Raw genomic sequence first — 506889 nt, 5'->3', positions numbered from 1 at the left:
TTAACAATGTTTATTCTTCCGATCCATGAGCATGGGATGGTCTTCCATCTTTTTGTGTCTTCTTCAGTTTCTTTCATGAGTGAACATTCTGTAGTTCCTTGAGTACAAATCCTTTACCTCTTTGGTTAGGTTTATTCCCAGGTATCTTATGGTTCTTGGTGCAATAGTAAATGGAATTGATTCTCTAATTTCCCTTTCTGTATTTTCATTGTTAGTGTATAAGAAAGCAACTGATTTCTGTACATTGATTTTGTATCCTGCCACATTACTGAATTACTGTATGAGTTCTAGGAGTCTTTTGGGTTTTCCGTATAAAGTATCATGTCATCTGTGAAGAGAGAGAGATTGATTTCTTCATTGGAATTTGAATACCTTTTATTTCTCTTTGTTGTCTGATTGCTGTTGCTAGGACTTCTAACACTATGTTGAACAAGAGTGGTGAGAGTGGGCATCCTTGTCGTGTTCCTGATCTCAAAGGGAAGGCTGTCAGCTTTTCCACATTGATAATGATATTCCCTGTGGGTTTTTCATAGATAGATTTTATGAAGTTGAAGAATGTTCCCTCTATCCCTAACTTTGAAGCGTTTTAATCAGGAACGGATGCTGTATCTTGTCAAATGCTTTTTCTGTACCAATTGAGAGGACCATGTGGTTCTTCTCTCTTCTCTTATTGATTTGTTTTATCACATTGGTTGATTTGCAAATGTTGAATCACCCTTGCAACCCAGGGATAAATCCCACCTGGTTATGGTGGATAATCTTTTTAATGTACTGTTGGATCCTATTAGGTAGGATCTTGTTGAGAATCTTAGCATCCATATTCATCAGTGATATTGGTCTGAAATTCTCCTTTTTGGTGGGGTCTTTGCCTGGTTTGGGGACACACGTAACATGTCTCTGAAATGAAAACAAGTTTATGGAACAATATTCCCCTTCCGGGTATGATATTCTAATCTGATCTGGTCTGTTCTATTCTACTATTGTATATTACTCCATTGTGTTCTATTCTATTCTATCCCATTTTATTCTGGGAGACAGAGGAGGAGAGGAGGTGATTGTGGGGGAGCCACACAATTGTGGCTCCCCCACAATCACCTCGTAAGACTTTTCAAGAGAGAATTTCTTCTGACACAAACGGCAGCTGCTCTGAGTGAGCCCTCCTGTGTCTCCCCCCGGGTCCCAGGCTCTTGGCAGCAGAGACTATATCCTATTCACACAGTACCCTGCCCCCCAGCTCCTGGGAGAGACTCGGCATTCTCAGAACCAGCACACCTTGAAGAAGGTCCTTCAATCAAAGCCGGAAGTTCAGGGGAGGAAAGCGTAGCTCCCAGTCTGAGTTTTGCTACATCTCTGTCATTTGCATATTGAAGCCCTTCCTCCTGGGTTTACTGGCCATGGGCTCTCAGAGGTCTTAAGTTCTTAGTTCCTATAGAGTGCATAGCACTCAGGAGACCCCAGAATCTGGGTTCAGGGTCTGGCAGATCCCATGAGTGAATAAATGAAAGGCCTATTGTCCAGTGGTAGGAGCAGAGAGTTTGGAGTCAGTGAGACCTGAGGGCAGTTCTGACTTAATCGCTCATTCACTAGCTGTGTGGTCCTGGGTAAGTCACTTGGTCTCTCTGAGCATCAGTTTCTCGCTACTTATTTTGCAGGGCTGGTGTGAGGATTAGCAAAAATGTGTAAAACTCAGGGTGTCTGGGACCTCAAAAATAACACATGCAATGATCGTTGTTAATCATAATTACAACCACACTCACTAGACCGTCTCAGGACTACTCCGAATACTTCAGGTGTACTGCTGTGACTGAGTTTTGGGGGATGCTGGGCTACTATTGTTTTCATCCTAGACAGAAAAGAAATACTCATAAACCCCTAGGGGAGGAAGCTAGTTGTTTGTCATGAACAGCCTTAATAATAAAAGGAGAGGAGAAAAAAAGACACACACACTCCAAAACAAACCAAGAACATGGGCCCTTGCCAAGCATTCATCCTGGTTACAAAGGAGAGTTGCATTCTTGGAAAATGAACGGAACGACTCTGGTCCTGGCCAGTGTCCAGCAATCTGCAGGGAAGACGTAACCCTGGTCTCTGGGGACACTCCCAGTCCACGTGCAGAAGAAGCATGATGTGTGTTGATAGAGAGGGACCAGGTGAATGGGAATGGTGGAGCATGAAAAGTTATGCTCATAAGACCTGGGAAGCATCTGTCTTTCCTAGGCAGAACTTCATCAGTGCGGGACTTAGGAAATTAGAGTTTGGGTTTAGTGTTTAAAATATAGCACTGTAGTTTTGCTTGAACTCATTGAATAAAATCTTGTAACTAGTGAATATACTACGGAGTTTAAATTATCCTGATTAGAAAACACATTTTCAGTGAATTAAAGACTTTAAAGGATAGATACATCATGACTGATGAATTACTTTGCTCTACATTCGGATTTTCCTTTATTGTCCACTAGATGGCGGGATGGGACCAGGCTAGATACCACAAGCTCAAAGGCACCTCTCCAGCACAGGTTTAAAGGGAGGGAACCATATTCTTGTTTGGGTTCCATCTAAGATTTTTTTTCCCTTTCAGAAAAGAAAGGTAGGGACACCTGGGTGGCTCAGTCGGTTAAGTGTCTGCTTTCGGCTCAGGTCATGATACCAGAGTCCTGGGATCGAGCCTCATGCAGGGCTCCCTGCTCAGTGGGAAGCCTGCCTCTAGCCCACTTCTCTCTCTGCCTGCTTCTCCCTTTGCCTGTCGCTCCCCCTGCTTGTGTGCTTTCTCTCTGACAAATAAAATGTTTAAAAAAAAAAAAAAGAAAAGAAAACATGTTTAAAAAAGAAAAGAAAGGTAAACAATTTAAGTACAACTTTTAAGGACCCTCTCTAACACACAAAGGAAGGTATGCCATTTCTGTGTCTGAAGCTCTAAGCGCAGTGTTTTCCTCTTATATCTGAGGAATAAGCAGTTGGTGGTACCAATTAGTAATGAGTGAAACCGTACCCTGAGCCACATGTTATGCTAAGAGCTTCATCTCATTTATTCCTCACAGAGAGACTAGAAGGTGTTGCTTCCATTTTGTTTAAAAAATATTATCATTTTGTTGCATGGACATTAAAAAAAAAAGATTTTATTTATTTATTTGACAGAGAGAGACACAGTGAGACCAGGGAGCCCGATGCAGGGCTTGATATCAGGACCCTGGGCTCACGACCTAAACTGAAGGCAGATGTTTTACCCACTGAGCCACCCAGGCATCCCTGCATGGATATTTTGTAAGTAAGGCCTCTGATACAGGAATTTCAAATGTGACTACATCAGCCAAATGAAGGATCTGACTGAGAGTGTCTGGGGAAGCTGGCCTCCAGAAAGAGGCCACATTTGAATGCCCAGGTTTTCATTCCTGGTGGTGACAGCAGTGTGGCAGAGCTGTATGCTTCTTGCACAAAGGAGGAGGAAACATCTAGGCAAGTGAATCAGCACAAGGTCAGTCCAGAAGCAAAAAGCAGAAGCTGTAGGACAGAGTAACCTATAACTATAATCACTAGAAGCAAAAAGGCTCCTTCCTTTCCAATCTGATCATGTATCCAAATGAGTCAGCCCAGGGGCGCTTTATTCAGCCTCTCCCGGGTGCCTGGCATGGTGCTGGGTGCTTTTATTATGACTTAATCCTCATTTACTCCTCACAGCCGCTCGACATAGGTGCCTGGAGCATGGGAAGAAGCGCAGGCAATCCCACGGAGTCGATAAGGTTATTTACTCGGCCTTCCCTCTGCAGCCAACATTCTGCTTAGGGAAGTAAGGAATGAAATCAGGAAAGTTTGGGGGGACCCCACTGGGCAGAAGCCAGAGGCTCAGGTATAGAGGTTTGTTGAATACGCTGCAAGGGAGCAGCTGGTTGGGCAGCGAAGGTGAGGCCGTCTGCCAGGAGGTGGGGGCCTATGGCTATTTTGAGGTGGGTCCCTTAGTAAACTTGGCATGCATTCAGCTCCATGGTCACTGTGGCTCTTTGACTCAGGTTTCCTACTCAGGTTTCCATGACTCAGGCCTGTTGCCCAAAAGCAGCCTCTACAAAATGAAGGTCTTTGCCGCTGCAGAACTTGCAATAAAAATCCTTCCATTGTTGGATCGCACAAACTAGGCCTTGAAAAGAAGAGTCTTTTTCTTCAACATGAGTAGTCAAACTTCAGAACTTGTTTGTGATCAGCCAGGATCTAAATGGAATCCACATACATTTCTTTTTGCTTGTTTTAAAGATTTTGTTTATTTCTTTATTTAGAGAGAGAACAAGCAGGGGGAGGGGCAGAGGGAGAAGGAGAGAGAGAATCTCAAGCGGACTCCCAGCATAGTGCAGAGACAACGTGGGGCTGGACTCAGGACCCCGAGATCATAACTTGAGCTGATCCAACAGTTGGAGGCTCAACCAGCTGAGCCACCCAGGCATCCCCAAATGCATTTCTATCATGCACTGGATTCAACAGAGAAAAGTTTGTGACACATGGAGAGAAATCAAATTCATCCCAGTTGAGATCCATAATGACAGTGTCTGAAAATGTTCCCTGCCCTACCCCACCCCCCATGATTTATGGAAGTCATGAACAAATTGAGCACACACAACTAGGAGAGAAATTAAGTATTAGAAGGAAATTTCCTTTAAATGTTTTATTTGTGAATTTATTTACTCAAATTCAACTACTTCCTGGGTGCCTGTGTGGCTCAATCGTTAGGCATCTGCCTTCAGCTCAGGTCATGATCCCAGGGTCCTGGGATCGAACCCAGCATTAGGCTCCCTGCTCAGGGGGAAGCCTACTTCTCCCTCTCCTACTCCCCCTGCTTGTGTTTCCTCTCTCGCTGTGTCTCTCTCTGTCAAAAATAAATAAAATATTTTAAAAACCAAAAAACCAAATTCAACTACTTTCTATTACAAAACTGGGTTAAATTAGGACTTCATAATTTTAAACCAAAGTCAGATCATGGCATTTTTCTGCTTAAAACCCTGTAATGTCTCACCACTTCCCTAGAGCCAAGGTTCTCCCAAGGCCTGCAGAGCCCTGCACACTCTCGTTCCTCCAGATTTCTCTTGCTAACCTCATCTGGTTTCTTCCTTGCCTTTTTAATTTTTTTTTTAAAGAATTTATTTATTTATTTGAGAAAGAGAGCATGAGGGCAAGGGAGAGGCAGAGGGAGAGAAAGGAGAGAAAGAGAGAGAGAGTGCAGCAGACTCCCGAGATGAGTCTCCATCCCAGGACCCCAAGATCATGACCTGAACTGAAAGCAGAGGCTTAACAGACTGAGACACCCAAGTGCCCCTCTTCCTTTCTTTTTGAACACATCACTTCTACAACTAAGAATAGATTACTCTTTGCAGCTCCTAGAAATCCCTCCCTTCTGTTTTCTACATCAAGACTTAGCAAATACAGCCTGTAGACCGAGTGCCCATTTTTGTATGGCTCACAAGCTAAGAATGGTGTTAATATTTGTAAATGGCTGGAAAAAAATCAGAAGCATACTATTTTATGACAATAAAATTATATGAAATTCAAACTTCGGTATCAGTAGATGATAGTGTCACATGTTATTGAACACAGCCAAGGCCATTTCAAGAGGTCCCCACCATACACTCGGAGCACAGAGGGGCCAAAGATGCTACCCTTTAAGATACTACTATAGGTCTTGAATTTTTGCACTGGCTAAAACCTATATATTCCATAAGAACAATGAGAGAAGCAGGGGCGCCTGGGTGGCTCAGTCATTAAGCATCTGCCTTCGGCTCAGATCATGATCCCAGGACCCTAGGATGGAGCCCCACATCAGGCTCCCTGCTATGTAGGAAGCCGGCTTCTCCCTCTGCACCTCTCCCCCTGCTTGTTCTCTCTCTCACTGTGTCTCTCTCTGTCAAATAAATAAATAAATCTTAAAAGAAAGAAAGAAAGAAAGAAAGAAGCCCTTCTGCTAAACCACACATTTCTATCTAATTTGGGGTTCTGTCTCATGTTAAAATGACTACCATTTTCTCCAAGACAAACTTGGTGTGGTGTCTCTTAGAACATATATATCTTCTAAAAAAAATATATATATATATATATTTTAATAAAAATGTATGTATATATTATCATAATAAATAAGTTATATTACATATAATGTATATTATGTAATATATATTTGATATAATAATAGCTTACATATTATATCAAATATAATGCAATGTTATATTAGAAATATATATGCATAATACATATACAATGTGTACATAATAATAAATATAATACTAATACATAATAAATATAACACTATATTAAATGTTTTATATATTTAATAATACATGTACACAAATATGTGTGCATTTATGTCTGAAGATTGTATTTAGCATAAAGTATAAAGAGGAAGTATGAATCATTAATAATCCTAATGGGGTAACCACACTAGAGATTATTGGCATATTTACCTCAGTTTTTTTATATATACATTTACACATACATAATTTTTTCTTAGCTTAATTTGATTTCTCATTAAATACATATTTTTTAAAAGATTTTATTTATTTATTTGTCAGAGAGAGAGAGGGAGAGAGGACAAGCAGGGGGCATGGCAGGAAGAGGGAGAAGCAGACTCCCTGATGAGCAGGAAGCCTGATGTGGGGCTTGATCCCAGGACCCTGGGATCATGACTTGAGCTGAAGGTAGACACTTAACCGACTGAGCTACCAGATGTCCCTCTGATTCAATATTTTTATCTGGAAGAAAATACTATTTCTCACTCCACTAGAAATCTTCACTTTAACATTACCTTTAAAGTTTAATTTTTATAATAAATTATAGAATATATAGTTATTATAGAATATATACTTATTTAGACAACAAAGAGCATAAACAAGGAAACTCAAATTGCCATAAATCTCATGTATAGTCAAGTACCATCAATACTTATATATAAACATCAATATCTGATATCCAGTGACTTAGCCAAACCTCCTTCTATATCACCTGGGTCTAACTTCAAACCTTCAGCAGAATCCAGAGACCCTGCATTTACCCCAGTGCCTCAGTGAAAATCAACAGGCAGAGTAGCAAGTAAGTCTCCTGGGCTAACACTCTCTAGCCGGGGCTAAATTGAGAACGTGGGTAAATTCGTCTGTTGCTCCTGAGTAAAAGGGTGAGGGCTCATAGCATATGCAATGCAGAGGATTCCCCACATATGTAGCATCACACTGTAAATATTACTTTGCAGCCTGCTTTCCCCCCACGCAACAACACATCATGATCCGTTCATGTCATGGTATCATAATTCTTCTAACACGTGTTTTTTAATAGTTGTGGAATATTTCATCCCCAAAATAAAACTGTAATTGATTTAGCCTCTTCCACTGGTGAACATTCAGATGTTTGTCAATTTTTACTATTTTAATAATCATAAGCATCTTTGGGCATTATTTCCAAATATTCAATAGAGGTGGACTTGCTTGCCCAAGCTATCTGCATGCAGTAAGGGTTTTGTTGCATATTTCCAAGAGTCCTTAGAGCAAGATCAAATTCTCCCCTCGGTCTAGGTAGGGTATTATCATTAACAATAAAGCTTAGTTAACTGAATAAACAAAGCCATTCTATCTCATTGTTATAACTTGAATTTCTTTGATAACTGAAGAGGTTAAGTATATTTTCATATTTATTATTCATTCCTACTTCTTTTGTGAACTGCCTTTGTTTATCTTTTATTTATTAATCTGCAAGGGCTCATTAGTCTTTGAGGCTACTAACCTCTTGTCATATATGATGCAAATATTCTCCTCAGTTTTTTGTTTGTCTTTTAATTTTCTATAGTGTATTGTATTATTATTGCTCCCTGTTTTAGTCCTAGAAAGAATCCCCCACACTAGGATCCCATGACCCTTTCTAAAGTATGAGAAAAAAAACCTCAACAGTCTGGGCTTCTAATTATTATGTTCTGTAGCATATTTGCATTCCTCAGGGCCCTTTGCTCCTAAATACCTCAGTGTGTATTTCCTTAGATAATCACAGTGCAGTATTGATTTTATAAATTACATTGATATAACACTTTTATCCCACACACCTACTCCCTGTGTTTGTATAACCCCAAGCTAAAAATTATATACATATAAAATTATATTTTTATATATAATTATATTATATAACATATATTACATTATATATTATAAAATTTTATATATATAAAATAAGTAATTACTACACCCAGTGAGGGGCTTGAACTCACAAGATCAAGAGTCACATGCTTTACCAGTTGAGCCAGCTAGGCACCCCATATATTTTTAAATAATTGAAAAAAACTAGAAGAATATTTTGTGACATATGAAAATTATATGAAATTCAAATATCAATGTCCAAAGTCAGTTTATTTATGTGTCACATTTTACTGGAACATGGCCATGCCTGTTTGTTTCTGTTATCTTCTGCTGTTTTGTGCTATTGTGATAAGACCTTATGGCCTACAAAGCCTAAAATATTTACTACAAGCCCCTTTACAGAAAAGGTTTGCTGACCCCTGACTTGGGCCGGTGTTCTGTCACCGTTTTCCACATCTCTCATATTCTAACCATCCTTGAATGTTCGGTTTCCATCCCAGCCTTCAGTCAAGCTGCCTCTTTAACAAATTCAGCCACAATCAGTAGTACCACAGGCTTGATCTTGTTTCCTGGTCTAAAATAATATTTTAGACCCAATATTTCTTGACTCCTGCTATAAGCCACGCATAATCATAGCTACTTAAGATAGAACAACGAACCAGACACACTCCTAGCCTTTTTGGTAAGTTCTTTTCCTACTAGATAAGAAAAAATTATGATATTGTAGAGCAAGAAGGTGATAGTGATATTTACACAAGATTTTACATTAGCTGGACATCTAACTTAGTGAGGGGTAGGGGGAAGACGCTGGCAATGTTAGGTTGTGCAGTTTGAACAAAGTTTTGAAAAAAGCAAGGGAGGGGATCAGGAGGGGAAGGTGTGTCCAGGGCACAGAGTGGAGGAGGGAGCAGAGGCAGGAGATGTCCGTTCTCCTGGGAGTTCCATGGTGGGGCTGGGCCAACTCTGGTAGGTTTATAGAATGATAGAAGTAGACAGAAGCAGATAGAAGGCCATCTAGCTCATCCCCTCCTTCTGAAGATGAAACAATAAAGGCCCAGAGCCATGAAGTGATTTGTTACAGGTCTGAGGCTTTGGAAAGTTAGAATGGAAATTGAGATGTCCTGGCTCTCAGTGACTTCATTATTCTTTTCCCTAAATCATGATATTTTGGGCTTGTATTGGTGAATATGTAATATTGCTGGCTATTCAATGAAACACAAAATGAAACTAGTGCTATAAAATACCAAGATTCAGTAGACCACTGAATCAGAACCTCCAGCCAGTCACTTCTTGTCTCAGATCTCAGGTTCTTTATGTGTAAACGAGCTGGGCTAGATCGTTGCTAGTGTTCCTTCCCCACTCTAAGATTATTCTATAAATGTATTTCTATTTCTTTCTTTTTTTAAGATTACTTATTTGTCAGAGAAAGAAAAAGAGCACAAGGTAGAGGGAGCAGGCCAAGGGAGAAGCAGGCTCCCAGGGAGCTGGGAGCCTGACTCAGGGCTCCATCATAGGACCCTGGGATCATGACCTGGTCCGAAGGCAGATGCCTAACAACTGAGCCACCCAGGCACCCCTGTATATCTATTTCTAAAATATTTTACTATGTGGCCTTTGGTGTAATCACACCTGGCTTTTCATTTCCTTCTGCAAGCAATGACACAAAGCTTCTAAGGCTTTGTATTCATCACATCCTCGATGAACTAAATAGCTAATGTGTAACTGAAGAGTGCGCCTGGACGGCAAGGAGAGGGGAGTCAGTGTGGGCTGGAGATGTCCGAGAGCAGGGGAAATCTGAACCAACTTCTGGAAGGGGTGAGGGCTTGGCCAGAAAGGCAGTAGGGTATTCCATGAAGAAGGAAACATGAGTAGGGTGTGGGACTTCTGGCCACACGCGGGGGCCTGGCAGGAACTATGCTGCTGGGGAGGGGGCTGGATAGGGAGCCAGGGAGGCAGGGGGGACCCCAGATGGAGGAGATCCTGGTCCTGCCAGGCTACAGCATAGACTCAATGCAGGAGCCCAGGGGAAGGGGCACGAGATGCTTTGGCCAGAAGGACAGGCCACTGTCCAGGAGCCGGTTTCTTTAAGCACAAAACAGGCCCTGTGGGATCGGACCTAAGATGTTCTTGGTTCTGCATCCTTCTTCTGTTTCGATTAGGTGTTCTGTAATGACACAATCAATTCTCAGAACTGCAAATGGTAACACCGTGAACAGCATAGACTCGAACAATGATCCTGTTGAAACCAATGGTATTTCAAGCATTTAGAAAAGGTCTGATGAACAGAAACTCTTCCCTGGTTTTAGGAGGCTCACAGGTGATAGTGTTGCTCACTTGCTCCTTCTCTCATTGGTTCCTTCCTTTCTCCTTTTGTGTTTGACTTTCTGTCACTGTGTTGGTTGGACTTAGTCTTATGTTTCTAATTTTTTTACATACCAAACTACTTTAAATGCTTTTTTGGAAGTGGGTAGGATTTAAATAAATTATTAAAGTTTCTCTAGATCTATTTTCTTCACTATCTCATTATACTCATAATTACAAAATAGCTCTTTGATGATAGAGCCCTTTTGGACAGAAGACCAGAAATCCTTGGTAAACCCATGTTACTAAACCTAGTTGAAGTTAATTTACATTTGTATAGCATTTTAAGGATCAAAAAAGTGGACAACAGTGCAGCTCAGTCGGTTGAGTGGCTGCCCCTAGCTCAGGTCATGATCCTGAGGTCCTGGGATAGGTCGGCATGGGGCTCCCTACTCAGTGAGGAGTCTGCTTTTCCTTCTCTGGTTGCTGCTCCCCGTGCTTTGTGCTCTCTTTCTCTGACAAATAAATAAAATCTTTTTTAAAAAGTGGAGATTTTCCTTGATGTGCGTTATTTTGAGCCACAATCTCAACAGTGAGCTCTTCCAACCTGATTGAATTAAGTCAGAAATCATTGTGTGAGCAAGAACATGTTCTCATCATCACTCTTGCATCACCAGAAAGGAAAGGACGGGGAGTGGGAGGACAGTCTCAGGAGAGCCAATGGCACATTTCTCTTCCCAGCTCCCCATCACCAAATGACTTCACATGGATAGCTTGAACTTGGCCTTGGCGGGAGTACTTACACCCAGGAAATCAGAAAATACCGTAAGTCAGCGCCCTTCCCCCAACCCGTGAGAGCCAGGTTTGAAGCATTTGCTGGCAGACTTCTGAAATTACGACTCACGCTCCTGAAATGACTCAGCTGAGGGTAAACTGAAGGCTGAAAGGTCAATGCCAGTATTGTGCACCTGAAACTAACAACACTGTATGTTGACTATAGTGGAATTAAAATTAAAAAAAAAAAAAAAAAAGAGGTCAACTCCATGTTCTAACAAGAGACCATTACGGAAAGGGGCAAGTCAAGGACAAGAGGGGAGCCAGTTTCTGGCCCCACAGCAGAGCTCTGGGACAAGGTCTGCGCAGCAAGGACCCAGACAGGAGACTGCATCAAGCCCTCACCTGTTTGTGCCTGGGTTTTAAGGAACCTGGCCTTGAACCTCAGCGTCAGAGTATGCAGCTCACCTACCGTCCAAACACAGCAGGACACTGAGAGAGAAGTTCCTCTTACACTATGGAGATTCCTGGAATTGTGCAGATGGGAACTGCTGGGAAAACCATCGTTGCTTCAACGCGAGGGAGAGACTTGTGCTGCCAGTAATTCCCAGCAGATTATCCAAGTCACTGATCTTCAGTGAAGAAAAACATGCTGAAATGATCAACGTGCTCTCAGCTGGGTTACGCAGAAGCAGAAGTGGAGTCAGTACAAAAATTCTCAGGGGTGAATATTCCAGAAATGTTCAGAAGGGCCTGCTGCCTTTTCTTTCTTTCTTTCTTTCTTTCTTTCTTTTTTTAAGGTTTTATTTATTTATTTGACAGAGAGATCATAAGTAGGCAGAGAGGCAGGCAGAGAGAGAGGGGGAAAGCAGACCCCCTGCTGAGCAGAGAGCCCCATGCTGGGCTCTGTCCCAGGACCCTGGGATCATGACCTGAGTCAAAGGCCTGCTGCCTTTTCTATACCCATTCTCATCTTTACGGAACCAGAAGGAAGTCTAATATTCTACTAATCCATCCCTTTACTCCCAGGAAAAATGGGGAGGGGCTAAGGACAGGCTGCTCCAAGATGGGTCACTTTGGCATAAAGATTATTCTGAGTTAACAGTAATAAATACTCAGCAGATGCAGGAAAAGCTGTCTGCCTCCCCCATAACTGCCTAAATTTAAGTTGGAAAGCAGAGCCTGCAACAGGAAGAGAGCTATTAACGGAGACTCTCTGCTTAAGGAACCTATCTGCAGAACAGGGCAACCTGGTTTTTCCAAACATCTCTTTCCGCTTTCTTGCTAATAAGCTTTCTCCCTTCTGTGTCCTCAGACCCTCCACCTCTCCGTATCTCCAGGAAACTTCCTGTGGCCTCATAGTTTTTGGAATCCCTTGTCTGTCTGGATTCCCCGTACATATGGGATTAAATTGGGTTTCTTCCTGTCAATCTGTCTCATGTCAAGTTAATTCTAAGTCCAGCAAGAGGAACCATAGGGCAGAGGAGGGCCTTCCTCCCCAACAAATGTATTGACTGTGATGCAGATGTATTTCTATGGGAGACTGTCCACTATTTCTAACAGTCCTTTGCTCTAAGTCTGCAGCCTCAGTAAGATGTTGTCCTTGTGATTTAGACCATTTGACCAACCAAGACTAGAAAAATCATACAGATTCAGGTCACTTGTGTGTATCAAGGACTTTAGCTATTGGTTTTTAAGAAATGTTCGTTTAAGAATATCTCAATGTGGAAAAAATACTCAACCAACAGTCCACTCTCTAAAATATCCACTGTAAGTTCCAGACAGACTTAAAACTGCTTTTCAGTTTCAATTTCAGAATTGGTTTGAGCAGGATTTGAACCACAAATACTCCACAATGAGCACTTAGTAATTATTAACTATTAAGAATAGGGACACAGAGAACCATATTCTATCAGCACAACCAAACTTAATTTTAAGTACAGTGTTTCTTTCTTTCTTTTTTTTTTTAAACGATTGTTACTTATTTATTTATTTGACAGAGATCACAAGTAGGCAGTGAGGCAGGCAGAGAGAGAGAGGGAAGCAGGCTCGATCCCAAGACCCTGCGATCATGACCCGACGATCATGACCCAAGCCAAAGGCAGAGGCTTTACTCACTGAGCCACCCAGGTGCCCTTAAGTCAATGTTTCTAACTCAAATGACTACCTCTGGGCCAGGCATGTAGCTCCTGCACCATAGCCAATAACTATTTTCCGAACATTCCCATGCTCTGTATTGTCTTCTCCTCTGTCCCAGCCCATCCCAGGACTGAGTCATTCTGCTCAGTTTGTAGAGCTCTGCAAGACTGGGGCGGGCTGTCTTCTAAACTATAAGCAATCACCAGACAACACTCCAGATTGTCCCTACACAAATGTCACTCATTCACTCTTTTTAGATATGCCATCCTGAGTAGGAGATGGAGTGAGAGGTGGCCTCTTGCGCAGAACCCCACAGGCTCAGGGCAGGGGTGAGGTGGGGGCGGTGAAGCCTATGCCAGATCTGCAGGTGGGAAGGGGAGAAGAAATGCTGAGTGAGCCCTTGTAGGGTAGTGGTACCGAGTTCACTGTCCGGGGGCTGTCTGAGCACTGGCAGCATGGAGGGGAAACCCACGCCAGCCTCCCTTCCACTCACCGCCTCCCCAGTGGGGCTCCCCCCCATCAGCTCTGCTGGGCCAAAGAGGATCCCAGCAAAAAAGGCCTGGCTCCGAGACTGTCCCCACCCCTGTGGGGCCCCCAGTGAGGGTAAGATGAACACATCAGAGAAGCCTTGTATGTTGATGTGGAAGGAACTGACCATTGGGGGGGCGGGGCTCCCCAGGGCAGATGAGAACAGAAAGGAACAAGGTGGGTTCTGAGAATGGCCTGCGGGTGAGGGCCTCTGTGTGCCCTCAGTCCCCTTCAGTTTCCTGTTCTGGGCAGACTGACAATGGTTTCACCCTGGGTCCTGGAATTGAGGGGAGGGTGCAGAAGGGTGCCAAACCATAGGAGCAGAGGCGAGAGCTGTGGGAAAGGGGCTGGTGTGCCTTCAGTGCCTGCTTTCGGGCCTTGGTGGCTTCAGGGAAGAAGTGCACAGGGACCTTTGTTCTGGGGGCAAAGCTTCTTGGAATGGAAATTTGAACATCTGACGAATGAGGGAAGTGTTCAGCAAAAATTCAACTTAACCAGCAGTTAATCCGCACTTACTCTGTGCAAGGCATGGCAGGAGGTTCTTCAAGGGAACTGGAGGTGTGTGGGATGGGGTGTCCGTCCTTGAGAGGACTCAGGACACTCAAGAGCAGGGAACACAGATCCACAGATAAGAAATAATTCTTGAAATGTTTTTGGTGCAAAAAGATGGTTTTATTAAAGCGTGGTAACAGGACCTGTGGGCAGAATGAGCTGCACTGGGGTCATGAGGAGTGGCCCATTTTATACTTTCAGATTGCAAGGGGGTTAGGGATAGCCCAAGCTTCCTAAGTATTTTGGAAACAAGGTTTCCAGGATCCAGAGGGGACTAGCTATTGTTAGGAAAAACTCATTTATTATCGTTGAATGAAAGCTCAGTCATGGGACTCTTCAGATGTATATGGGTGGTTCATATGCTTGGGGGATGTTTGCTAACATGTACCTGGAAGTGGGGGAGGGTAGAGATAAAAGAGGTTTCCAAAGGAATTTTTATATGTTAAAGGAGGTTTACAGGATCCTGGGGGTCTGGCCAAGATTGCCTTTGCCCTTAGCAAAGTATTACCATCCAGGCAGCTGAGCTCCTGGAGGAAGGTCACTCTGCCTGTTTCAAGGACTTGTCAGTGGGCTGTAAGTAGTAAAGAAATGTAATAATTTTTCTTCTGCCTTTGTTTCCCACATCAAGAACACGATTCCCATTTCCTAATTCATATGAAACTATTCATACTAAAATTTGAGTGCATTTCCATAGAGGGGATATAGGGACATTTAAGAGGGCAGATTTTATTATAATGCTTTATTTCCCCAAAGAGGAACCTGGAGTCACAATGGAATGAGTAAACGACTTTGTTTTTGTTTTAAGTAGGTTCCATGCCCAATGCAGAGACTAACTTGAGGCTTGAAATCATGATCAAGACCTGAGATGAGACCAAGAGTCCAATGTTGAGCCACACAGGTGCCCCTCAATTGTTTCCTTCTGATAGTACCTCCTAATTCGATTCCTCTAGTCTTCCCTTTGGATTACATTACAAAGTTTGTAGAACTTTGGGGTTGGTGTTTGTTTTGGCAAGGTGCAGAAGGGATGAGAATGAGCTCTTTACAGTAGGAGAGAGCTTTGGTGCCCTCTACTGGTAGATTCTTCAAATTGCAGGCCTCCACTCGTTCATGGAATTCGTTTTGTGGGTTCCGCAAGAATTTATTTTTTAGGAGCAACTGGGTGGCTCAGTCCTTAAGCGCCTGTCTTTGGCTCAGGGCATGATTCTGGGGTCCTGGGATCCAGCCCCGCATCAGGCTCCCTGCTCAGCGGGAAGCCTGCTTTTCTCTCTCTCACACCCCCCTTGTGTTCCCTCTCTCACTGTGTCTCTCTCTGTCAAATAACTAAATAAAATGTTAAAAAAAGAATTTGTTTTTTAAAAAGTGAAAATGTAGGCTGTAGATACTAAGTGTAAATATTCATTGGTGAAACTTTGTTTCCATTATCTATATATGATGTAGGATCTAAATGATTTTCCTGTTAGCAATATTTAGCCCCAGGGAACTACACCCACCAGGACAGGGTCAGGGTGAGGGGAGTGAGGCAGGACTGAGTAAGTGCAGGATTGGATCCTGTGTCTACTCAAAGTTTTGAAGTTTAGTTCGTCATGGATTTTGTGCATTAATTTTTATTTTTAAAAAGTATTGCATTTAAATATTACTTATTTTGATTACTGTGCTCTTTGGAGCCCCCTTAAGTTTTGTGCCCTAAATAAGTGCCTTCCCTCCCTCTTCCAGACAGTCACTGTGCTTTACCGAAGGGATGGAGAGGGCTGACCAGCCTGGGGATCTGGGAAGAGGGGGCCCACGTGGGGATGAGAAGGGACAATGCATGTAATGTCTTCTCTTTTTTCTGTGGGCAGGAGGGGAAGCCACGGATGAGAGTGAGGGGCACAGACAGAGGGAGAAGATTGAGCATGGCTGATGAGGGGACAGGAGAGAGAGAAGGTCTGGGACAAGTGAAGCTCCTCACAGAGCACTGAGCCCTCTGTTGGGGTGGAAGGGCATGAACTAGGGAGAGGAGGGCAAAGAAAGGTGCGATTCTGATGCACTCTGATTCTGCATCTGAGACAGGCAGGTGGGGAAGAAGGAAGGTCAGGAGATTGCTGGGTGGGTGGGAGTGTTAGGGAGCAGGTAAGGGGTGGGCAGAGGATTCTGGGTAATTGTTTAAGAGGCTGTGGTTGAAGAGCGATCAGACCAGAGAGTGCAAACTGGAATTTGAAATTTCAAAGGAAATGCAGTTGTAGGTGAAGCCATGACTACAACATGACTTTCTTGCCAATAAGTTGAGTGTGTGGGAGGGTATGTGAAAAAATGGTATACCCTTCATAACATAAGGGCTCCTTAGACTTGAGTGTTGCAGGTCTACTAAGTAAGATTTGGAAATACAGTTTCTCTAAGAATAGATTTTGGTGATCTATGACAACAATGGCCAGAAACAATGATCAAGAAACAGATGGTTGGAAACAAAAACAGATACATTTTTAATTCAAACCCACGGGCTTTCTCTAGTTCCCGTTCCTCAGCCTTCAGGTCTCAGATTCAGTGTTGCTCCTCCTGGAAGTTGCCTCCCCTGCTCCACCCACCCCCATCTCTCCCCTCCTGACTCCCAGCACAGACCCCACTCTTTGCCCCAGGGCTCTCCTCCTGTTCAGAGCACCATCAGGGGCCTCATCTTTCCTGCCCTCCGACTGTCACCCTCTACTGTTCTTTACCTCATATTAACTTTCTATGAACTACCCCTTTAAAATAGGTCCTTTTTAGGGGCGCGTGAGTGGCTCAGATGGTTAAGCATCTGCCTTCGGCTTAGGTCATGATCTCCAGGTCCTGGGATGGAGCCCTGAGCCCTGCATCTGGCTCCCTGCTCAGTGGGGGAGTCCCTCTGCCCCTCCCCCTGCTTGTGCTCTCTCTGCCTTTCTCTGTTAAAAAAAAAAAGAAAGAAAGAAAATAGTTCCTTCTTAGAAGAAATAACCATCTGAAGTTTTACAGAATTTGTACAGTATTCTCTTTCATTTGTCAAAAGATATTACCTAGTCCTTGAACTCAAACCTGTGCAAATAAATTGAGATGCCACATAAATATACACATGCATGCACGAGCACATCAAGTAAAACACACACATGCACACAGGTGCGTAAAGTGAAATACACACAGCATTTATGTGCGCATAAAGTAAAATCAGATGTTTCCTTTTATTCCTCCTCCCACTCCTCCTTCCCCTGAGTTTCCTTCCTCGGGGCCCCTCTGCTCCTCTCTGGTCCTCCCAGCAGGCACCTTCCTTATGCTCAGAGCACTGCCCCCTCTGCAGTCCTGCTGCCCCCTGGACTGCCCCACCTGCTGTCTCTCTCTCACCTCTGCTCAACACCAGCCCAAACCCATGTTAGGGCCAATTTAATGTTAAAACCTGTTTAACTGTTAGGACCTGCTTAGCCAGAGCAACTCCATATTGCCTAGGTAACCATATTATTGTTTACATGCACGGATTTCATTCTGGGAATAAACACCCTGGTAGTTCCTGGTATGGTTCCAGGTATCGATTCCAGGAGTAAACACCTTAACAATAGAAACCACGTACCTTGGGTCTGTGGTTATGCCCTATAAAACCAGCCTGTGAGATCGGGAGGGGGTTTCTCTCTTTGGAGGTGGCCTGGCCAGTCAGTCTGACTTCTAATGCTTGGCATAGAATAAAATTCTACATAACTTTCACTTTGCCTCAGTCTCGTTCCCCTGGCTGGTCAGTCTAACTTTTAATGCATAGAATAAGGCTTTGCATAACTTTCACTTTGTCTCAGTCTCGTTCTTTGATAACGGACCCCAACATTCTGGGGGCTCGTCTGGGATTAAAGGACAAGAACTGAGTCGGCATCAGAATTTCAGTGGAAAGCCTCCGGAGCTAAGATCTCGAGATTTTATCCTGCAGGATCTGGTCTGTCTGTCTGGTTGCAGAGCTCCAGGGTATAGCCCACCGGGGAGAATCTGGATGCAGCATTGCTCCCCAGGGCTGGAGTGGATGCAGGGATGCCCCATCCCTCCACTGGGAGATTGCCAGGGGGTTCGAATCCCCCTAGGTGGTCAGGGGACCTGCCAGGGCGTTCAAGTCCCCCTAGGTGGTCAGGAGACCAAGAAAATCCCCACCAGCGGCAGGTTGTATTTTTGAGTTGGGATTATATCTTGCACACCCTTAGACTTGATATCTGGTTGAGGAAGGGCTGCTGGGTCTGGTCTGCGGTTGTCTTTGTCTTGTCTTTTTGTTGTCTGTTATGTTTGAAGAAATGGGGCAAGCGGAGAGTAAGGGACCTATGACACCCCTAAGTCTTGTTCTCCAGCATTTCAAGGATTTTCAAGGTAAAACCACCCAGTTGGGTGACAAGGTTTATCCAGGAAAACTCTCTAAAACTGGGAATCCTTTCTCTGCCTTCTGACAGCACTCCTCCTTCTATTTCTGCACTGACTTGGGTGTGGCCTGCATAACTGGCCTCTAGACCGTCCTCTGTGCTTCCTGCACCACGGCTCCTTCCCTCTTTACTGTCAAGGAGCAAGAAGAGCAGCCCCTGGACCTAACACCCCCCACTCCAGATCTTCCCACCTGTGTCTCAGGTAAACATTAAAAGTGGAGTGGGTCCAGGTGAAACGTAAATCAGTATTTAAACTAAGTTAAGTTTGTTGGTTTAATTAAGATAGACATGTCTTTAAAGTTATAGCAGTAAATGTGAAACTTCAATCGAAGTTTACTGAAGGTCAAATAAGCTCATACTATTTGTTAAAATCTGTTAGCAAAGAAATAACTGAACTGATGGTTAATTGTCTGTCTCAAAGTTTTAATGGGTAATTGTTAAAGTAACTTTCAAAGTCTTTGGTAACCTGAAACTTTAAAGTTTTGATTAAATGAAAAATGGAATTAAATTTGTTGGACATCTAGGTCTTAACCAAATGGGATAAAGTGCTAAAGCATTGAGTACTTGATTTAGGTTTATACTTTTGACTTCTTACTGCAATTCTGTTGTAACTGTTCACAATTGGTTAATACTTAACCATCACTAGAAACTGAAATGTTTCTAAGAATAGAAAATTCTGCTAACTGTAACTAAGACTGATGAAGTAAGGGAAATAATCCTATATGTAAAAAAGTAGGAGATACATAAGAAAGATAAGGAATGGGAATATATTTTGTTAAAGAAAAGGTAATTTTGTCCTAAATGAGATGGTTGTTTGAAAAGAAATAGCTTGGGACAAAACCTGGATACAAAAGAAAGTTGTAAAAGGTTTGTGAAGGGAAATTTTCAGAAAACAAACAAACAAAAAAATTTAGTTATGGTCAGGACAGATTACCAAAAGAAAAATGCCATAAGGTTTTTATTAAAAGTTTTAATGTTGTCTGAAAAACCAGAGGAAAGGCAGTTCACTGATAATAAGTTAAAAAAAACTGTACACACAAAAAAGAGGGCCTAAGAGAGTAAATAGTTTTATCTTAAAGTAAAAATATCTGGTTGCACAAGAACATGAAAGGAGATAATAAAAACTAAACTTGAGGGTATATAGTAAGTCGTAGAAGTCTTGGGGAAAGTGAATTTTATTTGCCTTGGTTTATAGGTTTGAAAGGAAACAATGAAATATGTTAAAAATTTGACCATATTAGATCAGTTTTGATGGATTTATTCACAAGAAGGGAAAAAAGACTAACAAATCTTTTTCTGTAAAATCTTTCTGTTCAAATGAGGCATAGTATTTAAGGAAGGAAGAGGAAGACTAAAGCCCTGTGTCATGGCACAATCTATATTGGTGATCCATTCAAGTAAATGTTAAAATCAGAGGGCAGTAATTCTTGCTTTTGCCAGTCAGTCAGCCCCAGATATAAGGAAGAAACTTCAGAAAATTGAAGGATTTGAAGGGAAGAATCTGACTGAGTTAGTGGGAATAGCAGAAAAGGCATTTAACAACAGGGATACACAAGAAGATGAAAAACAGACTAAAAAAATAGTTAAAGTTTTGGCATTACATGAAGTGGAAAGGAGACAGGAAAAAAACAAGGTCGGTGGAAAAGAAAAAGGCAGGTAGGAGATGGTCAATGGAAAGAAAAGCCTAAACATAGAGAAAGCAGGTGGAAAGGCTTAGATTCAGATCAGTGTGCTTACTGCAAGGAAAAAGGACACTGGGCTGGAGAGTGCCCTAAAAAAAAGATGGCAATACCAAAGACTGAAGGGGCCATGGTTCGGAGCCCCTCCCCAAACCTCAGGTTAAAATTGAGGTGGAGGGGGAAATCAATTGATTTTTTTGGTGGACACAGGAGCCCAATTTTCATCATTACTAAAGCCTATGGGAAAACTATCTGGAGAGGAAGTCTGGGTACAAGGGGCAAATGGCACAGAAAGACAGAAATGGACAACAGAAAGGACTTTAAATTTGGCCTCAGGAGTAGCCAAACATTGATTCTTGGTCCTCCCTAATGCCCTGTATAACCTGATGGGAAGAGATCTCCTCCACAAACTACGAGCTGGCATTCAGTTCTCGGGAGGAGACATGATTGTGACTTTGAGACAACCCACTGTGCAGATGCCTGTGGCAGCAGTAGATGAACATCTCCTTTACAAGCCAGTCTCAAAAACAGAGGAGTTAAGGGAGGGAAGCCTTCTTCAAACCCTACAGGTCGAATTTCCCGAAGTCTGGGCAGAAGGGAGGCCCTCTGGCCTGGCCAAGGGACAACCTCCAGTAATGGTACAGTTAAAAGCAACAGCTATGGCCGTTCAAGTCCGGCAGTACTCTCACCCCTGGGAAGCAAAGGAAGGGATCAGAAAACACATTAACCGCCTCCGAGGAGACAGGTTCCTAGTTCCTTGCAAGTCTCCATGGAAACACACCTTTACTGCCCGTCAAAAAGTCTGAAACTGGGGAATACCGACCCGTTCAGGACTTGTGGGAAGTTAACAAATGGGTTGAAGATATCCACCTGACGGTGCCCAACCCCTATACCCTACTCTCCCTCCTGGGCCCCAAAAGAACTGTGTATACCGTCTTAGATCTCAAGGATGCATTTTTCTGCATGTCTTTGGCAAGGGAGTCTCAACCCCTCTTTGCTTTTGAGTGGTCCGACCCACAGGAAGGGTTCCAGGGTCAGCTCACCTGGACAAGACTTCCCCAAGGATTCAAAAATTCACCCACCATCTTCGAGGAGACCCTACACGAGGATTTGTGTGAGTACAGAATCACCTACCGGGAGTCACTCTGTTACAGTATGTTGATGACTTGCTAGTAGCCGCTGAGGACTATGAGTCATGTTTGCGGGGGACGAAAACTCTCTTACAGACTGCAGGAAAAAAAGGTATCGGGTGTCAGCAAAGAAAGCACAGCTTTGTCAGAGCCACGCCACTTATCTAGGCTTTGATCTCCACGAGGGAGTGCGTTTGCTGTTTGAGTCCAGGAAACAGGTGATCACCCGATACCCCCGCCCCACCATGCCCCAACAAGTGAGGGAGTTTCTTGGGACAGTGGGGTACTGCAGACTGTGGATACTGCAGTTCGCGGAGATGGCCCGACCCCTCTACGAACTGACTAAGGGAGGACTCACCATGGTAGAGTGGACAGCTGAGGCAGAAGGAGCATTTCGGGAATTACAAACAGCCTTACTGAGTGCCCCAGCATTGGCCACCCCAGACGTGACCAAGCCCTTCCACTTGTATGTGGATGAAAAGGCAGGGGTGGCCAAGGGAGTTTAAATTCAGACTCTGGGGCCTTGGCAAAGGCCAGTAGCCTATCTTAGCAAAAACACTAGATCCAGTAGCGGCTGGGTTCCCCCCTTGCCTCCGCATAATTGCTGCCTCGGCCCTCCTGGTCAAGGATGCAAGTATATTGACTTTGGGTCAAAATCTCATTTGACCACCACTCACGCTAGTGAAGGCCTCCTCCGGACCCCACCAGATTGGTGGATGACAAACGCTCGAGTGACACGGTATCAAGCCCTCCTCCTCCTCAAAGAACTGAAAGTGATTTTCAGGCCCCTGGCGGTGCTAAATCCAGCCACATTGCTGCCAGAGGAGCTGGCTGGCCACCCTCACGACTGCGGGGAGGTCCTAACCCAGATCACAGAAATAAGGCCTGGCCTCAGAGACACTCCCCTCCCGGATGCGGAGATGACTCTGTTCGCAGATGGGAGTAGCTGCATGGTCGATGGAAAGAGGTATGCGGGGGCTGCGGTGGTTTCTCCTGAACAGGAGCTCTGGAAGGCGACCCTGCCACACGGAACCTCGGTGCAAAAAGTGGAGCTGATCGCACTCACCAAGGCGCTGCAGATGGCCAAGGGTAAGACCGCCCACACCTATACGGACAGCAGGTACAGCAGGTACGCCTTTGCTACTCTCCATATACATGGGGCTATTTATTTAAAAAAGGGGGGCCTATTAACAGCAGAAGGAAAAGAAATTAAAAAAAAAAAAAACCCAGAAAAGAAATATTGGCTCTCCTCCAGGCTATTTGGGATCCAAAAGAGGTGGCCATTATGCATTGCCTGGGGCACCAAAAGGGGACTAATCTGGTTTCAAAAGGAAACCAATTAGCAGATCGAACAGCAAAGAAAGCAGCCAGGGAAACGGCTCAAGAACTGGTTACACTCCGGGCTCCAGCCCTACCAGAAAAACCAGATTATTCAGAAGAAGGTTTAAAATATTTACAAAAATGGACTAAATTAGACTATAAAGGGGATCAGGCTAAGACTAGGGCAGGAAAGTTAATTCTTCCTCGAAGACTAGGGAAAAAAAATTAAGAAGCCAAATACATCAGGGCACTCATTTAGGGACACGCAAGCTTAAGGAGCTCGTGGGTAAACAGTTCCAGGTTTCTAAATTAGGGCGTATGGCTCAGGATGTGGTTGATAGATGTGCTCAATGTCAGGCGGTAAATGCGGGAGGAACTAGGATGGGAAGAGGAGAAAGAGAAAGAGGAAGGGAACCAGGAATTTATTGGGAAGTAGATTTTACAGAGATGAAACAGGGAAAGTATGGACACAAGTATATGTTAGTTTTTGTGGATACTTTTTCAGGCTGGGTAGAGGCTTTTTCTGCAAAACATAAAACAGCAGGAATGGTAGCCAAAAAGCTACTAGAGGAAATAATTCCTAGGTTTGGGTTGCCTCTCGCGATTGGGTCAGACAACGGTCCTGAATTTGTGAGTTCAGTCTCACAGGCATTGGCCAAGGCCACGGGCACTAATTGGAAACTACACTGTGCCTACCGGCCCCAGAACTCTGGACAAATAAAAAAAAATGAACCGAACTCTTAAAGAGACCTTGACAAAGTTAATTCTGGAGACTGGCGATGGAGGGGTGGACCTTCTTCCCTTCGCCCTCCTTAGGGCGTGATATACACCCTACAAGGTTACCCCATTTAAAATAATGTTCAGGAGACCCCCCTCCACTCTGCCCACGGCTATAAGAGGTTGCCCTAACAGAAATGACTGCTCAGTCTGTACTCCAGTCACTGCAGGCGCTACAGTCTGTCTTAAAAAGAGCCCACGCAGGGATCCAAGCTGCCTACACTGAGACAGAGACAGAAGTGGAACCACATCCATACCAAACCAGAGACTTGGTTTGGATATGCCATCACCAAGTGGAAAACTTGGAGCCTTGTTAGAAGGAGCCGTTTACTGTCATCCTACGGAGGACCCGAGGGATTCCAACACCTTACTGCAGGAATAAAATGGACAAAGTGTGTGGTTCCCATCCTAATTCCAGCACTAGTTGTGGCAGGGATAACAGGGTCCACAACAATGAAAACCGCAGCTTTAATAAAGGAGGACTTAACATACTATTCCTTTAAAAAAAAAAAAAAAAAAAAGGAGGGGCTCTGCATAGCCCTGGGAAAGAATTACTGATTCTGGGTATTAACGCCCTAATATCATTTGTACAAAAAAAGAAATTGGGGCGATAAAAATGTTAGTCCTACAAACTCAATATAACACCTTACAACAGGAAAACATAAAACTGGCTAAAAAGTCAAAGAATTGACTAATCTCCAAAGGAAAGGGGGGAATGTTAGGGCCAATTTAATGTTAAAACCTGTTTAACTGTTAGGGCCTGCTTCGCCAGAGCAACTCCATATTGCCTAGGAGCCATATTGTTGTTTACATCCATGGACTTCATTCCGGGAATAAATGCCCCAGTAGTTCCTGGTATGGTTCTGGGTATCGATTCCAGGAGTAAACGCCTTAACAATAGAAGCCATGTACCTTGGGTCTGTGGTTATGCCCTATAAAACCAGCCTGTGAGATCAGGAGGGGGTTACTCTCTTCGGAGGCGGCCCTGGCCGGTCAGTCTGACTTCTAATGCTTGGCATAGAATAAAGCTCTACATAACTTTCACTTTGTCTCAGTCTCGTTCCTTTGATAACAGACCCCAACAACCCAGACACGCTGTCCTCACTCCTAACTCAGGAAACCAGCTGGCCCTCCTGGGTGGCTATTGCTGGAAACCAGATGTCCCCCTCCTCCTTTCCTCCCATCCCAGGCCACTCAGCAGGGAGTGCTGGGTTTGTTTTCCTCCAAAGGGTCTTCCTTACCCCTGACTTCCCTCCTCTCTTCCACCACCCTAGACCAGGCCTCCTCACCTCACTCTGCTTCAGTGTGAGGCCCCGAGGGAGCTGGGGCCCCATCTCCAGGCATCCCCCATCCATCCCAAGTGCCACCGCCGGCATAGTCCCTTCATATGATGCTTAGTGCATGCATATTGACACGGCAGTTTTCGTTCAAACAAAAACTGAAACGTCCGTGACTTCTTGCTGCCCTCGGCACACGCTGACTCCTCTGCCTCATTTTCAAGGTTCCTCATAAGTGGGCCCCGATCTCCCTGCTTTCAAATACATGCTTGTATCTCAAGTATTTGCCATTCTGCAATTCTTTCCTGGCTTTTCCTGTGAGAACTACAGAGGACGCTCAGCACATAATGACCCTGTCCAAACCCTCGCGCTAAGACTTAACCCTACCATAGGTTCTGGAAGCCCAACCTTGCATCCTTGTGTTGAGCCAGCCCCCTTTTGAGTTCCCATCTGAAAAAACTCAAGGACTGTATTGTTTGTTCCAACCAGGACCTGAAGCTAGATCCCTGACTGGCCTCTTTCTTGGAGCTTTTACTAAAATAAGCTTACAACTGTGGATTTTTCCTCTGTTTCTTTGAGATGTATACGTATCTCCTACAACCCAGGAGTGTCTTTCTCAAGGACCTGAAAGCATTTCCTCTGAATGCAGTCATCAGGAAGGACAGGACCTCTATGTGCTGGTCCCTGTGGGAGGACAGGATCCTAACTTCGTGACTGCCAGTCAGCAGATGCAGCTGGGCTAATCATCATTACACGGACCCACGCATACCCACTTCGTGAAAGTTTTCATTTACCTGCCTCAGCTTGGGCCCCCCATTCATGCCCCCCTCCCTACTCTCTCCACCTTGCTTTAAAAACACTGGTCAGGGAGCCCTGGGTGGCGCTGTGGGTTGAGCAGCTGGCTGTTGGTTTCAGCTCGGGTCATGATCCCGGGGTCATGGGATCGGAGCCTCAGGAGTCTGCTTAAGGATCCTCATTCTCTCCCTCTATCCCAAACCCACTTGCACTCTCTCTTTCTAAAATAAATACATTTTAAAAAATTAAAAGAATACGAAAACTGTCAGCTCTGTACAAATTGGAATGGGCTCAGCTCTTTCCCCTACTGACCATATTTAATGGATAAAATCTGTTTCCACTGCTTTAACTAAGGTCTCACTTCATCTTTGACACTGGAAAAAATGATCCCACCTTCTCCTGAGACCACCTAGATCCCGCTGATCCTCCGGCTCTCCTGAAATCCCGTGACTCATCCAAGCCCTGTGGATCTCTGCTCCCAGGGACAGCACCAAGGTGGAAGACACTATTGCGAGACATTATTGTGAGCACGTACATAGAAAGCACTCTAATATAGGAGGAACTGAAATCCTGGAAACTGTGGTGGTTTAATGTCAATCAAAATGCAGGCCTCGTTAATTTCATTACACTTTCAGTGAATAGGGTTGGTTTTGCATGTATTTTAAGATAAAAAAAGTAGACTCAACAAAGAAATGAGTTACCAGCAGGGGTGAGGTGGAATGAATGAGAGGTGACTGTAGTAAACCAGCTCAGTCCAGAAACTGTTGAAAAACTCTCTTAAGAAGAGGTGTTTTTTGGGGACGCCTGGGTGGCTCAGTTGGTTAAGCAGCTGCCTTCGGCTCAGGTCATGATTCCGGCGTCCTGGGATCGAGTCCCGCATCGGGTTCCTTGCTCAGCAGGAGCCTGCTTCTCCCTCTGCCTCTGCCTGCCATTCTGTCTGCCTGTGCTTGCTCTCTCTCCCTCTCTCTCTGACAAGTAAATAAAATCTTTAAAAAAAAAAAAAAAAAAGAGGTGTTTTTTGAATAGTTGGGAAGCATAGCTTCCAGACTTGGGGTTGGGCCTGCCCCTTGCTTTTCACTATTCCTTTACTCTCCTTTTCTCTTCTTTATCCCTTTGACTACTCTTGCCTATTTAAAAAAAAAAAAAAAAAAAGGACATAAATCTCTCTCCAGTGCAAACGTGAACTCAGTTATATTCCAAATACTTGCACATTTCCTCTAAACTGTTCTTTGTCCTGTTCCCTTCTATGGTCTTTCCTGTTTCCTCTTCCCAGCAAGACTCTGAAGTCATCTGTAATTTTTCCATCCCGTAGATAACAATACATTGACGCTCATCCCCAGTCTGCAGATGAAGTCACAAACTCAGAGTGCAGGGAGGGTGACCAAGGTTGCACAGCCAACCTGGCCCCCAGCGGGGCTGGCCCTGGGGCTTGCAGCCTGGGGCCTGGTCCCTGCGCTGCTGCACACTGTGCACACAAAGGAAGCTGCAGGCACAGCATTCTGGTGGGCTGGTTCCTGAGCTCACAGGCATTATCTGGCTCCTCTGTTCCCTGGCAGGCCCAGCATTTTCTCTCCAGCTCGGGCAGGCCTGTGGGTTTCTCTGTGGTCCCCTCCCCACCCTGATAAGCCTGAAGGCTCTGTGTGAGCCAAAGAGGGGAGTCCATGGTGTGCGGGGTGCCCACTGGCAAAGCCAGGGCTGGCGGGCATTGCTGTTTGGTTCTGATTCGTGAATTTAGACCATGGAAGGGCCTTTTGCTTTTGGTTGGGCAATGCCGCCTAGGGACTTGTTCAATTTGGAGGAGTTTGGGGATTCTTTTGTTATAAAAGAGAAGCTGTCACCAGCTAGATCCCAAGACCTGACCTTTACTGGCTGCCTGCTTGCACTCACCTACATTCGTCCCACATTTATCCTTAAGCTCTTCCTTCTAGCTAATCTCTTAACAGCGCAAATGGAAAGGGAAACTGCCCTCCAGGGATAGTGACTGCTCTGACAACACCCCCAGTGAGCCCAGACCACCCCAACCAGTTTGAGCTTAACCCCTGACTTGTGCCTGCATAGATGGATGATGGAGTGACCTCTAGAATGATCAATAACTACCTTTATTTCATTAAAATATTAAAATCTCCACCCAAGGAGGAGCACAAGCCTCATTTACATAATATACAGTGTATGCATAGATGTGTTTTGTGCGTGACCTCAGGCCCACCTCTACCTAAGGTGACAAGGCGTCCCTACCTAAATATCCATCTTAACTCTAAATAAAAGGCACCCATCTACCCTTGTTCAGGGAGTCATGGCTTTGGATGCTATTCTTCATGATTTTCTTATTTGCAGCAAATGAAGTTTTCTTTGTGCCACAGTTCAACCTGGTACCATTCAGCTCACCAAAGAACAAAGTCACATTGGTTCGGTTACAGAGCTGGGTCCCAAGAAAGGGTTCACCTTTCCTAGTCTTCCCTAATGTAGGAAAGACATTAAGGTTCGAAGCTGACGGCCAGGAAAGAATTCTTGAGATGTCTTTGGTGCAAAAAGGTGATTTTATTAAAGCACGGGGACAGGACCTGTGGGCAGAAAGAGCTGCACTGGGGTCATGAAGAGTGGCCCATTATGTACCCTCAGGTTAGGAGGGGGTTAAGGATAGCGGAAGTCTCTAAGGAATTTTGGAAGCAAGGTTTCCGGGACCTTGGGAGGGCTAGCCATTGTTGGGAAAAGACCATTTATTACTGTCCAATAATACCTTAGTCAAGAGACCCTTCAGATGTATTGGTGGGTCATATGCTTGGAGGGTGATTGCCAACACCTATCTTGGGGGGTTTAGAGATAAAGGGAATTTCTAGAGGAATTTTTATATGCTAAAGTAGACTTACAGGATCCTGGGGGAAGGGGGCTGCTCAGGCTAGGATTGCCTTTTACCCTTTGCCAAGTATTAACATTGAGGCAGTTGAATCCCTGGAGGAATGTCACTATGCCTGTTTCAAGGACTTGTCAGTGGGCTCAAGTAGTAAGGAAATTTAACACTTTTCTCTTCTGCCCTTGTTTCCCACATCATTCTCCTCATCAGGTCAGTCCTATCAGTGAGGTTTAGTTCTAGTTTATGTAAATGGCAGCTAAACTATTCAAGCTGCTGAGGATGGGGGAGGGGGGTGTATTTGAGTTTTAAAACTTCCTAACTACACTGACCTGAGGAGGATGACTGCAACTGAACGAATGTGAGTTTGCTCCTTGGGGAGTTACAGATAGAGACTACAACTGGGCGGGGTGGGGAAGGAGTGGTCACACAAAGGAAACTTTATTTCCAGCAAATAAGGAGATCACAGGAGTTACTTCCAAAACCATGACTCCCTGAGCAACGGTGAGAATGGGTTCCTATTATTTAGGGTTTAGGATGAATATTCAGAAAGGGGAGCTTTCTCATCGTCTGCAAGGCTGCACAAGTGTACTTAGAGAACATGCCTCCACATGTGTGTGATGGTCTGCTATGAAACTTGGGCTCCTCCTCAGGCAGAGACTTTAACATGATAATGAGGCAGAGGTAACTGTCAGACTAGGGAAAGGGGCTAAGGCCAGGCTCTGAGAGCTTTTTATTTTGGGTAAGGAATCCAGGGCCTTGCTTGCTACTTTTGAAATATCACTGGGAGTTTTTAACCACTGATTTGTGGTCTCTGATGTGGTTGGGCTATTTCCTGGTAGGGTAGCCTATTAGCTTTTGAATTCCCTTGATTCCCTTAAAATCCTTACCAGTTGAGGTTTTTGTGTTTCTCTGTAATTCTGATGGCTCTTAGGAAGTTCTGCCCAAAGCGTGCTTGGGCCAGCAGGGCACAGATCATGGAAAATAGCTGGGGGCCTAAAATGACTTCTTTTGTGTCAGGAAAGCTGTGTTTCCCCCTTTTTTTTCTGGGACCCCTAACTTTTTCTGCTTCTATGACAAGCTGTTCCTCTTTGCACAGTACCGTTGAGTCAGCATAGAAAGTCCTAAATTCTAGGAAAACTCCTACCCTCGTACGTGAAAAATCCCAGCTCTAGACAAGGTGTGCCAAAGCGTGGGGACAATGTTAAGTCCAGACAGCAGCCCCTGAGTGGCCCAGAAGTAACACTATTTTTAGTGTCGAATGGATATGACTTAGATTGTCTTCCAGAGCTGGGGTTGCTGATGTTGGCAGTCATGATTTGCAGTTCACAATAACCCATTATCCATTCGGGTAGGACTCTAAGTGGAGTAACTAAAGTATGCAGCCTCTGTGTGTCTATCTTTGACTGGGCCCGTGGCCTGACTGTGCTTTGCGTGGTAGTGGTGCTAGCTTAATTTTAACGCTGTGAATATTGTGACAATATTTGCTAAGGGTTCAGATAATGAAAATGAGAACAATGACCATACCAAAGCCAGCATGACACAGACATTACTTGAAAACAAGGCTAAGTGACTGTTTCATTTTTTTAATGTTATTTTTTAAAGGTTTTTAAAAATTCATTTGAGAGAGAGAGAGAGAGAGAGCACACATGAGCACTGGGGAGGGGCAGAGGGAAAGGGAGAAAAGGGCTCCCCACTGAGCAGGGAGTAGTCACACACACACACACACACACACACACACACACACACACACACACATGGCTCCATCCCAGGACCCTGAGATCATGACCTGAGCAAAAGGCAAATGTTTAACCCAGGTGCCCCTGGCTATTTTATTTTAATGAAAGATGGAAGAATACATACAGTTGGATTGAGAAATTTAATAACCATCAGTGTTTTATAATTTTCAGGGTACAGACCTTTCACTTTGGCTAGGTTTATTCCTACATATCTTATTATTTTTGGTGCAATTTTAAAGGGGATTATTTGATTAGTTTCTCTTTCTGATGAAAGAAATTGAAGATGACACAAAGAAATGAAAAGACAGTCCATTCTCATGGATTGGAAGAACAAATATTGTTAAAATGCCCACACTACCCAAAGCAACTTACACATTTAATGCACTCTCTATCAAAATAGCAATAGCATTTTTTACAGAACTAGAACAAACAATCCTAGAATTTGTAGGGAACCACAAAAAATCCTGAATAGTAACTTTGAAAAAGAAAAGCAAAGCTGGAGACATCACAACTCCAGACGTCAAGTTATATTACAAGGGTGTAATGGTACTGGCACAAAAACAGACACATAGATCAATGGAAGAGAATAGAGAGCCCAGAAATGGACCCTTAGCTCTACGGTCAACTAATCTCTGACAAGTCAGGGAAGAATATCCAAGGGAAAAAAGACAGTCTCTTCAACAAATGGTGTTGATAAAAACTGGACAGCAACATGCAGAAGAATGGAACTGGACCACTTTCTTATACTATACACAAAGATAAATTCAAAATGGATGAAAGACCTAAGTGTGAGACAGGAATCCCTCAAAATCTTAGAGGAGAACACAGGCAATAACCTCTTCGACATCAGCCGAAGCAACTTTTTACTAGATATGTCCCCTGAGGCAAGGGAAACAAAAGCAAAATACACTATTGGGACTTCATAAAAAGCTTCTGCACAGGATAGGAAACAATCAACAAAACTAAAAGGCAAGCTACAGACTGGGAGAAGATAATTGCAAATGACATATCTGATAAAGGGTTAGTACCTCAAAATCTATAAAGAACTTATAAAACTCAACACCCCAAAATCAAATCCAATTAAAAAATGGGGAGAACACATAAACACACATTTCTCCAAGGAAGTGAAGCAGATGGTCAACAGACATGTGAAAAGATGTTCATCATCACTTACCATCAGGGACATGCAAATCAAAACTACAATGAGATATCACCTCACAGCTGTCAGAATGACTAAAATCAACAACACAAGAAACAGCAGGTGTTGGTGAGGATGTGGAGAAAGGGCAACCTTCTTATACTGCCGGTGGGGATGCAAACTGGGGCAGTCACTCTGGAAAACAATACGAGGTTCCTCAAAAGTTAAAAAAAGAACTACCTTATTATCCAGCAATCATATTACTGGTTATTTACCCAAAGAATACAAGAACACAATTCAAAGGGATAAATGGAGCCCAATGTTTACAGCAGCATTATTTATAATAGCCACGATATGGAAGCAGCCCTAATGTCCATCAACTGATGAATGGATAAAGAAGAGGTTATATAGGGGCGCCTGGGTGGCTCAGTGGTTAAGCCGCTGCCTTCGGCTCAGGTCATGATCTCAGGGTCCTGGGATCGAGCCCCGCATCGGGCTCTCTGCTCTGCAGGGAGCCTGCTTCCTCCCCTCTCTCTGCCTGCCTCTCTGCCTGCTTGTGATCTCTCTCTCTCTGTCAAATAAATAAATAAAATCTTTAAAAAAAAAAAAAAAAAAAAAAAAAAAAAAAAAAAAAAAGAAGAGGTTATATATATATATATATATATATATATATAATTATATTATACACACACACACTGAAATATTATTCAGCCATAAAAAAGAATGCAGTCTTGCAATTTGCAATGACATGGATGGAGTTAGATAGTATAATGCTAAGTGAAATAAGCCAAAGAAAGACAAATACTATATGATTTCAGTCATATGTAGAATTTAAGAAACAAAACAAACGAGCAAAGGGAAAAAAGGAGAGAGAGACAAATCAAGAAACAGATCCCTAGTTATGGAGAACTAACTGATGGTTACCAGAGGGGAGTGGGTGGAAAGATAGGTTGAATGGGTAATGGGGATTAAAGGGTGCACTTGTCATGATGAGCACTGGGTGTTATTTGGAAGTGTTGAATTACCATATTGTACACTTGGAACTAATGTAACACTGTATGTTAACTAACTGGAATTTAAATAAAAACTTCAAAAAAACAAAAAAGAAAGAAATGTAATTACTGAAAGGGTACATTCTGCCCAATAGACAGAAAATAATACAGGATGGGCATTGCTATGGTTTGAATTTATGTCCCAACCACCCCCCCTCACATTAGTGTGTTGAAATCCTAATGCCCAGTGGGATGCAATTTGTAAACTGGACTTTTGGGAAGTGATTAGGTTATGAGGGTGAGTCCTCATGAATAAAATAAGTGCCCTTACAGAAGAGACTCAAATGAGGACAGGAGAAGCCATCAACCAGGTAGTTCCATCAACTGTAATACTCTAGTGAAGAAAGGTGATAATGAGGGAAGGGAAGTAGGGGGTATATGGGAAATTTCCACCTTCCCCTCAATTTTACCGTAAACTAAAAATGCTTTTTTAAAAAGTCTTAATTTAGGGGCACCTGGGTGGCTCAGTGGGTTAAAGCCTCTGCCTTCGGCTCAGGTCGTGATCTCAGGGTCCTGGAATCGAGCCCCGCATCGGGCTCTCTGCTTGGCAGGAAGCCTGCTTCCCCCTCTCTCTGCCTGCCTCTCTGCCTATTTGTGATCTCTGTCTGTCAAATAATTAAATAAAATCTTAAAAAAAAAAAGACATGCTGTAAAGCTACAGTAATCAAGATGGTTCATATTGGTAAAAGAACAGATGAATCGATCAATGGAACAGAATAGAGACTGTGATATTGTGATTTAGTGTTTTATTTTATTTTATTTTTTGTTTTAGAGAGAGAGTTTGATCAGGGAGCGGGGAGAGGGAGAGACAGAATCACAAACAAGCTCCATAACCAGCACAGAGCCCAACTTGGGGCTTGATCTCACAACCCTGAGGTCATGACCTGAGCCGAAATCAAGAGTTGGATTGGTAACTGAATGAGCCACCCAGGCACCCCTGTGATACTGTGATTTATAATAAAAAATATATATTTGTCTTCCACTCTTCCTGGCACATAGCTCCCAAAACCCTTATAATTTCCTACAATACAGCCATAGGGACATCTTTTGTTATACTATTGTTTTGTTCCCAGTTCCTGAAATAGCTCCAAGGGATAAAGGTAAAAACGTGTCTTTTGTTATTCATAATAAGCCCTTTCAACTCTACCAGAGTTTATATTCACGAGATGATTTTTGGAAAGCCCCTAAAGATGGGGGCTGGTTGCCAGGGGAACAAACCCTGTGATTACAGGGTTAGAACTTTAAACCCCACCTTCTGACCTAGAGGTTGAATTAGTCCCCAGTGACCAAGATTTAATCAATCATGCCTACATAATAAAGCCTGTATGAAAATCCCAAATGACAGGGTTTAGAGAGCTACTGTGTTAGTGAATGCATGGATGGGCTGGAAGAGTGTACCTTCCCTCACACCTTGCTCTATGCCTTGCTTCCATATGGCTGTTCCTGACCTATATTGTCTTAAGCTGGTAACCTGGTATGTAAAATGTTTTTCTGAGTTCTGTGAGCCACTCTAGTGTATTAATCAAACCCAAGAAGGGGGTGGGGATGTCACGGGAATCTTTAATTTATAGCCAGTTGGTCAGAAGCATAAATAACCTGGATTTACATTTGGCATCTGAAATGTGTGGGTGTGGGGCAGTATTATGCGATCAAACCTGTGGGACATGATTTTATCTCTAGGTTAGACAGTGTCCGGATTGAGTTAAATTTTAGGAAACCCAGTTGGTGTCACAGAGTTGGGAAAAACCCCAACATTTGATGACAGGAAGTGTCAGAAGGAAACGTTATGAAAGTAGAGTTTTGAAAGTGGAGGAGAAAAAAACAGTTCCCTTACAAGAGTCTAGAAGAAGACCCACATAAACATAGTCAACTATATTCATCTGATCTTTAGCAAAGGAGCAAAGGCAATACAATAGAGAAAAAATAGTCTTTTCAACAAATGTGTTGGAACAATTGGCCATCACATGGGAAAAAAAAATACAGACCTTAAACCCTTCATTAAAATTAACTCACAATGAGCCATAGACCTAAATGTAAAACACAAAAGTATAAAACTCCAAGAAGATAACATAGGAGAAAATCTAGATGACCCTAGGTTTGGTGATAATGTTTTAGATATGACACCAAAAGCAGGGGAGCCTTGTACTTTAGAATTTATCCTGAGGTGAAAGGAAATCCACTGAAAAACTTATATTTTTATGAGATCATCCTGGGGGCTGAGTGGTAACGGGATTGGATAAAGCAAGACCAAGGGCAGGGAAACAAGTTTGGTGATCATTGCCAAAGTCTAGATAAGAGAAGAAAGTTTAAGGTAATGGGATAAGTACCCTGGAACAAGACGGAAAGTTTGGTCTTGAACATATGGAAGTTTCAGAGCTGTGGGACTGAAAACATCCAGGGAGCAGACAGTCTAATGCTTAGAAGAGCATAAGCCAAAAGGCAGTGAAGAGGACAGCAGAGGGCCAGGTACAGAGGAGGAAGAGTGGGAGTGAGGCCCTGGAATGGAGGGAGTGTGGAAGAGGAAGTGGTGCTTTGTGGTAATAAGTTTAAGGAGTAATCAAAGGTGTCCTTGGCTGGAGATAATGGATGACTGAATCCTGAATAAAATCCACATTATGAGACAGAGAAAGGAAGGCCTCTGGTACATTTTGTAGTCATACCTTTTCCAAATGCAAGTTATGTCTGTTTGTTTTTGCCTCATCTTTATGTCATTCTCTCCCCCTGCCTTCTAGTCTTCATAGGGAGTGATCATCAGGGTAAATGTCATCCCTTGCCTTTCCTTATTTAGGATTTCCTTTTGTACATTTACTTACTGAAGACAGTGATGTGACTTTTAATTGATCTGATACCTCCAAGGATTCAAGCATTTGCCTTATTTGTCACAACAGTGGTTTTATGAAAGTGGCAAGCAAGGCTGGGGGCTGTTTTCACCTAGAAATTCACCACCATAGTCCTTTCTGTGTGATACCAATCCAAACAGCTGGTGGAATGGTCACTGCCTGTCAGTGGTTCTTTTGACCAGTTATGAACTGTGGTCAACATAAAGATTGCTCAGTAAGTAGTTAGTGAGTAAGAAGAAACAAGGATCATACTCAGTGTCAATTCTTCCCCAATAGGACCTATTAGAGCAACTCTACGTTATTGTTCCAGGAAAAAGAACTTTACTGATTAATTAGTTTATTAACATAGAAAATCTTGCTGTTAAGTAGCTACTTTGTATATACTAGGACATGTTTGTCACACCAGAAGGAGAAATCTTATAGCCTAATACTTCTTCTTTGTCAATGAAGCAGATAATGCTTAGCAGGTGTTGCTGACGGACATTTGTAATTGACCGACTGACTAGTCTTTGGGCCGCGGCCAAACAGCAGCTAACTTGGAACTATTACAACTTTTTACGAAAAGCCACACGGGCTGTATCCATTCAGTGTAGTTTTGTAACCAGAATAAAATTTTATCACAGAATGCTGTTTTATTTTCTTACCTGGAAAATGTGGAATTGTGGCAAAAAGTGTAATCCTTTAAGGAATAAGGACCAAACCACTTTAAAGAAAAATATTCCCTATTACAGTATATTGAGTATTCAATATGTAATATGGCAATTTTCCTGGGGTTCATCCCCAGAATATGACTGTTGCTGGTGCTTAGCAAAAGGCTCCAGTGCAGGGCGCTTGGGTGGCTCAGTCTGTTGAGTATCTGACTTGAGTTCATGTCATGGTCTTGGGTTCTGGGATTGGGTCCCGCATCGGTCTGCACTCCGTGGGGAATCTGCTTCTCTCTCTCCCTCTGCCCCTGCCCCCATTCATGCTCTCTCTCTCTCTCAAATAAATAAATAAATAAATAAATAAATAAAATCTTTTAAAAAGGGGGGGGGCTCCAGTGCACACTTACCACTAATATAATGTTTTATGAAATAAAAACACAATACCAAACAAAAAGAATTCAAATACCTTAAAAAAAATCAAGTTTGTTTTCAAGTTTGTTCTATTCAGTCTAATGACTACACAATAAAAGCAGATACACTAGCTTAATAGAATTGGCTTCTTTTCTACAGCACATATTATCCAGGCCACAAATATAGTATTAGATGACAGAGAACGCTCAGGGTAACCATTTTTACAGAACTAGGAAATAAACTTCTAAGAATGACTTTTACAACCCCACCTTTAATATCCAAGTCCATTATTCTAATTCGAAAGAAGATAAACCCAATGACCTTCCTCATATGAGCTCATGAGTAAGAGTAGCATTACTATCAAAATCTGTATTTCTGATCCGTTATGAGCTTTGAGACAAGCTTCAAATATCCCCAAAGAAAAAAGCACAATGCACATTGTTATCACCTAGTCCACAAGAGTGAGTGCTGTGAGCCACATTCATTGGCATTTCCTCCACTGTGGTACTGTAGAAAGTCTCAATGTCACAAAGAATCTGCTCGTCTTCTTCAATGTTTATGGCCACAGCTTTTCTCCCAAATCAACCTCCACTGCCAATTCTGAACAAAAGAAAAATTTTCAATCAGAATATTGCTTATCAAAGACAATATGGACTACTAACAGTATGAGCTACTTGTAACCATCAGTGGCTGTTTATTTGCCAGGATTATACGTAAAGTGCTTATAACTAGATGCTAATTGCAATATCTAGAGAAAAAGAACAGGTTTCTTTTGTAGATAGTGCAAAAGGATTTCTTTGGCTGCAAAATCAGATTCTATCAGGCATCTTAAGTATTATTATTTATAAAGCAGATGGCAGCATTGTGTTTGTGGTAGTGATATTAAAGCCGGTGCCCAAGAGGGCCACCCAAGAGCCGTTGTTGGCCTGGGACGGATGCAAGCAGAGGGACTAAACCAAAAGAACAGTTACATAATTCATTTTGACACAATTTTGGAACTACCAACTGCAAATATAAACTCTGGAATGTTGGCTATTGTTTGGACGATGTTGTCCAAAACAACAGCCACTAGCTACATGTGGATATTGAAATTAAAATTAAACAGAAAACACATTTAATCAGTTGCATTAACCACATTTTAGTAGCCACATTGTGGTTTGTCACTTCTTTGTTGGGCAGCACAGATGTGCAATATTTCTATCACTGCAGAAAGTTCTATTGGACAGACATGGTCTAGGACTTAAAACTTTTTACAGTGTGTGTGTGTGTCGTGTATGTATGTGTATGTGTGTGTGTAAGGAAGCTCCAAAAATCTGTTATGGTAACCTATATTTATCACAGTTTTCTGCTCAGTTTACCTCATACACGTAACACAAATGGCTGGGATATATTTATCACTGCAGTTCTCTACTAAAACAGATAATATGGCCAATCAAAAATGTCTTGGCTGGAGCAATTTAAAAGATCCAATAAACAGGACAAGAGAAAAACAAATATGGAAATACTGACTCACTCTATCCAAACAATATGCTGTTTCACTCATGAAACCATGTCCTAAATCAAACCAATGCCATTTCGGAACACTGCCTCCTATATTTCTTGAAACAAAGTTCTTCTTACCTCAGTAGCAAGACATAATCAATTTATTTAGTAATAAAACCACTGTATTTAAGCCAGAGTCAATGTAAATTTCTACCAGTAAATGCTAACAAACTCCCAATTATAGAAGAATCATCAAGAAAGCATGGGATATGAATAACAGGACAACAACAACAACAAAAGACTTATGTGTAAGAGAAGGCAACCAGATCTAACAGCATTATTGATTTTTCCTTTGAATGTCAACTGTACAAAACCCAAAGTCTAGGCTACATTTCACATTTGTTTTCCTACAGTGTTCTGATCAACCATAAATCTACCCAAGTAGAATTTAAATACATCTTATCATGTTACTGGGCGATAAGATTATTTTCCTCATTCACATACGTGATTTTAAAGGTTGTCTGGCTAACAAAATCACACAATATATAAATTAATTTCACTGGAATAAAAGCAAATACTCAATGAAGATGACAAATAGTCAGCTGAGAATACAGTTTTCACAAGTAGTGGGCAGGTCATAGTTTATAACCATAGATACTAGTTGTTCATAAAAATCAAGAGCCCAAGATTATGATAGTAGACATTCAAATTCTGATTTAAAAAGCAAGTACTGCACATCTTCCAAGCCATAAAATAGTAATGAACCACATATAAATCATACATCTCACTGTGGAGTATAGTCTTCATTCCCCCACACAGCTAGAGCTGACTAAGACTGTTAAAAATCTTCCCCTCAAAACCAACTGCGGTAAAGAACTTAAATACCAGTAAGTTGGTAGTAATCAAAATGTGGCTTCTCCCTTATCTGAATTCCTTCTTGATAATGTTTCTTTCTTTCTGTCACCACCCACAAAATATTAACAAGCCTTAATTCTCAAGAGTCATTCTTCAAGTCAGTGTTTAACTTGGTAAACATGTCTGAGACCATGCATCCCTGGCTGCTAAGTACCACAGCAGACAAGGCTAGAAAGGTAACAGTTTTATTTTGAGCAGGGGGCAAAGACAAGGCAGCACTTTACAGCTACATTGTAACTAGATCCTGCATCAGTTTATTAAGGAAATGGTTAGACATTAACAGTATCTTAACTACCGATACTAGGGAGGAACTACTCTTATCACATCAGATACTGAAATTTCTAGCATGCATTTTCTCAGAAGCCAGTCTACCCTTTGTGCCATGCTCTGAGAAAGAACAGCATGTGTGGTCTGTCATTTGACACAGGGAGGACACAATTTTCTTCCCTTCAGTATTTCAGAGAGGAAAATGGTAATTCCTATCAGAGTAGGAATAAAAAACCATTTGATTTCTAACTCTCATCCTTTCATTGGAAGGGACCAGTTAGAAATTCATTCTATTAATTCTGCCTAAATACAGATATTCTTATCCCAAATCTTAAAACAAAGTATGCCAGACTTAAGAAAGAGGTTCATTTCAGTTTTTCTACTCTCTGGTATAGTTACTTTTCTTCTTGAGCTTACTCTGCAGGTTTTATTACCAATACAAAGACATGATACTAGTTTCTGCAATTTTAGTAGAGAGCTTAAATAAGAAGGTAAAAAAAAATTCTGGCTATAATTTTTATGTATATCAACTAGAAAAACATTACCCCTTTCAAAAATATTATGAAATGTTGACAATTTCGTGGGTCAATTCTTCCTTCTTCATCAGAATTTGAACTTCTTGATAACTTCCAACATACTGATTGACATTAAGGCAGAAAGCAACCCAACCTTAAAAAAAAATAGAGATGGCTAATTATGTTGACATATCAATTAAGCAGATATAACAGTTATCATAGCAATAATGAAGGAATAATGTTTGAGACCAAGCGTCCCTGTCTTACTATAGAATTGAGCTAGACAGAGATTGTAGGAAACAGTTGCTTTCAGCAGGGGCAAGGACAATATAGCACTTTACAGCTATATTGTAACAAGTAACCCAACCTGCCAGCAATAGACAAATCATGTGCCCACCTGAATACTTGTATTTACTTTTTGGTAAGTCTTGTGGATTTGACCTTTAATGCCTGGACTCCGCATTTTTATCTGCTTCAACATCAACAGTAGTAATCTTTAATATAAAGAGATGAAAATGACACTTTACCTCTGGGTTCTTCCCCCCAAAAACCCATAATCCCAGTCTAATCTTGAGAAAAACATCAAATTCCAATACAAGGACATTCTACTAAATATCTGACCGATATCTGACTCCCCCAAACTGTCAAGGTCATCAAAAACAGGGAAAATTTAAGAAACTGCCACAGCCAAGAGGAGCTTGACAATTAAATGTAATGGGGTATCCTGGTTGGGATCCTGGAACAGAAAAAGGACATTAGGTAAAAATTAAGGAAATCAGAGTAAATTCTGGACTTCAGTTCATAATACTGTATCAAGGTCAGTTGGTTTGTTAATTTTAACAAATGTACCATATTAATATAATATGTTAATAATATGGGAAACTGGTGACAAAGTATATGGAAACGTTCTAAACTATCTTCTCAATTTTTTCTGTGAACCTAAAACTGTTCTAAAATATAAAGTTTATTAAAGGAAAGTCCTAGTTTCATGTCAAGGTATTCACCCATGGCAACTGGCTTAAAGAGGTAGGCTAATTATTTTCCTTCCCATACCGCAAATATCACTAGTTTAAAAATGCCCTCAGAAAAATACGGTGATACTTACAAAGATATCTTGTATTTAATGTATTGGGTGTTCTCCCTGAAATACCAACAACCGTAAGTGGTATTTCGGCTTGTATGTTGTGCGTTTCATTTTGAACACCGTTCCCACAATGCAGGCATGGCAAGTTGTTTTCACACAGTAGTCAAGTGCCAGGATTGCCATTTGGATCTAAAAGTCAAAGCTTAAATTATTATGTTGTAGAAAAACAAGTTTTAGCAAGCAATTTCTGAAGCACATAGCTAAATGCTGAACGGCTCACATTTAGTTTCAGATTCTGGTTTGCAAACAGCTTTTAAGCAGGTGAACACAGAGTCTCTTCTAAGCTTAAAACAGAATCATCAAACTGCTTCATGATAAAATCCCTTTCAGTATCTCATTTTTAATTAGACTTTTGTGCCTTTACAAACTTGGGATCCTCAGTTCCTTGAGATACCAGTTAGAGAACCAGAGAACCCAGACACACATTTCCTGCATTATTCTTCTATGTGCAGGATATGTAAGTAGGGAAACAAGTTATGTTTTTGCCTATAAGTAGGCAAATTGTTCTGTTACGTATTCACTGATTATCACTTACTTTAAGACTAAAGGTGTCGGAGGTTGGGGTAACTGGGTGATGGACACTGGGAAGGGTATGTGTTGTAATGAGCACTGGGTATTATATAAGACTGATTAATCACAGACCTGTACCTCTGAAACAAATAACACATCATATGTTAATTTTTAAAAAACCACCAAAAACCAAAAATGAAATCTTTCCAATAGGAAACTATGACATACAACCTTGATCTTCATAAAGCCTATAGCTTTGTTAAGAAAAGCTTTATTCCATAGCTAATACCAGTGAACATTGAAAACAGACAGCATGCCACAGATATATCACAGACTACAAAGATTCCCAACTAATTACAGATCATTGCAGTTTTCATGCTGCAAAATTGCATTTAGACTTAACAATAACACAAAGGTCAAGGATTCTGTCTACCCTGAAGAAAAGAAAGTTTTAGAATCTCAGTCTGGTGAGATAGAGCCCTTCAAACTAGTTCCTGCTTAATTTGAAACAAAAACTCTATGCTTGCATATGGACAATAATTAAAAAGAAGTTTCTGAATGGACCACCACTTCACACCAAATCTTAAGCTGTTCTTCACTTTTGTAACACCTGAAGCCTCTGAGGATTTACGTTGCCCAGGCAGGCAGCCATGAAGCAATGCCAGAGGGTACAGATGTTAACACACAAGGACAAGCCCAAGGATTGACTACACTGATCTCAGAGTTCTTTTTTTTTTTTTTAAAGTTTTTTTTTTTTTTTTTTTGACAGACAGATCACAAGTAGCAGAGAGGCAGGCAGAGAGAGACAGGAGGAGGCAGGCTCCCTGCTGAGCAGAGAGCCCGATGCGGGACTCGATCCCAGGGCCCTGAGATCATGACCTGAGCCCAAGGCAGAGGCTTTAACCACTGAGCCACCCAGGCACCCCCTGATCTCAGAGGTCTATGGGATTGAGCACCTTCAGGGCAACACGCTTGAGAGTTCAGCTTGCCCAGCCTCCTGATATGGTGCACTGAGATGAACACAACATCACTTCTGTGGTATTTCTTTCCCAAATGGATAGCCTGAGTTTATTTGTGAGAAGTGTTGGGGGGAAAAAAAAACAATGAAAAACCCACAATGGAGGGATATTCTATTTAAAAAACTGGCCTCCATTCTCAGTGATTGGCACCATCCACTACTCATGTATTTTTAGTATACGCAGAGATCTCTATCTGGATATACTTGTGAATACCAAAAAATCACTTCATCACCTAACCTACAAAATCATGGAGACAAAGACTGAGAAGCTGTTCCAGAATGCAGAAGGCCAAAGAAACAGAACAACTAAATTCAACATGTGATGCTATGTGAGATTCTGGACCAGTAAACAACCATTTTTCTTCTCTTTTTTTGGTAAAACATTCATAAGTTGGACAATTGATGAAATCTGAATAAAGTCTATAAACAATATTATATGTTATTTTTTTATCTTGATAATTGTTTTATGATGTAAGACAATGCCCTTATTTCTAGGTAACACACACTGAAATAATTAAGGGTAATGAGGCTTAATGTCAGTAACTTACTTCCAAATGCTTCAGAAAAAGCATATATATATATTTGTGTGTGTGTGTGTGTGTGTGTGTGTGTGTGTATGCAGTTGTGTTTATATACAGAGAATAAAATAAATGTGTTACAAATAGTAACACTTGAGAAATCTAGGTAAAGAATATAGGAATTCTTTGTTCACGTTTGTAGCTTCTCTGTAAGTCCAAAATCATTTCAAATTAAAAGTCATTAAAAATTCAAAATATGAATATCAACCCTACTAACGTTTATAATTTACAGAAGAGAAACAACAGAAGTTATAAACTGGCAGCTCCTTTGTTTTCTTTGTTTTGCACAGTGTTTTAAATCTGAATTAGATGCTTTTTGAGAAAATTTCAGATGCAAATCCAAATTTCCACCTTCACTGAAAAAACAGTAGATTGTAATCTTGTTGCTTATCCTCTGATGGCAACTAACAAGTGGCTGTCCTCTTTAGATGGGCATATGCCCTGCACATCACTGGATCTCTACCTGTCCTTATTTTTCTTAAAAAACTGGCTTTTTTACTCACTTACGTCGCTGGGCCAGCCCCCTGCAGATATTTGAGTGTGAGGCCTTTGATTTATCCAGGAGCTCCAGCTCTGCTAAACTTAAGTAAATTAATCTGGAGCTTCTGTCTGTGCCAATTACTAATTTTGAAAAGAGGAAGGCAAAGTGAAAAGTTTGTTCAAGCCCAAGAATCTCTTGTGAGAAATATGTAGTTGTGTTTTCATTTACTAGAAGATGAAAGATCACACAAAAAGCACTCAACGAGAATTAGTTAAATGAATCTGGAAATTAAAAATTTTAAATATAAAAGGGATGACTAGATGAGATTCTTTTTTCTCGTGCTCTGAAGATCAAAGTTAACCTGGGGAAAAATTATGAGGGTTATTTGGGAAAGCACATGTTTTGACTCCATTTAGAGGGAAGAACGTTCTAATGGGTGACTGAAACTGTACTAAGCTACTTTCAGGAGGTGATGGATTTCCAGCTTCCTGAAGTGTTAGAAAGAGTTTGGGCCACAATTTAGTGAGGATGCTAAGCGGGGTGTTTGTTGGGGGGCGGGAGGCCAACTCATGTATGCAGCAGCCAGGAGTACCTGTCATGGTCCTTCCTATGCTCAGATCCATGATTCTATGGGGGTGCTTAAGTCTCTAGGTAAACCAACACTTCTGTCATAGGATGGTAAAGAGAAGATGAAACAACTCAACAATAAATCATGGGAACTCAAGGGCATCTGAGCCTCCAGGGTGTGATTTAGAAGGAGAAACCATGAGCCAGCCAGCCGGGGTCCACTGGAGCACGACTCTATCTCTAGCCCCGGTGTCTAAGGAAGTGGCTGCAGATACGGAAGACACAGCCACATGAGGAGGAGTGAGCAAAATACACCAGAAGGGACCAGAACAGGGTGTAGGAAGACCTAGTGTGTGGTCATCAGTGAGAGACCCATTTCTATAACATTAGGGGAATGGTTAAGGTATATTTAGCCTTTATGAGTGCAAAGCTCTACTTGGTAATAAAACATATCTGCAGAAAATGCTGTCTAAGAAAGAAAAGCAGGTTTAAATGAAGTTTCAGAAAAACATGATAATCGAGGAAATAGAAAAGCATTCTATACCTTATGTCACGTCTGAATTTCGAACGCAGCGGTCTCAGCTTTCTCTTTGAGGATGAGCTTCCCAGCAGAAAATTTCTCCAGCTGAAACCGTCAGAGGGAAAATTGATCATTGCGTTGCTGAATGATGTGTGTGTGATTTCCAGCCTTAAACTCTGTGTGGTCTAACAGGCGGAGTAAGAAGCCAGTGTGATGTGTAGGCCCCAATCTAGCCCAGTGTGTTGTGCAGTGAGGAAGCACAACACAGTCCCTAATGAAAGGGAGAATAGCATTTTCAGGAAAAATGCTTTAGAGCCTGTGCTCTATTAAACTACTATGGGACTATGGGACTCCAAACTGAACCTTGATATGACATGGACGACCTTGGTAGGGGGATGGAAATACTAATGTTTGCTGGGAGGAACCTCAGAACTCAGGTATTCTCTTTCCTCTGTAACACTGAGATCAATTCCTGAGAATGGCTTGTAAGGAATGTCAGACGTTTGAAAAGACTGAAGAGAATTTGATACAGCAGTTGCATATATTGAAAAAATGAGGTGCTCAATATTCAGGTGAAGTTGCCTACCACAAATTTCTTTTAGTACCAAGCCTTCTCAGCGCACAAGTTTCTCCAGCTCTTCTAGAAGCTTGAATCAGGCACAAAGAAGGCAAATAGTTGGATTCATTCATGGTTGCAGTTTTCTTAGGTAGATAAATAGCTAGTAATAACTGACAGCATTTACAAACCTTGGGGGAGCCAGAATCAGGTTTTTGTTATGATTTTACAAATAATTAAGGATCAGATGTGATAAGTGACTTGTTTACAATCACCTAGGTAATAATAAAGAGTAGTCACTAAGAGTAAAACTTCAATCTTCATAATTCCACATTCCTCCATAGGGGATGGAAAAGTTTTGTTGTTTTATGCAGAAAAATTGCAAAAAATTCCCAAGAGGAATTTTAGCAAATAGTCTGCAAGTAAACTGTTTTGTTTTGTTTGAGAGAGAGAGAGAGAGAGAGAGAGCACAGGTATATGGAGAAAAATGGAGGAGGATCAGAGGGAGAAGGAGAGAGAATCTTAGGCAGGGCCCAGCAGCAAAGCCCTACTCAGGGCTCGATCTCACAACCCTGAGATCACAACCTGAGCAGAAATCAAGAGGCAGATCTTAACCGACTGAGTTACCCAATGCTGCTGAAAGTAACCTATTTTAATACTGTAAACACTAAGGAAATAAAACAATATGCAAAAAATATAAAATTCTACAAGGCTTGAGTTCTGGTTTTTAAAGCATATTATGTCTACCTTACTATAAACAAACACTGACTATAAGCCCATTTTCTAGTTTTACCTGTCACCTTTTAGTTATTTTCTTTCCCATGGTGTTTTAGTTTCTTCTGTTTAAAACACAATGCAAGTAAAAACAATATAAAAAATTATGCATGGGGAAAATGAATGAGACTGATAAATAAATATTTTATTAGCCCAGCTTATGGATATTTTATTGGTAAAATTGGTATATTACAATCAAAAACACTTGTTTTAACCATTATTGAACAGTACATTTCCTTTCACTGAAATTCAGATATCCATAGTATTTTTAATTGCTTGGCTTTTTAAACTTAAAATAAAAGTTTATAAATTAAAAATTAATTGTAGAATAATTTGGTATGCCAAAGATTCGCACTTACTAAAGGTCAAATGTAATAGCTAATAATAGCTAAAATAATTACTTTTGATGTTCCAGGCACTTGACAATCCTATGAAGTGGATGTAATTATTATCATCTTTATTTTAAAGAAGAGGAAACTGAGACCCCAAGAGATTATGTAACTTGCCTACTGCCATCAAAGTGGGGGAACTAGGCTTTGAACCCAGGTGTGTTTCATTCCAGAATTTGAGCCCTTAGCCTCGGTAGGATATACTCCCTTAATCCCTACCTTCATAGTGATGTGTAGATCTCCTGCAATACATATGAATATAACCTCGTATGCTGACATCAGAGCCAAATGATATGACACTGTTTATTAATTATAAAATACACTTTCATTATCACAGAGCTGTACTCCTTGACAGTGTAATACAGTTACTTCTTCCCTAAAATATAAAGAAAGCGGTCCAGACCTCTGAGAGGTAAGTTTGCTTTTGTTAACCTGATTTATTCCAACAATAAGAACTCCTGAGGAGTCTTCTGATGAAGGACAGCAGAACTGAAATGGGTTTTTAAGGTGTCCTGGCCTCATCACCCACTAGTTGCATAACCTTGGACAAGTCTCTCCAGGTTTCATCAGAACATGGATTATAACAACACTCCCCACATAGGTTCTGCTGTAGAATTAGGCTGTAAATGCTTAGGAGGTGTACAAGTGTTATTCTAGTCTGGGGTTGCCAGATAAAAAACAACACACCCAGTTCGATTTCAGACAAATAACAAATAAAAAATGTTTTATATTTAAATTTCTCTTTATATTGGGGACATATTTATACTCAAAAATAATTGTTTATCTGAAATTTTAAGTTTAACTACCATCTTGTATTTAAAAAAAAAAATCTTATTTATTTATTTGAGAGAGACAGAGAGCATGAGCGGGGGGAAGGGCAGAGGGAGAAGCAGACTCCCCGCAGAGAAGGGAGCCCCACCGGGGGGCTCCACCCCCAGACCGGGGCCGGAAAGGCAGATGCTTAACGACTGAGCCACCCACGTCCCCCTCCTCTAGTATTTTTATTGCCAAATCTGGTAACTCTACGGCGAGGAGAGCATGGAGAATGGCAAGCCCAGCTCCACCGCCCTCCACCTCCCCCGTGCCCCAGTAGAGAAACTGAGGCAGGCAGCGGGCTGACGGGTGAACGTAAGGAGGGAGGAGAGAAGGAAGGCTGGAGGAAACTCAAATGCATATTGCTAGGTGAAAGAAGTAATCTGAAAGATTACCTTTCAGGGTGGGACTGAAAGCAGAACTCCGGGTCTCGCGGATTCTTTTCTCTGGTCCTCCTCCCCCTCCTCACCTCTCTGGGCGCTGGCAGGCCAGACATACCCCGCCCCAGGGCGCGACCGTTACCTCCGCCGCAGCAGCGGGCTAAGGAGGCGCTGCCACCGGCTCCTCTCAGTCGCCATCAGCAGCACCGAGACCACAGAGGCCGCCGCCATGTCCCCGGAGCCCGGCTGCTTGTTGATGTGCGACTGCGTCTCAGATGTCACCCAAATCGTCCCTCCATTCTGTCTGGAAGAATGTTCTCTTGTTCTTGTTCTCTGGCCACCATCAGGTCAGAAGCAAGAAATAAACCAATCCGAGCAAGGAATTCGGAAGGGGGCGTCACCATTAAAGCCAATCAAAGAACAGAGCAGGGCTTCAGGGATGGCGATTGGTCAATTCAGTGATGGCGATTGGTCAATTGGTTTTCTCCGCCTTCATCTCCTGCTGGGAGATGTGGGACCGGTCCTCAGACTCGTTAGGCCCTTGGAGTCTAATGTGTCCACCTGAGATCCGTGGGGTTCTTTCTCTGTAGCGGGCTCTAGGGCGAGGAACCCTCCATGATCTTTAATTTTTAAAGGCTCTGAGGGGAAGAAGGGAAGAGAACTGTCATAATATAAAGGGATGTGGGCTAAGAAGAATACAAAATTTTATGTTTTCAAGAATGTGAAAACCATATTAAATTCCTCCTAATCATCTCAAAACAGAAATTACACAATTTTTAAATAGACTTGCTTTTTAAAAATTGAGATATAAATGACATATCGCATTGTTTAAGGTGTACAATGGGTTGATTTGACACATTTATATATTGCAATAGAATTATCACCATAACGTTAGCTAACACCTCTATCAAGTCACATAATTATTTTTGTGCATAGTGAGAATATTTAAGATCTAGTCTCTTAGCAGCTTTGAGGTATATAAAACAGTGTTGTTAACTATAGTGACTATCTTGGGCATTAGATCTCCAGAACTTTTTCATTTTCTAGTTGCAAGTCTGTAGACGTTTTCACAGCAGTTTTAGGTTCATAGCAAAATTGAGCGGAAGATACTGAGGTTTCCCATGTACCCACCCCCCGCCCCCACCCATGCACAGCCTTCCCCATTATCAACATCTCCCACCAGAGTGATACATTTGTTACAACAGATGAACCTACACTGACACATCATTATCACTGAAAGACTGTATTTTTTTGAAATCATTCTTGGTGTACTTTTATGAGTTCAGATGAATTTTTAACGATATATGTCCACAATTGTAATACCATAAAGAGTAGTTGTACTGCCCTAAAAATCCTCTGTGCTCTGCCTATTCATTCCTCTCTCCCCCATACCCCTGGCAACCACTGATTTTTTTTTAAGATTTTATTTATTTATTTGACAGAGAGAGAGAGAGAGGCAGAGAGCATGAGCAGGGGGGGAGGAGCATGGGAAGAGAAGCAGCAGGCTCCCCTCTGAGCAGGGAGCCCAACTTGGGACTCCATCCCAGGACTCTGGGATCATGACCTGAGCCAAAGGCAGGCACTTAACCGGCCAAGCCACCCAGGCACCCCCACTTATCTTTTAAAATGTGTCTGTAGTTTTGCCTTTTCCAGAATGTCATGTAGTTGGAATTATACAGTAGCTGTTTACATTTTTAGTAAGTAATCACTTCTTTCAGATTACTTCTTTCACATAGCAATATGCATTTAAGTTTCCTCTGTGTCTTTTCATGGCTTGGTAACTCATTTCTTTCTAGTGCTGAATAATATTCCATTGTCTTGATATACCACAGTTTATTTATTCATTCACCTGCTGAAGGGCATATCGGTTGCTTCCAGTTTTGGCAATTATGACTATAACTGCTATAAGCACCCATGCGGTGGGTTGTTGTTTGGAAGGATAAAAGAAGAAATTCATAAATTAGAAAATAGAAATGGGAATACTCATAGATATAAGATATGAAAAAATAACAATATAAAAGACAGTTGGGTAGACAGAAGAAGTAAAATCAAAATAAAAATAAGGAGAAATAATTACAGAAGCAAAAAATTAATAGAATTATATGGGATCACATTACTCACCTCTCTGTAATATATTTGAAAACCTAGATGAAACAGATGAAATTTCAAGAAAATATAATTTATCAAAACATCCCAGAAAAGATAGAAATTCTATATAGGCTAGTTACCATAGAATAAATAGATGTTGTCAGAAAACTGTATTTTCCCACAACTCCATCCACAAAATCACCAGGACTATATTATTTCATAGGAAAATTCTACTGAGAAACATTAAGGAACAGATGAGTTGGTTGCTATTGATTCTATCCTGAGCACAGAAATAAAACAAATTCTATTTATGAAGTGAGTATAATACTGATAGCAAAATTTAATAAAACACACATATATCTGATACATACATATACACAGTGACCACAGTCTTTTTTAAAAGATTTTATTTATTTATTTGAGAGACAGAGAGCAAGCAAGCATGAACAGTGGGGAAGGGCAGAGAGAGAGGAAGAAGCAGGCTTCCTGCTCAACACAGGGCTTGATCCCAGGACTCCAGGATCATGACCTAAGCTGAAGGCAGATACTTAACTGACTGAGCCACCCATCTGCCCCAACTGTAGACATTCTTATCCAGGAATTAAGATGGCAGGATGTTGGTGAAAGAATAGACAAATAGATCAGTTGAACAGAATAAAATGCCTTGATATACTCCCACACAGATATAGTCAACTGATTTTTGACAAAGAGCAATGGAAATTCAATGGGAAAAGATAGTCTTTTCAACAAGTAGTGCTGGAAAAGCTAGGAATCTAATGTGATAAAATGAATCTAGACACTAACCTTACATTTTTCACAGATATTGTCTAAAAATGGACTAGACCTAAATATAAAACACAAAACTATAGCGCTTCTAGAAGAAAATGTAAGAGAAAATCCAGGTGACCTTGGGTTTGGTAATGACTTTTAGATATAACACTAAATGTATGATCCATGAAAGAAGAAAATTGACAAATTATTCTTCATTAAAATTAAAAACTTCTGCTCTGCAAAAGACAATGTGTAGAGAATGAAAAGACAGGCCAGAGACTGGGGGACAATATCTGCAAAACATCTATCTGATAAAGGGCTTCTGTCCAAAATATACAAAGTACTATTAAAACTCAACAATAAGGGGCACCTGGGTGGCTCAGTGGGTTAAAGCCTCTGCCTTCTGCTGGGGTCATGATCCCAGGGTCCTGGGATTGAGCCCCGCATTGGGCTCTCTGCTCAGCGGGGAGCCTTCTTCCTCCTCTCTCTGCCTCTGCCTACTTGTGATCTCTGTCTGTCAAATAAATAAATAAAATCTTTTAAAAAAACTCAACAATAAGGGGCACCTGGGTGACTCAGTGGATTAAGCCTCTGCCTTCAGCTCAGGTTATGATCTCAGGGTCCTGGGATCGAGCCCCGAATCAGGCTCTCTGCTCAGCAGGGAGCCTGCTTCCCCCCCTCTCTCTCTGCCTGCCTCTCTGCCTACTTGTGCTCTCTCTCTCTCTCTCTCTCTCTCTCTGTCAAATAAATAAATAAAATATTAAAAAAAACCCTCAACAATAAAAAAAGAACAGGAAGTGGGCAGATACCTCACCAAAGAAAATATACTGATAAGCATGCAAAAAGTTGCTTATTGTCATATATCATCAGATGGTTGCAAATTTAAACTGCTATGAGATAACACTAATACCTGTTAGAATAGCCAAAATCCCAAATCCTGACAACACCAAATTCTAGTTTTGATGTGGACCAACAAGAACTCTCAGTCACTGTTGGTGGGTATGTTAATGGTTTTATAAGACAGTTTGTGGTTTCCTACAAAGGTGAACATAGTCTTACCACACAATCAAGCAATTGCATTTATAGGTATTTGCCCAAATGATTTAAAAATTTTAAACCCACATAAAGCCTCTGCTTTCAGTTCAGGTCATGATCCCAGGGTCCTGGGATCGAGCCCCACATCGGGTTCTCTGCTCAGCAGGGAACCTACTTCCCCCTCTGCCTCTCTGCCTGCCTCTCTGCCTACTTGTGACCTATGTCTGTCAAATAAATAAAGAAAATCTTAAAAAAAAATTTTAAACCCACATAAAAACCTGTATACAATGTTTACAGCAGTTTTATTCATAATTGCCCCCAACTGGAAACAACCTAGATGTTCTTCAGTAGGGGAATGGATAAACAGATATCGCTATACAACAGAATATAAGGAATATTATTCTGTGATAAAAAGAAACAAGTTAACAAGCCATAAAAAGACACAGAAAAAACTTAAATACATATTGGTGAGTGAGGGAAGCCAGTCTGAGAAGGCTACCTACTGTATGATTCCAACTATATGACATTCTGGAAGAGGTGAAACTATGGAGACAGTAAAAAGATTAGTGGTTGCTCCAAATTTGAGGGGAAGGGAGGATGACTCCCCCCCACAGTGGAACATAGAAGATTTTTAAAGCAGTGAAACTATTCTGTATAATTGTAATGGTGGATACATACAAGACATTACGCTTTAATCAAAACCCATAGAATAGTACAATACAAAGAGTGAACCTTAATGTATAGACTTTAGTTAATAATGTATCCATATTGGTTCATCAATTGTAATACACATGCCACACAAATAAAGGATGTTAATAATATGAGAAATTGTTTTGAGAGAGTGGGTTTATGGGTATTTTTAGTATTTTCTGCTCAATTTTTTGCAAGCCTATAAATGCCCTAATAAAGAGTCTATTAATGAAAATAATACATCAAATACACTTTAAAATTCCAAGTGGAGGATGCGGAAAAAGGGGTGGGAATGCAAGCTGGTGCAGCCACTCTGGAAAACAGTAGGGAGGTTTCTCAAAAAGTTGAAAATAGGGCTACCCTACGACCCAGAAATTGCACTACTAGGTATTTACCCTAAAGATACAAATGTTGTGATCCGAAGGGCACATGTACCTGCATGTTCATAGCAGCAATGTCCACAATAGCCAAACTATGGAAAGAGCCTAAATGTCTATCAACAGATGAATGGATAAAGAAGATGTGGTATATATATATACAATGGAACACTATGCAGCCATCAAAAGAAATGAAATCTTGCCATTCGCAATGACATGGATGGAACTAGAGGGTATTACGCTAAGCAAAATAAGTCATTCAGAGAAAGACAACTATCATATGATCTCTCTAATATGAGGAATTTGAGAGGCAGGGCAGGGGGTTATGGGAGGTAGGGAAGGAGAAAAATGAAACAAAATGGGATCAGGAGGGAGACAGACCATAAGAGACTCTTTTTTTCTTAATTTTATTTTTTATAAACATATAATATATTTTTATCCCCAGGGGTACAGGTCTGTGAATCGCCAGGTTTACACACTTCACAACACTCACCATAGCACATACCCTCCCCAATGTCCATAATCCCACCCCCCTCTCCCAATCCCCCTCCCCCCATCAACCCTCAGTTGTTTTGTGAGATTAAGAGTCACTTATGGTTTGTCTCCCTCCCAATTCCATCTTGTTTCATTTACTCTTCTCCTACCCCCTTAACCCCCCATGTTGCATCTCCTCTCCCTCATATCAGGGAGATCATATGATAGTTGTCTTTCTCCGATTGACTTATTTCGCTAAGCATGATACCCTCTAGTTCCATTCACGTTGTCGCAAATGGCAAGATTTCATTTCTTTTGATGGCTGCATAGTATTCCATTGTGTATATATACCACATCTTCTTTAACCATTCATCTGTTGATGGACATCTAGGTTCTTTCCATAGTTTGGCTATTGTAGACATTGCTGCTATAAACATTCAGGTGCACGTGCCCCTTCGGATCACTATGTTTGTATCTTTAGGGTAAATACCCAGCAGTGCAATTGCTGGGTCATAGGGTAGTTCTATTTTCAACATTTTGAGGAACCTCCATGCTGTTTTCCAGAGTGGTTGCCCCAGCTTGCATTGCCACCAACAGTGTAGGAGGGTTCCCCTTTCTCCGCATCCTTGCCAGCATCTGTCATTTCCTGACTTGTTAATTTTAGCCATTCTGACCGGTGTGAGGTGATATCTCATTGTGGTTTTGATTTGTATTTCCCTGTTGCCGAGTGATATGGAGCACTTTTTCATGTGTCTGTTGGCCATCTGGATGTCTTCTTTGCAGAAATGTCTGTTCATGTCCTCTGCCCATTTCCCATAAGAGACTCTTAATCTCACAAAACTAAACTGAAGGTTGCTGGAGGGAGGGGCGTAGGGATAGGGTGGCTGGGTTATGGACATTGGGGAGGGTATGTGCTATGGTGAGTGCTGTGAAATGTGTAAGCCTGATGATTCACAGATCTGTACCCCTGGGGCAAATAATACATTATATGTTAATAAAAATAATTAAAAAAAATAAAATTCCAAGTGGTTTTGCCTACAGGTGATGGAATTATGATCAATTCTCCTTTTTCCTACCTCTTCCTTTCAGTTTTTTGTACTTTGCTAATGTGTTCTGCAAAGAAAATACATTATTTTGACCATAGATTAAATATGACAGAGGACATATATGGGGGAGGAGAGTGCAAGTACAGAGGTATAGGCAGGTGTCCTGTCCCCCTCCTAGTACACGCACTTTCATGCTCACATGCTCCCCTGTGCCAGGGACAGCTGTTTTCAGGAGACTCAAGGTGACAGTGGAATGACTGTCAGGATAGTGTGAGTCCAGGTGACTTTTTCACATTCTTGTGTTCACCTATCCAGTCAGCTGTGCACTAGATGACCCATGGTGTGACTCTAGACAGGAATGTTGTCTTACACATGAGAACAGCCGGTTTCCCGGCACAGAGAGGGTTATCCTACTCGGCAGCACTGCGGGAAAGAGGCAACACTGCAACCTTGAGGCAGTTCCAAGGCCTCTGTGAAATGAGAAGCTTTGACTGAAGTATGTTCTCTAATTCTGGGCTTGGTTCAGGAACCGTGGGGTTTACAGAACTGAATAAGGTATTTTCCTTGCCAAGTAGCCCAGGGTCCAATGCAGAACGACAGTGAAGATAGAGTGGGATGTGGAGGATGAGCCCTTTAGAGGGGCATTATCTTGAGGCATTTGTGGTACCCCTCCCCCCACCCAGAGTGCACTTCTACCTCCCTTATCCTCCATCTCCTGTCACCTTCTCCCTACCTTCCTTCCCTTATCTCTACCATTTCTCTCCCTCTTCTGTTTTCCTCTGCTCTGCCCTCACTCACGGCTTTTCAAACTGCTGGCAGCAGCTCCTTACAGGTCATACAAGCAACTGAGTAGGTCCAAACAATCATTCTAAAAAACGTTTTATTATGAAAAAGATTTAAGCATGCATAAAAGTAGAATATTTAAACAACCCGTATACCATCTTGATTTAATAATTATGAACATTTCCTAGTATTTATCTCATTTATTCTCCCTGCTAAGGTAGCTTAAATTACAGACAGTGATATTTCATCCCTAAAAACTTCAGTATATATCTCTAAAAGAATAAGGATATTTTCTTACATAACTAAATACCCTACTTTCCAAATGCAAATTTCCCCAATTTGGGCCATTGAAAAAATTTTAATTTAATTAAAAAGTTTTTTAAATTTATTCATTTGACACACACACACGCACACACACAGAACAAATTGTCGGGGGGGGAGCAGCAGAGGGAGAAGAAGTATATTTCCCGTTGAGCAGGGAGCCCAATGCTGGGCTTGATCCCAGGACCCCAGGATCATGACCTGAGCTGAAGGCAGATGTCTAACCAACTGAGCCACCCAGGCACCCTGGGCCATTGTTTTTTAAAAATGAAATTGAATAGAAAGTATTTCAGGGTTTCATGTGTAGGAAAAAGAAGGAAAAGAAATTGTTCATACAACTTTTGTTTTGATTATGTGTATGTATGTCTACTGTGTCTTGAGGTAAAATTTATATCATACTGTGATTTGCAGTCTAAGAAATTTGAAGAACCCTGCCCTAGTAGTTCAAGGACCAGCAGTATCAGTTTTCCCAGGGACTTGTTCAATATGCAAATTTTTGGGTTCCATTCCATACTATTGAGTCAGATCTCTGGAGGTTGGGGCCAGGAAGTCATATTAAAAACAAACCAACTGTATTTTAGGTGATTCTGTTACTTTGAAAACCATGTATCTAGACTCAACTGAGTGAACCTGTGATGCCTAGGCCATCCCTCACCCTCATCTGTGTCACCCAAAGTGGGTCCTTTCTTTCTCTTCATTGTGCTGAAAGTTCACCAACAGAGATGAAATCTACCTTGGCAATGCTTGGAGGTGGTTTCTCTTTCCAAGCTTAGACAAATCTTTACTTGAAGGCAGAGAAAGGTCTAGATTTATAAGACTAGTAATACGCAGTCTTGTCTTTGTACTAGCAACATCGTAAAATGAGACTAAAGCCCTTAAAGGGTGGTTGTGAGGCTTAAATGACATCTGTGAAATGCCTACCATGCACTAGGCAGAGGAGTCACTTAATATATCGTGGTGGCAGTTGCTATACTTGACACTACCTATCACAACCCTGGGCATATGATAGATGTGCAACGGATGTAACTGATTGCTTAGCGATTCGCTGGAGAAGGAGGCAGACTATTCGTCTTGTTCCTTGATTTTGCCAGATATTGGAGCAATGTGATTTGTTGGACATAGGAAATAGATCATAATTAGGAAGGAGAAAATGAGGCACAAAAAGGAGGAGGATGTAGAGGAAGAAGAGAAGACAACAGGAATGTCCATATTCACAAGAGCAATGGAGACAATGACCATTTGTTTTCTTGGGGAAAAGTCAAGGTATGGGTTGTTGCACACTGAGCGGTCATATCTTCTTAGTTACAATGTCAGGATTTTAGTACTGGAAAAGGGAACTTGGAGACCACAGACCCACCTCGTCATAGCCCACAAAGCAGTTGGGGCCCTGGAAGAGCACATGTTAGAGTTGAGGGACAGAATTGGATTCTGAGGACAGGCACTGCCTGCTACATCTTGTCATAAATTCAGCCAATTCATCTCCATGGAAACCTTTGAAGATTGTGAAGGTGCAGATGTGGGAAAGGAGTGCAGTTTCTTTTCTCATTCCTATTTATCAGTTTCTTCTACCTCCTCTTCTTTCCCCCTTCCCACTCTCCCTCCTTTTCATAATTTTCACACATAAGGGCCTTTCCAGGAAGCCTGAGGTCACCAGATCCGGAAAGGCCAGAATGCTGCACATCATCTGCCTCCTTAGCAATGTGCTTGTTTCTAGTGATGGAAACTCACAATTGACTCTGGGCACTGGGGTTCTGACTATGATAGTCAAGAAACACTTCTTTGGTTCCTCAAAAATACCTGTGACTCTTGAACAGGCAGAGAAACCACCATGGAAACGCAATCCAGAGCTGTCTTACTTCTTTGTGTCTTTAACCCTTTCCTGAATCTTCAAGTGGTTGCTATGAAAATGGTTTCTCTACTTGGGCAGGCAGAGTGGGGAGACCGCACCTCAGAGGAGAGAGCAATTTTCCACGTGAAACTCAAGTTATATGTGGAGTAACGTCTCTTAACCACAGCTCACAATTGTTACAGAAAGCATTTAAAAATGTCCTCACACCCCCAGGATGACTGGCCACTATTTGAAATTAGATCCGGAGTGTTTGGGGTCTGGCTTTTTACATGTCAAAGAGGAAAGCTGAGCTTCCTGGCATTGGCTTAGAAGCTGTAATGGGGGCGCCTGGGTGGCTCAATGAGTTGAAGCCTCTGCCTTGGGCTCAGGTCATGATCTCAGAGTCCTAGGATCGAGCCCTGCATCCGGACTCTGCTCAGCGAGGAGCCTGCTTCCTCCTCTCTCTGCCTTCCTCTCTGCCTGCTTGTGCTCTCTCTGTCAAATAAATACAATACAATACAATACAATACAATACAATACAATAAAAAAAAAGCCTTAAATCTTCGGGAAAAAAGAAGAAGTTGTGATGGTTGTGGCATTCTTGCGACCAGATCCTCAGGGTCCCCCGTTGTAGAATGGGTTGAGGAACAACCTGACCCGATTCCCATTTGCGTAGGCTTTGGCTGTGGAGTTCTGCGGAACCGGGTTAGTCTTTCGCTACCCGACAGGTAGTATCTGGGGCCATCTGAAGAAGCTGCAGGACGTCGACTGCTGCGGGAGAGTGGCCCAGAGAAGACGCTCCCGGGGCTGACAGGGAGGAGAGCCCCGCGTGGGGTCTGTGCCAGAGCCTTGTTAGGATGGAGCCTCGGCGCTCCTGACCGTGGCAGACGGAGCGGTGGCGCCATGGAGTAGCTGCACAAAGGCCCACACGGTGGAGATGGGTGTGCGCACATGCGTGCCCAGCCCTGTCCGCGTACAGCCCGCGCTCCCGGCTCCGAGGGCAGGTGCGTCCAGCGCAAGCCGATTACCGCGTGAGACAAGCCCTGGGGTAGGGGCGGCCGTGCGAGCAGCCGCCCCGGCGGGGTGGCTGCGCCTCTCCCTGTCAGCCCCCTCCTCGCTTCGGCCACTCTGCAGGCACCTGGCAGGCAAGGAGGGGAGCCGAGACAGGTGCTCAGAACCCCGGTACGAGCAGGAGCGCCTAAATCGCCGTCTCCTTTCCCCAAAAGCTGCGAGGACGCCCCGTGAGTCGACCCACTCCCGCGGGCTCCGAGCAGGGCCTGGGGCGCAGCTCTCCACCTGGCAACAGACGGCGCTCGGGCGCCTGCGCGCTGCCGGAGGCGGGGAGCGGTGGGCGAGGAGGCGGGAGCGGTGGGCGAGGAGGCGGGAGCGGTGGGCGAGGAGGCAGGAGCGCTGGGCGCGCCGCGGGGCGTGAGGCGGGCGACGCGGAGGAGCAGGGGCCTCAGGCCGCCCGCAGCCTCTGCCCTCCTTTCCTCGGCTCCTCGGCTCCTTCGGCTCCTCCGGCTCCTCCGCCCCGTGCGCGCAGGCTCCGAGCTCCCTCCGCGTACCGGCGGAGCATCCTTCTTCCTCACCCCACCGGAAGGCGGCGCCGAAGACCCAACCCACCGGGACAGCAAATCCAGAGAGCGGGGCGCTCCCGCGGCCGGGGCAGCCCGACGCGCAGTTACAGCGGGATTTGGGGCGACTTGTTTTTCTTACGTCCACAATTGCCATTTCCCTCTCTCCGAAAGCCAGACATTACGTTGGAAAAGCTGCTGGATTTTAGTCTTTGAGACAATTCCTTGAAGGGCGTGGCTGGCCGAGCGGCCCAGCAAAGTTGGCCTGGACTGGGAGGGACTCGTTTCGTGCCTGAAGAGAGCGAGGAAGAGCGTGAGGGCAGCGCATCCTCGGGAGGAGATGTCTTTGAAACACCATCCATGACAGCCGCAGGAACACTTGAGTGTTGCTTTGTTTTGTTTACATACTGAGTGGCTTTTCGGTGAAATGCGGTTTTGGTTACAAGAAGAAATGGCCCCCCAGGAGCTCAGCCGGCGACTGGCCACAGTGATCACTCATGTCGGTAAATGGAGCTTCTTTCCCCCTTGCGTTTTATTAATGGAGGTGGGGGCGTAGTCTCTGGGGCGGGTCTCCTCCCCGCGCTCGCCCGCAGCCCCCAGGCAGCACCCTGCGTGGGAAGGCGGTGGGGTGCGGGCCGGGCGTCTCGGCCTCGCTGCTGCTGGGGGCGGCCACTGCCAGACATCCCTGGGGTTCTCCACGCCTGGCGGGGCCGGTGCCTTCACCAGGCAGGTGCCTGGTCCCCTGAGGGCTGCTGGGCTGTTAGGATCCGTTACCCGCGCTGACCCGGCGGGGGTGGGGACTTGTGTCGCGGTTTACGAGATGAGAAAGGAGAGGGAACTTGAGCGAGTGCAGGTGCTTTCCAGAAACTACTGCCAACCGCGGAGGCTTGTCCACAAGCCTGCGTAGTGAAACGCAGGTTACGGTAGAGGGTAGGCAGCCTGGCGCCCGCGCGCGTTGAAACTACCTCCTGGAGGTGTCCGCGCACTTGTGGTGACCCCCGGATGACAAGCCAGTGCAGTCTTTAGGAGACTGAGCCATGTTAATCCTCTTCCGTTGAGTTAAAACAGGGCAGCAGAACATGCATGCCTTGCTCCTGGAATAAGGATTGTGGTGGGAGGACGGGCCAACTTCAGTAAAGAGGGCATTGAGACTGTGGTACGTGGATTGCTTCTTAGCATTTTCTTCCCCCACCTCTTCCCTGCACCTCCCCACATAAAAACACATTCAGGTAGAGGTTCTTTGGATGCAGATGACTAGAATTATCGGCATAATTTTCAATGTTGGTCCCTTAATGTTGAGACCCTTCCATAATGCAAATTAGTTTTAAACTCTGGGAGTCTTTACTTCAGTGTTCTGCCCATTTGCTAAAACTGCCTTCTTATTATTTATATATTATATATTGCTTCAATTAATGAGTTTCATTGCTCTTTGAGCACCCTAATCCAATGTATTTAGTGCAATAATGATATACATCTTGAATGATACACATGTGGGGATATACTTTGTGAAGATGATTTATCTGGAAAGACCCAGTTTTGATGATTCATTTAAAAAAATGTTTCTGGTGCCAGCGTGGCTGCCGAACTGGTTTTTCTTTAAGACAGAAGGTCGTTAGAATCCTACCAGGGAAGGCTGAATGTGAAATGTTGCTGGAGGCAGGAGGAAACAAACAGAATTTGGAGTCTGAAATATACTGAATGCTGGAATGATTTTGCTTGAAATTGTGCGGGCATGAAGTTGCTGTGCAGGGAAAGAGCCGTGGACTGGGGGGGTATGACTGTCTGGATTTGAATCCTTCCTGGACAAGTCATTCAACCTCAGGCTAAAAATGGGAATCTTAAGAATTCTTTCCCACCCAGCTCGAAGCCAATTTGTAAGCTGATATGGGTAAAAGCACCATCTAAACTGTAATGTGTTATTGCTCATATTCCCATATGCCACTAAAGATCTTGGACAGATCACTGGGCCTCTCTCAGCATGAAACTTCCCATCTGTTAAGGGAGGAGGTAGATGTAGATGATTATTAAGGTCCCACTTATTTCTTTGGATATGGGATCTTCTCAAAGATCTGGTAGGCAGTATTTCTTGGTTAACACCAGGCTGCCTGTGGGGCCCAGGCTCTGGTATTTTCTCTCCTATCTTGCTCCCTCTTTTTCTAGCGCTCCATGAAGGATACAGACATGAATTTGTTGTAGTTTCTGCTGTCAGAGAGCTTCTCATGACCTCTGGCATTTGTGTGTCTCGCAGTGTTCCGTATCCTCCTGTAATCTCACAAACCTGTGAAACAGGTTATCATCCCTATGTTACAAATGAAAAAACTGAGACTTATAAAGTTCATCTTTTAAGGTTTCAGAGGTAATGAATGGTGGGCTCAGGACCAGAAGGCAACTGTTTAGATGTCTGTCTGGGGATCTGATTGAGGGGGCAGCCAGCCTTTATCTTCATGGAGAGTCTCACTGAGTAACCAGTCTCACTGAGTAACCTAGCATCTGCGAGAGTGGATTGGCTCAGTGTTTGACTGTTCTTTTCAGGCATTTTCTTGGTGAGCAGTCTGAGGGGTGTGATGAGTTGTGAGAGGGTTGAGAAGTGCTGGGAGCAAGACAGTGGTGAGAACACTCCCCTCATTCTATACTAAACACTCATCTGGGTAATAACACTGTGCTTCCATATTCACTCTGCCGCCTCTGTGCCCCCAGCCAGTTCTTCCTCTGCTCTGCTTTCATAGTCTCTTAGATTTGACAATTCAGGTCTGGAATTTGTTGATTCAGTTTCTGAAATAATCTCATGGGTCTCTCTCCTAATGTCCATTCCCACTGTGACCTTCCTGTGACCCACTTCAGGACTTCATTCCTCTTGACTAACCATAGTCTAAGCCTTCTGCCTCTCCTTTGTTTGCCTCCAACTTATACCAGGAATAAACACACAGCATTTATTTTTTCTAAAACCCTTATTTATTTGAGAAAGGGAGAGACAGTATGAGCAGGGGGAGGGGAAGAGGAAGAGGGAGCTCCATCCAGGAGATGGAGCAGATGCTCATCTAAGCCACCCAGGCACCCCCTAAAACCTTTAATGATACCTCTACATTGTCATTCTCTGTAGCTTGGAGTATGAGCTCTTTGTACTTTATTTGGCACTCTTCTGGTTTTATCCCCCAATAATTAATATTTTTACATGTATGTTTCTTTATTCTTCTTTTACTTTCTTTTTACTTTTTTTTTTTACTCTTCTTTACTCCTTACTTTTCTTTCTTTAGCTTTGTTCCACTATATTGTCTGACTCTGTTTCCACCTCTAAATTTTTGTGTCTGCTTTCTCTCCACCTGGAATGACCCCTTAATATATTTCTCCACACAAAAATAGTAAACACCTTTCAAGCCCAACTCAATGCTTCCTTCTCCAGGTATCTCTGATCCTGCCAGTGGGAAATAAAGACTCCTGCCTCTGAATTCCAAAGTAGATTTTGTTCTAGTCTCATAACACCTCTCATTCTCTCCCTTGTGTTATTATGGTTGGTTGGTTTTTGTGTGCTTGTCTTATCTCTGCTCCTAGACTCTACATTACCAATCTGTTGTTACCTAACACAGCCTCCCCCAAAGAATTGCAGAATAAGTGTTTGTTGAACAAATGAATGATTTGTTGTGCCTTGGGATGGACCTTGAGTATTGAGTAATGCCAGGCAGATTTTTTTTTTTAATTTTTAAGGGCAATTCTGAAGTGTTTGTAGATAACTCTTGCTTCCTAAATCCCTTTTTTAAGTAAACATTAAACCCCTTAAATGTTCTTCATATGATGTCATTCACTGTGGGGACCTCCTTTGAATTTTGTTAGTTTGTTGGATACCCGCAAAAAATATGCAGCTCACATGTGAAAAGTGTCCAGACGTGTTTAACCCATGCAGTACACAGTAGGAATATCCTTTTTCCTTTTTTCTAGACTATAGAACCACGTTGGTTCATTTACAGAACTTCAGAATAAAAAAAAGAGTAAAGCACCAGATGGCTTCACTGGCAAATTCTACCAAACACTTAAGGAAGAATAAATACGAATTATTCACAACCCTTCTCAACAATAGAAGAAGAGGGAACACTTCTCATTTTCTCAGGCAAATATTACCCTAATACCAAAATCATACAAAGACATTATAAGAATAGAAAACTATAGGCCAGTATCTCTAATGAATGTAGATACAAAAAGCCTCAACAAAATACTAGCACCAAATCCAGCAACATATAAAAAGGATTATACACCATGACCATATATGGTTTATCCCAGGAACACAAGGCTGGTTTAACATCTGAAAATCAATTGATGTAGTACACCTTATCAATAGAATAAAGAACAAAAACTACATAATCGTCTCAATAGTGACAGAAAAGTTATTTGACAAAATTTCATACCTTTTTGTGATTTACAAAATACCCGACAAGCTGATCCCCCCAAGTGTTTGTAATCAGATGGCAACTGGGGCAATAGCTGGCACTGTGTGGATGGCGTCTTGGTGTTCCCTTATGTGGTCTCTTTTTCCATGGTGGCATCTCATCTTCTAGGTCCTCTCCATGTGGCCGTTCTCCAGCAGGGTAGTCTAGACTTCTTACCTCGAAGCTCAGGTCTTTGATGGGGATGAAGCAGAAGCTGCCAGGACTTCTTGATCACTGGGCTTGAAGTTCTGTGAAGTCACTTCCAAGTTCTTTTTGTCGGGGTGGTCCCAGGCCCAGCCCAAATTCAAGGGGAGTTCTTATTCTTTTTTTTTTTTTATAAAGATTTTTGTTTATTTCACAGACAGATCACAAGTAGGCAGAGAGGCAGGCAGAGAGAGAGAGAGAGAGAGAGAGGAGGAGGAGGCAGGCTCCCCGCTGAGCAGAGAGCCCGATTCGGGACTCGATCCCAGGACCCCGGGATCCTGACCTGAGCCGAAGGCAGAGGCTTTAACCACTGACCCACCCAGGCGCCCACAAGTTCTTATTCTTGATGGCAAGATCGGCATACCCCACCATGAGGGGTGGAAGTGTTAGTTGCCGTATCCATTTTCTATGGGTGCTATGATAAATCACCCCAAACTTAATGGCTTAAAACAGCATAAATTCTTTTTATTACAGTTCTGTAGCTCAGATATTGACACAGGTCTCACCAGGCTAAAATCAAGGTGTCAGCCAGGGCAGCATTCTTTTCTGAAGGTGCTGTGGGGAATCCTTTTTCTTGCCTTTCCTAGCTTTTAGAAGCTGCCTGCATTCCTAGGCTTGTGGCCCCTTTTCTCCATCTTGCTCCAAAGCCAGCAACATCTGGCTAGTCTTTCTTGTGTCTCCATCTCCATTTTTTTCTCTTTTGTCTTCGTCTTCCACTTTTAAGGACTCTTGTGATTACCCTGGCCTTCCTTATTTTAAGGTCAGCTGATTAGCAGCCTTCATTCCATCTGCAACTTTAATTCTTTTTGCCATGTAACCCGACCTACACAGTGTCTGGGCATTAGGATGCAGATATCTTGGGGGTGGGGGCATGGTTTGAAGGAGTTTTTCTGCTGCCACAGTTGCCACATTGGAGACTAGCTACCTCATTGCTCCACCAAGCATCGGTGATGTATATTGTGACTTATGCCTTTGAGTTGTTCATATTGGGATAGTAGGAAGAGGAGTGGAATTTCATTTTTTTGGTAACCTGTGTCAGGCATAGGAGTTACTCAGATACATAGTAGTGATCTAAAGACTGAATGGATGCCATTGTGTTTATGATCTGAAATGCCGGATTTTGGTGAAGGATACCAAGCACGTATTAACTAAAATGTTATGATAATAACAACTATCCATGTTATAGAAAATGGTCATTTATTATATTAGGATTTCTTAGAATCAGTGTCTAGACAATATTGATTCTGGAGGTGACCATCTTTTCTAATGTGGAGAATGTCAATGATGATTCCTGCCTTTCCAGATGTGAACTAAGACTGCACAGACTTTGCCAGCAAACAGCTTTAGCTCATTACTTTCCCTCCAAGTCTTGGTTCCCTCATATGTAAAATGCAGATAATCCTCATCTCACAGGATTGGTAGAAGATGAATGTGTAAATAGTGCCTTGTGAATGCTTAGTTCTGTTGGAGGGAGAAACTTGAGAAGCAGAGATAATGAGAATGGCTTTACATACAAGGACAGCATATCTACTTTGTTTTTTGTCCTAGTACATCATAGGCACCATCAGTGTCCTTCTCTTCTTCTTGGCACCCACCTTCTTGTGGAAGGCTATTCCAGGGGGCTGAAGGCTAATCCTGACATGTTGCTTTAGAGAAAAGTATGTTCTCACTACCTGGGGCCACCTCTCTGCTTTCTCCTTTGTAGTGCCAAAAGCAAAACTCAGAAGCAGAACCCGATTACCTGACTCTTGGCCCTTGAGACACCCTCAATGTCTTCCCACTGGTGGTAGCAGGTTATAAAAGCACAGGAGAGGGGGGTATTGCTACCAGGAAGTGTTCTTCCTCCTAGTCTTGGAGAAGACCTCTCACATCATGATGGCTTTTATTTCCAGAGTGTCTGCAGGTTGTGACTGAGCTTATTAGCCAGGGAGTCCGATTTGCTTTCAACAGTTGCACTACTAAAGCTTTAGTCCTCTAGTTCACTGCTGGCTTCCAGACCAGGATTCTACATGGTCTGACCTTGAAAAAAACCTGTGAAGTTAACAACCTAACCAAAGGCACAGATTTCAAGCAAGAAACTAGAAGTCCAAGAAGTGTTTCAACTTTAACTGTTTAGAAATATTGGCTAAATTTATTGAGAGTTAGTTTTCACATATGCTTCTGTATCTTTATAGCTCTGGAAAGTAGGCGTTATTACTCTCATCTTGAAGATGTCAAAACTGCAAATTAAAAAACAAGTTCAGTAATTTGCTTAAATCCATCGTGTTACAAGAGATAGAGAGTCAGGATCTGTCAGATCTGATTTCAAAGTCTATGTTCTATTATATCAAGGCAAAAATTCTTACTGCTGCTTGAAAGTAATTTTTTTAAAAAGCTGGGTTTTTATGTTAATTTGGTATTGGGGAAGGATTTCTGCCTTGCCATCCCATTGTCTGCTCCCTGAGGGCAGGGAGATGTCTGAGTCATCTGTATATCCTGAGGTTTAGCTCCGTACCTGGCACTGTTCATGAAAAAGCTCTTTCTTTTGTTTGTTCTGTTTGAGTGATTGGAAAGCATCCTCATTTAGGTACACCCATCTGCTAGCCTCCCTGGGTCTCTCTTTCTTCTGTCTAGGTCCCATTTATGATTACCCTTTTTTTTTTTTTAAGATTTTATTTATTTATTTGACAGACAGAGGTCACAAGTAGGTAGAGAGGCAGGCAGAGAGAGAGGGGGAAGCAGGCTCCCTGCTGAGCAGAGAGCCCGTTATGGGGCTTGACCTCAGGGCTCGATCCCAGGACCCTGGGATCATGACCTGAGCCAAAGGCAGAGGCTTTAACCACTGCACCACCCAGGTGCCCCACCATTTGTGATTACTCTTACCAGCAGTACTCTGCCTGCCTGTCTGAATCTCCAGGGCTTCCCCTCAAGCCTGGCCTCCCCAGGAGCCCTTTGCGGGGTGGGCCAGGCCAGGCCAGCCTCCCTGTCTTTTCTGAATGCCTATAATAGTTGGTATCCCTCTCATACATGTTTTTGAGCATTTGATTACAGTCTAGCTTGGATTTTTCCTTTTTGTTCCAAGTACTGATATATATTTTAGTTGTTGGTTGGACATGTTCTCAAGTCTTATGTAATAACATAGGCATGTCTTACTTAAGGGTAGAAATCCCAACTAAGATTGCTTAATGGCCTGGTAGGCTAAATTAAACCCATTATAGGAGATCAAGAACCACATGTTAATTGGATGGAAAAGATGTCTTTATTCCCTGAATTTCCTCATCTCTAATGTAGGGTGATACTTTTATCAGTCCCTCTGTTTATTTTACAAGTTGGAATGATCCTATGTAGTGAAAGTGGTTAAACAGAAATCCTTTGAGGACTGTAGCAAAAGAGACTCCATGAGTATAGAGTGACTTCAATTGTTTGCTTTATGGACTAGCAGGAGAAGCAGGAGAAGGAGTGTTTTATTGCCCCTCTGTCTAGTCAAGAGGAGTACTCTACCCGTAGGCCCCTAGTACTCACTAGAAACTGCAGCCTGAGTGGTGCAAGCTTGCTCTGCAGGGCACAGGTTGAAAAAAGGATGCCTGCAGGATGAAGCAGTAGGGCCAGCACAGCCGAGAGAGGGAGGCAGCGGTGGCAGAGGTTCCGAGAAGGCCTCTGGACTCCGGGCCTTCACTGTGGCAGCGGCAGCAATGGTGAATGGCAGCTTTGAGTGAGGGAGGAAGCGTGTGTCCTCCTCCCAAGGATCAGCCCCTGTCCTTGCTTCTTGCTTTGGGATGAGCCAGGACTGTCCAGAGATGCTGGAGAGAAAGGCAAAGCCCCTGAAGAGCCTGCCTCCTGTGCAGTGTGCTTTGGAGATGGTGAAGCCATCATGTAGTGAGGGGCTGCTGCTCTACATTCTGTCACTGCTGTAGGGACGGAACGAAGTCGCATGACGCACTGGAGCTGGGCTGTGTTTGCAAGGGCTTTAAAATAATTTGAACCAGATTTTTTGGGCAGACATTCTTTGGGAGAGTGTTCTATGCCTCCCCCAGAAGTAGGGATTTTTATTTGTTTTCTTTTAATCTTCTTCAAGCTGCAGTGGGTCTTCACCTGTACCCTAGAATCCAGTTAAAGGGTGGGCTGCCACCCCCCCCCCCCCCGCCCCGCATCTGAAGTCTTTTTCCACAGGGAGAAATGAGCTTTTCCTGGGCATCTCTTCTCTTCCTGGTCTGCCTCCCCACCCCCACCCTGACAGAGGCTCTCTCCAGACTCCCAGCCTGTAACCACTCTAGGGAGAAGAGCCTGCAGGTAGCTGGGAGCACCCCTTACATCCTGGCTCATGTTAGCCCATACTTAAACCTTCCACAATTTGTTTAAATCTTTTAGGTGATTTCTTTTTATTTGTTTATATAGGTTCTGGACAGGTTATAATTCTATAGTTTATCTGGCTTTTTCTTGGTGTCAGGGTAAGAGTGAGCACTCTTTTCCAACATTCTGAGTTCCAAGGGGGAAGCAGAATGTCTCCTTGGCTTTTCACCTTGTGTATATTTCACAGGGAAAATATGCTTCATTCACATAGCCTCCTTTTATCACAGTGTTGTTGCAGGCAAGCTACTAGGAACTTTGCAAACTATATTAGTAAATTGGGTCTCAAAATTTTTTCTTTTTGTTTTCCCAGGTGGTGGGGATCTTGAATGTTAAAAAAAACTGCAGTTCACTTTTAAGAGTGCTCAGCAGTGTGAAAATGCTTCCTCCCGTCTATTATCCGGGAACCAGCTAAGCACAGGGATCTCTCGTGTACAGGAATCATGGGTGTTAGGCACAGTTATCGGATGCCTGGCCCCCTAACAGGGCCTCCCTTGGCCTGCCTTGGCCAGGGGCCTACATTTGTGCTATAAAGGCCCATCTGTGTTTCTTATATTTAAAAAAGGCATCAAGTAGTCATTTCTGCTGAATTAATAATTAATGTAGCTAATGTAAAAATCTCTGCCAGGATAGTTGAAATCATTGAGGATCAAAATGGAAATGGTCCTGCTTCTCTTGGGATTTTTCCTGAAGGGTAAGGCTGTTGTCATGTCTGTTTCGCTCTAGATGTTAGTGAGTATGGCCCAGCCAGAGAGCCTCTGAGCCTAGTCTGGCACCATGGACTAGCTCTTCCTAAATGGGTGTAGGTTCTCTTTCTGCTTATTTTAAAAGGTAGGAATTGATTGATTTTAATGAATCTAAAAAGCAAGACTATCTCATTATCATAGACTTACTGAATTCAAGCACTTACTAACAGGCAATAATGATTATAATAAGCTTTAGAGATTTTGGAATTTAACACACTGATGTTACTAAAGATGTGTATATTTAATTCAGATTAACAAAGGACAAAATAGTTTGTTTTGTAGTACTCTGCTAGTGGTGGCAAGGCCAGGCTTTGAACTCAGACAGATTTGGCTCCAGAATTTGAACTCCTGAGCACTATTACTCAAGTGTTCCATACTCTCCAGGCTGTGGAGTATGGGAACCTCAGAACAGGAAGCTCCATGGGCCTCATCAACAAGATGTACAGTGGAGAACTGAGGTGGCTGGGCATCTCTCCCTGGTGTTACCTAGTCTGGTCTCTGCTTCTCTATGGTGTCTGTAACATTCTTCTGCTTCTCTCTGCAGACTAGCCCTCTGTTCTTTTATCAGTGAGTATGGACTTCACATGGCCACTCCAGCCAGATCCCCTTCCAGATCTAGAGAAATCACTAACTGATTCTCAGTCTCTGGATCTCTCTGTACACAGTCTCTCTCTGGACAGCCTGGTTGGCCCAGCTCAGAGGAAACTTAGGCGTTTCTGATCGTATCAGCTGTGGGTTCAGAAATTGGTTTCGTCTTGGAATGGGGAAGAAGTCCTCAGAGAAGAGGGCTTCAAGCTGTGCACTCACCTATCAGAACAAGTGTGGTAACTTGGAAGGCACTTTCAACTTTAGAATCAGTAAGAGTATGAAATACTTGGACAGTTTTAAGGGCTAGCCCTGGGCAAAATAGAAACCATTCCCTGTGTGCACTGTACTGCTTCTTTCTTTGGGCTATGTTCCAAGGCCCACTGCCTTTGTGTGGCCACCTAGGTACTTAGGCACCACAACTACATCAAGAAACCAACTGGTCAGTGAACAGATTTTTGGAGAGTGCCAACCATAAGCAAGGCTCTGTTGGCAGGCTTATAGCCTGTGAGCTGTTTGGAGGCTGAAGTTGTGAACTTCCGTGATTCAAGAAAGCTGTATACTAGATTTATGACTTGAGCTTGATTGGAAGGAAGGAGAAGATTTAGGCTGGTAGAGAGGGGAAAGCTTTCTAAGCGGGTGGGGTAAGGGAATGGCTGATTTTGGTTAACTGCACTCGTCTTCCTGTGCTGGGTGTCCTGTTTATTCCATTCTCTGCATAGAACTCACTGGACAACTGAGAAGCTTTAAGCTTTACCTTGAAAGAAGGAATGACCTCAAGCTGGAAGGTAGATCTACATATGGTATCTCACTTTCTTTCCTTCTGAATATAGATTCTTTTTCTGGGGAGAGAAGTTGTAGAGGCTAGAGGATATGGAAATAATATTAAAAATGATGTTGTCAGGTGCCTGGGTGGCTCATTTGGCTGAGCATCTGCTCTCCATTCAGGTCATAACCCACATGAGGCTCCCTGCTCTTGTGCATATGCTCTCTCTGTGTCAAATAAACAAATAAATCTCTTTAAAAATGGTGGTATCATCGCCACCATTTATTTTAATGTCACATATTGTGCTTTATCCACACTATTGATTTCATTAAATTTAGTCAGAAGTACAGTCCTTTTTTTAATGGAGGAGAAATTTGAGGGTTAAGTAGATTAAGAAACTTGTCCATGGTCAAACTGAGTGGAATTAAAAGTCAGGTTTGGCTGGCTTCAAGGCCTTGGTTTAATTTCTCATTACAGAAGAGCATATAAACCAATAAAGCATAGATGTGTTATTAGTGAGTTTTAAAAATCTCTTGGAAAACCTAGTGGAAGCTAAAAGCATTAGTCCCCTGAGTGTAAGTATTTTACCCACCACTTGAAATGTTTGTTTATTAATAGTCACTTTCTTCCAAAGAAAACTACCATTAAAAATGTGAAGATATGGGGCGCCTGGGTGGCTCAGTGGGTTAAGCCTCTGCCTTCGGCTCAGGTCATGATCTCAGAGTCCTGGGCTGGAGCCCCGGGTCGGGCTCTCTGCTCAGCAGGGGGCCTGTCCCCCCCCCCCACCCCCTGCCTGCCTCTTTGCCTACTTGTGATCTCTCTCTGTCAAATAAGTAAAATCTTTAAAAAAAAAGTGAAGATTTACTTTATAGTCTTTAAGTAAGCAAAAGTAATAAATGTGTAACACTTCGACAGGAATAAGCCTTTGTGAAGGAAGAAATTTTTAGGAGTGCTGTCTGCATGTACTTCTGGTGCTAACCACCAGAACCTTAGGGAAAAACAGTCTATAAAGTTATAACCCCCAGTTACAATGGCAAGGTAACAGCATGTGCAGGTGCTTTTATTTAGTACAGAAGAGCCCCTGGGTCTAAAGGACTTTACTATGAGGGAGAGTCAAACACAAAGTATACGCAGGTGGACAAGCGACAGGTGCCCCATGTGTTAGAGCACATTGGGCTTGCCCAGCCTACCAGAGTTACCTCTGGATTTCTTTGTCCAGGTTTCTGAGCCCAGATTATGTTCAGCTGAGGTTTTGGTTTGTGTGTCTTCTTGTTTGTTTATATGTTATCAGATCAGTCTAAATTCGTTTTAGCCCTTTCTCTTTCTGTACCCAAGGAGGCTAGAATTAATTCAGTCACTGAGGGGAAAGAGGTCCTTCTGCCCTTGTCTCCTTATGTAAGACCTGATTTGAGACTAACCACATTTACGGAGGCCTCCAGGGCTGGGCATGAGGGCAGGTGCTAGGGACGGGTGTGAAGGAGCGACTGTGACCCCTGTGACCTGCCCTGCTGCAGCCCCACTGCTGCTCCCCAGGGACCGCAGGAATGAAAGGTGTCCTCCTGGACCTTACAGTCTATAGAGGAGGCATATGTTAAGCTGTAAGCTCCAGGAGGAAAATTTTGGGCAGAGACAGCCATCATTCCCTAGTTCCTCCCTTTTCTCGTTGCGCTTCTCTTCTTGTGGTCTTCCAGCCTCTCTGCTTCTTTTCCTTCCACATTAGCTCTTTTGCTTTTGCATCTGGTTGATTTAGGTGTGAAACTCAGTTCTTCCTCAATATTTCAAAAATCATGTACACAGAAGATGAGAGGGTTCCAGAGAATTTTTTGAAGATGGGAGAGGAGACATTTATGGTCAGCAAACACAGACATTATGTTTTTTGGTTTTGTTTTTTCTCTTGCCCATTCCATTCCATTTCATTCCATTCCATTCATTTCATATGTTAGTCACCATACAGTACATCAGTAGTTTTTGATCTAGTATTCCGTGATTCATTGTTTGCATATAATACCCAGTGCTCCAAGCCATACATGCCCTCCTTAATACCCATCACTGGGCTAACCCATCCTCCCACCCTGAAACGCTCAGTTTTTTCCTGAAGTCCATAGTCTCTCATAGTTCATCTCCCCCTCTGATTCCCCCCTCCCTTCATTTTTCCCTTCCTTCTCGTAATGTCCTCCATGCTATTTCTTATGTTCCACAAATAAGTGAAACAATATGATAATTGTCTTTTTCTGCCTGACTTATTTCACTTAGCATAATTCCCTCCAGTTCCATCCATAGACACTTTGAAATGGAGCTGGAAATATCAATTTTTATTTTTTATTTATTTTATTTTATTTTTTAAGAATTTACTTATTATTTGACAGAGAGAGAGATGTGAGAAAGAGAACACAAGCCGGGGGAGTGGGAGAGGGAGAAGCAAGCTTCCCGCTGAGCAAGGAACTGGAGGCAGGGCTCTATTCCAGGACCCTGCGATCATGACCCAAGCTGAAGGCAAATGCTTAATGACTGAGCCACACAGGCACCCCAAGACATCAATTTTTATTTTATTTTTTCAAAAGATTTTCTTTATTTATTTGAGAGAGAGAGAATGGGAGAGAGAGAGAGCATGAGGAGGGGAGGGTCAGAGGGAGAAGCAGACTCCCTGCTGAGCATGGAGCCCTATGCGGGACTTGATCCTAGGACTCCAGAGCCAAAGGCAGTTGCCTAACCAACTGAGCCACACAGGTGCCCAGAACATTACTTTTTAAAATGTCCTCTGGCCCTCCAGCTCCTGGGGGTTTCACTGGCTCCTGGAGTCACCTTTTCACTTCTTCCCTCCCCATTGCTCCCTTCACTTTCCTCTTTCTTGCTCCCTCACTGGTGAGAAAGCTCTGGTACAGGACTGTACTAGAAAGATGGCCCTCCTAAATTCCCCTATCCACATCCCTCTACTTTTCATTCGATTTGTTTCCATTACAGTATTTGTCTCTCCAGCAACCAAAAGAAGCTTTACTTACAAAGGAGGAAAAAAATCCCTGAGGCTGTAAAATGGGATTTAGACCTTGACAAATGGTTCAGAGATGAGAAGGAAAATTCCACTACTCACACTTGCTCTGCCCTTTAGGTGTGGCATGAGCATTTTCTCCTTCTGCGCCTTGGGAAAACCAAACCAGATTTTTAAAGAGAAAGATCATGTTCATCATTTCCTGTGGCTTTGTGGTATAACCTAAAAAAGAAGTGGAAGAAATGAGAGAGGAATGAACATTATGTGGCTTTCATAAAAGCTTTAAAAATGGTTTATAAAAATAATACATGGTCTGTGTTTAAGGTTTGGAAGAGTCAATTTTAGGATGTCAATCCTCCCCAAATTGATCTATAAATTAAACATGACTCCAATCCCAAGTTTATCAAGTTTGTTTTTTGTTGAAATCAACTACAGATTCTAAAATTTATAATCAATAAAAGGTACTACAGTAGGCAAAAATCATTGTAATAGTCAAAATCTTTTGGAAAAAAAAAAACAAAGTTGGAAGACTCACTTAATTCCAAGACTTACTATAAAGCAAGGTAATCAAGATAGTGGGGTATTGGTGAAAGGATAGACAAACTGGAACAGAATAAAGAATCCAGAAATATTTCCAAATATGGTCAATTGATTTTAGACAAAGGTATGAAGCAATTCAGTGGAGTAAAGTGTAAAGGCAATTTCAACAAAAGGTGCCTGGAACATTTAGACATCTGGGTACAAAAAAAAAAAAACCTTGACCTATACTTCACCCTATACACACCAGTTAACTCGAAGTGGATCATGTACCAGGGCACCTGAGTGGCTTGGTCAGTTAAGCACTGCCTCTTGTTTTCTGTTCCGGTAGCGATCTCAGGGTCACAGGATGGATCCTGGCTTTGGCTTTGGGGTCAGGCTTCAGCTCAGGGGGAAGCCTACTTGGGATTGTCTCTCTCTCCCTCTCCTTCTCCTTGTCTCTCTCTCCCCTCCCTTCTGCTCATGCATGTGTGCCCTCTCCCTCTCTCTCAAAATAAATAATAACATCTTTTAAAAAAATGGATCATGTACCAAAATGTAATACCTAATTGGACTTAATCAAAATTAAAAATATTTCCTCTGCAAAAAACACTGTTAAGAGAATGAAAACATTACTCCCTGGGGAAAAAAATCTGTGAATCATATGTCTGACAAAAGACTTCTATCCAGAATATGTAAAGAACTCTCAAACACAACAATAAATGAAAATCAAAAACCCAACTTAAAAATGGATAAAAAAAATTGAATGGATACTTTCCCGTAGAGGATACACAGATGAAAATAAGCATTGGAAAATATGCTCAACATCAGTAGTCATCAGGGAAGTTACACACCCATTAGAGTGGTTAAAAAATGGCAATACCAAGTCATGTGATGATGAGAAGTGTCTGGATCTCCCACACAGTATGTTGGTGGAAGTGTAAAATGGTATGGCTGCTTAGAAAACAAGAATCTTTATGGAAACGCTTATAGCAGCTTGATTCTTAATCACTAAAAGCTGTAAACAACCCAAATGTCTCTTGTCTGGGGAATGGGTAAACAATTTGTGGCACATCTGTACAATGGAATATTCAACAATAAAAAGAAGTTATTGATATGCACAACATGAATAAATCTGAAATACATTATGCTAAGGAAAGACATGAGACTCAAAAGGTACATACTAAATGCCATATTATATGGCATTTGGAAAAGGTAAAACTATTAAAATGGAGTGGTTGCCCAGGGTTAAAAGGGCAAGGAGGTGGTGTGACTATAAGGGAATGATGGAACTACTCCCTACCTGATTGTGGCAAAGGTTAAATGATTCCATGCATTTGTCAAAACTCAGAACTGTATGTCAAGAGGAGTGAATTATACTGTGTATCAGTTTAAGAACAAATTTTATTTTTTTTTAAAGATTATTTATTTATTTGATGGGGAGTGGCAACGCATGAGCAGGGGGAGCGGCAGGCAGAGGGAGAAGTAGGCTCCCTACTGAGCAGGGAACCCCATGCAGAACTCGATCCCAGGAACCTGGGATCATGACGTGAGCTGAAGGCAGATACTTAACCAACTGAGCCACCCAGGTGCCACAAGAACAGATTTTAAAAAACATTACCAAACAGAAAAACACAGGAAAAAAATGGATGCTCATTGCTTAGTATTTGGAAAGGACAAAAAGTACAAAGAAGAAAGTCTATAATTCTATCTCCTAGTTACAATCACAGTTATCCTTTGAGTATATATTTTTCTAGTTTTTTCCCTTTGGCATTTTTAGAGTTAAAATGATATGATCTCTCTTTATGTGTACCATGCATATTATATATGTAATGATGTGAATTCTGTTCTGCTTTTTAACACTATGCTGTAAATTAAGCCAAATTATAGAATGAGCAATTCCTTGTTATAAAACATTTCCATAAATAATATTTAAGTAGATTTAGAATTTTTCACTACATGGTTATAGTATGATTTATTTAAATATCACCCTGGTGTTGGTTGGATAGGTTGTTTCCAGTTTGTCAGGGTTATTTTTGCAAAAATTCAAGGAGCATCTTTGCTCAGAAATCTTTGCACATATCTCACACATTCCAGTTTGCCTTTTTTTTTTTTTAAGATTTTATTTATTTGAGAGAGAGAGACAGAGAGAGAGCATGAGAGAGAGCACGAGCAGGAAGGAGGGTCAGTGGGAGTGGGAGAAGCAGGGTCCCCACTGAGCAAGGAGCTGATGAAAGACTCGATCCCAGGACTCTGGGATCATGACCTGAGCTGAAGGCAGATGCTCAACTAACTGAGCCACCCAGGCACCTCCAGATTGTTTTTTTAAGGATACATTTCTAGCAAACATAATTATTGGATCAAAAAGTATGAATATAGCTTTTAAAATACATTTTGGTCAAATTACCTTCTGGGAAATTTATACCATTTTAGGGACACATCGACAGAGTGTGGGGATTCTTGATTTTACCGGATCACCTTATCAGCATTTGTGTTCCGCTGTTTCCTCATATGGCACATGCGATAATGAGAGAACTAGTCTTACAGGATTTTGAAGTGATGCATGTTAATTGCATGGCACAATAGCTGCAATGTTGTTAGCCCCTCTTGGTGATATTATTTGAATTTTTGTTTGTTTGGTAGATAAAAGTGGCATAGTAGTCATTTTAACAGAATTTTAAAACTTTCTAGTGAACTAGAATAATTTTTATCAAGTTTATTATTTGCTATTTGAATTTTTGCTCTGTGACTTGTCTGTGTGTTTTTGTGGGTTAAGATATTTTTGTGGGGGCACCAGGGTGGCTCAGTGGGTTAAAGCCTCTGCCTTCGGCTCAGGTCATGATCCTGGGCTCCTGGGATCGAGCCCCACATCGGGCTCTCTGCTCAGCAGGGAGCCTGCTTCCTCCTCTCTCTCTGCCTGCCTCTCTGCCTCTTTGTGATCTCTGTCTGTCAAATAAATAAATAAATATTTTTTAAAAAAAGATATTTTTGTGTAGGTTTTTTTCAGTGTTAAATATATTAAGCCTTGGTCAAGTTTGTAGCAGTTGTTATTTTATTTTCCAGTTTACTTTTATTTTATAATTTTGTTTTTGATGACTTTTAACATATAAAGGGTTTAAGGTTTTATGTAATTATACCTATAAATCTTTTATTTTATGACTTCTTCTATTGCTTTTATATCCTACTTCAATAAAGAATGAGTAAATAATCATGAGTTTTATTTTAATATTTTTAATGGTTTTATTTTTTACTTTTGTTTTTAAATCTCTAAGTGTATTTCTGATGTGATGTGAAACTACATTTTTTTCAGTAGCATTTATTAAATATTCCTTGATTAATTTGTAATGCCTCGCTTTCTACGTAAGTTATTTTAGAATGTGTAATCCATTTCTGGGTCTTCCTGTTTATATTCTTCTATTTATTTTTGTATCAGTTCCACATAATTTAGATTATTAGTGCTACATAATAATCTTTATCTTCTAGGAGAAATTCCCTTTTTCTACCAATCATTTTTTTTTTTTAATTATTATCTTAGTGGGGGGAGGCGCAGAGAGGGGAGGAGAGGGACAAGCAGACTCTGCACTGAGCATGGAGCCTAATGTGGAGCTCGGATCCATGACCCTGAGAGCTTGACCTGAGCTGAGACCAAGAGTTGGACACTTAACCAACTGAGCCACGCAGGTACTCCTTAATTACGAAACTTTTAAGACACCACAAAAGGTGGCTTAGTTGGTTAGGTTAGGCATCAGACTCTTGATTTCAGCTCAGATCATGATCTCAGGGTCCATGAGGTCAAACCCCATGGTGGGTGGCTCTGTGCTGTTGAGAGTGGAGCCTGCTTAAGATTCTCTCCTTCTCCCTCTTCCAGTGTGCCACCCTCTCACTCTTGCACTCTGTTTATCTCTCTCTCTCTCTCTCTAAATAAATAAATAAATCACAAAAACAGAATAGTCTTTCAAACCTTACTCATCACTTAACTCCAACAACCATGGACATTTTGCCATAGGGGTCAGTAAAACTTATAAACATTTATGAAGGCAGTGCTCTAAAAATAGTATCCAGGGGCAGGTTGGAAAGCTAGGTATATGGAGTAACCCAGACAAAATAATTTTTAAAAATCTTTGTTAGTGTTTGTTAAGTTTACTCATGAAAGTAATCCATGCTTTTTCATATAAATTGCAAATAGTACAGAAGGGTGGAAAGTTGTAAGTCAAAGTCTCCTTGTCCCCTGTAACTTTGGTCCCACTCCTGAATGGGAACCACATATCTGTTCAGCATGCTTCTTCTATGGGTTCCTCCACATGTATGTGACTGGATGTGGCAGCCCCCTTTCCCTGAATCAGAGGGAATGAGGTGTCTCTGCTCCTCTAGGAAAGGGGAAGACCAGGAAGATGAGATGGTCTGCAGCCCTTGCAGCTCCTTGGTCAACTGATGGAGTGTGGTGGCCCTGAGAGCTCCACCACCAAGAGTCCTGTTACTCCTTCTGCCCCCCTGGCCAACTCTGGGAGAAAGTCAGTTTAATCTCAGCAAATACATCAGGACATTTGAATGTTGACTTAAAAAAAAAGAAGAAAAGAAAATCTAGTTCATATAAGGAAAAAATGTCCCTTCCTTTAATATTACTTTGGTCTTAGTTCTGGTGAGATGACAGCCCTGATGCTTTCATGGTGTGGATAATTCAGATCCTTCTGGAGCTTATAGGTGGCTACTTATTCTCCTTTTGCACTAATAGGTAGGGACAAGTGGGTGGCTTCAGTTCATTTTATATCTGCTGCTCAGATACAAAACAATTTTATTTTAAATAGGTGTGAATCTAGAAATGCTAAAAAAGCTTTTTTTTCTTGTAGGGAGGCTGGATGAAATGAATGAATAAGAACATTCATCTTCCATTGTCTTTACTATTAAAATAATCAGCTCTTTTCCAAGGAGAGTTACCTAGTGCCCAGTTATTTCAGATTCTCTTGTTCAACACAAAGCAAATATAGTCCTTTATCAGATATTTGATCTTGGTCAAATGGTAAAGGTCGGTGCACGGAATACAGGACTTGTAAGGGCTGTACAATTTATTCATGTAATAGAGATTCAAATGTTACAAAGAAATTTTCCAAGATTTTACTGTCTGCCCTCTCCCTAGAGGTGCTTAAGCTACAAAAATGTAATTATGGTCATTGCTTAGTGTGTGCAACTGCATGCCCACTGCCGTTGTGGATTTACATGGTTGACAAAGATACCTCTTATGTTTGTAGGTGTTGTGATGCCAGCCAAGCATTCATGGCTGTTCATATCTATATGAATGGGTAAAGAAGTTCATGTTTAGTAGGAAAAAGAGCTTCCATATGGGGAATCAGGCACTTTCCATATTGTTGGTGAAAATGAAAAGTGGCACAAGTGTTTTGGAGGGAAATTCGGCTGTATATCACAGACCACTGTTTAAAATTGCCTTGTTTGCTGCCCTGTATCAGGACTTTCAGACTTGGCTTTAACTGGAGGTAGCATGTTCACAATACCTAATGGTAGAGAAAAAAAGAGCTCTTTTAAGTTTTAGCATCTCAAATTATATTAAATTTCTTCCTCTTAATTCTTAGGTATTTTCTTAAAGTACTTCATCTGCAGTTAACACTAATAAGGGATTGGCTCTGAGGATGGCTAAACAGAGCAGACTCTAATTTTTTTTATAGTTTTTAAAATTTTTTTATAAACATATAATGTACTATTAGCCCAAGGGGTACAGGTCTGTGAACCGCCAGGTTTACACACTTCACAGTACTCACCATAGCACATACCCTCCCCAATGTCTATAAGCCCACCACCCTCTCCCTACCCCCCTCCCCCCGGCAACCCTCAGTTTGTTTTGTGAGATTAAGAGTCTCTTATGGCTTGTTTCCCTCCCGATCCCATCTTGTTTCATTTATTCTTTTCCTACCCCCCAACCCCCCCACGTTGCATCTCCACTTCCTCATATCAGGGAGATCATATGATAGTTATCTTTCTCTGATCGACTTATTTCGCTAAGCATAATACCATCCACGTCGTCGCAAATGGCAAGATTTCATTTCTTTTGATGGCTGCATAGTATTCCATTGTATGTATATACTGCATCTTCTTTATCCATTCATCTGTTGATGGACATCTAGGTTCTTTCCTGGAGCAGCCTTTAATCTTAAAGGCTTCCTGGTATAGCCAATTTGGGAAAACTTTTGGCAGTTTCTTACAAATTAAATGTACACCTTTCCTTTGACTGAGCAATACCACTAGTTGGTGTTTATCCAAGAGAAATGCAAACATGTGTCCATGCAGAGAACTTTACATGAATGTTCATAACAACTTTATTCATAACAGCCCAAATTGAAAAAAAAAACAAACACACCTGGGTGTCTGTCAGCAGGAGAATGGACAAACTGTGACCATCCATACGGTGGGATACAACTCAACAATAAAAAAAAAATGAATTTTTGATACAACATGGATGAATCTGAAAAGCATTATTCTAAGATAAAGAAGCTAGACAGTAGAGTATATCCTGTATGATTACATTATATGAAGTTTTTTAAAAATTTAAGCTGAGTTAGCCAACTTATAATACATCATTAATTTCAGTTGTAGTGTTCAATAATTTATCAGTTTCATATAACACCCAGGGCTCATCATGTCACCTGCCCTCCTTAATGCCCATCATCCAATTATCCCACTCCCCAACCCACCTCCCCTCCAACAGCCCTCAATTTGTTTTTTATAGTTAAGAGTCTCTCGTGATTTTTATTCCTCCCTGATGACTTCCCATTCTGTTTTCCCTCCCTTCCCTAAGGTCCTCTGCTGTGTTTCTTATGTTCTGCATATGAGTGAAACCATATGATAGTTGTCTTTCTCTGATTGACTTATTTCGCTCAGCATAGTACCCTTCAATTCCATTGGCGTCGATGTGAATGGTTAAGTATTCATCCTTTCTGATGTCTGAGTAATATTCCATTGTGTGTGTGTGCACGCATATATACATACATACATATCATGTCTTCTTTATCCATTCATCTGTTGGTGGACATCTTGGCTCTTTCCACAGTTTGGCTATTGTGAATGTTGCTACTATAAACATTGAGGTGCAGTTGCCCCTTCAGATAACTATATTTGTGTCTTAGGGTAGATACCTAGTAGTGCAATTACTGGATCGTAGGGTAGCTCTATTTTTAACTTCTTGAGGAACCTCCATACTGTTCTCCAGAGTTGCACCAGCTTGCATTCCCACCAACAGTGTAAGAGGGTTCCCCTTTCTCCACATCCTCACCAACACTTCTTGTTTCCTGTCCTGTACATAAAGTTTTTAAAAAGGCAAAACTAGTCTCTATTGAAAAATCACTTCAGTGCTCCTGGGTGGCTCAGTTGGTTAAGTGTCTGCCTTCAGTTCAGGCCATGATCCCAGCATCCTAGGTTGGAGTCCTGCATTGGGCTCCTATTCAGTGGGGAGCCTGCTTCTCCCTTTGTCCCTCCTCCCACTTGCATCTTCTCTCTCTCTCTCTCTCTAATAAATAAATAAAATATTTAAAAGAAATAAAAGAAAGATCACTTCAGTGGTTGCCTGGGGGTTAGGAACTAAGGTGGACTGGGAAAGGGCATGAAGTTACTCTCTGTAGATGGAAACATTCTGTATCTTGAAAGTATGGGTTACATGGATGTATCCATTTGTCAAAACTCGTTAAAATATATACTTCAGATCTGAGTATTCAATATATATGAATTTTACCTTCTGCTTAAAAATAAATATTTATTTATTTGTAAGACAGTGTTTGCAATTTTTCCTTGGCCAGTTGCAAGCCTTACTCAAATTTCAGCTTGAAACCTACGAATAATTAGAAGTTTATATTCAAACATTTATTACTTGTTGGATATTCCATATTTTGCCCTTTCTTTAAATCTTGGAGCATGACATTACTAAACAAAAGCATTAATCACAAAGAACCAAGATAAAATATCATTATGTAAAATCAGCCTCCCTCTGAGTATACCACATTCTGTGCACAGCACAGTTCTGAACAGTGAGCTTGCTTTTCTCTAAATGGTAGTAAGGGCAGGAGGTCTCCATCAGATTATGACAGACAAAGAACATCCTTTATTTTGAATCATATTGTACCTTGTACCTGGTCTTTAGAAGTAGTTCAGGAAACACTCTACATTCCTTCAGGACTTGAACATTGACCTTTTGCTGTGCCAACACATGATGTCTGCCTAGATAGTAACTTCTATTGGCTGCAGTGTTAAGTCTCTGGATTTTATTCCTCTGCAGCCTGGAGAGGTTGGAAGAGAGGGAGGGGAGGATTGTGGCCTGGAATAAATTTTTAGGAGCATCCTTTAAAAAGTTTATACCTGTCTATTATTTTATTTTAAACACCCACTGGCATGATGTATGTCTCATGTTGTGATTCTGCTAAAAAAGAAAAAAGAAAAAAAATTCTGATTCTCATTGACTCTAGGATTTCTCTCTCTATCCCACATCTTCAGCCCCCGGTTTCCCTTTGTTTCCAAATAAGAAAGTCCAGTAACTATTGGGCCTGTAATCCTGTGAGCACTCACCAATCCAAAGATAAACTCTCAGCAGTGAAATGACCTTGAATGAACCTCAGTGAGATTAGTCAGGAGAAAGGATTAAACACATTTATTCGAGTGCGGTGCTGAGAGGAATGAAGAGAGAACAAGGTGGCACCATTTCCTGGGATTCAATGGCTTCCTGGTGTAAGAAGTGTGGGCAGCAAGACCCCAGATACTTACCTTACACCTCGGTGAGGATCACAGAGGCAGAGATGAGGGCTTACCACCATTTCCTGGGAAGTTGCAGCAGGCTAGAATATATGGCAGAACGAGGTACTGTGAGAGCAATGATGCCTTTCTTTTATGTATATTTCATTATTTATCCTCCTTCTCTGTGGAATAATGACTTAACTAACAAAATTTATATTAAAAGAATTTACTTGCAGTACTATTTCAGGTTTATTGAGGAGTTTAAAAGGGCTTTTTATTTTTATTTTATTTTTTAAAAAGATTTTATTTATTTGACAGAGAGATAGAGACAAAGAGAGCACAAGTAGAGCAGCAAGCAGAGGGAGAGGGAGAAGCAGGCTCTCTGCTGAGCTGGGAGCCTGATGTGGGATCCTGGGATCCCTGGGATCATGACCTGAGCTGAAATAAAAAGGCTTTTCAAAAAGCATTAATCAGCTATTAACAATATTGTAGATGGTCATTTATTGAAAAATTCATATTAAAAAGAGATGACCAAATATTCTGAAAAAATCAGGTTGTAGGATAGAATGTGTAAGTATGAATCCATCTTAAGAGCATTTATGTCTATACATAAATATGTGTATTGACTGTTATACACCAGTGAGATAACTGTTTCATTTGAGGTGAAGGAGTGATAAGGAATTTTTTTTTTCTTATTTTTGCTGTGTTTTTTTATTTTTAAAAATAACCAACATATATTGCTTTCATAAAATGAAAATAAGAATCCAGATATGAAACTCATGTTCCTGAAGAAAAATGTTAAATATGAAAAAAGTGTTAAATCTGAAATGCTAAGACTTCATTTTTAAACGTATGAACTAATAACAGACTGGTGGTTTAAGAGTAGAAAAAAGAAAAACAGTTCCCTTCAGCGGGCTGGCTGAGCAGGAACAGCATTTCTGAGTATGCCTTACTTACGTTTGGAAGCCAGTAAGACACATGTTTTAAGAGCTGAAGAGACTACTCGTTTCTAAGACTACTTTTTTATGGATGGGCTTTTAGATATTATCCCATCCCCCCTCCTCTTTTTTTTTTGCCTTGAAAATGTTTATAATACATTCATTCCCCTTGGATCACAGACTAGGAAAAGTGATTAAACAACTGTCTTTGTCTCTCTTTATTCCTCTTTACTTATATTTGGAACCTGAAGAGGGGAATTACTGAATAGAGAAGTATGCTTTATCATTATTACAGTGTAGTTTCTGAATTCATGCTTAGAGTATACATCATATACTTATATAGGCTATAATACATATGCTATCTTATGGAAGGCAAGGAATACCATGTATTTGCTACTTAAGAAAAAACAACTTGTTAATCAGATTTTTAAAAAAGATTTTATTTATTTGACAGAGACACAGCGAGAAATAGAACATGAGTAGGGGGAGTGGGAGAGGAAGAAGCAGGCTTCCTCCTGAGCAGGGAGCCTGATGTGGGGCTTGATCCCAGGACCCTGGGATCACGACCTGAGCCAAAGGCCAACAGTTAATGACTGAGCCACCCAGGCACCCCTGTTAATCCGATTTTGCTTTCCATTCTTAAAACCCATAGATGCTCACCTGTGCATATGCACAGATACACTTGAATTCAAGTGTAAATTATTGCCCTGATTTTTATTAAGGTTGAATCACAAGAGCTTTACAGTGTTTTTGGTAGTGAGGAGAGGAAGTAATTTGAAAGCTTATGAAGAATTTCTGAATTCTAAACTCATAGCATTATGTACACGTTTTAGCTTTTCTTCCCCGCCCCCCACAATAAAAGGTTATATATAAAACGTTTGCCTACATGCTCTAGCTGTCAATCATTTTATTCTGTTTGTGACTCAAGACAACTATGAAAATCTGAGTATCTTAACGTGGGTTTTGGGAGTGTCTAAAAGGCCTTTTTGATATGACTGCAATCTGACGTTCATTCACTGGCTGTATTTATTCCAGGAATTGTCTGATCTTGGTTTGTGTTTGTTTCATGTGGTTGTTAAATTGACCACAGATTTGATGGCTTAAAACAGCAGAAATTTATTTTCCCATAGATTTGGAGGTCAGAGGTCCAAAATCAAGGTGCAGGTCTCTGGAGGCTACAGGGGAAATTTATTTCCTCGGCTTTTTCGGGCTCTGGTGGCTCTAGGCCTGTGTTGGCCTGTGACGGCAACAATCCAGTCTCAGCCTCCCTCTTCACATGGTCTTCTCCTCTGTTTCCCTTTCTCTCTTTTTTAAAAATTTATTTTGTGGGGGAGGGTCAGAGAGAGAACCTCCAACAGACTCTCCGCTGTGTGTGGAGAATATGAGAATATATATGATTGCATTCTGGGCCACCCAGATGATTCCAAGTAGACTCTGCCTCTCAAGAGCCTTAACTTAGTCATGTCTGCAAGGACCCTCTTTCCACACAAGACAGTGTTCACAGGTACTAGGATTAGGACATGGTCTTATCTTTTGGGGAGGCCCTATCCAGCCTGTTCTTTGTATTCTAGGAAGATAAGCCCTTTATCAACTATATATGTGGTACATTTTCTAATTTGTTGCTATTTTTTGGCTTTGTTCAAGGTATGTTTGCCCTGCCAAAGTAATTTTTAAATTAACTTTATCAGTCTTTTCTTACTGGTATTTCTGCCATACTTTGAAAGGCTGTTCTGATTCCGGTATCATAAAAATATTTTCCTACATTTTCTTCTAGTATTATTATGGTTTCATTATTAAATCTGGCTGGAGTTTGTCCTTTTGGCAAGAAGTAAAAATATGGATACACTTAAACATTTTGACAATAATAAAATAAACTTACATAGCACCTGCCATATACCAGGAATTTTTCTTAAGTTTTCTAGCTATATTAACTCAGTTCTTACAATGATTAGATCAGGTGGGTGTGTTATAATTTCCTCCATTTTCAGATCAAGAAATTAAGGTACAGGGACGTCAAGCAACTTGCTCGAGATTAGTCTGCTGTAAGTGGCAGAGCTAAGATTTGAACCTAGGCATTGTGGTACCAGAGGTGATGCTGTTAATCACTGTACTTGATGTCCTTTAGTGACCAGTGGATTGACCCAACAGTACTTGTTGAATAATTGCCCTCTGGCCCCAGGTGAAATGCCACTTTTATCATATACTACATGCTTATTTATATTTTGACCTGATTGTAATCTCTGTTTTGCTCCTGAGTCCTTCTGAACACAAAATAATTTCTATCAGACTTGTTTCATAGTGAAAGAGAAAGGTCAACTAAGGGGAATTTATGAGCAGAATTTCAGTGCAAACCAACAATGCATGACAATAACATGGGTGTTTGTGAGAAATCCATTGTAGTATCCTTGAGATCATAGCTCAAAGGACTGAATGATCAATTTAATTAGCTTCTGTTGAATCTCTTAAATACAAACTGCTTTCACATGGTTTTTAATTAAGTAAGTTAGATAATGTACATAAAGCATGTAGTTCAGTGCCCAGTAGGCAGTAAGTGTTCAATAAATGGTAATATTAATCCTCACAATGGCCCTCCAAGGAGATGAACTATTATTCATTCCCGTTTTACAGAGGGAGACCCTGATGATAGAGGGGCTGGTTAGTGGCAGAGCTCAGATGCAAGTCCAGTTCTTTTCATTCTGTTTCCATACCTGAACGAATGAATGAATGAATAAATGAATCACTCAATCAATCAATCAATCAATTAAGAGAGGAAGGAAGGAATGTTTGCTAGAGCTTCCAGGACTTTTTCTTCAAAAATAAAATTGTTTAGCCATCATATTGCTAAAACATCTAAAATCCTACCATTTTGATTCTTTTGTGTGAAGATTTTTTTTTCCCTAGGAGCTTTAGAAAAGTGTAGAAAATTTTGGAAGGATGCATTAAATGATTATTACTCATATCAGGTCTTCTAATCTCTTCACTGTATACCATATTATATTGTTTTGCCCAAGGCACTGCTTCCAGACCTTAAACTTGGTCTGAATGGGTCAAGAATGAGAGGGCATAGGCATGAGGGAGCCCCTCCACCCCTCAGCAGTGTGGCAGGCTTGAGATGGATACGTGTCGGAAGGAGAGGTAAGCATGTTCTCAGGCCAGGGTTTTGTTTCTCAGGGTGCTGACCTCACAATCAGCACAGAAGGAAACGTTTACACCATCTAGGCCTCTGTTTTAAGAATACTTTGAACACACAGAGATGATTATTTTTACTGAGTGATAAAAGAAGCAGACAGCAAACAACCCAAATACAAACATTTTTTTTTTTTTTTCCTTCCCTGAGCTGTATTTTCATAAGCAACAGGAAAGGACCAAGAATAGTCTCAGGACCAAGAACAGTTGTGCTGGTTTCTCTGTTGGATCAGCAGCACCAGGAGAACTTGTTAAAATGCCCCACCCTAGGCCTACTAAATCAGAATCGGCATTTAAAAACCATGTTATTTATATATCCATTATAATTTGAGAAGCACGGCTCAGGGAGAGGTATTGATTAAAATGCAGGTGGGGCATTTGAAATCCAGTGTTCTAACAGGAAGCCTTATGGGAAGGAGGGATTAAGTAGTTTCATAGATTTTCTCAGTTTCCTGCAGGGCCTTGATTGCTTTTTATGCAGAATACCCCAGGCTGCAGAGCTCAGTTTCATCTGTCCTGGAGTTATGAAGGGCTATAGGGGAATGTCCTCTCCAGCCACTGTTGCTAAGGAAACTCATTGCATAGAAATGTCCACCTCTGCAGTGCTTGGCTTATACAAGGGTACAATATGAAATGTCAGCAGAAATTAAGGAGCTTTAAAAAAAATGTATCCACTCTGCAAAGGAAAGAAAGGTGAAATGGGGTTTAGGTAAGTATTAGCAGAAATGCTATGCTTAGTAGTATCTTACCAGTTCTCAAAGCAGTTTTAAACAGGTACTGCAGAGCCTGGGACAAGGGAACGAATGGAGGCCCACATGCCACAGTTAAATAAAATATGTTTTATCTTCCTACCTACCTTACAAACATACTGCCATAGGAACAAAATTAAAATATGTATAAAGCAGTGGTTTTTATCTGAGTAAAAGTCATAAAATAGCAAAGATGACAAAACTGAATTATTGAATGTGTCTGAGTGTTGTGTTGATGGACCTGTGAAATTTGGATGTGTAGTAAAGTTATCTGTAATCTGTAAGTCATTAATTAATCCATGAAATACATATATTTTTTTCTTGCTAGCAAGATTTTTCATGTCAGCAAAGCACTGTTGTTATGATTGAGATTTTCACATAATTTGAGCTCTCTTGAGAGCAGTGACCTGAAGTCAATGTGATCTAAGTGTTGTAATTGTGTTCAAGGAATTTACGTTTTGGAAGGAAGGAAGAAGGTTGATGCTTGGTAGTGCTTGGCCTGAGATTTCATTAGATGAGATCTACAGCATTCATGCCATGTGAGAGGAAGGATTTGATGTGATAATTAATTTGTCTCTTTTCTTACTAAGCACTTCTGCGGCTCCAGTCTTCCCCGCGCTCAGAAGCAGTGTCTGTCCCTGATGTCAGCCATGGCACAGCCCACAAACCAGCGGCGTAGCATTGGAAAGCAGTCGCCTTTTCTTTTGAAGATATAGATCAAAAGATGTGACGAAGTACTTCCCTGGGGCTCCACTGGTGTTAAGAGGGTAGATGTATGGGTCTGTAGTATGCTCTGTTAGCCTGGAATACCGGATTGCAAGTGACAAAGGCACCTGTGTGGTCTTTAACACATATTTATGGGCAGAAGAGTGGTGAGATGTGGTGCTCTTGAAAGTGTGGGGCCTGGACCAGGGGTCACAAGGAAATTTGGGGGTGATGGGAACATCCCATATCTTGACCTGTCTGATGGTTACATGAGTGTATATATTTATCAGAATTCATCAAACTGTACACTTAAGATCTGTGCATTGTACCACATGTAAATTATATTTCAATAAAATCCTATTAGCATGAAAAATAAAGGCTACCAGAACATACTTTTCTCTACGTAAGCTGAAGAGGGTAACCACAATATGATTCCATTACTCTAACACAACTATTTCAAGTGTTCTTTTCTCATATGCCTGTACACATATGCACAAATACACTGCATGTTTTCTTCTTTCTCTTTTAACTTGTCTACAATCACATATGGTTTTTATGTCCTTGATATACCTTAAATCTTTTTCTATGGAGATGGTTTTCATAATCATATAATATTTGCTTTCATTTTTTTCCACTCTTTTTTATAAAAAAGATTTTATTTATTGAGAGAGAGAGATTTTAATGAGTGTGTATTGAAGCCATGTATTGTAATGGTTAAGATGTTGGGCTTTGGAGTTCAGAATGAGATGGATTCAAATTCTGACTCTACTTAACCTTGGATGAGCTACTGCAAATCTAGTTCAAATTGCCCCTAGCATTGTTTTGAGGATTAAATGAGATACTGCATACAAAGGGTTTGGTATGTAGCTACACAATAATCACTGGATAAAATACTGTGAAACTACTTTCTAAAAGGGCTCTACCAGCTTCACTCACCAAGGTTATGTACATGCTCTGGTTTTCCGACAAGATCCCAGCATTGGATATTAGAATCTCGGTTATTTTATGGGTGAATGAGATATTCTATTGCTGTTTTAATGGCATTATTTGACTAATAAGAAGTTGGTCATTTTTCAGTGTTCTTGCTTTTAAAATTCTGAATTTCTCCTTCAAAAAAAATTCTTCCACCTGCTTTTCTAATTGCTTTTTATTCATCATTAAATTTGTGGACAAGACTTAGTGCTATCTTATGGTTCAGGAAAGCATTGCGATAGCACAGGGGCCAGTAAAAGAAGGAAAAAAGGGGTTGTGTTATTCCTGACCTGGCCAATAAAAAAAGAGAAGTGAAACAGCATGTCTCCATGAGGTGGCTTTGTGTACCAGCCCAGCAACTGATTTCTCAAGCTTCTAGTCCATACGTGTTTTCCAGGCAGTCAAGTATGGTCTAGTTGAGGGGATAAGAGGGCGGTGTGGGTCAGAAGAAGTTCATTTTAGTGCAGGGGTGCATACCTTTACTGTCATTATCCAACTCATTAAATGAGTTAATCTGTGAGGTGCGTGGTCAGGGCTGGCTCACAGCTGGGGCTCCTTAGTATTTATTACTAACAGGCTGGGACCGGGGATCTTGGGCCCGTTCCTAGTCCAGTTAGGTGGCAAACTCTTCCATTTTTCCTGTTCACCACATTCCCTTGGCAAAGTAGAAATGTGGCAGGGTCTGTCAAACTTGGGGCTGCCTTCCCTCTTTGGTCCAGACCAAAGTTTATTTCCCTAACTTACTTACTTACTTAGCAATTTGGTTCTTTTTTCCTTCAGACCATACTGGAACCTTTCAAATCCCAATGTGACTGAAATTTCAGAACAGCCAGGGTGGAAGGCTAAGGGTTTTGCTGCCCTTTACTCCTGACCGGTTACAGCAGGCAGATTGCAAATAGCTGTTATCAGCAGTTCCCTGCTTTCTGCTGTGAGGACGGCTGCCATCAGTGGGAAAGGTCCTGCCCCAGAGCCTGCACCACTCTCTCAGACTGGCTGGCGGACAGTGCAGGGCATTTGCTGCCTTCCCAAGTTGAGTTTCCATGGATTGTGTGAGGCTATTAATCCATCTCTGAGGAGGCTGTGTTATACCCTTCGATGCCTTTTGCATCTCTGAAACTCTGGGTCCAGGGTAGCATACAGTCACTCACCTGTATACTTATCAGGGATAGAAAAGGGACAGGGTTTCTCTCGAACTATTTGTAACTTTGCCCAGGATACAGAGTGTGTTGAAATTGAATTATCACTTCCCCTGGCCTTGTGTGGGTTGAAATAGACAAGTTTCTCCCTAATCCATGCACACCAAAAGTAGCAAGCTGCAAGCAGGAAGCCTCCACATAGGACCCAGGGCCCAAGCAGAGTGTAGCAGGCATCACCACTTCAGTGGGTCATCACTGGTCATCACTGCCCAGCTGTTTCTGGAGAAGGCAAAGCCATTCCGCAACAGAGGATGCTGAAGCTGAGTGTTCTTGCTCTGGTTGTCTAGCTAGGAGTTGGCAGAAACGGCCTTTCCCATGCAGGGCTGTCTGGGTTCTTTCCCACTGCAGAGAAGGGTTCTCCTTTACACCAAAGAGCTCCTGCCCTTCCTTCCTTACTCCATCTAGACAGGAGTGGATAGCAAGGCTTACCAGCAGTAGGGCTGGTCTTTGTGTCTCATTTGGTCACTGTAGGAATGTGGCCTGTTTGGGGCTGAACTGAGTTGGGGCCAAATCTCTTCCAACAGGGCCATAGATGTCAGGGATCACTAAAAGCTTGGTGTGTTTGAGATCATCTCCTTGCTCTGGGTCAGCATTGAGTCTAAGAAACCCGCATGATCTGTTTTGGCGGCCAGGCGGGGTCATGAATTTTCTTTGTTGGGATATCTTCAAGTACAGCCCCTTCACTCCCTGGCTAGGGGCCAAGCTTTCTCAGTAAAGGCAAACCAGCTCATTTCTATTTTTGAAAAACAAATTATATATCTTAGTCCCATTCATTGGGTAACCCCAGGTTACCCATTTGGTAACCCTTCTCTGTTGGAAGGCTGGGAAAACCTCCACAGACTCCCACAGACTCCCATGATGAGAGATACTAATTACCCTCTCACGTGTGGTAGAGGCCAGTGAGGCTGAAGACCAAGGGTCTGGGAACGCCTATCATGGAAAGCCAAGGTTTGTCCTTAGAGTTGGGTGATCCCAGGCTGACCTTGAGGCCATGCTTAAATTACATGACCACAGGCAAGGTTGGGTCTCCATTTCTTCACTTAAAAAATCAGATGGAGGGGCACCTGGGTGGCTCAGTTGGTTAAGCGATTGCCTTCGGCTCAGGTCATGATCCCGAAGTCCTGGGATCGAGTCCCACATCAGGCTCCCAGCTCCATGGGGAGTCTGCTTCTCTCTCTGTCTCCTCTCATGCTCTCTCACTCTGTCTCTCTCTTGAATAAATAAAAAAATAAATAAAATAAAAATTAAAAAAAAATCAGATGGATTGGGGGATGGTTGGCTTAACTCACTTCTGTTGTCCATTTTCAAATCTTACCTATTTGAAATGTCTAAAACACACCTCAAATATTGAGGTACAATAACAATAAATTGCATCTTATGATCTTGGTTTTTCTTTGGGTGTTATCTCTTAAATATGCTCTCTCAGGTATGAAAATACAGTAATCCAGCTGTATTTTTGAGTATACCATTTTCTCAGACTACTGGGAGATTATATTCTGGAAAACTCTTCAATTATATAACTCCTGTTCCTGCTTAAATTCCCTATGTTTAAATTTATAATTTATTATGAAAAATTTGAAATATATGCAAAATAATTATATAATGAAATCCCATGGACCCACCAACAAGCTTTAACAATTATCCATATTTGTCAATCTGATTTCATCCCCTCCTCCCCCTGCCCCATACATTTTTGGCTGGGGAGAGGGAACTCTTGAGCATTCTTAAGCAGATCCCAGACTTAATATCATTTTACTGTTAAATACTTTAGTTTGTGTATAAAACCAAGAAGACCCTCCCAAATATAACTACAGTGTCATTATTGTACCCACTATAATTAACAGTGAAACAGGGGTTTAGTGAATTTTTAGTGAATTCAGGATGGAAAGAGGAAGATGGAAAAGAGAAAGGAGGGATGAAGGAACGAGCTCTGACTGGGTTTACCCGTTTTCCTCCAGAGAAAGAGGTAGAATTCACTGAGAAGGCTCTTAGCATATCTTTTTTATTTTATTTTATTTTATTTTATTTTATTTTATTTTATTTTATTCTATTCATATGTGTGTGAGAGAGAGAGACAGAGAGAGAGGCAGAGGGAGAAGCAGGTTCTGTGTGGATCAGGGAGCCCAGTGCAGGACTTGATCCTAGGACCCTGGGATCATGATCATGTCTGAAGGCAGACACTTAACTGACTGAGCCACCCAGGCATCTAAGAAGGATCTCAGCATTTAAACTGGCACTTGCCCCAGCCCTTACAAGACTTTCTGGCAGCGCCTGGGTGGCTCACTGGGTTAAGCATCCCACTCTTGGTTTAGCTCAGGTCATGGTCTCAGGGTCCTAAGATCAAGTGCCAGTCAGCTCTGCACTCAGTGGGAGTCTGCTTGAGATTTTTTTCCCTCCCTGAGATTCCCCCCCTCCCTCTGCCTCTGTTTCGTCCCCTGCTCATGTGCTCTCTCTCTCTCTCTCTCTTTCAAATAAATAAATAAACAAACAAACAAATAAATAAATAAATAAAATCTTAAAAAGAAAACTTTCAGAAAACAAATATGGGAAAGTCCTTTCCAGACAAAGGGATATAACTAGTATTTACTGAGCATCTACTGTGCATATCCCCATATATATCACTTCATTTAACTTTCACACTAAAGCTGAGAAGTGGAAAACAAGGTTCTGGGAGGAGCTTCCACAAAACAGTCTTCCGATTGGTCAGCGTCACAGTATCATACTGTTACCCTGACTCCAGGCCGAATCAATGGGAGATTCCTGTTTAGCATCAGTGTATAAGACTATATGGCCCCGCCTTAATCCTAACTGATGTTTAACTTCTTTAGAAACAAGAGCCAGTTTATTTTTTGAGATTCTCTGGGAAGTAGTTAAGTGAGGATAATCATATCTTAGACAGTGAGAGTGTGAAATGTCTTCCTCTTTCCAGCCCAGGCTAAGGATTTCCATTCAGTCTTCTCTCCTCTCTAACCCCCTTCCCCCAGATGGATAGATTGCAAATCTTAAGTCTTACAAATCACTCTTAGGGTTAGAGGACATTTGTAGGTTTGTGCTTGAAAGATTTGAATTTTTGCCTTGGAAGCCTATAACTTTTTATTCAGTATGGAGTATCTTTAACAAAATCAAGAAAGGTCTCCTTAAACATGCTTGGCAGTGGGAAGAGTTCCCTTGAAGTATTCTGGAAGGAGAAGAAAAGTAATTAAGGAGGGAGGCATAAAGGAAGGAATGAGGGAGGGAAGGAAACAAAAAGCAAAGAAACTTCATAAATGTCAGATAGATGTTATGACCCAGCTTGAGATGAACTCTGGGGACATCGATTGTTTGTGTTTAAGATGTCCTGCAGACCTAAATGTAGGCAGGTCCCTGAGTACCTGCCTTGGCAATGAGACCCTCCGAGCAGCTATATTGTGAGGCTGCTGAAGCTTAAGCTTCAGGGCCCCTTCCTTGCGTTGACCCTCCTAAAGCCTTGGGAGATTCTCTAGGAATGTGTATGGGTATAACCACACATGGGTATAACCACACAAAACCCAGATCCATTCCTGCATCTTGGGAATAACATTCTCAAGAGAATAAGTGCCTATAATCATACCTAGATAAGTCCCAGATTTCCCTAGTAGTGAAGCTTCCCTTTCTTACCCCCACTTCCTTTTAAATTCTCTTTGTGATTTACACAAATTTAAACTAATTTGTATTTCATTTGTGCAGATGAAATTATGCAGCAGGAAATCAGGCCGTTGGTGGCAGTGGATATAATTGAACAACTTCACAGACAGTTTGCCATTCTCTCAGGTAAGGTGCAAATTAATGTGTATTTTAGATTTTGCAGCAGAGATCTTGTTGAGAAGGGCCCAGCCTCTTTGACCTTAATGAACAGTGGACCCAAGTCTTAGTCAATCACTCCTTTAGCCTCTCCCAGCGTTACAATGAACAAATGGAGGAGGGTCGGATCTCACAGATGTCATTCTTATTGCTGTTGGGTGCAATTTGATCTTCCTTAAGGGAATACATTTCTTTGAGATTGTGAAGAATGGAGCTAAAAAGATTTTGAGGAAGGAAAAGGAAATAACTACTGATATCAGCTGCCATCATGATGTTTTTCCTACATTCTTGGAGGTTTTTCTAAGATCTAACCTTAAGAGAGTTTGATTTTAAGGGTTCTTGAGCATTGGTGAGGTTATTTGACCTCTGGGAAATTTATCTGTTACTCTTAGCTTTTATGTACCTAATTTTAATGCATTGATTTCCATTGAGCATTTGGGAATAAAGAGAGGCTAATGTTCATAAAAGGCTAGGAATCTTCTGAGCCTAGGCACAACCCTGAGAAGTTGTCATTACTAGAACACTCTTCTTTCTTATTCACTTAGCGAATGATGACATGACTTTGATTACTGAAGCTGGAGGTACATATCAAACCCTAAATTACAGTTAGACCTGTGTTAGAAGCATGGTGTGAGATTGTCTTTAGTACATGTCACAGAGGAATAAGGAGGTTAACTTACTCTCTTCATCTTCTAGATCAGAAAAAAAGCACCAAAGCTGCCTTAGTTCCATCATGAAGAATATGAAGTTGATGTTAATTTAACCCTACAACATGGGATATTAAAAAAGACACATTTCTTTCTTTTCTCTAAATCATATTTAATCTGCTTCCAAGTCCTTATCTTACTGAGTTTGAGGGAAATGCAATCTCTGTTATTGGCATACTTTTCCCCATCCCAGAGTTGTATCGTGGGTGGGGACATCTTGTACAATCCAGACATTCTGGGGAATTCTCTGGTCTTCCCTCTACACTGATCACTGCTTCTATAGTCACTGAAGGCTCTATAAGTACAAAGTCCTCATTTTAAAATTTCTACCTGTATTGCTTGGAACAGAAACTATAACATAATAGGAGCTCAGTTCAAAATTATCCGAGTCCTCCTGGTCTGTCTTGTGAGGACTGCTCCTTATATCCCCAACCTAGGCAGTGTAGTCATGGTCCTGGTGGGGATGCACAGCCTCCTGAAGGTGCATAGCTTCTCATGGGGAGGGTGGGGTTCTGCAAAACAAAAGGCAGGATGGGGATTGCCCTCTGGGTTTCTGACAACTGCTGCTGGGGTCTTATGCCACAGAAGGCTGCAAGGCTCACACGTGTCAGGGTCTGGAATAGATGATGAGTGAGGTGGAGCGGATTTCTGTATCCTTACACCAAAAGTTGAATGTCCCAGCATAGGATTCTGGCATATATAATGGTTCATCTAGGGAAGGAGTCCAGTGACTGATTAATTCATGCATTAAAGGATCCAAAGTTACCTTTTTGGAGTATTACTGAGGTGCTTCTCTCTATTCTTATTTCTCAGAGGCAATAAAGAAATGGATGTCAGACAGCCCTAGATATGGATTTAGGTTCTGCTGTTGGCCAGCTGCATCTCCTTGGGCAACTCAGTTTTCTAAGCCTCACTTTCCTCATTTGTGTAATGAATGGGTGGGATCATCATAATTTTGAGGATCAAAGACATAGTGCATGAAAAATGCTTAACATTGCAACTACCAACTAATTGACTTTTTTTCCTGATATACTTTAATCCCATAAAAATGTTTATTTTTGGATTGTAATACAAAAAGTATTTTTTTTTCTGGCATGATATAATTTGTGTAAGGAACCAAAGCCATGCTCGTAGTTGAAATGGTGTATAATGCCACAACTAAGTCAGTAATAGAGATAATTGTCAGTCTTTAACGGAGATCATAGAACTATAGAAAAACACACTGGACCAAAGGGGACACCTCTGCATTGGGAGAGTCACTTTGACCGTGGCAGAGACAGTCTTTCATTTTTTTGAGCTTCTCTTGTCATCTTGTGGCCTCAAGTTTGCCCTTCTTATGAGAGGGGAGCATGGATTAGCAGTTGTAGCCTTTGCAATGCGGCAAGTCTCGAAGAAAATAAGTAGCCCTGGGGTTCTCTGAGTCAGCACGTTCTTGGAATTACTAGACCTGCTTTTCGTCCTTACCTGAAGTGGCATGAAATGTCGGTAAGGAGGCCGTTGTGGGTGCCTATGTCTTTGTGGTTGTAAAACAGAAATCTCCATGCTTAGGTCTTTCCCCATCACTGAGGCAACCCAGCTATGGCCTCTGGTCTGGGTCATGGCCATTTTCTGTTTCCTGATTCAGGCAAGTAGGGTGAGGGTACTCCAGCTACAGACTTTTCTACAGATTCCACTGAGCTCTGGAAAGAGCCAGAGGCCCCGTCAACCAGGAATGCTGGGAAGGACAGCAGGGAGCCTTTTTCTCAGTGAGGGCCCAGCTGCCTGGCCTGCTGTGCTCTGAGTGTGCTCCCATGGCTAGTGGGAGAGATGGGTGACCCAGATTTGTGGAGTCCTCTGGATGGTCAAGTCCGTGGGCGGGGGCCACTGTAGGAACTGGATAGTGACTGGTAGAACTGATAGTGGACTGATAGAACTGGTCAGGGCCTCTTGGGATATTTCTAAATTTAGGGCTTAGCTAGGAAGTAAGAAGATATAAGCAGGTTAGTGTGATGGAAACACTCCAGGTTTTGGTCTCAGACAACTCTGGGTTCACATTCCAACACAATTACTATGTCACTGTGAACCTCAGGTTTCTCATTGATAAAGTGGGTTGTTTTAAGGAAAATGCCTTGCATAGTATCCGGCTGTAAGAGAACTTAGCTTGTAGGACTTGTTTCTTTGTTTTCTAAGCCACATAACAAGAGGTCCAAAAGTAGAAATTCCTTGTATTGGATCAGTGGCTCAAAGACATTAAGGGTGCATCTTTGCGATTCTCTCGATGTTTCTCTTGTTTCTGAAGTCTTAATGTCAGTACGGCGGCTGCAGCTCCAGATATCAAGTCTGTGTCCAAAGGAGGAAGAAGGTAAAGAAGCAATGCTGGCTTCCTCTGTTCTTTTGGCCAGGAGAGCAGGAACTTTCCCAGGAGCTCTTGGTAGACTTCTGCTTAAGTGTCATCCTGGAACTGTGTTGTGCAGCCATATCTGCCAGCAAGGAGGTCAGAAGAGACGAATATTTAGCTTTGAAATGGCTACAATAGAAGGTGGTCAGGAGAGAGAGGGTTGGTTATAAATTAGCCACTTAATAGTTGTTTCCCCCCCTTGAAATCATTTCTTTAAGTACCCCCTACTGTTACATAACCTTTTAGAAGTAATTAATAATGAAGTTGTAAAATACTCTTAGGCTTGTGGAGTCCACAGTGTTTCCCCCCAGAAAGTGGGAAATTCTCACTGAAGCAATGGAGAATGTCAAATCAAGGAACTACCCAGAGTCAGAACTTCTGCCGAAATCAGAGATAGAGTTAGTAACTTGGCATCCAGGAAATGAGAACCAGTGCAACAAGGTATAGAGAGCAGTACTGCTTAATAGAAATAAACCATGACCCACATATGTTTTGACCCACAAAATTTTACATTTTGTAGTAACCATATTAAAAAAAGCAAGGAGAGGGGCACCTGGGTGGCTCAGTGGGTTAAGCCTCTGCCTTTGGCTCAGGTCATGATCTCAGGGTCCTGGGATCGAGCCCCACATCGGGCTCTCTGCTCAGCGGGGAGCCTGCTTCTCCCTCTGCTTCTGTGATCTCTCTTCCTCTCAGTCTCTCTCAAATAAATAAAAATGTTTAAAAAAAAAAAACAAGGAGGAACATGTGAAATTTATTTTAATAGCATTTTTATTTAACCCAGCATATCTAAAATATTACTCCAACACATTATTTCTATTCAAAATTATTGTTGAGGTACTTTACATTTTTCCACACACTGTCTTGGAAATCCAGTTTGTATTTCACACTCGTAGCACATCTCAATTTGGACTGATTATATCGCAAGTGCTCCATAGCCACGTATGTCTAGTGGCTATTGTATCGATTGGTGTAGACTACGGAAATGGTTCTCAACCAGGTTGGACTGAAAGCTTCTTTTTATAACAAATGATTTACATTACCCCCCCACACTATCTTGAGTTGGAATTTAGGATACCGTCACCTGTATTAGTTAGGGTGGGCTGAGCCGCTCTACCAAATAGACTCCTAAGTGTATAGTAGTTCAGACAAACATAACAGGAATTTAGTTATTTGGCTTGGAGCACTCCAGCATGTATGTTCATGGTCAGCAGATGACTTTTCTCCATGTTCCTCACACATGAAGGTTCCTTTCACTCTATGGCTCATGTTACTATTATCCACTTTGTGGCCATTTTATTATCTGTATCCAGGAAGCAGATAGGGAGAAGACAGCATACGGCTTCTTAGAAGCTTCAGCTCAGCAGCAGCACACACCGCATACCACTGCCTTGCACCTGGATCAGTTATATGGATACACTTAATGTCATGGAAGCTAGCCAATTTAGTTCAGTTGTGTGCTCCTGGTGGGTGAATAGCTATCCCCTATTCATGCATATACTGAAAAAAAAAAAAAGAAAATGAAAAGGAGAGTAGTAAAGGAGAAATAAAAGGAAAGTAAGAGTAGTAAAAAAAAAATATGTATTTCAATATGTAGTTCTAGCTGTACTAGAAAAAATAATAAAATAGGTGTTCAGAGTCACCATGAATGTGATAGCTGTAAATGCTGGGGTGTGGTGTGGGTGATCAGACCCCCTCAGTGGCCTTACTGTAGTGATTTTCTGAAAGAGTAAACAATTGTTGACATAGTTCTGAACAGAGTTGATAAATTCTGAACACAGTATTATCTTCCTTCAGTTTATAGGGTGTTACAATTCTGAAAAATTCAGTATATATTTAAACCATTTAAAAGTAATTTTTGATTTGTGACACCATTGATGGACCTTGAAGACATTATGCTAAGTGAAATAGGTCAGGCAAGGAAAGGCAGATACTTTACCATCTTACTTGTATGTGGAATCTAAGAAAAACTGAGCTCATAGACACAGAGATAAAGATTGGTGGCCAAAGGCAGGGTGTGGGGGGGAAATGGAGGAAAGTGGTCAAAAGTATAGACTTCCAACTTATAAGATAAATACATTCTAGGAAATGTAATGTACAACGTGGTAACTACAGTTAACAGTACCATATTGTATATTTGAAAATTGCCAAGAGATTAGATCTGAAGAGTTTGTAAGGTGATTTGTGAGGTGATGGATATTAATTAAACTTATTGTGGTCATCATTTTACAATATATACATATATTAAATCATTGCATGTATACCTTAAGCTAATACCATGTTATGTCAATTATATCTAAATAAAATGGAAAACTTTAAAAAAACCTTTATTATTATGTATAAAACAGAATTTATAGGATTTGATCACTGTAATTGGATTTCTCACTTACACTGAGTTTCTGTTAAGATATTCAGGAATCACACAGGTTGTAGGACAATTCTTTATTATATAGAATAGATTATTTGGTATCCCAGGCCCTGACATTTCTAATGTGTCTCCCAGGAAGTGGTATTACCATTTTCCCAGCTAAAATCAGTTTTTGGGGGGAGAGAGAAGGAAAACGGATTTTGGGAGGCAAATAACGGTTAACTACCTCTTTCTTTCATTGTTGGTCTTCACCATCTTCCTATAGGATTTCCTAGTGATCTAAATTCTCTATAGGACAAAAGTTCGTGCCAGCCAACACCCAGACCCTCATGGGAGTACTCTTATGTATCCCAAGAACTTACTGCTGTTTTCTGCAATGAACCTAGTCCTCTTCCATTTATATGAGCAGGTAAAAATTATACCAGGAGTACTAAAATTTGAGTCACCACTTTACTTAACTTCCAGGTGGTTTAGTTTTCTTTATTTTCCTTGAATAGGACTTTTTTGGCACACCTTCATCCTTTTGCATTTCCATGTTTTCTCACAAGGTGGCACCGAATGCCTTGCTGTGGGTTGTCAATGACTGTATTGAGGCTTAGCTTTGTCTCCTTGGGGCTTCTGTCCCTTAAGGTTAATTTTCAACAGCAGGTGGTGTCCCCAGTTAACTTTGGGTCTCTCTGGTGTTCAGTATTGGTATTAACCAAGATATAAGACCACTCCACCTATCTTTCTCTACTTAGATGTGAAGAGCTTTAATTTATAATTAACAATAAAAGACAAAATCATTAAATAGTATAATCCTATCTTAATAAATATTTTAGGGTGTTCTGAGTGTTTGAAATGTTTTAGCCATTTTCTTGGCAAATATTGGTTATGCAATTAGTACAGTGTTATAATGCATCTAATTTTACTTTTTAGTAATTAGTACTAAATTTTACTAATTTTAACTAGTAATTTTACTAATTACTAGAGATGTAAATTCTCTTAATTTGCATTTATCTAAAACTTCCTATGGGTATAAAACTGCAAAGAGGAAGAGTATGAGGTAAAAGCTGATAGTATCCCGATTTAAGTTGTTTTCAGTCAACACAATGAGGCAGCTTAATCACATGTCAAAGTTTGACAAGTATCTAATCTGCAGGTAAATTTTTAAAAATTTTAAAATAAACATGTAGAATTAATAAAGAAATACTTCCCAGAGAAGAATGGCTAGTCATCCAGACAAGTATCACACAGTTTCATTCCATAGTGATTGGGCTCTGAGAGCCTCACCCCACATTAACAGTACCTAGAAGAGACTGGTGTAGAAAACCACAAGGCTCTCTTACTCTTTATGTGATACAAATACTCATGTTTGCCTGACAGCACATTTTTGTCCTGGAAACAAATTTACAGGGAAAGTTGGAGTCTAAGCAGAAAGTGCTTATCAGGTGTGGATTCAGAGCAGCAGAGTGGATTGGATGGTCTGAGTGGTGGTGTCATCAAATACACTGTTAGCACGGCCTAGATTCCCGTGATGATGGACCATCTCCTTAGGAAGATGGTCCTCTCCTTAAGAAGGCATTGACGGTGCATGGCCCGTCCTTGCTTCTCTGAGTCTTCTTTTCTGTAATTTCTTCACTGATGCCACACCCTCATTAATCACACAGTTCTCATTAAGCCACACCCTGCCATACCTCTTTCATTAGATGTGTAATGCGTGCTGTCATTTGTAGTTGGCCTCACTTGGGAGCTTTTGTTTTTCTTTTTTTCTTTTTTTTTTTTTTTTAAAGATTTTATTTATTTATTTGACAGACAGAGATCACAAGTAGGCAGAGAGGCAGACAGAGAGAGAGGAGGAAGCAGGCCCCCCGCCGAGCAGAGAGCCTGATGTGGGGCCCGATCCCAGGACCCTGGGATCATGACCTGAGCCGAAGGCAGAGGCTTTAACCCACTGAGCCACCCAGGCGCCCCAGCTTTTGTTTTTCTTAAAGTAGTTTTCCTCCATGGGCACAACCCAGAAGGTGCTCCCAGCAACTCATTTCTTTAGGTTCTGTAGCTTTTGCCATTCTTGGGGCCTTTAGTTTTTCAGTCTCAGATAGATATCTCAGCCTATCTTAGTATTTTGGCCAAAAGCAATACCTAACAGTTAAAACAACTTAGTAACCCTATATATCCTTAGGACTTAGTAGCTGTTTGGAAAAACAAACAAACACGTAAGTTGAAAGAAAAAGTAATGGTTAAGTTGCATTCTTAGGTAACTACAATAATCTCAAGCTTTGGAATGGGACTGGACATCACCACCCTTATTTCCTGTCCTACATTACTTTCCTTCCTTCCTTCCTTTTTTAAAGATTTTATTCATTTATTTGAGAGAGAGAGTGAGAGAGAGCATGAGAGGGGAGAAGGTCAGAGGGAGAAGCAGACTCCCCATGAAGCCGGGAGCTGGATGTGGGACTTGATCCTGGGACTCCAGGATCACGACTTGAGCCAAAGGTAGTTAGTCGCTCAACCAACTGAGCCACCCAGGCTCCCCCTACATTACTTTTCATACTGTACTTGCTCTTTATCTCAACAGCCACCAAATACCCAACTTCACAAAGATGCAGTGAATTTCCAAAGAATATAGTGCAATTTAATGTTGGAATTGTGAACTATCTCAAGCTGGTAGCATACATGGTATCCTATAGATGCCAACTATTGCTGTTTCCCTTAAAAATTTAAAATATTCATGGTGCTTCTGCGAGTTTACCTTGGTTCTCTGGGTACGTGGGACACAGTTTGGGAACCATGGAGCTAGGACTCAGTCATATAACTGCACCTCGCTGCAGGGAGATGAGGAAAGGGCATCTGTTTCATTTAATCTAGTGACCTCTGTTCTGATAGATTAAATATTTAAATATTAATTTTACATTTATATGTTCACAGTGGTGTATTCTATTCCTATTGGTAAGCTATTGAAGGGCATTGATTATTTCCTCCTTGTAATAATTATAACTGTAATAATGGTCACTGTTTATTGAGCACTTATATGTAGTAAGCAGTGTACTCCCTTGCTTTCCATACATGTTCTCACTTAATCCTCACATTACCTTTTGAGATAGGTACAAGTATTATTCCTATGAGATATATATAGACGGAAACTCCTGTTTAGGAGTAGAAATCATGTAGAAATCAAGTAGCAAACCAGGATTTGAATAATATTTTTTTATTTTTATTTTTAAAAATTTATTTATTAGAGAGAGCACAAGCTGGGGGAGCAGTAGAGAGGGAGGGGAAGCGATTCCCCGCTGATCAGGGAGTCTGATGTAGGGCTTGATCCCAGGAGCCTGGGATCGTGACCTGAGCTGAAGGCAGACGCTTAACCGACTGAGCCACCCCAGGCACTCCTGGGCTGCCTGATTTTAGAATGAATTCTCTTAACTACCATGCTCTTTTAGCTTTGATATTTACTGATTACAGAAATGAAGAACAATACTATATATTCACGTTGGCATCATTTACTGTTCCTCCTATGCTAAAGTAATTAAATTAATACTACCTTTTACACAGTAACTATCTTCAAAGGATTTAAGGGTTGAATTCTCACATCACTTGAACAAGCATGAAGGAGAAGAGACTTTTTCAAAATAGTTCCATGTCAACCTTCTCACATTCTAGTCTGAAATAATACAGAGAGAAAAGGGGGAGACCAGTATCTATCTCCCAGCTTGATATTAGTCAAAGTCCCTTACCTGCAGGATGTGACATGAAGACATTTTGTTAACATCTTGACCACCAATTTTTGTTGCAGGAGGCCGAGGGAAAGATGGTGCCCCCATCATCACTTTTCCAGAGTTTGTGGGGTTCAAACACCTCCCAGAGGAAGACTTCCTAAATGTCATGACTTACCTGACTAGCATCCCCAGGTGAGCTGAACACAGTGGTTTGCTACCTTCCCAGTCACTGGCTTCATTCTGAATTTCCCATGTGGCAGGGCTGTGTTGAGATGGAATCTTCCCTGAGCATGGCCCACACTAGTATGTAGCTTGGCCAATTTCTCTTATTTATTCATCACAGACGAGGGATGGTGGAAGAGTCTAGAAAACAGTGATAAAGGAGTGTCCATTCTGACTCTGGTGTGCACATAGGAGGTACTTAATAAACATTTGAGTGAATGAAACTTTGAGAAGCTAATGCTGATTTTGTGCCTTCGGGTTCAGTGCTCTGGATTAAGGTGATTCTGTCTTCCTGGGGCCTGTCTTCTGGGACACATAGCCATTGTTCAAGGAGTCAAGCCATTTTAGGAGTTAATTTAGTTTATCTCCCCTAAATAAGGAATTTAAGGGCAGATTTTATACCTGTCCTATTCAGATGAAGAAACTTAAGGCAGAGAGCAAGGAAACAAAGGCTGGGAATAAAAGCTGTCCTTATAGCTGAGATCTTGACAAAGATGTTTTTGGTGTCTTCTGTTTCCATTCTCTCTAACCTGGGCCTCATACCTTTTTCCAGTGAAGTGAGTAAATACCCAGGCCTCCAAGGGATGGAGTGTGGAACAGAGTTTGTATTGGAGACAACTGTTTCACAGACAGAGCTTGAGCTGGGAGTGGGGTCCAGACCCAAATCTTAGTTCTGTGTCCACTTTCCAGCCAGGAAAGGTCCTGCCCTCCATGGGGTTATAGTGCTTATGACAGTCTCTCTTACCCAACTGCTGTGAGGTTGGGCCATGTGTGTGCTCCTTAGCTTGCCTTCTGTCTGCCTCATATGATTTCAAGGTCAACACCAGCTTTGTGATTGAAAGGCCACCTGGTGTTTCATCCCACCTATGGAGATCAGGCAGTTGAGGTGTTTTCTTTAACCAAACCCACTCTAAAAGATTTTTTTGAATTTTGTGTTTGCTTGTTACCATTCTTATTTCTTTAGAGGAGGCTATGGATTTTTTTTTTAAGGTACTTCTTCAAAGTTTAGTGCTTAAATTCACTTCCTTTCTTCCTTTGACCCCTGAATATGGTATGTATTACACAGACACGTGAGGATTTGGCATTTTATTGGTTTGAAGGACGGATGCTTTGTGTCTCTGGGCTGTGCTCGAGTGGTTCTCTCTACTGAGTGCCTTTCCTGCCCTTCTTGATCTGGCTAAATTCTAGACATTCATCAGTCCTCAGTCTATCTCATTTCCTCAAGGGCTCCTTCCCTTACTTCAGTTCTGCTCTCACAGATGTTTAATTTCCATAGATTCCTGAGCTTACCTCTTATATAATACCACAGTATATGGAAATTATTTTTGCATTTCCCGTTAGTCTGAACAAGTTGAGGAGGGACCAGTGCTTGTTTTGTTTTGTTTTGTTTCTGTTTTATCTGTAATCCTAGCACAGTACCCAGCGCATAACAGGTTCTCAAGAAGTATTGTTGGTGGAATTTCCAGTTCCGATATAATTCATTTCAATCAATGAGTATTTGTTATAGAGTTAGAAGGAGGCTGCTGATAGAAAAGTGGGGGAAATCCAGTCCTCCTGCCTTTACCTCCCTGGTTTATAGGAGTTGAACTTCGTCTCCCTCTTTGTCTCAGTTGCATTCTAAAACAATGACCCATCAGTTTAGCAACTTCTCCTTCCATGGTGAGCAGGAAAGGAAGGGGGTAAGCAGGGAGGTGGGCAACAGGTAGACACGGTCCCCCCATTCTCATTATGTTTCTTTTTAAACTCACCATCTGATTTTACCGATCCCTAGATGCAGTCATATGCTAAACAAAATGGGTGGTTTTCATCTTGTATTTGCAGCATTTTCTGAGTCACACTGAGGAGCATACAGGGAGTGCCATCTGAACCAGGGCAGAGAGAAGCACTGAGTGGTAGGACCTGTATCTTCCATATGTAGAAGAGAAGAGAAGACAAAATCAGGGACTAATGTTTTGGTCTGGTGTCTTTTTTCTGCTCTATGGTCCTTATGTCATTTCTTGTAAATAGGAGTTTCCCCCTTTCCTAGAATGCTGTTTGTTTCTTGAGAAGCAATAGCCGTCTGACCAGTTATTCCCCTTTCCTCTTCTTTTTTTTTTTTTAAAGATTTTATTTATTTATTTGACAGAGAGAGATCACAAGTAGACGGAGAGGCAGGCAGAGAGAGAGAGAGAGAGAGGGAAGCAGGCTCCCTGCTGAGCAGAGAGCCCGATGCGGGACTCGATCCCAGGACCCTGAGATCATGACCTGAGCCGAAGGCAGCGGCCCAACCCACTGAGCCACCCAGGCGCCCCTCCCCTTTCCTCTTCTTGACATTTGCTCATACCCCACTCGCTGCCCCACCCCTATTTCTTTCAACATAAAACAGAGACAATGGGTAAGAAAGCCCCAAACAGGAATTTAACCTAAACCTTTCTGTCCAACTTCCATTTCAGGTTCCAAAGAATGAAAGTACCCTTGTTTCTTCTACAATTCCTACTTACCACCATATGCGTCTTTCTAAATCTTACAGTGGTTACCAGGCAACAGAGCCCTTCTCAGGTTGCAAAATGTTTTATAGGCAGTTGGCAGAGGGCTCATGACACAGAATAAGGCAGAATGGATGCACGTGAAGAGGAGGATGGCAGGATACCCAGGGTAAGGGAAAGGATACCTCTGTGCCTCACTGTGGCTGGGTTGGGTGAGTAGAGAAAGCTTCCCATGACAGTTCATTCTTCACCAGAACTTTGCTGCCTGCTGACAGTGTGGATGGTGCTGTTAGGAGTTATAAAGGACCAATGAGGCCATAACACAGTATCTTGAACCTCAGGAAGCTCATCACAGGTCTCTGTTGTCATGATATTTTGTGAAATAAGCAAATAGAGTGCTAAAGAAGATCAGAAGAGAGAAAAGTCATTTCAGACAGGAAAGACAAGGAAAGCTTTAGGAACGAATAGGCTTGAAAGATAGGTAAGATTTCCACAGGTGGATATGGAAGGCGACATTCCACAGAGAGAGAATAGGGTGGTGTTTAACAGCTTTGGACACAGCCCCAATCTGGAATGAAATCCATAGTCTACTGCTCACTAGCTGTGTGATCTGGGGCAAAACATTTGGCTTCTATTTCCAAAGGCCCCTGAATTTTGAAGTTTTAAATAGAGTATGTTTGGGGAATTATAGACCGTGCAGGTTGATCAGAACAGAGTGAGGCTCCTTTTCAGCTAGTAGTGAGAAATGAAAGCTGGAAAGACATCTGGAAACAGACTGGGCAAGGCCTTGGTGGTGGCCTCTCCTCTACCAAGTTAAGGAGTTAGACATAGCAGGAAGAGGCTGTTGGAGGTTTTGAGGAGGAGAATGACAACCAGATCGGTTTGGTGTTGGTGTGCAGTGTAGATCAGACAGAGCCAGGAAAGGAAGCAGGGAGGCTGATGAGGGGCTTCTACACTGGGACGGGTGCAAAGTGAAGGGGAGTGAGCTAGCTTGATAGCAGGTGGACTGGGTAGAAAGGGATAGACAGAAAGGGGCTGTGTTCAGGGTCAGGGAGGGGGAGAGCGAGAAACTGATGATGGTGCTTGGTTTTAGGAATCGTATTCATAGGTGTCACTGCTTATCTGGGCAAGTGGAATTGAGCCCTCATTTTGGTTTTGATTGTCTCATCTTGTTTTATTTTTCTACTTTGTCTGGCTCTTCTTACCAAAAGTATGCTAGGACAGTGGTTTCCATCCTACCTGCACATTAGGGGAGTTTTGGGGAGGTGTTTTTTTTTGTGTTTTTTTTTTTTTTTTGCCAAGATTTTATTTATTTAAAAATTAAAAAAAAATTTACAAAAATTTTATTTATTTATTTGAGAAAGAGAGAAAGCACATGGGGTTGGGAGGAAGGCCTGCTAAGTAGGAAGTCTGATGCAAGCTCTATCCCAGGCTCGATCCCAGGACCCTGAGATCATGATCTAAACTGAAGTCAGATGCTTAACTGACTGAGCCACCCAGGAGCCTCTTATTTCTTTGAGAGAGACAACATGCATGCAAGCACATGTACAAATGAGGGGTAGAGAGAAGGAGAGAGAATCTCAAGCAGACTCTGCACTGAACATGAAGACCAACATGGGGCTCAATCCCGAGACCCCGAGATCATGAGCTGAGCTGAAACCAACAGTCAGCCACCTAACCGACTCAGCCACCCAGGCACTCCAGGATCACTTTGGGAGTTAAAAAAAAAAAATCCTGATGTCTAGACCAGAAATCAGACTAATTAAATCAGAAAATTTTTTGGGTGGAACTCAGGCTTCTGTAGGGCTAAAAGTTCCACAGGTGATCCCAGTGTGCCTCCAAGGGTGAGACTGATGGGGAGAGAGAAGAGGACTGTGAGGTGTGAGGAAGGAAATGTGGAATCAGGCTCAACTTTTGGATAAGATGCGGTGGTGGGGCATATGGGGAAGCTGAGAGACAGAGGGAAGACTGTACCCAAATCTTTTACTTTTGTTTTCACAGTTCTGTAGTTCTTCTCCTTAAATGCAACAAAAGCCAAAAATTCTATTTCCTGAGCTTCCCTGACTCTGCGATTTCTTTGTGAATTAAATGTAGTATGTAAATCTTGAGTTAGAAATCTTCCCACATAGATCTCATGGTATCAAAATATATATGGTTGTATCACCGCCACCTTGCCGTTATGTTTCCAGTAACAAGTGAGGGCCCACTTTAGCCTCTCAGGTACCACCTGCTATGTGTCTACACTACTAAGGGTTTTCAAAATCTGTCTTATAACAAGTACAGGATAATCCTAGGAGTCAGTTTCTCAGAAATATTATGTAAGATACTGTCGCTTAAAACACGTCTCCTGTGGCTACCGATTGTAGACAACACCTTTGAAAAGGCGTTGGTATAAGAGACTCTTAATCTCACAAAACAAACTGAGGGTTGCCAGGGGGGTGGGGAGGGAGAGGGTGGCGGGGTTATGGACATTGGGGAGGGTATGTGCTATGGTGAGTGCAGTGAAGTGTGTAAACCTGGCAATTCACAGACCTGTACCCTTGGGGCTAATAATACATTATATGTTAATAAAAAAAATTAAAAAATTTAAAAAAAGGCGTTGGTAAAGCATTCTGAACAACTGAGATGCTTAGCTATTTTTAGATCACAGTTGTTTTTCTCAAAATCAATTATTTGTATACCTTAAGCATGTATTTTATTACTGAATTACTCTATTGAGTTCCTTTGTTTTACTTACAGTTTTGAGTTCATTATTTGAAAGGGATTGGGGAAAGTACTTTTATTAGATGGTACAAGAGTTGTATTTCATAACAGTGGTAATTTTATGATATTTACTGTTTTTTTAAAAAGATTTTATTTATTTATTTATTTGACAGAATGAGAGAGATCACAAGTAGGCTGAGAGACAGAGAGAGAGAGAGAGAGGGGAAGCAGGCTCCCTCTTGAGCAGAGAGCCTGATGCGGTCCATCCCAGGACCCTGAGATCATGACCTGAGCCGAAGGCAGAGGCTTAACACACTGAGCCACCTAGGCACCCCTGATTATTTACTGTTTCTAAAGGGTCTTTTTTGTAATGAATCTGTTGAGAGGCCTGTTTACATTTGATGAATTCTCCTTTGTCCATTTTCCTCCCATAAAGTCTTTGAGAAGAGTCATACCCTCATTTATGATATGCTGTATGGTAAAATGTTATCTGGCATTTCTACTTTTGGAAAGGAGGGGAGAAGGACACTGTGACTATTTGCTTTGCAAATTATAATGAGAGTTGCTTCTTTGTATTAAAAAACTGAATGATATTATAACAATTTGTCAGTTTTAGAAACCAGTCCTGCCACAGACGTAAATTCAGTCTGGGTTTCTTACTGTTATGAAGGCTATAGGAAAGCCCTGTTTTTAAGTGGCTTTGAATGGCATTGATTGGAAAAGTGCTGCTTTGATTGAGTGGCAAGAGTGAGGTCCGTTACTTCCTGGACTGGCCGTGGAATTGCTCCCCAGATTCAGGGAGATGGAATCATTCGCTTGACTTCTAAGGATAGAGGTCCGGGATGGGGAGTTTTGTTGGCCTGCTGCTTTGCCCAGGGTGGGTGGATTTGCTTCAGCCCTCAAGAGGGATGCCTTGAGAGGCCAGACCTTAAACACCCAGCTAAGGCTTGAAATTAGAGAGTGCCCCATGGATTTGTTATGAATATATGGTGACCGTGCTAAGAAAGTCTGGAAGAAATGCTAAGACAATTTGAATGAACTCTTCTGGAGGGCAGAAAAAGCAATTTAATAGGCTAGATTCCTGTCCTTCTCTGTGTAAGAGCTAGGAGTCTGACAGCACTTCTCACCAGTACGATGACCTAGTGTGTGCATAATAGCTTTTCTTTGTTCATTTGCTTTAGATTATCTTTACTATCTTGCTTTGTGTCACCTGTCCAGTTCAGATGGGAGCGCACTTTGCCTTTTCTGATTATGTTCAATTTAGGTTTATTTATTTATTTATTTTTTAAAAATATTTTATCTATTTATTTGACAGGCAGAGATTACAAGTAGGCAGAGAGGCAGGCAGAGAGAGAGAGAGAGGAGGAAGTAGACTCCCTACTGAGCAGAGAGCCCGATGTGGGGCTCGATCCTAGGACCCTGGGATCATGACCCGAGCCGAAGGCAGAGGCTTTAACCCACTGAGCCACCCAGGCACCCCTCAATTTAGGTTTATTTAGACATTCAAAGCACAGCCCCTTGCCTGAATTTATGGGTGCTAATGGTTGTAAATATCTGGAATTTGGTTTTATTCAGCAGTATTGTTAATTATAAAGAAGATAATTGCCATAACCTGAAACAAACAGCCTCATCTCCTATTTCTTATATGATGTGGGTTGTTTTGGTGGTTGGGTGATATGAAGAATTGAGATGAAATTGGAGAAGATATTGGGTGCTGTATTGACTTTGAAATGTGAATGTTGTTTTTTAAAAATCAACTCATCATGCTCTCCACCAGAGAGAGCATTATGTGGTCAACATTATGTGGTCAACAGCATTTCCTAAGACTCTGTGAGCCACAGAGGATGTTGACTTTTGCTGTTTTTTTATTATACCATTTATTGATTAACTAATTGCTACATGGTTGTTTACTGTATATTACTTACTGTTTTTTTTTTTTTAAAGATTTTATTTATTTATTTGACAGAGAGAGACACAGTGAGAGAGGAAACACAAGCAGGGGGAGTGGGAGAGGGAAAAGCAGGCTTTTTGCTGAGCAGGAAGCCCGATGCAGGGCTCAAACCCAGGGCTCAATCTCAGGGCTTGATCTCAGGACTCTGGGATCATGACCTGAGCCCAAGGCAGATGCTTAATGACTGAGCCACCCAGGCGCCCCCTACTACTTACTATTTTAAGGAGTCCTGAGAATGGGTAGGAGGATTCACTCAGTCCGTAATACCTTATTAAAGGACTCTAGCCATTATTAGCACAAATACCTTTGTGACTGAATAATCTTTACAACTTCACTGGGGTGATAAGCATTGAATGCAGTTTAGTAATGATGTGCAATCAGTACTCTGTCAGAATATTCTAGGTTGAAGGTTATCAAACTTTTCCTGGAAAGGTCAGAGAGTAAATATTTTAGGCTTTGCAGGCCATATGATCTCCACCTCAACAATTGAACTCTGTCATTGCTCGAAAATATAGATAATACATAAACCAATGAATGTGGCTGTGTTACAATAAAACTTTATTTACAAAATGGAGGGAGTGGAGTGGATTCGGCACACGGACTGCAATTTGTTGGTCCTGGTTGACTGTTCTCAGACATTAGCATGCCTCAGATTCTTTTGGGGGACTTGTTAAAACATGGATTGCTGGCTCCACTCCAGAGTTTCTGATTCAGTAGGTTTGGGTGAAGCCAAATAGTTTTCATTTCTAGTAAGTTCCCAGGAGATGCTGCTGCCAATGCTGGTCTTAGGATTGCACTTACAAAGATTTTCTAAAAAATTTTATTTACTTATTTGACAGACAGAGATCACAAGTAGGCAGAGAGGCAGGCAGAGAACCCGATGTGGGGCTTGATCCCAGGACCCTGGGATCATGACCTGAGCCGAAGGCAGAGGCTTTAACCCACTGAACCACCCAGGTGCTCCCACACTTACAAAGATGGATATTAAGACCAGGTAGAAGGAAAACAAAAACGTGTATAAGTATACATATCTGGTGAAAAGTAAAGCTTAGCACTTAGATTTCCTGGCTCCTGCCTCAGTGCTCCAGCACATAATGAAGTTTTCAGATAATGTTATCGTGGTGATCTTCATGATGCTAACTTACATATTTATGTTTTTTTTTTTAAAGATTTTATTTATTTATTTGACAGAGAGAAATCACAAGTAGGCAGAGAGGCAGGCAGAGAGAGAGGAGGAAGCAGGCTCCCTGCTGAGCAGAAAGCCCGATGTGGGGCTTGAACCCAGGACCTGGGATCATGACCTGAGCGGAAGGCAGCGGCTTAACCCACTGAGCCACCCAGGCGCCCCCATATTTATGTTTTTATTTTTTGATTTTTCATCTTTAGACAGTATCCTATGATTCTTTGCTATGAAAAATTAGTTTTGCATACTGTGATGCTTCTCTGTCCTTGCTCCCTAATTTTTGTTGGTTACATTGTTATTTTTAGATCAGGTAATGTTTACTGTGATAAATTTAAAAAGCACAGTTAACTTCTCTTCTGGTGATCCAATAACCTTAGGTGATAATCTGCTGGTTTTCTCCTATACGTTTCCATCTTCCTTCATTCTCTCTCATCCTTCAAGTTCTTCTACCTATATACCATTTTCTTCCAGTTGGTAAAATTTAAATTTTACATTTTTACTATATATTGGTTTTTTTTGTTTATTTGTTTTTTTACTGTAGGTTGATTCTCAATCATAGAAGTCAGTAAAAGTGAATTAACTTATGTAATATCATTAGACTCTGGAGTGAGAAATGTAGTCTGACGTCATTAATCCTGTCTCCACTCAAAGGGGTTTTGTATATGTGCAGGTAAATGGGGTTCTCTTTTGTAAAAATCCATCAGTTGCCACAATTTAATTCATTTCAGACTCAGGCTATGACTTTTATTTATATACTTTTTTCCCTTGACATTTCTAATTGCTTTTCTTTTCCTTTTTTTACAGATTTTATTTATTTGACAGAGAGAGACACAGTGAGACAGGGAAGTAAGCAGAGAGAGCGGGAGAGGGAGAAGCAGGCAAATCCACCTGGACATCCCGGCTTTCTTTTTTTCTTATTTATAGAGTACCATATATCTCTATTGCATTATTACTATCTTGTAGATTCTTTATCATAGAACTTATGTAATACATATTCATATATCTCTATTGCATTATTACTATCTTGTAGATTCTTTATCATAGAACTTATGTAATACATATTTTTTTTTCTTGAAGATTTTTTTTTTCCTTTGAGGCCCTCCAGTTTACCCTCATAACTCGGGGTGGCTGCTGTCTGAACTGCTGCTAGATGTTAACCTGGGATTGCTTTTTTTTTTTTTAAGATTTTATTTATTTATTTGACAGGCAGAGATCACAAGCAGGCAGAGAGGCAGGCAGAGAAAGAGGGGGAAGCAGGCTCCCCACTCAGCAGAGAGCCCGACGTGGGGCTCGATCCCAGGACCCTGATATCGTGACCTGAGCCGAAGGCAGAAACTTTAACCCACTGAGCCACCCAGGCGCCCCCTGGGATTGCTTTTTAACTGAAGTATGGGTGACACACAATGTTATATTATTTTCAGGTGTACAACATGGTGATTTCATTTTCACTGGAAAACACCTAAGTTGTTTCTTTTTCAGAAAAGGTGTATGGTAAGTGAATCTTACAAGATCTTAAATGTCAGGGGTGCCTGGGTGCCTCAGTTGATTCTGTGTCTGCCTTCAGCCCAGGTCATAATCCCAGCCGGGGTCCAGGGATGGAGCACTGTGTTGGGCTTCCTGTTCAGCAGGGAGTCTGCTTCTCCCTCTCCCTCTGCTCTGCTTGTTTTCTCTCTCAGTCAAATAAAAAATCTTTAAAAAAAAAAAATCTTAAATGTCAGAAAGGACTGCATTTTGTCTTCACATTTGATTGATTGGCAGTTTGCCTGAATGTGGAATTTTTTATGTAAAATAACATTGATGCATTGATTTTTTAAAAAAGATTTAAAAAATCTATTTTTTTGAGAGAGAGAAAGAGAGACAGCACGAGGGGGGTGAGAGGCAGAGGGAGAAGCAGACTCCCTGCTGAGCAGCGAGCCAGATGTGGGGCTCCAACCCAGGACCCTAGCATTATGACCTGAGACAAAGACAGATGCTTAACTGACGGAGCCACCCAGGTGCCCCTTGATTTTTTTTTTTTAATAGAAAGCAAATAGTTGCTTTTTAAAAAGGTTTATTTATTTATTTAAGACAGAAGGAGTTGGAGCCAGGGGAGGGGAAGGAGAGGCAGAGAAATTCAAGGAGACTTGGCAGTGAGCGTGGGGCTGGTACATGGGACTTCATCCCATAGCCCTGAGATCATGACCTGAGCAGAAACCAGGAGTTGGGAGGAGGAGTCAAGATGGCAGAGAAGTAGCAGGCTGAGACTACTTCAGGTAGGAGGAGATCAGCTAGATAGCTTATCTAAAGATTGCAAACACCTACAAATCCAACGAGAGATCGAAGAGAAGAAGAACAGCAATTCTAGAAACAGAAAATCAACCACTTTCTGCAAGGTAGGACTGGTGGAGAAGTGAATCCAAAGCGATGGGAAGATAGACCGTGGCGGGAGAGGCTGGCTCCCGGCAAGCGGCGGAGCAACGGAGCACAAAATCAGGACTTTTAAAAGTCTGTTCTGCTGAGGGACATCGCTCCAGAGGCTTAACCGGGATGAAGCCCACGCGGGGTCAGCGTGGCCTCAGGTCCTGCAGGGTCACAGAAGGATCGGGGGTGTCTGAGTGTCACAGAGCTTACAGGTATTACAGGGTCACAGAAGGATCGGGGGTGTCTGAGTGTCGCAGAGCTTACAGGTATTAACGGCTACAGAGACAGAGCTGAGGAGTGAGCTCTCAGCTCGGGGTTACCTTGAACCGGTCGCAGGCTCGGTCAGCTCGGAGCGTGGCCGGAGGCAGGGTGACGGGAGTAATTGGGCGCTGTTCTCTGAGGGCGCACTGAGGAGTGGGGCCCTGGGCTCTCAGCTCCTCCGGGCCGGAGACTGGGAGGCCGCCATCTTCATTCCCGTCCTCCGGAACTCTACGGAAAGCGCTCAGGGAACAAAAGCTCCCGAAAGCAAACCTGAGTGGATTACTCAGCCCTGCCCCTGGTAAGGGCGGTGCAACTCCCCCTGGGGCAAAGACACTTGAGAATCACTACAACAGGCCCCTCCCCCAGAAGATCAACAAGAAACCCAGCCAGGACCAAGTTCACCTACCAAGGAGTGCAGTTTCAATACCAAGGAGAGCAGCGGAATTCCAGAGGAGGAGAAAGCAAAGCACGGAACTCATGGCTTTCTTCCCATGATTCTTTAGCCTTACAGTTAATTTAATTTTTTTTTCTTTTTCAATTTTTTTTTCTCTTCTTCTGCTAAATTTTTTCAACTTTTACCCTTTTCTTTTTTAACGTTTTTTAACTAGTTTAATATATATATATTTTTTTTCCTTTTTATATTTTTTCTTTATTGGTTTTCCTTTTTTAATTTTTTTTTCTTTCTGAACCTTTTTATCCCCTTTCTCCCCCGTCACGATTTGGGATCTCTTCTGATTTGGCTAAAACATATTTTCCTGGGGTTGTTGCCACCCTTTTAGTATTTTACTTGCTCCTTCATATACTCTTATCTGGACAAAATGACAAGGCGGAAAAATTCACCACAAAAAAAAAAGAACAAGAGGCAGTACCGAAGGCTAGGGACCTAATCAATACAGACATTGGTAATATGTCAGATCCAGAGTTCAGAACGACGATTCTCAAGGTTCTAGCCGGGCTCGAAAAAGGCATGGAAGATATTAGAGAAACTCTCTCAGGAGATATAAAAGCCCTTGCTGGAGAAATAAAAGAACTAAAATCTAACCAAGTTGAAATTAAAAAAGCTATTAATGAGGTGCAATCAAAAATGGAGGCTCTCACTGCTAGGATAAATGAGGCAGAAGAAAGAATTAGCGATATAGAAGACCAAATGACAGAGAATAAAAAGAAGTTGAGCAAAAGAGGGACAAACAGCTACTGGACCACGAGGGGAGAATTCGAGAGATAAGTGACACCATAAGATGAAACAACATTAGAATAATTGGGATTCCAGAAGAAGAAGAAAGAGAGAGGGGAGCAGAAGGTATATTGGAGAGAATTATTGGAGAGAATTTCCCCAATATGGCAAAGGGAATAAGCATCAAAATCCAGGAGGTGCAGAGAAACCCCCTCAAAATCAATAAGAATAGGTCCACACCCCGTCACCTAATAGTACAATTTACAAGTCTTAGTGATAAAGAGAAAATACTGAAAGCAGCCCGGGAAAAGAAGTCTGTAACATACAATGGTAAAAATATTAGATTGGCAGCAACTTATCCACAGAGACCTGGCAGGCCAGAAAGAGCTGGCATGATATATTCAGAGCACTAAACGAGAAAAACATGAAGCCAAGAATACTATATCCAGCTAGGCTATCGTTGAAAATAGAAGGAGAGATTAAAAGCTTCCAGGACAAACAAAAACTGAAAGAATTTGCAAACACCAAACCAGCTCTACAGGAAATATTGAAAGGGGTCCTCTAAGCAAAGAGAGACCCTAAAAGTAGTGGATCAGAAAGGAACAGAAACAATATACAATAACAGTCACCTTACAGGCAATACAATGGCACTAAATTCATATCTCTCAATAGTTACCCTGAATGTTAATGGGCTAAATGCCCCAATCAAAAGACACAGGGTATCAGAATGGATAAAAAAACCAAACCCATCTATATGTTGCCTACAAGAAACTCATTTTAAACCCGAAGACACCTCCAGATTTAAAGTGAGGGGGTGGAAAAGAATTTACCATGCTAATGGACATCAGAAGAAAGCAGGAGTGGCAATCCTTATATCAGATCAATTAGATTTTAAGCCAAGACTATAATAAGAGATGAGGAAGGACACTATATCATACTCAAAGGATCTGTCCAACAAGAAGATCTAACAATTTTAAATATCTATGCCCCTAACGTGGGAGCAGCCAACTATATAAACCAATTAATAACAAAATCAAAGAAACACATTGACAATAATACAATAATAGTAGGGGACTTTAACACTCCCCTCACTGAAATGGACAGATCATCCAAGCAAAAGATCAACAAGGAAATAAAGGCCCTAAATGACACACTGGACCAGATGGGACATCACAGATATATTCAGAACATTCCATCCCAAAGCAACAGAATACACATTCTTCTCTAGTGCACATGGAACATTCTCCAGAATAGATCACATCCTCGGTCCTAAATCAGGTCTCAACTGGTATCAAAAGATTGGGATCATTCCCTGCATATTTTCAGACCACAATGCTCTGAAGCTCAAACTCAGTCACAAGAGGAAATTTGGAAAGACCCCAAATACATGGAGACTAAACAGCATCCTTCTAAAGAATGAATGGGTCAACCAGGAAATTAAAGAAGAATTGAAAAAATTTATGGAAACAAATGATAATGAAAACACAACGGTTCAAAATCTGTGGGACACAACAAAGGCAGCCCTTAGAGGAAAATATATAGCGGTACAAGCCTTTCTCAAGAAACAAGAAAGGTCTCAGGTACACAACCTAACCCTACTCCTAAAGGAGCTGGAGAAAGAACAAGAAAGAAACCCTAAACCCAGCAGGAGAAGAGAAATCATAAAGATCAGAGCAGAAATCAATGAAATAGAAACCAAAAATAGAACAAATCAACGAAACTAGGAGCTGGTTCTTTGAAAGAATTAATAAGATTGATAAACCCCTGGCCAGACTTATCAAAAAGAAAAGAGAAAGGACCCAAATAAATAAAATCATGAATGAAAGAGGAGAGATCATAACTAACACCAAAGAAATACAATTATAAGAGCAAACTATGAGCAACTCTACGCCAACAAATTTGACAATCTGGAAGAAATGGATGCATTCCTAGAGACATATAAACTACCACAACTGAACCAGGAAGAAATAGAAAGCCTGAACAGACCCATAACCAGTAAGGAGATTGAAACAGTCATCAAAAATCTCCAAAGAAACAAAAGCCTAGGGCCAGATGGCTTCCCAGGGGAATTCTACCAAACATTTAAAGAAGAACTAATTCCTATTCTCCTGAAACTGTTCCAAAAAATAGAAATGGAAGGAAGACTTCCAAACTCATTTTATGAGGCCAGCATCACCTTGATCCCAAAACCAGACAAGGATCCCATCAAAAAGAGAACTCAGACCAATCTCCTTGATGAACACAGATGCAAAAATTCTCACCAAAATACTAGCCAATAGGATTCAACAGTACATTAAAAGGATTATTCACCACGACCAAGGGGGATTTATTCCAGGCCTGCAAGGTTGGTTCAACATCCGCAAATCAATCAATGTGATACAACACATTAATAAAAGAAAGAACAAGAACCGTATGATACTCTTCATAGATGCTGAAAAAGCATTTGACAAAGTACAGCATCCCTTCCTGATCAAAACTCTTCAAAGTGTAGGGATAGAGGGCACATATCTCAATATTATCAAAGCCATCTATGAAAAACCTACCGCAAATATCATTCTCAATGGAGAAAAACTGAAAGCTTTTCCGCTAAGGTCAGGAACACGGCAGGGATGTCCGTTATCACCACTGCTATTCAACATAGTACTAGAAGTCCTAGCCTCAGCAATCAGACAACAAAAGGAAATTAAAGGCATCCAAATCGGCAAAGAAGAAGTCAAACTATCACTCTTTGCAGATGATATGATACTATATGTGGAAAACCCAAAAGACTCCACTCCAAAACTGCTAGAACTTGTACAGGAATTCAGTAAAGTGTCAGGATATAAAATCAATGCACAGAAATCAGTTGCATTTCTCTACACCAACAATAAGACAGAAGAAAGAGAAATTAAGGAGTCAATCCCATTTACAATTGCACCCAAAACTATAAGATACCTAGGAATAAACCTAACCAAAGATACTAAGAATCTATTCACAGAAAACTATAAAGTACTCATGAGAGAAATTGAGGAAGACACAAAGAAATGGAAAAATGTTCCATGCTCCTGGATTGGAAGAATAAATATTGTGAAAATGTCTATGCTACCTAAAGCAATCTACACATTTAATGCAATTCCTATCAAAGTACCATCCATTTTTTTCAAAGAAATGGAACAAATAATCCTAAAATTTATATGGAACCAGAAAAGACCTCGAATAGCCAAAGGAATATTGAAAAAGAAAGCCAAAGTTGGTGGCATCACAATTCCGGACTTCAAGCTCTATTACAAAGCTGTCATCATCAAGACAGCATGGTACTGGCACAAAAACAGACACATAGATCAATGGAACAGAATAGAGAGCCCAGAAATGGACCCTCAACTCTATGGTCAACTAATCTTCGACAAAGCAGGAAAGAATATCCAATGGAAAAAAGACAGCCTCTTCAATAAATTGTGTTGGGGGAATTGGACAGCCACATGCAGAAAAATGAAATTGGATCATTTCCGTACACCACACGTGAAAATAGACTCAAAATGGATGAAGGACCTCAATATGAGAAAGGAATCCATCAAAATCCTTGAGGAGAACACAGGCAGCAACCTCTTCGACCTCAGCCGCAGCAACATCTTCCTAGGAACATCGCCAAAGGCAAGGGAAGCAAGGGCAAAAATGAACTATTGGGATTTTATCAAGATCAAAAGCTTTTGCACAGCAAAGGAAACAGTGAACAAAACCAAAAGACAACTGACAGAATGGGAGAAGATATTTGCAAATGACATATCAGATAAAGGGCTAGTGTCCAAAATCTATAAAGAACTTAGCAAACTCAACACCCAAAGAACAAATAATCCAATCAAGAAATGGGCAGAGGACATGAACAGACATTTCTGCAAAGAAGACATCCAGATGGCCAACAGACACATGAAAAAGTGCTCCATATCACTCGGCATCAGGGAAATACAAATCAAAACCACAATGAGATACCACCTCACACCAGTCAGAATGGCTAAAATTAACAAGTCAGGAAATGACAGATGCTGGCAAGGATGAGGAGAAAGGGGAACCCTCCTACACTGTTGGTGGCAATGCAAGCTGGTGCAACCACTCTGGAAAACAGCATGGAGGTTCCTCAAAATGTTGAAAATAGAACTACCCTATGACCCAGCAATTGCACTGCTGGGTATTTACCCTAAAGATACAAACATAGTGATCCGAAGGGGCACGTGCACCCGAATGTTTATAGCAGCAATGTCTACAATAGCCAAACTATGGAAAGAACCTAGATGTCCATCAACAGACGAATGGATAAAGAAGAAGTGGTATATATGCACAATGGAATACTATGCAGCCATCAAAAGAAATGAAATCTTGCCATTTGCGACGACGTGGATGGAACTAGAGGGTATCATGCTTAGCAAAATAAGTCAATCGGAGAAAGACAACTATCATATGATCTCCCTGATATGAGGGAGTGGAGATGCAACATGGGGGGTTAAGGGGGTAGGAGAAGAGTAAATGAAACAAGATGAGATTGGGAGGGAGACAAACCATAAGTGACTCTTAATCTCACAAAACAAACTGAGGGTTGATGGGGGGAGCGGGGTTGGGAGAGGTGGGGTGGGGTTATGGACATTGGAGAGGGTATGTGCTATGGTGAGTGCTGTGAAGTGTGTAAACCTGGTGATTCACAGACCCCTGGGGATAAAAATATATGTTTATAAAAATAAAATTAAAAAAAAAAAAAAGAAACCAGGAGTAGGTCATGCAATGGACTGAGCCACCCTGGCTTTTCTTGATGGATTGATTTCTGGCAACCAGTGTTACCGATAACAAGGCTGTTCTTTCTGACATCTGAGTCTCATTCCTTCATAGGTAAGCTGTTTCTTTATTTCCATAGGAGGCTTTTTCTTTCTGTCTTGCAGGTTTGATTTCAAACTTTTTCTTTAATTCTACTGGGGCTTTGAATGGGAGATTTGAGTCTGTTTTAGTTTTAGAAATTTTTTTTTGTCTTTTCCTTCCTTCCTTCCTTCCTTCCTTCCTTCCTTCCTTCCTTCCTTCCTTCCTTCCTTCCTTCCTTCTTTCTTTTTCTTTGACAGAATGAGAGAGAGAGAGAGAGAGACAGTGAGAGAGGGAGCACAAGCAGGCTTCCTGCAGAGCAGGGAGCCCAATGTGGGGTTTGATCCCAAGAATCTGAGATCATGACCTGAGCTGAAGGCAGATGCTTAATGACTGAGCCACCCAGGCGACCCTTTTCTGTGTTTTCTTACCTTCCTTCCTCCCTCCCTTCCTCCCTCCCTTCCTTCCTTCTTTCCTTTATTTTTTAACCCACTGAGCCACCCAGGCACCCCTTTTCCTTTATTTTTTAAAGTTTTTATTTATTTATTTGACAGAGAGATAAAGAGAGCACAAGTAAGCAGAATGGCAGGCAGAGGGAGAGAGAGAATCAGGCTCTCTGCTGAGCAGGGCTCTGAGCTGAGCAGCTGTATCCCAGGACCCTGGAATGGTGACCTGAGCCAAAGGCGGCCACTTAACCAACTGAGCTACCCATGTGCCCCTTAGATTTATTTTTAATTAAAAAAATTTTTTTTTCTTCCAAGTCTGTTTTCTGCTGCTTCAACAACTCAAATTAGAGGGATACTGTATCTTCTGAATCCCTCTTCTGTGTCTTTAACTTTTCTCTCATTTTTTCCATTCTTTATCACTTCACTTTTTTTTTTTTTTTAAAGTAATCTCTATGCCCAACATGAGGCTGGAACCCACAACCTGGAGATAAAGAGCCACCCCCTCCACCACCTCAGCCAGCCAGGCACCTCCCCTTCTCATTTTAAATATATGTATGAATTGTCTGTTCATGCCTTTAATCTTTTTTCCATCAAGGTTTTTTTAATCTTTATCTTCCTCTTCATTTTTAAGACTTCTTTATGGGTTAGGGATATTAGCTCTTTATCCGTGATCTATGCTGCATATATTTTCTATCACCTTTTTATTGTCCTTGCACTTAGCCTGGAATGTTTTTTGCCGTGTAGAATTTTTATGTTATCAAATGTATCGATGTTTCCTTTATTGCATATGGATTTTGAATCATTGTCAGAAAACTTTCCTATACCTAGGTTATAGGGGGAATTCACCCATGCTTTCTTGTAATACAGCATAATTTCATTGTTTACAGGTAGTTCTGATGCAGTTGGGGTTTATTTTTGTGCTGGTCTGAGGAATAGATAGAGGCTCCTCTTTTTCCTAATGGCTATTCAGTTATCCTACCACCACTAAATTTTTAGAGTTCATCTTTGCCTCAGTGATTTGAGAGTTAATTGGTCTGTCTGTTCATAAGTTAATAACACACTACTTTACATATAGAGGATGTTTAATATCTGGTAGGATTAATTCCCTTTCCCCTCCTGGCCCCTTGGGCTTTATTTGCTTTTTTCATGTTTTTCTAACTGTTCTTTCTTATGTTCTTTATATGCATCTAGCTCCAGTAAAAAAAAAAAGGTTGTTGGTCTTTTCATTGGCACTCTGTTAAATTTATAAATTTATTTAGGACAAAGTGACATATTTATGGTGTTAAAAGCATCTCATCAAAAAGAGGAAAAGTCTTTCCATTTTGTTAAAATTTACTTTTGTGTCTTTCAGGAGTGTTTACGATTTTCCTGACATAGTTTTGTAGATCTCTTCTTAAGTTTATTCCTAAGTATTTTATCATTTGTTGCTATTGTAAATGAGCTCTCTCTACTATTGTATCTGTTAACTGGTAATTTTATTTTCCTATCATCTTTGTTAGGTAGCAATGTCAATATCTAGTATTCTGAAGTTTTCTATCAGTTTTTAAGCTCTTTTTTTTGGGTGTATGTATGGCCTTGGGACTTTATGGTCATTGATAATTTGAGTTTCCCTCTGAAATTCCTTGGTGAATCTGAGCCTTGATAACTTTCTCTGTTTCCACCATGGAAATTGTTCTGTTTAAACTTTATATTTCTAATGACATCAATTTTGTTAAATTAGATTTTCCTAGGAAATTATTCATGCCTTTATTTCTGAGTTTGTTTGCATAGAGATATGCAAAAGTAGTTTCTTAGAAATTTAAGGTTTCCTGTGTTTTGGTGGTTATTTTCCTTTTGTTATTTCTTACTTTATATACCAGTGCTTTGTCCCTTTCCCCCCCCTTGATTAAGTTAGCTAAGTGGCTTACTTATCTTCTTAATTTAAAAAATGGGATTCTCATTTATTATTTAGGTCTACTGCATTCCTTTTCTCTAGTCTTTCTGCCTTTATCTTTTTAAAATTTTTAAAAATTTTTTATTTATTTGTCAGAGAGCACACAGGCAGGCAGAGCGGCAGGCAGAGACAGAGGGAGAAGCAGGCTCCCCACTGTACAGGGAGCCCGATGTGGGACTCCATCCCAGGACACTGGGATCATGACTTGAGCCAAAGGCAGCCGCTTAACCGACTGAGCCACCCAGGCGTCCCATATCTTTAATATGTTTTCCCTTGTGCTTTCTTTAGGTTTTCCTTTTTTTCCTCATTCTTGAATTCAAAAGTAAATATATTTTCATTCTTTCATTTTATTGATATAGAATGTTTAAGGTTATGAATTTTCTCTGATCACTGCTTTAAATGTATTCCATAGATTTATATTATTTATATTATTTATATTCCATATTATTTATATTCCATAGATATATAGTATTTTTGTTATCACTATATTTTAGAAATTATGTAATTGTGTTTTAAGTTTCCCCATACTGAAGAGTTGTTTATTAGAAGGTTTTAAAATTTTTAGGTTTTTTTTTTCCTTTCTTTGTGTGGATGTTTCACATGTGCTTGAGAAAAGATGAATCCTCTATTATCAGGATGTAAAGTTAAACACATATTCATTAGTTCTTCCTTACTGATTATGTTGGTTAGGTCTTCTATAACCTTACTGACATGTTGTCTATTTGTTCAGTTTTGTGCTGTAACTGGTGTATTAAAACCTCTCATGTAAAATGTATTTTTGTCTCCTCATATCTCCTGTAGTTTCTGCCTTAAAAAGCTGGCTAGTAGGGTATTAGCAGTATAGTTATTTATACTTATTTTATCTTCATTGTGAACTGTGACTTTCAGCATTAAAAAGTGTTCCTGATTATTTAATGCTTTATGACTTGAATTCTGTTTTGATGTCAAGACTGAAACCCTTTGCTTTTGTTTCCATTTACCTAGTATACTTTTTAAAGAAAAGATTGATTTATTATTTTAGAGAGAGAGAGAGAGAGAGAGAGCACACAAGCAGGAGGGACAGAGGGAAAGAGAGAATCTCAAGCAGACTCTGCCCTGAGTATGGAGCCCCACGACTCTGAGATCATGACCTGAGTTGAAACCAAGAATCGAATGCCTAACCAACTGAGACACCCAGGCATCCCAGCCTAGTATACTTTTGCCAATTCCTTTATTTTTAGCCTTTCTGACTTTGTTCTAGATCTTTTTCTTAGATACAGTTTATAGTTAGATCTTAACTTCATGAGCCAAATTGAAAATCTTTTTCTTATATTAGGTGAATTAAGCCCATTTATGTATATTGATATGATTGATATATTTGGTCTTAATTTTGTCATTATTTTATAACTACTAAATGTATTATATTTATTGTATTTCTCTAGTGATAGGTTTTCTTTGCTTTTTTTGCTTTTAACTTCTTTTGGTATTTAGGAAGATTTGTGATTTTTGTCCTTGTATTTATGTCTTTTTTAATGCTCTGGTGTCTGTTTTTAAATATAAACTTTTTTAATCTGTTTTTCAGTTTTCAGTAATATCCTTGACTTCAATCTGCTGCCTGCACAACAGTATTTATTCAGTATTTTATTCTTTTCTCTTCCCCTCTCCTTTTTCTTACCATCTTACTTCTTACCATCTTACTTGCCTTATTTCTATATATTATTCTTCCACTACATCTAACATTAGAACCACCATTAAATATATTGAATTAATCCTTTTGCTCAAGTTTCCCCAAGTTATCTTTTGATTCAATGGAAGCCATTCTTTCCTAGATTCTTCAAAAAGGGGGCTCACAGGAATAGAATTCCCTTGAGTTTTTGTATAACTGTTTTTCTATTGCCTTATTACTTGAAAGCCAACTTGTCAGGATATAAAATTCTTGGTTCATACTTTTTGTTCATAAATTGTTCTAGAATACTGTCTCATTCTTCCCATGATTTGTATGTTGTTTTTGAGAAGTATGGTGCCTGTTTCTCTTGACCTGGTAAATTGTTTAATCTTTTTCCTGGAAATGCTGAGAATTTTTACTTTATCCTTAAAGCCTAATCATTTTATGGGGCTGAGTCCCAGAGTTGATTGTTTCAGATCAGTTTTCTTGGGCCTTGCTAGGTCCTTTCAGGTTTATGTAGATTCAGGTCATATTTTATTTTTGGAAAGTTTTGGGTTATGCTTGTGGATATTATCTCCGTTCCTTTGTTTTATTTTTAGTCTTTAGAGACTCTAGTTGTAAGTACGCTGATTCCTTTTTGTCTGGTTTCCATTTCAACCACTTTCTTTGCCTGTTTGTTTTATGTTATATACTGCCCCTTATTAAACTTTTGTTTAAATGTGTTATCCTTTAGGTTTCTTATAATTTAGACTCCATTTCTTAAATGGTTTTATCTTTTCTTTTTCTTTTTCTGACTTCAGTCCTTATTTTATTTCCTCTTCTCTTTATATAGTAAAAAAATCATTTTTTTCTATTTGATGCACTTTTTTTCTTTTTTAAGACATTTTTAAATTTAATAAACATATAATGTATTATTTGTTTCAGGCACACAGATCTGTGATTCATCAGTCTTACAGAATTCACAGCACTCACCATAGCATATAACTCTCCTCAATGTCCATTCCCCAGCTACCTCATCCCTCCTACCCCCTTCCCCTTCAGCAACCCTCAGTTTGTTCCTGATATTAAGAGTCTCTTATGGTTTGTCTCCCTCTCTGGTTTTGTCTTGTTTTAAAAAAAATCAATTTTTGTTCTTGGTTTTTGAGTTTCTTATTTAAGGTGCCCCTCCGTACCCATAAATGTTTGTTTGTGGACATGTAATTCAGTTTGAAGAGGTATGTTATAGGTTTTTGTATGTTTATTTGTTTTTTGTTTAGTAACTAATTTTTTGGAGGAATTTTTATCATCTAAAAACTTTTTAATAGACTTTATTTTTAGAGCAGTTTTAAGTTCACAGCAAAATTGAACAAAAATTGCAGAGATTTCCCATTTACTTCCTCCCCTACCATCAGTCAACTTCCCTATTAACATCCCACACCAAAATGGTATATTTTTCACAATTAAATGAACCTACACTGACATGCCATTGTTGCTCAAAGTCCATAGTTTATATTTAAAGTATGTATTAGTTGATTATTAGGGTTCACTCATAGCGTTGTACATACTATGGGTTTGCACAAATGTTTAGTGACATGTATCTGCCTCTGTAGTATCCTGCAGAAGAGTCTCACTGCTGTAAAGTCCTCTGTACTCCACCTATTCTTCCTTCCCATGCCCCCACCCCCAACCCTTGGCAACCACTGATTTTTACTATCTCTGTAATTCTTATTTCCTGAATGTTATATAGTTGGGATTATATGGTATGTAGCCTTCTCAGATTGACTTCTTTCACTTAATAATATGCATTTAAGATTCTCCATGTCTTTTCATGGCTTCATTGATCTTTGAATGAATATTCACCTGCTAAAGGATATCTTAGTTGCTTCCAGTTTTGGCAGTTCTCAATAAAGCTACTGTAAACACCCATGTGTGAGTTTTTATATGGCCGTAAGTTTTCAACTCATTTAGGTAAATACCAAAGAACACACTTGCTGGATCATATGGTACAAGTATATTTAGTTTTATAAGAAACTGCCAAACTGTTTTCTAAAGTGGCTATGCCATTTTGAATACCTAATTAAATGAGAATACCTCATTAAATGAGAGTTCCTGTTGCTCCACGTCTTTGTCGGCATTTGGTGTTGTCTGTGTTTTGGATTTTGGCCATTCTAATAAGTATGTAGTGGTATTTCATTGTTGTTTTAATTTGCAATTCCTTTAAAAAAAAGTTTTTATTTATTTGAGAGAGAGTGTGAGAACACAAGAGAGGGAGAAGGACAAAGAGACTCCCTGCCAGGCTCTATCCCGGGACTCTGGGATCATAGCCTGAGCTGAAGGCAGACACTTAACAGACTGAGCCACCCAGGTGCCCCTAACTTGCAATTCCTTAATGACATATGCTTTTAAACATCTTTTCATATGCTTATTTTCTATCTGTATATCTTTTTTGGTAAGGTGTCTATTTTCGTTTTTTTGCCTGGTTTCTAATTGGGGTGTTTATTTTTTTATTGTTGAGTTTTGAGAGTTCTTTGTGTATTTTGGATAACAGTTCTTTATCACATATGCTCTTTTGCAAATATTTTCTTATAATTTGTGGCTTATCTTCTCATTATCTTGAAACTGAAAAAAGTTTTTATTCTTATGTTTTCCCCCATTTACAGTACTTTTCTATAGATGAATACTGCTCACAACTTTGTACTTAGTGAAGAGGTTTGGTGGTTTGGAGTAGTTTATAGGATTTCTAGTACAAGAATACCATCTTTTGTTAGTATATCTATATATAATTTCTTTTTATCAATGGCCTAAAAAAATTTGTGGCAGGTGGTTAAGGGAAGGGGTTTGTGTCTCCTTTTTTTTTTTTTTTTTTTTTTTTGTCTTGTAGGATGCTAAATTTTACCTCTTGATTCTTTTTGCCTTTACCAACAGGTATACCTCTTTTTTTCATTTCCATTTCTTTCCCAGATTTGCCTTTCTAAGACAGCCTCATTGAGTCCTTCTTTAGTTTGTACCCTAATGTACCAGGACTCTCTTTTTAGTACCTTTGTAATTAGGGTGTGCTTTTTTCCCCCTGGGAGTTGTTTCACATCAATCCCCTCATCTCTTGATACTCCCTATGTATTAATCAGAGAAAGAACTAATAGGATATATAGATATAGATATAGATATAGATACAAATATATATGATGGCTAATTTTATGTGTCTGTTTGATTGGACTGAGGAATGCCCAGACAGCTGGTAAAACGTTATTCCTGGATGTATTTTTGAAGGTGTTTCTTGAAGAGAGTAACATTGGATTCATGAACTAAGTAGAGCAGATTGCTCTCCCCAGTGTGGATGGGCATAATATAATCTATTGAGTGCCCAAATTTAACAGAAAGGCAGAGGAGAGGTGAGTCTTTCTCTGCTTGAGCTGAGACTCATCTTCTCTTGCCCTTGAACAATTGTTCTTCTGGATTTTGGGCTTTTGGACTTAGATCAGGATTTAGAACATTTGGCCCTTCATTCTCCAGCCTTGGATTCAGACTGAGTGACATCTCCAGCTGTCCTGGTTCTCCAACTTGCATTTGGCAGATCGTGAAACTTCTTGGCCTCTGTGACTGCATGAGCCAGTTCCTATAATAAATCTCCTCTTTTATATATCTGAATATACCTTATTGGTTCTTTTCTCTGGAGATCCCTGATATATATGTAAAGAGATTTACAATAAGATGTTGACTCATGTGATTATGGAGACTGAGAAGTCCTACAATCTCCCCTCTGTATAATGAAAGCCCAGGAAAGCCAGTCATGTAATTCAGACGCCTGAAAGCCAGAAAGCCAATTGTAGATTCCAGTCCAAGTCTGAAGGCCTGGAGCACTGAGTGTAGGAGATCAGTGTCCCAACTCAATAGTCAGGGAGAGAGAGAATCCTCCCTTATTCCACATTTTTGTTCTATATAGGCCCTCAATGGATTGGATGATGTCCACTCACAATAGGGAGGGCAGTTGCCTTACTTTACCAATTCAAATGCTAACCTTTTCTGGAAACACCCTCATGCGTGCACCTAGAAATAATGTTTAACCAGATATTTGGACATCCTGTGATCCAGTCCAGTTGACACGTAAAATTATTATACTCTAGCTCTCTGCAAACACTTGTAGCAGAAGCTCAAGAAATAGTTCTGCTGGAAATTGGTGTCTGTTTTTTTAAAAAAATCTATTTACAAGTAACTTGAAGTATGTAGTGTTCTCTGTCTTCTAAATATGCTCAATGCATTAAATTTGTGTGGCTCTGTTTATTCTTTTTTGTTGATTGGTATAACTTTTGGAAGATGTGTAAAGATTCAGATTTTGCTCAATATCCAGAAGTTCCTGTCTTTATCATTTTTTATAATCTTTCAACTTCAAATTGCTAATTTTGTCATTAGCCATGTCCTTTTTTGTAAACTCTTTTATAAATTTTTAGGTACTGGCATTGTCTTAGTCTAGGATGCTATAACAAAATATTATGGACTGAGTGGTTTATAAACAATAGAAATTTGTTTTTCATAGCTCTGGAGGCTAGCCGTGTGGGGTCAGGGTACCAGCATGGTCAGGTTCTGGTGAGGATCCTCTTCTGGGTTGCAGACTACCAACTTGTATCCTTGCATGGTAGAAAGAGGGCTAAAAATCTCTGTGGGATCTCCTTTATAAGAGCCCAAATCCCATTCATTAAGGCTCTGCCTTCATGACTAATGACTTCCCAGAATTCCTATTTCCTAATACCATCACATCAGAGGCTAGGATTTCAATATATGAATTTGGAGGGAGGGGCACACATTCAGTTCATACTGGGCATTTATTTCTTATCCCTCATTACTTTCTTTTCATAACTGGGTATCATTATATTATGGGCACAGTATCCTTTCAAGTATCTGAGATTACTAATTAGAAAATATAAAAAAGTTCTTTTCTGTTTTTTTTTATTATTTCTGTTTCTACATTGGTAGTTCTGTTTATTTGCCTCAATCCTTCTCTTTGATGCTTCAGTTCTATTAATTTCAGAAGGCCTTTGGTTGCCTTTCCATATTTATGAATGGAAGTTTATATATTTTTTTGGAAGTTTATATTATTAATATAATTATCTGGCTTGCGTTTCCTTTGCATTTGGGTAGGGGTGTTTCTAACCAATGGGAGGGGAGTAAGGCCACAGTGGGGATGAGGGTCCTCTGAACAGATTTCCCTTTAGGATGCTTGGCTAGGTAGCAGGCAGGGCTTTATTTATCATAACAAAGAGGATATTTTCCTGGAGGCAGAGTGAGTGTCTTAGTCAATTCCCTTCCAGAAAGACCTGTTTTACATATTCTTCTGAGTCTTTTGTGAGGTCTTAAGTTTCTTCAAGCTCTGCTCTGCTTTCTCCCCAGCTTTAAAACTTATAATCTAGGATCTCAGGCAATTATAATTTGTCAAGGAAGGTGCTCTCAAGGCTGCAGAACAACCAGCTGCTCTCTATTCACAACCTCCAAACAAGGCCAAGGTTGGCCTATATAATGGGCATAACCTAGAAGCTGGTTAGAAAGCAGAACCTGGGCCAGAATTTTTGAGTCAGTATTGGCATATTAAGATTCTCAGGTGATTGGTGAGGACACTCAAGTCTGAGATATATTGTTATACATGACACTAATTAATTACTCTGCCTGTCCTGCTCTCTGACCTCATCTCCTTCAAGACTGAGACTGTCCTGGTGTCAGAGGAAGAAGCTCTTAAGGTTTTTTTTCCCTCTATATTCAGGATTATTAGGAAGAGGAATTCACTCATATCTGCAATCCCAAAATATCTCATTCTTTTCTAGTGACATTATCTGTTTTTGCTTTCTGCACAGAATATCCTAGTTTTTTTCATTTTCAAATATTTAATGTATATTCTAGAAATGAATATTATTTAAGGAAAGTTGTAGCTGAGTATTTCTGTGAAGGAGGTGCAGTCTGTTAGACTACCTAGGAAAATTTTATGCAAATACATCAAAGAATTGCATTTTATCTTACATCATGATGTACAGTAGACACACCCAGCAATGTAGTTTGTTCATCTATTTACTCATTCGCAGTGGATTTTCAGACTTACAGAGGTTTTATTATTGGTCGTTAACATCCTTGCTTCTTATCCCATTAAAAAAAGGGTGGTGGCAGGAATGGAATTTGAAATACGGAAGGTATATAGGAAGGGGGTGCCTGGGTAGCTCAGTCCATTGGGCATCTGACTTTTGGTTTTGGCTCAGTCGTGATCTTGGAGTGTTGAGATCAAGCTCTGTGTTAGGCTCTGCACTCAGTGCAAAGTCTGCTTGAGGTTCTTCCCCTCCCTCCTCCTTCCCCTTTGCTTCTACCCCTGCTTGTACTTTCTCTCTCTCAAATAAATAAATAAAATCTTTTAAAAAAAAACCCCAAAACCGGAAGCTATATAGGAAGGAATATTTGAATGTAGAGAAAAGCCACCACATTCTGTGAGCAACCTGGCAGAGAATTTGGTTGGCTTAGAGGCAGTGGGTGCCCTATAATTGGATGCTTCTGATAGAGCTGGATGCATCTTGCAGGGATGTGCAAAGGGATTTCTTCATTGTTAAAGAACTCAATGAAGTCATTGATCGTGTTTCTTACTACTATAAAGAGGAAATGTCCTTAAACTGTTGGCTATTCTATGAATCGGTAGAGCTGATTCTTAAAGTTTCAGCCTTCTAGAATTCTAGATTTTTTAAAATTCAGAAATAACCCAAGAGCTTTTGGGTTTTTAAAATAAATCTTTAAAAATTTGGTATAAATTATAGAAAAATTTAAGTTTCTATCTAAAAATCTAAGTTTCTGTCATTAAGCTGCAATGATTGTCAATGCATGAAGAGTTGTGTTTCATCCGGATCTTTACCCATATTCCCTTCCTCCATTATCTTGATGCAGATATCATTATCACTTCATCTGTGTTTCAGTATGCATTTCTTTTTCAATTAAGACAAATTTTTCTTAATTAAAAAATGTTTTTTTCTTTTTTAGAGAAAGAGACTGGGGAGGGGCAGAGGGTGAGAGAGAAAGAGAGAGAGAATCTTAAGCATGCTCTATCTTGGAACCCAGTTCGGGCGTCCTGAGATCATTACCTGAGCTGAAATCAAGAGTTGGATGCTTAACTGATTGAGCCACCCAGGAACCCCTCAGTATGCATTTCTAAGACTCTTTAAAACATAATACCACCATCACATCATATCACATCACATCACAAAACATCCTGAAATATACCTTAATATCACCAAATAATTTAGTCATTTTTTTGTCTTTCTCAAAATATCTTTTTTTTCTTTTAACTTTGAATTAGAATCCAAAGAAGGAGGTAGAGTGGGTATATTGCCATTTGTTGCTCTATAGATTCTCCCTCCTTCTCTCATCCAAGAGCTTTTCATGTTCTACATGCACTGCTGTTTGCTGGCTTTCCTGTGCAGCACTAGCACATCTGGCTCTCTCATTGATTTGGGCAGGGAATTATCATTATCATCAAGAGAGTACTAGTGTGATGGCCTCTAGTCCATTTTATTTTATTTTTATTCATTTATTCATTTATTTAAAAATTTTAATTCCAGTATATTTAACATACAATGTTATATTTTATTATTTTCAGGTGTACAATATAGTAATTCAACAATTCCATACTTTATCAGGGCTCATCAGGATAAGTGTACTCTTAATCTCCTTGACTTATTTTACCCCTCCACCCACCTCCCCTCTGGGGATTATTCTTATATTAAGGGTCTGTGTTTTGGGTTGTCTCTTTTTTTTTCTTCATTTGTTTTGTTTTTTATATTCCACATATGAGTGAAATCACATGGCATTTAACTTTATACCCTCTAAGTCCATCTATGTTGATGCAAATGGGAAGATTTCTTTCTTTTTTAAGGCTGAGTAATATTCTGCTGAATATATATATCACCTCCTCTTTATTCATTTATCTGTTGATGGATGCTTGGGTTGCTTCCATAATTTGGCTTTTGTAAATAATGTTAATGTAAGTAATGTAAATAATGCTGCAATAAACATAGGCATGCATATATCTTTTCAAGTTAGTGTTTTCATATACTTTGGGTAAATAGTAGTGGACTTACTAGGTTACATGGTAATTCTATTTTTAATCTACTGAGGAACCTCCATACTGTTTTCCACAGTGGCTGCACCAGTTTTCATTTCTACCAGCAGTGCCTAATGGTTCCTTTTTCTCCACATCCTCACCAACACTTGTTGTTTCTTGTGTTTTTGATGTTAGCCATTGTTAACAGGTGTGAGGTGATATCTCATTGTGGTTTTGATTTGCATTTTCCTGATGATGAGTGATATTGAGTATCTTTTCATATGTCTGTTTGCCATCTGTATGTCTTCTTTGGAGGAGTTTCTGTTCATGTGTTCTGCCTATTTTAAAATTGGATTATTTGTGGGGGTTTTTTGGTGTTAAGTTGTGTAAGTTCTTTATATATTTGGGGTATTAACCACTTACTGGCTGTATCATTTGCAGATATCTCCTCCAACTCTGTAGGTTGTCTTTTAGTTTTGTTGATAATTTCCTTTGCTATGCAAAAGTTTTTTATTTTGATGTAGTCCCAATAATTTAATTTTGCTTTTGTTTCCCTTGCCTCAGGACACATTTCTAGAAAAAAGTTTCTATGGCCAATGTGAAAGAAAGTACTGCCTATGTTTTCTTCTAGGAATTTTATGGGTTCAGGTCTCACATTTAGGTCTTTCATCCATTTTGAGTTTACTTTTGTCTATTGCATGAGACAGTGTTCCAGTTTCATTCTTTTGCATGTAGCTGTCCAGTTTTCCCAGCACCATTTTTTGAAGAGACTTTTTTTCCCATTGTATATTCTTGCCTCCTTTGTCATAGATTAATTGACTATATAATTGTGGGTTTATTTCTGGACTCTATTCTTTTCTATTGATCTATGTGTCTATTTTTGTGGCAGTACCATACTGATTTGATTACTATAGCTTTGTAGTTTATCTTGAAATCTGGGATTGTGATATCTCTAGCTCTGTTCTTCTTTCTCAAGATTTCTCTAACTATTCAGGGTGTTTTGCAGTTCCATACAAATTTTAGGGTTATTTGTACTAGTTCTGTGAAAAATGTTATTGGTATTTTGATAGAGACTGCATTAAATGCATGGATTGTTTTGGGTAGTCTGGTCATTTTAACCATACTGGTTCTTCCAATTCATGAGCATGGAATATCTTCCCATTTGTTTGTGTCACCTTCAGTTTCTTTCATCAGTGTTTTATAGTTTTCAGAGTACAGGCTTTCACCTTCTTGGTTAAGTCTGTTCCTAGGCATTTAATTATTTATGGTGCATTTGTAAATGGGATTGTTTTCTTATTTTCTTCTTGTTCTACTTCATTATTAGTGTGTAAAAATGCAATAGATTTTGTGCATTGATTTTGTATCCTATGACTTTATTGAATTCATTGATCAGTTCTAGTAGTTTTTTGGTGGTGACTTTTGGGTTTTCTGTATATAGTATCATGGCATCTGCAAATAGTGGAAATGTTACTTTTTCCTTACGGATTTGGATACTTTTTATTTCTTTTTCTTGTCTGATTGCTGTGGCTAGGACTTCTAGTACTGTGTTGAATAAAAGTAGTGAGAGTGGACATCCTTGGCTTGTTCCTGATCTTAGAGGAAAAGCTGTCAATTTTTCCCTAATGCGTATGATGTTAGCTGTGGATTTTTCATATATGGCCTTCTTATGTTGAGATATGTTCCTTCTAAAATCACTTTGCTAAGAGTTTTTCTCATGAATGGATGTTGTACTTTGTTAAATACTTTTTCTACATCTATTGAAGTGATCATATGGTTTTAATATTTTCTCTTATTAATGTGATGTATCACATTGATTGATTTGGGAATATTGAATCATGCATGCATTTCAGGAATAAATCCCATTTGATCATGGTGAATGATTTTTTTAATGTATTGTTGGATTTAGTTTGCTAGTATTTTGTTGAGGAATTTTGTATCTCTGTTCATTGGAAATATTGGCCTAGAGTTCTCTTTTGTTATAGAATCCTTATCTGGTTTTTGTATCAGGGTAATGCTGACCTCATAGAATGAGTTTGGAAGTTTCCTTCCTCCTCAAATTTTTGGAATAGCTATTAACTCTTGAAATATTTTGTAGAGTTGACCTGCGAAACTGTCTGGTCCTGGACTCTTGTTTGGTTTTTTGATTCTGATACAATTTAATTGCTGGCAATCAGTCTGCTCAAATTTTCTATTTCTTCCTGATTCAATTGTGGGAGGTTATATGTTTCTAGGAATTTATCTACTTCCTTTAGATTGTCTGATTTTTGGACATATAATTTTTCATAAGACTCTTATAATTCTTTGTATTTCTGCGGTGTTGGTTCTTATTTCTCCTTTTTCATTTCTGATTTTATTTGAGTCCTCTCTCTCTTCTGTTTTTTTCTTTTTTGATGAACCTGACTAAAGGTGATCAATTTGGTTGACTTTTTTTTTTTAAGATTTATTTATTTATTTCAGAGAGAGAGTGAAAGCAAATACAGGAGGGGGAAAGGGCAGAGGGAGAGAGAGTCTTTTTAAAGTAGACTCCAATGTTGAGCACAGAGTGCAACATGAGGCTTGATCTCACAACCCTGAGATTATGACTGGAGCTGAAACCAAGTTGGAAGCTCAACCAACTGTGCCATGCAGGTGCCCTTATTGTTCTTTTCAAAGAAAGAACTACTGGTTTCATTGATTTGTTCTTTTTTTTTTTTTTTTTTTTAGTTTCTATTTCACTTATTTCTGCTCTAATCTTCATTATCTCCTTTTTCTCTGTTGGTTTTGGGTTTTGTTTGTTCATTTTCTAGCTCCTTTAGGTGAAAGGTTTTATTGTTTGAGATTTTTCTTGCTTCTTGAGGTAGGCCTATATTGCTATAAACTTTCCTCTTGGAGCCACTTTTGCTGCATCCCAAAATTTTTGGACCATTGTATTTTCATTTTCATTTGTCTCCATGTATTTTTCGATTTCCTGTTTGATTTCTTGGTTGACCCATTCATTGTTTGGTAGCATGTTATTTAACCTCCATGTATTTGAGCCTTTTCTTTCCCAGATCCTTCTTGTAGTTGATTTTTAGTTTCATAGCTTCTTGGTCAGAAAATGTGTGTGGTATGACTTCAGTCTTTTTGAATTTGTTGAGACTTGTTTTGTGGCCTATATGTGATCAATTCTGGGAAAGGTACCATGTGCATTTGAAAAGAATGTGAATTCAGCTGTTTTAGGGTGGAATGTCCTGAATTTATCTGTTAAATTCATTTGGTCCTATATGTCATTCAAAACTACTGTTTCCTTGGTGATTTTTTGTATATGATCTATCCATTGATGCAAATGGGATAATTAAAATCCCTTACTATTATTGTATTCATCTTGATTTTTTCTTTTATGTTTGTTATTAGCTGCTTTATGTATTTGGGTGCTCCCATGTTGAGTGTGTAGATATTTGTAATAGTCATGTCTTCTTGTTGGATTATTTCCTTTATGATTATATAGTGTCCTTCTTTGTCTCTTATTATAGTCTTTGTTTTAAAGTCTATTTTGTCTGATATAAGTATTGGTACCCCAGTAGCAATTTCTTTTCAATTCTATTTGAATGATAAGTACTTTTCCATCTCTTCACTTTTCAATCTACATGTGTCATTAGGTATGAAAAAGTCTTTTATAGGCAGCATATAGATGGGTCTTGCTCTTTTATCCATTCAGTCACCTTTTGTCTTTTGATTGGAGCATTTATTCTATTTATGTTCAAAGTTATTATTGATAGATGTGTACTTATTTACATTTTGTTTCTTGTTTTATGGTTATTTTTATCGTTCTTCTCCATTCCTTTCTTTTCTTGCTCTCTTCCCTCACAGTTTGCTGGCTTTCTTTAGTGATATATGTGGATTCCTTTATCTTTATTTATGGTTTTTGATTTGTGGTTAGTGTTAGGTTTGCATATAACATCTTCTGCATATAACAGTCTATGTTAAGTTGATGGTCACTTAAATTTGAACCCATTCTTTCCTCCTCTCCTTCCCCTATGTTTTAGGTATAAGGTGTCATACTTTATATTCTTATATTTTGTGAATCCCTTGATGGGTTTTTTATAGATACACTAAGTTTTACTGCTTTTATGCTTCCTACTTATCTTGTTCCTTCTTAGAATCTTTCCTTTCCATTCAGAGGGTCCCCTTTAACAAATCTTATAGGGCTGGTTTAGTGGTGATGGATTCCTTTGACTTTTGTTCATCTGGGAAACTCTTTATCTTTCCTTCTGTTTTGAATGATAGCCTTTCTGGATAAAGTGTTCTTGGATGTGGGTGTTTTTCTTTCAGCACTTCGAATATATCATGCCATTCCCTTCTGGCCTGCCGTTTCTGATGAAAAATCAGCTGATAGCCTTATGGGGTTTTCCTTGTATCTAACTGTTTTCTTTTCTCTTGCTGCTCTTAAAATTGTCTCTTTATCACTATGTTTTGCTATTTTAATTACTATATGTCTGGATGTGGACTTCCTTGAGTTGATTTTGTTGGGGGCTCTCTGTGCCTATTAGATCTGGATTTCTGTTTTCTTCCCCAGATTTGGGGAGTTTTCAGCTATTATTTCTTCAAATAAATTTTCTGTCCCCTTTTCTCTGTCTTCTTCTGGGATCCCTGTAATGCAGATGTTATGCTTGATGATGTTGTCAAGTTCCTTTAGTCTATTTTTATTCAAATTTTTTTCTTCTCACCTGTCCAGCCTGATTGCTTCCCATTCCTGTCCTCCAGGTGGCTGATCTGTTCTTCTGCTTCCTCTGATCTATTATTTATTCCATCCCGTGTATTTTTAATTTCAAGTATTGAATTTTTCATTTTTCATTGGTTCTTTTTAATGTTTTCTGTCTCTTTGTTAAGGATCTCACTGAGGTCCTCCACTCTTAAGTCCAGTGAGTAACTTTAAAACCACTACTTTAAATTCTCTGTCAGATTGATGTGGGTGTTGTCTAGTTGTGTCTGTGAGACAAAGTGGCATTAGGGTCCTCCTACTCCAGCATCCTCTGCATCTTTTCTAGTCCATTTTAAAGAAGGGCCTTTATTTTCCTACAGAGAAAATGGGAAGTAAGTTTCTACTCTTGATGAGGCATGAAAGAATATAGCAAAAGTTGAGGTAAGGCGAAGTTTCCAGGTTTGAGGAGAGAGGGAAGACGTGATAAAGATTCTGAGATATTCCAGAGATCAAACTAAATTGTCCCCTATGTGTTCCATTCTTAATTTTGGATTATCTCATAATCTCTTCCAAACTCTAAAAATTACCCACTGAATTTGTACATCCATGGTCCCAAGGACTTGAAGTCTTTATACAGAATTAGAGTCGTAGAATGTTAAAGTTGGAAGAAGTACTTGAGAAGAACTTGTGTCAGCCAGCCATTTTACGGATGAAGATGCCAAGAGAATGCTGTAAGACTAAAAGCATTATGAATTCTTTACTTCTGAATTAGAATAATATTTTTAAAAAATAGGTTAATCATTCTTAAATAAAATCTTAAAAAAAAATGGGACAGCTGGGTGGCTCAGTTGTTAAGCGTCTGCCTTTGGCTCAGGTCATGATGCCAGGGTCCTGGGATCAAGCCCCACATTGGGCTCCCTGCTTGATGGGAAGCCTCCTACTCCCTCTCCCACTTCCCCTGCTTGTCTTCCCTCTTTTGCTGTGTCTCTCTCTGTCAAATCCCTGTCTGTCAAATAAATAAATAAAATCTCTAAAAAAATAAATAAATAGATTAATCATTCTACCTCCTATAATAGGAACAGCTTTGAGGACTGCCATTTGAAAGAGAATTCCTAAAACTATGAAAGATCACAGAGTAACTGTCAACAGATGTAAATGGTACTAAAAAGTAGTTTGATTTTTTTCCAATAAGAAGCCCCATAAGCACTATGCCAGTGAGCAATCATATGCTTGGAATTAGGCATTTGAGTTGGGGTTACCAAGTTGTCTTGGTTTTTCTGAGACTGTTCAAGTTTTAGCACTGAAAGTTCTGTGTCCCAGGAAACTGTTTAGTCCTGGACAAACTGGGATGGATGGTCACCCTACATTTGACTCAGTTCTTATGGCAATGAGGTAAATTTCAGTTAATTAAAATATTTTTCATACCTAGCTTACTGAAAAAGGCAAATCATAGGAAAATATTTAACATAAGAGTTTAATTAAAGAAAGAAATACCACATACACCATAAAACTGCCCCAGCATTTTGGGGTCACACCACATTTACCTTTATCATGTATGCTTCTACATTTATACTTAGTCATATTTAAAATGCTGCATTTGACTCATTAAAAATTCAGTTATATTTGTTACAGAGGAGATACTGAGATTGGAAAATGAGTATGGAAAACATTTTCCATACCAAGAGGGTATGAATTTTGTGGCATGAACATTGGTTTCAGAGTCTGAAGACTTTGAATTTTAACTGTACACATGGTATATGATTTTGGGCAAGTCATGATTACTTTATAAACATCTTTGAGGATTAGTTTCCTCATCTATAAAGTATAATTGTTATCAGCAACATGGTTATGAGAGTGGTTGTAAGGATTATATTAAATAGCATTTAGGTGGGTATCTAGCACATCATAGGACCTTAATGTTAAAAAGAACAATAGGGATTAAAATAGCCAAGTTTTGGTTAAAGAAATATGCTGTCCAGAAACCCCATTTCTTATGCATTTCGTTTAGTTGAGGTTTTCACACTTGTGTTGAACCAGTTAGAGTAGAAAGAAAACCCCAGTAATCCCACAGTAGTTGATATCACTCCATGTTGTTTAAAATATTTATCTTTCTATACCAAGATAAACTATATGAATTTGACTATATTCAAAATCATTGTCATGATTTATTATCTCTCTTCTCTGAACTGAGGTCTGTACACAGCTGTGTCAGGAAACATAGCCCTTTATGTACACAGGTATTTTCCCAGGAGATCCCACCCTATTTGTCCAGATGCTCTGGCTTCTGACCAGATATATCGGACTTCATCTGCATGAAGCTAGGGAGAGATTGTTGTGAGGAGCATTTGCCCTCAGTTTGGCTGGGGAGGCCATACAGGCATCAGCTGCTTATTTCGTAGATCAAAGAACAGCCTGTGTTTATGTGCTATATGTATTTGCTGAGCCTTTCCCAGCTCCACTTGGCTTAAGAGCCTCAGATGTCCTCTTAGAACATTTTTTCTCAATGATTATTTGGTTCAAAGAAAAAAGAAAAGAAAAGAAAAACACTACTGGCAGAAAAATAGACAAAATAAAACTTCCAAAGGATGCAAGCATATCATCTGTGAGAAAAAACTGAAAGGGGGCAGCAGGACAGGGTTGAGCATGAACATTGGTATCAGAGAACACAGCGTTTAAAATCCAGTGTTGCTAGTGTGATATCAGGCAAGTTATTTTATTTCTAGCAACCTTTGTTTCCCTTTCTGTAAAGTAGTGATAACAATATTTATTGTATAAGGTTAAATAAAATTTAAAAAGAAATGTGCTGAAAAATAATAGGCGCTCAATGTACAGTGGCTGTCATTATCTAAAGTTATTTTCTTTGTTACTAACATCAGTTTGTTTTTGCCCTACTGCAGAACAGTTTTGGTCATTTCATCAGTGCTGGACACATGTTGGGAACTTGATAAGGATGGATCTTTGTTCTTAAATTTTGTAGTATTTTTCCTTTTTCACAACTTGAATTAACTAATTCCTTGGTTTTTAAAACTGAGTTACACTTTACACGTAACAAAGTATATAAATCTCTATTGTATAGCTCAATGAATATTTGCCTGGTTAACTGTGTAACAACCAGCAGAATCAGGGTGTGAAATATTCCTATGAAGGTTCCTTTCTGCTTCTTTCCCATTAATGTCTACAGCCTTACCTCTTCACTTGTTTACCTTCCTCCCCCAAGAAAATCTCACTTTTGTCACCACTGATTAGAAAAGTTGCAAATTATTTGGAAGTTGAGCAACCATCTCTAAATAATCTATGGACCAAAGAATAAATCACAAAGGAAATTAGAACATTTAAAAACTGAGTAACAACAAAACAGTATATCAAAATTTAAGTGATATATAGCTTTAGCTGTAAATACTTTTTTTTTTTAAGATTTTTATTTATTTATTGAGAGAAAGGCAGTGAGAGAGACCATGAGCGAGGAGAAAGTCAGAGGGAGAAGCAGACTCCCCGTGGAGCTGGGAGCCCGATGCAGGACTCGATCCCGGGACTCCGGGATCATGACCTGAGCCGAAGGCAGTCGTCCAACCAACTGAGCCACCCAGGCATCCCTGTAAATACTTTTATTAGAAGAGAGGAAGGTTTAAAAATCAATGATCTGATCTTCCACTTTAAGAAGTTAAATAAGAGACTTGCAATTAAATCCAAAGAAAAGAAAGGGAAGGAAATTGTAAAAGAAAAAAGGTAAATGAAAAAGAAAGCAAAAGACTAATATAGTCCCATTTTAATTCCACAATAATCAGACACCCTGAATGACTGTAGTCATTTAAAATTTTTGACATTAGCTTTATGACTAAGGATAGTGGACTATATTATAAATGTCCTATGTATATTTGAAAAAAAAAAAAAAAGGTGTTCTGCAGTTGTTGGATGTCAGGTTCTTCAAAGTCAAGTCTATGTCCTTACTGGTTTTAGTTACTAGGAGAGAAGTCTCTAACTTTGTGGATTTATCTATTTTTCTTTTAGTTCTATCAGTTTTTTAAAAGGTTTTTAAAATTTCTTTTTGAGAGAGACAGAATGAGTAGGGGAGAAGGGCAGAGAGAGAAGCTCAGGTCATGATCCTAGAGTTCTGGGATCAGTCCCACATCGGCTCCCTGCTGTGCAGGGAGTCTGCTTCTCCCTCTGACTCTCCCCCTTCTCATGCTCTCTCTCTCTCTCATTCTCTCCCTCTCGAATAAATAAAATCTTAAAAAAAAAAAAAGCTTTGCTGTCTCTTCCTCTTCTTAGAAGGGCACTAATCCTATCAAATTAGGACCCCACCCTTACACCTTATTTAATCTTTATCACCTCCTTGCAGGCCCTTTCTGTAATTACAGTCGCGTTTTGAATTATAACTTCAACATACAAATTTTGGAAGGATACATTCAGTCTATAGCCCTTGCTCTCTTTTGAATTTTTCAGATATTTTCAGCATTCCACTTAATTTCCTCTATTGGATTTTAAGCAATGGTTTCTATAGTGTTATAGTATGTAATACTATATATCATGTATTTAATATATACATATATATTTCGCACATATAATGTATTTAATATTTATTGTTTTCACCTTTTTAAAAAAAGATTTTATTTATTTATCTGACACTGAGAGAGTGAGCCCAAGCAGGGGGAACAGCAGGCAGAGAAGGAGAAGCAGGCTCTCCACTGAACAGAGAGCTGTACTCAGGGCTCAATTCCAGGAACCTGGGATCCTACGCTGAAGGCAGATGCTTAACCAACTGAGCCACCCAGGCCCTCTATTTTCACTTTTAATAGTCAGTAGTCTTTTTGTGAAGTAAAAAACACAATTGATAATATTTATCCATATATGCAATGTTTATGGTACTCTTCATTCTTTTTGCAGATTCAGGTTACTGTGTAGCATTATTTCCTTTCATGGATGGACATTCCTTAGCCTATTACCAGAATAAGCAACCACCACTTCAAATGAAAGCCTCTTCTAGTAGTAGTTGCTGCCTATGGAAACAACTCTTGACTCTTAACCCTCTCTGGAATTTGTTTATTTAGCTTTCTTTATTTTCAGTGTTCCCTAATGTCTTTTAAGGACTAATATGTTATATATTTTTTAAAGATTTTATTTATTTACTTGATGGAGATCACAAGTAGGCAGAGAGGCAGGCAGAGAGAGAGGGGGAAGCAGGCTCCCTGCTGAGCAGAGAGCCTGATGTGGGCCTCGATCTCAGGACCCTGGGATCATGACCTGAGCCGAAGGCAGAGTCTTAACCCACTGAGCCACCCAGGTGCCCCAAATATGGGTTTTTAACTTAACCAGTTTGTTGTTGTTGCTGCTGCACCAGCTGCTTTATGGGCACCTTAATCTCACACTGCATCTCATTAGATGTCAGCAAACCTCAGTGTCACTATCAGTGTTTTGGGCAATAGAGAAAACTAACTGAGCTGAAGAGGGGTCAGAATTCATTGTGCAGCCCAGCCAGCTACCCTGAAGGTTTTTTTTTTTTTTTTTCTTACTCAAATTCTGTTAGTTAACATGCAGTGTAAAATTAGTTTCAGATGTACAATATAATGATTCCACACTTTCAACCGTCAGTGCTCATCACAAGTGCACTCCTTAATCATCACCTATTTCTCACATACCCCTCACCCTCTCCCTTCTGATAACCATCAGTTTGTTCTCTGTGGTTGAGTCAGTTTCCTGGTTTGCATCTCTCTCTTTTTTTCCCTTTACTCTTTGTTTTGTTTTCTTAAATTCCACATATGAGTAAAATCACGTGGTATTTGTCTTTCTCTGACTGACTTATTTCACTTACATAATACTCTCTAATAGTTTTGTGTGTTTTTTTTTTCAATGTAAGAATAAAAGTCTTCCTAATCAGCACTGAATCTCCTTTTCAGGCTGTTAATTTTTCTTCCCTTTCATGCTTCCAACTTTATTCAGCCTGGAGAACATCCTTTAATATTTTTTGAAGTGAATGCCTACTGGCAATAAATTCTCTCAGCTTAATTGTCTGGAAACACCTTTATTTCACCTTCATTTTTAAAAAAGATTTTATTTATTTATTTGACACAGAGAGAGAGAATGAGAGAGAGCACAAGCAAGGGGACCAGAAGAGGGAGAAGCAGACTCCCTGCTGAGCAGGGAGCCAGATGTGGGGCTTGATTCCAGGACTCTGGGATCATGACCTGAGCCAAAGACAGTTGCTTAACCAACTGAGCCACCCAGGCACCCCTCACCTTAATTTTTTAAAATAAATTTTCATTTGGTATATAATGCTAAGCGGGTCCCTTTTTTCAGGTTACTCCTTGAAAGATAACATTCCATTGGATTATAGCTCCCATAGTTTCTGTTAAAAAGTCAGTGATTGTTTTTTGTTTAAACGTTAATCTTCTGGAGGTAATGTGTCTTTTTTCCCATTGGTTGCTTTTTTTTTTAAGGTTTTATTTATTTATTTATTTATTTATTTATTTATTTGACAGACAAAGATCACAAGCAGGCAGAGAGGCAGGCAGAGAGAGAAAGGAAGCAGGCTCCCCGCCGAGCAGAGAGCCCGACGTGGGGCTCGATCCCAGGATCGAGATCATGACCAAAGCCGAAGGCAGAGACTTTTGCCCACTGAGCTACCCAGGTGCCCCTCCATTGGTTGCTTTTAAAGGTTTCTCGTTATCTTTAATATTGAGCCACTTGGTTCTGATATGTGTGGATGAAGTTTTCTTTGTATTTATCCTGCTTGATATTAGAAGAGCTGCTTGAATCTGTGAATTGATGTCTTTGGTCAGATATGGAAAATTCTTCAATGTTACTTTTTAAAATATTGTTTCTGTAACATACTCTCTCTCCTCTCCTTCTGGGACTCTGTTCATGGCCCATATCTCTTTAACATTCTGTCCTTTCTATTTCTGTGTTTCACTTTGAATATTTTCAAGTTGTATGTTTTCAGTTTCACTTATCTTGTCTTCTGCTATGTTCAGTCTGCTGTTAAATCCACTGAGTTCTTAATTTCAGATATTGGTGTTTTGTAATTCTAGGAGGTTCATTTGATTCTTTATTATAGTTTCTAATTCTCTGCTGAAATAATGTATCTTATAATCTATTTTGTCTACCCTTTCCTCTTTTTCTTTTAACATATTGATCATAATTACATTTAACTTTTTTCTGCCAAAAACCAGGATTATCTTTGAGTCTATAGTTATTGACTGTTTCATCTCTTATTTATTGTTTTCTTCTGCTTTTTTGCATTTCTATTAATTTTTTATTTTATGCTGGATATTGTAGATTATACGTTATAGAGGCTTATTTGCTTACAAAAAGTATTGAGTTTGATCTGGTGGGAAGTTAAATTACTGGTAGATCACCTTGATCTTTTTGAAGACTGCTTTTTAGGTTTTCTTAGGGCAAGTCTATTTCTGCTTGGTCCTTATTCCTAGAGTATAGCCTTAATCCTGTGGCAATTCCTATGATGTTTCATTTATCCTAGAATATTGCCTTTCTAGAGTTTCACCTGAAGGCCCAGGGTGCTCATCAAAGTCTGTCTATTCTGGGTGGGCCCAACGCCTACTGTCTTTCTTTCCCCAGAACTACACAAACTTTATAACTTTTCATCAGTTTTCACATGTGTAGTTGCTGTTCTCTGTCAGCCTTCTGGACTCCTGCCTGAAATAGTGGGGCGTGGGCATTGGCAGCGTTAAAGGAGAACCTCCATGAAAATTTCTGGGGTTCCCTCTATGTTCCGTCTTCACAGTCACCCTCCTCAAGTTCTGGCAACTTTTGCTTCTATAATCCCCAGTTTCTGCCTCTTTTACCCAGTGAGACCCCCCCGCCCCCGGCCCTTGTACTGTGGCCTGGAAAGTGTTCCCAGTGAGAGAACCTGGGTCATTGTAGAACTGTGATAATGGCTTGGTCCAATAATACCTACTTCAGATCAACTACTTGTGTTTTCTCAATGTTTATTTAGATCTTAGATCTTCTGCCTTACCCCCATACAGGCACTCATTATGGTAAAGCTTATCTTTTGCCTAATATTAGAGAGTTATTAAAAGTTTACTAGAGGCCATCTACTTTTCATGTACTTGATCTCTTTTCATTGCCATGACAAGGACATATGAAATAATCATAATATTAGTATATATACAGTGTATATGTACCAAGTGCCAGGCATTGTTTTGAGCCTCTTATGTATTTCTTATTCATACTCATTTAATCCTCACATCAACCATATAGATAGGTACTATTTTTGTTCCTACTTAACAAAGGGGGTCTCTTAGAAACTATAGAGGTTAAGTAATTCTACCTCCCGCCCCCATATACACTATATAAATGGAGGAATTAATGTTTCATACCTAGGCAATGTGGCTTCAGAATGTATGCTTTTAAGGACTTCATTTTTGGTGGTATTGTTTTCATTTTATGGGTGAGGAAACTGAGTTTTAGAGAGGGTGGCTGGCTTCCCCAGGTCACAGCGCTATTAAGTGGCAGCTCTAGGATCTGAGCCACTAGAATCCAAAGCCTTTGCTCTTTCCTGAATATCATAGTTCCTCCCAAAGAGAGAAAGAAGAAAAATGTTTTCATTTTGGGGACTTTAATTTAAAAGAATTTTGTGAGGACTTGGAAGGGAGTAAAACAGCTTCCTTTCATCCTTGATGAAAATAATATCTTCTTGTGCATATAATTTGCTGGCTGTTCATTGTTGGGCATTGGAAGGGGGTTGTAATTCCCATAAACATGTGGTATTTCTGAACACCTCTAGAATTCACTCCTATGGAAGCATATTGATAGCTCCATGTACATCAGTTTTGGGAGTGGAAGGATGGCAGAGCTCAACCTTGTGTTCCTTTGCATATCCTGACACATATGATGCCTACCTGACATGTGCATTTTCCTCTAAGTCTGAGCACTTGTGCTCCTTGGGTGTTTTAGACACTTGCCAGCCATAAACAGAGCCTTGAGAGGGTTTGAGACACCAAATATTTCTGTTTTGTTAAGGCTGCTGGGCTGAGATGAGGAGAGGAAGTTGATTCTTTTGCCAGGGAAGTCAGACCAGGTTTTCCCTTTTGCCACATGGCGTGTTTATGCATGAGCCCAGGGTACCAGAGGCTGTAGAATATCCTGGTGAGGGAGCTGCCCAGAACCCATGTGTCTCACCTGGTCTCTGATACTGTCCATCCTTTTTTGCAGTGTGGAGGCTGCCAGCATCGGATTCATCATTGTTATCGACCGGCGAAGGGACAAGTGGAGCTCCATAAAAGCATCATTGACACGAATAGCTGTAAATATTCACTTTTGTGCTGTTATTATAAGAAGTAATTTAAATTGTCTGTTCAGCTATTTCCTATCAAAGTCACAGGGAAAAGGCAATTGTTTTATGCCAAATTTTAGGAAGGTCTTTGTAGCAGAGGCTGTTGTGTCACATCCATGTCCCCTCTGCCACCTTCCTGTCATGGCAGACAATTCCTGAGCCCATCAAAATCTTCCTGAATCTACCTTATTGACCTCTCTCGTCACTTGGGGGGGGTGGCGAATAGGGAGTGCTGGGAAGTTAATGCCCCAGGAGTGACAAACGACTGAGTTATGGGAGTTAATGGATATGGGAGTTGATGGATAAATGCCCCAGCCTCCACACCCTTCAGAATTCTGAGATATGTACCACACAGTATCTCAGAGAGCCCCAACCCTTCTTGCCCCCAGCAGTGCCCCATCTTACTACACTGGCTTTCTTGTTATCACTTTCTCACTCTCCCCCACTCCTCTGTGTTTCCTGGGATCACTTCCTCAATAAACTCTATACCCAAATCCTTGTCTTAGAGATTCTTTGGTGAGGGCGGTCACCCAATGTAAGCCAGTCTTCATTTCGGTATTCAAATTAGTTTTCTACATACTGAAAGATACTGGAAAAAACAGACAAAATATAATATGTGCTTGTTTTTGGTATGAGATTGTACAACCTTGGATGAATTTCCTTTATCATCTATTTAGTCTGATTTTGATCCCTGTTTGTTACCTTTCAGCAAGTAGATGTATCCTTTCTATCTGTGGGGACAGGGAACTCAACCACATGTGCAGGGAGAGACACCTCAGGGCAGCCATGCCAGCATTTCCACCAAAGCACAGGCTTCCTAGGGCAGTTGAGAAGGCTGAAGAAGATGGGATATTGTAGGGTGATGTGTGTGTAGAGGCTGGGATGGGAGAGGGACTTTAGAAGCCTCATTCATGCCTACTTACAAAGGTAGTCACGCATGCAAACATGCACATATATGGAGTCTCAGACCTAAGCCTCAACCAGAAATACAAATAGTGTCTCAGCCTATTTGTCCTACCATGATGTAACAAAATGCAAGCTGCTTCTGCTTAGGAGCTTGCATTTCAAACACTGGGGGAAAGGAAGACTCCCTTCCCCTTGGGTATGGATTGTTTTGTTCCTTTCGTTTAGTTTTGGAAAATTTTGGGAAAATTTTAGTTTTTGGGAAAAATACAATGGTGGTTGATGGCCCATGGATATTTTAGAGGACTGGCCTGAAGAGAGTTCTGGTTTTCCAGGATCCATTTACAATACTTGAATAATCTAATACTTGAGCCTAATTTGTTCAATAATTACATAATCACTTTGTGAGTAAAAGACATTGTAGCACAGGGATCCCAAAACCTGGCTTCCAATCAGAATCTCTTCAGGTGCTTGTTGAAAATAGATATGTGAACTTCATCCCTGTTCTAGTGAATCAGAATATTCTAAGCTAAAGACCAGATTACTTTTTAATACTTTTTTAAAGATTTTATTTATTTATTTGACAGACAGAGATTACAAATAGGCAGAGAGGCAGGCAGAGAGAGAGAGAGAGAGGAGGAAGCAGGCTCCCTGCTGAGGAGAGAGCCCGATGAAGACCAGATTACTTTTTAACAAACACTTTAGGAGGTTGCTTTTTGGGAACCACTAGAAGGAGAGAAAGCCATGAGCAATGGGAGGCTTGGAGTCCCCGTTTGTGCCATTAAGTTGCTATATGAATCTGAGTTATCTCATTTCTCAGGAACTTGCCTCCAGAGAAAGGCAATGCTTCCTGAAAGCAACTTGGCAATAACATGCATCAGGAATCATTAAAATACTAAGTCTTTGACTCAGTAATTCTTTTGGGAAACTATCCAAAGAAAGTGTTCCAAAATGTGGGTTAAGATATATAAAAGTATGAAAAAGTCTAAATCATTAGCAATAAAGGATTGGTTAAGTAAATTGTGCACCCATGAAAGATAATATTTCCAAAGAATTTTTAAATAATAGAAATAAAACTCATGGTATAATATTAAGGGGGGAAAAGCATGTTACAAAATATTTCTACAGTGTGAATTTAACCATGATAAAGATATTTCAGCTGAGAAAATAGCCTGTAAATAATTAGATTGGAATATTAAAAATGGCTATGAGATCATGAGTAGTTTTGGTGGTTTTCTTTTTCTAATATATACTTTTATTTCCAATTTTTTCTGTAAGAAGTATGAAATACTTTTATAATCAGAAAATTTTTTTTATTTGTTTTGATTTTTAAGGAGAGGTTTGGTTTTTTCAAACAGTATGTTTTTCAGCTCTGAAATCCTGTGATATATACTCTAATTCTTTGGCATCGGTGTTGTCTCCTTAAACTTTCCTGTCTGTGATTTTGGGCAAGAGGAGACCAATGGATGTGACATTTGCTCTGAAACTTTCCATCATCCTTCCAGGTAGCATTTCCAGGAAACTTGCAGCTCATATTCATCCTTCGTCCATCTCGCTTTATCCAGAGGACATTCACTGACATTGGCATTAAATATTATCGAGAAGAATTTAAAATGAAAGTGCCGGTAAGCATGACTTTTCATCTTGTCTGCATTTGGTCAGGGCCTGTGGAGAAGATGGCATTTGAGCTGAGTTTGTAAGGGAGGTAGGACTCTATAGGCAGAGAGAGGAAAGGCATTCTGTATAGAGTGAACAGCATGTGTAAGGACATGGAGGCAGGAAGGACATACTTTACGTGAGGTCCACGGGGAGGCCCCATTCTTGTTGGACTATATATAGGACAATTGTTTGGAAGAAAAAAAGTAGAAAACATGGAATAGGTTTTCACTGTAAGAATAAGGGTTCTGGATTTTATTCAGTAGGCAGTGGGGATCCAGTGAAGGTTTTTCAGTTGGGAAATAACTTGGGTAAAGTGGTATTGCAGTTATATAATCTGAAGGTAGAAGTGATTGAAAGAGGGAGAGTTATTTTAATAGTATGGGTAAAAGAAAATAAGGATCTAAAATAAATACAGGCAACTGTAGAGTAAAAGTAAAACCAAAATGTGATATACTCATAAAACAAAAATAAATTAAAATGACAAGAGTAAATATTTTACTGATAACTTTGGCAGAGATGTGGGGGGAAACAGGCACTTTCATACTTTGCTGACTGAAATGAAGTTGGTAATGACTGATATGAAGGAGTAATTGGTGGCATTTATCAAAAATTAAAGGATTTACACTCATTGACCTTCCAATAAAAGTTATTCTACAGATATTCTCATACATGCGCTTAAGTCTGCATATATGATGGTATTAATTACCAAATTGTTTATAAGAATCAATGATTAGAAATACCACAAATAAAAAAAAATAAATAATGGTTTGCACAATCAACTAAATACTTTGTAGACAGCAAAAGTGATAAGGCATTATACAACCACAGGTAAAGCAGGTGGCAGTTATCATACACCTAACCAATGACCCAACCAAAAGAAATGAAAGCACGCTTCCACAAAAAGACCCTTACAAACAGAAATGTCCATCAACATGTGAATGGATAAAGAAATTGTGGCATAGGGCGCCTGGGTGGCTCAGTGGGTTAAGCCGCTGCCTTCGGCTCAGGTCATGATCCCAGGTCCTGGGTTCGAGCCCCACATCGGGCTTTCTGCTCAGCAGGGAGCCTGCTTCCTCCTCTCTCTCTGCCTGCCTCTCTGCTTACTTGTGATTTCTCTCTGTCAAATAAATAAATAAAATCTTTAAAAAAAAAAAAAGAAATTGTGGCATAGTCACATAATGGAAGAACAAACAATAAAAAAGAGTGAAGTATTGATTATTTTAACAACATGGACACTCTCCATAATATTCTCCTGAAAGAAGAAAATTAACCACTAAAGGGTGTATGTTCTATGATTCTTCTTATGTAACACTTAAGAAGAGACAAAACTAACCTAGAAAATCGCAATGATGGCTGCTGTTAGGGGTGAGGTGGAGTGGAGATTAACTGGAAGTAGGTATAAGGGGATTTTCTAGGGAAATGTGTATCTTGATTGGATGGTGTTACATGTATGTATACAGTTGTCAGAACTAATTGAACTATCACCTTAAAATCTGTGCATTTGATTGATGTAAATTACATCTCAATTAAAAAAGAAAAAACATAAAAAGGAAAAAAATAGGTAAGATGAATCGATAATGGTAGAAAAGTTTCTAATATATATTTTTGTTTCATTTTTTGTTTAGTTGGAAGTAAACTCAGAAAAATTTCAAGAATAAGATTGATACAAAGAACATTCATTCTATGCTCTTTACCCAGATTCATTCACCTATTGTTAACATTTTATCCCCATTTGCTTTATTATTTACTTATTATTTGCTTCTCCTATAGATAACCTCTTTTCTATCTAATATTATACATATATAAATATAGATATTTATTTCTCTATTCATAGTATATATAGATAGGTTTAAATATAAAGAGATATATATATTATACATATATGGAATATGTATATGTATATTTGTATATATAGGATCTAGTTTAGGATCAAACAGTACACATAGTTGTCATGTGTCTTTAGTTTCCTTTATTTTTTTTTTTTTATTATTTTTTTTTTTTGACAGAGAGAGATCACAAGTAGACGGAGAGGCAGGCAGAGAGAGAGAGAGAGGGAAGCAGGCTTCTTGCTGAGCAGAGAGCCCGATATGGGACTCGATCCCAGGACCCTGAGATCATGACCTGAGCCGAAGGCAGCGGCTTAACCCACTGAGCCACCCAGGCGCCCTTTAGTTTCCTTTAATCTGAAATATTTCCACAGTCTGTCTTTGCCTTTTATGACATTAGCATTTTTATTTATTTATTTATTTGACAGATTTATTTATTTGACAGACAGAGATCACAGGTAGGCAGAGAGGCAGCCAGAGAGAGAGGAAGGGAAGCAGGCTCCCTGCTGAGCAGAGAGCCTGATTCGGGGCTCGATCCCAGGACCCTGAGATCATGACCTGAGCCAAAGGCAGAGGCTTAAACCACTGAGCCACCCAGGTGCCCCAATGATATTAGCATTTTTGAAGAATACAGTCCTTTAAAAACAAAACTTACCTTATTTGGGGGGTCACGTGATGATTTCTCGGGATTTGATTCAGATAATGCATTCCTAGTTAGAATACTGCTTAAGTGATGTCATATCCTTCTTTTTTTTCTTTTTTTCTATTTATTTTATTTTTTTATTATTTTTTAATCATTTTTTAAAATTTATTTTCAGCATAACAGTATTCATTGTTTTTGTACCACACCCAGTGCTCCATGCAATCCGTGCCCTCTCTAATACCCACCACCTGGTTCCCCCAACCTCCCACCCCCGCACCTCTTCAAACCCTTCAGATTGTTTTTCAGAGTCCATAGTCTCTCATTGTTCACCTCCCCTTCCAATTTCCCCCAACTCCCTTCTCCTAACTCCTCATGTCCTCCATGCTATTTGTTATGCTCCACAAATAAGTGAAACCATATGATAATTGACTCTCTCTGCTTGACTTATTTCACTCAGCATAATCTCTTCCAGTCCCGTCCATGTTGCTACAAAAGTTGGGTATTCATCCTTTCTGATGGAGGCATAATACTCCATAGTGTATATGGACTACATCTTCCTTATCCATTCGTCCGCTGAAGGGATGTCATGTCCTTCTTAGGGTATCACATGTAGAAAACACAGTGTTCATCTGCCCCCGCCATTGATAACATTAATTTTGGTCCCTTAGTTAAGGTGCTGTCCAGTTTCTCAAACGTTTCCATTACAACTAATACAGAATCTTTGAAGATCACACAAATACCCTGCTCCTCAAAAGATTCCTCTCTATATTTAATACCTATTGGTAATTCTTACCTGGAATGATCTTTATTAAATTGATTGCAAAATAATGATTTCCCAACTATAATACTCTCTGAACATATACTGATCAGAAGTTGGTACTCTACTGTAAGCTAGAGCTTTCCCTTCTCCCTTATTTGTCTATCATCATAAGACATATATGTATGTCTCTTTCTCTCTAAATATATTTATTTATCCTAGAAATCATAGAGTTTACACTGGCACTTTAAATTTTAGGTCATCATCAGTGATCCCTTGTGTGGGAAACTTTACACTAGTTGCATGTAAAAAAGTAATTCAATCTTTAATATTAAAAAAGCTGGCAAACCCCAGAAAACATCCATCATGAAAGCAAGATACTTTCAGTAAAAAGAAAGTCACATAGTAGGTCATTAAAAAAACTTTTTTAGGTCTTCTAGCATGTATTTTTAAGTGGTGATAAAAGCAAAAGGAAAATAATATGGATAATATATTCTCATTTGAATAAAATAGAAGTGGCTTGTATGTGATTGCATATAATAGCGCACCTTGGGAAGGGCTGTATAAGACATCAAAAAACTGGTTGAAGTGGTTGCCTCTTGGATGTAGAACTGGAGGTCTGGGGGTACGGGTGAGAGGAAGACTATTTTCAATTTAGCTTAACTCTTTCTGTTTGAATTTATTATCACATACACATATTAACTGTTCAAAATGAAAAACCTCACTTTAATTGAAATTGCTCTGAGAAAATATTTAATCCATCTCAATGAAAACTGACTGTATCTCAGATAAGGGATTTTTCTGTTTCTTTTCCCACTCTTATTTTCCCTCTTTTGGTTTAATTTTATATTAATACTCAAATTTCCTAAAACACTTCTTCCCTATATTTTGGGTGTTAACCAGACACAAAATGCATTTCTTATTCTATTTTAAATACTTATTTCAAAATAACTTGAGTGTTCAAGAGAAAATGTAAGCCATAAGTTTCTTACTCCGTTTTCCTGAACTGAGTAACAGCACTGGGAAAGGGATGACTTACAAGAAATGAATGAACTTTTTGTAATCCTCATAAGCTTGTTCCCCTTCAAAGATAAAGAAAATTGTTTTGTGTCACTCAAAAAGGTTTGGAGTTAGCACTAAGCATTTGACCAAATATCAAATACATGTTTCTCTGGTTGTGTATAAAACACACCTCTCCAAGAGATAGTATGTATACAGATACATATGTGATTTATGCCTTGCTTTTCATGTGGTGCATCTATACTAAAGAGAGAAGGACCATCTACTTTGTGTTGATACCATGTTTTTAGTTACTTCTGTATGTGGTAATGTATGTTGATACCTTGTCCTTCATATTTTCAATTTTAAACTTAAAATCAACTTTTTAAAAGCTCTCTGTCACCCAAACTAAAGGCTTATTAGTAGGGCATTTTTAAATGCTAAACATTTACCTTGTCAACTACTGTTTCACCTGTGGAAGATGATCACATTCTCACTGTTCTGATGCACCACAGAGTTCAGTGTAATGTTACCAAACTTGAAGGAACTAGACTTCAAAATACATTTAGCCTTTTATTTATTTATTTATTTTTAAATCATTTTATTTATTTTCAGCATAACAGTATTCATTGTTTTTGTACCACACCCAGTGCTCCATGCAATCCGTGCCCTCTCTAATACCCACCACCTGGTTCCCCCAACCTCCCACCCCCCGCACCTCTTCAAACCCTTCAGATTGTTTTTCAGAGTCCATAGTCTCTCATTGTTTATTTATTTGACAGACAGAGATCACAAGTAGGCAGAGAGGCAGGCAGAGACAGAGAGACGGGGGCGGGGGGGAAGCAGGCTCCCCGCTGAGCAGAGAGCCCGATGTGGGGCTCGATCCCAGGACTCTGGGATCATGACCAGAGCTGAAGGCAGAGGCCTTAACCCACTGAGCCACCCAGGTGCCCCTACATTTAGCCTTTTAAATGACAGTCCAAGCTGTTGGTTTGTTTTCCTTGCTTTGTTTTTATTTTCTTTTAATCTTTAATTTTTTTTTAATTTAAATGTTACTTAGTTAACATACAGTGCAATATTGGTTTCTAGAGTAGAACTCAGTGATCCATCACTTACATAAAATAGCCAGGGCTCATCACAAAAATGATACCCTTCACCCATCCTTCACCCATCCTGTCCCATCCCCCCACCTCCCTCCCTCCATCAACCCTGTTTGTTCTTTTGTTAAGAGTTTCTCATGGTTTATTTCCCTCTCTCCCTTTCTTCTGCCCCCCTTCCCACATGTACATCTGTTTTCTTTCTTAAATTCCACACATGAGTGAGATCATATGATATTTGTCTTTCTCTGACTGGCTTATTTCACTTAGCATAATACACTCTAGCTCCATCCATGTCATTGCAAAAGGCAAGATTTCATTCATTCATTATTCAGCTGAATAATATTCTATTGTATATGGATACCACACCTTTATTTATTCATCAGTCGATGGACATTTGGACTCTCTCCATAGTTTGGCTATTGTTGATAATGCTGCTATAAACATTGGGGTGCATGTAGCTCTTCAAATCTGTATTTTTGTGTCCTTTGGGCAGATATCTAGTGCAATTGCTGGGTTGTAGGGTAGTTCTATTTTTAACTTTCTGAGGAAACTCCACACTGGCTGCACCAGTTTGCATTCCCACCAACGGTACAAGAGGGTTCTCCTTGTTCTACATCCTTGCCAAGGTCTGTTTCTTGTGTTGTTAATTTTAGCCATTCTCACAGGTGTGTGGTGGTATCTCATCGTGGTGTTGATTTGTATTTCCCTGATGATGAGTGGTGCTGAGTATCATCTCATGTGTCTGTTAGCCACCTGGATGTCTTCTTTGAAAAGGTGTCTGTTCATGTCTTCTGCCCATTTCTTGAGTGGATTATTTGTTTTTTTTGGATGTTGAGTTGATAAGCTCTTTATAGATTTTGGATACTAACCCTTTATCTGATATGCCATTTGCAAATATCTTCTTCCATTTCTTAGGGTGCCTTTTAGTTTTGTTGATTATTTCTCTCATTGTTCGGAAGGTTTTTATCTTGATAAAGTCCCAATAGTTCACTTTTGCCTTTGTTTCCCTTGCCTCCTGTAACCTGTCTAGTAAGAAGTTGCTAGAGCCAAGGTCAAAGAGATTTCTGCCTGTGTTCTCCTCTAGGAATTTGATGGATTCCTGTTTCACATTTAGGTCTTTCATCTGTTTTAAGTTTTATTTATTCATTTATTTATTTTATTGTCTTATGTTAGTTACCATATAGTACATCATTAGTTTTTGATGTGTTCTAAGATTCACTGTTTATATATAACACCCAGTGCTCCATGCAATACATGTCCTCCTTATTACCCACCACCAGGCTCACCCATCCCACCACCTCCCCTCCTCTCTAAAACCCTCAGATTGTTTCTCTGGAGTCTGTGGTCTCTCATGATTCCTCTCCCGCTCCGATTCCCGCCCCCCTTCACTTTTCCTTTCCTTCTCCTAATGTCCTCCATGTTATTCCTTATGTTCCACAAGTAATTGAAACCATATGATAATTGACTTTCTCTTCTTGACTTATTTCATTCAGCATGATCTCCTCCAGTCCCATCAAGGTTTTTGTAGATGGTGTAAGAAAGTGGTCCAGTTTCATTCTTCTGCATGTGGCTGTCCAATTTTCCCAACACCATTTATTGGAGAGACTATATTTTCCCACCGGGTATTCTTTCCTGCTTTATCAAAGATTAGTTGACCATAGAGTTGAGGGTCCGTTTCTGGGTTCTCTATTCTGTTCCATTGATCTACATGTTTGTTTTTGTGTCAGTACCATACTGTCTTGATGATTACAACTTTGTAATATAGCTTGGACACAGTACTAGAAGTCCTAGCTTCAGCAATCAGACAACAAAAAGAAATAAAAGGCACCCAAATTGGCAAAGAAGTCAAGCTCACTCTTTGCAGATTGACATGATACTCTATGTGGAAAACCCAAAGACTCCACCCCAAAATTGCTAGATCTCATACAGGAATTCAAAAAAGTGACAGGATATAAAATCAATGCACAGAAATCAATGGCAGAAAGAGAAATTAAGGAATCTTTTGTATTTACAATTGCACCAAAAGCCATATGATACTTAGGAATAAACCTAACCAAAGAGGTAAGGGAAACTGAAAACTATAGAATACTTATGAAGGAAGTTGAGGAAGACACAACGAAATGGAAAAACATTTCATGCTCATGGATTGAAAGAACAGATATTGTTAAAATTTCTATGCTACCCAGAGCAATCTACACATTCAATGCAATCCCTATCAAATGCCATCAATGTTTTTCACAGAGCTGGAACAAATAATCCTAAAATTTGTTGGAACCAGAAAAGATGATGACTAGCTGGCATCACAAATCCGAACTTCAAGCCATATTACAAAGCTGTCTCCATTTCATTTCTTTCACTCTTGTCATTATTTCCTTTCTTTTACTGTCTCTGGCTTTATTCTTCTTTTTCTAGCTCCTTTAGTATAAGGTTAGGTTTGTTTGAGAATTTTCTTGCTTTAAAAAGAATTTTTTTTAAGATTTATTTATTTATTTATTTATTTGACAGAGAGAGAGAGAGACAGACAGACAGACAGCAAGAGAGGGAATACAAGCAGGGGGAGTGGGAGAGGCCGGTTTCCTGCTGAGTAGGGAGCCGGATGTTGGACTCAATCCCAGGACCCTAGGATCATGACCTGAACCAAAGGCAGATGCTTAATGCCTAAGCCACCCAGGTGCCCCAAGACTTTTCTTGCTTCTTGAGGTAGGCCTGAATCGTTATAAACTTCTCTTTTGGAACAGCTTGTACTTCACCCCAAAAATCTGGACTGTTGTATTTTCATTTTCTTTTTTCTTTTTTTTTTTTTTTTTAATTTATTTTGACAGAGAGAGATCACAAGTAGACGGAGAGGCAGGCAGAGAGAGAGAGAGGGAAGCAGGCTCCCTGTAGAGCAGAGAGCCCGATGCGGGACTCGATCCCAGGACCCTGAGATCATGACCTGAGCCGAAGGCAGCGGCTTAACCCACTGAGCCACCCAGGCGCCCCAGTTGTATTTTCATTTTCATTTGTCTCCATGTGTATTTTTAAATTTCTTCTTTGGTTTCTTGGTTGACCCATTCATTGTTCAGTAGCATGTTATTTAGGCTGCATGTATTTGTGTTCTTTCTAAATTTTATCTTGTGGTTGATTTCTAGTTTCATACTATTATGGTCAGAAAAGATGCATGATATGATTTCAGCCTTTTTGAATTTATTGATACTTGTTTTGTGGCTAATATGTGATCTATTCTGGAGAGTGTTCTATATATATTTGAAAAGAACGTATTCTGCTGTTTGAGGGTGGAACATTCTGAATATATCATTAGATCCATCTGGTCCAATGTGTCATTCAAAGCCACTGTTTCTTTGTCCATTTTCTCTCTGGATGACCTATCCACTAATGTAAATGAGGTGTTAATATCTCTACTATTACTTTATAACTATTGATTTCTACCTTCATGTCTGTTTATAGTTACTTCATATATTTAAGTGCTTTCATGTTGGGTGCAAAAATATTTACAATTGTTGTATCCTCTTGTTGGATTGTACCCTTTATCATCATGTAGAGTCCTTCTTTTTCTCAAGTTATAGTCTGTCTTAAAGTTGATTTTGTATGATATAAATATTGGTATCCTCATTTTCTTTTCATTTGCATGGTAAATGTTCTTCCATTTTCCATTATCTGCATATATTTTTAGGTCTGAAATGTGTCTCCTGTAGGCACCATATAGATGGGTTTTGCTCTTTTATCCATTCAGTCACCCTATGTCTTTTGATTCAAAGTATATTCAAAGTAATTATTGATAAATACATACTCACTGCCATTTTGTTATGTTTTACAGTTGTTTTGTTGTTCTTTTCTGCTCCTTTCTTCTTTTCTTGCTGTCTTCCCTTGTGGTTTGATGACTTTCTTTATTGATTTGCTTGGATTCCTTTTTCTTTATTTTTTGTGTGACTATTAAAGCGTGTGTGTGTGTGTGTGTGTGTGTGTGTTTGTATGGTTACCATTAGGTCCATTTGTAACATGTGATGCATAAAGCCAGTCTATATTAAGTTTTTTGTCATTTGAGTTTGAACCCATTCTAAAAGCACTAAATTTTTACTTCTCCACCCTCTGTGTTTTTTGTATATGATGTCATACTTAACATTCTGTTATTCTGTGAATCCCTTTACTGATTTCTGTATATATAATTTATTTTACTGCTTTTGTGCTTTAACCTACCTAATGGTTTTGTGAGTGATTCATCTACTACTTTTTAAAAAAGTTTATTTAAGTAATCTCTGCACCCAACGTGGGGCTTAAACCCATGACTCTGAGACTAGAGCTGCATGCTCTTCCAGCTGAGCCAGCCAGATGCCCCTCATCTACTACTTGTATTGTGTCTGCATTTAATTATGAAATTTTTTTCATTTAATAATTGTCTTACTCCTATTATAGCCTTTTCTTTTGACTCAAAAAATTCCTTTCAGTGTTTCTTGTAAAGCTGGTTTATTGGTGATGAATTCCTTTAACTTTTGTTTGTCTGGGAAATCTTCCTTCTATTCTGAATAGTAATCTTGCTGGATAGAGTATTCTTGTTTATAGGGTTTTTTTGTTTTGTTTTGTTTTGTTGTTGTTGTTGTTTTTTCCTTTCGGCCCTTTGTATAGATCATGCCACTCTCTTCTGGCCTGCATAGTTTCTGCTGAAAAACCAGCTTATAGCCTTCTGGAGTTTCCCTTTTATGTTACTGTTTTCCTTTCTCATTCCTTTCTCTATCATTGTTTTTTCATTTTAATTACTGTGTGTCTTGGTGTGGACATCCTTGGTTTGATTTTGTTGGGGGTTCCCTGTGCCTCTTAGGTCTGGATTTCTATTCCCTTCCTCAGATTTGGGGAGTTTTTAGCTATTATTTCTTCAAATAAATTTTCTATCTCCTTTTCTCTTTTTTCTCTTTCTGGCATCCCTGTAATGCTAATATTATTATGCTTGATGATGTCACTGAGTTTCTATAATCCATTCTCCGCTTTTATTATTCTTTTTCCTTTTGCCATTTAACTTGTTTGCTTCTCGCCATCCCTCCTTGGGTCTGGCTACCCAGAGCAGAGAGCTTGGTTGCTTTTTATTACTCCATATTTTGAATCACTGATCTGTTCTTCTGTCTTCTCTGATTTGCTATTGATACCCTCTAGTGTATTTTTAATTTCAGTTATTGACTTTTTCATCTCTGATTGGTTCTTTTTAATATTTTCTATCTCTTTGTTGAAGGTCTTAGTGAGATCCTCCACTCTTTTCTCAAGTCCAGCAAGTATCTTTTTGACCATTACTTTGAGTTTTTTATTAGGCATATTAGTTATCTCTTTCATTTAACTATTTTCTTTAACATTTATTTATTTATCTTAGAGAGAGAAAGAGAGAACTTGTACACATGCACGTGAGCAGGGTAGGGGTGGAGGGAGAATGAGAGGGAGAGAATCCTCAGGCAGACTCCCCACTGAGCATGAAGCCTGATGTGGGGCTTGATCCCAGGACCCTGAGATCATGACTGAGCTGAAATCAAGAGTTGGATACTTAACTGGACCTAAGCACCCCCCATTTAACTTTTTTTAATGTGGTTTTTGTCCTTTTCTTTCATTCGGGACATACTCCTGTCTTCTTATTTTGTCTAACTCTCTGTGTCTGTTTCTATGTGTTAGGAAAGTCAGCTTTGTCTCCTGCTCTTGAAGGTATTAGCCTTATGAAGAAGAGGTCTTGTAGTGCCCTGTACCACAACGCCCCCATTTACCTGAACCAGATGCTTTAGGGGTATCTCCTTTGTGGCTTGTGTGTGTCCCACTGTTGTGGCTGAGCCTCATTTGCCTTCAATCCAGTTGGCTGCAATGGCCGACTTTGCCTGTTGTGGTTGCACATGGCAGTTTATTCCCTGTGATATTAAAGGGCTTGTCTGGGGCCACTGTGGGCTTGTAGTTGGGTGATGGCAGCAGTCAGATTAGATGCCTGCCCTCAGCTCATCTACTAGGGCTGCAGTGGTACTAAACAGCAGGGTGCTCTCTCATGCTGCCTCCTGAAAGCCTTATTGGTGTGTGGGGCTGGCAGTTAGACCAGATGTCTCCAGTCCCACCTGCTGGGACTGTAGTCACACTGATGTGTGTGGTTAATCTTCCTCTCTCCCCAGGGCAGGAGTTACTTTGGAGTAGCACTGGTCCCTGCTGGGGGTTGCTTGCAGGATTTGTCTTGGCAGGAGCCATTTTGGAGGGACCCCTGTGGAGTGGGGTGGGGTGGATAAGGTGGCTCTTTAGGAGAATGCAGGAGTGGAGTCTGTGGTATTAGCAAGCTATGGGAGAGTGTTTGAACTGGTTTCCACAGGTGTCTGGCTTTCTAGGCTGGGGTGGGGTTGGGGGGGTGATGTCACTTGCTAGGACTTTGTTCTAGGAGAAGTCACCTAAAGATTCCTGCCCCTCCAGTGCAGGTTCTGAGATTAGTAAGTAAGTCTTCTTTCCATATACTCTTGGTGCTTTCAGATTGCTACTTCTTTACCGTACCGTGGCTGAGTTGTTTGCTGTGTTGGCTCTTTAAGGACTGGAACTCATTTTCCTTTCACCCTCAGTCTTTCCCAGAGCTAAGCCTGCTGATTTTTAAGTGCCTGGAGTTAAGTCCTACTGATTGTAAAAAGTCACAAAGTTAAGCCCCACTGGATTTCCAAAGCCAAATGTTATAGGACTTATCTTCCCACTGCAGGTTCCCTGTGCCCCAGGTGCCTGGTATGGGGTCTGCTTCTCAGCCTTCTCCATGCTTGTGGTGTCCCTACTGTTTGTGGTTAAGTCTCTGAGGAGTTTGGCTCCCAACTGCCTCTCTGCCCCTCCTACCTCTTTCTGTGTGGCCTACTTCACCATTTTTTTCAGAAGTCCTCTTTGCCCATTTTTAATTATATGTTTTTTTTACTGTTAAGTTTTGAGAGTAGATGTGGATCCATGGTCAGATATATGATTTGCAAATATTTTCTCCCAGTCTATGGGTTGTCTTTTCACCCTCCTATGTCTTTTGAAGAGCAAATGCTTTTTATTTGGATGAAGTCCAGTTTATCAATTCTTCTTCTATGTTTTGTGTTTTTGGTGTTGTATCTCAGAACTCTCCTAACTCAAAGATTTTCTCCTTATTTTTCCTTTATGTTTTCTTCTCCAAGTTTTATGTCTTAGATTTAGATCTCTGGTGCATTTTGAGTTAATTTTTGTATGAGATGAAAATTAAGGTTCCTTTTTTGGCATATGGATGTCTAGTTGTTTTAGCACTGTTCATTGAAAATGGAAGTATTTCTCCATGGAAATGACTTTTTACACCTCTGTCAAAAGTCAGGTTCGTGTTTGCCAGGGTTCAGGGATGACTGGGAGGTGAGGTGTGCTTATAAACGATAGCACAAGGGTTGGGTGCCTGGGTGGCTCAGATAGCTGGGCATCTGACTTCAGCTCAGGTTGTGATCTCCAGGTCCTGGGATTGAGCCCCACATCAGGCTCCCAGCTTGGCAGGGAGTCTGCTTCTCCCTCTCTCTCTGTCTCTCCCCCTTCTCATGCTGTCTCTCTCTCTCTTTCTCTCAGATAAATAGAAAACTCTAAAAAAATAAAAAATAACACAAGGAAGACTTTTATAGTGATGAAACAGTTAGTTCTGTATCTTGATTTTTCTGGTGGTTACACAAATCTACAGATGTGAAAATGATGTAGAACTAAACATACACATTACATCAATATCAAGTTCCTGCCTTTGATTTTGTACTATAATTATGTAAGAGGGCAGGGACTGGGTGAAGGGTACATGGGACCTCTCTGTACTATCTTTGCAACTTCCTGTGGATCTGTACTTATATAATTATTTCAAAATTACTATAACTACTATAATTACTTTAAAATAAAGAGTTAAAAAAATCACTTGGCCATATTTGTGTGAGCCTATTTCAGGACTTTCTATTCTATTCCATTGATTGATTTGGCTGTCCTTTGCTGTTACCAAACTCTTAACTACTATAGTTTATAAGTCTTGAAACTTTATTCATTTTCAAAATTGTTTTGCCTATTCTACCTATTTTGCATGTCCACATAGCTTTTAGAGTTAGCTTGAGACTTTCTACAGAAAGTCTTCTGGGATTTTAATTGGGCTTGCTTTGATCAATATTTAACAGTACGAAATCCTCTAATATCTTCCTTTAAAAAAAAAAGATTTAATTTATTTGAGAGAGAGAGAGCATGAGATGGGAGAGGTCAGAGGGAGAAGCATACACCCTGCCGAGTAGCAAGCCTGATGTGGGACTAGATCTTGCAACCCCAGGATCATGACCTGATCTGAAGGCAGTTGCTTAACCAACTGAACCACCCAGGAACCCCTAATACCTTCCTTTTATTTCTAATTTTCATTTTTTCTTCCAATTTAAAATTTCTCTTAGTCCTTTATAGCTAAAGATGAGTAGGCAGAGTCCCAGCAAGCATGGGACACATGCCTCCCTCTGCTTTTCAATTAGGTAGAACAGAAGATGTGCAACCTGGCAGGATATACTTTTTATTTTATTTTTAAAATTATTTTTATTAATTAATTTATTTGACAGAGAAAGAGAGAGCACAAGCAAGGGGAGCAGCAGCAGAAGGAGAGGGAGAAGCAGGATCTCTGCTAAGCAGGGAGCCTGATGCAGGGCTTGATCCCAGGCCCCTGGGATCATGACCTGAGCCAAAGGCAGACACTTACCGTACTGAGCCACCCAGGTGCCCCAGGATATGTTTTTTAAAACTCCAGGCTGTGTGGCAAAGTTACTTCTGCCTAATAAGGTGTTCCACATTAGTATTAAAAAACAAAACAAAACAAAACAAAACAAAACAAAACAAAACTCCAAGTGTTACCATAGCAATTAATATTTCAAGAAGCAAAATATATTGGCAACTTCTTGTTTTGTGTCCTATTAATTTCTTATTTTAGAAAGCCTAAAAATCTTTTTTATTTTTAGCGGTTTAAAATTTTTAGTGGTTTAAAATTTTTAGGAGGGAAAGGCAAAAATGGATTCAGGTTTGGATTCTTTCCACTTTTTCTCATGTTATAAATGTAATTTTTAAAAATTCGCAGACTCCTGGCTTGCCTGCCTGGCTCAGTTGGTGGAGCATGTGACTCTTGATCTCAGGGTTGTGGGTTCAGACCCCACATTGGGCATAGAGCTTAAAATGTAATTAATTAATTAATTAATTAATTTTTAAAAAATCCCAAACTCCTTTTCAGAAGTGAGGGAGAAAGGCAGGGACCTGATAAGGTTAACAGTGATATGTAGTAACCAAATCCCACAAAACCTGAGTTCCTTGAGGCAGGGACTGTTGACTATTGTGCTGACTGTGTTATCCCTCAGAACCTGGCATTTATTAGAAATTCAATACCTTATTCGTTGAATGAGTATATCAATTTTGTTTTTCACCTATAGACTTTGGGCCCTAATTTACATTCCTTCTGTTCCAAAGTGGACTTATCACTTGACTAATACTATATAATAATAGAAGAAGTCCCCTATTTTTTAAAAAAATAGATTTTATTAAGTAATCTCCATACCACATGTGGGGGATCAAGAGTTGCATGCTTAGTTGGTGCAGCCTCTTTGGAGAACAGTGTGGAGATTCCTCAAGAAATTAAAAATAGAACTTCCCCATGACCCTGCAATTGCACTACTGGGTATTTACCCCAAAGATACAGATGTAGTGAAAAGAAGGGCCATCTGTACCCCAATGTTTATAGCAGCAATGGCCACGGTCACCAAACTGTGGAAAGAACCAAGATGCCCTTCAACGGATGAATGGATAAGGAAGATGTGGTCCATATACACTATGGAGTGTTATGCCTCCATCAGAAAGGATGAATACCCAACTTTTGTAGCAACATGGACGGGACTGGAAGAGATTATGCTGAGTGAAATAAGTCAAGCAGAGAGAGTCAATTATCATATGGTTTCACTTATTTGTGGAGCATAACATGAGGAGTTAGGAGAAGGGAGTTGGGGGAAACTGGAAGGGGAGGTGAACAATGAGAGACTATGGACTCTGAAAAACAATCTGAAGGGTTTGAAGAGGTGCGGGGGTGGGAGGTTGGGGGAACCAGGTGGTGGGTATTAGAGAGGGCATGGATTGCATGGAGCACTGGGGGTGGTGCAAAAACAATGAATACTGTTATGCTGAAAATAAATTTAAAAAATGATTAAAAATAAATAATGTAATATAATATAATTTAATTTAAAAAAAAAAAAAAAAGAGTTGCATGCTTCACCAACTGACCCAGCCAGGCACCCCAGAGAGCCTATGTTCTTAAATCCTCTGAAAAAGAGTCAGTTTTCAAAATAATCAACAAGGAGTGAAGAAATATGAAGTCATAAGTTAAAGGCTTACAGGGGCATGTTTCAGAAGTAGGAGTGAGAGGTCCTTGTTTCTCTTTAGGAGTGAGTAGGGGGTGTGATATAATCACTGAAACAGAGCTAGGATCACGACCTGGTCAGAGCCACCGCAGAGGAGCAGAAAGGGACAATTTGGAATGTGTCTGCTCCCTCTAGGTGTATGGGCATTCGTTCATCAGCATGGGTTTGTTCATCAACCAGATTGTTAATTCATAAAAATCCACTCCCTATTACCTCCAGATCTCCTCCATGCAGGATAAATTGGGGCATATCAACCTTCCTCATGGGAGGCATCAGTGTAGTAAATCTTTTTAACACACACTCCTCAGTATGTGCCAGTATTCTAATTTTATTTTTATATTCACCAGCCTACCCCTTACTGTGCTTCTCATTGCATATTTTTAGGTCTCAATATAACACTTGATTTTGGTGGCTGAAGAGTATACTTAAGCTTGGTAACTTGTGACAAAAATCCACCTAAAGTAGGACCCGACTTCTGGGTAGCTTAGAACGGAGTCTTCTGAAACAGGTCACCATTTCGTCACAGACTGTACAATCTTTGGTACTCCTCGCTTAAGTGGGGAAAATGTAAAGGGAATATAAAACATTTCTCTGCCAGATGTAGTAACTCCTTGTACATGAATTCCTGATTAGGCAAAGTTCAAGTGCTGTTTAAATACTAATAGAACCTAGATAAGCTACTCTTCAATTATCTGTGAGAAATATATTGATTTTTTTTTTCTCTATAGATTGTTATGTTAAACTCTGTGTCTGACCTTCATGGCTACATTGACAAAAGCCAACTGACAGAGGACTTAGGGGGAACTTTGGAATACCGCCACAGTCAGTGGATAAATCATCGAACTGTGAGTACCAACTTATGTGCCATTTACATTTTCTTTCCTTGTTTTCCAAAAGACAGGGCAGTTAAAGATCAACTGGTGGGTGGTCATTGCCCACTGGGATGATTAGATTTTCTAAGCCACAGGTGGGGGAGAAATGGGGCAGAAGGGAAGAAGCTGTGGCTTGTCCTACTATCTCCCTTTGCATGGGGTTGTAGGGAGACTTGACTTAGAATGCACCTGGGGAGTTTTCAACACACCAGCACCCTGCTATACCTCAGAGAAACTGATTTGCTTGATCAGGGTTGTGTCTCAGATGTGAGCATTCCACAAAACTCCCCAGATGATTCTAATGTACAGAAAGATAAAACCCACCGAGTCAGAAGGAGCTGCATTTGAATATTTTCACCATTACTTATTGTCTGATCTTTGCCCGGTTGTTAAACCTCTTTCAGCTTGTTTTCTCCTGTTAAAATGGAACTAGCAGTGGTTTTCAGCTGGGGGCAGTTTCAGACAGATTTTTTTTTTTATAGTCATAACTTGGGAAGAGCAGTGTTATTGGCACCTAGTGCTGGGTAGGAGGCAGGGATGCTGCGAAGCATCTCATCCATGAGACAGCCCCCCACAACAAAGAATTGTCTGGCTCAAATGTCAATATTGCCAATGATGAGAAACCTCAGACTGACAGAAGCCGTCTGAGAGTTTGATGTGAGACAGAGTGATGTAATGTGCGTAAAATCACCTGACATAAAGTATTTTACTTGATTCACTCACAGTAATGGTTACTATGCTAAACTAAAGGGTCAGTAATATGGAGGAAAAAGTGGGATTGAAACTCAAATAATGTTTCTGTATAAAGCTGCCATTCCCCTTTCCCACTCTCCTAGATAGCCCCCAAATGCTCAAAATGACTAGGTTTTCTGAGCTGAGTCAGAAGCTCCCTTCACCACCCCAGTGACAAGTTGTGGTGTCAGGCCCCCCCCACCCCGTATCCGGGCACTTTGGAACCATGTTGCTCAACATTTACCAATAAACACCTGAATGACATTTAATTAGGTAGGAGAATTTACTCTCTTTAGAGTGTAAAGCTTTGTGATTTTTTTAAAAAGGAAATTAAAGAACTAAACAAAAATAGATTTCTAGCAACACAGTACATTTATTTCAAAGCTACAGATACTAATCTTTCCATCACTTCTTTGGACACTATGTAATTCTAAGGAAGACACAACCCTTCCCAAAACCTAGAGGAACACCCACAACCTGGGCACGAACCCTTTAACTTCTCATCAGTTTTACCTCAATGACAGTGACTCCAAGAGAACTTTTGAGAATGAAAAAAGAAATGGTGAAGTTCTTCACAAACATTATCCTCACTAGGTCTAAATAGAAAAAATATGGAAGGAATTGTATGTAGAATATCACACACAAGTAAGTGTGGTCAGGGTTGTCCTGTGTTGCAATTTCATTAAACCTATGAAAATGGAACTGGAGTGCTTCCAAGCTTTATTTCTTCACTTCCTAGGATTTTATTACATTACTTTAATAATCAGAAGAATTTACTGTCCTGCCAGTCTTATTTGGCCTAGCTAGCTCTCCGGTTTTTTTTTTTTTTTTTTTCATTCATTTGCAAAGTTTTATTGATCGCTTTCTCTGTGCCTAGCTCAGTGTTAGGTGTTGAAAACACAAATGTGACCAAGATGTATGTGCCTTTGGTCTCCAAGATTTTCCAGCATCGTAGGTAGGACAAAGCAGCTCAATACAACTGTCTAGTGGAAAAGAATCTCTATAGCTTTTGTTTTGTTTTGTTGGGTTTTTTTGTTTTGTTTTGTTTGTTTGTTGGTTAATATAGCAGCTTTGTTTTTTTTTAAAATTTTGTTTTATTTTTTCAGTGTTCCAAGATTCATTGTTTATGCACCACACCCAGTGCTCCCTGCAAGAGGTGCCCTCCTTAATACCCACCACCAGGCTCACCCATCCCCCCCAAAACTCCCAATTGCTTCTCTACCAACCCTTAGTTTTATTATGTTATTAATGTTTTTCAAATTGCCTCAGATCTTTTTTGAAATAACACAAATTTGCAGCAAATGAATAAAGAAAAAAAATGAATGCACATTGACCTCAAAGACAAGAATTGTTCTCTGAGAACTTAGAGAGGTAAAGAAGACTGAAAAACCACGAACATAGATTATTAAAGATATGGCATGAGCAGACATGTGCACACACCTTCCCACCCCAGGCCTAGTTTGTATCCATGGTTTGTGTTTGTGCATGTATTAATCATATAATAGTGAACTTTAAAAAATACAACTATATTGAAATATCAGACATATCTTTATATGCCTTTTGTATGTTTTATGTATACATTTTATATATACATACATACAATTAAAACTATAAAGATACAATCCATATCATGTATATACAATATATATAAACCCTTTTTTGGGTAACAGTGTACTTTCTGGATGTTAGATCATTATGTCCATCTTCTCTCTTGGTGTCAAACTTGCTTCCCAAACTTGGTGACATTGGTTGATGTCTTCTTTCCTTCCTTACGGTCCAGATAATATGATCTTGGGCAATTCACTTGACCTGTTGGAACTTCAGTTCCCTCTGCTGTAAAATGGAGATAAAATACCTTCCACTCTGGATTCTTGAGATGATAAACAAATGTATAGCATCAGGTACAATGCATTGCCCAGTGCAGGTACTCAAATTGTAGCTAGTTCTATTAGCCTTCTATTCAGAGAGTATAATGGTGGATGTTAAGCTCTCTTGACTGTTATGATTGTCTGACCTTCTAGGCCATTGAAAACTTTGCCATGTCTTTGAAGACCACTGCCGAGATGCTCCAGATGTTTGGGGCCTGCCTCGCCACAAAAGAGCTGCCCAGCAGTGTGCTGTCTGCTGAAGACCTCCTTATGTCCCACACAAGGCAGCGGGACAAGCTGCAGGTGAGTATCAGAGGCCTCTCATGGGCCAGCCTCTTGGAGAGAGCCAGGAGAAGAATTAGAAGTTAAGCTCCCATTTTCCCCCTTTACCAATGAATTGGCAGTGACTGATCATTTTAAACCCTCTAGATGGGTTTAAAGGCAGTGTGGGAATAAAGAAAAAACCTCTTGAGACTGGTTGGTGAAAATAAGAGGATTGTAATTAAAACCTTTGAGAAGCTGCCACATAAAGGGAGACTCAGTCCACCTTTGTGCTTGTAGGAGAGGTGTTTGAACATTGTTTCAAGGACTGCACTCCTATGATCTGCTCACAGAACAAGATCTGTAGTGAGGGAAGGAGGGTAGGAGCTGGCTTTCGAGGCAGAAGCTTTCCTGAGGCTGTTGTGAAGTTTGGGGCAAACTAATAAGCTGACATGTTGCTTCACTTTCTCAGGGATATGTCTTTTTATTTGGAGAATAATTTGAGCTATGGAAAGTGCTCTGAACTGGGTTTAAGGAGAGGCACCTATTAACTTCATAAAAGCACGTCAGAACGTGCTATGAATGGAGACTGGAAGATTCTTTCAGATCATGCAGTAAAGCAAAGCCTACCTGGGGCTTACAGGATGGGCGTCAGCTCTTTTCTGCCTTCAGAAGCACAAATGCACCATATCCATTATTTCATGGGAGACCAGAACTCCATAGGGCAGCAAACAGTATTTGAAGGTAGATACATCTTAGCATTACATGTATTCTTGCTTCCCGGAGTTAGGTAAGAGCTGACCTCTTTTATCTGTGGCCCTAGAGTTACCAAAATGCTTTGCTATGTGGTTGATTTGTTCATTTAAGCAACATTTATTGATGACCTACCCCTACATGCTAGGAAAACAAATGAAAAAAAAAAATGTAAACTCAAAGAACACAGAGCTGAATTAGGGGAGTCTCCAGACTCTAGTAGTTAAGGCAAATTGATTCTTCCATGTGACAGGGAGCACTGTTAAATTCTTTTTTTAAGGAGCTTGATATCTAAAAGGAGTTTAAAATGTACTTTCTACATTACTCTGCATAGTTAAAAGATCTGGTTTGACACTGGGAAAACCTGAAAGGATCCTAGAAATTTTCCCGGGAAATATCTCTGACGAGCTTGAAAAACACACACAACTTAGCAAACCCATCTTGTTCCCATGTGTTTTTTACACTTGTTTTTACATGTGGATGGAGACTTAGAGCACATCTTCAGAATAGGTGCATGCAGGACTCCCAGACTTTTCTGCATATTGGATTTTTCTCCATGGAGAACTTCCATTTCCTGATGAAAGGTGACTTTAACAAGCTATAGGCCATCTCTTGGTTTACAAACAGTATGGCAGCATGCACCCGGCTGCCACTAAGACACTGTCTGCACAAGGGGGAAATTCACAGAAACACCCATGGACTTCTATATATTTTCCTAGAAGCCAGTCCCTGAACTCCTATAGCCTGAGTGCTGACAGTTAAATAATTAAATACCCCAAAATGATGAAGGGTATTTTCTCTTTGTGGGAACAAAAACCTGCTTAAACTCTTCGGGCCATGTGACAACTGGATAACCACATGGCAAAGAAGGAAATTGGATGCTTATCTCACATCCCATATAAAAATAAACCAAAATTGGGGCACCTGGGTGGCTCAGTGGGTTAAAGCCTCTGCCTTTGGCTCAGGTCATGATCCCAGGGTCCTGGGATCGAGCCCCACATCGGGCTCTCTGCTCGGCAGGAAGCCTGCTTCCTCCTCTCTCTCTGCCTGCCTCTCTGCCTACTTGTGATCTCTCTCTGTCAAATAAATAAATAAATAAATAAATAAATAAATAAATAGAAAAAGAAAAAAGAAAACTTAAAAAAAATTGATCAAGGGACTTTAAATGCAAATCCTAAAACTTTTAGGAAAAAATACAGTTGTAAGTTTTCATGACCTTACATCAGGCAATGGTTCCTTAGATATAATGTCAAAAGAACAAACACCTAGAGAAAATAAATAAACTGGACATCACCAAAATTAAGAACTTTTGTGCTTCAAAGGACACTATCAAGAAAGTGAAAAGACAACCTACAGAACTGCAGAAAATATCTACACATCATGTATCTGATAAGGATCTAGTATCCAGTATATATAAACAACTCTTATAACTCAACCTTTGTAAAAAGACAAATAACCCAATTGAAAAATGGGCAAAGGATTCAAACAGACATATCTTCACAGAAGATAAATATATATGGTTATTAAGCACATGAAAACATGTACAACATCATTAGTCATTAGGGAGATGCCAATCAAAACCACAGTGATATACCCATGAAAGTGGCTCTAATCAGAAAGACGGACAATAACAAGTTTGGTGAGGATGTGAGGAAACTGGAACCCTCATTTACTGTCTGGTAGGGCCTCAAAAAGTTAAACATAGAGTTACTATATGACCCAGAAATTCTGCTTCTATGTGTATGCACAAGAGATCTGAAATCATATGCTTTGTATAAAAAGTTACCCATTTAATGTTTGTAGCAGCATTATTCATAACATCCAAAAAGTGAAACCCACATGTCCACCAGCTGATGAATGAATAAATGTGGTATATCTATACAATGGAATGTTACTCAGCCATAGGAAGTACTGACTGATACATGCTGTAATATGTATGAACTTTGAAATAATTATGCAGAGTGAAAGAAACAGACTCAAAAAGCCACATATTGTGTGATTCCACTCACACGGAGTGTCCAGGTAGGTAAATCTGAAGAGTAACTAGGTAGATGTGTGGTTGCCAGGGGCTGGGAAGAGGGAGAAATGGAGAATGACGGATGATAGGTATGGAGTTTCTTTTTGATGGTGATAAAATTGTCCTGAAATTGTATGGATTAAAAAGGTGAATTTTATGTACTGTATGAACTGTATCTCAATTTTTTAAAAAAGAAAAAGACCTTTGGGCCTAATACAACAATAAAATAACCATGAAGCCTATAGAGATATGCTTTTCTTACTGTTTATGATGGTCCTGCCGACCTTCTTTCTTAGCAAAACAGCTCTTCCCATTGTCTAATTCTGAGCTGGTTTTGGGAGCAGTTTACAGAGGCAGGTGCAGTCTCCCTCTTGCATCTCAAAGGAGGGGTTTCTCACCTCTTTGCCACTCTTACTTAGGCCAGAAACTCCAGAGTCTTGGTCTTTGGCTCTCAGATGCTTAAGTCAACTGAGACACTTTACCATGTGTTCATTTAAATAGGGTAAGCCTCTCATATTTTGTTGTTATTGAAATAAGAAATCTAACAGAGCTAAAGGCCTTTCTCTCATTTTGATTATGTGATAAAATACTCTTTTACAAATATGAATACTAGGGCACCTGGGTGGCTCAGTCAGCTGAGCGTCTGTCTGCCTTTGGCTCAGGTCATGATCCCAGGGTTCTGGATTGAGCCCCACATTGGACTCCCTCCTCTGCGAGAAGCCTGCTTCTCCCTCTCCCACTTCCCCTGCCTGTGTTCTCTCTCTCTCTGTGTCTCTCTCTGTCAAATAAATGAATAAAATCTTTAAAAAAACAAAAACAAAAACCAAAAACAAAAAAATGTATCAATACTGTTTAGTATTCAGTATTTGTTCCACTCAGGATTTATTCAATTTTGTATTCAGAGATGACAGTTCTATTGGTATTTCCAGGGTTACAAATAATCAGGAAGATAATCAGAATTATAAGTGACTTTTTGTAGGCCATAGAAATAATTTTATAGTCTTACGAGTTTTCAGAGACCCTTTTGTTAGAACTCTACTTATGGGAAATATAAGTTAGGAAAGGATAGACACAGGGGTCTTGATTTTGCACAGGGAGACAAACTTGGTATACTTGGGAATGCTTTCAGTGTTGACACCTTAACAAATTAGCTTTTTGCACTAATTTTATACCACAAGAAGGTTTCTCTCAGTAGCTGCTGAGGAAAGGGGTGTTTCATTTCTTTTAGGTATTTCTTTTTTCTCAGTTATGAAGACTTGAGTTTTAAAGGCTAGATTCTAGAATTCATTAGTCAGCATTATACACAGAAGCACACAGAGCTAACTTAGAGTCACAGAAATGGAGTTAAGTAATAAAAGTGAAGTGATGAGTCTAAAACATTAGTCATTCATATAATCTCTGGGTTCTGATTTATCCTTTTAACTTCCCACCCCACCTCCACCCCTAGCCCATGACATAGGTGAACACAGCACCTGGCATGGATAGTTGTGCTTTATAAATGTATTTTCAGTAAATGAATGAATGAATGTATAGATTCATGCTTACCACTGTCATAGGAAAGAATTCCCCCCAGAAAATTTAAATTCTTTTGAGCCTGAAGCAGTCTGCTTTCCCTATTAAATGGGTCTTCAGATCCTGTGGCTTGTTTCTATTATAGTGGAACTGTAATGATGAGTACACACTGGGACAGCCATACCAGTTGTTAAATATTTATGTTCCTTGAGCGGCCAACTTTTAAAAAAGATTTTATTTATTTATTAGGGAGTGAGAGAGAGAGCATGAGAAGGAGAGGGTCAAAGGGAGAAGCAGACTCCCTGCTGAGCTGGGAGCCCAATGTGGGACTCAATGATGGGATTCCAGGATCATGACCTGAGCTGAAGGCAGTCACCCAACCAACTGAGAGCAACCCAGGTGCCCCACTGTGTGTTTGACTTTACTTCCCTGGCCCATTTCCTAGGACCCATGAGACCTCCTTGGGATTCTGGCCACTAAAGGGGTTAATACATGGACTGCAGTTGGCCTCAGGACTGCTTGGGCATTGCATCTGACATCTGTGCTGATTGGTCAGTGCCTGCTCTAAACAGTTCTTAAATATTCTGAATTGTTACTACAGTGGACAAGGGCAAACTCCAGTTTAGGCCTTGGTAACTTGTCTTTTCACTTTCCAATACCATAGTTCCTCAGTCTTTCCCCATGTATCTATGGCAGATTTTTTTATAAACCCGCTGAACCTGACCACATATGGCCTAGTCCCAAAGCAATAACCAGTCATTATTTTTCCTTGTGTTTTTTGATAGTGCAAAGGGACACACAGTGAATGACACCACTTACTCAAACCCACCCTCCCTCTCTCACACATTTCCTCACACTCTGCAGTTCTTTGGGTATATCTCTCTTCCCCTTCTAAAGGTTTTCTACTGCCCTACAATACTTTCCTGCTATTCTGGCTCTTCTACTCTTCCTCTCCACTCTACATCATACACACACTGTATATATAAAATCTAGTAATGGAAACACCAGAGTCCTGTGGGAATGTTGGAAATCTCAAGGACATCTAATAAACTGAGTTGAGAAAAGCCAAGACCCTTTTAGAAGGTAGGAAGAGTGCCAAGGTAAGAGTACTTGCTACTGACGGTTTCGCCCCTGCCCCCATCATATCCTATTTGTCCTTGTTCATCTGCAACCTAATTCCTTTTAGACTATTATTAATTTATCCAACCTACAAATATTTAATGAGCATTGGACAGATAAGAAGAAATGAGGGTTGATATCTGAGAGTGGAAAAGAAGGGATCTGTTCAGTTCCTAGGCAGGAGTACAAGCCAAGAGGCTGACTGCGGGGCATTACCTAGAGTGGACAGAACCACAGGTGGTGTCCAAAGAACTTGGGCCAGATCAGAGAAGTCACATGTATCATCAACCAAATCCAGGGACAAGTTTGAGGCTGGACGTGGACAGCAGAAGCCTGCAAGGGGATGACTACTGGAGAGAGATGGGAGATAGGGAGCAAAGGTGTGAGGGTGAGCAGGCCAGGAATTGTGTGTGAACAGGATGGAGAGACTTAAAACTCCTCCCACGGGGAACAAGCTCCATATGTGTGAAGGCTGGAGGTGGCCAGGCCTGGAGGGGAGATTCAGGGTTCATGTGCATAGAGGATATTGTTTTATAACCATGTGCCAAATCCTAATGCTCAGGACATACTAACCAGCATCCTGTGTGACTCACGCATCAAACCCTTAAATCCTCGGAGCAGAATTCCCTGACTGGCTCTACCCCCATGGCTTGTTTTGTGGTTCACACTCAGAGCATTGAGAGATGACTCGTGCCGTGTAATCAGAGGATTTGAGCCCGTGGATTTGGCAGGAGATAACCTGACATCTTCTCCAGTTGCAAAGCCCCACATCCCATGTAAAAGAAGCAGAATAGAGTTGCCTTGAAGTATGAATCTTTACATGTCAAGCTGAAGTTGTGGACCATCTCCACCAAACTTCCATAACTGAACAAGGCCACACTTTGTGGGCAGATAGAAGGAGAGGCAGGTGTCAGCTGAGACCGGAAAGTTTTTTTCCTGGTCAACTAGCAACTCTTACATTGTTAGTACAGGCCAGTTTCTAGCACTTATTATTCAGTATCTGTCATTATCTTGTTTCTGGTCACTGCCTTGGATTAGAACCTGATTTTATTTATTCATTAATAAATTTTAATTATTAATGATTAAGTAATTAACATAAACAAGTAATTAAAATTATTGATTTATTGCTTTTGCTTTAAATATATAACAGCAATTTGAGATATAAAATTTAACAGTTGTTACGTTGGAGGGGAAAAATGGATGGGCAGGGGACAAAAAACTTAACTTTTTCCAATATATACCCTTTTGTATATTTTGGATTTTGTATCATATGTATGTATATATATGTATTCCTGTGAAAAATAAGTTAATAATCATATGATCTAATAATACCACTTTTGGACATTTACCCAAAGAAGACAAAACACTAATAACAAAAGATATATGCACCCCTATGTTTACTGCAGCACTATTTACAATAGCCAAGTGATGGAATCAGCCCAAGTGTCCTTTGATAGATGAATAGATAAAGAAGATGTGGTGTATATATATGATGGATGGGTCTAGAGGGTATCCTACTAAGAGAAATAAGTCAGTCAGAGAAAGACAGATATCATATGATTTTATTTATGTGTGGAATTTAAGAAACAAAACAAAGAAAAAAAGAGACAAGCCAAAAAATAGACTCTTAACTACCCAGAAGAGATGGTTACCTGAGGGGAAGTGGGTGAGGGGATGGGAGAAACGGGTGAGGGGATGGGAGAAACAGGTGATAGGGATTTATCCTCATGATCACTGAGTAATATAGTAGAACCGTTGAGCCACTGGATTATACACTTGAAACTAATATAACTATGTTAACTATACTGGAATTAAAAAAAAATAAATGAGTTAGTTAATTTTTGAAAGCTGCAGCTTCACTTCTTTAGCATTTAATTTCCTGTATGAAAGATACACCTGATCTGCCATTCTCCTCACCACCAGTCTACCAAGAATTTGCTTTTGTTCATTTCTTCTGAGACATATTATATTTTCCTTTCTCTAGGATGAGCTGAAATTACTTGGAAAGCAAGGGACCACATTACTGTCATGTATTCAAGAACCAGCAACCAAAAGTCCCACCAGCAAACTCAATCCCAGTGAACTAGAGAATGTAGCTACCATGGAACGGTGAGTGAGAGAGGGGGGATTATGTAGAACTCGATGATCTGAAACGACTGAGAACAATTGGCACAGCTACTCCTGGGTGTTGGTGGAGTCAAGAAAGAATAATATTTGTGACAACAAAGGCAAAAAGATGGTACTCTCCGACAGAGATGTTTTTAGGAGAATGCTATTCCCTCCTTTTGTGCTTTGCTCTCATCCCAGGATTTCAGGGGAGATGGTAGTATGTATTTATCTTCATTTCTAAATAATGGTTTGGTTGGGTGCTGTGCTTTACACACCTGTCATCTCAGTTAGAAAACAAAAGGCACAAAGGTAAGGTTACCTGGAGGCACATTTCAAAGCATAGCAGCTGCCTCCGAAGTGAGTTTCTGGCTAGTTCTGAGGGTGTCCTAATTGAAAAATGGAAAAATTTTCCATTTCCAGCTGAACTGTGAGAGGTCATAGGTGACAGAGACTTGCATAAAAAGGAGATTCCCTTAGGTCATAACACTGGCTAGAAACATAGGGGTTATCTACAGAAACCTATATGGACTCCTGTGGAAGTGAACACTAACCACATGTTACTTTCTCTTTCTTGACAGATTATTACTTCAGTTGGACGAGACAGAAAGAGCCTTTAATCAGTTTTGGTCTGAGCATCACTTGAAGCTTAACCAATGCCTACAGCTACAACACTTTGAGCGCAATTTTTATGAGGTTGTTACTTCCTTGTTGAACAGAGCTCCCTTTCATGGTTTGGTGACTTCTGGGTCTCCCTTCTCCCTTGAACTCTGGATATTGAGTGTCCCTCTTCTCCCTAATCCAGCCCCCTCCTTATATCCTTGCTTCCTCATTGATCATTCTCTTCTCCCTTTTTCAGTGGGGTAGCAATGTTCTAGAACCCCCATTTCTCTGTTGGTATACATGCTATTTCATGTCTGGTTTATCTTCCTTTTTGATTGATAATCTATGAATGTAGCTTTACTCTGTCATCTCTATGTGTCTCAGCACCATACTCCTCTCGACCCCTGCCCTGAGCTTAATCTAAAAGCTTATAAGCCAAAAAAAAAAAAAAAAAGAAAGAAAAAGAAAAAAAAGAAGAATATGTAGATACACAAAAGTCTTAAATCCTTTTTGGATTTTCAAGTTTTCTTTGAGTATGTAGGACCTATACCTCCAGAGAGGGCCTCAGGGCTTATTTCTGGATGCTCTAATGTGTCTTACAGGTTAAACTTGCCCTGGATAGTTTGTTGGCAGAGCAAGCAGAGTTTACAGACATTGGCGACAGTGTGATATGCATGGAGCAACTTCTTAAGGAACACAAAAACCTGGAAGGAAAAGGCCAGGTTTGTTTTTTGCTGTTTTTACGGACTGGGAAGGAAGTCTCTGTGTACAGTGACAGATCATGTCCATTCATTATTGTTGGAAGGTGGCTGAAGGACACAGGAATGCCCAAATCCTGCCTTTTCAGTCCCCACTGCCACCTCAGGTGGGGTGAGGGTTCTGGTTGACTTGTCTGCCCCCACAAAAGCAGCAGGAGGAAAGGTCATAAAAGACACGTTAACCAGCAGGATGTGGGGGTGGGAGCCAGTGGTAAGGAGGGGAAACGTGAAAAAGGGAAACCAGAAAAAATACCAGCTGGGTTTATAATAAGCAGAACAGTGCAGAGTGGGCAATGGGTCCACATTAGTTCTGCTGCTACACAGAATTGGCAAAGCTTTCTCCTTTCTTATACCCCAAGAGTTGTCAATATCAAACTTGTAAAAGAATATGTGTTGCACAATTCTCATACCAGTATTAGACAGTTTCCCGGATCTGCACACAAGTCAGCAGGTGGTAGTGATTCTATTTTAAGTGCTTATGAATTTGAGTTACTACGAATTAAGAAAGTCGAGTCCTCTCTTTCTAGAAAAGTTCCTTTTTGCTCTTCTCAAATTAGAGTCTCTATCTTTTTGTCTTTTGGGCACCCAGTCCTTGATGATTAAGCACTTCCTCTCTGAGCTTATCTAAATGCATGCTTCCCATATGATAATCTTATAGTATTAGAGATTTGCTTCTCCAAGTGTGATCCTCTGACCAGTGCATAGATGTCACAGTGAGAACTTATTAGAAATATGGAATCTCAGGCTCCCTTCAGAATTAGAATCTGAATTTTAATAAGATCCCCAGGTGATTGACATGTACATTATAGTTAACTGAGACACACCTTCTCCTTCCCAAAGGACAAGTAACAAATGTAAACCAGGTTCCCTCTGACCCTAGGAGGTATCAGTTATAGATTCTGAACTGGAGGTGCTTCTCCATGTGTGTGAACACATGAACCCACCTGTGCACCCAGACTCTCACTCAAGAATCCCATCCTCCTCTATGAGCACTCCCTCTATTACCAGTGATCATTTGACAACTAAACATTTTAGTACTGTAGGCTTGAGTAATCAGAAACATTTATCAAACAATGAAAAAAGAAACAAATTTCATATATCTGGTGTCTCAGATTCTCTAAGCCCAATTTTTTGTAATTTTAGGTTTTTTTTTCTTTTCAAGAGAATTCCTTATTAAGTGTAGATACTATGTATTTTCACTTGCATACATTCATATACTTGGGGGAAAAAAGCCTCATCAAGCCCAGTCCTTATATTTTGGGTTCGAAAAATACAGTCATGTCATATATATGAATGAAAGTAGCTACTGACCTGCCAGGAGGCTTTCATTCATCACCAGGTATTCCTTGTCCTAGGTTCTGTGAATGTGGTGGCAAACCAGACAGTCAAGACCCTGCTCTCATAGAGTTTATGTTCCACTGCAGAGAGAGATGAGTAAAAAGCAATCGAATAAGTATTAATATCAGATAGTGACAAATGGTATGAAGAAAATAACAGGATATAAGAGAGTGACTAGGGGTGTTACTTTTGCTCAGGTAGTCAAGAAAGTTCTCTCTGAGAAGGTGACCTTTGATCTGAGCTCTGGATAGCCATGCAAAGATTTAGGGGAATAGCATACAAGGCAGAGAAGCCTCAAGCATAAAACATTGGAGGCAAGACCAAGGTTTGTGAGTTCAAGGAATGTGTCTGGAACATAGTGAGGCAGGGGGGTATAAGGTGGGAGTTATGGTGGTGAGGACTAGATTTTATTTTCAGTGGAACCTATTGGAGGGTATGGGTTGGGTTTTAACTAGTATGGCTGAGGGGCACCTGGGTGGCTCAGTCAGTTAAGTGTCCAACTCTTGGTTTTGGCTCAGGTTATGATCTTAGGGTCATGGGATCCAGCCCCATGTTGGGGTCTGTACTCAGTGCAAGGTCTGCTTGAGATTCTCTTCCTCTCCTTCTGCCCCTCTTTCCACTTGCACATGTGTCCGATCTCTCTCTCAAATAAATGAATCAATCTTTAAAAAAATAATAAATAGTGTGGCTGATCTGCATCCACTTTCTCTCTTCTGCCCCTCTTCTTGGACTTGAGATCTTGGATACATTAAAGATTGCTGACCAGAGCTAGGGGAGAAGCCTGTGGTCATGGGATGTAGGTATGCTTTGTGCACCCATGACTGGTCTTTCAGGGGCAAAGTATCAGAACCAGGTAGACTGACTCATAGCACATGACCTGCAGAGCCCGGGTATATTAGTTTTACCTATTCTGTGCCTTACTTACCCTGTTATTTTACTTACTTTCTAAAAGATGCAGTAGACCCACTTCTCTGCCTTTAGATGAACCAAACAAAACTATCCTATCATAACCAGGACCTTTGTAACATGTCTTCCCTCAGATGTCTAAAAGGCAGCATTTCTTCAGGTAATTTTAAAGGCTTGGCTAATCTTTCCATTTGTTCCACCTATAAAGTGTTAAAGGAACAAGGTGATACCTGTCTAGAGTCCACCGAAACCTGCTTGGGTTTGTCCTTCACTCAGCACTCAAGGGTCAGCTTCCCCCCGGAGCAGAGCCACTCACTGATATCTGGATTGTTGCCAACTTCCTTATTCTGTACAATGATGTCATCCTCATGGATAACCTCTGAGCCAACTCACTAACCAGACATCTGCGGCATGCTAATTGAGCCTGTTCTTTTATCTTTTTCTGGTTTGCTAGTTCAGCAATCTTTTTTTCTTTTTTTAAGAGAGGGAGAGAGAATCTCAAGCAGGCTCCATGCCTAGTGTGGACCCCACCTTGGGCTTGATCCCACAACCCCACGATCATGACCTGAAATGCAGAAGTTGGAAGCTCAACCCACTGAGCCCCCAAGTGCCCCTGATTTAAATCTTTTGAATGTTCATTTCTAACTCTGAGAAACAATGGTTATTTTAGTCCCCACTCTTATTCCTTTTAAGGCAAAGTTTGCTGTGGGGTTTTGGCTATAAGGCAGGCCGGGGACCTTGGTGGTGGGTCAGCAGAGAGTTGACAGGGACCAGGCAGGGGAATCAACATGATTTTAGTCTTGACCTCTCCCCAGAAGGCCAGGGGCCAGCAGTTACAGTGCATGTCTAGGAAGGCTTAGAACCCTGATCGTTAAATTCCTAAGGATGTAATAATCTAGCTGGAGGGCCATGACTTTTTTTTTTAATGGAAAATTTCAGACACACACTAAAGCAGATCAGCTAGTACAATGAACTCCCATGTGTATGCTCTGTTTCCACAACCTTGCGCTCTCTGCCTTTCTTGTTTCATCTGACCACACATGTACATTTAATTCCTGTGCCATTATCTGTGAGTTCATTCTGGGTTCCCTGACAGAGAACATCACCCTTTCTCATCATTTTCTTTCACAGTAGACACTTTTCTCTTTCATCTGTCATAACAGTAGATTCTGGGGAAAAAAACTTATTACACTAACGATCTCTGAATTACGTGTTGCAACTTGACTATCCAGCCTTCTGGAATTTTCAGCACCTGAAAGATGCCAGCCCGGCTTGAGATCAGAGCACCAGATTTCAGCCATTGCTTTCTCATTATTTCTCTTTGACTTTGGTGATTTTGTCACCTGATTTTCTTTAGTAGCAGCTACATAGGCTAAGAAAGAAGCTATGAATTGGAGATTTTACAGTAAAGTTCTTTGCAGGTGCCTGAAGGATGTCATGACTATACAGCCATCATTTATAGCACATGCAAGGAGGCCAAGGGGGCTGGAAGGTGGCAAGACATGGGCTTTGGAGGCAGACAGAATTGGATTCAAATCTCCGCTCTACAGACTACCAGCTGTGTGCCCTTAGTCAAGTCTCTTAGCCTTTCTGAACACATCCCTTCATCTGTAAAACTGAGAATAACCTTTCCCTACTCTGTGGGAAGATGAATGAGGTCAAGGCTTCATCAGGACTAGAGCGTAGTAGGTGGTCAGAAGCTGGAAGCTCTTACCAGTCCCCATTCATTTCAGCTGAGTGCTCTTCCAGCCGTCCGGTGTGGCTCCTGAGTTACTGCTCATCTCTCCTCCAACATCTCAGGGCTTTAAGAACAGTTCTGAAGGGTGAGATGCTGCATGCCAAGCCAAGGGCAGGCTGTCATCACCACAAATTACTTGGGAAATAATCTGTGGGGAAGTTCCCTGGGCCCAGAAGACTTGTGCTGTTCTTAGTAAATTCACAGCTGGACTTTTAAAAAAAAATTCAGCAGACTTCCTTGCCAAGTTTTCATGCTTAGGCTTAGGTTTAAGCTTAGGCGGAACAAATGCTGACGTTTTTCTCGGGTTGGTCAGAACCAGATTCTGGAGCCAAACTGCCTGACTTTGAAGCCTGGCTCTTCTCTTTCCTACCTGGGTCACTTTGGGCCATTTTTGCTTCTACTTCTCTTTTGTTAAACGGGGTCTATGTCGAAGGGTTTCTTGCAGGGAGTGAAAGAAAAAGTCAGTTTAAGCATTCACAATGGTGCCTGGCATACAGAAAGCTCTCAGTGAATCTTAGCTGCTGTCATTAACATCACAGAGGTAGTGGGGCGAATTCTGTGCTATGGAACGTTCCATAGGTTCAACCTGCAAGTGGCCGAGCAGTTCTAGTAACAGCATCTCATCCATTCTTCATTCATTTTGCAATATTTGTTGATCTCCTACTATGCCAAGTCCTGTTCTATGTTATGAGGACACAGCAGTGAGGAAAAGTTAAAAATTACTGCCTAAGGAATTAGCATTCTGGCCTTCTCTCAGGGATGGCAACCAGTGCATCTGGCCTTTGCTGGGCAAAGTACCAGGACTCAAGTACTCAAGTACCCTGAGTTTTTAATCCCTGAGTTCTTTTAAAATAGCCACTGCTTGACTTGTGTCACTTTATTCCTATATCATTACTCACTTTTGTTTTGCACAACAATCATTTATTCTTAAGTAGCTGATTTGTATCATGGATGTCTTAAGTTGAATAACAGCTGGTGCGTTATTCACAAGGGTCCGCAGCGTAGTGCGGGCGATAGATCAGTGATCACAGCAGAAGTACCTGTTCTGATCAAGAAAGGGTACAGAGCGGTAGGGGAGCACAGAGGAGGGGCATTAAAATGAACTGGTGCAGTTGAGAGAGGGATGTCCTTGTATTTCTGTAAGAAGTTAAACCAGGGCAGTGTGTCTGACTGGGACGCTCACCATGCTCAGCAAGGGTGCACGTGGCCTCTTAGCGCCTGGAGCCCTTTGGAAACACAGGAGTCATCTGCGTTCACTCACAGGGCAATGCTGTTTCACACAATTCCAGCCAAGTATGTTACTGCGTCTTCTAGTTCCCTGGTTAATTCATTTTATTGATCAAATATTTATGAGATACTTCTAAGTGCTTTCATGTAGCTTGTTTATCGGTAGGAGTGAGAGGAGGAGGAAGAGTGGGTGGAGGTTTACTAAGTGAAAGTGAAAATAAAATCTTAAAAAAGAAGGACGCCTGGGTGGCTCAGTTGGTTAAGCCACCACCTTCTGCTCAGGTCATGATCCTGGAGTCCCAGGATCAAGTCCCACATCAGGCTCCCAGCTCCGAAGGGAGTCTACTTCTCTCTCTGACCTTCTCCCCTCTTGTGCTCTCTCTCATATGAATAAAATCTTAAAAAAAAAAAAAAGTAAACAAAAAAGATAATTTCAGGTAGAGGTAAGTGCTGTTTAAAAAAAAAAGAAAAGAAACAAGGAAGAGATTGGGCCTGGGTGGGTGCGTTGCTGGGAGTGACTTAGATGTAGTAGTCAGGGATAGCCTTGTGAAGAGGCGAGCCAAGAATTTACCTGAAGGACCTTGGGCAAAGCATCCCAGGGAGGTGCCCTGATGCAGGAGCTAGTTTGGTTGCCATCCTTGTACCTTCTACCTGGATTAGTGCAGTAGCCACCAGCTGCTTTGCCTCTTCTCTTTCTTTCTCAACATTATAGCAGGAGCAATTCTTTGAAAAATATGAATGAGACCCACTCCTCAGAGCCCTCCAGAGCTTCCCACAACACACGGAATAAAAGCTGAAGTGCTCAGAATGGCACTGGGGCATTCTGCATCCAGTTTCCCTCTTTCTCCTGATTATGTCTTCTCCTTTCCTGCTTGCATCCTCTGTTCCAGCCACAGTGGCCTCCTCCTGCTACCTGAACATGGCAAACACGCCCCTACCTCTCAGCCAAGTACTGTGTGCTTTGTCTGTCACTTTAGGCCTTGGCTTCTGTGTCAGGGGTTCCCAGGCCCACACTCAGGTTTGAAGATTTGCTAGGGGGCCTCATAGGTCAGCATGTAATTATACTCACATGGTTATGATTTATTACAGTGAAAAGATACCAAGCAAAATCAGCACGGGAAAATGAATGGGGCAAAGTCTGCTGGGAACCAGGTATAAGATTCCAAGATTTCTCTCCCAGTGGAATTCTATAGGATCCTGATGCCCCTGGATTCCAACCTCCCAAAGGGTTATAACACCATGGTGAAGTGTTGTCTATCAGGAAAGCTCATTCCCCAGTTTTTACTGGGGACTAGTCATGTAGGTATCCTCTACCTGCCATGTACCAGAATTCCATATTCCCAGAAAGAAAGTAGGGATTTAGTGTAAACCATATTGTTTGCACAAACCATTAAGGCATGGTGAGCCATTCTTATCAGGGGATGATAGGTACCCTCCTGACATTCCTAGAGGGCACCCAAGGGCTAACCTTGCAAACAGGCCTTTCAAAGACAGCAGTCTCACGCATGTTAACATTTCTGCATTGCTTGGATGGCTCTTTTCTTTTAATAAATATTCAATTTATTGAAGTAACAATAAAGTCTAGTTTTTCCTTAAGCTTTCAAGTTCAACTACAAATCTTTTTTTTTCTTTTTTCCATTTTCTAAAAAATTTAAATTCAATTAATTAACATATAATGTATTATTTGTTTCAGGGGTACAGGTCTGTAATTCATCAGTCTTATATAACACCCAGTGCTCATTACAACACATATCCTCCCCAGTGGACATTGTGGACGGCACTCTATCAGTAAGCCCTTCTCTCATCCATCCTACTTAAAACAGCAACTCCTCCACCAGCACTCCCTACCTTCCTTTCCATGTCTGGCTTTTCTCCACAACATGCATCACTAACTAGGATATTATATAATCTACATATCTAATTATTCATTGCCCGTGTCTCCTTGCTGCTTCCTGACGGCACACAGGAGAAGAATGAGGCACAAACAAGTCAGCTGCAAGAGAAAGGGAGCCCAGGTCGGCAGTAGAAAAGACTGTCACCCCAAACAACTCCTCAGTCTCATATTTTTGGAAAGCAGGTCACAACCAGCAAAGAAGCTGGAGTCAGTTACACATTGACCATGAGTCTTGTAGATAAGAAGAAAGGCAAAATATATCTGGTCGAGCAGTGTAAAGTTTATAATTGAGCAAGCACTTTCAGAGGGCTCATCTAATTAGCCACAGGTGGTCTCTGGAGAAGGGGAAATAACAGAAAAAAGCCACTGGAACACCCGGAGCCAGCTGGGCGTTCCCTGCTGCTGGGCGTTCCCTGCTGCTGGGCTTCGAGGAAGTATATCGTCCTCTCCCCCAGAGGCCTGTTGCCAGAAGTCTACAGCTAAGCATGCTTGGTGGCTGGTGTAATTTTGCATGGGTTACATTTTAAGCAGTATGTTGTTCTAAGGCATGGTTACATCTTCTATTAACATGTAAGCTCCATGAGGGCAGGTATTTTGCTTCCTTGATTACTACCAGACCCCTAACAACTAGGGCGGTGTTTAGCACATGGAGGGTCCTCAGTAGTATGTGATGAATGAATTAAAAATAGATAAACATGGGGGCACCTGGGTGGCTTAGTTGGTTAAATGTCCAACGCTTGACTTCAGCTCAGGTCATGATCTCAGGGTTGTGAGATTGAACCCAACATTAGGCTCTGTCCTGGGCATGGAGCCTGCTTAGGATTCTCTCTCCCTCTCTTCAAAACAAAACAAAACAAAACAAAACAGTAAAACATGGCACATGGGATTAGAACAAAGTAAGCCATGCAGAGAGGGGTAGGAGGTATGGTTGCTGGGAGGCTGAAGTCAGAGAAGACTGTGACTAGATCTTGTGAGTTGCAGGAAGGGGTTTAGATAAACATATTTCTTAAGTCTCAGGATCCCCCACAGAGTTGTCCAAACCAGATCTTTACTAGCTTCCCAAATTCAGCTGAGTCCTGTCTCCCCTCAGGGCCCCATGTCTGATACTTTTACTTTTCCATTTAATTGACAGGGGAATTCAGAGTCTCCAGTTCTGGTCAGTATAACCTGTCATGCTCTTCTGCCAAAAAGTTATCACAGTTGTTATAGTTGAATTACTGGTATTATTTATTTAGTAATCTAAGTTCTCCATTACATTGAAAATCATAGCTTGTTAATGCTATATCCTCAGTGCCTGGCTGAGAATTCAACAGAAATTTGAATGATTGGCTTGCTTTTCAGAGTGTAGTTGACCCTGGACTAGGCTAGACTTCTGGAGACCTTGAACTGCGACAGAGCTTCCCCGGTTCCGGAGCCAAGACTCTCAGCCTAAGACCTGACATCTGCTAGGCTTCCTCCAGGTTTGGAGCACACGGTAAATATCACCCTCACCATGACCTGGCTTCTGATGCTTGGCTGTGGATGCTCACTTCACAGGATACCTTGGAAAAGGCCCAGCTGCTTTCAATAATTGGGGACCAGCTCATCCAAAGCCATCACTATGCAGTGGACTCCATCAGACCCAGATGTGTAGAGCTCAGGCACCTCTGTGATGACTTCATCAATGAAAATAAGAAAAAATATGACATTTTAGAAAAGTCCTTGGAGTTGCATAGACAGCTGGACAAGGTGAGCACAGCAAAGCCATGACCATGATGTTTGCTAAATTTTCTGTGCAAGAGTCTTAATCATACTCATCCTCCCTGCCCTACAGAATTACTGAGAGGGTAATTACTTCATGTTAAATAGTGCTTGAGAGGCATTAAAACCTGTGCAGATTCTAGGTCATAGAAGTATTAGAAGTCAGAAGTGCCCTCACCATCCCACCATATCCCATTAGAATGAACAAATGTTCATTCTCCTCTATGTGGACCTAGACTTAGAGTTTTGGCCTGGCCCCATGATTCCCTTTAGGCAGAGAACCAAGCACACTATATTTACAAAGTGCTTCTCCTTATATATAGGCCTCAAATCAATCCATTTGGAAAAGCTTAAGTAATAATGACCATTATACATTCCTGCCATTTATTGAGCACCTACTATGTTCCTGCCAGAAACATAATTATGTCATCTATTCAATCCTCAAGACAACCTATGAGAAGAGTATGAATGGCATTATTTGGAAGAGGCAGAAACTGATAGCTTGGTTAAATCAGTGGCTCACTGCATTTAATACATGAGAAACAGTTTGCTAGAATTGCAGATTCTCTAATGTGCCATTCTGGAGACTCAGATTCAGTAGTCTAGGATGATGCCCAGGAATCGGTATTTTCATCAAATTTCCAGGTGTTTCTGGTGCAGGTAGTACAGGGATGGCACGAGAGACTGTGGGATATGTGATCGCCCATGACCACATCTGGGGTAAAAATAGGGCATGCAGATTTGAAGTCAGGACTGCTGTATTCCAAATCCCAGACTCTCTAGACTAGACAGCAGCAGACTAGACAGACTCTGTGCAGAGGGCTCACAGAGAAGGGGCCATAGCCCCTGGTGCCCTTCAGTGGTGATCTCTGGGGCAGTTGCCTGGTCAGCAGGGGCAGTGGCTTCTGGAGCCTTCCCTGTCAGCTGTTTGTAGGCAGCACGTAACCCGTGGCCATGAGTCAGCATGCTCCGTTCCCATAGCTATTTCTCTGTGACGGCTGGGGGCACACACCCAGGCTATTTCTGTCATCCTGATGCCAAAGGGATTGTAATGTCAATGAAATACAACTGTTCCAGAAGCAAGTGCCTCAGAAGGGCCTGGTCCACAACCTGTTCTGTGTGCTGAACTCCGCAGGATCAGCTGCTGTTTTCCTCACTCCATTTCCGCTCCAGAGATAATAGCCTAGTGCTGATATATATGTTTGGGTGTGTGTGTGTGTGTGTGTGTGTGTGTGTGTGTGTGTGTATGTGTCTAGGAGAGGAGGTATCCACTGTGACTGCAGAAGAACACAACTTAATGTTTTCTACAGATCTAGGCATGTTGTTTCAAGAGAAATATATAAAAGCATACATATGTCATGCATATAGAGCATATATCTAAAATCATAGAGTGTATATATCAAAACATGATTTACATTATTTTGAAAATCCAAAAATGTACAAAGGAGGACGGAAGAAGTTACTAGGAATACCTACATGTGCCATTTCCTGCCTCATCACCACATAGGGATAATCAATAATTTTTAAATACCTTTACTACGCTTTATTATTCTAAAAGTAGTCCACATTCAGTGTAAGTAATTTAAAGGAAAAAATAAAGACAGATAGAAGTTGCCTATAATTTTCCCACTTAAAGCTAACTACTTTGGAGTGCTCCCTTTTGCTCTTTCCTCCCTGTATAGTTATTTTTGTGTGGCTCTTCAGGTCACATGATAAATGGAAATGCAGCCATACTTGCGCTGGCAGCTTCTTTCCACATACATATTCAGGCAGCACAAGGACCCCTGTCTTTCTGTTTGAGTCTTTTAAAAATTGAATTTTTAGAATTCGTCACCTATCTGATTTCATCCCAGCAATCTGGAAAGTTTGAGTATTACTGTCCTGAGTTACAAAGCTTTGCATGCTTTGATGCTTCCCTGGGACAGACAAATGCCAGTAAATGCAAATGTGAGCAGTGGAAGGTAGTGTTTTTGTTAAGAGGGACATTTCCTCCCCTGGGAAGACATGTAGGGGCCAGGTCGAATGCCTCATTGGTCATCCTATGCCCTTATAACTAGTTAGGATGCAAGATGAGTAGCTTAGAAGGCAAACCTGAAAAGTCATTGGTTGCATTCCTAATGGTTAGTCCAAATTTAGGAATACCTAACTCTTTTCTTTTGGTGATGTAGCAATTACTGTCCGTAGAAAAGAGGAGAATGTTTATACAAGTTTTTTACTGACTGAATGACTCTTATGAGAAATGGACAGATGTAAAATTAGTTTGGGTTTGTCCACCTTACAGCTGTGTTAACAGTGGTTAGACCTATGAACTTTATGCTGTCCCACAACAATTTTCCATTGTCTCAGGATCCTTCTGTACCACAGACAAGCTCAGGTGTTCTGAGCTGTGGGTAGGCTGACTGCATGGGGCACTGTGTTTCTTTTGAAAGGTCAGCCAGTGGTGTGAAGCAGGAATCTACCTTTTGGCTTCCCAAGCTGTAGACAAGTGCCAATCACGAGAGGGGGTTGACGTTGCCTTGAACGACATTGAAGCATTCCTGAGTACAGCGAAGGAGTACCAGTTGCCCAGCCACATGGAGTTTTATAACCAGTTTGAGTTGATACTCACCATTGACGTCAAGGTAATGTGTCTGGGTTATTTTAATCTTGTGGTTAGAAAGGAAGCACTGGGGGGCCTTTTGCCTGTTGCTTAAGAAAGTCTGGTTCATCGTCATTAGCCATCAGGGAAATTCAAATCAAAACCACATTGAGATACCACCTTACACCAGTTAGAATGGCCAAAATCAACAAGACAAGAAACAACAAATTTTGGAGAGGATGTGGAGAAAGGGGAGCTGTCTTACACTGTTGGTGGAAATGTTAGTTGGTGTATCCACTTTGGAAAACAGTTTGGAGATTCCTCAAAAAGTTAAAAATAGACCTACGTTGTGACTTGGCAATTGCACTCCTGGGTATTCACCCCAAAGATACAGATGTAGTGATCCGAAGGGGCATATGTGCCCCAATGTTCATAGCAGCAATGTCCACAATAGCTAAACTGTGGAAAGAGTCGAGATGCCCTTTAACAGAGGAATGGATAAGGAAGATGTGGTCTGTATGTACAATGGAATATTATGCCTCCTTCAGAAAGGATGAATGCCCAACTTTTGCATTAACATGGATGGATTGGAGGAGAGTATGGTGAGTGAAATAAGTCAAGCAGAGGAAATCATTTATCATATGGTTTCATTTACTTGTGGAACATAAGGAATAATATGGAAGACATTAGGAGAAGGAAAGGGAAAGTAAAGGGGGGGAAGTCGGAGGGGGAGATAAATCATGAGAGACTGTGGACTCCGAGAAACAAACTAAGGGTTTTAGAGGGGAGAGGGTGGGAGGATGGGTGAGCCCGTGATGGGTATTAAGGAGGGCATGTATTGCATGGAGCACTGAGTGTTATATGTAAATGATGAATCTTGGAACACTACATCAAAAACTAATGATGTATTGTATGGTGACTAACATAATATAATAAAATTAAAGAAAAAAAAAAGTCCAGGTAGGATGTACTGAGCAGGCTTACCAGTTCCTGAATCTCAGGTAGCATCCTAGACCTGTGCTTCCTGGAAATCTGACCCTTCATGGTCTGACCCAAATATCACCTTCAGTCATTCATTTCTCTCCAGATACTCATGAGCATCTCTGATGTATCATGCACTGTGCTGAGGACATAGCAATGAGAAGAAATAGACATGGTTCCGTCCCTGATGCAACTTAGTGGGAGAGACTGACGTTAATAAAATGTCAAACACAGGGCACCTGGGTGGCTCAATCGGTTAAGTGGCTGACTTCGGCTCAGGTCATGATCCCAGGGTCCTGGGATCGAGCCCCACATCAGGCTCCCTGCTCATCAGAGAGCCTGCTTTTCCCTCTCCCTGCTGCTCTGCCTACTTGTGCTCCCTTTCTGTCAAATAAAAAAGAATCTTTAAAGACAAAAACAAAACCACTCAGTTTTTTTTTTTAAGATTTTATTTATTTATTTGTCAGAGAGAGAGGAGCGAGAGCGAGCACAGACAGAGAGGCAGGCAGAGGCAGAGGGAGAAGTAGGCTCCCTGCCAAGCAAGGAGCCCGATGTGGGACTCGATCCCAGGATGCTGGGATCATGACCTGAACTGAAGGCAGCTGCCCAACCAACGGAGCCACCCAGGTGTCCCAAAACCACTCAGTTTTAAAATAAATAAATGTCAAACACAAAACACAAGAATGTGTTACAAGCTGAGATAAGTGCTCTGGAGGAGAGATTTAGGATCCTGCTGGACATGTGATAAAAGAACTTGACCTTGACTGGGGATCCCTAGAGCCAAGGCCTGGAGACTGAGTAGAGATAATGGGGGAGCCTTTCCAGACCAGAAGTAACAGCATGTACAGAGGACACAGGGCTGGAGGGAAACTGGCACAAATGCAGAACCCAAAGGCCAGGGTGGCTGGAGTACAAGAGCAAAGGAAGGGTGTTTGGGGGTGAGGCAAGAGAGGGGCAGATGAGGCAAGGCTTTGTGGGCCATATTAAGTTCATATTAAGCCACTGAAGGGTTTAAGCAGGTGAAAACTTGATTGGGTTTGCATTTTAAGACAAGCTTTCTTTTATGAAGTCAGCAGAGTTATGGAGAGCACACCTTCCTCTGAGATTCACATCACCTTGTATGTATCTCTCCCATAGGGTCGTATTTATTTCTTTTGAGTCACCGATCTCTTTTGAGTCACAGAATCTGATTCACATACTTTCAGGGTTCTATATACTCAAGGGTATTTAAGGAAGTTTGAGGTAGGCACTTTTTACCAAGATATGGGCAGAGTTTAGGGAACGCAGTAGGGATGGTGAAGGTCCCTGGGGTTACCAAGAAATAAGAAGCAGTTACCAGCCATCAGCATAAAGGGCAAAGGAGACCCCAGGAAGCACTGTAGCTGTGACTGTGAGAGGCGCTGGTAAGGGCTGTGGCCTTGGGCAGATGTGGCTACAGCTGCTGTTCCAGCCAACTTCAGCAAACTGCCTGGCCATACCACCTACCAGGAAATGAGTAAACTTAATCAACCATCTCTAGAAAATAAGCAGAAACATGGAGGAAGGAGAGGATTATAAGAGAAATATTTTTTAAAATCCTATATGTCAAGTGGATCAAAATATCCCCCAAGCCCATCTTTTCTTCTTTTAGTTTGGAATAAAATTTTAGGTTATAAGACTTAAAGATCCTGTTGTGTCAGAGAAAGTTGTGTCCACTGAGAAGTAATGACTTTGTTGTCAAAACGGTACTCTATACATATAGAAATATTCCTAAATATATGTACGCGTAGATATGGTACAGACACATGTATCTTTTTACTTTGACAATTGAGATAGCCTACAATCAATGAGACCCCTAGTGTCAATGAGCCCACCTAGGCCTGAGATCTTTGTTTCTAATACCATTCTTCAGTAGAAGACTCCTGAGCTCCTTGGAGAAATGGCTGATTCTAGGGCTGGGGCAGGGAATATACAAGATGATCCTAGAGCATCTTGTAGTGCCAGAAGGAACTACTAAAAACAAAACAACAAACCACAGTGATGGGACATAGGCGGGAACTGAAAAGAACTCCCCACGGCCAATGTTAGAATAATTTGAGCAATAAAATTAATAAAGTAGTATTGGGGGGCGCCTGGGTGGCTCAGTGGGTTAAGCCGCTGCCTTCGGCTCAGGTCATGATCCCAGGTCCTGGGTTCGAGCCCCGCATCGGGCTTTCTGCTCAGCAGGGAGTCTGCTTCCTCCTCTCTCTCTGCCTGCCTCTCTGCTTACTTGTGATTTCTCTCTGTCAAATAAATAAATAAAATCTTTAAAAAAAAAAAAGTAGTATTGGATTCCAACCCAAAGTATAAAATACATATCCATGAACCCATTCTGATATAAATAAATGGTGAAATAAATAAATAAATGGGGCAGAAGAAACTAATCTCCCATGCAGAAGAATTCTAAATTATTTGTGTAGATACTTTGCCCTCAAGGCAGTAGAGTATAATTTCCCAACCCTTAAATGTGGGCTATGTATAGTGACTTCCTTTCGAAGAATACAGTACAAGGAGGGAGAAACAAAAACTGAGTTTATGGTAAAGTTACTTTATATACACGACCTCAACTAGGTGACCAAGGTCAACATCAAAACAGTGTTATCATGCAGATTTGAGGTACCCTTGATGTAATATGATGAACATGCCAATTTACTTCCATGGTCTTACCCCAAAACCCATAACTCCAGTCTAGTCATGAGAAAAACATCAGATAAATTCCAACTGAGGGACATGCTACCTCAGTATCTGACCAATACTCCTCAAGATAGTCAAGGTCATCAAAACCCAGAAAAAGCTGAGAAACTGCCACAGCCAAGAGGAATCTAAGAAGTCATGACAACTACATGTAATATAGTATCCTGGATGGGACCCTGGAGGAAAAAGTACATTAGGTAAAATTGAAGAAATCTAACTAAAGTGTGGACTTTATTGAATAATTTTATTTTGAATAATTTATTTTAATAATAAAAGTAACATCAATACTATTTTATTAATTGTAAGAAATATACCATACTAATGTAAACTGTTAAGATAGTGGAAACTGGATGGTCTATACGGGAACCCTGTACTATTTTGTATTTTTTTTCTGTAATTCTAAAACTGTTTGAAAAGATAAAATTTATTTCTAAAACAGTGGTAGTCTATGTGTAAACAATTGAATCTGTTACAATTAAGGCATAGTGATTACGGAAACTGCATCTACAATTAAAAGATTATGCTTGTAGCGGCCCCCCCCCCCCCCCCCCCCCCCCCCCCCCCGTCTGTCTGAGGCTCTTCAGGTGCTTTTCTACAATACATTGCTACTCCACCACCTTCTTAGTGCTGTTTTGGTTTTCCTCCATTGTTCACTTTCACCACGCAGTCCAAAAAATGAAACAATCGCAGTAACAAATAGCAAAATTCAATTCTTTAAACGTTCACTTCATTCACCTATAATGAAGGTGGTGGCAGTTTAGTGGAAGACAAGCACATGCCCAGTTAAGTGCCCATTGGTCCAAGAACATAGGGAGTGAAAGGGACAGTGGAGCACATAGGGGATGCAAAGGTCAGCTCAGCCTAGGAAAGTCAGGGTGTTCATAGGAGAAGATGCCTAAATTTGGTCTTGAAGGTTGGGTAGGAGTTTTCAAGGGACACAAAGCAGAGGGAGGGAACCTCAGCAGATGGAACAGGAGATGCAGAAGCAGAGAGACTGGAAACAAGAATGCTCCTGTAAATGCCACAGCTGGAAGCTGGAGTGAGGGGCGGGGACTCATGGAAGTTGGACTGGAGGGAAATCAGTGTAGTTAATGAAGGGTCCAGTGTTTCATGAGGAGTCTGGACTTTATCCTAGCAGGTCATTTAAACAAGGAAGTTATATGATTAGATTTATTTCCGGGAAAGAGAATTCTGATTATGGTATGGAGAATGGATTTGCAAGTAAAAAGAAGAAAGAGGAAAGGAGGGGATGCAGTTGTTAATCTTGTCCCAATCCTCTCCCTCATCTGAGGGAGACCACCTCGCCATTTCCAGGGTTCATTCTGGGACCTTAAGGGAGAGATACAAAAGGGCAAAGGTGATTCAAATCCTGTTAAATCCAAATGGTGGGCCAGGGGGCTCCAGCATGTGGCACTGATCTCACATCAGGGCTGTACACCATATACCACTAATTCAACAGTCATTCTTTCAGTCAGATTTCTTGATATTTGTGTAGCAGTTAACACCTGTGACTCAGTGTTCTAGCTTATCATTGGGCTAGCCACCAAGTTTCATCACTATCACCCCAGAAACACAAACTGACATTGCTTAATCCTAACATAGGAGATTTGGTTTCTTTTTGGGATCTGGACTTATAGCTGTATTGTCAGAACCTCTAGTCCACTGTACAGCTGAGCTTCCTGAGGCCAGAGGCACATTCCTTAAAGAGAGCTTTTTTTTTTTCTTAAAAAAAATTTTTTTTTGCCACCTTAGCATTTTTAAAATTAACATATAATGTATTATTTGCCCCAGGGGTACAGGTCTGTGAATCATCAGGCTTACACTTTTCACAGCATTCACCATAGCACATACCGTCCCCAATGCCAAAAACCCAGCCACCCTATCCTTAGCCTCCAACCCCCCAGCAGCCCTCAGTTTGTTTTGTGAGACTAAGAGTCTCTTATGGTTTGTCTCCCTCATGATCCCATCTTGCTTCATTTTTTCCCTCTTTACTCCCACCACCCCCTGCCCTGTCTCTCAAATTCCTCCTATCAGACCTTTTAAACATAAGCCCCACCTTAATCTAGACTAGGGGTTGCAAACTATAGCCTGTGCCTGAAAACTTCTTGCCACCTACTTTTACAAAGTTTTATCAGAACACAACCACACTCATTCATTTATGTAGTGTATGTTGTCTATGACTGCTTTAATGCTACAAAGAGGTCAGTAGTTGTAACAGAAACCAGATGGTCTGCAAATTCTGAAATATTTACTCTTTGGTCCTTTACAGAAAAATTTTGCTAACCCCTAATCCAGACCAACACTGTTCAGTAGAAATATAATGCCAGCTGTATATGTGACTTAAGATTTCTTAAGGTTTGGTCTGGAAAAATTGAAAAAAGTGAAAAAAAAATCCATGTGATATCAGTTTTAATGATGTTTTATTTAACCAAAATCCAAAATACTGTTTCAATATATAATCAATATCAGAAGTTACTAATGAGATATTTTACATTCTTTTTTCATTCTAAGTCCTCAAAATCCAGTGTGTGTTTTACACTGATGGCACAGCGCAGTTCAGAACAGCTGCATTTTGGGGGCTCGGTAGCCTCATGTGGCTAGTGGTTGCTGCGTCAGACCATCCAGGTCTGTACTCAGACTCTACAAGGACTGAGACCAGTACTAGATGTTGGAGGAGGGATCAGCCTTGATGGGACCCTCAGGCTGAAGGGAAATGGTTGTTCCGTAGCTGACTCAGTAGTCCTCCCTCAGGGCTCTGGGCTCTTGGCTCTTTCCAGAAGATGGCCAGCAGAAAAAAAGACACATTTACTTCACTAGTTGTGAAAGGTGGCAACCTCCCTGAGTGTGTGCTAAACCTGTACTTTCGGAATGAGGCATCCTCAGAGCACCCTGCATGGATTGTGATGGTTGAGCTCTTCTGATTTGGGGTCCTTTCCTTGGTGGCTAAAATCATCCAGGAGGCAGATGTTAGATGTGAGATGTCTGACATCCGTCTGAGTTGGCATGATGAAGAAAAGACGACCCACTGCCTTTGACCCGCCAGAGGTAGATGGATGTCATGTTGGAAGCAAGGCCAGAAAAAATGTATTCAGGTGAATTTAGGCCTTGGTGAAGCTTGAAGACTTCCGGGCCTTGTTTCTTATTCTCTTGAACCTTTGCCTTAGAACATACAGTCAGTTACGGGAATGTCAGTGAGTTTCATCTTTCCCTTGGTATTTTTTCAGTTTACTTCTTTATTACTCAGGTATAGAGAAGGGGTCCCACAGAATAAAACTTAAATGTTTCTCTTTTGAGTATTTGGGGTTCCCTTGATCCTGCCTCAGTATGTAGCCAGCTGTTTCCCCCCAGAACACGTAAACTCTTTTCTGAGCCAGGGGCCTTTATTCAGGGTACACACCTCTTCCTTTGAAACCCTCCTGTTCTATAAATTGGCCCAATATCCTTTATTCATGGTCTGTGGCATCCTCTTCTACTAATGGACATGGCTTTGTGAACATTTATCTGCTCCATTTATATTTACTGAGCACTACTCTGTGCTAGGCAGTGTCCTAGGCAGGGAGATACAGTAGTGAAAAAGGATATGATCTTTGTCCATCAGATGAGAGATGCAGACTTGCAGAATCACAATTCTGGTGCAGGCTGAGCTGTGCCACGACTTGTGTGTGGATGGAAGGGTCACCTGAAGGAAGTGAGTTTGGGGGATGGGGAAGAAGGGAGAAAGGGAAATCTTCATGTCATCAGGCTGAGTACAGAGAGACCTGGTCATGATTTGCTTTTGTTCCTGCAGGCCAGAGCCCAGGAAGTCCTGCAGAAGCTGAGCGATGTACAGGAAATATTTCACAAGAGGCAAATGAGTCTGATGAAACTGGCAGCCAGACAGACTCGCCCAGTGCAACCCGTGGCCCCCCACCCTGAGTCGTCCCCAAAATGGGTGTCGCCGAAAACCAGCCAGCCCTGCATCTTGGGTAGGTTATTTGGGGAGAGGAAGCTTTGTGCCCTTATGTTTCATCAGTACTCATGAGGGTTGAAATTGTGCTTGTTTAAGATGCATAATGGTTGTTGTTTTGACAAATATTATTTAAAATAAACTACAGTGTGGAATCGTACAGGTATTGAAGACTTTAGAGAGAGAAAACGGAATGCCTGTGTACAAGGAGACACTCATAGTCTAGAATAGGAATAATATAAATGTGCAAATAACATCAGCATGAGATAGACTCCATTAAAGACCTTTAAAATCCTCACAAAATTCTATTATCAGACCAGTGGTAAAGTTGGTTCTTTGTAAAGATAAAAACAATAGATAAGTCCTTACACCAGTCCTGCTTGGTCTTGATTATGAGAGCTTAATAGTAAGTCTTGAGAAAGGTAGTGTAAGTCTTCCAGCTTTGTTCTTTTTCAAGATTACTTTGGCTTTTTAGGTCCTTTTCATTTCCATATAAATTTCAGAATCACGTTCAAGTTTCTGCTGAGATTCTGCTTGAGGTTGCACTGATTTATAGATCAATTTGGGGAGAACTATTATCATACCAGGATTGAGTCTTACAATTCATAAATGTTATAACTCTCCATTTATTTAGGCATTGTATAATTTCACTTGGCAGTATAGAAGTTTTTTGGTTTTGGTCTTGGTTTGCTCTTTTTTAAAAGTTTTTATTTAAGTACCAGTTAGTCAACATACAGTGTAATATCAGTTTCAGGTGTGCAATATAGTGATTCAACACTTCCATATGTCACCCCGTGCTCATCACAAGTGCACACCTTAAGCCCTGTCACCAGGTTAACCTGTGCCCTGCCTACCTCCCCTCTGGTAACCGTCAATTTGTTCTCTATAGTTGAGTCTGTTTCTTGGTTTCCCTCTCTCTCTCTTTTTTTCCCCTTTCTTCATTTGTTTTGTTTCCTAAATTTCACATACAAATGAAATCATATGGTATTTGGCAGTATAATAGTTTTGAGTGTTAAGGTCTTAGGCATTTCATGTTTGTTTGTTTGTTTGTTTAAATTATAGTAAATAGAATTTACCATATTTAACTACCAATAGGGATATATATCTGTATAAAATATAATCAGGCCATCTGTCAATAGGGGCATTTTACTTCTTCTGTTTCAATATGCTTTTTCCTCCCTCACCTTATTATAATGGCTGAGACATCTGATAAAATGTTGAATAGAAGTGGTGAGAGCAGACATCCGTGCCTTTTCCCCATATTAAGACAAAGAGTTCCTTTTTTTACCTTAAAGTATGATGTTAACAGTAAGTTTTTCACAGAGGCCTTTTTTCAGATTGAGGAAGTTCCTTTCTCTTCCTAGTTTGATCAGAGTTTTCATCATAAATCACTGTTGACTTTTTCAGATGCTCTTTTTGGTGCATCTATTGAAATGATTATATAATTTTTCTCTTTTATTTGTTAAAATGGTGGATTACAATGATTTATTTTCAAATGTTAAAACAATTGTACATTCCTGGGATAAACTACTCTTGGATACCTTATATATGTTATTTGTTACTCTGTTATTTGAAACTCTGTTATTAAGAATATACATGTCCATAATTGTTATGTCTTCCAGATATTCTGGCCCTCTTCCAATTAGGAAACATCTCTTCTTCCCTCCGGATCTTTAGTAATACTCCTTGTCCTGATGTCTATTTTGTCTGATATTAACACAGCATGCCAGCTTTCTTATGATTGGTGTTTGGATAATATATTTTTTCCATTTTTGTATTTCTTTGTTTTCAAAGTGTATCTCTTGTAAGCAGCATATAATTGGGTCTTGACTTTTTTTTTTTTTTAAGATTTTATTTGAGAGAGAGAGGACACACAAAAGAGTGCGCAGGTGGAGATGGGGAGAGGGAGAAGCAGGCTCCCCACTGAGAAGCGAGCCCCTTGCAGGGCTCAGGGCCCAATCCTAGGACCCTGAGATCATGACCCAAGTACAAAGCAGATACTTAACTGAGCCACCCAAGCACCCCAATTGGATCTTGACTTTTTAACATATTCTGTTTCCGATTGGAGTATTTAGTCCATTTACATACAATACAATTATTGATATAGTTGGATTTAGAGTAATAATTTCATTATTTGTTTATTTTCTCATTTTTTCCCTCTGTTCCTCCTTTTCTGCCTTCTTTTGGGTTAGCAATTTTTTTTTTTTTTAGTGTTCTCTTTTAATTCTTTTATTGGCTTTTTATCATACCTGTTTGCATTGTTTTTCTCAGATATATGCTTATGTATAGTCTTATATTTTATATTTCATCTTTTACATCTACTCTCTTTTTCAATCATTTCCAGTGTTCTTTTTATTCTTTATAATAGATCTGAATTACCACTGTGTCATTCTTCTCAGGCTGAAGAATTTCCTATGCATTTCTTGTGTAAATCAGATGACAATGAATTCTTTTGGCTTTTATTTATCTGTAAATTATGGGGTCTTGGTAATTCTCCATTTTGTTTGGTTTACAGTCCCCTATCTCCCATCACATATTGCAATTTTTAGAAGCGAGCCTTGATAACAGTGTAGTGCATTTTACTTGAATTTTTGTGCGCGCACACACACACACACACACACACGCACACATACTCAATGCACACCACTATGCACACTCAATGCACTTATGCACACATCCTACTGACAAATACAAATAGATTTTCACACACATAGAGACATCTTTTTGGATGGCTAGAAATAGGACTTGGTTTTCCTTAATTTTCATTTAGGGCTCGTTCCCAAAACTAAATTATGTTCACTTCTATGATGTTTCCACTGTCATTGTTTTAAGGGATATATGTTTGTTACAAGTAAATAAAGCAGGAATGATAGCTTGTTTCTCATTTCTTTTTTTTTTTTTTTTACAAGATCTTATAATGGACAATGACCCTTCTAGCATAAGCAGATCTTTGTCACGTCTGAACAAGTATCATTGACTTTGGCCAGACATCTTGCTCATTTTACAGAACAATTCTGCACTTTTGTTTTGGATACTAACCACTGAGTATGGATTCAGGCAAGTCACTAACAGGATTTTCAAACACATTTATCCAGTTCCTTAGTAACGGAGTCTGTCCCAAGAGAAACCATTATATTTCACAGTGTAAGGAACGTGAGGGAGCTGGAATCTTGGCTCTGACTCTTGTTTGCTGGGGACCTTGGGTACAACATTTTCTCCTAAGTTTATAAGGAATGCAAAAAAATTCTTTTGTGGTTATAATAATAGCTAAAATATACTATTTACCATGATCTAAACACTTTGCACACATTAACTCATTAAGCCATTATAACAAGCCTGTACTGTAGGCTTTCTCGTTATTCCACACTTCACAGATGAAGCAGCTAAGGCACAGAGATTACTCCGAGAATATGTGTCTTTTACATGGAGGAGCAAGACTTGAATGCTGGCCATGTGGCTGCTCGCCCCAGCCTTGAACTTCATTACTGCTCTTAGAGTGGGCAGGGTGGTGCTTCTCAGTTGTGGGTGTTGCCAGCTATAATGTATGCACTCCTAGCATCTAGTTATTATGCCTGGAATTGCTCAGCTTACAGGGATGCCCAAAGGATTGTTGATTGTTATGAAGTAGCTTTAGGGATCATATAACCAGGGGCAGCAAACAGGACACTTCACTACAGATTTCAATAATATCTATGAAAAAGTCCATAGAAAGCCCAAGCAGATTCCAGTTGACTCAGAGAACCTGAGGGTTGGGAGGAATTTCTGCAGGCCACTGTTCACCACAGATAAGAATCAGGGTGCTATGTTGGGGGCATTAGGTGGATGGCATTTTGGCCATGGGACCTAGGTCGTTCTTAGGTCGTTCACAGGTATGCTATGAATTTTCCAAGGGAACTGTATTCACAAGGGTGTTGACAGTGACAGGAACTCAAAGTACCACTTACTTTTTAGCCTTGCAGCCATCATCCCCAGTGCAGCCCTCTGGTAATGCTAGGTTAGAAAGTCTCAAGGTCTAACCAGGGCTTTTCCTCCCCAAGTCCCATTCTTACTGCCAAATGGCCTTGGAGGCCTGAAGAAAAGATATCTCCCAGGTGTCCCAAGAGCTCTGTGGAAAGGAGGGGAAAATGACAGAGTGACAGAGAAAGCAAGAGCAAGAGAGCCCAGTTCCATCCTGACTAAGCTAACTCATTCTTCACATAGTTGTCTCATCCACTAATAAATGTGGTTCCATCAGTTTGGGAATCCAACTGTTAAATTAGCAATAGTTTCTGGCTGGGGCAGGCATAGACATCCTCTTATATAATCATAGTATGATTATGTGAGTGTGGGTTGGGGTGGTTGCGTGTGTGTGTGTGTGTGTGTGTGTGTGTGTGTGTGTACAGACAGGGAGAGAGAACACTTTATTAAAGAAGATTGTAAGGAAATAGTTATGTGTAAGTGGTAAGATTTTAGTATTTTTTAAAATTGTCTATGGTAAGCACAAATTAGCTACTTGTATAATAAAAAGGATATATTCAATAAATGTGGTCTCTAGAATTGATCTGGTCTTCTAATCCAAGAGCAACATCAACTGCATTTCATACAGTACAAAGATAAATGCTAAAGCAGCGGTGCATAAAAGAATCCATGAAGTCTGAATGTCAAGGGAGACTTCCTGAAGAAAGTGACCTTTTTACCGAGACTTGAAAATGGGAATGATGGAAATTTTCTCATTTTTACCACATTATGTTTACTGATTTGTTGTAGTTTAATGTTTCATGTGGTGTTGTGTGTGATTTTTATCTCTTCGGATCAAATGTTAAATGCCTGGGGTCAAAGGCTATTTCTTTTCTGCATCTCTCTTTCACCTCCAATTTCATCTCACACCTCGGAAATCATCAGAGTAGCTCAATTAAGCTTTGTTTTTTAGTTGGCCCAACCCCGTCCAGCTGCTCATCCAAGCCAGGCTACACGCTCTGGGGTATTTTTAAGCTGAGTTGCCAATAATGGCTTGTTTTCTTTCTCTAGCTCCTCTTCAGAGGACATCTGAGGAAACTTATACAAGGACATTGGAAAAGGAAGATGACAAGACTAAATTTGAAGTCAAGGTAAGATCACCTTTTCTTTTATGACTTGAGATTTCTGACATATGCGAATATTGCTGCCATAATTACCAATAAATGAAATTCCCCTATCCCATACCTATCATACCTCCAGGTGATGTGGCCATAACGGCACGTAGCACAGACTCGTGCTTTTAAGAGCTGAGGTTGGTAGGACTTCTTCATTTTCTTTCTTATTAATTGCAACTAGAAAAACTGGTCATGGATGTAATTGTTGGTAGATACTATGTTATTAAGAAAAAAGTCATTTTGTGCATTCCTATACTCTGACTCATATTTAAAATTGCTAGGACAGTGTGTGGTTTATGTGCAAAAAACCATGGCTGAATTGCATACAGCCACACACACTCGCATGCATGCACCACTGGTGAACTCTGAATAAACTCTGTAGATTGTGTGAACATCATTTTCTTGCTTTTAGTACTATATTCTAGTTGTGTAAGATATTAAAATTAGAGGAAGTGGGGGAAGAGTACATGAGACTTCCTTGTATGTTTCTTTGCGGCCTTACGGGAATCCATAATTATTTCAAAATCAAAGTTAAAAAAAAGAAAGCATAAACTTTGGAATCAGGCACACCTGCCTGGAAGCCACAGAAGCCACTTTAAGCCTCCATTTCTCATCTGTAAAAATGGGGATAACAATAGCTATTACCTGAAACTAATTTTGAGCAGCAAACGGAAATTTGAAAAGTGCCAAGCACCGTATAATTGTAAAGTAACATTATATTTAAATGCCCAAATAAAAAATGTGTTGCCGTAAAAGCAACCCTAGAAGGGGTTCCTTTCCTCCTGCCTCCCTAAAAGGTGAGTATCTGACTGACAGAATGTTCTGAAGGCAGACGCCAGTGGACCCTGGGTTACACGCACTTTAGCAACAGTTTGGACTCTGCTTCTGTGCCTCGTGGTCTGAATAGAGGACCCCACAGGTATTCCACTGCCCATGATGGAGTCAGGCAGAAAGGGGGTCTCCGACTTTTCTTCCTTGAGACATAAATAAGGTGGGAAGTGGAGTTCCCAGCAGACTTTTCTTAACAAGCTGCAATCTTCTGTCTGTTTAGGCAGATGAGAACATTGCTGTAATGTTTCAGAATCCCCTGCGGTGGGAGAAATTGCTTTACCGTGTCTTCCAGAGTTAGGTAACACTCTGCAGTTTCACACAGTTGTGATCAGCCATTTTAAAGAGTAACGAGCAGTTTTTTGAAATGGGCAAATGTAATGAAGCTTTGTCAGACTTGACATCCATGAAGTTTGCGGAATTATTGCACGACATAAAAAGGGCTTAACTGTGATCACCTTCAAAACTGAGCACCACCCTACCATCTCTGTACCCTGGGCTTCCGAGAATCTCATCTCTGAAGGTGAGAGCTAGGTCAAGTGCACCAAAGCTCAGGTCCAGCCCCTGAACTTACATGCTGTTGCTATTAACCCACAGTGTGATTTGAACTTACCTCCCTGCTCTGTGATTTTCCTTGCCTCATCTTTAAACAACGTATTTATGGCCTACACAATTTACAAAGATGCCAGAAGGGTTATGTGTACATGGAGGTTCTCATACAAAAGAATCCAAAATTGAGTGAGTTATTTCAGTAAGTGTGAACAATAAATATGAGCGCTTTTGTTTTATTTGTTGAAAAAAAAAAAAAGGAAAATATAGTCAGTAAGTGTAAGGCACCTTTTCTCAGGGAAGACCTTAGGATGTTTAAGATGAAAGGTTTCCATAAGCTACATTTATTATTTACTTTGATTTTATATATTGGTAAAAATAGACAATGCAGGAACTAGGGCAGGGGAAGAACCAGAGGCCTACAGAGTTGGAAAATGTTAGGTAGAATCCAAGAAGCTCTGGCCACTAGAATTTTTGGTTTCTTCCCTTTGCCCGTGCTGCTTATTTAATTCAGATTCTAAGCCCATCCTTCTAGGATGCTGGCTGCCTCATAGTTAGGCAGATCACCAATAGCATAGGTATTGGTAAGCCAATGCAAGCCCATGTTACAATTGTCCTGGGCTTTTGTTGTTTTTTTTTTTCCTTATTGTTACCTCACTTGTGTATTTAATGAAGGGCTTTTCCTGCAACAACGTTATGTTAACAGTCAAGGCAGTGGAGGAAGCAGAGTAGGAATTGTCTTCCAGACTTCCTCAATTTGGCAAACAGAGGCTGGTCAGACTTCTACTTCTAAAAGCCAAGGCTATGAGAAGTGTGAGCAGAATCCATATAGTCATGAATGACCATGAGTAGGAAGGAAGAGGGTTTATGAATTAATCCCCAAATCCTAGACTTAAAAATCAATTCAGGACCAATAAATTCCATCAGCATTTGACAAGGTAGGTAGTATAACCAGGGAAATCGTCATTCCAAAATATGTAAGAAAACTGGTTAAAAAAAAAAGAGTAGGTTAGAAAAAAGGTTTCAATTTATGTCTGTGTGACTCATGGTTTATTGAAAGGAGGGGCAAGGAGGTTGGCTAACACCAAGAACAATCATTGTTGGGGCGCCTGGGTGGCTCAGTGGGTTAAGCCGCTGCCTTCGGCTCAGGTCATGATCTCAGGGTCCTGGGATCGAGTCCCACGTCGGGCTCTCTGCTCAGCGAGAAGCCTGCTTCCCTCTCTCTCTCTCTCTCTGCCTTCCTCTCTGTCTACTTGTGATCTCTCTCTGTCAAATAAATAAATAAAATCTTTAAAAAAAAAAAAAAAGAACAATCATTGTTGCTTGTGTTTTGTGGCCACTGTCCAGGACAGAGAACCAAAATGCATAACCTCTGACTCTGGGGACAATCAGACATCCTTGACCTTTGACATAGAATGTAAAGACAAAATGAAAGCACAACGCAGATCATAACACTGTGGTAAATGCCACGCCTTGCTTTCCTTGGGTAAATGCTCACAGACCAAAATAAATAAATAAATAAATAAACCAAAGCCACTCGTGATTGCCCCTAGACTCACTGATAGTCACTACATACAACAAAATCATGCAACCAAATCAAGCTATGATTTTATCGTCATCAGAGAACTCATTTCCAAAAAAGGCGTTCCGTCTTCTCAGGTGGGGTACTCCCGGCTTTTCTTGTCGGAAGGGATGCACACTCAACCTGACAAATGGGCTGCGGCTCTGGAGCCGTCTGGCAGCTGTGCACCCCTGCACTAGACTCCCCGACGAGGTCTGGGAAAGCCCAGCCGTGGGGATTTGCGGTGGTTGCTGGCAGTGGTGATGTGGCTGATTTGGGTCCTTTACATCACCAGCTGGAAGCTGGAACCTGGAAGCATGACTCACAAGGGCTGCTTTTCCAGGCTGTTTGCATCACAGCTTCTTCAGAGCTGGAAAGAGGCCAGACGCTGATGAAAATTCCTTTTTCATGAATGTGAACCCTCAGGATAAAGGCCGAGCTACTGGCTGTGAGCACCACAAACTGTTGCTGGGCACCTGTTAGTGTGGCTTAGCATAGCAGAGGCCTTTTTAGGCTGGCAAGCAAACAGCCTCCTCCATAAAAATTAAAAAAAAAAAAAAAAAAAACAATTCTGTAAGTTAGAGAATGAGAAGGTAAGGGAGAGGCTGCTAACACTGGCGAGGCCCAGACATTATGCTGCATGCTGTATGTACCTGATTTCATCCCAAATCCTCAATACCTTGAGGAAGAAGATGAGGAAGCTGATGTTTCCCTTGTTTTATCCGTGATGCTGTTGAGACCCTGAGAAGTTAAGTGACCTTCCCTTAGGGTCACACAACTAGTAAATGGTGGAACCGGGATTTGAAACTCGTAGTTTATTTAATCTAACAGTTTACTTATCTATCTAACTTAATCTATTTACCTATAACCTATTAGTTACTTAATCTAGCTACCAGTTTACTTAATCTCTCATATTCTAAATTCCTCTTCTGCAAAATGGGGATAAAGCCACCCCACAGGTGACTGATTAAATGAGAACTACATGACTTCAATAATAATGATAATGTTAACAAATCAAAATAAAAATATTTAAAACATGAGAAATATGTGGGGAGCACCTAGCATGATGCCTCACATACAGCGGGTTCTTTGTAATTTTAGTTTCCCATTTAATCCCATGTTTATAGATAAAATGTTCTGTGTAAAAAATGAACAGTGGCTGAAGGGAGGTCAGGCCCGGGTCTTAAATTGAATAGCTTCTCCTGATCTTGAATATGTACTGTTTTGCCAAATGATAGCAGATCAGGTCCAAATTCAGTTCCTTGCTTTCTCACTCCTTTGAGTCCCCAGAGCTTTCATTTACCTCTGATTCTCAACAGGAGAACTATATAAACTGTAAGCACATTTCAGGGTTCACCCTCTGTGATGCTTGAAATCTGGTCATTGAGAGAATCTACAAAGTCTTTGAGGCAGCCCCCAACTAAGCTTTCTGAGGAATTTCTAGAATGGAGATTATCAGGGTTTCCTATGGATTGTAGCCCTGAGCATCTTATTAATAATGCAGATTCTCAAGATCTACCCTCAGATTGTGATTCAGGAGAGCTAGAGTATGGTCCAGGAATCTGAATTTTTAACTTTCAAATTCAATATTTTTAATTTGGTAACTAGAATGCAGGTGGTATAAGGATTGCATTTTGGGCCACACTTGCCTAGAGGCTATATTCATATGTCATAAAGACTCGGGATGAAGAGAGCTCATTAAGGTAGATATAGATCTCTTAGGCTAATACAGTCCAGAACTAAGTGAAGTAAGTGTGTGATTACATTAATCTATGAGAATGTACTTTCATTGAGGGAGCTATATGACAAAGGACAGAATAACAGTTAAGACCACTGTTGACTAAAACATTTCATTGGTCCAATCTGGGTGTCGTATTCTGCTCTATTTACTATATATTAAAACAATTGCTATGGGTCATATGGAAACAATTCTAACATGGGGCCTGAACTCAGGAAACTTACAAGTTTCATGAGGGAAACTATATATTTCAAATAATTTATAATGTAGAGGAGAATGACATACCTTTGCTAAAAGGATTATAACATGTTAGAAGGCAGAAGAAGGAACAGTTCATAACAACAATATTGGGGATATTTTTATAAAGGAGATGGCATTTGAACTTAGCTTTGAAAAATAAATACAACTTTGAAAGTTGGATAAGACAGAGAAAGGCAGTCAAGATGGGGAAGGATATAAAGTATCAAAAATCTGAAGGGGTATAGGCTATTCTGGGAATGGTTCGAGAAAGCCAGAGAGGTAGACCAGAACAGGTTGCTGAAGGCTTTGGTTAGAAGTTGTTGCCAGGAAGGACTTCTATGTATTAGAAAGATGACTCTGGTATGGCAATGAAGAGTAGACTAGAAGAAGGCAGGTAGATGGACCCGCTGCCAGCAGGTGTCACAGTCTAGGTGTAACTCCAGTGTTAAGAGCCTCCTAATGACAGAAAAAGGGAGATGGGCAGAGCTTATACCAGTTAATCCAGATATCCTCCCCAGTGCCTCGAACACACTAGACTGTCTCAGAAAGTGTGATGAATGAGGAGTAGATCAAGGCAGAGAAGAAAGGGGACCGATTTAATAGAGAGGGAGAGAAGATATTGAAGATACCTTGAGGTTTCCATCATGGATTTCTAATTGGATGAATTTGTTTGCTAATATAGAGCACTCAGAAAAAAAAAAAAAAAAAAAAAACAGTAGAAAGTGAGGACTTAAAAATTTTGAGTCCAACATTTGTAGGGTTTCGTACGTCTGTAACAGCAACCCACACCTTCTCTACCTATGAGCTGTAGCTTTCTCCTCCAACACACATACCAAAGAGAATAAGCCAGCTGACCTTGAGGTTATGTGGAAATTACTTGTGAAATAGGTTAGGGATCAAAGATTGGTTTTAAAAAATACCTTTCAAACTTGTGATTTTATTTACAAGTTAAGATTTACAGACACACAAAAATAATGTTACATTGACAGTTATACATTGAGAATTAAAACCACATGAAATCAAATAGCTTGAGAGAATTCCAAATATATAGGAAACTTCAATGTCCTTGGCCACATTTCTTGGTTTGGGAGAGGGAGAAAGGTATCTTGCAACATGTTTCTCAATTTCTGATACTTTAAACAGAACTACAGCATTGTAAATCATTGTCAAAACAATGTTGCATTTTTTTAAAAAGACACTTTTCTCATAAACAAAATATTATAAACATTGTTTTCGAGTGTTAGTCCAGTCTTTAAAAACCAATTTAACCAGTAAGATCATTGAACTAATTACTAATGGCTGGGAAATTCAAGATCTTAGATAAAAGAGACCCTGGAAAATTTTTTAAATAGGAAAAGTTTACATTTGGGACCCATTCCCCTATCTGTCTCTGTTCATTTCTCATTCCCACAAAGCCTCAGGACTGCTCATGCCTGTCTTCTCAAGCTTGCCCTTCTCCTCCAAAAGGCTCTAATATGTGCTAAAACCTTCCTCTCCTCTCCCCTCCCTCTTGGAAGTGCCTACACAATACAGCTGATCTGGTCTAGAGGTAGGAGAATATCTGAATGAGCTAATTCATAGCAGTGCATGAATGATGAGTGACTGACAGCTCCTTAACCCTTCTGGAAATACTTGTCATTAAAAAGAAAAAAAAAAAAAAAAAGAAAGAAAGAAAGACTGCCCTATTATCCAAAGGCAGTGGCTTCTTCTGGCAGTGGCAATAAAGAATAAGAAAAGATGTGCTGGGAAGGGCTGGTGAGATGGTGCGTAAACAGGACAGACTAGCCAGCTAGCAATCGTTCCCATGGTAGAGTCTCTAAGTGGTCCTGTTTTTCAAAACTTCTTCCTATTCTCCACATCAGAACTCCCTGGATCTCAAAAAAAGAGAAAACAAAAACAAAAAAATGACAAAGAAAAGGTTCCCCCCCCCCCCGAAGTTCTAGCAATGGAAAGGAAAAGGCAGAGCCATCCCTTCCCAGGGCTGATGCTTTTCACTCTGGGACTGTCTCTGAGACCACCTTGGACTGGACTGAGGCTGGAGGTTGAATGGCCTTTGGAGAGTTTTCTTTTTCCTTTTTCCCCCATTATCCTCCCTACACCCCACCATTGTGTAATTTTTCAGTAATTCTTACTTGTCCTACCTCTTCACCTCTGGTTTTCAAGATTAATTTATAATTTTGTAAAATGCTTAACTATAAATACTTGCAATGGTCACTCTTTATATGGAAATGAAGAGGATGGTTCAGCCTTTATCTACCTTACTTTTTCTCACAATAAGGTCTAGTAGCTTCTTTTTAAAAGAAATGTGATAGGGACGCCTGGGTGGCTCAGTTGGTTAAGCAGCTGCCTTCGGCTCAGGTCATGATCCCAGCATCCTGGGATCGAGTCCTACATCGGGCTCCTTGCTTGGCAGCGAGCCTGCTTCTCCCTCTGCCTCTGCCTGCCACTCTGTCTGCCTGTGCTCACTCTCGCTTCTCTCTCTATGACAAATAAATAAATAAAATCTTAAAAAAAAAAAAAGAAATGTGATAAAACAATAAATGATACTTTCACCTTGATTTACCAGGTACCATCACTTTAAAAGAGTTGGAACTGAAATTGCTTTCCAAGCATCCCTAAAAGCATAAAGTGTAATAATTTAACTGTAGGGAAAATCTAATTTGATTCAGTTCAAATGTTGCTCTCTCTTCTTTGGGGACAAAAAAACAAAAAACAAAAAACAACAAAAAAACCTTAATAATCACTTGAAAACCAGTTATTGACACTTTCTTTTTTAAAAGATTTGTTCATTTATTTATTTTAGTGCATGTGCATGCATGCAAGAGGTGGCAGGGACAGGGGGTGCAGAGGGAGAGAATCTAAAGCAGACTATATGCTGAATGCAGAGTCCAACCAGGGCTTAATCCCACCACCCATGAGATCATGACCTGAGCCCAAGCCAGGAGTTGGAAACTTGAGTGACTGAGCCATCCAGGTGCCCCCAGCTACTGATACTTTTTTTTTTTTAAGATTTTTATTTATTTATTTGACAGAGATCACAAGTAAGCAGAGAGGTAGGCAGAGAGAGAGAGAGAGAGAGAAGCAGGCTCCCTGCTGAGCAGAGAGCCCGATGTGGGACTTGATCCCAGGACCCTGAGATCATGACCTGAGCCGAAGGCAGTGGCTTAACCCACTGAGCCACCCAGGCACCCTGATACTTTTTAAAAAGTAGGTATTTTTAAAAAGTTGATTGATACTTTTAAAAAGATATTCTCAAAAGAAGAAAAAAAAGATATTCTCCAGAGAGAGAGAGAGAGAGAGAGAGCATACACACAGTGGAGCAGAGGCAGGGGCAGAGGGAGAGGGAGAGAAAATCTCAAGCAGACTCCCCACTGAGCATGTAGCCCAATGCGGGGCTTGATCTCATGATTCTGAGATCATGACCTGAGCTGAAACCAAGAGTTGGTCACTCAACTGACTAAGCCACCCCAGCGACCCTGAAATAAAATTTTTAAACAAAATTCCTTTCAAGCCAGGAAATTAGCCTGTTCTCTCAATTTTGAAACACAACTTTCTTCAAAATATGGGGGAAACAAAACACTTAGGTTACATGTTTGTTGAGAAGACGTAACGAAAACAGTTAGGTTACGTGTTTGTTGCTAGAGGACCTGTATGTTGGTTGATGTCATTTCGAAACTCAGGAGAGACTGGGGTAGAGATGGGGGTATGGGGAGTGATGTTGGGCCTAGAGCAGTTGACAGCTGCTTGCCTTCATAGCCACCCCTTTTTCTTGAGAACAAAATAAACATAAATGGGGAGGGGCTTTTCCACCTGATTAGTCCTCCAGTAAGGTGATTTTTGGATCAATTCCCTTTTAAATCACCAGCTGGCTGAGAAAATGCACTCTTTGAGATACCCTAGGGGCAAGTCTATGTCAGGGTTGACTGAAGAGAAAGAGGATATGATTCCACAGGAACTTGTTGCTCTGCTTTAAAAGGCATCATTTTAGGGGCCCTAGGTGGCTCAGTTGGTTAAGCACCCAACTCTTGGTTTTGGCTCAGGTCATAATCTCAAGGTCGTGGGATCAAATCCCACGGCAGGCTCTATGCTCAGGATGGAGTCCGCTTGTCCCGCTCCTGCCCCCTCTACCCCTCCCCCTACACACTCGCGCTCTCATTCTCTCTCTCTCCCTCAAACAGATAAATAAAATCTTTAAAAAAATCAAAAAGCATTATTCTATAATTCATGAGACTCCTAAGGAATCTTTAACAAAAAGCATAGCAGCAATTGGTTGGTCTGTGGTCAATTTTCTTGGTTCATTATTCAAAATAAAAGGAGCAGAAGACCCAATATTTGAAAAAAGCAAGCATTTATTTAAATATGGTCTTCCTTCTAGACCTTTGAGGAAGCTTAATTTAAAGTTTTCCCCCAAAGTAATGTGGCTACATTTCAGCTTTCATCTCAAAATCAGAAGCAATAGTATCTGTGTTGGTATTTGATATTATAAGCAGAGGGGTGTTTCATCACCAATTCACACATCTCCCTCATTTTATACAGAAGAAAATTGATGCCCAGGGAGCCTATGTGACTTGGCCAACACTTCCCAGCTAGTGAGAAATACGGGGTCTCTATTACACAGGAACTGCCCAGCAATTACTGCAGGTCAGTGTCCCTGGGTGCTTTACAGACATTACCCATTTTAATCCCCACAAAGATATTAAAGAGCCAACCTCAAATACCATTTGTCAAGGCTTCTTTGTACCAAGTACTTGAATTCCTTACCTCAAATCACCACAACACCCCTCTGATACAGATACAGTAAGTCCTCTTTTACAGAGAGACCTAAGGTGCAAAGAAGTCTTGCCCAAGGTCACTTTTAAATAAAAAGTAAGCCAGAGATTCCCACCCAGATGTACCTTTCACATGAAGAATCTGTGTTCTTTTCACTCTCTAAGATATTTTCAAAGTTCAGGTGGCAATGGTGACCGTGAACTCAATTTAGTGGGTTCACAAGCATTGAAAGATAAAGAAGAGGAGAATGCAACAAGGATGGCCTAATTTAAAAATAGAGTATGTCATATCAGCTATATGTATGTCTGGTGTGTGTGTGTGTGTGTGTGTGTGTGTGTGTGTTTACAACACAACCAAGCAATTAACTAAATTCTGGCACTGTCTACCTAGAGATAGAATCATTTCCCACAAGTTAAGGACTCAGTCCTATAAGATTGCTCCCCTACCCCCTTCAGACGCCATTTGAAAAGTCCAGGTTGTCCCTGGTGCTTTTGACCAACCTGCTATAGATCAGTGTCCCATTATACCCTCCTTGGGTTTGATTAATTTGCTAGAGTGGCTCAGAGAACTCAGAGAAACATTTTACTTACTAGATTACCAGTTTATCTCAAAAGGATGTAATTCAGGAACAGCCAGATGGAAGAGATGCATAGGGAAAGGTATAAGGACATAGAGCTTCCGTGCTCTCTGAGCAAGCCACCTACTCCCCATCTCTATGTGCTCACCAACCCAGAGGCTCCCTTTTTGGGTGTTTTGGAGGCTTCATTACATAGGCATGACAGGTTAAACCACTGGCCATTAGTAGTTGAATTCAGTCTTCAGCCCCCTTCCCCCAGCCCCCAAAGGGTGTTGGTCAAGAGAACTGAAAAGTTTCCACTCTCGAATTAGAATCATGTGCTTGGTTCCCCTGGCAACCAGCCCCCATAAGCTACCTTATTAACATAAACTCTGGTGGGGTTGAAAGGGGTTTGTTATGAATAACAAAAGAAAACTTCATGGCTCTTATCACTTAGGAAATTACAAGTCTTAGATCTGTACCAGATATAGGACAAGATCAAATACATATTTATTATAAATCCCAATATGTGTGTATGTATGTTTTGATGTTTTTCTTGTGGGCCATGGTCAGACTTTGAAAGCTACTGCACTAGAACACAACTAATTTGTCTAAACCTTAGCAAAATATTGGTATATAGTAAAGTTTTTTTTTTTTTTAATTCTTTTATTTTTTTCAGCATAACAGTATTCATTATTTTTGCACCACACCCAGTGCTCCATGCAATCCGTGCCCTCTACAATACCCACCACCTGGTGCCCCCAACCTCCCACCCCCCACCCCTTCAAAATTCTCAGATCGTTTTTCAGAGTCCATAGTCTCTCATGGTTCACCTCCCCTTCCAATTTCCCTCAACTCCCTTCTCTCCATCTCCCCTTGTCCTCCATGCTATTTGTTATGATCCACAAATAAGTGAAACCATATGATAATTGACTCTCTCTGCTTGACTTATTTCACTCAGCATAATCTCTTCCAGTCCCGTCCATGTTGCTACAAAACTTGGGGATTCATCCTTTCTTTCTTTTTTTTTTTTTTTACAGCTTTATAAACATATATTTTTATCCCCAGGGGTACAGGTCTGCGAATCGCCAGGTTTACACACTTCACAACACTCACCATAGCACATACCCTCCCCGATATCCATAACCCCACCCCCTCTCCCAACCCCCTCCCCCCATCAACCCTCAGTTTGTTTTGTGAGATTAAGAGTCACTTATGGTTTGTCTCCCTCCCAATCCCATCTTGTTTCATTTACTCTTCTCCTACCCCCTCGACCCCCCATGTTGCATCTCCTCTCCCTCATATCAGGGAGATCATATGATAGTTGTCTTTCTCCGATTGACTTATTTCGCTAAGCATGATACCCTCTAGTTCCATCCACGTCGTCGCAAATGGCAAGATTTCATTTCTTTTGATGGCTGCATAGTATTCCATTGTGTATATATACCACATCTTCTTTATCCATTCGTCTGTAGATGGACATCTAGGTTCTTTCCATAGTTTGGCTATTGTAGACATTGCTGCTATAAACATTCGGGTGCACGTGCCCCTTCGGATAACTATGTTTGTATCTTTAGGGTAAATACCCAGCAGTGCAATTGCAGGGTCATAGGGTAGTTCTATTTTCGACATTTTGAGGAACCTCCATGCTGTTTTCCAGAGTGGTTGCCCCAGCTTGCATTGCCACCAACAGTGTAGGAGGGTTCCCCTTTCTCCTCATCCTCGCCAGCATCTGTCATTTCCTGACTTGTTAATTTTAGCCATTCTGACTGGTGTGAGGTGATATCTCATGGTGGTTTTGATTTGTATTTCCCTGATGCCGAGTGATATGGAGCACTTTTTCATGTGTCTGTTGGCCATCTGGATGTCTTCTTTGCAGAAATGTCTGTTCATGTCCTCTGCCCATTTCTTGATTGGATTATTTGTTCTTTGGGTGTTGAGTTTGCTAAGTTCTTTATAGATTTTGGACACTAGCCCTTTATCTGATATGTCATTTGCAAATATCTTCTCCCATTCTGTCAGTTGTCTTTTGGTTTTGTTCACTGTTTCCTTTGCTGTGCAAAAGCTTTTGATCTTGATAAAATCCCAATAGTTCATTTTTGCCCTTGCTTCCCTTGCCTTTGGCGATGTTCCTAGGAAGATGTTGCTGCGGCTGAGGTCGAAGAGGTTGCTGCCTGTGTTCTCCTCAAGGATTTTGATGGATTCCTTTCTCATATTGAGGTCCTTCATCCATTTTGAGTCTATTTTCACGTGTGGTGTACGGAAATGATCCAATTTCATTTTTCTGCATGTGGCTGTCCAATTTCCCCAACACCATTTATTGAAGAGGCTGTCTTTTTTCCATTGGACATTCTTTCCTGCTTTGTCGAAGATGAGTTGACCATAGAGTTGAGGGTCCATTTCTGGGCTCTCTATTCTGTTCCATTGATCTATGTGTCTGTTTTTGTGCCAGTACCATGCTGTCTTGATGATGACAGCTTCGTAATAGAGCTTGAAGTCCGGAATTGTGATGCCACCAACTTTGGCTTTCTTTTTCAATATTCCTTTGGCTATTCGAGGTCTTTTCTGGTTCCATATAAATTTTAGGATTATTTGTTCCATTTCTTTGAAAAAAATGGATGGTACTTTGATAGGAATTGCATTAAATGTGTAGATTGCTTTAGGTAGCATAGACATTTTCACAATATTTATTCTTCCAATCCAGGAGCATGGAACATTTTTCCATTTCTTTGTGTCTTCCTCAATTTCTTTCATGAGTACTTTATAGTTTTCTGAGTATAGATTCTTAGTCTCTTTGGTTAGGTTTATTCCTAGGTATCTTATAGTTTTGGGTGCAATTGTAAATGGGATGGACTCCTTAATTTCTCTTTCTTCTGTCTTGTTGTTGGTGTAGAGAAATGCAACTGATTTCTGTGCATTGATTTTATATCCTGACACTTTACTGAATTCCTGTACAAGTTCTAGCAGTTTTGGAGTGGAGTCTTTTGGGTTTTCCACATAGAGTATCATATCATCTGCGAAGAGTGATAGTTTGACTTCTTCTTTGCCGATTTGGATGCCTTTAATTTCCTTTTGTTGTCTGATTGCTGAGGCTAGGACTTCTAGTACTATGTTGAATAGCAGTGGTGATAACAGATATCCCTGCCGTGTTCCTGACCTTAGCGGAAAAGCTTTCAGTTTTTCTCCATTGAGAATGATATTTGCAGTGGGTTTTTCATAGATGGCTTTGATAATATTGAGGTATGTGCCGTCTATCCCTACACTTTGAAGAGTTTTGGTCAGGAAGGGATGCTGTACTTTGTCAAATGCTTTTTCAGCATCTATGGAGAGTATCATACGGTTCTTGTTCTTTCTTTTATTAATGTGTTGTATCACATTGATTGATTTGCGGATGTTGAACCAGCCTTGCAGCCCTGGAATAAATCCCACTTGGTCGTGGTGAATAATCCTTTTAACGTACTGTTGAATCCTATTGGCTAGTATTTTGGCGAGAATTTTTGCATCTGTGTTCATCAAGGATATTGGTCTGTAGTTCTCTTTTTTGTTGGGATCCTTGTCTGGTTTTGGGATCAAGGTGATGCTGGCCTCATAAAATGAGTTTGGAAGTTTTCCTTCTATTGCTATTTTTTGGAACAGTTTCAGGAGAATAGGAATTAGTTCTTCTTTAAATGTTTGGTAGAATTCCCCCGGGAAGCCGTCTGGCCCTGGGCTTTTGTTTGTTTGGAGATTTTTGATGACTGTTTCAATCTCCTTACTGGTTATGGGTCTGTTCAGGCTTTCTATTTCTTCCTGGTTCAGTTTTGGTAGTTTATATGTCTCTAGGAATGCATCCATTTCTTCCAGATTGTCAAATTTGTTGGCGTAGAGTTGCTCATAGTATGTTCTTATAATTGTCTGTATTTCTTTGGTGTTCGTTGTGATCTCTCCTCTTTCATTCATGATTTTATTTATTTGGGTCCTCTCTCTTTTCTTTTTGATAAGTCTGGCCAGGGGTTTATCAATCTTATTAATTCTTTCAAAGAACCAGCTCCTAGTTTCGTTGATTTGTTCTATTGTTTTTTTTTGGTTTCTATTTCATTGATTTCTGCTCTGATCTTTATGATTTCTCTTCTCCTGCTGGGTTTAGGGTTTCTTTCTTGTTCTTTCTCCAGCTCCTTTAGGTGTAGGGTTAGGTTGTGTACCTGAGACCTTTCTTGTTTCTTGAGAAAGGCTTGTACCGCTATATATTTTCCTCTCAGGACTGCCTTTGTTGTGTCCCACAGATTCTGAACCGTTGTGTTTTCATTATCATTTGTTTCCATAAATTTTTTCAATTCTTCTTTGATTTCCTGGTTGACCCATTCATTCTTTAGAAGGATGCTGTTTAGTCTCCATGTATTTGGGTTCTTTCCAAATTTCCTCTTGTGATTGAGTTCTAGCTTTAGAGCATTGTGGTCTGAAAATATGCAGGGAATGATCCCAATCTTTTGATACTGGTTGAGACTTGATTTAGGACCAAGAATGTGATCTATTCTGGAGAACGTTCCATGTGCACTAGAGAAGAATGTGTATTCTGTTGCTTTGGGATGAAATGTTCTGAATATATCTGTGATGTCCATCTGGTCCAGTGTGTCATTTAAGGCCTTGATTTCCTTGTTGATCTTTTGCTTGGATGATCTGTCCATTTCAGTGAGGGGAGTGTTAAAATCCCCTACTATTATTGTATTCTTGTCGATGTGTTTCTTTGATTTTGTTATTAATTGGTTTATATAGTTGGCTGCTCCCACGTTAGGGGCATAGATATTTAAAATTGTTAGATCTTCTTGTTGGACAGTTCCTTTGAGTATGATATAGTGTCCTTCCTCATCTCTTATTATAATCTTTGGCTTAAAATCTAATTGATCTGATATAAGGATTGCCACTCCTGCTTTCTTCTGATGTCCATTAGCATGGTAAATTCTTTTCCACCCCCTCACTTTAAACCTGGAGGTGTCTTCGGGTGTAAGATGAGTTTCTTGTAGGCAACATATAGATGGTTTTTGTTTTTTTATCCATTCTGATACCCTGTGTCTTTTGATTGGGACATTTAGCCCATTAACATTCAGGGTAAGTATTGAGAGATATGAATTTAGTGCCATTGTATTGCCTGTAAGGTGACTGTTATTGTATATTGTCTCTGTTTCTTTCTGATCTACTACTTTGAGGGTCTCTCTTTGCTTAGAGGACCCCTTTCAATATTTCCTGTAGAGCTGGTTTGGTATTTGCAAATTCTTTCAGTTTTTGTTTGTCCTGGAAGCTTTTAATCTCTCCGTCTATTTTCAATGATAGCCTAGCTGGATATAGTATTCTTGGCTGCATGTTTTTCTCATTTAGTACTCTGAATATATCATGCCAGCTCTTTCTGGCCTGCCAGGTCTCTGTGGATAAGTCTGCTGCCAATCTAATATTTTTACCATTGTACGTTACAGACTTCTTTTCCCGGGCTGCTTTCAGGATCTTTTCTTTGTCACTAAGACTTGTAAATTTTACTATTAGGTGACGGGGTGTAGACCTATTCTTATTGATTTTGAGGGGGGTTCTCTGAACCTCCTGGATTTTGATGCTTGTTCCCTTTGCCATATTGGGGAAATTCTCTCCAATAATTCTCTCCAATATACCTTCTGCTCCCCTCTCTGTTTCCTCTTCTTCTGGAATCCCAATTATTCTAATGTTGTTTCGTCTTATGGTGTCACTTATCTCTCGAATTCTCCCCTTGTGGTCCAGTAGCTGTTTGTCCCTCTTTTGCTCAGCTTCTTTATTCTCTGTCATTTGGTCTTCTATATCGCTAATTCTTTCTTCTGCCTCATTTATCCTAGCAGTGAGAGCCTCCATTTTTGATTGCACCTCATTAATAGCTTTTTTGATTTCAACTTGGTTAGATTTTAGTTCTTTTATTTCTCCAGAAAGGGCTTTTATATCTCCCGAGAGGGTTGCTTTAATATCTTCCATGCCTTTTTCAAGCCCGGCTAGAACCTTGAGAATCATCATTCTGAACTCTGGATCTGACATATTACCAATGTCTGTATTGATTAGGTCCCTAGCCTTTGGTATTGCCTCTTGTTCTTTTTTTTGTTGTGAATTTTTCCGCCTTGTCATTTTGTCCAGATAAGAGTTTATGAAGGAGCAAGTAAAATACTAAAAGGGTGGCAACAACCCCAGGAAAATATGCTTTAGCCAAATCAGAAGAGATCCTGAATTGTGAGGGGGGAGAAAGGGGATAAAAAGGGGTTCAGAAAGAAAGAAAAAAAAAACTATTAAAAAAAAGAAAGCCGATAAAGAAAAAATATAAAAAGAGGAAAAAATATATATATATTAGATAAACTATTTAAAAAACGTTAAAAAAAGAAAACGGTAAAAGTTAAAAAAAAATTTAGCAGAAGAAGAGAAAAAGAAAAAAAAATTGAAAAAGAAAAAAAAATTAAATTAACTGCAAGGCTAAAAAATCATGGGGAGAAAGCCATGAGTTCCGTGCTTTGCTTTCTTCTCTTCTGGAATTCCGCCGTTCTCCTTGGTAGGTGAACTTGGTCCTGGCTGGGTTTCCCGTAGATCTTCTGGGGGAGGGGCCCGTTGTAGTGATTCTCAAGCGTCTTTGCCCCAGGCGGAGTTGCACCGCCCTTACCCGGGGCCGCGCTGAGTCATCCGCTCGGGTTCCTTTCGGGAGCTTTTGTTTCCTGAGCACTTTCCGTAGAGTCCGGAGGACGGGAATGAAGATGGCGGCCTCCCGGTCTCCGGCCCGGAGGAGCCGAGAGCCCGGGGCCCCACTCCTCAGTGCGTCCTCAGAGAACAGCGCCCAATTACTCCCGTCACCCTGCCTCTGGCCGCGCTCCGAGCTGACCGAGCCTGCGACCGGTCCAAGGCAACCCTGAGCTGTGAGTCACTCCTCGGCTCTGTCTCTGTAGCCGGCTTCCCCGTTCTAATACCGGTAAGCTCTGCGACACTCAGACACCCCCGATCCTTCTGCGACCCTGCGGGACCTGAGGCCGCGCTTACCCCGCCTGGGCTTCACCCCAGTTAAGCCTCTGGAGCGATGTCCCTCCGCGGAACAGACTTTCAAAAGTCCTGATTTTGCTCCGTTGCTCTGCCGCTCGCCGGGAGCCGGCCCCTCCCCCCGCGGTCTATCTTCCCGTCGCTTTGGATTCACTTCTCCGCCAGTCCTACCTTGCAGAAAGTGGTTGATTTTCTGTTTCTGGAATTGCTGTTCTTCTTCTCTTCAATCTCCCGTTGGATTTGTAGGTGTTTGCAATCTTTAGATAAGCTATTTAGCTGATCTCCCGCTACCCGAAGTAGTCTCAGCCTGCTACTTCTCCGCCATCTTGACTCCTCCCCCGGTATATAGTAAAGTTTTTAAAGCAGCACCCAGATCTGCTGTGGATCCTTCCCATCACATTCTCAGTGGCAGCAGGGTTATATTCCATCAAACTTGATCAACAGAGGATTCTTTTTCTACCCTGACATCAACCATTTGACTCGTGGTCCTAGCAATATGGGTTGACACCAAGTCCATGCCCAGGCATTTCAGCAAGCCCATGTCTCATGCATGACAAAATCTATAAATTAGGACATCATCATTCAGCGTAAAAGATCACAGTCCATACCTATACACCTTGAGTCATTGTTATTTTTCTGTCCTTAGATTGTCATGAAATAAAAGACTGTACAATATACCACACTTACTATAGACCAACAGAAGAGTTGGAAAGAGCACAGTTCATTTTATAAGCAGTAGTAAGTTTTATGGTGAGAGGAAGTTTGGTTAGAAATAGTGGTTACTCCTTACAAAGATCCTGTATGATGTGTTAGGGACCCAAAGACAAATAAAGCTAGAGCTCAAAGTCCAGCAGGTGTGACGTCACAGGCATAGTGACGTCACAGGGAGGAACTAGAGAAGGATGTGATGTAGCATTAACAGCCATAGTGATCAATTCCACATTATAGAGAAAATGTGAAGAAAGAGTTCTGGTGGTGTGGTGAAAATAACCAGATTGATTTTAATCTGGGGACCGATATTTTACTTCTGTATATTGACTGAAATGAGAAATATCTACGAGTATCTGGTCAAATATATGTAATAGCGGATACTAACAATTTAGATGCCTAGTGAAATGATATCCTATTTTAAAAGAAACAAATAGGAACTTGGAATTGAAGGTTGTCTGTGTATTTTAGAGCTGAATGCAAAACTGGTATCCCAAACAGCCCTTTATTTGTTAGCCTGCTTTCTGGATATGCCAGATTTGGGAGGACATCAGTGAAAAAGATCAATAATCCCTGATTTTCTTTCATTCATTGAACATTTTTGAATTGCTGTTTCTGTGCTTGGCATTGTGAATGACAAAAACCACCTTACCTTGACTGCTTTCTGTTAATCCAGTGAGAGGCGCCTCTTTTTTTTTTTTTTTAAGATTTTATTTATTTGTTTGACAGAGATCACAAGTAGGCAGAGAGGCAGGTAGAGGGGCAGGGGGGGAGGCAGGCTCCTTGCTGAGCAGAGAGCCCGATGTGGGGCTCGATCGATGAGGGGCTCCATCGATCCCAGGATCCTGGGATCATGACCTGAGCCGAAGATGGAGGCTTTAACCCACTGAGCCACCCAGGTCCCCGAGAGGCCTCTCTTCTTGCATTGTCCACAACCAGCTGAGAGCCTAGCTGAGCTGTTTTACAAGGAGACTTCTCATCTGTTCCTTAGTCTGGGGAAAGCTCATCCTTCACCTTTCAGCTCTAATTTATAGAGAATCTATGTATCTACTCACTATATTTCCTTAAACAATACTTTTGCTAGAGGCCCATTCAAAATCTATACTCCCTTTTGTGACAGCACGAAAGGACTCATTTAAACAGTACCTGGAAGGCAGGAAGAATTCAAAAGCTGGCTAATTATCGACATGTTCATTATTAGTCAATATCTTTAAGATTCTGTTGTTGCTATCAAGTTTATATAAATTCACTTCCTTGTTAAAACTATATTTTCTTGAAAGTAAAATGAGTAGTTTTGCCTTTCTCTGATAATTAAATGCCTAATATTCTGAAAAAGAGCCCCAGCCCTGTGTGGTAGATAGTGTTGTGCGGTCCATGTACTGGGGAGGAAACTGAGGTAGAAAGGTTCAGTGAACTTGCCCAGGATCTCAGAGCTGGCAGGTAGTGAGCCAGGCTTCCGACCCCCAGCTTCAAGCCTGTACCAGGGGCCAATCTATACACCGTAAGGTACCAGCTGTCCCAGGACATGGTACGCTAGAATGGACTTGTGATTACCAGCCTGTGAGAGTGGACTCTGGGTTTATTTCGTCTCTGTCTTTAACTCTTTGGCCTTGGGTAGGTTGCAATTTCTCCAGATGTTCATTTCTTACTCCCAGAGGGGAAAGAAAGGAACTACTGAATCAAATGATCTCTTCACTGTTTCCCCTTAGCTCAAACTCTGAATCCTTACTGTGAGTCAACTGGGAAGGGGTAGTACAATATTAATAGCTGTTCACTATTAAGGAAAAATGTTATCTGCTTTTGAGAAAGAGTTTTTGATGTTTCTAAAGGAAGCCTGAAGGGCAAACTGTAACAGATCTGCAGAGGGGCTGGGAAAAATCCAAGAAAGAAAAAGAAAGATGAGGGACTGGACGTGGTGCTCATCCAGAACACTGAAAACAAAAACGAACAAAACAAGTAAATTGGGGAAAAGAAAAAATATACAGCCCCCAAATAAAATAGACGGTCTTACCAAAATTTCTTTCACTTCAGAATGAAGAAATACTGGAAAGCAGTCACGATGGGGAGAACCCTAAGCCAGAGCAGCTTGACAGTCCTGAAAATCTTTCCCCCACCAGGTAAGATTGCAGATCCTGGGCAGGAATCATTTTAACCCCTTGAGATGGTAGGGAGAGGGGAGTGTATCCTCTGTTTTAAATCTCATCACTCATTTTCCCCAGGTAAAATCACATATTTATTCTGCATACTAATCTTCATTTATGTACCTCAGAACAAACTCACAGATTTCATAAAAGGAAAAGCAAGAGCTGCACATGACTTAGAAACCAAGTTCCAAGTATGCTCAGTATTTTTAAAAAATGAATTATCAAGAAAAAACAAAACAGTAAGTGTAAACTAATGTTGATAGATTGAATTACTGGTTTGAAAGCATTTAAAAGGAATAGGTTCCCCAAAGACACAAGTTATACAAATTCAATGCTATTTTCAGACCACAGGAAGGTATTTGCATGCATGTGACTGCTCTGCCATTCAGAAAGCCTAAATTAGTGTGGTAAACACCAAAAGCATAGAGGAAATTCATTTAAAAAAAAATCTTTATACTCAGAATCTACATCATTAGTTCTATTCTAGCAATCATCACACTACTTGTATCTACGCCATTTAACTTACTGACTTAATGAGCCACTCTTGTGCCCAGGGACTATGATAATACTTAGCTTTTAGCAGGCCCTCAAAATATGTCTGTAAAGTAAATGAACCAAAGTCTTCAGGAACTTGCCATTTGATTAAAGCCCATATTAGTTTCATTAGACTACTTTATACTCTTTCACTTTAAGTTGTACTCAAGGAAAGGCGTAGGCTCTAACCAACTAAAATGTTATCTCTCAGTTACGGTAAATGGCCCACATCAGCATATCTGAAAGTGTCTTTATTTGGGTTGTCTCAGAAAAGCACCTCTTGGCAATGTGTTCTGTTTTTGTCCTTAAGTGACAGTGTATCTTTTTTTTTTTTTTTTTTAAGAGAGAGAGAGTGTGAGCAGGGAAGGCAGAGAGGGGCAGTAGGAGAGGGAGAATCCTAAGCAGACTCCATGTGCAGAACAGAGCCCAACTTGGGGCTCAGAACTCATGACTCTGAGATCATGACCTGAGCTGAAATCAAGTCAGATGCTAACCGCCTAAGGGGGCGGAGGGATTACTTTAAGCCCTCTGTGATAGCACTGTGCACAGTTCCTACCTTCAGAACTTGTATTTTAGCTAGGAAAAAACACATGAAACAATTAGTCAGTAGCACAATAACATATGTGATTAAGTATGTATTTTGGGAGGAAGAGATGCTTAATGGAAGAGCACAGTTACGGTTGGAGTTTCAAGACTTCAAAAGGTCCAGGAGAAATGATGGTCCATTGGTTAACTTACACAAGGTGTGGTCATGAATAAGATTCGTGACTGATGATAGTGGCAGTGGGAAAAATACTGCTATGGGAAATCAAGAAGGAAAGGAAGATTCCATAAGGCCTTGGGGACCAGGTCGAAGAGATTAGATTTGATGCTCAAGACAGTAAGGAGCCTTTGAGGCCTGGAACAAAAGAATATGTATAAGCAAAAAAATCGCATGCTTCCAAGTTTTAAAAACGTATATAGATTGAGTCACACTGTATCTTAGGCTAAGAACTGAGCAGGAATCAGGTAAAAAGCAGAGGAAAACATACTATGTACAAATATACAGAAGCAGCACTTGGACAGAAGGAGGCCTAAGAATGTTCCTGACTTTCAAAGACTAGAGTTAATGTGAATCTACTTTCCAACACGTAATGATAGCAAATAAAAGGAAAATGTAACCCTTTCCAATGGTGTTTGATGGCCCATGGCTGCAGGTTTTCATCTCTTTCCTGAACAATTGATTAGAAAAGACTTCCCCGAACTTAGACATTCCAGCATACGCATTTAACAAACTAAAGAAGCATTTTAGGTGGTTCCATGAGAGAGGACAAGATAATCCTCTGTCCTGGGCACAGCAGCAGGTCTGAACAGCAACAGGATTAAGACTGTGGACTACAGACCTCCCTGACATTAAACAGAACAAGTTGATTATATAAACAAATGGGGTTCACATACAGGAGTTTAAAAAGTTTGTGCAAATACACATCTGATAATTTTCAAGTTCTTTATTGGAAATCACAGATTTATTTTTAAAAACTCACTAATTATTTTGCCATACAAGAGCAAAATTCAAAATAATATAAATATTTAACATACTGGTATAAAATTAATAATATGGAAAAAAGATGCAAACCAACTAAGAGGTAAAAAGTTTTTAGCATTAACACTGTGTACAACCATCGTCTAACTCAAGTGACCATCCACTCTGATAGTTCAGTATCCCTTTGTTGACGATTTTTGAGACAGCCCTGCATTAAAGCACCAAAAATATTTTTTCCTTCTTTTTTTAAAAGGCTGGAATCCTTTTATTTACAAATATTCTTCTCAATACTTTAAATCGAACGAAGGAAGCATCTAGCAATTTCCTTATTAAAAAAGGAAGTGCCTTCATATTTCCTTTAAATTTAAATCTGTTCCATTCTATTCTAAGCAAAAATAAGAAGATGAACACAGTTGAGGGGAGCTCTTTTGCAAATAAATAATTTTTTCACAAAAGTATTGCTGTAAACAAGACCATCTAAATGGCCAGAGAGACACTTATGTTTTCAACCAATGAAAAATTTAAACAGTTACAAGTATAGATACCCAGGGTATGTATGGCCAAAAGGCAAACGATTATTAAAGAATCAACTAATAAAAATTAATTGTAAACCAGCTTTGTCAAAATGTGATTTTGTTATCTACAGGTCTTAAAATTGGTCAAAAAATTGAAACTGTCATGATCTAAAAACATTGAACCTACTCTGAAAGTCACTACAAGCCCAGAATGGTTGACACCGTAGTTTAGACATTAGTTAAAAATCCTAAATTAATCTGAGCAATCAATGTAAACAAGCCTCAATTTTCAAAATAGAAAAAAAATTAACAAAAAATTCCTGTAAACATTAAAAAGCTATCTGCAAAAAATTACAGTATGTATCGTCGTCCAATTGTTTGCCAATTCTTTCAGTTTTATGTTCTGCGTGTTTCAGACCTCATCTAATGAAATGAGACATCTTAGTTTTCCCTAACAGTCACCTCTGCAGAAACAGAGGTTTTACAGTCAGTTCAACTGCTTTTGCTGAAGTCACCATTTTGGACGTCGTATAATCCCTGTGACAATAGTCGTCACCTAGTCCTTTCTGTAGTGAGGGGAGGTTTTGCATCATGACCACATTTCTATCATGCCCTGTGAGATGAACGCAACTTACTCTTTCAGAGCTCAGCCACATCTCTTTGAATAGGAAGCTTCGCAAATATTTTAAACCTCATTCTGGTGACATTTCTGTCACTTCGTTCTGCTTTCCAATGTGAGGTATTTCAAAATTGATGACACCTCTGATAACCATTTTGATGAAAGAACTGATTTTTTTTTTTTAAGGTAGGATAGCTTTGATTTGATGTTGAATACTCTTGATTTTAGAATCTGACAAAGTACTGTGGTTTAGGAGATGTTGTTGGGGAGGGATAGGCTAATTTTCGTCGTCACAATAATTTACACACTAAGAATTTTATTTTATAAATTACAGAAAAGGAGAAAAGAGGCATTTAATGTTCTTTCTTTTTGAAGTCCTCTCCATTATTATATTCCTCTCTGCAAACTACATTCAAATAACTACCTTAAAAACAGGCTGATATTGAATATTTAAAAAACAGCTGAAAAATTCATTAAAATTGGCTGATTTGAATGAACAATGATTTCTCCCTAGATAAAGACCTTGTGAGCAATAAACTGCCCATGTTTTGTGTCATTTCTAATTATCAAAAAATTCACATTTAGTACCAGTTAGGCCAGAGCGAATGACAGCTCAAATTTCACATTGCGCTTTGAAAAATGATATAAATATATTTTAAATGATTCTAATACTATATAGGTAAGTTAGCTACAGGGATGTGACAATAATTGATTTGGCTGTTTCTAAAGAAATTGTGCACATTTTTCTAAGTCCTCTCTGAAGAACAGGAACTTTCTTTTCAGGTTCAAGTACTTTCTCCTATGCCAATCCTCTGCTGCTCCCATCTCCCCCAGTCACATGCTCTCCAGTGAAAACTAATTTGTAAATCTGGTCTGACAACATACTCATTTCTTTGAAATGTTGTACTTTACATTCACTTAGTATTTTCCAAAAGCACTTACTCTAACACCAAGGCACCTTAATAACTTCTCTATGCCTCAAATATACACGTGGCATCGAGTGAGAACTTGAGTTTCCCTTTAGTTTTGTCTCCATAACCCTTTTCTAAATATAAATTCCTTGAAATGAATTTGGGCCATGAAGTAGATAAGTTACACTGAATAGCTTCTAGAATCAAAGAAACATTCTGATAGACTGGGTTTTCAAAATATTTCTTCGTTTTTTCATACTCATTTTACTTAAGGTATCAACAAATACATAAAGTTTTTTCACCCAGGTTTGGCTCAGTGACAGTGAAAACATACAACATTCAAGTACCATTAGACAAAGGCGGCCCTACAAGGATACGTGTTAAGAGAGGTCAGTCTGCAGAGGAGAACTATCTTAATTATCCTGCAGTATATTTGACCAAAAAACCCTTTTGAAATTGTTTTGACTTTGGGGTCTGTGGCATCCCTCCAGAGGTCCTGAAGGTCTTGTACGTGTCCATGAGATGTCATCATTTTATCGTAGATGCAGGGATGATAAGGAGTTTTCCCTTCCCCAGAGAAAAACACATGGTGTTGTGGTACTATCCCCATTTTATTGGCACAGAGGCCCATGAACACATCATCTATGTAAAGACTAGAGTTAAGTGTCTGTGATGCCTCGTAGACTTTGGCGGCTACGTCGCCAGAGATCACGTAGGCAGCTCCAGCAGTATAGTCAGGGTAAGCCGGCCACTGGTACATTTCATAAGGGACATAGTATTTGCTGCGTTTGTCTCTCACAGGAGGAGCTCCGCGATGAACCCGACCAATCCAAAAGTCCTGAACACCAATTTTTTCTAAACTTTGAAGGTATTTGATAAGATTTGGCATATGAATAAATATGTCATCATCAGCTGTCATAAGGAATCTGGCATGAGGACAAAAGCTGTTTGCCCAACTGAACTGCAGAAGTAATTTAAGAGTAAGATTATAGAAAGAATCAGCAAAGTCTTGCTGGATTAGATCACTGTACACTTGATCTTCCCAGACCAGTTTTCTCTGCAGTTCTTCTCTCATCAGTGGGTTAGCAGGTGTCCCTAAAGCAAACAGAGTTTTGATGTTGGCATTAAGTTGAGACTGAACGTACTTCTCATTGCCCCACGTTTTTCTAATTACGGAACGTCGATCGTAGTTTTCGGGAGCAGTTTTTACAAACAGTAACAGGAGGATGTCTTGTGCCTGACATTTCTCCTCATGGTTAATCAGGTACTGGTAGCGAGTCGCCCCATCCACACTATGCTTAAGAGACAGGCTATCATTCACAAAGTCATAGCTATTTATGAGGTATCTGTAAGAGTAGGACTTCATATGGCTCACAATGTGATTATCGATGGGTCCCCAAAAAAACATGAGGCTTAGTATAAAACAAGTGGCAAATAACTGAATGAACTGCCATTTTTTTACTCTTCTGCCACTCACAAACATTCTGACATCCATGCAGCTCCGTTTTTACTTAGGGTTGGTTTTAAATGGGCGCTTGCTCCTTCGAGACCGTAGAATGTGGTACCATGTAGAACAGATGTCCATCTTAATACACGTCTGTCATTAGAAAAGTAGGAGCTTCTCGCGTCACAAAATACTATCTTTTCATACCATTTTTTCTGAGATTGCGAAAGAGTGGAACACGCAGAAGGAGGAGGACACTGCTCCGTCAGAGTGTTTCCACACCGGCATCCTTCACTGACTTAGGTGACAGGCCTCGTGTCACTAGTCCATGGGCCTCCTTCTGTGAGAGTAAAGTGCCACCTGTTAGAGTCAGGAAGAGAAAAGATGCCAAGTGAATGGGTGAGAGTGACCAAAAAGGAAGAAACAACTTTTTGTTCTTCAAAATGAAATGTAACGTGCCAGATGTGGACAGAAGGTGATGAGAAGCAGCTCATGTTTAGCAGGGGCATACAGATGTTTATTTCTTGGTGGGGGCAGGAGGAGGCTAGGGAAAGGGAAAGAACCATTCACTCCCTACTGTCCTCCCCTTCAGCATACGGAGACCCTTTCCTCATCTTAACCTTAAAAAATAAAAAGCCTCCCAAATGGCTATGAGCCTATACACTTGAAGTTCACAATCTCACATGGGTGTGTCCAGGAATATACTGATCTGCAGTGCAGCCAGGATGAAAGGAGCAGCAGGGACCCCTTGTTTTAGGGCACAACACCTTTCTTACAAGTTGAAGGTTTGTGGCAACCTTGCGTCAAGCAAGGGATTGCCATTTTTCCAACAGCATTTGCTCTCCTCGTGTCTCTGTGTCCCATTTCGATGATTCTCATAGTATTTCAAATGTTTTCGTTATTATATTTGTAACGGTGATCTGTGATCAGGTGACTGTGACTCAGTAAAAGCCTGGATGATGGTTAGCAATTTTAGCAATAAACCATTTTTTAATTTAGGTATGTATATTTTTTAAGACACATTTCACAGATCACAGTATAGTGTGAACATAACTTTTGTATGTGCTGGGAGATCAAAAAATTCATTTGACTTGCTTTATCATGATATTTGCCTTATTGTGATTGGTCTGGAACCAAACCTACTGTGTCTCCAAGATTATGCCTGTATATAGTTCAAGGCAAAATAGATGAATGATGAAAAGAAAGTTCATAACAGTTAAAATTCATTAAAGCTTGCCCCAGACAAGACAGGAATAAGAATAAGATTTTGTTTTAAAAAATCAAGGTTTGTAAATCAGGGAGTCGAGATACATTTTTAAAAAGCACAGCCCAAACTCTCTCAAACCAAAATAACTTTGTGAGCCCCACATCTATATAGTCCTCTTCCTCCTTTTTCATTTGGAAACTCAACAGGCATCTCAAATTTAGTACATTCAAACCAGGAAGGCATAGGGTTATAGCCAAAGAGCACTGTCTTTGTAGTCTGGCAATGTGAACACCAGCGCTGGCTCTCCCACTGCCCTGCGGCGTGCATCTAATCCAGGAATCTGAAAAACTGGGATGACCCCATTTAACTCAGTCCTTATGCAAGTTAAGTGGGAATATTCACAGAAATATAGATAGAGGGAGGTAGATAGATAATTACCTTGCACACAGGGACACTCCAGTGCTATTTCTCACCCCTTCTACGGTCTTCTCCCCTAACACCTGCTGTTGCCATTTTCTCTTTCTTTGTGTCTGACTGCAGTTCATGCATCTGTGCCAAAAATCTGAAAGTCCTCCTTTTCCTCCATTCCATAGCCAGTTACTTAATCCTGTGAATTGTTTCTTCTAAATCTCTCTTCACCTCTTCCTGTTTCCATCACCTCTCACCCAGACGAGTGCAGCAGCCAAAACGATCCCCGACCGACCCATCCACTACCCTAGAGTGACCTTTCCACAACTCAGATCTAGGGGTGCCTGGGTGGCTCAGTCTTTAAGGGTCTGCCTTCAGCTCAGGTCATAATCCCAGGGTCCTGGGATCGAGCCCCTCATTGGGCTCCCTGCTTGGCGGGAAGCCTGCTTCTCCCTCTCCCACTCCCCCTGCTTGCGTGCCCTCTCTCGCAGTCTCTTTGTCTCTCTGTCAAATAAATAAATAAAAATCTTTAAAAAATAATAAATAAAAATAAAACTCAGATCTAACCATGAGACCAACTGAGCTCCTTCACCCCCTTCAGACATTCTCTCTGACAGTTGTCAGTACCAGAGTGCTGGCTGGAAGCTCAGCCATGCTTGCTAGTTCACACGTGGCAGCCTTTGTACCACAGTCCTGTGGCCTGCTGAGCCCTGCTCTCTTTGCTAATAAGTAGTATACTATAATCTTCACTAAATTCTATAGGCATCCTTTTCTGGGAAGTCAGAATTGAGGACACCCTCCAGCACTACCACCAAAGATGTGGCTTCCTGTATTACCACAGCACATTCTTGCACCCATCTTCCCGGACTGACTTTTTAAATTTAACTGTCTCTGCCAATTACACTGTGAACTCTGTGACTAGGGCATGATGTCATAGACACCCTGCCCTCAGCATGCAGGTCAGTGTCTGACCTGGTAGGCATTCTCTGAATGTTGGTACAAAGAACCATGGTGGGGGTGGAGACATCCTTCACTCAAGCAGCTGGTCACTTGGGAAGAACTGGGGTCAGGAGGCCCAGTCAGTCACATGTCCTCCCCTTTCTTTCATGACTAGGAGACAGCACCTCCTGTCCTCAAGTACTCTGTCCCCCATGGCTTATCCAAAGTAAGATACATCCTTTTGCCTAGAGAAGTACTCTCTCCCCTCAGGGTTAACATATCAGTCTCCTGAGCTTCAGATTGACAGGGAAAAGACCACGCAAGCTCTACTCAGTCCAGGCTGGCTGGGTAGCTGAGCCTACATCACAAGTCCCAGGAAAAAGGCTCTGCATTTATGCTCAAATATCTCAACCTCAAGTCCCCCGCCCTTTGGCCATGCTATGAAACCAACTGCATACATTGAGAGCACCCTGCTCTGCTGGGCTAACCTTGGCTATGGGAATTCCTTCCCAGCTTCTGGCCCTTTACATATAGCTGTGTTACCTATCTGCCAAAGTTACTCCGTGTTGGGCTGATAACAGCAAAGACCAGGCATGCAAAAGTCCAAGGAGTATGGGAGATCAGAGCCAACCCTCATGGAGACTTTGTCCAGAGATAATCATCTTATCTCATAGGGTATAGATTTTAAAACTTGCTAGTGCCTCTGAGGAAGTCACAACCAGTATTTAAAAAAGGAAAAGAACAAAATAGAGAATGGCGTAACGCACTGAAAGTAGTTTAAGTATCATTTTGTGAAACTTTCAGTTTTATGTATATGTGGCTTCAGGTTGTAATGTAAAATGTATTTTTTGTGTGTGTGCTTTACCATCAACAGAGCAAGGGATAGATCAGAATTAGTAATTTCTCCTCTTGGTTTGGCTGGTCTTGGTGGACCAAATCCTCTAGAGTAGAATGGAAAAGACAGTGGGAAACATCAGTTTCTGATGGTGGCTAACATCAGTTTCTGATGGTGGCATCTGCATAAACTTTGCAGAATCACTTTCATTCAGGGGGGAGGGGACACTTCCTCTTGGTCTTAATAGTGCTCACTTAGATAAGGGTCCCCCTGTGAGGGCGGATATCCCCTTCTGCCTCTAGAACTGGATGCTTAATGTAAAACAGCAGAGAATTCTTAAGATTTTAAGATTTTAAGATCCCCTAACTGTTTAAGAATTCTAAGAAAATTATCAATTGAAACTAATCTGCAGTTTCTATTCCAACAGACCCTGGGCAAGACACAAAGAATAACCTTTGGAACTGCAGGCAAAACCAGTTTCTCATTTCTGAGCAGCTGCACTCATAATGTTGCAATGTCAGCTCACTTTGCACCTATTCCCAGTTGTTTACAAGTCTGAGCTTCTTGCTAGACAATCAGCCCACAGGCCTGACTCCTCCAACACCCACATAAACACTTGACTCACAGAGGCCCTAGTATCTCTCCAATGAATGGGGCCTATTACTCCTTTGGTTGGTGTGTTCTGCTGCTAGCATGCATTCTAGCAACCAGCCCAGAACATGCATTTATCCCCCTGCTCCCCACCCCTGATACATGTGTATTTACCTTATTTCCTTATATTTCTTCACCTGTTCCCCATTGATCTCTAAGAGTCAAAACAGTTTCTGAAAAAAATGACAAAGAACCTGTTGCAAAGCCAACAACCCACATTACTTAGTTAGGTTCAGAACAGCACGTGCAATTCTAAAACAAGATTCCTCCCACCTCAGCAGCTTGAATTGTTTAGCTGTCATTTATACCAGTCATAACCAAAGCCCACTGATAGGACTGATCTGATAAGGGGGTGATTAGGAAAGGTGAACTACTCTTTGGCAGTACCCAGCTTCACTTTTATAACAAAAGAACCCCCAAACTCCTCCAAATCGAACATAGTCCCTAGGCAGCATTGCCCGACCAGAAGCAAAAGGCCCTTCCATGGTCTAAATTCATGAATCAGAACCAAACAGCATTGCCCGCCAGCCCTGGCTTTGCCGGTGGGCACCACGCACACTCATGGACTCCCCTCTTCTGTTTCACAAAGATCCTTTGGGCTTGTCGCAAACACATCTTCTAGCTTCCAGCTCCAAAGGGAGGGGAGGCCACCACAGAGAAACCCACAGGCCTGCCCGAGCTGGAGAGAAAATGCTGGGCCTGCCAGGGAACAAGGAGCCAGATAATGCCTGTGAGCTCAGGAACCAGCCCACCAGAATGCTGTGCCTGCAGCTTCCTTTGTGTGCACAGTGCATAGCACAGGAACCAGGCCACAGGCTGCAAGCCCCAGGGCCACCCCCACTGGGGGCCAGGTTCACTGTGCAACTCAGCCACCCTCCCTGCACTCTGAGTTCGTGACTTCATCTGCAGATTGGGGGTGAATGTCAGTGTATTGTTATCTAGGGGATGGAAAAATTACAGATGACTTCAGAGTCTTGCTGGGAAGAGGAAACAGGAAAGACTACAGGAGAGAACAGGACAAAGAACTGCTCAGAGGCAAATACAGACAGTCCCCGACTTACGATTTGTGTATTTTATGATGGTGTGAAGGCACCATGCACTCAGTAGAAACCATACTTCAAATTGGGAATTTTGATCTCTTCCTAGGCCAGTGATATGCCATGTGATAGTCTCTGGTGGTGCTGGGCAGCAGCGGCGAGCTGCAGCTCCCAGTCAGCTAGGCTATCATGAGGGTAAACAAGCATGACACTTACAGCCATTCTCTTTCTTACTTTCACTACAGTATTCAATTACATGAGCTATTCAGCATTTTCGTATCTAATACACTTGGTGTTAGATGCTTTTGCCCCACTGTAGGCTAATATAAATGTTCTGAGCACATTTAAGGTAGGCTAGGCTAAGCTATGCTATTTGGTAGGTTAGGTGTATAAATGCTTTTTTGACTTCCAGTATTTTCAACTTACAGCGGGTTTACTGGGATGTAACCCATTCCTCCATTGAGCAAGACCTGTACGCAAATATTTGGACTATAATTTGGGTTTGCTTCTATTTGGACTAAAAAGAAGGAGCAGATTCTCTTGGAATTTTCTTTCCTAATAGAGAGAAGTAGCCAGAAGAGTAAAGAATAGGAACATCAGAAAAGAAGGTGGCTGACCCTACCCCAAATGCTTTTCAGTCTGGGAGCTGTGCCCCACAGTTACTCAAGAATATTTCTTCACAAGAGAACTCTTTAAACTCTTCCAGAAACAACTAGGGACTACAAGTAACCCTAGATGACCCTTGATTTTTTTTTCTACTTTGTTCTTGCTGGTAACCCATTTCTATGTTGAGTCTACTTTAGTGGATCCTGAAATACTATACAAAACCTGATGAAAATTTTGAAGTTTTAATCACGATAGTGAGGTCTGCACTTTAAGTTCAAGTCAAACAACCTCAGTGTTCAACCTTTCAACAAATCAAGTATGTGAGTATTTGCTAAGGAATCATTATGCGAGTTGGGTGTGGTGGGAGTCATGCAGTAGTATTTCAGAGTCTCCTCTTTGAAAGCATCTACAGTCTGAGACAAGACTCAGGATGCCCACTTGAAAACTCAGTTCCGAGGACAAAAAGCAGCAGATCATAGTAAATTGCAGATAGTGTCACAGCACTAATTTAGACAATACCAACTCTAGGCAAAAAAGACAAGTGCCTGGTAGTAGAGATCAGTGACAGCAGGATAGGAGGGCCTGAGGATGAACAGGATTTAGATGGTTAAAAAGAAGCAATCTGTTTCAGGCAAGAAAGGAAAAAAAATAACATCACAAATATTTGAGATACAAGCAGGTATTTGAAAGCAGAGAGATTGGGGCCTGCTTATGGTAGGGAACCTTGAAAATAAGGCAGAGGAGTCAGTGTGTGCCGCGGGCAGCAAGAAATCACAGACGTTTCAGTTTTGTTTGAACGAAAACTGCCTTGTCAATATGCATGCACTAAGCATCATATGAAGGGACTACACCGGTGGTGGCACTCGGGATGGATGGGGGATGCCTGGAGATGGGGCCCCCAGCTCCCTCAGGGCCTCACACTGAAGCAGAGTGAGGTGAGGAGGCCTGGTCTAGGGTGGTGGAAGTGAGAAGTGAAGTCAGGGGTAAGGAAGACCCTTAGGAGGAAAACAAACCCAGCACTCCCTGCTGAGTGGCCTGGGATGGGAGGAAAGGAGGAGGGGGACAACTGGTTTCCAGCATTAGCCACACAGGAGGGCCAGCTGGTTTCCTGAGTTAGGAGTGAGGACAGCATGTCTGGGTTTCGGCTGGTGTTGAGCAGAGGTGTGAGAGAGACAGCAGGTGGGGCAGTCCAGGGGGTCAGGTGAGACTGGAGGAGGCAGCAGGACTGCAGAGGGGGCAGTGCTCTGAGCATAAGGAAGGTGGCTGCTGGGAGGACCAGAGAGGAGCAGAGGGGCCCCGAGGAAGGAAACTCAGGGGAAGGAGGAGCGGGAGGAGGAAGAAAAGGAAACATCTGATTTTACTTTCTGCGCACATAAATGCCGTATGTATTTCACTTTACGCATCTGTGTGCATGTGTGTGTTTTACTTGATGTGCCCGTGCATGCATGTGTATATTTATGTGGCATCTCAATTTATCTGCGCAGGTTTGAGTTCAAGGACTAGGTAATATCATTTGACAAATGAAAGAGAATACTGTACAAATTCTGTAAAACTTCAGATGGTTATTTCTTCTAAAAAGGAACTATTTTCTTTCTTTTTTTTTTTTACAGAGAAAGGCAGAGAGAGCACAAGCAGGGGGAGGGTCAGAGGGACTCCCCCACTGAGCAGGGAGCCAGATGCAGGGCTCAGGGCTCCATCCCAGGACCTGGAGATCATGACCTAAGCCGAAGGCAGATGCTTAACCATCTGAGCCACTCACGCGCCCCTAAAAAGGACCTATTTTAACAAGGGCTAATTCATAGAAAGTTAAGATGAGGTAAAGAACAGTAGAGGGTGACAGTCCTAGGGCAGGAAAGATTAAGGCCCCTGATGGTGCTCTGGGCAGGAGGAGAGCCCTGGGGCAAAGAGTGGGGTCTGTGCTGGGAGTCAGGAGGGGAGAGATGGGGGTGGGTGGAGCAGGGGAGGCAGCTTCCAGGAGGAGCAACACTGAATCTGAGACCTGAAGGCTGAGGAAGGGAACTAGAGAAAGCTCATGGGTTTGAATTCAAAATGTATTTGTTTTTGCTTCCAACCGTCTGTTTTTGACCATTGTTTCTGGCCATTGTTGTCATAGATCACCAACATCTATTCTTAGAGAAACTGTATTTCCAAGTCTTACTTAGTAGACCTGCAACACTCAAGTCTAAGGAGCCCTTAGGTTATGAAGGGTATACCATTTTTTCATATACCCTCCCACACACTCAACTTATTGGCAAGAAAGTCATTTAGGTGGCTTCACCTACAATTGCGTTTCCTTTGAAATTTCAAATTCCAGTTCGCACTCTCTGGTCTGAGCGCTCTTCAACCACAGCCTCTTAAATAATCTCCCAGAATCCTCTACCCACCCCTTACCTGCTCCCTAACACTCCCACCCCATCCGGCAATCACCTGACCTTCCTTCTTCCCCACCTGCCTGTCTCAGATGCAGAATCGTCTGGCACCTTTGTCCTCCTCTCCTTGGTTCCTGCTCTTCCACCCCAACGACACCAGATCTCGGGTCCTTCCTGCCTTTAGGCTGCAGGGGAGGCATAACCCCCTGGGCAGACTGTGTTACTACAGATGGTGATATCGAGCTGTGGGCAGAGGGCTCAATGCTGTATGAGGAGCCTTCACTTGTCCTGGACCTTCTCTCTCTCTCCAGTCCCCTCATCAGCCATGCTCAATCTTCTCCCTCTGTCTGTGCCCCTCACTCTTAGCTGGGGCTTCCCCTCCTGCCCACAGAAAAAGGAGAAGACATCACATGTATTGTCCCTTCTCATCCCCATGTGGGCCCCCTCTTCCTGGATCCCCAGGCTCGCCAACCCTTTCCATCCCCTTGGTAAGGCACATTTTCAGGGAGAGGCAGGGGAGGCACTCATTTAGGGCACAAAATTTAAAGGTCATAAAAGTATAATTATAAACTAAGATGTTCCTTCAGTACATCAGTTTAAAAAAAAAAAAAAAAGCCAGAGTACTTCAACACTTGATATTTAAAGTTGTATTACTTATAGTCCCATATGAGACAGTTTTGGTTCCTGTCCAGGCATAACTCAAAGGGAAGAAATATGACATTTCTATCCATCCTTAGGTGGCATTTTGCTCTTCATTCCAAGCATTATTTTCCTGGCATGTTCTAACCATCTATTCCCCCTAAAGAGAGCTAGAACCAATCCTCAAGAGCCCAGCTGCCATGTTAAAGGAAATCAGGTTTAGCCCTAGATTTATGGTAAATGCTGTAATTTGTTCTCCTACATTTTTCTTAGTTAAATTCATTATAGTCATTGGTGATAAGTAACACAACTGGGTATGGTTTAGTACAAACTGCCTATTCCGTTTGCTCAAAACGGAAGGTAACAACCCAAAATTTGAATTTACAGCTTACACCTTAGTGTGAAAAATTAAATATTCCCTCAATTGGTATTTATTTTTTAATCCATATTTGAGTGTTTTCAATATAAAGCCTATAAAAAAGGAAAAATTCTACCCAGTTGGGGTCTTTAGGTGTTTTTGTGGCTGTGACTTTAGCTATAAAAATTTAGCTGAAGCCATTGGCAGAGATCAGAAACCATCTAGAGTTGTTATCTATCCAGAAACAATACAGAGTTAGTTCTGGATTCAGTGTTACCCAAAGACTCTAAATTACAACTTGTAGCAAGCATGGATGTGGGACAGAGGGAAAAATTAGTTATAAAACCCACAGTGTGAATCTAGTAACAAGTTCCCCATCTATATAAACTAAATTATATGTTTTTTTTTAAGATTTTATTTATTTATTTGACAGAGAGAGAGAGAGAGAGAGAGATCACAAGTAGGCAGAGAGGCAGGCAGAGAGAGGGGGAAGCAGGCTCACTGCTGAGCAGAGAGCCCGATGCGGGGCTCGATCCCAGGACCCTGAGATCATGACCTGAGCTGAAGGCAGAGGCTTAACCCACTGAGCCACCCAGGCACCCCTATATGTTTCTTTATAAGTTAAACACGGGTGTAGATTTCTGTTTGCCGGTTATAGGGGGAAAAAAAAAAAAAAAGACAAGGAAATACCAAATGAGCAAACAAGTAAAGGCAGGCCCTAAGTAAAGACAAGCACTAAGGAAACTGGTGGTGAGGGACTATAGAGTATTATTATATTTCAGAGGAGTTACATTAAAAGTGACTGAAAATTCCCAGTAACAGAATTTGAAACAAACAAAAAAGCAGAAATACAAAGTAGGTCTCAGGGAGGTCAAACACTTGATTCTCTAAGCTCGACCTTGTGTACTGATTCCTGAGGCATAGTTGTTTGTGTGGACAGGGCCGCTTGCTCTTTTAAATACAGTTCTTGTCAGTTTTGTTCTTGCCTAGTTAAGAAACAAATTTCTCCTTTTGCCCACTCTAGCAACAGTTGCTAGCCTAAGAGTGTTTACAGTGCTCTGGGCTCTGTTCTGGGTGCTTTAAGTTCTATAGAGACTCTTTAAGCCTCACAGCAACCTATGAGGGAGAAAGCTCTCCCTGTGTTGCAGGAGAAACTGAGGCACCCAGACATGGGGCTGACCACGTAACCTCCAAAATTCCAGAATCTGTGGAAGCTCAGAAGCAGCTGATGGGTTAATTCCAGAATCTGTGGAAGCTCAGAAGCAGCTGATGGGTTCCAGGAGGTCCTGTCCCTGAGCTCCGCACCTGCCTTCCTCCCTGGCACTGGCCAGCTGCTTTTCCTACAGCGTCCATCAGGATGGGAGGACAGGGAAGTGAGAGGGGCAGGGCCAAGAGAAGCACCCACCAAGGCAAAGAATCTGCTTCCCTGAAGTCTGCAGTCATTTACATTTTACTATCGCCTGCCTTTTGTCAGAGCTTATTCTCACTCTCTCTGTAACCCACCCTTTCTTTAACCTTTTGTCTCAGTTTTCCCTCTTTCTTTTTCTTGGTCCCAGTAGCATAAGAGAATAGGCAAAAGCGACATGAGTTTGTGTCCTTTAGGTGCAGAAAATCTTTCCTCCACAAAGAAGACTGGGGGATTTAAGGGCAGAAGGGGGTCAAGAAGTGAGGAGGGAAGGAGAGGAGAGCAAAAAGTACAGGACTCAGAGAGTCCAACTATTTGATGAATAAGCATTGGATGAAATGAAAGGCACGTCTGAGGTAATATTATGATATGAAAAACAGTGATTTAACAATAGGGTGACGGGGCACCTGGGTGGCTCTGTCAGTTAAACGCGTGACTCTTGATTTTGGCTTAGGTCATGATCTCAGGGTCATGAGACTGAGCCCTGCAGTGGGCTTCCATGCTCAGCATGGAGTTTGCTTGAGATTCTTCCTCTCCCTTTGTTCCTCCCCCACCCCCACTGCTTGCTGCACACGTGCTCCCTCTCTAAATAAAAATAAATAAAATCTTAAAAAAAATATAGGGTGATACCATAACCTGGTATAAACCTATTATATGAACTAGACATACAGGCTTCTTGTCCAATGGCAGTTCATATGTCCTATTCTATTGTATTTGCAAATAACATTTGACTGAGAGTTTACAGAATACAAAAAATAATGGTGTAAAATACAAGATGTATATTTAACATTCCAGTCTTAATCAACATTTATTATAATAGAGTAGTAACATTTATTTAAATATCTACCTGTTGCAGGCATTAGGTAGGACAGCCCCAAAAGTAGGTAGTACCTACATTTAATTAATTAAACAAATATGAATTTACCACATACTGTGTAGTAGGCCACAGGCAGGATGCGGGGAAGGCTTCCGAGATGTTTCCAGTGTAGAACCCCCTAGTGGAGTAAGCAGGTGTCCTGGTGGAATCTGGAATCCAGACCTGATTGAGGCACATGGGTAGAAAAACGAAAAGAGTTTTAGAACATGAACAAAAGTAGACATATTCTGTTGCTTCCATTTACTGGTCACATGAGTTTGACTTCGCTCTAAACAATGTGCCGCAGTCTTTTCTGAGGATCATTTGAGACCATTTATTTGACAAAGTGTCGTCTAAATCAGGTGTTCAATCTATGCTAATTTCCTCTCTCCAGAAATTGTTCATACATCTGTACCATGTCAATACCATTAGTCAGTAGCTGATGTTCTTTAGGGGTTAATCACCTTTCAAAATGATAAGCTATACACAAATATTGTTCTAAAAAAATATTTATTAGATACAAGTTTTTAGAAATACTGATTTGATTGCTAAGGGGCACTTAACACATCCCAAGTACTGGTGAGACTGAGAACAGTAGTATCATTACTAATTGGCTGAACATGCCTTTCCATCATCTTTGGTAGGAAAGAACAATATGGCTCCCACAAGCACTTAAAAAAAAAAGAATTTCTACAAAGATGACACAGCTAAAAAATTATAAGGCCCTGTTAATTATGGAGGAAACCCAAGCTGAGTCAGCTTTTAACTTGCTCTGCCTAGAGCACTATCAAAAAGTTGCAGAAAAAAATTGTAGGAAAAGGAATAAAGAGATAAAATATGAAAATTTTTTTGGATCTAAGCTGTGTAATAATATTTCGAACTTGGACTTTTAGGGGCTTGTTGCCTACAGACATGGTAGAACATTCCTTTCTGTAGAAAACTGTCTTCCAGGATCAAAGCCTTCACTACAGAATATAAACAAAGTTTAAAAAATAAGTTATAGATAAAAGCCAGTCTCTAAACTTCCAGCATTGAAAAGTAAAAAATCACTTTTGTTTATTCTAAGTTTGCATTTCACCTCATCAAGTTTCTTACCTTTCAGTATGAAGATTCTTATACCTCCTATATATATATACATATATATATATATACATATATATATATGTATACATACATATATATATACATACACACATAATATAAGAAAAATATCCTGGGGGGCTCCTGAGTGGCTCAGTGGTTTTAAGCCTCTGCCTTTGGCTGAGTTCATGGTCTCAAGGTCTGGGATAGAGCCCTACATCGGGCTCTCTGCTCAGCAAGGAGCCTGCTTCCCCCTCTCTCTCAACGCTTGCCTACTTGTTGTGATCTCTGTCAAATAAATAAATAAACTCTTAAAAAAAGAAAAAGAAAAATATCCTAATTTGCATCGTTCTGGCTAAATCTTTGCTGGCAAATGGAAGAGCTCTTATAATAATTTGTTGTGCCTTAATTTCTGGAACATAAACACAATATATGCAGCTCCTAACAAGATTATTCTAACAATGGAATAAAATAATGGCTATGGAAATATTCCAAAAAAGGTTTAATGTGCTATAAAATGCAAAGCTTAGGGCAATTCAATTGAGCATGTACAAAATTCCAAAAAGATAGGATACAATGTTACTTCAAAAAGAGACCACTTCCGTCTGAATTTCTCCCAGTTTCTTTCTTATAACATCCTAATATTCTGTTACGTAGATTATGGGGCAGTTGGTCCTGAGAAAGAACTCTACCTACAATTTGAAAGTCACCAAGTGCAATGATTCCAGCCAAAGTGACCCATTTTAAAAGATGACCCATTTCAAAACCCAAGAGTTATTATTCAAGCTGTTCTATATTTAAGAATTAGAAAGTTATTTCACTTTCCTACAATCTTTTTATTTGAATCAATCTTTTATAAAAGGGGAATTTGATCTCCATTTTAAGGAAATGTAATGTGACGTTTTTACTTGCTAGAGACTGCAGTTTATTTTGAAAATTATTCTCTACATTCTGAGGTTTTGGGGACTTTTTTGTTTGGGCAAGTCATTTGTGTGTAATAACACCAATGCCTCCTAACCACCCTTCATTTCTCACTTACTCGGAAACAGTTTCTCTGAGCTTTAGCCTGAACTCTCCCTGTCATAAAGCTCATCCTCATCAGAAGGTTTTGGGGGTGAGCCCCAGGGGAACTGAGGTGAGTTAGAGGGAGTCAGCCTCAGCTTTAGCCTCCCAGTGCTCAATAAATGGAGGGGGCTTGTAGGAGAAGGGGAAGGGGTGGAGAGAAGGAGCAGGAGACAGAAGGGTCATACGAAGTGTCTAATGTAAACCTTTCAGGTATCGAGTTTATCTTGCTTTAAAATAATAATTAAAAAAGAGTTGAACAAATAAAGCAGTCCTCCCTCCCATGTGACAAGATACAAAATCTATCATTAAGTTTCTTTTGAGAAACTTAATTTCTCAACTTAATTTTTCAGCTGCTAATCACCAATTTCCCTTTCAGAAAGTTCAAGAGGGGCTCTTTTCTGCGCTACCACTGAACACAACTATCTTTGAGCATCCTTTTCTGGGTCAATTTCAGTTTCTCACATCCCTCTCCCTTCCCCCATAGGGACCAGGCAAAGTTCCCAAAATAAAGACACAGAGGAACAAATCCAATTCTAACTGATGTACTTTCATCAGAGAATTACCCTAAATAAGAGCTACAAGCCACCAGCAGACACTGTGCAGTTACAACATCGGTGTCCCTTTAACATGACCCATAACCTATGAAAACCAACACTGGATAAGAAAAAATATAGGCTGTGTGGTTAGAGTCGGATGCAAAGTTACTACTTTGACCTATATTGTATCTGGGTAAGCAACCGGCTGTCACTTCAGGTTACAAAATAAAATTCGGCAGTTAAAATAGAGTGGCCAAGACCTACCGGTAACAAGAGGTCTCCTTTCCCAGTTTCCTCTGCCTGCCCACTTCCTTGTCTCCATTTCCCTAGTCGGTAACTCGCCGAAAGTTTCCCCAATCTGGCGGCTTCCTAATTTCCAGCCCGATACAGGCTTTCTACCCGAATTCACCCCTGCAGCGCAGGGATGGTAGCCCGATTGGGGATCCCATCCGGAATCCGGGAACCACAGGGCGCGGTGTTCGCCCGCGGGCTCCCGCGCTCCGGCCCGCTTCGGTATCCCCGCGCTGCGTCTCGGTATCCGCCTCACCGGAGCTCCCCGGGGGACGAGGAACCCGCTGGGCCCCAAAAAACTTAACCCCAACTGGAGCTCCGGGGCCCCAACCTACCTGCCGCACTCGGGCGGCACTCGGCCCGGGGTGTCGGCTGCCGGGCGCCCGCGCCCGCCAGCCAGAGCGAACAAAGACGCTCCGGAGAGGGAACGCGCCCTCCCCTTCCCCGCCGCGCTGGCGGGCGGCGGGCAATTCTGCCCCGTGGCGGTTAGGGCCTCCCGAGTCTGGGCCGCTCGCGGTCCCGGCCAGAGCAGAGGGCCGAGGCCCGGGTGTCTGCTCCAGCCGTGCGCCCTGGCCCCGGCGCGCATTCCAACCTTAAGTCCTGGAGCCACCCATGCGAGCAGGCGTGCCTTCACCTCCTCTCGGCTCCCTTCTCCTTTCTTCCCCTGTCCGCCCTTTGGAGACCTCTCCCGGTCCAAAGAAAGCTAAAGGAGAGTCCGAGTCTCCCTTGCCGTAGCCCGAGAGCTGCTCCGGTGAGGAGGCGCGGTGCAGTGGGGCCGCCGTTCGGGGCAGGGGCGGGGCAGAGGCTGGGCGGCCCAGAGCCCTCTCTGCGGACCACGGGAGTCGGTCTCCCGTCCCCGGCACAAAGAACCAACCATCCGCGGAGCTGAGGCTTGTCCCTTCCAAGCGTGCCAGAACTTCCCCCATTTAGTGATCCCGAAGGGAAGACAACATTTCCATCCATGAGGGCCCTCGGCCTCTGTTAGGGTGCGGTGGGCTGCAGAGCATTTTTTTAATCGTTACGACTGATCACACATATGAATTCCATGCGAAACTGGTGTCCAGACACTTTTCATTAGGAAGTAGAATTTGTTAGACCAATGATCCTTTCGTTCAGAGCACACAACAGTTACGCATAGACGGTGGGTAAGTTTTGACCGAGCTGCAGTTCTTTGATCATCTGATTTTCATTCTTAGAGCCAAGAGTTCTAAGGGCAGGCTAGTCTTTTAAAAGATCTCTTGTCACGCCACTTAAGCCTTGAGCTTCTGGGGCCTAAGTCACAACAGAAGAAAACCCTAATTTACATCAAACTAAGCTTCCCTGCAGCGGTTCTTTTTTAAAAATACAATTGGGGAGGTATCCACCCCCCCCTCCCCCCAATGATTTTACCTTCAAGCCTAGCCCAAATTAGAAGACAGCTTAAAGCAAAACTCACCAAGTCCAAGCCCAGCTCTTTAAATTCCTAAGTCAGAGGTCGGCTGTCTTCCTGGCGTCGGAGCGAAAGTCGGTGGTCTCAAGAACAAAACTTGCCCGCTTTAAATATTGGGCCAGCACTGGGCAGTCAGCGCTGAACTCGGCTACCTTCCCGGGGCGGGGGCGGGCTGGAGCCGGCGATTGGGGAGGACCCAATTAGGGGTTCCCGGCGGAGGGTGGGGGTGCGGCACCCGGGAGCCTGCCCTGCGGCACTGCCAGTGCACATTTCCTGCACCTTTTGGTGTTCACTGCCAAAGTCGAACGTGGCCCGCGCCTCCGCCTCCAACTCGGCCTGTTGCTGAAGGTGATGGGTCCCGCCCCGCCAGTTCTTGTTGGTGTTTGACGACTCCAGGAAGTACCCACCCTACCGCGTCTTCATTTAATTGAGATCGTTAACTTCGATGATCCACTGTGAGCCAGAATCCGCAAGAAGGGCCCCTTTGAGTTGTTTCCCCTTTTTCAAAATACTTCATGCACGTAACTGGACAAAATCAGGAGAATATAAATTTCTAATAAGGAAAGAGATTGTAAATAAATGCTTTATGGATTTGGTTTCTTGTCCCCGAAATGTTCTAGCCTTCTCCTATTAGAACAAACATTATCATTTAACAAGTAATATTTTGAATGATTTTGTAATATACATATTTCAGAACATGACAGAAAACAAAACATTAACCTAAATACTTCAGTAAGATAAAAAAAACTTTGGGTTTCTTGTCATAAAGGCAGTAAGACAGGTAATAGGTTAAAAGTAGATTACTGAATCAGAGTTTGAAACTGTAAACACAACATTGTATTTGTTATTTCAAACTCGATTTTTAGGAAGTTTTGTAATAGCTCTCTTTAAGCGCTTCACCATACTTTCAACCATGCAATTCTTTTCATATGTTACCTATAGAGCATGGTCAGCATTGCTAAGAGATCATAGTGCCATATGCATGTCAGACCACATACAGAAATATTAACATAATGTGATTTGTAAGGGAGTCACTGACAGTGACCCATATGTAAGTTGATACACTATTCGTACACGCATCACCTCCCTTCTTTATCTGTATGAAATAAAACCCTTGATCATGGTTCCACATACAGTACCCCCCCCAGCTGTCATATGTATATGTTCTATTTATGTGCAAATGTTGAATTACCATTATATTCCCTTCAGGTCATTTGGAACCAGATCCACATACACAGATGTCAGCACCTGTGTTCCACCTGCAAGAACACATAGGACTGTACCTGCAAGAAATATAAACTGAACCAAATATTGAAAAACATATAGAAGTAAAACATGAAATCATTCATTTACATCATTCTATTTACACATAGACACGGCAGACAGAGAAATGATTTCAAAAGTGAGTCAGGAGGTTGGTAAGAGGATGTAGGGCTTGCGGTCGGGGGAGGGGAGAGGATGTAGATGGGAGAAGGGACCCAGCAGAGTGAACCAGAATGCCTGCTCTGGTTTCACACTCCACCCACCCACCCACACACACCATGCAGGGCAGGGGGCAGCAGCCTGGCAGGCCCTTTGTCCATCTGGGAGCATTTCCTTTCTGCAGGCTGTTTCCCTATCTCACCCCACAGGGAGAGGAAGAGGATGATAGAGTTGATGGTATAGAACAGAGTACTCATGTTTCTTTTACTGGGAGAGAATATATGAACATCCTAAAACTAGTTGGAAATAAAATTAGGTGATACTAGTGATGCTGATTTGACAGCACGGAAAAGGACCCTGTCACGGTCCTCGGTGTCCACAGTAGCTGCTTATGAACAGAGACCACTACAATTAGATTTATAAATGACTTTAAATCTCTCTCTCTCTCAGAAATGTGCTTCACAGAACACTAGAGAGCTATGGAAAGTACTGGAAAAAGTACTGTACCATCAAAATGGTAAACTTGAAAAATGAGAAGAATTACAATTGGCATGTTAGATTGAGAAGGGACAAGACAAGGCAGAGATAGAGCAGAGGGGAAGCGGATGTAGGAGAGAGGGCCAGAGGGGAGGGCATCAGGGCGTTATCAGGAGTTACGGGCAGAGAAGAATTTCACCTACCTCCAAAAGAACCTGGGCAGTGGTAGAAGCAAAGGAGACCCGAAGAAGAGAGGAATGTTGACTGAAATCATGAAAGCAGCAATGGTTTTGATAACTAACTGGCTTAATGGCTAACACAGCTGAAGCATACCGACATGGTGCCAGGCTTGACTCATTTAACTTCAATTTGTACCTTCTGGACTCTCTTAAATAAGAAATTCCCTCACAGACCTTGTACAGATACTGTTCTGTGAATTCAGACACCCCACAAGCCACGGGTTTCCAAACCAGCCAGGTTCCTGCGAGTCTTGGGCTGCTAGAGAGATGGGGTGATGTCCTGACCTCACTCCCTGCCAACCGGGGATCTGGGCAAGGGACCTGACTTCTGCACACCTCATGGTAATTCCTGCCCAGATGGGACCAATGAAGACTGAATATAAAAACCATCACGTATGTGGAGAACTGAGCGTGGGTAGGGCCCACTGCATGCGCTGCGTGGATGGCCATTGTCCTCATGCCCACCCCAGGCTGCAGAAAGCCCCTCTCACGTGAGGAGCCAGCAGAGAGGGTCTTCATGCTGCCTCCATCCATAATCTAAAAGGATCTGCTTGTTTCTTCCTGCATCTTCAAACGTAGTTTCCCTTACTACAGCGTCACCCATGAAAATAATGCAGCCCCTCCTTTGCTGCCCCCTCTTCCCTCCCCACCTGCCAGCCCCTCCCACCCCACACATATCCTTCTGGGCTTCTTTGCTGTCTACGCTTGCTCCTTGGTGATCCCAAGGATCGCCATTAGTGCCCGATTTCTATTTCTAGTCTAGATTCTGGGCTCCAAACTCCAGTGTCTCCACTCAAATGTGCCACATTGGTCTTAAGCCAAGCACGTGTGAAATGAACTATTCAAATGCATGCTAGTGAGCCCGTGAAGGGATGGGACTCAAAGGCCCCAAAGGCCAGAATCCTCCTCCTTCTCATCAGTGGACCCAGCACAACAAGTGACATGTCAGTAACAGTCGGTGGCCTTTTGTCACTGTGTTCCCTGCTCTTGAGTATCCTCTCAAGGGCAGACACCCCATCCCACACACCTCCAGTTCCCTTAAAGAACCTCCTGCCATGCCTTGCTCAGAGTAAGTGTGGATTAACTGCCAGTCAAGTTGAATTTTCATTCGTCAGATGTTCAAATTTCCATTCCAAGAAGCTTCGCCCCCAGAACAAAGGTCCCTGTGTACTTCTCTTCCAAAGCCATCAAGGCCCCAAAGCAGGCACTGAAGACACACCAGCCCCTTTCCCACAGCTCTCACCTCTGCTCCTGTGGTTTGGCACCCTTCTGCACCCTCCCCTCAATTCCAGGACCTCAGTGCTTGGGTGAAACCATTGTCAGTCTGCCCAGAACAGGAAACTGAAGGGGACTGAGGGCACACAGAGGCCCTCACCCGCAGGCCATTCTCAGAACCCACCTTGTTCCTTTCTCTTCTCATCTGCCCTGGGGAGCCCCGCCCCCCCCAATGGTCAGCTCCTTCCACATCAAACATACATGGCTTCTCTGATGTGTTCATCTTACCCTCATTGGGGGCCCCACAGGGGTGGGGACAGTCTTGGAGCCAGGCCTTGTTTGCTGGGATCCTCCTTGGCTGATGGGGGGAGCCCCACTGGGGAGGTGGTGAATGGAAGGGAGGCTGGTGTGCGTTTCCCCTCCATGTTGCCAGTGCTCAGGCAGCCACAGGGAAAGTGAACTTGGTACCACTCCCCTACAAGGGCTCGCTCAACATTTCTTCTCCCCTCCCCACCTGCAGATCTGGCATAGGCTTTACCGGCACCCTGTACTCCCCGCCCCTACCCCAGGCCTGTGGGGTTCTGTGCAAGGCCAAGGGCTGCCTCTCACTCCACCTACTACTCAGGACAGCATATCCGAATGGAGTGAGTGAGTGACATTTGTGTAGGGACAATCTGGAGTGTTGTCTGGTAATTGCCCCAGCCTTGCAGAGCTCTCCAAACTGAGTAGAGTGACTGGGTCCTGGGACGGGCTGGGACAGAGGAGAAGACAATACAGAGCATGGGAATGTTCAGAGAATAGTTACTGGCTGTGGGACAGGGGCTACATGTCTAGCCCAGAGGCAGTAATTTGTGTTAGAAATGTTGTACTTAAAATTAAGTTTGGTTGTGCTGATAGAATATCATTCTCTGTGTCCCTCTTCTTCTTCTTCTTCTTCTTTTTTTTTTTTTTTTAAGATTTTACTGATTCATTTATTTGTCAAAGAGAGAAAGAGTACACACAAGTAGGCAGTGGCAGGCTCCCTGCCAAGCAAGGAGCCCGATGCAGGACTCGATCCCAGGACCCTGGGATCATGACCCGAGCCAAAGGCAGCGGCTCAACCAACTGAGCCACCCAGGCTTCCCTATGTGTCCCTCTTCTTAATATTTAATAATTACTAAGTGCTTATTGTGGAGTATTTGTGGTTCAAATCCTACTCAAACCAATTCTAAAGGGCAGTTATAAGCCTGCCTGGGATTTTTATTGAGTATTACTTAAAATAAGTGGACCATTAATTAAGAGTTAGAAACAGTTTTGTTATACTGAGATTTTTCTTATAACAGCACTTTCAAAAGGCCAGCTCTAAAGTCCTTGACACATCATATAATCTGAAACAGTATACATTTCATGAATCAGTCTTGGTTGGTCTGATGGTATAAGGTCATAAAGCCCAATATCAACACCTATTTGATCCTGCAGGTACAGGGCTAAGGAATACTGGGAAAAGAGAGCAATATCTCTGAGAGGTATGTTTTTTATCATATCAGATAAATAAACAAATAAACCCTCTTGGGAGGAAAGGGGTTAGTAGAATAATGGAATATCTGCTGAGTAGATACAGATAAGATAAGGGTCTGCAAAAGAGGTATGTAAGGTGGAAAAAGCAGTGTGTTTTTTCTCAATGTTTTTTGATCTTTTTAAATTTATTTTATACATATGTATTTTCCCTTTGGGAATCTCTTTTTTGCAATAGATTTCTCTTTGTTTGTATGAAGTGGAAGCCTATTCGCAGTCTCAAATTTTTTTCCTTGCCAAAAATTATTGAGTTACTTGGATATTCCTGTTGGAGTTAGTACCAGCACTGCCCTTTGCCATGAACTGAAGTAAGTAATAATGGTTTTCCTATCAGCAGTAGTCCAGGAATCTGCTTGGCGTACCAGAAGTCTCACTCAGGATGTCTTAGGTCGGATTGCTGATATGCATGTGCACCGTGGCTCTGAGATGTGAGGCAGATCCCTTGAAGCTTACACATAAACAGATGACAGCCTGAGCCAGCCCTTTTTCTCTAACCTGCTTACCTGTGTCCTCACTTTGTGGGCCCTGTCGTTTACGGAGACATGCTACAGAGTCAGAACAGTGGGTCCTATTGTAGTGGACTGGACTTCAGCCTGGGCACATCAGTTCCCCTGTCACTGGCTGTAGAGCTAGAGGGGCTGGACTTGACCTCCATGGCAGCACCTTGCCAGCAGTTTAAGCTCAATCAAGTCACGTAATGCTCTGAGTCCCAGTTTCCTCTTCTGCGAAATAAGAATGACAATTAGTACCTACTCTTGCTCACAGAATTGTTCCTTAACTCTACTGTTCATCCATTCGATAAACATTTATTGAGAATTTACCTACTTATAAGGCAGGTGGACAAGGATAAATGAAACAGGGTATATGCCCTGGAGGAGCTCTTTTTCAGGTGTTGAATGGATTAAAGAAATACACACATTAAGAAAACAACTCTACTTCATATCCACTAGGCAGGCTATCATTTTTTTAAAAATGGGAAAATGGCAAGAGTTGACAAGGATGTGGAGAAATTAGAAGCCTGGTGCTTTGCTGGCGGGAATGTCGTGGTATAGTCACTGTGGAAAACAGTGTGGTGGTTTTTCAAAAAGTTGAAAATAGAATTATCGTATGACCCAGTGTTTCTACTTCTGGACATATACCTCAAAGAATTGAAAGCGGAGACTCAGAGACTTGTACAGCAATGTTCATAGCGGCATTATTCACAAGAGCCGTAGGTGAAAGGAACCTAAGTATGCATCAACAGAAGGATAAGCAAAATGTAATATATGCAAACAACTAAAGATATTCATCCTTAAACAGAAATGAAAGTATGACACATGCTAAAACATGGATGAATTTGGAAACACCGTGCTTAGTGAAAAAAGCCAGACACAAAAGGACAAACGTTGGATGATTCCATGTAAACGAGGTGCCTAGAATTGGCCAGCTCTTAGAGACAGAAAGTGGAATAGAAGTGACCTTGGAGGGGCGCCTGGGTGGCTCAGTGGGTTAAGCCGCTGCCTTCGGCTCAGGTCATGGTCTCAGGGTCCTAGGATCGAGCCCCACATCGGGCTCCTTGCTCAGTGGGGAGCCTGCTTCTCTCTCTGCCTCTGCCGGCCTCTCTGCCTGCTTGTGATCTCTGTCTCTCTCTCTCTCTGTCAAATAAATAAATAAATAAATAAAATCTTAAAAAAAAAAAAAAAGAAGTGACCATAGACTGGGGGGAGTGAGAGAGGAATGGAGAGCTAGTGTTTAATGGATACAGAGTTTCAGTTTGGGATGACTGAGAAGTTCTGGTGATAGCTGCACAACATTGTGAATGTACTTAGAGCTACTAAATCATACACTTATAACTTATTTAAATGGTAAATTTGATATTATATATATTTTGTAATTAAAAAAAAAAACTTCATAATCCCTAAAATGCTATCCAGATGCAGGATGGTTAACTTGAGTTAGGATTCATGAGATTCAGTTTATAATCAATCCCTCTTTGAAAAAGGGTGGTATGAGTAGAATTACTTTGTCATTATTTATTCTACAATATTGAGGAACAAGCATCCATTCAGATAAACTTTAATCATAATTTATTTATGCCCCATCCTTTTCCAAAAAGAATTTGAGGTAGTTTACTCTCAACGTGTCAGAGTAATGAATGAGGTCAGATCCAACTGACATAAGATGAAATATAGAACCTGAGAAACAAAAGAAGAAGAGAGGGAACAGATGGCACTTGGGCAACAGCAAAAGTCTCAACTGTGAGCCTTCCAGGAGCCAGGGAAGAGTTTCTGTTCATCAGACCTTTTCTTAATGTGTGAAATACCATTGGTTTCAACAGGATCATTGTTTGAGTCTGTGCTGTTCACGGTGTTACCATTTACAGTTCTGAGAATTGATTGTGTCATTACAGAACACCTAATCGAAACAAAAGGATGTAGAATGAAGAACATCTTTTCTTAAGTCCGAGCCCACAGGGCCTGTTCTGTTCTTAAGGAAACCGGCTCCTGGACAGTGGCCTGTCCTTCTGGCCAAAGCATCTCGTGTCCCTTCCCCTGGGCTCCTGCATTGAGTCTATGCTGTAGCCTGGCAGGACCAGGATCTCCTCCATCTGGGGTCCCCCCTGCCTCCCTGGCTCCCTATCCAGCCCCCTCCCCAGCAGCATGGTTCCTGCCAGGCCCCCGTGTGGCCAGAAGTCCCACACCCTACTCATGTTTCCTTCTTCATGGAACACCCTACTGCCTTCCTGGCCAAGCCCTCACCTCTTCCAGAGGTTGGTTCAGATTTCGCCTGCTCTGGGACATCTCCAACCCACACTGACTCCCCTCTCTTTGCCGTCCAGGTGCCCTCTTCAGTTACACATTAGCTAGTTAGTTCATTGGGGATGTGATGAACAGAAAGTCTTGTGAGAGATGAAGAGCAAGTTGTGATTAGACCAAAGACCACATCATACATTTTATTAGAAATGGTAATATATTTAGGAAATGTTCAGTGAGAGCCAGCACAGATACTTAGGCTTATCTAATTTGGCCTTTTGACACATAAAGAAATGAGCACCCTGGGAAAGAAAGTGACTTGCTCAAGGTCACCTTGTATATTGGAGGTGGAAATAGACTTGAAGACCTAATGTCCTGAAACCCAGTATTTTTAAAATAGCATACTAGTTTCATTTTAATTTGTGTTTTATTTAGTAATCAGGAGTTAGGACTTTGGACGTATTCTAAACACAGGCAGAGAGGGGCAACGTAACAGTGTGAAGAACATTGGCTTTGCCAAAGGCAATGATATTTGGCAAGTCACTTTGAGGCTCTCAACCTCTTATTTTTTCATCTGCAAAATAAGGACGAATTGAATGGTCTTGAAGGTTATATTTGCTTCTAGCATTTTTTGAACCTATGAGACCATTGGCCCAGCACCACCAAAGAATTTATGAGTACTGGTAGAGCATACGTGTCTCGCTTCATTTTCTCCTTCTACTGTTCCCCTCAGCCTGAGACATACTTCTTTCAGATGTTCCCCTTGCTTCCTTTCTTTTTTAAACTCAGCTTAAACTTCACTCAATGCAAAATTGGCAGTGTTTCCTGCTACCCTTGGCTTAATTTCAGCCCCTTTTTTGCACCTAACTCCTCTGACCGCCGTGTACCTTATCACACTGTATTGATTTTCTTGCCTCTGCTACTAGACTGCAAACTAAGACCTAGTATTATGGCGAGTTTCTTGAGCTCAAGTGGCTATAATGGTGCCTATAACCAATAAATGTTTGGTAAATGGATCTAATGGTTTTTGCCTGGGAAGTAAGGACAAGACTGTGGTACCAATTCCATTCAAAGCTGTTAGAGTTTTCATGGAAAAGGGAGACTTGGAACTGAGTTTTCAAGAATGATTAGAATTTGAAAGGGAGTGTAAAATAATAACATGGGTTTAAGAAAGTAAAGGCAGAGGGGAGGGAAGGAGGTGGCTAAAGGAATGGGGTCAGATCAGTGTTACTTGTTCAAACAGCAGAATGTCCGCAATAGGTTGTCTGGGGTGCTCGTGTGAATGACAGAGTGTACCTGTGACACCCACATGTTATTCCCCATTCTGGATCTGTCGGTCCAGATCTACTTTTAGAACAAGATCCCCAAGTAGATTCTTATCACATGAGTGGAGAGTCTTGAAATCCTGGAAGGAATTTTGGCGATTGTGGGCAATTGGAAACTACTTTAAGTTTCTGAAGAGGGAGAATGATGGCATGATGGAAATGGAGCTTTAGGAAGGGCATAGATGAGTAGTCTGCAAAATAGATTGGTGGGAGGGAGCCCTCAGAGGCCAGGGGAGCGGTCAGGAGTGCACCAAGGTATTCCAGATAAGAGGAGTGGAAGACTTGCTTTCTCTTGGCCGCACCAGAAATGGTGAATAAAAGGTGACTCCAAAAGGCATGTTGAGAAATGAAATAATGAGGCTTGGCTCCAGATAGGTTAAATAAGCAGTAATGGTAGGGAGGAGTTTGAAATGACAACTGTGCTTTAGGGACCAAGGAAATGGTGTCTACTTCTGTCTAATGAGTTCTGTTTCAATCCAAGGTGATTGAGGAGTCTGGGAGGCATCCAGCTGACAAGTGTGTCAACATGGGCTTGAGTATAACCAAAGGTCTGGGAGGAAGATCATGGTGTGGGAGGGTCAATAGCATGAAAGAAGAGGAAAGAGGAAGTTGAAACCTGATCTCAGAGCTGTGGGAGCAGCAATAGGAGCAGGAAGAGGAGGCAAAGAGGGAATAGGGAAGAAACAGAGAGGTGGGTGGTGAATGGAAGTTGAATAATAAAGAGAAACCAAAGGGAGAAAAATGCTTAAGAAGGTGAGTATCCATTATGTCAGATGTGCTAGAGTTTGAGAAGAATAAGAACAGTCCTTTCAACTTGGCAAAAAGGATTTTAGATGAAAACTAACTGTTAAAAAGGAAAAATCTGTAATACTTTCTGGTGTGTATGCCGTGATCTCTCATACCAGAAGTATATAAAAACTCTTGATGGCAAATTGTGTTGACAATTAAATAAGCAAAAATAAAAATATACTTCAGACAGGCTGGTTTCCGAAAGAATACTCTTTCTTCTATTAGAGAGCTAGGAAATGGGGAGGGAAGAAGGAAGGGATTAGGATGCATGGACAAAGAAGAAATATCAGGAAATCCTAACATGTATGTACATTAATGATCTTACTTACAAAATAGGGTTGCATTCAGGTTTTATTTTTTATTTTAAAAAAATTTTTTTTTTATTTGAGAGAGAGAACAGAGAAAGAGCAGGCGCTGGCCAGGGCGGGTAGTGAGGGGCAGAGGGAGAGGGAGAAGCAGACTCCCTGCTGAGTAGGGAGCCTGAGGTGGGGCTTGATCCCAGGACCCTGGGATCATGAACTGAGCTGAAGGCAGACGCTTAACTGACCCAGGCATCCTGCATTCAGTTTTTTATTTTATTTTATTTTATTTTATTTTATTTATTTATTTGAGAGAGAGACAGAGTGAGGGAGCATGAGAAGGGAGTTCAGAGGGAGAAGCAGACTCCCCATGGAGATGGGAGCCTGCTGTGGGACTTGATTCCATGACTCCGGGATCATGAGCTGAGCTGAAGGCAGTTGCCCAACCAGTTGAACCATCCAGGCACCCCTGCATTCAGTTTTTAAACAAAGTTCAATTCTTGCCCCTTGGTTATGGTGTCATCTGAAAAAAACATGAGATGTCATATAGAAGGCAACCAGATATCTAAAGCTCTGTTTTTATGGTGCCTTGAAATACGGCTTCAGAGAAGAAACAGTTCCTTAAAACATTACCCTTTCATTTCCTCCTTAATGACCTCAGGATCAGGAGGTGGAGGGAGATCCACTTTTAAATGTAAAGCAAAGCAATGAAATGTACACTAGTGCAGAGTTCATCACTGCAGACTGTTCTGGCATGGTCAACTCCATTTGGTGCCCTAATTACAGTGTTCTACCTCTGGATAGATATCCATCAGGACATAAGTTGCTCTAGGTGTTCAAAGGTTTTTACATTATTTAAGTACTTTTCATATTTTCTGCTCTTCATCTACATTATATATACTAGATGATTGGAGATGTGAAGTCCTTGATAGCCTTTTCTACAAAGTCATGTGCTTTGGAATAATAAAGCAGACAATCATCAGAATCATAGATTTTCTCCCATTTAATAATATTTTTTTTTAAAAAAAAAGGCTAAGGAGAGAAAGGGAAAAGAATGGCATAACAGTGGTGTGAAGGCTATTTAAAAAAAGAATCTGAAGTGAAATCTGGGCGGATGGGTGTACAGGGGACTTCTTATCATTGGAGTTGTACCCATTGCACTTGAACAAGTAAAATGAAGCAGTTGGATGAGATCTCTAGACAGTTTCCAAACTATAAACTGGGACAGGACCTGATGAAGAATTTTTTTTTCCTTCTGAGTTGTGAATATTTTCTTGTGTCAGATTCTTAAAAACTCTTAAGATTCTCTAAGTTCTTATGTAACTGTTGGGTACTAAAATTGATTTCTACCCACCACCTAGTTATTTCTGTCTTCTGACTTCATGTAATTGCCAATAGGTCCTTGAACAGATTCTCCAAGTTGCTTAAGCCCAGTGCTTCATAAGGGCTGAAGAGGCTGGCTGTACTCTGGTTTTCTATGAATACTTAACTGTGGCTATGGTCCTACTTGAGCCACAGCTCATAGAAATAGATTGGAATTGAGGACCCTATTTCCTTCTGTCAGTAACTGTTGTCATTTGGGGATGATTATAAAAAGCAGAACCTCTTAGTGACTTTGTAGCTAAATGTGATCTTAAAGTAGCTATTTGATAGTCTCTATACTTCTTGAAATTGTATCTTCTGTCAGTGACTATCTTTTACCAGTCTTGTCTTATAATAAGCGCTTATAAATAGGCATAAAGAAGATATACAAATGGCCAACAGACACATGAAGAAATGCTCCACTGGGCATCAGGGAAATGTAAATCAAGATTACAATGAGATACCATCTCACACTGGTCAGAATGGCTAAAATGAACAGCTCAAGAAACAACAGATGCTGGTGAGGATGCAGAGAAAGGGGAACCCTCCTACACTGTTGGTGGGAATGCAAGCTGGTACAGCCACTCTGGAAAATAGTATGGAGGTTCTTCAAAAAGTTTAAAAAATAGAGCTACCCTGCAACCCAGCAATGGACTACTAGGTATTTACCCAAAGGATACAAACATAGTGATTCAAAGGGCCACATGCATCCCAATATTTATAGCAGCAATGTCCACAATAGCCAAAATATGGAAAGAGGCCAGATGTCCATTGACAGATGAATGGATGAAGAAGATATGTATATGTACAATGGAATATTACTCAGCCATCAGGAACACTGAAATCTTGCCATTTGCAATGGTGTGGATGGAACTAGAGGGTATTATGCTAAGTGAAGTTGTCAGCCAGAGAAAGACAATTATCATATGATCTCACTGATACGTGGAATTTAAGAAACAAAGCAGATGAACATAATAGGGGAAGGGAAGGAAAAATAAAATAAGATGAAAATAGAGAGGGAGGCAAACATCCCTAGAGACATTGAACTCTAGGAGATAAACTGACGGTTGCTGAATGGGAGGTGAATGGCGGGGGATGGATAATTGGGTGATGGGCATTAAGGAGGGCATGTGATGCAATGAGCACTGGATGTTATATGCAACTGATGAATCACTGAACTCTACCTCTGAAACTAATTAAAAAAAAATAGACACAAAAATTGTTATTTTAAGAAAAAATAATTGTTGAGCTAGAAGATATCTAAGTTGTTTATAATATAAACAACTTATATTTATATATATAAACTTATATTTATATATTAATATATAATTTATAATATATAAACCCTACTAGGGTTTATATATTATAAATTATATATTATAACTCCAGTAACATTCATTTTAAAACGTCATGGAAAACATTTTTTAAATTATAAAACTTGGTGAAGTTTTCTTAACCGAAGACTGTAGAAGAGCGTAGGGTAAAATGTAAAAATTCTCCTTCTCTGTTTTCTAGCCTTCAGTACAACTCTCCAAAAGCAATCACTGTTAACAGTGTCTTAAGTTTCTTTGCATGAATTTTCTGAGTGTACACAATTTTACATGTATATGCACACATACTCATTTTTACGTAGTCATACTATGTAAACTGTTCTTCATGTTGGTTTTTGTCTTTTTTTTTAAGATTTATTTATTTTGGAGGGGGTCGGGGAGAGAGAATGAGCTGGGCAGAGGGGCAGAGAGAGAGAGAAACCTGGGATCATGACCTGAGTCAAAGGCAGATGCTTATATGACTGAGCTACCCCAGGCACCCCATGTTGTTGAAGTTCAACTAATTACAGATAGTGAACATTCTTAGAAATGAAATTATTGAACCAAGGGGCACGTGTTTTAAATTTTGATGAGATATTTCCAAGTTACCTTGCACATAGTTACATTTCTACTAATATTATCTGAGAGTATTTCCACATTCTTATCTATTAGTCTTTCGTTGAGGTTTGAAATTTCTGCCACTCTAGTAGTTGAAAATTGTTACTTCTTTTTATTATGCCCTTATTGGATTAGCATGCATTGAGCATTTTTTTCATAAGACAAATAGTCATTTCTATATATGTGTGAATTTCCTGTATTATGTCCTTTGATTATTTGTCCCTTGTCATATCCTTTTTATGAGAGACAAAGAAACCCTTTGTTAGGATAGACTACCATTTATTCATGTATTTTTCTAATTTTTTCTAGTTCAGCTTTTTAATTTTTATTTATTTTTACTTTAATTCTAGTGTAATTAACATACTGTGTTATATTAGTTTCAGGTTTACAATCTAGTGATTCAGCAATTCTATACATTACTCAGTGCTCATCATGATAAGTGCACTCTTAATCCCCTTCATTTGTTTCACTCATCTTCCCACCTGCCTCCCCTCTGATAACCATCAGTTTGTTCTCTATAGTTAAGAGTCTGTTTTTGGTTTGTCTCTTTTTTTCCCTTTGTTCATTTGTTTTGTTTCTTAAATTCTACCTATGAGTGAAATCACATGGTATTTATCTTTCTGTGACTGACTTATTTCCCTTAACGTTATACTCTCTAGATCCATCCATGTTGTTGCAAATGGCAAGATTTCATTTTATGATTGAGAATTATTGCACTGTAGATCTATACCACCTCCTCTTTATCTATTCATCTGTTGATGGATACTTGTACTGCTTCCATAATTTGGCAACTGTAAATAATGCTGCAATAAACATATGCATGCATATATTTTTTTGAATTAGTATTTTTGTGTTCTTCGGATAAATACCTAAGTAATGGAATTACTAGAATTCTACTTTTAATTTTTTGAGGAACCTCCATACTGTTTCTCGCAGTGGCTGCACCAGTTGGCATTCCTGCCAACAGTGCACAAGGGTTCTTTTTTCTTCATATCTTCACTAACACCTGTTGTTTCTTCTCTTTTGGATTTTAGCCACTGTGATGGGTGTGAGGTGATATCTCATTGTAGTTTTGATTTGTAGATCCCTGATGATGAGTGATGTTGAACATCTTTTCATGAGTCTGTTGGTCATCTGTGTCTTCTTTGGAGAAATGTCTGTTCATGTCTTCTGCCCATTTTTAATTAGATTATTTGGAATTTTTTTGGTGTTGAGTTGTATAAATTCTTTATGCATTTTGGATACTAACCCTTTATTAGTATGTCATTTACAAATATCTTCTTCCATTCCTTAGGTTGTTTTCTGGTTTTATTGGTTGTTTCCTTTCTGTGCAGAAGCTTCTTATTTTAATATAGTCCCAATAGTCCCAAAAGTTTATTTTTACTTTTATTTCCCTTCCCTCAGAAGACATATTTAGAATATTGTTGCTATGGCCCATGTCAGAGAAATTACTGGGATAGGCTACTTTTTAATAGATAACCTACCAACAGTTCACAGGAATCCATAAATGTATGTATTCTACACAGCATCACCAGTACAAACACTAACTCAGAAGCCTAAAAGAAAGCCCAAAAGAAAAAATGTCTGAGAAGAGAAAGAAAACAGTCTATCTGGAGATAGGTGTGGGGACTGGCCTCACTCTTTCTATTACTTTTCTACTGCTGCAAAAATATGACCACTAATTTAACAGCTTACAATTTCCTGCAAAGGGGATCCATGCACAGCATGACTGGCTTTTTGCTCAGGTCCCACAGAGCTAAAATAAAGTTGGTCAGCTGTGCTCAGTTTTCTCTTCTAAGTTGATGTGGTTGTGGCAGAATTCAGTTCCTTGCTAAAGGCCTGGGAGCTAAAGTCCTGGTTTTCTTCCTGGTTGTTAGCTGGGGGCCACTCTCAGCATCTAGAGGCACCCTGTGTTCCTTACCAGATAGCCTCTTCCATCTCCAGAGCCAGCCAAGGACAGCTTCCCTTGTCTTAAATCTTTCTCATGCTTACAATCTTTCTGAATTCCAGACCCAGGTCTGATGAGTTCATGTGACTGGGAAAGCCCAAGCAGATACTCTACCTATCTTAAGGTCCACTGATTTGGAACAAAACATATTGGCAAAGACCCTCCACAGCCACACCCAAATTAATGGTCAGTTAATTAACTGGGAAAAGGTGTATATACACAAGAGTTCAGGAATTGGGGGTGGGGGGGTGTCATCATAGCATTCTGCCCACCACAGCCCTCACCTGTCTTCCTCAAGGGAAACAGACAGAGGTCATGTGTGTTGTCTGAGGAAACTAATCCTACTGAAACATTAGATGCTAGAGAAAGGGAGCATGACTGGACTCCATCTAACCTCATGCACAACAAAGTCCAGCCATGTGGGTCAAAGATCTTGATATGAGCAATGAGACAGCAGAAAGCTGCAGAGGAAATCCCAGAAACCACACGTACAATGGAGGGGTCAGGTGGGCCTTCCTGACTAAACATCCAAACCTGGCATTTCCGACTCCACAATCTCTGCCTTCTTGACCCCTTACACGGTGACCCACCAGAGGACAGGTCATTCACTGGCTATATAAATAGATTTTGAGTCCTCTAACCTTATTGTTTCTCCTTATGCCAGTGTGATCAGAGTATGCTTTTGTAAGCTGTTGGCCTTGGGTGTTCAGTAGAGCAGAATGAACTGACCACAACCTAAGTAGGTAGGCCACTAAGGGGAACTGCATCGATGAACATTATTGTAAAAGAATTCTAAGGACCCCTCTGCCTCTTTCTCTTTCATATTCCCACCTGCTGCTGTGATTCAGGCGCATCATACGTGACTTGCTCGAGACGGAAGAGATTTATATAAAGGAGATTAAGAGCATAATTGATGTAAGTAGACTGTGATAGTTGACATTAAGCATGTATTCAAATTAGAGAAGTTCTTTTGCACAGAGGCTTAAAATAGTTGCCATATGTCTCTAGAATTTCCAAGAGTTCAGCTCTTATAATATCACAAGTATCTTTCCAATAAGAATAAGAACATTCTTATGACTATTGATCTGTGTAACCAAATAACTTCCAAAGGATTATATCAATTCATACTGATTTTAGCAGGGCCCAATAAGTTCACCCTATGGTTGCCAACAATGGAAATAATCATTTGAATGCTTTTGATAATGTAATAAGGGAGAATTGTTTCAAGTAGGATATTTTCCTTGAGTTTGAAAATTTGAATTTTTCCTATTTTCCTAAGGAAATAATCTTGAGAAATAAATGATCTATACGAAGAACAGAATTTTTATAATAAAATATCAGAAGGAAATAAAATCCCTAATAAAAAGGGGATGTTAATAAAGTTTGATGTTCATGCTGAATGAAATGTTGTTCAACTGCTACAAAATAATTATTTTGAATAATATGTAGCAACATTGAAAAATGCTTATAAGATTAAGTTAAAAACAGTATAAAATATGCTTTTTAAAAAGTCATGAAGAAAATATAATAAAACAATAGTAATTGCATTTGGTTGTAACATGATGGATAAGGTTTTTACTTTCACACTTGACTTGTATAACACAAACACTTAAAAAATATGCTTATTCTTTCTATAAAATGCCATTTTATTATCATTGCCATTTAAATTTAACCATCTTCTTCTGAAGATGGACACATGAAGGGAGTCATATCAAAAGAAAGCATTTGATGAAATGACTTTCAGGAAATAAGTATGCCATATTTTCCAAATATTAAAGTTTTGGTCCCTGGAGTAGCTGATTTAGATCATCTTTTAAATGTCCCTATCTGTAAAACCTGCCTTGTTTCCTCCTTTGCAGGGCTATATCACTCCAATGGATTTTATTTGGCTGAAGCATCTGATTCCAGATGTTCTTCAGAATAACAAGGAGTTTCTCTTTGGGAATATTAGGGAACTTTATGAATTTCACAACAGGTATATAATAATTCAAACTATCAGGAAAAATGGAAAGTAAAAGAAAAATGGAAATCAGACTGATTTGTCTGAACATGTGTATATGTTGCTTAAACAAGTAGTCGAGACTCAGTGGACTTGGTTGGGATGGGATGGGATGAGAAGGAGGGGAGAAGTGCCACAGATCTCTGAGGGAGAAGGGAAAAGACATCAATGGAGGATGTACCAGGTGTCAGGCATTAATGTTATATTTTTTGTGTGTTTTTTTGCTTATTTACCTATTCATGTGTCTGCCTTTATTGAGGACCTGTTCTGTGTCAGGCACTGTGTTCAGCATTGGGAATACAAAGATGACCAAGACACATGTCCACATACCTGCTATCATCGAGTTGTGCTGGGAGCTAGGGTCTTGGAAAACGCTAATTGGTCAGACAAGTTGTCCTTTTAGCCCAGGGCTGCTTGGATGTTGAGTTCTAGAGAATTAGAGGAGGAAGGGACTTTGGAGATCATTTTCCAAGCCTTTCATTTCACAGATGAACTTGTAGCTCGTTTCTTCCCTTTACTCAATATGATAACCCCAAATCACACATGTAATTGATGGGAAAGAGACTGCTTGGTGAATTGACCCACAGTTGTTTCCCAGTGCTCTCTCCTGTCCACACAACTGAAATGGAAATCTAATTTCTGCTACCTTCCCTGGAAAATTATTTAACCTCTATTACGCCTTGGGTTTCACATTTACGAAACCCTACCTTACTAGGTTTGGTGGAGGATTAAATGAAATATTGTTTATGAAGTACTTAGCTTATGCCTGGCTTGCCTCAAGCCCTCAGTGATATTAGCAGTAGAAGCAGCCAACAACTATTCTTATTCATGTGATTCTCATGTAGAAGGGAGGATCACTGCAGTTTGTCTGTCTATAGCTAGTGCCTAGAATTATCAGGACAAGCTGTGGTTGGCTTCAAGGAATCCTAGTAATGTCACAGAACATTTTTTTTTTCTTCCAAATCGGTATTTTGAAGATGAGTCAAGAGCAATAAATCCTGGAAAACAGCATTTTTCTAAGCACTTAAAATCTTATGTGATTTTACTTTAAAAACAAAAACAAAAACAAACCACCTTATGTGTTTTAACCACATACATGTAAAAAATCAAAACGTGATTTTACTTTTCCTTCCCTAGGACTTTTCTAAAAGAATTGGAAAAGTGCACCGAAAACCCTGAACTTCTGGCACGTTGCTTTCTCAAGAGAGTAAGTCTGTGCTCCCAGTACGTCAAAATAACTATGTGATTAACGTTAGCCCTTATTTTTCTGTGTAAGGGGTAAGGGCAAATGGGAGCATCAGAAATGTTACACATGCCTTTTAAGTGCAAAGCACAAGTGCTTTGCAGTATTTCCCCCAGTGTGAGATGAGTCCAGTTTGACTAGGCTCATAGGACAGATGGGAGCAACTTATAAGCTTGGGCTCAGCAAAGCCCAGGGACATGGAGGACTGCCCCCCCCCCTCAAAACATGATCCTCCTCTGAATGACTAAGCTGTTTTTGAATAAGAATCATACAGCAGAAAAAAAAAAAAAAAGAATCACACAGCAGGCTTAGATTCCTCACTAAAGTTGTATTAACACTCTCAAGAGAAGTACTGATGCTAAACTAAAAGTCTCTGAAAATTTCTTTTCCTCCATTTTATTTTTTTACAGGGGAGAGGATGGGCAGAATATGTAAGCCTGTGATCCCTCTTTTTTTTTTTAACTTTTTAGTTTGGAATTATTTATTTTTTATTCTTAATGAAAAAATAACTTTGGAGCATATTCCAAAGTTTATTTTCTTAAATTTTATTTAAATCAATTAATTAACATATAGTGTATTATTAGCTTCGGAGGTAGAATTCAGTGTGTTTGGTCCCTCTTATGCTTAGTACCCAATTTATTATTTCCTGCCCTATACCAGCATCTCTGACTACTCCTCCTTCCCCATGCACAGACCTCTTCCCTCTTGCCCTCTTTGTACCCCTGCTTTGGGCAGGGAAGAGCTGATTGGGTCTACCGAGCTGGCCCTACCTGGCACCACTCCCCACCACTCTCTTATCTTGGGAGGACTATGCAGATGATCCTTGTGTCCTGAACTTTCTGTCTTTTGCATTTCTCCCCCTCTCTCATCTAGCCCTTCATTTTATTCTCTTCCTTTATTTCCTTTTTGTGAGCCTGAGACAACAGATCAAACAACTTAAAAATTTTAAAGAGCCCAAATTATGACTGGTAAGTCTAAGAGCAGTATGTGTGATAAACTGAGAGCAAGCAAACACAAACCCCCAGGCTTCAAGGCATTTGACATAATGGGAAAAACAGAGCCTTCAACCCTCAGAGCTCTTGCCAGCTTGGAAAGCCTTTTCCACGGCTCTATGTGGGCTTTCTACCACAGCCTCATCGTGGGTTTTTTTGGTCAAGTGCCAGAATTCAAGGTACACTGAACAGTATGTTGTATTTAATCTGATTAATTTCCTTTTTGAATTACTTTAATAGCATTATTCGTGTTTTATACTATTTTGTAATTTTGCACTCCTCAAACCACCAATACGAAATCTAGTTTCAGGGTTTAGGATTATTTTACAGTTGCTTAAGTCATTATTGCAAAGGCTTATTTAAATTGTTGGATGAGAAAAGGACCGAATTCCTGTTGGGAAAAATGGAAATGATTAAAAAATTGTCCAAGTATAAGGCAATTGTCAGGGAATTGCTGACAAAACCCCTTTTCCTAGAAGAATTTCTCACCTAATGTTTTGCAAAGCCTTCTATAGTCCCCCATGTTGGGAGAAACCCAAGAAATCATTAATCCAGACCTGCATATAAACTCTGCATATAATCCCATATGATCTATGATGTTGGAGACATAGTACAGGTAATAAGTTCTTTTCAATCATAAAGTTATTAGTCCGGGACAGATGGAGTAATTAAAAACCACGATCAGCTAATCTCTGAGGCTCCTTGAGGGAACTGGCTGCTGCTGTGTTATTTTTTAGCCAATGAGGTGGGTCCCTCACCCATTATTTACTACAACTGTTGACCTTTTCTCAATAATATTTGCAGAATTCCATTAATCATGAAAATGAGTTTTGAAATATTGCTCTGACCAAATGTTTTCACCAGAATTTATAGTCTGCAGAATCCAGGAAGATTCTACCCTAGAGACCAAGCTCTATGCAGAATAATATTTGTCAATAGTCTACCTTGAGTTCCATTACCTCTGAGATGCGACAAGGCAAAATGGAAAGAGCACTGGGTGGGACTCAGGAAATGTATCTTCTTGTCTAAGTTGAGCCACTTGCTATCTGCATGACCTCATGTTAAGTCACTTAAACCCCTAGAGTCTCACTTCCCTCCTCCATACAATAGGCTTAATAATACCAATATGTAAAATCATTGTGGAAATCTAATAAAATAGTGTATACAGAAGGGTTCTACAAAGTAAAAGATGCTTTGTCAATAACTACCATGTATTGGGTACTATGTATGTATTGGGCATTTGTTGAGAAGTTTCTATACATCATCTCATTTAATCTCACAGTAGTCATAGTTGACGGCTGTTGTGAATCCACTTAATATATGAGAAAACTGAAGTATAAGGAGGTTAAGTAACTGAACTTGGGCCATCTGGTTTGGAACTGAGAAAGCCAGGAATTGAACCTGGACCGTCCACCACCAGAGCCCACCCATCCTAATGCATAAACGATAGTGTGTGAATAGGAGTTTTTGGTAACAATTTTTTTAGCCTTCTGATTTATTTTATAAGCAGGTGAGGATACCTGGGCACTTTCGTATGCTGCTGGTTAGTGTATATACTTTCCTTAAGGAATTTTGGATTGAAGAGCAAGTTCAGGTCAATGGTTGTGTTTTGGTGCTTGAAGGCCTATGGTGTTCTGCATTGCTCAAAGCATAGACACAGTACCAAGGGGTGAGGGTTTGAGGAGCACACGTTTTAGCTTGGCATCCACCGAGAGAACCAGGTGCCTCTGTTGCTGGGGAAGTTTGGGGAAAGGTGACTGACTGTTTCACTGGGTGGGCGGCTAGAGCTCCAACGTCTCCTCCAGCTTTTATATAATCTTCTGGTGGTTAGTGTTGAAAGTGGTGAAACCTTAAATTCTTTCAGGAGCAAGGCCGATGTTTCTGTGCTCTGACAGACCCAATGTGGGTGAGATGCCTTAATCAATTTGTAGTATTGTATAAGCCTGGCCTTCGGTATGGCAGGAGTGTTCCCTATGTGTAGGCTGCTCTGCTATGGAAGTTGTTGAGTTTAACAAATATTTTTAGCACAGTGTCTGGCACATCAAACGCACGCAGGAGACAGTTCTTGAATGAATAAATAATGAACATATTGTTAGGTTCTGAGTTATTATTCTAGTTCCTTAACATGTCTGAACAACATTTCCCAAGGGTCATCTCCCTTCCTTCCACATGCAGAAATGGAAAGAAATAGACATAGTTGAAGCTATGAAGAAAACAATAACCTATGTCTGCATGAAGGCCATCAAGAGTTGGCCTGAGAAAGATAAGGACACAGAAATTCACCAGATTGCAGCCCCATGGTCTTTTCCATAGGGCAGCACAGGCTTTGTGACAAGCATACCTGCTGTGGTCCAGGTGTGAGGGATGGAGTGGATGAAGCCGGCAAGCTGACACCATAGGCTGGGAGTAACCTTTCTGGGGTATCGGTGGGTATGTGCCTACCTCTCATGGTGTTTGATGCAATGAGAAATAGGTCACACAGCACTTGGAATCTGTCTTGATCTTCAGCTCTGAGATAGTCATAATGTTTCCTGTCTTGCAGCCTAGTGTCTTAGGAGGAAGGTGATGTATGAGGCAGAGCCTGCTGCTTTGGGGGTGGCCCAAAGGACTTAGAGCTTTCTCCAAGCTGTCACATTTTCCTTTTGGGATGTTTCTATCTTTTAGTTGTCTCTTGGGGTTTTTTTTTTTCCCCTGGGGTTGGCATCATGATGATCAAAATACGAAGACAGGGAGAGAGAAAGGAGGGGTTATCATCTACCAGCACATTTCCTGTCAATTTTGTCCCTTACTGCAAAGCTATTGTGGGGAGACAGTGATTTCCTAGATAAAGACCAGAGGAGGAAAGATGAAGATTAAAACCTGCTCCTATGTGAGGAGGTTTTATGTGGTCCATAAACAATGAATCTTGGAACACTGAAAAAATAAAATTAAATTTTAAAAAAATTTTTTTAAAAACCCTGCTCCAGCTTATGAATTTACCAGAATCTTGCAGTTGTTCCCACAGCACTCTGTTCATATCTGGTCTGTGTTTAGTGCTTTAGGTTGTTTAGAACCCTCTGTTTACCTTTCCATCACACAGTCACCCCAAAATGAGGTTCTCATGCAGTTCCTCACACCGTGCAAATATTCAGGCTTGTTCAATATCTGAAGAATAAATGGTATCAACCTGTCCACTTACTGAAAAATAAATGGTATCAACCTGTCCACTTACTGAAAAATGCTACCTGATTAATTTGTTCCAATTCTTTTCCCACTAAGAAAGAAGATCTGCAGATATATTTTCAATACCATAAAAACCTTCCCCGAGCGAGGACAATCTGGCAAGAATGTCAAGACTGCACCTTCTTTGGGGTAATGTTGAGATCACAGAGTCTCCCACCCATGGTTTTCCCTGGACAATGTTTATGTATGTCAAGTCTTTAAAGAAATCACAAGTATGAACAAGGCAGGGGAATCTGGCTTTTGAGTTTATGTTTATGAAAAGTCTCTCCTATTTTGAAATTACACATTAGAAGTTTTGATGCAACCCTGGGTCTCTGTGGGATGTGACCGTGAGGAGCAGCTGTAGCCTGGTGAGCACACCAGCGTCCTCATCCAGGATGGGGAATTTTAAGAGGAATTAAGTCCAAAAGGCCACACTCTAGGTCTCCTTGGAATGATGTTAGTAAGTCATCCTGTAACTTCTAGACTCAAAATGACCTGAATAGACACCTCCACCCCCAACTCAAACACAGGCTGCCTCTTTTTCAGGATTCAAAGTGCCCCACTGTCTTCTAGTGGACTTGTTTTCTAAAAGAAATAAATGGTCCTGCATCAAGAGTTACTAGCTGAGCCATCCTCTTTCCCTTTTCTTTCATTTGACACACTGTTCCTAAGACACCCAATGACTCAGTAACATTACCAAGCTGGTAGACACAGCTGCACCCCACCCCCCAGCCCCCCGCAACCTGTGTTGCTGGTTTTGCTTTACCTTGTTTCTGTTTGGCTTTTAAAGGTATGCCAGCGCCAACTGGATCATGAGCTCCCTCTTTTTAAGTATCTCAGAGGACCAAGCCAGAGACTTATAAAATACCAGATGCTGTTGAAGGTAAAGTTGATGAGACAGTGCTTTCCTGTGCTGGGAAAACATGTGTGTGCTATGGTGCTCCTTTCCATAGACATGTAGATTTGTGACTTCGTCTTCCAAAGGGGAGGATAATGTCTCTCCTTCAGGTGTTTTCTGTCCTCCAAATCTAAAGCAGCATACCTCAGTGAGGAGAAAGACCAAAGAATCAGAGAGCTGAAAGGGACCTGGGAGCCTGGCTAGTCCAACAGGCAGCCCAAGGCATGAATCTTTAAGGAGGCATGAATCTCTAAGGAGGCTGGTTTGGGGCAGGAGAGGTCCTGGGGAGCAAGGGGAACGCCACCTCACTGCTGGCAGCTGAGAGGTGGGAAGAGCCTCTTCTCTCATGTAAGGTATCTACAGGTAACGTATCACCTGCTCCATTTTACAGATGAGGCGAGGAAATTCTGAAAAGAGGTATGATGTTCCCCAAAGTCACAATTTTCTGTGCATTAAAACAATGGAAAGGAGAAGGCAAAACTGGTTTTTTCTCCTTTTGCAACATTGACCTCATCCCTCAATTAAGGATCTTTCTCAAGAGCAACATCACAGAGTGAATTTTGCTCTGCTGACCCCCTACATGGTTCTTTGTCTGTCTGCCAACAGCACACCTGCAGGAGAGCACTCCCAGACACCCCAAACAGGAGAGAAGGCTCTGTCAGGCTGCCTCCCCATATGTGAGCTGAGGGAAAGGTTTGGGCCACTTCTCCAGCTTGTGTTTTTGAATTAACTTTTATAAGTCGCTCTTGCCCAGTGGCTATTATCTCTAGAAACAAAACAAAATAAAACAAAACAAAACACAAGCACCTGCTGTTTTCTGGGTACCTTCCTGTATGTATTTTTTTATTTAATACCCACAATCGGATGCACAGGAAATTTTCTGGAGTGTGAAGAAACAGCCTCAGCTGGACCTGACCTGCCGTCACCAGGTGTGGCATTCCTGGACCTCTTAGGCCTTGGTTTTTCTCATGTGTGAGGGGGGGGGATACTAGAACCTTCTCCAGACGATTGCTGTGAGGAGCCCGTGAGTAATGCCCGCAGAGAGCTGGCTCAGTGCTGACCCCCAGGAAGCTTCCTGGAATATATGGCTGTTGTTTTATACATAGAGAAGCCACAGCGTGTGGGAATGGGGTTGACCCCCGCTGCTTGCCTGAATGAGTAGCCTCTCTGAGTGTGCTTCCATGCAGCGCTCATGTAGAGCCTCACACTCCTCTGACCAACCCATCTTTCCTGTCATCCGAGCTGTCCGAGTCCTACCACGGGGTCTGGTGAAGAAGGAGCGGAATGAGTGGGGTTCTTCACCCCTTTGGGCTGGGTCCACTGGGTACTGAAGTGCCCAAGTTTTCCCACAGAAGGGATGTTGCCTCAAGAGCAAACTTCTGAACCACACACAGAGGGCTACAGGGCGCAGTAATTTGAAACCCAGACTGAGGAGTCAGCCGTGCAGGGCAGGGATCCAGCTCTCATGCTTCCAGGCGCCATGAACTCCGGCAAATTACTTAACCTCTCTCTGCCTCAGCTTCCTCACTTGTAAAGTGAAGATAGTACTAGTCCTTTCCTGGTATGCTTTTTTGGAGCATAAACGAGATAAAACCTGATTAAAAGTAATTACAGAATTTTGTTAGTTTCATCTCACTGAGGAAACAAGACAGAATCACTATAAAATATTCCTTGGGGATCTGTGTGAAACCATGGGAGGCTCTTCAAGGCAAACCAGTTTTTCCCATAGGTACGCTTGCTGTGGGCTGGAAAAACAGGTCCCAAACCACTGGCATGCCTGTGAAGAAAGGAAGAACTTTGTAGTGTTCTCCACCCTGAGGGACAGAGCTCATTCCGCAGCGCCTACCATCAGCTTCTTTGGGAGCATGCATGTCTGACTGATGGCCTCATGGCTTCGAAAGGATCATGGAATCCTGGTGTGAGAAGGCTTTTTCCAAGTACAAAAGAAAGGGAAGGGAATGATAGATTACGCCATTAAAAACAGACACATGAAAAATTGGGTGAAGTATATTACCAAGATATGGAACAGATGGTCAGCATGCTCAGTAATGAGCCCATAGAAGTTGTTAATTTAAAACAAAAAAACAAAAACAAAAATGATACCTATGAAATGCTTAATATCTTTTCTGAGATATTATGAAAATTAACAGCTGTGACAGAGTTTTTTGAATACATAATGTACATAATGTCCAATGAGTCAGGACAAGCTGATTAAACAATATATTATTTATTAGCATATATTAGAAAAAAACACAAAGATCGTATTAGAAATAGATGCATTTAGGGACAACAGTAGTTTACTTTTATTGAGGTCATGATTTATGCCAAAGAGGCTAAGTGATATATGAAAACTATCAAATTTATTTATTTATTTGTTAAAAGATTTTATTTATTTATTTATTTATTTATTTATTTATTTGAAAGAGAGAGAGCACAAGCAGGGGTAGCACTGGGCAGAGGGAGAAGCAGGCTTCCCACTGTGCAGGGAGCCCAATGCTGGGCTCAATCCCAGGACTCTGGGATCATGACCTGTGCAGAAGACATACACTTAACATTACCTGAGCCAAAGGTGTCCCAAAACTATCAAATTTAATCTAGAGAATTTTTCTTACCTGGATTTTAAGATGTGATGTGGAAAATGATGCATTATTTGTTTACAATAAATTTTGCTTATTAAAAGAAGGTTGTTCTAGAATAGGTGGTTATTCTGATTTCCTGTGTAATGCAGCTCAAGTCATAGGAGTGATACTCATTTTTCTTCTTTTAAAAAAATCAAATAGACTACTATTAGAAAAAAGAACTAATAGGGAGAGGTTGGTAAAAGGATATAAACTTTCAGTTTATAAGATGAATAAGGTGGGAGGATCTGATATAAAACATGGTAACTGTTGGTAACAGTGTATTATGTAATTGAAATTTGCTAAGAGGAGGATTTAAATGTTCTTGCCAAAAAAAAAAAAAAAGATAAATGTATGAGGTAATGATGTGTTAATTAACTAGATGGAAGAAATCCTTTTACAATATGTACGTATATCAAATCATCACCATATATATTTTGAATACCTAACAATTTTATATGCCAATTTTACCTCAAAGCTGAAATAAAAAGAAAATAATAAAAAAATGAACAGAGGACATAGGCAGGTTACAAAAGAATAAATGTTAATAGCAAACATTTTTTTGAAAGTTCTACTTCACCAGTTATTTGAGAAATTCAACTTACAACAACAGGTAGGATTTCTCTGTTGATCGAATTGGCAAAACTATTTAATTAAATGTTAATATTCCGTGTAGGGTGGGGACTCGTGAAACAAGCTGTCATATATGACTGGTGGGGACATAGTCCTTCTGTGAAGAACTTGGAAGTATGGATCAGAACTTTTAACATTGGGGTGTCTGTGTGGCTCAGTGGGTTAAGTGTTGAACTCTTGATTTCAGCTCAGGTCGTGATCTCAGGGTCTTGAGATCAATCCTCACACTGGGCTCTGTGCTCAGCACAGTCTGCTTGTCCCTCTCCCTCTGCTTCTCCACCACCCTCCCCCAAATAAATAAATAAAATCTTAAAAAAAAAAAAAGAATTTTTAACGTTGACAATTTCACTTCTAGAAACTTATCCTTAGGGGAAAAAAAGCACAAAGATCTTTATTATAATAAAAAATTATTGAACCTTAATGTTTAACAGAAGGGGGATTAATTATGATTTATCTATAGGATGCAACACTGCTACAATTAAAAAACATGTGCTTGGGAAATGTTCATGATATATTGTTGGGTGAAAAAAAACAGACTACAGAACAGTGTGACCAGTATGATTCTGTTTTGGAAAGAACTCTGTGCCATTCTTTCCCTCTTACTTACGATATACAAATTTATGTGCACCCTTGTTAATTTAGTGTTGGCTGGAGATTGCACAGTAGTTTTAGTTGGCATTCTACTTTTTGATTTCCAATAAAGTTTTTGGGTTAATGCAGGGTCTGCTGGATTTTGAGTATCCGGAGGATTTGGGGATAGACCCAGGTGACCAAGAAGAAGGTTTGGCTAAGGTACCGTATATTAAATATTGTTTTATATAACTAACTGTTAATGGTGTTTGTGTCTGGGTGGGCAAATTTATGGCAATTTTCTTTTTCTTATTTATGATCTTTATAATTTAAATTTTCTAAAATAGCGTGTACCCTATAATTTATAGTCACCAAAAAACCAAAAAAATTAAAGGCAATTTCAAAGTGAGGTTTTGTAACAGGATAATTAGTAATATATTTTCTTTCCTCCACATAAAAATGTTTTAACAGGAATACAAAATTAAGTGAATCTGTAAAATGCATATATAAAACTGTTAGTAAATATGATAACATCTCTGCTGTGGTTTTCCTGCAGGGTAAGATTATGTATGATTTATATTTACTTGTTTGTACTTCTTAGTATATCTAATTTGCATACATTATACCCTGCTCGCCTCTAAGTGTGTTTGTGGGTGTGAATTCTAAGAGAGCCAAGGTTCCCTCAGAAGAAATGGTGACCATACCATATTGGGAAGAAATCTGTGACTTAGGAGTGGGGTTTCTTTTAAATTTTCTGTAGGATATTCTGGTTTTAACAACAACAAAACAACAAAAACACAAGGAACAGTCATTTGCATGCCTTCTCTGCTCAGTATATATGGCAGGGACTCCTTGAAATTAAGAGAAGCTCAAGACACAGGTAATAATTTTATAGCCTGGAGCAAGGGGAGCTAGGCTGAGTTAGCCTAATAATGTTTGTAAGGATGTTCCAGAGCCCTGCGTTACACAATGTAAAAGGAGCTGCCTCCTACTGTTGTGGGAGGCGGTTAGCGGCAGGAGAGGGAATGGGAACAGTTGAGTCTCTAAAAGGAAACTGAGTTTTAAGTGTTGGGTAAAAGGGAAGACCCCTGGTGTACGAACGTAATCCTTTATTAATGATGTTACAAAAAACTCAGGTTAGAGTCTGCTGTCTTCTCCCAGCACCTGGAGCATGTTTATATGAGTGAGAAGGTAAGAGAGAACCCATGGCAGATTGTTGAGTGGAGGCAGCGTGTTCTGCCCCATTCATGGGCCCTGTCACTCATATCTCTGATCCAAAGAAGCTAATCCCCAGTGCTTAGGCAAGGTTCAGAGAATACACAAACCTTTGCGTACAGGGCACTGTAGAGGACAAAAAGAGGCGGTACTGGGGGCAGGGGGGAACAACAAAGATCTGTCTGCTCTTTGCTATAGGAATTGATGTGTTAAAGAAAAAAAAAAGGAAGAAACCAAAAATTTTTTGTTGGCATTTGCTGTAGGACAGATGAATACACTATGGAGGTAGCAGGGGAATAAAATACTGGAATTGTAAGCAAAAGACTTTCCCACTGAAACAATCATCCCTATTATGTCCTAAGTGTCTCTGTAGTAATAATTGGAACATCGGTCTCTTACATTAGCAGTTACAGTGTTTGCACTCAGTTCTGAGTCTTCCTGGTTGGGAGAGGCAGACCGTGTTGGCTTATCTCTTTAGTGTCTTTAATGGTGATAGACTGTGAGAAAGACTAGGGAAGGAGAAGAGGGAGGAAGGGCAGAGCTGGGGCGGGGTGTGAGGATTCAACGTAGCAAATGCAGCAGTTGTGTCTGCCACTTCCTGACGGGGGCACGGGGGAAGAACGAGGCACAAACAAGTCAGCTGCAAGAGAAAGGGAGCCCAGGTCGGCAGTAGAAAAGACTGTCACCCCAAACAACTCCTCAGTCTCATATTTTTGGAAAGCAGGTCACAACCAACAAAGAAGCTGGAGTCGGTTACACATTGACCATTAGTCTTGTAGGTAAGAAGAAAGGCAAAATATATCCGGTCGAGCAGTTTAAAGTTTATAATTGAGCAAGCACTTTCAGAGGGCTCATCTAATTAGCCACAGGTGGTCTCTGGAGAAGGGGAGATAACAGAAAAAAGCCATTGGAACGCCCGGAGCCAGCTGGGTGTTCCCTGCTGCTGGGCTTCGAGGAAGTATGTCGTCCTCTCCCCCAGAGGCCGGTTGCCAGAAGGCTATAGCTAAGCATGCTTGGTGGCTGGTATAATTTCTTATGGGTTACATTTTAAGCAGTATGTTGTTCTGAGGCACAATTATATATTGTTACATAGTTATATACATTGTACATACATTGTACATAGTTATGTATTGTTACATATTTACAGGTTTGTCATGAGTAAACCTCCACATGGCAGCTCATTCTCTGCCTCTGTAGGAGATTGCAAATGTCCTTCCCTGGGATGGTTTTAAGTATAATTTCACCCATAGGAATAGGACATTCACATTATGTACAAGAATACGATACTCAGATACTACTTTTCAGTAGCTCCTTGGTTAGGGGTGTGAAAAGAGCAGCCTATTTAAAGGCTCTGGGTTTTTCATGCTTTAAAGGTCAGTATGTTTCTTATGCAGCAGGACTATAATGTCCATGACTATGAACTTCATTCTTCATGAGTGCAACGTACAGAAAGTGTGGTCGATGATTTTGCGTGTGTGTATATCATATATGTGAACCAGCAAGTATCTTTAGCCACCATTCTTTGGAAACAGGGCAAGAGATCCATGTATCTACCCTCCCTGTCTCTGTCCTGGCTGGATCCCTGGCTCCTTTCTTCTCTCCTGTTTCCCGGGTTCACTTGGTTAGATGGTTTACCTTTTGATTTCCAACAAGGGATTTGGTTTCCACAGAATGGGCCAAAGAGGACCAAGGATTCCACATTCTCAGCCGAACTACAGCAAGCTTTGGCCATGTTAGAAGATTTGATCAAGTCCTGTGAGTTGGCCATGGACCTGGCAGCAGTCACTGGATGTCCGGTATGGGCCATAGCAAGTGTGGAAACAGTTCAGCAAAAGACAGGCACAATATTACAAAGATAGGAGATGCTGTGGCAAAGGTAGAGACATGACCTGTGGTAAAGGAACCTGACTCTGAGGAAAGTAGCCAAAATTGTGCAATAAATCTGTGCTGTGGGAATCCAAGCAGCCTGTCAGTATTTTCAGGAGTCTTGAGTTGTACTCCTTGGGGTCCTGGATGTTGAGACTGACCCACACTCTGAAACAACCAGGAACTCAGAGGCCAGAACATAGATGGGCAGGGGAAGGTACTGAAGGAGTAATTTATTCTTTGACTCATGGCACTATTAAAAAACTAAAAAGATGCTCCTTCCTGCCTCAGATTTTCTCTGTGCAAAGTCCTTTGAAAATGGATCCTAGGTAAAAGTCTAACTCCATTTTTATGTCGCAGATCTCAGAAGAGGACTGACAAGGATATATTATACATTCTGTAATCCAAATGGTTGAAGAAAAATACCAGAAGAGGCAGTGCTGGGGAGTTGAGCCCTCTCAAGCTGGGCGTGAGTGTAAACCCTGAGGGAGTCAGTCCCAGGAATTCTAGGCAGGCCATTCTCTGAAACATATGAGCTCCTTGGGACTGGGACATCATTGTTATTTCACTGGCTTTCACTGGGAGGTGTTCTAGATCTTGACTCAGGTGGATTAGCTTTTCGTCTTTGTCACAACGAATTACCACAACCTTGGTGGCTTAGAGCAGCACAAATGTATTATATTATAGTTCCATAGGTCAGAAATACAACACAGTCTCACCAGGATAAAATCAAGGTGTCTGCTTTCCTTTTGGGAGGCTCTAGGACAGAATCTGTGTACTTGCCTTGTCCAGCTTACCAAGGCCACACACATTCCCTTGCTCATCGTTTCTCCTTCCATTATCCAGTGTTCTTCTTGACTCACATCATTCTGATCTTCTCTTCTGCTTCTTCTCTTCTGCTTCTCTTCCATTTTTGAGGACTCTGTGATTACATTGGACCTACCCATTCATATCCACAGTATCTCCCTATCTCGAAGTCATCTGATGAACAACCCTAATTCCATCTGCAACCTTAATACCATTTGTCACGTAACCTGACATATTCTCAGATTCCAGGGGTTAGGATGTAGACCTCTTTGGAAGGCTATTCTGTATACCACACAGGAGTGAAGCGTTTTGAGGATTAAATTTCAGACAGATACTTTTCCTTCTCTCTTTTTCATTTTAATTTTTACCTGGTTTTAACATACTGTTCATTGAGGTCTGGGCAAAAGAAATGACCTTTCTTTTCTTTCCTGGTCATAAGTCAAACCATGCAAATTAATTAGGGGCAAAAAAGAAACAAGCAAAGAAACAAACAAAAAAACCTGTGATCTTTTTATTTCCCTCCCTCCTGGCATTTTTCTGGCCAGGATCTCAGAAGCAGCCCCACTGCGATCCAGGTAGTAATGCTGCTCCTGTCCCCGGGGACTCAAGAGTGCTCTCTGCTTACTACTGATGCATGATTCAGGAGGGTATTCATGAACTGCTGGGTATGTGTGGGAGGGGATCATTTTCTTGGTAATAGTTTTTTCCTTCTTCATTTAAGGAAACTCAAGGGAGCCATTTGTTTAACCATTTGGGGACATCTTTCTGCTCTTTTTATCTTTAACATGCCTCAGTGACCCCTATTAGAGGTCCATTTCCCTGAATCAAATGAATGTCCTGGAAACCATTCACAGGGCAGGAAACTCCCAGTTATTATTCTGAGTGTAAGTATCAGAGGAGGAGGAAGTTATGAGAAAATAATTAGTAAAACGTGAGTAAGTAGCAATCTACTCTAATTTCATTCCAAGCCAGCTTGCATACAAATGAGATTAACAAGCTTATAGAATTGTAGAGACTCTTTACATCAAATGCAAAGAACTTTCTTCTCCCCTATGTCCTTGGAATTGCCCCTTTGACATAAACTCTATTTGTTGTTGTTGTTGTTTTTTTCACTAAGATTTTAACTTGCTTTACATCTAGTACATTAGCTACTTTACCCTGACAGTTTTGTATAATCCTATTGAATTATGGAAGAGCAGGCAGTGAAATTTTCCCTTTCTGATTCATGAGTAGATCCACAGAAAGTTGAGTTAACTCCCCCAAGATCACATTGTGCATCAGCTTGGACCACTTCTTGGACCTCTCCTCTCCCTGTCCAGGGTGCCATTCATTCTCTGAATGCATTCTTCATCTACTTTTGTTTAGAGTCTACTAACAGCTCAGTTGTTCCTAACTCACATCTAATGATCGAAAGATTCTTTGACTCAACTTTGTAGAACTTTATCACAAGGGGCTGAAAATCACATACTGAGTGTGTGGATGAAACCAGAACTTAACTGTTAGTTTCTCTACTTGACATCCAACATTGACCTGGGTTTGAAAAGAAAAGACATTGAACCTGAATGGGTGAATGCATAATTAAAACAACTAGAAAAAAAAATCCCTCCCTGATATTTACATTTTATTCCTGTTGTGTACACTTGGTTAGTTTTCCATTTAATTCGATCACAGGAGCTTTAGAGCTTTTTTGTTTTGTGGAACACCGAGATGTCATTTACCTCCCTCTATTTGAAAAAGAAAGAAAGAAAGAAAGGAAAGACAGAAAGAAAGAAAGACAGAAAGAAAGAAAGAAAGAAAGAAAGAAAGAAAGAAAGAAAGAAAGAAAGTTTCCCTTCTATTCAATCTAACACATAAAACTGAAATATGTATAGAGTCCTTTTAAATCCTGACTTGTCAGGAACAAGGTCCAAAGTTGAATAGTAAAGGCTGAGTGAAATATTTTTGTTTTATGGAACAAATTTATGTCATTTAATAAATGAAGTATTTTTATCGCAAGTTTTATGGACTAAGCCCACGTATATTATTTCTGATTTCATTCCTCACTTTCCTGAGCAGAACGTTGGCTGAGGAGGGAAGGCCAAGTAAATAACCTTAATGACTCTGTGGGATTGATTGCCTGTGCATCCTTCCCCACTCTAGGCACCTATGCCAAGAGCGGCTGTGAGGAGTAAATGAGGATTAAGTCATAATAAAAGCACCCAGCACCAATGCGGGGCACCGGGGAGAGGCTGAATAAAGCGCCCCTGGGCTGACTCATTTGGATACTTGATCAGATTGGAAAGGAAGGAGCCCTTTTATTTCTAGTGATTATAGTTATAGGTTTCGCTGTCCTACAGCTTCTACTTTTTGTTTCTGGACTGACTTTCTGCTGATTCACTTACCCAGAAGTTTCTTCCTCCTTTGTGCAAGAAGCATACAGCTCTGCCACACTGCTGTCACCACCAGGATTGAAAACCTGGGCATCCAAATGTGGCCTCTTTCTGGAGGCCAGCTTCCCCAGACATGCTCAGCCAGATCCTTCATTTGGCTGATGTAGTCACGTTTGAAATTCTTATACCAGAGCTCTTAACTACAAAATTCCACACATGAAAAGTGGTAACATGTACTAGTTTATTTTGCCATCATTTCCCATATGGAGGAGTCCATCTGACTTTTCACTTGCTTATCTGTTTGGGGTAGCCAACACCCAATGGTGTTGTATCTCTGAGTTCATATCCATTAGATTCAACACACACAAGCAATGGCCATCACTGGTGGAAAAAAACGATTGTGGACATATTCTTTTCCTAGAGCTGCCATAATAAAGCTCCACAGTTCTGGAGGCTAAAAGTCCAAAACCAAGGTGTTATCAGGCATTTGCATCCTCTGAAGGCTCCAGAAAAGAATCCTTTCTTGCTTCTCTCTTGGCTTCTAGTCGTTGCCAGCAGTGCCTGGCGTTCCTTGGCTTACCGCTATATGACTCCAGCTTCTGCCTTCTTCATGATTGGCTTCTCTCTCTCTCTCTCTCTCTCTCTCTCTCTGTGTGTGTGTGTGTCTATTTTCTATTCTCATGAGGACACCAGTCTTTGGATTAGTGCCCACCCTAATCCAGTGGACTTCATTCTAGCTCATTACATTTGCAAAGACCTTATTTGCAGATAAGATCACATTCTGAGGTCCCAGGTGGACATGAGTTTTTTTGGAGTCACTATTCAACTTAGTACTGGGGCATCACTGAATAAGTTTCCTCACGGTGCTGAGCTTTTAGCCTCATGTCTCCTCAGGCACTCAAGCCAGTAAATGAATAAATATTATGTGTCTGGGGGACATATACTTACAAAAGTCATGCATGTGGTTCCTGGTCTTGGGACCAACTGCAGTCTGATTGGAAAGAAAGGATACATATGTTTGAAAAGATGACTATAGGTTATCTTTTGTCTTGCTAGAGGAACTCTACTCCCTCTGCCCTTTCCCTTGGGAGGTGGGGTTGCCTCCATGCATCCTGGCTGGTGGCAATATGCGTGCACCTGCCCTTCAGCAACACTGTATGGGGCATGCAACCTCAGCCACTGCAAGACGGGGCTTGAGTATTGAGATATCCAATCCCATCACATGCAACCCTTCTTTTTTAGCTGGATTCAAAAGACCCAGCAGTTCCCTCCAGTGACCTTTAGTGATGATGGGCTTACTAGAATGGGTGACCATAGAGCCTTGGGAAGAGCCAGGCTCATGGAGGTAGGAATGGGACAATTCCAGGACCCACAGCAGTTCTAGGATCTTGACTTGGGAGAGAGTGGGGTTTCTTACCTGTGTTCTCTGCCTGTATGTGCCAGGTATATCCACACACCTGCTGTCTTCTCCTCTTACCACCTGCTGTCTGGTTCTTTCCCTCCATTGGTGTCTTTTCCTCTTCCTCATAGTTTCTGGTCTTCTGGTGACTCACTTTCTTTGTTGCTCTACTGCCTTATTGTTTATTCCACCTCTTTCCCTCTTATGAAGCATCTCACAACTACAACTCCTGCTACTTATTTCCTCAGTTCGGACAGGGATCAGATTGTCCTCTACGGTCAGGGGCTGGCCCCTCTCTGGATTCATATCCATTGGTCAACTGACACTGCCAAGGTGCAAACAGTTATGGCTGCTAGAGGGAGGAGGAGGAGAGAGCAGAGGTGATAATGGCAACATCACTGTTTAAGGTTGCCTCTTTAGGAGGACTACAGACAGGGCAGTTTTCTCTGCAGCCCAGGGTCTTGAAAGACACCTTAACTAACCTTACCAGCCCTCCACAGGTCATTAGAGAGTGCACACTGGGACTTGTTCCCCCTCCCCCATCATTCTGGCTTCATTTATTTATTTTTACTTTTTTAAAAATTTTAGACAACCTTTATTAATAAAAGGTAATGAGATGCCTATATTTTATGTCTCCACTAATTTTGTTTTAAATTTTATTTATTTAATCAGTCCTTTTTAAAATTTTTATTTAAAATTTGAATTTATTGAATAAATTCAAATTTATTTAAATTTGAATTTAAATTTTTAAAATTTAAATTCAGTTAGTTAATGTGTAGTGTATTTTTAGTATCAGAAGTAAAGTTCAGTGATAGTACCCAGTGCTCATTACATCACATTGCCTCCTAAATATCCATCATCTAGTTACTCCAGCCCCAACCCTCCTCCCCCTCAGCAACCCTCAGTTTGTTTCCTATGGTTAAGAGTTTCTTATGGTTTGTCTCCCTCTCTGATTTCATCTTGTTTTATTTTTCCCTCCCTTCCCCTATGATCATCTATTTTGTGTCTTAAATTCCACATATGAGCAAAATCATGTGATAATTGTCTTTCTCTGGTTGACATCTTTCCCTTAGCATAATACCCTCTAGTTCCATCCACGTCATTGCAAATAGCAAGATTTCACCTTTTTGATGGCTGAGTAGTATTCCATTGTATTTATATACCATATCTTCTTATCCATTCATCTGTCATTGGACATCTGGGCTGTTTCCATAGTTTGTTTCCATAGTAGACATTGCTGCTATAAATACTGGGGGTGCACGTGCCCCTTTGGGTCACTACAGTTGTATCTTTGGGGTAAGTACCTAGTAGTGCAATTATTAGGTCATAGGGTAACTCTATTTTCAACTTTTTGAGGAACCTCTATACTATTTTTTGGAGTGTCTGCAACAGCTTGCAGTCCCACTCAAAGCATAAGAAGGTTGCTCTTTCTCTGCATCCTTCCCAACATCTGTCATTTCCTGACTTGTTCATTTTAGCCATTCTGACTAGTGTGAGGTGGTATCTCATTGTGGTTTTGGTTTATATTTCCCTCAGGCCAAGTGATATTTACATTTTTTTCATGTGTCTGTTGGACATTTTTATGTTTTCTTTGGAAAAATGTCTGTTGTTCATGTCTTCTGCCCATTTCTTGCTTGGATTATTTGTTCTTTGGGGGTTGAGTTTGGTAAGTTCTTTATAGATTTTGAGTATTAGCCCTTTACCTGATAAGACATTTGCAAATATCTTCTCCCATTCTGTAGCTTGTCTTTTGGTTTTGTTGACTGTTTCCTTTGCTGTGCAAAAACTTTTGGAGTCCCAATAGTTCATTTTTGCCTTTGTTTCTCTTGCCTTTGGAGACATGGCTAGCAAGAAGTCACAGAATTTGCTGCCCATGTTCTCCTCTAGGATTTTGATGGATTCCTGTCTCACATTTAGAGCTTTCATCCATTTTGAGTCTGTTTTTGTGTATGGTATACGGAAATGGGACAGTTTCATTCTTTGGCATGTGGCTAATTTTCCCAACACCGTTTGTTGAAGAGACTGTATTTTTCTCATTGGATATTTTTTCCTGCTTTGTCAAAGATTAGTTGACCATAGAGTTAAGGATCCATTTCTGGGTTCTCTGTTCTGGCTTCTTTTAGAATTGCTTTTAACAGCTGTGATTTGAAGTGATGCCTCCACATTCACCAAATGTATTGTCAGAAACAGCTTTACCTAAAATCCATCTGTTTATCTATTCTGGGATGTGGTTGAGGATGGGCTCAGTATTTGACTTGGTGACTCTTTATGAAAACCAAGACCCATGGGAGAAATTTCTCCCATAGAGTTGTTCAGAAATTGCTGTGCATTTTCTGAACAACTGGTTTAGGCATGTCTTTGGATATAATGTATAATACAACTCTCTGTGTTTCCTTCTATATTGCCCACTAGAAAGTCCTAGCCTAGTCTTCAGTAGGTTTACATGTCTTTATTATATGGGTTTTATGTATAACCTCTTCATCTCATTTTTTAAAATCTTTTTTCACCCTAAGTAATTTGTTATTTTCTGTCTGCCTATAATGTATATATTTTTATCAGATAGATCACATTTTTGAAATGAGGTGGAATATAAGTACATTTTAAAATACAAACTACACAACTGGTGAAGCTATGGACTCAGGTCATGATCTAATGGTCATGGGATCAAGCCCCGTGTCCGGCTCTGTGCTCAGAGCCGAGTCTGATTGAGATTCTCTCTCCCTCTGCCCCTCTCACTCATTCTCTTTCTCTCTCTCTCAAATAAATAAATCTTTTTAAAAAATAAAATAGAAACTACTGGTTGTAGTTCATGTGGCAAATATTAAACACCAACTTTTGCCAGTCAACTTGACGAAAATGTATTTCCTGCATTATTTATGTCTATCTAGTAGAAATTGAATGGGTTTAAAAGAGAATACAATCACTGAGGGATAGTGTGGCTCCTGGAAGGATGTGGATAAAGTGGTAAAACTTCTCAAGGTTCCTCATGAACCCATTGCCCGTGTGTCTCAGAGCATGGTCAAACTGAGCCTGTGCAAACAAACCAGGAGTATCATGCTTTTAGGAGAGCAGTCCTTATGGCTGGGGACTCTTTATTCCTCACTGAGGGGTTCATTCACCACAGTTCACACATGTAACTTTTACAAAGCATGAAGAGAAAAACAGCACAGAAAATATGCCACAAGCACCATAGAAATAAGTCGAGTTTATGCTCTTGAAGTTTTTATTTTAGAATTTCAGAAGTGCAGTAAATTATTTTTAAAACAATATGCACAGTTTGTTCAATATAAACAATAAATTATAAAAATGCCCAATTAGAAATAATGTACATACTTGTAGTATTCACTCAGAAATTGTAGGGATTTATCTCAGCTAGACATAACTCAGGGAAATTTCTCTGTCCTGGTCCTGTTCACATACTTTTCTCCTTTTGGCATTTTCCTTCAGGGAAATAAATTCTTGATTATCTGCTTCAAGTGATCTAATGTTTTAAAAATGCCAGATAAAATTCAACGTTCTTAGCTCATCTCACTCTACTACCCTTTGGAGAGAACTCAGAGAAGGCAGGGTCACTCATTTGGACTTTCAACCAGACATATGAGAAAGATGTGTTTGCTGGTAGAGGAATAGGCATAAAATGCACCCTGAAGCCAAATAGACTTTCTAAAAAATTTTTGCATTTGGGATTATCTTTGCACTCTCCACTTAATCTGAGAAATGCAAAGTTGAATGTCATTATTATTTTCTTTACAATGTTATGAAGATTAGGTTATATGAAGCTTTTCATAACAGATTTCAGAACAAATCTCATGTTCTCAGGTGGTCATACCCGGAGCAGATGTTGGGATGCAGAGGGAGTGCATGGATGATTATGGAAAAGGTCCATAATGCAGCAAAAATTCTGTCTCTCCTGGACATACTTAAATGTTAATTTCTTGCCCTTTTAAAGTAGACTGTCATGTATCAAAAACAAAGAAGTGGAAATAGAATTCTGCTACCTAAGATTAATTACAAAGGCCAAAATATCAGAATACCAATATCTTTAGTTCAAGTATTTCTCACATGCTTTATGTTTATTACCTTGCACAGATCTATATAACTGAACGGTGCCATGCTCAGTGAAGCTCACAAAATTATAGCTTTGATTTAGTGACAGATGAACCTATTTGGCACTTTTTAAACTATCAACTTCGAATAAGCATACTTTAGAATTTGCAAGCAGACCCTCAAGAGTTCTTTCCCTGTCTAGTAATGTAACAGCTTCTTTTCATGTATGTCTATCTTCCCCGAAGGATGATATCAAGAAATTGGGCAAGCTGTTGATGCATGGCTCTTTCAACGTCTGGACAGTTCACAAGGATCGTTATAAAATGAAGGATTTTATTCGATTTAAGCCCAGCCAGAGGCAAATCTATCTATTTGAAAGGGGAATCGTGTTCTGTAAGATTCGAATGGAGCCCAGTGACCAGGGCCTCGCTCCTCATTACAGCTTTAAGAAATCTATGAAGGTAAAGTGGTCCTGTTACACTGGAGAAGCAGTATGACCCTATGGAGAGGAAAATTGTTATCCTTATTTTAAGGAAAACTGAAGCCTAGAGAGAAGAGGTTAACTTGCCAAATGCCACACAACAGAATTAGACTCCACACCCAGGCCTTTCTAACTCCAATGTCAGAACTTGTCATCAGTCACTGGACTGGGCTAGGGCTGGGATAGAGCTGCCTTCGTGCTAGATGGAGAACAGGGACCATATGGTAGCCTGTCCTGACAAACAAATTAGGAAAGTACCCTCTAGGCAGAGGGGTAAAAGATTTGGTGATTAGAGCATGGGCTGGATTTCATCTCCGACTTGTCCTTCTAAACCACACATCTTTGCATACAAACATTGACAAAGACTCTGGGGGTCTAGGAACCCATGTCCACACCAAGCATCATCTCTAGCCTGTGTAGGAAATATTTCATAGCTGGTGATGAGACTATTCCATCCCCACCCCCACACCACACACATGTGCATACATGCACACACATACACACATATTGTGCTCTTGTGATTAAAGTTGTTAATTCTTCATGGTAGCTTTTGTTATTTATGTTTCTTAATGGATACTAATTCAGTTACTATTATGCACAGATTCGTGAAATACTTAGGTGTTAAAGGAGAGGTGATCTCTTTGCTTAAAGGTTGAGGGCTCCAGCCTGTCATATAAAAAAGATGCAGTCTGTGTTGTCTCCTGAAAAAGAAAGGACAGAGGACACTGCCACACTGTGCTTATGCTTTATGCTCCCTGGGGCCATTAACAGAGGGCAACAAAACACGTGGAAGGAAGACGGAAGAAGAGAGCTATCAAGGGTAGAAAGAAACAGAGTGGCTGACAGGGACAGTTTTAAAATGAGAAAATGGTAGTACAGCACTTTTTCTTCTTTCCATACAATAGTTGGTGACACTGTCAATTCGCCAGCTTGGCAGGGGGAGCAGCCGAAAGTTTGAAATTGCCCACCGAAATGGACCCGAGAAATACATCCTGCAGGTAAAGTTCACGTCTTCCCCATAAGTGTCTGCTACTCTTTCCTGTGTTCCCATGGCTTGGCAAGTGTTTCCTATCTCATTATTCCAGAGGTCACCCATAAAAACCCTGTCCAGTTAATGCTCCAGGTGGTCTGATATTCATAGTATCTTCTTATCTACCACTTGCAGGCAGCTTCAAAAGAAATCAGAGACTGTTGGTTTTCAGAAATAAGTAAATTACTGATGGAACAACAAAACAATATTAAAGGTAAGGTTACCTTGCTAAATTTAGCCTGGGGATTATACTGATTTCAACTTTGTGGTGGGTGTGCACACTGGGGATATTGTTGAAGGCAATGGCTGGCCAGGAAAAGAACTGTGGGTCCCATTTTCATGGTACCTGGAAGCACCTGTGCTTGTTTTACGTTGTGTGGGTTTTTTTTTCCTGTGGTTGTGTGTGGATGTATGCCTTTCAGCTGTGTTCCCCCCATATACCTAATTGCCAAGATCAACTTTCTCAACACCAGGTCGCAAAGCTACCCAAGATTATGCAAATGAGGATTTAAATGGCCAATACTGCTTTCAGAAGCTGTACTGCTTTTTTTTTTAAGCTGAGATATAATTAACATACCATAAAATACACTCTCTTAAAGTGTGCAATTCCATCGGTGTTAGTCTATTCACAGGGTCGTGCAGCCTCCCCAGAACATTTTCATCACTCTCCCTGGCAAAAAAAACCTAGTACCCATTAGCAGTCATTCCCCATCTTCTCCCTTCTCCCCTCTGCCCCTGGCAACCACTAATCTACTTTCTAACTGTATGGATTTTCTTATTCTCGGCATTTTACATAAATGGGATCATATAAAAAATGACACTTTCTGTCCTGTTTCACTTGGCATAATTTTTTCAGCGTTCATTGGTGTTGTGGCATGACTCAATATTTCATTCCTTCCCATGGTTGAAATATAGTGCATTGTATGGTTATGGCATTTTTGTTTATCTATTCATAAGTTGATGGATATTTGGGTGGTCTCCATTTTTTAGATATTATGAATAATGCTGCTAAGGGAACTTGTGTACAAGTTTTTGTGCGAACCTCTGAAAGAGTATGCATGTATATAAATAATAAATAAATGCTGGACCATAGTCAATCTATGTTAATTTCTGAGGAACTTCCGAATTGTTTTCTAAAATACTAGCACCATTTCTTCTTTGTACCCGCAGTGTATAAGTGTTCCATCTTCTCCCCCTCTCACTAACACTTGTGATTGTCTTCCTCTTTTTCTCCCTCTCCTTCTTCTTCTTCTTACCACCCCAGTAGGTGTGAAGTGGTAGCTCATTGTGGTTTTGATTTGCATTTCCCTAATGCTGGTGATATTGAGCATCTTTTCTTGTGTTTATTGGCCATTTGTATATTTCCTTTGAAGAGACATCTATACAACTTCTTTGACCATTTTTTAATTAGGTTATTCGTCTTTTTATGGTTGTTGTAAAAAGCTATTTATATATTCTGGGTATTAGATTCATCAAATATATGATTTACAAATATTTTCTCCCATTCTGTGGGATGTCTTTTCATTTTCTTGGTGATGTCTTTTGAAGTACAAAAGTTTTTAACTTTGATGAAGTCTAATTTATCTGTTTTTTCTTTGGTTGCTTGTGTATTGGTGTCATATCTAAGAAACCATTACCTATCCAAGATTTACACCTATGCTCTTCTTTAAAAATTCAGTTTTAACTCCTGGATCCATTTTGAGTTAATTTTTATATAAGACGTGAATTAGGAATCTAAGTTTATTTTTCCATATATATATACATACATATATATATGTATGTATGTGTGTGTGTGTGTGTGTGTGTGTGTGTATATATATATATATATATCCTGCTGTCCCTGAACCATTTGTTAAAAAGACTATTCTATTCTCCACTGGATGGCCTTGGCACTTGTTATGGACTCAAGTGGCATAACTATGTTTGTGTTCCCCCAAAATTCATTCGTTAGAACTTTACCCAATGGTAATACCCAATGGTATGAGAAAGTGAAGACTTTGGGAAGTAATTAGGAGTAGATATGGTTATAAGAGTTCAGCCATCACAAATAGGAATAATGCCTTTATAAGTGCCATGAGAGAACTTGCTTCCTCTGTCTGCTCTCTGCTGTGATTAGAATATAATGAGAAGTCACCAATCTGCAACCCAGAAGAGGACCCTTGCCAGAATTCAACCATGCTGGCATGGAATCTCAGACTTCCAAGCCTCCAGAACTGTGAGAAATAAATATCTGTTGTATATAAACTGTCCAGTCTGTGGTAATTTGTTACAGCAGCCCAAACTAAGACAGCACCCTTGTTGAAAATCAGTTGGCCATAGATACAGAATTCTTGGTTGACAGTCATTTTCTTTAAGCATTTTGAGTATGTCATGTCATGTACTGTTTTGTGGCTTCCATAGTTTCTGATAAGAAATCAACTATTAGTCTTACTGAAAATGTCTTGGGGCACCTGGGTGGCTAAGTCAGTTAAGTGTCTGACTCTTGATTTCAGCTCAGGTCATGATTTCAGGGTCATGATATCAATCCCTGTACTGGGCTCCATGCTGGGCATGGAGCCTGCTTGGGATTCTCTCTCTCCCTCTGCTCTGCCCCTACCCCAGTGCATGTGTATGCTCCCTCTAAAAAATACATATACAGGGGAACCTGGGTGGCTCAGTTGGTTAAGCCTCTGCCTTAGGCTCAGGTCATGATCCCAGGATCCTGGCATCGAGTCCCACATCAGGCTCCCTGCTCCATGGAGAGCCTGTTCCTCCTTCTTCTGCCTGCCGCTCTGCCTACTTGTGCTATCTTTCTGTCAAATAAATAAATAAAATCTTTTTAAAAAAATACATATGTATGTAAAGATCAGAGATAAATTTTTTTTAAATGTCTTGCATGTGACAAGTTGCTTTTCTCTTTACTGCTTTCAGATTCTTTATGTTTTGACAGTTTGATATGTCTAGATGTAACCCTCTTTGAATTTATATTTCTTGGAGTTTGTAGATAGATCATTTGGATATGGAGATTAGTGTTTTTCATCCAATTTAGGAAGTCTTCAACCATTATTTCTTTATGTATTCTTTTAGCCCCTTTGTTTCTGTCTTCTGGGATTCCCATTCTATGTTGTATGCAATAGAGTCCTACAGATCTTTATAGCTATGAAAATTCTATTTCATTCTTTTTCTTTCTCTTCCTCAAACTGGATAGTTTCAATTGACCTATATCTAAGTTCCCTGACTCTTTTCTGCCTGTTCAAGTTTGCTTTTGGGCCACTCTGGTGAATTTTTCATTTCAATTATTATAGTTTTCAAGCCAGAATTCCTCTTGGCCCTTTCAAATATAATTTCTATTTTCTCAATATGATGAGAGTTTGTTCTCATAATTTCCTTTAGTTCTTTTTTATGGATTCCTTTAATTCTTTGAACAGTTTTTAAATAGTTGATTTAAATTCTTGGTCTAGGAAGTCTAATTATCTTCAATTCCTCAGGGACAATTTCTCTTGATTGCTTTTTTTTTTTTCTTTCTTTTTTCTATGTATGGGTCATGCTTTCTTGTTTCTTTACATAGCATACATTTTTTCTGTTAAAAACTGGACATTCCCCCCCACCACCACCACCACCCACCACCCCATACCACCACCACACCACACCACCACACCCACACCACCACCACTCCACACCACACCCACCACTATTTTTTCTTAATAAAAAAGAAAAAATAAATAAATAAAAACTGGACATTTATTTATTTTTTTAAAGATTTTATTTATTTATTTGACAGAGAGTGACACAGCAAGAGAGGGAACAAGCAGTGGGAGTGGGAGAGGGAGAAGCAGGCTTCCCACTGATCAGGAAGCCTGATGGGGTATCAATCCCAGGACCCTGGGATCATGACCTGAGCTGAAGGCAGACACTTAACGATTGAGTCACCTAGGTGCCCCCAAATCCCCAAATTGGACATTTAATAACACAATGTGGCAATTTTAGAAATCCAAGTATCCTCCATCTCCAGTGGTTTTTGTTGGTATTGTTTGTTTGGTAATTTTTCCAGTCTTTGCCAGGAGCTTGTGTGGATATTGGGGTGCACTTTCAACACACCTTCAACACACAGCCAAGCAGGTGACAATTCCACCTTAGACTTCACTTCCTGTTTGTTCAGAGCCCCAAGCTCTCTCCCCACTAGAGATGAGAGCATAAGGCCTTCTTAGATTTGTCCTGAAAATGCGCACAGACTTGGGCATTTATACATGGTCTTCTAGATTCTCAGAAATATTTGGGAGCTTTTCAAAGCCACTATGGACCTATCATTCCCAAGTTTTTCCTTTTAAACTTTTGATTAGCCTATTTTTGCCTCAGCTGTTATCCAGTGCCTCGGGCAGCCAAGAAGTTAAAAAATTGCCTCTAGTAATTGTCTACAAATGCCCCCGGAGAGAAGGCTTTTCACACTGTGCTAGCTATGAATAGGTCTAATAAAGACAGCCTTGTAAGTAGGGTGTTCCAAGGAACCCCTAAACAAGTCAGATAATGATAGTTCTCTGGGAATGAGACTTTGAACAAACTTTAACCCTGTTCTGCCCCCTCCTATGGCTGCCAGATTGCTAATTTTCACCGTGACTGCAGGCTGTTGATTTCTAAAGCTACCATCAAGAAGGAGGGGGTAGGTTGGGAACAGGGCAGCTAAAACGCCACAAAGCTCACTGTTCATACCAAGATTCAGCCATTTCTCTTGAATAAGTGTTCTCCTCGTTGCTGTAAGCCTTTGCTTAATTTCTAGTGTTCTGAAAATATTGTTTCTGACTACTTTTGCCAGTTTTTTCTATGTTTTCATGGAGGAGAGAATTTTTGAAGGTGTTTTTTCTATGCTATTTTCATAGGTATTACTTGCTGTATAGTTTTATTAATTAGGAATCATCTTTGAGTAGGCATTGCCCTTTCACATTTGTTTTTTCAGTTGATCCTCATAGCAGTAGGGATAGTTGGTAGGAAAATCCACAAGCTGCATCAGTTGAGTTCAGATATTTCCTTCAGGTAATGTGAGAGCTAAGAAATGCTAGTCTCATGTGGAAAATTGATTTCCTATCATTTATAATGACAATGTTTTGTGTGTTTGGTAAGGAAAATTATGTAAATATGAAAAGATAAACTTTGTCCTCAGAGGCTTATCAGGAATGCAACCATTTCACATTCTTTCTGTGTCTTCTCTATTAGTTGGACAGGAAGATAGAAGGGTGGGTATGCATGATGAGATGAGGAAAAAGATAACCTAAGAATTGTGACTGGAAAACCACCACATCAGTTTTCTGTCACAACAACTGAGTGATGTAAGTTCATTATTTAAACTATTGGCCTTTGCCAAGAAATAATAACTACATTGTATAGTTTATTTTAATTTATATAAAGGTAAGATGGGGAAACACTATGATTTACTCTTAATACTGTGCTAAATACACATTAAGGTAATTGAGCATGAATGCTCTGGAGGCATAAGACAGGAAGATGTAACAGCCCCAGCAGAAAAAGTTACTTCTTTTCCCCCGAAGCAACATTCTAGTCACAAGATTTGTTCTAGAAATCTTTACTATAGTTTTGCAAAAGATGTTTTAGGGATAGCCTGCATTAGAATTACTTGCAGGGCTTGTTACAAATGTAGATATCTGGGTCCTATCCTAGAACTGTGTAATTAGGGTAGCTAGGGTTAATGCCTTGAGATATGCATTTTATCTTAATAAAGTTTCTGGGCAGAGGCCTTAAACTATTTTTTAGAAGATTTTATTTATTTGTTTGAAAGACAGAGAGAGAGCAGGGGAGAAGCAGAAGGAAAGGGACAAGCAGACTCTGCACTGGGCATGGAGTCCAATGCAGAGCTCAATTCCAGGACTCTGAGATCATGACCTAAGCTGAAACCAAGATTCGGATGCTTAACCAACTAAGCCACCCAGGTGCCCCAAACTATTATTTTTAAAACAACTGTATCGAGGTATAATTAACATAGTAAAGTGCACTTATTTAAAGTATGCAACTTAATAAGTTTTGACACATGTACACAGCTGTGAAAGCATCACCACAATCAAGACTATGAACACATCTATCACCCCCAAAAGTTTCCAAATGCCCCTTTGTATTACCTTTCTCCTGCCCTTCCCTTATCCCCCATTGCTTCCCAGGTGGTCACTGATCTTCTTTCTGTTACTATAGATTAGTTTGATTTTTTTATCATTCCATACAGAGAATCACACAGCATGTAGTTTGGTTTGGTTTCTCTCACTCAGCATAATTATTTGGAGATTCATTCCTGTTGGTGTGTGTAACAATAGTACATCCCTTTTAAGTGAAGTGTGGTATTCCATTGTTTGGATATAACCCGATTTCTTTTTTTTTTTTTTAATTTTATTTTTTTTATTTTTTTTAAATTTTTATTTTTTTTTTCAGCATAACAGTATTCATTATTTTTGCACCACACCCAGTGCTCCATGCAATCCGTGCCCTCTACAATACCCACCACCTGGTGCCCCCAACCTCCCACCCCCCACCCCTTCAAAATTCTCAGATCGTTTTTCAGAGTCCATAGTCTCTCATTAACCCGATTTCTTTATTCATTTACCTGTTAATGAATATTTTCACTTTCTTGGGCTATTTTGAATAATGCCGCTATTAATGTTCAAGTATGAATTGTTCTTGTGGACATGCATTTTTGTTTCTCTTGGGTAAACACCTAAGAGTGTAATGGTTAGGCCATATGGCAGGTACATATTTACCTTTTTAAGAAGTTACTATTTTCCAAGTTATTATTTATTCCCAGAGTAGCGTGTGAGAGTTTCACTGGCTCCACATTCCTCACCAAAACTTGCTGTTGTCAGTCTTTTAATTTTAAGCCAGCCTTATAATAGGTGATGAACAGTATGTTACTGAGATTTTAGTTTGCTTTTTCCTAGTGACTAATGGTTAAGTATCTTTTCATGTGCTTTGCTATCTATATATCTTTTTTTAATGAAGTTTCTATTCAAATCTTTTGTTCATTGTTTTCTTATTCTTATGTGTTGAGAGGTTTATTTTTATATACCATAGATATAAATCCTTTATTAGATTATGTTTTGCAAATATTTTCTTTTGGTGTGTGGCTTATCTTTTCATAGTCTTAAGAGTATCTATTGGAGGTGCTTGGCTGGCTCAGTTTTAGGGTCTTTCAGGATTGGTGAGTTCAAACCCCATGTTGGACATGGAGATTACTTAATTTTTTTAAGAGTATCTTTTGAAGAACAGAAGATTTTAATTTTGATGAAATCCAAGTTTAAAAAAATTTATGGATCATATTTTTGGTTTGTGCCTAAGAAATCTTTATCTAAGGTCACAAAGATTATCTCTGTAGTTTTAGAGTTAGGTCTCTAATCCATTTTGAGATTTTTGTTTGTTTTGGTAAATAGTGTGACATGTGGATCAAAGTTCAGTTTTTTGTTTATTGGTGTCTAGTTATTCCATTACCATTTCTCCAGCTGACTATATAAGTGAATCCATTTCTGGATGCTCTATTCTGTCCCATTGATCTATTTGTCTATCCTGACATCTTTACTTTACTATCTTGATTACTGTAGATTTATATTAAGCCTTAAAATCCAATCCTTTAACCTTGCTCTACCTCTTAAAAAATTATTTAAATTCCACTTATTAGCATAGAGTGTAATATTAGTTTCAGGTGACTCAACACTTACATGCAACAGCTGGTGGTCATCACAAGTGCCTTCCTTAATCCTCATCACCTGTTTAACCCATTTTCCCCTACTTTCCCTCTGGCAACCATCACTTCATTCTCTGTAGTTAAGAGTCTGTTTCTTGGTTTGCCCCCCTTCTCCCTTTGCTCATTGTTTTGTTTCTTAAATCCCACATATGAGTGAAATTCCATATATGAGTGAAATTGCATGACAAGTTATATTTGTCTTTCTCTGATTAACTTATTTCCCTCCAGCTCCATCCATGTCCTTGCAAATGGCAAGATCTTGTTCTTTTTTATGGCTGAGTAATATTCCATTGTGTATATGTTGTGTGTGTGTGTGTGTACATACTACCTCCTCTTTATCCATTCATCAGTTGATGGACATTTGTGCTCTCTATATAGTTTGCCTATTGTTGATAATGCTGCTATAAACATCGGGGTGCATGTACCCTTTTCAATCTATATTTTTGTATCCTTTGGGTAAATAGCTAGTAGTGCAATTTGTGAGTTGTAGGGTAGTTCTATCTTTAATTCTCTGAGGAAACTCCATACTCTTTTCCAGAATGACTGCACCAGTTTGCATTCCCACCAACAGTGCAAGAGGGTTTCCCTTTCTCCACGTCCTCACCAACACCTGCCGTTTCTTGCATTGTTGATTTTAGCTATTCTGACAGCTCTGAGATGATATCTCACTGTAGTTTTGATTTGCATTGTTCTGATAATGTGTGATGTTGAGCATCGTTTCATGTGCTTGTTGGAGATCTATATGTCTTCTTTGGAAAAAATGTCTATTCATATCTTCTGCCCACTTTTTAATTGGATTTTTTTTGGGTGTTCAGTTTTATAAGTTCTTTATGTATTTTAGATACTAACCCTTTATCAGATATGTCATTTACAAATATCTTCTCCCATTTCTTAAGTTGCCTGTTAGTTTTGTTGGTTGTTTCCTTTACTGTGCACAAGCTTTTTATTTTGATGTTGCAATAGTTTATTTTTGCTTTTGTTTCCCTTGCCTCAGGGAACAGATGTAGAAAGAAGTTGTTGTAGCTGATGTCAAAGAAGTTACTGCCTGTGCTCTCTTCTAGGATTTTTATGGTTCCAGGTCTCACATTTAAGTCCTTAATCCATTTTGAGTTTATTTTTGTGTATAATATAAGTGTTCAAGATTCATTCTTTTGCATGCTGCTGTCCATTTCCAGTTTTTCCAACACCATTTGTTGAAGAGACAGTCTTTCTCATTGGATATTCTTACCTGGTTTGTCAAAGATTAAATGACAGTATATTTGTGTATTCATTTCTGGGCTTCTGTTTTGTTCTATTGATCTATGTGTCTAGTTTTGTGCCAGGAACTTCTGTTTTGATTACTACAGCTTTGGTTTTGGTGCAATTATAAATAATAATGATTCCTTAATTTCTCTTTCTGCTGCTTCATTATTGGTGTATAGAAATGCCATGCAGCAACTTTTTGCTAGACAGGTCTCCAAAGGCAAATTAAACAAAAACAAAAACAAACTGTTGGGACTTCATCAAGATAAAAAGCTTCTGCACAGCAAAGGAAACAGTCAGAAGGCAACCTATAGAATAGGAAAAGATATTTGCAAATGTATTATCAGATAAAGGACTAGTAATATGAAGAACTTATCAAACTCAACACCCAAAAAGCAAATAATCCAGTCAAGAAATAGGCAGAAGACATGAACAGACATTTCTCCAAAGGAGACATATGGCTGACAGTGAAAAAATGCTCCACATCACTTCTCATCAGCAAAATACAAACCAAAAAACCACAATGAGATACCACCTTACACCAGTCAGAATGGCTAAAATTAAGAAGACAGGAAACAACAAATCTTAGTGAGGATGTGGAGAAAGGGGAACCCTCCTACATTGTTAGTGGGAATGCAAGCTGGTACAGCCACTCTGGAAAACAGTGTGAATGTTTCTTCAAGAGGTTAAAAATAGAGCTACCTTACAATCCAGCAATTGCATTACTAGGTGTTTACCCCAAAGATACAGGTGTGTTGAAGTGAAGGGTGCCTGCACCCCAGTGTTTATGTCCACAATAACCAGACTGTGGAAGGAGTCGAGATGTCCTTCAACAGATGAATGGATAAAGAAGATGTGGTGTATATATACAATAGAATATTACTCAGCTATCAGAAAGGATGAATCTTTACCATTTGCATTGATGTGGATGGAATTGGAGGGTATTATGTTAAATGAAATGAGTCAGTTGGAGAAAGACGATTATCATATGGTTTCACTCATATATAGAATGTAAGAAACAGTGCAGAGGACCATAAGTGAAGGGAGGGAAAACTGAATGGAAAGGAATCAGAGAGGGAGACAAATGGTAAGAAACTCTTAATTATGGGAAACAAACTGAGGGTTGATGAAAGGGAGGTGGGTTGGGGGAAGGGGTTACTAGGTGATGGGCATTAAGGAGGGCACGTGTTATGATGAGTGCTGGGTGTTACATGCAACTGATGAAATGTTGAACACTACGTTTGAAACTAATGATGTACTATGTGTTGTGTTTAAATTGAATTTAAATTTTTAAAAAAGAGAGAGAAAAGAAGGGAAAAAAAGAAATACAACAGATTTCCATAGTTTGATTTTGTATTCTGTGACTTTACCAAATTCATTTTAGTTTCTAGCATTTTTTTGGTGGAGTCTCTGGTTTTCTATATATAATATCATATCATCTGTAATCAGTAAAAGTTTGACTTCTTCCCTGGCTATCCTATTTGGATGCCTTTTATTTCTTTTTGTTGTCTGCTTGCTGTGGCTAGGTCTTCCAGTATTAGTTTGAATAAAAGTGGTGAGAGTAGACATCCTTGTCTTGCTCCTGACTGTAGAAGGAAAGCTCTCAGGTTTTCCTCATTTAGGATACTAACTGTGGGTTTTTCCATATATGGCCTTCATTATGTTGAGGTATGTTCCCTCTATCCCTGCTTTGTTGAGGGTTTTTGTCATGAATGGACGTGTACTTTGTCAAATGCTTTTTCTGTATTTAGTAGAATGGTCATATGGTTCTTATCCTTTTTTTTTTTTTATTAAGGTGATGTATCATGTTGATTGATGTGTAAATACGGAAACCAGGAATCCTGCAACCCAGAAATAAATTCCACTTTATCATGGTGAATGGTTCTTTTAATGTATTGTTAGATTTTGTTGAGTATTTTTGTATCTATGCTCATCAGAGATATTGGTCTGTAGTTCTCTTTTATGTGTGTGTGTGGTATCTTTATCTGGTTTTGTTGTCAGGGTAATGCTGGCCTCAAAGGATGAATTGGGAAGCTTTCCTTCCTCTTTTATTTTTTGGAATAGTTTGAGAAGAATCTGTATTAACTCTTCTTTAAATGTTTGGAGAATTCTACAGATAGCTGTGAGCCTATCTGGTCCTGGACTTTTCTTTGTTAGGATTTTTTTTATTACTGATTCAATTTCTTTGATGGTTATTGGTCTGTTCAAGTTTTCTGTTTCTTCTTGTTTCAGTTTTGGTAATTTATATGTTTCTAGAAATTTATCCATTTCTTGTAGGTAGTCCAGTTTGTTGGCATATAGTTTTCCATAATATTCTCTTATAATTGTTTGTATTCTGTATTTGTATTGTTGTTATTTTTCCTCTTTCATTTGTGATTTTATTTATTTGGGTCCTTTCTCTTTTTAATAACTCTGGCTAGAGGTTTATCAATTTTATTAATTTTTCAAAGAACCAGCTCCTGGTTTCATTGATTTGTTCATTTATTTTAGTTTCTATACCATTTATTTCTGCTCTAATATTTATTATTTCCTTCCTTCTGCTGGCTGTATGCTCCATTTATTGTTCTTTTTATAGCTCCTTTAGGTATAAGATTAGGTTGTTTATTTGAGATTTTTATTGCTTCTTGAGGTAGGCCAGTATTATTATGTACTTCCCTCTTGGACTGGTTTTGGTGTATCCCAAAGGTGTTGGACTGTTGTGTTTTCATTTTCATTTGTCTCCATGCATTTGTTAATTTCTTCTTTGATTTCCTGGTAGACTTGTTCATTGGTTAGTAGTATGTTGTTTAACCTGTGTGTGTTTGTGGTCTTTCCAGATTTTTTTCTTGTGGTTGACTTCTAGGTTGACAGCATTGTGGTCAGAAAAGTTGTATGGTATGACTTCAGTCTTTTTGTATTTGTTGAGGCCTGTTTGTGATCTAATATGTGATATATTCTGGAGAATGTTCTATGTGCACTTGGAAAGAATGTATAGCCTGCTGTTTTAGGATGAAATGTATCTGTTAAGTCCACTGGTCTGGTGTGTCATTCAAAGCCATTGTTTACTTCTCAATTTTCTGGTTAAATGATCTGTCCATTGATGTAAGTGGAGTGTTAATAGCTCCTATTATTGTTGTATTATTATTGATTATTTCCTTTATGTTGTAAATTGTTTTATATATTTGGGTGCTCCAATGTTGGGTGCATAAATTTTTGTAATTGTTTTATCTTCTTGTAGGATTGTCCTCTTTATTATTTTTTTTAAAAGATTTTATTTATTTATTTGACAGACAGATATCACAAGTAGGCAGAGAGGCAGGCAGAGAGAGAGGGGGAAGCAGGCTCCCCACTGAGCAGAGAGCCCGATGTGGGGCTCGATCCCAGGACCCTGGGATCATGACCTGAGCCAAAGGCAGAGGCTTTAACCCACTGAGCCACCCAGGCACCCTGTCCTCTTTATTATTATGTAATGCCCTGCTTTGTCTCTTGTTATAGCCTTTGTTTTAAAGTCCAGTTTGTCTAGGGTACCCAGTTGTCTCAGTCAGTTAAGCATCTGACTCTTGATCTCAGCTCAGATCTTGATCTCAGGGTCATGAGTTCAAGTCCTGCATTGGGTTGCACACTGGCATGGAGCCTACTTAAAAAACAAACTACAGTTTGTCCAATATAAGAATTGCTACTCCTGATTTCTTTTGACATCCATTTGTGTGATATGTGTTTTCCAACCCCTCACCATCAATCTGCATGTGTCTTTAGGTCTAAAATGAGTCTCTTGTAGGCAACATAACATGGGTCTTGTTTTTTTTTTTTTTTTTTAATCCATTCTGATACTTTGTGTCTTTTGATTGGAGCATTTAGTTCATTTACATTCACAGTAACTATTCTGTGGTTGTTTCTGGAGATTTTCTCTGATCCTTGAATACTTTTCTCTCTTTCATGTTTTGCTGATTTTCTTTAGTAATATATTTGGACTTATTTCTCTTTATTCTTTGCATGTTTATTAGTATTTTTTGATATATGGTGACCATTAGGTTTGTATATAACCTCTTCTGAAAATCGCAGTCTATATTAAGTTGATGGTTATTCAAATTTGAACCCATTCTTTTCTCCTCTTCTCCCCATGTTTTAAGCATAGTTATTATCTTTTATTTCCTTTTTTGTGAGTTCCTTGACTGATCTTTACAGAAAAATTCATTTTTTTACTGATTTTGTGTTTCCTGGCATTCTATTGTCATTTTTGTTATCTCCTTTCCACTCAAAGAGTCCCCTTTAATATTTCTTTCAGAACTGGTTTAGTGGTCACAAGCTCCTTTAGTTTTTGTTTGTCTGGGAAACTCTTTATCTCTCCTTCTATTATGAATGAGAGTCTTGCTGGATAGAATATTCTTGGTTGCAGATTTTTCCCATTTAGTACTTTGAATATATCATGCCACTCCCTCCTGGCTTGCCAAGTTTCTGTTGAAAAATCTCCAGCTTAGCCTTATGGGTTTTCCCTTATAATTAATGAATTCATTTGCTGCTTTTATGATTTTTCCTTTATCACTATATTTTGCAAATTTAATTACCATATGTCTTGATGTTGGACTGCTTTTGTTGATTTTAATGGGAGTTCTCTGTGTCTTCTCACTCTGGATGTCTCTTTCTTTCCCCAGATTAGGTTAGTTTTCAGCTATTATTTCTTCAAATAAATTTTCTGTCCCCCGTCTTCTCCTGGGACTCCTATAATATGAATGTTATTACATTTGATGGAGTCACTAAGTTCCCTAAGTCTATTCTCAGTTTGCATATTTTTTCCTTCTCATTTGTTCATCTTCCTTCCTTTCCATTATTTTGTCTTCCAGGTCATTAGTTCATTTCTCTGCTTCTTTCAGCCTGCTTTCATTGAATCAACCATGTTTCTAATCTCATTTATTGCACTCTTCATTTCTGATTGATTCTTTTGTAGCTCTTTTACCTCTGTGGTAAGGGTTTCGTTGATGCCTTCTGTTCTTTTCTCAAGCCTAGTGAATATCCTAATGATCATTTCTTTAAATTTTCTATCAGGCATGTTACTTATATCTGTTTTGCTTAGATCTCTGGCCATGGAGTTATCTTGTCCTTTCATTTGGGATGAATTCTTCCATCTTGGCATTTTTGTCTAGGTTTCTGTCTTCTTCTCTATGTTAGAAAAACCAGTTATATCTTCTGCTCCTGAAAATAACAGTCTTATAAAGAAGAGGTCATGTAGTGCCCTGGGCCTGGTGCTCCAGGTGGTATCTTCAGTGTGTGCTCCATGCGCTCTGCTATTGTGTTCTGGCTACTCTATCCTTTAGGCCAGTCTTCTGCAGAGGTTCTCCTTGCCTGCTGTGAGTAGTGATTGGTCCCTGACCTGAATGTGGCAGGTTTTAACTAAGTGTGCTCTGGTCTGCTTGTGAAATGAGACCTGTCACCACCTCCATCAGAACTGAGGTCCTGCAAAACTCTCTGAGTGGGAGATGTGGTGTGGGCAAGAGTTTGTATTGGTCTTCTGGGAGAGGAGACCACCAAGCTAGGACTGAAGCAAGTGTTCCTGAGAAGAGTAGATCCCCTGGAGTGCAAGGGTTAGGGCTTGGTGTAAGCTAGTTAGGCAGCAAGTGTTGGAATTACTTCCTGCAGGTGGTTCTATGTTTATGCTGAGGGGCAAGGGAGGGCAATGATACAAGTTATCTCCTTTGTCCCCAGAGAGGCATCTCCACAAATACTGCCTCTCAGGGACACACTCTAAGAAGAGCAAATAATCTCTCCACTGCATGCCTCAGGCACTGTTCAGATGACTGTTGCCACACTGTATGGTCTGGGGTTGTTTGCCTGCCTTCTCTCCAGGAGCAGCTCAGTGCTCTCCTGGCCCTATCCCAGCCAAGCCCACTGACCTTTACAATTCCAGGCTTTTAGCCCTGCTGTTTGCAAGAACTCATGAAAATTCAGCCCCTCTCATTTTCCAAGCCAGTGTCTATGGGGAAACATTCTGCTTATTCATTCCTCTGTGTGCTCCTCTCTCTCTCACCCTTCTCTGTGATCATGACTTCCTTCCCTTTGCAGCAGCTGTGATCTGTTTCTCCCCTAAACCACATCTCTGCACTTGCTACCTTCCTTCTTGTGGCTTTTTCTCTCCCTTTAGTTGTAGAGTTTGTTCTGTCAGTCTTTAGGTCAATTTCTGGTGTATTTAGGATGATTCCACAGTTATCTAGTTGTATTTGTGGGATGAGGTGAGCCTAGGGTCCTCCTACTCCACTTCCATCTTCTGTTTTTCCTTTCTAAAGTTGTTTTGGCTATTCTACATTCTTTATCTTTCTGTATGAATTTTAGAATCAGCTTTTCAATTTCTACAAAAAAGCTTGCCGAGATGTTGCTTGGTACTGTGTAAAATCTATAGATCAACTTGGTAAGAAAAGACATCTTAACAAAATTGTGCTTAATTTACAATTTAGGTTTTAACTGAATCATGTTGCCCTGCTCTAACCCACACAAAAATGATATGTGTTTGTTATGAGGACATGGCATTTATTTAGTTAACAATTCATAAATACATTCTCAAGCTCTTCTCAAGTCCTAGCACTGTGCTCCCTATGTTGTGACAGGAATGTAAAATCTAGATAAGAAGCAGAACCCCACATGGAATATTCCCCAGAACAGATATCATGATAGGCCAAAAATAAGTCTCAATAAATTTAAGAAGATTTAAATCATATCAAGCATCTTTTCCAACCACAACAATGTGAAATTAAAAATCAAGGAGTGTCTGGGTGGCTCATTCAGTTAAGCATTCGACTTTTGATCTCAGCTCAGGTTATGATCTCAGGGTTGTAAGATTGAGCCCTAGGATTCTCTATCCCCTCTCCCCCTGCCCCCCACCAAAAAAGCCAGTTACAGGAGGGGCACCTGTCTAGCTAGTCAGTAGAGCATGCAACTCTTGATTGCAGGATTATAAGTTAAAGCCCCATGTGGGGTGTAGAGATTACCTAAGAAAGACAAAAATTGGGTGCCTGGGTGGCTCAATTGGTTAAGTGTCCAACACTTGGTTTTGGCTCAGGTCATGATCTCAGGGTCATGAGATCAAGCCCCACATTGGGCTCCATCATGGGTGTGGAACCTGCTTGAGACTCTCATTCTGGCCCTCCCCCAACTCCCCGCTCATGCCTATATGCATGAACTCTCCCTCTCTCAAAAAAATTAAAAAAAAAAAAAATCTTTAAAAATCAGTTACAGGAAAAAACTAGAAGAAACACAAAAACATGGAAGATAAATACTGTGTTTCTAAACAAGTGGGTCATGAAGAAATCATAGTGAAAATGAAAAAAATACCTGCAGACAAATGAAGATGGAAATGCTACAGTTAAAAATCTTTGTACCACAGCTAAAGCTCTTTTAAGTGACACAGATGTACCTCAAGAAAGAAAAGGAAATCTCAAATAAACAATTTAACCTCACACATAAAGGAACTAGAGGGCACCTGGGTGGCTCAGTTGGTTAAGCAACTCTTGGTTTCAGCTCAGGTGATGATCTCAGTGTTGTAAGATTGAGCTCTGTGTGGAGCTCCATGCTCAACACAGAGTCTGCTTGTCCCTTTCCTTCCCCTTCTGCTTCTGCCCCTACTGGTGCATTCATGTGTTCTCTCTCTAAATGAATAAATAAAATCTTTAAAAACAAGGAACTAGACACTGGGTGTGGTGCAAAAACAATGAATTCTGTTACACTGAAAAGAAATAAAAAAAAAAACAAACAAGGAACTAGAAAGATAAAACAAAACCTAAAGTTAGTAGAAAGAAGGAGGTAATATAGATCAGAGTGGAAATAAATGGAATAGAGACTAAAAAATATAGAAAGGATCAATGAAACTAAGAGTTGGCTCTTTGAAAAGCTAAACAAAACTGATAAACATTTAACTGAGCTCATCAGGAGAAAAAGAGAGAGGACTCCAATAAAATCAGAAATGAAAGAGCAGTTACAACTGACACGAGAGAAATACAAAGGATTATAAGAGATTACTATGAAAAATTTTATGCCAACAATTTGGACATCCTAGAAGAAATGGATAAATTCCTAGAAACATACCATTTTCCAAGACTGAATCAGGAAGAAATAGAAAATATGAACAGACTAATTACTAGTAACAAAATTGAATCCATAAAGAAAAAAAACTCCTAAAAAACAAAAGTCCAGGACCAGACAGTTTCACAAGTGAATTCTACAAAACATTTAAAAAAGAGTTAATACCTATTCTTCTCAAACTATTCCAAAAAATGGAAGAGGAAGGAATGCTTCCAAATTCATGCTATGAGGCCAGCATTATCCTGATACCAAAACCAAAGATACTATTAAAAAAAAAAAAGAGAGAATTATAAACCAATATCCCTGATGAACACAGCTGAAAAATCCTCAACAAAATATTAGCAAACTGAATTCAAAAATACATTAAAAGGGTATTTCACCACAATCAAGTGGGATTTATTCCAGGGATACAAAGATGGATTTGTGAAATCAATCAATGTGATACATCATGTTAACAAAATGAAGGCTAAACATCATACAGTCATCTCAATAGATGCAGAAAAAACATCTGACAATATTCAACATCCATTTATGATAAAAAAAAATCTCTCAACAAAGTAGATTTAGAGGAAACATACTTCAACATAATAAAGGCCATATATGAAAAACCCCCAGTTAACCTTATACTCAACAGTAAAAAACTGAGAGCTTTTCCTCTAAGATCAGGAAAAAACCAAGGCTATCAATTCTCACCACTTTTAATCAGCTTAATACTGGAGGTCTTAGCCATTGGGCAAGAAAAAGAAATAAAGGGCATTCAGATTGGCAGGCAAGAAGTAAAATGTTCACTATTTCCAGATAACATGATATTATATATAAGAATCTCCAAAAACTTTACCCCAAAAAGAACTATTAGAAGTAATAAATGAGTTCCGTAAAGTTGCAGGATACATCAACATACAGAAATCTGTTGTGTTTCTATACACTACTAAAGAAATAGCAGAAAGAGAAGTTAAGAAAATAATCCTATTTACAATTGTATCAAAAAGAGTACAATATCTAGGAATAAATTTAACCAGAGATGAAAGACCTGTACTTTACTATAAGACATTGATGAAAGAAATCAGAGATGACACAAATAAATGGAAAAATATATGAAGCTCATGCTTTTGAAGAAAAATATTGTTTAAATATCCACCAAGGGCACCTGGGTGGCTCAGTGGCTTAAGCCTCTGCCTTTGGCCCAGGTCATGATCTCAGGGTCCTGGGATCAAGCCCCACATCGGGCTCTCTGCTTGGCGGGGAGCCTGCTTCCCCCTCTCTCTCTGCCTGCCTCCCTGCCTACTTGTGATCTCTCTCTCTCTCTCAAATAAATAAATTTTAAAAAAAATTAAAAAAAATATCCACCAAAACAATCTATAGATTTAATGTAATTCCTATCAAAATACCAATAGTATTTTTCACAGAACTATAACAAATAATTATAAAATTTGTTTAGAACCACAAAAGACCCCCAAATAGTGAAAACTATATCGGGAAAGAAGAACAAAGTTGGAGCTATCACAATCCAGATTCCAAGATTTACTACAAACCTATAGTAATCAAAACAATACTGGCACAAAATAGACACAAAGATCAGTGGAACACAATTGACAGCCCATAAATAAACCCATGCTAATATGGTTAAAAAATCTGTAACAAAGGAGGCAAGATTACATAATGGGGAAAAAACAGTATCTTCCATAAATGTTGTTGGGAAAACTAGACAGCTATATACAAAAGAATGAAACTGGACCACTTTCTTATACTGTACACAATAATAATTCAAAATGGATTAAAGACCTAAGTGTAAGGCCAAAACCACACAATTCCTAAAAGGAAACATAGGCAGTAATCTCTTGGAAATCAGCCTTAGCAATGTTTTTCTGGGTAAGTCTCCCCAGGCAAAGGAATCAAGAGCAAAAATATAAACTACTGGGATTACATCAAACTAAAAAGCTTTTACACAGCAAAGGAAGCCACCAGCAAACAAAAAAGTCAGCCTACTGAATAGAGAAAACATTTGTAAATGATATATTCAATTAGGCACAACTATCCAAAGTAGATAAAGAACTCATACAACTCAATGCCAAAAAACCCTCAATCTGATTAAAAAATGAACAGAGGATTTGAGTAGACTGTTTCCCTAAAAAGACATGCAGATGGCCAACAGACACATGAAAAGATGCTCAACATCACTGATTATCAGGGAAATGCAAGTCAGTACCATAATGAGATACCACCTCACACCAGTCAGAATGGCTAGTATCAAAAAGACAAGAGATAACAAATGTTGCTGAGAAAGTGGAGAAAAGGGAATCCTTGGGTACAGTGGGGATGTTAATTGGTACAGCCATTATGGAAAACAGTACAGAGATTCCTCAAAAAACTAAGCATAAAAGTGCCATACTATCCAATAATTCTACTTCTGGGTATTTACCCAAAGAAAATGAAACCACTAATTCAAAAAGATATATGTACCCTTATATTTAATGTAGCATTATTTACAATAGCCAAGTTATGAAAGCAACCCAAGTGTCCATAGATAGATGAGTGAATAAAGAAGATGTGATATATGTACATAGTGGAATATGACTCAGCCCTAAAAAAGAATGAAGTCTGGCCATTTGCAACAGCATGGGATGGACCTAGAGGGTATTATGCTGAGTGAAATAAGTCAAAGAAAGACAAATATTATATTATTTCACTTACATATGGACTAAAAAACCAACCAACCACTCAATAATAACAAAAAAGAAATAACTGATTATATTTATTATATTTAGATCTATAGAGAACCAGGGTTCTATGGGTTCTATAGGTTGCCAGGGTGTGGGTGGTGGGGAATGGGGAAAATAGGTGAAGGGGATTAAGAGGTGTAGACTTCCAGTTAGAAAATAAATAAGTTACTGGAATGAAAAGTACAAAAAAATAAGCAGAACCAGACCTTAGCATGTAGATTAAAAAAAAAAAAAAAGCCCTACTGAACCCAAAGAAAGGCCCAGAGACATTGTCTAGCACCTTCCTCTTACAGACTGCCAAACAGGGGGTCAATTTCGTACAACTTTTCAGCAGCTGACCAGAGCAGGGCCTTGAGCTGATCCCTGAGAGGAGAAGAGACTTCCCAGACAGAACATAGACTCAGAAGCATCAGGCAATGGGGGAGGGAGGTTTCAGGATTGGGACTACCAGGACCTTATGTCTGTCTAGCATTTTACAGAGCTCTGACACATATCCAGTTATCCTCCCAGTCCATTCCTGTACCACCTTTAACCCTTGGGATGGCTGAACATAGTAACTTCATACATTCTGGACAAGGCACCCACACTCTCACAGAGTACTCTATCACCTCATCCAACAGGCTATATTATAATTTTATGATGTGTTTAAGTTTTTCTCCCCACTAGACCATGAATTCGTCTAGAGCATGAAGGTTGTTTTAGTAGTTTTAGCTTCCCTTGGGCCTCATAATATACAAGGGCCTGGCACTCATAGGTGCTCAGTAAATGTTTAGTGAATAAACAAATAAAAGAACTCGTTGAATAATCATGTCAGGCTGGCAAACTCCTCTGCAAGCAGAGTCAGGGGTGATGAGGTTTAGCTCAGGACACATCTCATTCACCTCAGACGTCCAGCGCCTTGCAAGTGTTTATTTGTTGAGCTAGTCTAACCCAAAAGAGTTACTATTAATAGTTGGCATTTCAGGACAGAGAAGAGAGAAGGAGGGAGCTATAGTGAGCCAATGGGGCAGCTTATGAGAGGATGAAAGGGGATTCCTCCCCCTCACCTCTCCCACTTTAAGACTTATAGCCAGGGGCGCCTGGCTGGCTCAGCTGGTAAAACAAGGAACTCTTGACCTCAGGGTTGTGAGTTGAAGCCCCATACTGGGTGTACAGATTACTTAAAAATAAAACCTTAAGGGAAAAAAAAAGACTTGCAGCTGGTTAGATGTTACTGTATAATCCAGCAAGTGTTGTCCGTTGAACAGTCCTTTATTGGATGTCATGCACAGAGCTGGGCCAAGACTTAGACTAAAGTGGAGGAGGAGGATAAGCAGGTCCTTGAGACTTTAGGAGAACCTACGTGAGCAGCACCACTCCAGCTGGTATAGGGAGGAATGTATGTGCCATTCTTTCCTGTGGTTCAATGTTCATGTATATTTCTCTAAAGCAAAGACATTGGAGTGGAATTTGTACACTGCATTGAAAATATGGAAAGAGCTACCAGCAGTAAGGAAGACCCAGTCCCCAGCATACATGGGATTAGAGGTAGGATCCAGTGGGAGAGTGGAGCATAATGGGTGATAGAAGCTGAAAAAGACATGCCTGAGTCTCAGCCTTTCCTTAAGCATGTGAGCAAGAAGAAAGATATCATTTAGTTTTTTTGCTGTTCATCTGTGTAGATCCAATTAGGCTCAGATTAAAATGAAGGGTAAATGTTTCACATTGAAAGTGACTACCTCTTTGGAAAAGCTGACCTCTTAAGGAAAGTAAGGATAAGAGCATTGCCAGAATGTCTCTGCTTAGGAATAAAGACACTGGCTCATGGCAACTTTATTTCTTGCTCTGTCCAAGATTTATGGATTTCATCTGATCTCCAAGCTTTCCATGGAAAGGTTAGGAGCATTTGACCCAGCTGGTTCCCCATGAGACTTCAGCCCTGACCTCTCTGTGGATCAGTTTTCCGGATGGCCAAATTTTGGTATGGGATCACAAAAACAAGTGTGGAAGCTTTTTATACTTTATATCTTAATGACGGAATAGATTATGGTTTATGGGGTTCTGTATGTGCTGCTTTTGTCATCATCTTATCTTTCCCTGGCTGTGTAGATAACCTTTTCCAAAAGACCTTCTACTTTATGCTTTTACCACTGCCCATAATCAAAGTCTCGGGAATTTAGTATTTGAGATTTTGGTTTTGGATGATTATGTGATTAATTTGTTGGGACATGAGGCATGTATTCAGGCCTAAATTTATTTAGTAAAGGTCTCTGGGAGGAATTTTAGTTAACACATTTATTGAGTGTCTACAAAGTACACAAGTCATTGAAGAAACATACACAGATCCCACACCCCCACTCAGGGGCAAAGCTAACTAATGTTATGTTTCTTGGTCAGACTTCTAGACCCTTGGATGTTAATGAGCATGAAATCACAAATTAACAGGAAAATGGTCACGTAATAAGTAATTGGATATGCAGTCTTGGTCAACAAATATGAATGGCAATGCTATTTAATAAAGCAGTGATTGTCAGGGCACCTGGATAGCTTAGTCAGTTAAGTGTCTAACTCTTGATTTTGGCTCAGGTCATGATCTCAGTGTTATGAGATTTAGCCCCGCATTGTGCTCCATGCTGGGTGTGAAGTCTGCTTGGGATTCTCTTTCTCCCTCTGCCTCTCCCCTCCCCCAAATAAATAAATAAAAATAATGCAGTGATTTCCAATTAGGGTATATATGTGTGATCTAAAGTTTTGTATTTGGGAAATACAGACCAGGAAAAATAAAGTCTGAGAAAAATCTTGACTGGTGAGGGTTCATAGAATATAATATAGTTCCTAAATTTGCTTTGCATGATAAGGTCTATCCTTCAATGGGATATAGCAGAATCTCTGTGAGGTGTGAAGTTTTTTTGTTTTGTTTTCCATGGATATCTTGTAATGGCTTATAAAAAAAAAAAAACTTTTTTAAGAAAAGAGAAAATCAGATTTTCATCTCCTAAATAATTGGCTTTATCCCCCAATACTGTCTCTAATCCAGTCACATCCTGACTTCCTTTTCTATTTTGAAAAGCTCAAAATGAAGGAAGACCCCTGATATCAGACTCTCCTTTCAGCTGGGACCCTACAGATGAGTAAAATGTATATTGATAATTCCATTCCAGGTTATTTATTTAACAGGCAACTCTTCAGATTTTCAAGGACTATATTTCAAGGACTGAAGACTATTGGAAGATTGAGCCTATCAACCTTATCTACAGTATATTTTGTTCTTGAAACCTTTAACTCCTTTTTTCATGTGCCAAGAATCCCTTAAAGAGATTTTTAAAAGACCCCTTGCTTGAAGACCAATACTCGCATACATTGGTCAACGCAGTGGCATAATCTATAAATTTAGAGATGTGAGCTGTTTGAGGGAGTTGTAACTCCTTCACCTAAAGCATAAGGATGTGGTTTGTCCAGGTGCCTTTCTTCTTTTCCTTCTGTACCCTGCTAATTTGAAGTGACCAGACTCAAAGGTGCAAGGTGAGCAGAAGAATGGATAACAGTTAAGTGTGTCTTAGTGTAGACTTGGCTGTAGACAGTTTACATTTATGTGTGGCTGTGTGTGATTGTGCTAGGAGAGCAGGCTGATTTCAGAAGTCAGGAAGATACAAGGGAATAACCACAATGTTCATGTGAACTTTGATGACTTTTTCACGAATTAGTTTTACAAAAACCAGTCAGCTCTTCAGAAGATTGGCGGAAACCTCAAAACAAAACAAAGTGAAAAAGACCTCAAAACAAGAAGCAGAACTCAAGAGTTACAGTGTGAAAAGTAGTCTATAGTACACTGACAACACCAAATGCTGGTGATGATAGGAAGCAATAGGAACTTTCATTCACAGCTGCTGGTGGCCATGCAAAATGGCACAGTTTGACAGTTTCTGACAAAAACTAAAAATGGTTTTACCATACAGACCAGCAATCATATTCCTTGGTATTTAACCAAATGAATTGCAAACTACAATATATCCATACAATGGAATATTATCCAGGAATAAAAAGAAATGAGCCATCAAGCCACAAAAAGACACGAAGAAACAGAAGTGGCAAATTGTTAAGCAAAAGAATCCCTTCTGAAAATACATACTGCATGATTCCAACTGTTTGACACTCTGGAGGAGACAAAACTATAGAGACAGTAAAACGATCCATGGTTACCAGGATATGGGGGAGAGGACATGAGCAGGCTGCACACAAGAGATTTTTAAGGCAGTGAAACTTCTGTATGAAATCATAATGGTGGAGCATGAAATTGCGCATTTGTCAGAACGCATAGAACTGTCCAGCACAAAGAGTAAACCCTAATGTAAACTGTGGGCTTTAGTTAATAATAATGCATCAGTGCTGGTTCACTAATTGTAACGAATGTACCACATGAATGCAAGATGTTAATAATAGGAGATACTGTGTAGGGAGCCAGTGGAAAGGGGTGATTGGGAATACTCTGCCTTTTCTGCTCAATTTTTCTGTAAACCTCAAACTGCTCTAAAAACAAAATCTATTCATTTTTTAATAAAAAAAATATCCACACACTGTAGTGTCATAGGGCCTGAAGACACCCACTGGCCAGTTGCTGTGAGGTTAGCTGCTAGCAGCTCTCAGTTGTGCCCTTCGGAGGATTGCCGACTAGAGCTGACCAGAGCTGTCCAGCCAGAAAAATGCCTGAGAAGTTATGGCTTCCTTCAAGGACAACTTATGGCCAGCCAGCAAATGGCTGACTGACTCGGGGTGCCATCTATGGTCTGGGTTTGCCAGGAGATCAGGCTGGCACCAGACTTAAGCAGAGCCCACTTTTCCCTGCCCTGTCTTCTGTCCTCAGTGCTCTGACAGGTTTCCTCTGAAAGCCCTTTCTCCACCACTCACTTGTACAACCTGCTTCTGGGAAACCTGACGCAAGGCAGAACCAGGAAAGGTCCTATAAGGATGGGATTCTGGTGTTATTAGGTCACTTGCTGGCCAGGTGACAATGAGGATTCCATTGCTCTGGTTAGGTAGAGTGTGGAAAGCCCTGGGCCCTGGTTTGTGGTAGAGGTTCAGTGACTAAGATCTTCACCTGTGGTGACATCTGGGGTCATATACAGGGGGATAGGGATGTACTAGTTGGTGCGAAGTCTCTACATTTGAGAAGTCTGGGGAGACTATTAAGTATCAGGAGCACAGAATTTGGAGGCTATTGCTAAGTACCATGGGTGCACTGAAGAGAGTGAAGAAAGGGGTGACCTCAGATTTACCACCAATTTAAAGCCCCATCTGAGAATCAGAGGGCTTCCTTGCCAACGTTCAGCCTCTCATCTTCTATAGCATGGCAGTGTGTGAGAGAAGGGTGAATTCTCAGCCTAGGCAAATCTGCTGCCTGATCATTTGGGGCTCCTAGTGCTAGTAGAAGAGCAGGCAGTTCATGCCCTGATAGGGAAGATGAGGGACTGTAATGCTTGAGATAAGGACATCTGGGTCTAGGACCCAAACCCCCTGCTTATGGGCTGGTATAAGTGTCCCACCACCCCCTTGTTGGGAGAAAGATCCTTCTCCCCCCAAAGATCATGCAGAATCCTCAAATGAGACATGCAAGACAATGCTCACCCTTCTCAAGTTTCCCCACCATCCTTCCAGAATAATAATTAGCATTTAATTATAACGTGATCTGACTGGGGAAGAAGCGCAGAGACCTACAGACTCAAGCTCAAAATGTGAGGATCTTCATACTGTGTTCATGCCCATCAGAGACCATCCATTGCAGAAAAGGTGCCAGACAACTAAACTGACTGGATGACTTGGCCAGCAGGTGTCAGCTGGCTTTCTCCTTGGTACGCCAGTACCTGCACGGTTAGCTCAGAGAGACTGCTTCACAGCAGAGTGGGAAGCTATGCATGGGCCCAGCAGCATGGCCTTCCTGTTGTCAAGACCAACAACCACTGCTGAATTTCCACCTGGCCAGCTCAGACGGATGCTGAGCTCCCAGTTGGATACTATCCCTGGAGAACGGTTGATGCCATCAGACCCCCTCTAGGCTGGAAAGTACAATAATTCACTCTGAGCAGGGTTGACCTGTGTGCCTTTCCTGCTCACAGTGTCTCCATGCGTCACTGTTCGAGGACTCATGTAGCATCTGATCAACCATACAAAATTGCTCTAATGGACAGACTCAGCTGTAGAAATATGACCGCAGGATTGACCTACAGTCCTTCCACACACCACCCCATTTAGAAGCTGCCAGCCTGACAAGAGGCATGGAATAGCCTCTTGAAAGCGAGGATGTGCAATAATTTAGACATGACACTGTGGGGTTGGGGTGCTAATCTTCAGGGTGCAGTATATACCTTAAACCCATGGTCATGTTATGGCACTGTGCCCTCAGTAAGCAGAATATGTGAATCTGGGAGGCAAGAGGTTGAATGAGTTGTTACCTTATTCATTACCACTCTCTAGGGACTTGCACAGGGCATTTGTCTTCCCCATCCCTGCAGCTTTGGTCTCAGTGAGTCTAGAGGTCTTGGTTGCCAAGGGGGAGTTTGCACCAGGAACACAGTAAGAGTCCTGCTGAACTTGAGTCTATGCCACCTGCTGTGGCGGCTGGTCTTTAGGTTGTACTGTTACTACCATCTCCTCCCACTCGTTCTAGGTACCCTGCCTTCTCATCAGCACAGTGGCTGTCCCAGGCTCTTGTCTGGCTATTGTTCTTTACTCACCCATTTACAGTGACAACTGGGTGTGGAGGTATTGGGGGATGTCCCAGTGGGTCACCTGAGTATGAGGCACATTCCTCTCTGACACTGTTAGGTAACAGCTTGACCTCCTCATGATGAGTAGGAGCAATTACTTCCTCCCGTGTGGCAACTGCTTTCTTTGCCTGCATGGCTTCTGGCATGAGGACAGAGTGGAGGGACTCCTCATGGTGGTAGGGGTAAGGCCTGGACAGGGGAAGAAGGCACAGAGGTGGGAGCTCTCCTAAGAACCAAAGCAATTTCAAGATGGGACTGTCACAGAACAGAGGAGTATGCTCTTTCTGGTGCTATTGGTTGACATGAAGGAGTGACGCTAATAGTATTTTACTAGCCAGAATTGCACTGAAAACTTTGAATTCTGAGTTTAGTTGCACCCCTGGTTTTCAAAACCCTGGCTGTTGAAAGATAGGTAAAATGAGAATGACCACTGTGCCACAAAGGTAACAGAAGTTGAGACTGTCTACTAATCCTTAGCTACAGGCCTAAGTGCAGGCCTGAATGTGGGTCCCTTGTCTAGTTCCCCAGGGTCTTGGGGGTTGGGGGAGGCTGCTTTAGTATCTGTGGGCCATTTAGTGCAACACATAAGGGTTGTTTGCTGATTTGGGGGGATTTCCTTTTAGGCCTAGACTTGGTTACTTTTATTATTTTGTTATTTTGTTGTTATTCAGAATGATTTCATGTAGTCTTATGATAAAGAAAATATGGTCTGGCAAACAGTCTTCTCTGGTGAGATTGTGGGTTATTTTAGATACCTGACCAATAAGTTTTCAGTATTTTAAGCTTCATTTTCTGATTATAAAAAATATATATGCAGATTATAAAAAATTTAGCAGGTAACGAAGAAAAGGACAAATAAAAGTATGAATCAAACATTACTGGAAATAATCACTGTAAATATTTTACCCCAAACTTTTCATCTATAGAAATGCATATTTAAAAAAATTGGAGCCATAATACATGAACAGGTTAGGGGTCTTCATATTTTAGTCTTCTTGAAAAATTTCTATTACATTTCTGGTAAAATGGACAAGCTCTGACTTACTCCAGCTAACTACATCAGCTTGTCCTACTACCCACCTGTGGGCCTGTTCCAACTCAAAACATATGATGGCAGCTCACTGCTGAGCTTGGTGGTGGTTTCCCAGTTCTGCAGTTTCTTTGACCTCAGCTCCTAGCAGCTCTGAACATCCAAGACAACAAGCTCAGACTGCCCTAGAAGCTGGCAAGGATTTTGGCAACAGAAAACACACTTAAAAAATAAATTAAATCAATCAATCAATAAATAAAAGATGCCGTGAGAATGTGTGCAATCTGAAAGTTATTAATTGAATGCTTAGGAGTGATTACTTCTTCTTGGCCAAAGGCAAGTTTGCCAAGGAAATGGACACTTTAGATATAGATCAGCTCTGATGTCCACATTTACACCCCAGGCCACCAAGCAAACAATCCTAATCCAGCATATTACCTGTGGCAATAACCTGGAGATGTCTCCTGTCGCGTGGGCTGCAGAGAGCTGCTGGGGTGCATTAGGCATAAGGTGACCCCATTAGTTAACTCCCAGAAGGCAGAGAAGGACCGTCCTTAACAGCACAGCATAGTGGTGAAGAGCTCACAGCTCAAACCCAGCTCTGGGTTTTTGGATGAATTATGTCACTTCCTTGTGCTTAAGTCCTTTTCATCCTTTATTTGATAAAATGCAGATGATACTGAATAGTCTTACTGTGAGAATTAAATAAGATGAAGCTTTCAGACTAGTGCCTAGATGGCTCTTTGCATATTATCATTAACAACTTGTTAACCACATTCTTTCCTCCAGGGAAGGAAAGGAAAGGCTTGTCCATGATTTTAAACCAGGTCTCCACTCCCCTGCCCCTCTAGTGAAAATGTGATAGAGGTGGCCTTAAAAATTTTTGCATGATTGGGACACCTGAGTGGTTCAGTTGGTTAAGTGTCAGACTCGTGATTTCCTATCAGGTCAGGATCTCAGCGTCCTAACATCAAACCCTGGTTAGGGCTCTATGCTCAGTGTGGAGTCTCCTTGAGATTCTCTTCCCCTCTCTCTGCTCCTCACCCTGTTTGTGCGAGCATGCAGGAGTGCATACTTTTTAAAAAATTTTTTTAAGTTTTGCATAATTGTAGGAAATAGTGAAAAATCCAGTTTGAAAGAAAAATAAAAATAGTTTGCCCATTTGAAATCGGCAGGGTAAGGAGCAGCCATGGAACAAGTGGACTCTACAGTGGTCCCATTATGCCATCTAGTGGACAGCAAAGGAAAGGCATGATTTTATCTTCAAAGGTAGTAACTTACCCAAAACATGTATATTGATGAGGATAAAAACTCACTAATAGGTTCACATGTCAATAAATTTCATTCAATTTTTAAATCAACATAAAAGTTCAGAGTTCTATACACTAAGTGCTAAAATTAAATTCTCAAAACCACTTAGGAGTTATGTGATGTATGCTAGAAAGATCATCCACTGAAGGAAAAGAGAATACACACCAGACCTTACTAGCATGAATTTTCACAGCCCACCTTGCCCATTCTTCTTATCCTTCTCCACCAACATTCTTCATGCTTATTCTGGTACATATACTTGGAGTGCCCCCAGAGACTCAGAGTGTACCTACTCAACGCACCACTAGCCCTTGATTGGTACCAGAGCCATTCTGCTCATTTTCCAAGAATGCAACTATCACTTAAAATTTTGCTGTAATCGGCCAGAGCCACCTCTGCCAGCAACATGTTCAAGGTAATTCAGAGGGCTGTGGGACCGGCCAGCCTGAGTCTGCTCACCTTCAAAGTCTATGCGTCACCTAAAAAGGACTCACCTCACAAAGCTTCTGTGAAGGTTAATGAGCTTTCACTCTACTCGGTTCCTGAGGGTCAGTCTAAATATGTGGAAGAGCCAAGGACCCCACTTGAGGAAAGCATTTCACATCTCCGACATTATTGCGAGCCGTATAAAAGTTGGTGTCAGGAAATGTACTCCCAAACTAAGCCCAAGATGCAGAGCTTGGGTCAATGGGGGTTAGGCAGCTATGAATATCTCCAAAATGCACCTCCTGGATTTTTTCCAAGACTTGGTGTTATTGGTTTTGCTGGCATTGTTGGACTTCTTTTGGCTAGAGGCTCAAAAATAAAGAAGCTGGTATATCTGCCTGGATTCATGGGACTTGCTGCCTCTCTTTATTACCCACAACAAGCCATCGTATTTGTCCAGGTCAGTGCGGAGAAATTATATGACTGGGGTTTACGAGGATACATAGTCACAGAAGATTTGTGGAAGGAGAACTTTCAAAAGCCAGGAAATGTGAAGAATTCACCTGGAAATAAATAGAATGCTGCATGCTCTGCCCATTTTAATCAGATATAGGTAAACATTGGAAACTCCATGGGGTAAACCAATATTTCTACAGAAAAATGGCAGAGAAGTCAGTACCGAATGTAGTAAATTGGCTTTCTTCTTCAGGATAAACTATGCTAGGCTTCTTTGTTATCTTGGGTGATACCATACTACAAGTGGACTAATCGAAAATCCTTTCACCTAGAGAGAATGTCTAGCCTCAGAACTTGTTCTCATGTTGTTATTTATGTACATAACTAAAATTCCAAATTAAAAAAAAATTTGCTGTAATCAAATTGACTGTTTTTCGAGGACCCATGTGTTTGGTTTTGTTTTTCGCGCGCGCGTGTGTGTGCGCGCACGCGTGCACATGTTGTTTCCTTTCAAAGCTGTTTATTACTTTTATAATTTGTTTTCTCCTCCAGATATTGATGAGGGTGAAGACAATGGCAAACAAATCTCCTCAAAAGGTGAGTAATAATAGCATATTTGAAGTACCCACAGCTGTTCTGAAACCTTCTCTTTAGTATTATTGTCATCACTATTAACCATAATAATAACAGGTGTTATTTATTAAATTCCTAAGGTGTATCAGACATTTTACTTTATAAGCCCTTTTTTTAATATTGATCTCAAAACTGCAATGGATATTATTATCACTATTGTTATAGACAAGAAAACGGATGCTCAGAGAGACCAAGTGACTTACCCAGGACCACACAGCTAGTAAATGAGTGACAAAGTCAGAACTACCCTCAGGTCTCACTGACTCCAAAATCTCTGCTCCTACCACTGGACAATGGGCCTTCCATTTATTCACTCGTAGGATCTGTCAGACTCTGAGCCCAAGATTCTGGGGTCCCCGAGTGCTGTCACCTTTATAGGAACTAAGACTTAGTCCCTAAAACCCCTGAGAGCCCATGGCCAGTGAATCCAGGAGGAAGGGCTTCAATATGCAAATGACAGAGATGTAGCAAAACTCAGACTGGGAGCTGCGCTTTTGTCCCCTGCACTTCCGGCTTTAATAGATGGACCTTCTTCAAGGTGTGCTGGTTCTGAGTATGCTGAGTCTTTCCCAGGAGCTGGGGGGGCAGGGGGGCGGGGTACTGGGAGAATAGGATATAGTCTCTGCTGCCAAGAGCCTGGGACCCATGGGGGAGATGCAGGAGGGCTCGCTCAGAGCAGCTGCCGTTTGTGTAAGAAGAAATTCTGTCTTGAAGAGTCTTACAAGGTGATTGTGGGGTAGCCCATCACCTCCACAGTCCCTCTCCTCCTCTGTCTCCCATAATAGAATGGGATAGAATAGAATAGAACACAATGGAGTAAAATACAATAGTAGACTAGAACAGACTAGATCAGATCAGAATATCATACCTGTAAGGGGAATATTTTTCCATAAACTTGTTTTCATTTCAGAGACATGTTATGTGTGTCCACTGTGTTGGATGGAAAATGGGCATCTCTCTGGAGCTGCTTCTAAGGCGTATAGACAACTTTGGTTTAGACTAAACTGGGCGGCCTGAGGGACTCCAGGCCTCCCCCACCCTCACCCATGGTACCAGGAATGAAGGAGGCCTTGTGTGCTGACAGTCCCCAGGCAGGAGGTGGCATCTGGGTCATGAAGCACTGGGAAGATCATTTCTTTCCAGGCTCAGGCAGATCCTTCCTGAAGGCAGGAAAAGGCCCAGGTGACCTTGAAATGATGCAGTCAACCTGTGGCCAAATGTGTGAGAGGTCCCCTTTGGCAGCCCTGTGCCGGGTTGAGGGTCCCCTTTCCTCTGGCTGGGCCCACAAGAGAGGGGAAACCTGCTACCAGTGCCTGGTCATCATTTTACTCCAGGTGTCACCTACTGCAGAGTGGCTGGAACTGGCTGTCAGGTGTCTAAGCTGCACCATCGCCCCCCTAGTCCTGCTGCCCCCAGGCCCTGAGTGCTCCATGGTTGCCTGAGGCCTCAGGCCAGGCCCTACCCCTGCCCTCCCAGCAGGTGGCTCTGGGGTCCCCCCCACCCCGCTTTGTCTGGGGCACTGAGGCCACGGACCCTGGAAACATCATCTTTCTGTTCAGACAGGGGGTTGGGGAGAGGGTGGTCCAGAGCAATGTCTCCAGTGTCTTCCCTTATAGCCTTTTAGCAAGACTGCCATTCCTCATCCTCCCTGTCTGCTCCCTGGTGTAAGGGGGTCTGGGTTGGATGACTGCCCTAGAGAGATGTCTCTGGGTGTTACTGTGGATGGATGCCCCTGAATCCTGTCTGGGGGAGGGCAGTGGGAGGCAGTTCCCTGAACCAGTTTCTCCTCTACCCTCAACCCCTCACCCTACCATGTCCTGGGACTAGAAATCAAACCAGGTTTGCTGCAGTCTGAGAGCACTGTGTCCAGCTGCCTTACAATCCTCCAGCATCAGGTGGGGTCCCTGGAGGCCTTCAGGAAGGGGCTGCCTGGCTGCTCTGGGGAGAGCCCTCGGCCCCAGAATGCAGCTTGGGAGGTCTCTGGGCAGCAGGTATAAGCGTTCCCACATGTGCCCTTCCTGCTCATTGGTAAAACTGTGCCACCACCCCCAACTGTAGGCTCCTTTGGGATTCCCGTGTCTAGGATCCCCCACTCCCCATGCCCTGCTAATGCCCTTCAAGGCCTCACCCCAATCTCCACCTGAACAGAAACTTGGTCCTACACTCAGATTCCTGCGGGATGGATTACTCAGCTGCCGCTCAGCCATTCAGTCAACAGAACTTGGCCAAATGATTATTCCTCCCTCGTCTCAGTTTCTCATCTGTGAAATGGAGCTAAAGCTCTTACAGGGTTATGTGAAGCTTAACTTTTGACCGACTGGCACTCCAGCAGGCAAAAAGAGTGGCTCAGTGTTTGGGACGTTGCTGTTCCCCTCAGTGTCTAGCAGCCCCAGGGACATGACAGGTGCACAGTGACATGACTGGCCCATTAATGAATCAATTCATTGGAGAGAGAGGCAGGATGTACTTGCTTCTCTGACTTCCCGTGGGGACAGCAGTGACAGAGGTTACCATGGTAATGGGAAATGGGCAGTAATCAGGGGAAAGAAAAGGGGGCAAGGGGAAAAGAAGGGAGGGAAGAAGGATGGAGGGCAGGAAGGTCGTCAAGCACAAAAAGACAATGACCGTTTTCTTGGAGGACAAGGAGTAGGACTATGAGCACCATGTAGACATGTCTTCTCAGTCACACACACTCAAAGAATTTTGAGCTGGGAGAGGGAAACTGGAGATCAGAGACCTCTACTTCCGCCCCCAAGGTGAGGCAGTCCAGGTCCTGGGAGATTGGGAGTTAGAGATGGGGGAGAATGGGTTCTTGGGGACAGGAACTGCCTGGAACATCTGGCCATCCCCTCCCCCACACAGCAGGCCAAATTCTTCCCTTTCTCCAAGGCTGCTCCAGCAGAGAGTTCATCTCCATGGAAACCTCTGAGGAGCCTGAAGGTGCAGAAGAAATGGAAAAGGAGAACAGTGCTCTGAGTGTAATTTATGTTTTTCTTACCTCTTTCATTTTTCTCCCTCATTCCTATCCATCAGCTTCTCCTTCCTGCCTCTTCCTCTCCGTTTCCTCTCTCTCGCCCTTTTCATAATTCTCACCCAGAAGGACCAGGCCTAACTCGAGAAGCTGAGGTCACTGAATCTGCAAAGTGCCTCAGACCCTCCCAGACTAGCATGGCCCCGTCTCCTTAGCAATGCACTAGTTTCTCATCATAAATACGGGGCTCCTGCCGGAATCCTGCGTGGCCCTGTGGGAGAGCTAGGGTGGGCTCCAACCTGCCCCCGGGAATTACTGCTCGCACCTGGCCCGGGCTCAGGCACTCCCCGGCGTTGCCAACTCTGAGTGTGTACCACTGTGCCCTCCCTTACAGCTCTCCGGACTTTTCCAGTTGGACGACAGTTATGAAACGTGTTCCTCCAAATCTGTCCCGGAAACGGGAGAAAGCATCCAGGGGAAGAAAGAAGGTGGCGATGAGGACATGTGAGTGTGAAAGAGGAAAGAACAGTAAGCGAACTGGTTAGCCGTTGCTCCCCTGACTCATGTTGGAATTTCAGGACAACAAACAAAACTAAGCCAGGGTCCACTGGCTTAGTGGACCCTGCGGTTGGGGGGGTGGGGAGGGGACACAACTAGCTTACGGACATAAGCAGTGCGGGCGAGGGAAGGATGCCTGAGGACCCTCTCCCCAGAGAACTGACACTGGTACCAGACCCCCGCGGCTCCCCGCTCGGCCGAGGCCCCCAGGCCGCCTTCGTTCCGCTCACAGGCTGCGGCGGCCGCTGAGGGCCCGGCCCACCCTTACACAGAAAGCAGCCAAGGGGCCTCGGACCCTCCGAATCTGTCACCCTGGCGCGGGGGAAGGTCCACGACCACCTTCCAGAAGACTAAGGAAGGGTCCACGGCTTGCCCGGGGAGCCCACCCTCCAGGTATGAGCCGCGGAGAAACTGGAAGCTGCTCTCCACGCGCCTGCGCAACCTCCGGGCGGTGGGCAGAGAGACCCGCAACCTCCCAAGCTCGCTCCACAGGCGCCTGCGCGGGGACTAGGTGTGGAGGCCGGCGAGCCTCGAGGCTGTTCACACGCCTGCGCGAGCTCCGGAGAACCCCGGAGAACCTCGCGAACCCCAGAGCCGCTTACGCGCATCTGCAGAGGTTAGCGAAGCCCAGTCCTGGACCGCTCTGCCCAAGGTTTCTCAACGTTGCACTCAGACTTTGGGGGCTGGGGAATTCTATGTCGGGGAGGGGAGGGCAGTCTTACGCATTGTAGGATATTTCACAGCATCCTTGGCCTCTTCCCGCAAGATGCCAGTAACAGCCCTCCCACCCGTTCACCCAAATTATGACAATCAAAAATGCCTTCAGACGTTGCCAATTTTTTCCCGGGGCGGGAGTGGGGAGATCCGTTGAGAATCTCCTCCCCGAGCCTTGGAGGAGCTGAACCTCTACAGGGGCAGCCCTGTGCTCTTCTCCCTGAATCCCCACAAGAACGTTCCTGTGGTGTTTGTGTTACTTTGTTCCAAGATTGTATCCTTTCAGAGAGGGTTGGTTCCAAGTTAATGTATGAGGTATTTCGTTTTAGATTTATTGGTTTTAAAATTAGTTTCAGTTATTTTCAGTTATTTTTTATTTTTCGTTATATTAGTTAATTTTTAGTTAACCTCTATTTTTAGTTTTCTAGTTATTTCATTTTATAGCTTTAAAGTTACTTGTTTATAAATATTTTATTACTTATTTAGCTACTAAAAATTCACTGCAAGTTCTTTTTTTTTTTAATTTTATTTATTTATTTGACAGAGAGAGAGATCACAAGCAGGGGGAGTAGCAGAGGGAAAGGGAGAAGTGGACCCTATGCTAAGCAGAGAGCCTGACATAGGGCTCCATCCCCGGACCCTGGGATCATGACCTGAGTCGAGGGCAGACGCTTAATGACTGAGCCACGCAGGCGCCCCTCACTGGAAGTTTTAAAATTATTTTTGAATTATTTTCAGAAAAAAGTGTTTTTAATTATTTTAGAGTTTTTCTCTTGTTAGTTTTAGTTATTTATAGTCACAGTTATTTTTAGTTATTTTAGAGTGGGGTTGTTTATTTTTATATTCATTTATTATCTTTTAGTTATTTGGTTTTAAATTATTTTATTTTCAATTGTTGCATTTTTGAACATTATATTTCCTGAATTTTTCATTTTCAGAGTTTTGAGATATTAGTTTTGATTTATTGTCAGTTATTTATTCTCAATTATTACTTTTCAGTTACATCTTTGCCACTTAAATTTTTTTTCTGTTCTGTATTTTTACTTCTTTCATTTTCAGATTTATTTTCAGAATTATTTAATATTAGAATTATTTTGTCTAGGGGATCCAAACAAAAGAGAGACATGACATCAGTTATTTTAACACAGAATTTAGTATAAAGAATTGTTATCCAGATATTGGAGAGTTTAAGAGGGAAAAAAATGATAATGTGATACCATGGAGATGTTAACTGCAAGAGGCTGCTACCAGCCCAAGGGCTGAGGGAGCAAAAGGAAGAAATTGGAGGTGGCCTTGCAAAGCTGGGGTTAGTCCTCTGAGGAGGAAGTGCTGCCCCATAGGACAGGTGTCCCAGGAGCTGGAAGTTAGTCTGGGATCTGCCAGCTGGTGCTGGTGTCTTTGCGTGTCATCCTTGCGCAGGGGCCATGCTAATCTTCTCTGTATCGTTCCAATTTTAGTATATGTGCTGCCGAAGCGAGCACTGGTGCTGGTGTCTTTGAAGCGGGTGGGCAGGTGGGGGTTGGTAACTGAAACCAGATATTGCTCTCAGAGTGCAGACCAGTTGCTAGGCGGATGCTGACAGGAACTCAGGTGCACAGAGGTCCCTCTTCCCCCTTCTGTCCTCTGGTCAGTCTGCTCTATTGGCCAGGCTTCACAGGGAACAGCTGGCAAAAGAGGTGAGTGGCCCCAGCCCACAAAGCAGAGATTAGAAGGGTGGGCTGAAAGCTAAGAAATCACGGCTAATAACCAGCACCCTGACCTTTAGAGTCGTTTAGTTTTAAAGCTAGTTTTGGATTTAGTTAGTTTTGAAATTGTTAGCGTGATTTGATTAACTTTTCACTGGACGTGGGATCTGGCTAAGTTTTTGGTTCCCTGATTTGTTTCTGGAATGGAGTGGGAACTTCTTAAACATCTGAGGACTGTCTCCCATGTGACTCAAGAAAATCACTTCAGAATTCAAGAAAACAAAAATAAGTACCTCACTTTGTTCATAAAGAAGCCCTTTGACTACATGGCCAAAAAAGGGCAGAGACTAAGGGACAGACCATCAGGGAGAGGCTCTTCAGCAAAATTGTCCAACAGAGTGTTCTTTGAAAATTTTCAGGAAGTTATGTTGTGGAGCTATCCTCTTGTGCCCCTTTCCTAACAACAAAATATCTTTCTCAATGGAGTGTGTTTCACATTTGTAGACTACAATATTGATTGTTTGAACACAAAAATAAAGTTGTTTCCAAACCCACAGGAAATCTTATTTCCTTCTACTTGCATTGTTTTCCATTTTAGCCATAGAACATTTATTTGTTTGTTTGTTTGTTCAGTACCTATTTCCTGAGCACCCCTGTCCTCAGGAAGGTACTGGCATCAGGAAAGACCAGGAACGCATGCAGATGAGTGAGAAGGTCTCTGTACATGTGATGTGGAAACATCATCACAACACAGTGTGACAAATAACATGTGGGCATGGAACCCTGCTACTGACTTCCTGATGTAGTCAGGGATGATCTGACTTCAGGGCCGGGTCTCCTGGAGCAGGCATTTTCTCCAGGTGGAGAAGGAGAAGAACATCCTGGTCATGCACAGACACAGAGGCATGGAGAAGCGATGCATGGCAGGGAGGATGCTTTGACAGAGGCCGCTAGGCCACAGGGTTCAGAAAGGCACTAAGGTTAGGGCTGGCCCTGGTGCTTGACAGATAGAACCTCATTTGGTCCACACAGCCAATCTGCAAGAGAGTAGGAATCAACCTCAAGAGTCAATGCTTTTCCTGGTCTTACCGTTCCAGTCACAGCCTAGCAGGTTCTCTGACTTGTCATTTCTGGAATTTTTCAGCTCATTTCTGGCTTTATCCTTGGTCCATTCACTCCTCCCCACTTACCCTTGGAGGTGAGTCCCTCCATCCTCTATCTTTTGATTCCTGCTTCTTAAACATCGGTGGGGAAGGAGGAGGGTTGAGACCAGCCAGCTGTGAGGTGCCAGTGAGGCCAGCTGCAGAGGAGGCAGACAGAAGCAGAGGAGAGTCCCTGTGGGGTCTTCTAGGGGAGTTTTGCTGACCAGCACGGTGGGAACTGAGCTCTTAGTGAACAAATCATAACCTACAACTGCAAGCAAAACCCCTTGAAAGTTTGTGGGGATGCCTTCCCAAAGTGGGGAGCCTGCTTTACAACAAGCCCAAACCCGTGAATTAACAGATTGGGATTTTTAAAAGCACACAGGGCCCTTTGTTGCATGAAGAGCACTGGACAGGTTTACCCAGTCTAAAGAAAGTAGAGTCCTTCCCAACCTATGATGGCATATTTTCACACTTTTTTATAGAACACATTCTTTCAGTCAGTCTTGAGTATGTTTCTCAGCACACTTCTCTGCTTTGGCTCTCTGGTCATCTTATCAATCACCATATACATTTCTCCAAGAGAATATTTAAGACTCGGAGCTGGACAGAAGAATCTCTGGATTCTATCAGAATTATCAGAAAACACATCACTTGGATCCTCTTCAGCACTTGACCATTGACTAGCCATGTGCCCGCTATAGGAACAGCCCAAAGCTTTCTCAGTCCTTTGGACATCAGTCATTTTCTGAATTTACGAAACCAGCCACACTTGGTGGTACTGGCAGAGTGCAAAGTGCTCAAACCCCCGGGCCTCACCTGAGGAGCCTCTCCCCAAAACTTGCATCACAGTGGACAACCAGAGGAACCATGTCAGGACCAGTCCTCATTGCTGATGATGCCCCCGGGTGCTCTGAGGTAGCCCACTCTCACCTTCCACTCTGGCTCCTTTGGCTAACCCCCACACTTTTGCTCTGCTTATAGGTGTCCTTTCAGAGAAACAACAGAAATAATAATAAAGGGTAAATAATAAAGAAACTTACGTCTTCTATTTGAGTAAATGGAAAAGAACTCAAAACCAGATACAATCTTCCAGCCAGTTATTCAAGTCATCCATAGCTTGCTAGAGCTGCCTGTTGCCCACTAAAGGGACTCATTTCAACATGCTGCTGAGGACTGGGCATGCTGCAGCCCCACAGGAAGGTGACCCAGCTGAAACCAGCCCTGGATCTGTGAAAGCTGTCTGAGTCCACACTGAACGCCAGCCGTGCCTTATGAAATAATCAGACAAGATAGATATCCTCTAAATCAGCATTTCCCAGAGCATATTTTGCAAAATAGGCAGAAGAGTGTAAGAGTTCGATGAGTTAATCCCATGTTGGAAAAAAAAAGTTTAAATATATTTTTTTAAATACTACGTATTTTATTTCTCATTTTGTTCATCTCAGTGAATTAAAGGATTTGAGAACTCTTTCATGAAGGAGGTCTGTATATTTTTGTTAAACTCATAATTTCCCAGACGTGTTTGACCACAGAATCCTTTTCTTTGTGGAATATAACTTTCCTTGTATATTAGTAAGGGGAAAGCTGCTGTAGCAGAGATCTATCCATATAGTGCATTAAAGAATAGTTATGTCTCATGAGACAGCCTGGATTGTGTATGCAACCTGCTCTGCTCTACACAGTCATTGAGTGTCCCAAGTTCTGTTTTTTCCACCATCTTCTAGAACTTTGTCCTTGTCTACGTAGTCAAAAGCATGTCTCAGGGATGCCCAACTTGGAGCTTGCAGGGAGGAGAAAGAACTTGGAAGACTGCAACATTTTAAGACCTAGCCTACAAATGTCACATGGTATATTTTCTTATATTTCTTTAGTGAAAGCCTTCTTTCATGGCCACACCAAGCTACGAGAGGGGTTGGAAACCTAGCTCTCGACTACAGCTTTGACACTTAAGTGTCACTGTCACCAGTGAGCCTGAAGCAAAGCAGGGACTAGAATCCAGTCTTATAACTCCTAGGCCAGGATTACTACATTAAGATTTGCTTGCTCAGTCAACATGTTTCAAGTGCCTCTAGAGTTCCAGGTTTACTGTCAGATGAGGATAGAAAACATAGCTTCACCAATTCTCTATAAAGTGTGTGTCAATTGCATCTGTAATCTGGTATTATTTTTTAAGTATGAATAAACTTTCAAATATGGCTTTAAAAAAAAAAGATTTTATTTATTCATTTGAGAGAGAGAGAGCAGAAGCAGGGGGAAAGGCAGAGGAAGAAGAAGCAGGCTCCTTTAGGCTCAGCCGGAAGCCTGATGTGGGGCTCAATCCCAGGACCCTGAGATCATGACCTGAGCTGAAGGCTGATGCTTAACCATCTGAGCCACCCAGCAGCCCCTCAAATATGGCTATAAAATAGAAAAATTGTAGATTTATATAATATTTTAATGTACCAGAGAATACATACTATGGAAATAAACATAAGAGGAACAGAGTAGAGAATCTTGAAATGGACTCAAATTCATCTCAGAATTTAAAACATGAAAAAGGCATTTCAAATTAGTTCTAAACAAAAAAGATGAATTATGTGTCAAAGTGGTACTGGGATCACTAGATAGCAAATATGGTGGGGGGGGAAGGAAAAGTTTCACCTCGACCCTTAAAATTATTCATATTGATCTATTTATGACTTAAAGAAATCATGAAAATCAAAACATTTAAAAATAATTTTGAATAGAGTAAAGCCTTTCTCAGCAAAAATGAAAACCAGAAGCTACAAAAGAAAATCCGGACAATAGAGGCTGTGTAAGAGGCAAAAACATATATAGAAAAAAGGAACAGTTAGGAACTTAAAATGGGGCGCCTGAGTGTCTCAGTGGTTTAAGCCTCTGCCTTCAGCTCAGGTCATGATCTCAGGGTCCTGAGATCAAGACCTGCATCGGGCTCTCTGCTCAGCAGGATCCTGCTTCCCCCCACCCTCTCTCTGCCTGCCTCTCTGCCTACTTGTGACCTCTCTGTCAAATAAATAAAAATAAAATCTTAAAAAAAGAAAGAAACTCAAAACATACATTTTCAGAACATATGGTAAAAGACTGATTTTCCTTGATATATAAAGAGATTTACAAATCAATAAAAACAATAGAAAAATGGGCAAAGGACATGAATATACACAGGAAAATTAATTAAAAATTCAACAAATATATGAAAAGAAGCAAAACAATGATATGCAGTTTTCATTACCAAACTGTCCAACATTTAAAACTTTGATAATTAACTCAGTATTGGAGAAGACACAAGAAAGCCAGCACCCTCGTAGACTGATGGTAAAAGTGTAAATTAGTACTAAGTTACTAATTTATAATAGAAGACAATTTATAATAGCTTTCAACATTTTAAAATATATATATGATTTGATCTAGCAATTCCAATTCTAGGAATTTATTTTAATGTTATATCCATACAAATGAATAAGGGATACAGATGTTCATTTTAACATTACTCTTTTTTAAAAAATTTATTTTATTTATTTTAGAGCACACAATGAGGAGGGCCAGAAGGAGGGGGAGAGAAAAAAACACAAGCGGACTCAGTGCTGAACACAGAGCCCAGTGTGGGGCTCAATCTCATGACCCTGAGATCAGACCTGAGCTGAAATCAAGAGTTGGACCCTCAATGGACTGTGTCATCCAGGTGCCCCTTAATATTACTTTTAATAGGGGAGGAGTCAAGATGGTGGAGAAGTAGCAGCTGAGACTACTTCAGGCAGCGGGAGATCAGCTAGATAGCTTATCTAAAGATTGCAAACACCTACAAATCCAACAGGAGATCGAAGAGAAGAAGAACAGCAACTCTAGAAACAGAAAATCAACCACTATCTGAAAGGTAGGACTGGCGGAGAAGTGAATCCAAAGCGACGGGAAGATAGACCGCGGGGGGAGGGGCCGGCTCCCAGCAAGTGGCAGAGCAACGGAGCACAAAATCAGGACTTTTAAAAGTCTGTTCCGCTGAGGGACATCGCTCCAGAGGCTTAACTGGGGTGAAGCCAAGGCGGGGTCAGCGCGGCCTCAGATCCCACAGGGTCACAGAAGGATCGGGGGTGTCTGAGTGTCACAGAGCTTACCGGTATTAGAACAGGGAAGCCGGCTACAGAGACAGAGCCGAGGAGTGACTCTCAGCTCGGGGTTACCTTGAACCGGTCGCAGGCTTGGTCAGCTCGGAGCCCGGCCGGAGGCCAGGGTGACGGGAGTAATTGGGCACTGTTCTCTGAGGGGGCACTGAGGAGTGGGGACCCAGGCTCTCGGCTCATCCGGGCCAGAGACCGGGAGGCTGCCATCTTCATTCCCGTCTTCCAGAACTCTACGGAAAGCGCTCAGGGAACAAAAGCTCCCGAAAGCAAACCCAGCAAACCCGAGCGGATTACTCAGCCCGGCCCCGGGTAAGGGCGGTGCAACTCCGCCTGGGGCAAAGACGCTTGAGAATCACTACACCAGGCCCCACCCTGAGAAGATCAACGAGAAACCCAGCCAGGACCAAGTTCACCTACTAAGGAGTGCAGTTTCAATACCAAGGAGAGCGGCAGAATTCCAGAGGAGGAGAAAGCAAAGCATGGAACTCATGGCTTTCTCCCCATGATTCTTTAGCCTTGCAGTTAATTTAATTTTTTTTTCTTTTTCAATTTCTTTTTCAATTTTTTTTTTCCTCTTCTTCTGCTAAATTTTTTTTAACTTTTACCGTTTTCTTTTTTAATGTTTTTTAAATAGTTTATCTAATATATATATATATATTTTTTTTTCCTTTTTATGTTTTTTCTTTATTGGCTTTCTTTTTTAACAGTTTTTTTTTTCTTTCTGAACCCCTTTTTATCCCCTTTCCCCCCCCTCACGATTTGGGATCTCTTCTGATTTGGCTAAAGCATATTTTCCTGGGGTTGTTGCCACCCTTTTAGTATTTTACTTGCTCCTTCATATACTCTTATCTGGACAAAATAACAAGGCGGAAAAATTCACAAAAAAAAGAACAAGAAGCAGTACCAAAGGCTAGGGACCTAATCAATACAGACATTGGTAATATGTCAGATATAGAGTTCAGAATGACGATTCTCAAGGTTCTAGCCGGGCTTGAAAAAGGCATGGAAGATATTAAAGCAACCCTCTCGGGAGATATAAAAGCCCTTTCTGGAGAAATAAAAGAACTAAAATCTAACCAAGTTGAAATCAAAAAAGCTATTAATGAGGTGCAATCAAAAATGGAGGCTCTCACTGCTAGGATAAATGAGGCAGAAGAAAGAATTAGCGATATAGAAGACCAAATGACAGAGAATAAAGAAGCTGAGCAAAAGAGGGACAAACAGCTACTGGACCACGAGGGGAGAATTCGAGAGATAAGTGACACCATAAGACGAAACAACATTAGAATAATTGGGATTCCAGAAGAAGAGGAAAGAGAGAGGGGAGCAGAAGGTATGTTGGAGAGAATTATTGGAGAGAATTTCCCCAATATGGCAAAGGGAACAAGCATCAAAATCCAGGAGGTTCAGAGAACCCCTCTCAAAATCAATAAGAATAGGTCCACACCCCGTCACCTAATAGTAAAATTTACAAGTCTTAGTGACAAAGAAAAGATCCTGAAAGCAGCCCGGGAAAAGAAGTCGGTAACGTACAATGGTAAAAATATTCGATTGGCAGCAGACTTATCCACAGAGACCTGGCAGGCCAGAAAGAGCTGGCATGATATATTCCGAGTACTAAATGAGAAAAACATGCAGCCAAGAATACTATATCCAGCTAGGCTATCATTGAAAATCGAAGGAGAGATTAAAAGCTTCCAGGACAAACAAAAACTGAAAGAATTTGCAAATACCAAACCAGCTCTACAGGAAATATTGAAAGGGGTCCTCTAAGCAAAGAGAGACCCTAAAAGTAGTAGATCAGAAAGAAACAGAGACAATATACAATAACAGTCACCTTACAGGCAATACAATGGGACTAAATTCATATCTCTCAGTACTTACCCTGAATGTTAATGGGCTAAATGCCCCAATCAAAAGACACAGGGTATCGGAATGGATAAAAAAACAAAACCCATCTATATGTTGCCTACAAGAAACTCATCTTACACCCGAAGACACCTCCAGGTTTAAAGTGAGGGGGTGGAAAAGAATTTACCATGCTAATGGACATCAGAAGAAAGCAGGAGTGGCAATCCTTATATCAGATCAATTAGATTTTAAGCCAAAGACTATAATAAGAGATGAGGAAGGACACTATATCATACTCAAAGGAACTATCCAACAAGAAGATCTAACAATTTTAAATATCTATGCCCCTAACGTGGGAGCAGCCAACTATATAAACCAATTAATAACAAAATCAAAGAAACACATCGACAATAATACAATAATAGTAGGGGACTTTAACACTCCCCTCACTGAAATGGACAGATCATCCAAGCAAAAGATCAACAAGGAAATAAAGGCCTTAAATGACACACTGGACCAGATGGATATCACAGATATATTCATAACATTTCATCCCAAAGCAACAGAATACACATTCTTCTCTAGTGCACATGGAACATTCTCCAGAATAGATCACATCCTCGGTCCTAAATCAGGTCTCAACCGGTATCAAAAGATTGGGATCATTCCCTGCATATTTTCAGACCACAATGCTCTGAAGCTAGAACTCAATAACAAGAGGAAATTTGGAAAGAACCCAAATACATGGAGACTAAACAGCATCCTTCTAAAGAATGAACGGGTCAACCAGGAAATTAAAGAAGAATTGAAAAAATTTATGGAAACAAATGATAATGAAAACACAACGGTTCAGAATCTGTGGGACGCAACAAAGGCAGTCCTGAGAGGAAAATATATAGCGGTACAAGCCTTTCTCAAGAAACAAGAAAGGTCTCAGGTACACAACCTAACCCTACACCTAAAGGAGCTGGAGAAAGAACAAGAAAGAAACCCTAAACCCAGCAGGAGAAGAGAAATCATAAAGATCAGAGCAGAAATCAATGAAATAGAAACCAAAAAAACAATAGAACAAATCAATGAAACTAGGAGCTGGTTCATTGAAAGAATTAATAAGATTCATAAACCCCTGGCCAGACTTATCAAAAAGAAAAGAGAAAGGACCCAAATAAATAAAATCATGAATGAAAGAGGAGAGATCACAACGAACACCAAAGAAATACAGACAATCATAAGAACATACTATGAGCAACTCTATGCCAACAAATTTGACAATCTGGAAGAAATGGATGCATTCCTAGAGACATATAAACTACCAAAACTGAACCAGGAAGAAATAGAAAGCCTGAACAGACCCATAACCAGTAAGGAGATTGAAACAGTCATCAAAAATCTCCAAACAAACAAAAGCCCAGGGCCAGATGGCTTCCCGGGGGAATTCTACCAAACATTTAAAGAAGAACTAATTCCTATTCTCCTGAAACTGTTCCAAAAAATAGAAATAGAAGGAAAACTTCCAAACTCATTCTATGAGGCCAGCATCACCTTGATCCCAAAACCAGACTAGGATCCCATCGAAAAGAGAACTACAGACCAATATGCTTGATGAACACAGATGCAAAAATTCTCGCCAAAATACTAGCCAATAGGATTCAACAGTACATTAAAAGGATTATTCACCACGACCAAGTGGGATTTATTCCAGGGCTGCAAGGTTGGTTCAACATCCGCAAATCAATCAATGTGATACAACACATTAATAAAAGAAAGAACAAGAACCGTATGATACTCTCCATAGATGCTGAAAAAGCATTTGACAAAGTACAGCATCCCTTCCTGATCAAAACTCTTCAAAGTGTAGGGATAGAGGGCACATACCTCAATATTATCAAAGCCATCTATGAAAAACCCACCGCAAATATCATTCTCAATGGAGAAAAACTGAAAGCTTTTCCGCTAAGGTCAGGAACACGGCAGGGATGTCTGTTATCACCACTGCTATTCAACATAGTACTAGAAGTCCTAACCTCAGCAATCAGACAACAAAAGGAAATTAAAGGCATCCAAATCGGCAAAGAAGAAGTCAAACTATCACTCTTCGCAGATGATATGATACTATATGTGGAAAACCCGAAAGACCCCACTCCAAAACTGCTAGAACTTGTACAGGAATTCAGTAAAGTGTCAGGATATAAAATCAATGCACAGAAATCAGTTGCATTTCTCTACACCAACAACAAGACAGAAGAAAGAGAAATTAAGGAGTCCATCCCATTTACAATTGCACCCAAAACTATAAGATACCTAGGAATAAACCTAACCAAAGAGACTAAGAATCTATACTCAGAAAACTATAAAGTACTCATGAAAGAAATTGAGGAAGACACAAAGAAATGGAAAAATGTTCCATGCTCCTGGATTGGAAGAATAAATATTGTGAAAATGTCTATGCTACCTAAAGCAATCTACACATTTAATGCAATTCCTATCAAAGTACCATCCATTTTTTTCAAAGAAATGGAACAAATAATCCTAAAATTTATATGGAACCAGAAAAGACCTCGAATAGCCAAAGGAATATTGAAAAAGAAAGCCAAAGTTGGTGGCATCACAATTCCGGACTTCAAGCTCTATTACGAAGCTGTCATCATCAAGACAGCATGGTACTGGCACAAAAACAGACACATAGATCAATGGAACAGAATAGAGAGCCCAGAAATGGACCCTCAACTCTATGGTCAACTAATCTTCGACAAAGCAGGAAAGAATATCCAATGGAAAAATGACAGCCTCTTCAATAAATGGTGTTGGGGAAATTGGACAGCCACATGCAGAAAAATGAAATTGGATCATTTCCGTACACCACACGTGAAAATAGACTCAAAATGGATGAAGGACCTCAATATGAGAAAGGAATCCATCAAAATCCTCGAGGAGAACACAGGCAGCAACCTCTTCGACCTCAGCCGCAGCAACATCTTCCTAGGAACATCACCAAAGGCAAGGGAAGCAAGGGCAAAAATGAACTATTGGGATTTTATCAAGATCAAAAGCTTTTGCACAGCAAAGGAAACAGTGAACAAAACCAAAAGACAACTGACAGAATGGGAGAAGATATTTGCAAATGACATATCAGATAAAGGGCTAGTGTCCAAAATCTATAAAGAACTTAGCAAACTCAACACCCAAAGAACAAATAATCCAATCAAGAAATGGGCAGAGGACATGAACAGACATTTCTGCAAAGAAGACATCCAGATGGCCAACAGACACATGAAAAAGTGCTCTATATCACTCGGCATCAGGGAAATACAAATCAAAACCACCATGAGATATCACCTCACACCAGTCAGAATGGCTAAAATTAACAAGTCAGGAAATGACAGATGCTGGCGATGATGCGGAGAAAGGGGAACCCTCCTACACTGTTGGTGGCAATGCAAGCTGGTGCAACCACTCTGGAAAACAGCATGGAGGTTCCTCAAAATGTTGAAAATAGAACTACCCTATGACCCAGCAATTGCACTGCTGGGTATTTACCCTAAAGATACAAACATAGTGATCCGAAGGGGCACGTGCACCCGAATGTTTATAGCAGCAATGTCTACAATAGCCAAACTATGGAAAGAACCTAGATGTCCATCAACAGACGAATGGATAAAGAAGATGTGGTATATATACACAATGGAATACTATGCAGCCATCAAAAGAAATGAAATCTTGCCATTTGCGACGACGTGGATGGAACTAGAGGGTATCATGCTTAGCGAAATAAGTCAATCGGAGAAAGACAACTATCATATGATCTCCCTGATATGAGGGAGAGGAGATGCAACATGGGGGGTTGAGGGGGTAGGAGAAGAGTAAATGAAACAAGATGGGATTGGGAGGGAGACAAACCATAAGTGACTCTTAATCTCACAAAACAAACTGAGGTTTGATGGGGGGAGGGGGGTTGGGAGTGGGGGGTGGGGTTATGGACATTGGGGAGGGTATGTGCTATGGTGAGTGCTGTGAAGTGTGTAAACCTGGCGATTCGCAGACCTGTACCCCTGGGGATAAAAATATATATTTATTAAAAAAAAATAAACAAATCTCTATTCCACACTTAAAAATATATATATATTACTTTTAATAGGATAACAAGTAATGTGAGATGGGGAACAACCTATCTGTGATAGTGTTAAAATTTATCCCCAAATTGATACTTCCGTCTTCAAAGAGTAGAGTCAAATTATCTTCCCTTTGAGTGTGGGCTGTATTTGTGGCCCTAATAAAGAGAATGTGATATAAGTGATGGTAACTGACTTCTAAGACTGGGTTATAAAAAGCATTTTGGCTTCTTCCTCATTCTCTGTCTTGGATTACTCCCTGTGGAAGAAGCAAGCTACCATATTGAGAGGACAGTGAAGCAGTTCTATGGAGAGACCCATGGAGCAGGAGCTGAAGCCTCCTGCCAATAGCCATGGGAATGAGCCTCCTTGGAATAGGTCTCCAGCCCTCCTCAAGCCTTTAGATAGCTTTAGCTCCAGCTGATGCCTTGTCTAAAACTTCATGAGAGACCCAGAGCCAGAAGAACCTAGCTAAGCTGCTCTGGAAGTCATTACTAGAAGACCATGAGATAATAGATGTTGTTTTAAACTGCTAAGTTTTAGGGTCGTTTGCTAAACAACAATAGATAAGTATATTACATAATAAAAAGCTGGTTAATAAAGTATTGTATTGGCATACAACTGAACTCTATGCAGTTGTTTAAAATAATGTCTTCTGCCTGAGATGTAGGAAACTAGAAAGAGCACCATCCTCATACTTATAAGATCAAAAAAACCCTGGAAAATATGCAAATTCACTTTTCTTTGACCCATGACAGAGCTCAGCTCATAGGGCGACCATGTAACCTGAAATCTAAGAAAAGACACCTTCAAAGGGAGGTGGGACTCCAGCACTTGTTTACCTGAAGCAAAGACCTACTATGAGTTGGCAATAGAAAATAGAAACCCTGGGGGCCACAGGTATCATGGAAATTTGCATCCACTTATAGATTTTTCTGCAAGAGCCTCACTACACACTCATAAAAATGATTAGCAGAAGTCCTAAGAAAGCAACCTTCTTGTCACAGACCAGGAGAGAGGAATATCAGTTGCTGCAGGAAAGGCATGAAACTATGCTCAGATCCTCTTGCCCTATCTTTCCTACAGAACAAAAGCAGAACTCAGTGCCAGAGAAGGGGCAATAAACACACTTTAGGGGGCTGGCAAATCCAACAGCAGCTCAGGAAAGACAGCAGAATAAAAACCAAATCTGATCTTGTGGGAGAGGCAGGAATATGTGTCAGGCCCAGAGCTGCTGGGGGAGGAGGTACTTGGAAGACCACACATAATCTCTCACTCCAAGACCTGGGGACATAATGCCTGCTTGACTGAGTCTCGGTGAGAACTGAGCACTCACCCTCAGCCCCAGGCCAACTGATAAGCATTGGCCAATGAGCAACAGTGGGCTGAGAGACTGTCTGACAGACACCAGGGAAGACCTAAACTGCAGGTGGAGAAGACACTGAGGAAAACATTTGGGCAAACAAATCCATACCTTAAACACAGGTAACACTTGAGGAGTTGGAAGTGTGTAACTATAGCAACAAGAAGCCAAGGATCTACACAGAGGAATGAAAACTGCAAGAAATCATCATCACATGAGTAGGTGCATTATTTATATCTCTAAAAAGATAACTGCTGCTTAAGTAAAAAATAATAACAATATGTTGTAGAATGTATAATAAACAGAATTAAAATGTATGACAACAATAGAAGTGATGCCAAGAGGGAGGAAATTGAAGTATACTGGTGTAAGGTGTGACATGTTATTGAGTGATTTGAAGGTACACTGTGACACCTTAAAGTTATATCCTGTAAACTCTAAAGCAAACACTAAAATAACATGCAGAGTTATAATAAATAAGCCAACAAATGAGATGAAATGGAATTTTAAAAATGCAATTAATCCAGGAGTCGGTAGAGAAAGAGGAGAAATGAAACCAAGAACAGACAGGAAAAATAGAAAATAATTGCCAAGATGGTAGATATAAACATAACCTATTATATGGTCCGAACACCTCAATTAAAAACGAGAGATTGTCAAATGGATATTAAAAAAAAAAGACCACCCTTGTGGCCTGCTTTAAGAAACCCACTTTAAGTATTTTTAGATTAACTGAACAAGATCAGACTGAGGTGGTTTTAATGCCTTAGTAGCTTAGCCAAGCAAACCAAAACCTATGCCTATAATGCCTCAAGGTTAGGAAACTGAAACCTAAGTACAACCAATCACAAACAGCCAGCTAGCTTTTCTCAAAGAATGCAACCACTTAGGCTATAGCTACTTGAATAATTTCCTTGCTTTGCTTCCACCTGTTCTCTATGAAAGTCTTTCCACTAGCCCCTGACAGTGGAGTGCTCCTAATCACTTCTGGTTTGGCACTGCCCTATTTGAATTGATTTTTGCTCAAATATACAAAAAGTTTTTTAAAATATTTTATTTATTTATTTGACAGAGAGAAAGAGGTCACAAGTAGGCAGAGAGGCAGGCAGAGAGAGAAGGGGAAGCAGGTTCCCTGCTGAGCAGAGAGCCCAATGCGGGGCTCCATCCCAGGACCCTGAAATCATGACCTGAGCCGGAGGCAGAGGCTTAAATCACTGTGCCACTCAGGCGCCCCTCAAATATACAAAATTTTTAATATGCCTCACTTTAAAGACACAAATAGATTAAAAGTGAAAGAATGGAAAAAGATACACCATGCTAACACTAATCCAAAAAAAAAAAAAAAAAAAAAGCCAGAATCACTATGTTACTATAAAATAAAGCAGGTCTCAGAATAAAAAATATGAATAAAGAAGATCATTAAAAAATGATAAAATAGCTAATCCATCAAGAGAATATAGCAATCCTAACTGTTTACACATCAATAACAGAGCTTCAGAATACACAAAGCAAAAACAGAACTACAAAGAGAATAAATAATCCATAATTATAGTCCAATATTTCAACTTCTCTCTTGAGAATTAATAAAACAATAGAAAAATGGAAGAATATAGAATACCTGAATAACATAAAATGTAAATGGATTAAACACACCAATTAAGGTGCAGCTACTGGCTGAATGAGTAAAAAAAAAATGATCCCACTATATGCTATCTACAAAGACACACTTCAGATTTATACTTCAAGACTCAAATAGATTGAAAACAAAAAGATAGAAAATGATATACCATATACAGAGTAACCAAATGAGAACTGGAGTACCCATAGTAATATTATAAAAGTACATTTTAGGGGCACCCAGGTGGCTCAGTGGTTTAAAGCCGCTTCCTTCGGCTCAGGTCATGATCCCAGGGTCCTGGGATCAAGCCCCACATCGGGCTCTCTGCTTAGCGAGGAGCCTGCTTCCCCCTCTCTCTCTCTCTGCCTGCCTCTCTGCCTACTTGTGATCTCTCTCTCTCTCTCCCTCTCTCTGTTAAATAAATAAATTATTTCAAAAAAGTACATTTTAAAACAAAAATTGTTACAAGACAAAGAACATTTTCTAATTACAAAATGGTCATTCTATCAAGAATATATAAAAGTCATTAACACAGAGAAGCCTAGCAGCAGAGCCCCCCAAAACGTTAAGCAAACATGGACAGAACTGAAGGGAAAAATAGACAATACAACAACAGTAATTGGAGTTTTTAAAACCCTACTTTCAATGGATAAAACAATTAGACAAACAAACCAAACAGGAAATAGTCTCAAACACTATAGACTAACTAGAACTAACAGACAACTATAGAATGCTTCACATTCAACAAAAGCAGAATACACATTTGTCTCAAATGCTCAAACAATATTCTTCAGGATAGATTGTATGTTAAGTCATAACATATTAACTTGTTGCCTCAATAAATATGAAGGAATTGAAATCATAAGTAGGTTCTCCAATCCTAATGGAATGAAACTAGAAATCAATAACAGAAGGAAATTCGGGGGGATTCACAGATATGTGGAAATTCAAATCAAACTCTTAAATAACCCTAATAATAGGTCAAAGAAGAAATCACATTGGAAATTAGAAAATAATTTGGGATGAATTAAAATGAAATTATAACATACCAAAACTTATGGAATATATCTGACACAGTGCTTAGAGTTTCCAGTAGCTTCTGAAACACCCAGCTGGGGCATCTCTCCTCTAGTCAAAGGCAGGAGTCCTGATAAACAACTCCAAAACTCTGATCCTCTGACCTACTCAGGAGACTGGTTTCAGACACCCTCCAGTAAATGTTGACTGAATCAATGGTTGAGCCTTCTCTAAAGCCACAGAGCCCTTACTATGTATCAGGCTAACTGCTGCTTCCATGTACAACTTTCAGTGACCCCATGTCCTCTAGGGTTGAAGCTGAACTCCTCAGTCTGGGTTTTGGCCTTTCCAAAATGACACTAACTTGACCTTTCAACCATATTCCCAACTTTTTCTCCAGTATTCTCCAGTCAAGGCTATAACCACTCAAGAGATTTTGCTCCCTGGGTGCTAGGAGAAAGGGCACAGACTTCAGGGCTAAGTAGGTCATGATGCCAATCTTAGCCTATTGCATGATGCTGGGTGGTTCAGTTTCCACATCAATAAAATTGGAATTTTAAAAAAATCTGCCTTGAAGGGTGCCTGGGTGGCTCAGTGGGTTAAAGTCTCTGCCTTCAGCTGGGGTCCTAGGAGTGAGCCCTGCATTGGGTTCTCTGCTCAGCAGGGAGCTTGCTTCCCCCGCCTCTCTGCCTGCCTCTCTGCCTACTTGTGATCTCTGTCTGTCAAATAAATAAATAAAATCTTTTTTTAAAAAATCTGCCTTGAGGAGCACCTGGATGGCTCAGTTGGTTAAGTGTCCAACTCTTGAACTCAGCTCAAGTCTTGATCTCAGGGTTGTGAGTTCAAGCCCTGCATTGGAGCCTACTTTAAAAAAAAAAATCCACCTTGAAGAGTACCATATGTATTACACAATGCTAGGCACATTGTAGAGATTCCTTATATGGAAATACTTTTACTACTACTACTACTACTACTACTACTACTACTACTGCTACTACTACTATTGGAAATAGTATTATTACTATTCTCCAACTATCCACATCCCCTACAGCCTTCAAAGTCTCTCCAAGGTCCAACAACAACCAAGTCATCTCTGACTATTCCTTTTCTCACTTAGTGTAGCTCTAAGCAACAAACAACTGATCAGTCACTCTGGCTATTATCCTATATTAATAAATATTGTTTCTCATCTAGGTATCGAGTAACTTGAAAACTTATATTATATTCTAGTTTAGAACACTAAGTACAACGTGATGCTTAAAATCCTAGACTCTCAAGCCAAACTGGATTCACAACCCAATTTCTTCATATATTACCTAAGTGACTTTGGGCAGGTCACCTAACCTCTCAGATCTCAGTTTCCCCATTGGTGAAATGAGACAGCAATGATAACAGTGCCCACATAGGGTGGGTGGCTGTAGGACTTAAATGGAGTAAGAAGAATGCCTGTTATATAGTATCTGCTTAATTATTGTCTGTAGAATAAATTGACTCAAAGTCCAGAATATTAGGCAGGTAGTTGCAAAAATTAGATCAACTGACACACATTAATTTTCACCTCCCACCATAAAAATCCAATTTGGAAACACACTACTCTGGCAAATTTGCTTGATTAGAGCGGTTAGAACAACATAATATGATCAAATCATTGTAGCCAAAGTTGTTTTTCAGGAAATTACTTGAGACTAAGCTGAAAGCCCTAAACCTAGTAATCAGAAGATAATCCTAATATACTTCCTAAATGTGTGTTCCTCCCTGGGACTCACAGTCCTAAGAGATAGACCATCATTGTTCTGTCTGATTAGTAGAGGAAGGAGAGATGACATGGAAAGGTTGCTTTTCCAAGATATTGAGTATTGTTTTTGTGTGTGTTCCAGGTAAACAGCTTGGGAGTAGGCAATATTATCCCTATTATATGGCAGAAGAAACTGAGGCTCAGAGGCATTACCCAAGACCATACAACTCGTGGCCACATTCAAACCCAGCTTTCCCTGACTCCTAAGCTCGGACTCCTTTTGGTCTCCACAAGGTGAGGTGGCCATGGGCATAAAGTAGTTACCTCAGACTTTTCATGAATACACACAGAAACAGTGTTCTCACCACTGAGTTTTCAGACATCTGCTCACTTTCATGACTGAGGGGCTGTTTTTCTCCTGGCTGAGGAGAAATGTACTCAAGATCTTAGAGAAAAATGGAGACCCATCTTCTGAGAGAAGGAAGTTGGCACTGCCACAGATCCGCCATCTCTTGTGCAGAAATGGTCTCAGATGCCCTTCACCTTGGCTGGAGTGGGGGGTGGGTATTGCCCACCCCTCACCAACACCAAAGGCAGAGATGAAAGTGGCTGCTTTCACAGAAGGGCCACTTCTGGTTTCCCTCCCCACTCAACCTACCCCTTGAGAGGGCGTTTCAGCTACTTGTCATAATGAAAGTGACGTTGGTTTCTCTGCCGCAAGCGAATGAGGGGTGAAGAGAGGTATCTTCTTTGTTCTGGAGCCTGCCCTGGAATTAAGCTCCTGCTATTCAGAAGAGGGAGAAGTGCTGAGTGAAGCTGAGGAGCAGCAGCAGAGCCAGCCCCTGGTGACGAGCGGTTATCTCTGGCTCCCCAGCCATGCCCTGGCAGCTCTCTGCAGTGGTGGTGCTCTTCGTGTCCCTGGCTGGTGAGTGATACCCGTGGTTTTCCGTGGTGGCCCTCCTACCTCTGGTCCTGTTCGATACAAATGCATTCTAGTGCCAGGGATCAGACAGGCTGGAGATAGCTGTATGGCTTCAGCTACTCTAGGTATTTAGCTTGGGAAGATCTCCTCCTTATTACCTTAAATGTGTGGAGTACACTTCCATGTTTTTCCCAAGGGCTTTCACAGTTTGGACTTGTTTTCCGTGAGTCAGGCAGAGGAGGTGTCAACTCCAGAAGACAGTGACACTAAACCTGGTTCCCGAATGGCTTCTGAGCACCTTATCAGGGAGAATTTTGGAAATCGCATAGATTTAAGAGATGGAGAACTATGGGGCGCCTGGGTGGCTCAGTGGGTTAAGCCACTGCCTTCCGCTCAGGTCATGATCTCAGGGTCCTGGGATCGAGTCCCGCATCGGGCTCTCTGCTCTGCAGGGAGCCTGCTTCTTCCTCTCTCTCTGCCTGCCTCTCTGCCTACTTGTGATCTCTGTCTGTCAAATAAATAAATAAAATCTTAAAAAAAAAAAAAAAAAGAGATGGAGAACTGAACCAGACTTTAGAAATGGGGCTCTTGCTAAACACATTATACCTTGCTTTTCCTGTTTTTCTCAAACGGAAGTGCTGTGTTTACATTATATAAACAATGAACCGTGAAGTTGAATGAGATGCGGTCTGGCAAATTGTGCCATCTCAAAGAGGTGTAAGCCAAGCAGTCAAGACTTTTTTTTTTAAAAATTACTATTATACTTCAGGTCAGAGGAGCTGTCTGGGAAACTGGGCTTTTGATGATCATTTTATGTGCCCACTGCCTGTTTTCACAAAGAGGGTTTTCTCTCTAGGACATTGAGTCCTCCTGTGTGCTGTTACCTAGTTGCTGGTTAGTTCACAATTCCTTCTAGAAGCACTGAGTTGAACATGTGAGGGAAACCCGTGGCCCCACTAACACGCTCCATTGGGGGGAAGCAGATGCACTTGATTGTGGCATGAATTGTCAGGAAAGTTGGGTGAAGGGTCACGGCAGTGTCCTCATCCTGGCTGTTTTACTTCTGCCGTGTTTTCAGAAATAGAGTTTGACATTCTTCTAGAGGCAAAAGGCAAAATCTAAGCTAATAAAAAAGCAAAAGATCACAGTCTAGCAGTCAGCCTCTGTGGACCTGTGAGCAGATGACTGGCAGATTCAGAAATGCAGTGCGTGCTCAATAAATTCCCGGGGAGGTGGAGAGGAAACACCTCTACCACCCTCTCCTCTCTGAGCTGTGGATTCTCCAGGGTGAACCAAGTGAGCAAAGTGTGTGAAGGGCCCCCATTTTCCGATTGAGGGTACTGAGGCAGGTTAAGGAATGCCTCGTGGTCACTCAACTAGCAAGTGGCAGCCTTGAGATTTGCATCCAGGAAGCCTGGTTTCAGGACCCTGCACGCATAGGTTCAAGACATACTTGTTGAATTGGAGATGAGCCAAAACCATTGGACATTTTCGTAGGAGAGGCATAGATTCTAGGTAAAGTAGCTCTGTAGTCTTTATCCACTCAGTTTGCTGCCCTGGTCTATTTCCCCCACAAAATGAGGGGATTTAAATCTGTATCAGTTCCATTTAGATTTAGCTGCTCCTCATAGACAAATAAGAGCAAAATAAGCAAAATAAGTGTGTGTTTCTCTTTCATGTGAAAACAAGTCCAGAAGAATCCTTATCAGGTCCAGTGCAGGAGCTCACTAGTGTGGACCCTCTGTCCGGTGTGGGACTCCCATCTGCAAGGTCTTGTCATGGTTCTAAATGTCTGCTGGAACTCCAGCCATCACATACCAGTTATAGGCTGGTTTGAAAAGGAAAACATAAAGGCTATAGAGAGGGTCCCTAGGTGATGGACCCCCCTTCCAGCAGCATTCCCAGAAGGCCCACATAACCCCACCACTTCTCCTGCTTTGGCTCAAATGCAGTTACACATTCCCACCCAGCTGGAAAGGAGTCTTGGAGGTAGCATTCTTTATTCCAGGCAGCAAGTGCTCCACAAGTGAATTTGTGGTTCTGTTACTAAGGAAAAGGGGGGAGCTGGATTTGGGAGTAGTTAGCCAGCAGTTTATGCCACGGGACTGGAGCTACTTCTATATAAGGGTTCTCTTTGAATCTCAAGTCCCACAGAAAGTAACAGAGGTAAGATTTATATCTTTTTGCTAAAAGATTGAAGGTTAAATTGTGAAACTGTAAACAGAATCTTACGAAGGGCCCACCCCTGCTGCCTCACACATCCAGAAACAGTCTTCCTGCTGCACCCAGCTGGGGCTGCCTCTGCTCCCTGGGAAAGAGAAAGTATTTAGGGGCTAAAATTCAGTTCCCAGCCCCTAGGTGTGGCCATGGGGCTCCATTTACTTCCCAGCTCTGTTCCTAACTGCACACATCTCCCTCTTCCTTATATTCCCGTCATGCTTACCCCCGTGCTGTTCTCCAGACCTACCAGGCTCTGAAGACCCAGTGTCTTTGCACATACTTTTCCTCCTGCCTGGGTTACCACTTATTTTCTTATTTGCCTAAAGAATTTGTCTTGGTGTTGGATTCCCACCCCACCTTATAGCACTCAGGGCCTCCTTCTGTAATAACACTTGTCACACTGAGGAATGGGGTCTACTTATGAGTCTGCCTCACAAGGTTTTGAGCCCCTGTAAACAAAGACCGAGTGTCTGGCATGGAGCCTGGCTCAGAAGAAGCTCCTACAAATCTGCTGAATTGGGTGTGACAGGGACACTGAACAAAGGCTATCCGGGAAGTACCAGCCTTTGGGGAAGTACCTAGAGAAAAAGCCCTTGCATGGTCACTGACTTTCCCAGGGCTGGGCTGATGAGTCATCTCTCAGCTCCTTCTATGGGTTGTAGGGGAATCCAAATCTTCTAGCACCTCTTCCTTCAGCTTATCATCTAGAGGAATCCAAGCACTGGATCTAGGTTCAGGGGTACTTATTTCCTAAGTCTCCTGAATCCTGGAGAGAAGATACTAGGGGATTCAGCGTGTGGGCTTGACAAATCAGCATATGAACTCCAGGGCTGTGTTCTTTCGAAGAGGAAGGGTTGAGACAGATTCTGAACTATACCCTACCCTTGCTTCTGCCCACTGCCCTCTTTGTGGGTCTCAGACAGACCAGTGACTTAACTAAGCCTTTACTGAGTCAAAGGTCCTGTTTAAGAACTGTGACCCAATTTTGATGAAGATTGGTCAAATATGTGTGTTCATATACATAGACTTTATAAAACAGAGTATTTTCTGGAACATTATTTCTATTAACTACCTAACATGTGAACTTTCAAGAATGTATTATAATGAGCAGTATACTTACTCATTTCAGTTTTCCATCTAATTACCTGCCCATCTTTTACACCACTCTTTTATAGGGCAATGGGAAGGGGAGAAGAGAAGCTGCAGAGGGAAGGAGAGGACTATTAGAACAATATTTCCCAGTTCTCTCTGGGAACACAGTCTGTTTCAATCTGTAACACACTCTGACACTTTCGGTCCGGCCACCTGCTGGCCCAGGCTTCTGCCTATTGCAAAGCCACACATGATGTCAAGACACCATGACTGCCATCACATCCAGCCACCCCATAAATACTTCCTGCACACCAAGTATATCTTGACGGGTGCCATGAGTCATTTTGTTCTGTTTGGGAGGCTGTGCATTCATGAATGACCAGTGTGCTTTTCCTCCCTTGTTTGAGTTCATTTATCACTACTGGGAGAAGACTTTTAATTACATTATAAGAAAGGTTCCCCCTTTTAAAGGGTGTGCTACTCAGTGAGGATAGTCTACTCAGTTGAGAAAGGTGTGCTTTAGCTCATAAGCATAAAACATAAACAGTGAGATTTTTATGAAGGATCTAATGATCCTCCCAAAAGAATAAAAGGCAAGTGATTTCCAGTCTCCCAGAGTTCTCTATAGCAATCTTTGCTAATCACTCTAAGATATTCCTCGAGAGTACATCTGGGAGTGAATTCTCTTTCTCCATAGTGATAGTATAAACTTAATAGGGTTTCTGTTGAGGTCACTACTGAGGAACCAGCAACCCAGGTTTAGTCCAAATGAATTGTGAAAATAAATCTTCCATGACTGTCAACCTTCATAACAATCTTGAAAAGAAAGATCTTGCTCCAAGCTCTACAATGCAGGCATAAAGTTTCCACATATAGTGATTTTATGAAGGTTTACAAAGAAAACCTACAGTCCATAAAATCCACAACCCTCAAGTATCATACAAATTATCCAAATGAACATTTTTAGATACAAAAAAACCATTTAGTAAATAGTCTCACATAACTTAGTATCATTAATAAGCCTTTCTTAAAGGTTATTCAAGGCAATTTAAACTGGTGCTTTTGTCTTTCTCATTTTTCAAGCCAGCTGTGCAGAAATAATTCATAAGCATTATAATGGGCTTGAAGTATGAACTTTTCTTCTGTAAAATAATCACAATTGCATCATATAAGCTTTTGAAAGGCTTATCAAATACCACCATTATGAGGGTCTGGTGATACGGTGTCGCTGGAGAGGCACCCTACTCTTTGCTTCTCTGCTTTTGTCTCTTCTCTCACCATTCTTCCCAGTGATGAATACCACCTCCACCTATCCCAAATCCAAGGCCAGGCTTTGGTTCAGACAGGGGCTCAAGTCTCACCTCCAAAATTTACTAGGTGTCTTACCTCCAGAATACACTAGTTGTGGGACTATGGTCAAGTAGATGGGACTTTTCTAAACCTGAATTCCCTCATCTGAAAGGTTGATAAAGATAGAACCAACAGAGGGGTTTTTGAGAGGAGTTGGTGAAAGATGACCCTTGACCTAAGGCCTGTCATGTAGTAAGTGTCCAGTAACTTAGATGCTTTAGTGCTATTACTATAGGAAAAATAACCACTTAGAAATGTAATGAATGAAAGAGGGAGACAGTAAAGGAGTTTATGGATGATTTTGATTATGTATGAACTTCAGAACTCCAAACACCAGCATGGAGTGATCTCCTTTCCCTTTTACCTATGTTTTCCCAAGTCACTGGCCAGCACTGGGGAGTTCCAGCTGCAGTGAATGTAAATACCATGGGCAAATACGATGAAACCACAGCACTGAACCATCTCTCAGTGTGCCTGATCCTAAATTCTCAAGGAACATCATCTGCATTTTGCTCAGTTTTCTGATTTACTCTGTACTTGGGAGGAGGCAAGGGAAGAACTACTCTGGGTGAAAAAGAGCCAGAGGCCTTCCACCCCTAAGGAAGGTCCCAGTAGAGAACCTGTGACAATAACACATGTTGTAGGTATTCTTGATGGTCTAGGACGGCTTCATTTATTTATTTATTTATTTAAAGACTTTATTTATTTATTTGACAGACAGAGATCACAAGTAGGCAGAGAGGCAGGCAGAGAAAGAGGGGGAAGCAGGCTCCCTGCTGAACAGAGAACCTGATGCGGGGTTGATCCCAGCCAGGACCCTGAGATCATGACCTGAGCCAAAGGCAGAGTCTTTAACCCACTGAGCCACCCAGGCACCCCATAGGATGACTTCATTTAAACCCATTTGTTTGAGCCTTACAATAATCCTAGACGGTCTACAATGCTATTTTCCTAATTTACCTATCCAGTTATCTATTCATCCAACTCATATGCACTGAACACTTTCTATGCAAAAGTACTGGAGGTGAAAAAAAATACACACAATCTCCACCTTGAGGTTGCTTTTAATCTAGTGGGAGAGATACATAGTCAATAAATAAACCAATAAATAAACATATAACCAGGGCTAATATTCTGCTGGTACACACTGGGTGATCAGGCTTACTATTAAATATGTTAGTACCATCCCCTTATATAATTACCAGTTGTAGTTAGTGCAGTGCAGGCAATGAATATAACACTGTGATGGGGGAATTGTAGGGTGGGGAACTATTTATATAAGGATGTCGGGACTCTCTGAAGACTGGCATCTTAGTCAAACTACAAAGGACAGCATCTGGTGGACTGTCCTTCTTTCTTTCCTACTTGAGAAGCCTGGGCCATTCAAAGGGTGAAGTAAAGAAATGACAAAAACGGGTCTATGTTTACAAACACTCACAGCAAAATACAAAATGGAAGGGAAACAAATCTCCCATCATTTGAGGTAATTATGCATCGATTGGATGAACACATGGCAAATATTCATAGGTACAATTTACACATCAGATTAGGGTTTGGACTAGATGATCATCAAGACCCCTTTCAAACCTGGGATTGTATGGTTGTATGCAAACTACACATCTCTGTGTAAGTCTTTATTACCACCATTTATGCTGTCCAGCTCTATTAGGGCATCACAGCAGCACCCCACTCAGGAACACTCTCCTTCCAGAACTGTCTGGATTCACAGGGAAGATGGGGAATGAAAAGGTATCCGCACTTAGATATCTAGCTAAGCATGACCACTTTACAGTGTTGGTACCACACCCCGTATAGACAAAGGGGCTGGACATAGAAGAATATCTGCAGTGTGGTCACAACCCTATAAAAAACATGGGTGCAACCCAAATTTTTAAGTTGTGGCCTTATGGTAGAATTTTCGGTGATCTTCACTTCATTGTTCTATCCTTATAAATTTCACCCAAATCTAAACATATGCACATTTCTCATTAAAAGTAAATGAGCATGTTTGGAAATAATAAAATAAATCCTATTTATCTTGGGAAGAATTAGAAGTAGAACTACCATGTGATCCAGGAATCACATTTCTGAGTGTGTGTGTGTGTGTGTGTGTGTGTGTGTAATAAGGTCACTATCTCAAAGAGAAAAGTAAATAAATGCCTCTTAATTTGCAGTGAAGAAACATTAAAATGGGAATGGTGGAAGGACTCACCAATGTGAATTCATAATGTGGTAACACTTTTGTTTCCTAATTTGCAGTGATTTTACATTATGGCAGTCAAATAACAGCACAAGTGTTTCCAGAAACCGGGGACTATCTGCCTAAAACAGCAGCAACAGCAGAGGCCACAGCAAAGCCTTTCCTGAAACTAATTCACCACATCCCTCGCCAAACTTCAGCAGCCAGATCAATGGACGGTCACACCCGCTCTCAGAGAGCTGCCCCACCCTCCAGCTCTGAACTCCCAACCACAAACACAACAATAAAAACTCTAGTAACAACGTCCTTGTTAACTACAAACAGCACCCCAGCTACCAGCCCGACAACCCACACCCTAGTCACAACCTTGGCCACATCCAATAACTCACACACAGCGGCTTCTCTCACTGAAGCTACAATTGGTCCCAGTGCAGCCCCAGGTTCACCGCCAACTACCTTCCCTCCATTGGCCCATACGACAGGAACAAGCCCATTGACTGTCAGCCACACAACTAGGAAAGCCACCCAACCCAGGAACCAGACCGCCCTTCCAGCAACCTTGTCCACCCCACCGCTTAACAGCACAACCAGTCACCAGTCTGCCCAACCCAGTCATGCCCCAGGCCCAACCACAGCTGCACACAATACCACCCACACGGCCTCACCTGCCACCACGACTTCCGGGCCCACTCTTGCACCTCGGCCTTCTTCAGCCAAGACTGGAATGTACCAAGTTCTGAATGGAAGCAGGCTCTGTATCAAAGCCGAGATGGGGATAGAGCTAACAGTTCAAGACACAGAGTCGGTAAGTTGGGGCCATAGGACTGTAACGCTGCCTTCAAAAAGTGTGAGGGAGGGTGTCTTGCTAAGAATAGACATTCCCCCTGCATCTTGTGTCTTTGAATGAAATAAATAGCTACAAGCTCCTCTTTCTCCAAGGTGCTCCATGAAAAGATGAATCTGTTTTAGAATGCATATAAGAATAGAAACTGGTAGCAACTGGCTAGTGGAGGGAGCACACCAAAATCGTAACCATGCACACCTCTCACTTTTAGCCAACGTGGGCAGGGTGTTGGGGTGTGCTCTGCATTGACCCCAGCCTGGCCCTGCCCCTCCTGTTGACCTCAAGCCTCAGCAACTCTCCTGTGAAGGGAAGGGCTTGACTTACATGGTCTCCATGGTTCCAGCCAGCTGTGACATTCACATCAAAATTCCCGGTTAACAAGAGGATTAGAAGAGGTGGGGGTGGGGTTAAGATTATTTAATTTACTAAAAGAATCGCCATAAAAATAATACTTTCTCTTTTTTTTTTTGGCACAGGTTTCATTGAACTTCCACATTCAGGTTTTCACGTGAAACAGTACATTAGACAACAAGATCTTGTAAAACTTGTAACACACTTACCTTGTAATGTGTTTTATTTAACAAAAATTAAATTCCATGCAGTGTATCAGGAACAGACTGGCTATAAATGAACTCTCAAGGAACGCTTTCTGTGGGAGAACTCCTTCTTTGAAAAATCTTTTGAACATAGCAGTTTGGAAATGAGAGAGATTTTCTGGGGACTTGGAAGTTTTCAAGTGAACTCTCACTAGACTTGAGTTTCAGGCTCACTAACTAGCTGTGCTTCTGGTTCCCAAGCTAGAGTTTTCCTTGAAATCTCATTGATCTGATGATTTTATCTGGTTTAGGTTTTTTCACCTCAGAGATACTTCAACATTGACCCCAATGCAACCCAAGCCTCTGGGAACTGTGGCTCCCGAAAATCCAACCTTCTCTTGAATTTCCAGAGCGGATTTGTGAATTTCACATTTACAAAGGTGAGGACTGAGCTCCTTCATATTAACAGGCTCTAGCTTCGCTTTCAGATGTGGCCCAGTGGTGCAACCCCACACTTCACTTTAAGTTCCAAAGGAAATAGATCTCAGAGCCTTTTGAGACATTCCCTGATAAGAATGAGGGGCATGGAGATGGAGAGGAGGGAAGTGTCAACATCTTATGTTTGCCTCCTGACCCCTTCAGCCTCCTCTGTGCAGCCCAAGAAGGGCTTCCGTGCCTCTTAGGGGAGACTTGGCCTTGGGGAACCCAGCCACAGGTGCCCTTTGCAAACCACCCAAAGGAGGAAGTTAAACAGATTAACAGACCCACTGAAATTCCCAGTGAGCACACAGAAACAGGATTATTCTCAGACCAAAATCAAATGTCATGATGGGTTCTTTCCAACTGCAGCAGGCAAGATTCAGGGACTAACCAGGCACTGGATTTTCCAGACCATAGTACAAAAGGGGTGAACCACAGAGTGGGGTGGAAAGACTATGGGCATGAGGTCAGAGAGTCTTGGCTGAAATTTGACTCTGTCACTTGTTCTCCTTGTGACATCAGGCAGGCAATTTAACATGTCTGAGCTTTATTTGAATACTTGAGAAATGGGGGAAGGGAATTAAAGATCACCTCTGTAAAGAACATTATTCAGTAGTTGGAAAGTAGATGTTCAAGACCAGTAGCTATGATTACAATGACTCAAGTGGGTGAATGTCTTGGGGATACAATGTTGGTCATCCCACACTCAAAGGAGAGACTTGTCCCGGATTCTCCCAAAGTATCATTCAGATAGGCCAGGTAAGAGCTGGAGAGGTGGTGCTGAGAGGATGCTGAAAGCTGGGACTTGGTATGGGTCTCCTTCCTACCTGTTGAATGTGACCCCTGAATTTAGAAGGGTCTTGGGTACCAAAGCTTGGAGAGGAATGAGCATAGACATTGGCATGAAACAAGTCAAGATTGGCTCTCAGTCATAACATTGATTAGCCACATGATCTTGGACTACTTGGGGCATGTTTTCTCATCTATAAAATGGAAATAATTACACCTCCTTTAGTGGGACCCATGGGAGGGTCAGAAATGGTATATGTAAATTGTCTTACACGGTGCTTGGCACATAACAATGTTCAACAAAGGGTGTTGACTTTCTTAATTTGGTGTCAAAGACTTTATCCTCCTTGTGCATATGGTTCTCCTTAAGGTAGAGGTGCACTGGAGAAGTCAGGGATTTCCTTTCAGTATCAAAAGGGAAAAATGTATTCTCTCACACCAGAAGAACATTCTGGGAATAATGTGTGCTCTACTTCGGGACAGCTGAGGTTAAACCTACAGAAGGGTCAGGAATTCTTTTAAAGTTGCTTCAGCAAAAGGGCAGAGGGTATAGATACAAGCATCAGTGCTTTAGTTCAGGGCTTGATTCCACCCAGACTACTGCCTGTATGAGCTTTTGGTAAGCATCAAAGCCCAGCATTTGTCTGTAGCATGCTGTGCCCACTGTCTTAGGTAGGTCTGCAACCTTTCTTTGGCACCTTTCAATGTCTCTTTTTGCTCCTTTCCTCTGTCTCCTGATGCCCTCTCTGCCTGCCTTTCCAATGCCTTCAGACTGGATTCTGTTTGATCAAACTCCACCCAAGGGTTGAGCCCCTGTCTTTCTGGAAATCTCTGTGCCTCCAGAGGTACAGGCAGGAAATGAGTTCGGAGATGGAGCTAGAAGCACCAGCAGGGTTTTCCTCCCTCCACTCACCTTCTGGAAGGAGCAAGGAAAGCCACTATCCATGGCCCCAAGTTTGTAATAGCTGCTTTGCCTGAGTTCCACCAACCAAATTCACCTTATTTATTTCATTCCCTGGCACCAATTCCTCAAGCAGCTGACCTTAGCTTTATTACAAGAGGAAAGCAAGGAAGATTATAGAAAGCAAAAGTTCCCACCAGCCTTAGTCCTTTTGGAGAATTTCCACATTGTAAAAGAGAACTTGTTTAAGCCAAGTGACCACAAGTTCAAAGATCACAGGGGCTAAGTATAGAATTGAAAGAGAGAAGTAGGCCAGTAATTTTTTTTCCTTGAAACAGGCAGTCATTTTTTTCTTCCCACTTTTGATGACGACTTCACCTTCCCATTAAGTCTGCCTAGGAAAAACATTGGAGGATTGAGATGATGGAGGTGAGCCTCAGAAGTGAGGAGACACAAGGGAGGGGTAGGGAGTCCCAGAGATGCCAGTGGCTAGGCAGGCATCACTCCCTGGAGGCTGTCACTGTCTTTTATGGTGGACATCCATTCTAGATGGCTGGGTATACATTCTGAGTGGCTGCTGCCCTATTATGTCAATTGTTAAATATTTTACATATCATCTCTCTTAGTTGGTCACCAGAAACCAGTGTTGTAGATCTTCTGACTGTACAAGACAAGGCAGAAATCCAGATCTTTTTATCTTTAAATGTTGGCAACACGTTTTTTGGAAAACTTCAACAAAGCTAGCCAAACAGAACACAGTGGTAAGCCAGATTTGGCCTGTGGACGTTCTGCCCTAATAGGTGGTCTGTGTGAAATGCATTTAGGCAGGAAAGCCATCTAGTTTCTTCCACAGGAGAAATGGTCTTAGCAACTCTGTCAGCCACTTTCAAAATGTTGCTACCCTCTAGACCAGTGCTTCTTGGTAGCAACAGTATTGATGTTTGGCTCCAGATAAGTCTGTGGTATCTTGTGCCTTGTGGGATACTGAACAGTATCCCTGGCCTCCTACTTACTAGATGCCAGTAACAACACCCAGCCCCATTTGTGTCAACCCCAAATGTCTCCAGACATTGCCTGATGTCCCCTGGGGGAAAATCACCCCTGGTTAAGAACGACCAAGTTAGAGAAAAGAAGAGTCTTGGAAAATAGTTTATGTTAGTTATGACATCATAAATGTTATAAATGAGAACCAAGTTGGAGAATGGTAAATGGATGCTGGTAAGCAAGCCTGAATTAACAAATTACTAATGGGAATTTACTGAGCACCTATTGTGTCCTGAACACCGAACCAGACATTATGAGAAAAAATAAAAGAAATATAGGCCATAGTTCCAGGTTTCAAAACATAGACAATAATATGCAATTTTTTTTTTACTTGAAATACTGCCAATGACAGAAATGTAAAGAAGTCTGTCTCCCTAACTGTCTCTTGATGTTGTTCTGTCAAGACTTAAATTATCCATGTCATTTCTATGTGACCACGGACAAGTCGCGAGCTCTCTTTCTGAGCCTGTTTCCTTCTCTGTGAGATGAGGCCAGCCACCTCCTGTTTTGTTAGGTTGCTGTGAAGGTGAAACAGGCTAGTGTATACGGCAGTGCGGAGCGCGGTATCAGGCCCCTAGCTGGGTTAGGTTTTTGTTTTTGTTTTTTTTCTCATTTCTCTCATTTCATTTTTTGAAGAACTGAAAACCTTCCCATGTCAGTGTCTCATTTAATTCAGGTCACAAACTGAAAGTTGTTCAGGCCCTCCAGGTGCAAGATAAATAGACCTCCCTTCCCCCACGCCCCACAATGTCCTTCCTGCTAGGTTAGTTTGTTTCAAAACATCTTTCAGTAACTTAGTGTAGAGTTTATTTTTTCCAGCTCAACACTACCCTTTTCTCATCCAGCTGGCTGTCAGGACAGCTCAGTGAGGCTTCCATCCCTGACCTGGGAGAAATCAGTGGGAGGGCTGGGGACAGAGGGAGGGACACCCAGCCAGGCAGCGTTTTTGGCCAGACAAGGTCTGGAAAGCTAATGCTGCCCAGCGCCATGGTGTTTACCCAGAGCCTTGCCGGGGTATTTGGAGCCCTCTTAACTTAGAGACTCCAGAAAACTGTTCTCAGTGTTCAAATATTTAAAGCTTCCCCAGTATGCTGTATTATTTCATGCCCCATTTTCCCCTATGCTTCCCCTCTGTCTGAAATGCCCCTCTCACCCTCAGCCCCTTTTGCACTCATGCTTTAAGATGGCTCATAGATCTTTACCCTGTGGAGTCTCCCCCACTGCCCCACCCCTCACCTCCATCCCAGGTAAAACTGGGAGGCTTTCTTCCTTTGGTTTCTGGACCCTCCATTGATGGTTCCCCAAACTCCATTAATGCACTCATTGCACATTTTGCTGTCTTAAAGGCATGTTTGTGATTTACTCACGGTGCCAAGCCCTGACTTTGTACATAAGTATATCTTTAGCAAATTGTTTGATGAAGAAATGAATCAATAAAGGAATGAATCTGAATTTCACAGGGACTCTTGGCCAGGCTGCCAAAAAGTAGATCGGCAGCTCCAAAGAGACAGCCTCTTTGGCTTTCCCTTGGCATATACAGAGCAAAGGTTTCTTGACATAGTCGCAACAATGCTGAGCAAAAAATGCTTGATTGATGTTGAAGACAAAAATCCACATCCTGAACACCGGTGACTATGAAACTCCCACAATGCATTTTGCTGACCTTAGGGAGAGGCCCTGGGCCTCAAGGTCATTGGTATGCCTCCCGGGATAGGTTGATTGACTGGTTTGCTCTGGACCTAGTCCTTTGCTGAGGAGGCTGTTTAGGTCCCTTGGGGAGTTAGGGGCCCTCTGATGAGATACTGCTGAGCTCTTAGATACTGGAGATGAGGAGCCCTGTGTCATCCTTCCATCAGTTGAGTGGTGAGCTGGGACATGTGCCAGTGGTCTATTCCCATGGACACACTGTAAGAGCTGAAGTACCACAGCTCGCTCTTCGGAGTCCTTAGCCCCTTTTGGCAATCCTGATAGGTGCACAAAGGATTTTCACTTTGTTTTCAAGAATCTGACATGGTTCATCTTTGTCACTTTCCAACCTGAACTCCAAATACAAAAAAAAACATCTGGCAGAGAATCACTGTGTGGGCATCAAAGGAGAAAGCAGATACTACTAACTACATAATGTGCAGCATGTAAATACCCTGGTGCTTTGGGTTAAGTGTGACATCTGCTTGAGGCTCCTTCCTCTGTGCCCATCTGTCTCCCATCTCCAGAGCTGAGGTTTCACTGTATTTCTTTGATGAGTAGGGCTGTCGAAGCTTAATTTGCTTGCTCTCTCTTTCCATCTGTGGTAGATCTGAGCTCTAAGAAATAGACAAGAAAGGATCATTTGAGCTCAATGAGAGAGGTTTACTGGGAAGGGGCAATCTAATTTCTTGTCATCATTGTGAAAAACACTGGTTAAAATTTGAGTGAAGACTCTGTGGTAAATTTTTTACATGCATTCCTTCATTTAATTTTCACATCCAACTAAGAGGTGAGTCCTGTTATAATTTTTCCCATCCTATTGAATATGCAAAAAAATAAAATTTTTGGAATGCCCACAAGTATTTGACAACTCAAACTAGGATACATGGAAACAAAAAGATATTTTTAAATTGGTATTTAGAAAGTCTTAGCAAAACTTTGTCTTCCCAAATAGGAGATTAACTGCTCTCTTTATAACATTTTTAAAATTATTTTTAAATCTTTATTTAAATTCAATTTAGTTAACATATACTATATTATTAGTTTCAGGGGTAGAACTTAGCAATTCATCAGTTGCATATAACACCCAGTGCTCATTACATTAAGTGCCTTCCCTGATGCCCATCACCCAGTTACCCCATTCCCTGCCTCCCAACTCCCCTCCAGCAACCGGCAGTTTGTTTCCTAGAGCTCAGCATGTTTTATAGTTTGCCTCCCTCTTCTTCCTCTTATTTTATTTTTCCTTCCCTTCCCCTACGTCCATGTGTTTTGTTTCTTTCTTTCTTTTTTTTTTTTTTAAGATTTTATTTATTTATTTGACAGAGATCTCAAGATCTCTCTCAAGTAGGCAGAGAGGCAGACGGGGAGGAGGGGGGAAGCAGGCTCCCTGCTGAGCAGAGAGCCTCGATGCAGGGCTCGACCCCAGTACCCTGAGATCATGACCTGAGCCAAAAGCAGAGGTCCAACCTCACTGAGCCGCCCAGGCACCCCAAGTTTGTTAAGTTCTTTACAGATTTTAGATACTAGCCCCTTATCAGATATGTCATTTGCAAATATCTTCTCCCATTCCGTAGGTTGCCTTTTAGTTGTGTGATCTATTTCCTTTGCTGTGCGAACCCTTTTTATCTTGATAAAGTCCCCACAGTTCATTTTTGCTTTTGTTTTAACCAACTGAAAAATGAACTGCAACTTTGTTTTTCATGGATGGTGGGGACCAAGAGTTGACAAGCTATGGCCCCCCCAGACCAAATTCAGTCTGCCTCCAAAAAATGTACAGTTTGCAGCCTAAGAATGACTTTTACATTTTTAAATGGCTGCTGGGGGTGGAGAATATTGCATGGCACATGGAAATCATATGAATTTCAATTTTCGGTGTCCATAAATGAAGCTTCCTGGAACATGGCCACACTTGCTTGTGTATGTGTTGGTCTGTGGCTACTTCTGTGCTACAACGGCAGAATTGAGTGTCAACTACACAGAGCCAGGAAGCCTAAAATATTTACCATCTGGCTCTTTACATAAACAAACTTGCCAATCCCTTTTATAGAATAAACTTCAGCCCTACTACCATTCAAATTATGCCAAATTCTGAACTTCTGAGTTGAAAAAGAAATGCCTTGCTCTAGTTTAAATAAAAGACAATTTCGGAGTTTCTGGCTGGCTCAGTCCTTGGAGTGTGTTGCTCTTGATCTCAGGGTCGTGAGTTCAAGCCCCACATTGGGTGCAGAGATTACTTAAAAAGAAAAAGACAATTTCATTTCTGTTATCTTATTTCTATTTCTATCATAAAACTTTACAGAAAAAGTGGGCACAATTGTCTAGATAAGACTCACTTGGTACCAGTAGCATAAATTTTACAAAATTTGGAATCTCAACGGAGCTGTCTGTGTTTTTATTTACATGAGTTCACCTAACAAATGTTTTTCCTTTATCTTAACTGTGGACATAAGCACAGGCCCAAGAAGCATTTGGCTAATAGAAGGAAACCTGGATATGGGCTCTGGACTCTGTCCTGTTGCATCATTAAGGTGAACTCATAGTGGGGTGCCTGAGTGGTTCAGTTGGTGAGGTGTCTAACTTCAGCTCAGGTCATGATCCTGTGGTCCTGGGATGGAGCCCTGCATCAGGCTCCCTGCTCACTGGGGAGTCTGCTTCTCTCTTTCCCTCTGCCACTCTCCCTGCTCATTCTCTCCTCCTCTCTCTCACAAATAAATAAATTTAAAAAATCTTAAGAAAGTTGAACTCACAGTGAATGTGAGCACTCTGCCATCTGCTTTGGAAGGTCTCATTTTTGGCATTAGCCCTATACAGTACTAGTTCTTGGGGAGCAGGAATGGCCCTTCCTGTCAGGGCTGGATTCATGAGCATGTGACTTGAGCAGTCAGCCGAGCCCATGTGTAGTTTAAGCGTGGTATCATTTCTTGAAATTCTTCAATGATTTTTGAGCAAGAAATCCTACATTTTGGTTTTATAGCAGGCCCCATAAATTTTGTAGCTGGTCCTATTTCTGATAGATGGTTAAATACGGAAAACTGGATTACAGGGAATGGGAAAGAAAGTTCTTGCACAACGAATTTTTTTTCCATACCCACACATCCTATGGAAGAAAATGTAGGGCAGGATCCTATAGACCAGATTTTGCTTTGTGTCACCTACAAACAATGTGAATTAGAGGTAGATGGTTAACTCGTCTGAGCCTCTGTTCTCAGCTGCAAAATGGGATGATAATATTTATTCTGTCCCAGGGGGGTGTTGTGAGGATCAAAGGGGGCAATCTAGGTGACAGCACGCCCTTAGTAAATTGTGAAGTCTTTGTAGAAACACAAAGCCTTTCCTTTTTTTTTAAATAAAGATTTTATTTATTTATTTGACAGACAGAGATCACAAGTAGGCAGAGACACAGGCAGAGAGAGAGGAGGAAGCAGCCTCCTTGCTGAGCAGAGAGCCCGATGTGGGGCTCGATGTGGGGCTCGATCCCAGGACCCTGCGATCATGACCTGAGCTGAAGGCAGAGGCTTAACCCACTGAGCAACCCAGGCGCCCCACACAAAGCCTTTCCTTATGTGAGGATAGATCAAGGAAATGCCACAAAAAGGAGAAGATTCCATGAGGTCCCCTATGGAGCTCGGAGCTGGTCTTATCACTGTTCTCCTGCTGCTCCTTAAAGCAATCTCTCGCTGCAACCCATGCAATTTCAAAAAAGAAAGTCACACTCATGTCACTGTCCTGCTTAAATCCCGTTGGTGGATTCCTCTCTGCTCTTAGGATAGGGCAAGGTCTTGGGGCCTGAAGTACAGGTCTCTTATATGCTAAAAAGGACCCCAAATAAAGAATAACCTGAATAAATGGTTTGTGAAAGTGACCAAAGAGGGGCCTGGCTCACAGATGTTCTCTCTAGAAGAAATGGATGGGCCAAGCATATTGTTCACCTTACCTTTGAGAACCAAGATTAAGTACCTTGAAGGAAGGAGCCAGGTCTTACTCTTCTTCCAGGACCTAGAGCAATGCCTTGTTTGGAGAGGATATAAGAGAAATTAAATGCTAGACATGGAGACAAGAAGCTTGGGGTCATCATACCTTCCCCTGCCACCTATTAGGGCTAGGATTTTGGGCAAGTCGGTGAGCCTCTATTTCTTCTCAGAGTTGCTGTGAGGATTAAATAAAACATGGCAGAGAAGTGTCTCCTCCAGTGCCTGGCACAAGGTAAGAAGCCACTATATGGTAGGTGCTATTCAATGAATTACAGGGTCTAGACTTGAGTGTACCAGTAGCAGTTACCTTACTAAAACAGCTTGTATTTTTAGAACGCTTCATCATTTCATCTACAAATAATACACAAATGGACTGAATGTAGTTGAGATTATTACTGTTAAATTTCTTTATGACTAAACCTAGAACTTCTAAAGGTAATTCAATTTCAGATTCTGATTTTCATTGCTCTACCATTTCTTCACCTCTTACTTGTGGATAGTTTCTTTCTTTCTTTTTTAGAGATTTTATTTATGTATTTGAGAGGAGAGAGAATGAGAGAGAGCATGATGGGGGGAGGGTCAGAGGGAGAAGTAGACTCCCTGCTGAGCAGGTAGCCTGATGCGGGATTTGATCCTTGGGACTCCAGGATCATGACCTGAGCCGAAGGCAGTCGCTTAACCAACTGAGCCACCCTGACACCCTTGTGGATAGTTTTCTAATGAATGTTTACAAATAAGAACTAAATCGTCTACTTTAAAAAAAACCCGAAACTTCCTTTTTCAATTTACACTTCCATATCTCATTTCAGTTCCCTTTACTATTTCATACCCTTAGTCTCTCAGGAGGTTCTAGAGCTGTTTTGTAATGGTTTGTTTGTTTTGTTTTTCTGAAAGGACAATCCTTGAATAAAATGTAGAACACTGCTTAATATTTCTGAACACAACCTCCTGGGGTCCTCTTTTACAGAATATCCAGATATCTCAGAGTAAACCATTTCTTCTCAGAATCCCTCATGGTGGCCCCATCTAACCATACTGGAGATATGAACCCTTTAATCTGTTTAAAGCAATTGATAAATTGCATGAAAAATTTTGCACACACTGTTTATGAGAGTTTATGAGCCCCATGAAGTCCACCCATGGTAGCCTTAAAGATGAGTGGTCTCAGGGCACCTCAGTGGCTCAGTCAGTAAAGCAACAGACTCTTGATTTCAACTCAGGTCGATCTCAGAGTCATGAGATCAAGCCCCGCATCAGGCTCTGCGCTAAGCATGGAGTCTGTTTGGGACTCTCTCTCCCTTTCTCCCTCTGCCCCTCCCCTCTTTCTCTCTCTCTCTAAAATAAATAAATACATCGTTAAATGCTGAGGTTCTTTATGCCTTTAAGAAAAAAGATGAGTGGTCTCCATTTGAATCTCTACCCTAAGATATTCATTACTAGTAAAAGCTTAATGTTTACCCCTCCATGCTCTCCACCTTCCAGATGTATATGCATTTTAACAGGAAGAAACTTGGTCTAATTGAAGGGACTCTAGACCGGGGGAATTTGAATTTCAGGCTCTAGGAACAAGTATGCAGTAGAGAAATTCGGGACCAGGAGTAAGCCATTACTTATTATTTATTTGTTGTGTGGTATCTTCACTGTTTTGAAGCTTCTGATACAATTATGGTTCTGTACCCACAGACCCCCAAATCCCCATATTGAGGATTGAATAGCTGGAATCCTGCCAGAACAAAGTTTATAAACCAGGATCATAAATGTAAAGACAGAGTGCCCAAAGGTTAACACACTGCTGTTTTACAGGATGAAAACTCGTATTACATCAGTGAAGTGAGAGCCTATTTGACAGTCGCAAACCCAGGTAAGCTGTTAGAGAAGGCCACTCCACCAGCAGTGATACTGTGCCTCGGGTTAGCTCGTTTTTCAGCCCATTGAATTTGCTCATCTTTGATGCTGCTTTGGAGAAGCCAATGGAGAAAGTAACCAGGAGAAGGCCATGCATCTTTGTATGCTTCCGTTTGCTCAGCTGCCTGTGAAGAAGGGGGGGACTACGTTATGTCGGAGATCGTTATCAGCAACTTGAAAGAGTTGAGTGACTCTGGGGCAGATTTGCTAGTGATGGTGCAGTTTCTTCAGTACTCTTGGAATCATGCATTCATTCTACAAAAATGTGGTTAGTGCCAGCTAGGTGCAAAGCCCTGTAAGAGGCAATAGAAATGCATATTAGCCAAACATATGGTCCCTGCTGTCATAGAGCTTACATTCTAGAAGTGGGGAGGGGACCACAAACAGGCACATTAAATTATAACAGACAGTTAAGTACTATTAAGTCCTATGAGCAAACACAAGCAGGTTGGGGTGGGGTGCAGAGGACTGGAAAGATATTTTTAGGTAGGGCCTTTGGGAAGCTCTCAGGGGAGGAAGACCTCTCTGAAGAGGTGAGGCTTGAGCAGAGAGATATCCCCATTTGGGGGCATCTGGGCCTGGGGAAGGTTTTTTTCAGGTGGCAGGAGCAACAGATGCACAAGCCCTTAGAAGCCAGCTTGCACATGGGTTCAGGGAGCGGCAAGTGTCACAAGAGAGCGAGCAGAGCAACAGAGCAGGTCTGACGGACACCCGGGCCAGAGCATGTAGGGCTTCTGCATGAGGCAAGCTGAGGACTTTCGATTTGAGTTTAAAGTGTGAAAGGATGTCAGTGGAGGGTTTGATGTAGGGAAATGGTATATCAGATTTATACTGATAAAGATTCCGTTTGGTTGCTGTATCGAGAATGGCCCACAGTGGGGCCAGTTGAGAGAACTCCGGTAAGGTTCCCATCCAGGAAAGTAATGCTCCCTGTCCAGTGGGGGGAAATTTCTTAGGCAACTCAAATGTTTCTCTTGAAAGCCCAGAGTTTGATAGCAAACCATTGCTGGGCACCTCCTCTGTGTCACTTACTGTACAAAGTTTTCATGTCTGTTTTCTCCTTTTTAAAATTCTATCTTATGACGTGCTTAAGCTTATCTTATTAAGGAACCTATGCTAAAGAAACTTGCCAAGAAATGAAAATGTCGAGAAATGTCTATTTAAAATATAACATATTTTATTGATATTTTTCAAGAGGATATTATCCATGATTATTGTTTAAAAGTAAGTAAGATGTCACAGTTGAGAATTCACTTTCATATATAGTACCTCTCTTAGACGACTGTACTTACAGAGGCTGGGGAATAAATATTGTGCACGCTAACAAAAATTAGCTAATGTTATCACAAGGTATGGAAGAATTTTAGCCAGGAGTCGGGTAGTAATGTCTCAAGAGGCAGGGAAAGGGAAAGTGAGACCAGAGGCTGAGTTAGAGGCTGAGAAAGGGGATGAAACAATTCTAGGTCCCCCAAATCCAGGCTCAACAGAAGCAGGAGGAACTGTAGGAGTCACGATGATGATAATTTGCACGTCAGCGGTGGCAGTGGTGGTATAACAGTAGTCAGTTGTAATTACAGTGGTAATGACTGTTGTAATGTTAGTGAGAGTGATCGAAGTAAACTACCCTGGGATATAACACATGATATAGCGGTGTCCATGGATAATTCAGGGCATCGTGTAGGGCATTTGAATGTACATATGTGAGAGTCTACAGTAAATAGTACAGTGATGGGCAGGAGACACAATAGTGTAGTGGTGAAGATAGCAGGCTCCAGAGTGAGACTGCTTGAGTCCAAATACCACTTACTAGCTGTAAGCTCTTAGGCAAATAAATATTTTCAGTTCTCTGACTCTCCATTTCCTTGTCTATAAAATGGAAACAGTAGAACCGATCTCAAAAGATTATATGAGAATTAAACAGGACAAGGATGCCTGGGTGGCTCAGTCGGTTAAGCGTCTGCCTTCAGCTCAGGTCATGATCCTGGGGTCCTGGGATCGAGCCCCACATTGGGCTACCTGCTCAGTGGGGAGTTTGCTTTTCAACCTCTGCGCCTTCCCCTTCTTGTGTGCTCTCTCAAAAAGAAAAGAGAAGGAAAGGAAAGGAAAGGAAAGGAAACAAAGAATTAAGCAGGACAGTGCCTGCAGAGTTCTTGTGTGGTTATTCCTGGCACATAGCAAGGAGACCCTTAATGTGGAAGGCTACCTTAGACACGGGCAAATACACCCACAGAGGCAGGAAAGGAGGGAGACTTTCAAGCCCCCTTTTAATAGCCCATGGGTATTCCTTTCAGGCACATCTTTGATAAATTCATGAAGGTCCATAGTCCAGTCCTCAATCGTGAGAGCTGTCAGCAAGCACCCCCTACATCTCTTCAAGGAGACATTTAAACCAAGGTCATGAAACCGATGTATAAAATCAAAATCTAAACGTGTGTGTTTATCATGCAACTATTTCTTATGGTAATTGCCAAGGAGACTAGACAGTTGGGTCCTCTGGCCAGTGAAATTTCTCCCATTTAAGAAGCCAAAGTATAATCAGAAGGGTGTAGGATGAATGTAGCATTAGAGCAAATGGAGTTAATTATATGATTAAAATGTTTAACCCCACCTGCCTTGAAGCATATGCTTCCTTGAAAAGGGTGTACCTCTCCTAAAACAGCAGCAGTCCCTGAGCAGGTCTTTCTCTCCCCGGCAGCACTCCGGTAGATAGAGATGGGCCTCTCCCTTCTCTGTGTCCCTATGGATGGATATAACACCCCTCCAAATGATGGGATCAGCCTGTCCTTTTGCTCTATTAATACAGTCTGGTAACATGCAGATGCTCCACTTGGTGACTGCATATGTCTGTTCTGGTTCACTAAGGGTACATGTGATTGTCACAGAGAGCAATCTTACTTCTCTTATTTCTGAGGTCTTTGTGGGCACTTCTCTGTAGTCCCTAAGCACTGACAATAGTCCCCACCAATTCTGCCCCCAACGATTCAAGACAACTGAAGAAAAATTTCCTAAACGTTCTCATTTCAATGTTATCACATTCTAATTTATGTGAGTTTGCCCTACATACTACATAATACCAGAAAGAAGTCCCCAAAGAGCACCAGAGTGGGTCTTCATGAAGAGAAGGCAGAACCCCTGAGAGCCACATCTTAGTGAAGGCCATTGAACTGCACATGGACCCCTGGTAACAGCTGACACTCAATGGATATATGCCAACAAGTGTCTATATTTCATTCTTGTGTTTTCAGAGAAAATTTACCAAGGAATGAAAAGTTCTGTGGTGATGTTTGAGACTGTGGTTGGGCATTCCTTCAAATGTGTGAGTGAACAGAGCATCCAGTTGTCAACTCACCTTCAACTGAAAACAATGAATGTCCAATATCAAGCCTTTGATTTCGAAGATGACCACTTTGGAAATGGTAAGTCAAATCTTCATCATGTCGCAAACAAAAACTTCGGAGACCCAAGAGTAGTTTCAAGTTGTTTTGTGTGTGTCTAACTGTCAAAAGGGACAAGAATCACATGAACTTCCTACAACAGTATGGTTCCACGAAGCTCTTAGGGCCGAGTTTCTCTAACTTTCCCTCCTGCCATTGCTTTGAGTCAATACCAACCTCAAAATTGGACACTACCATGTTCATGTCCACCAGTCTCCCACAGCAGGATACATTCTCCTTGCATGATGTATTCTGACTCCTCAAGTGTATTTGGAGACTTTAAAGATCCTGAATGGTAGTAATATCTAAAATTCAAGATTTCAGAATAGATTTTTTTCCCACTTGCAGAGGGAAAAAAGAAAATTGCAATAGTAATGTTAGCCCCCCTCTTCTCAATTACGAGCTTAATTCCCCTGGCTAGAGCTTCCTTATAGTTGGTGTTAGTTTCTATGCAACTTCTGCTTTGAGTTCTAACCACTACAGAGAGAAGCAGGTCCTAGGCAGAAGGCCAGGGACAGATGAGGATGACTTTCTGAAAAAGCCTTTTTTTCCCTTCTGGGAAAATGGGTTACAGGATTGCTACATATGTCCAGGAATTGAATTTCAGTTTCTAAAACATTCCTCTCATAATAACTAAGAACATTATGAGTGCCTCTCAATTTTCATAAATAGATTTAGTTAGAAGTTTAGCTGTAAATTAAATTTCTGGAATGTGAGTCCAACTTCTCTTAGTGTTCCATTATAAACTTGAAGGTGTCAACAAAAACCTTCTGATACACTTGCTGGGAGGCATTGAGCAGAGGAAGGATTAAAGTGTTGCTGGCCTCGGATCCCCTGATTTCTGTAAGTTTTGTCTGGAGTCCTCAAACCTCTGCCACCATTTTGGACCTTAACCACAGTGCTAAGATAAAAATATTAAAATTTCTTAGTAGGTGTGGCCCTACAAAGTGTGGCACTTTGTCATCTCGTCTCAAAACTTCCAATTTGGGGAAATTTACAAATTCATGATGAGGGTTTGAAAAGCCTCTGTAATTCATCATGTGGTCTTAAAAAATAAGGTACACACTTGCTCTTCCTCCTCCTCCAAACCTCTGTGAAACAGGGACTGAGCAGGTGGGAAATCGTGTAGTGGCAGAGGTAAGAAATAAAACCTTTCGGCAACATACACCTGGCCTCTCCTAGCAGTGCCCCCAAGGAGATATAGAAAATTTATCTTTTCGTTTTTTCCTGCCCTTCCTCCCCCTTTCATATAATTCTCAACCTCCCACATTCTTAACCCATTTTAGAGAGCTAAAATCCCAGAGCCTATAAAAGGTTTCTCCAGTACCTGGAGCCCCAGGCTATCCACCAGCAACCTTTAAGAAGCAGAGTCTGGATAGAAAACCTTGGCCATGCAATTTGGGGCAGGTCTCTGTTGCCAGAGGTGGGGAAACTTGGCCTCAGAACTTACCTGGGGTTACAGGTCTGATCCTGACTCTCTGGACCAAACTGACATTTCCCAAAGTTGGATCTGCCTCCTAACGGCAAGAGAATCACCTGGGCCCCACCTCCAATGCACTGAATCATAATTTCCTGGGTGTGGGGACAGGGTATCTGCAATTTAAGTGATCACAACCACTGCACACTTCTGATCATCGATCATCGCATTGACTTTTCCCTCCTCATTTTCACCTATCCGTGTCTGAGGCAGCTGGTGGGAAGCCCAGAAGCTCCACCTTTCCCCCTGGGTTTCCTTCTCTGCATGGCTGAGGCAGGCAGGGGCAGTATCACTTCCCAGCATTGCAGCCAGCCTATAACACCTGTTATCTGACTTCAATTGCAGCGGATGAATGCTTCACTGACAGAAACAGGAGAGAAAACCCTGTGGCCGTGGGCCTGAGTATCGCAGTACTGCTTGTCGTTTTGCTAACAGCATGTCTCATGGCCAGCAAGAGGCCCAGTAGAGGATATGAACGCATGTAAAGCCCCACCTTCTTCAAAATTCGCAAGGTTAAGGCCTTGGGTATTCTGACTTCATATTCAGCCTGAAGTGAAGGGATCAATTTTTCTAATTGCCTATCCGACCCTCCCAATCTGATTAGGAAACCTGGTTTTCCGCTGCGGGGCCATTGAAAGGTTACCTAAAAGGTAGCCTCCATCCACTTTCTCTTGTTGGCACAGGGAGGCTGTGCCATATGGGCTTGAATTCCACCCTCTACGCCTGATAATACAGGGCTGGCTTGGAGAATTAGGGACAAGAGGCAGGGACATGAAGAAGGTGCTTGGGAGAAGGAGAAAGCAAATACCTAAAGGGAGAATGATAAGAAACATAAGAAACATGATAAGACATTTTCAAACTGCACTGATTTTTCTTATACATTTTTAAGAGTCTCACTATCCAGTTTTTAAAAAATTACAGTTATAAAAAAATTCATTTCAAAATAGATTCTAAAGTGATTTTAAACTCCCAGATTTTGCCCAATTCCTGGTTTACTTGAATTACAGAATGGTGTTAATAGAATACTGTTTTTAAAAAGACATTATATGCTATTATAATGTAATACTAGTAAAAAAAAATAGATAACTTCCCAACGTTTCACTTAAAAAAAATTTTTTTTTTAATGTAAAGCACCCACCACAGATCTTGGCAAATAAAAGACGCTCCATAAATTTTAGTTCTCCAATTTCTTCACCTTCATTTATTGTCTCCTTCACATTTTTTTTCTGCTTTGTCTCTGTTTTTCTTTGATCCTTAGTCTATCCTTGCAAATTTGTTAATTTGGGCCATTGTGGGGAGGGGATGTAGGCAAGCATCAAAACAATCAGGAATTGCAAAGAGAATAGGTAGATCTATCCCAGAGTATTACCCACTTTCCTCTTAAGCAAACATTTAAAAAAAAAAAATCATAAACCACGAGGTTCCTGATTGGGAGAGATTGATATGTGGAGGAAAAATTCTATCAAATATGGCTTGGAATGTTATTCATGATTTTCTTTTACATTGTTTAAAGAGGAGAATTGAGGAGGCACCTGGGTTGCTCAGTCTGTTGAGCCCGTGACTCTAGATCTCCCCTAAGCTCTTGATTTCAGGGTCCTGAGTTCAAGCCTGGCCTTGGGCTCCCTGTTGGGCACAGAGCCTACATTAAAAAAAAAAAAAAAAAAAAAAAGTAAATAGGAGAATTGAGGTTTTTATTTCCAAAAAAAGGGAGAGTAATGGGCTTCTGGGTGTTTTTAATTGCTTTTACTAACAGAAGTGTTCTTCTTTTTCTTTATTTGCCAGAGGTGCCATTCATTGTTTTTAATAGGAAGTTTATGAACCTTGGCAACAGCTCCATAACCTCTGCTTATCTAGGGCATATTCTGGTTTTCTCTGGAAGGATTTTAGCTCTCTCCACTTTCTCAGAAGTGAGGGGGTAGGGAGGGCACACAGCAGCTTCAAGAGAGCTTTAAGAGCCCCTAGGACATTTGGAGTGTTAGGACATTCCTGTTTCCTCCTTACAACAGGAGGTGTTGAGGAAAATCTGGGCTGTGCAAGGACCTGGTGTTTCCCAGAGTGACTCAAGCTTACCAGGAAGGGCTTGCTTTTGGAGAGATGCCATCTCCATCTCCAGCAGGACCTCCAACAGGTCCCTCCAGCAGCCATCCACAAATACCCGTCTCCCCACTCCCCTTTCCAGCTCTGTCTCAAGTGTGCTCAAGAGCTTCTATACCAAGGAGCATGAGTTGCTTATTCACCATGCCACTGACCAGCCTGTAGAATGACTAAAGGAAGGTTACTCTTCAAGTGTGTGGAAATGTCCATGGGAAGGGACGTGGAGTTAAAATCAAGAAGAGAGGGATAAGGCAGTTCACATAAATTCAATTTTCCTTTCTACCATCTTCAGTGAGTTCTTTGGGGTGACAGCTGCTGCTTGGAGTCCTGTTATCAATGAATTAATATTCTAGTAAGCAAAAAAGAGCAAAGGTTTCATTTGGAAGACTAGTAAATACACCCCAATGCATTCCTGCCCCGCAGTTCTGCCCACTTTCTGTAGTGATTTCTGGGGAGGGTCCCAGATTGCAACTTCGACAAGCGGCCTCCCCCGCCCCTGGGTTCCTCTGGTGCTGCCCCGGAATCCTACTCTCACAGCTGTAGTTCCAGGGGTCCCAGGCTTACTGCAGAGCGCTCCTGGTCGCTTTCTGGGATCCCCCCGACCGAAGCCCTAGCCGTGGGGGGGGTGTTGCTCTGTGGGCCTTTCCAGCGGCTGTGCTAGCCCCTTACCTTTAGCGCACCTGCTGCTTGCCCGTCCCGAGGGTTTCAACTCCATTTTCTCTTATGCAGAGGGTAGAGAATCCTGAATTCACCCTTCCCAGTACAACCCACCTAGGGATAATAGAAACCTTCAGGAACACCCAGCTAGAGATAATGTATCCATTGTTAATTTTGATGTGTTTCCCTGGCATGAATATTGTTTTATAAACTGGAGCATACAGAGTACACAATTTGGAATCCTTTGTTACGTGTGCATCATAAGCATTTCTCTGTGCTATTAAAGGTGCAAAGTGTCATTATTACAGCTGCTATGAATACGCTATCAACATCCTATAATAATTTACTTAATTATTGTGTTGTTGAGAATTTTTACTGTTTTTAGGTTTTCACGAATATGTGGTGATTAAAGAATTACACATGAATTAAAAAACAGACAAGACATTGCTTAACAAATGTGTATAAATCTGTGCCTGAATTTTGCTTTTGCCTCATAAACTGTTTAAAATGGTTATAATTTATTCTGCAGTACTGATTCTTAATTTTTAAGAAAAAGTGGAAACAAAAGAAATACATGTAGATGGTTTAAAGATTTTATTACAGAAATATATGAAAAGAAAAAGCAGAGCTAAAATCGTGACTAGAATTTCCCTCACAGAATTTCCTTCCTCATTATCAAATAGATTGGGGTCGGGGGGCGGGGAGTGTTTAAAATCATCAGTGGCAGTCAAGATATAATCTAATGCAATAAACTTTTAAAACTGGTGAACAAAAAAGAAAAAAGATTCAGAAGAACAGTTGAGAGGACAGCAGAGCTGGGCTCTGGGCACCTGTCCCCGCAAGTATACTCACCAGGAAGCCATATGATGAGAGAAAAAAATCTCTTCAACACTTAACTACCATTCCTAAAACTGGAGAGAAAAAGACTGGTTATTTCATCTCTTCTCATCTAGGAGTAGTGAAAATGGCTACTGGGAAGAGGAGGCAGAGTAAACACAGAGACTGATGGAGGTGAACTGGGGAGCCAGCCCCAGATCACTGGATATCCTCAGGATGTGGCTAAGTTTCAAGGTACAGAAAAGAAGATAGACTCCAAATAGATAGCTCAATGGGAAACATTAACTGTTCTCAGACACAGTGGGAAGAAAAGCCCTAATTTACCCGAATGATATTAAAGGTAACGCAATGTCCTGGATGAGATGCTCAAGGATGAGCCTAAAAAGACTGCCTGGCTGGTCAGTCAGTGGAGCTGGCAACTCTTGATCTGGGGTTTGTAAGTTCGAGTCCCATGTTGGTTGTAGAGATTTCTTAAAAATTAAAAAACCTTAAAAAAAAAGGAATATGCAAGATAAAAACAAGCTCTATGACCACTATGCAACATTACTGCAGCAAAATAACAGACTTATATTAGATCAAAATATAGCTGTAGAGTTTAAGTTTTGCAAGATGAAAAATATTCTGGAAATGGGTAATGGTGATGGTTATAATGAAAGAGTGGGGTGAACGGGAGATTACACTCCTACAAGTGAACAAATTGGGCATCTGCCCTCGGTGCAGAGTCTGTTCAAGATTCTCTCTCCCTTTCCCTCTTCCTCCCCCATGCCCCTTCCTCCACTTGTACTCTCTCTCTCCCCCCGACAAAAAAATAAATTAAAATCTTCAAAATGTATTGTTAAATGAAAAAAAGCATAATGTACAATAATAGTGAGAAAAGGAGGGGGTGCCTGGATGGCACAGTTGTTAACCATCTGCCTTCGGCTCAGGTCATGATTCCTGGAATCGAGCCCCACATCGGTCTCCCTGATCTGCAGGAAGCCTGCTTCTCCTTCTACTCCCCCTGCTTGTATCCCTCTCTCACTGTCTCTCCATCAAAGGAGTAAATAAAAATCTTTAAAAAGAGAGAGAGAAAGGGAGGAAAAAATATACTTTGATTTTTGCTTATATCTGAGAGATTGGAAATTATATAAAAAGCCAAATGGTTGGGGTGCCTGGGTAGCTCAGTGGGTTAAAGCCTCTGTCTTCAGCTCAGGTCATAATCCCAGGGTCCTGGGATCAAGCCCCACATCAGGCTCTCTGCTCAGCAGGGAGCCTACCTCCCCACCTCTCTCTCTGCCTACTTGTGATCTCTGTCAAATAAATTTAAAAAAAATTTTTAAAAGCCAAATGGTTACAGCAGGGGGAACTGAGATGGAAAAGGGTGAAAGTGGAACTTCTCAATGTACAGCATTTTATAGTATTTTGACTTTGAATTGTGAATGTGCTATTTGAAACAAATTTTTTAACCATAGGAATGACAGTTATCAAATAGAATTGAAATAATGTAAACCCAAACAATGATTGAAAAAATAATATATCTATTCAAAGTTTGAGTTGGGAGGAAGAGAGATAGAAAGGAATGTGCCTGTGCTCATCTTTCAAAACACTATCAATAGATAATGTCTAAATTGGAAACACAGGATTTAGAAAACATATAATGTCCTGTCATTTATTTCATAACCCTCTTAATTCATTTCATAATCCTTTAGTGTGTATTTATAATCTCTTTTTTGAACCTTAAAGGGATCTTTTATGAAACAATACTTTCTGAAACAAAGATACATTAATTTGAAGTTCAGTAACTGTCCCAGTTTTTTAGCTTTTTTTTTTTCCTTCTGTGAAATCAAATAAATGAAAATCAACAATTTTGGTAAAATAGCACTGGCATGATCCTATATTAATACAAGTGCTTGTACTTATTTTTCTACCCATCCATCCTTGTAGGTGAAGTTATATTGGTTCATGTTTTAGCAAGGATAATTTCTGGGTGGGTAGTTTTCAGGTGATTGGTTTTGTCAGGGGTCCAGGGGAGGGTTGCCCAAAATGTTCCACAAAGGCATATTGATTATTTTGAATTGAAGCTACTTGGGAAGCAAGGACATCCACAGATCCTCCTCTGTCACCCTGAAAGCAGAAAATTAATGTCCCATGTCAAAGATACCACCCCTGTATTAAGAAATAAAAAGACATTCTTATCACCTGAGAAAGGAACTTGAAAGCCACGAAAGCTATAGAAACAAATCCTGTTACTTTTTACTAATTTACCGTCTCAGCCCAATTCCACTTAGAATTCCTTACTAATTGAACCTTCCAAACATCTGTTTTCTTTATCCTGTCAATTCCTCGCAAGTATATTATCTCTTTGTCTAAAATGTATCAAAACTGCCTGCCTTGGTCATTTCTTTGGGCGTCAGTTTCATTATTGGCTCTCTGTGCACACATAATAAAATTAAGGTTTTTTTTTCTATTAATCTGTAATTCTTAAACCAATTGGAAGAATCTTGGAGGAAAGAAGAAATTTCTTCCTCTCCTACAGTTTTTACTTTTTTTTTGAGTTTACGTAAATCCTCTCAATTATTTATAATGAGAAAATACCATTTTAAACAAATAGAATGATGTTTCTTTAAGCATACAGCACGCACACACACACTCAGATATGTACAGAGGAAGCAAATGCCTTCAAAGGGTTGCAGTGATTCATTCAAGTGGAAGGACTGCGGTGATCAGATAATTATTTTCTTTGTGTACTTTTCTGAATTTTAAAAACATTTCAGCAATGTGACATTAAATAGTATAAAACTATATGGAGAGTAAAAGTTGCTCTCGGGGTTCCTGGGTAGCTCAGTCCGTTAAACGTCTACCTTTGGCTCAGGTCATGATCCCCGAGTCCTGGGATCAAGTCCTACATCGGGCTCCCTGCTCAGTGGGGAGTCTGCTTCTCCTTTTCCCTCTGCTCCTTGACCCTGCTCATACTCTCTCTCCCTCTCCAATAAATAAATAAAATATTTTTAAAAAATAAGATTCTTTTAATTTATTGGAGAGGGAGAGAGAGCACACAAGAGCCAGGGAGAAAAGGCGCCAAGGGAGAGAGAAGCAGAGTCACCACTGAGTGGGGAGCTGGATGTGGGACTCAATCCCAGGACCCTGAGTTCATGACCTGAGCCAAAGGCAGACTCTTAACCTACTGAGCCACCCAGGAGCTCCAAAATAAAATCTTAAAAAAAAAATAAAGTTGCTCTCTCTATTCTCATCCTAGCCCTTCCCCAGTATCTTGCTTATCTTTTCACTTCAGGTGCATGGGCACATTTGTTTGTATTCATGCAACCCTCTGCAGATCTTAGGAGACCTCTCTGTCAGCTCACTGAGATCTACCACATTCTTTGTGTGGCTACATTATATTGTATTGTATGGATATGACATTTTAAATTTTGGATGGATATCTAGATTATCCACTTTGTTCTCATAAAATGAGATTGTTGTAACATGTCTTTGTATATTCACATGAATATATTGTTAGTATAAGTTCCTAGTAGTGGAATTACTTTAGGGTATGTGTTCTACATTTTTTTTGTATTTTTTTCCAAATCATTTTAATCAAATTAACTTCTTAATTTGTCAATGTTCTTTTCTATCTAAGAAATATATATATATATATATATATATATATATATATATATATATATGACAGGGTTGCCTGGGTGTCTCACTCAGTTAAGTGTCTAACTCAGGTCATAATCTCAGGGTCCTGGGATCAAGCCCTGTGTGGAGCTCTGCACTCAGTGGGAAGTCGGCTTGAGATTCTCTCTCCCTTTGCCCTTCCCCCACCTCATGTGTGCCTGCTCTTTCTCTCTCTATGATAAATAAATCTTTGACTTTAGATACATATATAGATATACATATATAACAAAATTGTGTACTCTAAAAGGACTTATGAAAAGCAACATTTCCCTGTCCTTCCTCTAAGAGACAAAGTACTTTTAACTAATTTTAATAATTTCTTTTTTAAAAAAAATATTTTATTTATTTATTTGACAGACAGAGATCACAAGCAGGCAGAGAGGCAGGCAGAGAGAGAGAGGAGGAAGCAGGCTCCCTGCTGAGCAGAGAGCCCGATGCGGGGCTCGATTCCAGGACCCTGAGATCATGACCTGAGCTGAGGGCAGAGGCTTTAACCCATTGAGCCACCCAGGTGCCCCTAATTTTAATAATTTCTTATTGTAACTACTTTGGTAATTCTTTTTAAAAATGTTAAAAAGCTTTCTTATTTCTTAATTTATTAGCTTTAAACTACTTATTATGGCAGATAAGGATTTCATACTCTTACACCATTACTTTTATGGTTATATTTTTTTTTTGCCAAATTAATAAGGTATATATTATTATAATTATGTAAGTATTTCCACTGCCATGTCAAAAGTGTAGGACAAGCACAGTTCCTATCTTGTAGAGATTTGTTGTTTCCTGGAATCTCTATCATTCGCTCTCCCCTGGTCCCTTCTGATTCTTTTTTCTCTGACCTCAGGTAAGAATTGATCTTTGATTCATTTTGATATTGGCTCATGCAAGGATCTCATGGATATATTATCTATTCTTTTTTTTCTAAGATATTATTCTAATATTTGAAATTTTGACCAAAAGTCTTCTTTGCATGTAGTTTAAATTTAAATCCTTGCCCCCACCTTATTCTTCCATCCTATTCTCCCCTTAGCCACCCATAGGCAATTACTTTTATTAGTTTATCATGCATTCTTATCCTTCCAAGTTTTCTTTAAGTAAATGCAAGCAAATATATCTTCATTTCTTCTTTATTTATACAAAGCATTGTAGTACTATATTCATTTTTCCACGCATTGCTTCCCCCCCCTTAACATATACTGGAGATTTTTCTTTTTTGACGCACAGTGTTACAGTAGTTTCAGGTGTACAACATAGTGATTCAACTTCTCTATGGGTATGCTATGCTCACAAGTGTAGCTACTCTCTGTCACCATGCATGCCATTACAATATTATTGACTCTATCCCCTATGTTGTGCCTTTCATTCCTGTGACTCATTCACGCCATAATTGAAGTCTGTATCTCCCATTCCCCTTCACCTACTCTGCCCATCCCCTCAGCCTCCTTCCCTCTGGCAACCAACAGTTTGTTCTCTGTATTTATAGGTCTGATTTTGCTTTGTTTGTTTATTCATTTGTTTTGTTTTTCTGGATTCCATATATGAATGGAAATCACATGGTACTTGTCTTTCTCAGTCTGACTTATTTCACTGAGCATAATATCCTCCAGGTCCATCCATGTTGTTGCAAATAGCAAGATCTCACCCTTTTGTGGCTGCATAATATTCCATTGTGTGTGCATACCACATCTTCTTTATCCATTCATCTACTGGCTCTTATCTATCCTTGAATAAGATATAGATATAGTTTTCTACTTATGTGTGTTCAATGACATTCCCTCTTTTCCTTGGGGCTCTCCATCTTTCTCCAAGGGGAGACTGATTACATTTTAAATGAACTGAATAAGCACTCTCCAATGAAATAAAGAAAAAAGTTTTGACAAATTTACAAACTCTCATTTTTAAGCTCTTATGAATATTTAGGTCTGTTTTCTAATGTTTTTAGCTCATTAAACACAATAAAAAGAACGTTAAGTGTAGCAAAAATGTTTTACATTTTTGAAAACATGGATAACCATCACAGGTTTTCAAGAGATCGTGTGTAATGTAACAAAAGTCTCTTTATGTAAACACATTCTACTTTGCAGAGAGCACACCTGGAAGAAAATGGGTCTAACAATTATTAAATATTGAATAATTGCTGAGAAGATAAATGTGTCTTATTTAATCCTTCAACAATTTTATATATTACTTGTATATATATTTGTATATATAATATATATATTTGTATACAGTATATACAAATATATATATAATATATATTTGTATATATATATTATTTATTTATATATCTATATCTATATATATATAATGAATGAGGAAAGTGCAGGGTTCCATAACTCATCCCGGTTCGCACAGTTAGTGGTGGAATTAAAAGTCAAGCCCGGTTGTGTGTCAACTATACTTAAATTAAAAAAAAAAGTCAGGTTAGGATTTGACTCTCAAGTTCATATCCTTCCTACTCTAGCCCACTTTCTGGTCTGTCCTCACTGAACCTTACCTACTATCTTGTATTTTTTTTCTCTCTCTCTCTTAGTGGATGAGTGTTCGTCTGACTACACAATTGTGCTTCCTGTGATTGGGGCCATTGTACTTGGTCTCTGCGCTGTGGGTTTGATTGTCTATGGAATCCGCCTAAGACGCGAATCATCTGGATACCAGAGAATCTAATTGGTGCCCAGGGGAAGAGAATGTAATGGCATTTAGAGAATTCTTTCATCGGTTCCAGGATATTGGGGATATTTCCAGGATATTTCCTTAGAATTAGTGCTTCCAACAATGTAAACCACCATCTTTCACAAACCCCAAGTCATTTCTGATTGAAGTCCAAGCAGCAAATCGTTTCTGCAGAGTGTTTGTTCATTTTATGAATGATCTAGTGAGTTGTTTCAGAGTATTTTCCAACTTCCTGCAGAATATTTTAACCATTCCTAAGTCAACATTTGAGATATGTTAAATTAACATAATGTATGCAAAGTGGTATATGCTTCCAAATTATAAACTAAAATGTCAATTGTAATTAAAGCTACCTGTGCACATTGGGGATTTTATTTTATCCTTCATCTTTCCCATTAAAAAAAAAATGCCTCTACTTTACCTATGAAATGGACTTCTAGTGCTTTTACTCTCCATGTTTTATATGATATACATATATCTGATGACCTGCTTGTCTTCTTTCCACATTAATTTTTTTAAAATCATGAAAAAAACTACCATATCACAGGTTGTCTAGGTTTGACGTGAAACTAACAAGAAGAACAAATCAACTTATAGTCTTGATGACTCCTCCTTCAGAATCACTAGAGACTCAGAACTCGGTGGCTATGGACAACAGAATTCACTAATAAGCCAGAAACAATAGCCCTTAATTTTTTAACGCATCTATGCCAGACACTAGGCTAAGTTTAGATACAGCCCATTTAATTCTCACAACTTATAGATGAGTAAACTCAAACTTCAGGAAATGAATCCCCTCCATGTCACCAGCTCACAAGTGGCAGACGCAGAATTTGAGTGCCCACTGGTCTGTGGTAAGATCTCTGGACTTTTCATTACACCATTGACACTGACTGCTACCTGAAGCCTCACACCAGCACACGCTCCTTTTTCACAGAGAAAATTAATATCTCCAGAGTCATGAGAGATTAGGAGACACGAAATGAGGACTTGATAGGTAATGAAATAGCTGATCTTCAACAAAGTTCTCTACCTCCTTGAAGGGGGACTGGGGGACTCTGAATGAAAAACACGGGTTTCTTATTTGTATAGGATTGTGCCACTGTGGCTCTAAAGATAAAGGAATGGAGGAAACTTCTTAAGTCATTTTTTATTTCTTTGAAAATAGAGAAATCTAACTACCAACCACCTTTTCTTTCTTGACCGTAGATCCCCCTCTTGTGGTAACTTGCTTCTTCTGCACTGTTACAGCCACATTTTCTATCCTAATTCACTTTATTCAGTAGAGCAACCTGCCAAGAATTGAATTCCTGCTTGTTTTTACAACTAAAGAAAGGAGCTAAGTCTACTAACAGAAAAGACCACATAACCCTAGCATTCTTTAGGAAAGGATTAATTCAGGTCACCCTAGAAGACAGGTTGACTTTCTTGACTTGTTCTCTTATGAGTCAGTAGGGTTGGCAAGATTCTCGGTTTAGTCTTAATAGAATATTGAATTGTATTAGAAGTTTTTGTAATAAAAACTTTATTTGGAGGTGAATTTATGTCATTCCTGTCTTATAATTTGATTTTTGTTTACTATCGTAGTGGAGGTTCTTGCTTGAATCAATACAGTACATCATCTTTTTATGACTTATTTTATAGACTATTCTCTACCGCCACTCTACTACTAACTAGGAAGACCTAATGAGAGAATCTGAATTTTTGAGAAGAAAACCACATTAAAATTATAAATTAAATCTCTCAACTTTTAGACCGGACTAACTGACTAGATTACTGGTATACTTGACTGCTGCCACCGTTTATCCTCATTTATTCATTCATTCAACCAACATCAAATAAGGCCTTACTAAATGCCAGACACTCTGGTAGGGGCTGAGATAAATAAGAAGTCCTGTATTAGCTGTATTAGTCCTGTATAGCTATGGAACAAGGTAACCCAAAACTTAGCAGACTAAAAGAACACACATTTATTATCTCACACAGGTTCTGAGGGTCAGAAATCCTGGAGCAGCTTAGCTGGGTGGTTCTGGTTCAGGTTCTCTTACAGTTCTCTTATGGTTAAGCTGTCATCTGAAAGTTCAACTGGGGCTGAAGGCTCTGCTTCCGAGTTCCCATCATGTGGCATATCTACAGGAATACTCACAACATGACAGCTGACTTTCCCCAGGTGAGTGGTTCAAGAGAGAGAGACTGACCACCTATTCACAAAATTTACATACCATTCACTTGTGTTGAATTCACACCAACTATTTCTGGTATGTTATGGAGTGAAGACCAGGAGAGGTGGAAATCAGTGGGGGCCATCTTGGATGCTGGGTACTCCAGGTCCACTGTTAAGGTTGAATTACTGGCTTACTTTTTGGGGGCATTTCAGGTAAATAAATTCCAGTATGTACACAAAGAAAAGTGGCTTAATAGGAAACTATACAAAGGGTAATGATGGTAGGACCCTAACCAGCCTGCTGCCAACTCTGCCCCAAGTAGAGCACCTCCCCAGGAGAGCAGCTCCTCAACCTCTGGTGCTAACAGTCTATTGACCAGCTGCTGTTCAGGCAGACTTGCCTGTTCACCAGGCCTGGTTGTTGGCTCATTGGTCTACAATGTTAATTGATGGCTTTGCCTCCAGAATTTGTTAACTCTTTGTCATAATATAATCCAAAGAGATCTGGACCACACAGATATCCCATAAGACATCACACCGAACAATTACTTTGATGACATTATGCTAATTTGATAGGACAAGCACAGAGCCATTCTTATGTTGGAGGCCCGGGGAAGACATGTGTATTACAGGAAATAGGAGACAAACCCTATGAAGATTTAGGTAGGGACTAACTAATTCATTGAAGTTTTTAGGGACTCAGGGGGTCGGAGGCATGCCAGATATCCCCCCCAAAATAAAACACAAATATTTTGCATCTTGCATCCTTTCCATGAAGAAGAAACCATAGGGCACCTGGGTGGCTCAGTGGGTTAAGCCTCTGCCTTCGGCTCAGGTCATGATCTCAGGGTCCTCGGATCGAGTCCCGCATCAGGCTTTCTGCTCAGCAGGAAGCCTGCTTCCTCCTCTCTCTCTGCCTGCCTCTCTGCCTACTTGTGATCTCTCTCTGTCAAATAGATAAATAAAAATCTTAAAAAGAAGAGGAGGAGGAGGAGGAGGAGGAGGAGGCAGAGGAGGAGGAGGGGAGGGGAGGGAGGGGAAGTGGGAGGGGAGGGGGAAGGGAAGGGAGGAGGGGAGGGGGAGGGGGAGGGGGGGGGAGGACCAGGTAGGTCTTTCTAGGGTCTAGAGACAACTTTACACAGCTAGGAAAATTCCTCTGGCCCATTTACCAGGTGACATAGAAAGCTATCAGTTTTTAGTGGGGCCAGAGCAGGAGAGGGCAGGACAACAACTCTAGGCTTTAATGCAATCAGCTCTGCTGCTTGAGCATACAATCAGGCAAACCTCATGTTGGAGGTATCAGTGATGGGGAAACATACAGTATGGACTTTTTTGCAAACTCCAGTGGAAGAATCATAACACAGGTCCTGAGTACTCTGGAGGCCATGCTATTTGCTGCAGAAAAATAGATGCCCTTTAACATGAAGCTCGTGGCATGTTACTGGGTCCTGGAACACTTGACTTTAAGACACTGTTACCACATACCCAGAATTGCCCAGGTTGAGCTGACTTCTGTCAAATCCACTAAGTAATGAAGTCAATCTTAAAATGGTAATAGGACAGAGGTCAGTAAATTACAGTTCATGGTTTGGCCACCCGCTTTGGTAAATAAAGTTTTGTGGAGTACAGCCATGCCCATGTGTTTATGTATTGTCTACAGCTGCTTTACAACAGCAGAGTTGAATAGTTTTAACAGAAACCGGTCCACAAAACTTAAAATATTTATTATCTTCCCTTTTATAGAAAACTTGCCAGGCCTTCAGGTAGTTAAATGTTTAAATTTATGAGAAACTGCTGAAAGGTTTTTTCCAAAATGGTGTTTGTCTTTCTCTATCTGGCTAAGTTTACTCGACATAATGTCTTTCCAGGTTCATCCATGTTGTCCCACATGGCAGGATTTCTTTCTCATAGCTGAATATTGTTCCATTGCGTACATTTATACTGCATCTTCTTGGTTCATCCAGTCAATGGACACCTATGTGGTTTCCACAACTTGGCTATTGTGAATAATGCTGCAATGAAGGTGAAAGTGGAGCTATCTTTACAAGGTACTGATTTCCTTTCTTTTGGATATATACTCAGAAGTGGGATTGCTGGCTTATGTGGTAGTTCTATTTTAAATTTTCTAAGACACCTCCATACTGTTTTCCATAATGGCTATCCATTTTACATCTCCACCAACAGTGGGAAGTGCTCCCTTCTGTCTACATCCCCACCAACATTTGTTATCTTTTGTCTTTTTGACGATAGCCAACCCAAGTGGTGTGAAGTGACATCTCATCGTGGTTTTGGTTTATATTTCCCTGATGATTAATGATACTGACCACCTTTTCACATAGCTGTTTGCTATTTGTATGTCTTCTCTGGAAAAATGTCTATTCTGGTCCTTTGATCATTTTAAGGTGGGTTATTTGTTTTTTGCTGATTTTTTACAATTAGTGAACAGCATGCATCACTTCATTTTATTTTATTTTTTTTTAAAGATTTCATTTATTTGTCAGAGAGAAGGAAAGATAGAGAACACAAGCAAGGAGAACAGCAGGTAGAGGGAGAAGCAGGCTCCCGGCTGAGATTGAAGCTCCATGTGGGACTTGATCCCAGGACTCTGAGTTTATGACCTGAGCCAACAGCAAACACTTAACTGACTGAGCCACCCAGGAATCCCTATTTTTTGCTATTGAGTTGTATGAATTCTTTATATATTTTACATATCAACCTGTTGGTTTATAACCCTCCTGGAAGCTTCCCAGGTGCAATCTGAAACCAGTCCCCAATTTTCTCTTGCATTACAGTTCTTTTTTTCTTATTGATTTGTAGGAGATATTTATTTATTAAGGAAAGTAGTGCTTTTATGTGATAAGAGTTATAAATTATTCCCAGTTTACTCTTTGTTTTTTCCTATGTATGTTTTGCTGTGCAGATTTAAAAAAACTGAATTTGATTAATTTTCATTTATAGTTTGAGTATTGTGTTCCACTTAGAAAAACCTTCCCTCTTTTAAGATCTCCCATAGTGTTTTCTAGCCTCTTTTATGCTTCCATCTTTTATATTAATCTCTTATTCTTTTAGAATTTATTTTGATTTTAGGTATGAGAAGTAAGGATTCAACTTTATTCCTCAAAGAGCTAGCCACTTGTATCAATACCACTTCTTGAATTATTGAGTCTTAAAATCTAGAATGTATGTTGAATTTTACTAATGACCTGTTAAGCATCTATGAACATAAGATTTTTTAAACTATTAATAAGATTAATTAATCAATTATATGAATACTGAATCATTTCTTGTAACATCATCCAAGTTTTCAAATTTATTTGCTTAAAGTTGAGCAAAATTAGTCTCCAGCAAATCTATAATTTGTTTTCTGTATCTGTGACTTTTTCCTACTTATTTTTTTAAATCATGGCAACTGTGCATTTTTCTCCATTTACTTTTATTAAATTAGTTAACTACATTATTAATTTCTTTTCTAAACCTCTGGATTTATTCTTTAATATGTTTTCTAAATTCATTAATTTCTTCTTTTTTGTTGCTAATTTCTTTATTCGCTTTCCTTGTGTTTATTTTTGTGTTTTTTAACCCTTGAATTGATTATTTTATTTCCACTATGAATTTACTTACAAGCCCTGCTTTAACTATGTTCAAATAAGCATTTGTACGTAGTGTTTTTATTTTCTAGATATTCTGCAATTTGGGTTTTGACTTCCTCTATTTCCCAATAGTGCACTAAAACACTTCCTTATTTTTATTTACTATTATTATTTTAGAGAGAGAGCGCTCCTGAACGACAGGAGGGGTGGGGGGAAAGGAAGAGAAAGAACTTCAAGCAAACTTCGGGCTGAGGAAAGAGCCCCACCCTGGACTCCATCTCTGCACCTGAGCCAAAATCAAGAGTCAGAGGCTTAACCCATTGAGCCACCTAGGCGCCTCTGAACTAAAACACTTTTTTAAAAACTCGGGTAATTTTAACTTTTTAAAATTTTATTTTAGTTATTTACTTCAGGTTTTTTTTTCCCCCTTTCTCGAGAACACTAGAAAATTACGTGTTTTGCTCTTCTTGCATTTGACTTTCCCCCCAGGACTCCGCCTCCACCACTTTCTCCCGGAGTTGAAAAAGGTCAAGAGGCGGGCTCTTCGTAAAGCGCGAAGAGAACGAAGGAACCCAGCGGCCCAATAGAAAAAATAGCAACCCAGGACCCAGGGGTGCCAAGGAAGGTGAGGGGCGGACCTCGCGTTCCGTAGGCGCTACGCCCAAAGCGGCCCTAGGAGGCAGGGACCACACCCCCGCGGGTTCGTGGCCGATTAGCCAATCGTCGCCCCGGATGCCCTGCTCTGCTCTTTGATTGGTTTTAATGGAGACGCCCCCTCCATGCTGGGGAGGCCTAGAGCCTGACTCAGACCTGGACGGTGGCCCGTAGAGGACAATAGGCTTGCGGAGCGGGGTGGGGGGGGAGGAAAGATTTTGCGGCGAGTGAGAAGCAGCCAGTGTACCAAAGAGTCGAAGGAGGACTGGGCTGTGGGGACATGGCCGCAGCCTCTGCGGTGTCGGTGCTGCTAGTAGCGGCGGAGAGGAACCGGTGGCTGCGAGTCCCGGGCCTGCTGCTGCCGTCCAGGTAACGTGAGGTGGAGGGGCGATGGGTCTGTGTCTGGGGCCCGGGGCAGGCGTGGTGGTTAATGAACTCCTGCACGCTGCGAGAGGCGCGCGGGGGCCGAGGGTGGAGACGGAGGGACGGGACTAAGGGCGGACGGAGGGACAACCTCAGCCCCTTTCGGGGTGTTGTGCTTTCAGTCTTGGCATCGGGAGGGAGACGTCTTCATCCCCGGCCCTTCCTGTTCCTCCCTTTCCCCATATCCACCCCGCAGCCGTCTGCCTCTGGTTTTTCCATTTTTGAGGCGTGGGGGAGGGGGTGGAACTGGGTCCGCCACATCCACGCTCCGCTCACTACGGCAGCGAGAGCGACGCGGCACAGCACAGCTGCTGCGGTTAACGCGGCGCTTTCTCTGCGTTGGCTGTATGGGTGTGTTGGTAATCTCCGTGCGGGTGAGCCCCAGCGGGCTCAGCGACTTGCCCGAGTTTACACAAGTGGAAAGAAATGGAGCCAGGACGCCCTCAAGCGCTTTTGGGTTCAACTATCCCGGGTCAGGTGTCCGGTTTAGAGACCTGGAGTTCTTTCTCATTGTTGGAATGGATCAAGTTAACAAAAGCAAATTTATCTTCCAGAGGGCCGAGAGGCTGTTTTGTCAAAAGGTCTTGGAGGCAAGTTAACCAACGTGACTCCAGATCAGTGTCAAATTGTGAGCTGTAAGCTTCAATGACAATAACTTTGGTAGTGAAGACACCCTCAGGTTCCCAATTACCAGGCTTCTCTATCTTGCTTTGCCTCTTCCTCCTCACCTCCTTCTCCATTCTGGAAAGACGGCGTTGCTTGGTGCTGAAGGACGCTCAGACTGCAGTCAGAAGCCAGGGAATCTCAACTTTGCTGCTCAGTAGCCTGTGAGCAACTTTGGGCAAGTTACTTAATGTCTCCGTGCGTCAGTTTACTTACCTGGGAGGAGGTGATGAGACTGTTCCTAAAGGAGATAATATTGGTAGCTAGGATTGTGTGAATTAAATGAATTAATGCATGGAAAGGATTCAAACAGTATGGTACAGATGAATCCATAAATGCAGCCTTTGCAGACCCCCATTTGGGTCAAGTTTTTTGCTCACTTTTATTTTCCGCAAGTTAAGGTAGAGGTATTTAGATTTCAGTTGCTTAATTGTGGGACTAGCCCCAGAGTAAAGTAAGACAGGTGGTGAAAGCAGTGCTTTCCTCTTTCTCCTCATTTTTCTTTTCTTAGGTTTCCAGGGCTCTTCAGGATATTACACAGACCCATTTTCTCTCTCTTCCCTCTTCCCTACTGTGTATAGAACTGTTTTCCTGGAAAATATTAGTGTTCTTAATGGCTAAAGGAATTACAAATCTTGTCATTATAGAGGGTGGTTACATGTCTTGTAGGTCATGATTCTCTAGTAACTCAGAGAAAAGAAGTCTGGTGGTGGAATTTTAGAATAAACTGATTTAGAAGTTATCTTCAAGTAGGATGGAATTATCTCATGGAAGGAACTTCTTAATTTTGTTTTGTAAGCCATTGTTTTAAGTTGAGCTTAGATAATGGTGAGAAATGGAATAGATCAATCAAAACATCAATGGGATAGAGGATTATGTTAAATGGTGTGTGTGTATGTGATTGTCTTGACTAGAATAGCAGAAGAAAACTTTAATTCAGCAGTGGCCTTGATCAGAGTCTTAAGCTGGATTTATCAAGAAGCATTTTATAGATACAACTGTGCAATACAGGCCTTGAATCTTAGTTGAAAAAAAAAAAAACCTATCTGAAGAATGTGATGGGAAGATGCTGTGAACTAGAAGGTGCCTTTTAAAGAAAAGGAAAAACGATATTTTTCCTTAAAGATCAAGATAGTGAGGTTAGTGGAATTGGGAAGGTGTGGGAAAGCAAGAGCCTCCTGAGGAAGCCTTCTTGTGGAACTCAAGTGCCATAGCTGTGGGTCTTCCCACCAGCCCTGGATGGATGTCAGTAGCTGATTGAGTGTCCATCAGAGGCCAATGACTGCCAAACCCACTGTAACAATCCCGCCTCCTGCACCTCTGCCCCAGTGGAATGCTAGTTCTGTTCAGTTACCTAGTTATAGACACAGCATATACATGCTACACATACATAATTGAAGAGTATCTAACATACATTATGCTTTTTATCACCTGCTTTGTAAATGATCTAAAATGGTTAGTTGTCTATAGCTATAGTTTTGTCACATCATCCAGATCTGGATGGAAAAGACAGAGGTGGAATTCCTTCTGCAATTTGTTGTTTTCCCAGTGTATTTCTTTTAGCTGACAACTGATAGGCATTATACTCTTTTGTTCCCAAAGAGATTATGGCCTGCTTTCTGTCAGCTCTTGGTTAAAGTTTTGTAATTTACTGTATCAGTAGGTATCATGGAACTTAAAAATTGCTTTAGACCTTAATGAACTTCTACCTAATTAAGAAACCTCAAACAGGGGTGCCTGGGTGGCTCAGTGGGTTAAGCCTCTGCCTTCGGCTCAGGTCATGATCTCAGGGTCCTGGGATTGAGACCCGCATCTGGCTCTCTGCTCAGCAGGGAGCCTGCCTCCCCCCTCTCTCTGCCTGCCTCTCTGCCTACTTGTGATCTCTCTCTCTCTGTCAAATAAATAAATAAAATGTTAAAAAAAATAACAAAACACCTCAAACAAGTCACTTAGCCTCCCTGGTTCTCCATTTCTTATTAACATAAAGACTCAGTTTAAATTGTATTCTTTGAAAACTGAGAAGTCTTCTTCTGTGAGGACACTGAAATTTGAGTTGTAAAGTGAAAATTGGGTCTTGAGAGAGGGAAAAAAACCTCAGATATAACTGTAGTTACCATACCCTCCAAGGCTCAACCCCTCCTACAAAATCTTAGTATTCATAGTTTTGCATTAGGGGGGCCATAATGAAAAAAGGCTGGAGAAACACTGATGTAAAGAGACTTGCCTGGGATCACCAGCAGCTAGTTGGTGGGGGTCTCACAGCCCCATAACCAGCATTCTTTCTGCTGCGTTTGATCAGTTCCTTCTCTTTACTTCTCTGGGCTTAATTGTTCAAACCTGTCTGACTAGGCGTTAACTTAGATTGGTATTTTTCAAGCTGTAGTTTGACCAGTGTATTTTATTTAATAAACTGGAATAGAACAGAGAGTATCAAAACACAGGGAAATCTTCTGTCATGAAACTTCTCTTTGGTGTGCGTACCAGCTTGTGAAGTCATGTGAAAATATAGTTTTTACTTTGGGTTATAGTCAGAAGAGTTTGAAAAAGCTGAACTGGATGTTCTTGAAGTACCTTGACTTTCTAATTGTTGGTGACTCTGTGGCCATACGCCAGCCTCTGGAACGAGCCGGTTAGGTGATCCATTCAAGGACACACGGTGCCAGGGAAAATAGCCAGAACTGTAACTTCCGGTTTCTAGAGGGATTGTCTTCCCATAAGAAAGTCTTACTAAGTCACTTTGTGGGCTTCAGGCTTAACTAAGATCATATCTGGACTTGGTTTCAAGTTTTAAACAATTTTGACTCTTTTGAAACAACTGATCTGTGTATCCTGTTGAATTATAATTCCATTTGGATTCATTTGCTAGGAGATGGACTTGGAAGCAGAGAACCATGAAGTACGCAACGACCACAGGTACAGTCTCTGCTCTACTTAGCTTGGCGTCAGATTGTGAAATGTTAAATTCCTTAATTTGTGTATGTAGAATTAGTTCTCCCTATACTTTTGAAGTTTGGGATTTTCATAATCATTTTCTTAGTAAGTATTGAGTCATGGTTTCCACCTCTTTTTATGTCAAATCTCTGTTGTTGAGTCTGAAATACATACAGAAATAATTGAGAACATTTAAATGTATGTTGTTATTTCTGCCTCTCTCATCATCTTTAGTGCATTGAATTGCAAAGGCGTAACTGTGATGGTCTAAATCAGTGCTTTACAACAGCTCTGTTAAGTAGCAGAATGTTTTTCCAAATAAAGCGTTACATGGAATTCCCACCTCTGAAACATATGTAAGTGTAACTCCTGGTTGATTGGATGCTGTTTCCTCCCCACAACACACACGTGCATACATCATCCCAGCAGCTCCTGTGACAGCTCAGGCTCTGTAGATATCCACAGAATGACCTTATTTTAAGTTCTATAACCGTATTTTTTGAGAAAGATAACTTTCATAAACTGCCAGGGAACATTTATTTCATGTGTGATGATGGAAATGCATTTTATGTATTAATACAATAACATTATGTTCATAATCATGGCACTGGTACCAATGTCCTGGCATGGTCCTCACTTGTATTTATATCGCAAGAGAACCACACATCCTTGTGTGTGTACAGGGGCTAGAGGCCATAGAGCAGAGTGACTGAGAGTTCAGAATCTGGAGTGACGCTAACCTGGGTTCAAATCCCGGATCCACTATTTGTTTTCACTGTATTATTCCGGGAAAGTAATATCTCTTTGAGTTGTAATTTCTTTATCTTTAAAATTGATGCAATAATAATAGTATCTACTCCATAGGCTTATTGTGAGCATTTAAGTCCAGGTTGAGTCTTTAGCAAAGGTCCTGAGGCGCAAAAGGTACTTAGGAAAGATTAATTACTATTAACTATTATGGGGGCTGGTGCTATTATGATTTGACCTTATCATATCAAAGCATCTTTTCATTTTAAAGCTGAAAAAGCTGAGTCAAATAAAAGTTGATGTTAATGAGGGCACCTTGAATTTCAGTGAAGAGGATAAAAAGACACAATTGATATCAGTTAAAATGGTTATTTGAGGCTCCACTGTGTTGATGTTACCAAAACAGATGTTCATCAGCTGGTTAATATCACGGAATGTTTATTTTGCTTTCTCATTTTTTGCTCTCCAGTAAGATTTGCGTGTGATTTTCATGGTGTTTTAAACAGGACGAAACATTGCCAAGCTCCTCATTGCAAACAGAGGAGAAATTGCCTGCAGGGTGATACGAACAGCCAAAAAAATGGGTATACAGTCCGTGGCTGTGTATAGTGACGCCGACAGGAATTCCATGCATGTTGACATGGTATGTGGTTAGAAACAAAATCAAATTTTGTAAGTGATTGGCTTTTTTATTGGGTTGGTACTTTACTTCTTTATGTTAATAGTTTATGTTTGCTGTGTTAACAGGGCATAAGGGGGAAAGTTCAATCATCCCTACTGGGAACATTTTTCAAACATAACACTAGTTGAACTAAGCAGTGTGTTTGGTTGTGTAGTTGACTTACAGGCAAAGTCTTATCTCATCAAGGGTTGGTAAAGACGGTTCACATAATGTGGCCACAGATCTTACTTTGAGGGACATGTATCCAGATCCCCGATGTGCAAGAAGGATCCAGGTTCCAGTCTTAGTAGCTACCACTTACTGGCCAGTGGATCTTCGACAAGTCACTTAATGTTTCTGAGCGCAGGCTTAACTATAAGATTATAACTGAAAGGATCCTACTCCCCCGAGTGTTACCATTCATTACGTGCAGTTATTCATCAGCCAGAACCAGCCCTGGATGAATTCAACCCTTGGTCTTCCTTATGCCTTTGGCAAGACCAAGCAGCAACAGAAATTCGTGGCAACTGGCCACCCCTGGGCTTTCAGCATTGCATGGCAGGCCCGTGGGCTCTCTGGCCACTTTTCTCTCTCATTCTGTGGAGTGACCAACTCAAGCTTGCTGTTCTCCATTCCAGCCTCTGACTCTCCCTCTACCCACCTATTCTCAACTGATTATCTTGATTCACAGAGGAAGAAGAAATGCATGTACTCTGTTCACTGCGTCTGCGTCTGTCGTTGTCCCATCTAAGGCTAGTTGTTTTCCTATGCTTTGGAGTCCTCCTCTTACCCTTCCAAGCATCTTCCAGCTTCTTTTCTCAATGATCTCACTCTAGATCATTTTGTCTGCTCCTAGGGCTTTACTAAGCCCTTTCAAATTTCTGTTTCTGTTTCTAGCCCAGATTCTCTTTTGAATGTGGTACAGGTCCATCCAGCTGCCCACTTGACATCTCCACGTGGATGTGTCACAGCTCCCAAACTAATGTGCCTGAGATTGAACTCATGACTTTGTTCTGTAGTGAAGCTGCTTTTCCTGCAGACTTCCCTAACCCAGCAGATGGTAACACTGTTGCCCACAGCAGCCATAGTGCCCGAGATCCAGGAGTCCTTGGACATCTTCTGTCTTCCCACCACTCTACATCCTTTTCCTTCCCCATCAAGGCAGTCACCTGGTGCTGTTTGTTCTGTTTCCCAAACACTTCTTTCCACTTCTTTCTGCCCTCTACTCCTGGCACCTTAAGTCAGAGCCACCAGCACCTTTGCCATAGCCTCTTAAGTGGTCTCCCTACTGGCATCTTGACCACTTCCATGGTATGTTCTACACTGCAGCCAGGCCAGTAGCCTAAAAGCAGATTTTCTCATGGTGCTCCTCTGCTTTAAATGGCTTAAACATTTTCATCATCTACTGGATTAGCACGAATTTAAAAGACAGATAGTATTGTTGGTTATAATGTGGTGAAGAATTAGTATGTTGATGGAAATGTATGTTGGTGATACCATTTCAAGGGATGATTAGCCAGGAGCTATGAAAACATCATACCCTTACACCCAGCCCTGCAAACGTTCCTCTAGATCTCAGTCTAGAGACATGCTTGCACATATGTGCAAATAAGGCATGTATAGGCACGCTGCCAGCATCAAGCTTTTTGCCTTTATGACCTAAGTGTCTGTTCAGAGGTACATAATTAACTGAACTGTGGGACCTCCATCCTGTGGAACATTATGTGATTGTCATAAAAAATGAGGTAGACATAATGGGCCCTAGCAAGATGAGAGCTCCCAAGACATACTGTTAATGAAAAAAGCAGTTACAGAAGTTTGATCCTATTTGTATAAAAATAAAAACTAAAACTGTATGTGCTTATGTAAATATATACAAATAAATAAGAATATGGATGTGGAAGAATGTGTCCCAAATTGATGATGATAGTACTGTCTGGAAGAGGTTTCCAGTGAGGGGGAGGGGCGGTGCCAAAAGGCTCCTTTGCCTTTGTATCATGGTTCATGTTCTTTAGAATAAGAATGGATCTGTGTTTTTGTGGAATTAAGTTTTATTTTTATTTTTATTTTTTTTTAAAGATTTTATTTATTTCTTTGACAGACAGAGATCACAGGTAGGCAGAGAGGCAGGCAGAGAGAGAGGGGAAGCAGGCTCCCTCCTGAGCAGAGAGCCTGATACGGGGCTCAATCCCAGGATCCTAGGATCATGACCTGAGCCGAAGGCAGAGGCTTAACCCACTGAGCCACCCAGGCGCCCCTGGAATTAAGTTTGTTTTTTTTTTAATTTTTTAAAGATTTTATTTATTTATTTGACAGATAGAGATCACAAGTAGGCAGAGAAACAGGCAGAGAGAGGAGGAAGCAGGCTCCCTGCTGAGCAGAGAGCCTGATGTGGGGCTCGATCCCAGGACCCTAGGATCATGACCTGAACTGAAAGCAGAGACTTTAACCCACTGAGCCACCCAGGCATCCCTGGAATTAAGTTTTAAAAAGAAAAAACAATACCCAGGAAACTTCATTATGTGTTCCCTTGGGAGAAAATCCAAAGCTTAGCCTCCCAGGAGGTCCCCTGAAACCTATGCTCCCTGGTCTCTCCAGCCCCGTCTCTGGACATGGACCCCCAGTTCACTGGGCTCCAGCCACACAAGCCTCTGTCAGTCCCTCAAATGGGCCAAGTTTCTTCCCTACTCAGGATGTCCATATATGTTGCTTTTTGGGTTGGGGAGGCTGGCCCCCTCTCCATTCCTGTTCCCAGCTCCACATCCTCCACCCATTTGCCTGGCCAAGTCCTAGTGCTCCTGGAGGAGCCCCTGATCTTCCCTCCCAGGCTTTCCCTGAGTGCCCTCAGGCCTGATCCATCTTCCCCTTCATCTGCATCATGTCTTTTGTTTTGCTTTCATGGCCTTTATCACAGTTGTCACTAAGCTTGTGGATGTATGTTTGATGTCTGTCTCTCCCTCCAGGCAGGGACATTTATTTACTATTGTGTAGGTAGCTCCCACCTCAAAGCACGGCATGTAGTAGGTGTTCAATAAATCTTTGAATGAATGAGGGATGTTTTTTCTATCCAGTCTGCTTCAAGGGCTGCCATGATTATGTGGAAGTTTTAAAGGACAGTATAAAGTAGTTCACAAATGTATAGATAGAGCATTATCATCATACCTGAATAATTATACAAACTTTAGTAAACTTCATAATTTTATTTCTTGCTGAATACAACCTTTATATTTTATCTCATCAAAATGTACACTTTCAGCATTAGATGCACTTAAGGTTATTATTGTTAATGATGAGACTATGATTCGTGCCTGTTGCTTTCTATCCTAAAGACATTTTGCTTCACGCTAGTGCTTGCTTTATACACAAAAATCAAGCTTAGGCAGCCTCTTCCTGCAAAAGATTCCAAAACAGTCTTATTTTAATAGCAGGCATGAGCTAGTCCTTCTGTTTCTTAATTCTTGCATTGTTCTTGGGGAGCCAGTCTTTTTATTTATAACGCTCAAATGACCCTGAAGCAGTTCTGTTGTGTACAAGTGTGTGCTAGCTGTGAGATCTTTCAAGGCATGTAATATTCTTTACACAGGCAGATGAAGCATATTCCATCGGCCCTGCTCCCTCTCAGCAGAGCTACCTTTCTATGGAGAAAATCATTCACGTGGCCAAGACCTCTGCTGCTCAGGTAAGAGTCCTGACGAGATTTACAATGGGAAAGGAATAAGTTTTATACAATTCGCACAAAATTACTTGACCATTTTCAGAACGCATTCTCTGTTTTTAGCTATTCCCAAGATTTTTACATTTGATTATTGGGTTGTTGTATACTAGACATGTCCTTATTCCTCAGTCACTCCACTTTCTCACTGAAACCTGTGCACTTTAGATCTTCTGAAAAATAGGTAGAGGAAGGGTTTAAATTACAAATTAAAGTTGAGAGGGAATTTTGCCCTTCCCATTAAAACCAAAGCTTAGGAACATTCCTTTGTGGGAAGTAGATGGTGCTCTAACTTTCGAGAAGAAATGTAATCAAGAAAGAAATCTGTTTCTCTCTTGACTTCCCAGTCCCATTCTAGGCTCCACTCCCAAGTTTTCCAGTCTCCCAGGTTCAAAACTCCAATATGATTACATCAACATAAAACAGGAACCAACTGTGTAGAGTCTTTGTTTGAAATTTCTTCAGAAGTAGATCTCTTGAAGAATTAATTAATTAATTAATTAATTAATTAATTTGTCAGGGAGAGGAAGAGAGGGTGCATATGATCAGGGGGAGTGGCAGGCAGAGGGAGAAACAGGTGCCCCGCTGAGCAAGGAGCCCGAGGTGGCACTTGATCCCAGGACCCTGAGATCATGACCTGAGCCAAAGACAGATGCTTAACCTACTGAGCTACCCAGGTGTCCCAAAAGTAGTTCTTTCTTTATCACACAACCGGACCATATGATTTCCCCTCTAGGTTTCTGATTCTCAGCTGGTTTCCCTCCTAAGTTTATTACCTATCCAGTGAATTCTCCATACTATTTAGACAAGTGTTTCTTAAATACTAGTTTCATTATTATTCCCTGCTCTTTTTTTTAATAACCTCACCCTTTCTCACCGTGTCCCCTAGTGAATAAATCTTCAGTGGTGACAGGTTAGAGTTCAAACTTCTTAGCCTAGCATTTAAGGGTGTCCGATATTTGTCAAAATGTTTTTCTCATCACCAGTTCTTTTATTATCACTACCATGAACTTTTTTCCATCTCCTTTATTAGACACATACTTATTTCTTCTTCTGAGCATTTGCATGTATTATTCACCTGCCTGAGGTACTCTGTTCCCCCTTCTCCTCCATGGCTTTATTCTCAGCAAGCATTCCTTGGTCTGTTTTGTGCCAGCTTCTAAACATAGATGCAGCAGTGAGTAAGACACGTAGTTCTGACCCGTGAAGCCACACTCGTAGGTGGGGCAGATGCTAAATACTTAACCAGGTAAAGAAATAATATAATTAAAAATGTTATAAGTGGTGGAGAAAAGTAAAGCAGATTAAGGGGGTGAAGATGGGTTAGGAGATACTCTAAAATCAGCTGGTCAGTGGAGGCCTTTCCAAAGAGGTGACAGTTGAACCAAGACCTTGACTGATGAGGAGCCTGCCATATGAAGAATTTGAAGAGCAAGATTCGGGCAAATGCAATTGCCAAGACTCTGAGATGCTGAAAACAATCTTGGTGTTCAAGGAATAGTAGTATTCAGTGTGGATGGAGTAAAGGCAGTGAGGGGCTGTCATTCACAATCCAGTCAGGAACATTGAAATTCCATTACATATTTCTTTTTTTGTTGTTTTTAGGAGAGAGTATTATTACCTTCATTTTACAGATGTAAAATCTCATGCACACAAGGTTACATAATAACCCAAATCATCCAACCTCGCCAATCAGAGCATGGTGTGTGGCATTGTTTGGGAGCTCAGCAGAAATGCAGATTCTTTTTATTTTTTCTTTTTTTTTTAAAGATTTTATTTATTTATTTGACAGAGAGAGATCACAATTAGGCAGAGAGAGGGAGGGAAGCAGGCTCCCTGCCGAGCAGAGAGCCTGATGCGGGGCTCTATCCCAGGACTCTGAAATTATGACCTGAGCCGAAGGCAGAGGCTTAACCCACTGAGCAACCCAAGTGCCCTAGAAATGCAGATTCTTAAGCCTTACCCCAAACCACTGTGATTTACATTTTTATGCATAATTTGCATTTTTATTAAGATCCCCAGGTACCTTGAACTTAAAATTTAACATTGAAAGAGAAGATTAAATAAGAGTCTCCTGACTTACAGCCCTGTGTTAGACCATGCTGAGCAGTAGAACTTTGTTGCCCTGTATTTTGCTAAAAAGGAAGGCATTATTTAATCAGAAATCTCAATTAATTAAAAATAGTTTCTTGTAGGATAGGGGCACCTGGGTGACTCAGCTACCTGCCTTCGGTTCAGGTCATGATCCCAGGGTTCTGGGATCATGCCCCATGTCTGGCTCCCTACTCAGCGGGGAGCCTGCTTCTCTGTCTTCCCCTCCCCCCACTCATGGTTTTTTTTTGTCTTACTCTCTCAAATAAATAACTAAAATCTTAAAAAAAAAAAAAGTTTCTCATAGGCCAGCCAGCTTCCGTATTTTATCATTGATTTGTGCTCTAATCAGTTATTTTAGAGGTGAAAATCTCCCTTTTAAAAAAATTTTTTTTGAGAGAGAGAGAGAGAAGCAGTGGAGGGTCCAGAGGGAGAGAGAAAATCTTAAGCAGACTCCACACCGAGTGCAAGCCTGACCAGGGCTCAACCTCATGACCCTGAGATATCGCGACTTGAGCTGAAACCAAGAGTCAGATGCTTAATCGACTGTGCCATCCAGGCACTCCTGAAATCTCCCTTTTTAATGATAATTTGCTGAGACCGTTTTCAGTTTAAATAACAACTCTGTAGCAAGTGAATGATATTGCTAATTCTGGGGAATTTATTAACTCTGTATCTATCTGGGCTAGTATTATTTAGATGCTATACTAATACACAATGAAGAAAGAAGAAATAACTTTCACATACTTTGGATATTCAAGATTCGAGATGGCTTGTAAACATTACCTGTAATGTTTGTAAAACAAAGAATAACATCAGAAAAATCAGTAATATAGGACTATTATTTGGTATAGGGGTTGGAATTAAGTCAGAAAACTTAGGCCAAAGAAACCTGCTTCAGTTCTTCCTGGAATCCTGATTCAGAAGGAAATTTGGTGGGTTACAATCAATGAGGCTCTCTAATAAAAGGTTTCTTGTCAATTAGGGGAGTATACCTTGCTTTAACTTTGAAGAAGAAACTTACTGATCTTTTTGATATAGGACTTTGAATAACATTTGTCTAGTGATTTTGAAAGGTTGCCCAGAATGTAGAATTGTTAATGTAGCCATATTGGCATAGGCATTTTTACAGATGCTAGAGTAACATTTGCACGTGAGCTACATTTCTTGTGATTTGCCTGGTGACATGGCTAACTTGAAAGAATCTAGAAAATGTAATGGTTCTCTAGTTCTCCTGATTGTCATTTGTCTCAGACCTTCTCTGCATGGGAAAATCAAGTAGTGTGTGCTGGCTGAAGATTAGGAACACCCGAGCAGCCTTTTTTAAAGAGAATGTTGCCATAGTGCTTTGGGGGAGGGCCCTATAGTTAGTTATTGGAAGAGAGCTCATAAGGGTCTTGTGGAATACTAGTGATATTTTGTTTCTTGAGCTGAGTGCTGGTTACACAGGTGTATTCAGTTAGTCAAGACTGTGTTTATAAAAGCTGTCTACTTATGACATGCACTTTTCTGTATGTGTATTCCTCTTTAGTGGAGGGTTTAAAAGAAAAAAACAAAAAACTTATCCCCTCAGTTGACAGGATTAGTTCCTGAGCATTAATGTTTTATGAAGTGCTCCAGTTTCTTTTACTGTACCACCAGGAATGAATAACTTTATTACAGGCATTTCAAGATCACTGGTAAGTAACTTTAATGAATATTGCAAGCTATTTAAATGCTGATCATCTGTGTAGTTGACCAAATGGAAATCCATATGTTTTAAGTATCAGCTGTAGATAGGAAATTCTTGGTAGTAAGAATTTATTTTTTTTTATTTTTAAAGATTTTATTTATTTATTTGACAGAGATCACAAGTAGGCAGAGAGGCAGGCAGAGAGAGAGAGAGAGAGAGGGAAGCAGGCTCCCCGCTGAGCAGAGAGCCCGATGTGGGGCTCGATCCCAGGACTCTGGGATCATGACCTGAATTGAAGGCAGAGGCTTCAACCCACTGAGCCACCCAGTTGCCCCGGTAGTAAGAATTTAAAGAGTATGACTTGTTCTCTCCACCAAAGGAAGGACACCTCTCATTTCTGCTTGAAGGCAGAGCCAACAACAACTTTGGATCTGTACATATGCTTGGAAAGTGCAGCAGAAAGGTTACAAACTAAAAGCATGGAATAAATTATTTTGGCAGAGATTTAAGGGTAGGAGATGACAGTTTTTATCTTTACTGTTAAAGGCACATTAGTGTTATGGAATGAAGGATCTAAACAGGGGCTTATAATCCTGGGAGCCCAGGATAAATTGGCTGCTAAATACATGCCCAGTGGCTAGAGAATTAGCCCCCAGCTAACAATAGTATTACTGATTTTTCCTTTTTAATATATTCAAATGATCAAGAAATACTGTGATCTGGATATATTAAATTGTTCTTCCTAAGATAAATTAATTAAAACTTCTTGAGGTCATTCCTATAATGTGTGATTGGACTTTTCTTTTTCTTTCTTTCTTTCTTTCTTTTTTTTTTTTTCTTTTTAATTTTTGCAAGAAGATAGTGCTTTTCTTTCTAGGTTTGAAGGGAGAGTATTTATCTGGTTCATCAGAATGCCATTGAGTTAACTATCTGTTCAAAAGAAGGTATGCTAGCGACACTTTGAAAATGCAGTTAAGGAAACAGTAATATTCAAAATAACATCAATAAAAATCAAATACTTAGCACTAGCTTTAGAAAAATCAGTTTTAAGATCTATGCATGAAAACTATATCACATTGCTGAAGGGAATTAAAGAAGTTCTAAATTCTAAGTTCTACATATATGTATATGGTATATATAAATGGATACGTATATCATTGGAATAATCAGTGGTATGAAGATGGCACTTCTTTCCAAATTGATCTGTAGATTTAAGGGAATCTTGATCAAAATCCCAATAGGCTTTTTTTTTTTTTTGGTAAATATTGACAAGCTGGTCCTAAAATACCCCAAAGTCTAATATATAGTTAAAACTATTTTGAGGAGTACCTAGCTGGCTCAGTCAATAGAGCATGCAACTGTTGATCTTGGGGTTGTAAGTTCAAGGTCCATGTTGGGTGCAGAGATTACTTAAAAAAATCTTTAAAAAATTTTTTTGAAAAGACAATAAATTTGTAGGGTTTAGATTTTTGGATTTCAAAACTCACAATAAACCTACAGTAACCAAGACAGTATGGTATCAGAAGGAAAAATACGTATATCAGTGCAATAGAATAGAAAGTCCCAAAATAAACGTGCACATATATGGTCAATTAATTTTTGAACAAAAGAGCTAAAGTAATTCAGTGGGAAAGATAGTCTTTTCAACAAATTATGCTGGAACAATTAGATATTTATATACAAAAAGATAAACCTAAAATAAGCAATAAAAAGGAAAGAGGTGCTGATACATGCTAAAAACTGGATGAACTTTGAAAATACTGTGTTCAGTGGAAGAAGGAAGCCAGTCACTGAAGACTGTATGTATTGTATAATTCTATTTATATGGAATGTCCAAAATAGGCAAATCTGTAGAAACAGAGTAAATTAGTGGTTATCTAGGGCTAGGGATATGTAGGGAATGGACAATAACCACTAATAGACATGGAGTTTGTTTGGGGGGTAACAAAAAGTTACATTATTAGATCTTACTCAGTATCTTAGATTATGGTAATGATCTTTAGATCATTATCATCAACCACTTTAGAAAACTGGCTGGTTTTAAAAAGTTAAATATATACTTACCATATTTGACCTAACAGTTGCATTCCTGGGTATTTACCCAAGAGAAATGAAAAATATGTTCACAGATGTTTTTGTACATGAGTGTTCATAACAGCATTATTCATAATAGTCCAAAACTGGAAAAAAATCCAAATAAATGGATAAATAAAATGTGGGCTATCCATTCAGTGCATCAACAAATAAAAAAAGATCTATAAAAAATGAACTACCCACGCACACAATAAGGATGAGCCATAAAACATCATGCTAAGTTGAAACTGAACACATCAGATTCTGTACTATGTCATCCCATTTATATGAGATTTCTAAAAAAGGCAAAATTATAAGAGACCAAAAGCAGGTCGGAATTGCCTGGTTCTGGGAGCAAGGATTTATCAATTATGCGTAGGGGCACAGAAGAGCTTATTCAAGTGACAGAAGTATTCTACAACTGGATTATAGTAATAGTTGCACATTTGTATAAATTTGCTTAGTTAATCAAACTGTAAATGAGTGAATGTTATGTACTGTAAGTAAAAAAAGAAAGGGTGTGAAGACACTGGGAAGACTAGGATGTAGATCTGTTTCACTTTGCCTCACATAAATAATATTTGACATTTCATATTAAATTACTAGAATTGAACTTTGCTTTAAAAAACATCAAACTGTGATCAAACTGATATCAAAATGTGATTATCTTGCATTTTATTATTTATTCTCACTAAAATGTAGGTATTCTGTTCATGAGTTTCCCAAACGTCTGAAGCATACTCCTTTAATTTTGAAACATAACTATTCTTTGGTTTTTGTTTTTTTTTTTTAAGAATTTATTTATTTGTTTTTTTGTTTATTTTAAAGAGAGAGAGATTGAGAAAGCACATGCACAAGCCAGGGGAGGGGCAGAGGGAGACAAGAGAGCATCTCAAGCAGACTTCACACTGAGCGCGAGCCCAGGATGGGGCCTTAAAATCCTGAGATCATGACCTGAGCTGAAATTAAGAGTTGGTCGCTCAACCAGCTGAGCCACCCAGTGCCCCTGAAACATAACTATTCTTTCAGTATGTTTGTTTTGAAATAGTATTGGCTGAACTTTTTTCTTTCTACATTCTCTTGGTTATAATTATTATATAGTCTTATTAATTTAGAAGAACAGAAATGCCATCAGGGCTGTTGAGGTTGGAGAGAAAGTTGCTTTATCCCTCACTGAATCATGTTATACTGTTGTGCTTTTGCTTTCCTCTGTATCCTCCCTTTTTTCCTGTGAATATGTTTGTTCTTGGAAATCTTACTGTCCTTTAGGTATTAATTTTCCTCTTCTGTGGGCTAGAAAGCCAGACAAATAAATTTCTTAAAACTCCGAGTAAGTTTCAAGTGACTAGATTAACATATGAGGGGATCCTCTTTCACTAAGTATATGTAGACTCTAACATATGATTTTTTGTTTGCTTCTTAGCTTTTTTTCTGGAAAGGTGATATTGGCAGATAGTGAACTGAAGATAAATGAGGTATTATTGTGCTAACATGTTCCTTTCAGTTTTGGGGTACCATGGTTTCAGTTCTAGGCCAGCTTTATATGGAAGCAGAGTAAACAGCCCTCCCCTCTGCTACTCTGGAGCCCTTTACTCATGTTTGCAAATACTCATTGACACTCTACCCTAATAGCAGTATTATTTTAGATTCTTCTGTATGATCCAACAGCTTCACATATAGATATATACCTAAAAGAATTTAAAGCAGGGACTCAAACAGGTGCTTGTACATCGATGCTCATAGCAGTGTTATTCACAAAAGCGGAAGGTAGAAATGATCCACACCTCTCTCAATGCATGAATGGATAAGCAAAAAAACAAAATGTGGAATATACACAGTGGTCCAGGTCCATTATTCAGCCATGAAAAGGAATGAAATTCTGATACATGCTACAACATGGAAGAACCTTGAAAACATAACACTAAGTGAAATCCACTAGACAAAGAGGACAAATGTCGTACAATTCCATTTATATTAGGTTCCTAGATGGGGTATTCATAGAGACAGAAAGTAAGATAGAGGTTATCAGGGAATGTGGAATTGATATTTAATGGGTACAGAATCTCTGTTTGGGATGGGGACAACATTCTGGAAATGGATGGTGTTAATAGTTGCACAGCGTTGAGAAGGTACTTTAATGCCACTGAACCGTACACCTAAAAGCAGTTAAAACGGTAAGCTTTATGTTGTGTATATATTACCACAATAAAAAGAAGTATAGATTTTTCCGTTTCAGGCCAGGCTTTGGAACTTTAGTAAGAATGTTTCAGATACCTCTTGGAAACAGATTTTGATAGAGCCCATAGTGTACTTACCACCAGTGTCGGGAGAGGCTTCCCCAGAGGAAAATGCCATCTCCTTCCTCACGGCGTGCCAGTGGAGTGCTAGTAAGTTTGTCCTTTCATTTTCACTTCTAGGCTATCCATCCAGGATATGGTTTTCTTTCTGAAAACACGGAATTTGCCGAACTGTGCAAACAAGAAGGAATTCTTTTTATAGGTCCTCCTTCATCTGCAATTAAAGACATGGGTATAAAGAGGTATTCATTTCTACCTTTTAAATATAACCGGAGGACGGTCTACTGAAATTATTTGTTTAACCTCTAACAGACATGGCAGTTAGAACCTTTGGTTGTCATGGGCGTAAGCTGTTCATCTGCCACTCCAGTGAGTTACAGAAAATGTTTATCTAATTAGGGTTTCTAATCAATATATGAATTAGTTTTAGGGATAAAGAACAAGGTGGGATGAGCTATCACATGAAGCACTAGATTCATAGTTATCACAGAAAAACTAATAGTTTAATGTTTGTGTTAATTGTTGTCTTAGACTGTAGTCTTTCCTTTACCTGGGAATGTTTTATTTTTAAAAAGTTCCATTGTATTTGTCGATGGGGCTGTTTGTATGAAATAACGCATAGAAATGGGGCATCTCACCTTTCTTATTCGAAAGCACATCCAAATCCATAATGGCTGCTGCCGGAGTGCCTGTTGTGGAAGGTTATCATGGCGAGGACCAGTCAGACCAGTGCCTGAGGGAGCACGCGGGGAGAATCGGTTATCCTGTCATGATTAAAGCCGTCCGTGGTGGAGGAGGGAAAGTAAGATTTGCGTGCTTGTGTTTTCACTTCAGGCTAGTCTTCTTGGTTTTATTTAGGTCGTAGTCATACTGTCTTGCTGTCTTAGGGCATGAGGATCGTCAGATCCGAAGAGGAATTTCAAGAACAGTTAGAATCAGCACGGAGAGAAGCTAAGAAGTCTTTCAATGATGATGCGATGCTGATTGAGAAGTTTGTAGACACTCCAAGGTGAGTTCAGTCTTTTTTCCAACTCAGATTTTTAAAATTAAATTATAAAAGAAATGTATGCATACTATAAAAAATTACTTAAAATATAAAGTTCTACTAGTACATAGTACATTAAGGTCCCCAATCCCACCCCTGATGTAACCACTTAGTATATATGGTGTGCTTTCCTCCAAGCATTTTCTAATCAAATAGAAAGGTTTATGCATATACACACAGAATGTAAAATACATACAAAAGTACAGTGAGTACAATCTTACACAATATCATATGTTAATATGATACCATAGCCATCTTTCCATGTCAGTAAATATAGGTCTTCTGTATTCTTTTTATTGGGCTTAATGGTTCCATGATATTGACATACCCTTAATTTATTCAATCATTTCTTTTTTTTTTTTTTTTTTTTTTTGAGATTTTATTTATTTATTTGACAGAGAGAGTGAGAGAGCACAAGCAGGGGGAGTGGAGAGGGAGAAGCGGACTCCCCACCGAACAGGGAACCCAATGTGGGACTCGATCCCCAGGCCCTGGGATCATGAGCTGAGCTGAAGGTAGACACTTAACTGACTGAGCCACCCAGGCATCCCTAATCCATTTCTTGTTGATGGAACTTAGGGATTTTTTTCAAAATAAAAGAATTCTTGTAAAAAACTTAGGTTTATCTTACAGAACTCTATAAGCATCAGTTGAGATGCTCAGAGAATGGGAATAGATAGCTAAATTGGGCCAGTAGTGATATGTTAACAAATAATACTAATATCTCACCCATATATCACAATTACCATTTGCCATATTCTGAGCATTTTACAGATACCCAATAATTTTGCTGTCCTAATCCTAATTTAATTCCTGCAACAATCCTGTAGGTAGGCCCTATTCCCGTTTTGCATGTGAAGACCCTGAGGAGCAGAGTGGTCGTTAACAACTTGCTTCAGGTCTCCCAGCTGGGAAGTGATGAAGCTGGGATTTGAATTCAGAATTCACACTCTAAGCCACTGTACTAAACTGCTTCTCTAGGTACTGCTGTAACAAATACCATGTGAATTTCCAATTTTTTTATTTTCTGAAACTTTATTTTCCTATGTATTGCTTAAAATAAGATACTGACTATAAAAGCTTCTTGTTTCATAGATTTTGTGGTAATTATGTATTAACACACACACATTTATATATATAGAGAGAGAGAGAGAGAAAGTCAGGTGGCTTCATAAAGAGTAATTCACTTGGGAACCATGAGCAGAGAGGGTTTTATCTTGATGATAATATACTAAAGCTTCAGGCCCCTCCCTTGTGTGAGCCTCTTCTAAGATCCTATACCTAATTTTATATTCTTCTTAAGGACAGCCCCCAAATTGTTTTTGTTTCAAGTGCTACAAAACTTTGAACTGTCCCCAAACACAGCATGGTAAGTTAAATTCATTTAAATGTTAATAGTTAAAAAGTCTGCCACCTGTTAGTGGGAAGTAAGGCAAAAATGGAAGAAGTTCTAAGGGAAATTGAGGGCTCCCTTCCACAACATGTTTCAAAAAAGAATAGGCTGACTATCCAGACTGGCATGCTTCTGAGTTAGAATTATCCTGGAGATGTCGGCTAGCTATTTCAGTGACCGTAACTCAATGCCTACAACGTTCTCTAAAGATGTAAATTCTTTACATGTAAAATGTTAGCTGAATATTACTTCACATTGTAATTTTTCACCCAATAGCTGGAAAGCTCCTGGGAATCAAGGACCTGATAGTACATTTCTTTTTAATTTTCCGTGTATATCAGCTGGCATGCTACCTTCTTCATGACAAGCATCAATAATAGTATTTTTTGAAATATAGAAGTAATATACATTACAAACATGGAAAATACGGAAGATGGAAAACAAAGTCACTCATAATCTCATTCTCTTAATACAAGTAATAGCATTTCTGTATATATTTATTCTGTTTTCTAGTAATAATATTTTAATATCATGATAATTACACTATTTTATATGTTGCCAAGTAATTAGATGTTGAGTTAATGGAGTGCCAGAAGATTGTCAAGGTGGTGCTTATAACTCAGAAAAGTACATATCAAGATGTTTTATAAATCTGCTCAGAACTGTTGAGCTTACCTGAAAGGCTGGGATAGAAACAGGCTTCAAAATGTACTATTTCAGAGGATATAAAAGGAAATCAGTTTCCTTTCTCAGTTCACATTCAATATGTATTCTAGATGGTTAAAAATGCAAATAGGAAAATAAAAACTGTCGAACTTTTGGAAGATATCAAGGCATTCTTGGTAGACTCCAGCTGTATCTGTCCATGTGGCCAGAACCCAACAATGGCTGAACTGGAACAGCTGGGGTTTGGTGCACCTCCTGGTTCTCAGACAGTCTGCTGCAGAATCTCTAAATTAGATAAAGCAGCACAGAAAAAGGATCAGTCAGAAAAAGGAAAATAACAAAAGCAAAAGATCACTACAGAAATCAGAACAGAACACAGATCCTCAAAAAGTTTCCCTTGTAAGCCGCCACAGGAACAAGTGTGTTCAACTTCTGAGAACTCAGAAAAGAGCTGTGTTGTGGCCCTGGTATGTGTTCCTTTCAGAACCTGGAGTCCCTGCTCTCCTGACTCCTTCCCTGGAGCAGCTAACAGACAAGAGAGTAGTAAAATTTTACAATTGGAATTTGAAAAACAACCCATTTAGTTTCAACATGTAAAGAGGTTGGAAGTTGTCACTCACATCCAAAAAGCAAGTGCAATTCTGAACAAAATGAAAGTCAGTGAATTTTAGACCTATCAGAGAGTGGGGACCGCAGGGCAAACCACCACCCTGAAATCCAGATAGCACACGTGAATACAGTGAATCATAGCCAAGAGCCACTCGCCCTGAGCAAAAGCCACGGAAAGCCAAAAATTGATAGGGACGCTTCTGCAGGGATTATGATAAATTCCTGGAGTCTGGGTGTGGACTAGCATGATAGTGAGAAACCCCTCAAGGTCCAGTGTTGGGGAACCCCCCGATTTTCATGTTTTCCCTTCAAGAACACCACCAGGTTCTCACAGTGAAAATCCAGGAAAAATTCCCTCCCATTCTGGGGCAGAAGGAGGAGAAGAGTAACCATCTGAGATAGGCCCGGAGTGGTCTGTTCTCCCTAACAAAGGCCAGCTCTCCAAGGGAAACTTTGCTGTTGTGTGGGAAGGGTAGTTAGCCAACTCTAACCCCCTCTAGCTTTCCTGTTTCGTGTAACGAGAGAAAAAATGCTAAGAAACACTTCTGGGGGCACCTCACTGGCTCAGTCAGTGGAGCATGTGACTGTTGATCTCAGGGTCATGAATTTTTAAGCTTCACACTGGTTGTACAGCATACTTTAAAAATAAATATCTCCCTCTCCTGCTCCCCCTGCTTGTGCGCCCTCTCTGTCAAATAAAAGCTTTAAAAAATATATATACACATACATACAAACAGATGGTGCTCATGAACACAGAAACTGGAAGCACACAGGGATATGAGCCCACTAAAACACCGAGATTTAATCACTAGATCTTAGTCTGCGTTCCCTCCCCTGCACCCTTTTACCATGTCACCAGGGACCTAGTATAATAATAGGGTTTCAAGTGAAAGAACTGTAAGACACAGACTGTTTAAGAAGAGCTCCTAGTCAAAGACAACAGGAGAAACAAAGCAAAACAAAACAAGGACACTAGAGGAAACAAGCCTCTGGTACCTACAGCTACTGCAGACATTAAACCCAGCGCCCTGGCCAGATTCTCATTAAACTTCACAGTAAACGTCTATATTTATCTTAGTTACTGTAAAGTGATACCTCATGTCCAGCTTTTACAAAAAACAAAAAATGACAAGGCATGCCAAAATGCCAAAACTTAGGCAAGAAAAAGCACAGTGTAAAGAGACAAAGCAAACATCAGCACCACAGATTTTGGAATTACCAGACACAGAGTTGTTTAACTGATTAATATGTGAAGGGCTCTAATGGAGTGAGGGGACAAGCAAGACCCTTTGGGAAATGTAAGCAGAGAGATGGACACTCGAAGAGAAAAGTCAAAAGAAAATGCTAGGAATCAAAAACAATGTAACAGAAATGCAGAATGCAATTGGTGGGCTCCTCAGTAGACTGGACACGGCTGAGGAAAGAATCCGTGACCTAGAACATAGGTCAATGGAAATTTCCCAAACTGAAATGCAAAGAGAAATAAGAATGAAAACAAACGTTAATATCCAGGCTCTGTGGGACAGTTTTAAAAGGTATAGCCTATGTGTTATTTGAATACTACTAGAAGGAAGAAAGGAACAGGAGAAATATTGGAGGTAATAATGGCCAAAAGTGTTCCGAAATTAATGACAAACACCAAACCACAGAACTAGGAAGCTCTCAGGATACCAAGCAGGATAAATATCAAAACATCTTTTGAATCATATTCAAACTTCTAGGAAACCAAAGACAAATAGAAAATCTTGGGGGAAACATGGGGATAAGAATGTCTTACCTATAGAGAAACAAGGTAAGAAATATATCAGGCTTAAGAAAGAATGGGGGGAGTAAAATATTTATAAAGCATTGAAAGGAGAAAAAAAAACTAACAACTCTGTGTCCAGTGAAATTATCCTTCAAATAGGAGGGAGAAACAGACTTCCTCAGACAAACAAAAGTTGAGGGACATTGTTACCACAGACTTGACTTCTAAGAAATGGTAACAAGTTCTTCAGAGAGAAGGAAAATGATACAGGTCAGAAATTTGGATCCCCCTAAAGAAAGGAAGAATATTCGAGAAGGACTAAATGAGGCTAAAATAAAATCTCATTTTTCTCTTCTCAGTTGATCTCACAGACAACAGTTTGCCCAGAGAAGTAATAGCAAGAAAGTGGTGATAATAGCTTAAAGATAAATGAAAAGAGGAGGAAAACTCAAGCAGATCTAAAAGGAAGAAATCAGTTCCTATTATTTTGTCAAGAGCATGTATTGGACAGGTTGGAAAATGTTAAAATTGAACATTCAGTAGAAATGGTATATCAAGAAACTAAATTTTTCAAGTGGTGTAATGAAGGCTTCATGAGGTGAACAAAAAGAAACAAAAGAACTATTGTGCTACAACAGTACATTTACAAGACGCTTCTTGGTTTTCTTTTATCATTATTTCTTTTTGACAATTTTTATTTTAAAAAATCAACAGAAAAAACATTTGCTGGTCATTCATTTCTCCATCATGGTGGTGAATATGTGAGGTAAACTACACAGTGAACCTATCAGAATAAACCTACTGAGAAGAATGCTTTCACGTTCACCAAATGGTCTGTGTACCCTCATTTTCTTAAGTGTTCTGTGCATTTACTCTTAATATGGTTTCTCATAATTTTACTATTTTAGATTCAACATTAAAGTGTCTTTTTTGTTTTTATGATAATAACATTAGTAATATTTTTTAAAAATTCATGATCCATACTGATTTATTCCTTAACCTTCTTATGGATGAGCCATTATAACTTTTAGTCTGCCTGAGTTTATAAAATCTGACCATGAGAGTTGATTTTTTAAAATCCCCTGATTATAGGGTGCCTGGGTGGCTCAGTCAGTTAAGCAGCTGACTCTTGATTTCAGCTCAGGTCATGATCTCGGGGTCTTGGAATCGAGCCCTATATCAGGCTCTGTGCTCAGTGGAGAGTATGCTTCAGGATTCTCTCTCTCCCTCTGCCTCCCTCTGCTTGCTCTCTCTCTCTAAAATAGATGAATAAATCTTTTTAAAAATAATAAAAAATGAAATAAAAATCCCCTGATCATAAAAAAGTTATCTTTGGTTTTTTGAGAGTGCATGAAAAGTGACTATAATTTGTAATTTTGATGTGAGATTTATCAGTTTTCCTTGACAGTTTGTACTTGTGACTTGTACCTACTCTGAGGCTGTAAATATAGTCTCCTATGTTTTCTTATTTCCTAGTCACTTCATGTATGTAATTTTTTTTCTAGAGTGTTCATTCTACAAGTGGAAACTTTCTCATTGGGTTTTTAAATAGGCATGTAGAAGTCCAGGTGTTTGGTGACTACCATGGCAATGCTGTGTACTTGTTTGAAAGAGACTGTAGTGTACAGAGGAGGCATCAGAAGATCATTGAGGAAGCCCCAGGGGTAAGGACCTTGTAAAGAAATTTGCAAGCTTCTCTATAATGTAAACCTCAATCCCTCTGATTTTCACATCAGAAATCGATGAAGGTAGTGTCTCCTCCAGAGTCCTGCTGAATAACTGCTTCCCAGGGGTAGTATAAAGATGAGGCCCCACTGAAGCCTTGGGGATGAGGGGGTTGAAATTCCCAGGCTACCATACTGAGGGCCATGATCCTTCTGGATGGTATCTAGGAAAATCTACTCTGATCCAAGTACAGACTGTCCCTGACTTCACCATGGTTCAACTTAGAATATTTTGACTTTACAGTGGTGCAAAAGTCATACATATTTAATAGAAGTACTTTGAATTTTGAATTTGATCTTTTCCCAGGCTCTATATGTGGTATGATACTCTCCTGGGCAGCATCAGTGAGCCAGTCAGCCACACAGTCAGGAGGGTAAACAAAATCGTTCTTACCTGTACCCGTTCATACACCCTCTGTACTCAGTATTCAGCAAATCACATGAGATGCTCAGCTTTTTATTACGGAATAGCTGTTGTGTTAGATGATTCTTCCCCAACTGTAGGCCACTGTAAGTGTTCTGAGCACACTTAAAGTAGACTAAGCTTAGTTAGGATGTTTGGTAGGTTACATGTATTTAAGTGAATTTTCAACTTCCGATATTTTTAACTTAAGTTGGGTTTATCTGGGCACAATCCCACTGTAAGTTGAGGAAGAGCTGAATCTGACTTATAGGGAGCAATTGTGTAATAGTTCCATATAGATTTTAAAATTTAATGGGAATGTTTGAGGAATGGGTTAGCCTGGTTCACTGAATTTTTTTTTTTTGAAGTTTCTTTTAACTTCTGTTTGAGATGTCCCTAAAATATATTAGTCATCCTCCTGCCATAGAGATTTATCGTAGAGGAGGGAGATTTGCTCTTATTTGGCAACTTTTCCCCCTTGGAATTAATTGTTAAATCTCTTTGGGTCTCTTGATTGGTTTCGGTTGTCCTCTGGGTCAAGGCCTAAGCCTAGAAGGCCTACTCCTACCCCTTTTTGGATTTACATTTCTTTGAGCCTACTACTGCCGTAGGCTTTCTTGATTTTCTACACGGTTTTTGTTTTTTGTTTTTTTCAGTACTTGTAAAAGGTCAGGGATCTGAGGTTTCTGGTTAATCAGTTTGTTGCTCTCATACTGTATTCAGATTTTAATTTCTGCTGCAGACTATATTGTATCATTCAAAGTAAATGTCAACAATAATTTCGGTAAAGCCTTATTTTCAAGTAGTGATTGCATAAGTATGTGGCTGTAGAACACTGTTTTAAAATGTTAAAACCTTTGCCTACTTTTTAACCTACATTTCTTTCTATGAACCTTTCTTACTAGGTTGGACTCTTAAGGTTTACCATTATTCCAAGATAATTATTGGTCACATGGCCCAGATTGCTCTACCATCTTTAAATAATATAATGATCATTCAGAGTTTTCATATTGATACATATAATTGGATATATAGTCATGAAAGTTCTTATGTAGGTACAAAGGAGATTGATATGTCATTATGCTGAATAATATCTACAGTTCATAGAAATTACTAACAATGATTAAACTTTGATATGGAGCTTTTGACTGTGGTATAGGATGTATTTCTTGATGAAATATATAGCATTAGCTATTTATCCATATTAACTCTTTAATGTAATATTGATACCTAGAAATGCAATATTGGGTCTTAGTGGAAATTTCTAGTAGAGCAAAGAACTAATGGAAATTTATTTTAAATATTTTTTCATAGCCTGGTATTAAACCTGAAATAAGAAAAAAGCTTGGAGAAGCTGCAGTCAGAGCTGCTAAAGCTGTAAATTATGTTGGAGCAGGTATGCTAAGATTTACTTTGAATGGACAAGAAGAAGTAATCATTTATTGATGTTCAGAGGGCAAAAGAAACTTACAACTTTTAAATCATTGTCTTTCAAACAAATTATACCCACATTAAGAAATATGTTTTACATTGAGACCCCGCATGTACACATAAGTATGTATACATATGTATTTATGTCTGTATACATGTATAGTTGGAAAAAAATTCACTAAACAGTACTTATCTTAATTATGAGTAATGCTATTTGATGTTTCCTATCCCATTTTAAAATAAAATCACTAAAATGCTTTTTTTTGCCTCTTAAAATTAGTAAACTTTAATTGGTTCACAGCTAAATTGAGCAGAGAGTTGCCATATTCCCCACCTCCACCCTTGCACAGCCTCCCCAAGTGTCAGCATCCACACCAGAGGGGTTCATTTGTTACAGTCAACAAACCTACAGTGACACATCATTATCACCCAGAATCCATAATTTACATTAGGGTTCACTCTTGATATTGTGCGTTCTGTGGCATTGTTGTACAGTATACATTTGGAAAAATGTGTAATGACGTGTATCCACCTTTGTAGTATTACACAGAGTACTTTCGATGCCCTGAATAGCCTCTGTGCTCTGCTCTTTATCCCTTCCTATCTTTAACTCCTAACAGTCTCTGACCTTTCTGTTGCCTCCATAGTTCTGCCTTTTCCAGAATGTCATATAGTTGGAATCATACGGTTTGTAGCCTTTTTTTTTTTTTATTATTAACATATAATGTATTACTAGCCCCAGGGGTACAGGTCTGTGAATTGCCAGGTTTACACACTTCACAGCACTCACCATAGTACATACCTTCCCCAATGTCCATAACCCCACCACCCTCTCCCTACCCCCCTCCCCCCGGCAACCCTCAGTTTGTTTTGTGAGATTAAGAGTCTCTTATGGTTTGTCTCCCTCCTGATCCCATCTTGTTACATTTATTCCTTTCCTACCCTCCCAAACCCCCCATGTTGCCTCTCAACTTCCTCGTATCAGGGGGATCATATGATAATTGTCTTTCTCTGATTGACTTATTTTGTTAAACATAATAGTTTGTAGCCTTTTAAGATTGGCTTTTATCATTTAATAATATGCATTTAAGTTTCCTCCATGGGTCCTTTTCATGGGTCGATCAGTTCTGTTTAGTGTTGAATAATATTCCATTGTCTGGATGCACCATGATTTATCCTGTCACCTACTGAAGGATATCTTGGTTACTTTCTAAGTTTGGCAATTATAAGTAAAACTATTATAAGAACCTGTGTACAGAGTTCTATGTGGGCATAGTTTCAGTTTATTTAGGTAAACATCAAGAAGTTTAATCACTGGGTTGTATGGTAAGAATATGTTTAGTGTTGTATAAAACTGCCAAACTTTCTTCCAGAGTGGTGGTACCATTTTGCATCCTCACCAACAATGTAGGAGAGTTCCTGTTGCTACACATCTCCACTAGCATTTGGTATTATCAGTGTTCTGTTCTAATAGGTGTGTAGTTGTATCTCATTTAAATTTGCATTTCCCTAATAATATGATTGGATCATCTTCTCATATGCCTGCTTGCCATCTGTGTTTCTTCTTTAGTAAGGTCTGTTTAGGTGTTTTGCCCATTTTTTAAATTGGTTTGTTAGTTTTCTTGTTACTGAGTTTTACGACTCCTTAATAAATTTCGGATAGTAGTCCGTCATCAGAGGTGTCATTAGCAAATATTTTCTCCCAGTCTGTGGTTTGTCTTCTCATCCTCTTGACATTATCTTTTGCAGAGCGGAAGTTTTTAATTTTAATGAAGCCTGGCTCATCAGTTATTTCTTTAATGAATCATGCCTTTGCTGTTGTACCTAAAAAGGTGTCACCATACCCAAGGTCATCTAGGTTTTTTCCTACTAACTTCTAGGAATTTTATAGTTTTGTGTTCCCAATTTAGCTCTATGGTCCATTTTAAGTTAATTTTTGAGAGCATAAGATCTGTGTCTAGATTCATTTTTTGATATGTAAGACATATACAATAATACCATTCCAGCACCATTTTTTTTTTTAAGACTGTCTTTGCTCCATTGTATTGCCTTTGCTCCTTTGTCAAAGATCAATTGACTATATTTATATAGGTCAATTTCTGAGCTGCCAATTCTGTTCCACTGATCTGTTTATTCTTTCCCCGGTACATCATTATTTTGAATACTGTAGCTTTATAGTAAATCTTGAACTCAGTGTCGGTCCTCCAACTTTGTTATTCTCCTTCAATGTTGAATTAGCTATTCTGGGTCTTTTGGCTCTCCCTATAAAACACTAAAATCAGTTTTTTGATATCCACAAAATAACTTGCTGGAATTTTAATTGGGATTATGTTATCTCTGTACAACAAGTGGGGAGAACTGACATCTAAACAAGGTTAAGTCTTCCTTTCCGCGAATGTGGAATATCTCCCCATTTTGTTCTTCCTTGACTTCTTTCATCAGAGTTTTATAATTTTCTCATATAGATCTTACACATACTTTGTTAGATTTATACCTATTTCATTTGAGGGGTGTTTGTGTAGATGGTATTATGTTTTTAATTTCAAATTCTACTTGTTCATCATTGGTATATAGTAAAACAATTCACTTTTTATATTAACCTTATATCCTGCTTGTTAATGACCACTTTTTAGTTCCAGGAGTTTGTCAGTTCTTTTGGATTTTTCAACATAGATAAGTCATCTGTGATGAAACAGTGTCATTTCTTTCTTCTCAATCCACATACCTTTTATTTCCTTTTTTAATTGCATTACTAGAACTTTCAGTGTGATGTTGAAAAGGAGTGGTGAAAATGGACATCCTTCCCTTATTTCTCTTCTTAGTAGGAAATCTTCTATTTCTCACCATTAAATATAATGTTAGCTGTGGGTTCTTGTAAATCTTCTTTATCAAATTAGGAAGTTCCTCTCTGTTAGTAGATTATTGAGAGTTTTTATTATAATTAGGTATTGGATTTCATCCAATACTTTTTCTGCATCTATTAATACAGTCATTTGATCCTGCTTTAGCTTACTGATGTTATGGATTACATTAATTGATTTTTCAATGTTGGACCAGCCTTGCATACCTGGGATAAATCCTATTTGGTCATAGTATATTCTTATTTTGGTACATTATTGGATTTGATTTGCTAATATCTTGTTGAGGAATTGCATCCATGTTCATAAGAGATATTGTAAAATCTTTCTCTCATTTTGGTATTAAGGTAATGCTGGTCTCATAAAATGAGTTAGGAAGTATCCTGTCTTCTATGTTCTGGAATAGAAAATTGGTATAAATTCTACCTTCAGTGTTTGGTAGAACTCACCAGTGAACCAATCTGGGTCTATTTTAGAGGCTTGGGAGGTTATTAATGATTATTTCAAATTCCTTAGTAGATAGAGGCCTGTTCAGATTATTTCAGAGTGATTTTTTTTTTTCTTATGTGACTTCTGGCAGATTATGTCTTTCAAGGAATTGGTCTCTTTCATCTAAGTTATCAAATTTATGGGCATAGAGTTGTTCATAAAATACTTTTAATATCCTATTAACAACCGTAAGCCCTATAGTAATTTCCCTTCTCTCATTTCTGGTATTAATAATTTGTCTCCTCTCTCTTTTCTTTTCTTAAATAATGTGGCTAGAAGCTTATGTATGTTATTGATCTTGTCGAAGAACTGACTTCTGGTTTTATTGATCTTCTCTGTAGATTTTCTATTTTCAATTTCATAGATTTCTACTCTATTATTTCTTTTTTCTTGCTTACTTTAGAATTAATTTGCTGTTCTTTTTCTAATTTCCTAAAATGGAAGCTTAATTTTAGATCTTTCTTCTCTTCAAATATATGGATTCAGTGCTATAAATTTCCCCCTAAGCACTGTTTTCAGTACATCTCACAATTTTTGAAAAGTTGTATTTCTATTTTCATTTAGTTTAAAATATTTTTAAAATTCACTTGGGATTTCTTCTTTGGTCCATGTGTTACTTGGTACTGTGTTATTTAATCATCAAGTATTTGGGGACTTTTTTCCTAGCTATCTTTCTATACTGATTTCTAGTTCAGTTGATTTTTAATTTAATTATGGTCTTGAGAGCAAACATTGTATATCTATTCCTTTAAATTTGTTTAGGTTTTTTCTGTGACCCTGAATGTGGTCTGTCTTGTTGAATGTTCATGTGAGTTTGAGAATATGCAGTGTGCTATTGTTGGATAAAGTAGTCTGTAGACATCAATATGTCCAATTTATTGGTGGTGCTATTGAGTTCAACTATGTCCTTATTTTTCTGCCTCCTAGATTTGTCCATTTCTGATAGAGTGGTGTTAAAATCTCCAGCTGTATTAGTGGATTCATCTATTTGCAGGTCTCAGTTTTTACCTTGCAGGTCTCAGTTTTTAATTCCATGTATTTGACACTCTCTTCTTAGGTGCATACACGTTAAGGTTTTTGTCTTTTTGGAATATCGACCTATTTTCTTGTGAGACAGATCTGCTGCCAATAAGTTTTCTCAATTTTTATTTATCTGAAACAGTCCCTATTTCTCCTTCATTCGGAAGGATAACTCCACAAGTAACAGAATACCAGGTTGATTTTTTTTTTTTTCACTTAAGACTGTAAATAACACTCTACTCTTCTTGCTTGCGTGGTTTCTGAAGAGAAGTCATATGTAATTCTTACCTTTTCTCCTTTATAAGTGAGGTGTGTCCCCTCAGCCCCAGATTCTTTCAGGATTCATTCATTCATTCATTCATTTTTGTTTTCTGTACTTTGGAAATGATATGCCTAGGTATAGGGTTTTGGGTGTTTTTTGGCATTTATCCTGCTTAGTGTTCTCTGACCTTCCAGAAGTGTATATTCAATGTCTCGACATTAATTTGAGAAAATTCTTAGTCGTTATTGCTGCAGATATTGTTTCTGGTCCTTTCTCTTTTATTTTTTTGGTATTCCCATTTATGTATATGTTACACCTTGTCTAGTTGTCCACAGTTCTTGGAGAGTCTGTTTTGTTTTTTTCAGTCTTTTGTCTTCACTTTTAGTTTTGGAAGTTTCTGTTGTCATATTCTCAAGCTCAGAGATTTTTTTCTTAGCTGTGTCCAGTCTACTGATGAGCCCACCAAAGGCATTCTTCATTTCTATTACCATGTTTTGATTTCTAGCATTTCTTTTTGACTCCTTGAATTTCCAAGGAATCTTATCTATGTAGGTTCTTGCATGTGTCTACTTTTCCCATTAAACCTATTACTGTACTAATCAGAATGTTTTTAAGTTCTTGGTCTGGGGATGCCTGGGTGGCTCAGTTGGTTAGGCATCTGCCTTCGGCTTAGGTCATGATCCCAGGGTCCTGGGATCGAGTCCCACGTCAGTCTCCTTGCCCAGAGGGAAACCTGCCTGTCCTTCTGCCTGCTGCTCTCCCTGCTGTCCTCTCTCCCTCTTTCTGACAAATAAATTAAAAAATATATATATTTAAAAAAGAAGTTCTTGGTCTGATTATTCCAATATTTCTGTCATTTCTGAGTCACATTCTGATGCTTTTTCAGTCTCTTTAAACTGTGTTTTTGCCTCTTACTATGCCTTGTAATTTATTTCTTGATAGCCCGACCTGAGGTACCAGGTAAAAAGAACTGTGGTGAACAGGTCTTTAGTATGTGGTGGTTAGGTGTGGGGAAGGAGAGGTGTTCTGTATTCCTAAGATTACATCTTAAGTGTTTTGGTGAGCTTGGGCCTTGAATTTCACCAGTGTGTCTCAGTTTGGGGTTTTTTGTTTGTTTGTTTGTTTTTGTTTTTGCTTACTTGTTTTGATTTATTCACTTATGGGGGCAGGATAGCTGGAGTTGTGTATTTCCCTTCCTCCTCGTTTGTTAATTAGGCTTTGATGAAAAACCCATAGTTTAGGCTCTAGTAAAATAGTTCTCTTATGGACAAATCTTGGTCAGAACAGAACTCTGGTGTACTTCAAATGATTCCTTTTCCCTTTCTGCTGTGAGAGGCTCAGGGGGATTTTTCTCTAATATTCACTGTGAGGACCTGATAGAGCTTCTGCAGGTAAAACACAAAAGTACAGGGGGCTGTCCTTGGAGGTTGTAACTCACAGAGTTGTCCACACTGAGCGTGCAGCAACTCGTCAGTTACAGCCCAGTTTTTCCTCCTCTGGTACTTATTCTCTTAGAAGTTTTGTTCATGAGTTTCTGTTCCAGTAAGTTTTGAATCTCTGCATTTGCCTGTCTCCGATTTTGGGGGCAACAATTTGCCCTACGACTTTATATCTCTGATGGGTCTGAGAAAAATTGTTGATTTTTCAGTTTATTTGGCTTTTTACTCCTGTCAGGTTAGGATGGTGACTTCTTAGCTTCTTATGGACCAGAAAGTGGAAGTCTTCGCTGAATTTTTACAAGGCGCTAATGGGTTATGACCCACAGTTTGAGAAACTGTATTAAATTATATGGAACTTTTAGCTAAGTGAAAAAACCTCAAACACAAAAAACTACGTAGTATATGATTTCATTTATATGACACTAGGAAAAAACTATGGTTGCCTGGAGCCAGTGACCCAGGGAAGGGACTGACTACAAAGGGGAACAAGGGAACATTTTGGATAATGGAAATGTTTTGCATTCTCATGGTGGTGGTGGTGGTGGTTCTATGACTGTATTCAATCGTGATTGAAACTCAACACACTTCCCTACACTTAAAATGGGTAAATTTTATTATATGAAATTACACCTTACTAAGGTTGGGAAAGATGTAGCTTTTGTTGCTAAGCAGTCTTCCACTGGATCACCAGCAAAAGGACTTTTAAAGGAAACTTCCAAAGCCCACAATCAGGAGGCAAAAATACTATTATATTTTTTCTACCGGGTGAGAGTGAGATGGAATGTCACAGTGTGAGCCTCCAGGGATCCGGGTGCACCAAAGCCGTAACACATGGTCCAACCGTGTTCTTGCTGCTGCAGCAGTTGACACTGCTCAGAACTTACCCTTTGCTGAAAACCACCAACATACTTTTTGTTGCTAGATTTCATGTGTGGCTCCCTATTTTTTATTAAGGCTCATTTGCTGCTGCAAAGTGTAAGATATTTTCTTCTCGAAATGCATGTTTACCATTTGTTTACCATTGAATGAAGGCAGCATTAAAAGTTGATGTGATTTGGGGCGCCTGGGTGGCTCAGTGGGTTAAAGCCTCTGCCTTCGGCTCAGGTCATGATCTCAGGGTTCTGGGATCAAGTCCCGTGTGCGGGGGGGGGGGGGGGGTCCTCTGCTCAGCAGGGAGCCTGCTTCCTCCTCTCTCTCAACTCTCTCTCTGCCTGCCTCTCTGCCTACTTGTGATCTCTGTCTGTCAAATAAATAAAATCTTAAAAAAAAAAAGTTGATGTGATTTGTTTCTCTCTCTGGTTTTGGGAAACAAACCATAAGAGACTCTTAACTATAGGAAACGGAGGGTTGCTGGAGTGGAGCAGGGTGGGGGGAAGGGGTAACTGGGTGATGGACATTGGGGAGGGCACGTGATATAATGAGCCTTGGGTGTTATATGCAACTGATAAATCACTGAACTCTGCCTCTGAAACTAACAATACACTCTGTTAATTAACTGAATTTAAATAAAATAAAAATTTAAAAATATGTTAATAAAAAGTTGATACGATACATCATAGAAGGTTTTGATTTCTACTGATTATATGGTATTGAAATGTGACCATTGTATTTTATCTTTTAGGAACTGTGGAGTTTATTATGGACTCAAAGCACAATTTCTACTTCATGGAAATGAATACAAGGCTGCAAGTGGAACATCCTGTTACCGAGATGATCACAGGAACTGACTTGGTGGAGTGGCAGCTTAGGGTGGGAATGTTTTTTCTGTTAAAGATAAGTCTTGAGAATATGTTACCTGCTAGCCTCCTAAAAGATGGTGTCACTTTGGACAAGGGTTCAATTCTTGGAGGTTGTCATGAGGACAGGGAAATGGAAAGTTAAAGATGATATTTCATTTGTTGCTGTGACATTATTGTTACTTTATGGACTCAGATTTCTAACCTGTCACCATAATTTCTCTTCGGCATGGGGCAGCCTAAGGCAACGGGCAGGTGAGCTGCTGCCCCCGAGGCTTTCATGTGACCACGTTATCTCAACACCGAAGCCTCGTGCTCTGCCTGAGGCCACAGTATTCTGGCCTGGGCCATCATTTGATTTTAGAGGCAGGACAGTTGCTAGCCCCAGTGAAATGAGCTAAGGAAGAGCTGGAAATGAAGATAATGACCAAGATCAAGGTAATGATCTAGACAAATAGAGTGAGCCACATGCAACTGCTGACTTGCACACTGTTGTTGGTAGGATAAGTATAGCCCACTCAGAATAAGTGCTTAGATTTTATAACATTTCTGACATTGCTATGATATGTCTACTGTATGTTACAAAAGTGTAAGTCTATAATTATTCCTTTGTTTATAAATAGTTTCCAAGAAACACTGGCCAGTTTGAACTAGAGTTCCACAAAGCATATTCCTTCAAATAAGAATAATAACTTAGTCTGTTTTACTCTCATTATTGAAAACATTTGATTTTACAGCCTTTTTTATGAAAAAATATTTAAGCACTATAAGTACTTTTGATCTCTGTAGGATTCTTGGTTCTTTATATATTTGAATCTAATTTTTTTTTTTGCATGGTTGTGATGCTAAAGTCTTGATTATTTTGATAATTTTGTCTTTTCAGAACATCTATGGACGATAATATGATGTTCCTTTTGCTGGTTCCTTGGGGATGATTGGTGGTTTTAATTGAGCCATAAAATTCTTTGGGACCTCTATATCCTTGGGAGCTAATGAAAACCAGGCACATCAGGCTAGTGTTAGTAAATGAGAGAAAAATTATAGCAGATTTAGAAAGTTTTGGAAAGAGTGGTTCTGTTTCCGGAATTCAAGGAAAGGGGGATTTTTTTTTTTTTCTGAAGCAGTAATTGAGAGAGTCCAGATTTTTTTTTTTGTTTTAGATTGATTGATTGATTGATTTTTAGAGGCGGTGGGAGGGGCGGAAAGGGAGAGAGTCTCACGCAGACTGCACTGAGTGCAGAGCCCAAAGCAGAGCTCGATCTCAGGGTCCTGAGTTGAAACCAAAGGTCAGACATTTAACTGACTATGCCACTCCAGTGCCCCAGGAGTCTACAATTTTGAAATCATCATGGATAAAAGGTTTCTAAGGAAAGGAAGAGAAAGCTTTTGGAAATAAGGGGAACCAGTAAACTTTTTATTTTTGCCTCTCGATAAATTGCAAGAGCTTTGAAGGCCCTTTAAAAAGAGACACAGGCTTTTCTTATCAGGGGAGGGATTCTAGAACTGATGGATACCACCAGACCTCATTTACAACATTCAAGGCACTTTGGAGTCCACCTTCCAGGCAGAGGTAAAACAAGGGGTCTTGCCATTTAGTGAGTTAAGAGTTCAAGCTCCAGGACCAGCCTCTGGAGGCAAGGACTCCCTAGAATGAGGCTGCAGTGATGTCAGCATCTGGGCTGCAGACGCAGGTGGGTAGCCTTGTCCACGGAAGCTGGGGAAAATAGCCAAGATCCAGGAGTTCCAAAGAGTCAGTGTCTAAGCCTGAGTGAACTAACATGACACAGATTTCCAAAGATCCAGAGGCTTGGTTGGGGCATGTTCCTTCTGAACCCAGATAGAAGCCAACCTCAGAGGAAAATAAGCAAAGATAAGCCAAATTAAAATGGGGCTATATAGTTAGAAATAAGATCACATCGTGACATACGGACACATGGTCATTCTTCTCCTTGTTTGTATAAAGACAAATAGAATTCTTCATTAAAACATTAAAAAGTATTTCATCATCATAAAGGATAGGAATGAAATGACAATAGCTAACACTTGTATAGTGCTTACCATATGCACTTTCCTCTGAAGCATCAAGAAATTAAGAAACAAGCCCGGAACAAAGTATAAAAACAGAATTGGAACCTAGACAATAGGGCTGCAGAGTCTGTGGTTTGAAAGACTGTGTCAAAAAGGCATTCAGTGTACTCCATTTACCTTTCATTCTTAACTCCTGTAGTTCCTGATTTTTCCTACCTATATACTTAAAGAGATGAAATCTTTGCCTCTGTTTCATGCTTTCCTGCTTAATTCTAAGTGGTGCTAAATTACTTCATTTCTTCCCCTCTATCTTTTGCTTTCTCAGTTTGTCCTTTTCTCACCTTAAAGGGCGACTTAAGGAGAGAGTAGAGAGAGTGACAGTATATCCTCCAATAGCCTTTTCCAAATTATACTAGTTGAAGAGAGAGAGTTGTTGTATTAGTACATAACAGTCAGCATAATTATAGTAATGATAAGCAACGATGGTAATCCTGTTTATAATCTGGTATCACACAATATGCGTTTAACATAATAAAATTTAAAAACCATCGTGTTCCCCTTTCTGTTTTGCTTTATCACTCACTTGGTGATGAAGATGACAAAGATGGGGGCGCCTGGCTGGCTCAGTGGGTAGGGCGTGTGACTCTTGATTTCAGGGTGGTGAGTTTGAGCCCCACATTGAGTGTAGAGATTACTTAAATAAATAAACTTAAAAAAAAGGTTAACAAAGATGACAAATGCCACACTTTTGCCATGGCAGTGAGTGTGGTCCTAAACACCAATTAATAATTAATTATTTTAAAAGATTGGTTTGGTAACTGAACACTGATGTTTTAAATGAAAACAGATTATCTTGCTAGTAAGAAATTTTAACTGTGATTACATTGAAAAAACATTGATCTTTATAATTTAGTCATCAGTTCACCTCTTTTTTCTACTTAAAAACTCTAGAAATCCATTGTAATTAATACATTATTTCCAACTGCGTGTTTTTTAACCTATTTTTGTTTTCGCCCCAAACTTGGGGAGGTGGATAAAATAATAATTTTTATTTGGCTTCATTATAAAGCCCACGTGTACATTTTCCATGGAAAAAGGCAAGACCATCAACTTCCCAAGTCTCATAGGTGCTGTTAAAGGGATTTTCATAGAAGCACATCTTCTTTTACCAGATTGCAGCAGGAGAGAAGATTCCTTTGAGTCAGGAAGAAATAACTCTGCAGGGCCATTCCTTTGAAGCTAGAATATATGCAGAAGATCCTGACAGTAACTTCATGCCAGGAGCTGGGCCATTAGTGCATCTCTCCACCCCTCAGGCAGACCTTTGCACTAGGATTGAAACTGGAGTGAGACAAGGTAAAGTGAAATGAATGAAAAGTCTTGGTCTTTTTGAATTTTTGGTGCGTAATTATTTCCGGACAGCATCTTTTCCCTGTGTCTTATGGAAATGTCTAGTATGTTTTATAATAAAAGACTTAATTGATTTCTCATTAATCTTTATTTTTCTTTCTGCAATAGTTATTAAAAAAATAGCTAGTGTTTGTTTTTTTTTTAAGATTATTTATTTATTTGACAGACAGAGGCCACAAGTAGGCAGAGAGGCAGGCAGAGACAGAGAGAGAGGGAAGCAGGCTCCCTGCTGAGCAGAGACCCCCCCCCCCCACGTGGGGCTCGATCCCAGGACGCCCCAATAGCTAGTGTTTTTAAACAATACGCCCTTTGTTGAAATGTAGCAGTACTTCTTCAAACCTAAATAGCACACATTTATATTTCTACTCTACCTAGTTCTAAAAGTGATTTAAGGCTCTGATCCCCACTATGCCCAATGCCTTCTGCCTTCAAGGTACTTAAAGTCAAGCTGGAGAATTAATATATAGAATTAATATATAAACTCAGTGCAGGCTAAACAACAATCAAAGAAATAAAGAGAAATAAAACAATAACTGCGTAAGAGCTCTCATAGTCAGCATGTGATTCATAATGATGGTCATAGCAATTATTTAGCATTTACAGTGTACTGTGTACACTGTTCCAGGTGACTTTTTTACATGGGCTGCTTTAACCATGAGAACTACCCTGTGAGTAGGTATTGTTATCACCCCCATTTTCCAGATGAGGGAACCGGGGCAGAGAGAAGTTAGGTGACTTGCCCAAGGTCCCTGTTGGAGCCAAGATTCAGACCCGGTCTCTCTGGCTCCAGAGTCCATGCCCTGAGCTCCTACCACCTTGACTCTAGTTGCCAGAGAAGTTACTCGGATGGTGAGTGATGAAGAGCAGTTCTCAGGATCGGAAGTTGTATTAGGCCAGTTCAGCTGGGACACATTTTGAAGGGGAACCATGAGTGGATCTGAGTAGGCAGATTGAGCAGCACACAGAACAGTGAAGAAAGGAGAGCTTAACTCCAGGCGTGGTGGAGGAACTGTAAGAAAACATGTGGCTGGAGGAAAGGGTGCAGGATGGTGCAGCTAGGGGTACAGGTGGAGAGCAGGTCACACAGTGTCTTGAAAGCCAAAATGAGGAGTCAGGACATCTTGAGGACAAATTGGAAGAATTTTGAGAGCTCTGGCTAAACCACAGCAAGACTTAGTATACTGTCAGTACATTTTTTTGAACTTAACAGCAGAATACTTGAGAGAAAAGAGAACGCTTGCAATGGAAAAGAAAGAATCTGCAGGGCAAGCTAAACTTGAAGTGTAATTTAACAAAGGTGCTCAAAGGATAACAGAGGTGTAATTCCAAGAAGGACTCCCAGATTCACATCTCCGCATGGGGAGGGTCGTCTACTCCAAGAAGCTTCCCCAACCTTCCTCTTCTGTGTTTCCCTGAGCCCCTTGTGTATTCCTCAGGCACTTTCCTTATGTTCTTTTACAGTAAGCTTTTACTTCCTATCTAGCTTTCCCATTATATTGTAAGTTTCTTCCATGTTATATTTGCAGCACCTTGCTCAGGCCTGGGCCTAGAAGTGTTCTGTATGTGTTGGTGAGTGGTGGGGTGGGTAGGTGGGGGGATGATGGATATGGGAGTATAATTTAACACCTTGATTTTATAGATGGATACCTTGGGGTTCAGAGGGGTCAAGTGAGCTGCCAAAAATCACACAAAGATCCTAGAACAGTATTCTTTATAACATACCACATCCTTTTGACTTGAACCATTTTTAACCTTGAACCATGAGATGTGCATGGTTCAGATTTTTTTTTTTTTTCAACTATTCCAGTTAGCAGCTTGAGGGGCACAGGTTGGGTTACGACTGGGCCTTCATGTGCATGGCCCTGAACTTACGGGGCTGCATTGTTAGGATTCTTGTTCTCTAAGACTCTGTCGTAGCAATGATAGCTGCTATTTGTTTATTGGTTCTGCCAGGTATGGCATTTGGCCTTTTATTGTCAATGCTCCAAGAACCCTCTAGGATAGTAGGATTATGATCCATATTTTTCTGATGAGGAAGCCGAAGAGTGGCGGGAAGGGAATGCTAAGGGCAGAAGTGATTGTGACAGGAGAGGGTAAAGGCAGTTTGAACTGACTTCTAAAATGAGAAGGGAAGAGAAGGTTCAGAAGAAGATAGGATGGGGAAAGCCACCATGTGTGTTATTCAATCACTCTTTTCGGGACTGGTGCCCTCGGGTGGCCATCATCTCCTCAGACTTGTGGTAAGTTTTTAAACCCCTGCAAGCCTCAGTTCCTCATGAATAAAACAGTGGTAACGATATCTATCATGTAAGAACTCCTGAAGATTAAGTGTGAAATGAGCATAAAGCCCTAGCAGAATGTCTTGCATGTCATATTTTATCACTTTGAGTTTTGACTTTGAGTGGTTACTGTGGTTTTTCAATTTCAGGAGATGAGGTTTCAGTGCATTATGACCCCATGATTGCGAAGCTGGTTGTATGGGGTGCAGATCGCCAGGCAGCCTTAACAAAACTGAGGTACAGCCTTCGTCAGTACAATGTGAGTGCCCTGGGGCCATGTTGGGGACCCCAATGATCTGTGTCTCTCCACAGCCAAGGATGATTCTCACAATTGGGCAGCCTTTGTCCTTGTCAGCTTATTTCTACCAGTTACCCAGGTGGCAGGAACAAACTGATTTCACATTCCCATGGGTCAGAATAGAGTTTAATGACTTCTTGATTCAGCTAGAAAAGAAAAATTGCAGGACTTAAACTGTTAATGTCAGTGTTATACTTCAGTGACACCTGATATTAAATTCATGTTCATCCTGTTAGATAAGGCCAGCTGTACAAGTGTGGCCTGCAGTCCGGTTTTATTTTCCCCAAAGAAAAATAATTGTTTTCACTTTTATCCATTTGACAAAGTTTGTTGCTTTTTTGTAGCACGTTAGTTTCCTTGGTGGAGTAAGCCCCAGACCACACTGATGTAGCTTCATAAAAGGATTTATTAACCCGTGACATCCAAAGTGTTATATGGCATTAATTTGACCAAACTTCTCATCTCTGTGGCTCCAACCACACAGGTCTCCTTGCCATTCCTTGGAACACATGTGTTCCTATTCTGTCTTCCAGAACGTTCTTTCCACACATAATCACAGGCCTCCCTCCTCACCATCCTCAGCTCCTGCTCACTTCAGAATCCTTCCCAGGCTTCTCCATTTTTTTTGAAGATTTTATTTATTTATTGAGAGAGAGAGGGTGTGCTCATGCATGCGTAAGTGGGGGGAAGGGCAGAGGGAAAGAAAGAGAAAGAATCCCCAGCAGACTCACATTGAGCTCAGAGCCCCAATGCAGCGCTTAATCCTGCAACCCTGAGATCATGACCTGAGCTGAAACCAAGAATCATTTAACCGACTGAGCCACCCAGGCCCATTCATTTTTTTTTAATTGAAGTAGAGTTGGTATATAATATTATATTAGTTTAGGTGTACAACAGAGTGATTCAATTCTATACAGGACTCACCACAATAAGTGTAGCTACCATCTGTCACCAAAGTGATTACAGTATTAGTGACTACATTCCATATGCTGTTTTTATTCCTGTGACTTACGTATTTTATAACTGGAAGTTTATACCTCTAGATCCCATTCATCTGCTTAACTTATCCCTTCATCACCTTCCCCTCCGGCAACCACCAGTTCTCTATTTATGAGTCTATTTCTGTTGTGTGTTTGCTTTGTGTTTTAGATTGTACATGTAAGTGAAATCATCTGATACTCATCTTTGTCTGACTTATTTCACTTAGTGTAATACCCTCTAGGTCCATCCATGTAACAGATGGCAAGATTTCATTCTTTCTTATGGCTGAGTAGTATGCCATTATGTATATACACCACATCTTCTTTATCCTTCATCTATGGATGGGCTGAGGTTGCTTCCATATCTTGACTATTGGAAATCATGTTACAGTAAACATAGGGGTACATATATCTTTTCTAATTAGTGTTTTCATTTCATTTTGGGGAAATAGCCAGCAACGGAATTACTGGATCATATGGTATTTCTGTTTTAAATTTTGGGGAGAACTTTCATACTATTTTCCACAGAAGCTGTACCCTTTTACCTTCCTGCCAACGAGGCACAAGGATTCCCTTTTCTCCATGTCCTTACCAACACTTGTTATTTTTGTCTTTTTGATATTGTCCATTCCGAGTGGTATGAGGTGGTATCTCATTGTGGTTTTGATTTGCATTTCCCTGATGATGAGTGATGGTGAGCATCTTTTCATGTGTCTGTTAGTCATTTGTATATCTTTTTTGGAGGAAAAAACAATGTCTGTTCAGGTCCTCTGCCCACTTTTCAATTGGATTATTAGGTGTTTTGGTGTTGAGTTGTAGGAGTTCTTTATATATTTTGGATATTAGCCCCTTATCAGGATATATCATTTCCAACTATCTTCTCCCATTCTTCTCTTTGTTGATGGTTTCTTTCCCTGTGCAAAAGCTTTTTAGTTTGGTATAGTCCCAGTAGTTTATTTTTGCTTTTGTTTCCCTTGCCTGAGGAGACATATCCATAAATATTTTTGCTTAAGCTGACAGCGGAGAGATCACTGCCTATGTTTTCTTTTAGGAGTTTTATTGTTTCAGGTCTCATATTTAGGTCTATAATCCATTTTGAGTTTATTTTTTGTGTATGGTGTGAGAACGTGGTCTAGTTTCATTCTTTTGCATGTAGCTGTCCTGTTTTCCCAACCCCAGTTATTGAAAAGATGGTCCTTTCCCATTGTATGTTCTTGCCTCCTTTGTCATAGATTAATTGACCATATAAGCATGGGTTTATTTCTGGGCTGTCAGATCTGTTCCATTGATCTTTGTGTCTATTTTAGTGCTAGTACCATAATGTTTTTATTACTACAGCTCTGTAGTGTAGCTTGAAACCAGGTCACCCCATTTAAAGTAAGGCCCTTTGCTCTTCTCTGTCCCCTTAACCAGCCTTATTTTTCTTCATATAGCCTGATATCATATTAGATACTTGTTTATAGATATTGTATGTTATCTGTCCCTAGAATATAAGCTCTGTGAGGTTTCATTCCTCATTGTGTCCCCAGTACCTGGATCAGGGCCTGGCACCTAACAGTGCTCAGTAAATGGCTGTTAAATCAACGATTGGATGAATGAAAGAATGAACTCAAGGCTCAGATAGCTGGTTTTACCTTTGATCCCATTTATTGGGCATATGTGGGTTCATTTTATGCCTTTTCGTTTTTATACCAGTGTGCGAAGTTTGGATTTTAGTGTCGGAAGTTTCTTTGAGGTCATTTAATCCTATCCCTGCTTCAGTGTAGCAATCCTATCCTCAGTTTGCAATCTTCCTGTTGTGTGGGAGTATTCTGAGTGGGATGTCTTCATTATCGTGCAAATAAATCTCATTTAAGTTTCTTAACATTTATCACTTTCCTAGCATGAGTCAATTAAATGTCTCCACACTACCTACCCTAACATCATTTCCTATTTCCTCTTTATCATAAAGAGTGAAATGTAGTCTACTACATTTTAAAATGTATCATACAATACAGTTTTAAATGTTAAGTCCACATAGATAGTGATGGTGAAGTGGGGTTTTTTATGTTGTTTTGTTTTTCCTACAAGTTGTCCTAACTGCCACCATGTGGCACCTTAGTAGGTTTTCTATTTTCCTTGAGAGTTGTCCATTCTAGAAAATACTTCATACAAAGAGCAGATGCCATAGAAACGATTTTCTGAATGTGCTGTTTTCCCCACTCACTGGGGATGTGGGCTTTATTTTCTTCCTAGATTGTCGGACTGCACACCAACATTGACTTCCTCCTTAACCTGTCTGGCCACCCAGAGTTTGAGGCTGGGAACGTGCACACAGATTTCATCGCTCAGCACCACAAAGAACTGTTTCCCGGTAGGAAGGCCACCGCTAAGGAGTTTTTATGCCGGGCAGCTCTGGGTCTCATCCTCAAGGAGAAAGCTGTGTCTGATATTTTCAACATTCAGTCACAAGGTATGGAATGCTTTTCCCTTTCCTCTGCTTGTTAAGTCTGTGAATAAGGTGCTTTTCTGGAGGGGCTTTTCTTCCTTTATGCCACTCTTGTGTCCCTTTTCTTTTCTCGGTGATGGACAGTATCTTCTGCCAGTGTGGTTTTTATGTGAAGTAGAATGGATTCACATATCATGCATATGCCCCTAAAGACTTTTTAACCCATTAAATATAACTTAATTACTTGCCTAACAGTGTTGAGATGGATCTTTTTTCAACCAAATGCTAGTTCCTTCCTACACCCTGTGCTGACTCCTTCCAAAGCTTTTTTAATTTGCCGCTCCTTTCGAGGTCCTACGTTCTTGTATTTTCTGTACTGTGGCAACTTCCTTGGTCCTAGGGACCAAAGACAGAGCACTGGAGACTCAGATTCTCTTGGGTTACCTGAGATTTATCATTGTGTTATTTCCTCCTTTCCTTTCCTATTCCATGCTCCAGTTTCTGGCAAACCAGAGACCTCAGTACTTCCTCGAATCAGAGGATCTGAGCACAGGAAGGACTGTGGCGGAGATTCCTGGTTGCTTCACACTCACATCTCTGCTTCAGCACCCCCACTGCGTTGTTGCTCAACCTCTTCCTAACACCTCAGGAAGCTAAAAATTTGTAACAAGAACTCATTAGCCTATTATGCTTTCAGTCAGCTCTTCATTTAAAAGTTCTTCCCTCAAAATTGAGCAAAATCTGAACCCTCCCAACTTGCTTCAGAATATTTACTTCAGGCTAACTCCTACCTTTGGAGCCAATAAGAAAAAAAAAATAATAATCCATTTATCCTTTAATTATTTTTAGGATTATTATAGGATTTTATTATTAGGATCTTTAATTTCTAGATTCATTCAAGAAAGTTATATTGAAATCTTAAAATATATAACTACTTCTCATATTGTCCTTTTACACTACATGAAATGCCTCTAAATATGCCCACCTGGTGTTCCTAAGCCTGAACATAGCATTGTTAGAATCGAGTATCCTTTTTTTTTTTCTAGATTATATTTATTTATTTGAGGGAGAGAGAGAGAACAAGCGTGAGAGGGAGAAGGTGCAGGGGGAGAAATAGGCTCCCCACTGAGCAGGGAGACAAACACCAGACTTGATCCCGGGTCTCCAGGATCATGACCTGAGCCAAAGGCAGACACTAAACCAACTACCCAACCAGACACCCCAGAATCAAGTGTCTTCTTACTCTCCTTCCTCTTTACAATTTATAACCAGCACACATTTGAGCCTCACAAGAAATTGCTTCAGTTCAGCTGTGCTGTAACTCCTGGATATCGTCCAACAGAGGATGAACACACAAGCCTGTGGGCGGGACCAGTGACGCAGAAAGAGGCAAGGCGAGAGAGAAGTAGTGAGTGGTGGAAATTTTGGTGACCTGGAATGCATTTATCCAAGAAGGGGAGACCTTTGGGCTGCTTACGCCCCCAGAGGAAGAACGTTTCGGCTGCACACACTCTGATTTTTCAGAGAAGCTGGAATTTTTCACATGACATTTCCTGAGATGTAAATGAAAGTGTCTAATTTAAATTTAAAGCAGTAAGGACAAAGAGGACACATTTGAGCTACCAGCATAGGGCTGGTGTTTTACATTTTCTTTTGTAAAGTATAAAGTCAGGCCTGTTGTTTGTAAATTTCTTGCTGAATTTTTATTTTCTTCCAGATCAGTACTCACCTTTTGCATCCAGCAGTGGAAGAAGACTGAATATCTCTTACACGAGAAACATAACTCTGAGGGATGGTAAAAACAGTAAGTAATGTTTTATTAAAAGAGGAATGTGCTTCAGAGAAATAGCTCATATTCACCTGGAATAAAAGGACCCACCCCAGTCACGGAGCAGTCAGTTACGTTTTTGAAGCTCCCTAGTCTAACCATTGGTAGGACTACCAGGATTGATGGGCTCAGGTGGTACAATTAGTGGTATCTTTCTTCTTTTTCCCTTTTTCTGTATTTTGTAACTATTTGAAAAATATGTCATAAAACATAACTAGCAAAATGACTAAAATGAAATATTCCAAGATGTTAGGTGACCATTGGGTAGCGGGATTTGAGGTGGTTGGTGTCCCCCCCCCCACCCCAACCCTGCACAGGCCACTTCTTTATACTTCCTTTGTCTTGCAGTTTTTCTTCAGCAAGAATGTACTGCTTTTAAATACGAAGAACAGTATCCAAAACTACTCTAGGGAGAAGGATTACCCACCAGTCAGGCAGTGTTTTAGGTCAAAGTGGGTTATTAAGGAGCTATGATTTATTAAGTGCCCGATCACATGTAAATTTTTATATTCACCAGAATAGGGGCACCTGGGTGGTTCAGTCAGCTAAACGTCCACCTTTAGCTCAGGTCATGACCACAGGATCCTGGACTCGAGCCCAGTGTCTGTTTGGCTCTCTGCTCAGCAGGGAGTCTGCTTCTCCCTCTCCCTCTGCCCCTTCCCACCGCTCTTACTCTCTTTCTCTCTGTCTCTCCCTCAAATAAGTAAGTAAAATCTTAAAAAAAAAAAATCTGTCTTCACTATAATTGAATGAGGAGGAATCCCTACCATTCCCATGTACAGCTGATGAAATTGAGGTAGAGAAGGTAAAGTAATTTACTGAAGGTTTGTGACATTGACACTCAGCCTTTCTGATCTTGACTCCTATGCTGTTTTTACTTTTCAGTGGAAAATTGATTTTTGACTGCAAGCTAATTTGAGTAGGCTGAGGGTGGGACTGATTTATTGTAATTGAAGCCAGGAGAGTCTGACATCAAAAATTTTAAATTTTTTATGTATTTGTGGCTGGAACAGTGTATCAGAGGGATCAGAATCCCTTGATAGCAGTATCCCTTCTGCAGCAGGACGGTTTGCATGGGAAGTGACATTGGTGTGGAGTCAGAGCTGGGAGGGCTGCATAACCTTGAATGTGAGGTTTCATTGAACTGTGAAGGCGCCATTATAAAAAATGTGCCAACCAGGTGAAACAGAATCCTCCTGCTCACTCATGGCAGTACCCTCCTCCCCAGACAGAGTAAGGTCTTCTTTATCTCAACTCTCTGTAGACATCTGTTTGGTTTTTAGCAAATTCCTTTTTCACAGAAGTTGATTGGGTTACAGCTCTTGAGATCTTTTTTCATCCTGAACCTAGATGGTCATTACCTTCAGTGTGTTGCATACATGGAAAAAAAATGTTTTCAAACATCCCTGATAGAGTAGCGGTCTACAAATGGTTAACCTATCCATTTTATGCTGGTATGTTTATTCATTTCATTCTAAAGAACAACGCCTCCGAAATCAGGGATGATCTTCCTCTAGACTCCTATATACCGAATATAAGTATCAGTAGCAGTAACGTTTCAGCGGCCTCTTCAACCTAAATTAAAGAGAAAAATCGCATATGTGATTAAAATTCAAACGAGCCAGCTGTGTTATTTGGTATGGATCTTCACCAAGGCACTTAGCAGTGTTTTGAACTATGGTGCATTTCTTGGAAATTTTTAAAATTTTTAATTAGAGAATGAATTCATGGTTGAAAACCAGCATGGTTGCTGTTCACTACATCCTTTTGGTGGTCTTTTTCAGCAATGACCCAGGCCTGAATGTAACAGCTTTCAGAAATGTTCTGATGGGTGTCTGATAAATGCTAAGGAACAGTAGCCATAATTGAATGAGTGCATACACCAAACAGGAAGTCAGAAGGGCCAAGAAGCAATTATGAATCTAAAATAGAACCAAGTCTTAATGATCTCAGTGCAAATGATCAAGTATTTTAAATACTTAAGGCTTGAAGAATATTCCTACTTTGTTGCTAGTGACCATGCTTCACAAAACCCTGCCCTACCCTCAATAATAAGAATAAGAATAATAGCTAAGATTTATTGAGTATTTTGTATATGCCAGATATTAAGTGCTTTCCATGAATAATTACCATTTTCAGAACAGGCCAATGAAATTGGTGTTATTATTAGTGTCAACTTTATAAATGGGGAACCAACTTAGAGAGATTAATAATTTTCTTAAAAGTCATTCGAGAAGTAATTGGTGGAGCCAGAATTCAAACCCACACTCCAGGGTATATGTGCTAACCTAACACTGCACCATGCTACACTTCCATACCTTATTAAATATGTAAGAGGATGGGGTGCCTGGCTGGTTCAGTCGCTTGAGCAGGCAACTTGATCCCAGGGTCATGAGTTCAAGCCCCACATTGGGCAAAGAATATGATTATTTATAGGTTATATAGATTTTATCTATATTCTCTATAGATATATATAGATTATAGATTGATTATAGAAAATTAATTTAAAAAATAGAGAAGAGGATATTTAACATTCTCTTGTGGAGATTTAGAGATAACTAGGTGAGGGAAGAACAAATTCAGTTACGCATAACATATGAAAGGATTTATTCTCTTTGGTGCAAATGTAAATGGGATTGTTTTCTTTATTTCCCTTTCTGCTATTTCATTATTAGTGAATAGAAATGCAACAGATTTTTGTATGTTGGTTTACGTATCCTACAACTTTTATTGAATTCGTTTATTAGATCTCATAGTTTTTTTGGTAGAGTCTTTAGGATTTTCTTTGTATTGTATCATATTATCTGGAAATAGATAATTACTTCTTCTTTATCAATCGAATGCCTTTTATTTATTTTCTTGTCTGATTGCTCTGGCTAGGACTTCCAGTACTATGTTGAATAAAAGTGGTGAGAGTGGACATCATTGTCTTCTTCCTGACCTTAGTGGGAAAACTTTCAGCTTTTTATCATTGAGTATGATGTTAGCTGTGGGTTATCGATAGATGAATGGATAAAGAAGATGTGGCATATATACACAATGGAATACAACTCAGCCTTAAGAAAGAATGAAATCTTGCCATTTGTGACAACACAGATGGACTTAGACAGTGAAATGAGTGAAATAAGCCAGAGAAAGACAAATATCATATAATTTCACTTATATGTGGATTCTAAAAAACAAAACAAGTGAACAAACAAACAATGAAGAAACAAACACAAAACAAACTAGTGGTTGCAGGAGGGGGAGGCAGTGGATGAAATGGTGAAGGGGATTAAGAGGTACAAACTTCTAGTTATACAACAAGTAAGTCATAGGAATGAAAAGTACAGCATAGGGAATATAGTCAATAATATAATACACATCAGGGTAAGCATTTCATAATGTATATAATTGCTGAATTCACTATGTTGTATACCAGAAACTAATTTAATATTATATACCAACTATAATTCAAATTTTTAAGAAATTTTTTAAAAGAATTTAGTTTTCCTGGCAATGTGTTTATTGTGATTCTGTTGGCATTCCTGTCATCTGAATACATTTCATATTTCATAAATTGAAAAAAACCCTAATGTTTAATTGGTGCATTTTCTCTTAAGAAGGGTTGAAAGATATTGGCAAGGTTTAGGTTGGAGAGGTTTCATTTACTCGTATGTTCATTACAAAGTTTTCAAAAAACAGATGTTTTGAGTAATGTGAAAAAGAGGAAAAAACATGTCTTTGTCCCTACTTTTCTCTCTTTAGGAATTGACCACCTAGCAAAGAAAGGAGAAATGGGTATGTTGGAAAGATAGGTGGTGTGGTGGTTAATAATGCAGACCCTAGGGAAACCTGGGGGGTGTGTTGGTTAGGCTCCAACTCTTGGTTTGGGCTGAGGCCCTGAGGCCCCTAAGAGTCATGGAATTGAGCCCCACATTGGACTTCACAGTCAGCACGGAGTCTGCTTGGGACTCCCTCTCTCTCTGTTTCACTGTGCTCTCTCTGTCTCTAAAATAAATAACTAAATCTTTAAAAAAATAAAATAAACATAATGCAGACCTTGGAGTTAGGATGTTATGAGTGTGATCCTGGTTCCTCTGTTGTCTGTAACCCTTGGGCAAGACACACACTCTCTCTAAGCGTCAAGGTCAAGGTCCTCAACCATAAATAGGAATGATAGTAATAATTACTTCCTTGGGTTGTGGATATTAAATGAGACAATAGAAAGCTCGTCGTGCAGCATATAGGAAGCAGTCAGTAGACATTAGCTGTTCTCCTCCTCCTCCTCCTCATCATGATGAAACTACCCCCTTGCTACTATTGAAAGACAAAGTAGATATATATGTCACATGTTAATAAAAAAAAAGTTGGAAAAATAAATAAAAAGTTTTAAGTTGGTTTCAGAACAATATGTTTAAGAATATACTATTTCTATAAAAGAAAAATAAAAGTTTGTGCATTCTGAAAGGACTCACATTAGAGAGTTTAACAGTAGTTACAGTAGGCAATAAAGAGGACTTTCCTTTTTTACTTTATATACTTCAGTATTTGACTTTGTGAAGTTTTATTTTTGTACTTTTTTAAAAAACAGCTGATAAAGAGAAAAATCATTCTGTCATAAAACTGGATGAGGGAAGAATCATAATGGTGTTTTATATGCAAATATTTGATGAAGTGTTCGGAGGAGAGTAAATTCATTCCAGCTAGACAGACTTTCCCAGGGACCATGACTCAGCATGACATGACCAAGGGGCGAGGTTTCAGTTTGGTATGGCTGGGGACTGACAGCATGTTGAAGGGGAGCATGAGCAAAGGGGCACAGCAGGGGGAAGACTGGAGGCACATAATGGAGAACATTAATTGGCCCATTTTCCCATTTGGTTGTAATATAGGACCCTATGGAAGAAGAGTGGGAAGTAAGACTGAGAGTTCAGGGCCTTCAATATCAGCCCAAGTATTCTGATTATAGTGGAGACACATTAGGAAGCATCAGCTGGGAGGGCTGAGATAGGAAGCAGGAAGTCCCAAGAAGACTTCAGTGTTACCAAGGCCTGCCTTCCCCCTGAATCCGGTTTGAGTGGGGAATGAGAGGAAGACATGAGTAGGACAGATAGGGAAGAATTTGGCAGCTTTGTAGCGACTATCAAATGTGGAAAGCAAAGGAGAAAGTAAGAATGACAGGTTTTCAACCTGGATGACAAGAAAAGTAGTAGCGCCAGTCATGGAGCTCACAGGGTGGGAGGGAAGGCGGGAAGAGCGGGAAGATGATTTATTGGGCCCTCCATATTCACTTTAAGGTGCGATAGAGCATCCAGCTGGGAACGACTAATCAGAGTTCTGGAGAAGGAAGGTCAGGGCTGGAAATAGATTTGAGCTGGCAGCATCAAAATGGTGGTTAAAGTATCAGGAGTGGATGAAATGACTTTGGTCTGCATTTTCTCGGCCGCAAAACTTTTGATTTCCATCTCCTAGAAAGGTCCTCTCCAACCACCCACCCCCACCCCCACCCCCATCTCCTAGGAAAGTCTTTAACCAATTCTGTGTTCACATAATACTATGAAATATATATTGTATTTGTATCCTCTGTTACAGTTTGCAAAGCACTTTCACATTTAGTAAATTATTGTTACATTTAATGGGTCAGAATGGACCAGGAAATCAGGACTCTGAGATTTGAAATGATTTAGTCAAGATCACAGAGGTGATCATGCCACAGATGGCAGATTTGGGTCTTAAGCCAGAATTACTCTCTTCCAATCCATTGCATTTCCTACTTTAACACTGCAACTTTTCTTGTTGAAGGAAAATCATCTAAAATATCCTACAATATTAGAAGAGCTAAAACTCCACTTTTTAAAAAATTTGAATTTCAGTGTAGTTAACATACAGTGTTGTATTAGTTTCAGGTATACAGTAGAGTGATTCAGCAATTCTATACATTACTCAGTGCTCATCATGATAAGTGCACTCTAAATCCAATCACCTGTTTCAGGAGATTCCCCCCTTCCCCCCACCCCCGCACCACCAGCCTCCCCTCTGGTAACCACCAGTTTATTTTCTATAGTTAAGAGACTGCTAAAACTCCATGTTTTGTTGTTTGTTTGTTTGTTTTTTTTAAGAAACCTTTGAAATTCACCTTTATTGGAACCTGCCTATAGACTTTTTTTCTTTAATCTTTATTTTCCGAGAGTTAAAAGGTGTTAACATCCCTAACTGATGGTTATCTTTAAGGCTGAAAGAGATTTGTAGAATGTCAGTTACTGAATAAATGATTGTCTTCTAATTTTTCTTCAATTTTCCCCCCTTTTCCATAAAGATGTAGCCATAGCTGTAACATATAACCATGATGGGTCGTATAGCATGCGGGTAAGTCTTACTGGTTTTGTTCTACAGTTTAGAGCTAAATCTGATCTCTTTCATACAAAGAAGGGTTTTGTTTTTTGTTTTTGTATTTTTTACACTCTGGTTTCTCCTAAGCCAGTGACCAGTATGACTATAGTTGGAGGGTGCCATGTGCTTTTATTTCAGACCAATTTGGTGAAATTACCCCCTCTCCAGTTCTGATTATCTCCTCAATTTGGCTGTGGTTCCCTTAAGAATGAAAACTTGTAAAAAAAAAAAAAAGGTAATAATAGCTTTGAATCAGACTCCTGACAAGTCTCTAAAGTATGTGCATGTATTTACATCTAAAGCAGCCATTCTCAAACTTTTTGGTCTCAAAATCCATGTACACCCTTCAAAATTATTAAGACTCCCCAAGGAGCTTTTGTGTTAATTACATGTATTAATATTTACCATTTAGAAAGTTAAACCAAGCATACTTTTATTTCTTACTATTCTTTTTAATGTATATTTTAAAAATTATATATTAAATTTATCATATTAGACATTGTTTTACAAGCATCACCACCACCCATCTCCTCTTTTCTCTTGCAAAACTGACAATATGTACCCATTAAACAGTAACACTCCACTTGCCCTTTTCCACCTCCCTCTCCTTCCAGCCCCTGTCAGCCACCATCCTACTTTTCTGGGTCTATGAATTTGACTACTCTAAGTGCCTCATATAAATGAAATCATTCAATATTTGTCCTTCTGCGACTGGCTGTTCACTTAGCATGTCTTCAAGGTTCTTCTGTGTTGTAGCATATGTTCAGTGTTCATCTGTGGAGTGATATTGCATTGCCTCTCTATACCACACTTTTGTTTATTCATTCATCTCTTGATGGAGACTTGGGTTGCTTCTACCTTTTGCCTATTGTGGATAATGGTGCTATGTACGTGGGGGACAAATACCTCTTTGAGACCCTGTTCTCAATCCTTTTGGGCATATACTCATAAATAGAATTGCTAGATCATATGGTCATGTTCTATTTTTAATTTTTTGAAGAACTGTTTTCCACAGTGACTGCACCATTTCATGTTCCTACCAACAGTGCACAAGGGTTCCCTTTTCTCTGCATCCTCGCCAACATTGATTTTCTGTTTCTTTTTTTCTTCTTCATAATAGCCATCCTAATGGGTATGAAGTGTTATCTCACTGTGGTTTTGATTTGCATTTCCATAATGAATAATGATGTTGAGCATCTTTTCATATGCTAATTTTCCATTTGTGTATCTTCTTTGGAGAAATGTCTATTCAAGTCCTTTGCCTCTTTTTAAACTCAGGTTGGGTTTTTTTGTTGTTGTTGAGTTGTAGGATAAATTGAGAAAATTTAAAACCTAAGATTACACAAGCACATGTTCCATTAGCTGTCAGGGTAACATTATCACATGCTCTGCAGTCTCTAGAAAATCCCAGTGTATATTCATGAGAGAATGAAGGTTAAAAAAGGCCAGTAACGTTAGTATTATTATGAAGTGGTTTGGGGACCCCAGGGGATCTGCAGGTCATACTTTGAGAATCCCTATCAAAGTGTTCACGGTAGTCCTCAATTAAAAGAAGTTTTTACACTGGCAAAATAAAATGCTGCAAGGGATTTAAAAAAATAACAACAATAATGTGAGAACTCAACCAAATTCCTATATAGTAAGGTACAAATTCATAGAGCAGAATAAATCACTTTTAATATGAGCCAAGAGACTTTAAGTCCTACAAAAATGATTGATTAAGGATATGCTGCAGATCTGCCAAGTGCCATGAGATACCATTTTTGTTTCACTGAGATTCAGAAAAACTGGGAAGTCTATGAGGGTTGTAATTCATATTGGTCCCTTGGGTTTGGGGACCCCTTCTTATTCCCTTGGTAAAGTCAACTACAGATTTGTTCTAATCTGCTCTTTGAACTATATTCACAATTTTAGAATGAGCTTGTGTAAACCTTTAGCCAAAACTGTTCCCGATCTAACCTTTATGTCCTGAGAATTTCACAAACATTCAAATGGCTGTTTTAGTAGGTTACAAAACCCAGTAAATGTCATATTTAACTTAGGATAGATGAGAACCGGCATATAAATACTACAGTGTAACCTGGTTCACCTCAGCCTCTATAATATATTTGAAAAGAATAGCCATGGGACTTTGACAGTAACCCCATGGGAATTGAAATGAAACATAGAGAAGATTTAAATGGATTTCCTGTGTGTAAAGGAATTTTTTTTTCTTGGGTGTGTATGTGAGAAAACATTTTTTAAAACAGAAAGGTTTCGTGTCCCTTTGTCAGCTTCCCTAAAAGATCAAGTGTGAAATCTGTTCTTTGGCATTTTCTCTTACAGTGAGAAAACTGTGGCCAGTCTCCAGCTAATTTATCTTCTTAAACTCAAAACTGAAACCCATAAATTTTAGCTACATATTGGAAAGAGAAAAGACATACCATCTAATTGGGTGGTTCTGGCTTTTTTCTTTACTAACATTGGCATAGTAAAGCCAAATTTGACTTCAGGTACTCAGATATGAATTCTAATGTGTAATATAGTCAACTGAATTTTAATAATCTTGCTTAATTTGATTTGTATTTCTATTTCATGTTTTTATTGTTATTCTGAACATTTATCTGTAGCATTAACAGTGCTGTAGATAAGTTATCTGTTTTTTTTCTTTTAATTATCATATGTTGTTTCTATTCAGAGTACTTTGTTTATGAGTCTTAAGTTCCTACATGGCTTTTTAAAAAAAATATATTTCACCTGTTACCTTTTGAAACTATTAATAGTAAAGAATTGACTCTGATTTTATTAATTCTATAGGGTGGTTTATTTATTTTAAGGATCTTATTTTTCTCTTTTCTTTTTTTTTTTTTTTTTTCAGATTGAAGATGAAACTTTCCAAGTCCTTGGTGATCTTTGTACTGAGGGAGACTGCACTTACCTGAAATGTTCTGTTAATGGAGTTGCTAGTAAAACCAAGCTAATTATCCTGGAAAATACTATTTACCTATTTTCCATGGTAACGTCTCTTTTTTTATAATAACACTGTTGAGGTCTGAGAGAACATTGCTTGACCAGAGGCACCCCACTGAAACATTAGGAAGACCCTGCTTCCTTCCATCACTGCTATGACCTTTCCTCTGTGTCACCCTCTCCACCCTGTTTCTTTGCCACATTCCTGCTCTCCCTGGTTCTTTTATTCACACAGCTCCTCACTGATAGACACATATCCATTCTCTTCCTTTAATTCTAAAACAAGTCCTGACACCCTACTTGTCAGAGAGTGTCTCACTGCCCAGTGCGCAGTATTTTATCAGGCATTTGGTGCCTGAATACTTTCGCAACCACCATCCTCCTGGCACTTGGAATTCTGGGCATTTGGGAGGAGGTGACCATTGAGGAAAGAGTCTGTGGAACTAATATTCCTTGTGGGGAAGGTGGGCATTAGGGAAGTAGTGGGGGTTAATGGTGATGTCTTGGGCATCAAAGGATGGTTGGTGATTGAGGCAGACACGGCATAGGTTTGGATCAGATCTCCTGTCTTATGGGTCCCATTTAGGAGCCTGCTGACTGATGAGCCCATAGTTTCTACATGGGCAGAAAAGAAAACCTATTATCAAATACACTGTGGCCTCTTCAGAGTCTTCTCACATTTGAGAACCCACTTATAGATCATACTCCTTTGTGATCAGATGCCTTTAGTATTCCAATAGTTAAACTACTTACCTTATAGAGAGTCAAGGATGATCTCACATGATCAGGCATTCCTTTCCATAGTTACTCTGCTATAACAATATGGTGGTGGAGGCAGTATGGTGGAGTGGTGACGAGTAAGAGTTCTGGAACATGAAGCTGCTTTGGTTCAAATCCTGGCTTTACCTTGGAACAGGTGTGTGAGCTAGGGCTAGTTAAACTCTCTGGCTTCAGTTCCCCCATCTCTAAACAGGAAAAATAACAGTATCTACCTACCTCATAAGCTTCCTGAGATGATCAATGAATATATATATATATATATGGCAGTTAAGAACAGTTCCTGGCTTTGACCAAGCACTTGAAGTGGGGATGCTGCCCAAAATGGCTTTCAGACAGTGGCTATCTTTTTGTCAACAGTAAAATACATTAAATCCTTTAATTCGCTGTGAGGCATGATGCCATTACTCCTTTATATGATGGGAAACCAAGACTGAGAGGGGGTTAATAATTTGCTTAAGGTCACCAAGCTAGATTAGAACCCTCGTATTAAAGATAGTTATACAAATAGCTTGAAAATAGTTAACAAATAGCTTGAAAATAGTCATTATCTTAGGTATATTAATAAAACTGCAGTGGTTTGATCTTGATTTCATTTCTAGTTTGTTTTCTATTTATAGGAAGGAAGTACTCAGATTGGCATTCCAGTCCCCAAATACTTGACTTCAATGAGCTCAGATGGAACTCAGGAAGGAGCCATAGCTCCTATGACGGGTACCATTGAAAAGGTAATCACATGAACGTATGTAGACAGATGTTCAGTAAGGCCCGGTAAATGGCATATACATCATTTTTCCCTCTCCAAATCTTTCCGATTGGAAAACATCCTACTCCGGAAAACAAGAGAAGGGGGCACCTGGCTCCCTCAGTAGATAAAAGTACGTGTCTCGGAGTTGTAAATTCAAGCACCATGTTTTGTGCAGAAATGACTTAAAAATAAAATCTTTAAAAAAGAGAAAACAAGAGACTATGATAGATTCAAGTTCTCTGTTCAGTCTTCAGTGAAAATGCCCATTTACCTAATTTATGATACTGTTATCTTTGAAAGTGGCAATTTCCATCAAAGTACAAATAATCTATTTATTTTTTATGATTAAAATGGATCATTCATCAAGCATTAGCCAAAGGGCTGTTTTTTAATGTTAACAGCAAACAATTTATCATGAAATAACATTTTTTCTAATGTACCTAACTGCATGTATGTTAAAATAAAATTTGAAAGGCTGGTACTGGTGAAGAACAACGAGCTTTGGTGTTGAATGCGGTTATGTATTCAGAGTTAAGATTCATACTGAAATAACTTCAAATAGTGGTGGATCAGTAGTCTTCTTGTTACACACTTGAATATAGTAGAGTCCCTGTAAATGCATCTAAGTCATAAAAACTCAACTCTGTATTCTTGGTACCCAAAAAGAAGAAAAAGAAAATAACCATTTAAGTAGTGAAAATGACTGCACCCACCATTCCCCTCTACAGATGTTTGCCCCAAAGGGAGTATAAGCTCGGAGACTTGGATCACTCAGTCTCCATTCCCATGGACATTCCATAATGTGGCATCTTTGCACACCTGTGGGGAAAAGATTTTCCCCACAGCTGCCCCCTAGACTATGGATTCCACCAAGCACTATTACGGCATCATCCAGCATTGGGTGATTTGAGGGCTTTCCTTAGGTGTTTCTCATTTTTCACACTTTGGGCTCTATACATTGACTCTAGAACCTAACTCCACTGTGTGATGTTTCCAGAAACTGCTTCATCACCATGTTAAGCAAGAAGACAGTGAGACATGGGATATATGAGTTCATTTATACATGTAAAAAGGAAAATAGAGATTTTTTTCCATGGTTGCCAATAAGTTTAATTCTTTCACATGAAGATAGTCTATGCATTTACTACACAGGGGCCTCAAAGCTTGGAGCACTATCCTAGACCACCTATAAAATCAGGAAAACCAGGCATGACCCTCCAATGCCTATAATATTGAAGTATATTGGTTCTTCCTTGGTCATATGGCTTGTCTGTACATATGTGAAAACAGAAAAGGATCTCAAGATATATAAAGCATATTCATCCAATTCCAGGAAAACTAGAGGGTTTGAGGATGGAGGTGAGGAGCTAAACAGTGCTCCCCGAAGACATAAGGGCCAGCAATGCCAGATTGACGAGTAGGTCTCTGATTGGCCCCAGCACCCGTCTTTGGCAGATGAGACAACCACATAGATCCGTACTTCCACTGTATGCATCCTTATGCCAACTCTGTAGACCATGAGGGACCTCTGTCTTTTTCAGTATTAACCTGTCACTCTTAATTTCTAGATATTTGTGAAAGTTGGAGACAAAGTAAAAGCTGGAGATTCTCTAATGGTTATGATTGCCATGAAAATGGAGGTAATGAAATCATAAGCTCACTTGCCAGTTAAACTTCGGGAACTTTCAGACCTAATTGGCTTTTTGCCTTATTTTATAAGTTAATACCATTTTAAATAGTAAGAGCCATGGGTTGATGAACCATTAATTACAGGACATAAAACCAAACCACCCTTCTTTTAAATAGGTTTTCATTTTAATTTTGTGAAACAGCATTTGTCAGTTCTGATACTGAAATTAAAGAAATTATCAGTAGCTTAAATTCAGGCAGTACCCCAGCTGGTTGTTAAGCTGTTGGTATTTTCTAAGGCCAAACTTGGGATGCCAAGCATTGGTATCAGGGTGAAAACCTCAGTCAAACTAGATGAGCTCCTGAGGTTTGTAGATGGTTGGAAATTGTAGGCCAGTAGTTCTCAGCCTGGCCATATATTACAGTCACCTGATGGGGAGAGCTTTTCCAAACTACTTCCCCAGAATGGCTGAATTGGGATCTCCTGCGCTGGGACCCAGGGATTGATAGTTTTATTCAACAGCTTCTCAAGTGAGACTCTGTGGTGAAGCTTGTGGCAAAATACCAGGTAGGCCAGAGTGTCCCAGTCAGTGACCTTGAGTGTGATACAGGTGCGTCAGAATAGTGACTCCTCACAGCCCCAAAGCACACCATAAAAATGTTACTTTCTCTGGGGTTATGGATATTGTGGAGGGTATGTGCTATGGTGAGAGCTGTGAAGTGTGTAAACCTGGCGATTCACAGACCTGTACCCCTGGGGCTAATAATAATATTTTTATTAAGAAAATTTAAAAAAAATTTTTTTAAATGTTACTTTCTCTGGGTGCTGTGGTATCTAAAGCTGGAAAAACTTCAAAACAACCGGCTTTTTTACTTTCCATCTCTCTTGCCTTGCTGCATGCTCAGTCTTCGTTGGTATTGCAGTCACTGTCTGGTCTTGTGTCCCTGCAGCACACCATAAAGGCTCCAAAGGATGGCACGATCAAGACTGTGTTCTACAAAGAAGGTTTTCAGGCCAACAGACACGCTCCTTTAATCGAGTTTGAGGAAGAGGCATCTGACCAAAGAAAAGCAAAATAAACTCCGTCAAAGAAATGCCCCATTAAGCAGTATCTTCAGTATAGTATCTACGCCAAAAAGAGAAAGTGCCTTCCTGCTTTTCTCGGAGTCTAATAAGCAGCAGTTTTACTAAATGATTATTATTAAGCTAAAACACATTTTTATCTTTGAGAATCATGTACTTGGGTCACCACTACAATAAATTATCTCAAAATATTTCATACTAATAAACCGAATTATACTTTATTGGAAGCTAATATCGTTTGTTTCTGCCTCAAATATTATACACTGTAATGTCCTTTAGAAAGGCAAGTAGCACTTTGATCAAAAGAGGAGGACTGGAGGAAGAAAGGTGGTTTAAATTATTTCCCATTTAAAATCATGATGAAAATAGGCATATTTCAGAGACAGAAGCAAATCTGAAAACATGATTGAGTTGAACGTAATTTTCCTGGGGCACCTGGGTGGCTCAGTCAGATACGTGTTGGACTCTTGATTTCTGCTGAAGTTGTTATCTCAGGATTGTGAGTTCAAGCCTCACATCTGGCTCCACGCTGGGTGTGGAGCCTGCTTAACATTCTCCTGGGTGCCTGGGTGGCTCAGTTGGTTTGGTGTCTGACTCTTGATTTCAGCTCAAGTCATGATCTCAGCATCACGAGATTGGACTCTGCATCTGGCTCGCACTCAGCTCAGTCTGTTCTCCCCGCCTCCTCTGCCCCTCCCCCAACTCGTGCATGTGCCCTCTCTCTAAATAAATAAGATCTTAAAAAAAAGTTCTCAGGGCAGCTGGGTGGCTCAGTCAGTTAAACGTCCACCTTCAGTTCAGTTCATGATCCCAGGATCCTGGGATTGAGCTCTACATCTGGCTCCCTGCTTGGTGGGGACCCTGCTTTTCACTCTCCCTTTGCTGTTCCTCCTCTGTGTGTATGTGTGTCAGATAAATAAAATCTTTTAAAAATTAAAAAGTTCATTCTCCCTCTCCTTTTACCTCTGCCCCCTCTCTCCTGCTCTAAAGAAGAAAGAAAGAGAAAAAGGAAGGAAAGAGAAAATGAATGGGGTGCCTGGGTGGCTCAGCTGGTTAAGTGGCTGCCTTTGGCTCAGATTACGAGCTCAGGGTCCTGGAATCGAGCTCTGTATTAATCTCCCTCCTCAGCGGGGAGCCTGCTTCTCCCTCTCCCTATGCCGCTCCCCATGCTTTTGTGTTCTCTCTCTGTTGTAAATAAATTAAAAAAAAAAAAAAATGAGTAAGGTGGGTTCCACATCCAAAAACAGATGTGCCCACCTGAAATAGAGGGTACTTGGGGCCTATAAGAGAAGATGTGTGGAATTTAGTTTGGGGCCAAACTAACTGGCAAGGAAGAGCCCTTTTGGATTTTTACCTTGCAAGTAGCAGTTACATTGAATTGTTTCTTAGCAGGGAAAACAGTGATTTGTAGAAAATTTGGCTAGTAGAGCCCCTTTAAGAAACTTTGACATTTCACAAGGTTAAACATTTGCATACTCTATGACCTAACTTCTAGAAATGCACAAAAGCTCTTGTGCACCAAGAATGTTCATAGCCACGTTACCCATAACACTGGAAACAATCCCAGTTGGTCGGCAGGAGAAGGGATAAATAACTCTGGTATGGCACACAGTGGAATACTATCTAACAACAAAGTAAACAGGCTAAGAACAAGGCATGGGTTTTGGAATCATAAATTTAAAGACCGGGATAAGCTTCGGGCATTAATCAGGCCAGTGGTTGAGACAGGTGAGGCCTATAGAGCTAGATGCAAGGTACTGGGAATGTTCCAGGGCTGACTGGTTGGTTGGTTATATTCATGCAATTATGTTTCATAACATATTACATAGAAGCTTTTCATAATTCAAATAATATTTTTTAAAATTTTTTTGGGCAGCAATATGCATGTGGACAGAGGAGGAAAAGACTAGAGCCCAGAAAACCAGTTAGGCATGGGGTCATAAAGGACAAGGCCATCTCAAACACAGCTTTTTAAATCTATTTTTAGCAACAGAGGCTTTGCCTGGATCCAAGCAAAACTGTCTACAGAGGGAAAAGCAAAGGTGTCCTGGTGGAAATTTGGGGTTGCTATTTTCTCCCTTTCATCTCTTTCATGCAACAAGATCGAGCTCTCAATTTCCTTGTTACTTGACTCTTGGTCATAGGTAATAGCGTGCATAGGAGGAATTTCAAGCCCACCAGCCCAATTACCCACATATTGGTGGTATCCTTTGAGAGCATCACCAACTGTGGTGCTGTGAGAGCAGGGTTCCTGATTACATGTGACTGCATCTGTTCCTTCTAAAGACAGCATTTGCCGTAGACCAGGACCTCTGGAAACCAAAATGGCAAGAAATGGTTTTTGCTCCCACCCTAATTAATGGAAAACAGGATCCAGCTATGTAGAAGAATGTCCTCTGATAGTATGATATACCTGTGCACTGGGTGCCATGGCGGGGGTCAGGTGAGTGGCATAATCACTTCTACTTTAAAGGAGCTGGGAGGCTGAGGGAGAGGAGGTGACATCCGACCTGGGCTTTGGAGTACAGCCATTTGCCAGCAGAGAAAGAAGGTAAGATAAGGCCGACGCAGGGAGAGGGACTCGCAAGGGCTAATAATAACAGTAAGGCGTGAAAGTGCACACAGCGTTCAGGGCACAGAGCCATCCAGCTTGGGCTGGGTCACGGGTGCAGCAGAGAGGGGCTTGGGGAAGTGGCTGCCCAGCAGGGAAAGCACTTGATTCTGGAGGCAGTTGGGAGCCCTGGAGGTTTTCAAACAACGTTTTTCAAAGTTGTTTCTGTCCACAGTCTGGAGTACAGACTGGAAAGCGGAGTGAGCCCAGAGACAGTGAGTCTAAGTCCAAAAGAGGCACCAAATATGGATGCCTGAGTTGGATGGCTCAGGCGGAGAAGACAGAGCTCGGTACACCTGTCAACGACGGGCGTATAAGTAGCTTTTCTTTTGGGTAACCTCCATTTGCAAGCATGGGTCAAAACCTGAGCTGTATGATTAGAAGAAAGCAGTTTGCTCCCTTAGCTCTGACAATAGCATTCTGGATGCATTGTGTTCACATCTAGAATAATGAAGAAAACAAAAGTTGAGAGCCCTGATGGTTCCTTTTTAATAATTGGCGAGGCCACAAAATATTGTAGTGAAAACAGCCTTAGGAGTTAAAATTCTGGCATTTAGACCCTCGCCTTGCCACTCACTGGAGTGTCCTGAGTAAAGTCACTTACACTCTGAGGGTCATCTGTAAATGGGGGGTGTCAACACTACATCACAGGGTTATTTGGGATATTAAATGAGAAAATGTATAGGTTGCTTTTAGCACTGTGCCTGGAACATCATTTATTCACAACTGATAGTTATTAATTTTTAACTGCAGTTAGAGCAATTAAGGAACCACTCTAAATTCAGCTCAGCGGCTTACCCTTGCCAGCAAAATTCCCAGGTGCTGGGGTGGTGAGCAACCCCACCTGGACATGCATCGCTCTGTTGCCCCTCGTCATTCCACCCCTCATCTTCAGCCTGCTCCAGAGTCGCCCAGGCTCTTGTCAACCACAGGCAGATTGCCGCAACGTCTGGGGTAGGCTCTGTAGTTCCCTCCCTCTGCGACGTGGGTTGCTAGGCTAGCATGTCCTAGAGCCTGCATGCTGATGGGACAGCAGCATTCCCAGAAGCAGCTTGCTTCTTGCATGAAGGATGGGCTGGACTTGTTCCATCTTCCAGTTGTCACATGGGTGTAGATGGCACTGTGAGGGGGGACCTTCCTTGTTTGGCTTCAGGGTCCATGTGAGTGGGTGTTAACGACTCCCATGGGGTGCAGTCGAGTAGGGAGTTCTCTTCCGTAAGCTGAACTCCTTCTCTGTTTTTTCCCCATGACTGTCTTCTCTTCTCACCTTTGCACTTACCATTCTTTTTTTTTTTTTTTGCACTTACCATTCTTTTTTTTTTTTTTTTTTTTTTTTTGACGGAGAGAGAGATCACAAGTAGGCAGAGAGGCAGGCAGAGAGAGAGGAAGGGAAGCAGGCTCCCTGCTGAGCAGACAGCCCCATGTGGGGCTCGATTCCAGGACTCCGGGATCATGACCTGAGCTGAAGGCAGAGGCTTTAACCCACTGAGCCACCCGGGCGCCCCTGCACTTACCATTCTTAACCCTCAAATAGTTCTCTGAGGAATATTAGAAGTTGAAATGTACATCTATGTTCTGTCTACACATAACACTTCTGCCATGTTAAGATACTTTACAGTGTTGGGGCGCCTGGGTGGCTCAGTGGGTTGAGCCTCTGCCTTCAGCTCAGGTCATGATCCCAGGGTCCTGGGGTCGAGCCCCGCATCGGGCTCTCTGCTCAGCGGAGAGCCTGCTTCTCTCTCTCTCTCTCTGCCTGCCTCTCTGCCTACTTGTGATCTCTGTCAAATAAATAAATAAATAAATTTAAAAAAAAAAAAGATACTTTACAGTGTTGATAGTAAGACCTTGCACTTCTGTCGTACCTTCATCAGAGGATTTCTAAAAGCACTCCTAGATATTCACACCCAGCTTCAAGATACCCAGGAAGAGGAAAACGTGATTTAAACTGTGTGGTGAGAGGGAAGGAGATGGATGTCCCTAAATGCTCTTCTCTGTCCCCAGATCAGGGAGCCTTGGGTAATTAGTGCTTTCCCGCTACTGACACATTGCTCCCTGAAGGCTGGCCGCAGGGAGCTGCGGCTTTGGGGGAGTGGTTCTATGTCACCAGACTCTAAGTATACAGCATCCCAGGAGGCTCTGCCCACGCTCCACGGCTTTCAAAGTCGCACGCAGGATGGAAGCAGTCTTGCCCATCCGCCCCCAGCTCCTGTGAATAACCCTGAGGACACCATTCCTTCCGGACCAGGGGGTCGCTGGATTGTTAGCGATCAGAGCTGATACCAAAGATTACCCTGTCACTCTTGATATTTGTCTCCCACATGCTGGATCATGGGAATCAGAATGCCCTGGTGCCTCTAACTGGCTTCGTCTCCTGCAGCGGGTGTCAGGTACAAGGAGCACTCGCCCCTTAAACCTCCAAGTCCCAGCCCTGATGTAACTCCCTCCCCCCTAAGATGGCCAACGTCATTCTCTATTCAGACGACTCTGCATTAGCTTGATGCTAAACGCTTTGTTTAGATTAGAAGTCCTCATTCCGAATCCATCACCCCCACCAAAAACACAAAAGCAAAACAAAACAAAAACCACCTAAAACCACTAAGAACAACAACAAAAGATAACTTGGGGCTTCTCTCCCTCTTCTTGGTTATTCTTACTCCTTTATCCTCACCACCTATGTCCTGAAAGCCCTGTGGTTTTGTTCCCATTCCCGAAGTCATGTGTCATGTTAGTCATCATTGGGACTGGCATCCCGCCTAAGTTTGTTCTTCCATTGCTCATTTGGCCCCATTGAGACCTTCCATTTCGGATGGGCCATGCTAAGCAGGCTGCCTCATCCGCCATGGGCAACACTTGTCCTTGACCTTCCTTCCTCCTTTGTGGGCCAGGCCCATCGCACATCTGAACCCCTGGTCATTCCACAGTAATCCAATACACCAAACGGCTACTGAGGGTCTATGTGCAAGATAAGTCACAGGTCTTTCTTTCCTTGGCCATGTAAATACCACTGGTCTCTTCTCCCATAAGTATTTAATTTGTGAATAGGTGATATATGCTCATGGTTCAAAATCTAAAAATGTATACTAAAAGTCCTGCAGTGGAAATCTCTCTTCCACCCACGGCCTCCTCGCCCCTGGCAACATGTAGTTGTTTGTATTTGTTTCCTGTGTGTCCTTCAGTGTCTATGTGTTCAAAACCAGTTACAACTCTATAATTTCCAACCTTTGACGATAAAGGTCAAGTTCTGCACTTTGCTTTTTTTATTTAACCATGTGTCTTAGAGATCCTTCCATAACAACATACAGGGAGTTTCCTTATTCTGTTTCACAGCTGCATGGGATTCCACTTGTTCCACTAAATGGACATAACTTATTCAACCAGACCCTTACTGGTGGACATTTAGGTTGTTTTCAAATCCTTGCTACGACCCAAAAAATGCAGTGAAGACCCTGACAATATTTCATTTTGCACATATGCAATTCTGTTAGGATAAATTGCTAGAAGCAAATTCCTTGGTCAGAGACTAATAATGAAATATTGAAAAATTAAGCTAAAAACACGTTTGAGGTTAGTGTTACTGTGCCCGCAGTAACTCGCGTTTATAAAGCATTTTATGATGTGCTGATATTTTATCGCCAAGGGAGGAATCCTCAATACCGTCCTCATGGAAATTTGAGGGAACTGAGATTATGAGAGAGACTCCCACACAATCCTACTTCTCATAGCTTCTCGTAGTTGTTGGGACTAAAACTGAAACGGGGACTTTTCATTCCAAAATTCCCTGTTTTCTATGTATAATGCTGACTTCTGAATTAGCAAGGGAGGGGGAAAGGCAATTTTACTCATACAGAACTTACCATTTTCTGAAAACACTTCTCTCCTTGGCTGAATATCTCCTCACTCTCTTAGATCTCCTCCTGGAGAACTTAGTGGTACCATGGCCCCCATGCTTGTTTGGCCAGAGAATCTCAGGTAAGCTACTTGCCAGACCATCCTACTTAAAAAGTCGGTGCAACTTAAGGTGGAATTGGAACTGGAAATTAAAACCGTTTTGTTCAGAATGGGGTTTAAAGTTAAAACACCCTCCAGAGACCCCAGGGTGGCTCAGTTGGGCGTCCGGCTTGATTTCGGCTGAGATCTTGATCTCAGGGTTGCGAGTTTGGGCCCAGCATGGAGACTACTTAATAAAACAAAACAAAAATACCCTCCAGACAAACTGATCTTCTGTTGGTCTTATTTCCAGAATAAGATCATTCTCTTGAAACCTTAAGGGAAATACCGTGTCTCAACATCGACAAGGAATTTGTTAATTTGCCAGACGAAAACTGTAGAATTGGGGGATAGACGGGGTAGCAGGCAATGTGCTCTAATTTTCAGAGATTTTTACTTCACTAAAGGACTTTGGATATACCTGAAATTTGGAAAAACTTAGATTCAGTGACAGTTCAGTTCTTTTTAGCGGAAGGGTAAAATTTTGCGCTTCTTATGGAGAATTGTGGAGACAGATTAAAAGAAAATATATGACTCATCAAGGCCATTATTTCATTACAAAAACTGAAAAACTTTGTTAATTTAAAGACCACTTCCAGGGGCACCTGGGTGGCTCAGTCAGTTGGGTGGACAACTCTTGATCTCAGCTCAGGTCTTGATCTCAGGGTCCTGAGTTCAAGCCCCACACTGGGCTCTAGAGCCTGCTTAAATAAAAATAAAAATAAAGACAACATCCACAGAGAAGAAATTGATGATTGCAGGAGGTGGGGAAGCAAAATGGGTGAAGGGGAGTAGGAGATCTAGTTTTGGGTGAATGAGTCACAGGAATGACAGATACAGCATAGGGAATAGAGTCAATGATATTGTAGTAGCACTGGATGGTGACAGACGGTAACTACACTTGAGGTGAGCACAACATAATATATGAAGGTGTCCAATCACTATGCCTAAAACTAATATGTGTCAATTAAACTAAATATTTTTTTAAAAGGCAATTTCCCCACCAACTCTGCTTTAAATATTTTATTTCTTATCTATTTTGCAGACTTTATTTGCTAATTCAATTCTTTCCCAAAAAATCTGACTTAAACAAATGCATAAAAAAGTTAAAAACTACACAGTGGAAGCCACATAAGACAACTTTGTGGACAAAATAGTTTGTCCCCTCTTCAATTCAGATAACATGCACACATGCCCAGAAATGAGATTTTGTTATTAAAAGTGGTTTAATCTCTTAGAGACACTAATAGAACCCACAGAAAAATATATCAACACCTTAATGATGAGTTCTTGATTCACACTGAGAGACGCACCTATCACTCCAATTCGGATAGTCCTGTTGATTTGACTGTGCGTGTTTCTCCTGGTGTGAAAAGCACAGGGAAGCCAATCAGAATGACCAAGGTTCTTGATGGACAGGGACCCAGATAAGAGGAGTTTGGTGCCTGGTATGGGATCTAACAATTTGATTCCCACAGAAGGAATGCATTCAGGGCTAAGGAGCCCCAAATGGTTGAAACCCTGCTACCACTTTGCTTTCCTGGGATTTCCTACTTTCCCATGTTTTGTCTACTTGCCCCCATTTTATTAACCTATTCTTTCTTTAGATTTATTAACACCACCATTAATCTATTTTTTCCTGGACTTTCCTCATGATAGGAATCACCTGGAGTGCTTGACCATAAAAGATTTCTGAATAGAATTTCTAAAGGAAAGTTCTGGCATTCTGTATATTTAACAAACACCCAGGTGATTTTTACCAGGAGGGCTTGGGAACATTTAGTTCAGTGTATCTCAAAATGTAATGTTCCTACAGTCACCTGTTCCTGATGCCATTGGTCTGGAGAGGGTCCTAGATTCCCCATTCCTAACAAGCTCCCAGGCCTCTGGCCAGGGGACAGATGGCATTTTGAGTAAGAGGCAGTGGTGCTTTTCAAAAAGGTGCTCCTGGGCCAGCAGCCTGAGCAGCGCCATAGAACCTCCTAGAAGTGCCAATTCCTAGTCTACACGTAATGAATCAAACACTGGGGTGTGACCCAGCAATTTGTTTTAACAAGGCCTGCAGGTGAGATGTTGATGCATACTCAAATTCAAGAATCACTGATCTATATAGGTCTGCTTCACTGCTGCTTACTGCTTCTGAGCAGAGCAGGGTTCGCAAATGCTTAAAGGGACCAGACGCTCAAGAGAGAAGAGGTTAAAGCAAAGTGGCGGGGTTTCAGGGATGAGGTCTGGCTTCAGAAAGCGGCTGTGCCTCTGCTCCCCCCAGCAGGTGCCAGGCCAGGCGGGGAAGTGGGCTCAGATGAGTCACCTCTCCGACAGCTTACAGGAAGCCAGAAAACCAACTTTTCACGTGGAATCTTGTGATTTTTAAACGTTGGCAAACTGTTCAGTATTGTTGTCACTATTCTGTGTGCCTAACAAGCAAGGCTTCTGTTAGCAGCTGCATGTTGGAAGGACTGGTTAGGGAGGCCACTGATTCACTGGCCTGGCTCCTGAAGAAGAGAGAGCCGGCTCTGGAGGTCCTTGCTGGAAAACCCAAACCCAAACCTTTTATCATGCTCCTGGGAAAAGCCTGTCAATTCTTTTCTCTAAGCAGCTCCTGGATCAGCCACAGGTTTGAGCTCATAGAAACAAGTGGAACATCTGTAATTGGAAAATGGGCAGTGTCACATTGTGTGATCCATCTGGAAGAAAGGACAGCTCTGCCGTGGGGCAGATACAGATTCCATGAGTCCTGAGGCTTATACAATTTGGAGGGACCTTATTTAAGAAAAATATGTGAAATTATGAATACAAAGTTACTTATGAAAGTACAAAGAAATCTTAACCAAATGTGGGAAATGTTTACGCTTGCAAATTTTACAAAGAGCAAATGCCCACTGCCTTGGAAGGGCCCACCCAAGCTCGGGCCCTGGGGCATCAGGTGTCCCCACACATCTGCCTCGGTCCTGGTGACCACTGGGAGGCAGGCAGGGGTTAGGAGGGGACTGGAGGGGCTGGTGTTCTGGGTTCTGGTGATGTTGTATTTCTTGACCTGCATGGGAAAGTGGATACCAGGGGGGTTTATTTTGTGATTTGTTAAGCTATTCACTTACATTTTTTTATAGTTTTATGTATCTTTCATAATTTGAAGAAATATTTGGCCCTTTTCTAAGTCAGCAAAAGTATACATTTCATTGGGTAAACTGGTTCTTCAATAAACATTTGTTGAATGAATGCACAAGTAAATGAATACCTTCAAATCTATTCAGCCACTATATATCAAGGGCCTAAATGTGTAAGGGTCCCTGCTAGGTATTTTGTTATTAAATACATTATAGTAGGACATCTGGGTGGTTTAGTCAGTCAAACGTCTGCCTTTTGCTCAGGTCATGATCCCAGGGTCTGGGATCAAGCTCCCTTCAGGCTCCCTTCTCCCTTTCCCTCTGCCTGCTGCTCCCCCTTGCTCATGCTCTCCATTCTTTGTCAAAAATAAATAAATAAATAAATAAAATCTTTGAAAAAATACATTATAGTATTTGCTATTTAAGTAGAAGGAGAAGTAAAAGAAATTTTTTTTTTTTTTTTTTTTTTTTGGAGAGAAAGAGAGAGAGAGAGAGAGCTCATACATACACCATGGTTGGGGGGGCGGTGGCAGTGGAGGGAGAGAGAGAATCTTGAGCAGGCTCCATACCCAGGGGCTCAACCTCATGACCCTGAAATCATGATGTGAGCTGAAATCAAGAGTCAGATGCTTAACTGACTGAGCCACCCAGGTGCCCCTAAGTAAAATTTAATGAAAGAAATAAAATAGGGGTACCTGGCTGGATCAGTCAGTGGAGTATGTGACTCTTAATCTTGGGGTGATGGGTTTAAGTCCCACATTGGGTGTAGATCTTACTTAAAAAAATAATTATTTTATTTCATCATTTTAAAAGGTTAATCTTATTTTTTTTACTATCTTATATATAAAACTAAAAATATAAAAATATATTATTTTATATATAAGCTGGATACAGGCTTTAAAAAGTAAAGATTTAAATTAATACCATTAACCAAAGTTCTATTATTTATAGCTTTAAAATTTCTTAATCTACAATCATACAATTTTTTAAAATGTTAGGTAGAAGGAATACAAAAAAGAAATTAGTATTTATTTAACATAAAGGCCAGCTGAATAATATTTTAAAATCATGTGTAATTCCACACACTAACATAACCACTATTATTATTTCCTTCAATCTTTTATTTATAGGTACACTTCTTACATAGTTAAAGTCATAGTGTCCAGTGGGTGACTGGGTGGGTCAGTTGGTTAAGTGTCCGATTTTTGGTTTCGGCTCAGGTCATGATCTCAGGGTTGTGAGATCTGAGCCCTGCGTTGGGCTGTGCTTGATGCAGACTCTGCCCGAGATTCTCTTCCTCTATTCCCCCCACCCCCACCCCACCGATCTAGTTCTCACTCTACAAATAAATAAATATTTTAAAAAATTCATAGTGTCTATAAAATTTCAATCCTGATTGTCTGTACCTAACACATCATAAGCATTTTCTATGTTGGTACATGGTCTTCATAATTCCAGTTTTAAAAACTGCATAATTATTCCTTAGCTATTCCCAGTAAATGGATAGAATATAATTTATATAACTATGCTTCTAATCTTAGACATTCAGATTATTTTTAATTTTTGCTATTATAAAATAATGCAGTACTTAACATTTGGATGTACATCGCTTTCTTTTCATATTACAGTCCTATGCCTCAGGATACATATCCCTCAATTTTCTTTTTCTTATAAACGCATGTATTTCATTTGTGCACTCTGAAAAAGAACCAGAATTAGAGTGGAAGTGAGAGAAGGAAAAAGGTGGGGAGATGATACAAAGGGAACATCCCTGCCCAGAGATATTCAAAATTGTTCACCTTGATTGACTCCAAGACAGGACTTCAATTTTATTGCATTAAAATTCATAGAATACATTTTTCTCCTATCAGGGATGTTCTTCTACATTCCGTTGGTCACCGTGGATGTTCCGCCCAAACTGGCAGGGTAGGTCCCTCTCTGGAGAATCCATTTCTCAGATAGTCAGAAACTATAATAGCTATCAAGAAAGATTTTTAGTAGCCAAATGTTGCAGATTTGCAATTGCCTGATTATGCTCTAGATGACATTTCATTCCAACTTAATTGAAGAAATTGAGCATCTATATTGTTTCTATTTTCTGTATCAAAAATCTGGACAAGTAGTGTGGTGATTTTTTTTTCTGATTTGTGAATGTAATTGCGTGAAGAGTCATAAAAAGCTTTTTATTGTACACTTAATTACCTTGTCTATGAAATCTGGGCATAAGTATGGGCAAAACACTCAAAGACAGGCATAAACAAAACACAATCCTTCTGCTCAAGCAGTTTATATTTTAAGCAATAGGGAACATAAATGTGAGTCAATTAACCTTCTAAATAAAGTTTATGTTCTTAAAAAAAAATATATATATATATATATGTATATATATATGACACTCCAAGGAATGTAAACACAAACCGGACAGTTGAAGATCTTAAGGAATGATGGGGTGACTTTTTTAGGTGAGTTAATGATGTTGTATTTTTTTTTTCTAAAATCCCCTTCTTTTAGAGAGATGGAAATGAATTAGAATAAAATGAACTATATCTGAGATTTGCATCAAAATTATGCAGACCATGGGAATGGTTGGGACAAGGTTGACCTTGAGTTGATAATTGTCAAAGTTGGGGGAAGGGTACATTTGGGGGATTTAGTCTACTTTTGTATATATTTGAAAAATTTTATAAATGACTACACCATATTTAGCTTTCCTTGGGCTATGAAATCAAAGCACTAATTATGATTGGAGCCTCAATGATCCACCAACAGCACATGGTACTCTCTCAACCTTCATATCCTACCCAGCCTGCCTGCCTGGCCTTTCTTCCTGGGCCTCTCCCCAACTCTCACCATGAGCCTGATCAGCTTGCAGCGTCTGTCCTGCATTACTTTGAGGTCCCTACCTGGAAGGGAGATGTTGACAAAGAAGCTTGGTTAGTGAGAAATTGTTCTTCCTTTGACCCCTGCTTGAACTTTTAGATCTATGTTTATTTGGGAATAAAATAGAAATGATTCAGCTTATGAATTTCCTCAGGGCCGGTGGAATCCTGAATGCTCTTAGATGACTTTATTCATTCTAAGCTCTAATTGAAACCGCAGTGTGGAAACCGGTTGGCTCTTCTCTTATATATTCTATCTGTTCGAAGCAACAACATCTCAATTCCTGCTTCCTTGGCATCGGGTTGAATTAATCAATAGAGTACATAACTAACACACAAAAAAAGCCAAACAGAAAATCTTCCAGTAAGACAAATGGAAAATTACAAGATAAAAACTTAACTTTTTGCAGCTTTTCAAGTCAGGTAAAAGAGATTCATTTTTCCTTCGATTTGAATTGTTTTGAATTAAAATTGAAACGGATAGTATAAATCTGAGATACTCTCAGAAACCATTTCTTTTGTTGTATTCCCTCTTTGTTGAAGCTCTTCCCCCTTAACTCATTGAATTATATCACTGTAATTACCCAAGTCACTGTCATTAAATAGAAAATCTTGTGCCACCATTTTTATTTTCGATTTACAGTAGACAAGATGATCCTATCAATGAGAAGGGAGTAAATTTTTAATATTTTGAAGGCCTAACATCTATTCTAATTTAAATAACCAGTTTAATGGTTCCCAACCTCTTTGCCTTTTAGATTCTTTTTAATTATTTCTATAAACAGGGGCTTTCGGCATTAAAACAATTTTTCCCCCTAACAAAACACATATATTTATTAACAGGTCATCAAGTAACTTCTCCATTTTTTCAAAGTGTTCAAAGAACACATGTAGTTCATAACGAGCTTGGAAAAATATGTATTATCACCCTGAACTAAAATAGCCCCAGTGAAAAGGAAAGAATTCCAATTTGTGAGCAGGTGAAAGCTTTTGTTTTTTCTTTAGCTAAGCCATTTCTGTTAGACTTTTTTTACATAGTGAAAATGGTCTGTGATCTATATTACCACCTTTGCAAACTGTAATTGTGGTAATAGCTCTACTCATTAAATTGTGTCATTCAGAGCTCCTATAAAAGATCCTTGGTAGCAAAAAAGATAATAGGTTTTCTTAAAGATGATTTTTCCCTTTCTCATTGATAGGCATTACTACACATAAAATTGCATGAACTAGTAAATAATCTTTTGGGTATATACTTTCTTACATTCTTTTCCTTCTGTGTTTTCTTGCTGTAAAACCAATGTCCCTGGCCATTGCCAGGGAGGAGAGGCATCTTGAGGCTGACACGTGGACATGGGCTCATCAGGCAGGCAGGTGGTAAAACAAGGGGCTTATTTGGAAGTTCTTTATCTCCCTACTGACCGTCTCTTCTCCCCCTTGAGTGTTCAGCCTGGTTCAATTCGGTTCATTGGGCAGAGTGTTAGCACAGTAGACAATACTTTAGGAGACCTACAAATGTAGGACGCATGGTCCCTGCTTTGGAGGACGTGAAGTCTAGTCATCAGTAGAGGAAAAATGATGTGGGCAGAAATACCTAAGCTGAGAGGCAAAATGAGCCAAGTGCTCTAGGGATTTCAAACAGCCTGGTTGGACTTGAACAGGTGTGTGTGTGTGTGTGTGTGTGTGTGCGCGTGTGCACACACGCACGCGTAGGGGGTTGTCACCTCTAGCCATAGGGACTGAGGAGCATGATGGAGGAACTGGATATTGAAAGAAGAGGAAGCCTGGGGAGGGTAAAGATAGGGAGATGGGGACAAGGGTATTGCTAACAGAGAAGCAGTACCATCAGGAGATCTGTCTTGTCTATCTATGGAATTGGTCTTACATAATTGTGTGAGCTGGTTAAGCAGTCTCTCTGAGCCTTTGTCTCCATGTCTAATGTTGGAACTTAAAGGCCACCATCCAGACAGTCAGGAATGGATGTTGGATGTTAAAAGTAAGGGAGATCAGGAGAAGGCTGGAAGTCACAAGCATGAGATGGGATTTCGTGAGGATGGACTGAAAGCTGTGTCAGTTCTTGTGACCTCTGACCTTGACATCCAGGCTATTCTGCAGAAGGGAGGACCCTAGGTCACAGAGCTGAACACAAATACCTGGCTCAGGAGTTGGAGAAGCTGAAGGGAGAATCCAGGACAAAGAGAAGCTGCAAGCTTAGTTGCTGATTCATGCCAATGAGATGAATCAGCACATCAGCAAATTGTGTGTGAGCCACAAAATGGCCACTTCCCTTCTGCTCTCCAAATCTCCAAGATTCGCCCTTATGGCCCACCCTAATAGAAAACATAAGAAAGGGAATTCAGGGAAATATAGACCAGATGCTTTCCACACCATCACAAAGTGTATCCAGAGTATGGAGCTTCTAAAAATTAAGCTAAAGAATTAAGATGGTATCAACATAAGTGGCCATTGGAATTTTCTGAGACAGAGGACCAACAGTGAAGTTGACCTTAAGGACAATGAAGTGGTGAGCAGGACAGATTGGAGGGTCTGACTAGGAAGCTCAGAACTCTGGTGAGTAGTAGCAAGGGGATTCAGGAGGTTGGAGTAGAAAGGGAAGTGGAAAAGCTATGCCTAGAAATTTCACTGCTATGGCCAGTACACAAAGCTTGCTTTTGTATGTTTGGCGAAGAGAGTGGATCTACATACAAAGCACTGCCCGCCCTTGACATTGGTGCACTTGTCCATCCATTTTCTTCAACATTAAAAATTTCAGTGGCCTGGGTCAAAGTCCCGAGTTTGTGACCCTAGAAGTTTGTGGTCCTAAAGAGAGAAGATCAGTGGATGTTTGCTATGTTTTATGACACCCAACAATAGCAATTGAAAATCCTTTTTCGGTTTGGGGAATTTTTCTCACTAAGAATCCTGCTGGAAGCCGGTACATCATTGTCTCAGCTTACTTTTAACCTAGGGAGACTCCAATTTGTAAGAAGACAGGAAGAAGCAGGCACCAAACAGAACTACCTTTTTATTACTGAGTAGTATGCTGTTACATGGATATTCCACATTTGCTTTATCCATTCACTAACTGACAAACATTTGAATATTTTCTAGTTTTTTTCTATTATATATAATACTGCTGTAAATACTTGTGTACCTGTCTTCTGGATTAACATCTAATAGTGCAATTGCTGGGTCATATGGTAACTTTAAGTTGTAAGAAATTGCCAAACTATTGTCCAGGTTTCCATTATACATTTCCATCAGCAGGGCATGAGGATCAGGTTTCTCTACATGTTCACCCAAACTTGGGAAGGTCCATCTTTTTAATTATAGCCATTCTTGTGGATGTGTAGTGCTATCTTGTGGTTTTAATTTGCATTTTCCCAATGACCAATGATGTTGAATTTCCATAAAAATTTTGGGATCAACTCATCAACTTCTACAAAGCCTATTGGGGTTTTGATAGGGATTGCACTGAATCTATACAACTATTTAGGGGAGATTTGCCATCCTTTCAATCTTGAGTCTTTGAATCCATGAACATGGGACATTTCTCACTTATTTAGATCTTCTTTAATTTCTCTCAGCAATGTTTTATAATTTTCAGTGTACAAATCTTTCACTTCTTTTGTTAAATTTATTCACAATTATTACTTTTTGATCCTGTTGTGAGTGAAATTGTTTTCTTAATTTTAGATTGTTTGTTGCTAGTATATAGTAATACTATTGATTTTAAAAATATTGATCTTGTATCCAGTGGCCTTGCTGAATTCATTTTTTTGTTCTAGCTGCTTTGGGCAGGGGCTGGGGGACTCCATAGAGTTTCCTATGTATAGGACAATATCATCTGAGAATAAAGATAGTTTTACTTCTTTTTTCTAATCTGGGTACCTTAAACATTTTTTTTCTTATTGAACTGGTTAGAACCTCAGTTCAAGGTTGATTAGAGGTGGAAAGAGTAAGTATCTTCACCTTATTCCCATTATAGGGAGAAGTAGTCAGTCTTTCACAATCAAGTATGATAACACTAGTTTTGTTTTGTTTGTTTTGGAATTTTTTGTAGATGCTCTTTATCAGGTAAGGAACTTCCTTTTTATTCCTAGTTTGTTGAACATTTTTACCATGAATGGAGTTAGGTTTTATTAAATGCTTTTTCTGCATCTATTGAGATGGTTGTATTGGTTTTTTTTTTAATCCTTTTTTTTCTCCCATCACTTTTCTTTTTTCCTTTTTAAAGATTTTATTTATTTGTCAGAGAGAGAAAAAAACACAAGCAGGCAGAGCAGGCAGAGGGAGAAGGAGGCTCCCCACTGAGCAAGGAGCGTGATGTGAAACACAATCCCAGGACCCTGGGATCATGACCTGTGGTGAAGACAGACCCTTAATGATTGAGCCACCCAGGTGTCCCTGATTGTATTGTTTTTGTCTTAGTCCTATTAATATAGTATTTTACATTAACTGCTTTTCAACTATTAAATCAACCTTGCATTCCTGTGTACATGGTCATGGTATATAATTCTTTCATACATCATTGAATTTGGTTTGCTAATATTTTTTAAAGGGTTTTTGCATTTATGTATTAAGTCTGTAGTTTTGTGAGGGTTTTTTTGTTGTTGTTGCTGTTCTTTTTGGTTTCACATCAGGAGAATACTGACTTCATGGAATTGACATTTGTCTTGCTTCTATAGGTAAATAGAATTTGCATTATTGTAATTCTTGCATTTATTTGTTTCTTCTTCCTTTTGAGAAACAAGTTTTATAAGTTATTTTTAAAACAGAAACTAGATCTTATCTACTGGTTTGATCACCAAAATTTAATAGATGTTTCATCTGAGAACCCGTGCAGGGTCCTCTCTTCACACTGTCTGTTGATTGCAGACAGGGGCAGAGACAGATGGCATACCAGGACCTAACTACCTCAAAGTCAAACTTCCCAACTGATCACAGACAAAAGAGAAAGCTGCCCCCGTCTTTTTCTCTTCTGTAGTGTAGAGGGATAGAAAAATGTTTCTTGAGTAGTCATTTACCATTGTTGTGACTTCTTATCATAGACCCTTGAGCTATGGGGAAGAAATGTGATAATTATATATATATAACCAGTCAAATTCGCTCTGCTGATCAAAGTGTCTTATTTTTTTTTTAAGATTTCATTTATTGAGAGAGAGAGCACAGTGGGGGAGGGACAGAAGGAGAGGGAGAAGGACAAGGACAAGCAGACTCCCTGCTGAGTGGGGAGCCCAACACCGGGCTCGATCCTAGGACCCTGAGATCATGACCTGAGCTGAAGTCCGATGCCTGACTGACTGAGCCACCCAGGCGCCCCCAAAGTGTTTCTAGATGCCAAAGCCATATCAAGTGTTAGAAGAATCTTTGTGTTGATACAGTGTTTGGAAGGAATCGACTATCTAACCAGTGTTTACCTCTTCATGTAATCTTAATATTTGTTATGATCATGGTTGATTTGGGTTATTTTTCAGTGTATGAAACATAAAGAACAATCACAACGCTCTACTTGAGGGTACCTTTTGATTAAAGAGGCATCCAAACATAATAGGAAAGAACTGCTTTTTCCCCCCAACATCACTTTAAACAACTTTCTTCTTCTCGAAATAAACCAAGTCACCTCAGACTGAGACTCACTGCTATTCATTCTTTAGAAGGTCACTCATGTGTTACCTCTTCTAGATTGAGCAGGTAACCACCACAGCATTACCTATGCTGTCTCAGTTATTCTCCACACAATACTTGGAGGTATAGGTATTTTATAGATGAAGAAACTGGGGCTCATATTAAGAAATATGCCAACATCGGGGCGCCTGGGTGGCTCAGTGGGTTAAGCCTCTACCTTCGGCTCAGGTCTTGATCTCAGGGTCCTGGAATCGAGTCCCTCATCGGGCTCTCTGCTCAGTGGGGAGACTGCTTCCCCGCTCTCTCTGCCTGCCTCTCTGTCTACTTGTGATCTCTCTCTCTGGCAAATAAATAAATAAAATGTTTAAAAAAAATATGCCAATATCACCTTTTCAAAAGATTTTATTTATTTATTTGAGAAAGAGAGACTGAGATAGTGACAGAGATCACAAGTGGGGAGGAGAGGAAAAGCAGTCTCCTCACAGGGAGCCCGAAGTGGGGCTGGATCCCAGGATCCGGGTATCATGACCCGAGCCAAAGGCAGTTGCTTAACTGACTGAGTGACCCAGGCTCCCCGCCAGCATCACCTTTATAATAAAATGGTAGAGTCTGGTTCCAGTGCTGATCTAGGTAATTGAAGCCCACCCTCTCCTGCTACACACAGCCACTGGTCCCCCCCCCCCGCCCCGCCCTGGAGTCCTGCTGGGCTTCTCGGATGCAGTACCTGTAAGCCGTCTCAGAGACCCTTTTCTCACCCTCCCCCAGAGTTTCCACATCTGATCCTGGGTTCCTGGGGTGGGTGGGCAGGGACGCCAGAACTGTTTGGTTCTTTCTTTGTATGTCTAGTACCTCATACTGTGGCTGATGTGCAGGTATTCAACAAACGTTGAAATAATGACCTAGTGAGAGAAATTGTGCCTCCCAGACTTTTGAGCTCAGATTTGAAACTGGAAGGAAATCAGGAATATATCTAACCCAGACTTGCCAGTCAGTGGAGTCGAGGCTCCAAGAAGAGAGCTGTGATTTGCCCAGTCATCCAGAGATAGTCAAATTGGAACACAGTTGTCTTAGTCCATGGCTTTCTCAGGGAACCCGTAGGCCAGTTTCTGACATTTCAAAGCTGATGCCGCTCTTCAGTTTGTAAGGTATATAAAGGTAATGCACATGTAAAAGTAATAACAAGGGATCTGACTTTTAAATCATGTAGAGGTAACGTTGCATGAAAAAAGTTCTAACTACAGTGACTTCATGAGGGACTTGAGACTATTCATTACCTCTTTTGAGAAATCATCTGAAGGATTGGAATCAAATTTTAAGACTTTTCTCAGCTGAAACATCAACCAAAGCCCTGGGCCTGGGGGACAGGACTAAGAACTTGGGTTCTGAGCCAGACACTTCACCCAGGGTGTGATTGTCATATGTGCCCAGCTTGAGTGAGGTGTTCGCTTACACATTTTGCAGCTCTGTTGTTACTCTGTGGGGCTGGATCCTATAGATCAGGAATGAAAATAATCCCTTCCTCTCTCCTGACCCCTCCCACTGGCTGTTTCTTCCAGCCAGACCTGATCTGCCAATTGTGCTGTCACCAGAGCTCGCCCACCAGGCCTGACCCTGGGCCACCGTGCTTCCTCACCACTGAACCCTCATCCCCCGCACCCCTCTTTCAGGTCAGGCTGTCAACAAAATCAGGGGACTGCTTCAAATTCCTTAAAATTCATTGTTTTGTTTCAAAGTGGTGATATGCAACCACAATATTTTCCTTCCAGTTGTCTGAGGGTGGCCATGTCACGCATTTTCTCTCTGAAGATCTCGGCCCAATCGTCTCCTCTCCCAAATGTCCTGAAGGGTCCTCTCAACGTATTAACCCATTTGGGCTTCACTTGCAGATTCCTTCACTGACTGCTTCTTTCTGTAGATTTGCTTTCAAAATGATAACCTTACATTAGGAGCTTCTTTGTGATTTTTATCATATTTTTCTCTTTCTTAGGGGTGTAAGCTAATCTGACCCCAATTTTTTTTTCTAGTTGAACCACCTTAGCTTCCCAATTCTAAATAGTTTTGTCCTACTCTTGGTTATATATAGATATAACCAATTTATTTGGTTTTCATTTATTTCCTGGAAGTAAGAGTACTTATTTCTCCCACTTGTAATCTATTTCCAGGCAAGACACTGTCTGGACCTGTGCTGGCCAATGTAGTAATTACCATATGCGGTAACAGAACACTTGAAATGTGACTAGTCCAAATTAAGATGTACTTTAAGTATAAAATACAGATCAGATTTTCAAGACCTGCTCTGAAAGAAAGAATGTAAACTACCTCAGTAATATCTTAGGTTAAGTACATGTTGATATTTTGGATCTCTTAGGTTAAATATTATAAATAAAACAGGGTAAGCCTGTTTCTTCCCAGTCTTCTAAATGTCAGCACTAGAAAATTTAAAATTTCCTATGTGCCTCACATTCATAGCATGCATTATATTTGCCATACAGTGCTAGTCTAGGTACTTCATACACTTAGAAATGAATGGATAAGCGAATGAATGAGATAAGCTCTACTTTCCTGATCTCTGAGGACAGCTCCTAATTGTCTACCAGGAAGGAATCAAACAAACTCCGGTTTGATTGCACCTTACCACAATTCAACCCAATCTTCTCATTTTGTAATTGAGAATACCCAGTCCCAGAGAAATTTGCATGCCTTCTGTACTATGCGCTGAATAAAGACAGGAAGGCAAGGTGTTGTTGACTTAATACTGGCATTTTCTCTGTCATCATCAGTGGCAAATGCCTTAGTGAAGATACCCAAAGTATCCAGGGATGGACACTCTGGATTCTGGAGGGCTATCAACTGTACTACCTGTAGAGCTGTTTCAGCCTTCACAATTTCAATGAATTTACTCTCTGCAACTGACCAGAGCTGTCTAAGACAGACACGTAGGCTGAGCTGGAGTCTCATGTGGGAGGGGCCAAGCGGGACTGGGTGGGGAGGTCCAGGATTGACACTTGACATTGTGTCAATTATTGACACATGGGGTTGACATGTGGGACATTGTGACATCATCAGTGATGGTCTCAGATGGTTTCCCATTGCTGGGCCTCCAGTCTCAGCTGATACTGCAAGTTCATTCCTCTACCATGAGTGTGGAACAGCTAAAATCAACAGATCCACATGTACCTTGAGGTGACAGACTGGTTCTGGTGAATACTCCCTTTTCCTGTTTAGAGGAGACCCTTCTCTTTGCTCTTTTGTGTGAAGAGGACAATGGTGCTCATTTTTCTAAGGATTCCTTAAGGTTTATCCTTTTGTCCTGATTAAGGATTCCTATTCAAATAGTTCAGAATGTGGGGGAAAGAGTCCCAGGCAGTCATTCATTTCTTCAGGTCACACTGTTCATTCTTACTAGGGAAAGGAGAGCCAAAAGGCTTCCATTTCTTCCCCTACTCCGGTGAGTTAGGCATTAATTTGGGGCTCTGGCTCTCACATTAGATTCCTTGCAACTGCACTAGGGCCTGTCCCTGCCCCTGCGGCCTCGTCCTGTCTGCTTCACCCTTTAAAATATTATCATTCTGGATCAATAAGACTGAAATGCCACGTTTTAGTCAAACTAAAATAGGTTGCATTGGTCAGTCTCATTTACTCCTATGTATTTATAACTAGGCGGGCTTGAATTCAATAAGCACATTTATGTAAATGTTGGGCAAAATCAAGTCCACCCAAGTGAAGTATGTGGGAGGGTGGTGGCTGTGGATCCCAGACTAGTGCCTTTGAACTGTAACTATGTATACATGGTTCCCCTGCAGGCTTAATTTTAGCTAGATGAACTACCCGAAATGTTAGCAATCTGTCTCTTCAGATTACTTTTGCTCTTTCCCTTTGCTACAAGACAGATTTTAAAAGTATGGAATCCTTGGTTTCACATGTTTCTTTAAACAGAACTGTAACAATTTTATCAGTGATTATATTTATCTTGACATGAATTTTTAAGCATCCAAGGCAATATGCATTTTTAAATAGTTGCATGTTTTACCTTGAAAAGTTACACTATCTATAAATACTCTATATTAATGTGTCCATGTAGCTATAATGCACAGTGAATATATATATGTATGCATGTACTTTCTCTGTGTGTATATACACACACATATGTTATATATAGAGTGTGTGTCTATAGATACAGAGGGAATGAGAATAGCGGATTTCAGCTGGATGGTTCCACCTTATTTCTTATTTTGTGTTGAGATTGTCACTTAGGAAATAATCTTTGCAAATTCTGCTCTTAAAAAAAAAACTCAAAGTCTTAAATATCTGAAACCTCATGACAAAAAAGTATCGTGAACATGTTAAGGAATATTCCTCAGTTGATCACATATTGTAATTTGTGCTTTATCTTCGGGACTTTTCCATTTCAAAAATAATCGGGACAATTTTAACAAATATGTTTCTCTCAATAACGATGACTGAGTGATAATTCTCCATTTCACATTCAGTTCTGTAGCTTGTAAGTGCTGTAATGGGTACAGTTGCTACTACATTTACCATCTGACCATATGGTGTAACATACATCTGCCAAAGAGGACAGACATTCCTTTACAATAACAAACATAGGCATAGTCTAAAGGCAAATCGGCAGACATCAGATATCTCCCATTTATTATCATGCAGCACATTCTATGTCATATATGTCAGATACTTGCTTTGACACTGAAAACTCCAAGATGTGTGCAGCTGGGTCTCTGGCTTGGAGGAGTACACAGTCTGGCAGGGGAGGTGGTCATGCGGGCAGATGATTATCCTGTGATGTCATGATGTCCTAAGTGTAATAGAAGCATTTATGAGGTGTCACAAGTGCAGAAAGAAAAACAATGCCTAACTGCTGGAATCCGGGAATGAATGAGGTCAGGAGATAACTGCAGAGAAGATGGTCTTTGAATTGAGTATGAGGTCTTGGTTGGAAATACAGTGTGGTGGTTAAAAGAATCGTCTGTAGCCAGACTACATGGGTTTAAAAATCCCAGCTCTACGGCTTACCAGAAAAGGAAACTTAGGCATGTTATTTAACCTTTCTGTGCTTCTGTTTCCTCCTCTGTAGAATGGGCATAATCACTGGGCACAGTTCATAGGGCTGAAGTGAGGATTTTGTAAGTGTGTGCCATGGGCACAGAACAGTGCATGGCACATGGAAAGCTCTCAAAAGGTATCAGCTTCAAAACCAGGGATAGCAGGAGGAGAGAAAGCAAGGAGACCTAAATGAGTACTTGGCTTATCAAAACTGAAATTTGAGGTGTATTTGTGTGGAAGGTGGGAGGAAATGACAAGGTTGGTGGACAGATTATGGCGAGAGAGCCTCATATGCCACACCCATGAGGCTCATGTTTATGGGGCCTATAGAGAATTTTAAGGAACAAATTCGGGTTTGTATTATAGAAAGATACATCTGGAGCAATGGGGAATGAGTAAAGGCCAGATTAGTTAGGAGGTTACTGATGAGAAGAGATATGATCAAGGCTCGGCTAGTGGATGGAGGGTAGGGTGGAGAGTCAAAGTTAAAATTGATAAGACCTGGTGACCGATTAGATTAAGGGGTTGAGGTAGAAGGAATTGTGCATGACTCTTGGACTTCTAGTTTGGGTGATGTGGTAAAAAGACTGGAGGAAAAGCAGGCTTGGGATAAGGTTTGGGATTTGTCAAAATTGATGGGCCTGTGATGGTGATGGGACCAAATTAGTGTTTAGGCCTGCCACTCAGGAGCTGGAAGTCAAGATTCAGTACTCCTCAAGATCAAGGTAGCAGCTGACATTGTGGAAATGAGTGTAACACGGTGCAGATTGTATACAGGAGGAGATTCATTGATGGTTCAGGACCATTTCAGAGGCAAAGAAAGTTGAGCCAGCAAAGGGGAGTATTCATAGAAGAAGGAGGAAAATGTAGAAGAAAGTGGAATCATGGAAAATGATGGAGAGGAAATTCAAGGAGGAAGTGTTCAGATGCAGGAGAGAGGTCAAGTAGAATGAGAACTGAGAAATGTACTTTGGATCTGGCAATTAGAAAAAGAGCTTAAGAAAAACTGTGAGTTATTACCTTGGTTAAATATAACACTGTGGAGAAAGAGATACAGTGAATCCTTTTCATTAAGACCCTAGATGTTAGTTCATATTTCAGGTCAACTCTAGGGGAATTCCTGGAGAACCTCCAGGGATGTGGGCCAGCTTCAGGCTGGCTACACAAAGCAGATCTGTCCTGCCCTCAAGGAGCTGTTTACCCAGAACCTAGTAAGGGGCTGTGGTGACCACAGATCTGTCTTAGTAGAGGTCTGGGAACTCCTGATATATGGCTGGCTCCAGAAAGTGTTAAGTGGCCCTGGGGAGTTGCCAAAGAAGTTCTGTGGCTTTGATAAAAACTTCAAAGCCCTGAAGTTACAGGGTTGATCTGGTAGCTTATGCCCGTGTTGGAAGGAAAAAGGTGTTGGTGAGGATAGTGGTTAAGAGGTTGATTCAAGTTGGTTCTGTTCTGGAACACATCCAAACTCTTGGCTCAGTCTTAGATGTGATTTTTCTGATTAGGTTTGCTTCATTACCTGTTTTCTTATTTCCTTCATGTAGGTAAGTGTCTCATCTCTCCAACTGGTTAATCAATTTCTTAAGGATAGGGACCATACTCCAAACTGTTTTGAACCATTCCTGTCCAACTGAACCCTAGCTCAGAATCCTGGTATCCTCAGCCTCACCGGACTTAGAACCAAGAATAGATCAAGCCTGTACGGTGCACCTGGCGTGACGTCAACCATCAGCAAAAAAAAAAAAAAAAAAAAAAAAATTCCACAATACTTCCCAAAACTTATCCTAGTAAGGTTGACCTGAGGGGATATTTAGAGCAAATAGTAGGTGTTGATACTGCAATTTTTGAATGCGCTGGGCCTTGACCCCTCAGGACTCCTGGCCAAGAACTCCAAGGCCACCACACTGGTCTCCCAGTGGACACTTAGGTCTGGGAAGAACCTGTGCCATGCTAAAGGACATTATGGATCCCACGTGGCTAGATTAAGGTCTCCTCTGGTATGTCCACACAGGGGACCTGATGCAGTCCAGATATTGCACCCGGGGGGCCAAGAAGGAAACACAGGGTGGAAGTGTTTTCACTTCTTTTCTTTTTTTTTTTTTTTTTGTATTGATGGGGAGAGGTGGCTTGGGATGGATCTAGCGCCTCGGTTCTATTCCTTCCAATCTCCCTCGGCTGCTCAGGTTATTGGCCACCACTCGTCCCCTCCTCGAAACGGTGTAGACACAGCCGGCAGTGTCCTCCGGCGGAAGGAGCGCGTAGAAAGCGGAGGTGGGTGTCCCCCGGCCCCCCACCCAGCCGGAGACCGACCAGCGCGACGGGAGGATGTCAGCGCGTGGAGGGGCGTGCGTCGCCCCCCTTCCTCCCCCGCCCGCGACCCCCGCCCTGGGGGACCCCGCGCCCAGGGGAAGCCCCACGCGTTGTGCCGGACGCCCGCCCCAGTCCCTCCGCCTCCCCGAGGCCCGGGGCTGCCTCCTCGGGCCGCGCTGGGGCCGCCCCGCACTGCGCATGAGCGGGAGCCCGGCAAGCCCGTGAGAGGAGCCGCCGCCGCCGCCGCCGTCCATTCGCTGCGGAGCCGGAGGAGGAGGGGAGAGGCCTGGAGGACACCAACATGGTGAGGCACTGCGGCCGCCCGCCCGCCCGCCCCGCCGGCTGGGGGCCGGCGCAGCTGCGCACCCCCGCCCCGCCGCCCTCCGCCCCGTGGCGACCCCGCCGCCCCGAGCCTCTGCCCGCGGCCTCCGTCCGCTCCCCGGCGGGGCTCTCCTTCCCTCCTCTCCCTTCCTCCTTCGCCCCTTCCCGCCCGGGCGCCGCCGCTACGCGAGAGCCGAGGAGGCGGAGCGGAGCTGGGCCTAGTCGGGAGCCCCGGGGAGTTTGGGGCACGGGGCGCGGCCCCCGGTGCCCCTCGCCGGACCCGGCGCGGGGGGAGGAGGCGTTGGGGCGGGGGAGGGGATGGGGCAACGGCCCTGCCTCTGCCGGGCCCCCTCGCCGGCTCCATTGTGTCTGACCGGGGTCCGGGGTTCCGGGTGAGGAGCCTCCCCCCGCCCCGGAGCCGGGGCTTCCCCCTCCGCCCCGCCGGCGAGAAGGAAAGACTTTCCCGGTGCTCCTCTCTCTCCTCCTCTACGGTTCCAACACCCCTCAAGTCTCCAGGCTGTTTCGCTTGGGGTGGGGTATTAGCCCTTTTCCTTTCTCCATCACCTCTTGATGCGTCCCATGCCTTTGGAAAATGAGAGTTTAACTGGCCAGTTGGTGGAGGTTATAGTCGCCTCTCCGCTCAGAACGTGGGAAACCGCTGAGCTTGGGGGACTTGGGGGGGACAGGGAGTACGGAAGTGCAACCTGTTCTCATTTTATAAAATTAGGAGAAACAGACTTGCTACCTTTTGAGCACATGTTTAATTTGCTTGGAATGGGAGGAGTAATTGCTTTATTATGCCAGTTAAAGACCATTTGTGATTTCTAAAAAACAGTTTGTCAAGTTATTCCCCTCTTCTTTTTCTTTTGGGGGGACCCCCCCCCCCCAAACAACAGTCTTCTTCGTAGCTTGAAAAAGTGTAGTCAAGTTATCTGTTTACATTTTGGTAATCTTGTACCTGACTCTCTTGGGTTCTCTTTTTTCCAGAAGTGATGTTTGCATTATAGTTTGAGCATGAGTTGAATTCCATGCAGGTTACTGTATGGATAGACAGTAAAAATGATATTGTTGTCCTTTTGCTCATGGGGAACATAAAGGTCTCTTTGAGGACGGTATATGTGTGTGTCTGTGTTAAGGGAATGCCCCAGTATCTTTGTTTTTAGTTGGGCTTATTTCTGCTGAATAACACTTATCTAGCTCCAGCCTCTAACTTGGCAGAATTTCGGTGTCATGTATGGATATGTGGTTTGGTTTGTCATACATTCCATGGTAAGTTTCATGAAAATTTGCCATTTGTATTTGTAAGAAAACTTGCCATAAAGTACAGGTTAATGTTTGGATTGACATTGGCTGTGTTCAAAGATCTAGGAGGGCATCTAAACATTTTCTAAATTTTAAAGTATTTTGAGGGTCATAGACACTACTCCTGGAGTTTTTTAAGGCTCTTGGCATGTAGATAAGTAGGAAGTTTGAAGTAATGAAATGTAATTCCCTGGTAAACACTCTGTGAGAGCACTGAAATGTGCTCTGTTCGTAATAGTCTGTAAATCAGAAGCATCCTCTGACTGGCTCTTGATAGTGCTCGTCACCTGCTCAGGAATTCAGGATTTATGTGGTTCATGCAAGAGTTCAGCTTGGATTGGAGCTTGTAAGCTTCTGTCCTTTTGTTAATATTACATTAGCTAGTTTTGGAACTTAGCCATAACTCATCTAATGATACCCGTAGTGGCAACATATCACTAATTTAAAACACTTTCTGTGGCTGAATTCAGATCATGTCACTAGAATTGTCTTGGTATGCTCTCGTTAGTTTAGAAACTCAGTCACCATGCGCTCTAATAGAAGTTAGGCCATAGATTTTTCTAGTTAAGTTTCTCATCATAAATTAAAATTGTTTCTTGACAAAATTTTTGGGCTGGTATTTCTCAGTATGTGTAACTCAGCCTATTTCTAGAAGACATGTTATTGTTAATTCCAGGGTAGCTTAAATGATAGGATATCTGAAATATTTTGTATAAAAAGTGTTCAGTTAGCCCTACCTGACACATACATAGACCAAAAATAACTTCAAAACTAGACAATATTCTGTTATTCCTGAAAATCTTTTAAAAAGTATTCAGCATTTCTGAGTTGTTTTCTTATTTGTAAGATGACAGGATTGAATTTGATGATTTCTAAAGTTCTATTCAGATAAAAATTTTGACTCTTAATTTCATCTATTGTAAAAAGTGTGTACCAGGTAACCTACTAAATTTTTATATTCATGGCATAGGATTTTTAGACCAGAAATGGTTCCAGAGATTATCTGTTTTATTCCTCTTCCCTTTTACAAAAGAATAAATTGAGGATCAAGGAGGTTTTGAGGTTCAAATTTGCAAAACTGTTGCAGAACTGAAACTTTTTCTCCTGGTTTACTGTTTCTGCCAGTATTTGTGGTACATGTTATCTTAACTCAGATGGAATCTAGAGAAATTGTTGAAAATTGGATTTGATATTAAATTATAGTATTCGTATAAGAGGAAAACCCATGTGTTATTAATGAATGTTTAATAACAAATTTCAAAAGGATGACTAATGATGTTAATTATAATGCTTTTAATGGCTTTTTTAAAAATGTGGACTTAGAAATTTAAGATCGTACCTTCAGCAAATACAGAGTTTATAAGTCCAAATGAAGGTAGTCCTGTTTGTCTCTTTAGAACTTATTTCACATTCTTTTGCATGTCCATAAGTAAATTAAAGGAGGGCCTTAATTTATTTCAGCAGTTATTTATTAAACACTTTGTGTCAAGCATTGTTCTGGGCATTGGGCATGTGTGTATGTGTGTGTGTATATTTTGTGTTTTACAGAAAAAATGAAAATCCCTCCTCTTGTGATTGCTACATTTTAGTAGGGAGACACAAATAAATATAGTATATATTTTTCTTATACTATGTTAGAAGGTATTAACTGCTGTGGGAGAAAACAGTGTTAAGGAGGGGTAATGGGAGAAGGGTGGGGACACAGTGGTAGTGGGTTTGCAAAATGGTGTCTGCATCAATGATGAGGTGAATTTTGAGCAGACTAGGAGATGAAGCATTAAGCCATGCAGAAATGTAGTAAGACCAGTGTGGCTGGAGCACTGTAAGGCGGCAAGGGGTATTTGGGCATTAGAGCCGATGAGATCTGAGTGGTAAGGAGTAGAGATGGGTGGGTATGGGTGGGCATTGTAAGGATACTGGGTTTTTACTCCAAGAGAAATGGGAAGCCACTGAAGGATTCTGAGTGGTATGATAGACTATTTCTGTTCTCCTATAGTGTCCAGTTACAATATTATAGGCAGTAATTTTTTTTTAAAGATTATTTATTTATTTGACAGAGCACAAGTAGGCAGAGGCAGGCAGGGGTAGGTGGGGGAAAAGCAGGGTCTCTGCCGAGCAGAGAGCCCAATGCAGGGCTCTATCCCAGGACCCCGAGACCACAACCTGAGCCGAACGAAGGCAGAGGCTTAACCCACTGAGCCACCCACATGCCCCTGTAGGCAGTAATTTTTTAAAGCAGTTTTTAAAAACAACAAAACCCTTAGTATAATTTTCTTTACCTTGCAGCTTCTATATATAGGGTTTTCAATTCTGTTTAAGATGACTCTCTAGTATTCATTAAAAACTAGTTGACCATTGAGTTTACCTAACCATGCTGATTAATAAAAACAACAAAACCTCTTCCATGTATTGCTATTGAATATGTTCTAGTAGTTTGTACGTAGTTTAATAGCTATATGCAGAAAGTTGGGCCTCTGAAGAGAAAGAAGGACATTACATTTATTGAGAACATACTGTCTGCTAGTCAGGCAATTTACAACTGTTATTAATCTTCAGTCTTGACATGGGTATTGCTACGTCCTTTTAACATATCTGGAAATGGGGATTTAGCAGTTCTAAATGATTTGACCAGGGTTAAAGAGCTAGTATGTGGCAGAGCATGACTTAGAAGCCTGGTCTCTGATTAGCACACTTTATCTACGTTCCCATCTCCCCCCCCCCCCTTTTTTTTAAACCCAGCAAGTGCTCTTACAGTATAGGTGTGGAATTTTTTATTAGTTTCACTCTTGTTTCTTTGTTAACATATTTCCTAGTGACCTAGTTGTTTCTGTATCAAATGAAATGATCTGATGTAAACATTTAAGTAACTGAAAAACTTTAAACTCTCTCAGTACATACAGTAAAAAAGTTGAAAGTAAAATGAACTCTCCTGGTGGTGGTGGTTTGTTTTGTTTTAAGCTTAAAAAAAAGCCGAGCTCATTGAGTCAAGTTGCTGTTTCCATTATGGTCTTATGGGTTGGGTCAAGCATAATGAAAATCTGTGAGAAACCTCCTTTTTGAATTTCAGCGTGTGTTGTTCAAGTTGTGATAGTATGAGCCATGACATTTGATGAAGAGAAATAGTTCCAGATAGGATTCAGTTGCTTTGTGGACACAAATAAGCTCTTGAATAACCTGCTGACTAGTTTACTGTTTACCTAGTCATTTTAAGTGTACATACCCCACCTAAGAAAAAGCAAAAACAGCAGAGAAAAATGCCACTAAAGCATTTTTCATCACTTTGTTGAATCCCTTTTATGTAATTAGTACCTAATTACAAATGGTGATTAGGCTGCTTGTTTGCATTGTAAAATTTTAAGAGAGATTTACTTTTAAAGAGTTCTTTTCTGGGGTGCCTGGGGGCTCAGTGGGTTAAAGCCTCTGCCTTCTTTGGCTCAGGTCATGATCCCAGGGTTCTGGGATGGAGCCCCACGTCAGGCTCTCTGCTCAGCGGGGAGCCTGCTTCCTCTTCTCTCTCTGCCTGCTTCCCTGCCTACTTGTGATCCCTGTCTATCAAATAAATAAATAAAATCTTAAAAAAAAAAGAGTTCTTTTCTAAAGAATTCTTTTGCATTACACTTGTGAATCCTTCGACACAACATGGTGTTCAGCAACAGAGATAAATAGCTGAAGTTCATGGCCCATATCTTTGTTATATTAGGATATTTTCATTTCAGTAAACATTTAGAGTGCTTATTTATTATTCATAGGATTCTAAAATTTTTGGAATTAGGATTTGAATAGATACCAGATCTTAGAATTAGGAGATTTCATTTTTTAAGGATCATTTATTTATGAAATAAATATCACATGACTCTTGAATATTAGTCATCATTATAAGTTATTTAACTATGAAACTCTTAAAATGTCATTTAATTCTTTTTGTTTTGTTTTCGCCTGAGTAATCTTTTTGTTAATTCTAGATTTCTTTAGAGAAGATGTTTATGGAGAGGAGAAGCAAGTTTAAATTAGCTACCTTGACTAATTGTTAGAAGTTCAGAAATTAGTTTGGGGGAGCCAATTGAAATATGGCTAACAGAAGTATTTTAAGGAGGTTATTTCTGTTCTATTATAGATAATCAGGATTTAGTAAAAATAACTTTTTAATAGAACAGTCTTGCTGAAATCAAAACATTATATTCTGTTTATAGTGGAAGTCATCTTTTGGATATCTAGTAATTCTTAGGGTAAGGAGAAGAAAATCCTTTAAGTTTCTGTCAACAGTACTTTTTTTAATATATTAAAAACACTTTTTAAAAAATTTTAAGTAGGCACCATACCCACTGTGGGACTTGAACTCATAAACCTGAGGTCAAGAGTCTCCTGCTCTACTGATTGAGCCAACCAGGCACCCTGGGATACTTTTTTAAAAACTATGAGGAAAATCATACTGAACCAAACAAAACTGAGAAACATACAAAACCAGTTTGAATCTTACAAGTATACTTTCTATAATATTTTTTTCAGATGAATTGCTATTATATAAAACTTCATTGACTACAATAATTGTATAATTACACATTCAATTTAGTGTTAGTACAACACATCTTAAAGAAGAGTTGGTCATTGTAAGTACAGGAAGTTTATGGAAGAATGTTAAGAGGCACAGGCCTAACCATAAATAATCTAACCTGCAGATTATAATTTAAAATAATACTGAGTGTTTTTGTTTTGCTTAATACTTGAAATCATACATGTTTGTTTATATTTTGGGGGCATAACCTACACGTGTTATTATTTTCTCTGGGTTTTAAGCCTTCTCATTGGAGAAGGAAATACTGACTTTGAGTACCCTGCAGTTTTCCATCTCTACATTTAAAGATATAGATTGTGGACAGCTCTAAAAATAGACGATGACATGACAATAAACACATTTTTCTTCCCGTTGAATTACTTTTCTTAAAAAATGACCCATCTCCCTCTTCTCCCCTTCTCTTCCTCCCAAAAACCCTAAAAAGGACATTTCATCCCTAAATTAGCCTTTTATTTAGGTTGTGAGGGAATGCTTAATGGACAGTTATTAGTCAGAATGCAGATTGTTTACATGAGATTGAGGAAAGGTCAATTGATCACTTAACTTTTCTGTAAAAATAGGTGAAGAAATATTGCTCACAATTCCCCTCCTCCCTCCAGTTCACACATAATTAGTCAGTGGTTGCACTTTTGCCCTTTCTGTTTTCTCTTTCACTTGATGACAATTTGGAATAAATGGAAAGACTGCATGCCCTGAAGCCAGGCACCAGGGTTTCTTTCCTAGCTCTGCTACTTTTTGTATAAGTCTATCTTTAGATAAATTGAGCTCTGAGGCTTGGTTTTCTCATTGGTAAAGTGGAATCAGTGATAACCACCTTGTATGATTGTTAATAATTAAATATCTAGTGTAGTGCTGGCACACAGTAGGAGCTCAAATGTTAGCTGCTAGTTTTCTGGTTATGATTATTCTATCATTTGCATAAATATTTTTTTTCCTCTGGAGTATTCTTTCCTTCATGAACTTGAAAGGAGGCCTTACTGTGTGATAGGTACATTTCTAAGAGTTTAACCTGAATTAATTCATGTAACCTCACACCCTGTTTATAGATGAGGAAATTGAAGCACACAGAGATTAAGTAATTTTCCCAAAGTCACACAGCAATTAAGAGTCATAGGTGGGATTAAAATCCTGCCAGTCTGGTTTGAGAGTCTACACTAATCATATACTACCTCTCTGTACAGGTAGAAGAGAAGAGGATTTCTAACTTCTACCTAGATTCTTAGTCTAGCTTTCCTGCAGAACTTTGCCCTTAGGTGAAAGTCTTCTCTAGGAGTGGGTAGTCTCATTAGTTGAATTGATTTTTCTTCCCACTTTGACTTCAGACTGGTAATCTTACCAGGACTCTTTTATGGATGAGTGGCTTGGGATATTGTAACGTTTGGTTATAGCTGCTGAATACTATGTATCATATACGGAAAGTGTGATTTTTCTGGACTTAAACTAGCTCTTCTAAGTTTCAGGTAAAGTTAAACTGTTAATCATTGGTAAACACAGGAGATTCAATATACAGAGCATTTAGTGAGTATTATGGGTGATCACTACAGTATCTTGATTTTTAAAATGCCTTTTGTGAGCTAGATTCATCAAATCCTGAGAGAACTAGAATTAAGTTAGAAAATTAATTCTTTTAAAAGTGTAAAGACCTTAGTATCTCTCTCTTTTTTTCTGTGTTCACGCTGTATTTGAAACTTAAGGGTGAGATGATGAAAATTCAGAATAATAGAAATTATGTATCTTTAATTTTTTGCTTTTAAAATGCAATTTTTTTTGCATTTCAAAATGCCCTTTAAAATTATTTCCATTTTGGAATTATTAGGACTTAGTTGACTAGGAAATAATTTTCCATGTTCATTATTTTTCTGGAGGGTAATACTTAAAAGGAATTTCTTTTTTTTTTTTAAGAGAATAAACAAACTTTATTTTATAACAGTATTACAGAAAGCAAAATATCATTTAATACAACTTGAAGCTGCTATAAATCTAATCTGGCATCAGAACTATACATAGGGTCAAAAGCAAAGGAAAACATGTTCAATACCGTTAATAGGCCCCTATCAGGTCTCCGGTGTTGGCTGTAAGTGGTTTCGCTTCCTTACAACCACCAAAAACACCACCGCAGCCCCTGCTCCTCTCCCCAGTGTCCTCAAACCTGTGTGAATCATCCAACTATATCTGAAAGAGATACACCTGCTCAGTAACAAAAGGTCAGTTTTACAAGTACACAAGGAGGTTTAATACAAAGCAAGTGTGCTACACAAAGGGGTCAAATAATGGAAAGTCTTGAAATTTGGACATGTTAAGAAAGCACTAAGGTTTTAAGCTGCCTGAATTTTTAGTAGAAGGGAAGAAACGGTAGTTTCTCTTTTTCCTCCCTCCTTAAAAGGAATTTCTTAACATTATGATCATTATTGTAGAGCCTAAGTCCCTGTTCTTTTTTTTTTTTTTTAAGATTTTATTTGTCAGAAAACACAAACAGGGGGAGCAGCAGGCAAAGGATGGGGGAGACACAGGCTCCCACCTGAGCAAGGAGCCAAACACAGGACTGGATCATGACCGGAGCCCAAGGCAGACACCCAACCAACTGAGCCACACAGGCATCCCAAGCCTTTCTAAGTCCCCATTCTTCTATCACAAAGACTTTATAGGTTCAGTGGTAAAATGTACTTGACTATATGATACTTGGCTACATCCAAAGCATTTTTTTCCCAGATAAACTATTTTACTTTTTTATAATTTTTAAAAAGAGAGAAAGTGAGGGACGCCTCGGTGGCTCAGTTGGTTGGACGACTGCCTTCGGCTCAGGTCATGATCCTGGAGTCCCGGGATCGAGTCCTGCATCGGGCTCCCGGCTCCACGGGGAGTCTGCTTCTCTCTGTGACCTTCTCCTCGCTCATGCTCTCTCTCACTGTCTCTCTCTCAAATAAATAAATAAAATCTTTAAAAAAAAAAAGAGAGAGAAAGTGAGAGAGAAAGGACTGGTGGGGGGAGGGGCAGAGGGAGAAGCAGACTCCCCACTGAGCAGGGAGGGAGATGCTGGGCTCTGATGCTGGGAGCCAATCCCAGGACCCTTATCATGATTTGAGCCAAAGGCTGACGCTTAACTGACTACGCCACCCAGGAGCCCCTTAAACTATTATTTTAAATGTGATTCATGAATTTCTTGAGTGAAAAAAAGTTGCAGACATGTTAGACTTAAGTATTGAACAATACATGTTGTTAACTGGATTTTTTATTTTGGAAAGATGAACAAATAAGTGTTTTTTACTGTCCAAAATTATAATAGTATCTCTAACTCTGGTGACTGCATACAATTTTAATTAGCTTTCTGTTACAAAAGATAACACTTCTCTCCTTTTTTCCCTTCCTCTCACTCTCTTATTCTTCCTCTCTCCCCTTACCTCTTGTTCCCCCCCTTTTTTGCTAGAATTAAAAATAACCAGAATATATTCTGTATTTTATACATTTTGCATATTTCAGTACTGAATTTCCTTGAAAATTTGATAGCACACTTGAGTACTGAAGATTGTATTATCTTATTTAATGATTTATTTAAATAAGATTAAAAGGAACAAACTAAAACAAAGTAAATGACATATACTTATTTGAGTGCTGAATCATTATAGTTGTTACATGTTTTTGCTCTCAGGAAGATCCCCACTGCGTTTGTAGTAGAAATAGAGAAAATCCATCTGTTTTTGTCTTGTACTTTAGTTTTCTATCCACCCTCTCATCCCCTGTAAATAATTTTTTGCTGGCTAGATACCGTTTTTCTCTTCCTTAAGTTGATAGAAATTTAAACCTTTGATGCCATGCTCTTAAAATCAGAAAACCTTGCCTGATGTCACCATGTAGCCTGGGAAAAGAGGGTGGGAGTGTTAGAGGTCTCCTAGAGAACTTGGGGAAGGGGCAAACGGTATGTAGTACATTCCAGCTTTATTCTAGGACAGACTTTGAGACTATAGAATTGAGTATATCCTCCCTAGTAGGGGAGCACATGGCTAAGATTGATTCTAGGGACAGAGAGCTGACAGAAAAATGGTAAGAGTGCATTATAAGTACAAAAGGGGAGGGCACTTAACCAGACTTCGAAAGAATGGGATTGCTTATTACTTCTTGGCCTAGCAGAAACCCATCCTATCAGTTCTGTGCCAGGTTTCACTCATTAACCTTTATGGTGTTGGAAGTGGGTAGCTGCAGCCCTTTCCTCAAAATATATTGATATTGCCCTATATACTGGAAACTTTAACCAGTTAAAACAGTTTAATTTATATATACAAAGACATTATTTATTACATATACCTTTTTCAAATAAGATAAATTATTCATTTATATAATTTTGTTACTAATTTGTGTGGGTAGGATGATTTTTATCTTTGTTCCCCAGTTTTCTTATATCTGGCACTGTGACAAGAAGTCATTATAGACTGAACTGTTCTTTTGGCTTGCATAAGTGACTTAAGCTATATTTTTCCTTCCTCTTTTCAGCAAAAATGATTCAAGTTTCAGGGAACAGAGCACTGGATTTAATATTAAATGACGAAACTCCAAATAATGCTGATTGTTTTTCTGTCTTCAACTTTAGGGGAATGGGAAGAAGTTAATACAAAGAAGTTAATTTAGGCTTAATTAAAAAGTAATTTCCAGGGGCGCCTGGGTGGCTCAGTGGGTTAAAACCTCTGCCTTCGGCTCAGGTCATGATCCCAGGGTCCTGGGATTGAGCCCCGCATCGGGCTTTCTGCTTATTGGGGAGCCTGCTTCCTCCTCTCTCTCTCTGCCTGCCTTTGCCTACTTGTGATCTCTCTCTGTCAGATAAATAAATAAAATCTTAAAAAAAAAAAAAAAGTAATTTCCAGGATGTAGCCTGTAGTTGGTATACTTCAGATTAATCTCCCAACACTTTTACAGCCTTATACAATGGTCACTGGTGATCATAGTGACCATCAGATACTTCTCTATTCTTCAAAGAAAAATTAAAATGTATATCAGTATACTATCTCTCTCAAGGGAAAAAGGTATACTAATTTTAAAAATATTTCATAATACAAGTTGAAATCAAAGTGGCTTCCTTTCAGTTAAACAGTATATTAAAATAAGGTGGGTATCTTCATTGGAATTTGATTTCATTGTGATTCATATGAGAAGATATTTTTCAAAAGGGAAGAATCCTAGACATCTGAGAGATGTGTTGTGTAATGTGGTATGAGTTATCTGGTTTCCAGAGGTGATAGAGTTATTAGTGAGGTAGCACAAGGTTTGTGAATTTGTAGTTTCTTTATTTTAATGGAGAACAGAGGTTGAGATTTTAATCTGTAATCCTAAACAATAACATATTTACAGAGAGAGGAGTGTGGCTGACAAATCAGACTCTAGGGCATAAACATTTTTCATATTGTAAGAGATAGAGTTAGTTTTCATATTTGATTTTGCATGTTCTTATTTTTATTCTGCAGTAAGGTGGAAATATTTATATTTTTGGTAGTCTTTTTCTTGAAAATCTCAAAAGGCTCATAACTGTATACAGTACGTAGTGTGGTTTGTGGAAAGATTACGAAGACTCAGATTAATGAGATCTTTCTCTTCCTGTTCCATTTCTACTAATAATAACCTAGGTGATTTTTGAACAAATTCCTTAACTTTCTGGGTCTCTTCTCATCTGTACACTCGGGATTGAGGTTTGTGATCTGTCAGTTTGGGCTAGATCAAAGAGGCTGGGATTCTCAGATGTGTTGCTTAATCCATGGAACTCTGTCTATTAATGTGTGCCTTACTCGTGCTTTTTTCCCCCTTGAAGTAGTAGCTCAGCAAGAACTCACGTACTTTGCTGAGAGATGGTGATAGGACTTGGTAGGGGAAGAATAATAATGGGGAGGTTAAAATTGCACAGGAGATCACTTTGGGTGGAAGAAGAGGGAGAAACATGATCCTTGATACTGGGAGAGTAAAGGGCCTATTTGCCCTTCTTAATTTTGCACAGGGTTCAGGTCAGATGAGAAAGGAATCTGTGTTAGCATAAGGCAAATAAGAAGAGGTTATTACAGCAGAGAGCCTGTTTGGGGAGAGCCTCTGCTAGGCTTGGGCCAAGGGAAAGAGGTGATTCTTTCAGGGGAAAGAAAGAAGAAATCTATTAAAATTACCTTTGTTGGAAGGATCCAGGGTATTTGTTCATATTGCACTGCTTTCTATTTGAATGCAACTATGGGGAAATTCTTCTGATAATTATCTTGGTTTCTGAACACCATCAGGAGAAATGTAGGGTACTCATATTTCTTTTTCACATTTGGTAAAAACAGCAAGAAAACAAGGGGTGGGGTTGGGAGAATTGTACCCTATATCCTTTATAAAAGGTTTTAAGACTGCAAGTAACACCTGTTAATTTCATTGTTCTCTGGAGTCATTGACTCTGGCTGGCTAGATAATGTCACTTCTTCACGACCACCCCTTATGCATCCCTTTAGAGCTTTGTGGTTGGTCAAGGTTTTGAGAATAGCTGTATTTCCCTTTCTAGAACCTTTATATATGTGCTCAGGATCCACTTTTAAGAGAAGAGCAGGGTGGTTGAATTTCCTTCGCCTTTTAATTTCTTCTGTAAAATAATACCAAACTTTGTGCTTTACATTAAAAAATTGTCTATCTGGTTAATAGATAAAAAATAAGGCTTGACTTGAAATATTTTAATATTTTATGAGGAAAAAGTATTGCTAAGAGTGATTAGTTAGCCATGTAGATATAGTCATCTGATTTTATGTAGAGTTTCAATTTATTTTTTGGTTTCAATAGAACAAGTTGAAATCATCGCAGAAGGATAAAGTTCGTCAGTTTATGATCTTCACACAATCTAGTGAAAAAACAGCAGTAAGTTGTTTGTCTCAAAATGACTGGAAGTTAGATGTTGCAACAGACAATTTTTTCCAAAATCCTGAACTTTATATACGAGAGAGTGTAAAAGGATCATTGGACAGGAAGAAGTTAGAACAACTATACAATAGATACAAAGGTGAGTGCTTGTGACTTTAAATATTTTGAACCAGGTTTTCCAGTTACATGTTTACGAGAAATCAGGCATACATAGAACATAAATTGGGTGAATGTGTCCAACAGAGCTCTGTAGATCTTAGAATTACTTCAAGAGATCTGAGAGAAATTCTTTCCCTCTTTTCACTAAAATTTCTTCTTAGCCTCTTTATTTCTTCCTCCCTTATCCTCCCCACCCTCTTTTTTCCCCCAAGATCCAGTTTTAGAATAGTCACTGGGGGCCTGGATTTTTCCCCTCATTTTCATAAAATTCTGCTGAACCAATTTTAAGAAATAATTTTAACAACCTTTAAAGAATTATGAAATAATACTTTAAAAAAGTTAAACAACATATAACAGATGAAGAAAGAAGAAGTAGATAGTTTCTCCCTCTTTATTCTCCTGAGGGAACCAATATTTGATAGCCTGGTCTGGATCCTTCCATATCTTTTATGTTTATGCAGAAGTATACATACTTTCTTTCAAAAATTTTCCTAAAGTGGGGTTACATTTTATGCTTAACTTATGCCCAGAAGCTGAAAGATACACAAATTTTTTATTTTTAGAGATATTAGTAAATCACCTACAACAGTGCATTGTATGAGTGGCTCTTTCTTCTTGTATTTGTCATTACTTTAAATTTTTGCCATCTGATCAGTAAATATATTGATAGTTGGGTTTTTTTCTTTAATTTGAACAGCAGATGTTTATATTGTTGAGATTGGGATTGAATTGCAGAGTTTATAGTTTTTCTGATACTAAGAAATGATTGCCATTATAAAATGAACTTTGCTGTAAGAAAACAAATTCTATACATATGTTCAGAAAAAAAATCCTTTTTTTGATATAGGAATGTCTGATTTTCTGAGTGTGTACAAGTATGGGACATTTTTCACATGAATAAATAAAACTTAAAAATCAAGTGGCCTCCCCCCCCAAATCTTCCTGTTCATCTCAAGAATGCCATTTCAGGGACAAAATGGCTTTAAATATTATAGTGGGAACTGGGTATTTACCCTAAAGATACAAATGTAATGATCTGAAGGGGCATGTGCACCCAAATGTTTATATAGCAATGTGCGTGATAGCCAAACTATGGAAAGAACCTAGATGTCCATCAACAGATGAATGGATAAAGAAGATGTGGTGTATATATATATATATATATATATATATACAATGGAATATTATGCAGCCATCAAAAGAAATGAAATCTTGCCATTTGCAATGATGTGGATGGAACTAGAGGGTATTATGCTGAGTGAAATAAGTCAATCAGAGAAAGACAATTATTGTAGATCTCTCTGATATGAGGAATTTGAGAGGCAGGGCGGGGTTAGTGGGGGTAGGGAAGGAAAAATTAAACAAGAAGAGATCGGGCGGGAGACAAACCATAAGAGACTCGTAATCTCGCAAAACAAACTGAGGGTTGCTGGGGTGGAGGGGTAGGGAGAGGATGGTTGGGTTATGGACATTGGGGAGGGTATGTGCTTTGGTGAGTGCTGTGAAATGTGTAAACCTGATGATTCACAGACCTGTACCCCTGGGGCAAATAATACATTATTTGTTAGTAAAAATAATTTTTAAAAATATTATAGTGGGAAAATATGTTAGAATATTACCATTTCATATCTCTGATCCATTGTGAACATTTTAAAAATGGAATATAGAGCATTACTTTGTCAGTTTTAAGCATAGCATAATAAAATATGGCACTAATTTAATATTGCACTGTTATTTTTAAAGATCCTCAAGATGAAAATAAAATTGGAATAGATGGTATACAGCAATTCTGTGATGACCTGGCACTCGATCCCGCCAGCATCAGTGTGTTGATCATTGCATGGAAGTTCAGAGCAGCAACACAGTGCGAGTTCTCCAAACAAGAGTTCATGGACGGAATGACAGAGTTAGGGTGAGTCTATAATCACCACAGGAAATTATAGGTACATTACTATGAGAATTAACTGTGGAAATGAATTGTGTTATGAATTTGTAAATATCATTTTTTATCGTTTTTTATCGTTTTTAAATTTACCAGCCTACAAACATTGGTGTAAAGAGAAATGGGGTAGTTTGCTAGCTTCTTCCCATGTTGTATACTTTCCTGGGTTTGTCAAGGTTTCTGTGTAGTTTAGCCTATTCCATTTGCCTTATGCTTTTATCATTTGTTTCTAAGGAAGGTTCATTATATTAAAATAAATTACTGTGCTTTAATATTTAACATGGATAAGTGAAATGAGCAAGCTATAGTTTATTTCTCATTGGGAAGTTGTGAACCCTGAATTTGTAAACAAACTCCTAGAATGTAAAATCTTAGAAGTTACTAATTGCTTTTTGTTCCACTTATACCTTGAACAGCTGATTAGCTAAATGTCTTGGGATAAATAAATTAAAAAGTCATGGGTAGAGATTTTACCTGTGGTATCTAATTGTCCATAGTAAGGGAGAATATGAAAAAGTATTCAGTATATGGAGCGGTAATGGGTTGCTCTTCTGTGTTCAGTAGATGACGAGTAATAATAGCTACTAACATTTGTTGAACATTCATTTTTATTTCAGAAAATATGCTAAGTAAATAAGTATTTCACTTACACAACAACTTTGTGAGAGAAGTAATGTTTACCCATTTAAGAGAAGAGGAAGAGAAATTACGGAATTAGGTAGGATGAGAGCCAGAATTTGAACCCAGGCATTCTGATTCTAGAGCCTAGGAACATTATAATCAGCCAGGGTCCAGAAGAGACACAAAAACCATGTCAGTAATTTGAACAGGGAAAATTTTAAGAATACTGTGTAAAAGAGGTAAAAGAAAGTTCTAAGGTATAACAGAAGAGGCAGATGCGGGAAGCCACCATCACCCTTAACGGCGATGGGAAGTGAGCAAAGAAGGAACCTACAAAGGAAGAAATTCCTGCAAGGCTGAGATTGAGGAGTTCTGAGGAGAGGGTGTGGCTGCTGCAGGAACACCAGGCCTGTGGTGCTTGCTTTGCCTGCCACTCTAGTCGAGAAAAACTGGCTGCAGTCCACTTGTGGCCGGGCCATGTGAGTTGCCACCATTGCTGAACACTGCTGGGAGCTCCCGGCACACAGAAACCCTTGCTCTCTGCGGAAAACAGACGAGGAGAGAAAAAGTTCCTTCTTCCTTTTCCAGCCACTCGTCGCCCTCTATTGGTAGAACATAACAGTGAGCTAACTGGTCAGAAAACAAAGCCTGACAATTGGTAGTTGACTGCAAATAGTCACAAAGTAGGGCAAAGAAGGGTAGGGAAGTTGAGGAGCAATAAATTAATAACTGGCCTAGACACTGTGTTCTGCCTCCCGCACCTGACCTATCCTGAACTTGTTAGAATTTTCTGTACTAGGACAGTTTCCATTAGAACTCACTTATTTTTCATTTGAAATTGAATTCATATAAAATGTAATGAACTTCCAAATCAAAATTTTAATCTACAGACTAATGAGCTAGAAGGTGTTATGAAGAACACAGAAGAGAAATAAAAGCAGAAATGATTAGAAGGAAAAATGCAGTGATGGTTTGTAGAATCTATAAAAAGAGAATTTCTGGGGCACCTGGGTGGCTCATTCGTTAAGTGGCTGCTTTCATCTCGGATTATTCCAGGGTTGTGGGCTTGAGCCCCACATTGGGCTCCCTGCTTGGCGGGAAGGCTGCTTCTCCCTCTCCCACTCCCGCTGCCTGTGTTCCTGCTCTCTCTCTCTCTGTGTGTGTGTGTCAAATAAATAAATAAATAGAATCTTTTTTTTTTTTTTTAAAGATTTTTATTTATTTATTTGACAGAGATCACAGGTAGGCAGAGAGGCAGGCAGAGAGAGGGGAAGGGAAGCAGGCTCCCTGCTGAGCAGAGAGAGCCCCATGCAGGGCTGGATCTTAGGACCCTGGGATCATGACCTGAGCCGAAGGCAAAGGGTTTACTGAGCCACCCAGGCGCCCCAATAAATAAATAAAATCTTAAAAAAAGGAAAAAAAGAGGTTTCTGCCTTCAGGCTATTATGTGGAAAGTAAGATGGGTACATAGACCCTTTCAGTTCCTTGAATTGGAGTTGAATGCTTTGCAAATGTAGAAAAAGCTTAATACTGATTTGAGATAAGCAGTTGGAGATGATGAGGGTTCATCTGGTATTTATTATTATAGTTTGTATAACAACACCTTTTCAAGGAGAATGCTTCCTCATCTAAGGAAGAGACACTGTGCTTTCATTTAGAGAGCTAGACATGTGACTTGTTACCAGGTAAGGAGTATCTACTACTGTTTAAACTGGTGATTGTTATGGTGATTACTATACATTCTATTCACTGTAGCTGACTTCTATAATTTGGGTATGCTGATAGTCCTGTGAATTACATAATTAAAAGTAATACTGCATTTCTTTTAAAAATGGTAACTCTGACACTTAATCACGCCAGACCTTTACTTCCTCCAGCCAACCCCATACTTGTTTATGTAATGTAAAAAGGTAAAATTTTAACTGATTTTTAAAAAAAGTTCTATGAAATAAATAAAAGCTACCATAGGAATATGTAAGTCCTTTATACTGAAAAAGTTTATCTTTTATAAACCTTAATTTTATAATGTAGATGTGACAGCATAGAAAAACTAAAGGCCCAGATACCCAAGATGGAACAAGAACTGAAAGAGCCAGGACGATTTAAGGATTTTTACCAGTTTACCTTTAATTTTGCAAAGAATCCAGGACAAAAAGGATTAGGTAAGAATTTTTTAAATTATATTTGGTGCTTCAAATATATTAAAATACGTTGACAGTGTCACTTTTTTTTTCGTAATAGAAAGGTTTGTGTTTTGAGCATTAAGTCATCATGAAAATACCAGTTACTGAAAAACAATAAGAAACAATGAACTTTTAATTAATCAGAAAATACCATACACGTTAGATAATAAGGTTACCCTGGATACCATATCTGAACCACTGATTTTTTTTTTTAAGAACTGTTATATAGAAAATAAATAGTTAAAATTTCACTGGCATACATGTATACATTTATTTACTTGTGTATATTTATGTGTATATATGTGTATATGTATGTATATATATATAAAATAATATATATTATCTAGAAGATATTATAGGCTCATAGGACCATAAATTGTTTCACTGTGGATCTGTAGAAATAGCATTGTAAGATTTCTGAGTCATAGAATGCTAAAGAAATCTATTCTTTTTGTTTATGATTTGTTTGGAAGCTGTAAGAAAGAATAAAAATGAAAATTATCAAGTATAATCTTATGTAGAAATCCTATCTATATAATCACCACTCTTAACAATTTAGATCGGTCAGTTTGTGCTGTATGTAATATCCATACACTTGCTTTGGGGATGGCTAAGGGATATGAAAGTAAAAGCTACAATGTAATTTTACAGTTTACCTAGAAAGATTTGACGATAGCAGGTAATACACAATAATAAACGTGTGTGAGGGTTTTAGATAAAAGGAGTAATGAGTAAAAGCAGGAGTGGTTGGGAAATGCTTCCTGGGCAAGATGGGATATGAACTAAAGGATATGGTATTTAACTCTGTAAGGAAAGATAAAAGGTGCTCGAGAAGATGGTTTTGAATGACTATCTGAAACGTCAGAGATAAGCTTGACTTCTTTGTAGGAGAGAGAAAACATTAATGTGATTTTAGTGGGATTGCTTATTTGAAAATAAAGTTGGTGAGACATTGTAAGGCTTGACAACCACAGTCTTCTTTTAAAAGCAGGGCAGAAAAAGTTTAAATTAGAATTTGTGGGCAGTAGGGATACACTGAAGATTTTGATGGTATCAGTATCTTCCATTTACTGTGTGCCTGGCAGTGTGCTAAGTACATCCACTGCTTCATTTCATGTTTAATAGTTCTATGAGTTACTCATTTTTTCATTCAATAATTTGTCACCTGCCGTGTGCCGTATACATAGTAATAGAGTGCTGGCCATTTTTCTATCCTGATTTTGCAGATGAGGAAACCTTCATATGCCTACAGGAAGGTTAAATAACTTACCCAGTGATGGAAGTAAGTTTGTTTTTGATTTTGAAGATAGTAGTTAGAGAGACTAATAGGGGCCTCTTGTACTAATCCTTCTTTATATTTTAAATTAGAAGGGAAAATGCACTGAGAAAAGGATTATGTGAATAGAGATTAGACCAAGGAAGTGCTTGAAAGCCAGTGAGGGAAGGGATAGGTGTACATTTGTATTGGAAATTTGGCCTAATGAATGACTGAATGTGATTGAATTGATTGAAGATAGACAAGATATCTGGAAAGCAAAATTACAAATAGTGAAGCCTCCTTTCCAACTGATTATTCAGTTTAGTTCGGATTTTCTTCTTGCAGTAAAATTCCTCATTTTGCAGGCAAAATAAGCTGGGGATGGATGATATGTTGGGTTAGTTCCTCTACTATTTGTGGCCATCAGTTAACTGGGCTATTTTTTCCTGGTTTCCTCCTTACTTCCCACAAGTAAAAACTGATTAAAATTTTTGAATTTGTATGTATACACTGCAGTAACTATTTTTGTTGTGTTTAGAAATGTAGCACAATATTTTGGTAAGATTAAATAAAATGTTATGAATATAAAATGTTGATTTAAATGGGCTGAGTCTATTTCTTTAGTTATATCCCTTTCCTTTATTGGAGCACAAAACTAATGATATTTTGGGATTAATATATAGTTTTGATATTGAATTTTAGTTTTTATTATATGTGGTGAAAATAAAGCAAAATTAAATTTTTGTTAGATATTGGATATATTAAATTGGAATTTTGGATTATAGGGAAAACTGCAAAAAAGATGGTACAGAATTAGATTTAAAAATTTTACTATCTAATGTAGAGTGCTGAACTTAAGAAAATTGTAGTATTTTTGATGGATGTAGAGTTTCTGTTTTACAGGATGAGAAAAGAGTTCTAGAAATTGGTTGCACAATAGTGTGAATGAACCTAATACTAAGTGAACTGTATAATTAAAAATGGTTAAGATGATACATTTTGTTATATTTAACCACAATTTTAAAATTATTTAAAAAAAAACCCTGTAGACTGTACACCCCAGAGTGAGCCCTAATGTAAAATATGGACTTGAGTTAATAATAGTACATCCATATTGGCTCATCCGTTGTAAGAAATATACCACACTAAAGCAAGGTGTTAAAAATAGTGGAAACGGGGGGGTGAGGTGGGGAGGTATACGGGAACTGTCTGTACTTCTCAGTTTTTCTGTAAGACTGAAATTAAAATTTTTTTTTTAATTTAAAAAGGGAAAAAACATAATAGGAAGACAAATCCTAGTTTCTCCTTTTGTTTTGCATTGGTGTTGAGTATCAGGAAATGTAATGACTTGCTTGGTTGAAGAACTTAATTAAAAAGAAAACCGTTTTCTTGACAGCCTTTCTGAGGGCTCACAGGGCTCTTAAATTACAGTATTTGGCAGAGAAGAATTAGAAGATCATAGGAGAGGAGGTGAGGCCCAAAACAAACTGGCAGAGTGACAGTGACAGCACTGTGGTTTATTTATAAATAGCTCTGCTAGTTATAATGAGAGCTGGTGTTTTCCATATTTTCCCATTTTTTTATTACTTGATTTCCTTTGACACCAGGATGGGGTGCTTCCACTCTCGCTGTCTGCTTCAGGCATCTGGCATTTCTGATAGTCTTCTGAATCTTAAATTTGAAAGAGATTTCGTAAGTTGTCTAACCTGTCCAAAGTAGCATCCATAGCTGATGCTTATGTAGTTTTTACTTTGGAACATTCAGGGATTGGACACACGTTGTTTTAGGAAGTGGTCAGTTCTTGTCACAGAATACTCCTACTTCTTATCACACAGTTCTTCCTTATGAAGTGAGCGTCTTTGTCTTGCTAACTTCTACCATTGCCCTTATTTGTCCTCCACCCTCAGCAGAGCACAGAGGAAGTCTGACCTTGTAAAGACTGCTGTCACTTACCCCCTTCTTTTTTTTTTTTTTCCAGGTCAGCATCCCAATTATTTTAACTGTTCTTCATTTGAGAAGACCTTTGTTACTGTCCCCTACCAGGCACATTTCCAATTTCTCAGATTCTCTCAGAATAGAGCTCTTAAAGCTGAATACTCCAGAAGGAGGCTGTTTAATGTAGAACGCCATGAGTCTGTTATTTTTTGTGAGACTGTTCATTCTGTTTGGTCAAAAATTACGTTTGTTCTCTAACAACCATGCCTTTTTAGGACCATCCTGAACTTTTATCAGACTACACATTGTAGGTTATTTTCTTGTGAACCGTGGTTCAGCTAGAATCTTATACCTGTGCAGTTGATTTAAAAAATTTTAAGATTGGGGCGCCTGGGTGGCTCAGTGGGTTAAAGCCTCTGCCTTCGGCTCGGGTCATGATTCCAGGGTCCTGGGATCAAGCCCCACATCTGGCTTTCTGCTCAGCAGGGTGCCTGCCCCCCCCCCCCCCGCCCCCGCCTGCTCCTCTGCCTACTTGTGATCTCTCTCTGTCAAATAAATAAAATCTTCAAAAAAAATTTTAAGATTATTTGTTAGACATTTAATATTTAGAAACAATTTTATAGAGTGTTTTTAAGGTATATTTTCATCTGTGTAATCCCATTTGGTTCTTGTAACAACCCTTTGAGCTGTGTAAAAAACCTATCATCCCCTTTGTCGTAAAGATGGAGAAATTCGTGGATAGAAAGGTTGACCTACTAAGGTAATGTAACTTTAGAGTTGGTAGAACTGGGATTCAGTCTGAGATTTTCTGGCTCCCTGTTCTGTTTTTTTTTTTTTTTTTTTTTTTTAAATATTACATTGTGCTAACTGTGGATATTTCTAAATAAATGAAGACATTGTGAATAGGATTGTTAATCACCTTTCCATCTTCCCTAGTGAGTTGGCAACATTTTGTTTCCCTTAGGGACAGTATTTGGACCCAGTCTCAATTCATTTCCATGTTCATTCAGCACTCAGTTTATCACCTTTTATGAAATCCCACGTTGCCTTGTTGATTTTGTTTGACACTGGGATTACCTCAAATTTTTAATTTTACTATAAGGGCTTAAAAATTCGTTCTGCAAGTATCAGTTTTAGGCAGTTTTGTTATTTGCTTGTGCTTGTCTCTTTTACCTCTGTATTTTCCTTCTATTTATTATAACCATTGTTGCCACTTGTTACCTTCTTGTCGAATTTGCTCTGTTTTCCCATACTGCTTCAGAATCTCTAATAATAATTCTAAAAATTATTAAAAATAAATAATAGTGATAGTAAGGACTCATTTATTATTTACCAGGCACTGTTCTGAATGTCTTATGTCTATTAACTCATTTAATCCTTACAGCAACCCTGTGGGAGTAGGTACTGTTAAATATATTTTAAACAGAATTATAGAGAGGCAAATCACTTGCCCAAGTTTCCCTAACTAGTGGTAGAGTTGGAATTTAAGAGGCTAAAATACTATTTCAAACTACTTCTCTCTAGCTAGGCTCTTCTCTCTGTCACGCAGTCATTTCTATCTAAAGGGCAGTTTTTCTAAATTGCTAAAAGGCAATTGCCGTTTTATCTCTGTACAGTCTTACGCATTTCAATTCTTTTTTTAAAAGATTTTATTTATTTGAGGGAAAGAGGGAGGGAAGGAGAAAGAGAGGGCATGTATACACACATAACATAAGCGAGCCAGGTGGGGGGCGTGTAAGAGGTTAGAGGGAGAGAACTTCAAGCAGACTCCTTACTTCATGTGGAGCCCAATGTGGGACTCAGTCTCAGAACCCTGAGATCATGACCTGAGCTGAAACTAAGTTGGACACTTAACTAGCTGAACCAACCAGGCACCCCTGCATTTCAGGTCTTAATTATAAGTTACTAAATCTTTTAGAGTATACTCTTTTCATTCAAAAATATTTATTGACTCTTTACTCTGTGAGCATAGAGTCAGTAGCTTCTTAAGTTTGGGTGAGTTTGCAAAGTCTTCACAAAGACGATTAATTTTTTTTTCCACACAACAGTGGTTAATTTTACTTGTTCCAAGGGCTCATATTGCAAGCATTAAACCAAGCATGGGCTTTGATTCTGTGAGCCCAGATTCACATATTTAGGAAAATAAAAGCACACTGTGATCATGTATATGGATGAAAAACTAAAGGCTCACAAGTTAATCAACATTATAGTTTTAAATTTCTACAGCCTAGAAGTCAGAAGTCACAGATCTTTTAGGTCTTTCTGGATGTTCCACAAGGTATCTACACGTTTCTTGAGTTGGGTAACCTCACCATCCTTCAGCTTCTGGTTGATCACACTGGTTAAGACCTGAGCACTCAGGATACATGGAAGGCTCAGGAAGACTTCGTTCTCAGTGCCTTATATCCTCTTACAACTGTTGACACCGGATGAATCCTGGATAGATTTTTCAACATGGATTCAGTGAGATCAGCCACACTTAGTCCAGTGGCCCAGTTGGTATATCCTTTTAGCTTGATGACTCTATAGGCACTTTCAACCCCTGTCTTAGGCACTTTGTTCTAATTTTCACTGTCCTTGTCTGTTCCCATTTCTGGATTCAGTTCCTGAAGAGAAACGTCCCACATTCAGTCCACTCCACACAATCTTGTGTCCACACCCATAACCCTTGAGTCACCATATTCTCCCAGAATCCATCCATGGCAGCTGCTGGGATGAATGCCAAGTTTTTCAGCCATAAGATAGCAAAATCTAGCAGAATTCAGACTATCCCTACTTCTAATGACATGGTGCTTGCATGGTCCACTTAGTTTCCAGGTAACATGTTTGAGAATATCCACTGGGTTGGAAACCACAATTATGATACAGTCAGGACTGTACTTGACTACCTGTGGAATAATGAATTTGAAGATTGAGCCAGCTCTCTCCATTGTTGGTGGACTCCTGCAGTCACCACCACAGTCTTAGAATTGGCAGTCACAGAGCAATCTTTATCTGCCACAATTTTAGATGTCTGAAGAAATAAGCTCCCATGTTGCAGATCCATCATTTCTCCTTTGAGTTTGTCTTCCAAAACATCCACACAGGCAAGTCGATCAGCTAGATACTTTCCTAGAATGCTGATGGCGCATGCCATAACAACTTGTCTAACACCCACTACAGTGATCTTGTTTGGGAATGGTTGTCTCTTCTTCTGCAACTGGTGCAATCAGGTGTTTCCTTAAGAGTTGCCATTGTGCTCAGAGAGAACTGGCTGTAAGAGTCGAGCGAGGAAGACAATGTTAGCTGCGTGCGTCTCCTCCAGTGCAGGATCTGCAAGCGAAGATGATTAATTTTTGAGCTGTGAAGAATGAGTATATGTTTTTGAGGCCAAAAAAAAAAAATAGAAGCCATCTCTTGTGGAGTGATTAGCAAGTTCAGTTGTTCAGAGGTGAGAGACCTAGCATCTTTGAGGAACTACAAATAAGTTCATTTAACTAGAAGTGTAGATTTTATCTGAAGGCAATAGGAAAATTATTGGAGATTTAAAAAAAAATTTTTAGTAGACATTATTTTTTGAGCTGTTTTAGGTTTACAGCAAAATTGAACAGAAGATACAGAGATTTTCCATGTACCCTCTGCCCCCACACATACATAGTTCCTTCCACTATCAACATCCCTCACAAAAGTAGTACTATTTCTTACAGTTGGGTATACAATATAGGTGTACTGATGCATCATTATCACCCAGAGTTCAGGTTTACATTAGGGTTCACTCTTGGTGTACATTCTGTGGGCTTGGACAAATATAATAACAACATGTTATCTATCATTATAGCATCCTGCAGAGAATTTTCACTGCCCTTAAAGTCCTCTGCTTTGCCTATTCATCCTTTCCTCCCTCCTAACCTCTGGCGACTGCTGATTTTTTTACTGTCTCCATAGTTTTCCTTTTTCAGAGTTAGCCTTTTCTGACTGGCTTCTTTCACTTAGTAATATTAATATGCATTTGTTTTCCTGCATATCTTTTCATGGCTTTATAGCTCATTTTCTTTTAACACTGAATAGTATTCCTTTGTCTGGTTATACCACAGTTTATATGATCTCTCTATCTACTAAAGGACATTTTGGTTGCTTCAAAGTTTTGGCCATTATGAATAAAGCTGGTATAAACATTCATGTGCAGGTTTTTGCGTGGACATAAGTTTTGAGTTCATTTGGGTAAATACCAAGGGTTGCAATTGCTGAATCATATGGTAAGGGTATGTTTAGTTTTGAAACTGCCAAACTGTCTTCCAAAGTAGCTGTACTGTTTTGTATTCCCACCAGCAATGAATGAGAGTTCTTGTTGCTTCACATCCTCGCCAGCGTTTGTTGTTGTCAGTGTTTTGGATTTTGGCCATTTCAAAAGGTGTGTAGTGGTATCTCGTTGTTTTAATCATCGAAGAATTTTAACATGGAGGTGACAATATATATGCCTGAAAGGTTCATGTGAAAGCATTGTGGTTCTTCAAAAGGAGTGGAGTCAGAACTAAAAGAAGAGTGATTGGTTATAGGCTCTTGCAGTGATTTAGCTGGAAGAGGACTCTGGCATTGGTCCTGTAGTAAGGATGGAGAAGAGATTTTTTAAAAATGTACTTAGAAGCTAAAATGAAAGTGCTTTGACTGAAAGTGTGTGATGAGGAAAAAAGGAGTTTCTCTATCAATTCTGAACACCTTTAGGGAACATTTGGAAATGTATGCATGTGTTTTTTGGTTGTCATAATGACTGAGGGTTTCTTCTGGCATTAGGAGGGTGCTGAATGTCATACAGTGTATAGGGCCGTTCTTCACAATGTGGACATTGTGTTTCATTGAGAAACACTCTAGGGTGAGGACGCTGAGAGAAGGAATAGCAGGTCTGTAGAGGAGGATAATGAGTTCAGTTTGAGCTCTATTGAATTTGAGCTGTTTATGGATACCCAGTTGAAGATGTCCTTGGGCAATTTGATATGTGAATCTAGAACATAGAGATAAAGGATTCATATTTAGGAGTTGTTGAAGAGTATGACGTGGGAAAAGGTGTAAGGGTTTGAAAAATCTGCGGAGAGTAGAAATGGTTATTGCTGACAATACAGTATTAGTATTACAGAACACCAACATCGAATGGAAGAATGGAGGAAGGGGAGCCAATAAAAGAGAAAGCCAGAGGGGACAGAGGAAAATTATTAATAGAGTGCTATCAGTTAAAGCTGAATGACAGTTCCATGTAGAAGGTGTATTTAATTTTGTCCAATATGACAGAGAGCCAAGTAAATTAAGGACATCAAAGTGTTTATTTGGCAACCAAAATAAGGACATAAAAAGTGTTTAATAGGTAGAGATTACTTTCAGTAGAGTGACAGAGGTACACGCTAGTTTATAGAATTAAAGAGTGTGTGGGAGGGGTGCCTGGGTGGCTCAGTGGCTTAAACTCTGCCTTCCGCTCAGGTCATGATCCCAGGGTCCTGAGATTGAGCTGGGCATCTGCTCTCTGCTCAGCAGGGAGCCTGCTTCCCTTCCTCTCTCTCTGCCCACCTCTCTGCCTCCTTGTGATCTCTGTCAAATAAATAAATAAAAATCTTAAAAAAAAAAAAAGTGTGTGGGAGGTGAGGAAATGGGGCAATGAATGTAGATTACAAAAAAAAAAATTCTCTTCTTGAACAACCTAAACCTTTAAACATCATTCACATACACTTATGCCCTTGTCAGATTCTTTCTTTCATGTATCAGCTGACAAATGGGCATTTATAGGTGTCTCCTGGTTTGTAGTTATTTGAATATCTCTGTTGTTTCTTATCCTTATTTTGTTAAAATTAGTTGAAAAGGGAAAAAAATGCTAGCCCTAGCAATAAGCTTAGTTATACATTTCATGCATTTGAAAGGAAGAAGAAAATCATTAACATGCTAATGACAGCCTTTGTGCTGCACTTGAGCCACACAGTTAGTATGTTTAATCGTTAAAAGAAAAGAACAAAATTGAAGAACCTTAGAGGAATATAGGCTGTAGAGCCTTAAAGACTGCAAAGATTTAAAGGTATTACAATTCGGAGTTAGTGTCATATTTCTAGTTTTCTTAAAACCTGGGGATCCGAATTTGACTTTTAGATTTGATTTCAGGAGCACATTATGTATAAAAGTAGAAGACTTCATGTGCTGTTTTAAGATTATCTGTGAAGCAAAAGAGAAAGAGGTAGCTAGTTAGCTAGTTAACGGGATGAGAGATCTAAGAAAGTTTTTTTTTTAAAGGTAAGTTCTATAACCTGAACATATTTCTTTATGAAGGGGGAAAAGTCAGAAGACAGGGCAAAGTTGATGTAGGGAGAGAGGAAAATTAACCAGCGGTAAGATTCCTGAAGGATGGTATTGGCTTGAGAACAGTGGTGTTAGGGGCTTATCTTTGGGTAAGAGATAAAGTGACACCTTTTCCACTGAGTTTGAAGGAAGACATAATAATGGACTTGAAGGTAAGTAGTGTATTTCCACATGGAACTGTAGGAAGTTCATTGATTCAGCGGTTTCGGAATGCATACTGTGTGTTTCGGTCTGCTCGTTTGGGGATATCCGGTTCCTATCCTTGAAGAACTGAAGTTCTAGTGCAGAAGGGGATTATTTTCTTATGGCCTGTATGTTGTTCTTTGAGGTAGGATGTGAGCCTTTTTGGCGTCTTTCCTGGTCTCAGGATTCTTTAGGGGTGGTTTGGAGATCATATCTGAAAGGACTTTTACATTCCTTGGGATATAATTTTTCCTGACCTGGAGATGTAAATTTACTCATAAAAGCTTGATACTTTCTTAACAGGTTTAGTTCCTTGAAAGAGGTCATAGTTCTTTCTGTCATGACAGGTATTGTACTTTGTCATGTAGTGGTATGGTTTCACTCTGCTATAAAACCCAGTTAAGTAGCCATTTATATTGTCTTCAAAACTTTTCCAAAAGCAAATCTTAGTTGATGAATTTTAATTTTTAAATCAGTATTCTTAGTGTCTCTGAAGTCAGGTTCAGTCATTGTGGAAAGCAGTTGTTTGCATTACAAACTGTAGTTGTACATTAGTGGGTCTCAACTGGGGGCAGACAACGAAAAATTATTGGATCCCAGATGTCAGAGTTGCTGAAGTTGAGAAACAGTGATGTACATTTTAATACTTATCTTTAATACTTATCTCGGTCAAGTATGCTTCTCTGCATTATGCAGTTTAGGCTTCAGAACCCCCCTGTGAGGTAAGTGGTATTCTTCCTGCTCTGAAGGGACTGTTCATTAGTGAGGGAGTCAGGATACAAACCATGGTCTTATCGTATTTGAAAATTTTATGAATAAGTATTCAGGACAAAACTTTTTTTAATTTAAAAAAAATTTTTTAAAGGGCTATCTTTGGTCTTACCTGGTTTTTTTTTTCAGGGATAAATATTCATGGAATTTGAAATACATAATTTATTTTTAATATTACAGATCTAGAAATGGCCATTGCCTACTGGAATTTAGTGCTTAATGGAAGATTTAAATTCTTAGACTTATGGAATAAATTTTTGTTGGTAAGTTCATGTTTTCTGCAGCTCCATCTTTTCTGTACATTTTTACTTTCTTTGAAGATAAATTAACATTTTTTAAAGCATAACTAACTCATCTCAGAGTGTGTAGTGGACATAGAATGAGAAATTTGATTACCAGAATTTCATTACACAAGTTATTTTGCATTCTTGAATTTAGCATCATTTGGGCTGATATTTTGAAACTCTCTTTGGTGATTTGGATGTTTTTTGCTTATTTTTTTAAAAATAGGAACATCATAAACGATCCATACCAAAAGATACTTGGAATCTTCTTTTAGACTTCAGTACAATGATTGCAGATGACATGTCTAATTATGATGAAGAAGGTAATGAATGTTTTTGCCTTACTAATATTGGTTTTGTTTTTGTTTTACTTTATTGCATACTTTTGAACTTCTTATCTACTTCTGCTTTCATGGAGTTGGATTTCTGTCCTCTGACCTTTTATTTGTGTTGTTTTGAATGTGTAAAATGCTTTTGTCCTCTTTACTAGTCTATGTTGTTCTGTTTCTTTAAATACCACCTCAGTCATCCTATCTTCCAGAAAGGCATGAGTAGTTTCCATCCATGTTTTAGGTTTTCAGTTTACTTATACTGCTTGTCTTAATATACTTTAGTATTTGTGTTTTTATTGTTACCTGTTTGTCTTGTCTGTGAACTTGACTGTAAACTCAAGGTTAGTGGCTTTGTTAAATTTGAAATGTACTTCAGCTGCCTATTGTAGTACTATTGGCATTCAATAAATGATCATCAGTTGGATTCTTTTCTGATATTTTTTCATATATGTAAAAAGATGATATTACCATCTGCTACGGGGACCTGTGCTTTTATTTTTTGAGAAGTGGCAGTGGTTTACATTGATTTCTTCACACTTCCTTACCTAGCCTCCCTTGAGAATTACCAGGATATGATGCATTTTTGAGATTGTCGAATAGACAGAGGTGCTCTTTGGAAAATCTCCAATGCCTTTGGCTTCCTTAAAAGTGTCCTGGAACTATTTAATCTAATCAGAGATGATTTTTTTTTTCTCTTTGTTTTCATATGATGTACAGTCTTCAGTAACAAGTGAGAAATATCTAATCCTGGTTATGACTGATGATAATTGTGCTTTCTGTAAGGCCTTACACAAAACTGGAGAACTTCCTGATGCGGAGGTTCGTATGTAGATGTTTAGAGGCATGCATATAGAGGCATGCATATGTGCTATTCAAAGTCTTTTAATAATTTATTATCATGAAGGAGGATAGAGTTTGATACTTACTGTTGATTTCTGTTGTAAGTTTGCCACAAAACACCTGGAAACTTTTTTCCTCCTACCTATGCTCTCAGTGCTGACAGCATGCCACTATAGCCTCGCCATTTAAGCTGCCAGTTCAGTGGCCTTCAGAAAACCATGATATTGTTGATTGATTACCAGAAGAGTTATTATTTATTATTCAGGGGATTATCAAGTTTTAGAATAATAGAGAGAATACAGGAATATTTTAGGTAGAAACTCTAAAATTAGTCAGAATTTTGGAAGACGTACCAGTGGGAATATTTGTAATGATATACTCTAACTGTTATGGCGAAGGTATTTTAAGAAGTAAAGGATTCTCTAAAATGTTTTATTTCTGCTTTTCTTCCTTTCTTTGTTCCCATACTCCTCCTCCCCCTCCCAGGAGCATGGCCTGTTCTTATTGATGACTTTGTGGAATTTGCACGCCCTCAAATTGCTGGGACAAAAAGTACAACAGTGTAGCACTAAAGGAACCTTCTAGAATGTACATAGTCTGTACAATAAATACAACGGAAAATTGCACAGTCAATTTCTGCTGGCTGGACTGAACTGAAGATCAATCCTCACAATTCAGACTGAGGGTTGTGTCAAAACTTTAAGGATACATCTTGGACCATATCGTATTTCATTCTTCTAATGGTGGTTTGGGCTTGTCTTCTAGTCTGGGCCGCTCTAAACATTTATAATTCCAACATTGTGGATTTCATCTTATATCTGTGGACCATCCTAGTTTATTCTCCCATAAGTCTTAGAAGCTTTATGGTGATTATTTTGAGGTTTCCATTCTTGCATAAAGCACAATGCTGTCTTCATCAGAAAACAGTTTGGCATAAGAATTAAACATATGAACATCACAAAAAATTTATAAAAACTTCTTAAATATATGCTTTGGGCTAGTTGCAAAGACTATGCTGATAGCACTTCCAATAAGAGTGATATATTTAAGTGTACCAGATCTGGAATGGTGTTTGGTTTGGGGGGATTTTTTTTTTTCCTGGCAAATCACATGTATTGTTGATGTGAGTAGAGTAACCGATGTCAAAATAACCAACGTGAGAAATTTTTAGGATAACTTGGTGTGCCTACCTGAAAAATTTATTGTGTTTCAGACCCTCGATTTCAAAGGTTCCACAGAACTAGTCTGCACTTACCTTACCCATGTTTATATATAGTTGTCTTACAGGGAACTTTTATTTAGGAAATGTCTGCATAATGTTAGATTCTACTCCTGTCTACATTATGCACTACATAATTGGATTTCATTATGATTTTGAAATGCTTATATGCCTGTCGAATAAGTTAAACTATTTAATTTGTTTTGAATGTTTTAGATTGCTACACAATACAATATTCTAAATTTAGGCATGAGGGTTTATTTTTGTTTTGTTTTGGTTTTTTTTTTTTGTTTGTTTTTGTCAGCACACTATGGAACACAAATGAAATTCTCTTAATTTATAAGAAGATAGTAGGAATTAAATTTTGAAAATGGTCATGATGAGCCATGAAGTTCAATCCTTATAGGTACTGCTTTCAGACAAATAGTCCATTTTTGATGACCTCTTATTTTGTTGAAATTGCTTTAACTGCTAATCACTGTGGTTGCCAAATACTTACTTCAGGAGCAAAAATTTTCAAGCAAGCATGTACTTGATGCAAAATACCAATCTGGTTTTTATTCTTGTAAATTATTTAGTTTCTTCACTTTTTTTGTTTCGTTCAAATTAGCTCAGTTTTCACATCAAAGCAGAATTCTATCTTGTATTTTTTTCATTACAAGACCCATGAACTGCTTTCTTGCTGAAAATGCCTCATTTCTCTGTTCACTTCCTGACATGTGAAGAGTTTCTTTCTTAAACATTTCTGTAAGGCAAGTAAAAAAAAAACGTAAAACTTCATATATTGGATGGCTTTGGTTTTTAGCAAGGAATAGGTTTTTGCTTGGTATATCCAGGCAACTCTCTTAAGATACCAATGTTAAAATTATCAAAGGAATGTACTTCAGAATAGCAGTATGTTTTATGTAGATGTGGAAATGATTTTAAGAAACAATGACATCTTACAACTACTTTTTATTTACACAGTTTCTGAAATGGAGCTTTCCCCATAGATAACTATATTAATATTCCAATCATAACTTTAACTCAAGAATATAATTCTACCAAAAGAATATTTTGAAAACTTCTGTTCGGGTTACTGGAATTGGTTATTTTAAAAAAAGGAAAAAGAAAAAAAGAAGAATCTGCTGCTTTCAGTATTTCCTGATTTCATATTTGTAAATATAAAGAGGAACTTCAATTATGAAAAATTTAAAAAGATATATATATATATGTACTATTTTGTTTTTTTGTCTTGAAGATTTTGAGTTACGGTATTGTTTTCGGATTGATTAATTCGAGTATGCTGTGTTTTAAAATGAGATCCCATTAGCTTTTTTTTTCTTCCCTCAATATAAATGGTTTTACTTAGAAGTCTGACATTGGTTCATGGCTTAGTGCCTTGGGTTTACAGACTTTTCCTTTTAAATGCAAGACCTTTTTCAACAAAATAGTGTTTGTCATCATTTTGGTACTAAACATTTATAATTACTGTGTAATTATAAACAAAAAATACATAAAGCTTTGAATATAATTATGTAGCATAAAAGTTAAGGTTGTTCACTCTATGATGGCATCTTAGAATTAAACAGTACTATTACTAGGGCTGAAAAGAGAAGACTGGTTTAATGTGGTGTGATTATTTTGAGGATAAATGTCTGGTTACAGGGAATATTTTGTACTAAAAAAATGCTTATACATATGGCCATGTATGTGTGTGAATGTGTCTGTGGGAGAGTTTGACAGAGAGAGAGGTTGAAAGATACACACACATGTGCAAACACACACAACTTGAAATGCTTTAATTCATTAAGTGTTTCAGTCTTCATTTTGGTAAACTCCCCAGGCTGATTCTTTGTTTCAAATTGAACCACAGGTACAGTTTCCTTTTTGCCAAATGTCAAAACAGGTACACATTTTAAAATGTAATGCTTTTTAAATAGTAAAGTGTATAAAATTAGAAGTGCCCACATAAAAAATACTTGAGATCAAGTTTATCTTTAGTGACTATCATCTGCATATCTCTGTAAGTTCAATTGTGCTTCTTACAATCCCTGTCATATTACCAACAGAGGCAATAAAAGCTTCAGTGAAATTGCCATGACTAAATCTTTTCACATATTATTTCAGTGTAATATTTTAAAGACTAAAATATACCTTAAACTTTTCCAGGAAGAATAATTATTCATGGAAAGAGCATTGTAATGGCAAGTTTTGGGAAGAAAAGACATGCCAAGTCTTGTTTACTACATTTCTAAAATGTTTACAACTATACTGGGCTGCTTTATTAACAGTACTGTAGTTGTGTAATATGGCATTATAAGTGTGTGTTCTTCATTAGACTTTTAAAAAGTTTTAATGAGAGAAAGTAAATAACATGGGAAATCTTTTATATAATATCCTTACTGGGGAATTCTTATTTAAGCAAGGCTATACTATTCTTTTTTCCTCAGAAAGATTTAAGTGAATGAAGTGTTTATCTATTTTTTATTTGATGATAAGGAATTTGGGTAGTTGTAGCTAGTTTAATGTGCACTTTGCTTAGATTTTTTAAAAACATGTTACTATGAAGATTACGTATTGTAAACCTGTAACTTTTACATATGAATGACAGAAGAAAGTTAAACCTAATGAAAGAATTTTGGAATGGAAAAGGAAAGTGGTGCTGGGGAAATTTACTATAGTTCACAAAATATGCCTTTGTAAACCTGAATCAACTTTTAGCAAGAATTAATTTATGTAGTTTTAAATGTTAAGTTGTATATTTAATAGAAAATAATTATTTGGTACCTCAGCAGTTTTCTTTAAATGTTACTTTATAAAACTTTTTAACAATATAATTTATATTGAATACATAGATGTTTTGATAAAATTTTATCAAATTTGATTATGTAATGATAAAATGTTTTTAAAATGTGAACTATTTAACATATATCTTAATAACTGAGGACACAATACCTGAATTGTGATTTTTACATAATGTGATAATTAGGGTTCAAATTATGGCTCATCATTTAATTGATTATAAACGAGTATATTTCTAAACTCTTTACTTGCCTCCATTTTTACAGTCATATAGCAATAATTTCTATTTTTATTTTATAGAAATTTGGTGAAGTTATATGTCATGGTATCTTTACCTTTGATTTCTGAGGGGAAGGGGTTTATATTTTGTAGTTAATATAAACTTGAAAATTCTTATCAACACAAATCCCCTTTTCCAGGTTTATCCTTACTATTTGTTGCCATTTTGGTTGAATATTTGCTTGATTTGTATCTGATTCTGGAGGCAGATAGTGCTGTAGGTTTTTTTTGTTTGTTTGTTTTTAGTTCATAATACAGATACATTAATGATTTTACCAGAGCATTCTTGCCCTCTTACTTTCCTGTACTGCCTGTTGGGTAATTGGCATTTCCTGCTGACCAACTTGTTTATTTAACCGCTTTCCACTAGGTTCAATGTTCTGTTTTACTGTGGCTTTTGGCTTTACTTAATCTATTTTTAAAATCTGTCATAAATAAGGAAATTATGATAAAGGGTACACAGTCTTTGTAGTAGATGGGATTCCTAAAAAGTAATGTATTTATGGAGTTTAAAAGATATTATTTGGGGGATTATTTTAGAATTACCTGTTTTTAAAATTGAGGTTCCAAAAGGTCAATTTTTTATTTAAGTATATCCCAAGTTTTTCATATGAGTAGTGCTTAAATATTTTGAGTTTAATCTTTTTGTATTTGTGCTGTGCTGAAATTTAACTTCTAACGCAGAGCATTGGTTTTTAAGCCATCCCTAGAGTCTGCTGTATTCTGTGAGGTTGGGTCATGGAGCCAGGGTGCCTCTTCGTCCACTTTATCCATAGCTACCTACTTTATCTCTTACAGATTAATGGCATTTTGTTTGCAATTTGGTTTGGGAAAAATGCTTGGTTAAATTTTTTTTTTTAAATGTCTGGTTTAAGCGGGAACGTAACCACTTTGGCCGATTTTTCAGTGGAATGGAACGAGATGGAGTTAGACCAAAATTAAAGCAGTTCTGACCATAGAAGACCGCAACTGCTTTGAAAGAAGAATCCATCAAATGATTTTAAAGTGAAGAATTTTGAACCATAGTGAAAGCAAAGCTTGATTTGAAACAATGAAGTCTGAAACTTGCCAGAGTCAATACGTGAATGGCTTAGTGATGAAACAAAACAAAAAGAGGATAATATTTTGTATTTAGAATGTATATATTTAGAAGCATGTTCAATATAAGTATTTACTTAAAATTCTAGTTCAAGTTATGAAGTACTCTAAGAAAACTTTGTATTTAATGGGAAACTGGGGCAATACCAAACAAGATTTTTACCAAAAGGAATAGTGTCGGGCATACATTCAGGGGAAGAAGTGGCTAAGAGAAAATGCTGGTGTAGGCTGTAGACAATGATTTGTCTCACAATTAACATGATGTAGCTAAAAGAGTAGTAGTTGATCAGTAAAGTTTAGAGATGTATATACTTGGAATCTTTAAAAATAGCATGTTTAGGTTTCAAGCAGATGCTAATATTTTTAATCCTGAGAATATGTTTAAAGTCCTTCTATTGAAATTAAAAGAATAGGCTGTCAGCCAGAGCTTTAAAACAGTAATTCCTAAGACTTTGGTGTGATGGTACTTTTAAAACAAACGAAACTTTATTGAGGTATAACTTACACATGGTAAAATTCACCCATTGTAAATATACAATTTGATGGTTGTAGTAAATTCATAGAGTTGTGCAACCATCCTCACAATCCAGTTTTAGAACATTTCCATCAGCCCATAAAAGTTCCCCTCGTGGTCCTTTACAGTTGATTCCCTCTCTTACCCCCAGCTCCAGGCAGCCACTTTCCTCTGTTTCGTAAGTTTTCCCTATCTGGAAATTACACATGCATGGAGTCACACAATTTGAAGTCTTTTGTGGCCAGTTTCTTAGCATGATGTTTTTGATGTTCTCTCATGTTCTAGCCTATGCCTGTACTTGGTTCATTTAATTGCCGTATAACCTTCAGCATATGGCTGTACTACGTTTCGTTTATTCACCAGTTGATGAACGTTTGGATTGTTATATTTTTGGGGTATTATGAATAACGATGCTATGGACATTCACATATTTGCTTTTGTGTGGTTGTATGTCTTCATTTCTCTTAGGTAGATCCCTAAGAATGAAATTGTCGGGTTGGCTGGAAAGTTTTTGTTTAATTTTCTAAAAAAACTGCTAAACTCTTTTCCAGAGTGGCTGTACTATTTAAAAATATTCCTGTCACAATCCATAAGCATTGCAGTTTCTTCACATCCTTGTGAATACTTGTCTTTTTTTATTATAGTCATTCTGGTGAGTATGTATTTTAAGCGTGCAAATTATACCTTGCAATCCTAACCCGTGTGTCCATAGTTTGGGTGGGTGAGTATAAGATGGTCTGAGAGATCACTATAAAATTACTTACTATAGATATGTAGTTAGTTAAAGGTAGTATTTTCTGTAGCCAGTGAGAGAAGTTACAGCCTTCCAGTGCGAGTGTGCTGATCCCTTGGGACTCTACTGAGGAGAGGAAGTGTGTAGGTGAGTAGTGCTCGTGGCTGGTACTTGGTGCTATTGTGTGGATCATAGTTGATAAAGCTGCTGTGACTGGTGGTAATATTTAAAACAGACCTCGCACTGCACAGCCATGTCACAGTCTCTTTTAAGTTTCCCAGAGCTCTTTTGCTTTAAGATAACTGGGAATTTCTTAAATTTGTAAAAATTTAGCTGGTATTGTTTAGTTGCCTCCAGCTACTTGTGCTCTTACATATAGTGGACATTGGAGTACTGCTTTTTAAATTTTTAATGGAAAATTTCAGACAAAGACAAAAGTACAGTAGTATAATAAACCTACTTCATCATGGCCAATTTATGACCAATCTTGATCTGTATGCCTCCCATCTTTGCAACCCTGATTTATTTTGAAGCAAGTACCACAGAGCAGATAATTCCATTTGTGTTTCAGTATTTATATTGAAAAGATAAGGATGCTTAAATATAACACTTAAATATCGACAATTTCGTAGTAATTTTCCAGTCATTATTAAATTGCCTTACAATTTCTTTTTCCACTTCAAGTCAGAATTCAAATAAAGTTCATACATTGCATTTATCTCTAAATCTTTTCACCTGTGGGTCCCTGTACACCCCCAACTCCTTGGCTTGGAGTACATAAGTTTGAAAAAGCAGTGGTTGCTTTAAATTTTTAAATATCTATGCAATTTATGTTTAAGGTGAAATTTCATGTGCTTAAAGAATGTATTCTAACTTGAAAATATTTTGAAAGTTAATGAAGAGTGGTCCAAAAAGCTATAAAAAATCAACAGATGTTTCCTTAATTTAAAATTATAATGGGTCTTATATCCAGAATATATAAAAACCTCTTACAATTTAACAAAAAGACAACCCATTTTGCAAATGAGCAAAGAATCTGAATAGACATTTCTCCAAAAAAGATATACAAATGGCCATTGCACACATGAAATGATGTTCAACATTATTAGTCATTAGGGAAATGCAAATCAAAACCACAAGGACTTCACACCTACTAGGATTGCTTTGATCAAAAAGACAATAGCAAGCGTTGATGAAGATGTGGACAAACTGGAATGTAAAGGGTGGGAATGTACGTTGGTGGGAATGTAAAGCCGTGCTTCTGGTTTGGAAACAGTTAGGCTGATAACTCAAAAAGTTAAACAGCATATGATCCAACAACTCCACTTCTAAGAATATAAGAGAATTGAAAATACATACTCACACTTCATCCCCTGGAAAACACCTACTTTGCGTGTCTATGAATTTGATTATTTTAGATGCCTCATATAAGGGAGTCACAGTATTTGTCTTGTGATTGGCTTACTTCACTTAGTATAATATCTTCAAGTATCATCTGTGTTGTAGCATATGACAGGGATTCTTTTGTTTTAGCTGAATAGTATCTCGTAGGTATATACAATTTTGTCAGTGAACATTTGGCTATTGTGAATAATGCTGCTATAAAATTAAGTGTATACATATCTCTTTGAGACCCTACTTTCAATTCTTTAGGATATATATACAGAAATGGGATTGCGGAGCATATGGTAGTTTTGTTTTTAAATTTTTGCAGCCCCCCCCCACCTGTTTTCCATAGCAATTATACCATTTTACAATCTTACCGACAGTGCACAAGGGTTCCAATTTCTCCACATCCTTTTTTCTTTATACTAGCCATCCTAATGGGTGTGAGGCAATATCTATGATTTTGTTTTGCATTTCTCTGACGATCAATGATGTTGAACATCTTTTTGTATACTTGTTGGTCATTTGTATGTCTTTGGAGAAATGTCTATTCAAGTTCTTTGCCCAATTTTGAATTGGGTTATTTGGTTTTCTTGTTGAGTGGTAGGTGTTCTTTTGATATTCAAGATATTAACCATCTGGTCTAACATGTTAAGTCCAATGTTTCCTTATTGATTTCCCGCCTGGATGATCTATCCATTGATGAAAGTGGGATATTGAAGTTCCCTGCTATTATTATATTGCTACCCATTTCTCCCTCTAAGTCTATTAATATTTGCTCTTTTAAAAAGAACTGTGGGCATCTTTGTCTTGTTCCAAACTTTTCTTAGAGGAAAAGTTTTAACATCTTTCACCATCGTATTTAATGTTAGCTGTGGGTTTTTCATGTATGGTGTTTATTATGTTGAGATAGTTTGCTTCCATTTCTTGTGTGTTAAAAGTTTTTTGTTTGTTTTAAATCAGGAAAGGGTGTTGAGTTTTGTCAGTTGCTTTTTTTGCATCAATTAGGATGATCATGTGGCTTTGTTTTTAATTCAGTTAATGTGGCGTATTAGAATCACCGAGTTTCGTTTGTTGAACCATCCTTGCATTCCAGGACTGACTCCCACTTGTGGTGTATAATTCCTCGATGTGCTGTTGAATTTGGTTTGCTTATATTTTGTTGAGGACTTCTGTATCAATATTCTTCAGGGATATTGGTCTGTAGGTGCCTTGTATTTCCTTATCTGGCTTTAGTATCAGCATTGCTGGCCTCCCAGAAAGAGTTTGGAAGGATTCCTTCAATTTTTGGGAAGTTTGTGGAGGATTATTCTTTAAATGTTTGGTAGAATTCTTCAGTGAAGCCATCTGGTACTGGGCTTTTCGGTGTTGGGAGGTTTTGATTACAGATTCAGTTTTCTTACTAGTTATTGGTCTGCTCAGCTTTTCTGTTTCTTCAGTATTTAGGTATTCAGTGAGGTCATATGCCCATTTTTATATTGAGTTACTTCTTATTGACATGTAAGTGTTCTTTATATATTTGAAATACTAGATCTTTACCAGATATATGATCTACAAATATTTTTCTTGGGTTTTTTTTTGGGGGGGGAGGGGGATGGTGAGATTTTCTCTATTTCTTTGGGAGAGAGAGTGTGTGAGTGCATAAGCAGGGGGAGGGGCAGAGGGAGAGGTTAAGCAGGGAACCCAATGCGGGGCTTGATCCTAAGACCCTGAGATCATGACCTGAGCCAAGGGCAGATGCTTAACCGACTTAGCCACCCAGGTGCCCCTCTACATATATTTTCTATTCTGTGGATCCTCTTTTTACTTTTGTGGCACAAAAGTTTAATAAAATCCAATTTATTTTTTTCTTTGCTCGCATTTTAGATATCAAATCTAAGAAACCATTGCCTAATCCAATGTCAAAAAATTTACACTTACGGTTTCCTATAAAAGTTCTATGGTTTTAGTTCTTATCTTTGTCTTTGCCCTATTTTGAGTTAATTTTTGTATATTGCATAAAATAGGGGAGCAAATTAATTCTTTTGCCTGTGAATATCCAGCTGTTCCCTTAGCACGTGTTGACTATCCTTTGTTTCCCCATTGAATGGTCTTAGCACCCTTGTTGAAAACCAATTACATATAAATGTATGGGTGTATTTCTGGATTCTTAATGCCCATCAGTATGCCCTTCCTTATGACAGAACCACATATCTTAATTCCTGTAACTTTGTAGTTAAGTTTTGAAATTAGGAAGCAGGACTCTTACAACTTGTTTTTCAATTTTTTTTTTTTTTTTTGTATTTTGGGTCCTTTGCATTTCCATACAAATATTAACATCAACTTGTCAATTTCTGCAAGAAAATGCAGCTGGAATTTTGATGGTTGTGTAGAATTTGTAGAACAGTTTTGGAGCATTTATAAGTTTTGTGTCTATATGATGTTCTTGATTCCCAGTGTCACTGCCTTTTAAGTTTTCATCACCAGATTGCCAAAGTTCCTATGGCTTCCTATATACTTTTATTTTTTATATTTTTTATATATTTTTTCCAATCACTTATTCTTGCTATTATCAGCATGACTTATCTAAGAGGCCTAATTATGATCTTTTAGTGACTCTTCAGAGCTTTCATAATTTATTCACTCATTCAAGTAATTGTCTTTAATCCCTTATTGTGTCAGACATTATCCTAAGAATACATCAGTGAACAGAAGAAAAATAATTGTCCTCATGGAGCTTACATTCTAGTATAAAATATAGTGATAAATAGAAGTGCTGTGGAGGGGGGAAAAGGGAAGGGGCAGTGGAATGTGTGATTTTAAATAGGGTAATCAGGGAGAACTTCATTGAGATAACTGAATACCTTAGAAATGAAATCATAAGTCACGTATATATTCAATGAAAGTTTTCAGTCATTACAAATATCAGTTATAAAGACTGAGTTGGCAGCACATTTGAGGAACATCAAGGAGGCTAGCAGGCTGGAGAGGAAGGAGTGAGGAGAGTTAACAGGAAATGAGATCAAAGATAACAGTAGTGGGGTGCCTGACTGGCTTAGTCAGTAGATCATGCAGTTCTTTATCTTGGGGTTGTAAGTTTGATCCCCATGTTGGGTGTAGAAATTATGTTAAAGAATTTTTTTTAAAGATTTATTTGACAGAGCACAAGCAGGGGGAGCAGCAGGCAGAGGGGGAGAGAGAAGCAGGCTTCCTGCTGAGCTAGGAGCCCAATTCGGAACCTGATCCCGGGACTCTGGGATCATGACCTGAGCTAAAGGCAGACGCTTAACTGACTGAGCCACCCAGGTGCCCTAAAAAATAAAATCTTTACAAAAGATAACGGGTAGCAAACGGTGTGTGGGCCGTTGTTAATTCTGTACCTTTAACAGTGAGGTGGGAAGTCATTGGAGGGTTCGAGCAGAGTAATATTAGGTCAGTCCTTGAGATTTAACAAAAGTGCCTTAGCTGGTGTGTTGGGAAAAGACTGTGTGGGAGGGATAAGGTGGAAAGCAGTAGACCATTTGTAGTGGGCAGCCTCTAAAACATCCCCAAGGATCCCTGCCCCATGAGATTCATTCCCATGTGTAATCCCTTCCACTCGGGTATGGGCTGGACCTAGTGATTTGCTTCTAATGAATAGGGTATGGTAAAGTGATGGGTTATCATTTCTGAGATTAGGTTATGGTCTCCATCTTGAATGTTCTTTCCTATTCTCTCACTTGCTCACTTTTGGGAGCCAGCTGCCTCTTGTGACCTGCCTTTAAGAGAGACCCATGTGGCAAGAAACTAAAGGTGGCCTCTGGCCAACAGCCAGTGAGGATGCAAGGCTCTTGGCCCAACAACCCATGGAGAAATAAATCTTGCCAACAACCGCATCAATAAGCTTGGAAGTTGATCCTCTCTCAGCTGAGCTTTCAGATGGGACTGCAGTTCTAACAGCTTGATCTCGGCTTTGTCAGGGACCTTAAATGTGAGGTACCCACATTGACTCTGCACTCAGATTCTGGATCCACAAAAAATGTGGATAATGCCTGTTGTTTTAAGATGGTAAAGTTTGGGATAATTTACTACACAGGAATAGGTAATATGTCAACTAAGCCCTGATGAGAGATGATGGTAACTTAGGACAGGGTGATAACAGTGGGCCTGTTCAAAAAATTGAATTCTGGATATATTTTAAAGGTAGATCTACCTGGATTTTCTGAGGAACTAGGTGTAAGTGAGGGAAGGAGGGATGTCATAGAAGAGGAGAGGTTGTTACTGTGTAGCAAGAGTTCTAAGGTTTTTGGCCTGAGAAACTGGAAGGATGGAATTGCTATTAAGACTTAGAAGCAGCAGCAGCAGAAAAAAAAAAAAAGAGACTGAGAAGATATGGGAGAAACAGGCTTTGTAGGAAAAGATCAGGAGCTCGGTTCAGGGTAAATGATTGTGATGCCTATATGAGCCAGTGAAATTCTGTGTAGGTAGATGAGATCACCAAGAATGAAAGTGGACAGAAAAGAGAAGTTAAAGGACTGAGTCCTGAGGCACTCCAATATTAAGAGATCGGGTGAGGGGTACCTGCGTGGGTCAGTTAAGTGACTGACTCTTGAGTTCGGCTTAGGTCAGGATTCAGGGTCATGAGGTTGAGCCCTGTGTCTGGCTCCTCACGCATCAGGGAGTCTGCTTGAGATTCTCTCCCTTTCCCACTGCCCCTCCCCCACCATGTGCACGCACTCTCAAACAAATCTTAAAAAAAAAAAAAATCGGGTGAGAGTGGAGGAAATAGCAAAGAAAACGGATGAGGTACCAGTGATGTAGGAGGAAAGAAAAGTGGTGTAGGAGCCAAGTGAAGAGATTATTCTAAGGAAGGAGTGATAAACTGTCAAAGGCTACAGATAGCTCAAGAAAAATAAGAATTGCAAATTGGATATTGGATTTAGCAACATGAAAGCCATTCTTGACCTGGATGAATAGCTTCAGTAGAGTAATGGAAGGAGAATGCCTGATTGGAGTCAATTCAAGAGAAAACTGGAGAAGAGGAGTTAGGCTATGGAGTACAGACAACTTTCAAGTAGTTTTGTAGCAATGAGGAGCAAAGAAACAGTATGGTAGCTGGAAGAGGAAGAGTAGATTTGTAAAGATGGGAGGAAAAACAAAATGGTTGTATGAGAAAGATGCACCAGGCAGAAAGATGGTTGCTATAGGAGAGAGATTCGCTGATGAGTTGTCCTAGAGTAAGCAAGATAAAATTCTGACCAACTCAACATCCAACACCCTCTGCACGCTACTCTCTGCTGGTCTCTCAGCTCATGTGTGCCATTTGTGTAGTTGGGTTTTGCATCTTGGAGGCCTTTCATGTTCTTTCCCCAGTGTGCAGTTTCCCCTTTCTATACCTTTTCCTTTAAATGATTCATATTAATTTTTAAAATAACACAGCTTGAGTGTCCTCACCCTGGGAGACTTTCTCTGATGCCTCAATCTGACTTAGATGGTTTTCTTCTGTGCTCCTGTACCCTTTCTCTGTATTTATTCTTGTGCACTGAGACAGTTTTTCACAGTGCATTTATTCACAGTGCACTGAGACTACTCGTGTATCTCTGATTAGACCATGAGGGCAATATTGATAAAAAAGGACCATGGCTTATTTGACTCTGAATCCTTGGCACATACAGTATTTCACACATGGTGAATATACACTAAATCTTTAAAAGAAATTCAAGAACCCTCTAAGTTTCTTCAGTTCTTGTGTTAGATGAAGGCCGTAGCAATGAAAGATAGTTGACTTTAGATTTGAAAATGGTATTGATTTATTAAGGAGAAAATATATAATTGTTCTTACTGTCTGTGGGTTCTGTATTTGTGAATTTGCCTACTCACTACATATTTGTAAACCCCCCAAATCAGTACTTGCAGTAGTAGCGAGGCCGTCATTTGCAGCCATGTCCAGAGTGGCAAGAATTTAGCGTTGCCTGTTGTGCGCATTCCTAGTTGAGGTCAAACGAGGTGATGCTCTGCTTTCATGTTTTAGCTCTCGTACTGTAAACAAGTGTCCTTTTCTTGATATATATGGTGCTGTGTTTTGCACATTTTTTTGCTTCCTCAGGGGATGATTTTGCTGTTTAAAATGGCCACAGGTGTCATGCTGAAGTGATACCTAGTGCTCCTAGCACAGGAGGGCTGTGATGTGCCAAACGGAGAAAATACATGCGTTAGCCAAACTGCATTCAGGCACGAGTTATCATTCTCTTGGTTGTGAGTTCAATGTTAATGAGTCAACAATCTACATTAAAAATAAAAATTGGGCTGCCTGGCTGGCTTAGTCAGTACAGCATGCAACCCTTATCTCGGGGTTGTGAGTTCAGCCCTAGATTGGACGTAGAGCTTGCATTAAAAAAAATAAAAAAATAAAAAAATAAAAAAACCACACACAACATATATTAAAGTGTCTTTGAAGAGAGCTTATGTATTGATTAGTTGATGAAAATGTGACCAGAGGCTTGTAGGACCCTCACCCTGTTTTCTCTAGGAGCAATTGTTCAATAATTGCAACAACTTTAGAACATAACTACTGTGAGTGAGAATCAACTGCAGTTTGGCTTCATTCTGAAGTTGCAGGGCATGTTCTTCCCACTGCTCCCTACAGATGGGAAAGTAGGTGAGTTTTTAGATAGTCCCTTTTTAAAAAAAATTTAAATTCAACCAATTAACATACAGTGTATTTTTAATTTCAGAGGTAATAGTCATTTGTAAAGTTACCCTAATCAAAATGACTTTTCATTCATAACTTTCTATTATGAAAATCTGATCTGAAGCTACCCCTCTCAGTCTGAGGGGGAAAGGCAGTGCAGTAATTCCAGGAAGATCTAATATCTTGGAGATATGCGAGGTAGCCGTGAAGTTCTCTTATGACAGGTAGATCAGACGAGAGTGCCTAAGATGTTCTCAGGAAAAATTGCCCTGAGACTATGGTTATCTTTGGCTTCCCAGACTCTAGAAATTTGGAGTCGTTACATGCCTGATGAATGAATAACATTGGTAATTATTTTCACATAAAAAGAGAATTAGTGTTGAGATTTTGAAAAACATACCCAGCATTAAAAATGTAGCTTTTTTTGCTGAAGTGCCCCTCCTTTTTTGTGTTTCGCCTCCATTTTTTGAGCACTCACTAAGCTTCATATTGTGCTGACTGCTTTCCTGACACTATGTCGTCCAACCTTCATAACACTCTGAAGTGCAGGTATTCTTTCTTCCATTTTACAAGGAGAAAGAGGAGGCTCCAAGAGGTTAAGTAACTTATAACTCGCTGTTAAATGGCAGAACCAAGATCTGAACCTGGGCTTAATTCTAAAGCCTTTAAACATTGTTACAGTTTTCCAGTTTGTAGAACCTGATTTCTACATTAAAATCAACACATGAATGAAAAGTCTTAAAAATTCTGAAAGAACTGGAACTCTACTGCAGAGTAACTATTTCATATTGCATTTTATAACTCATTTTCATTTTTGGATTACTAAAGTACTCAGTACTCTAAAGAAATGGATGGATTTACTCCTTATCATTAGGATTTTTATGAATTCAACATAGTGAGAACACATTGCTTTTAAAATATGGAATAGAGGTATCATGGGATGATTTCAACTATTGCCCATAAGCAGCTTTAGAGGTAGCTA

The 506889-nt window shown here is 40.3% G+C and overlaps 6 protein-coding genes, 1 long non-coding RNA gene, 4 other non-coding genes and 1 pseudogene across 32 annotated transcripts; 5 read left to right on the top strand and 7 right to left on the bottom strand.

Annotated features, from left to right (window-relative positions):
* Positions 1-26733: 26733 nt before the first annotated feature.
* Positions 26734-47640, bottom strand: LOC125100977 (uncharacterized). Of its 4 annotated transcripts, XR_007127724.1 has the most exons (7): positions 47323-47640; positions 44420-44500; positions 40683-40850; positions 39975-40071; positions 39608-39731; positions 36847-36998; positions 26734-26853 (listed from the first exon to the last, which is right to left on the bottom strand). It is a non-coding gene; the product is annotated as an uncharacterized LOC125100977 (long non-coding RNA). The 4 variants fall into 4 exon arrangements; XR_007127719.1 differs by lacking the exon at positions 26734-26853 and having other exon boundaries at positions 36441-36998; XR_007127721.1 differs by lacking the exons at positions 26734-26853; positions 39975-40071 and having other exon boundaries at positions 36441-36998.
* Positions 38915-39045, bottom strand: LOC125089996 (small nucleolar RNA SNORA63). The gene has a single exon (XR_007124125.1). It is a non-coding gene; the product is annotated as a small nucleolar RNA SNORA63 (small nucleolar RNA).
* LOC125090253 (small nucleolar RNA SNORA81) lies at positions 39377-39555 on the bottom strand. Its single transcript, XR_007124256.1, has one exon. It is a non-coding gene; the product is annotated as a small nucleolar RNA SNORA81 (small nucleolar RNA).
* LOC125090001 (small nucleolar RNA SNORA63) lies at positions 39816-39946 on the bottom strand. The gene has a single exon (XR_007124130.1). It is a non-coding gene; the product is annotated as a small nucleolar RNA SNORA63 (small nucleolar RNA).
* Positions 47641-58135: 10495 nt separating the features above from the next.
* MCF2L2 (MCF.2 cell line derived transforming sequence-like 2) lies at positions 58136-317494 on the top strand. Of its 5 annotated transcripts, none has more exons than XM_047731452.1 (28): positions 58136-58797; positions 93020-93103; positions 102355-102469; positions 145348-145438; positions 147877-147996; positions 164463-164579; positions 167360-167509; positions 174853-174977; positions 175556-175670; positions 176180-176299; positions 184975-185166; positions 187608-187799; positions 195237-195414; positions 200403-200482; positions 220493-220578; positions 258000-258066; positions 259011-259126; positions 260288-260357; positions 264644-264736; positions 265380-265472; positions 269459-269530; positions 272194-272319; positions 281257-281472; positions 282398-282490; positions 282658-282736; positions 312757-312801; positions 315727-315815; positions 316203-317494. In XM_047731452.1, exons 1-28 carry the CDS (start codon positions 58722-58724, stop codon positions 316314-316316), a joined length of 3114 nt encoding a protein of 1037 aa, XP_047587408.1. In that variant the 5' UTR covers positions 58136-58721; the 3' UTR covers positions 316317-317494. The 5 variants fall into 5 exon arrangements, with proteins under 5 accessions (XP_047587408.1, XP_047587401.1, XP_047587419.1 ...); XM_047731445.1 differs by having other exon boundaries at positions 315700-315815; XM_047731463.1 differs by lacking the exon at positions 315727-315815 and having other exon boundaries at positions 316203-316288.
* B3GNT5 (UDP-GlcNAc:betaGal beta-1,3-N-acetylglucosaminyltransferase 5) lies at positions 222603-242173 on the bottom strand. 9 transcript variants are annotated; one of them, XM_047731530.1, is made up of 4 exons: positions 241868-242173; positions 237530-237643; positions 230305-230363; positions 222603-226510 (listed from the first exon to the last, which is right to left on the bottom strand). In XM_047731530.1, exon 4 carries the CDS (start codon positions 226199-226201, stop codon positions 225056-225058), a length of 1146 nt encoding a protein of 381 aa, XP_047587486.1. In that variant the 5' UTR covers positions 226202-226510; positions 230305-230363; positions 237530-237643; positions 241868-242173; the 3' UTR covers positions 222603-225055. The 9 variants fall into 9 exon arrangements, with proteins under 9 accessions (XP_047587486.1, XP_047587476.1, XP_047587496.1 ...); XM_047731520.1 differs by having other exon boundaries at positions 237537-237643; XM_047731540.1 differs by lacking the exon at positions 241868-242173 and adding an exon at positions 240768-241013.
* On the top strand, positions 309833-312699 carry LOC125100969 (MICOS complex subunit MIC26-like). The gene has a single exon (XM_047731559.1). The coding sequence runs from the start codon at positions 311729-311731 to the stop codon at positions 312323-312325; it is 597 nt and encodes a 198-aa protein (XP_047587515.1). The 5' UTR covers positions 309833-311728; the 3' UTR covers positions 312326-312699.
* A 960-nt stretch (positions 317495-318454) lies between the features above and the next one.
* On the bottom strand, positions 318455-318561 carry LOC125089685 (U6 spliceosomal RNA). The gene has a single exon (XR_007124016.1). It is a non-coding gene; the product is annotated as a U6 spliceosomal RNA (small nuclear RNA).
* Positions 318562-336444: 17883 nt separating this feature from the next.
* On the top strand, positions 336445-370920 carry LAMP3 (lysosomal associated membrane protein 3). 2 transcript variants are annotated; one of them, XM_047731429.1, is made up of 7 exons: positions 336445-336643; positions 343562-344307; positions 345194-345322; positions 355557-355614; positions 358904-359074; positions 360915-361081; positions 370348-370458. In XM_047731429.1, exons 1-6 carry the CDS (start codon positions 336595-336597, stop codon positions 361052-361054), a joined length of 1293 nt encoding a protein of 430 aa, XP_047587385.1. In that variant the 5' UTR covers positions 336445-336594; the 3' UTR covers positions 361055-361081; positions 370348-370458. The 2 variants fall into 2 exon arrangements, with proteins under 2 accessions (XP_047587385.1, XP_047587391.1); XM_047731435.1 differs by lacking the exon at positions 360915-361081 and having other exon boundaries at positions 370348-370920.
* A 6126-nt stretch (positions 370921-377046) lies between these two features.
* On the top strand, positions 377047-436018 carry MCCC1 (methylcrotonyl-CoA carboxylase subunit 1). Its single transcript, XM_047731415.1, has 19 exons — positions 377047-377264; positions 380848-380894; positions 382166-382302; positions 385904-385999; positions 394286-394407; positions 394820-394967; positions 395053-395174; positions 401178-401289; positions 403067-403148; positions 410873-411000; positions 414188-414371; positions 416854-416963; positions 420218-420434; positions 422128-422214; positions 428537-428586; positions 431468-431605; positions 432957-433064; positions 434653-434724; positions 435665-436018. Exons 1-19 carry the CDS (start codon positions 377176-377178, stop codon positions 435791-435793), a joined length of 2178 nt encoding a protein of 725 aa, XP_047587371.1. The 5' UTR covers positions 377047-377175; the 3' UTR covers positions 435794-436018.
* A 21075-nt stretch (positions 436019-457093) lies between these two features.
* On the top strand, positions 457094-494547 carry DCUN1D1 (defective in cullin neddylation 1 domain containing 1). Of its 6 annotated transcripts, none has more exons than XM_047731367.1 (7): positions 457094-457189; positions 474348-474564; positions 476328-476496; positions 479179-479309; positions 489970-490052; positions 490300-490396; positions 491732-494547. In XM_047731367.1, exons 1-7 carry the CDS (start codon positions 457178-457180, stop codon positions 491809-491811), a joined length of 789 nt encoding a protein of 262 aa, XP_047587323.1. In that variant the 5' UTR covers positions 457094-457177; the 3' UTR covers positions 491812-494547. The 6 variants fall into 6 exon arrangements, with proteins under 6 accessions (XP_047587323.1, XP_047587346.1, XP_047587328.1 ...); XM_047731390.1 differs by having other exon boundaries at positions 457117-457206; XM_047731372.1 differs by lacking the exon at positions 457094-457189 and adding an exon at positions 461488-461678.
* On the bottom strand, positions 484765-485659 carry LOC125100864 (L-lactate dehydrogenase B chain-like; annotated as a pseudogene).
* Positions 494548-506889: the final 12342 nt, after the last annotated feature.

The sequence above is a fragment of the Lutra lutra genome, chromosome 1 (genome assembly GCF_902655055.1).
Source record: "Lutra lutra chromosome 1, mLutLut1.2, whole genome shotgun sequence".
Lineage (NCBI taxonomy): Eukaryota > Metazoa > Chordata > Mammalia > Carnivora > Mustelidae > Lutra > Lutra lutra.
This window is presented reverse-complemented; position numbering and strand designations above follow the sequence as displayed.

Coding starts and splice junctions, on each gene's coding strand:
- DCUN1D1 (XM_047731360.1), top strand. CDS start 462,926: ATGTATGGATATGTGGTTTGGTTTGTCATACATTCCATG. Junction 490,053..490,299: donor TATGGAATAAATTTTTGTTG/GTAAGTTCATGT, acceptor TTTTAAAAATAG/GAACATCATAAACGATCCAT. Junction 490,397..491,731: donor GTCTAATTATGATGAAGAAG/GTAATGAATGTT, acceptor TCCCCCTCCCAG/GAGCATGGCCTGTTCTTATT.
- B3GNT5 (XM_047731530.1), bottom strand. CDS start 226,201: ATGGATGTCAGAATGTTTGTGAGTGGCAGAAGAGTAAAAAAATGGCAG.
- MCCC1 (XM_047731415.1), top strand. CDS start 377,176: ATGGCCGCAGCCTCTGCGGTGTCGGTGCTGCTAGTAGCGGCGGAGAGG. Junction 422,215..428,536: donor TCTGAGGGATGGTAAAAACA/GTAAGTAATGTT, acceptor TTTTCCATAAAG/ATGTAGCCATAGCTGTAACA. Junction 428,587..431,467: donor ATGGGTCGTATAGCATGCGG/GTAAGTCTTACT, acceptor TTTTTTTTTCAG/ATTGAAGATGAAACTTTCCA.
- MCF2L2 (XM_047731445.1), top strand. CDS start 58,722: ATGCGGTTTTGGTTACAAGAAGAAATGGCCCCCCAGGAGCTCAGCCGG. Junction 258,067..259,010: donor AGATTAAGAGCATAATTGAT/GTAAGTAGACTG, acceptor CCTCCTTTGCAG/GGCTATATCACTCCAATGGA. Junction 272,320..281,256: donor CAGCAGTCACTGGATGTCCG/GTATGGGCCATA, acceptor TCTTCCCCGAAG/GATGATATCAAGAAATTGGG.
- LOC125100969 (XM_047731559.1), top strand. CDS start 311,729: ATGTTCAAGGTAATTCAGAGGGCTGTGGGACCGGCCAGCCTGAGTCTG.
- LAMP3 (XM_047731429.1), top strand. CDS start 336,595: ATGCCCTGGCAGCTCTCTGCAGTGGTGGTGCTCTTCGTGTCCCTGGCT. Junction 344,308..345,193: donor CAGTTCAAGACACAGAGTCG/GTAAGTTGGGGC, acceptor TATCTGGTTTAG/GTTTTTTCACCTCAGAGATA. Junction 345,323..355,556: donor TGAATTTCACATTTACAAAG/GTGAGGACTGAG, acceptor GCTGTTTTACAG/GATGAAAACTCGTATTACAT.